The 576716-nt window shown below is 44.1% G+C and overlaps 7 protein-coding genes across 14 annotated transcripts in view; 1 reads left to right on the plus strand and 6 right to left on the minus strand.

Annotated features, from left to right (window-relative positions):
- Positions 1 to 10200: 10200 nt before the first annotated feature.
- Positions 10201 to 105920, minus strand: LOC140210370 (lysosomal protective protein-like). The gene is made up of 11 exons (XM_072279266.1): positions 105706 to 105920; positions 74343 to 74454; positions 73856 to 73993; positions 71108 to 71266; positions 45280 to 45371; positions 33765 to 33849; positions 32081 to 32230; positions 27812 to 27942; positions 21730 to 21892; positions 13456 to 13545; positions 10201 to 12709 (listed from the first exon to the last, which is right to left on the minus strand). The coding sequence occupies exons 1-11, from the start codon at positions 105858 to 105860 to the stop codon at positions 12626 to 12628; spliced, it is 1359 nt and encodes a 452-aa protein (XP_072135367.1). The 5' UTR covers positions 105861 to 105920; the 3' UTR covers positions 10201 to 12625.
- Positions 105921 to 130983: 25063 nt separating this feature from the next.
- LOC140210375 (lysosomal protective protein-like) lies at positions 130984 to 181181 on the minus strand. Of its 4 annotated transcripts, none has more exons than XM_072279274.1 (12): positions 180957 to 181181; positions 177218 to 177289; positions 165156 to 165267; positions 164901 to 165038; positions 159977 to 160135; positions 158302 to 158393; positions 151500 to 151584; positions 148442 to 148591; positions 145426 to 145556; positions 135565 to 135727; positions 133955 to 134044; positions 130984 to 132267 (listed from the first exon to the last, which is right to left on the minus strand). In XM_072279274.1, the coding sequence occupies exons 2-12, from the start codon at positions 177220 to 177222 to the stop codon at positions 132184 to 132186; spliced, it is 1209 nt and encodes a 402-aa protein (XP_072135375.1). In that variant the 5' UTR covers positions 177223 to 177289; positions 180957 to 181181; the 3' UTR covers positions 130984 to 132183. The 4 variants fall into 4 exon arrangements, with proteins under 4 accessions (XP_072135375.1, XP_072135377.1, XP_072135376.1 ...); XM_072279276.1 differs by lacking the exon at positions 180957 to 181181 and adding an exon at positions 179706 to 179870; XM_072279275.1 differs by lacking the exon at positions 180957 to 181181 and adding an exon at positions 179626 to 179870.
- Positions 180331 to 400740, plus strand: cnot1 (CCR4-NOT transcription complex, subunit 1). The gene is given in 49 exon segments (XM_072279270.1): positions 180331 to 181469; positions 198949 to 199056; positions 215760 to 215858; positions 228435 to 228503; positions 228595 to 228649; positions 229939 to 230142; positions 230914 to 231082; positions 235810 to 235936; positions 242600 to 242710; positions 263842 to 264012; positions 269018 to 269145; positions 270663 to 270862; positions 270865 to 270902; positions 271690 to 271809; positions 273174 to 273296; positions 274837 to 274988; positions 276680 to 276830; positions 281666 to 281867; positions 284493 to 284636; positions 290910 to 291034; positions 299175 to 299461; positions 307207 to 307285; positions 311479 to 311709; positions 313383 to 313523; positions 315500 to 315679; positions 316100 to 316216; positions 316343 to 316453; positions 338616 to 338693; positions 342960 to 343137; positions 348849 to 348979; positions 351010 to 351306; positions 352337 to 352477; positions 352559 to 352663; positions 356929 to 357048; positions 357325 to 357516; positions 359651 to 359793; positions 360870 to 360978; positions 366706 to 366875; positions 368009 to 368240; positions 370872 to 371120; positions 372231 to 372394; positions 374773 to 374890; positions 381215 to 381316; positions 384953 to 385126; positions 385681 to 385830; positions 391164 to 391344; positions 398710 to 398842; positions 399164 to 399298; positions 400384 to 400740. Coding segments are annotated over 49 exon segments (7125 nt in total). The 5' UTR covers positions 180331 to 181367; the 3' UTR covers positions 400463 to 400740.
- Positions 400741 to 403011: 2271 nt separating this feature from the next.
- setd6 (SET domain containing 6, protein lysine methyltransferase) lies at positions 403012 to 418972 on the minus strand. The gene is made up of 9 exons (XM_072279277.1): positions 418887 to 418972; positions 417067 to 417156; positions 414932 to 415076; positions 411613 to 411754; positions 411005 to 411199; positions 407973 to 408096; positions 406614 to 406794; positions 406380 to 406522; positions 403012 to 405629 (listed from the first exon to the last, which is right to left on the minus strand). The coding sequence occupies exons 1-9, from the start codon at positions 418911 to 418913 to the stop codon at positions 405321 to 405323; spliced, it is 1356 nt and encodes a 451-aa protein (XP_072135378.1). The 5' UTR covers positions 418914 to 418972; the 3' UTR covers positions 403012 to 405320.
- Positions 418973 to 424628: 5656 nt separating this feature from the next.
- Positions 424629 to 438564, minus strand: exosc6 (exosome component 6). Of its 2 annotated transcripts, none has more exons than XM_072279267.1 (2): positions 438227 to 438564; positions 424629 to 426084 (listed from the first exon to the last, which is right to left on the minus strand). In XM_072279267.1, the coding sequence occupies exons 1-2, from the start codon at positions 438547 to 438549 to the stop codon at positions 425553 to 425555; spliced, it is 855 nt and encodes a 284-aa protein (XP_072135368.1). In that variant the 5' UTR covers positions 438550 to 438564; the 3' UTR covers positions 424629 to 425552. The 2 variants fall into 2 exon arrangements, with proteins under 2 accessions (XP_072135368.1, XP_072135369.1); XM_072279268.1 differs by having other exon boundaries at positions 438172 to 438544.
- Positions 438565 to 479310: 40746 nt separating this feature from the next.
- On the minus strand, positions 479311 to 542614 carry aars1 (alanyl-tRNA synthetase 1). The gene is made up of 21 exons (XM_072279271.1): positions 542532 to 542614; positions 529933 to 530096; positions 527410 to 527598; positions 523272 to 523417; positions 522503 to 522694; positions 521894 to 522038; positions 517672 to 517817; positions 515181 to 515289; positions 507881 to 508031; positions 505639 to 505763; positions 500782 to 500926; positions 500218 to 500396; positions 498963 to 499076; positions 496952 to 497158; positions 495331 to 495515; positions 490395 to 490503; positions 489350 to 489463; positions 482703 to 482822; positions 481474 to 481560; positions 481276 to 481389; positions 479311 to 480432 (listed from the first exon to the last, which is right to left on the minus strand). Exons 2-21 carry the CDS (start codon positions 530074 to 530076, stop codon positions 480247 to 480249), a joined length of 2907 nt encoding a protein of 968 aa, XP_072135372.1. The 5' UTR covers positions 530077 to 530096; positions 542532 to 542614; the 3' UTR covers positions 479311 to 480246.
- A 23940-nt stretch (positions 542615 to 566554) lies between these two features.
- Positions 566555 to 576716, minus strand: part of st3gal2 (ST3 beta-galactoside alpha-2,3-sialyltransferase 2) — a 307587-nt gene continuing 297425 nt past the window's right edge. For all 4 annotated transcript variants that reach the window (XM_072279281.1, XM_072279278.1, XM_072279279.1 and 1 more), the window contains one exon: positions 566555 to 568351. In XM_072279281.1, the coding sequence (XP_072135382.1) occupies positions 568228 to 568351 (124 nt within the window). In that variant the 3' untranslated portion in view covers positions 566555 to 568227. The remainder of the gene's footprint in view (positions 568352 to 576716) is intronic.

Consider the following 576716-nt stretch of genomic DNA (forward strand, 5'->3'; position numbering starts at 1 on the left):
CTCAGACCTTGAAGGAGACTGGTGTTGAAATTGCAGGGGCCCTGGCAGAAATATTTAAAATGTCGCTGTCTACAGGTGAGGTGCCGGAGGATTGGAAAGTGGCTCATGTTGTTCCATTGTTTAAAAAAGGATCAAAAAGTAATCCGGGAAATTATAGGCCGGTAAGTTTAACGTCAGTAGTAGGTAAGTTATTGGAGGGAGTACTAAGAGACAGAATCTACAAGCATTTGGATAGACAGGGACTTATTAGGGAGAGTCAACATGGCTTTGTGCGTGGCAGGTCATGTTTGACAAATCTGTTGGAGTTTTTCGAGGAGGTTACCAGGAAAGTGGATGAAGGGAAGGCAGTGGATATTGTCTACATGGACTTCAGTAAGGCCTTTGACAAGGTCCCGCGTGGGAGGTTAGTTAGGAAAATTCAGTCGTTAGGTATACATGGAGGGGTGGTAAATTGGATCAGACATTGGCTCAATGGAAGAAACCAAAGAGTGGTAGTAGAGAATTGCTTCTCCGAGTGGAGGCCTGTGACTAGTGGTGTGCCACAGGGATCAGTGCTGGGTCCATTGTTATTTGTCATCTATATCAATGATCTGGATGTTAATGTGGTAAATTGGATCAGCAAATTTGCTGATGATACAAAGATTGGAAGAGTAGTAGACAGTGAGGAAGGTTTTCAGAGCCTGCAGAGGGACTTGGACCAGCTGGAAAAATGGGCTGAAAAATGGCAGGTGGATTTTAATGCAGACAAGTGTGAGGTATTGCATGTTGGAAGGACAAACCAAGGTAGAACATACAGGATTAATGGTAAGGCACTGAGGAGTGCAGTGGAACAGAGGGATCTGGGAATACAGATACAAAATTCCCTAAAAGTGGTGTCACAGGGTCGTAAAGAGAACTTTTGGTACCTTGGCCTTTATTAATCGAAGTATTAATAAGTATTATTAATAAGAACTGGAATGTTATGATGAGGTTGTATAAGGCATTGATGAGGCCGAATCTGGAGTATTGTGTTCAGTTTTGGTCACCAAATTACAGGAAGGATATAAATAAGGTTGAAAGAGTGCAGAGAAGGTTTACAAGGTTGTTGCCGGGACTTGAGAAACTCAGTTACAGAGAAAGGTTGAATAGGTTAGGACTTTATTCCCTGGAGCGTAGAAGAATGAGGGGAGATTTGATAGAGGTATATAAAATTATGATGGGTATAGATAGAGTGAATGCAAGCAGGCTTTTTCCACTGAGGCAAGGGGAGAAAAAAACCAGAGGACATGGGTTAAGGGTGAGGGGGGAAAAGTTTAAAGGGAACATTAGTGGGGGCTTCTTCACACAGAGAGTGGTGGGAGTATGGAATGAGCTGCCAGATGAGGTGGTAAATGCGGGTTTTTTTTAACATTTAAGAATAAATTGGACAGATACATGGATGGGAGGTGTATGGATGGGAGGTGTATGGAGGGATATGGTCCGTGTGCAGGTCTGTGGGACAAGGCAGAAAATGGTTCGGCACAGCCAAGAAGGGCTAAAAGGCCTGTTTCTGTGCTGTAGTTTCTATGGTTCTATGATTTCTTGGAATATCTTTTGAACCAACATGTTGAGGAACCAACTAGAGAGCAGGCTATTCTGGACTGGGTATTGAGCAATGAGGAAGGGTTAATTAGCAATCTTGTCGTGAGAGGCCCCTTGGGTAAGAGTGACCATAATATGGTGGAATTCTTCATTAAGATGGAGAGTGACATAGTTAATTCAGAAACAAAGGTTCTGAACTTAAAGAGGGGTAACTTTGAAGGTATGAGACGTGAATTAGCTAAGATAGACTGGCAAATGACACTTAAAGGATTGACGGTGGATATGCAATGGCAAGCATTTAAAGGTTGCATGGATGAACTACAACAATTGTTCATCCCAGTTTGGCAAAAGAATAAATCAAGGAAGGTAGTGCACCCGTGGCTGACAAGAGAAATTAGGGATAGTATCAATTCCAAAGAAGAAGCATACAAATTAGCCAGAGAAAGTGGCTCACCTGAGGACTGTGAGAAATTCAGAGTTCAGCAGAGGAGGACAAAGGGCTTAATTAGGAAGGGGAAAAAAGATTATGAGAGAAAACTGGCAGGGAACATAAAAACGGACTGTAAAAGCTTTTATAGATATGTAAAAAGGAAAAGACTGGTAAAGACAAATGTAGGTCCCCTGCAGACAGAAACAGGTGAATTGATTATGGGGAGCAAGGACATGGCAGACCAATTGAATAATTACTTTGGTTCTGTCTTCACTAAGGAGGACATGAATAATCTTCCAGAAATAGTAGGGGACAGAGGGTCCAGTGAGATGGAGGAACTGAGCAAAATACATGTTAGTAGGGAAGTGGTGTTAGGTAAATTGAAGGGATTGAAGGCAGATAAATCCCCAGGGCCAGATGGTCTGCATCCCAGAGTGCTTAAGGAAGTAGCCCAAGAAATAGTGGATGCATTAGTGATAATTTTTCAAAACTCGTTAGATTCTGGACTAGTTCCTGAGGATTGGAGGGTGGCTAACGTAACCCCACTTTTTAAAAAAGGAGGGAGAGAGAAAGCGCGGAATTATAGACTCATTAGCCTAACATCGGTGCTGGGGAAACTGCTAGAGTCAGTTATCAAAGATGTGATAACAGCACATTTGGAAAGCGGTGAAATCATTGGACAAAGTCAGCATGGATTTGTGAAAGGAAAATCATGTCTGACGAATCTCATAGAATTTTTTGAGGATGTAACTAGTAGAGTGGATAGGGGAGAACCAGTGGATGTGGTATATTTGGATTTTCAGAAGGCTTTTGACAAGGTCCCACACAGGAGGTTAGTGTGCAAACTTAAAGCACACGGTATTGGGGGTAAGGTATTGATGTGGATAGAGAACTGGTTGGCAGACAGGAATCAAAGAGTGGGAATAAATGGGACCTTTTCAGAATGGCAGGCAGTGATTAGTGGGGTACCGCAAGGCTCAGTGCTGGGACCCCAGTTGTTTACAATATATATTAATGACTTGGATGAGGGAATTAAATGCAGCATCTCCAAGTTTGCGGATGACACGAAGCTGGGCAGCAGTGTTAGCTGTAAGGAGGATGCTAAGAGGATGCAGGGTGACTTGGATAGGTTAGGTGAGTGGGCAAATTCATGGCAGATGCAATTTAATGTGGATAGATGTGAAGTTATCCACTTTGGTGGCAAAAACAGGAAAACAGATTATTGCAACACACATCAAAGTTGCTGGTAAATGCAGCAGGCCAGGCAGCATCTATTGGAAGAGTTTCAGTCGACGTTTCAGGCCAAGACCCTTCGTCAGGACTAACTGAAGGAAGAGTTAGTAAGAGATTTGAAAGTGAGAGGGGGAGGGGGAGATCCAAAATGATAGGAGAAGACAGGAGGGGGAGGGATGGAGCCAAGAGCTGGACAGGTGATTGGTAAAGGGGATACGAGAGGATCATGGGACAGGAGATCCGGGGAGAAAGAAAGACAGTGGGGGGGGGAGGGAACAGAGAATGGGCAAGGGGTATAGTCAGAGGGACAGAGGGAGAAAAAGGAGAGTGAGGGAAAGAATGTGTGTGTATATAAATAACGGATGAGGTACTAGGGGGAGGTGGGCACTAGTGGAAGTTAGAGAAGTCGATGTTCATGCCATCAAGTTGGAGGCTACCCAGACGGAATATAAGATGTTGTTCTTCCAACCTGAGTGTGGCTTCATCTTTACAGTAGAGGAGGCAGTGGATAGACATATCAGAATGGGAATAGGACGTGGAATTAAAATGTGTGGCCACTGGGAGATCCTGCTTTCTCTGGCGGACAGAGCGTAGGTGTTCAGCAAAACGGTCTCCCAGTCTGCGTCAGGTCTCACCAATATATAGAAGGCCACATCGGGAGCACCGGACGCAGTATATCACCCCAGCCGACTCACAGGTGAAGTGTCGCCTCACCTGGAAGGACTGTTTGGGGCCCTGAATGGTGGTAAGGGAGGAAGTGTAAGGGCATGTGTAGCACTTGTTCCGTTTACACGGATAAGTGCCAGGAGGGAGATCAGTGGGGAAGGATGGGGGGGACGAATGGACAAGGGAGTCGCGTAGGGAGTGATCCCTGCGGAAAGCAGAGGGGGGGGGGAGGGAAAGATGTGCTTAGTGGTGGGATCCTGTTGGAGATGGTGGAAGTTGCAGAGAATAATATGTTGGACCCGGAGGCTGGTGGGGTGATAGGTGAGGACCAGGGGAACCCTATTGTTAGTGGGGCGGCGGGAGGATAGAGTGAGAGCAGATGTGCGTGAAATGAGGGAGATTATTATCTGAATGGTGGCCGATTAGGAAAAGGGGAGGTGCAACGAGACCTGGGTATCATCATACACCAGTCATTGAAAGTGGGCATGCAGGTACAGCAGGCGGTGAAAAAGGCGAATGGTATGCTGGCACTCATAGCGAGAGGATTCGAGTACAGGAGCAGGGAGGTACTACTGCAGTTGTACAAGGCCTTGGTGAGACCACACCTGGAGTACTGTGTGCAGTTTTGGTTCTCTAATCTGAGGAAAGACATCCTTGCCATAGAGGGAGTACAAAGAAGGTTCACCAGGTTGATTCCTGGGATGGCAGGACTTTCATATGATGAAAGACTGGATCGGCTAGGCTTATACTCGTTGGAATTTAGAAGATTGAGGGGGATCTGATTGAAACGTATAAAATCCTAAAGGGATTGGATAGGCTAGATGCAGGAAGATTGTTCCTGATGTTGGGGAAGTCCAGAACGAGGGGTCACAGTTTGAGGATAAAGGGGAAGTCTTTTAGGACCGAGATTAGGAAAAACTTCTTCACACAGAGAGTGGTGAATCTGTGGAATTCTCTGCCACAGGAAACAGTTGAGGCCAGTTCATTGGCTATATTTAAGAGGGAGTTAGATATGGCCCTTGTGGCTAAAAGGAATCGGGGGTATGGAGGGAAGGCTGGTACAGGGTTCTGAGTTGGATGATCAGCCTTGATCATACTGAATGGCAGTGCAGGCTCGATGGGCCGAATGGCCTTCTGCACCTATTTTCTATGTTTCTATGCTATCGGGGATGGGGGTGAGGGTGATGGGACGGAGTTGCAAATTCTCAATGAGAGTAATTTCGCAGAAACTTAACCCTGATCATTTTATTGAAAGTGTTTCACAGGCAATGTGGCCATTGGACACAAACACAGAATTAGGTCATTTGGCCCATTGAATCTGCTCCACTATTAGAAACAGAAAGCCCACAGCACAATACATTCCTTCAGCCCACAATGCTGTGCCGAACGTGCCCTTACCTTAGAAATTACCTAGCGTTACCCATAACCCTCTATTTTTCTAAGCTCCATGTACCTATCCAGGAGTCTCTTAAAAGACCCTATCGTGTCCACCTCCACCACCGGCAGCCCTTTTATACCACTCTCTGTATAAAAGCTTATCTCTGTACCTATTTCCAAGCACCTTAAGACTGTACCCTCTCATGGTAGCCATTTCAGTCCTAGGGAAAAGCTTCTGACTATCCACATGATCAATGCCTGTCATTATTTTAGACAGCTCTAACAGGTCACCTCTCATCCTCTGTCGCTCCAAGGAGAAAAGGCCGCGTTCACTCAACCTATTCTAATAAGACATGCTCCCCAATCCAGGCAACATTGTTGTAAATCTCCTCTGCACCCTTTCAATGGTTTCCACATCCTGTAGTGAGGCGAACAGAACTGAGCACAGTACTCCAAGTGGGGTCTGACCAGGGCCCAATATAGCTGCAACATTACCTCTTGGCTCCTAAACTCAATCCCACGATTGATGAAGGCCAATGCATTGTATGCCTTCTTAACCACAGAGTCAACTATTCCCCATCCCTTTCAACCACATTCTCCTGCCTCCCCCCCCCCGTAAACTTTGATGTCCTGACTACTAGGCAATCCCCCTTAAATATACTCAATGTCTTCCACAGTTGTCTATGGCGATGAATACCACACACTCACCAACCTCCAGCTAAAGAAATTGCTCCTCACCTCTGTTCTAAAAGAATGTCATTGTACTCTGAGACTGTGCCCTCTTGTCACAGATTCTCCCACTATTGGAAACATCCTTTTCATGGCCACTCTATCTGGGGCTTTTACTATCTGAGAGGTTTCCATGAGCTTTTTCCTCTCTTCCCCCACCCCCCCCCCATTCTTCTGAAGTCCCCCAAGTACAGGCCCAGAGCCAACAAGCACTGCTGGTCTCCTAACCCCTTCATTCCCAGCATCGTTCTCCCTCTCACAAGCATCCTTTGGACCTTCTCCACGTCCTCAAGGGTCCGACAACTGCTCTCAGTACTCCAGCCCGACCACTCAATGAAACGACTCAAGCTGAGACAGACACAAGTCGGAACTTAGGGATTATGTCTTTCTTTGGGCTCTTCGAGTTCCTAATAAAGGCTTTTAAATATGAAGCACCAGAGCTGGAACAGCAAATGCAAGAGTGATAGCTATGTGAATCAAGATCAGTACAACCATTTCCTTCAGTGTTGATATCTGGGATTCCACACCAGACCGTTCCAGCTCACGAAATTACCTCCTCTCAAAGCCACGTACTCTGTAAAAGCAAACTGTGGCAATGTTGAAAATCTTGTGTAAACATCCCTCCCACCAGACAGCTTGTTTTCTTCCCAATTCCCACCCCCCCCCCACAAGTTATTCTAGTTTCTTCCTTCTCCCTTTCCAGTTCTGTTGAAGGGTCTCGGCCTGAAATGTTGACTGTTTATTCTCCTGCATCGAGGCTGCCTGATGTGCTAAGACCCTCCAGTACTGTGTGTGTTGCGCCGATGCTGTGTAAGGATACAGGCCTGCTCTTCTGAGCCATCTCACAATAACGCAGCTCCATTGCAGACTGCCAATTCACTGCAGCTTGAGCAGCCAGAACAAAGCTGTGGATTTCTGCTGCTCGTCAGCAAAGCTATATGGCAGCCATTTACTGCCTGAAGTTATGGCAACGTCGGCCAGAGCAGAAGATACGTAGGATTGGATGGGAACATGTTCCTTCTCTCTTTATGTCCACTTTGGGTGGACAGTCCCCAGTCACTCCTGCAACCAGTTTCACCTCTCCAACCCATCCAGAAAGCAAAGGGAATTCATTCCACAATTAGACTGTTTTCGAGAATATCTGCAGATGCTGGAAATGGAAGTGACGCGCACACAATGCTGGAGGAACTCAGCAGGCCAGGCCGAAGCGGTGGAAAAGAGTAAACGCTTGGGCCAAGACCCTTCATCAGGACTAGAAAGGAAAAGAAGTGCAAGGTGGTAGGTACTGGGAGGTACCGCAAATGGGCGAGGGAGTTGCATAGGGAGCGATCCCTGCAGAAAGTGGAATGTGGAGGGGAGGAGGAGATGTGCTTGGTGGTGGGATCCCAGTGGACATGGTGTAAGTCATGGAGAAGTGGATGTGGATGCTAATGGGCTGGTAGGCGAGGACAAGAGGAACCCTACCCCTTGTGTGGTGGCAGGAGGAAAGTGTGAGGGCAGATGTGTGTGAAATGGAAGAGATGAAGGTGTGGGCAGTGTTGTTGGTGAAGGAATCATTTATACCGTCATAGCCAAATTACAAACCCAGCACCCCAGTGCCCTCATTACCATCTCGGGTGACTTCAACCATGTTCCCATGGCTAGAGCACTGCCCAACTTCACGCAGTACGTGAGCTGTACAACCAGAGGGGAGAGGACTCCGGATTTGATGTACGCTAACGTTAAGGATGCATACAGCTCCTCTCCCCTCCCCCCATTGGGAAGGTCAGATCACAACCTGGTGCATCTAAAACCCTGCTACGTGCCTCTGGTGAAGAGTAAACCTGCAACCTCGAGGACAGTGAGGAAATGGTCGGAGGAGGCTTATGAGGCGCTCCAGGGTTGTTTTGAGGTGACAGACTGGCAGGCACTCTGTGAGCCACATGGAGAGGATATTGATGGGCTCACAGAGTGCATCACTGATCACATCAACTTCTGTGTGGACTGCAATGTTCCAATCAGAACTGTCCTTTGTTATTCAAATAACAAGCCACGGGTGACAAAGGACATTAAGGACATCCTGAACGCTAAAAAGAGGGCGTTTAGAGATGGAAATAGGGAGGAGCTGAGGGCAATACAGAGGGACCTGAAAGCCAGGATCAGGGAGGCTAAAGACAGGTACAGGAGGAAGCTTGAGTGGAAACTCCAGCAGAACATGAGAGAGATCTGGAGGGGGATGACGACCATCACTGGGTTTCGGCAAACTAGCAACAGAGGAGCTGAAGGCAGTGTGGACACGGCCAACGAACTTAACCTGTTCTTTAACAGATTTGACATTGTGACCCCTGCCCATCCCCCACATGAGCCATCTGTTGTCGGCCCCCAACCAGCACATATTCCACTCTCCCCTCCTACCCCTCCTCACAGTCCCCTACCCTGCTCTCATGACTATACCCCTTCCCCACACAAAACCACCACGGTGGGCTTCACAGCTGAACAGGTGAGAAGACAGCTGAAACGTCTCAACCCAAGCAAGACCGCAGGACCGGATGGTGTCAGTACCAGGGTGCTCAAAGCCTGTGCCCCTCAGCTATGTGGAGTACTTTGCCATGTATTCAACCTGAGCCTGAGGCTCCGGAGGGTTCCTGTACTGTGGAAGATGTCCTGCCTCGTCCCTGTGCCGAAGACGCCGCGCCCCAGTGGCCTCAATGACTACAGACCGGTGGCATTGACCTCCCACATCATGAAGACCCTGGAGAGACTTGTTCTGGAGCTGCTCTGGCCAGTGGTTAGGCCACACTTAGATCCCCTCCAGTTCGCCTACCAGCCCCGACTAGGAGTTGAGGATGCCATCATCTACCTGCTGAACCAGGTCTACGCCCACCTGGACAAGCCAGCGAGCACTGTGAGAGTCATGTTTTTTGACTTCTCCAGTGCATTCAACACCATCCGCCCTGCTCTGCTGGGGGAGAAGCTGACAGCGATGCAGGTGGATGCTTTCCTGGTGTCATGGATTCTTGATTACCTGACTGGCAGACCACAGTATGTGTGCTTGCAACACTGTGTGTCCGACAGAGTGATCAGCAGCACTGGGGCTCCACAGGGGACTGTCTTGTCTCCCTTTCTCTTCACCATTTACACCTCGGACTGCAACTACTGCACAGAGTCTTGTCATCTTCAGAAGTTTTCAGATGACTCTGCCATAGTTGGATGCATCAGCAAAGGAGATGAGGTTGAGTACAGGGCTACGGTAGGAAACTTTGTCACATGGTGTGAGCAGAATTATGTGCAGCTTAATGTGAAAAAGACTAAGGAGCTGGTGGTAGACCTGAGGAGAGCTAAGGTACCGGTGACCCCTGTTTCCATCCAGGGGGTCTGTGTGGACATGGTGGAGGATTACAAATACCTGGGGATATGAATTGACAATAAACTGGACTGGTCAAAGAACACTGAGGCTGTCTACAAGAAGGGTCAGAGCCGTCTCTATTTCCTGAGGAGACTGAGGTCCTTTAACATCTGCTGGACGATGCTGAGGATGTTCTACGAGTCTGTGGTGTCCAGTGCTATCATGTTTGCTGTTGTGTGCTGGGGCAGCAGGCTGAGGGTGGCAGACACCAACAGAATCAACAAACTCATTCGTAAGGCCAGTGATGTTGTGGGGATGGAACTGGACTCTCTCACGGTGGTGTCTGAAAAGAGGATGCTGTCTAAGTTGCATGCCATCTTAGTCAATGTCTCCCGTCCACTACATAATGTACTGGGTGGGCACAGGAGTACATTTAGCCAGAGGCTCATTCCACCGAGATGCAGCACAGAGCGTCATAGGAAGTCATTCCTGCCTGTGGCCATCAAACTTTACAACTCCTCCCTTGGAGGGTCAGATATCCTGAGCTAATAGGCTGGTCCTGGACTTATTTCCTGGCATAATTTACATATTACTATTTAACTATTTATGGTTTTATTACTATTTAATTATTTATGGTGCAACTGTAACGAAAACCAATTTCCCCCGGGATCAATAAAGTATGACTATGAAAGGAGACCCCTCCCTTTGAAGGAGGACATCTCAGTAGTTCTGGAATGAAAAGCTTCATTCTGAGAGTATTTTTTAAACAATGACTAGATTTGCAGGCAACAAGACAACGTATTTGGGTTTGCTCCCTTCACATTATTTTCTGAGATGCTCTTGTGTTTCCTGGAGATTGATGAGGACATTTGGATTGAAGTAAGGCAAAGCAAGTTTATTTGTATAGCAGTTTTCAGTCAAGGAGTTCAAAGTGCTTTACATAGAACAAGATTTAAAAATCAAACTTCAGATTTCAGACAATATAAAGAGAATAAAATCACACAAATATATATATGATAAATAGATTTAAAAAGGAATAGAAGTTACTGTGGAGGAAATTCTAATTAAAAGCTACAGCAGATCAGATTTAAAAGAGCTTAACGTTGGCACAGACTTCAGATCCTCTGGAAGGTTATTCCAGATATGTGGAGCATAGTAACTAAAAGCTGCTTCACCATGTGTAGTTTTGACCCTGGGGATGGTAAACAGACCAGCCCCAGATGACCTGAGAGCTCAGGATGGCTCATAATGCAGAAGGAGATCAGGGATGTATTTTAGCCATCGACCATTAGGCATAACAAATATAGGCATCTGTTAGTCTCGTGAGACCATGGACTTGTGCCTTGGAAGGTTTCCAGGGCGCAGGCCTGGGCAAGGTTGTATGGAAGACCGGCAGTTGCCCAAGCTGCAAGTCTCTCCTTTCTACGACACCAATGTTGTCCAAGGGAAGGGCATTGGGACCCATACAGCTTGGCACCAGTGTCATCGCAGAGCAATGTGTGGTTAAGTGCCTTGCTCAAGGACACACTGCCTCAGCTGAGGCTCGAACTAGCGACCTTCAGATCACTAGACCAACACCTTAACCATTTGGCCACGCGCCAACACTCCTCGCCCATTCAGTTGTTTATAAGCCAGTAGTAATACTTTAAACCCAATCCCCTGATGGACAGGAAGCCACTGCAGTGATCGGAGAACTGGAGTGATGTGTTCTACTTTCTTGGTCTTGTGAGGACTCTGGCAGCAGCGTTCTGAGTGAACTGCAGCTGTCTGAGAGATTTTTTTTAAAGAGACTGTGAAAATGCCATAAAACCTACCAAAAATAAATGCATGAATGAGTTTTTCTTGATCTTGCTATATTTTGAGATGGTAGTAGGCTGACTTTGTAATTGTCTTAATGTGACAGTTAAAATTTAAGTCTGAGTCCATCACACCATCAAGTAGTCCACATAGACTCCAGTCAGGCACTGATGAGGTCCCACATGGGAGAGTTCAGAAAGGCCAGGAGACCCGAGATAAGTTAGCAAATTCATTCTAGACTCGGTTTGGTAATGAAGGTAACTACAGGCATCAGCATTGGGATCCTTACAATTTTCTGAATGTATTCATGATTTTGGTGACTTTGGAAACTCCAGACTTGCCCTGTATGGTCAATAACCCAGCCACATCTGGTGATGCACAAGACGACGAGAAGTTTTGCCTCGGAATACTGTGTTGAGGCAGGCCACGGGCACTTTAGGATCAAAGCAGTTACTAGTTTTTAAAAACAGAGTATTCCACAGAGCAGCAGCCAGGTCAACCTGATTGTCAATGTAAACCAGGCACATTTTGAACCTGGTGCTCCGGTAATTCTGACATTGCTTGCCAGGGGACACGGTGCACATTCCACGTCTCCTTGTGGCCCAGATCCTCCCCCAGGACTGAGCCGAGATCTGTGTGCCCTCTGCTGGAGCTGATGCCATGCTGGGGAGCAGAGAGCTATTCTTCCCTCCAGGACAATCTTAAAGAATAAGGAAGCAGAGACTGAGGTATCCTGGTCCATCTGACATAGGGCAAGTTATCCCCATGACCCTTTCTGTAAACCAATCATTAATCCCTAGAAGAATGTGTTATAAAGTGGAGGTTCCTGCCCTTTCCCAGCAGAGGTAAGAGTGGTCAATTTGTCCAAATGTCACGGATATTTCAAACAATCACGTCCTCAAATTAAAACATTAATGCAGAAGCCCTTTCAAAGAACTGATTAGTTCGTGCACTTCATTTGACGGGAAAAATGCACAAAGCCCGAATAAGATTTTCTAATCTCACTTTTTTTTTTAAGAAGCAACAGCATCAAGCTGAACAATCAGGCTGAGCAAATTAAATTAAGGGCTTTTCCATTTCATTCAATAAATAGGAGTTGCTCAGTATTGTTAAAAATACATTGCACACATCAAAAAAAAAATGCTGGTGAACGCAGCAGGCCAGGCAGCATCTATAGGAAGAGGTACAATCAACGTTTCAGGCCGAGACCCTTCCAATACCTTTTCCTATAGATGCTGCCTGGCCTGCTGCATTCACCAGTATTTTGTGTGTGTTTTGCTTGAATTTCCAGCATCTGCAGATTTCCTCGTGTTTGCACGCACCAGCCTGGTCTGGTCTCTGTCTGAGCCAGGTATCACTGCCTGCACTTGGCTTAGCTTGCTGCCAGTTACTTTAGTCCGTGTACTGTGATTAAAAAGCTCATTGTCATAAGAGAAGCTAGAAAAGCGGCCAATCATCGGGCCTTTGGATTGTGAGCCGGCGAGCTGGGAAACTGAGTGGGTGCTGTCTCAGTACGGAGCGTTGGAGAGGTAGGACTCGAACATCTTCAAAGCCTGTTTGGGTGCCCATTGTGGTACCATGTGTCCGGCTCCCTGTGGAGAGGCAAAGCAGCGTTAGAAGTGATCTCCGACTAACACCCCGCTGCTAACAAAGACCGAGTCGTCCAGGTAGTGTACACGAGAGCCTAATGTTCAGGCATCAACAATGTCTTAATTCCTCCCCCATGATGATGTGCCTCATGCTTTGTGACATCATCTACTTGCTCAGTAACCGTTACCCTGCCAACCAGAGGTTGGTGATACATTTCATTGGACATGCACTGTCTTTGTATTGGGTACCCATTACCCAGTCAGGGGCCTTCAGCTCAAAGCTTCCTTTCCATTGGCAATGAAGGTGAAGGGATGGTCAGCGACACCATAAAATAGGTCATGTTGACCAGATTCTGGGGAGACAAGACCTCTGAAAAGCACAGTGTAACTTGCACCTTGTCACTCATCTGTTGGTGCCCTGGATTAGGGGCTGCCGGTGATATTCCCCCTTCTCCAGAACAGAGGAGGGAAGGGGCAGGTAGGGGGAGCTGAGTCCATGAACAGATTGACCATGCTGTTATTGAATGGCAGTGCAGGTTTGATGGGTCAGATGACCAACTCCTTCCATCATACAGGCTGGAGTGGGACAGTGAAGAGGTGCCTTAGACTCCTAAATGAGTTTTCCCTGAAGAGGGAGGGCTGGAACAAGATGGAGTGTGGTATCTTGTAGTGGGACAAGGGATTCTTGTCCAACATGACTGACTGAGCTGACAATAATAAAGGGAGGGGGGGTACTGAGCGTTGGTTACCTTAATGGTCAAGAAGGTAAGGTTTCCATACTGTTCGTAGAACCCAGCAATCTGTTTATCACAAATCCATGGCTGGTAGTCAACTGTTTTCTGACAGTGAAGAAGACATTTGGTTATTCAGGACTTGCACACCGCTGCTAAGGAGACTCCCTCACCCAATCTGTCCCTCCCCAACACCTGCAGACTGGGGCTCCCTCTCTCCTGAAAAACATAGCTACCTGCCATCTGACAACCCAATCTGTCCCTCCCCAACACCTGCAGACTGAGGCTCTCTCTCTCCTGAAAAATATAGCTACCTGCCATCTGACAACCTAATCTGGTGGTACTGGAGGAACGAGTTCTGCACATTGGCCAGGAAAACGCTGTGGAAAAAGGGGAGACTCTGGCAGGAAGGACACTGACCCATTGGGACCATCTCAGTGCCAGTCTCTCTTCACACTCCCTTCATTTAGTGTTTGGTCCTACGCTCCTGATAAGCAGCCTCCCACGTCCGGTGTATGGTGCTAGGATCTGCTATCTGCACAAGGTAGTTAACCAATCAGTTGGCTTTTGAAAAACACTGGAATATTGTGTTCAGTTCTGGTCGGGAGGATGCGGGAGCTTTAGAGAGGGTGTAGAGGAGATTTACCAGGATGCTGCCTGGATCACAGAGCGTGTCTCATGAAGACAGGTTGAGTGAGCCCGGGCTTTTCTCTTTGGAGAGACGGAGGATGAGAGGTGACCTGTTAGAGATGTACAAGATGATAAGAGGCATAGATCGAGTAAACAGCCAGAGAATTGTTCCCAGGGCTGAAATGGCTAATACAAGGGGGTGACTGGAAGATAGTACAGGGGAATGTCAGAGGTAAGTTTTTTTTTTATACACAGAGTGGTGGGTGCATGAAATGCCCTGACAGGGGTGGTGGTAGAGACAGATACGTTTAAGAACTTTAAGAAGTCTTTTCCTTTTTACATATCTATAAAAACTTTTACAGTCAGTTTTTATGTTCCCTGCCAGTTTTCTCTCATAATCTTTTTTCCCCTTCCTAATTAAGCCCTTTGTCCTCCTCTGCTGAACTCTGAATTTCTCCCAGTCCTCAGGTGAGCCACTTTCTCTGGCTAATTTGTATGCTTCTTCTTTGGAACTGATACTATCCCTAATTTCTCTTGTCAGCCACAGGTGCACTACCTTTCTTGATTTATTCTGTTGGGTGCTGGGTGTGTGGAATGAGCTGTCAGAGGACGTGTAAAGGCAGGTACAGAGAGATTTGGAGAGGTGCGGGATCAAAGAATTGTTTAGAGGGGACTGTGGACCAAATGCCGGTGAATGGGATGAGCTCAGATCATCGTCGATGATTTGGGCTGAAGGGCGTCTCTGTGTTCTCTGACTACAAACAGAAATAAAACATCATAGGCCCTTTGGCCCACAATGTTGTGCTCAATCTAAGCCCATAATTCCCTCTTTTCATGCCTGTTCCTATCTAAGAGTCTATTAAATGCCCGTTACCATCACTCTAACAGTGTGTTCCACAGAACCACCACTCTGTGTAAAATACAAATCTACCCCTGACTTCCCCCCTAAACTTTCCTTCAGCCTCCTTGTCTCATGTGTAGTCTCCCAGCTTTGCCGCGTAAGACCAGCTGTGTAAGAAACGAAACCACAGTGATAACAGGGTCAACAGCCCTGAAGGTGTGGAACACCATGGTTCCAGTCCTAGAACACAAACTATACATGCCAACCTATTTAAATAGTAATTAAACACGTATCTAAACTAGCCCTTCTGCTTCACAATTGCTATATCCCTCCATTCTCTGCACATTCGTGTGCCTATCGAAAAGATGTCTTATTTTATCGGTCTCTTATAATCTAATGTAACCTCTCACTGGGGCTTATACACCAACTCAGCTCACGAGTTCCTCTGCTAACGGCCACGGGACGCAGCAGCGAGAAGCCTCTTTCATAGACAATATACATCTAGGGTCGGTATGATTTGGAGTTCAACTAAACAGGAACATCGTGATGTTCCAATTAAAGGAACCTCTGATTGAGCGAATGTGTGTAAATACTGCCCATACACAGTTATCAGTAGCCCAGAAATGACAGGTCGCACACCAGAATAAAATAAAATTACAAAGGAAGTATATCTACCAATTTTCAACTTTATCGAACAGTTACCAGAGAAAGGAAATGAAATTTAAAAGGGCCTATTACAGCAAGTTTATGCCTTCTCCATGACACGTTGGAAAGTAGCTGGTGCTCCTGATATGCCCTGGGGTATTTTTCCAAACTGAAAGAATCCAAAAAGACATATGAATGTCACCTTCTCCGTATCGGCTTCGCTCATGGGTATCTGATAATAGCTACTCCTTTGATTCAACACGCTGAACCATTTTGCTCCACTCAGGCAGGCCAGAGCATCCTCAATCTGCGGAACAGACTATTGGCCTGGGACTGTTTGCCTATCCAGTTTCCTATAATCAGCACACATTCGTACCTTCCCATTCTTCCTCACCAACACTGTGGGGGAGGCAGAGGCACTTCTCAATTTAGTGACAATTCCAGCTTCCTTCAGGATCAGCGGGTGCTGCCGAACATCTTCCACTTCCACTGACGCTGAGTGTCGAGGCCTCTCTGGAAGGGGTGTCTCCATCACTCGGAGAGTGTGGCGAATACTCGTGGAGCAACCCATATTAAACTTCTCAGCAGGAAAGACATCTTCAAGCTTCAACATCTTCTCAGTTAGTCTCACTTCGAGTTTGTTGTTAACTTTCCTGATCCAGGAGACTGTCCGTCTCCCAGTTTTCTCATCTGAAGACTAGACATTACCCACGCAGGGAAAAGATATGCCATCTCTGAGGGTGACCTCTCTCTCTCTCTGACAATCACTGTCATCCTGTTTGTGTGCACAGCCGAAGGTTTCCGCAGCTCAGGTCTCACCACATTCCACAGGTAAGCGTGACTCCTCTTCATAGTCCTCTGGAGCATCCACCGGCAGGGCCTCGGCACTGGGCATTCCAGGGAATTTGGGAACCCGTCCCTCTAGCTACTTCCCCAAGACTTGAGATGTGTCCATTTTAACGCAAGGAGTGTTGAGAACAAAGCGGATGAGCTTAGAGCGTGGATCAGTACTTGGAGATTTGATGTGGTGGCCATTACAGAGACTTGGATGGCTCAGGGACAGGAATGGTTACTTCAAGTGCCAGGTTTTAGATGTTTCAGAAAGGACAGGGAGGGAGGCAAAAGAGGTGGGGGCATGGCATTGTTGATCAGAGATAGTGTCACAGCTGCAGGAAAGGTGGACGTCATGGAGGGATTGTCTACGGAGTCTCTGTGCGTGGAGGTTAGGAAGGGGTCAATAACTCTACTGGGTGTTTTTTATAGGCCGCCCAATAGTAATAGGGATATTGAGGAGCAGATAGGGAAACAGATCCTGGAAAGGTGTAATAATAATAGGGTTGTCGTGGTGGGAGATCTTAATTTCCCAAATATCGATTGGCATCTCCCTAGAGTGAGGGGTTTCGATGTGATGGAGTTTGTTAGGTGTGTTCAGGAAGGTTTCTTGACACAATAGGTAGATAAACCTACAAGAAGAGAGACTGTACTTGATTTGGCATTGGGAAATGAACCTGCTCAGGTGTCAGATCTCTCACTGGGAGAGCACTTTGGAGATAGTGATCATAATTCTATCTCCTTCACAATGGCATTGGAGAGAGATAGGAATAGACAAGTTAGAAAAGCGTTTAATTGGAGTAAGGGGAATTATGAGGCTATCAGGCAGGAACTTGGAAGGTTAAATTGGGAACAGATGTTCTCAGGGAAAGGTACGGAAGAAATGTGGCAAATATTCAGGTGATGTTTGTGTGGAGTTCTGCATAGGTACGTTCCATTGAGACAGGGAAGTTATGGTAGGGTACAGGAACCGTGGTGTACAAAGGCTGTAGTAAATCTAGTCAAGAAGAAAAGCTTATGAAAGGTTCCGAGGGCTAGGTAATGTTAGAGATCTAGAAGATTATAAGGCTAACAGGAAGGAGCTTAAGAGGAAATTAGGAGAGCCAGAAGGGGCCATGAGAAGGCCTTGGCGAGCAGGATTAAGGAAAACCCAAGAGCAAGAGGATAAGACATGAAAGAATAGGACCAATCAAGTGTGAAAATGGGGAAGTGTGTATGGAACCGGAGGAAATAGCAGAGGTACTTAATGAATACTTTACTTCAGTATTCACTACAGAAAAGGATCTTGGTGATTGTAGTGATGACTTGCAGCGGACTGAAAAGCTTGAGTATTAAGAAAGAGGATGTGCTGGAGCTTTTGGAAAGCATCAAGTTGGATAAGTCGCCTGGACTGGATGAGATGTACCCTAGGCTACGGTGGGAGGTAAGGGAGGAGATTGTTGAGCCTCTGGCAATGATCTTTGCATCAGCAATGGGGACAGGAGAGGTTCTGAAGGATTGGAGGGTTGCGGATGTTGTTCCCTTATTGAAGAAAGGGAGTAGAGATAGCCCAGGAAATTATAGACCAGTGAGTCTTACTTCAGTGGTTGGTAAGTTGATGGAGAAGATCCTGAGAGGCAGGATTTATGATCATTTGGAGAGGTATAATTAGGAATAGTCAGTATGGCTTTGTCAAAGGCAGGTCGTGCCTTACAAGCCTGATTGAATTTTTTGAGGATGTGACTAAACACATTGATGAAGGTAGAGCCGTAGATGCAGTGTATATGGATTTTAGCAAGGCATTTGATAAGGTACCCCATGCAAGGCTTATTGAGAATGTAAGGAGGCATGGGATCCAAGGGGACATTGCTTTGTGGATCCAGAACTGGCTTGCCCACAGAAGGCAAAGAGTGGTTGTAGACGGGTCATATTCTGCATGGAGGTCAGTGACCAGTGGTGTGCCTCAGGGATCTGTTCTGGGACCCCTACTCTTCGTGATTTTTTTATAAATGACCTGGATGAGGAATTGAAGGGGATGGGTTAGTAATTTTGCTGATGACACAAAGGTTGGGGGTGTTGTGGATAGTGTGGAGGGCTGTCAGAGGTTACAGCGGGACATTGATAGAATGAAAAACGGCTGAGAAGTGGCAGATGGAGTTCAACCCAGATAGGGGTGAAGTGGTTCATTTTGGAAAGTCAAATATGATAGCAGAATATAGTATTAATGGTAAGACTCTTGGCAGTGTGGAGGAGCAGAGGGATCTTAGGGTCCGAATCCATAGGATGCTCAGAGCAGCTGCACAGGTTGACTCTATGGTTAAGAAGGGACACGGTGTATTGGCCTTCATCAATCGTGGAACTGAATTTAGGAGCCGAGAGGTAATGTTGCAGCTATATAGGACCCTGGTCAGACCCCACTTGGAGTACTGTGCTTAGTTCTGTTCACCTCACTACAGGAAGGATGTGGAAACCATAGAAAGGGTACAGAGGAGCAGGGGAGATTTACAAGGATGTTGCCTGGATTGGGGAGCATGCCTTATGAAAACAGGTTGAGTGAACTCGGCCTTAACTCCTTGGAGTGACGAAGGATGAGAGGTGACCTGATAGAGGTGTATAAGATGATGAGAGGTATTGATCGTGTGGATAGTCAGAGGCTTTTTCTCAGGGCTGAAATGGCTGCCACAAGAGGGCACAGGTTTTACGTGCTTGGGAGTAGGTACAGAGGAGTTTTTTTTTACGCAGAGTGAGTGTGTGGAATGGGCTGCCGGCAATGGTGGTGGAGGCGGATTCATAGAAAACCTACAGCACAATACAGGCCCTTTGGCCCACAAAGAATACGATAGGGTCTTTTTAGAGACTCCTGGATAGGTACATGGAGCTTAGAAAAATAGAGGGCTATGGGTAACCCTAGAAATTTCTAAGGTAGGGACTTGTTCAGCACAGCACTGTGGGCCGAAGGGCCTGTATTATGCTGTAGGTTTTCTATGTTTCTAAGATATAACATGACGAGTTTGTACTGGGTGCACCACACAGTTCCTTGTTTATGCTTATCATCCTGCTTAGGAGGAACTTGGACCTTCTCAAAAGCCTCCCTGAACACTGGGTGAATGGAAAAGGTTTTCAAAAAAATTCTCTCCATTTCTCTCCTTGCAGGCTCCCACAAGCCTTCTCACAATGAGAGTATTTGTTCCCACAATAATGGAAGCTTCACCTTTTCCAACCAGACTGGACAGACCAACACTAATGTATTAAGGCCCTGAGCTACTCCGATATCTAGCTCCAAAAGCTCCAGCTTCAATGACAGGTAGCCATCATATGGGTAAATCATCAGTACCAAGGCCCCAAATTTCCAGGGCACTGAGTGGCATCAATGGTAAATACATCAAATGCCGGTTGTAAACAGATCTGTACAGCAGAGTAACCTGAGAACGTGTGTCAAGTATGGCTCAAGCATACGTACCCTCCATCCGTAGGGATACACCCGAGCTTGGTCCCACTAAGCTTTTGGGAATACGATTTTGCACTTCAGTGTTTCCCTTGGTACATTGACTGGAATGTGTTCTCTCCGAGACGCCACACTGTTTTCTTACTGGGTCCATCCAAAGTTTGCCGACTTCCTTTTCTGTTTAAACAACCACCGGGTTACTTTCTGAAGGTCTTCCTGTCCTTCACACTCCGCCAGTAATGTCCATCCTCTCCACAGTTGTAACAGAAAATACCAGTCACTTTCCTCGTCAAAAGACCCTTGTCAACAGCATCCCTCTGCTTAGCACATCCTACAGGTGGGTCAGCTTTCGTATCGGACTCGTTACACTTGGTGACAGCACGAGCCGACATCAACCGAGATTCCTCAGCTTGCAGGCTTTCCACTTCATTTGGCAAAACCCCCACTTCTGTGGCATCAGGGGTCACTGCAGCAACAGAGGCGACTACTGGGGATAGTGCTCGACTGGTGGAGGCCTCTCACTCCTTCGATCATATTTTACTCCTTTCTTCTCTGATCCGCTCAACAAACGAGGGAGGGTGACATGTCTTGTGAGTCATTTGAATGCCTAAAGCAATCACAGCAAATTGACAAACTGTCCCACCCTTAATCGATTTATCTCAGGCAGTTGAATGGCTCCTTCTGGACACAAGCAAAGCAGCTGTTTCTCTAGCCCGAAGATGTAGGCAGAAGGTTTCTCCCGTCTGCTGGAATGTGTGCCTGAACTTCATCATAGGATCAGATGGCTGGCCGCCGTGCCAAAAATGTTTTCGAACGCTTTCATGTTCTCTGCTTTTAGGGAACTCAGCACCTCAGCAGCCAGTCCTTTTAGACTTTCTACCAGTGACTGTATTTTATGGATCTGGAGTTCAACCAAACAGGAACACTGGGCTGTTCCGATTAAAGGAACTTTGATTTGAGTGAATGCTGTAGAAATACTGCCCATACACAGTTATTGGTAGCCCAGAAATGACAGATCGTACACCAGCATTAAATTATAAAGAAAGTATGTTTACCAGTTTTCAACTTTATCAAACAGTTAACAGAGAAAGAAAAAGATAAAAGGGCCCATTCCAGTTAAACCGGTCTAAATGTGCACATAAACATTGGAGCTCATTCCGCTAACATCTGGGAGTAGCTCTACTTACGGCGCCAAATTCTCCTCACCAGCCACGGGTAGAACTTCCCCTTTTCAGATTCCTCTGCCTCGTAAGGCGCTCCTTGTAATAGGGTCTCCCTTCGATGGGATCTTCCAGGCATCTTCCCTGTACTCTTCTCTCCGCAAGTCCCACCAAAAGACTACAGTCCTTCAGAGAACTCTTCCCGCCCAGCTCCCGAGATTGTTCCATGCCTTCCCGCCCCTGATTGGCTGACACAACATTCCCAAGTTGGACAACACGGCTCCTGCTCAAATAAAATGCCTCACAGCATAGCAATAGAAATCTTAACCGGGGCATTACTTCTATCAGGTCCCTAGCGGCCTCCACTGCTCCAGAGGAAAGACTTTTCCTCATGTCACATGCACTCCCATCCTTGTAAAACTCTTCTGCACCCCCTCCAAATCCTCTGAATCCTCTCTGTAACGGGGTGGCCAGACCTGAACTCAGTGTAGCCTAACCAGAGTTTTATAAAGCTGCAGTACAACTTCCCGACTCTTGGACTCAATGCCTCCTTTACCACCATATTAAGCTGTGTGGCCACTTTCAGATAGCCATGGATTTGAATCCCAAGATCCCTCTGCTTATCAACACTGTTAAGGGAATGGCCATTAAAGGCATACTGTCTCTTTCCATTTGATCTCCCAAGCCTCTCACTTAGCTGGATTAAACTCCATCTCCCACCTCTACCTGCAACTTGGGCCTTTCACTGAGATCATACTTACCACCTGATTGAGTGACTGCACAAACCAGTGGTCACCCAGAAAGTTGCAGGCCATATCGGTGTCCCCATTGTAGACCAGCACACGGAGACCCTTGCTGAGGAGTGACAGGTAGAAGGTCTCCATGCTGCTGTAGATGCGGCCATAGCTCTCATTAATCACCTCACTGGAAATAGAACAGAGGAATTACAGTAAGCTTCATCAGTAAATCAGTTCATCCAACCTCAACCCATGTGTGTAACAAGTTCATCAGTGATCTAAGCAGAGTTTTGAAATTCCCAAGAATCGGATTCAATTGCTAAGTTTCTGTTCAATTTTGGTAACCTCATTATAATCAGAATCAGGGTTAGAGTCACATGGTGTCATGAAATTTGTTAATTTGTTGTTATGCAGTGGCAGTGCATTGCAATACATAATGATAAAAAACTACAATATGTATATACAGTGTGTGTGTATATATACACATACATACTTTATTGTCGCCAAACAATTGGTACTAGAACATACAATCATCACAGCGATATTTCATTCTGCACTTCACACTCCCTGGATTACAAATATTGAATATTAAAGATATTAAAAATTTAAGTTATAAATCATAAATAGAAAATGGGAAGTAAGGTAGTGCAAAAAAACCGAGAGGCAGGTCCGGATATTTGGAGGGTACGGCCCAGATCCGGGTCAGGATCCGTTCAGCGGTCTTATCACAGTTGGAAAGAAGCTGTTCCCAAATCTGGTCGTACGAGTCTTCAAGCTCCTGAGCCTTCTCCCGGAGGGAAGAGGGACGAAAAGTCTGTTGGCTGGGTGGGTCGTGTCCTTGATTATCCCGGCAGCACTGCTCCGACAGCGTGCGGTGTAAAGTGAGTCCAAGGACGGAAGATTGGTTTGTGTGATGTGCTGCGCTGTGTTCATGATCTTCTGCAGCTTCTTCTGGTCTTGGACAAGACAACTTCCATACCAGGTTGTGATGCACCCTAGAAGAATGCTTTCTACAGTGCATCTATAAAAATTAGTGAGGGTTTTAGGGGACAGGCCAAATTTCTTTGGTTTTCTCAGGAAGTAAAGGCATTGGTGGGCCTTCTTAGCAGTGAACTCTGCTTGGTTGGACCGAGTCAGGTCATTTGTGATATTGACCCTGAGGAACTTAAAGCTTTTGACCTGTTCCACTTGTGCACCACCGAGGTAAATTGGGTCGTGCGGTCCGCTACTCCTTCTGAAGTCAACAACCAATTCCTTCGTCTTGCTGACATTGGGGGATAGGTTATTGTCTTTGCACCATGCCACCAGGTTCTTAATTTCCTCTCTGTACTCAAACTCATCATTACCCGAGATACGGCCTACAATTGTTGTGTCATCAGCAAACTTATATATTGAGTTTGATGGAAACTTGGCTACACAATCATGGGTGTACAGTGAGTACAGCAGGAGGCTGAGTACACAGCCTTGTGGGGCACCGGTGCTCAGAGTGATTGTAGATGAGAGCTTGTCCCCGATTTTTACAGCCTGGATCCTGTCTGTGAGGAAGTTGAAGATCCAGCTGCAGATCTGAGTGCTAAGGCCCAGGTTACGGAGCTTAGGAATCAGTTTATTTGGAATGATGGTATTAAAGGCAGAGCTGTAGTCAATGAAAAGGAGCCTTACGTATGTGTCTTTATTCTCCAGGTGTTCTAAGGAGGAATGAAGGGCCAGAGAGATGGGACCTGCCATCACATTAATACTACACACACACATACTGTAATATTAAGTTAAATGAACAGTGCAAAAAGAAAAGTAGTGAGGTAGTGTTCACAGGTTCAATGTCCATTCAGAAATCTGATGGCAGAGGGGAAGAAGCTGTTCCTGAATCACTGAGTGTGAACTTTCAGGCCCCTGTACCTCCTCTTTGATGTAGGGCATGGCCTGGTGGGGGGGGGGGGGGTCCTTAATGTTGGATGCTACCCTTTGAGGCTTTGCTTCTTGAAGATGTCCTGGATGCTGGGAAGGCTAGTGCCCATGAGAGCTGAGTTCACATCCTCTGCAGCTATTGCAAAGGATATTGAAGCTTCAGAGAGGATGTAGAGAAGATCTGCCCAGATTAGAGCACTTCTTGAAGATAGGTTGAGCAACCTTGGGCTTTTCTCCTTGGAGTGAAGGAAGAAGAATCGGTGGATGTTTTGTCCTTGAATTTTCAGAAGGCCTTTGACAAGGTGCCACATGAGGCTGCTTAACAAGTTAAGAGCCCATGGTATTACAGGAAAGATACTAGTACAGATAAAGCAGTGGCTGTTTGGCAGGAGGCAAAGAGTAGGAATAAAGGGAGCCTTTTCTGGTTGGCAGCCAGTAACCAGTGGTGTTCCACAGGGGTCTGGGTTGGGACCGATTCTTTTTGCATTATATGTCTATAACTTGGATGATGGAATTGATGACTTTGTTGCAAAGTTTGCAGACGATACAAAGGTAGGTGAACGGGGCAAGTAGTTTTGAAGAAGTAGAGAGGCTACAGAAGGACAGACAGATAAGGAGAATGGGAAAAGAAGTGGTAGACGGAATACGATGTTGGGAAGTGTATGCTCGTGCACTTTGGTAGAAGAAGTGAAAGGGTAGACTATTTTCTAAATGTAGAGAAAATTCAAAAATCTGAGATGCAAAGGGACTTGGGAGGATTCCCTAAAGGTTAACTTGCAGGTTGAGCCTGTGGTGAGGAAGGCAAATGCAATGTTCGCATTCATTTCAAGAGGACTAGAATATAAAAGCAAGGATGTAATGTTAAAGCTTTATAAAGCACTGGTGAGACTTCACTTGGAGTATCGTGAGCACTTTTGGGCCCCTTATCTTAGAAAGGAATTGCTGACATTGGAGAGGGTTCAAAGGAAGTTCACGAAAGTGATTCCAGGATTGAATGGTTTGTCATATGAAGGGCATTTGATGGCTCTGGGCCTGTACTCACTGGAATTCAGAGGAATGAGGGGTGACCTCATTGAAATGTTGAAAGGCCCTGATAGAGTGGATGTGGAGAGGATGTTTCCTATGATGGGAGAGTCTAAGACCAGAGGACCCAGCCTCAGAATAGAGGGGCGTCCTTTCACAATGGAGATAAGGAGGAATTTCTTTAGCTAAAGAGTGGTGAATCTGTGGAATTCATTGCCAAAGGTGGCTATGGAGGCCAACACTGTATGTATACTTAAGGCAGAGGTTGATAGATTCTTGTTTAGTCAGGGGATGAAGGGATATGGGGAGAAGGCAGGAGATTGTGGCTGAGAGGGAAATTAATCAGCCATGATGAAATGGCAGAGCAGACTCGATGGGCCAAATGGCCTCATTCTTCTCCTATGACTTTTGGTCGTATGGACTTGATAGAGGTGCATAAGAAGAAAAGTAGATCGAGTGTGTTGTGAGGATCTACCCCTTAGTACTGATGATCAGAGTGGCAGAGAGAGAATCTATAATTACTGACAAGTACTTTTATTGTCTCAATGAAGAACCGAATCCCCGTGTACACACCTACTAAGTTTTCCTGACCCTCCATGAACAGTCAAAGATTTGAAAAGGTAACACCAGTAAAAGGAGTCTTTGCTAGCCATGTATTCCTCATGTTCCCACTCCAGTCTCCACATGTTCATGGGGGTCTCCACATCCATGATGGTGGGTCTCTGGTGTTTGGAGAGTTATCGCTACGTTTGCAGTTGAAGTGTCTGCTTTTATATTCATTCCGTACCAGTTCAAACGTTGCATTTCAATGTTATTGGCTCTGGGTCATGTGACTGATGTGCTTATTGGCTCTGATCCAAGGACCACACAACTTCATGCCTCAGGTGACTTTCACTCAAACTAGTCGAACCAGGTCACACAGACACTGGGCTGAGATAACAAGATTACTTCTGCAAACCTGCCATTGTGCACAATACATAGCTTGTCTGAGAATGATCTCAGGTTTAGCAGAAACTCCTTGTGTTCTAATTGGATTACCTCAGAACAAAATTCAGTTCTCAAACAGATCATAAGATGGACGTTGCAGAGCAGCTTCACAAAGTGGCAGCCTCCATCTCCTTCAAGAACAAGGCAAGAACAAAGACAATTGATTTGCCTACATTTGAATTTCCTGATTTGTAGACTGCAGTTCTTTCCGGCCAACAAGTGGATAACCAAAGACTTTTGCCCTGGGTGAAAATAGCTAAAATTAGGGGGTGTAATTTTAAAGTGATTGGAGGAAAGTACAGAGGAGGGGGAAATTTCAGTGGTTAGTTTGTTTTTTTACACAGAGAGTGGTGAGTGCATGGAACACCTGCCTGGGGTGGTTGTAGAAAAGGATACATTAGGGACATTTAAGAAACTCTTAGATAGAAACATGGATGATAGAAAAATGCAGGTCTATGTAGGAGGCAAGGATTAGACTGATCTTAGAGTAGATTAAAAAGTTGGCAGACTATTTTGTGCTGAAGAGACTGTCCTGTGCTATAGTGTTCAATGTACTGGGTGGAATCAGGATCCCACTGGCTCTCGGGGCTGGTTCCTGGGATTGAGTCCCTCCCCTTCTTCATTCTGTTCTCGTTCAAATGTCTGGGACTTGATTTAGTTTCCGCTCTGCCACAGACGTGTTTAATGAAACACTGCACGTTTAGCCGGTGAGGTGACCACGTATACATACATGAACCAAAAATGATGCAGACATTGGAAATATAATCCAGATGGAAAACAGTCTCATCGAAGGCTTTTTCATTCCTTGTGCACGCTGTTTCCTTGGAAGCCATCCCAGTATTACTCTCAAGGTCTCCTGTACAGCTGGAAGCTTCCTCAAGTTTCCTGGACAACATTTCTCACACAAGACAAGCAGGTTGGTCAACCACTGTTGAATCACTGTCCATGAGCATTGCGTGACAGATTTGCTCCAGTGGGTTTGGTGCAATGTTCACCCATCAACGTGGACAATGCCCAGTTCGAGAAAGCAAGAGAAGTCCAGCTATCTACCAGCCCATTGATCCACTTCCTATCATCAAAGTGATGAAGACAACATCCAACATCACCTAGTTCCGATCCTGATCACTGAATGGCACCACTGGACTCCAGGATTAGTGAGGGTCTGGGTGAATTGTAGAGACTACTCCAACTTCAAGGGAATATCTGAAGAATGGTACATTTCTTCGTGGAGTGGGGAACGGCTGGGTCTTTACAATGATCATGGTCACAAGATGGTGTAGCATTTAGCATATCGAATTACAACAGCCAGCTGGGTGATGGGGCTTCTTTTAGGAGTTTGCATGTTCTTCCTGTGACCACATCCATTTCCACTGTGTGCTCCTCGTCCCAAAGACAGGTCAGGGTTAGTGAGTGTGGAGACACTTGTGTGCTCCTCGTCCCAAAGACAGGTCAGGGTTAGTGAGTGTGGAGACACTTGTGTGTGGTCTCCTCATCCCAAAGACGGGTCAGGGTTAGTGAGTGTGGGGACACTTGTGTGTGGTCTCCTCGTCCCAAAGACGGGTCAGGGTTAGTGAGTGTGGAGACACTTGTGTGTGGTCTCCTCGTCCCAAAGACGGGTCAGGGTTAGTGAGTGTGGAGACACTTGTGTGTGGTCTCCTCGTCCCAAAGACGGGTCAGGGTTAGTGAGTGTGGAGACACTTGTGTGTGGTCTCCTCATCCCAAAGACGGGTCAGGGTTAGTGAGTGTGGGGACACTTGTGTGTGGTCTCCTCGTCCCAAAGACGGGTCAGGGTTAGTGAGTGTGGAGACACTTGTGTGTGGTCTCCTCGTCCCAAAGACGGGTCAGGGTTAGTGAGTGTGGGGACACTTGTGTGTGGTCTCCTCATCCCAAAGACGGGTCAGGGTTAGTGAGTGTGGGGACACTTGCAGGCTGCACAGTACAGTTCTCACTACTTTGATTTGATGCAAATGACCCATTTCACTAAATGCTTTGATGTACTTGTGACCAATAAAGTTAATCAATCAGTTAGACTATCTGATTGATTTTTAAATACCAGATTTTAACTGAACCTAAACCATGCAGATGCCACAGGTGGGATTTGAACCCGGGCCTGTGGCCGATTGGAACTTCATCTGTACCACCACGACAAGCCCTGCTCATGTGGGGAGGTAACTTGGCCAGCCTGCCTCACCTGCAGAGCTCCCAGCCCTGGACGTGTGTCGGGATGTTCAGAGCTGTCCTCACGTCAGCACGGTTGAGCCAGTTCCTCTGGGCCGTGCCATTGATACACGGGGGATCCAAATGACTGGCCGTTCCTCTTGCCTGGAGAGGGAGGGAGGGAGAGAGAGACCAGGGTGTCTGTCAGTGATGATGTACGACTGCCACATGGAAATCATTTCCAAATTGTGCCCGTTCAATACCAGAGTGCCCGGAGGGGCCGGGGCACAGGATTGGATAAAGGCTGCAAACTCAGACAACTCCATCACCCACACCCCCACCAAGGACACCTTCAAAAGGCGATGCCTCAGAAAGGTGACAGCCATCGTTAAGGGCCCCCACCACCCAGGACAGGCCCCCTTCTCATCGCTCCCATCAGGAGCCTGAAGGCACAAACTCAGTGATTCAGGAACAGATTCTTCCCCCGACATCAGATTTCTGAATGGACAATGAACCCATGAACACAATCTCTATTTTTGCAATACTTCTTTTTAACATACATTTCTTGTTCCAATGTAGAGTATATTTTGTGTACCACTGCTGCAGAACAAGAAGTTTCATGCATACTGGATGTCAGTGATAAGCAGTCTGATTCTGACATTGAATCAGGCAGAGGGAGTTTGACCTCTGAGCATTTGCCACTTTGATATGGACGGGAGGGGTGGAGCTTAGAGAGATCTGAAACCAGGCGGAACTGCAGAGTCACGGGAGAAATAAGGGAACCGTACGGCACCGGGACCTGGAAGCTGACGGCTCAGAGAGTCCCTCACCCTGGCATTACTGTTAAAGCGGGTGATGACGGTTGGATCAGCGGAAGAGGCAGCAGACATAACTACGAGTGAGGAGGTGCCAACTGGCTGAGGCTGTAACACTGGGCGACGCATGCGGAACAGCAAAAACATCATGGGCCAGGCAGAGCTGCACAACCTCGTGACCAACATGTCAGATCAAAGCGTTGCAATGTCACCAGTGGTGGTACAGACTTTAAAGAGCTAATAGAAAATGGTGACCCCCAGAATGCCTCATCCTTATAGAAACATAGAAAACCTACAGCACAATACAGGCCCTTCGACCCACAAAGCTGAGCCAAACATGATCTTACCTTAGAACTAGCTGTGCTTTACCCATAGCCCTCTATTTTTCTAAGCTCCATGTAGTCATCCAGGAGTCTCTTAAAAGACCCTATCGTTTCTGCCTCCACCACCGTCACCGGCAGCCCATTCCACCCACTCACCCTGTGTGAAAAAACTTACCCCTGACATCTCCTCTGTACTTCCTTCCAAACACCTTAAAACTATGCCCTCTCATAGATAGACAGATAGATATACTTTATTGATCCCGAGGGAAACTGGGTTTCGTTACAGCCGCACCAACCAAAAATAGAGCATAAATATAGCAATACAAGAACCACAAACAATCAAACAACAAAATGCAAACTATGCCAGATGGAAAAAAATCCAGGACCAGTCTATTGGCTCAGGGTGTCTGACCCTCCACGGGAGGAGCTGCAAGTTCGATGGCCACAGGCAGGAATGATCTCCCGTGCCACCCAGTGTCGTATCTCAGTGGAATATGGCCGAAGTCGAACAATAAAAAGTTCAATATCCAGTCTACAAACACGTTCCTCGATCGTAATATGACCCGGATTACACCATCTGTTGTTAACCAGAACAGTAAGCCCCCAACTCCTTTACGCTTACTGCTCTTAGTGCACTTCCGGTCAGCCCGAACGGTCTGGAAGCCCTCCATGGAGAAGTTTTGATCGGGTATGTCCTTGTGCAGCCCCGTTCCAGTGAAACACTTAACACTGCACTCCCGAAATGTTCTCTGACGCCTGGCTAGCACCATGAACTCGTCCATTTTATTACCCACCGAACTCCTCTTCTCCATAAGTCTCTGTTGTCTCGACCTGGTCCTCTTTCCTCACCTTTGTGATCCCCCTCTGCATCCTCTGTGTGATTTCCTCCAGATTTCAGCAGGGGTGTCCGCCGCTCTGCTCGCTAAACTGGCCAGCATAAGCTCAATCAACTGGACCCTGGAATAAACAATGCCACTATACTGCTGCCCCACGTGTCGGTATGTAACTATTTCCAGCGCTAAAAACCCAAATAAAACTCTCTCTACCAGCACGTTAGACAGGGTGCAGCTTCGACGTGTTACCGTAAAAAAAAATACAAAAAATAACGTACATTAAAAAGTAAGAAGAAAAAAGTAAGAATCCGATCGGAACGGCTGTAACAGGCTGCATGCACGACCGGCTCATGCACACTATTTTAGCCATTGTCAGCCATTTCAGCCCTGGGAAAAAGCCTCTGACTATCCACACAATCAATGCATCCCATTATCTTCTACATCTCTATCAAGTCACCTCTCATCCTCCATCGCTCCAAGGAGAAAAGGCCGAGTTCACTCAACCTATTCTCATAAGGCATGCTCCCCAATCCAGGCAACATCCTTGTAAATCTCCTCTGCAGCCTTTCTATAGTTTCCACATCCTTCCTGTAGTGAGGTGACCAGAACTGAGCACAGTACTCCAAGTGGGGTCTGACCAGGGTCCTATATAGCTGCAACATTACCTCTTGGCTCCTAAACTCAGTCCCACGATTGATGAAGGCCAATACACCATGTGCCTTCTTAACCACAGAGTCAACCTGTGCAGCTGCTTTGAGTGTCCTATGGACTCGAATTCCAAGATCCCTCTGATCCTCCACACTGCCAAGAGTCTTACCATTAATACTATATTCTGCCATCATATTTGACTTTCCAAAATGAATCACTTCACAGTTATCTGGGTTGAACTCCATCTGTCACTTCTCAGCCCAGTTCTGCATCCTATCGGTCTCCTGCTGTAACCTCTGACAGCCCTCCACACTATCCACAACACCCCCAACCTTTGTCATCAGCAAACTTACTAACTCATCCCTCCACTTCCTCATCCAGGTCACTTATAAAAATCACGAAGAGTAAGGGTCCCAGAACAGATCCCTGAGGCACACCCCTGGTCATTGACCTCCATGCAGAATATGACCCATCTACAACCACTCTTTGCCTTCTGTGGGCAAGCCAGTTCTGGATCCACAAAGCAATGTCCCCTTGGATCCCATGCCTCCTTACTTTCTCAATAAGCCTTGCATGGGGTACCTTATCAAATGCCTAATGGATGCTAATGAGAAGGCAGAAATGTTTGCATCCAGGTGCAGCCAGAATTGGCAAATACCAACAATCTGACGGGCAAGCGAGGCAGTATCAGCAGATCAGTGGGAGAGAAGGAACACAGCATTGGCAACTCCTTGTCCCTACCCCAGATGCTGCTCGACCCACTGAGTCCCTGCAGCGTATAGTGTACTGCTGCTGATTCCAGCACCTGCAGTCTCTCCAGGAGCCCGAGGCCCCCTTGTCTCCATCCCAACACCCCCTACCATCATGGAGTCCAGGATGCCCAGCACGCATTGCTGGATCTTGTCAAACATCTCTGATGTCTACAGTATATTGTACCGTCATCCGGTTCTGATGATACTGATGAACTGGGCATGAAAGCACCCAAAGACCATTGTGGCTAGAACAACACAGCAAGGAAACCAGTAACTAGTGGGTTGGAGGGTGGGGGGGGGGGGTGGTCACAAGAGATGGATCAACAAACCTGCCTGAGCAACATATTCGAGGATTCTTCCCACCCCAGACATCCTCTTTTCTCCCATATCCTGTCAGGCAAAGGGCAACTTCTGACCCACTGTTGAACAAACCTCTCATCTAAAGCTGAATTCTGTTCTCCAAGTCTACCTCATTAAGATCATTGCAGCTTATTGTCTGTCCACAATGCAATTGCAGCACGATATTCTGCGCTCCTTTTACTACCTCGATGTACAGCACGGCACACAAAGGCACCTTGGTACACGTAAATGAATAGTGACATATACATACTTCGCTGATAACATTAATGATATTAAACCAATAGTATTGTTGGTTGTTATTGGACCTACACACTAGAAATCCGGACTTGTGATGATCTGACAGGGGGAATGGGATTGAAAAGAATCAGCCCTGATGGAATGGCAGAGCAGATTCAATGGGCTGAATGGCCTAATTCTGCTCCTATACCTGATATTTTGTGTGATGTCACGAGTTCAACTCTCACTGTGGTAACTGGTGCATTGAAATTCAGTGTAGGGAACATGAACATTAGCCAGTTCCACAAGTGTGAGCCCTTTTCAAATTTTAAAGGAAAAGGAAAAGATTTTCATACCATCACCGTTTCAAACTGGTAAAATTGGAAGAGATTTTTCATGTCTCTGTCAAAGCGCGCGGTATCTTTCTGCATTCTTCCGGCACAGTCCATGTACAGTGAGTATAGATTCAGTCCGCTGTTGAAGATGATGGAACTGACTTCCCAGAGCTGTAAAACAAATCATTTTTCTCAGGTCAACCCACCTGCTGGTTCATTTACCTTCCACCAGATCCGAGTCCCTCACCATTCGGGAATGAGTGGGCTGAGGATCAAGTCAACCGTCCACTCAGTCACACACCCGTGACAACAGCAGGGTGAGTCCACAGTGCTCTAGGCTTCAACAGGCCTCTCAATCTCACAGCCGACCTCGTGGTGGTCGTTGCACCTTATTGCCTACCTGCTCTGCACTTTCCCTGTAACTAACATTCTGTCACTGCTTTCCTCTTTGCACTGATGGATGGAAGAAAGACCACAGATTCTGCAGATCCAGAGCAACTAACACAAAATGCTGGAGCAACTCGGCAGGTCAGACAGCAACTTTGGAGGGGCCAGCCCGAAATGTCAACTTTATTCCCATCCATAGATGCTGCCTGACCTGCTGAGTGCAGAATACAGGTTTTCACTGTTACTCAGTACATGTGACAGCAATAAGCCAGTTACACCAACTCCCCACACCATAGAGGGTGTAGTCCATAGCTGGTGCCTCAAGGGGGCAGCACCCTCACCATGCCCACTTCCCATTACTGTACTGCCATCAGAGAGCCTGAAGGTCCACATACCGGTTCAGGGCCAGCTTCTTCCCTCCACCATCAGTACCTCTTTATTCCTCTTTTATTGCACTTTTTTTTTGTACTTTATAGTAATTTTAGTCTTTTTACAACATTTTCCTCCAAGAGGACTACAACCTTGTAGAGATTTGGAGGCTTGTGTGCCTCAATGACCTGGAGGGCTATCCTGGCTGGAGTTGGGGCATTAAACTCTGGCTCTTGGTAGGTCACCCATGCCAAACAGGTCAAAGGTTAGAGGCCAAACTAAGTGTTCCACCAGTCCTCCAGGTTTGGGGGTTCAATTCAGAGATAACAACCCTGACTGGTAAAAATAGTTACAGAAACAGCAATTCTACACCCAAGTGTGACGGTATTCCTGAGTCTCCCCCTGGGCCTTGCATGACTGACAGTAGTGAAAACCAAAAGGAAGCGACTGACACAATGAAGGAACACCACCAGAAATGGAGGACCTTCATTGCAGTCCTAAAGCCAAGGTTGATAAGTTCTTGATTAGTTAAGGTCTTAAAGATTATGGGGAGAAGACAGGAGGATGTGATTGAAAAGGATAATAAATCAGCCATGGAGTGGCAGAGCAGACTTGATGGGCTGAATGGACTAATTCTGCCCCCTATATCTTGTAGTCTTACGATATTGTCCTGGGGTGGGGTGAGTTCACTAAACCCTCCCAGTGGATTTGGAGGATTGTGCAGAGGAAGTGTGTATAGGATCTCTCCATTGCTCAGAGATGGCTGATTTTGTTAAGTCCAGGTCTCTGAAGTGGATGGGAAGCCAGTGATGACGGCGCCATGAGTTTGCAGTCCCTCCTGTTGTGTCTGTGACACAGGTACAGCAAGGAGGAGCTGCAGAATATATTAAGGCAGACTGCCTGTGCGTGGCCTGTCTTGGAAAATGGGAGCATGGACACCGACACCTACCAACTGAGCACAGCCCTCGGCAGTGTTGTTGTAGAAGTTGCAGGTTCCGTCCTCGCAGCAAAACCGGTTCAGGTCGGTCCAGAGCCTTGACAGGAAACAGAAAAGGAAAAATAATGTGATCCAGATCGCAGGTCAGACACCTTTGCCCTAACTCACCTAACATCATTCCTCATCTTAGTGGATGCCAGATATGGACAGACCCATTAAAGATAAAAGGTTACTGATTAGCTTTATTTGTCACATTTACATCAAAACATCGAACTGTGTTCTTTGCCTCAACAGCCGATACAGTCCAAGGAGGTGCTGGGGCAGCCTGCAAGTTGCCATGCCTCCAGCAGCAGCACAGCGTGCCCACAACTGACTAACCCGTACGTCTTTGTTCTGGAATGTGTGACGAACCCCAGTCGGTCACAGGGAGAACATGCAAACTCCTCACAGGCAGTAGCGGGAATTGAACCCCAGTCACTGGGTCGCTACAGCATTACACTGACCACAGTGCTACCCACGTGTAACATCATCACTTTACTGAAGGTAGAGCAATCTAGTGTTACCACTCACCCAGAAGATTAAGGCACACGTGACCCACAGTGTATTGGCTAACTGGATTCAGAACCGGCTTGTTCATAAAAGACAGTGGGCAGTGGTCATAGGGACCCTAGCAGGAGGTCTGTGATGAGTGGTGTTCTGCAGGGATCTGTACTGGGACTGTAGGGATCTGTACTGGGACTGTAGGGATCTGTACTGCGACTGTAGGATCTGTACTGGGACTGTTCTGCTGTTTGTGATGTATATAAATGACCTGGATGAAAATATAGGTTAGTAGGTTGGTAGATGATGTGAAAATTGGTGGTGTTGTGGATAGTGAGGTTCAGTGGGATAACCATCAGAAGTCATGGGTTAAGGGTGAAAGGGGAACATGAGGGGAAACGTCTTCACTCAGAGAGTTGTGGGAGTGTGGAATGAGCTGCTATCACAAGTGGGCTGTGCAGAAATTGCTGGGGCCCTAGCAGAGATATTTAAATCATCCTTAGTGAGTGGAGAGGTACCGGAGGATTGAGTTTAGCTGATGTTGTTCCACTGTTTAAAAAAGGCTTGAAACAGAAACTAAGAAATTATAGGCCAGTGAGTCTGACAGCAGTTGTGGGAAGGTTATTGGAAGGTATTCTAAGAGACCAAATATATAAGTATTTGGGTAGACATGGACTGATTAAGGATAGTCATCTTGGCTTCATGCATGGTAGGTCATGTCTAACCAACCTTATCGAGTTTTTCAAGGAAGTTATGAGAAAAGTGGATGTTGTCTATGTGGATTTTAGCAAGGCATTTGACAAGATCCTGCATGGGAAGCTGGTCAAGATGGTTCAGTCACTCACATTCAGGATGAGGTGGTAAATTGGATTAGACATTAGCTTTGGATTAGATATTCCCACAACTCACTGTGTGATGTCAGACTCACTGGCCTATAATTTCCGGGTTTCTGGTTCAAGTCTTTTTTAAACAGCAGAACAACATTGGCTATCCTCCAATCCTCTGGTACCTCTCCACTCACTAAGGATGATTTAAATATCCCTGCCAGGGCCCTGGCAATTTCTGCACTTGCCTCTCGTCAGGGTCAAGGGAACACCTAGTCAGGCCCTGGGGATTTATCCACCCTGATTTGCCTCAGGGTAGCAAACACCTCCTCCTCTCCAATCTGTACAGGGTCTATGAAGTTGATGCCAATTTGCCTCAGTTCTATAGACTCCATGTCCATATCCTGAGTAAATACAAATACAAAGCATTCATTTAAGATCTTTTGGCACCACACATGGATTACCATTCTGGTCTTCCAGAGGACCAAATTTGTCTCTTGCAATCCTTTTGGTCTTAACATATCTGTAGACCCCCTTAAGATTCTCCTTCACCTTGTCTGCTAGAGCAACTTCATGCCCCCCCTTTTAGCCTTCCTGATTTCTTTCTTAAGTGTTCTCTTGCATTTCTCGTACTCCATAACACCTCATTTGTTCCTACCTGCCTCTACCTGCTATGCACCTCCTAACCAGGGACTCAATGTCTTTTGGAAAACAAGGTTCCCTTTTATTCTGACAGGCACACACAAGCTTTGTACTCTCAAAATTTCAATTTTGAAAGCCTCTCATTTACCGAGTACACCTTTGCCAGAAAACAGCCTGTCCCAATCCACACTTGCCAGATCCTTTCTGATACCATCAAAACTGGCCTTTCTCCAACATAGAATCTGAACCCACGGACCGGCCCTATCTCTTTGCATATTTGCTTTGACACTGATGGCATTGTGGTCACTGGATGCAACGTGTTCCCCTACACAAACTTCTGTCACCTGCCTAACAGCAGATCCAGTATCGCACACTCTCTCACTCGGACTTCTACATACGGATTAAGAAAACTTAAGAGTCAGACCCATCAAGCTCCTCAAAATAGGCACAGGAATGGTTCTATACAGATGATGTACAACTGGCCAGTCATGGGCATCCCTGACATACGCCTCTTCGAAAGGATAATGAGCACTATTAACAATCCATCGACCTTGACAAGGCATTCTGCAGCACAGTATAAGAGCTTAAGTCAGGGGAGAGTCCAGCCGCTCCACATCTTTCAACCTGACCACCAGATGATCTTTCCAGACCTCACAGCACGCATCCACACTCAGTGGGGCCGGGGAAAACAAGGACCTGTAGAAGGAATGGACTTCTTTGTAGATTTATTGGGATCCGATAATGAAGGAGCCTTCAGCAGCTTGTGACTCCACTACCTGCTTTCAGACTCCCTACGACTTCTCCAAATTGCCAAAGAAGAATGAGCCATGGTCCAAATCCTGCAGCATTTGGATTCATGGCATGACGTACACCCCTGGGAACTGCTGGAACTGCAGGTCTCTCAGCACATCACTCTTCTCTTGTTATTCCTGCCATAGCTGTGGGTCCCCAGTGGTCAGACCAAGATAGGACTCTATGTCAAGCAACTCTCTCTCAAGCCACTCGATCTCAGAGCCCCACCTCTTTTTCAGCCACTAATTTACTCCCAACATAGAAACTGGAGGTGCTATCATAGCTGCAGGGAGCAGAAGTCCTCTTCTCCCTGCAGTTGGTTCAGAATGCATTGCAGAATCGGCTGTCCTCCAGCAGCCGGTTGTTGGAGGCCAGGACCCAGATCCTGGCTGCGAGTGCAGAGGAGCGAAATCCAGCTACACAAGGCGATGGTCCAAGCATGATACTTTCACATGGGGGTGCACAGTACGGCCAAGATGGTCTATTCGGGAACCTCATTCCCCTAGACCATCTCGAGAAGGCACCAGAGTAAGGATGAAGGGTCAACCAAGTCAAAGGAGGCTACTAGATTTTCTAACTTCCTTGCCAATGCTGGGTCATGCTGGGCACCACAGCAGTCCTATTCTTCAAGGGTATGGTTGAAATATCTGGTAAACTTCAGACTGGAGAAGCAAGCAGGTACAGGGACCATTGAAGCAGCAGTACCCTCTACATCCAAAACCCTGTCCACCCATGTACAATACTTCTCTCTGCCTCCCTCTGACCTTCAGGTTAGGCAGGTTCCCGGTACAAGCTCCAATGTTCTCAGAGGCCTGCTTTGGGCTGCTTGCTTTGCTTCATTGCCTTCTTGTCCCACAATGTCTACTCCCTGTCCTTCCCCATACCCATACCACAATGTCTACTCCTACTCCCTGTCCCTCCCCATACCCATACCACGATGTCTACTTCCTGTCCCTCCCCATACCCATACCACAATGTCTACTCCCTGTCCCTCCCCATACCCATACCACAATGTCTACTCCCTGTCCCTCCCCATACCCGTACCACAATGTCTACTCCCTGTCCCTCCCCATACCCATACCACAATGTCTACTCCTACTCCCTGTCCCTCTCCATACCCGTACCACAATGTCTACTCCTACTCCCTGTCCCTCCCCATACCCATACCACGATGTCTACTCCCTGTCCCTCCCCATACCCATACCACAATGTCTACTCCTACTCCCTGTCCCTCCCCATACCCATACCACAATGTCTACTCCTACTCCCTGTCCCTCCCCATACCCGTACCACAATGTCTACTCCTACTCCCTGTCCCTCTCCATACCCATACCACAATGTCTACTCCTACTCCCTGTCCCTCCCCATACCCGTACCACAATGTCTACTCCTACTCCCTGTCCCTCCCCATACCCGTACCACAATGTCTACTCCCTGTCCCTCCCCATACCCATACCACAGTCTACTCCCTGTCCCTCCCCATACCCATACCACGATGTCTACTCCCTGTCCCTCCCCATACCCATACCACAATGTCTACTCCTACTCCCTGTCCCTCCCCATACCCGTACCACAATGTCTACTCCTACTCCCTGTCCCTCCCCATACCCGTACCACAATGTCTACTCCCTGTCCCTCCCCATACCCATACCACAATGTCTACTCCTACTCCCTGTCCCTCCCCATACCCGTACCACAATGTCTACTCCTACTCCCTGTCCCTCCCCATACCCGTACCACAATGTCTACTCCCTGTCCCTCCCCATACCCGTACCACAATGTCTACTCCCTGTCCCTCCCCATACCCATACCACAATGTCTACTCCCTGTCCCTCCCCATACCCATACCACGATGTCTACTCCCTGTCCCTCCCCATACCCATACCACAATGTCTACTCCTACTCCCTGTCCCTCTCCATACCCATACCACAATGTCTACTCCTACTCCCTGTCCCTCCCCATACCCATACCACGATGTCTACTCCCTGTCCCTCCCCATACCCGTACCACAATGTCTACTCCTACTCCCTGTCCCTCCCCATACCCATACCACGATGTCTACTTCCTGTCCCTCCCCATACCCATACCACGATGTCTACTTCCTGTCCCTCCCCATACCCATACCACAATGTCTACTCCCTGTCCCTCCCCATACCCATACCACAATGTCTACTCCCTGTCCCTCCCCATACCCGTACCACAATGTCTACTCCCTGTCCCTCCCCATACCCATACCACAATGTCTACTCCCTGCCCCTCCCCATACCCGTACCACAATGTCTACTCCTACTCCCTGTCCCTCCCCATACCCATACCACAATGTCTACTCCCTGTCCCTCCCCATACCCGTACCACAATGTCTACTCCTACTCCCTGTCCCTCCCCATACCCATACCACAATGTCTACTCCTACTCCCTGTCCCTCCCCATACCCGTACCACAATGTCTACTCCCTGTCCCTCCCCATACCCGTACCACAATGTCTACTCCTACTCCCTGTCCCTCCCCATACCCATACCACAATGTCTACTCCTACTCCCTGTCCCTCCCCATACCCATACCACAATGTCTACTCCCTGTCCCTCCCCATACCCGTACCACAATGTCTACTCCCTGTCCCTCCCCATACCCATACCACAATGTCTACTCCCTGTCCCTCCCCATACCCATACCACGATGTCTACTCCCTGTCCCTCTCCATACCCATACCACAATGTCTACTCCTACTCCCTGTCCCTCCCCATACCCATACCACGATGTCTACTCCCTGTCCCTCCCCATACCCGTACCACAATGTCTACTCCTACTCCCTGTCCCTCCCCATACCCATACCACAATGTCTACTCCTACTCCCTGTCCCTCTCCATACCCATACCACAATGTCTACTCCTACTCCCTGTCCCTCCCCATACCCATACCACAATGTCTACTCCTACTCCCTGTCCCTCTCCATACCCATACCACAATGTCTACTCCTACTCCCTGTCCCTCCCCATACCCGTACCACAATGTCTACTCCCTGTCCCTCCCCATACCCGTACCACAATGTCTACTCCCTGTCCCTCCCCATACCCATACCACAATGTCTACTCCCTGTCCCTCCCCATACCCATACCACGATGTCTACTCCCTGTCCCTCCCCATACCCATACCACGATGTCTACTCCTACTCCCTGTCCCTCCCCATACCCATACCACAATGTCTACTCCTACTCCCTGTCCCTCTCCATACCCATACCACAATGTCTACTCCCTGTCCCTCCCCATACCCGTACCACAATGTCTACTCCCTGTCCCTCCCCATACCCGTACCACAATGTCTACTCCTACTCCCTGTCCCTCCCCATACCCATACCACAATGTCTACTCCCTGTCCCTCCCCATACCCATACCACAATGTCTACTCCCTGTCCCTCCCCATACCCATACCACGATGTCTACTCCCTGTCCCTCCCCATACCCATACCACAATGTCTACTCCTACTCCCTGTCCCTCCCCATACCCGTACCACAATGTCTACTCCTACTCCCTGTCCCTCCCCATACCCGTACCACAATGTCTACTCCTACTCCCTGTCCCTCTCCATACCCATACCACAATGTCTACTCCTACTCCCTGTCCCTCCCCATACCCATACCACGATGTCTACTCCCTGTCCCTCCCCATACCCATACCACGATGTCTACTCCCTGTCCCTCCCCATACCCGTACCACAATGTCTACTCCTACTCCCTGTCCCTCCCCATACCCGTACCACAATGTCTACTCCCTGTCCCTCCCCATACCCATACCACAATGTCTACTCCCTGCCCCTCCCCATACCCGTACCACAATGTCTACTCCTACTCCCTGTCCCTCCCCATACCCATACCACAATGTCTACTCCCTGTCCCTCCCCATACCCATACCACAATGTCTACTCCCTGCCCCTCCCCATACCCGTACCACAATGTCTACTCCTACTCCCTGTCCCTCCCCATACCCGTACCACAATGTCTACTCCCTGTCCCTCCCCATACCCGTACCACAATGTCTACTCCTACTCCCTGTCCCTCCCCATACCCATACCACAATGTCTACTCCCTGTCCCTCCCCATACCCATACCACAATGTCTACTCCTACTCCCTGTCCCTCCCCATACCCATACCACAATGTCTACTCCCTGTCCCTCCCCATACCCATACCACGATGTCTACTCCCTGTCCCTCCCCATACCCATACCACAATGTCTACTCCTACTCCCTGTCCCTCTCCATACCCATACCACAATGTCTACTCCTACTCCCTGTCCCTCCCCATACCCATACCACGATGTCTACTCCCTGTCCCTCCCCATACCCGTACCACAATGTCTACTCCTACTCCCTGTCCCTCCCCATACCCATACCACGATGTCTACTTCCTGTCCCTCCCCATACCCATACCACGATGTCTACTTCCTGTCCCTCCCCATACCCATACCACAATGTCTACTCCCTGTCCCTCCCCATACCCATACCACAATGTCTACTCCCTGTCCCTCCCCATACCCGTACCACAATGTCTACTCCCTGTCCCTCCCCATACCCATACCACAATGTCTACTCCCTGCCCCTCCCCATACCCGTACCACAATGTCTACTCCTACTCCCTGTCCCTCCCCATACCCATACCACAATGTCTACTCCCTGTCCCTCCCCATACCCATACCACAATGTCTACTCCCTGTCCCTCCCCATACCCATACCACGATGTCTACTCCCTGTCCCTCCCCATACCCATACCACAATGTCTACTCCTACTCCCTGTCCCTCTCCATACCCATACCACAATGTCTACTCCTACTCCCTGTCCCTCCCCATACCCGTACCACAATGTCTACTCCTACTCCCTGTCCCTCTCCATACCCATACCACAATGTCTACTCCTACTCCCTGTCCCTCCCCATACCCATACCACGATGTCTACTCCCTGTCCCTCCCCATACCCATACCACGATGTCTACTCCCTGTCCCTCCCCATACCCGTACCACAATGTCTACTCCTACTCCCTGTCCCTCCCCATACCCGTACCACAATGTCTACTCCCTGTCCCTCCCCATACCCGTACCACAATGTCTACTCCTACTCCCTGTCCCTCCCCATACCCGTACCACAATGTCTACTCCCTGCCCCTCCCCATACCCGTACCACAATGTCTACTCCTACTCCCTGTCCCTCCCCATACCCATACCACAATGTCTACTCCTACTCCCTGTCCCTCTCCATACCCGTACCACAATGTCTACTCCTACTCCCTGTCCCTCCCCATACCCATACCACAATGTCTACTCCTACTCCCTGTCCCTCCCCATACCCGTACCACAATGTCTACTCCCTGTCCCTCCCCATACCCATACCACAATGTCTACTCCCTGTCCCTCCCCATACCCATACCACAATGTCTACTCCCTGTCCCTCCCCATACCCATACCACAATGTCTACTCCCTGTCCCTCCCCATACCCATACCACAATGTCTACTCCTACTCCCTGTCCCTCCCCATACCCGTACCACAATGTCTACTCCCTGTCCCTCCCCATACCCATACCACAATGTCTACTCCCTGTCCCTCCCCATACCCATACCACAATGTCTACTCCCTGCCCCTCCCCATACCCATACCACAATGTCTACTCCTACTCCCTGTCCCTCCCCATACCCATACCACAATGTCTACTCCTACTCCCTGTCCCTCCCCATACCCATACCACAATGTCTACTCCCTGTCCCTCCCCATACCCATACCACAATGTCTACTCCCTGCCCCTCCCCATACCCATACCACAATGTCTACTCCTACTCCCTGTCCCTCCCCATACCCGTACCACAATGTCTACTCCTACTCCCTGTCCCTCCCCATACCCATACCACAATGTCTACTCCTACTCCCTGTCCCTCCCCATACCCATACCACAATGTCTACTCCCTGTCCCTCCCCATACCCATACCACAATGTCTACTCCCTGTCCCTCCCCATACCCGTACCACAATGTCTACTCCCTGTCCCTCCCCATACCCATACCACAATGTCTACTCCCTGTCCCTCCCCATACCCGTACCACAATGTCTACTCCTACTCCCTGTCCCTCCCCATACCCATACCACAATGTCTACTCCCTGTCCCTCTCCATACCCGTACCACAATGTCTACTCCCTGTCCCTCCCCATACCCGTACCACAATGTCTACTCCTACTCCCTGTCCCTCCCCATACCCATACCACAATGTCTACTCCCTGTCCCTCCCCATACCCGTACCACAATGTCTACTCCCTGTCCCTCCCCATACCCGTACCACAATGTCTACTCCTACTCCCTGTCCCTCCCCATACCCATACCACAATGTCTACTCCCTGTCCCTCTCCATACCCGTACCACAATGTCTACTCCCTGTCCCTCCCCATACCCGTACCACAATGTCTACTCCTACTCCCTGTCCCTCCCCATACCCATACCACAATGTCTACTCCCTGTCCCTCCCCATACCCGTACCACAATGTCTACTCCCTGTCCCTCCCCATACCCATACCACAATGTCTACTTCCTGTCCCTCCCCATACCCATACCACAATGTCTACTCCTACTCCCTGTCCCTCCCCATACCCGTACCACAATGTCTACTCCTACTCCCTGTCCCTCCCCATACCCGTACCACAATGTCTACTCCTACTCCCTGTCCCTCCCCATACCCGTACCACAATGTCTACTCCCTGTCCCTCCCCATACCCATACCACGATGTCTACTCCTACTCCCTGTCCCTCCCCATACCCATACCACGATGTCTACTCCCTGTCCCTCCCCATACCCGTACCACAATGTCTACTCCTACTCCCTGTCCCTCCCCATACCCATACCACAATGTCTACTCCCTGTCCCTCCCCATACCCGTACCACAATGTCTACTCCCTGTCCCTCCCCATACCCATACCACAATGTCTACTCCCTGTCCCTCCCCATACCCGTACCACAATGTCTACTCCTACTCCCTGTCCCTCCCCATACCCATACCACAATGTCTACTCCTTGCTTCTCCCCATACCCATACCACAATGTCTACTCCTTGTCCCTCCCCATACCCGTACCACAATGTCTACTCCCTGTCCCTCCCCATACCCATACCACGATGTCTACTCCCTGTCCCTCCCCATACCCATACCACAATGCCTACTCCTTGCTTCTCCCCATACCCATACTACATGCAGTCTCAGATTCCTCAGGTGCAGCGCAGTGGTGCCAAAGGTGGAATCCTTGGAACAGGAGTAAGTACAGTCCCTCCGAAAGTGCCCCACTTCCCCGCCCATACGGCACTCTAGGTGTTCAGAGCTCCAGTACAGTGGTAGTCTATCCCTTTGTGCCAGACAGTAAACCAACCTTCAATGTCCTCTTCCCATGGCAGACGAATAAACCTCTAGCACCAGAAAGAGATGGTGGTGATCTCTGATCTTACTTGTCCCAAGAGGGCAAGATGGGAAAGGAGGGCCTCACTGAGAATAAAGGTGGAAAAATTTGGAACACAGTTCACCCGTTCCTGTGGCGTCAGCAGATCCATCGGTCTGACCACACAAGGTTGTGGGGTCCTGCGAAGATCTGGAGTACGTAACCAATGACCCCAGACCAGCTGGTGCTGCTTAAATGGCAGTGGAAGAGAAACCTTCTTTTCCGGGTTGTATGGAAGTGCCCAGCACTCGCCAGTCACCTTTAGCATGGCAGTAGAAATTCCAATGCCAGGAAAGGTTCTACCAGTCTCGAAGAATTCCCAGGCTACAAAAGGTAGAGACATCCAAATGCTGCTCCACCCACACTGACCGACAAATACAATGAGGTAGGAGGAAGGAGTTCGTATGGGAACAACAGTGAGTCCTCCCTTTCCTTCCAAGGGAAACAGCTACCTGGCAAGTTGCCAGTGGCCCCAGCAAGAATCTATACGGTTAACAGCTGCCAACAAACTCAATCCAGGTAGAAAACTCCAAAAGAAGCCTCCACCCTAAAACAAGCACTCAAGAAGATGTGGATGAGACCCTCCACACCTCCCCCAATCTATCTGGCAAAATTCATCCAGTAGTTTTCCTCAATTTTTCCTAGCTCAATCAGACTAGATCCACACTGTGTCCAACCTTGGGAACGTGTGCTGGGACAGCACAGGTTTGACAGTGTGAGGACCCCGCTACACTGTCCCATCACACAATCGCAAGGTAAGATACAGACAGAAGTTCCCGCTACACTGTCCCATCACACAATCCTGAGGTCAGATACAGGGAGAAGTTTCCTCTACACTGTCCCATCACACAATCCCAAGGTCAGATACAGACAGAGGTTCCCTCTACACTGTCCCATCACACAATCCCGAGGTCAGATACAGGGAGAAGTTTCCTCTACACTGTCCCATCACACAATCCCAAGGTCAGATACAGACAGAGGTTCCCTCTACACTGTCCCATCACACAATCCCAAGGTCAGATACAGAGAGAGGTTCCCTCTACACTGTCCCATCACACAATCCCAAGGTCAGATACAGGGAGATGTTTATGCTGGATTTGTCATCACCTTCAAGATGTGGTTGGAATAGGAGATCATCCTGGAATGGGAACAGCTCATTACACATTGAACAGGGCTGCCTTGCCTTTGGCACGAAATGCTGGGAGAGGGTTGGCACTCCCTAGATATCCATCGCTCAGACCAGTATTATTCCTCAAATACGATACCTACGCTTCTCCGAGGAGTCCGTGGTAATATGCGAAGTAAACCAGCGACTGATCATTGTAATACGTGCTGCTCAATCCATTGCCAACTGCAAACCCCTGCAACAAAGGAAACAACTTCACCACCGCGTTGATGACGAGAGCTTGTGTTGTGTTCACATTGTAACCCAGAGAATAACAGCCTCCATGTGCAATGGGACCTGAATCCACAATCGGGACAGTGAAAAGAACTCTTCACCATCCCCAGCTGAGCACAGCTCACACAACTGATGCCCTATTATGGCAGGTAACATCCTGCAATAGGATCAGCAGATCCAGGTATTTGTCCAGAGGCTGGGGCAGAGGAACCCTCAATATTACCAAAGCAGTTGACGAGGTTGTCTCCGTGACTTGAGGGAGGCCACTCACTAGGCCCTGCAGAACTACAAAATAGTCAAATACCTGACACCCAAAATGAAAACAGAAGATGCTGGGTGATACTCTGCAGGTCAGGCAGCGTCTGTGGGAAGAGAAACAGAACCGAGGTTTCAGGTGGCAAGGAAGTCAGACACACGTAGAAACACAAGAGCCAACAGATGCCGCAACCTGGAGCCATACACAATCTGCTGGGGAGGGAGGGCATGAACAGCTAATGTTTCAACTCAGATCCCTTCACGTCTCAATGCACAGTACTGACTTTTATGGTGTGTTTGAAGTTGCAAAGACACAGGTGAACAACAGGACAAAATGGTGCTGGCTGAGAGATGTGGGTGGTGCAGTGTACAAAGGTCTGTTAATCGCAACAGAGCTGTCTTCAGGAGGGGTATGTAAGGGACATTGAATGAAGACACCGGAGGAAAGGTGTCCTTCACCCTTTCCAGGGAGGGACGGCATCTCTGACAACCCAGCACAGGTGTGTTACCTTCATCCATCCCTGACAACTCAACACAGGTGTGTTAGCTTCACCCCATCTCTGACAACCCAGCACAGGTGTGTTACCTTCACGCCACCTCTGACAACCCAGCACAGGTGTGTTACCTTCACCCCACCTCTGACAACCCAGCACAGGTGTGATACCTTCACCCCACCTCTGACAACCCAGCACAGGTGTGTTACCTTCACCCCACCTCTGACACCCTAGCACAGGTGTGTTGTCTTCACCCCACCTCTGACAACCCAGCACAGGTGTGTTACCTTCACCCCACTGCTAGTTAACCTGGAACTGTATTCAGCAAGGCAGTGCCTCGAAAGGGTGGAATCTGTCACCAGGGACATCAGGATCCAGGACCTGCCCCCTTCCCATTCCTACCATGGGGATCGGGGACGTGCCCCCTTCCCATTCCTACCATGGGGATCGGGGACGTGCCCCCTTCCTGTTTCTACCATCGGGGAGGAGGTACGGGAGACTGAGGATGCACACTCAAAGTTTCGGGAAGAGCTTCTTCTTTCCCTTCCTCCATCAGATTTCTGAACGGGCCATGAACACCACCTGCTTGCTCTTTTTTTTTCTTACTTATTTGTTTCCATAGTTTATAGCAATTTTATGTCTTTGCACTTACTACTGCTGCAACAGAACACACTACACGTTAGTGAAATCAGTCGTGATAAAGCTGATTGTGATTCTGAGATAGTGAGTCTTTAGGAACAGCTCAGGCCTCTTCCCACCACTAATATAAACAAAGTGATTTAAAGTGGTTCTAAGAAATCAGCATGTGACTGGGATAACTGGGAGTTTATGAGGTCAGGACAGAACCTAAACCACCACCAGACAGGGTCTATCTCACTGCCTGACCCACCAAGTTGGAGGAGTTATTGACCATCCAAGACTGAGCTATCCCCAATCCCCAAACACCTACGTCCCATGGCATCGGTTAGGAAGAAGCAGCTGAATTCTCTGAGGTATTTCTTCACTCTCACCTGGTTTCACCTGTATTGCCCTGGCTGGAATTTCTACCTCTAAATCTGTAGGGTACTCCAGTTAGTAGCTTGCTGTGTCCTGCTGATAGCACGTTTGGCTTTCGGCTAAAGATCAGGGGCTGTGATGTTCAGCTTCGGGATGCTGTGTCAGCCAATCGTGGTGCTGGAATTGGGGGAAGGTTCTAGAGAAGGCTGGGCAGAGAGAGATTTGAGATGGACACGGGTGGGGTTTGTGGTCTTTTTGGCGGGGGTTGTGAAGGGAAGGTGGCTGAGGATGTTGCACAAGGTGCTTTGTACAGATGAATGCCTCCAAGGAAGAAGGGCCAATACTCCCATTTGTTTGAGGTAGATTTCGAGTGAAGTTCGGAATGTGGAGTGTGCTTTCATGCAGACCCTGGGTCCAGTGTGTGAGTCAAAAGACAACTCCTGGATGAGCTCCAACTTTATGTGCACGCTTGGACTGGGTTAACTGAAATGGGCTCTTTCATTGTTTTCCTTTTTCTTTGTCCTACTAACTGATAGAGCTGAACTTTGTAAATATTCTTACTTTATAATTTTATGAGTTGTACAATTTGTTATTTCTTGCCAACCAACAACTGTGTATGGGGAGTATTTGTGCAGCATTTGCTCAAATCGAGGTTTCTTTAATTGCAACATCACTGTGTTCCTGTTCGGTTAAATCCCAAATCATACCGACCCTAGATGCCTATTGTTAATGAAAGCTGGCCTTCTCACTGCTCAGTCCCATAGCCGTTAGTGGGGCCAGCAATGAGCCTGGTTTCCATTGAGGGGGTTACACACCCATCACCCACCAGTGTACACCTTCCCCCACCCCCACATTCTCATTTTGATTTCTCCCCCTTCCTCTCCAGTCCTGATGAAGGGTCTCAGCCTGAAACGTCAGCAGTTTATTTCCTTCTGTAGACGCTGCCCGAGCGGTTGGTATCCTGCATCATCTTGTCTGTGCTCAGGAGTTCCAGAACCTCGTGTGATTATGATTCCTCTGGGTTCCTGCCAGAGATCAACGTCTAAATGCAGGAGGGTGGGGCAATTGAGTGGTTCAAAGACACAGAACGTTTTAGTTAGCCAATGCACAGAGCAGATGGCTATTCCAGCCCTGAGCACTACATTATATAGAACAGGAACAAGCCCCTCAGTCTGACTCACCCTCACTAACCCACACTTTTCCAAGCTATGTTAATCCCATTTCCCTGTGATTGGCCCAGATCCTTCCAATCCTTTCTTATCCATGTACTAGTCCAGATAATTTGTAAATATTATAGCTGTACCCACCTCTACTACTTAGCCACCACCTTCTGCATGAAAAAGTTGCACCTCAAATCTAGTAATGCCCCAGTTAAAATTGTTTCTCTACTGCTATGCTGTAGGCATTTTATTTTAGCAGTTTTCTGCAAACTCAGTGTGTTCTGTGAGTTAAGCTCCATACACTAGTGCTTGGGCTTCAGCTGAGGTCAGTTTAGGAATGTTGTATCAGCCACTCGGGGTTGTGTTGGTAACAAGTTGTAGCATTCTGCCCGGTGGGATGCTATTGAACATTTGTGAGAACATGGCGGGTTCGATTTCCGAGGGACAGTTATCTGGCTTTGGGTCTTCTGTCGGGAGGTGTTGGAAGAGAAGGAGTTGTGGATAGGGGGACAAGGGAAGATGCACAGAATGCTGTTCGAAGGAGAGACCCTGTTGTAAGAAGTACTTTGTGTAGACGAATGGTTCCAAGGAGGAAGTGCCCATACTCCTGAGTTGGCCAGTTCATTTGATATGCTCTTCGAGGGAAGTAGAACTGTGGCTGCTGACTTCCATGCAGTACATAAGGTCAGTGCATGAGTAATCACAGCAAAGCATCCAACTACTTCAGAAACGAGCTCCAACGTTTATGTGCACATTTGGACTGGGTTGACATTGTACCGGGCCCTTTTTCTGTTAAGTGTTTGTTAAAGCTGAAATATCTGTAAATATTTTCCCAATGTTCCACTGGTGTAAGGTGCAGGGGACAGCATTCAGCACAGTCTCCATTCCTTCGTCGGAACATTCCAACTTTCCTGCTTGGTTGAACCGGAACCATACCGACCCTAGATGTGTGCTGCTCATTGAAAATGGACTTCTCACCATTACCCAGGCGATGCTGAGTCACGTGGGTGTTAACCAGAGTTAGCCAATGAGCCATGTTTCTTACGAGCCACGGGGAGAGGGTTAGATCCTTTAAATATTTCCTCTCATCTTAAACCTGTACCCACCAGTTTTAGGCTTCCCCTACCCTTGGAAAAGGACTCTACCTGTTGCCCCTCATAAATATTTAAACCTCTACTAGATCACCCCTCAGCCTCCTGCACTCCAGGGGAAACAATGTCCAATCTCTCCTTGTGACAAAACCCTGTGGTCCCTGTAGGTCACAAGTTGACCCACAGCTTGTGTGTGGAAATAATTCTGGTCATCACTTTACAGGGAGGATGTGATTGCACGGGAATAGATGCAGAGGGGACTTGCAATTCTGAAAAGCTATCTACAAGAGGAACAGATGGACCAGCCGGAACAGGGACGGCTGAAGGCAAACCAATTGGAGTAAATATAAAGAGAGATTCCTATGGCAGCAGGGTCAAAAGCCAAGAGGTGCCAATTTGAAGCAGAATTAAAGGGCAGATGGGGAATACGTTTACTTCACCCCAAAGGTGGTGACCGCGTGCAAGGGACCGCATGTTTAAGAGGTCTCTGGATGTGTAACTGTAGACCTGGTGCTGGGAGGAGGAGTCAACCCTTCTTCTGATCACCTCAGCTACAATGGGCAGAAAGGCCTGATGGTTGCACAATTTCCATTATTCCATATGGTCTCTTACTCCATTTCCTTTGTGGGATCTGCTGTGCAGAGACAAAGTACTTGGTTTCCCGATGCTGGTCTTCGGGATGGTCTCGCTCCTCTCTAAACAGGTTCTCCAGCCCATCACTGAGGCACGACCAAGTGCACCCATCGTAGCCCCAGCTGGGCCAGGTCACCAACTTACGAACACAAGAAAACAGGACGAGGAGAAATCCACCTGGCCCTTCAAGCCTGTGACACCATGCAGTGCGGTCAAGGCTGAGCTCCCTTCTGTGTCATTTCCACATAATCCTCAATTCCTTCATCTATCAAATACATATCCACCTCCATTTTAAATGCTCCCAATGGCCTGGCCTCCATCACCCTCGGTGGCAGAGGATCCCATAGATACACAACTCTCTGACAGAAGAAATTTCAAAAAACCTCAGATTTCAATGATTAGCCCCTTATTTCGTAGCTATGTTCCCCTGTCTGTGCTATTCAATGCTTCATCCCCTCCGCCATCAGAATTACGAACGGTCCATCAACCCTACACACTACACATTATTTCTTTTTTTTTTATCAATTATGCAATTGTTTGTTGTTTATATACTGTGATATTTTTCAGTCTTGCACTGTACTACTGCCACGAAACAAATTTCACAAAATATACTGTAAGTGAGAATAAATCCAATTCTTGTACTATTGAAAACATTAACAATTTCTTCCTCCTTCCTTCCTTACCTGGGTCCCCCTCTCACCCGCCAGCTCTTACAGCATCAATTCCCTTCCCTTCACCCTTTCACCCACCAGCTCTTACTGCACCCATTCCCTTCACTTCCCACCCGCCAGCTCTTACTGCATCAATTCCCTTCCCTTCACCCTTTCACCCACCAGCTCTTACTGCACCCATTCCCTTCACTTCCCACCCGCCAGCTCTTACTGCACCCATTCCCTTCCCTTCCCCCCTCACCCGCCAGCTCTTACTATACCCATTCCCTTCCCTTCACCCTCTCACCCGCCAGCTCTTACTACACCCATTCCCTTCACCCTCACACTATAGCTCTTCCAGCGCCCATTCCCTTCCCTTCACCCCCTCACACGCCAGCTCTTACTGCACCCATTCCCTTCCCTTCACCCTCACCCGCCAGCTCTTACTGCACTCATTTCCTTCCCTTCACCCTCTCACGCGCCAGCTCTTACTGCACTCATTCCCTTCCCTTCCCCCCTTCACCCGCCAGCTCTTACTGCACCCATTCCCTTCCCTGCACCCTCTCATCCTCCAGCTCTTACTGCACCCATTCCCTTCGCTTCACCCCTCACCCGCCAGCTCTTACTGCACTCATTCCCTTCCCTTCCCCCCTTCACCCGTCAGCTCTTATTGCACCCATTCCCTTCCCTTCACCCCTCACCCGTCAGCTCTTATTGCACCCATTCCCTTCCCTTCACACTCTCACCCGCCAACTCTTATTGCACCCATTCCCTTCACTTCCCCCCTCACCCGCCAGCTCTTACTGCACCTATTCCCATCCCTTCACTCTCACCCGCCAGCTCTTATTGCACCCATTCCCTTCCCTTCACCCTCACCCGCCAGCTCCTACTACACCCATTCCCTTCACTTCCCCCCCTCACTCGCCAGCTCTTACTACACCCGTTTCCTTCCCTTCACCCTCACCTATCAGCTCTTACTGCACCCATTCCCTTCCCTTCACCCTCACCCGCCAGCTCTTACTGCACCCATTCCCTTCACTTCCCCCGTCACCCGCCAGCTCTTACTGCACCCATTCCCTTCACCCTCTCACCCGCCAACTCTTCCTGCACCCATTCCCTTCCCTTCACCCTCACCCGCCAGCTCTTACTGCACCCATTCCCTTCCCTTCACCCCTCACCCGCCAGCTCTGACTGCACCCATTTCCTTCCCTTCACCCTCTCACCCGCCAGCTCTGACTGCACCCATTTCCTTCCCTTCACCCTCTCACCCGCCAGCTCTGACTGCACCAATTCCCTTCCCTTCACCATCTCATCCGCCAGCTCTTACTGCACCCATTCCCTTCCCTTCACCCTCACCCGCCAGCTCTTACTGCACCCATTCCCTTCCCTTCAACCTCACCCGCCAGCTCTTACGGCACCCATTCCCTTCCCTTCACCCTCACCCGCCAGCTCTTACTGCACAAATTCCCTTCCCTTCACCCTCACCAGCTAGCTCTTACTGCACCCATTCCCTTCCCTTCACCCTCACCCGCCAGCTCTTACTGCACCCATTCCCTTCCCTTCACCCTCACCCGCCAGCTCCTACTACACCCATTCCCTTCCCTTCATCCTCACCCGCCAGCACTTACTGAACCCATTCCCTTCCCTTCACCCTCACCCACCAGCACTTACTGCACCCATTCCCGTCACTTCCCCCCCTCACCCGCCAGCTCTTACTGCACCCATTCCCTTCCCTTCACCCTCACCCGCCAGCTCTTACTGCACCCATTCCCTTCCCTTCACCCTCACCCGCCAGCTCTTACTGCACCCATTCCCGTCACTTCCCCCCCTCACCCGCCAGCTCTTACTGCACCCATTCCCTTCCCTTCACCCTCACCCGCCAGCTCTTACTGCACCCATTCCCTTCACTTCCCCCTCACCCGTCAGCTCTTACTGCACCCATTCCCTTCCCTTCACCCTCTCACCCGCCAACTCTTTCTGCACCCATTCCCTTCCCTACACCCTCTCAACCATCAGCTCTTACTGCACCCATTCCCTTCCCTTCACCCTCACCCGCCAGCTCTTACAGCGCTCATTCCCTTCCCTTCAACCCCTCAGACGCCAGCTCTTACTGCACTCATTTCCTTCCCTTCACCCTCTCACGCACCAGCTCTTACTGCACCCATTCCCTTCCCTTCACCCTCTCATCTGCCAGCTCTTACTGCACTCATTTCCTTCCCTTCACCCTCTCATCTGCCAGCTCTTACTGCACTCATTCCCTTCCCTTCACCCTCTCATCCTCCAGCTCTTACTGCACCCATTCCCTTCCCTTCACCCCTCACCCGTCAGCTCTTACTGCACCCATTCCCTTCCCTTCACCCTCACCCGCCAGCTCTTACTGCACCCATTCCCTTCCCTTCAACCTCACCCGCCAGCTCTTACGGCACCCATTCCCTTCCCTTCACCCTCACCCGCCAGCTCTTACTGCACAAATTCCCTTCCCTTCACCCTCACCAGCTAGCTCTTACTGCACCCATTCCCTTCCCTTCACCCTCTCACCCGCCAGCTCTTACTGCACCCATTCCCTTCCCTTCACCCTCTCACCCGCCAGCTCCTACTGCACCCATTTCCTTCCCTTCACCCTCACCCGCCAGCTCTTACTGCACCCATTCCCTTCCCTTCACCCTCTCACCCGCCAGCTCTTACTGCACCCATTCCCTTCCCTTCACCCTCTCACCCGCCAGCTCTTACTGCACCCATTTCCTTCCCTTCACCCTCACCCGCCAGCTCTTACTGCACCCATTCCCTTCCCTTCACCCTCACCCGCCAGCTCCTACTACACCCATTCCCTTCCCTTCATCCTCACCCGCCAGCACTTACTGAACCCATTCCCTTCCCTTCACCCTCACCCACCAGCACTTACTGCACCCATTCCCTTCCCTTCACCCTCTCACCCGCCAGCTCTTACTGCACCCATTCCCTTCCCTTCACCCTCTCATCCGCCAGCTCTTACTGCACCCATTCCCTTCCCTTCACCCTCACCCGCCAGCTCCTACTACACCCATTCCCTTCCCTTCATCCTCACCCGCCAGCACTTACTGAACCCATTCCCTTCCCTTCACCCTCACCCACCAGCACTTACTGCACCCATTCCCGTCACTTCCCCCCCTCACCCGCCAGCTCTTACTGCACCCATTCCCTTCCCTTCACCCTCACCCGCCAGCTCTTACTGCACCCATTCCCTTCACTTCCCCCTCACCCGTCAGCTCTTACTGCACCCATTCCCTTCCCTTCACCCTCTCACCCGCCAACTCTTACTGCACCCATTCCCTTCCCTTCACTCTCACCCACCAGGTCTTGCTCCACCCAGTCCCTTCCCTTCACCCTTTATCCGCCAGCTCTTACTGCACCCATTCCCTTCCCTTCACCCTCTTTCACGCCACCTCTTACTGCACCCATTCCCCTCCCTTCACCCTCACCTGCCAGCTCTTACTGCACCCATTCCCTTCCCTTCACCCTCTCACCCGCCAGCTCTTACTGCACCCATTCCCTTCCCTTCACCCCTCACCCGCCAGCTCTGACTGCACCCATTTCCTTCCCTTCACCCTCTCACCCGCCAGCTCTGACTGCACCCATTTCCTTCCCTTCACCCTCTCACCCGCCAGCTCTGACTGCACCAATTCCCTTCCCTTCACCATCTCATCCGCCAGCTCTTACTGCACCCATTCCCTTCCCTTCACCCTCACCCGCCAGCTCTTACTGCACCCATTCCCTTCCCTTCAACCTCACCCGCCAGCTCTTACGGCACCCATTCCCTTCCCTTCACCCTCACCCGCCAGCTCTTACTGCACAAATTCCCTTCCCTTCACCCTCACCAGCTAGCTCTTACTGCACCCATTCCCTTCCCTTCACCCTCACCCGCCAGCTCTTACTGCACCCATTCCCTTCCCTTCACCCTCACCCGCCAGCTCCTACTACACCCATTCCCTTCCCTTCATCCTCACCCGCCAGCACTTACTGAACCCATTCCCTTCCCTTCACCCTCACCCACCAGCACTTACTGCACCCATTCCCGTCACTTCCCCCCCTCACCCGCCAGCTCTTACTGCACCCATTCCCTTCCCTTCACCCTCACCCGCCAGCTCTTACTGCACCCATTCCCTTCCCTTCACCCTCACCCGCCAGCTCTTACTGCACCCATTCCCGTCACTTCCCCCCCTCACCCGCCAGCTCTTACTGCACCCATTCCCTTCCCTTCACCCTCACCCGCCAGCTCTTACTGCACCCATTCCCTTCACTTCCCCCTCACCCGTCAGCTCTTACTGCACCCATTCCCTTCCCTTCACCCTCTCACCCGCCAACTCTTTCTGCACCCATTCCCTTCCCTACACCCTCTCAACCATCAGCTCTTACTGCACCCATTCCCTTCCCTTCACCCTCACCCGCCAGCTCTTACAGCGCTCATTCCCTTCCCTTCAACCCCTCAGACGCCAGCTCTTACTGCACTCATTTCCTTCCCTTCACCCTCTCACGCACCAGCTCTTACTGCACCCATTCCCTTCCCTTCACCCTCTCATCTGCCAGCTCTTACTGCACTCATTTCCTTCCCTTCACCCTCTCATCTGCCAGCTCTTACTGCACTCATTCCCTTCCCTTCACCCTCTCATCCTCCAGCTCTTACTGCACCCATTCCCTTCCCTTCACCCCTCACCCGTCAGCTCTTACTGCACCCATTCCCTTCCCTTCACCCTCACCCGCCAGCTCTTACTGCACCCATTCCCTTCCCTTCAACCTCACCCGCCAGCTCTTACGGCACCCATTCCCTTCCCTTCACCCTCACCCGCCAGCTCTTACTGCACAAATTCCCTTCCCTTCACCCTCACCAGCTAGCTCTTACTGCACCCATTCCCTTCCCTTCACCCTCTCACCCGCCAGCTCTTACTGCACCCATTCCCTTCCCTTCACCCTCTCACCCGCCAGCTCCTACTGCACCCATTTCCTTCCCTTCACCCTCACCCGCCAGCTCTTACTGCACCCATTCCCTTCCCTTCACCCTCTCACCCGCCAGCTCTTACTGCACCCATTCCCTTCCCTTCACCCTCTCACCCGCCAGCTCTTACTGCACCCATTTCCTTCCCTTCACCCTCACCCGCCAGCTCTTACTGCACCCATTCCCTTCCCTTCACCCTCACCCGCCAGCTCCTACTACACCCATTCCCTTCCCTTCATCCTCACCCGCCAGCACTTACTGAACCCATTCCCTTCCCTTCACCCTCACCCACCAGCACTTACTGCACCCATTCCCTTCCCTTCACCCTCTCACCCGCCAGCTCTTACTGCACCCATTCCCTTCCCTTCACCCTCTCATCCGCCAGCTCTTACTGCACCCATTCCCTTCCCTTCACCCTCACCCGCCAGCTCCTACTACACCCATTCCCTTCCCTTCATCCTCACCCGCCAGCACTTACTGAACCCATTCCCTTCCCTTCACCCTCACCCACCAGCACTTACTGCACCCATTCCCGTCACTTCCCCCCCTCACCCGCCAGCTCTTACTGCACCCATTCCCTTCCCTTCACCCTCACCCGCCAGCTCTTACTGCACCCATTCCCTTCACTTCCCCCTCACCCGTCAGCTCTTACTGCACCCATTCCCTTCCCTTCACCCTCTCACCCGCCAACTCTTTCTGCACCCATTCCCTTCCCTACACCCTCTCAACCATCAGCTCTTACTGCACCCATTCCCTTCCCTTCACCCTCACCCGCCAGCTCTTACAGCACTCATTCCCTTCCCTTCAACCCCTCAGACGCCAGCTCTTACTGCACCCATTCCCTTCCCTTCACCCTCTCACGCACCAGCTCTTACTGCACCCATTCCCTTCCCTTCACCCTCACCCGCCAGCTCTTACTGCACCCATTCCCTTCCCTTCACCCTCTCATCTGCCAGCTCTTACTGCACTCATTTCCTTCCCTTCACCCTCTCATCTGCCAGCTCTTACTGCACTCATTCCCTTCCCTTCACCCTCTCATCCTCCAGCTCTTACTGCACCCATTCCCTTCCCTTCACCCCTCACCCGTCAGCTCTTACTGCACCCATTCCCTTCCCATCACCCTCACCCGCCAGCTCTTACTGCACCCATTCCCTTCCCTTCACCCTCTCATCCTCCAGCTCTTACTGCACCCATTCCCTTCCCTTCACCCTCTCATCTGCCAGCTCTTACTGCACTCATTTCCTTCCCTTCACCCTCTCATCTGCCAGCTCTTACTGCACTCATTCCCTTCCCTTCACCCTCTCATCCTCCAGCTCTTACTGCACCCATTCCCTTCCCTTCACCCCTCACCCGTCAGCTCTTCCTGCACCCATTCCCTTCCCATCACCCTCACCCGCCAGCTCTTACTGCACCCATTCCCTTCCCTTCACCCTCTCATCCTCCAGCTCTTACTGCACGCATTCCCTTTCCTTCACCCTCTCATCCGCCAGCTCCTACTGCACCCATTCCCTTCCCTTCACACTCTCACCCGTCAGCTCTTACTGCACCCATTCCCTTCCCTTCACCCTCACCCGCCAGCTCTTACTGCACCCATTCCCTTCCCTTCACCTCGTCACCCGCCAGCTCTTACTACACCAATTCCCTTCCCTTCACCCTCTCATCCTCCAGCTCTTACTGCACCCATTCCCTTCCCTTCACCCCTCACCCATCAGCTCTTACTGCACCCATTCCCTTCCCTTCACCCTCACCCGCCAGCTCCTACTACACCCATTGCCTTCCCTTCCCCCCTCACCCGCCAGCTCTTACTACACCCATTTCCTTCCCTTCACCCTCACCCGCCAGCTCTTACTGCACCCATTCCCTTCCCTTCACCCTCACCCGCCAGCTCTTACTGCACCCATTCCCTTCCCTTCCCCCCTCACCCGTCAGCTCTTACTGCACCCATTCCCTTCCCTTCACCCCTCACACGATAGCTCTTACAGCGCCCATTCCCTTCCTTTCAACCCCTCAGACGCCAGCTCTTACTGCACCCATTCCCTTCCCTTCAACCCCTCAGACGCCAGCTCTTACTGCTCATTTCCTTCCCTTCACCCTGTCACGCGCCAGCTCTTACTGCACCCATTCCCTTCCCTGCACCCTCTCATCCTCCAGCTCTTACTGCACCCATTCCCTTCCCTTCACCCCTCACCCGCCAGCTCTTACTGCACCCATTCCCTTCCCTTCAACCTCACCCGCCAGCTCTTACGGCACCCATTCCCTTCCCTTCACCCTCACCCGCCAGCTCTTACTGCACCCATTCCCTTCCCTTCACCCTCTCATCCTCCAGCTCTTACTGCACCCATTCCCTTCCCTTCACCCTCTCATCTGCCAGCTCTTACTGCACTCATTTCCTTCCCTTCACCCTCTCATCTGCCAGCTCTTACTGCACTCATTCCCTTCCCTTCACCCTCTCATCCTCCAGCTCTTACTGCACCCATTCCCTTCCCTTCACCCCTCACCCGTCAGCTCTTCCTGCACCCATTCCCTTCCCATCACCCTCACCCGCCAGCTCTTACTGCACCCATTCCCTTCCCTTCACCCTCTCATCCTCCAGCTCTTACTGCACGCATTCCCTTTCCTTCACCCTCTCATCCGCCAGCTCCTACTGCACCCATTCCCTTCCCTTCACACTCTCACCCGTCAGCTCTTACTGCACCCATTCCCTTCCCTTCACCCTCACCCGCCAGCTCTTACTGCACCCATTCCCTTCCCTTCACCTCGTCACCCGCCAGCTCTTACTACACCAATTCCCTTCCCTTCACCCTCTCATCCTCCAGCTCTTACTGCACCCATTCCCTTCCCTTCACCCCTCACCCATCAGCTCTTACTGCACCCATTCCCTTCCCTTCACCCTCACCCGCCAGCTCCTACTACACCCATTGCCTTCCCTTCCCCCCTCACCCGCCAGCTCTTACTACACCCATTTCCTTCCCTTCACCCTCACCCGCCAGCTCTTACTGCACCCATTCCCTTCCCTTCACCCTCACCCGCCAGCTCTTACTGCACCCATTCCCTTCCCTTCCCCCCTCACCCGTCAGCTCTTACTGCACCCATTCCCTTCCCTTCACCCCTCACACGATAGCTCTTACAGCGCCCATTCCCTTCCTTTCAACCCCTCAGACGCCAGCTCTTACTGCACCCATTCCCTTCCCTTCAACCCCTCAGACGCCAGCTCTTACTGCTCATTTCCTTCCCTTCACCCTGTCACGCGCCAGCTCTTACTGCACCCATTCCCTTCCCTGCACCCTCTCATCCTCCAGCTCTTACTGCACCCATTCCCTTCCCTTCACCCCTCACCCGCCAGCTCTTACTGCACTCATTCCCTTCCCTTCCCTTCACCCGTCAGCTCTTATTGCACCCATTCCCTTCCCTTCACCCCTCACCCGTCAGCTCTTATTGCACCCATTCCCTTCCCTTCACACTCTCACCCGCCAACTCTTATTGCACCCATTCCCTTCACTTCCCCCCTCACCCGCCAGCTCTTACTGCACCCATTCCCATCCCTTCACTCTCACCCGCCAGCTCTTACTGCACGCATTCCCTTCCCTTCACCCTCTCACCCGCCAGCTCTTACTGTACCCATTCCCTTCCCTTAACCCGCCAGCTCTTACTGCACCCATTCCCTTCCCTTCACCCCTCACCCATCAGCTCTTATTGCACCCATTCCCTTCCCTTCACCCTCACCCATCAGCTCCTACTACACCCATTCCCGTCACTTCCCCCCCTCACTCGCCAGCTCTTACTACACCCGTTTCCTTCCCTTCACCCTAACCTGCAAGCTTTTACTGCACCCATTCCCTTCCCTTCACCCTCACCCGCCAGCTCCTACTGCACCCATTCACTTCCCTTCACCCTCACACTATAGCTCTTCCAGCGCCCATTCCCTTCCCTTCACCCCCTCACACGCCAGCTCTTACTGCACCCATTCCCTTCCCCCTCACCCGCCAGCTCTGACTGCACCCATTCCCTTCCCTTCACACTCATCCGCCAGCTCTTACTGCACCCATTCCCTTCCCTTCACCCTCACCCGCCAGCTCTTACTGCACCCATTCCCTTCCCTTCACCCTCTCACCCGTCAGCTCTCACTGCACCCATTCCCTTCCCTTCACCCTCTCACCCGTCAGCTCTTACTGCACCCATTCCCTTTACTTCCCCTCTCATCCTCGAGCTCTTACTGCACCCATTCCCTTCCCTTCACCCCTCAGCTCTTATTGCACCCATTCCCTTCCCTTCACCCTCACCCGCCAGCTCCTACTGCACCCATTCCCTTCCCTTCACACTCTCACCCGCCAGCTCTTACTACACCCATTCCCTTCCCTTCCCCCCTCACCCGCCAACTCTTATTGCACCCATTCCCTTCACTTCCCCCCTCACCCGCCAGCTCTTACTGCACCCATTCCCTTCCCTTCACCCTCTCACCCGCCAGCTCTTACTGCACCCACTCCCTTCCCTTCACCCTCACCCGCCAGCTCTTACTGCACCCATTCCCTTCCCTTCACCCTCTCATCCGCCAGCTCTTACTGCACCCATTCCCTTCACCCTCACCCGCCAGCTCCTACTGCACCCATTCCCTTCCCTTCACACTCTCACCCGCCAGCTCACACTACAACCATTCCCTTCCCTTCCCCCCTCACCCGCCAACTCTTACTGCACCCACTCCCTTCCCTTCACCCTCACCCGCCAGCTCTTACTGCACCCATTCCCTTCCCTTCACCCTCTCATCCGCCAGCTCTTACTGCACCCATTCCCTTCACCCTCACCCGCCAGCTCCTACTGCACCCATTCCCTTCCCTTCACACTCTCACCCGCCAGCTCACACTACAACCATTCCCTTCCCTTCCCCCCTCACCCGCCAACTCTTATTGCACCCATTCCCATCCCTTCACCCTCACCCGCCAGCTCTTACTGCACCCACTTCCTTCCCTTCACCCTCACCCGCCAGCTCTTACTGCACCCACTTCCTTCCCTTCACCCTCTCACCCGCCAGCTCTTACTGCACCCACTCCCTTCCCTTCACCCTCTCATCCTCCAGCTCTTATTGCACCCATTCCCTTCCCTTCACCCTCACCCGCCAACTCTTACTGCACCCATTCCCTTCCCTTCACCCCTCACCCGTCAGCTCTTACTGCACCCATTCCCTTCCCTTCCCCCCTCACCCGTCAGCTCTTACTGCACCCATTCCCTTCCCTTCAACCTCTCATCCGCCAGCTCTTACTGCACCCATTCCCTTCCCTTCACCCCTCACCCGTCAGCTCTTACTGCACCCATTCCCTTCCCTTCAACCCGTCATCCGCCAGCTCTTACAGCACCCATTCCCTTCCCTTCACCCTCACCCGCCAGCTCCTACTGCCATTCCCTTCCCTTCACCCTCTCATCCGCCAGCTCTTACTGCACCCATTCCCTTCCCTTCACCCCCTCACCCGCCAGCTCTTATTGCACCCATTCCCTTCCCTTCACCCTCTCACCCGCCAGTTCTTACTACACCTAATCCCTTCCCTTCACCCTCATCCGCCATCTCTTACTGCACCCATTCCCTTCACTTCACCCTCTCACCCGCCAGCTCTTACTGCACCCATTCCCTTCCCTTCACCCTTCTCACCCATCAGCTGTTACTGCACCCATTCCCTTCCCTTCACCCTCACCCGCCAGCTCTTACTGCACCCATTCCCTTCCCTTCACCTTCTCACCCGCCAGCTCTTATTGCACCCATTCCCTTCACTTCACCCTCTCACCCGCCAGCTCTTACTGCACTCATTCCCTTCCCTTCACCCTCACCTGCCAGCTCTTACTGCGCCCATTCCCTTCCCTTCACCCTCTCATCCGCCAGCTCTTACTGCACCCACTCCCTTCCCTTCACCCTCACCCGCCATCTCTTACTGCACCCATTCCCTTCCCTTCACCCTCTCACCCGCCAGCTCTTACTGCACCCATTCCCTTCCCTTCACCCTCACCCGCCAGCTCTTACTGCACCCATTCCCTTCCCTTCACCCTCACCCACCAGCTCTTACTGCACCCATTCCCTTCCCTTCATCCTCACCCGCCAGCTCTTACTGCACCCATTCCCTTCCCTTCACCCTCACCCACCAGCTCTTACTGCACCCATTCCCTTCCCTTCACCCTCACCCACCAGCTCTTACTGCACCCATTCCCTTCCCTTCATCCTCACCCACCAGCTCTTACTGCACCCATTCCCTTCCCTTCACCCCTCACCCATCAGCTCTTACTGCACCCATTCCCTTCCCTTCACCCTCTCACCCACCAGCTCTTACTGCACCCATTCCCTTAACCCCCTCACCCGCCAGCTCTTACTGCACCCATTCCGTTCCCTTCACCCTCACCTGCCAGATTTTACTGCACCCATTCCCTTCACCACTCACCCACCAGTTCTTACTGCACCCATTCCCTTCCCTTCACCCTCACCCGCCAGCTCCTACTGCCATTCCCTTCCCTTCACCCTCTCATCCGCCAGCTCTTACTGCACCCATTCCCTTCCCTTCACCCTCTCACCCGCCAGTTCTTACTGCACCTAATCCCTTCCCTTCACCCTCATCCGCCAGCTCTTACTGCACCCATTCCCTTCCCTTCACCCTCACCTGCCAGCTCTTACTGCACCCATTCCCTTCCCTTCACCCCCTCACCCGCCAGCTCTTACTGCACCCATTCCCTTCCCTTCACCCTCTCATCCGCCACCTCTTACTGCACTCATTCCCTTCCCTTCACCCTCACCTGCCAGCTCTTACTGCACCCATTCCCTTCCCTTCACCCTCACCCGTCAGCTCTCACTGCACCCATTCCCTTCCATTCACCCTCTCACCCGTCAGCTCTTACTGCACCCATTCCCTTCCCTTCACCCTCACCCGCCAGCTCTTACTGCACCCATTCCCTTCAACCTGTCATCCGCCAGCTCTTACTGCACCCATTCCCTTCCCTTCACCCTCATCCGCCAGCTCCTACTGCCATTCCCTTCCCTTCACCCTCTCATCCACCAGCTCTCACTGCACCCATTCCCTTCCCTTCACCCCCTCACCCGCCAGCTCTTACTGCACCCATTCCCTTCCCTTCACCCTCTCATCCGCCACCTCTTACTGCACTCATTCCCTTCCCTTCACCCTCACCTGCCAGCTCTTACTGCACCCATTCCCTTCCCTTCACCCTCACCCGTCAGCTCTCACTGCACCCATTCCCTTCCATTCACCCTCTCACCCGTCCGCTCTTACTGCACCCATTCCCTTCCCTTCACCCTCACCCGCCAGCTCTTACTGCACCCATTCCCTTCAACCTGTCATCCGCCAGCTCTTACTGCACCCATTCCCTTCCCTTCACCCTCATCCGCCAGCTCCTACTGCCATTCCCTTCCCTTCACCCTCTCATCCACCAGCTCTTACTGCACCCATTCCCTTCCCTTCACCCTCACCCGCCAGCTCTTACTGCACCCATTCCCTTCCCTTCACCCTCTCATCCGCCAGCTCTTACTGCACCCATTCTCTTCCCTTCACCCCTCACCCATCAGCTCTTACTGCACCCATTCCCTTCCCTTCAGCCTCACCCGCCAGCTCTTACGGCACCCATTCCCTTCCCTTCACCCTCACCCGCCAGCTCTTACTGCACCCATTCCTTTCACTTCCCCCTCACCCGCCAGCTCTTACTGCACCCATTCCCTTCCCTTCACCCTCACCCGTCAGCTCTTACTGCACCCATTCCCTTCCCTTCACCCTCACCCACTAGCTCTTACTGCACCCATTCCCTTCCCTTCACCCTCACCCACCAGCTCTTACTGCACCCATTCCCTTCCCTTCACCCTCACCTGCCAGCTTTTAATGCACCCCTTCCCTTCACCGTCACCCGCCAGCTCTTACTGCACCCATTCCCTTCCCTTCACCCTCTCATCTGCCAGCTCTTACTGCACCCATTCCCTTCACTTCCCCTCTCACCCACCAGCTCTTGCTGCACTCATTCCCTTCCCTGCACCCTCACCCTTCAGCTCTCACTGCACCCATTCCCTTCCCTTCACCCTCTCATCCGCGAGTTCTTACTGCACCCATTCCCTTCCCTTCACCCTCACCTGCCAGCTATTACTGCACCCATTCCCTTCCCTTCACCCTCACCTGTCAGCTCTTATTGCACTCATTCCCTTCCCTTCACCCTCTCATCCGCCAGCTCTTACTGCACCCATTCCCTTCACTTCCCCTCTCACCCGCCAGCTCTTACTGCACCCATTCCCTTCACCCTCTCACCCGCCAGCTCTTACTGCACCCATTACCTTCCCTTCACCCTCACCCGCCAGCTCTTACTGCACCCATTCCCTTCCCTTTCACCCGTCAGCTCTTACTGCACCCATTCCCTTCCCTTCACCCTCACCCACCAGCTCTTACTGCACCCATTCCCTTCCCTTCATCCTCACCCACCAGCTCTTACTGCACCCATTCCCTTCCCTTCACCCCTCACCCATCAGCTCTTACTGCACCCATTCCCTTCCCTTCACCCTCTCACCCACCAGCTCTTACTGCACCCATTCCCTTAACCCCCTCACCCGCCAGCTCTTACTGCACCCATTCCGTTCCCTTCACCCTCACCTGCCAGATTTTACTGCACCCATTCCCTTCACCACTCACCCACCAGTTCTTACTGCACCCATTCCCTTCCCTTCACCCTCACCCGCCAGCTCCTACTGCCATTCCCTTCCCTTCACCCTCTCATCCGCCAGCTCTTACTGCACCCATTCCCTTCCCTTCACCCTCTCACCCGCCAGTTCTTACTGCACCTAATCCCTTCCCTTCACCCTCATCCGCCAGCTCTTACTGCACCCATTCCCTTCCCTTCACCCTCACCTGCCAGCTCTTACTGCACCCATTCCCTTCCCTTCACCCCCTCACCCGCCAGCTCTTACTGCACCCATTCCCTTCCCTTCACCCTCTCATCCGCCACCTCTTACTGCACTCATTCCCTTCCCTTCACCCTCACCTGCCAGCTCTTACTGCACCCATTCCCTTCCCTTCACCCTCACCCGTCAGCTCTCACTGCACCCATTCCCTTCCATTCACCCTCTCACCCGTCAGCTCTTACTGCACCCATTCCCTTCCCTTCACCCTCACCCGCCAGCTCTTACTGCACCCATTCCCTTCAACCTGTCATCCGCCAGCTCTTACTGCACCCATTCCCTTCCCTTCACCCTCATCCGCCAGCTCCTACTGCCATTCCCTTCCCTTCACCCTCTCATCCACCAGCTCTCACTGCACCCATTCCCTTCCCTTCACCCCCTCACCCGCCAGCTCTTACTGCACCCATTCCCTTCCCTTCACCCTCTCATCCGCCACCTCTTACTGCACTCATTCCCTTCCCTTCACCCTCACCTGCCAGCTCTTACTGCACCCATTCCCTTCCCTTCACCCTCACCCGTCAGCTCTCACTGCACCCATTCCCTTCCATTCACCCTCTCACCCGTCAGCTCTTACTGCACCCATTCCCTTCCCTTCACCCTCACCCGCCAGCTCTTACTGCACCCATTCCCTTCAACCTGTCATCCGCCAGCTCTTACTGCACCCATTCCCTTCCCTTCACCCTCATCCGCCAGCTCCTACTGCCATTCCCTTCCCTTCACCCTCTCATCCACCAGCTCTTACTGCACCCATTCCCTTCCCTTCACCCTCACCCGCCAGCTCTTACTGCACCCATTCCCTTCCCTTCACCCTCTCATCCGCCAGCTCTTACTGCACCCATTCTCTTCCCTTCACCCCTCACCCATCAGCTCTTACTGCACCCATTCCCTTCCCTTCAGCCTCACCCGCCAGCTCTTACGGCACCCATTCCCTTCCCTTCACCCTCACCCGCCAGCTCTTACTGCACCCATTCCTTTCACTTCCCCCTCACCCGCCAGCTCTTACTGCACCCATTCCCTTCCCTTCACCCTCACCCGTCAGCTCTTACTGCACCCATTCCCTTCCCTTCACCCTCACCCACTAGCTCTTACTGCACCCATTCCCTTCCCTTCACCCTCACCCACCAGCTCTTACTGCACCCATTCCCTTCCCTTCACCCTCACCTGCCAGCTTTTAATGCACCCCTTCCCTTCACCGTCACCCGCCAGCTCTTACTGCACCCATTCCCTTCCCTTCACCCTCACCCACCAGCTGTTATTGCACCCATTCCCTTCCCTTCACCCTCACCCACCAGCTCTTACTGCACCCATTCCCTTCCCTTCACCCTCTCATCTGCCAGCTCTTACTGCACCCATTCCCTTCACTTCCCCTCTCACCCACCAGCTCTTGCTGCACTCATTCCCTTCCCTGCACCCTCACCCTTCAGCTCTCACTGCACCCATTCCCTTCCCTTCACCCTCTCATCCGCGAGTTCTTACTGCACCCATTCCCTTCCCTTCACCCTCACCTGCCAGCTATTACTGCACCCATTCCCTTCCCTTCACCCTCACCTGTCAGCTCTTATTGCACTCATTCCCTTCCCTTCACCCTCTCATCCGCCAGCTCTTACTGCACCCATTCCCTTCACTTCCCCTCTCACCCGCCAGCTCTTACTGCACCCATTCCCTTCACCCTCTCACCCGCCAGCTCTTACTGCACCCATTACCTTCCCTTCACCCTCACCCGCCAGCTCTTACTGCACCCATTCCCTTCCCTTTCACCCGTCAGCTCTTACTGCACCCATTCCCTTCCCTTCACCCTCACCCACCAGCTCTTACTGCACCCATTCCCTTCCCTTCATCCTCACCCACCAGCTCTTACTGCACCCATTCCCTTCCCTTCACCCCTCACCCATCAGCTCTTACTGCACCCATTCCCTTCCCTTCACCCTCTCACCCACCAGCTCTTACTGCACCCATTCCCTTAACCCCCTCACCCGCCAGCTCTTACTGCACCCATTCCGTTCCCTTCACCCTCACCTGCCAGATTTTACTGCACCCATTCCCTTCACCACTCACCCACCAGTTCTTACTGCACCCATTCCCTTCCCTTCACCCTCACCCGCCAGCTCCTACTGCCATTCCCTTCCCTTCACCCTCTCATCCGCCAGCTCTTACTGCACCCATTCCCTTCCCTTCACCCTCTCACCCGCCAGCTCTTACTGCACCCATTCCGTTCCCTTCACCCTCACCTGCCAGATTTTACTGCACCCATTCCCTTCACCACTCACCCACCAGTTCTTACTGCACCCATTCCCTTCCCTTCACCCTCACCCGCCAGCTCCTACTGCCATTCCCTTCCCTTCACCCTCTCATCCGCCAGCTCTTACTGCACCCATTCCCTTCCCTTCACCCTCTCACCCGCCAGTTCTTACTGCACCTAATCCCTTCCCTTCACCCTCATCCGCCAGCTCTTACTGCACCCATTCCCTTCCCTTCACCCTCACCTGCCAGCTCTTACTGCACCCATTCCCTTCCCTTCACCCCCTCACCCGCCAGCTCTTACTGCACCCATTCCCTTCCCTTCACCCTCTCATCCGCCACCTCTTACTGCACTCATTCCCTTCCCTTCACCCTCACCTGCCAGCTCTTACTGCACCCATTCCCTTCCCTTCACCCTCACCCGTCAGCTCTCACTGCACCCATTCCCTTCCATTCACCCTCTCACCCGTCAGCTCTTACTGCACCCATTCCCTTCCCTTCACCCTCACCCGCCAGCTCTTACTGCACCCATTCCCTTCAACCTGTCATCCGCCAGCTCTTACTGCACCCATTCCCTTCCCTTCACCCTCATCCGCCAGCTCCTACTGCCATTCCCTTCCCTTCACCCTCTCATCCACCAGCTCTCACTGCACCCATTCCCTTCCCTTCACCCCCTCACCCGCCAGCTCTTACTGCACCCATTCCCTTCCCTTCACCCTCTCATCCGCCACCTCTTACTGCACTCATTCCCTTCCCTTCACCCTCACCTGCCAGCTCTTACTGCACCCATTCCCTTCCCTTCACCCTCACCCGTCAGCTCTCACTGCACCCATTCCCTTCCATTCACCCTCTCACCCGTCAGCTCTTACTGCACCCATTCCCTTCCCTTCACCCTCACCCGCCAGCTCTTACTGCACCCATTCCCTTCAACCTGTCATCCGCCAGCTCTTACTGCACCCATTCCCTTCCCTTCACCCTCATCCGCCAGCTCCTACTGCCATTCCCTTCCCTTCACCCTCTCATCCACCAGCTCTTACTGCACCCATTCCCTTCCCTTCACCCTCACCCGCCAGCTCTTACTGCACCCATTCCCTTCCCTTCACCCTCTCATCCGCCAGCTCTTACTGCACCCATTCTCTTCCCTTCACCCCTCACCCATCAGCTCTTACTGCACCCATTCCCTTCCCTTCAGCCTCACCCGCCAGCTCTTACGGCACCCATTCCCTTCCCTTCACCCTCACCCGCCAGCTCTTACTGCACCCATTCCTTTCACTTCCCCCTCACCCGCCAGCTCTTACTGCACCCATTCCCTTCCCTTCACCCTCACCCGTCAGCTCTTACTGCACCCATTCCCTTCCCTTCACCCTCACCCACTAGCTCTTACTGCACCCATTCCCTTCCCTTCACCCTCACCCACCAGCTCTTACTGCACCCATTCCCTTCCCTTCACCCTCACCTGCCAGCTTTTAATGCACCCCTTCCCTTCACCGTCACCCGCCAGCTCTTACTGCACCCATTCCCTTCCCTTCACCCTCACCCACCAGCTGTTATTGCACCCATTCCCTTCCCTTCACCCTCACCCACCAGCTCTTACTGCACCCATTCCCTTCCCTTCACCCTCTCATCTGCCAGCTCTTACTGCACCCATTCCCTTCACTTCCCCTCTCACCCACCAGCTCTTGCTGCACTCATTCCCTTCCCTGCACCCTCACCCTTCAGCTCTCACTGCACCCATTCCCTTCCCTTCACCCTCTCATCCGCGAGTTCTTACTGCACCCATTCCCTTCCCTTCACCCTCACCTGCCAGCTATTACTGCACCCATTCCCTTCCCTTCACCCTCACCTGTCAGCTCTTATTGCACTCATTCCCTTCCCTTCACCCTCTCATCCGCCAGCTCTTACTGCACCCATTCCCTTCACTTCCCCTCTCACCCGCCAGCTCTTACTGCACCCATTCCCTTCACCCTCTCACCCGCCAGCTCTTACTGCACCCATTACCTTCCCTTCACCCTCACCCGCCAGCTCTTACTGCACCCATTCCCTTCCCTTTCACCCGTCAGCTCTTACTGCACCCATTCCCTTCCCTTCACCCTCACCCACCAGCTCTTACTGCACCCATTCCCTTCCCTTCATCCTCACCCACCAGCTCTTACTGCACCCATTCCCTTCCCTTCACCCCTCACCCATCAGCTCTTACTGCACCCATTCCCTTCCCTTCACCCTCTCACCCACCAGCTCTTACTGCACCCATTCCCTTAACCCCCTCACCCGCCAGCTCTTACTGCACCCATTCCGTTCCCTTCACCCTCACCTGCCAGATTTTACTGCACCCATTCCCTTCACCACTCACCCACCAGTTCTTACTGCACCCATTCCCTTCCCTTCACCCTCACCCGCCAGCTCCTACTGCCATTCCCTTCCCTTCACCCTCACCCGCCAGCTCTTACTGCACCCATTCCCTTCAACCTGTCATCCGCCAGCTCTTACTGCACCCATTCCCTTCCCTTCACCCTCATCCGCCAGCTCCTACTGCCATTCCCTTCCCTTCACCCTCTCATCCACCAGCTCTCACTGCACCCATTCCCTTCCCTTCACCCCCTCACCCGCCAGCTCTTACTGCACCCATTCCCTTCCCTTCACCCTCTCATCCGCCACCTCTTACTGCACTCATTCCCTTCCCTTCACCCTCACCTGCCAGCTCTTACTGCACCCATTCCCTTCCCTTCACCCTCACCCGTCAGCTCTCACTGCACCCATTCCCTTCCATTCACCCTCTCACCCGTCAGCTCTTACTGCACCCATTCCCTTCCCTTCACCCTCACCCGCCAGCTCTTACTGCACCCATTCCCTTCAACCTGTCATCCGCCAGCTCTTACTGCACCCATTCCCTTCCCTTCACCCTCATCCGCCAGCTCCTACTGCCATTCCCTTCCCTTCACCCTCTCATCCACCAGCTCTTACTGCACCCATTCCCTTCCCTTCACCCTCACCCGCCAGCTCTTACTGCACCCATTCCCTTCCCTTCACCCTCTCATCCGCCAGCTCTTACTGCACCCATTCTCTTCCCTTCACCCCTCACCCATCAGCTCTTACTGCACCCATTCCCTTCCCTTCAGCCTCACCCGCCAGCTCTTACGGCACCCATTCCCTTCCCTTCACCCTCACCCGCCAGCTCTTACTGCACCCATTCCTTTCACTTCCCCCTCACCCGCCAGCTCTTACTGCACCCATTCCCTTCCCTTCACCCTCACCCACCAGCTCTTACTGCACCCATTCCCTTCCCTTCACCCTCACCCACTAGCTCTTACTGCACCCATTCCCTTCCCTTCACCCTCACCCACCAGCTCTTACTGCACCCATTCCCTTCCCTTCACCCTCACCTGCCAGCTTTTAATGCACCCCTTCCCTTCACCGTCACCCGCCAGCTCTTACTGCACCCATTCCCTTCCCTTCACCCTCACCCACCAGCTGTTATTGCACCCATTCCCTTCCCTTCACCCTCTCATCTGCCAGCTCTTACTGCACCCATTCCCTTCACTTCCCCTCTCACCCACCAGCTCTTGCTGCACTCATTCCCTTCCCTGCACCCTCACCCTTCAGCTCTCACTGCACCCATTCCCTTCCCTTCACCCTCTCATCCGCGAGTTCTTACTGCACCCATTCCCTTCCCTTCACCCTCACCTGCCAGCTATTACTGCACCCATTCCCTTCCCTTCACCCTCACCTGTCAGCTCTTATTGCACTCATTCCCTTCCCTTCACCCTCTCATCCGCCAGCTCTTACTGCACCCATTCCCTTCACTTCCCCTCTCACCCGCCAGCTCTTACTGCACCCATTCCCTTCACCCTCTCACCCGCCAGCTCTTACTGCACCCATTACCTTCCCTTCACCCTCACCCGCCAGCTCTTACTGCACCCATTCCCTTCCCTTTCACCCGTCAGCTCTTACTGCACCCATTCCCTTCCCTTCACCCCCATCACCCGCCAGATCTTACTGCACCCTTTCCCTTCCCTTCTTTCCAGCCCTGACGAAGGGTCTCCACCCAAATGCCAGCTGTCCATTTCCCTTCCCAGATGGTCACTGACCAGTTCAGTTCCCCCAGTACCCACGTGTGTAGCTCCGGATTCCAGCATCCGCAGTCCTTTGAAACGTAATGTCTACCCTGTCAAGTCCCTCGGCCTAGATATGTGAATGAGTCCTTCCCCACTCTTTGAAGCTCTGAGGAATTAACAGGGTGTGGCAGCCTGGGCCAGAAGACTGATTTCGGTGTCAGCTCTGAAACAAAACTGGAATACCTTGAAATTGATTTGTGCTGGACCTTCTGTGATCTTGAAGCTCAGCGTTGGCACATAAATCCCACCGTAACTTTCGCCAAACACGTAGAAGTCATTGTTGGTGAAATTTGGGAACTTCCTGAAGAAATCCTGCAGGGCCAGGTAGTTGTTCTCTGCAACCTGTGGGAAGGGGGTGTGGTGTATACAGAAATGCAGGGGTTAATGTTTGCTTTCTAGTGGAAAGCCAAAGTTTGACTGAAGACCTACAAGGAGGATGAGAGGTGACTTGAAAAAGGTGCACGAGGCGATAAGAGGCATAGACAGAGTAGACAGCCAGAGACTTTTCCCCAGGGGAAAAGGCTAGTATGAGGGGCATAATATTAAGGTGATTGGAGAAGAGTATGGGAGTATGTCAGACGTACTTTTTTTTTTTTTTTTTTTAACAAAGAGCGGTGGATACATGACACCCTCTGCCAGGGGTGGTGGTAGAGGCAGATACATCAGGGACATTTGAGAAACTCTTAGATAGGCACATGGATGATGGGAAAATGGAAGGCAATATGAGAAGGAAGGGTTAGATTGATCTTGGAGTAGGTTAGAAGGTCAGCACAATATTGTGGGCTGAACAGCCTGGACAGTACTGTAGTGTTCTATGCTCTATGATCTATGCATGGTACTCGAGTACCCCTGGGCAAAGGGTCTGTCTTTGGGTTAAAACTCGAGCCACATAAAGACACCAACTTCAGTGTCTGGCTCTGGACACTAATGTTGAAATGGGAGTGAAGATACCTCCACAATTACACACAGAGATACACAGGAAAACATTCAGCAGGTCAGGCAGAATATAAAGAAAGATAACAACTACACACAGAGATACACAGGAAAACATTCAGGTCAGGCAGCATCCATGGAGACAGAAACAGAAGTTAAAGTTTCGGGTCAAAGACTTTCAACCTGAACTGAGAAAGCAGAGAAAAGTTGGTATTGATGGGAATGTGGAAGGGTTGGACGAGACACAGGGAATATCTCTGAGAGATTGTGGCCAGGGTCACTCCGGTAAATTCCAGCGTTTTCAGGCCGTCAGCCACATTGGCAGTTTCCTCCTTCCTGGTACTAACCAGGTCATCATTACACAGACCTCCAGAGAGCATCAGCTGCTGAGTGTGTGATTTAGCAATCTTTGAGGATCCTGAGCTGCCTGGAGATAGTTCAACAAGGTCAGTACCACCACTACCGTGGAGTTTCAGTATGCAGATGACAACGCCATTGCACCACTCTCTGAAGAAGACCCCCAATGTATCCTGAATGCCTTTGCCAAAGCATACAGAGCCCTGGGTATATAAAAATGACACAGATCCTGGCCAACCAGCCACTTATCCAGCCCTTCATAAAAGTTGACAATATCACCCTTGAAAATGGAGACTACTTTTCCTACCTTGGCAGCAATCTTTTCTCATATATAGACATCAACTTAGAGATCAACCACCACCTGAGAGCTTGTGTAAGATTAAGGAAAAGGGTCTTTGAAGACGGCACCCTAACAACAGGTCCAAACAACAACTTTTGGTCTATCGAGCAGTTGTCTTTCTTACATTACTGTATGGAGCTGAACCATGGACCACCTACAGTAGACACCCAAAAGCCCTGGAACAACACCACCAAAGAGCTTTGTGAAAGATTGAGGATCAGCTGGAAGGACAGACGTGTGAACACCTGTGCCCTGGAGTAGCCCAGCATGAACACCGTCTTCACCACAATAAAGCGACACCAACTCTGATGACATTTGGATGGCTAACGCGCGTCTTCTCAGACAGTTCCTTTACTCCGAGTTGAAGGAAGGTGAGCGAGCCCCTGGTGGGCAAAGGAAATGCTTCAAAGATAAAATCAAAATCAGCCTGAAGAAATTAGAAGTTACATCTAAAAACCGGGGAGACAACTCACACAGGAGATACACCTGGAGGAAATCTGTTCAAGAGGGAGGAATGCTACGTGACAGCGACCTCCACTGTGCCGCGGATAACAAGCGGGAGCCGTGAAGGGAGAGATTGAATAACCAAAAGACACAACCGCTAACCACAGTGACCACTTACTGTGTCCACACTGTGCCAGAACATGTCGATCCCAGATCGGCCTCTACAGCCATCAGCAACACATGAGACAACATCATACACGACTTGAGTGATGGCACTAACAGTATGTTGAGTGCAAAGTGTGACTGGCCCTGGGGATAGTTCACCATTCCCCGTGCCAGAGCAGCTTCACAAGGACTCGTGTGCACAAACGCAACGAAAATCAGAACTAGAAGTAGCATCACAGGCACATAGTATCACATCAGCAACATTTACAAAAGAAAACTAATTAAACAAACTATGCACAATTTTAGCAAGAAAGGTCGCAAATTAAAACAAAAGAAAGTCATTTTGAGTGAAAATGATCAAATGGTCACACTGTTGTTAACTGTAGTGATTGGGGTTGTGCCAGTTGGTTCAAGGACCCGATGGCTGAAGAGATGGAACGGCCCTTGAACCTGGTGGTGTGGAACACGGGCTTTTGTACCTCCTGCCTGATGGAAGTGCAGAGACTAACAGATGTTTAAGTATGAAGAGAATCGAGGGACATGGAGTCAATGGGGAGACCAGCGATCACTGTGATCTTACTGAATGGTGGAGTAGGCAGAAGGGGTCAACATGCCTATTTCTTCTGTTGTTATGGGCCAATTGAACCGAGGATGACCCCGCAGGCTGGGACAGGACAGATTGACTACCATACCTCTTTATCGTTGGTGGTGTAGTCTCCGCTATCGGAGTAGGAAAAGCCAACACCAGCCGGAGACTCCAGGTACAGCATGTTGGCCACCTTGTTCCAGCTGTACTCGTTAATGTAGAGGGTCTGCCCATTGTCATCCACCTGAAATCAAACACACCACTGTCATAGTGGTGGCCTCGGCTGGCACTGCGGTGTGGCAGTTAGTGTAAAGCTATCAGTCCCAGTGACTCAGGTTCAATCCCGCCATTGTCTGTAAGGTCCGTGTACATTTACCCCATGATCACATGGGTTCCCTCCCATATTCCATAGACATTTGGGTTAGTAGATTAATTGGGTCACACGGGTGACCATGGACGGCTTGGCCTTATTGATCCAGAAGAGCCTATAACCGTGCTAAACAAGGCGCAACCTCTCGCCCTGATTCCATGTCATGTGACCGACCCACACCTTAGAGCCACCAACCCCGCTATCCAGCCATGGGAAGACTTACATGCAAAGGTCCGTTTTCAGAGAGGAATCCGTCCAACGAGCTGCACCCTGGGCCACCGTTCAGCCACAGGACCACTGGGTCAGTGGTTGGGTCTCGTTGAGATGTCACAAACCTGGAGAACAGAAGACTCATTAGAAATAAGAACCGTGATCGAGGACCCTGCAGGATCTCAAACGGGTGAGCAACCCAGCCCGCCGATGATGGGTGGGCTTAATCTGTCGGAGAAGGGAAATCCCTCAGGGCCACTTCTACCACTTTCCCCTCTGAAGGAACTGATCTTGTTACACCCGGTGCGGGCTGGCATACAACGTCCTGCTGAAGCAGCCTAACTGTGGTCTCCAAGTCAGAAGGATTCAAGAAGGCGGAGGCAACATTGGTTAGAGCACGCAGTATAATCAGAGCTGGCCTTCCAAGAACCAAACCAGGAACTGCTCACACTGAGGAGGTGGAAACTTGAGATACTCTATCCAAAACGGATGTGAGAACCAGAATCAGTCGGACATCTGGGATTAATATTCACAGATTTTCATGAGGCATAATGTTGGGTTATGAACTCCACCTGGGAATCAGAATTTCTGTGCAGATTGAAAGGACTGAGCTTTTTTCCGATTAGTTTGTTACCAATAAGTAGATTAAGACAAATAAAATCGCAATAGGAGGGGTTCTTATTCATTGGATAGATTAAAAAATTGTCACCTTGCCCTTTCCTATTTGTTGACAGGATATAAGAGAAGTATTTAACTCCTGTCAATAATTACCCACCAGCAGGTGGAGATGAGCCACAACGACCCATATCGCAGGTAGACACAAGAAATATAGAAAATGCAATAGGAGTGATTCATCTTAGAGTAGGTTAAAAGGTCAGTACAATGTCATGGACAGAAAGATGTACATTTCTGCATGTTATATGCTACAGCCTGTAGTATGTGTCCATTGTTACTGGTGTTCTGTCCTACGACCTGTAATACGTGTCCATTGTTACTGTGTATTATGTCCTACGACCTGTAATACGTGTCCATCGTTACTGTGTATTATGTCCTACGACCTGTAATACGTGTCCATTGTTACTGTGTATTATGTCCTACGACCTGTAATACGTGTCCATTGTTACTGGTGTTCTGTCCTACGACCTGTAATACGTGTCCATTGTTACTGTGTATTATGTCCTACGACCTGTAATACGTGTCCATTGTTACTGTGTATTATGTCCTACGACCTGTAATACGTGTCCATTGTTACTGGTGTTCTGTCCTACGACCTGTAATACGTGTCCATTGTTACTGTGTATTATGTCCTACGACCTGTAATACGTGTCCATCGTTACTGTGTATTATGTCCTACGACCTGTAATACGTGTCCATCGTTACTGTGTATTATGTCCTACGACCTGTAATACGTGTCCATTGTTACTGGTGTTCTGTCCTACGACCTGTAATACGTGTCCATTGTTACTGTGTATTATGTCCTACGACCTGTAATACGTGTCCATTGTTACTGTGTGTTATGTCCTACGACCTGTAATACGTGTCCATTGTTACTGTGTATTATGTCCTACGACCTGTAATACGTGTCCATTGTTACTGTGTATTATGTCCTACGATCTGTATTACGTGTCCATTGTTACTGTGTATTATGTCCTACGACCTGTAATACGTGTCCATTGTTACTGTGTATTATGTCCTACGATCTGTATTACGTGTCCATTGTTACTGTGTATTATGTCCTACGACCTGTAATACGTGTCCATTGTTACTGTGTATTATGTCCTACGACCTGTAATACGTGTCCATTGTTACTGTGTATTATGTCCTACGACCTGTAATACGTGTCCATTGTTACTGTGTATTATGTCCTACGACCTGTAATACGTGTCCATTGTTACTGTGTATTATGTCCTACGATCTGTATTACGTGTCCATTGTTACTGTGTATTATGTCCTACGATCTGTAATACGTGTCCATTGTTACTGTGTATTATGTCCTACGACCTGTAGTATGTGTCCATTGTTACTGTGTATTATGTCCTACGACCTGTAATACGTGTCCATCGTTACTGTGTATTATGTCCTACGACCTGTAATACGTGTCCATTGTTACTGTGTATTATGTCCTAATGTTCTGTATTACGTGTCCATTGTTACTGTGTATTATGTCCTACGACCTGTAATACGTGTCCATTGTTACTGTGTATTATGTCCTACGACCTGTAGTACGTGTCCATTGTTACTGTGTATTATGTCCTATGACCTGTAGTACGTGTCCATTGTTACTGTGTATTATGTCCTACGACCTGTAATACGTGTCCATTGTTACTGTGTATTATGTCCTACGACCTGTAATACGTGTCCATTGTTACTGTGTATTATGTCCTACGACCTGTAATACGTGTCCATCGTTACTGTGTATTATGTCCTACGACCTGTAATACGTGTCCATCGTTACTGTGTATTATGTCCTACGACCTGTAATACGTGTCCATCGTTACTGTGTATTATGTCCTACGACCTGTAATACGTGTCCATCGTTACTGTGTATTATGTCCTACGACCTGTAATACGTGTCCATTGTTACTGTGTATTATGTCCTACGACCTGTAGTATGTGTCCATCGTTACTGTGTATTATGTCCTACGACCTGTAATACGTGTCCATTGTTACTGTGTATTATGTCCTACGACCTGTAATACGTGTCCATTGTTACTGTGTATTATGTCCTACGACCTGTAATACGTGTCCATTGTTACTGTGTATTATGTCCTACGACCTGTAGTATGTGTCCATCGTTACTGTGTATTATGTCCTACGACCTGTAATACGTGTCCATTGTTACTGTGTATTATGTCCTACGATCTGTATTACGTGTCCATCATTACTGTGTATTATGTCCTACGACCTGTAATACGTGTCCATTGTTACTGTGTATTATGTCCTACGACCTGTAGTATGTGTCCATCGTTACTGTGTATTATGTCCTACGACCTGTAATACGTGTCCATTGTTACTGTGTATTATGTCCTACGATCTGTATTACGTGTCCATCATTACTGTGTATTATGTCCTACGACCTGTAATACGTGTCCATTGTTACTGTGTATTATGTCCTACGATCTGTATTACGTGTCCATCATTACTGTGTATTATGTCCTACGACCTGTAGTATGTGTCCATCGTTACTGTGTATTATGTCCTACGACCTGTAATACGTGTCCATCATTACTGTGTATTATGTCCTACGATCTGTATTACGTGTCCATCATTACTGTGTATTATGTCCTACGACCTGTAGTATGTGTCCATCGTTACTGTGTATTATGTCCTACGATCTGTATTACGTGTCCATCATTACTGTGTATTATGTCCTACGACCTGTAATACGTGTCCATTGTTACTGTGTATTATGTCCTACGACCTGTAATACGTGTCCATTGTTACTGTGTATTATGTCCTACGATCTGTATTACGTGTCCATCATTACTGTGTATTATGTCCTACGACCTGTAATACGTGTCCATTGTTACTGTGTATTATGTCCTACGACCTGTAATACGTGTCCATTGTTACTGTGTATTATGTCCTACGACCTGTAATACGTGTCCATTGTTACTGTGTATTATGTCCTACGACCTGTAGTATGTGTCCATCGTTACTGTGTATTATGTCCTACGACCTGTAATACGTGTCCATTGTTACTGTGTATTATGTCCTACGATCTGTATTACGTGTCCATCATTACTGTGTATTATGTCCTACGACCTGTAATACGTGTCCATTGTTACTGTGTATTATGTCCTACGACCTGTAGTATGTGTCCATCGTTACTGTGTATTATGTCCTACGACCTGTAATACGTGTCCATTGTTACTGTGTATTATGTCCTACGATCTGTATTACGTGTCCATCATTACTGTGTATTATGTCCTACGACCTGTAATACGTGTCCATTGTTACTGTGTATTATGTCCTACGATCTGTATTACGTGTCCATCATTACTGTGTATTATGTCCTACGACCTGTAGTATGTGTCCATCGTTACTGTGTATTATGTCCTACGACCTGTAATACGTGTCCATCATTACTGTGTATTATGTCCTACGATCTGTATTACGTGTCCATCATTACTGTGTATTATGTCCTACGACCTGTAGTATGTGTCCATCGTTACTGTGTATTATGTCCTACGATCTGTATTACGTGTCCATCATTACTGTGTATTATGTCCTACGACCTGTAATACGCGTCCATTGTTACTGTGTATTATGTCCTACGACCTGTAATACGTGTCCATTGTTACTGTGTATTATGTCCTACGATCTGTATTACGTGTCCATCATTACTGTGTATTATGTCCTACGACCTGTAGTATGTGTCCATCGTTACTGTGTATTATGTCCTACGATCTGTATTACGTGTCCATCATTACTGTGTATTATGTCCTACGATCTGTAATACGTGTCCATCGTTACTGTGTATTATGTCCTACGATCTGTATTACGTGTCCATCATTACTGTGTATTATGTCCTACGATCTGTATTACGTGTCCATTGTTACTGTGTATTATGTCCTACGACCTGTAATACGTGTCCATTGTTACTGTGTATTATGTCCTACGATCTGTATTACGTGTCCATCGTTACTGTGTATTATGTCCTACGACCTGTAATACGTGTCCATTGTTACTGTGTATTATGTCCTACGACCTGTAGTATGTGTCCATCGTTACTGTGTATTATGTCCTACGATCTGTATTACGTGTCCATCATTACTGTGTATTATGTCCTACGATCTGTATTACGTGTCCATCATTACTGTGTATTATGTCCTACGACCTGTAATACGTGTCCATTGTTACTGTGTATTATGTCCTACAATCTGTATTACGTGTCCATCATTACTGTGTATTATGTCCTACGACCTGTAGTATGTGTCCATCGTTACTGTGTATTATGTCCTACGACCTGTAATACGTGTCCATCGTTACTGCATATTATGCCCTATGACCTGTAGTACGTGTCCATTGTTACTGTGTGTTATGTCCTACGACCTGTAGTATGTGTCCATCGTTACGGTGTGTTGCCCTACGACCTGTAATACGTGTCCATCGTGATTGTGTATTATGTCCTACGACCTGTAGTATGTGTCCATCGGTACTGTGTATTATGTCCTACGTTCTGGAGTGTGTGTCTATCTTGACTGTGTGTTGTCCTACGATCTGTAGTATGTTTCCTTTGTTTCTATGTAACCCTGCAACAACAACGATTCACAAACATAAGAAATTCTGCAGTGCTGGAAATCCAGAGTAACACAGAAAACGGCAGCAGAAACCCAGCAGGCCAGGCAGCATCTACGGAAATGAATGAACAGTTGATGTTTTGGGCCGAGACCCTTCTTCAGGACTGGAAAGGAAGTGGGAAGACACCAGAACAAAAAGGTGGAGAGAGGGGGAGGAGGATAGCTGGAATGTGATTGGGGAAGCCTGCTGGATATGGAAGGTGAAGGGGTGAAGAGGAAGGAATCTGATAGGAGAGGAGAGTAGACCACTGGAGGAAGGGAAGGAGGGGCATTCCAGTGGGAGGGGATAGGCAGGTGAGAAGAGCTAAGAGGCCAGAATGGGGAATTGAAGAGGAGAGGAGGGAGATGGAAACATTTTTAACTGGAAAGAGAAATCGATGTCCATGCCATCAGTTTGGAGGCTACCCAAACGGAATACAAGGTGTTGCCCCTCCAACCTGCGGGTGGCTCATCGTGGCCAGCTCAGAATGGGAATGGGAATCAGGATTAAAATATTTGGCCACTAGGAGGTTCCGCTTTTGGCAGATGAAGCGGTCCCCCAATTTACGACGGGTCTCACCAACGTAGAGGAGGCCAGATTGGGAGCACTGGACACAATGGATGACCCCGGTAGATTCACAGCTGAAGTGCTACCTCACCTGGAAAGACCGTCTGAGGCCCTGAATAGAGGTGATGTGAATGGGCAGATGTAGCATTTGGGCTACTGATGGGGATCAGTACCAGAAGAGAGGTTGGTTGAAAGGCACAAATGGAAATGGGGAATCACAGAGGAAGCGATTCCTGCAGAAAGAGGAGAGAAGGGGAGGGGGGGTGGAGAGGTTGGCTCATTGGATCCCTCCCATGAATCATACCTAAGCCAACATTAAATGTAAGAGGGTAAACTTGGGTAAGGAGGCTTTTACAAGACCTCACAGTGTTCCAGAGTAGATTAGACTAAACTCTTTCTGAAGTGTGGTCATTGATGTTATGTAGGGATGGGATCATACCAACAGGAGTCATTCAGTTGGTTGACTTCAATATGTCTGCCCTAGGGACCTGTCTTCCATTTTCTCATCTTCTAAACCAAATTCTTTCTCAAGTTCAGACCCATCTGAAACTCAACTCCCACATCTCATACCTGACAAAAATCCAGACAACTCAGACACAAGAGGTACGGCAGATGCCGGAAATCTACAGCAATACACACAATGTGCTGAAGGAGCTCAGCAGGGCAGGCACCAGCTATGGAGGGAAATAAATAGTCCACACTTTGGGCCGAGGCCCTGCATCAGGATCGGAAAGGAGTTGTAAAGATGTCAGAATGAGAAGGTGAGGGGGACAGGAGGAAGAAGTACAAGCTGACAGATGATAGGTCCAGGAAAACATGGGTGTGTTATGCTAAATGTCTGCTGATTGTTACTGTTCATTCCCATGGGTGGAGAGTTGAGTCTCCTACCCACTGGAGTACACCCCCTCCTAAGTTTAGGTAAAGTGTACAGTCCCCAAGTTATTCTAACGGGGACCACCGGTGTTGTTCAGGTCAGAGTTGTCACGGAGACTGCACCGTATTTCACCTACTCAAGTACAATGGAGCACACCACCGATAATCCTCTAGCCCCCACCTCTTCGCAAACATCCACGAAAACAGAGGAGTGCCCCAAAGAATAAATGAGTTAAATGTTAGAACCCCAAAGACCCAGCTCCACCCCACCCACACATAAGCAGCAGCAAAGCAACTAACCCCCTCTCCCCATCGGCAAAAATAGCATCGGCGCCCCCCCCCCCCACCGAGCACTCAAGCGTGCAGCAAAGCATCAATAAAGACACAGACTTCCAGTACCCCAAAGACCACTCGTTCACCCGGTAATTTGGCATACCACAAGCTCTTTCTCTGCCTAATTAGGGAAAAGAGATGTCCCCATTTCACAGTGAAAGGGGAGACATACAAATAACTCGCTGAGTTACGATGTTAAAAGTCTGTTGCTTTGCTTTTTCCCAGCTCTGTGTCCAAAGATCTTGAGTCTCTGGGCACACAGCCAGCAGCCAGCTCACTGCCTAAGATCTACTATGTACTCCCAGAACACACCAATTTCCAGCAGGTTTCACCCCTTTATACCAGCCATCTCTCCTCGAGACTCGGTCCTGATGCAGGATGTTGGCCCGACCTGTCGTCCATCCCTCTGCCCCCATAGATAATGTCTGACCCACTGAGTTCCTCGGGCTGTTCAGCTGATCATGGACTTCACACCTGAACTGACTGGATGATTAACTTTTTAAACAAAGACGACTTGCTGTCAATATCAGAGGTCCACCCCGAAAGGGTAAAAGGTACAGAGAAAGTGCAGGTGAAGATAGAGAGATAGATATACTTTATTAATCCCGAGGGAGATTTGGTTTCGTTACAGCCGCACCAACCAAGAATAGAGCGTAAATATAGCAATACAAAAAACCCCAACAATCAAACAACAAAATGCAAACTATGCCAGATGGAAAATAAGTCCAGGACCAGTCTATTGGCTCAGGGTGTCTGACCCTTCATGGGAGGAGCTGCACGTTCGATGGCCACAGGCAGAAACGACCTCCCGTGCCGCCAGGTGTTGTATCTCGGTGGAATGTGGCCGAAATCCAACAGTAAAAAGTTCAATATCCAGTCTTCAAACACGTTCCTCGATTGTAATACACCCCGGATTCACCATCCGTTGTTAGCCAGAACAGTAAGCACCCAACTCCTTTACGCTTACCGCTCTCAGTGCACTTCCGGTCAGCCGGAACAGTATTGCCCACTGAACTCCTCTTCTCCAAAAGTCTCTGTTGTCTCGACCCGGTCCTCTTTCCTCGGCTTTGTGATCCCGCTGTGTGTGTTTTCCTCCGGATTTCAGCAGGGGTGTCCACCGCTCTGCTCGCTAAGCCGGCCGGTCTTTGCTGGTCCGTGAAATACACAATGCGACCTTGCTTCTGTCCCGCGTGTCAGGATGTAACTATTTCCAGCGCTAAAGAAAACCCAAATAAAATTCTGTCTACCAGCATGTTAGAGAGGGTGGAGAACGTAAATTAAAAAGTAAGAAGAAGAAAGTAAGAATAGATCAGAACGGCTGTACGCATGCGCACAATAAAGTGTAAGGTTCAGGATTATAACGAGGTGGATAGCGAGGTCAAGCAGCCATCTTATCGTACAAGAGATCAGTTCGAGAGTCTGATAACAGTGGGGTAGAATCTATCCTTGAGCCTCTGATACGTGCTTTCAGGCTTTGCATCTTCTGCCCGATGGGAGAGAATGTCTGCATAGGTGGGGTCCTGATCATGCTGGGGCATCGAGATGTGTCGAGAGTCCAGGGAACAGGCTTTGCTGATGAGCTGATCTGTGTCCACAGCTTTCTGCTTTTGCACATCCTGCATGATAATAGTAACTACACCTTAAAAGTCCAATATTATTGTTGTGTATTTAATATTTCAGTTATATTTCAGCTGTCTTGTGTGTGTGTATGTGTATGTGTGTGTGTGTGTGTGTGTGTGTGTGTGTGTATATCTTTATCAAGCATTCTTGTTCATTTAAATAATTAATTACGGGTTATATGTAAAATATGTTAATTGCATACTGTTACGTAACCGGCAACAATGAATATTAATCGAGACAGGTTTTATGAAAACAACCAAATATTTATTAAACACATATAAGCAATAAGAAGAAAAAACAAAGGAAACCGGAGGTTAAACAGGTATGCAGCCGTTCATCAACTCCACTCGGCTCTGGTTCTTAAAGCGTTAAATGCGAAAACAGTTCTTAAAGCGATACAGTCAGATATCGTTCTTAAAGCAATAACTTCGAAAGTTCAACAGTTTTACACATTCAATTGGGAGAGACTTCTCTGGAGAACGATTTCTTCACCGACGCACCTTTACTGCCGGTTCTGTCCACAGGATTCCCGATGTCGAAAATAAACAGTTTAAATCGACTGACCTTAAATTCCTTTTAGAGAGAGAGCCTTTATGCATGAACTCATTGTACTTTTACAAGAGTTATCTCAATGCAGCTTCTCTTCAACGAAGACTCAATAAGGTCGATCCTTTATTAAACTGCCAAACGATGCCGACTTCTCTCGATCCTTCACTTCAATGAATTCTTCAGTCTCCCTTCAAAACTGTTGGAATTGGGTAAATTGGCACTTCCAGCCACGAATTTCCAGTCCAAGTAATATAGAATCTTTCAACAGAACGCACAACCGTTTTAAAAATGAAACTGTGTCACAAAAGCAAACGCAACAGAAACGGAGGCACAACACGTTCTACCTGGAAATCTACAAACTCAAAATCCCACTGCATCACCTGAGTCGACCCTTATATAGTCACGGGGCACGTGTCATCACGTGACCTCACATCGGCGGGTAAATCACATCAGGTGACCTCCAAAAGACCATTACATCATTCTCACAAAAAAAACAGATCTCCTTGAGCATGTAACAGTACATCATCAGGCTACCACGTGATACGTGAGCACCTAGGTTAGAGTAAAGACGAACTACACCTGTATCTTTGGACTCCTGCGACTTGCTTTGAACTAGTTTAATGTTTTGAAGTTTTAAAACAAACCTGGGGTGGCTACCAACTGTTAAAGTGGAGTGAGACATTAGAGTTTTAAAAGGCGCAGAGGAGCGTTAAGTAAAGTGCCAAGCACGTGCAGGAAGATGGTCGAGTTTTAAGCAAAAAGCAGCGCAGCACATGTTCTTCAGAAGGGAAGACATGATCAAGTTCATTTAAAGAAAAAAACTCGCTTCCCACTTGGAGTACTGTGCTCAGTTCTGGTCGCCTCACTACAGGAAGGATGTGGAAACCACAGAAAGGGTGCAGAGGAGATTTACAAGGATGCTCGCAACACACATCAAAGTTGCTGGTGAACGCAGCAGGTCAGGCAGCATCTCTAGGAAGAGGTACAGTCGACGTTTCGGGCCGAGACCCTTCGTCAGGACTAACTGAAGGAAGAGTGAGTAAGGGATTTGAAAGTTGGAGGGGGAGGGGGAGGGGGAGATCCAAAATGATAGGAGAAGACAGGAGGGGGAGGGATAGAGCCAAGAGCTGGACAGGTGATAGGCAAAAGGGGATACGAGAGGATCATGGGACAGGAGGTCCGGGAAGAAAGACAAGCGGGGGCGGGGGGACCCAGAGGATGGGCAAGAGGTATATTCAGAGGGACAGAGGGAGAAAAAGGAGAGTGAGAGAAAGAATGTGTGCATAAAAATAAGTAACAGATGGGGTACGAGGGGGAGGTGGGGCCTTAGCGGAAGTTAGAGAAGTCGATGTTCATGCCATCAGGTTGGAGGCTACCCAGACGGAATATAAGGTGTTGTTCCTCCAACCTAAGTGTGGCTTCATCTTTACAGTAGAGGAGGCCGTGGATAGACATGTCAGAATGGGAATGGGATGTAGAATTAAAATGTGTGGCCACTGGGAGATCCTGCTTTCTCTGGCGGACAGAGCGTAGATGTTCAGCAAAGCGGTCTCCCAGTCTGCGTCGGGTCTCGCCAATATATAAAAGGCCACATCGGGAGCACTGGACGCAGTATATCACCCCAGTCGACTCACAGGTGAAGTGCCGCCTCACCTGGAAGGACTGTTTGGGGCCCTGAATGGTGGTAAGGGAGGAAGTGTAAGGGCATGTGTAGCACTTGTTCCACTTACACAGATAAGTGCCAGGAGGGAGATCAGTGGGGAGGGATGGGGGGGACGAATGGACAAGGGAGTTGTGTAGGGAGCGATCCCTGCGGAATGCGGGGGGGGGGGGGGAAGATGTGCTTAGTGGTGGGATCCCATTGGAGGTGGCGGAAGTTACGGAGAATAATATGTTGGAAGGATGCTGCCTGGATTGGGGAGCACGCCTTATGAAGACAGGTTGAGTGAGCTCGGCCTTTTCTCCTTGGAGTGACGGAGGATGAGAGGTGACTTGATAGAGGTGTATAAGATAATGAGAGGCATTGATCGTGTGGATAGTCAGAGGCTTTTCCCCAGGGCTGAAATGGCTAACACGAGAGGGCACAGTTTTAAGGTGCTTTTAAGTAGGTACAGAGGAGAGGTCAGGGGTAAGTTTTTTTTAAATCGCAGAATGGTGAGTGCATAGAATGGGCTGCCAGTGACAGTGATGGAGGTGGATACAATAGGGTCTTTTAAAAGACTCCTGGATAGGTACATGGAGCTTAGAAAAATAGAGGGCTATGGGTAACCCTAGGTTATTTCTAAGGTAAGGACATGTTCGGCACAGCTTTGTGGGCTGAAGGGCCTGTATTGGGCTGTAGGTTTTCTATGTTTCTAAAACCCAGAAAAAGGGAGAATTCAGAGTTCTTGAAGAGTGAATACTAGGTGATAATAATTATAACAAGCACTACACAACAGGTAACAGGTTCGTGTATACTGAGCTATTGGAACAGTATTTTGAAGCAAATGAAGTAACCAATGAAAAGCAAGTGCCAATTTGCTACGTGCTTTGAGTTTAAAGGCACACAGTTTGCTTCATAGTTTGACTGCTCCAAGCAAACCAGCAGAAATGAGCTTTGCTAATATTATCAGAGTGATGCACAAACACCTAGAGCCAAAGCCATTGTTAACTGCAGAATGCTTTAGGTTTCATAATTGGAATCTAAAGGAAGGGGAGTCCACTTCAGCATATGTAGCTAAGTTGAAGAGATTGCCTGAGCATTGTCAATTTGACAATGGTCTTAATGGTACACTGAGAGATCATTTAGTTTGTGGAACCTTAAAAGAAAGCATTCAAAAATGACTCCTAACTGAAGCACAACTTACATTTAAAAGAGCAGTGGAAATCACTGTTTCAATGGAAACCGCAGACAGAGATGCAATAGAGTTACCATCAAGAATGAAAGTGAGCACAGATAAAATTGTAGTGTCTAAACAGAAACCAGCCTGGCCAAGTAGATTGTGTTGCCATTGTGGTCGGGTTTCACCTACACCAGACAAATGCAGGTTTAAAGGTGAAACTTGCATAAAATGCAACAAAGTAGGTCATATACAAAAATAAATGGACTGCACAGGGAAGAGAAAATTCTAAAAAGTCAAATTGTATTTTCAAGAAGAGCATTAATCTGCATTTGTGTTGATGAAAAGTCTGATAATGATGAGAATGACACAGGATTGTCCTTGAGATTTACAATGTGAAAATTAACAATAGACAAGCAATATGGCTTACACCAGAAGTGAACGGCAAATTAATTAAAATGGAATTGGACTCTGGCTCAACTGTTTCAGTCATTTCACAAAATGAGTTTGAACGGCATTTCAAAGATACCAAACTGAAACCTGCAGCTATTCAACAAAGAAAACTCCTGTGGAAATGACATTCATAACAGTGAAATACAAAAACCAACAAGCCACATTGAGCTCATATGGGTTAAAAAAAGTCAAGAGGGCCAGCAGTGTAGAGACTTAAGTGGCTGAGACAACTACAACTTGATTGGAGATCCATCCACCACTTACATGCCTCATTTCCTGCAAAGAAGTCGACTGAAAGCGAATTAAGAAAGGAACTGGCTGATGCCACACTGTCTCCATGCCAAACAACATGAACCGTTGCCCGACAGTGGACAAACAGGAGTTGGTGCCACCCTCTGCGCCTCTGGTTGGAAAGCATATTGGACCAAGGAAGGACCACGCTGCTCGGAAGAAACGTGAAAGTGACGAAAGCACTACAAAAGCAAGGCAACATATCGGAGAAAGCTTCTGATACGTTAATCAGGCAGCTACTTGTGAAATGTGGCTTGGTTTTAATCGGAAGAGAGTTCCAGGAGCTTTAGCAAAGTTGCAAGCATTCCGCTTTGGTGAGTAAAAGGAACCAGAATCTACTCTACGTGCATTAAGATTATTGCATGAACTTCAAGTGCTTGCAAAAAGCTGCTTGTAGAAGTAGGGGCAAAGACCAAAGGCTTGCTGGCCAAAATGAAAGGAGTCAATGGAAACACGAAAACAGAGGATTCAGCAGATGATGTTGTGGCTGAGGAAACCAACATAGGAGGAGAGATCAGATCGTAAAGGGAGCAATTGGATTAATAAGAGAATACTCCAGTGAATCAAAGGCACCTTCCCAAGGTCAAGATGCACAAACTAGAAGAAAAAGGAGGGAAAAATGAAGAGAAAGAATGTGAATGAGAGAGTGAATGGTGTGAAACAGGAAAGGAGAAGGAAGCTGTAAAACCACGTCTTGCAGTTTCAGAGTCAGCTCCGCAACCCGAGATTGTTTCACAGACACAAATCTCCCCTTCCAAGCAGAGTAACCCTCCCTCGTCAGGAAAGACATTACCCTACAAGAGAAAAAAAATCTTTAAGCCTGAATGAGACAATGTAAAATTGACTCTGTTGTTGATGGCTATATAGTTGTATTATATAGTATACCGTGTATATACTGTCTATATAGTATACTGTGTATATAGTGTATATACTGTCTATATAGTATTATATAGTATACTGTGTATATAGTGTATATACTGTCTATATAGTATTATATAGTATACTGTGTATATACTGTCTATAATATTATATAGTATACTGTGGAGGTAGTGGAGATGCATTTTCTATTGAGTTGGAGTTTACAACTAACTGGGAGAAGTGCTGTGTATTTAATAGTTCAGCAATTATATATCATTTAATTAAGTATTCTTGTTTGTTTAAATTCCAGGTTACATATAAAATATGTTAATTGCATATGTCATCACGCCACCATATGATTTGTGCTCGCCTCGCTTAAAGTAAAGACGAATGACACCTGCATCTTCCGACTCCTGTGAGTTTCTTTGAACTAGTTTCATGTTTTGAAGTTACAAAACAACAATTATTTGCAAATGCTTCCAGGGATTTCAAGTAGTGCTCTCAAAACAAATTCTCTTTCCTTTATCTCATGCCAGCACCGGTCTGCTCCAGAAGTCCTCCTCTTCCTGCTGACTTACCGATGTTGTAACAGAGAATGACCTTCTGACTGGGGAAAAGGCTTGTCATTCCTAACACAAAAACTTGCCAGTTATAGTTTACATTACAGTGATGGCTTGTGACCATCGTCTCCTTGACACTAACAGCAGGTCAGGCTGTTTTTCTGACTGTTTGTCAGCAGCATACTCTGCTACCGAGCTGTACCGCTTGTCAACAGGCCATTCGGCCCAACTCTGTTGGTCTTCCAGCACTACACAGCAAGATGTCTGCAGACTGGCTCAAGAACGTGCTGAGGGACACAGTGAAGCTTGGTGTAGCCACTGCCAAGGCTCTGTGGGAAAGTTCCTTCCACTACCACACTTGGAGGGGAGAGGAAGCCCCTCGACCAGTGAAAGAGGTACCTCCTCAGGGAGCAACGTGAGGGGCAAAGATGCTATGCTTCCTTGTTTTCTTCTCTTCAGAAAATTTACAATACAGAATGCACTGACGATGAATATAAAGGATTTTTTGCACTGTTTCTGTCATTGTATATATTTTTATCACGAAAAGTTTATTCTTCAAAATATATTTTTTTTAAAACTGAGCCAACATGCTGGCGCTGAGCAGTGGGCACTCCACCCCTCGCCCAGCTCTTGGTAGGTAGTCTCTGTGTTCACCTAGAACTTGGCACTTGCTGAGTGACACTCACTCCCAGAATGGAGAGCTCAGGCAGTCTTGTCTCAGCTATAGTGTGTGCCAACTTCTCCAGGAGGGGTCTGATCTCCTCATTCACTGCCAGTTCTCATTCACCCCCCACCACAGCATGGAACAAGAGTGATACAGACAGACTAGAAGGTGGGACTGCTTTGTTTAAACTGATGGCTGAGAGGAGATTTTTTAAATTAATTCAGCGGATGTGGCCTTCATGGGCCGAGCTGGCATTTAGTTGGCTGTCCCGAGATGCCCTGGAGAAGGTGATGCTGAGCTGCCTTCTTGAGCCACTGCAGTCCTTGAGGTGTGGGTGTACTCACAGTGCTGTTAGGGAGGGAGTTTTGACCCTGTGATGGTGAAGAATCAGTGATATGTTTCAAGGTCAGGCTGGTGTGTGACTTCCAGCCGGAGGTGTTCCCTGTGCTTTTACTGTCCCTGTCCTTCCAGCTGGTAGAGGTGGTGGGTTTGGAAGGTGCTGTCTAAAGAGTCTGGGGGAGTTGCTGCAGACGGTACACACTGCTGACACTGTGTGCTGGTGATGGAGTGAGTGAGTGAGTGGTTGTGGATAGGGTATCTGTAAAAAGGGATGCTTTGTTCTGTACAGTGTTGTTGAAGTTGCTGTCATCTAAGCAAGTGGAAAGTGCTCCATCACACTCATGCCCTGAGCCTCTAGATGATTTGACACATTTCTATTAAAAGATGAGAGATCAGGAGAGAACAGACAGCAGTAGGCTGTTTAGAGGGGTCAAAGGCCAAAGGTCATACATATGAAGATGGACATGTAGGATATTTTTTAAACAGAGCATGTTGTTGGAGCTTACACTCCTGCTGATGTCACGAAGCAGGTCCAGGAGGGAGCTGATAACTATGTGGTTGAGAATAGTTTGCATGAACACAGGAGGGTGTGAGCACATACACAGTACATTCATAGAGTTATATAGCAGAGAAACAGACCCTTCAGCTGACCAAGGTGTCCTCCCAAGGTAGTCCTCTTTACCTGTATAGCCTATATCCCTCTTAACATTTCCTATCCATGGCATCCGTCCCATCCAAACTAACTAGTCTGCATTTGTCTTGTCTTTATTTGAACGCTTCCAATCCACATACCTATCCAAATGGCTTTCAAACGTTGTGATGGCTGCCCCAGCAGTTCATTCCATCTACCCACTACCTTCTGTGTGGAAGCACTGTCCCTCAGGTCTCCTTTAGGTTTCACCCTCTCACCTCTGCCCTCTAGTTGTACCCTGGGAAAAAGACCACCACGTTACCTTTGCCCCTCATGATTTTACGAACCTTTGTAAGGACTCTCTTGGCCTCTCACTCCAGAGAAGACAGTTTATTCCTATAGCTCGAGTCCTCCAGTCCTGACAACATCCTTGTGAATCTCTTCTGCTCCCTCTCAAGCCTAATCACATCCTTCTTAAAGCTGGTGAACGGAGCTGCACACAGGACTGCCAGTGGTTGTCTCGCCAGCATCTTGCACTTAGTGCCCAGCCAGCGAAGGAAGGCATGCACATGGCTTCTTCACAATCCTACCAGCATCACCCTTCCAGAGAACTTTGTACAAAATGGAATAGCGGACTGTTTGCTAAATGGCGACTGAGAAACATTCATGTTCAAAGGGGCTTGGATGTCCTTTTATGAGCTGAAAGCTGAATCGCAGGAGCATAAGCGGTTAGAAAGACAAAACAATGCTGCGTCACATGAGATAAAAGTCCAGGAGTAAAGACTGTAAATGTACGGGGCTTCGATGAGACTTCTCTTCATTCCTCCTCTCAAAAGCTAGACGCCTGAAGCAACGATTGTCTGGGTGGTGGATTCAATGAGTGAAAGTAGATGAACTAGGAGGAGACCATGCTCTCCAGAGGGAGAGAATCTCATTAAGACAGGACAGGGGATGAGAGGTGACTCGATGGAGATGTGCATGATGATAAGAGATATAGGCTGAGTGGACAGCAGAGGCTTTTTCCCCAAGGTGGAAATGGCTAATACCAGGGAGCATAATTTAAAGATGATTGGAGGAAAGTATGGGGTTGTCAGAGGCAAGTGTTTTTTTTCACACAAAGAGCTGTGGGTGAGTGGAACACCCTCCCAGGGTGGTGGCAGAGGTAGATACATTCAGGTTATTTCAGAAACTCCTAGATAGGCACATGGATGATAGAAAAATGGAGGACTGTGTAGAATAGAAGTGTTAGATTGATCTTACAGTAAGTTAAAAGGTCGACACAACATTGCAGGCCAAAGGGCCTGTACTGTACTGTACTGTAGTGTAGTGTTCTATGTTTTCAAACAGACAACATTCTGATAGAGTGCAATCAGAGGCAGACATTTTCCACAGGGGAGGTCAACCCCGAACATCAGACGGTGAAGACTGACTCATGGTCCCCTCTGCTCAGGTAGTCTACACCAGGTGAAGCCTGAACTGTTTGATCCAGCCCATCAAAATCCAGAGAGCACACAGTAACCCCCTTGCTCAACCTGCCCTCTCTACACGTGCTTTCCTCTTCAATTTCTTCTCTGACACAGCAGAATACCCGCTTCCCTTTCATAACCACCGGCACAGAAGCTCTCCGAATGTGAAGGACCATTTTCAAGCTGCCCTCTCAAAAGCGTGGACACAAGAGGAGGTGAATTATTCAGGGGCTGCAGTCCATAAGACGTAGGAGCAGAATTAGGCCATTTGGCCCATCGAGTCTGTTCCGCCAATTCATCATGGCTTCTTACCCCTCTCAGCCCCATTCTCCTGTCTTCTCTTCGATGCCTTGCTAATCAAGAATCAATCAAACTTCCACTTCAATAATTTGGCCTGCACAGCAGTTTATGGTAATGAATTCCACAGATCTCCCACCCTCCAGCTGAAAGTCATTAGATAAGCACAGCCTCACTAGCGTGTTCTGCCTGGTCATTACTAAGAGTCTTCTGACTGAAGCAGAGACCAACAGTTAACGATGGGTCAGACAGTTGAGTCCAAAGAGGAAAATGGGACAAAGGGATTGGGCTAAGACATTGAAACAAGGATTCTTGTGAACAAAAGCCGTCAGCTGGGAAATGTCCCATAGCCAAGGAGAAAGGAGGGAATCATTGCCCATCTCTGGAATCAGAAACAATTTAACAATCACTTCCTTAATCTGTAAGTGTTAGTTGTTTACTTTCAGAACACATGACCAGGGAACAAGTTTACACAAGTTTTAGATCAGTGAGGAGCGGTGCAGTGATATCACCCCCACCCCCCCCCACCCTCACCAAGATCCTGTCCTGGCCAAACGGCTGTAACCTCAGGCTGAATCTCCAGATGCAACACTCTCACCTCAGAGGCAAAACCTGGTGGTATTGAAGTCCTCCGACTGGGACCCCAGTACCTGAGACAGGCAGACACTCGGTCAGGGATAGGAGAGAACTACACCGTAGGATCTGTGGCCTTCTGGATGAGCCCGTTCTCTTTGGTGGATTAAAGACTCATGTTGCATCATTTTAAACAAGATGCTGGGTGCTCTGGGGCACATGCTGGGAAATGGGGCAGCATAGACAAAATGGGCTGAAGGGCCTGTTTCTGTACGACCCTATGACTCTTCCTCGGCCTCCTAATGAACATTTCACTCACCAAAAGCAAATTTTCTCCTTTGACACTGTGAAATCTTATGGTGCACCAATGGCTGCTGTGTTTACTGCAACAATATACACTTCCAAAGTATTACATCAGGTGGAAGGCACTTTGAAATGTGACCAACATGCTGTCAGTCAACCATGTTGCTCTGAGACATGGAAGTGAAAAGTATTACTGTGCAGATTTGCACTGAGCATGTCACTGGTCGTTGGGCTTTTTCTATAAGTGATCAGATGAATGGCAAGGTGGCGGAAACAAAAAGGATTAACATGGATTCACTTTTGTTCCATTTTAAATGGTATAAATCAGCAGGATGTGGGCTGTCCAGTACAGAGGTGGAAGAGCACAAGTTTAGACTGGAGCTCTCGGAGACTACTATATTGTCTTCTAAATGAGATATTAAATTTAGAGTCACTCGTAGGCCAATGTAAAAGATCCTACAGTATTATTTCAGAAAACAGGGGAAATCACTCAAGGTTTTCACCAATATTCCCCCTTCAACCAACATCACCAAAACAGATTGTGCAGGATTACACTTTAAAAATGTTTAATCAACTATAAAGTGCTTTGGCATGGTAAAAAGTAAATACAAGAGATTCTGCAAATTATCACATACAAAATGCTGGAAGAACTCAGCAGATCAGGCAGCATCTATGGAGGGAATAAACTATTGAAATAATGGGCCGAAACAATAGACAATAGGTGCAGGAGTAGGCCATTTGGGCCTTTGAGCCAAAGAAACACTTACAGGACAGGAAAGGAAGGGGGAAGAAGCCAGAAGAAGCTGGTGGGAGGAGGGGAGGAGTACAGGTTGGCAGGTGATAGGTGGAACAGCATGAAGGAGAGGTGGCTGGGGTATTAAGTGAGAAACTGGGAGGCGAAGGAGGTAAAGGGCTGAAGAAGAAGGAACCTGATGGGAGAAGAGAGTGGACCATGGGAGAAATATGTTGTGCTTAGAACCTGCAGGTGCTGGAAACACACAAGTTTTAGATCAGTGAGGAGCAGTACAGTGATATCACCACCCCCCACCACCCTCACCAAGATCCTGTCCTGGCCAAACGGCTGTAACCTCAGGCTGAATCTCCAGATGCAACACTCTCACCTCAGAGGCAAAACCTGGTGGTATTGAAGTCCTCCGACTGGGACCCCAGTACCTGAGACAGGCAGACACTCGGTCAGGGATAGGAGAGAACTGCACCGTAGGATCTGTGGCCTTCTGGATGAGCCCGTTCTCTTTGGTGGATTAAAGACTCATGTTGCATCATTTTAAACAAGATGCTGGGTGCTCTGGGGCACATGCTGGGAAATGGGCCAGCATAGACAAAATGGGCTGAAGGGCCTGTTTCTGTACGACCCTATGACTCTTCCTCGGCCTCCTAATGAACATTTCACTCACCAAAAGCAAATTTTCTCCTCTGACACTGTGAAATCTTATAGTGAACTGTTTCCTGCAATGAATGAATGAATTTCCCACAATGTTGTGCCGAACTATTTAAACCATAAGACCATAAGATATAGAAGTGGGCTATTCAGCCCATCGAGTCTGCTCTGCCATTCAATCATGGGCTGATCCAATTCTTCCAGTCATCCCCACTCCCCTGCCTTCACCCCATACTCTTTGATGCCCTGGCTAATCAAGAACCTATCTATCTCTGCCTTTCAATACACCCAATGACTTGGCCTCCAAAGCCTCTTGTGGCAACAAATTCCACAGATTTACCACCCTCTGACTAAAGTAATTTCTCCGCACCTCTGTTCTAAATGGACGTCCTTCAATCCCGAAATCATGTCCTCTTGTCCTAAACTCCCCTACCATGGGAAATAATTTTGCCATATCTAATCTGTTCAGGCCTTTTAACATTCAGAGTGTTTCTATGAAATACCCCCTCATTCTCCTGAACTCCAGGGAATACAGCCCAAGAGCTGCCAGACATTCCTCATACAGTAACCCTTTCATTCCTGGAACCATTCTCATGAATCTTCTCTGAACCCTCTCCAATGTCAGTATATCCTTTCTAAAATAAGGAGCCTAAAACTGCACACAATATTCCAAGTGTGGTCTCACCAGTGCTTTATAGAGCCTCAACATCACATCCTTGCTCTTATATTCTATACCTCTAGAAATGAATGCCAACATTGCAGTCGCCTTCTTCACCACTGACTTAACCTGGAGGTTAACCTTTAGGGTATCCTGCACAAGGACTCCCAAGTCCCTTTGCATCTCTGCATTTGGAATTCTCTTCCCATCTAAATAATAGTCTGCCCATTTATTTCTTCCACCAAAGTGCATGACCATACACTTTCCAACATTGAATTTCATTTGCCACTTCTTTGCCCATTCCTCTAAATTATCTAAGTCTCTCTGCAGGCTCTCTGTTTCCTCAACACTACCCACTCCTCCACCTGTCTCTGTATCATCGGCAAATTCAGCCACAAATCCATTAATACCGTAGTCCAAATCATTGACATACATTGTAAAAAGCAGTGGTCCCAACACCGACCCCTGTGGAACTCCACTGGTAACTGGCAGCCAGCCAGAATAGGATCCCTTTATTCCCACTTTCTGTTTTCTGCCGATCAGCCAATGCTCCACCCACCCTAGTAACTACCCTGTAATTCCATGGGCCCCTATCTTGTTAAGCAGCCTCACGTGTGGCACCTTGTCAAAGGCCTTCTGAAAATCCAAGTACACAACGTCTACTGAATCTCTTGTCTACCCTGCTTGTAATTTCCTCAAAAAATTGCAGTATGTTTGTCAGGCAGGATTTTCCTTTCAGGGAACCGTGCTGGTTTTGGCCTATCTTGTCATGTGCCTCCAGGTACTCTGTAATCTCATCCCTAACAATCGATTCCAACATCTTCCCAACCACTGATGTCAGGCTAACAGGTCTATAGTTTCCATTCTGCTGCCTCGCACCCTTCTGAAATAGCGGAATAACATTTGCAAAATAAAACCAGTAATTAAATATCTAATTAAGTATTAAGCTAATCCACCATCAGATTTCTGAACGGTCCATGAACCTTTCAACACTATCTTGCTATTGTTGCTCTCTTTTCATAGACATTATACTCTTATGTTTATATACATACACATGTGAAATATACCATCATGTACGTGTATATATAAAATCGGAGTGCATGCTTGTGCTCTTCTGTTGCTGCAGCCCACGCACTTCAGCGTTTGACGTGCGCATTCAGAGATGCTCCTCTCCACACCACTGACGTAACACATGGTTATCTGAGTTCCTGTCACCATCCCATCAGCTCGAACCAGCCTGGCCATTCTCCTCTGACCGCTCTCATTAACAAACTGCCCACTGTCTCGTGTTTTACACACCTCTCCCTGTGAACTCCAGAGACTGTTGTGAGTGAAAATCCCAGGAGGTCAACACATGTTGTCATTTATAGTCGCAAGCATGAGGAAATCTGCAGATGCTGGAATTTCAAGCAACACACATCAAAGTTGCTGGTGAACGCAGCAGGCCAGGCAGCATCTCTAGGAAGGGGTACAGTCGACGTTTCAGGCCGAGACCCTTCGTCAGGACTCACTGAAGGAAGAGCTAGTAAGAGATTTGAAAGGGGGAGGGGGAGGGGGAGATCCAAAATGATAGGAGAAGACAGGCAGGGGAGGGCTGGAGCCAAGAGCTGGACAGGTGATTGGCAAAAGGGATATGAGAGGATCATGGGACGGGAGGTCCAGGGAGAAGGAAAAGAGGGATGGGGGGGGAAAACCCAAAGGATGCGCAAGGGGTATAGTGAGAGGGACAGAGGGAGAAAAAGGAGAGAAAGAGAATGTGTGTAAATAACGGATGGGGTACGAGGGGGAGGTGGGGCATTAGCGGAAGTTAGAGAAGTCGATGTTCATGCCATCAGGTTGGAGGCTGCCCAGACGGAATATAAGGTGTTGTTCCTCCAACCTGAGTGTGGCTTCATCTTTACAGTAGAGGAGGCCATGGATAGACATGTCAGAATGGGAATGGGATGTGGAATTAAAATGTGTGGCCACTGGGAGATCCTGCTTTCTCTGGCGGACAGAGCGTAGGTGTTCATTGAAACGGTCTGCGTCGGGAGCACCAGACGCAGTATATCACCCCAGCCGACTCACAGGTGAAGTGTCGCCTCACCTGGAAGGACTGTCTGGGGCCTTGAATTCCCATTCACTAGGGTCCACTCAATATAGCAAGTAAGCCTGGTCAATCTGGTCTGAAGGATTTCTTCTTCACTTCCACATTGTGGCCATATGCTCTGGAATCACAACTGCTCTGACAGAGGAGTCCCCAGGGAGGGCACTGGAGGGGAATGCCTTAACCACTTGACCACGTGCTCACAGACACCCCACAAATGAGAACTATAGAAGATCAAACACTACAGCAGAGAAAAAGCCCTACACCAAGATAATCTTACCCTTCCCTCCCACATAGCCCTCCATTTTCCTATCACCCATGTGCCTACCTCAGAGTTCCTTACATGGCCCGAATATATCTGCCTCTACCACCACCCCCAGCAGGGTGTTCCCCACACCCACCACTCTCTGTGCGAATAAATAAATAATAAACAGCCTGCCTCTGACATCCCTGCTATACTTTTCTCCAGTCATTTTAAAATTACCCCCACTTGTGTTAATCTTTTAGCCCTGGGAACCCCCTCTGGCTGTCCACTCTTGTCATCCTGTACACCTCTTATCAAGTCGCCTCTCTTCCTCCCTTGATCCAAAGAGAAAAGGCCAAGCTTGCTCAACCTGCCCTCATGAGAGATGCTCTCTAATCCAGACAGCATCCTGGTAAATCCCCTCTGCACCCTGTCTAAAACTTCACACCTTTCTCCAACGAGTGGACCAGAACTGAACACGATACTCCTAAAGATTTGAGCTAACCAGGGTTTTATAGAGCTGCAACATTACTTTGTTCCTCGATACTGCCAAGGATCCTTCCATTAACCCTGTATTCTACCTTTCGTTATGAACATGGTGATGAAATCTGGACTGATCAAGCTGGTATATTAGTCCTCAAGATGTAATGCACTTCATGGTGTTTAACTGAAGTATTTAATCAAACGTGAGCATACTGCGATCAGTAGACCAGCCTAAAGAGATGTAATCATCTTTCTCTGGGAGTTGTTTGTCCCCCGGTCTCTAGCCCTGGGTAGATGAATGTAAACAAATGTTTTAAGGAAGGTAGTTTGTGGGGAGTGATTTGAGTGGTTGGTTTTGCTTTACAGTCCTCGAGGCGCTGCTGCACACACATGAAGGGGAAGGTCACTGGTACAGTAACCGCAAATTCACCATCTCGGTCATCTCCATTCTCGTCATCCTACCTCTGTCCATTCCCAAAGAGATTGGGTTCCAGAAGTACGCCAGGTTAGTTTGTTAAACAGTCGGTCCTTGTGCTGCTGGCAAAGTTCCACAATTCCAGCCTCTGTTGTCTGTCAGAGGTGTGATGTCTCTGTGTGCAGCATTTGTTGTTCAACAGTCAGCTGGGACTTTTGCCTTGGGTATTCCAATATTATCAATCATATTAATCACTGTTGGAGAGAAGCATGCCCTTCGATTCTTATTGAAACCAAACTGGCAGGTGCCCCAAAGCACAGTGACTCCGAACCTCAGTGGGTCCCTTTCGCTTGCTTTGCCATGACCACCTCCCTCAACCTGTGAGATAAGTCAGTGATCATCCCGTCCAACTTTAGCCTCATATTCCTCCTCAGTTTTCCTATCCGACCTTCCCTTCCTGCACCCTTGGCCTTTGACCATACTGTTTGCAGTGTTGAAATTGTGTTTCAAAGTACTTCCTCATCTCTTGTTCTACCTGCCTTGTAATCCCAGAGCCAATCGCTCAAGCCTGTCTGAAAATCAAAAAATAAAACTACAGATGCTGGAAATCCAAAGTAAAAACAGAAAATTCCAGGCGGTCAGTCATCATCTTTGGGAAGAAGCGGGGTTTGGTATCTCTGGGTAAAACTGGGGTGACCCTGGCGATAATCTGTAAACAATGATTTCTGTCAGTGAGTGAATGGGAGTATTTGAGAGTGAGAGCAAGACAAAAGAATGTGAGAATTGTGAAATACAGACAGGAGGACATTCCTGGCAGGTCAGGCTGAACACATCCTCCACTCCCAGAGAGGAAAAGAAACAAAGTGAACTGATGTCTCCAGTGAATGACGGATATAGACAGAGCAACCAGTTGTAGAATTCAACATTGAGTCCATAAGCTGGTGTTTTTGTTGTCCCTCGGTGTACCATTGGATGAAGTGACAGGCTGAATCACAGACTGAACATGGGCGCTCGCTCAGGTGTTTACCAAGTCTTGGCAACCTCACCAGCTGTCTAACCTTTCACCTCCAAAATTCTGACTCTTCTCGTCCTTTCTCCCTGATGTTTGAGCTGTCCCTGGTTCCTCCATTGTACCATTCCCTGACGGTCTCCATCCCCACCCCCCTGCAGTTCCCAACTTGGGCTCCGTAATTCTAACACCTCTGACGTGCTGTCTGTAAATCCCCCTCTGCCCAGCTTGGGATTTTCCACACAGACCCATCAACTTGCCGGTCCTTTGTTCTCATTCAGGTCTGCAGACCCGGCCACACATAGCTGAACCCCCTGAAAACTGCTGTCAGCCACACTCCCTTGACCACTGACTTCAGACCTTCCCCTCCTGTGCCCTCCCTGGGGACTCCTCTGTCAGAGCACTTGTGATTCCAGAGCATATGGCCACAATGTGGAAGTGAAGAGCAAATCCTTCAGACCAGATTGACCAGACTCACTTGCTATATTGAGTGGACCCTAGTGAATGGGAATTCAAGGCCCCAGACAGTCCTTCCAGGTGAGATGACACTTCACCTGTGAGTCGGCTGGGGTGATATACTGCGTCTGGTGCTCCCGACACAGACCGTTTCACTGAACACCTACGCTCTGTCCGCCAGAGAAAGCAGGATCTCCCAGTGGCCACACATTTTAATTCCACATCCCATTCCCATTCTGACATGTCTATCCACGGCCTCCTCTACTGTAAAGATGAAGCCACACTCAGGTTGGAGGAACAACACCTTATATTCCATCTGGGTAGCCTCCAACCTGATGGCATGAACATTGACTTCTCTAACTTCTGCTAAGGCCCCACCTCCCACTCTTACCCCATCCCTTATTTATTATTATCATTAATGTATTTTTTCTCTCTCATTTTTCTCCTTCTGTCCCTCTGACTATACCCCTTGCCCATCCTGTGGTCTCCCCTCCCCCTTTTCCTTCTCCCTGGGCCTCCTGTCCCATGATCCTCTCGTATCCCCTTTTGCCTATCACCTGTCCAGCTCTTGGCTCCATGCCTCCTCCTCCTGTCTTCTCCTATCATTTCAGATCTCCCCCTCCCCCTCCCACTTTCAAATCTCTTACTAGCTCTTCTTTCAGTTAATCCTGACGAAGGGTCTCGGCCCGAAACGTTGACTGTAACTCTTCCTAGCGATGCTGCCTGGCCTGCTGTGTTCACCAGCAACTTTGATGTGTGTTGTTTGTCATTTATAGTGATATTTTATGTGTTGCTACAAAGCGTGATGTAGTGTACGTCAGGTGATAATCAGCCTGGCTCTGATCTGTCTGCACAATGTCCGTATTCCTCCATTCTCTGCACGTCCCTGCGCCTGTCGAAAAGGCTCTTGAACACTTGTACCCTACCTGCCTCCACCATCACTGCATTCCAGCACCCACCACACTCTGCCCCACACACCTCCTTCGAACTCAGCCCCTCTCACCGTGAATGCCAGCTCTGTAGTATTAGAAATGTTGACCCCGGGAGAGAGGTACCACCTGCCTACTCTATCTATACCTCTCAATTTTATAAACCTCCATCAGGTCTGCACCCAGCCTCTGTCACTCCACAAAGAAAACACAATCCAAGTGTGTCCAACCTCACTTGATAGCATGTGCCCTCTAATCCAGCCAGCTTCCTGGTGAACCTCTTCTGCATCCCGTCCAAAGTCTGCACGCCCTTCCTGTAGTGGGGCGACCACAACCGACTGCAAAGAGCTGAGTGAAAGGGGTAACACACCATTCTCTGAGTCACATAGTTGATGGCTCACTGCTTACAATAAAGTCAATTCTGTCGAGGAAATGGATGATCGATGCTTTGGGTTTAGACCCTTCCTTGGACTGAAAGAAAGAGATGGGGGGAGGTGGAACAAGTCCTGGCAGGAGATGGAATAGGTGGTTCCAGGTGATGGGGGGGGGGGGGGGCGGGATAGGCAGGTGGTTCCAGGTGATTGGGGGGTGGGAATAGGCAGGTGGTTCCAGGTGATGAGGGGGTGACAGGCAGGTGGTTCCAGGTGATTGGGGGGTGGGAATAGGCAGGTGGTACCAGGTGATGGGGGGGGGGTGGATAGGCAGGTGGTTCCAGGTGATTGGGGGGTGGGAATAGGCAGGTGGTTCCAGGTGATGAGGGGGTGATAGGCAGGTGGTTCCAGGTGATGAGGGGGTGATAGGCAGGTGGTTCCAGGTGATGGGGTGGGGGGAATAGACAGGTGGTTGCAGGTGATGAAGGGGTGATAGGTAGGTGGTTCCAGGGGATGAAGGGGTGATAGACAGGTGGTACCAGGTGATGGGGGGGGGGGATAGGCAGGTGGTTCCAGGTGATTGGGGGGTGGGAATAGGCAGGTGGTTCCAGGTGATGAAGGGGTGATAGGCAGGTGGTACCAGGTGATGGGGGGGGTGGATAGGCAGGTGGTTCCAGGTGATTGAGGGGTGGGAATAGGCAGGTGGTTCCAGGTGATGAGGGGGTGATAGGCAGGTGGTTCCAGGTGATGAAGGGGTGATAGGAAGATGGTACCAGGTGATGGGGGGGGGGGATAGGCAGGTGGTTCCAGGTGATTGGGGGGTGGGAATAGGCAGGTTGTTCCAGGCGATGAGGGGGTGATAGGCAGGTGGTTCCAGGTGATTGGGGGGTGGGAATAGGCAGGTTGTTCCAGGTGATGAGGGGGTGATAGGCAGGTGGTTCCAGGTGATGGGGGGGGATAGGCAGGTGGTTCCAGGTGATTAGGTGGGGGGAATAGGCAGGTGGTTCCAGGTGATGAGGGGGTGATAGGCAGGTGGTTCCAGGTGATGGAGGGGGGGATAGGCAGGTGGTTCCAGGTGATGAAGGGGTGATAGGCAGGTGGTTCCAGGTGATGAAGGGGTGATAGGCAGGTGGTACCAGGTGATGGGGGGGGGGGATAGGCAGGTGGTTCCAGGTGATTGGGGGGTGGGAATAGGCAGGTGGTTCCAGGTGATGAGGGGGTGATAGGCAGGTGGTTCCAGGTGATTGGGGGGGGGGGGGATAGGCAGGTGGTTCCAGGTGATTGGGTGGAGGGAATAGGCAGGTGGTTCCAGGGGATGAGGGGGGATAGGCAGGTGGTTCCAGGTGATGAAGGGGTGATAGGCAGGTGTTTCCAGGTGATGAGGGGGTGATAGGCAGGTGGTTCCAGGTGATGAGGGGGTGATAGGCAGGTGGTTCCAGGTGATGAGGGGGGGGATAGGCAGGTGGTTCCAGGTGATTGGGGGGGATAGGCAGGTGGTTCCAGGGGATGAGGGGGTGATAGGCAGGTGGTTCCAGGTGATTGGGGGGTGGGGGGATAGGCAGGTGGTTCCAGGGGATGAGGGGGTGATAGGCAGTGGTTCCAGGTGATTGGGGGGTGGGGGGGATAGGCAGGTGGTTCCAGGGGATGAGGGGGGGGATAGGCAGATGGTTCCAGGTGATGAAGGGGTGATAGGCAGGTGGTTCCAGGTGATGGGGGGGGTGATAGGCAGGTGGTTCCAGGTGATGAGGGGGTGATAGGCAGGTGGTTCCAGGTGATGAAGGGGTGATAGGCAGGTGGTTCCAGGTGATGAGGGGGGGGGGTGATAAGCAGGTGTTTCCAGGTGATGAGGGGGGGATAGGCAGGTGGTTCCAGGTGATGAGGGGGGGGATAGGCAGGTGGTTCCAGGTGATTGGGGGGTGGGAATAGGCAGGTGGTTCCAGGTGATGAGGGGGTGATAGGCAGGTGGTTCCAGGTGATGAGGGGGGGGATAGGCAGGTGGTTCCAGGTGATGAAGGGGTGATAGGCAGGTGGTTCCAGGGGATGGGGATGAGGAGGTGATAGGCAGGTGGTTCCAGGTGATGGGGGGGGGGAAATAGGCAGGTGGTTCCAGGGGATGGGGGGGGTGATAGGCAGGTGGTTCCAGGGGATAGGCAGGAGGTTCCAGGTGATGAGGGGGGTGATAGGCAGGTGCAGAAGGTGAAACAGGACAGTAACAGAGACTGGGAGGTGATAGATGGTGGTAACAAGGGGCTGAAGGTGATGGAAGCTGATAGGTGGGGAAGGTGGGGCATGGGAGGGAGAGAGGGAGAGAGGGAGGGAGGGGAGCCAGTGGGAGGAGTGCTTGTGTGATGGGAAGATGGGGACGGTGGAGGAGGGGAAAGACGGGATGCTGGTGGCTGGGGAGGGTGTAGGAGGAACTGGGTAGATCAGAACAAGAGAGAAAAGGGACAGAGGAGTGAGTTACCAGCAAGTGGAGAAGATCGGGTCGCAGGCTACCCAGGTGGAATATGAGGCACTGTTCTTCTAGTGTGGGTTTAGTCTCACCCTGGCAGCAGAGAAGGCTGGGGACAGATGTGTCTGTGTGGGAACGGGGAGGGGAGTTAAGAATGGCTGGCAGCCAAGATCTCCAAATGGACACAGCAAGTGAAACTTGGGTGCTCGACCCTGCCAGTATCCCCAAGGTGTTATTTTGAAATGTTCAGCCAGTTTATGCCCAAGCATGAGGATGCCTTCCCTAGAGTCGTGCATGGGCAGTGGGAACATCCAGGGGTCGTGTGTGGGTGGTGGGAACGTCCAGGGTTGGCACCAGCCCCCTCACAAATGCTACTGTTGAATACTGGTCCAGCTGTGATTCCAGACCCCAGTCTCCAGCCTCTTTCTATACAAGAAATAGTCTCACTACAATCACCTTCATTCTGTGTTGAGGCCCCTTTGCCATTGAAAATGGTTCCTACCTCCTCTGTCTAGACCCACCAGAGACCTCTCTTATCAGATCTTCTCACAATCTCCTCTGTCCTAAGTAGGGCAATCCCAGAATCTGCAGTCCATCCACTAAATGACAACTCCTTATCCCCAGCAATGCACACAAAATACTGGAGGTACTCAGGACAGGCAGCCTCTACAGAGGGAGATAAAAAATTGACACTTTGATTTCATCGGGTCTCGGCTCAAAACATCATTCCCCACCAAAGAGGCTGCCTGACCCACTGAGTTCCTCCAGCATTTTGTGTGTTTTGCTCTGGATTTCCAGCTTCTGCAGAATTTCTCGTATCTTTATCCCCAGAATCATTTTGGAACCTCTTCCACATCCCCTCCAGAACTCGCACATGCTAAAGCCATTGTCAGCCCAGGGTTTATATAAAGTTCACTGTCACTTCCTTTTTCTCACACTTTCTGCAGAGCCCAGGGCCTTGGTGACTTTGCTAACAAGCTGCACTTTCCACAGACTGACGGTCTGCCAGAACTGTCAGTCAGAGTCTGCAGTGCTTCTCTGTGCCAACAGGGAGCAATTCAACATGGCGTGAACGTTCCACCTCCCCTCACTCTTCCGCCTTGACACCCACCCGAGTTAGCACCACTAACCTGTTGCACTGTGAACTCCAGTAAGTGGTTAGGTAACCTTTCATGTGATCATTGTTTGAAAAAAAGGTCCTTCACAGACCCAGATGATCTTCTGTCTCCTGAGAATATGTGAGTGAGATAAAGGTTTTCTCTGGAGGAGGATGAGGGATGACTAGACAGGGTGATACAAGGCATAGCGGATAGCTAGAGGCCTTTTTTCAAGTCAGAAACTGCTATGGCAAGGCAGCATAATTTTAAGGTGATTGGAAGAAAGTATGGGGATGTGTGGTCAGTGATGTACTTCACACAGAGAGTCGTGGATGTGTGAGGCACTCTGCCAGGGCTGGTTTTAGAGACAGATTCATGAGGGTCATGGATGAAAGAAAAATGGCAAGCTCTGTTTGAGGGAAGGGCTGGATTGATCCAAGAGTATGTTATCAGGTCAGCACAACATTGTGGGCAGAATGGCCTGTACTGTGCTATAATGTTCTATGTTCTAAAAATAGAACAATTTGCCAAACCAAGGAATGGGAGCTATTTAATTTCCAGATGCCTGGGGGAGGGAGGGAGTAGGTTTACCTGGGTTACCAGCAGTCTGGAGGCCAGTGTCTTCTCAGCACCTATCCAGCCAGGTATGGGTCCCACCAGAAGCTCTGGCCACCAGTAACCTCGCCCAGCCTTCCTGGCTGATGCCACTGGGATATTCCGCTGTGTGGGAAACCCTCTCCAGCACATTCCAGATGGAATTAATTGGGAAGGGTTTCCTTTCGTCTCCCCACTACCTTTCACCCAGCTCCACGGTTTAGACCGTCTGGTCACCTCCATTACAAGAAGGGTGCGGAGACCCCGGAGAGGGTTACACGGATTACAGGGTACGGGCGACAAGGAGAGCTGAACAAACTTGAGCTCTTTTCTCTGGAGCGAGGAATGCAGAAGGGAAACATGATAGAGGTTTATACAATTTTGGGAGGCATAGTGTAAGATAGTCGTTATCGTCCACGGCAAGTTTATTTTCCACGGGAGCCCAAAACGGACAGTCAGCGGAGGCGGTGGAGACACGAGAAATAGCGGCGTACAAAAGAGTTGACACATGAACACGCAGGGAACGGAGGATATCAATTCAGGAAGAAGTGGTTAGTTTGGAGCAGACCAGGCGGTTGGAAGGAGTGGTTCCTGTCCTGTGTTCCATCTAACACAGTGCCCAGTCACCGTTCTCCTCCAGCGGCTTACCCAGACCGGAGAGTCCGGGGACCGGGGACCTCGCCCCTCAGCCGCCCTTCACTCACCAGTAATGCAGATGTGTTCCGGCGCTCGCATCCAGGTAGCCCGACCACTGCCTGAAGTTGATCTTGGTGCTCAGCCCCGGCAAGGAGAGGATTTCATCTTGGGAAGGCTGTCCCAGGGCGCCGCTTGCACACAGCAGCAACAAGCACCACAGCATCGTGACGGAGCGTACAGAGAGCGAGCGGGAGCAGCGACTGTCCCGGAACAAGGAGGGCAGAACTCGAACGGTCACATGATCGCCAACCACCCAGACTTTTCTCGGAAGTGACCGCCTGGAAATGTGCCAAAGATCTTGTGTGCGTTGGTGTGTGACAGAGAGAGGGGTGTGAGGGTGGGAGAGACAGAGAGAGGGGTGTGAGGGTGTCAGAGACAGAGAGAGGGGTGTGAGGGTGGGAGAGACAGAGAGAGGGGTGTGAGGGTGTCAGAGACAGAGAGAGAGGGGTGGGAGAGACAGAGAGAGGGGTGTGAGGGTGGGAGAGACAGAGAGAGGGGTGTGAGGGTGGGAGAGACAAAGAGAGGGGTGTGAGGGTGTCAGAGACAGAGAGAGGGGTGGGAGAGACAGAGAGAGGGGTGGGAGGGTGTGAGACACAGAGAGAGGGGGTGGGTGAGACAGAGAGAGGGGTGTGAGGGTGGGAGAGACAGAGAGAGGGGTGGAAGGGTGGGAGAGACAGAGAGGGGTGTGAGGGTGTCAGAGACAGAGAGAGGGGTGTGGGGGTGGAAGGGTGAGGGAGACAGAGAGAGGGGTGGGAGAGACAGAGAGGGGTGGGAGAGACAGAGAGAGGGGTGTGAGGGTGGGAGAGACAGAGAGAGGGGTGTGAGGGTGTCAGAGACAGAGAGAGGGGTGGGAGAGACAGAGAGAGGGGTGGGAGAGACAGAGAGAGAGGGTGGGTGAGACAGAGAGAGGAGTGTGAGGGTGGGAGAGACAGAGAGAGGGGTGTGAGGGTGTCAGAGACAGAGAGAGGGATGGGAGGGTGGGAGAGACAGAGAGAGGGGTGTGAGGGTGTCAGAGACAGAGAGAGGGGTGGGAGAGACAGAGAGAGGGGTGGGAGGGTGTGAGACACAGAGAGAGGGGGTGGGTGAGACAGAGAGAGGGGTGTGAGGGTGGGAGAGACAGAGAGAGGGGTGTGAGGGTGTCAGAGACAGAGAGAGGGGTGGGAGGGTGGGAGAGACAGAGAGAGGGGTGGAAGGGTGGGAGAGACAGAGAGGGGTGTGAGGGTGTCAGAGACAGAGAGAGGGGTGTGGGGGTGGAAGGGTGAGGGAGACAGAGAGAGGGGTGGGAGAGACAGAGAGGGGTGGGAGAGACAGAGAGAGGGGTGTGAGGGTGGGAGAGACAGAGAGAGGGGTGTGAGGGTGTCAGAGACAGAGAGAGGGGTGGGAGAGACAGAGAGAGGGGTGGGAGAGACAGAGAGAGAGGGTGGGTGAGACAGAGAGAGGAGTGTGAGGGTGGGAGAGACAGAGAGAGGAGTGTGAGGGTGTCAGAGACAGAGAGAGGGATGGGAGGGTGGGAGAGACAGAGAGAGGGGTGTGAGGGTGTCAGAGACCGAGAGAGGGGTGTGAGGGTGTCAGAGACAGAGAGTGGGGTGGGAGAGACAGAGAGAGGGGTGTGAGGGTGTCAGAGACAGAGAGAGGGGTGTGGGGGTGGAAGGGTGAGGGAGACAGAGAGAGGGGTGGGAGAGACAGAGAGGGGTGGGAGAGACAGAGAGAGGGGTGTGAGGGTGGGAGAGACAGAGAGAGGGGTGTGAGGGTGTCAGAGACAGAGAGAGGGGTGGGAGAGACAGAGAGAGGGGTGGGAGAGACAGAGAGAGAGGGTGGGTGAGACAGAGAGAGGAGTGTGAGGGTGGGAGAGACAGAGAGAGGGGTGTGAGGGTGTCAGAGACAGAGAGTGGGGTGGGAGGGTGTCAGAGACAGAGAGTGGGGTGGGAGAGACAGAGAGAGGGGTGTGAGGGTGTCAGAGACAGAGAGAGGGATGGGAGGGTGGGAGAGACAGAGAGAGGGGTGTGAGGGTGTCAGAGACCGAGAGAGGGGTGGGAGGGTGTCAGAGACAGAGAGAGGGGTGTGAGGGTGTCAGAGACAGAGAGAGGGGTGTGGGGATGGAAAGGTGAGGGAGACAGAGAGAGGGGTGGGAGAGACAGAGAGAGGGGTGGGAGAGACAGAGAGAGGGGTGTGAGGGTGTCAGAGACAGAGAGAGGGGTGTGGGGATGGAAAGGTGAGGGAGACAGAGAGAGGGGTGGGAGAGACAGAGAGAGGGGTGGGAGAGACAGAGAGAGGGGTGTGAGGGTGTCAGAGACAGAGAGAGGGGTGTGGGGATGGAAAGGTGAGGGAGACAGAGAGAGGGGTGGGAGAGACAGAGAGAGGGGTGGGAGAGACAGAGAGAGGGGTGTGAGGGTGGGAGGGGAGTTTCGAGGTAGTGGCAGGAGCTGAGACACGGACAAACTATCCGGTAGGGAGGACCCTTGCCCACCCGAGTAGCGCGGCTCCTTTCTGCAATGTGGAGCTGAACGCAGCCGGAAAGCGAAAAAGGGAAGAGCGCTAACACAGCACAGGGGCACGATGTTGTGCCGATCGTTTAACCGACTCCAAAATCTATCTAACGCTTCCCTCCAGCATCGTCCTCCGCTTTTCCATCACTCCCCCGAATGCCTGTCCAACGGGTTCCTGATGTCCCTAATGATTCTGCCGGTACAACCAATAACCACGCCTGAACTTCCGTTTAATGCTCCTTAAAATTTGACCTTTCACCCTACAGCAATGACCTCTAATTCCAGTCAGACCCAACGTGAAGGACAAGAGGGATTTGCATTCACCTTACACCACCCCAGATCTCCCTATAACACGTGGTGGGCGGAAAGCCATCTTCTCAGAGAAGCAAAATACTTTTGCCTCGAAATGGATTGAATTTGCTTTTGGATCCACATCAAAAGATATTTGTGAAATTGGTGGCAAACCAGCAAGCATCAAAATCAGCGCGATCGCCTGCCGAAGATGTTTTAAACAGAGAAATCGCCGCGGAGGCAGGACGAGAGTGTGGGGTCTGGCTGGCGCCCCCTGTCACAGCCTCGGCATGGCGAATGGGGTGGGGCAGGTGCTGAGTGAGAGGGGTCAGAGACGTAGTCGGGGAGGGAACCCCCGGGAGTGCGTACTGTAACATGTGGTGAGAAGGATCGGACCAGCCCTGTCTTTGGTTGTAGGCTTGTGGCTGGTGGGACGTTGCGGACTGGAGAGGCAAGAGCTCCAATCGAGTTGCGTGGCATGAGCACAAGTTTGCTGATGTGTAGGTACAATGGAAAACCTGGCTTTGCTATTGGAATTGGTTTCTTGTTATCACATGTATCAAAACACCGTGCAAAGCGTTCTTGCCCATTGTGCATAGAGATCAGATCATTACACAGAGCACTGCGGCAGAACAAAGTACAACTCGAAATACCAGAGATTCTGCGGGTGCTGGAAATCCAGAGTAACACACACACCGTGCTGGAGGAACTCAGCAGGTCGGGCAGAGTCTATGGAGGGAAATGGACAGTGGGTATTTCTGGCCGAGGCCCTACATCAGGGCTGGAAAGGAAGGGGGCAAAAGCCAGATAAAAACGGTGGGGGGGGGAGAAGGGGTAAAAGCTGGCAGGTGAGGGGTGAGGGGGAAGGTACGAGGGTGGGGAGGGGAGACGCAGTGAGAAGCTGGCAGGTGAGAGGTGAGGGGGAAGGTACGAGGGTGGGGTGGGGAGATGCAGTGAGAAGCTGGCAGGTGAGGAGGGGGAAGGTACCAGGGTGGGGAGGGCAGACGCAGTGAGAAGCTGGCAGGTGAGAGGTGAGGGGGGAAGGTACGAGTGTGGGGTGGGGAGGGCAGACGCAGTGAGAAGCTGGCAGGTGAGAGGTGAGGGGGGAAGGTACGAGTGTGGGGTGGGGAGGGCAGACGCAGTGAGAAGCTGGCAGGTGAGGGGTGAGGGGGTAAAGGGCTGGAGAAGAAGGAACCTGATAGGAGAGGAGAGTGGACCATGGGAGAAAGGGAAGGCAGACAGCCATGGGGGGGTGGGGGAGTGATGGGCAGGCGAGAGCAGAACCAGAATGGGGAATGGAAGGTAATGGGCAAAGTGAACCAATAACAATGCTGAATAAAGTGTCACAGCTACAGAGGAAGAACAGGAACAGGGCCAGAGTCCATTTTATCTCACCAAGGAACTATTCAATACTCTTGAAACAGCACAATAGTAGCTGCCCTTTAGCCTGATGGAATGTGCATTAAGGCTTTTGAATCTTCTTCTCAACAGGAGCAGTACATCGGTACAGGCAGCATGCAGAGGATAAATTATACACCAAATTGTGCCATCCACGTTAATTAACGGAGAGTGTTCCTGAGTAACGGGATGAAAAGGGTTGGGTGAGATGGAAAAGTGCCCTGTATCTCTCTGGTTGTTGTCACACAACAGCCTGTGAATAGATGAAACACCCTGTAATTCATGGCAGATCCTCAGCCACTCAGAGGAGATCACTAAGGAGGACCCTCTAACAGGCCACACTTGGAGTAGTGTGTAGTGCTGGTCGCTGCATTACAGGAAGGATGTCGGAGAGGGTTCGCCACGAGCTGCCTGGATTTGAACTGTAAGGAGAGGTTGAACAAAGTCAGATTGTTCTGTCTGAAGTGTTAGAGGCTGAGGGCAGACTTGACAGAGTTTACAAAGTTATCGGAGGCATAGTCAGACAGACTCGTCTCCAGTCTGGGAACGTCGAGTGCTAGAGAACATAGCTTGAAGGTGAAAGGAGGAGAGCAGAAAGATTTCGGAAGCAAGTATTTTACGCAGGCAGATAGGCACCAGGAGGAATGATGGAAGTAGATACAATTGCAACAAGTAAGGGACGTTTACACAGGCAGGAGTTGGATTGGATCATGGCTGGCACAAACACAGTAGGCCGAACAGCCTGTTCCTGTGCCGTACTGTTCTACATCTGTGACCCTAGCGAGGACTGACGTTTGGTGGATACCAGGGAGGCTCCTCTGTAGCTGGACTGTTCTCCTTTCTTGAAGGTGCTTACAGTCTGAAGTCCTCTGGGATATCCTAGACGTGGATGAAGAGATTGTGGACTTTTCCACTGAGTTTTAGGATTTGAATAGGGAAAGTGTCTGCTCCCATGGTTGCGTTATTGTCAAATTTGGATTTGACTCAGCCTTTTTAACTTATTGTCACAAATCAGGCTGTGGTGGGACAGAGTCAAGAGAAGAGTCTTTGTTGAGGGGATATAGAGAATCATAGAGCACTATAGCACAGGACCAGGCCCTTCAGCCCTTCTAGTTCATGCTGAACTGTAATTCTGCCTAGTCCCATCCATGTACCTATCCAAATTGTTCTTAAATGTTGAAATCAAACCTACATTCACCAGTTACACTGTCAGTTCATTCCACACTCTTGCCAAAGTGTGAGTGAAGTTCCTCCTCAGGTTCCTCTTAAATAGTTAACATTTCATGACTTCCAGTGATAGTCTCATCCAACTTCACTGGAAAAAGCCTGCTTTCATTTACCCTATCTTCTCCCCTCAGAATTTTGCATACCTCTATCTAATCTCCACTTGTTCTCCTGAGCTCCAGGTAATGAAGTTCTAATCCGTTCAAACTTGCCCTATGACTCAGGCCTGGAAGACTTAGCAACGTCCTCGTCAATTTTCTCCGCACTCTCTCAATCTTATTGACATCTTTCCGAAGGTAGGTGACCAAAATAGCACACAATCCTCCAGACTAGGCCCTACCAACATCTGAAACTTCAACATAACATCACAACTCCTGTACTCAGTACTTTGATTTATGAAGGATAATGTGCAAAAGTACTATGGAGAAAAGTAAAAGTGGCAGGCCGACAAATCCAGGGCAAGCATTAAAAAGGGCCACTTTTCAGCATAATTGTATAAGGGCTAAGAGAGTTGTAAAAGAGCGCCTGAAGGCTTTGTGTGTCAATGCAAGGAACATTCGTAATAAGGTGGATGAATTGAAAGTGCAGATTGTTATTAATGATTATGATATAGTTGGGATCACAGAGACATGGCTCCAGGGTGACCAGGGATGGGAGCTCAACGTTCAGGGATATTCAATATTCAGGAGGGATAGACATGAAGGAAGGGGAGGTGGGGTGGCGTTGCTGGTTAAAGAAGAGATTAATGCAATAGAAAGGAAGGACATAAGCCGGGAAGATGTGGAATCGATATGGGTAGAGCTGCGTAACACTAAGGAGCAGAAGACGCTGGTGGGAGTTGTGTACAGGCCACCTAACAGTAGTAGTGAGGTCGGAGATGGTATCAAACAGGAAATTAGAAAGGTGTGCAATAAAGGAGCAGCAGTTATAATGGGTGACTTCAATCTACATGTAGATTGGATGAACCAAATTGGTAAGGGTGCTGAGGAAGAGGATTTCTTGGAATGTATGCGGGATGGTTTTTTGAACCAACATGTCGAGGAACCAACTAGAGAGCAGGCTATTCTGGACTGGGTTTTGAGCAATGAGGAAGGGTTAATTAGCAATCTTGTCGTGAGAGGCCCCTTGGGTGAGAGTGACCATAATATGGTGGAATTCTTCATTAAGATGGAGAGTGACATAGTTAATTCAGAAACAAAGGTTCTGAACTTAAAGAGGGGTAACTTTGAAGGTATGAGACGTGAATTAGCTAAGATAGACTGGCAAATGACACTTAAAGGGTTGACGGTGGATATGCAATGGCAAGCATTTAAAGGTTGCATGGATGAACTACAACAATTGTTCATCCCAGTTTGGCAAAAGAATAAATCAAGGAAGGTAGTGCACCCATGGCTGACAAGGGAAATTAGGGATAGTATCAATTCCAAAGAAGAAGCATACAAATTAACCAGAGAAAGTGGCTAACCTGAGGACTGTGAGAAATTCAGAGTTCAGCAGAGGAGGACGAAGGGCTTAATTAGGAAGGGGAAAAAAGATTATGAGAGAAAACTGGCAGGGAACATAAAAACGGACTGTAAAAGCTTTTATAGATATGTAAAAAGGAAAAGACTGGTAAAGACAAATGTAGGTCCCCTGCAGACAGAAACAGGTGAATTGATTATGGGGAGCAAGGACATGGCAGACCAATTGAATAATTACTTTGGTTCTGTCTTCACTAAGGGGGACATGAATAATCTTCCAGAAATAGTAGGGGACAGAGGGTCCAGTGAGATGGAGGAACTGAGCGAAATACATGTTAGTAGGGAAGTGGTGTTAGGTAAATTGAAGGGATTGAAGGCAGATAAATCCCCAGGGCCAGATGGTCTGCATCCCAGAGTGCTTAAGGAAGTAGCCCAAGAAATAGTGGATGCATTAGTGATAATTTTTCAAAACTCGTTAGATTCTGGACTAGTTCCTGAGGATTGGAGGGTGGCTAATGTAACTCCACTTTTTAAAAAAGGAGGGAGAGAGAAACCGGGGAATTATAGACCGGTTAGTCTAACATCGGTGGTGGGGAAACTGCTGGAGTCAGTTATCAAGGATGTGATAACAGCACATTTGGAAAGCGGTGAAATGATCGGACAAAGTCAGCATGGATTTGTGAAAGGAAAATCATGTCTGACGAATCTCATAGAATTTTTTGAGGATGTAACTAGTAGAGTGGATAGGGGAGAACCAGTGGATGTGGTATATTTGGATTTTCAAAAGGCTTTTGACAAGGTCCCACACAGGAGATTAGTGTGCAAACTTAAAGCACACGGTATTGAGGGTAAGGTATTGATGTGGATAGAGAATTGGTTAGCAGACAGGAAGCAAAGAATGGGAATAAACGGGACCTTTTCAGAATGGCAGGCAGTGACTAGTGGGGTACCGCAAGGCTCAGTGCTGGGACCCCAGTTGTTTACAATATATATTAATGACTTGGATGAGGGAATTAAATGCAGCATCTCCAAGTTTGCGGATGACACAAAGCTGGGGGGCAGTGTTAGCTGTGAGGAGGATGCTAAGAGGATGCAGGGTGACTTGGATAGGTTGAGTGAGTGGGCAAATTCATGGCAGATGCAATTTAATGTGGATAAATGTGAAGTTATCCACTTTGGTGGCAAAAATAGGAAAACAGATTATTATCTGAATGGTGGCCGATTAGGAAAAGGGGAGGTGCAACGAGACCTGGGTGTCATTATACACCAGTCATTGAAAGTGGGCATGCAGGTACAGCAGGCGGTGAAAAAGGCGAATGGTATGCTGGCATTTATAGCGAGAGGATTCGAGTACAGGAGCAGGGAGGTACTACTGCAGTTGTACAAGGCCTTGGTGAGACCACACCTGGAGTATTGTGTGCAGTTTTGGTCCCCTAATCTGAGGAAAGACATCCTTGCCATAGAGGGAGTACAAAGAAGGTTCACCAGATTGATTCCTGGGATGGCAGGACTTTCATATGAAGAAAGACTGGATGAACTGGGCTTGTACTCGTTGGAATTTAGAAGATTGAGGGGGGATCTGATTGAAGCGTATAAGATCCTAAAGGGATTGGACAGGCTTGATGCAGGAAGATTGTTCCCGATGTTGGGGAAGTCCAGAACGAGGGGTCACAGTTTGAGGATAGAGGGGAAGCCTTTTAGGACCGAGATTAAGAAAAACTTCTTCACACAGAGAGTGGTGAATCTGTGGAATTCTCTGCCACAGGAAACAGTTGAGGCCAGTTCATTGGCTATATTTAAGAGGGAGTTAGATATGGCCCTTGTGGGTATGGGGGTCAGGGGGTATGGAGGGAAGGCTGGGGCAGGGCTCTGAGTTGGATGATCAGCCATGATCATAATAAATGGCGGTGCAGGTTCGAAGGGCCGAATGGCCTACTCCTGCACCTATTTTCTATGTTTCTAAAACGCTCTCTTCACTTATTGACCCGTGGCGCCACTTTTAGTGGATGTATTCCCTGATGTCTAACGTGCTCCTTCCAGTGGGTATTGGTGACCTTTCTGCCCCTCGTGAGGTCACGCCCATTCTTGGTTCTCAGTGGGCTGAGTGTGGGAACAGACGATCTGAGCAATGCTAAAACACTGGTCCATGTTTTGATTGCCTGCTCTCATTCTATCCACTATCTGATCCTGAGGTCCTGGGTTATATGTGGGACCTCTCCCCTGTGGTCCCTACTGAGCTTTTTCTCTGCTTTATACTTTATACTTTATTGTCGCCAAACAATTGGTACTAGAACGTACAATCATCACAATGATATTTGATTCTGTGCTTCACACTCCCTGGATTACAAATATTAAATATTAAAGATATTAAAAATAGTTAAAATTAGTAAATATTAAAAATTTAAATTATAAATCATACATAGAAAATAGAAAAATGGGAAGTAAGATAGTGCAAAAAAACCAAGAGGCAGGTCCGGATATTTGGAGGGTACGGCCCAGATCCGGGTCAGGATCCGTTCAGCAGTCTTATCACAGTTGGAAAGAAGCTGTTCCCAAATCTGGCCGTACGAGTCTTCAAGCTCCTGAGCCTTCTCCCGGAGGGAAGAGGGACAAAAAGTGTGTTGGCTGGGTGGGTCGTGTCTTTGATTATCCTGGCAGCACTGCTCCGACAGCGTGCGGTGTAAAGTGAGTCCACGGATGGAAGATTGGTTCGTGTGATGTGCTGCACTGTGTTCACGATCTTCTGCAGCTTCTTCTGGTCTTGGACAGCACAGCTTCCATACCAGGTTGTGATGCACCCTAGAAGAATGCTTTCTACAGTGCATCTATAAAAATTAGTGACGGTTTTAGGAGACAGGCCAAATTTCTTTAGTTTTGTCAGGAAGTAAAGGCGCTGGTGGGCCTTCTTGGCAGTGAACTCTGCTTGGTTGGACCAAGTCAGGTCATTTGTGATATTGACCCCGAAGAACTTAAAGCTTTTGACCTGTTCCACTTGCGCACCATCGATGTAAATTGGGTCATGCAATCCGCTACTCCTTCTGAAGTCAGCAACCAATTCCTTCGTCTTGCTGACATTGAGGGATAGGTTATTGTCTTCACACCATGCCACCAGGTTCTTAATTTCCTCTCTGTACTCAAACTCATCATTACCCGAGATACGACCTACAATTGTTGTGTCATCAGCAAACTTATATATTGAGTTTGATGGGAACTTGGCTACACAATCATGGGTGTACAGTGAGTACAACAGGGGGCTGAGTACACAGCCTTGTGGGGCACCGGTGCTCAGAGTGATTGTAGAGGAGACCTTGTCCCCTATTTTTACAGCCTGGGTCCTGTCTGTGAGGAAGTTGAAGATCCAGCTGCAGATCTGAGCGCTAAGGCCCAGGTTCCGGAGCTTAGGAATCAGTTTATTCCTCTTCCCTTGAGGAATGGTGAGAGCTTCCAGTTCGGGAAGGCCAGGCTGCCAAAGCCGTCCGAGTTCTGCAAGGAAATGGAGTCACTGCAGCCAGGGATGGTGGATCTTGGCACAGAGGACTGTCTGCAGCTCCACTTTCAGCTTGATGCCCACAATGTTCCACAGAAGAGCACAAACAGCAACAACAAAACAAGACAATAGACTTAGTAAACAGGTGGTCTGTGTGGGGTCCTTGACAGCCCATTCTTGTGGGAATGTTTCTGCTGATGATAATGTCTGGGGACACCTTGCATTCCTCATTCTGGCCAAGTGAGCTGTTAGTTATGCACAGGCTGAGCTCTGAGTATTTTGTCAGGCGAAGATCCCTGTTGGGAGTAACCTGAACATCAATTTCACTGATTTTCCGTAACTTCTTTCCCCTTCCCATTGTCTCTTCTTCCATTCCCCATTCTGGTTCTCCTCTCACTCTCACCTGCCCATCACCTCCCTCTGATTTCCCCTCCTCGTCCTTTCTCCCATGGTCCACGCTCCTCTCCTGTCAGATTCCTTCTTTTCAACCCGTTGTCTTTTCCACCCATCACATCCCAGATTCTTACTTATCTCCTCTCTCCCACCCAGCCACCTTCCCCTTCACCTGGTCTCACCTATCACCTGCCAGCTTCTAATCCTTCCCCTCCCTCATCTTTTTTTCTGGTTTCTCTCCCTTTCCTTTCCATTCCTGATGAAAGGTCACCACCCGGAACATTGACTATTTATTCCTCTCCATAGATGCTACCTGATCGGCTGTTCCTCCAGCATTTTGTGTGTGTTGGCCATCCTTCCCAAAGGATTTTGATCCTTCTCATCCTGACATTCATTGCCTCGAAGGGCGAAGGTGGGAGGTTGTTTCTCACACTGGAGGCTTGTGATTAGTGGCATTCCCAGGGCTCGGTCTGGACCGTTGCCGTTTGTCATCTATATCAATGATTTGTATGAAAATGTATGAGTCACGGTAAGCAAATTTGTGGCTGACCAACATTTAATGAGAATGAGTACAGCGAAGGTTCACGAGGTTAATTTCCGGGATGGCAGGACTGCCATATGTTGAAAGATTGGAGCGACTAGGCTTGTATACTCTGGAATTTAGAAGGATGAGAGTGGATCTGATTGAAACATATAAGATTATTAGGGGATTGGACACGCTAGAGGCAGGAAACTTGTTTCCGATGTTGGGGGAGTCCAGAACCAGAGGCCACAGTTTAAGAATAAGGGGTAGGCCATTTAGAACGGAGTTGAGGAAAAACTTTTTCACACAGAGGGCTGTGGATCTGTGGAATACTCTGCCTCAGAGGGCAGTGGAGGCAAATTCTCTAGATGCCTTCAAGAAAGAGTTAGATAGAGCTCTTAATGATCGCGGAGTCAAGGGATATGGGGAGAAGGCAGGAACGGGGTACTGATTGTGGATGATCAGCCATGATCACGGTGAATGGCGGTGCTGGCTCGAAGGGCCAAATGGCCTACTCCTGCACCTATTGTAATTGTCTATTAGTGAGAGGGCTATGGTCCATGTATGGGTCAATAGGACTGGACAAGATAACAGTTTGGATGGTACAAAGGGCCTGTTTCTCACCTGTAGTGCTCTATGACGTGTGACTAGGACAATAAAACGGGTGATATAGCGGACGCTGAAGGAGTTTATGAAAAGTTACAAAGGGGTCTTGATCAGCTGGGGAAGTGGGAAGCACATCTACATGAAACGCTGCCACAGGAAAACAGCATCCGTTGTCAAAGGTCCTCACTCGGGTCATTGAGGAGCAGACAGGCAAAACCATTATGAACGCTGACCACCCTGCAAACTACCTTTTCCAAAAGCTCCCTTCTAAAAAAGCAGTGAAGTGCCAGTAAAACAAAAGCTCCACGCCACCTTCAGTTTCTTTCCCCAACACAACCACTCTAGTTAGTACATCACTGCACTGTAGACAATTTAAAGCACTTTTATAATTCAAAGTCCAAGGTAAATTTATTATCAAAATGCACATGTGTCACCATATACAACCCTGAGATTAATTTTCTTGTGGGCATTCACAGTAAATACAAAACAGTTAATCTGATTAACCATTCTAGTTAGCCCATCACTGCTGGACCTAGTTCTAGTCTCATCCAGCCTCGTTTTCCTGTAAGGTAATGGAGAGCAACACGACATTTGGACAGCTATACAGGTACATGGGTGGGGAGGGTTTGGAACAAGATTTCCCAACCATGGACCCCTGCCACCCCCTCCCCCCATTTACCCAAGGGGTGCATGGAGCCCAGGTTGGGAACCCCTGGTTTAGTGGGATAAGACCAGACGGGGGAAGCTCAGAAAGGCATGGTGATTGGCATTGATGAGTTGGGCCAAATGCTGTTGGACTCTATGATACTGTGGCCAGTCCATGTGATTGAGAATTTGCCCAATATCTATATCTCTAACAAGGGAGTAACTATTGCCTGCTACTTGCAATCTAGTTATCTGGTTTCTATTGTGTTCTCTGGTTTTCTGGTTAACCATTATGTGTTCAGCATTCTCTCATTCTCTAATTAACCCTTCATTGTTCAGCCCTCTCTAGTTTTAACAAAAACTTCCTTAAATATCCTACTTCAAAAATTGCATGGATTTCCTCAGTCCTGTCTTTTGTTCCCCCATCCACATGCCAAAAGGCAAAGAGAGGATTCACAGTCTAGACACATAGAACAGTTACAGCAAAGAGGAGGCCATTTGGTCCATTGTGTATACTCTGACTCAGTAGCAGAGCATCTTGTTCCCTCCTTTGGCCGTTTCACTATGGACTTGTGAATTTTCCTTAGCTTTATGTTTATTCAGCTGCCCACTGAAGGCCACAATTGAACCTCCCCACATGTGCAGGCAATGCAGTCGAGATTCTACTCAGATGCTGAATAAAGCAGTTTTCCTGACATCACTCCGTTATTTTACACTTGTGAACACTGGTCCTCCATCTCCCTGCAGCAATGAAAACAGCTTTCTCCTCTCCACCCTGTCCAGCCCTCACTTGGTTACCTACTTCTGCCAAATCTCTCCTCAGACCCTACACATTGAGTCACAGTGCATAAGAAAAGGCCATTCGGCCCACCAAGTCTGCCATTCATCAAGATCCTGTTTGCACTAATCTATACCAATTGCACTTTATACTGTCAGACATGCCTATCAACTCCCCCCAGTTTTTACCGCTCCCCTTGGGGAAACTTTCAGCAGCCAATTAACCTGCACATCTTTGGGATGTGCGAAGAAACCAGAGCACTTCGGAGAAACCCACATCATCACAGGAAGAACATGCAAACCCCACACAGACAGTATCCGAGTGTCTGGGGCCATGAGGCAACAGCTCCACCTGCTGCTCCACTGACCTGTGCCAAAATTCAGGTTGGATCTGATTTTTACTCAGAGGGCAATACAACTCCAGCTTTAAGCAATTCATACATTAAAAATGACCTAATATTTTCTTACGAATCTCCAAGCCCAAATTCCGAAGTCTGTTCTGAAACAGCAGATGTTTAACAACAAGGAAAGCGGGTAATAATTTTAATTCTGAGTGCAGTTCCACTACAAGCAGACAGCTTCCTTCCCTCACATCTCCGATCATGAGGCATAGGAACAGAACTAGGCGGTTTAGCTCACCGAGCCTGCTCTGCCATTCGATCATGAGGCATAGGAACAGAACTAGGCGGTTTAGCTCACCGAGCCTGCTCTGCCATTCGATCATGAGGCATAGGAACAGAACTAGGCGGTTTACTCACCGAGCCTGCTCTGCCATTCGATCATGAGGCATAGGAACAGAACTAGGCGGTTTAGCTCACCGAGCCTGCTCTGCCATTCGATCATGAGGCATAGGAACAGAACTAGGCGGTTTACTCACCGAGCCTGCTCTGCCATTCGATCATGGCTGATTTATTATCCCTCTCTACCCCATTCTCCTGCCTTCTTTTAACATCCTTACTAACCAAGAACCTATCAAACTCTGCTTTAAATAAGTCAGTTGACGTGGCCTCTACCGCCATCCGTGGCAATGAATTCCACATATTCACCACCGTCTGGCTGAAGAATTCCCCCTCATCTCTGTTTGAAATGGACGCCTTTCTATTCCGAGGTCCAGTGCTGTTGGAACCAACCTCCTCAAACCTAAAACTTAATAGGTTTCAGTGAGATTCCCCTCATTACACCTCGTGAGATAAACTAATGGGAACATTGCTGCAGCATGTCTTTTATAATGCAGCCTTATCTTTATTTGCTTTGCTAATGACTTGTTTGTGATCTCGACGCCCGTCATGAGGTCTAACTGTTAAAATAGAGCTGTGTTGAACTTGCCCTTTGCTCAGATGATGTGACCCAGAAAGGCAAATTCTGATAACTGCATCTACATGCTCATCTTTGACATTTGTTGAATGAATTATGCACAGACTGTTTGGCAATCACTTTTGTACAAAAGGATAGTTGGAAGATATTTGGGGACTGAGTTCAAGAGCCACAAGGTAACATTGCAGCTCTGTAAAACCCTGGTGAGAGCACAGTTGCAATATTGTGTTGTGTTCTGTTCTGGTCGCCTCATTATAGCAAGGATGTGGAAGCTTTAGAGAAGGCACAGAGGAGATTTACCAGCTTGCTGCCTGGATTAGGGAGCAGGTCTTATGAGGACAGGGTGAGCGAGCCTGGGCTTTTCTCTTTGGACAGACGGAGGATGAGAGGTGCACAAGATGGTACGAGGCATAGACTGAGTGGAGAGCGAGAGACCTTCTCCCCAGGGCAGAAGAGGCTGAGCAAGGGGACATCATTTTAAAACAGGAGAAAATCCCAACAACGTATAGAAAACACACAAAATGCTGGAGGAACTCAGCAGGTTAGGCGGCGTCTATGGAAAAGAGTAACAGTTGATGTATTGGGCCGAGACCATTCATCCACGTGCCAGTGAGACCAGAACCAGGAAGATCATACAGTTTAATACATGGCTAAGGAGTTGGTGTAGGAGGGAGGGCATAAGGTTTCTGGATCATTGGGCTCTCCTCCAGGAAAGTGGGACCTGTACAGAAGGAACGGTTTGCACCTGAACTGGAGGGGACCAATATCCTAGTGGGAAGGTTTGTTAATGCTGCACAGTGGGGTTTAACCTAGAGTTGCAGGGGGTTGGGAACCAGAGTGCCAGAACAGTTAGTGGAGATATTATGGAGGCCGATGTTGGTAAGTTCTCAGTCAAAGTCAGGAATGAAACGGCTGAGTATGGTGTGACTAGTGTCCTAAGCTGCGTATCTTTCAATGCAAGAAGTATCGTGGGAAGGTGGATGAGCTCAAGGCTTGGATCAACACCTGGAATTATGATATCATAGCCATTAGTGAGACTTGGTTGCAGGAGGGGCAGGACTGACTTCCATTGTTTTAGACATGCTAGAGTGGGAGGGATTAAAGGGGGAGGGGTGGCATTACTAGTCAGGGAAAATGTCACAGCAGTCCCCCCTCTTCTGGGGGAGGAACAACCTGTACAAAAAGGACGGGTTCCACCTGAACCCAAAGGGGTCGAGTATCCTAATAGGCAGGTTTAATGGAGCTGTTAGGGAGGGTTTAAACTAATTTGGAAGGGGGTGGGGACTGGAGTAATAGGGCTGAGGAAGAGGAAAACAGAAATAAATCAAAGATAGCATGTAACAGGGACGATAAAAAGGAAAGGCAGAAGATGAGCCATAATCAAGCTAGTGGGATGAGTTACAGGGCAATAGAGGCGTGATGCAGTTAAAACAGAAAGCAACACATACAGGAATGAAAGTGTTATATTTGAATGCACGCAGCATAAGAAATAAAATGGACGATCTTGAAATTCAGCTACAGATTGGCAAGTATGACGTTGTGGCCATCTCCGAAACTTGGTTAAAGAATGGCTGCCATTGGGAGCTGAATGTCCAAGGATATACAGTGTATCGGAAAGATAGGTTAGTAGGCAGAGGGGGTGGTGTGGCCCTGTGTATAAGAAATAATATTAAATCATTAGAAAGGATCGGAAGGTGTAGAGTCTCTGTGGGTTGAGTTAAGAAATGACAAGGGTAAAAGGACCCTTACAGGCCTCCAAACAGCAGCCAGGATGTGGATTACAAATTACAGCAGGAGATAGAAAAGGCATGTCAGAAGGGCAATGTCATGATAATCGCTGGGGATTTTAACATGAAAGTGTATTGGGAAAATCAGGCCTGTACTGGATCTCAAGAGAGAGAATTTGTAGAATGTCTAAGGGATGGCTTTTTAGAACAGCTTGTTGTTGAGCCCACTAGGAGATCGGCTTTGCTGGATTGGGTGTTGTGCACTGATCTGGAGGTGATAAGAGAGCTTAAGGTTAAGGAACCCTTAGGGAACAGTGATCACAATATGATCAAGTTCACTTTGAAATTTGAGAAGGAGAAGCTAAATTCCAATGTGTCGGTATTTCAGTGGAGTAAAGGGAGTTACAATGGCACGAGAGGAGAACTGACCAAAGTTGACTGGAAAGGGACATTTGCCGGAAGGACAGCAGAGCAGCAATGGCTGGAGTTTCTGTGAAAAATGAGGGAAGTGCAAGACAGATATATTCCAAATAAGAGGAAATTTTTAAAGGAAAGAAGGACACTACTGTGGCTGACAAGTGACGTCAGAGCCAAAGTAAAAGCAAAAGAGAGGACATACAAGGAAGCCAGAGCTAGTGGGAAGATAGGGAATTGGGAAGCTTTTAAAAACTTGCAGAAGAAAACTAAGAAGGTCATTAGGAAGGAAAAGATGAATCATGCAACGAAACTGGTGACTAATATCAAAGAAGATACTAAAAGCTTTTTTACGTATATAAAGGGTAAACGAGAGGTGAGTGTAGATATAGGACCAATAGAAAATGATGCTGGAGATATAGCAATGAGAGACGCAGAGACGGCAGAGGAACTGAATGCGTAGTGGAAGACATCTTCAGTATACTGGATATTAAAGAGTGTCAGGGAAGTGAAGTATGTGCAGTGAAAATTACGACTGAGAAGATACTCAGGAAGCTTAACGGCCTGAGGGTGGATAAATCTCCTGGACCTGATGGAATGCACCCTTGGGTTCTGAAGGAAGTAGCTGGAGAGATTTTGGAGGCATTAACAATGATCTTTCAGGAATCAATAGATTCTGGCATTATACCAGATGACTGGAAAATTGCAAATGTTACTCCGCTATTTAAGAAGGGTGGGAGGCAGCAGTAAGGAAACTATAGACCTGTTAGCTTGACATCAGTGGTTGGGAAGTTGTTGAAATCAATTTTTAGGGATGAGATTACGGGGTACCTGGAGGCACATGACAAGATAGGCCAAAGCCAGCATGGTTTCCTGAAAGGAAAATCCCGCCTGACAAACCTACTGCAATTCTTTGACGAAATTACAAGCAGGGTAGACAAAGGAGATGTAGTAGATGTGGTGTACTTGGATTTTCAGAAGGCCTTTGACAAGGTGCCGCACATGAGGCTGCTTAGCAATATAAGAGCCCATGGAATTACAGGGAAGTTACTAGCATGGATAGAGAATTGGCAGATCGGTAGAAAGCAGAGAATGGGAATAAAGGAAACCTATTCTGGCTGGCTGCCAGTTACCAGTGGAGTTCCACAGGGGTCGGTGTTGGGATCGCTGCTTTTTATGATGTATGTCAATGATTTGGACTGTGGGATTAATGGATTTGTGGCTAAATTTGCTGATGATACAAAGATAGGTTGTGGAGCAGGTAGTGTTGAGGAAACAGAGAGCCTGCAGAGAGACTTAGATAGTTTAGGGGAATGGGCAAAGAAGTGGCAAATGAAATTCAATGTTGGAAAGTGTATGGTCATGCACTTTGGTGGAAGAAATAAATGGGCAAACTATTATTTAGATGGGGAGAGAATTCAAAATGCAGAAATGCAAAGGGAGTCCTTATGCAGGATTTATAGGCATCCGTTAGTCTCATGAGACCATGGACTTACACCTTGGAAGGTTTTCAGGGTGCAGACCTGGGCAAGGTTGTATGGAAGACTGGCAGTTGCCCATGCTGCAAGTCTCCCCTCTCCACGCCACCGATGTTGTCCAAGGGAAGGGCACTAGGGCCGATACAGCTTGACACTGGTGTCGTCGCAGAGCAATGTGTGGTTAAGTGCCTTGCTCAAGGACACAACACGTTGCCTCAGCTGAGGCTCGAACTAGTGACCTTCAGATCACTAGACCAATGCCTTAACCACTTGGCCACGCGGTTAACCTCCAGAAGGTGAATGTAGTGTTGGCATTCGTTTCTAAAGGTATAGAATATAAGAGCAGGGATGTGATGTTGTGGCTCTATAAGGCACTTGTGAGACCATACTTGGAGCGTTGTGTGCAGTTTTGGGCTCCTTATTTTAGAAAGGATACACTGACATTGGAGAAGGTTCAGAGAAGATTCACAAGAATGATTCCAGGAATGAAAGGGTTACCGTATGAGGAATGTCTGGCAGCTCATGGGCTGTATTCCCTGGAGTTCAGGAGAATGAGGGGGGATCTCATTGAAACATTCCGAATGTTAAGAGGCCTGAACAGATTAGATATGGCAAAGTTATTTCCCATGGTAGGGGAGTCTAGGACAAGATTGACAGGATTGAAGGACATCCATCTAGAACAGAGATGCGGAGAAATTACTTTAGTCAGAGGGTGGTAAATCTGTGGAATTTGTTGCCACAAGTGGCTGGAGAGGCCAAGTCATTGGGTGTATTTTAGGCAGCGATAGATATGTTCTTGATTATCCAGGGCATCAAAGAGTAGGTCTCCGGCCTATGGTCAGGCCACACTTAGATCCCCTCCAGTTCACCTACCAGCCCCGACTAGGAGTTGAGGATGCCATCATCTACCTGCTGAACCATGTCTACACCCACCTGGACAAGCCAGCGAGCACTGTGAGAGTCATGTTTTTTGACTTCTCCAGTGCGTTCAACACCATCCGCCCTGCTCTGCTGGGGGAGAAGCTGACAGCGATGCAGGTGGATGCTTCCCTGATATCATGGATTCTTGATTACCTGACTGGCAGACCACAGTACGTGTGCTTGCAACACTGTGTGTCCAACAGAGTGATCAGCAGCACTGGGGCTCCACAGGGGACTGTCTTGTCTCCCTTTCTCTTCACCATTTACACCTCGGACTTCAACTACTGCACAGTCTTGTCATCTTCAGAAGTTTTCTGATGACTCTGCCATAGTTGAATGCATCAGCAAGGGAGATGAGACTGAGTACAGGGCTATGGTAGGAAACTTTGTCACATGGTGTGAGCAGAATTATCTGCAGCTTAATGTGAAAAAGACTAAGGAGCTGGTGGTAGACCTGAGGAGAGCTAAGGTGCCAGTGACCCCTGTTTCCATCCAGGGGGTCAATGTGGACATGGTGGAGGATTATAAATACCTGGGGATACGAATTGACAATAAACTGAACTCGTCAAAGAACACTGAGGCTGTCTACAAGAAGGGTCAGAGCCATCTCTATTTCCTGAGGAGGCTGAGGTCCTTTAACATCTGCCGGACGATGCCGAGCATGTTCTACGAGTCTGTGGTGGCCAGTGCTATCATGTTTGCTGTTGTGTGCTGGGGCAGCTGAGGGTAGCAGACACCAACAGAATCAACAAACTCATTCGTAAGGCCAGTGATGTTGTGGGGATGGAACTGGACTCTCTGATGGTGGTGTCTGAAAAGAGAATGCTGTCCAAGTTGCATGCCATCTTGGACAATGCCTCCCATCCAGTACATAACGTACTGGTTGGGCACAGGAGCACATTCAGCCAGAGACTCATTCCACCGAGATGCAACACAGAGCGTCATAGGAAGTCATTCCTGCCTGTGGCCGTCAAACTTTATAACTCCTCCCTTGGAGGGTCAGACACCCTGAGCCAATAGGCTGGTCCTGGACTTATTTCCTGGCATAATTTATATATTACTATTTAACTATTTATGGTTTTATTACTACTTAGTTATTTATGGTGCAACTGTAATGAAAACCAATTTCCCCCGGGATCAATAAAGTATGACTATGACTATGACTATGTATGGGGAGAAGGCAAGGGAGTGGGGATAACTGGAAGAATTGGATCAGCCTATGATTGAATGGCGGAGCAAACTCGATGGGCTGAATGGCCTACTTCTGCTCCTATATCTTATGGTCTTATAGTACTCCGTCAGGACAGACTGTGAGGCGTTATGTGCACATTAATGGGGCTATATTACAGACCACCCAGCAGCCCGAGGGATCTAGAAGAATATGTTTGTAAAGAGATCGCAGGCTGTTTCAAGAAACATAAGGTTGTTATAGTCGGTGACTTTAACTTTCCCCATATTGACTAGGAATCCCATACTGTAGAAGGACTAGATGGGAGTGTGCGATATTAGATCTGCTATTAGGGAATGAGACAAGGCAGGTGACAGGAATTTTTTGTAGGAGAACACTTTGCATCCAGTGACCACAATGCCATTAGCTTCAAAGTAAATTTGCAAAAAGCTAGGTCTGGTCCGTGGGTTGAGATTCTAAATTGGAGAAAGGCTAATTTTGATGGTATCAGAAATGATCTGGCAAATGTGGATTAGGACAGGCTGTTTTCTGGCAAAGGAGGACTTGGTAAGTAGGACGCCTTCAAAAGCAACATTTTGAGAGTACAGAGCTTATGTGTGCCTGTCAGAGTAAAAGGTAAAGATAACAAGTGTCAGGAACCTTGGTTTTCAAGAGATATTGAGGCCCTGGTAAAGAGAAAAAAGGCAGAGCATAGCAGGTAGAGGCAGGTAGGAACATACAAGGTGCTTATGAGTATAGGAAATGCAAGAGAACATTTAAGAAAGAAATTAGGAGGGTTAAAAGAAGGCATGAAGTTTCTGTAGCAGACAAGGTAAAGGAGAATCCTAGGGCTTCTATATGTTAGAGCAAAAGGATTGCAAGGGATAAAATTGGTCCTCTGGAAGACCAGAATGATAATCCATGTGTGGAGTCAAAACAGATGGGGGAGATGTTAAAAAATATGTATGTACCTGTGTTTACTCTGGATATGGACACAGAGTCTATAGAACTGAGGCAAAGTGGCATCAGCTTCATGGACCCATGCACAGATTACAGCGCAGGTGGTGTTTGCTACCCTGAGGCAAATCAGGGTGGATAAATCCACAGGCCCAGACAAGGTGTTCCCTTGGATCCTATGGGAGTAAAGTGCAGAAATTGCTGGGGCCCTAGCAGAGATATTTAAATCATCCTTAGCAAATGGAGAAGTACCAAATGATTGGAGGATAGCCAATGTTTTTCCGCTGTTTATAAAAGACTCTAAACAGAAACCTGGAAATTATAGGCTGGTGAGCCTGACATCAGGTGTGGGAAAGTTAATGGAAGGTGTTCTAAGGGACTGAATATATAAGTATTTGGATAGACATGTACTGGTTAAGGATAGTCAACATGGCTTCATGTATGGTAGGTCATGTCTAATCAATCTTAGGAGTTTTTCAAGGAAGTTACCACGGAAGTGGATGAAGGCAAGACAGTAGATGTTGTCTACATGGACTTTAGCAAGCCACTTGACAAGGTCCCACATGGGAGGTTGGTCAAGAAGGTTCAGTCACTCAGCGTTCAAGATAAGGTAGTAAATTGGATCAAACATTGATTTTCAAGGAGAAACTAAAGAGTGGTAGTGGATGGTTGTCTCTCTGACTGGAGGCCTGTGTCTTGTAGTGGATCAGTGCTGGATCCATTGTTGTTTGTCATCTAAATCACTGATCAAAATGCTAATGTGATTAACTGGATCAGCAAATATGCGGATGTCAACCAAAACTGAGGGTCAAAGGTTTTGGCACATTGGCCTTCATAAATCAATGTATTGAGTACAGGGGATGGGATGTTATGTTGAAGTTGTATAAGACATTGGTGAAGCTTAATTTGAAATATTGTGTGCAGGTTTGGTCACCTAACTACAGGAAAGATGTAAACAGGTTGAAAGGGTACAGAGAAAATTTACAAGGATGTTGCTGGGTCTGGAGGAGCTGAGTTATAAGGAAAGATTGAATAGGTAAGGATTTTATTCCTTAGGACGTAGAAGATTGAGAGGAAATTTGATAGAGGTATACAGAATTATGAGGGATATTGATAGGGTAAATGCAAGCAAGCTTTTACCACTGAGGTTGGGTGAGACTACAACCAGAGGTCATGGGTTAAGGGTGAAGGGTGAAAAGATTAAGGGGAACATGAGGGAAACTTCTTCACAGAGAGGGGTGTGAGAGTATGGAATGAGCTGCCAGCACAAGTGGTGCACACAAGCTCGATTTCAACATTTAATGGAAGTTTGCATAGGTACATGGATGGCAGATGTATCGAGGGCTAGAGGTCCCAGTGCAAGTCGATGAGACTAGGTAACTGAAATGGTTTTGGCGTGGACAAAGTAGGCAGAAGACCCTGTTTCTGTGCTGTACTTCCCTATGACTCTTTTATGGACATTTAAGGAACTCTTAGATAGGCACAGATGAAAGAAAATGGAGGCAATGCAGGAGGGAAGTATTAGATTGATCTTGGTGTAGATTACAAAGTGGCACGACACTGTGAGCTGACAGGCCTGAATGGAGCTGTAATGTACTATGTTCACCCAGAGGGACCGCGTTTTTCACAATTACTCTATGTTCATTACATAGAGAAGATGGCGCAACGCAGCACGCGCGGCCTCTCCGATGAAATGATATCGTATTTGTTAAATAGGGGCCATGCACAATTCTGATTTGATGGAGACAGACGTGAGAAACATGGAGGAACATCTGGAGAAACTTCTGAAATGCCCGGTTCACTGCCGCTGCTACTGTGCAATCGAGAATCTCCGGAGGGAAGGCCCCAAATCCTCGGCTTTTCCTGTCGCTGGCAGCCAGGGCTGGGGTCGAAGCACTTGGCAGAGATGGTGCTCGGTGTTGGAGGGCTGGTTGGTTGCTCGAAGTTTTCGGATGGACTCAGAGTCGGACTGTGGTCGGGTGCTTCCAGGATGCTGCATCAGCAAGTTTGCGGTGCTGGTAGCTCATGGCAGGGAGAGTTTTCTTCCTTCTCCCATCTGCGTGAGATCATGGGACTTTCGAGAGACTTTGAACTTTTTTTACCGTGCCCATGGCCTGTTCTTCATCAAATTACAGTATTGCTTTGCACTGTTGTAACTATATGTTATAATTATGTGGTTTTTGTCAGTTTTTCAGTCTTGGTCTGTCTTGTGTTTCTGTGATATGACACTGGAGGAACAGTGTATCATTTCTTAATACATGCATTACTAAATGACAATAAAGAGGACTGCATGTCCTCATAATCTAATCTAATCTAATTATGTGGTTTTGTCAGTTTTAGTCTTAGTTTGTTCTGTGTTTCTGTGATATCTTTCTGGAGGAACATTGTATCATTTCTTAAGGCATGCATTACTAAATGACAATAAAAGAGGGTTACGTGTCCTCATAATCTAATCCAATGTTCATAATTGTAAGTGACTTTTTGAAATGCTTATTAAATGTTGAAAGGCATGGACAGAGTGGATGTGGCAAAGTTGTTTCCCATGATGGGGGAGTCTAGTACGAGAGGGCATGACTTAAGGATTGAAGGGCACCCATTCAGAACAGAAATGCGAAGAAATTTTTTTAGTCAGAGGATGGTGAATCTATGGAATTTGTTGCCACGGGCAGCAGTGGAGGCCAAGTCATTGGGTGTATTTAAGGCAGAGATTGATAGGTATCTGAGTAGCCAGGGCATCAAAGGTTATGGTGAGAAGGCGGGGGAATCGGACTAAAAAGGAGAATGGATCAGCTCATGATAAAATGGCGGAGCAGACTCGATGGGCCAAATGGCCGACACCTGCTCCTTTGTCTTATGTCTTATGGTCTTATTTTGTGATTTCTAATTTTCAGATATGCTTGACAACTTTTAAAATGTCACATGTTCCTACTTGTACATCATGTTGTTGAACCCCTGACTTGTTAGCCAGGTTTTTATTGATCCTGTTCACATCATCCTCACTATCTCTAACCTCAGAACAATTAGTTTATCTTAAATAACCTGCTCCCATCACTGTTAGTTGTAGGTATTGCAATCTTTTAGTATAATAGTCAAACAGTGACAAGGCATTCCAGCCACCATCTCTATGTTGACCAATGGATCTCCATCTGCATTAATCCCATCTTCCAGCACTGGGCTCTCAGCCATCTATACCTGTGGTCATCCACTCTTCTCCAACGTTGCCAATGACTCTGCAACCAACACTCTCTCTAGTAATGTGTTTGAGGTACTATGGGTGAAAGTCCCCCTCAGATCCTTTGAAATCTCTCTCCCTTACCCTAAATCTAAAATAACCTAGCTATGATGTTTCTGCATTTTACCTATCTAAACCATTTCTGCATTTTACCTATTTCATCTGTTCATCATTTTAAATCCTCAGTCATATCCACTTATAACTTCAGCTCTAAAGAGAACAGACCCAGCCTTCCCAGATCACTGAAACACTCCTTCCCAATGATGCCTTATCTGTCCTTAACGACAGCCCTGAATTTTTCCCACATCACTTCCGAGCTTCAGGAATGTAACCTGACACCCCTCCCTTGCCCTGCTGTGAATCTTCAGCTAACTGGGCTGTACTTTGTGAAAGTATTGTCTGAAAAAATTCTGTACCATCATTTCTAAGTAAACCTCTGCATGTAATTTTTTGCATTCTGCTTCAGCAGTCAGGATCTGTAGAAAAAGAAATAGTCAACTCTCCATTCCAAGACAGTTCTGATGGGTGGGTTTATCAGTCTGAAGTGTTTCTCTCTCCACAGATCCTGCCTGACTTTCTAAGCATTTCCAACTTTTTTCTGTTTTTATTTCAGATTTACAGCATCTGCAATATTTTTCCATTTTTTCTTTTAAGTTAATTATGTTTAAGGCCCCTTGGATTATTTTTTCAGCAGTTTCCCAGGGATGGATGTTAAAGATCTGGGCACTCCAAGCCAGTACTGGACAGTTGTTTACAAACAAGACAAGAAGTTAGAGATTTGGATGATTTATTTGCCTGTCATTGTATTTCAGAATACCCTGTTGTGCTGGCCCCAGCAAAGGGCACATTCCCATTCTGCACAGCCACCAGCGAAGAGAATTCCACACCACAAAGTGTCAAAGGCCCACACATGTCAATGCAAACTGCGCGTCTGCGGCCATGCACGGCACCCCCGGACTTTTGACCTGTTTCACCAGAAGGAAGATCGTGGACTAAGAGTTACTGTAGGCTAAGAGCTACTCTCAGGGGGGAGGGAAAGTGTTGAATTTGTTCAATTGCTCCCCTAATCTTTTGTTTGAAATCACATTTATGTCATCGTAAATCACTCCTTTGAAGAAGCTCCTTCAAGGAACTGGTTGGTTTGTGAATTTTCAGTGATTAACCATCCCCTGTGTGCGAACTAGCCAAGACCTGGAATAGGATTTGTAGTTAGAAACAGCACCGGCACAAAACTGGGCAGAAGGATTTCCCCGTGTACAAGGAAGACGTTCCTAGTAAGGGAATGGCCCCACTCTGGAACAATCCCAAATATATATTCATGCCTTATTAACAGGAAAGGATTGTCTTGGGTGGCTAACACTGGTAACACTGCACTGCTCCTGCCTAGGCTACAGTCCATACACATAAATAAGCATTTGGGAGACCAGTGGGATGGTTGAGGATGGATTTGCCGCAAATGCAGGGCAGCGGGCATCTTCTGCCTGGTGGGACGGGACATTTCCCCATGGCTTCTTTCCCAACAACCGTGGGGCTGGATGGAACCAAGCAGAGCTGAGCAAACTCGCTTGGTCACTTGGCAGTGCGCGGCGCCCCTTTCGTACTCCCATGGTAGATGTTTCTGTGCCCTCCCCTGCACGGTTTTGCTGATCTCCAACTTATGAATAAAAGGTCTGAGCTACAAGCAGTTCTCAGCAGTGGAACCTTCTTGTATCCTGGGGAACTGCCTGTACCTTAGTGTTAACCGGGTGATGTGCGATTGTCTCTGGGTTATTGAGTTAGGTTCACAATGTTGCCTGAAACTGTGACTGAGATTATCTCCCACTTTCTATCAGTCTCATTTGCACTTGGCTTAGCTTGCTGCCAGTTACTTTAGTCCGTGTACTGTGATTAAAAAGCTCATTGTCATAAGAGAAGCTAGAAAAGCGGCCAATCATCGGGCCTTTGGATTGTGAGCCGGCGAGCTGGGAAACTGAGTGGGTGCTGTCTCAGTACGAAGTGTTGGAGAGGTAGGACTCGAACATCTTCAAAGCCTGCGGGGGTGCCCATTGTGGTACCATGTGTCCGGCTCCCTGCGGAGAGACAAAGTAGAACTGGTCTCAGGCAAAATAAATAGTTATCAATGCTCCCCTGGTAACAAACGCTTCTGGGGTTAGATCACCAAGACCTCTACTGCTTCAGGAGGCTAAAGAAATCTGGCACGTCCCCGTAGGCCTTACCAATTTTTATTGATGCTCCATAGAAAGCATCCTGTCGCAGCTTGGTACGCCTACTGATCAGCATGTGACCACAAGGAACAGCAGAGAGTTGTGGCCACAGCACAGCACATTGCCGAAACCAGTCTCCCCTCCATGGATTCTGCCTTTACTTCTTGCTGCCTCTGACCCCACCTCACTTCCATTGGCCTGAAATCATGTTGCAGCAGGCTTAGGGACAACTTCTAACCCGCTGTCGTATGGAGGCTTGCAAACCTGACTTCACAATCGACCACATTATGACCTTGCACTTTCTCAGTTACTGGTACCCTCTCTTCTGCAGCGTTATCATCTCTCCTTGTTCTATTTCAATGCAATCTGATCTGTATGAGGGCCATCATTTTAAGGTGATTGGAGGAAAGTATAGGGGGATGTCAGAGGTACCTGTAAGTTTTAAACACAGAGTGGTGAGTATGTGGAATGCATTGCCAGAGGTGGTGATAGATGCAGGTAAATTAGGGGCATTTAACAAACACCCACATAGGTACGCAGGTGATAGGAAATGGAGGGCTATGTGGGAAGGAAGGGTGAGATTGATCTTGGAGTAGGTTAAAAAGTCAGCACAACATCATGGGCTGAAGGGCCTGTACTGGGCTGTAGTGTTCTATGTTCTAACTGTATACAAGAAAAGCTTTTCACTGTACCTCAGTACATGTGACGATAATAAACCAACTCCAAGTCCAATGCCTAATCCCAGGGCATTGCAACTCTCAAGTTTCTTGGCCGGTATTCCACGGGAGGAAAACAGGGCTGGAGAACCAGAAACCCAGAGAGACAGCACACCACCACCACCTCGGGAGACTTGCCTGGGAATGTACACGTCAACACACTGAAGGTTGACCCGAGAGTGGTTCTTGTTGTTATCACAGAATCCTATATGGGACGTGGTCTGGGGAGAGGGTAGAACAGAGGTCTGTGTGGCATCCAGTACCCCATACCCATGGCTGAGAATGTGATGGAGAGGCTGTCTCACGTGGGTCTGTGGGACGGGACGGGACATAGGATTGGAATGAGCTGGAGTGGGGAGTGTGGGGACACATGGGGCAGAGGATCTCTGCTCTACAAGAGTGGCCCTGTTTCAAATGTTGTTTTCAAAGATTTGTTTCCTGGAGGAGCAAAGGCTGAGAGGAGACCCACCAAAAGTTTATGAAGTTGTGAGAGGTGCAGAAAGGTTAGACAGCCGGCATCTCCCTCCCAGGATCAAATGTCTAATACTAGAGGGGAGGTTCAGAGGAGAGATGTGGGGCAGTTGTTTTTACACACTTGGAGTGGTGGGTGCCTGGAATGGGCTGTCGGGGTGGTGGTGGAGACAAGCACATTAGAAATGTTTAAGTGGCTCTTTGACAGATACCTGAGCAGAAAGATATGGTGTTGGCAGGCAGAAAGGAGTAGGTGTTATCAGCTGAATTTGTGTGGCGCCGAAGGACCTGTTCCTCACTGTACCATTCCACGTTCTAACTGAACTTCAGTGAGTGACAAAGTGGGGGGGGGGGGGGGGGTTTACCTTGACAGTCAGGAACGTGAGGCGTCCGTATTGTTCGTAGAACCCAGCAATCTGGTTATTGCAGATCCACGGCTGGTAATTGACCGTTTTCTGACAGTAAAGAAGATACTCGGTTATTCAGGTTGCCTAAGCAGATTCCCTCACCTGATCTCTCCATTCTCAAGCCCTGCACACCTGAGCTCCCTCTCTCCTGACAGCCCAATGGCTATACTGCCATCTGACAATCCTCACAGTGATAATGGAGGAGCAAGTTCCACACGTCGTGCTGTGGAACAGTGGGAGTCTCTGACAGGAAGGACACCATGTCACTGGGACCATCTCAGTGTCTGGATTTGCTCTCAGACACAAAGCACCTCCTTCAGGACAATTTGTGCAACAGCACAGTAGTGTCGTGGTTAGCACAATGCTTTACAGTACCGGTGACCCGGGTTCGATTCCCATCACACAGTAGTGTAGAGGTTAACACAATGATTTACAGTACCGGTGACCCGGGTTCGATTCCCATCACACAGTAGTGTAGTGGTTAGCACAATGCTTTACAGTACCAGTGACCCGGGTTCGATTCCCATCACACAGTAGTGTAGAGGTTAACACAATGCTTTACAGTACCAGTGACCCGGGTTCGATTCCCATCACACAGTAGTGTAGAGGTTAACACAATGATTTACAGTACCGGTGACCCGGGTTCGATTCCCATCACACAGTAGTGTAGAGGTTAACACAATGATTTACAGTACCGGTGACCCGGGTTCGATTCCCATCACACAGTAGTGTAGAGGTTAACACAATGATTTACAGTACCAGTGACCCGGGTTCGATTCCCATCACACAGTAGTGTAGTGGTTAGCACAATGCTTTACAGTACCGGTGACCCGGGTTCGATTCCCATCACACGGTAGTGTAGTGGTTAGCACAATGCTTTACAGTACCGGTGACCCGGGTTCGATTCCCATCACACGGTAGTGTAGTGGTTAGCACAATGCTTTACAGTACCGGTGACCCGGGTTCGATTCCCATCACACGGTAGTGTAGTGGTTAGCACAATGCTTTACAGTAGCAGCGACCCCGGTTCGATTCCCGCTGTTGTCAGTAAGGAGTTTGTATGCTCTCTCCATGAACACGTGGATTTCCTCCGGATGCTCCGGTTTGCTCCCATGTTCCAAAGACATACCGGTTAGTAGATGAACTGGTTATTGTAAATTGTCCCGTGATTGGGCTCGGCTTAAATTGGGGGATTGCTGGGTGGCGAGGCTTGTCAATAAATAAATTTCTTAATTTAGTGATTACCTCATTGGCCCACCCACATTCCTAAAAACCATAAAACATAAGAGCAGAATTAGGCCATTCAGCCCGTCGAATCTGCTCTGCCATTCCATAACGGGTGACTGAATATCCTTCTCAACCCCATTCTCTTTCCTTCTCCCGTAACCTTTGACACCATTACTAATTAAGAATCTATCCATCTCTACTTTAAATATATCCAGAGATTTGGCCTCCACGGTCTCCCTTCACCACCAGTGGTTCACAGTGTCCACCACCAACCCCCTAAGCAAATACTTCTTGGTCCCAGGGCACAGCCTGAAATGAAATCGGAATAGGATCTTACTTACCGCCTGATTGAGTGACCTCACAAACCAGTTGCCTCCCAGAAAGTTGCAGGCCATATCGGTGTCCCCATTGTAGACGAGCGCACGCAGACCAGTTCTGAGGAGTGACAGGTAGAAGGTCTCCATGTTGGTGTAGATGCGGCCATAGGTTCTGCTAATCTCTTCACTGCAGAGAGGGTTAGCACAGGTTAGAATGAACTGCACAAGCATCTCAGATCAGTCCAGACTGACCACTGAAGCTAGCAGAGACCTCAACAAGCTTTAAAATTCCTGACAATTTGATTGGATAGAATTTTGTTGTTATGAGTGGTATATGTAGGGAGTTATTATTGAATGCATCCAAGTATCTGAGACTTATAGATTCATCAAGTTATACAACACAGAAACAAGCTCGTTGGCCCCACACATCCATTCTGCACAAGACACTATTTAAGCTAATCCCAATTGGAACCTTTCCTGTCACTACCCCCGCCTTCTGGAGCTTGTTCCATCTAACCACCACCCTCTGTGTGAAAAACTTGTTTCTCAAGTCCCCTTGAGATCTGTCCCCTCTCACCTTAAACAAATGCCCTCTCTTTGTTTGGACTCTTGTACCCTGGGAAAGAGCTGGGGACAATCTACCCTATCTGCAGCCCTCATCATTTTATAAACCCCTAGAAGGTTGTTACAGCCAGGGGTGGTAATGGGGACAAGCTCCCACTACCTATAAAATGCTCCTAATGCCGTGCGTCTCAAATATACTCTGACAATCAAGTCCAGTTCCTGGCTTTCATGTATGGCTTAACTACTAAGCCCGGCCAAACAATTTCTACTGACGGGAGAAGGAGTAAAGGCGGGTTACTGGCCCCTTAAAACCAGTCACTTTGAGCAAATGGGGCTCGTCAGCCATGGTTTGCAGCTCAGCCAGAAGGGAAATGCTGATCTGAAACCCCTGCAGCCTTGTGGCTATACCGACACATCGGGAAGGCTTCGGATGTAAACCCCGAAAGAAAATTCTGGAGCTTAGATCCCTAAGGCAGTCCTACGTTGAGTTCAACACCTGCTGGTAGCAACTCCTGCAACGCTGCTGGTGCCAAATTGTATCGATCTCTGCCCTTCCTTTGGGTTCATCAGATGTGTGGAGAGGGAGAGCTTGCTACACGGGCAAGGGCTTACTCTCCATATTGTACTGGGCAGGCTTTCACATCTAGACAGCTGGGATGCCACATCCATGGCCAACCCTGACCGTCCAAGGCCTTGGTCCCCCCTCAGTCTCCTTCATTCCAACGCTGCAAAGGGAGTAACGAAGAACAAAGAAATAGCAGGTGAACAGAGTAACTATTTTGTATCAGTGTGGAAGACAGCAGCAGTATGCCAGCAATTCGAGTGTCAGGGAACAGAAGTGAGTGCAGTCACTATGACTAAGGAGAAGGTGCCATGAAGCTGAAAGGTCTGAAGGTGGATAAGTCACCTGGAGCAGATGGACTACATCCTAGTTGTTCTGAAAGAGGGAGTTGAAGAGATTAGTAATGATCTTTCAAGAATCTCTAGATTCTGAAATGGATCCAGAAGACAGGAAAATTACAAATGCCACTCCATTGTAAGGGACAGGAAATTGTAAGCTGAATGCAGTGGGCGGTAAGATGTTGGAGTCCTTTATTAAGGATGTGTTTTCTGGGTACTTGGAAACACATATTGAAATAAGTTCAAATCATGGTTTCCTTCAGGGAAATCTTGCCTGACATATTTGTTGGAACTCTTTGAGGAAATAACAAGCAGGCTAGAGAAAGGACAGTCAGTGGATGTTGTTTAGTTGATTTTTAGAAGATGCCACACATGAAGCTGTGAAACAAGACAAGGGCCCAAGGTACTACAGAAAAGATACTAGCATGGATTTGGCTGCTAGTGTTCAGCAGAGGCAGGGGTAGGTTTTGGATCCAGTACTTAACACTTTATATGTCAATGATCTGCACAACAGAATTAATAGCTTTGTGGACAATACAAAGACAGGTGGAGGGACAAGTAGTGTTGAGGAAGCAGGGAGCCCTGGACAAATTAGCAGACGTGGCAGATGGAATACTGTGTGGGAAAGTATATGCTCATGCACTTTGGTAGAAGGAATAAAGGCACAGACGGAACTTGAAGGCAGAGCTCAGGAGGGTTAATGGCGCATAGCGGTGACTCTTTGCTTGCATCTTCGGAAACAGCTCTATTTCCATCTTTAATATCTCTATTTTTCCCTTTCAGGGCTCTTTGAAGATCCTGGCCTGGAGTTACATGCTGACTTTGGTTCTTTGAAGAAATGGGACCCGCTCTCACGGTTCCATAACTGGCCGTTGTTCGGCACGACAAAGGCTCGGCCTAAGAGTCCGGCTCGGGTTCAGAAGTCTGGGATCTCAGGGCTCTGGAGACAGGTGGATCGAGGGTCAGTCATGACAGCAGACCCTTGTGTCGTCTGGGGAGTCGGGATATCTGCGGTGTGCCTGGAGACCCGGGATCTTAGCGATCTTCAGGCACAGAGCTCAAAAAAGGCGATGTAACAGACTCTTAACATCATAAACCAGCGAGTTGTTTGTTAAGTCTCCCCGCTCGCTGGGAAAATGGAGGCACCTCTTTCTCCCTTATTAGGGAGAGAGAGAACCTGTGGTATGTCGAATGCAGGGTGAACAATGTAGTCTTTGGGGTAACTGCAGTCTGTGTCTTTGCTCACGCTTGAGTGCTGGTGGTGCTGCTGATGCTTTTTTTTTGCCGGTGGTGGGAGGGGGGAATTGTTGCTCACTGCTGCTTATGCGCGGGAGGGAGGGGAGCCGGGGGGGGGGACTTTGGGGTTCTAACAATTAACTGTCGTTCATTCTATGGGACACTTCTCTGTTTTTGTCGATCGTTGCAAAGAAAAAGCATTTCAGGATGTATATTGTATACATTTCTCTGACATTAAATTGTACCTTTGAACCCTTTGACTATTTCCTAGACAGGAACCAACTTCAGAAATTAGACTTGGACTTGAGAGTCCTATTGTAAGATTCCCTTAAAGGTTAACACACACAAAATGCTGTTGGAACTCAGCAGATCAGGCAACTTCGATGAAAATGAATAAACAGTCAACATTTTGGGCCGAGACTCTCCACCAGGATGAGAAAGGAAGGGGCAAGATGCCAGAATAAAGTAGTCGGGGAGGGGAAGAAGGATAAGCTAGAAGTTGATAGGTGAAGCCAGGTGGGTGGAAGAGGTAAGGGCCTAGACAAGAAGAATCTGATATGAGAGGAGCTTGGACCATAGGAGAAAGGGAAGGGGGAAGAGTACCAGGGGAAGGCGATAGGCAGGTGGGTGGAAGAGGTAAGGGGCTAGACAAGAAGGAATCTGATATGAGAGGAGCTTGGACCATAGGAGAAAGGGAAGGGGGAGGTGATAGGCAGGTGAGGAGAAGAGGTGAGGGGTCAGAGTGCAGAAGAGAAGAAATGGGAAGAAGAGGGAAGGGGAGGAGAAAACAAAAAAAGAGAAAAAAGATACCCAAAAAAATCAACCTTCATGCCATCAGGTTGGAGGCTCTGAGGTGTTGCTCCTCCAGCCTGAGAGTGGCCTCATTGTGGCTGTAGAGGAGACCATGGACTGACGTGTCAGAATAGGATAGGAATTAAAATGGTTGCCACTGAGAAATTTGATGGATGGAGTGCAGGTGCTTGACAAAGTGATCCCCCAATTTATGCAGGTTCTCACCAATGTAGAGGTGGCCACATTGGGTGCACCAGTGAAGTGTTGCCTCACCTGGAAGGACTGTTTGCCCTGAATGGAGGTGAATGGGCAGGTGTAGCATTTCTGTTACAGGGATATGTGTCAGGAAGGAGGTTAGTGGGAAAGAATGAATGGACAAGAGAATCACAGAGGGATTGATCCCTATGGAGAGCAGAGAGTGGAAGGGAGTGAGGAAGTAAAGATGTGTTTAGTGGTAAGATCCTGTTCAAGATGGCGGACGTTGTGGACGATGATGTGTTTGTTGGATATGAAGGTTCACGGACTCGTTGGTGAGGACAAAAGGAACTCTATCCCAGTTAATATGGCCAGAAGCTGGGTGAGCACAGATGTCCAGGAAATTGAGGAGAGACAGGCGAGGGCAACATCAATGGTGGAGGAAAGAAAACCCTGTTCTTTGAAGAAGGAGGACATTGCTGATGTCCTGGAAAGGGAAGTTTCATCTTGGGAACAGATGCAGTGGAGACAATGGAACTGAGAAAAGGAAATAGTATTTTTACAGGAGCGAGGGTGGGAAGGGTCGAGGGAATTGGTAGGTTTATAAAAGATGTCAGTAGACAGTTTGTCTCCAGAGATGGTGACAGATTGAGATCGAGAAAGGTGTCAAGAATGGGTCAAATGAACTTAGGGGCAGGGTGGATGTTAGAGGCAAAGTTGATGAAATTGCTGAGTTCAGCATGGGTACATGAAGCAGCACCAATGCAGTGCAGAGAGAGTTGGGAAGAATTACCAGGGAAGGCTTAGAACATGGACTGGTCTACATAGCCAACAAAAAGGAAGGCAGAACTGGGGACCATGGCTTCCTCTTGAGTTTGCAGAAAGTAGGAAGAGCCGAAGGAGAAATTGTTGAGGGTGAGGACCGGTTCTGTCAGATGCAGGAGCGATTATGTAGAGAAACTGGTTGGGTCTTTTGTTGAGAGCTTTAAGGCCTTCTTGATGGGGGATAGAAGTGTACAGCGGTTGGACATCCGTGGTGAAAATGAGGTGGTCAGGGCCAGAGAATTGAAAGTTATCGAGGAGATTGAGAGCTTACGAATATTGCGGATGTAGGTGGGAGGAGACTGAACCAAGGGATTTAGAATGGAGTTGAGGTATACAAGTTCAGACACAGGTTTAATGGAGCAGGAGCAGGCAGAGACAGTGGGTCTACCTGGACGGGCAGGCCTATGGGTCTTGGGTAGGAGGTAGAAACAAGTAGTGCAGAGTAAGGAAACTATGAGGCCGGTGGCAGTGGATGGGAGATCTCCAGAGCTGATGAGGTTAGGGACTGTGCATGAGGCAGTGGCCTGATGGTCTAGAGGGTGGTCCTTCTCGAGGGGTAATTAAGTGGAGGTGTCTGAGATTTGCTGCAAGACAGAGGTCAGTGCGCCACACTACAACAGCATCCCCTTTGTCTGCGGGTGTGATGGTAAGGTTGGGGTTGGCGCGGAGAGAGTGGAGGGCAGTGCGTTCAGAGGGGGTAAGGAGAGAGGAGTGCTGATGTTGAGATGGTTGATGTCTCGTTGGCAATTGGAGATGAAAAGATCCAGAGCAGGCAGAGAACCAGAGTGGGATGTCCAAAAATTGGAGGAGCGTTGAAGGCGGGAGAGGGGGTCATCAATACAGGGTGGGGAATACTGCCAAAGAAGAGGGCTCCGAGATGGAGGTGGTGGAAGAACTTACTGAGTTGTATGCAAAATGGGACAATGGTAAGGCCTTTTGTTTCCTCCCTCAGAGAGGGGAAGTTCACAGGGAATGATGAAGACACAGCAGGGATTGGAGTTAAAGGTTAACTTACAGCTTGAGACAGTGATGAGGAAGGCAAATGTGATATTTGCATTCATTTCCAGAGGACTAGAATATAAGAGCAACGATGTAATGGTGAGGCTTTATAAGGCATTGTTCAGACTAAATCTGGTGTATTGTAAGCAGTTTTGGGCTCTAAATCCAAGAAAGGATGTTCTGGCTTTGGAGAGGGTCCAGAGGAAGTCTACAGGAATGATCGTAGGGAAAAAAGGGTTAAGGAATGAGGTGTGTTTGATTGCTCTGGGCCTGTACTTGCTGGGATCTCTTTGAAACGTATCAAATATTGAAAGGCCTAGATTGAGTGGACATGGAGAGAATGTTTCCGACAGTGGGAGGGTCTAGGATCAGAGGGCACAGCCTCAGAATAGAAGGACAACCTTCAGAACAGAGATGAAGTGAACTTTCTTTGGCCAGAAGGTGGTGAATCTGTGGAATTCATTGCCACAGATGTGTGTGGAGGCCAAGTCATTGGGTACATTAAAAGCAGAGGTTGACAGGTTCTTGATTAGTAAGAGCATCAAAGTTTATGGGGAGAGGGCAGGGGGATGCAGTTAGAGGGGAAATAAATCAGCCATGATCAAATGACAGAGAAAATTTGATGGGCTGAATGGCCTAATTCTGCTCCTATATCTTATGAGCTTATGGAAAGCAGTCCCTTCTCTCCAGAGAAAAAAAACGCTGCAGCCTATCCTGTCTCTACTGAATTCTGCGGCTGAGGTGACATCCTTATCAATCATTTTTGCACCGTTCTAGCTTAATTATACCCTTCCTATAGCGTGGCCAACAGAACTACACGGGATGCTCCGAATGTGGCCCAGGCAACGTCTTGTACAACTGTAACACAATGTCCCAACTCTTGTACTCAATGCCACGCCCAATGAAGGTGAGCATACGGTGTGCCTGTCTCCGTGTATTCCCACTTCCAGAGAACTATCAATTTCTACTCCAAGGTCTTGCTGGCCAACAACAATCTCCAAGGCCCTGCATTTACTGTTTATGCCTTAACTTCCGAAGAAGCATCAATAATCATCCTGAGTGGATGGGGTTTGCATTGTTGTATCACTGTATAACTGGAGATTTCCATTACTCCCATCTATAATATACATATTTTGCTACATTCATGCTTAATGAGGTGTTCTGCATACTTAACCAGTCAGCTAACATGGGTATGTATTAATGAATTAGGTTTCCCAGGATTGTTGGAAATTGAGGTAAGACCTGATAGATGTTTATAAAATTATGGGAGACATGGACTAGGTAGACAATCAGAATCTTTTCCACAGGATAGAAATATCAAGCACTAGAGGACCTGCATTTAAAGTGAGAGGGAGAGAGTTTAAGTCAGCTTTTATGTGCAGAGAGGTAGATGATTGGGACCGTCTGCTGGTGGACCTGTGGCAGCCAGGATCTCTCAGGAGACAATTCCATTCCCCATTGCCACATTGACGCATATGGCCATGGCTTCCTCCTTTGCCAACAGAAATACACCTCATATTTCTCCTGGGCAGCCTCCAACCTGACGGCATGAATACTGAATTCTCAAACTGCTCCCCCTTTGTTCCCTTTTTCTTTTTCTCTTTTCTCTCTCATCCTGGTCCACCTTATCCCTATCATCTTACCTCATTCATCTCCACACCACCCACACACTCCTCCTACTCACTTCCCTCTCCACCTCCATGTTCTTCCGTCCTCTCCAACTCAGAATAAAATCCATCGTTGTCAATTCCAACTATCACCACCTGGCTTCTGACACCATTCCCATTCCCTCCACTAATCTGCTGAGTTCCTCCAATACTTAGTGTGCTGAAAAGGGACATATCGATGGTTTACTGCAGAGCGTGAGGCTGTCAGGGCTCATTCCCACTGGATGTAATGTGAAGGGGTCCCAGAAACAGTGAAGTTTCAGGATGTAAGAGGGAGGATTTTCCAGCAGTTCACATAATGCTGAGTATAAGGGCCAATTGTTGACAACTCTCCCATCCCTTTGAGACACGTCCTAGCCACAATCACCTCCTGCCCTATCCTTCTGTCCTAACATCGGAGGTGGGATATCAGTGGATGATTATATGATATTTAGCTTCACTCACAACTGTTCAGTGTGCTGGATATCACCAAGCAGCAACCAAACTCCCGCCAGAGAGGAGTCTCATCACCCCGAAGATTTTCCCTTCTCTCCAATGGGCAGAGGATACAAAAGCCTAAAAGCTTGTATCAACAGGCTCAAGGATTACTTCTATCAGAGGTGGAATATCAGCGGATCATTATACAATAAGATAAATTCACAGTGGAAGACAGACTCACAATCTACCTCGTTATGTGTGTACATCTTGTTACTTACCTGCACTGCACTCTCTCTGTAACTGCTACACTTTATCTGCATTGATATTGTCTTACCTGGCTCTGCCTCTATGCACCGTGAAATGATCTGTATGAACAGTATACAAGACTGTTTCTCGGTAATGTGAACACAGTAAACCGATTCCAATTCCCATCATGTTCAGTGGCATGCCCACCGCTGAGTTCCCTCACTAAGGTCCCAAGTGCTTGGGGGAGGGAGGAGGTGGGTAGATGGGATGTGATTCCATTGACCAGGAATTTGATGAGACATGCCAGCCTCAGCAGCTTAGTGTTCTGCTGTAAGCTACTTCCTTCTTGCCTGAATGAGTGTGACTGCAGGTCGTGCTGGAGAGGAGGCAGAGGAGATGCGCCAACATATTGTCTGGGATAGTGCATTCCAGCTATGAGGAAAGACTAGAGAGACTGAGACCATTGTCCCTGGAGTGGAGGAGGTTAAGTAGACGTGACTGAGTGTGTAGAGTGGAATGGTGTGGCGTATAAATAAGTAGACCGCAGGGAACCTTTCCCCATATCAGAGATAGATCAAACTAAAGGAAGGGAGGGAGAGATTTAGAGTGGGTCTGACGGGACCCTTTCTCAGCCGGAGAGTGGTGAATCCCTGAAACATTTTGCCAGAGGGAATGTGGAAGCAAAGCCACTGACAGCATTGAGGAAGTGTCTGGACAAGCACTGGGTTTATCAGGAAAGATTATGGGCCAAGTATTAGAAGCTAGGATTCATATAGACAGGTGCCCTCTGGAAGGCATGTACATTATGGGCCAAATGGCCTGCTGTGGATCTGAGACCTGTTGCCGTGTCCTGTGACCTCCACTACTCATCCGGACAAAGGAAGTGGGTACGTGGGAACACCAGCAAATCCAGGCCACCTTGCTAAGAAAAGTATTGCCATACCTTCATCATCATTGGGACAAACTCGCAGCCCTCTGACGAACTGCAGTGGTTCAAGGTGCATTGATGCAGCTGGTAGAGCCTCTGCCTCACAGGACTCAATCCTGACCGCGGGTGCTGTCTACATGCAGTTTGCATATTCTCCCTGTGAGCACGTGGTTTTCCCTCGAATGCTCCCAATTCCCCCTACATCCTAGAAGTGTGCGGGTTGGGAGGTTACTGGGCAGCTGTAAATTTCCCATCTTTTGTACACGGTGAGGAATTAATAGGAATGTGGGAATGAAAGAATGGGATCATTGTAGGATTGGTGGAGATGGGTGGCTGATGGTTGGGATGGTGGGCAGAAGAGCCGACCTCTCTTTGACCCTTTGCCTCTAAGAAGGTGACTAAAGCGGTCTCCTCACTACAGGAAGGAAGTGGGAGCCTTAGAGAGGTTGCACCATGTATTTGGAGTGAAGGAGAACGCGAGTGGTGGGTGCTTGGAGTGTCCTGCCAGGGGTAGTGGTAGTGGCAGGGCGTCCCATGCACCCGCTACTCTCTGCGTAAAAAACCTTACCTCTGACATACCCCCCCCCCATCTTAGATAAGCTCATGGATGATGGAAAAATGGAGCGCTCTGTAGAAAGGAAGGGTTAGATTGATCTTAAAGTAAGTTAAAAGGTTAGCACAACATTATGGGCCGAAGGGCCTGTACTGTACTGCAATGTTCTATGTTCTATGTTATCAAATTAATTAAGAAAGGGCATTAAATTTGGAGAATTGCAGGTTTGGGATTGCCTGGGTTGATGGTATAACGTTAGGGACACATGCCATTGCAGAGAGAGTGCACACCAGGCATTAGCCAGCATCTTGTTTCAGGTGGACAGGAATGATCCCAGGACATTATTTGAGAGCATAGGAAAGTCCTCCCAAATGTTAAAATCCATATCTATTGCTCCTCAGTCAACATCACTATCACATTGGACTTGCTGTGAAAGAGTCCTGGTTCAGAACCGGTTGTTGACATCAGAAGGGTAATTGCAAGTTCCTGTTCGCTAGCTGTGTATCGAATGAGTTGCATGACCCTCACACACACTGTTCCCAATTTGCCAGCTGTTCCCTTACCTGCAGAGTTGCCAGCCCTGGACATTTCCTGGGATATGCAGAGCTGCCCTCACGTCAGCACGATTTAGCCAGGTCCACATAGCTGTATCATTGACGCATGGTGGAGCAAAGTTTCCAGACGTATCTGTGGCCTGGTCAGAGAAGGGGATGACAATGTGAGTGATGTGTGGATGGTGAGCTACGCTCTGCAGGAGAAGCCTCTCATTGATATCAGATACCACCACAATTCGTAACCGAGTTACAGCTAAGGCAATTTCTAAACTGTACTTATCCAAATATTTAACCACTTCATACTATGACGAGAACTCGTGTGGAACTGAGTGCACAAGGAAGGAGTTTGACCACTAGGACCCTGCAGGATGAGAATTAAGGACTCATCGACTCTGCACAGTGAGCGTGTACAGATGGAATTAGACCCAAAGGGTTTCCATAAGAGAAAAAGGCAGAATTAGGACATTTGGCTCATCAACTCTGTACCACAATTCAATCATGGATCAATTTTCCAACCACATTCACCTGCCTTTTCTCCGTAACTCTTATCCTCCCCACCAAGCATCAACCTATCAATTTCACAGTGGCATAGTGGTGAGCACAAAGCGACCTGGATTCAAACCCACTGCTGTTTGTAAGGAGCTTGCACGTCCTTCCTGTGAACACGTGGGCTTTCTCCAGATGCTCCAGTTTCCTCCCACAGTCCAAAAACATGCAGTTAGCAGGTTGATTGGTCATTGTAAATTGTCCCATGATTAGACTAGGGATAAATCAGTTGGTTGCTGGGTGGTGGGGTTCAAAATTGTCCCAACTGTTTTCCCCCACAGTCCAAAGTCATACGGTTGATAGGTTAATTGGTCATTGTAAATTGTCCCATGATTAGACTAGGGTTAAACAAGGGGTAACTGCGTGGTGGTGGGGTTCGAAGTGATAGAAGGATCTACTCTATGCTGAATATCAATAAAATGAAACAAAATAAAAAATTTTTTAATTCTGCCTTAAATACACCCAATGACTCAGACTCCACAGTTGCCTGTGGCAATGAAATCCACAGATTCACCACTCTCTGGCTGAATAAATTCCTCGTCATCTCCATTCTAAAGGGACATTCCTTTATTCTGAGCTGTTCCCTCAATTCCTAGATTCTCCTACTGAAGGAAGTACCCTCTCCACATCCACCGTATCTAAGCCTTTCAGTATCCAGCGGGGTTCAATGAGATAACCATCCCATCTTTCTCAAGCTCATCAAGTACAGGCCCAAAGAAGTCTTTCATTCCTGGGATTCAGTAGGTGAGTGAATGGCAATGACTTTTTAGAATTTAATGTACAGCAAAAGATTAGTCTTCTGGAAAATTTAGACCCGGCCCAGTATATCACAAGCACAACTCCCTGTAGCATTGGGATTATCTACATGAGGCGCTGCCTCACGAGGGCAACGTCCATCATCAAAGATTTCCTCCATCCGGGCCAGACACTTTCTCCCAGGTACCATCGAGTAGGAGGTACAAAATCTTGAAGTCACAAAGCACTAGGTTAAAGAACAGCTACTTCTCTTCAACTATGTGGTTCTTGAGCCAGTCTCTACACTATAGCTTAGCAATACTTGGACCACATTTATTACTTTGCATTATATGGACTACGTTTGGGTCTTTGTTCTAATTGTGTTCTTTCTTGCAAAAAGGGTGTATAATTTAGGTTTAATTTATATAATTGCTTTTGTTGTGAATGCTACTTACACGGTGTTATGTGCCTGTGATACATGGTGCGGCAAGCTTTTCATTCTTCCTGTGCATGACAATAAACTCGATTTTGATCAAGGGGTTTATGAGAAGACAGTAATCTTATTGGATTTGAAATGATGAGGTGAATGGAAGCAACTGGACCAATTAGAATTTTACAGTGTGTTTTAGAATGATTTGAGCCCAATATCAGAGTGCAGAGATATCTACGGTTTAGTTTACTGAACTAGTAAGCCAGATGCCCGGACCAATAATCAAGAGTGGTGGGAGGTTTAACTCTTACCTGTGCTATTTCAATGCTAGAATTAAAAAAAGTAAGATTGGCAATGGAGACCAAGGATTCACGTGAAGTTCTAACTGAATCTCATATGATTTTAGGAAAAGAAATCTGTCTTTCTCACCAGGTCCAGCCGACATGCTGCTACAGTAAAGCGTCAGTTGACTTATGAACCCATTGTTCAAAGCCAATTTTGGTCTGAGAATTATATGTCAAATTTGGAGGTGAGTAATGACTATGAAAATATTATGTAAGTGAGAGTGTGAAAGAGTTAGTGCCCAGTGGACTTTGCATAAGACCATAAGCCATAGGGGCAGAATTAGACCATTTGGCCCATCGAGTCTGCTCCACCATTCTATCTTGGCTGATTTATTATCCCTCTCAACCCCATTCTCCTGCCTTCCCTCCATAACCTTTGACACCCTGACTAATCAAGAACCTTTCACATCCACTTCAAATATACCCAATAACTTGGCCTCCTCAGCCATCTGTGACAACGAATTTCATAGATTCACCACCCTCTGGCTAAATAAATTCCCCGTAATCTCTGTTTTAAAAGGGCTTCCTTGTATTCTGAGGCTGTGTTCTCTGCTTCTAGACATTCCAGTACAGGACACATCCTCTCCACATCTGCTCTATGTTTCAATATCCAATAGATTTCATCGAGATCCACCCCCCAATTCTTCTCAACTCCAGTGGGTACAGGCCCAGTGGGAATAATGGAAGGAATTAGCCTCAAACTTTATATTGTTTGGAAAGGAGGCGGGGTCCTTTGGTATTTTGTTTTGGAAAGGGGGTGTGGTCATTTTTATTTTGTTGTGGAAAGGGGGTGTGGTCATTGGTATTCTGTTTGGAAAGGGGTGTGGCCATTTGGTATTTTGTTTTGGAAAGGGGGTGTGGTCATTGATATTTTGTTTTGGAAAGCGGCCGTGGCCATTTGGTATTTTGTTTGGAAAGGGTTGTAGTCATTTGATATCTTAAATATAATACGGTAATACATGCTTCATACCATCCTCTCATCAAACTTGTAAAACTGGAAGACGTTCTTCATGTCCGCATGGAGTCGATCAAAATATTTCTGTACTCCCCCAGAACATTTCCTGTACAATGCATACAAATTGAGTCCACTGTTGTAGACGACCTTGTAGACTTTGTAGAGCTGTTAAAAGAAAGAACAATTTTTTTTTCAGGTCTAAACGAACTTCATCACCTTTGTACAAAATCTGCAACCCTCTCCATCCAGAAACGCCTGCCATCTTGGACAAGAGCTTGTCACTTGCAGGTGATTATGGACAAGGTTCGTTCTCCCAGGACAAGCCTCCAAATGAAAAACCTGCAATACCTTGCCCATATGGAGTCCCATGGCAAGAAAGTTATGGTAAGTGTTGTGTTAAACAGAGGCCCTTCTATCTTCTCAGTCAAATTAGACAGCATGCACCATGCAGGGAAGAGTGGGCCAGGACTATCAGCTACATATAACCAATAACAGATCATTCCGTTTTCTGAATATGTTCACTCTCCTATTTGCTACAGTCACTGCAGGTATATTTACTTCAATTTAAAGTGCTTTTGCTTTGCTACACAGATTGATGTACAAGTGAGGAAGGCCCCCTACCCCCACCCAACTTGAGGAGCAGGCAACACACATCAAAGTTGCTGGTGAACGCAGCAGGCCAGGCAGCATCTGTAGGAAGAGGTGCAGTCGACGTTTCAGGCCGAGACCCTTCGTCAGGAGCAGGCACCGCCTAGCCGCAGCTGATGAGAGGGACTCGCTAGCTTGGTTCAACCTACATAAAGCTATGGGGCCAAATAACATACCCACTCAGGTGCTGAGGGACTGTGCAGCCCAGTTAACAGACATCTTCATCATCTGTCTGGAATTGTCCACTGCAGCCACAGGCTTCAAGGCAGCCACTATCATCCCGGTGCCCAAAAGGGCAACAGTGACCTACCTCAGTGACACTGACTCAACGGTAATGAAGTACTTTGAGCAGCTGGTTATGATTGCATTAAATTCCATCTCCCTGCTACCCTGGACCCTTTCCAGTTGACCTATCACTCAAATCCCCAGTCCACTGATGATGTCATAGCCTCTGCCCTCTACTCCGTCCTGTCCCACCTGGAAAATCGTGCTTCGTTTGCCAAGATATTGCTTATTGACTTCAGCTCAGTGTTCAATATGATCATAGCTCAGAAGCTGGTGGGTAAACTGTCTGCATTGGGTCTCAGCACCTCTCTCTGTAACTGGACTTGGACTTCTTGACAGAAAGGCCACAGCCGGTTGTGTTGGCAGAAAGATCTCTGGCACCATCTCACTGAACACAGGCGCTCTCCAGGGCTGTGTGCTCAGCCCACTGCTGACGTCTGACTGCATACTAGATCCAGCTCAAACTGAACCATCGAGTCCGCCCCTTCAACAACGATAAAACAGCCTACAGGGAGGAGGTGGGGCGGCTGGAGAACGGTGTGAGCACAACAAATTGAGGTCTACGTGGACAGGACCAAAGAAACGATTGTGGACTTTGGGAAGGTGCTGGCTGATCCCTCCATGTACATGGCTCAGCCATGGAGAGAGTTAGGATCACGTAACTAGGAGCGCACATAACAGGCCATCTCACCTGGTTCCTCAACACCACCTCCTTGGCTACGAAAGCACAGCAGCGTCTCCACTTCCTGAGGTTCCTGATGAGATTGAAGGGAGTGAGGCTCCCCCACCCCCCCACCCCAACCAATTTTTCCAGGAGCACCATGGAGAGTGTCCTGACCAGCTGCATCACTGTCTGGTACGGGAATTGTAAGGTATCTGGCTCTAAGTCCCTGTCAGGGCTGCTGAGAAGATCATCGTGGTCTCTCTTCCATCGATCAGAGATATCTATCGGGGCACTGTGTACGCAAAGCCCTTAGCATTGTCAGTGAACCCTCCCTTCTGTCCAACAACCTCCTTGACCCCCTACCATCAGGCAGGAGGTACCATAGCATTAGAACAAGGACTGTTAGAATGGGAAACAGCTTCTTCCCCAAAGACATAAGACATGTGAACATCTGAACAAATAATATTTGTTAATGTACTAGTGGTAATATTACTTTATGTGTCGTGTGTGAGCTGTGTGTACTGTGTTGTGCGGAGGGACTTTGTTTCACTTGTCTGTGTACAGTTGAACGACAATAAACTTGAACTTGACGTTTGAGGTTTCAAAAGTTCAACATTAATTCCACAGAACTGGTGAGTGAGTGAGCTTGTAGCAGGATCTGGACCAGTTGGAAAAATGGGCAGAGAAATGGCAGATAGAATTCACTGCAGACAGGTGTGAGGTGTTGCACTTTCAGAGGACCAACCAGGGTAGATCATACACAGTGAATGGTAGGGCACTGAGGATTGTGGTAGAACAAAAGGATCTGGGAATATAGATACATAGTTCATTGAAAGCAGCGTCACAGGTAGACAGATTTGTAGAGAAAGCTTTTGTAACATTGCCCTTCATAAATCAAAGTACTGAGTACAGGAGATGGGATACTATGTTGAGGTTGTAGAAGACATTGGTGAAGCCTAATTTGGAGTATTGTGTGCAGTTTTGGTCAAAACTACCTCAGGAAAGATGTAAATAAGGTTGAAAGACATTTACAAGGATGTTGCCGGAACCTTGAGGCCCTGAGTAATAGGGAAAAGTTGAATAGTTCAGAACTTACTTCCTGAAAATTACACATGAAAATGAGGGGAGATTTTATAGAGGTATGCAAAATTTGTGAGGAGTACAGATAAGGTAACTGCAAGCAGGCTTTTTTCATTGAGGTTGAGTGAGACTAGAACTAGAGGTCATGGGTTAAGGGCAAAGGGTGAAATGTTTAAGAGGAATTTCTTCACTCAGAGTGTGGAAAGAGCCGTCAGCAGTGGTGGTGGATGCGGGTTTGATTTCAGCATTGAAGAGAAATTTGGATAGGAGGGGCATTGAAGGCTATAGACTGGGTACAGGTCAATGGGACCAGTTCGGCATGGACTAGATGGGCCAAAGGTCGGTTTCTGTGCTGTAGTGTCCTATGACTCCATGTCTCCTCAGTGAATAACCTACCGATTCTTGGCAGTTGTAGTTATTGTTGTTGTAGAAGTTGCAGGGTCCATATCCACAGCAGTATAAATTCAGGTTAGACCACACTCTAATGTGAGGGGAAGAAAAAGAAACATAACATCATCCAGAATGTAGCACTCAACTGTAACGGGTTAGACACCCTCATAGTAACCACCTATGCCACACTACCTCAGCTCAGCAAACAGGAGAGACATTTCCATTACTGACAACCAGAGTGGTTCCTGTACTCAAAATCCTGTTGCAGTAAATATTTTCTTATTAATACAACCTTGGCTGGTTTATTCCATGTTTGATCCCAATAAAAATTAACCAAGTCTCTAACTACAAACAAGAGAAAATCTTGAGATACTGGAAATACAAGCAACACACACAAAATGCTGGAGGAACTCAGCAGGCCAGACAACATCTATAGACCGGATTATATGCACGCTAATCAATACACTGAACTACAATATCCCATTGCCATTGGACCGGATTATATGCACGCTAATCAATACACTGAACTACACAATCCAGCAAAAGAACTGAAGACGTACTGCAGGACTCCCCACTCCCTTAGCCAAGTGCAGCTGCAACACTGGTGTTGCCAGGACGGCATGGTAGAGTAATGATTTACAGCACCACCAATCTTCAGATCAGGGTTCAATTCCCACCGCGTCTGCAAAGAGTTTATTTTCTCCCTGTGTCTGTGTGGGTCTTCTCCAGTTTCTTCACGTATTCCAGAAGGCGTACAGGTTGGGGCGAGTGAGTTCTGAGCAGGTTGGGGCGAGTGAGTTCTGAGCAGGTTAGGGCGAGAGAGTTGTGAACAGGTTGGGGCGGGTGAGTTGTGAACAGGTTGGGGCGAGAGAGTTGTGAACAGGTTGGGGTTAGAGAGTTGTGAACAGGTTGGGGTGAGTGAGTTGTGAACAGGTTGGGGCGAGAGAGTTGTGAACAGGTTGGGGTTAGAGAGTTGTGAACAGGTTGGGGTGAGTGAGTTGTGAACAGGTTGGGGCGAGTGAGTTGTGAACAGGTTGAGGTGAGAGAGTTGTGAACAGGTTAGGGTGAGTGAGTTCTGAGCAGGTTGGGATGAGTGAGTTGTGAGCAGGTTGGGATGAGTGAGTTGTGAGCAGGTTGGGGCGGGTGAGTTGTGAACAGGTTGGGGCGAGTGAGTTGTGAACAGGTTGGGATGAGTGAGTTGTGAACAGGTTGGGGCGGGTGAGTTGTGAACAGGTTGGGGTGAGAGAGTTGTGAACAGGTTAGGGTGAGAGAGTTGTGAGCAGGTTGGGATGAGTGAGTTGTGAGCAGGTTGGGGTGAGTGAGTTGTGAACAGGTTGGGGCGGGTGAGTTGTGAACAGGTTGGGGCGGGTGAGTTGTGAACAGGTTGGGATGAGTGAGTTGTGAACAGGTTGGGATGAGTGAGTTGTGAACAGGTTGGGGTGAGAGAGTTGTGAACATATGATGTTGGTGCATGAAGAATGACAACACTTGCGCAGTGTTGGACCTCATTGGGCGTTGACACAGACCATGTATTTCACTGTATGTTTCGATGCACATGTGACAAATAAAGCTCATCTTTAATCATAGCCAACAAATCAGAAAAATGACCAGAAATGTCCTGCCAACAAAAAGTGGGATAAATCCAACTTAGCCACTTACCAAAACACTGAATCACAGAGTTATAGAACAGGACAGGACAGAAACATTGAATACAGAGTTATAGAACAGGACAGGACAGAAACATTGAATACAGAGTTATAGAACACCACCTTTGGCCCATCCAGTCTGTGCTCAACTATTAACCTGTCTAATCTGCTTTCTGCTAGCAAGTGGAACTTACTTAGCAACTACTCGCTCACAGAAACTTAGTTAGGGTTGTGCCAAAGTCACTCAGCTCCTTAGTTCATAACCACCAGCATCCAACATGAACCGAAGAGTGAAACTCCAGAGATGAAGTCATCTGGCCTTGACATTAACTCACAAACACAAGAGATTCTGCAGATGCCGGAAGTCCAGAGTAACACACACAAAATGCTGGAGGAACTCAAGCAGGTCTAGCAGCATCTAAGGAGGGGAAAAAGCAGTGGGCATTTGGGGCCAAGACCCTTCATCAGGACTGGAAAGGAAGGGGGAAGATGCCAGAATAAGAAGGTTGGGGGGGAGGTGAAGGAGTACAAGCTGGTAGGTAATAGATGAAACCAGGTGAAGGGGAAGATGGCTGGGTGGGAGAGGGGTGGATGAGGTGAGAAGCTGGGAGGTGATAGGTGGAAGAGATAAAGGGCTGAAGAAGAAGTAAACTGATAGGAGAGGAGAGTGACCATGGGAGAAACGAAAGGAGGAGGGGCACCAGATGGGCAGGTGAGGGGAGGGAAGGGAATGGGGAATGTAAAAGAGAAAGGGGAGGGGGAGAAATGACTGGAAGTTAGAGGAATCAATGTTCATGCTGTTAAGACAGCATTTGACTGAGTTTGGTATTAAGGAGCCCTGACTAAACTGGAACCAATGGGGATCGCAGGGAAAACTCTCTATTGGAATGAAACCTAGCACAAAGGAAGATGGTTGTGGTGGTTGGAGGTCAATCACTTCAGCTGCAGGACATCTCTGCAGGAGTTCTACAGGCTAGTGCCCTAGGCCCAATCTTCATCAATCACCTTTCTTCGATTGTCAGGTCCCGGGAATGTATCATTGCTGGTGCTTGCACAATGCTCAAGACCAAATGCAGCAAGACCCGGACAACAACCAGGCCTGGGCTGATAGGTGGCAGTAACATCCACACCAGGCAATGACGGTATCCAGCCAGACGAAATCCAGCTCTCAATCTGTCATTCAATAGCATTGCCATCACTGAACCCCCACTATTGATGTCCCGTGTTTACAACTAAACAGTAACTGAGCTGGAGGAGCTATATACACAAAGTGATTGCAAGAGCAGGGGTGGCAGGTACTCAAAGCCTGTCCATCATCTACTAAGCTCAAGTAAGGAGCGTGATGGAGCTTTCTCCACTTGCCTGGATGAGTGCAGCTCCAACATCACAACAGCTCAGCAATGTATAACAAACAGCAACCTGCTTGAGAAGCACTCCTTGCGCAGCCATTCACTCACTCCACCACCAACACACGACAGCAGCAACTTGTACCATCTACTCACTCACACTCCTTCCAAAACCACCACCTCTTCCTCCTGAAACACAAAGGCGGCAAAATACGGACAACACCACCAGCTGGAAGTTGCCCCCCACGCCGCACACCATCCTGACTTGGAAATATATCATCGTTCCTTCACCACTGCTGGCTAATCTTCCACTATCTCATTATTTGTTTGTGTTCCTTCGCCACTGAAACATCATGGAATGATCCTCTATATTAAAGGTGCTCGCTACACTCAGTGGCGACTTTATTAGGTACACCTCTACACCAGCTCATTAATCAGCCAATCACGTGGCAGCAACTCAGGGCATAAAAGCATGCAGACATGGTCAAGAGGTTCAGTTGTTGTTCAGACCAAACATCAGAATGAGGAAGAAATGAGACTTAGACTGAGGAATGATTGTTGGTGCCAGACAAGGTGGTTTAAGTATCTCAGAAACTGCTGATCTCCTAGGATTTTCACGCACAGCAGTCTCTAAGGTTTACAGAGAATGGGGTAAAAAACAAAAAAAATCCAGTGAGTGGCAGTTCTGTGGCTGAAAACACCTTGTTAATGAGAGAGGCCGGAGGAGAAGGGCCAGACTGGCTCAAGCTGTCAGGAAGGTGACAGTCACTCAAATAACCACACGTTACAACGGTGGTGTGTGCAAGAGCATCTCTGAACACACAACATGTCAAAGCTTGACGTGGATGAGCTACAGTAGCAGAAGACCATGAACATACACTCAGTGGCCACTTTATTGGGCACGGGAGGTAGCTAATAAAATGGCCACTGTATGTAAATGCATTGCCATTAATAGAGATCTACACCTGATTAGATCCATAGTGATTTAGGATAAATTAGACAATGCTTCTGCCATAGGTATAGCATTTTGCACCTGCCGTTCTTTTTGTTAAACCTTGTTGATGCATTTTTTTCCCTGTTTACAAAATCTAAATATCGATTGTCAGTTTTCTCATTGTGAACTTCCAAGAGTTCACTCAAAGTGTGAGGGCGATTATGCCTTTCCACAACACACAGTCCGATATTGGAGAAGCTACAATTACAGAGCTAGAAGTGCCTTTTACTATCAAAGTAGACAGAGGAATGTATACAGGAGACCAGCCATTCTTCACTGATAATGAACATGTTAAGGCAGAGAATGCGCCTGGTCATGCCCCAGGTTTTCCCTCTTAAAACAATCTGGTCACTTCTATTTATTGTGTTTCTCATTACAGATGGGATGAAACTGGTTGCAGGCTCAATGTGGAGTGAGGATTGTGGGAAAACAGGTTCCCTCTCATAATTTCTCACACATTTCTTTTCTTCCATCTTAATGCATCCTTACACCTCCAGGTTCTTCCTCCCTACACGGCCCTGGAACCCTTCTCTCCACCCAGCCATCATTTTCTCACCTTCATCTGGTGAGCACAAAATGGGAACCCTTTAGCCCTCCATGGTTGGACAGAATGGAAATGGCCCATCTTCTCTATGCTGACCATCAAGTACTTATCCGTACTGATCACATTTTTAGGCACCTAGCATGTAATGGAATCCTCTCCCCAAACCTGCCAGGCAACACACACCCTTGCTGACCCCATGTACTTATACCCAGACCCCAGATCGCTCCCCCAACTCAAACCACCTCGAGTGGCACCCCCCATCATCCTGTACAACAAAATAGTGCACCCAGGTACCTTTCCCCATACCGGCTAGGCAGCACACATCCCCTCAACCCCACATACACCTCCATACATTCCACTCCACACACATTTACCCATCCTTACCCAAAGCTACATCCCAACTAACCCTATGCTGCACCCCAGCTAATTGGGAGATACACCCCATAATCCTAGCATTGCCAAACCCTAACCCTGTAATGCTCTATGCTTTATCATTCATATCCCTGGAGACACGACACTGTAGATGCTGGAATCTGGAGCAACAAACACAAAAGTCTGAAGGGACTATCTACAAGATGCACTGCAACAACACACCGAAGTTCCTAAGGCAGCACCTTCCAGACCCACGACCACTCCCATCCAGAAGGATGAGAACAGCAGATACCTGGGAACACCGCCACTTGGAAATCCCCCTCCAAGTCACTCACCATCCTGACTTGGCGACATCGCCATTCCTTCATTGTTGCTGGGTCAAAACCATGGAATTCCCTCCCTAACAGCTCTGTGGGTACACCTACACCTCAGGGACCGCAGCAGTTCAAGAAGACAGCTCATCACCACCTCCTCAAGGGCAACTAGGGATGGGGAATAAATGCTGGCTTAGCTGGCAACACCCACATCCCGTAAATGAGTTTTAAAGCCTCTCAGCAGGTTAGGCAGCATATATGAAGGGAAATGAATAATTGAGGGTGAGGCTTCATCAGGACTGAAAGATGGAGTGGAGATAGACTGAATACTGACTGGGATTAGCTGGCAACCAGGAACCCCAGCTAGCCATGGTGGACAGACCTCATCAAATCGGTCCCCACTTTAGCACCTGACCACACCGATGTGGGGGGGGGGGGGGTCACATCAGAAGCATTTAACACAATAAATAAGGTCTGAGTATTTGTATGTAAGTGTCTGTCTCCCCTAGAACGGCTGTTTAGGAGCCTGAATAGTGATGAGGGAGGAGATGTAGGGACTGTGTTACACAGCTTGTGGTTACAGAGGAGAGTGGCGGGGGGGGGATGGGGAGAAATTAGGGGACTAGGGAGTCATTAAAAGAGTGATCCCTATGCAAAGCAGAAAGGGCAAAGGAGAACATACTTGCCAAGTACTTGTTAAATATTGTGAGGGTACTTGTCTCTATCACTTGCTCAGACAATGTGTTCCAGATTCCAATTTCTTCCTCAAGTCCCTTGAAAACTCCTAACCTTTCCCTTAACCCCCTATCCCCTGGCTTTAAGCCCCTCCGATTTAGGGAAGCATTTCTTACCAGCTATCTTCACGCGTCCCTTATAGTTTGTTATTCATCAAACGTAACCGTGCGCGCTCCAAAGAAAATGAACCTGAAAACTGAAGCACTCCATCCAGCAGGCAAGTTCCCCTGCCTGCTCTGCAGTGTGATCACATCTTTATCCAATCTCCCTGATCATTTCCCAAAAACAGCTTCCAACAAAGAGCAACCTTTGAAAGGAAAGCTAATTTAGACCAAGCAATACACACACACAATGCTGAAGGAACTCAGCGGGCCAGGCAGCATCTATGGAAAAGAGTACTGTTGATGTTCCAGCATCTGCAGATTTTCTCTCTTTTCTAATTTAGACCAAGTTTAGACCAAGCTTTTCTACTTACTTCCCTCACTCTGTATCCAGTACCTAGACCCACAAAATGTCTGAGCAGCTTTTAACTGTTCTCAGGGTCAACAGATACAAATTTAATGAGTTGGCTTTAACATTCACCCATCACAAGACAATGGAAACAACATGATGCGAAGGTGCCAGTCCTTTCCTGGTGTGGGTCCCACTCGAAGTCCTGCTAGAGAGCACCAGGAAGCCATTCCATGTGTCTGCGGCGGCAGGACGGAACTGCAGAGGCAGCATGCTGCAGCAGAAGCCAGCTCCAGCACACGGTGCTGGTCAGAGCAGGAGCAGGGACAGGACAATGGTTCATCATGCATTGAGCCTTTGCCACAAAGCGATGGGGGAATGGTAGAGACCAATTATACAAAACTTACGTGTCCCCGATGAGTCCATGGTAATAGGCAAAGTAAACAAGTGACTGATCGTTAAGACGCTCGCTGTTCAATCCATTGCCAACTCCAAAACCCTGAAAGAAACAGGACACAGCTTCACTATAGAGTCCACCATAAACTGGGCGTGTTGAGTTCACACTCTGTGCCTGCAGTGTGTTCTGGTACCTTGGGGTGGCACAGTGGAACAGCCAGTAGGACCAGGATTCAAACCTGAATATCTGTCCTATCTGTATGGAGTCTGCACCTTCTCCTTCTGATCACATGGTCTCCCTTTACACCCTCCAGATGCTCTAGTTTCTTCCAATATCCCAAAGGTGTGTGGGTTCATGGGTTAGAAAGGTCCTGTAGATTGCCCCACTATGTAGATGAAGGTAGAATCTGGGGCAACCGATGGGAAAACGGGGAGAGTAAAAATTGTATAGGGCAACTGGCTGGTTGATAATTGCACAGAATTGATGGGCTTAATGGCTTGTTTCTGTGCCATATCTCTTTACGGGTTCTGCATGGTGGGTCATATCTAAAAAGATTTGGTTGCTTGTTGATGCTTGACTGGCCAAGTCCCATATTATCACAGTGATTACCGGGCTGAGTGTGCAACCTGGGGCGTAAAGACAATCATGGGAACACAGGTCTTTCTGTCCAAAGATGATGTGGACACATTCCCTTTCGCTGAGCCCCCACCAATGGCAGCCACATGTGCATGTGTGCACGCACACACACATACACGCGTGCACGACACACATGCGCGTGCACGGACACACACAGATACACACACACACACACACACTTCCTATCCCTCCCAGGGATGGACAATAGGTACATCTTCTCCTAACTACCCTCAGGGAGGAGATACAGGAGCCTGAAGTCTCACACTCAGCGTTTTAGGAAAAGGCTCTTTCTCTTCACCATCAGATTTCTGAATGGTCCGTGAATACTACTTTGTTATTCCTTTTTTGTGCTACTTATTTTTTGTGTAATTTATAGTAATTTTATGTCTTTGTTTTGTACTGCTGCCTCAAAACACCAAATTTCACATCATCTAAGTCAGTGATGATAAATCTTTTGAGATTCTGACATAGTGAGTCTCTGGGAACAGGCCTGAGCTGTTTCTACCACAGATGTAAATGAAAAGAATGATTCAAACTGGCTGTAAAAAATCTGAGGCCTGGTGGGGTCAGGATGGAGCCTCAGATGCTATGGGACCTACATTAGCACTAGACTGGGTCTATCTCACTGCATGACCTATCTGATTGGAGGAGTTGTTGACCATTCAAAACTATGCATCACTCTCGACTACTCCAAAAACCCCAGTATCAGTCGTCAAGAAGCATCTGATTGCTCCAATATTTGCCACCAAAAAAGATGAACAGATCGATTATCTCTGATTTTTTGTGGGGTTTGTCTGTGCAGAAACTGGTTCTGTGTTTCTCAGAGCTGCATTCCAAAAGGTGTTTTGTTGGTTAAAAGGGGCTTTGGGTAGTGGTGAAGTGTGTCTGCTCCCTGTTCTCTCCCACCAGCCCAATTCCTCAATCCCACATCAGGTTGTGAGGAGAGGGTGGCAATCCAGACCACAGCCAGGACACAGCTTTCAAGAAAGATGACACTGGGCCAGAGAGGTGCAAAGACGGCTGGACACGTTGAAACAAAAAACAGGTACCTTCAAGTTGATTTGTGCTGAGCCCTCTACGATCTTGAGACTCAGTGATGGTACGTAAACCCCAGCATAGCTTTCACCAAACACATAGAACTCATTGCTTGCAAACTCAGGGAATTTCCTGAAGAAGTCCTGCAGAGCCAGGTAGTTGTTCTCGGCAACCTGTGGGAGCGGGGTGGGGTGGATACAGAGCTGTGGGTTAAGACTATGCTGAAAAGTTAAAAGTGGATATAAGGATATAAACACAAGAGATTCAGCAAACGAATGCTGGAAATCCAGAGCAAAACACACAAAATGCTGAGGGAACTCAGCAGGTCAGCTGCATCCTTGGAGAGGAATAGACAGCCTACGTTTCATCGGGACATGGATATAAGGTCTTCGGCATGTCTGGGGTAACAGCTGCCAGTGTCACTGGCAGTAAACTCCAGTCACATCAACATATTCTAACTTCAGTGAGCAATCTTTGGCTTTACAGCTTGGGCTCCACTGTAGGGATCGAAGTCCCAATTGTAAGGTGCCCGTCGTGCAAGGCTTTACAGTAATTGGCAAACAACCCCATTAATGAGCTCAATATTGACACAAACTCTAAAACAAGCAAACCATTTTAAGAGGAAAATTGCACCAACAGCTTTGTTTAAACTACTTAACAAGTAAGATAGGGAATGTGCAGGTAACATAAGGGAGATCCTTAATGGGTATTTGAAACAGTAGTTACACCAGGGAGGCATCACATTTTGAGACTGACAGATTAAAAATTTATTTCTCTGTATTTTCCCAAGGATTAATGGAAGAACATAAAATGTATTTACCAGAGATAACAAAAAAGGATGGATTTTTCCACCAGATTAAATACTGGAAGTGAGAGCACTTAGTACTTGCTATTTGTCTCACATTGAAGTCATTTATATAATGTTTGTTTAAACAGTGTTTGTTCCCCAAAGTGCTCTGTTTAGTTCCACTATAATGCAATGCAAAGCCCTATGGGTAAGTGCTGCTCCCCTTCTTCAATGAATCCTATGATGGGGGAAATTAGAACTATGGAGCATAGTTTCAGACCATTAACAGAGAGGAGACTGAGGATGCTGAAATCTGGAGTGAGAAAGGAGCTGCTGGAGGAACACAGCAGGTCGGGTAGCTTCTGTGGAGGGAAATGGACAGTTAATGTTTCAGGTCAAGATCACCAAGTTCAGATGAAATGTCTCAACCCAAAATGTCGACGGTCCATTGCATTCTATGGATCTTGTCTGGTCAGGTGAGTTCCTCCAGTAGCTCCTTTTATTTACTGAAGAATTTACACTCTCAAAGGGTCATGAGTCTTCGGACTTCACCGCAAGCTCGGGTGGTGCAGTCACTGAATATAGAAAAGCAAAGGTAAAATTTCAATTGTACTGGAAGTAGGGCAAGAAAGTGGAACTGAAGTCAGGAGCAATCAGCCAAAGCCTTACTGACAAGGATAGATCTGGTCCTAGGGTTGAGGTTCTTAACTGGAAGAAGGCCAAATTTGAAGAAATGAGAAAGGATCTAAAAACGCCTGGATTGGGACAGGTTGTTCTCTGGCAAGAATATGATCGGTAGGTGGGAAGCCTTCAAAGGAGAAATTTTGAGAGTACAGAATTTGTATGTTCCTGTCAGGATTAAAGGCAAAGTGAATAGGAATAAGAAACCTTGGTTCTCAAGGGATATTGCAACTCTGATAAAGAAGAAGAGGGAGTTGTATGACATGTATAGGAAACAGGGAGTAAATAAGGTGCTTGAGGAGTATAAGAAGTGCAAGAAAATACTTAAGAAAGAAATCAGGAGTGCTAAAAGAAGACATGAGGTTGCATTGGCGGTCAAAGTGAAGGATAATCCAAAGAGCTTTTACAGGTATATTAAGAGTAAAAGGACTGTAAGGGATAAAATTGGTCCTCTTGAAGATCAGAGTGGTCAGCTATGTGCGGAACCAAAGGAAATGGGGGAGATCTTAAATAGGTTTTTTGCGTCTGTATTTACTAAGGAAACTGGCATGAAGTCTATGGAATTAGGGGAAACAAGTAGTGAGATCATGGAAACTGTACAGATCGAAAAGGAGGAGGTCCTTGCTATCTTGAGGAAAATTAAAGTGGATAAATCCCCGGGACCTGACAGGGTGTTCCCTCGGACCTTGAAGGAGACTGGTGTTGAAATTGCAGGGGCCCTGGCAGAAATATTTAAAAAGTCGCTGTCTACAGGTGAGGTGCCGGAGAATTGGAGAGTGGCTTATGTTGTTCCGTTGTTTAAAAAAGGATCAAAAAGTAATCCGAGAAATTATAGGCCGGTAAGTTTAACATCGGTAGTAGGTAAGTTATCGGAGGGAGTACTAAGAGACAGAATCTACAAGCATTTGGATAGACAGGGACTTATTAGGGAGAGTCAACATGGCTTTGTGTGTGGCAGGTCATGTTTGACTAATCTATTGGAGTTTTTTGAGGAGGTTACCAGGAAAGTGGATGAAGGGAAGGCAGTGGATATTGTCTACATGGACTTCAGTAAGGCCTTTGACAAGGTCCCGCATGGGAGGTTAGTTAGGAAAATTCAGTCGCTAGGTATACATGGAGAGGTGGTAAATTGGATCATACATTGGCTCAATGGAAGAAGCCAAAGAGTGGTAGTAGAGAATTGCTTCTCCGAGTGGAGGCCTGTGACTAGTGGTGTGCCACAGGGATCAGTGCTGGGTCCATTGTTATTTGTCATCTATATCAATGATCTGGATGATAATGTGGTAAATTGGATCAGCAAATTTGCTGATGATACAAAGATTGGAGGTGTAGTAGACAGCGAGGAAGGTTTCCAGAGCCTGCAGAGGGATTTGGACCAGCTGGAAAAATGGGCTGAAAAATGGCAGATGGAGTTTAATGCAGACAAGTGTGAGGTATTGCACGTTGGAAGGACAAACCAAGGTAGAACATACAGGGTTAATGGTAAGGCACTGAGGAGTGCACTGGAACAGAGGGATCTGGGAATACAGATACAAAATTCCCTAAAAGTGGCGTCACAGGTAGATAGGGTCGTAAAGAGAGCTTTTGGTACATCGGCCTTTATTAATCGAAGTATTGAGTATAAGAGCTGGAATGTTATGATGAGGTTGTATAAGGCATTGGTGAGGCCGAATCTGGAGTATTGTGTTCAGTTTTGGTCACCAAATTACAGGAAGGATATAAATAAGGTTGAAAGAGTGCAGAGAAGGTTTACAAGGATGTTGCCGGGACTTGAGAAACTCAGTTATAGAGAAAGGTTGAATAGGTTAGGATTTTATTCCCTGGAGCGTAGAAGAATGAGGGGAGATTTGATAGAGGTATATAAAATTATGATGGGTATAGATAGAGTGAATGCAAGCAGGCTTTTTCCACTGAGGCAAGGGGAGAAAAAAACCAGAGGACATGGGTTAAGGGTGAGGGGGGAAAAGTTTAAAGGGAACATTAGTGGGGGCTTCTTCACACAGAGAGTGGTGGGAGTATGGAATGAGCTGCCAGACGAGGTGGTAAATGCGGGTTCTTTTTTAATATTTAAGAATAATTTGGACAGATACATGGATGAGTGGTGTATGGAGGGATATGGTCCGTGTGCAGGTCAGTGGGACTAGGCAGAAAATGGTTCCGCACAGCCAAGAGGGGCCAAAAGGCCTGTTTCTGTGCTGTAGTTTCTATGGTTCTATGAATATGAATCAGATTCAACTGTCCATCCAATCTCCCTTTTTACTGTTTCATAACTTCTCCCCATGGCAAGTGTAGGTCTTCCAAATATATTAGGAGTTTGAACACAGTGTGTATGTGAGCAAAGACCCTGGCAAGTTTCTGCAAACGTACTGTAGAGTGCAATCTGACTGGTTGCATCACCGAGTGGTGTGGTGGGGCTACTGCACAGGATCGGGAAAAGCTGCGGTGGGTTATGAACTCAGCTAGTTCTATCATGGGCAGTAGCTCCCCAAACATTGACAACATCTTCAAAAGGCTCAGAAAGGTGGCATCCATAATTAAAGACCCTCACCTTCCAGGGCAATCCTTCTTCTAAAGTAAGTACATGTTTGGCACAGCATCGTACGTATTGTGCTGTAGTTAGAAAAACTACTAGAAAAAACGTTTCTCATCGCTATTGCCAAGGAGGAGGTACACAAGCCTGAATATACACACTCAATGTTTTAATTCCTGATGAAGGGTCTCGGCCTGAAACGTTGACTGTACCTCTTCCTAGAGATGCTGCCTGGCCTGCTGCGTTCACCAGCAACTTTGATGTGTGTTGCTTGAATTTCCAGCATCTGCAGAATTCCTGTTGTCAATGTTTTAAGAACAGCTTCTTCTCCTCCACCATCACGTTTCAGAATGGTTAACGAGCCCATGAACACTACCTCACGATTTTTGCTCTTTTTGCACTACTTATATATATCTTACTGTAAGTTATAATATATTTTATGTATTGCAAGCTGATACTAATTCTGAAATGTGCACACTACATTGTGGAAGGACCTGATGTGAGAAATCCCCCTGGGGAGCTACTGCCAATGTTCAAACAAGAATGATCTAGTTGGTTGGGTGTTGGAGCTCTCTAGCAATGATCACCTCCCTATCGTATGAAGTGTAATAAGGCATTTCAGTGTAAGTTACTGCAGAAATGAGAGCCAGAATGGTAACAGAATTATTGGGGTGGAAGGGAGAGGAAAAGAAATGTAGGCTAAGCTATCCAGAGGAAGAAGCTGGGATGTGTAAAGATTTCAAGGTGAAGGAGGTAGATCTACACCAGCTCCACAAGCTGCATAATGTGATGAGTTAACTGTTCAGCTCAAGAAGAAAATGGACCTTAGTGCTCAGGTGATGTGTCTTTTGTACTGTACACCTCTACTTCCTCCTTCACTGAAGTGATAGAAGCTGGGCAGGGTTAGGCAGGCTGGGACAGGACAGATTGACTACCATACCTCTTTATCGTTGGTGGTGTAGTCTCCGCTATCGGAGTAGGAAAAGCCAACACCAGCCGGAGACTCCAGGTACAGCATGTTGGCCACCTTGTTCCAGCTGTACTCGTTAATGTAGAGGGTCTGCCCATTGTCATCTACCTGAAATCAAACACATCACTGTCAATAAGTTTCAACCTCTCGCCCTGATTCCATGTCATGTGACCGACCCACACCTTAGAGCCACCAACCCCGCTATCCAGCCATGGGAAGACTTACATGCAAAGGTCCGTTTTCAGAGAGGAATCCGTCCAACGAGCTGCACCCTGGGCCACCGTTCAGCCACAGGACCACTGGGTCAGTGGTTGGGTCTCGTTGAGATGTCACAAACCTGGAGAACAGAAGACTCATTAGAAATAAGAACCGTGATCGAGGACCCTGCAGGATCTCAAACGGGTGAGCAACCCAGCCCGCCGATGATGGGTGGGCTTAATCTGTCGGAGAAGGGAAATCCCTCAGGGCCACTTCTACCACTTTCCCCTCTGAAGGAACTGATCTTGTTACACCCGGTGCGGGCTGGCATACAACGTCCTGCTGAAGCAAAGTAATACATGAATAAGTAGTGCAAAAAGAGAGAAAAGAAAGAGTTCACGTGTTCATGGGACGTTCAGATATCAGATGGCATCCATAAATGCTGCCTGACCTGCTGAGTTCCTCCAGCATGTTTCTTGCATCTTCAGAGACTCTTGTGGTTCAGTCCATGTCAGCAGGGTGAGACAGTTAGAACCGGTTGCAGGAAGAGGATTCAATAAGGCGGATGCAGAGAAATGATTTCTTCTGTTTAGGGAATCCTTACACAATATAATTCAAGGTAGACTGCTCAGAGACAAAACTAGGAATGTTTCACCCAAAGGAAGTGGAAAGTGTGGACTTTGGATTTTTTTTGTTTTATTAGTGTTTAATGTAGGTATTGCTTGTGAATGTGTGTATCTGATGCAATGTACCTGTGAAGCTTTTGTAAAGTAGGTTTTGCATTGTACCTGCCCATATGTACTTGTGCATATGACAATAAACTTGATTTTGACATTAACTTGGAATGTATTTTTGGATAAGTTCATGGATGGGAGGGATATGGATGGCTAAGATCCAGGTACGGGTCGATGGGACTGGCAGAATACATACGGAAGCATTGCGCTTAACGCGACACTATTACAGCTCAGGGCAACAGAGTTCAGAGATCATTTCCGATGTCATCTGTAAGGAGTCTGTACATCCTCCCCTTGTGGGTTTTCTCCGGGTGCTCCGGTCTCCTACCACACTCCAAAAATGTACCGGTAGGTTAACTGGTTATTGTAAATTGTCCCGCGATTAGGCTGGGGTTAAATCAAGGGTTGCAAGGTGCTGTGGCTGGAAGATAGACAGATAACAGTTCAGCACAAACTAGATGGGCTGAAGGGCCTGTTTCTGCGCTGTAGTATTCTATGACTCCCTGACTCGGCCTACAATGGGTGTGGACCAGTTGGAGCCTCTGAAGTTGAGAGCCATAATTTGTTTTGTAAGGCAAGGGTATCGGGATATCGAGCACATCAGAAAATGAAATTTTGGTGCAGATCAAAAATTAACTCATTGAATGGTAGACCAGCACTGAGGGTCAAGACGTTGCTGAGTTCTGCACACGCCTGGATAGTGATAATGGCTGCCAATGCAGGATGCTGAGGGTGCTAGGGTGCTGAGGCCAACTGATATGCAACACTGGAGATCAGGAAACTTGGCAAATTGCTAACCAAAGCCATCAGAACACAAACATGCATTACAATCTACTCTCAACAGTTCATTTACAATCACTGCTGATGATCATCAGAATTTGTTCTAATATTCAGTTCAAGGATGAACTTTCTTTGCCATTTTCAATTTCACATATTAGGAATTTGCTGTGGTGGGTTGGTCAGAGTATGGTATGCAACAAAAACAATATTCGACATTAACAAAGAATAAAAATTAAAGTACGGATACGGTGGGGGGAGGGAGGGTTATTGCTCGCTGCCGCTTACGCGTGGGAGGAGGGAGCTGGGGAGGGACTTTGGGGTTCTCACGTTTAACTGTTGTTCATTCTTTGGGGCACTTCTCTGTTTTCGTGAATGTTTGCAAAGAGAAAGCATTTCAGGGATGTATATTGTATACATTTCTCTGACATTAAATTTGACCTTTGAAATGTGCATAAATGCATCGATAGCAGCATCTATTTACAATGTAAAGAGCATTATAAACAGTGGTCTAAAGTGCAGTGCAGTGACTGAGGGTAATAGATAGGGGGTGTGGGGTGGGGTGGGGGCCAACTAGAATGGTTGATCAGATTAACTGCCTGGGGGAAGAAATGTTTAAACTGTTGAATTAATAGTTCATAATCCTGTTCACAATTGTCTCTTGGAACAATAGTTTCTGCATGGCAATATGATCTCATGACCTTCAATAAAGGAAAGAAAAATCATTTACTGAATCTCGAAGCTTGTAAAGTTTGCTTCTTTGTGTTTCTTGTCAATCTAACTAACAAGTACCACTGTAAGGAATTATAAATAAGGCAGCATATTATTGATTGCAAGATGACCAAAGGTTGAGTGATAAAAAAAATAGTGAGAAGGAAATATTGGTAGCTCACAATATGCCAACATGCCTGTAAAGCTTGTGACCATCAGCAACAAGTAGTGTCCAACAAATGAGAAATGTCCAAGAGATACATGTTTCCCGTTCACCAGGGACAAGCTGACCAACTCACTCAGAGTGGCTGGAAGATGATTATCAGGTCGCAATGGTGGGAGCACTGAGGAGAGGTTTGTAAATCTTATAGAGGTTTACAAACTTATGAAGGATATAGGTAATATAGATAGCTAGAATCTTTTTTCGCAGGGCAGGGAAGCCAAAAACAAGAGGAGAGGGGCTTAAAGTGAGAGGGGAGAAACTTAAAGCTGATCTGAGAGGTAAGTTTTTTCACACAGAGGGCAATCAATATCTGGATTGTGCTGCCCAAGGTAAAGGCAGACACCATGTTTAAAAGACACTTGGAAGGAATGGAGTGGAGCGATAAGACCTACATGGTTCAAGTGGATTTAGTAATGATAAGCATCATGTCTGGCATGGATGAGGTAAGCTGTAAGGGCCTGTTTCTCAGCTGTACAATTCCATAATTCTATGAGCTGTCTACATGGATCCTGGAATATTTCCCATTTTTTTCTCTAGGATTAGGGATGACTTACTTCCGCTCTGGTTTTGTGGGTTCAGAAATGGTTATTGAGGGAACTGCAGACTTGTCCACAGATGAAGCAGGGAGGTGGATGTTTGAAAAGTTGCCCACTCCTTCTGCATATTAATAAGATTTCTCTATACTCCCAGTGCATAGCCTTTAAGTTCTCAATGCCATACCAATTGCTCCCGCTCTCAGCTTTCATCAGATGCGGCCCTGAGGTTCCCTCAGCACAATGGCACGGATAGTAGGTTCACTACCTCACAGCCGCAGTGATCTGGCTCAATCCTCATCTCCCATCATGTCAGTATGGAGTTTACATCTTCTCCCTGTGGTCACACGGCATTCCTTCATGTTCACTGGCTCCTGTAAATTTTCCCGACTGTAGGTGAGTGAATGGGGCGGAGGAGAGTCGATGAGACTGTGAAGAGAATCCGTGGGTGGGGTGGAGGAGGTCGATGAGATTGTGAGGAGAATCCATGGGTGGAGTGGAGCAGTGATCGATGAGACTGTGAAGAGAATCCGTGGGTGGAGTGGAGGAGGGTCAATGAGACTGTGAAGAGAATCCGTGGGTGGAGTGGAGGAGGGTCGATGAGACAGTGAGGAGAATCCGTGGGTGGAGTGGAGGAGGGTCGATGAGATTGTGAGGAGAATCTTACTGATTCTCCTCCACCTTGTCCATGGATTCTCTTCACAATCTCATTGATTCTCCTCCACCCCGTCATGGATTCTCGTGTGTGAGGAGCATTTGATGGCTCTGGGGCTCTGCCCACTGGAGTTCAGGAGAATGAGGGAGGACCTCATTGAAAACTATTGAATATTTGAAGAACTAGATAGAGTGGATGTGGAGAGGATGTTCCCTCTAGTGGGGGAGTCTAGGACCAGAGGGTACAGCCTCAGAATACAAGGATGTCCCATTAGAACAGAGACGAGGAGGAATTTCTTTAGGCCGAAAGTGGTGAATCTGTGGAATTCATTGTCACAGGCAGCTATTGAGGCCCAGTCATTGGGCATATTCAAGGCAGAAGTTGATAGGTTCTTGATTAGCAAGGGTGTAACGGGTTATGGGGAGAAGACAGGAGAAAGGGATAACAAATTAATCATGATGCAATGGCAGAATAGACTCGATGGGCCGATTGGCCTAATTCTGTTCCTATGGCTTATGGACTTATGGTCTGACATTTTACTTCTGAGCCCCAATCACTTCCCTAATCTGTAAGTGTTAGTTGTTTACTTTCAGAACACATGACCAGGGAACAAGTTTACACAAGTTTTAGATCAGTGAGGAGCGGTACAGTGATATCAACCCCCCCCCCCACCCTCACCAAGATCCTGTCCTGGCCAAACGGCTGTAACCTCAGGCTGAATCTCCAGATGCAACACTCTCACCTCAGAGGCAAAACCTGGTGGTATTGAAGTCCTCCGACTGGGACCCCAGTACCTGAGACAGGCAGACACTCGGTCAGGGATAGGAGAGAACTGCACCGTAGGATCTGTGGCCTTCTGGATGAGCCCGTTCTCTTTGGTGGATTAAAGAATCGTGTTGCATCATTTTAAACAAGATGCTGGGTGCTCTGGGGCACATGCTGGGAAATGGGGCTACCTTAGTCAGCATAGACAAAAAGAGTAACACACACAAAATGCTGGAGGAACATAGCAGGTCAGATAGCATCTATGCAGAAGAATAGACAGTTGATATTTTGAGATGTTCATCGGGAGTTTATGTATTACAAAGGGAATACGTAAATGCAACTACCTTCTTTAAAATAGAACAAGATCTGACCATGTTATTCCTCATTGTTTCTGCCTCCTCGCCACCTGTCCCACTGGGCAACAAATTCCACCAGAACCCCTAAGCACCTGTAAGCTTGCCCACTCTTGCTGGCTGATCCCCAGGCTGAATGTTCACCCGTGTAGGGCACTACACACGCTGTTTATTTAGAGTCACAGTATGGTAACATCTGGCCCAACAAACTCGCACCACCCAGTCACACCCATGTGACCAATTAACCTGCTAACCGTACATATTTGGAATGTGGGAGGAAACGGGAGCACCTGGAGGAAATTTACGTGGTAGTAGGGAGAACATACAGCAGCAGTGGGCATTGAACCTGCGTCACTGCACTGCCTCTGTCATAGCATTACGTTAACTGCTGCGCTACCGCGCTGGCCTCTCAAGTGAGAAGCAACTGGGAACAACAAGAGCTGCATTGTTTACTTTAATCTTATTCAACTCCATGGCTGAAGCCCAATTGCAAACTCTTCCCTGACATGTTTATCCAGGAGAATAAGAAGTCTTGGCTGGGAGTCTTGATTCTTTCAGCCGCCTGTGAAATCCAGGCATCAATGCTCATTTACTCACCAGTAGTGCAGATGTATGCCAGGACCTGCCTCCAGGTAGCCTGACCACTGCCTGAAGTTGATCATGGTATTCAGCCCTGGCAGAGAGAAGATTTCATCTTGGGAAGGCTGTCCCAGGGCACCGCTTGCACACAGCAGCAACAAGCACCACAGCATCGTGACGGAGCGTACAGACAGTGAGCAGGAGCAGCAACTGTCCCAAAGATTCCCTGGGGAATGAAGCTGTTGGGTCTGGAGGCTCATAATATAACCAGAACTCACAATGCAAATATCATATGATTGCAAACAATTGATAAAGTTCTCCAGACGGGGTAAGACACCGGGTGGCTCCTGGAGACGGGCCAGAGAGATATGGCAACTATCAGTGATTGTGGGAGAAATAGAAAGGCTCAGGAGTAATAATAGCCAAGCAGACTACTTCACCCAACAGTAGGAACTGCTAGATTGGCCAAGAGTGAGGGAAAGAACCCAACTACCCCAATCCTAGATGTTTCCCAAGCCCTTCAATCCTTGATGCAGCCATACCACACCGACTTCAGAGGCAGCTGGACCACCACACTGCCACAATCTTCAAATTGTCTGACATCGCAAAGGAAATAGCTCCCCTCTATCCCAATCCTAGATGCAGCCAGCAACCCAAACACCAAATGCTGCCCCAATGACTACTCTCCCCAGGCGGGCCTCACTATCTGCCCTAACCAGGAACGACAGTATCTTGGAGGGAGGAACCTGTCGCTTGTGATGTTACCCAGTTGAATTCTACAGGTAAGATTAAGAGGGACTGCCCTTAACATCAAGGCACCACATAACTGTGCAGACCCAAGGAGTTCTGGTAAGGAGTGGCAAAGGAAGTCAAGCTGAAAACACTCCACAAAAGGAGGAAGGTTTCAGTGGTTGAAGAGTGGTCATCCAGCTTCAGGACATCACTGGAGGATTTCCTCAGGACATCGTCCAAGGGTTAAACACCTTCAGCTGCTTCAGTAGGAGCTCCAACATGGAGATGACTGGTGATGATTAATACGCAATGTTGATTCCATTTACAACGCTCCAAAACCAGCTAACATCTGCATGCAACGAGGCCTAAACAGCTTTCAGACACGTGTTCATATCTGTACAGGTCACACACCAGGTACTGGACAAGGTAACTTTGAACTGTGTGCCCACTGCTGAGTGCAACACGATACACACCTTGGGAGTCACCACGTACATAAAACATAGAACCGTACTACATGGTGTGGGCCTTTCAGTTCACGATGTTGTGCTGAGCAGAAACTCAATTTGTCTAACTACATAAATACACTGGATATTAGAACAGGTTAGGTGAATGATACCCGCCAAAGTTTTAGCAAATATTATATAATCTTACATGACACCCATTCTCATCATTCCTCCCAACACCACAATACCATGTGTCCCACTTACAGAGTGCACCGTCGGCAGTGCTTCCCAAACTTGTCACATCTATCATCGAGGGTCACAAAGGGGCAGTTCTATCTGCCGATTGCCCTCTATGTCAGAAGAACATAAGTAAAAGGAGAGTCACCCATATGACCACCTCCATCCCTCCACGCCGCACACCTGCTGAGTCTGTTCTATTCTTTAAGATTGTAGCTGATCTGATGTTGCATCAGTTTATGATGTTGTATCAATGGTCTTGGCATCAATTTCCTTTGATTTACCCACGAATCAAAAACCTGCCTTAGCCTGCCTGGAAATCCAAATATATGTCTACTGGTGCTCGTTCATCCACCCACCACATCACATCTCAACAAACTTATTCAATAACATGCCCTTTTCATTGCATGTGATGTTCTAAATAGCCTAATACTATTTCTTTCATAATGCATTTCACTATTTTCCACATCAGATCCCAGGCTAATTGGCCTTTAACTGAAATGGATTTATTATTGTCACATGGACCAAGATAGAGTGAAAAGCTTATCTTGCATCGTGTTTATGCAGATCAGATCACTACACAGTGCATTGAGGTAGAACAGGGAAAAACAATAACAATGCACAGTAAAGGGTAACAGTTACAGAGAAAGTGAAGTGCAGGTAAACAACAAGCTGCAAGTCATAATGAAGTAGATTGTGAGGTCAAGGGTCGAACTAAGGAACCACTTAATAGTCTCATAACAGTAGAAGCTTCCCTTGAATCTGGTTGGACATGCTTTCCGCTATTGTACCTTCTGGCTGATGGAAGATGCAAGAAGATGTCTGTCCTACCTTGAATAGGAGGAGCATTACACTTGGAGTTTTATCTGTTGCAACATTACTAGAACATCTCTGTAGTCAAGGGAATTTTGAAGATCAGGCCCATGCAACCATATCTTTAGTTGCAGATCACCAAATCCTTGGAACTTGTTAGCATTTAGTTCTGTTAGTTTGCTGATCATCTTTTCCCTAGCAATAGAGATAGTTTAAAATTTCTCCCCGACCACATTTTCTGACTTCTAATCATTAATTTCCAAGTATCAACGGAAGTCACAATTGTTTCTTACAATTTGTATTCTTTTTTATGTAGAGGCTTTTTTGTTCACCCATTAGTCTGCACGTAATCTATTTTCTTCATTTTTATTATATTTTCATTATACTTTTATAATTCCTGAACTTTATCAATTTTCTTCCCTCTCTTTGCAATTTAGCATGCCTCTTATATTGCAGTTCTTTCGTTGTCACCAGGTCTAGGCTCTCAGCTTCCCTACTTGGTAATACTGTGGCCGTGCCTTCACTTGAGACTGCAGCTCAAGGTGACTTAATGTCACCTTCCCAAGGGCAACAATGGTGGCCCTGTCGCTGAGGTATGCATACCAAGATAATCAGGGCTTATTCTCCTTAGAACAAAAACAATTGTGAGGACATTTGATAAAGGTGTGTAAAATCTTTGCAGATAAAATCAGTACAAATAGTACCTGTTTCCATTAGCAGGGATTCAAGGACCAAGCGGACACAGATTCTGAATCGATCCAGATGTGAAAAACAGAAAATTGGTTTTAGACAGAATTGTTACGAATTTAATTTAAGATGTATTTAATATAAACTTATGCATTTGTACCAGATTTATTATGATCTGGAGTGCACTGCCTGCATGCTGTGAATGGAGATTCAACTACAGATATGTTATTTTTGGTTAAAGCTCAGGAGTACAGAGACAAACTGACTATTGATAGCTCTACAAAGAAGCAGTTATGACTCAAATAACTTATGTGTTGTACTGATTTTTAAATTTAATAAGTAGATGAGGAGGGTATCGAAGGTTATAAAACAACATTGATAGAGCAAAGGAGAAGAAAGAGAACTATTGTAGAGTTACACATACAAGATGCTAGAGGAACTCAGCAGGTCTGGCAGCATCTATAGAAGGGAATAAAGAGTCGATGTTTTGGGCTGAGACCCCTCATCAAGATTGGAAGTGAAGGGGAATAAACCAGAATAGGAGAGTGGGGGGAGGGGTGGGTGGTGTTGAGGGGAAGGAGTACGAGCTGACAAGTGATAAGTGAGACCAGGTGAGTGGGTGAGGGAGGATGAAGTGAGAAGCTGGAAGGTGATGGAAGAGGAAATGAGCTGAAAAAGAACTCTTCAAGTTCAATGTGGAGAAGTGTGAGGTCATCCACTTTGGACCAAAAAAAAGCAAATTGTTCAGTAAACAGTAAGAAATTGAATGTGCAGTGAAATTTTTAGATTCTCTTTGAGTACTTGTGACAAGTGATTGAAAGGCTAATGAATGAATTCTTTTCATCACAAACTGACAGGTACACACGGAGGAAGTTATCTTACAGATGCACAAAGTTCAAGATTCTTTCAGCAGAACCCCATTCAGTGCCAGTAGCTCCCCTCAAAAATCTTTTATGTGAGAAGCAGCACAAATTTTGCCAGCATATTGGAGCATGAAGACAGTTATGTAGACTGAGATAATGTTCCATTTCATATACAAGATGAAGCATTACCTATTGAGGTGTTTAGAGTGTTGACCAGATACAGCAGGGGGAAAAACAATGGTCTTATTACCGTGAAGATGAGGGAGGCTTGCTTTAAAACTGGTGTTAAGCCACCAGAAAGTGATTGCCTGTAAAGTAATCCTTTAGTAAAATATTAGAGAAAATCTCCCCATCTCCAACGGCTGATGAACCTGGAGGTCTACTTCAAACACAAAACCTGTGATCAGTCAAAGATCCTGGGATGAAGAGGCATTGATCAGGGGAAGATATTCAGCTTCTAAATGGAAGGCTAAATCTGCAGGTCTGAATACATCCAGCTTTACTCACACCTTTGCATTAATTCATTAACCCTCACTCTTGTGCAAATAAATAATACTGAGAAATAAAGAGTTCTGGAAAGTCAGTCTCTAGGTTGTGGAATCAGTTCAATGTTGTGGTTAGTGAAGTTATCCACACTGGTTCAGGAGCCTGATGTAGAGTAACAGCTCTTTCTGAACCTAGTGGTGTGGGACCGAAGGCTTCTGTACCTCTGCCTGACCTAATCTCTGATGATGAGGTGGCACACCAGCATAACCATCAGTGTAACACTTGACCCTGCCAGTCAACAGAAGGGCAGGGTCCAGTTCCTGCATTGTTTGTAAGGAGTCTGTGCATTCTGCCCATGAACATATGGATTTCCTCTGGGTGCTCCTGTTTTCTCCCACATTCCAAATACAGTACATACCTGCAGGGTTCATAAGTTAGGGCATGCTATATTGGTGCCAGAAGTATGGTGAAACTTGCGGGCTGCCCCAGCCCATCCTTGGACTGTGTTGGTCGTAGACACAAACAATGCATTTCACTGTACATAGAGCACAGAAATCTACAGCACAATCAGCGCACCATATTGTGCCAACCATGTAACCTACTCCAGAAACTGCCTAGAATTTCCTTACCACATAGCCCTCTAATTTTCTAAGCTCCATGGAAGGATCTAAGTGTCTCTTAAAAGACCATGTTGTATCCGCCTCCACCACCATTAATAATGCATTCCATGCACCTGCCACTCTCTGTGTGAAAAACTTACCTCTGACATCCCCCTTGTACCTACTTCTACTTCACATTTATCTGGGTTGAACTACATCTGCCACTTCTCAGCTCAGTTCTGCATCCTATCAATGTCTCCAGAGTATCCACAACACACCCTCGTGTTAGCCATTTCAGCTCTGGGAAAAAGCCTCTGACTATCCACACGATCAATGCCTCTCATCATCTTATACACCTCTTTCAAGTCACCTCTCATCCTCCATCGCTCCAAGGAGAAAAGGCCGAGTTCATTCAACCTATTCTCATAAGACATGCTCTCCAATCCAGGCAACATCCTTGTAAATCTCCTCTGCACTCTCTCTATAGTATCCACATCCTTCCTGTAGTGACATGACCAGAAATGAACACAGTGGGGTCTAACTGAGGCCTTATATAGCTGTAACATTACTTCTCGATTCTTGAACTCAATCCCATGGTTGAGGAATGCCAACACACCATATGCCTTTTTAACAACACTGTCAGTCTGTGCAGCAGCTTCGAGTGTCCGATGGACACAGACCCCAAGATCTCTCTGATCCTCCACACTGCCAAGAGTCTTACCATTAATGTTATATTCTGTCTTCAAATTTGACCCACCAAAATGAACCACTTCACACTTATCTGTGTTGAACTCCATCTGTCACTTCTCAGCCCAGTTCTGCATCCTATTGAAGTCCCTCTGTAACCTCTGACAACCCTCCAGACTATCCACAACACCCCCAACTTTTGGGTCATCAGCAAACTTACTAACCTATCTTTCTACTTCCTCATCCAGGTCATTTATAAAAATCACAAAGAGAAGGGGTCCCAGAACACATCACTGTGGAACACCGCTGGTCACCAACCACCATGTAGAATACGAATCATATACAACTACCCTTTGCCCCTCTCCTGCCTATGTCATTGGTACCAACATGTACCACGACCTCTGGCTACTCACCCTCCCCTTCATGAATATTCTGTAACCGCTCAGAGACATCCTAAACCCTAGCACCCAGGAGGCAACAAACTGTCCTGATGTCTCTTTTGCTGCCACAGAATCTCCTATCTGTCCCCCTAACTATCGAGTCCCCTATGCCTATTGCTCCACATGACTTCACCCTACCCTTCTGAGGCTCTGAGCTGACCACAGTGCTATTGGTCTGGCTGCTGCTGCCTTTCCCAGATGGGTCATCCCCCTCAGCAGTATCCAAAGGGGTAGACCTGTTGCTGGGGGGAAAGATCCCTGCACTGACTTCTTTCTCCCAGTACCTCTCTCGGTGATCACCCATCTACTGCCTGAATTCTGCACTCTGGGTGTAACCACCTGCTCAAAAGTCTTATCTATCAATTCCCTGCCTCCTGGATGATCCAAAGTCCATCCAGCTCCAGCTACTTAATGTGGTCTATCATGAGCTGGAGCTGGTTGCATTTCCCGCTGGTGTAGCCATCAGGGAGACCAATAGGTCCATGAATTCCCACATCCTACAGGAGGGGCATTCCACTGCCATATCTGCCATCCTGCCTGCACTGTACTGGGGGCACCCAACCAAATCAGCAATAACGAAAGGAAAAATTAACCCTTCTAACCTGTTTCTTTGGCCTCAGCTACTTCTTGTCGCAGCCTCTTGAGTCAAGGTCGCTTAAGTTCCCACTCTGACTCTAGCCCCCATTCCAATTATGGCTGCTTCGCTAGACCCTACCTCTCTTTTATAGTTTAAAAAGTAAGAGAAGCCCCCATGCAAGGAGAAGAAACTCACCGCATTCAGTGGTGCTCCACCTGCCTTCCACTGCTGCTGATGCCTCTGATGCTCCCCGTGCCTACGTACTGGCTAGAGGTAAAGTCGATGAAATTGATGAGTGCAGCACCAATGCAGTTGTGAATGTAGTGGAGGAAGGGTTGGGGAGCATTACTGGGGAAGTTTTGGAACATGGACTGTTCTACGTAACCAGCGAAGAGGCAGACATAGCTGGGGCCCATGCAGGTGCCCATGACTACCCCTTCAGTCTGAAGAAAGTGGAAGGAGCCAAAGGAAAAATTGTTGAGGGTGAGGACCAGTTCTGTCAGATGGAGGCAGGTGGTGATGGAGGGGAACTGGTCGGTTCTTTTATTGAGAAATAACATCCAGTATATATCATGATAATCAGAACTGTATACTGGACTACAGCTGTGGCTTAACCAATATTTTATTAATTGTACCATCACACCCTAGCTAGTCCCATCTGCCCAAAGTCTTCTAAATGTCTGCTAGCCATAAACATATCTAGATGGACCTGAGATGTTGCCAATGTGCCTGTGTCACCCACTGCTCTGGCAACTCATTCCAAATATGCACTGCTCTTTGCATGAACAAGCTGCCCCGAATGTCCCTTTTAAATCTCCTGCCTCTGACCTTAAACCTATGCCCTCTTGTTTTTAGCATCTCTACCTAGGAAAAATACAATGCGCCTTCACCTTGTTTATGTCCTTCATGATTATCTATACTGTACCTCTATCAGATCATTCACCCTCCCCACCTCAATCTCCTATTTTCCAGGGAATATAATCCTATTCTATGCAGCCTCTGCTTGCAACTCAGACCCCAAATCCAGTCAATATTCTATTTTTTCTGTATTCTCCGTAGCTTAACAACACCGTTCCTGTAATAAGGTTACCAACACAGTATACACTAGTGCAGTCTCCCCAACAACTGTTATGACTGCAACATAACTTCCGTTTCTTATGCTCAATGCCCCAATTGAGGAAGGCCAGTGTGACAAACACCTTCCTCACCACCCTTATCTACTCATGACACCACTTTGAGTGGATTATGCATTTGCAGTCCCAGGTCCCTCTGTTCCATTACACTCCCATTGACACCACCATTAATCGTACAATTCCTACCCTAGTTTCATCTCCCAAAATGCAAAACCTGACATTTATCTGGATTGAAAGCCATTTGCCAGTTCTCAGCCCACATACCTACCTGATCAAAACTCCTGTAATTTTTCAATGTCTAATGTGGTCTTATCAATTCCTTGTACAGGATGCCCCAAATGCTTTTACTCAATCCCCAGCCAATGAAGGCAAATACTTCAAACACCTAAACTGCACTGTCTATCTGTGTTTCCACTTTCAGGAAACTGTGTACTATGTCTCTATCTCTCTCTATTGTACATCACTTTCTAGAGCCCTGATACTCAGTCTTCCCTTTAACCATTTGACTTTTGAACCGACTGGCAAAACTCTAATAGTTTAGCAATACAATACCCACTTTGAACTAAAATTAACTTTTTTAAAAGTTGTGTTCTTTCTTGTAAAAAGTTTTATTTTCTTGTAGATGCTGCTGCAAGTCAGCCTTTCATTGCATTAATGTATATATATATATATTTGCACAGATAACAATAAAGCTCACTTTCATTTACTGAATATGATGGACATCTAGTCAGCTAATTTTAAACTGTATATGATGATCAGGGAAATACTATTGGCACTCGGATAAGTGTCGATGTACATGCGACAAATAAGGCTAATCTTTAAACTCTTTTATGTTTTCTAATGGCATTGCTCTTTGTAAACGTCGGACGTGGAGGGTTTTGCCTGTAATGGACTGGGCTATTTCCACGATTTTCTGTACCCTTTCCCCATTCCTGGGTATTGGTATTTCCATACCAAGCAATGATGTTAAGTCAGGATACTCTCCACTATACAAGTTTGTCAACGTTTTTGGTGACACGCCGAATCTGCTTTCTTGCTTCTTGATCCTCTTAAATATTCCGCATGGAATTTAAACTGGAGCTGGCGGAGTGTGGACTTAAGGAGGAAATTTTTGAAGAAGCTGCCTTAAATTTAACTGGGTTTGGTTGTGTGACTGTGGTAGGATGAAGATTATTCCATGCTTTAATTGTGCGGGGGGCGGGAATGAATTGCTGTACACATCTGACTTGGTAGTTAGTATTTCCAATTGAGTTGAATGCCCTCGTCTGCCCCTAATAGGTTTGGGTTTGATGTGGGATTGGTGGTCTATGTCGAGCATTTTGTAAAAACAGGTCAGGCGGTGTGCTTCACATCTATCCTTCCGAAAAAAAGTAAGAGGCGTGTCGGGCCTTCTTTGTGATGGCATTTACACGCTAGTCCCAAGACAGATCCTCCGGTATGTTAACGCCAAGGAATTTTAAAGCTACTAACCCTCTCCACCTCCGATCCCCTAATGAGAACAGGCTTTTCGATCGCCTAATGGGTCTGTTACCAGATATTTTAAAACGTACAGATCAGATCAGCTTATGCTGGGGCGGAAGTCACACAGACACCGGCATCTCCAACAGTAATGGAAGAACAACATTAAGGATATGAAGGTGGTGTGTCGGACAAGATGGGAGAGAAAGGGAAAGCAGACTACTCCAGGTCACACACACTAACGGCAAACGAACCCAAACGCGAAAACCTCTACTGCGCAGCTCGATCATATGACCCAATCACATGATTAAAACTTCTCGCCCCTCCATTCGTCTCTTTTATTTTCACATATTATTGTATTTTAATAATATTTTTTAAAATATCATATAGACTGTAGAATCGACATCGATTTTATTTTATTAAAAAAGTAAATATTGCCTCACGCCCAGCGGCTTCTGTGTCACGTGGTGCAAATATTCCTCCCCCCAACTCTTTCTAAAAAAACAAAATTGTGCGTAAGGGAATCGGGGATGCGAGTCTGTGATAAGGTTAACAAGTTTATTTTTTAAATAAAAATTATAATCCGACGGGCTCGCGCCAAGCGGCGCGAGCGTTGGTCGGACTGTGCCACTGCGGCGGGCGCGAGGACTGTGTGGGGGTTGGGAGGGGGAGCCGCGCGCGGTCCGTGGGGGAGGGGCGCGACGTGTGACTGGGCGCTGCTGCCGCTGCTGGGGGAGAGGGAGGAGAGAAAGAGGCGCGCGTGGAAGAAACTATCGCAGAAATAAAATAAACTCAGACAAAATAAATTCCCCCAACTCTTCTCGCGGGTGACCGGAAACCCTCAATTTTACCTCCCCCATCATCAAAAAAATTACAACTCGGAGTAGTCTCGCTCTCGCTAGACTTAATCGCCCGACTAATCAGCGGGTTCGGGGTTGTTTTCCTTGTTTCCCGGGGTTTCGTTAAAGGATTAAAATTTAAAGTGGAGTTTTTTAAAGTACCCGGTCGGCGCTAAAAGAAAGTTTTCTGAGGATTTATTTTTAAAAATTAGTGTTTCTGTTGTGTTTGTCGGTGCTTCCAAGATGGCGCAGTGAGTGAGGCCGCGTCGCCATTTGCAGCCGTACCAAGCGAGCGAGCGGGCGGGCGGGAGGGCGAGAGAGCCGAACAAACCGAAAACAGGCCGGGCCGACACCGCTTCCTCCCCTCCCCTCCTCTCCCCTCCCCGCCGCCGCCGCCGCCGCCGCCAGCACCACCACACCACACCACCCTCCCCAGCCCCCTCCCCTCCCCCTCCCCTGCCCTCCCCTCTCCTCCCCTCCCCTCCCCTCCCCTCGCCTCCCCACCTCGGCCTCTCTCTCTCTTGTCCCACCGGCGGAGCAGCGCCATGTTCAGGCTACACGGAGGAGGCGGAGGAGGAGGAAGAATAGTGGCGGCGGGAGAAAAGTGAACCAGGAGGAGCCGACAACGGGCTGAAGGCCGACCAGCTGCAAGGGGGCGAAGTCTCCGGGTGGAGCGGAAGCGGAGCGGAGCGGACACTCGTGAAGTGATCATTGGGGCCCCCCGGACTCTCCCGTGAGAACACTTAGCAGAAGGCGACCCCTTCCCTCCTCCATCGTTTTATAAATATATATAAAATATATATGAGAGAGAGAGGAAAGGCGCTGACACGAGAAGATAAATTTTTCTTTTTCCAGTAAAAGAAAGGGGAATAATGACCATTTCCCGCTTTCCTCAGCTGACCGCCCCGACCAGCAATGAATCTTGACTCGTTATCGCTGGCCTTGTCTCAAATCAGCTACCTTGTGGACAACCTGACCAAGAAGAATTACAAATCCAGCCAGCAGGAGATCTCTCATGTGAGTGTGCCGTGAAATAAGTCTTGCAATCTGTGCACCAGAGGCCCAGCGAGCCTGAGGCCTGCTGCATTTAGAGTGGGAACCAAAGTGTGTGAGAGAGTAGGGAGAAACTAACGTAACTTTTAAAAACAACGGGCTGAAAGGCAGTTTTGTGCACTGATCGTCCTCATTCATTTATACGTTAATAACGAGAAACTAGAGGGATGGATAGAAGCTCACATGGTGAATCTGGGGCCTACAGAGGGACAAAAGTGTTAAAAAACATAACATCCAGAGGGAAGAAAACAGTAGTAATTGAGTTATTTAGTTGCTGAAAGGGAAAGGGGAGAAAGTTGTAGAGTTCAGAACCGTCACTTGCAACTCGGTGCGAGTTACTAACTCATTCAGGAACGAGGCCTACTAAAGGGATCAGTTAAAAAGTGTGGGGGAAGGGAAGGAAAGGGGTTGGTGTATTTACGGTATACTTTTTGTTCTCTGTGCGATGTTTTGCGTTAATCTTAAAGTTTATACTGTTCCATTCCAATAGAAGCCTTGCCAAAAAAAACAAATTCTTCAGTAAACTAGCAATGACTCATTAGGTTTCCAACTTTAAAAAAATGGCTATTTTGAAAAATCATATCCTAACTTTACATAACTCGCATGCCTTTCAAGGCCCAACTTCCAAGTTAATAGAAATTCTTGTGATTTCGTTTTCCTTATGCATTACTGGCCATTAAGAGCAAATCATTTTTTGAAAAGGTTGTACAAGTACAAACCTTTTCTCAAATGTAGGAAATTGGGATTGTAATTGTTAGTTGGAAGAAACTGAAAGTTACAGGTCTTTGCAACCAGTTGAAGAGGTACTGCAAAAGTGAAGTTGTGAACAATCTTGGAAGAGCTCAGTGGATTAAACAGCATCTGCAAGACGTTGTTTGACCTGATGAGTTCTTTCATCAGATTGTTGCTCCAGATTCCAGTACAGTATCTGCAATCTGTTGTTTCCATTGTAGATGTAGATTTTTTTTTTCAAAGTTAGAATGGAAAAAAAACTCAACTGAGACTTGAAAAGCAAAATGCCTCCTAGTAATCAGTTACTATTGGTCAACTGGCAAACTTTGGAGTTTTCTTTCCATTTTATAACAATTATGGCATTATAACAATTATAACATTCATAGCATTCTGGAATGTGAGAGACTTTCAGATATGATAAGAGGTCTTTTTTAACTACTTATGGTAAGAAAATAGATTGTTGCAATAGTTCCATAGCTCTTGTTGGCACATTTACAGTAAAAGTGATAACCTGGTATCCAATATTCTGACAATGTAGATAGTACAGCATCCAGCATTCATTAATCCAGAATGTGGGCTGGGAGTCAAGTATAGAAGCGAGATATGCAGCCAGAGCAAGGGGTGTCGGGCACTTAGATTGTGAGCTGGGTGAATAGCTGGAGTTGACGTTTGGGTCCGGAATGCCAGGGGTCAGGGCCATGGGCAGAGTTGCGGCTGGAGTACGAATCTGGAGAGCTTGTGTATTTCCAGCTTCCTTTAAACTGGTTGGTTCACTAGAGAATTTTTTGAACTTTTTTACTTGAAGTAGTTGTTTGGAATTTAATAAGAGTTGCATCCAATAGTTTGGAAAATCTCGTCTTAACATTGCCAGATTGTCGCGTGCTGGATTAGAGTTTTGTTGTAGGGGCCAATGACATTTTTGTGGGAAGGGAGATGTAATTGCGGAGGCTACCACTAATAGTTAGAACTTAAATGTTTTAAGAATTGGATACAGGAACAAGCCATTTGGACTTTAGACCATTCATCAAGACCAAATCTTCTCTTCTACTTTTCCTGCATGTTCCCCATGTCACTCGATTCCATTAATATTCATCTTTGTTTCAATGTATTTGGTGCATAGCCCTTTTAGGTGGAGAATTCCTGAATGGCCCATCCCTTGTTCTGAGACTAAGGGTCCTGTTTCTGGGTTTCTCACCTAAAGGAGACTTCCTCCTTGTGTCTACTCTGTTGACCCCTTCAAGGATTTAGTTAGTTTCAAAGAGAGTTTCTCTCAATCTTCTGAACTATGGAGAAAACAACCTGGTGTACTTAATCTCGCGTGCAACAAAAATTCCATCCTGGGAAGCAGTCTGATAAATGTTTGCATCTCTCCATGAGTACTTTTTTAAAGACAAGGTGGATGATGGAATGCTGACAGCTTAATTGAAACACCCTCCCACACTGCACACTCTGGTGCATGTAAAGGCATTCTATTTGGCACTAGTTTAAGCACATTGGTATCTGACATGATGTTCCTGATCAGCATAGCTCTGTAGCTCTCGACCACTGGTGGCTTTAACCATAGGGCAGCCATTAAGATTTTATTCCCTCAAGTTTGCACACCCATGCCTTGATCACTTACTGAGTTTATATAATGTTAGATCAAACTTCAGTTTGTGATGAAATGTTGCTGTTTCTGTAACTCTAACCCTGAGCATTGATCCTTGCTAGAAGTTTTGTATGATGATGATGGGGAGGATTTGACTGGATGCAACCTTGGCTATCAAAGTTTACGCCTTGCAGACCATGAAGAATTCAAGACAATTTGAAGTTATTACAAGAACATCAAGCTTGAAAAGATTTTGGTGACCTTGTCTTTATTAAAATATGAAATCACTGCTTTTGTTTATAGGGTTTGATTTAATACTTCGGAATACTATTTGCAAGTAATTCATAGATGGTTTAATTGTAGCAACAAATTAAAATACGGTTCATGGAAAGGCCAACTTTTAGAACTTCAAATTAGAGGCTTTAGCCCTAATTGCTGTCTGCCCTGCAGCAGAGCTGTGCAATTTTTTTGGACGGCCAGATTAAGTGAATGCTTAAAACGAAAAAAATGATCCACTTGGATGAGAAGTTAGGGAATGCATATGGGAAAGCACAATTTGTCTTTAGAAACTGGGAACTGACTTGGTTATGGAAAGCTGTATTACATATTTAACATAGGTCTCATTTTAATCTTGAACTCTTTCTAATTTGAAGTATCTTACAGATTCGCCCTCTCTTGAAATGCCTAAGTTAGAGGCTTAATTATTGGTATTTTCAATTAATATAAGCATCCCTTTTATTTTTTTTTGGTCATAAATCTGATTTCAATATTTTCAAAATAATTCTATTCTAGTGAGGCAGTAGAATTTAGATAGTTAATAGGCTTTTTCCACTGAGCAGAGAAAATATTTTAACTTTTAACTTGTGAAGAGAATTTACAAGTTGAAAGTTAAAATGCACACTCTGTACACTCTGGTATCCTGTTAGGAGTTTCTATTTTTTTCCATTAATGAGTAGCTGATATTCTAGTGTTTTTTTTAATGGAGGCTGCTAATTACCTTTTTAACTCTTTGGTTTAAGGCCTAGAATTTCGTTAGCTTTTCATGCCTTCAACATCAATGTTCCAAATATCTTTGCTCTTCCACTATATTGAGAATAGTTAAGTTCTGGGTGTAATGTTTTTTCATTAAGTCCAACTTGCATTTGCAGAGTTTCAATTTCCAATTCTTTGTTAGTCCTTTCTTCATCATATTAGTTTTCCAGCGTTTTCTTTGTTGTCTAAACAATGATTTACAATTATTATTTTCTATCCTTTCAGAGATACATTGAAGGGAAGTGGCCTTAGAAATGAGATCTTGTAAAGTTTCATAACCTACTGGTAACTGCTTTTTATTGGTGTAAATATTCAGCATACCAAGCAGCATCTGTGGGAAGAAATTAGAGTTACCATTTCAGGTTGCTGCTGCCTCATCAGAACAGGAAGGGGTCAGAAGTTAGTTGAGCTGCAGGAAAGGTGCAGGAGTGGGTTGTCTCCAGTAGAGTAAAAGTGTGACCATGGGTAGGAAGTCACTTTCCACTCCCATTCCAATGTGTCTATCCATGGCCTCCTCCACAGTCGTGATGAAGCCACACTCAGGTTAGAGGAACAACACGGTATTCTGTCTGAGTAGCCTCCAACCTGACGGCATGAACATCGATTTCTTGAACTTCCGGTTACCCCCCCGCAACCATTTCCTATCTCCTTTTCCCTCTCTCACTTTATCTCCTTGCCTGACTATTGCCTCCCTCTGGTGCTCCTCGTTCCCCCTTTTCTTTCTTCCATGGCTTTCTGTCCTCTTCTATCAGACTTCCCCCTTCGCCAGCCCTGTATCTTTCACCAATCAACTTCCCAGCTCCTTACTTCACCCCAACCCCTTCAGGTTCACCTATCACCTTGTGTTTCTCTCTCCCCTCCCCCCCACCTTAAAATCTGCTCCTGCTGTAGGATCTCGGACTAAAAGGTCGACTAAACTCTTTTTCCATAGATGCTGTCTGGCCTGCTGAGTTCCTCCAGCATTTTGTGTGTGTTCCTTGTAGATCAAGCTGAGTGTCCTTTATTCTCAGAAATAATTTTTAAAAATAAGCTGATCTGCTATAATGAATGAAATAGGCAGAGAAATCAGTTTAACTGAAGTTCTCGAATTTATAAAGTCTAGAAGGAGTCCGCAGTCATGAGATACTTTTCCTCAAGCTTGTGATGGGCCTCATTATAACAGTGCAGAGGTCAGAGTGGGAGTAGAATGGAGAATTAAAGTGGCAGGCGACAGAAGCAGTCAGTCAATGTACATTTCATTTTTCTAAGGTAGAGGAGACCACTTTTTCTTTTCTCTCTGAAAGTGGAGGTCATACCCAGCTGACTTGTGCTTAGTATTTTGCAACTAGTCATAGTCATACTTTATTGATCCCGGGGGAAATTGGTTTTCGTTACAGTTGCACCATAAATAATTAAATAGTAAGTAATAAAACCATAAATAGTTAAATAGTAATATGTAAATTATGCCAGGAAATAAGTCCAGGACCAGCCTATTGGCTCAGGGTGTCTGACCCTCCAAGGGATGAGTTGTAAAGTTTGATGGCCATAGGCAGGAATGACTTCCTATGACGCTCAGTGCTGCATCTCGGTGGAATGAGTCTCTGGCTGAATGTACTCCTGTGCCTAACCAGTACATTATGTAGTGGATGGGAGACATTGTCCAAGATGGCACGCAACTTGGACAGCATCCTCTTTTCAGACACCACCGTGAGAGAGTCCAGTTCCATCCCCACAACATCACTGGCCTTACGAATGAGTTTGTTGATTCTGTTGGTGTCTGCCACCCTCAGCCTGCTGCCCAGCACACAACAGCAAACATGATAGCACTGGCTACCACAGACTTGTAGAACATCCTCAGCATCATCCGGCAGATGTTAAAGGACCTCAGTCTCCTCAGGAAATAGAGACGGCTCTGACCCTTCTTGTAGACAGCCTCAGTGTTCTTTGACCAGTCCAGTTTATTGTCAGTTCGTATCCCCAGGTATTTGTAATCCTCCACCATGTCCACACTGACCCCCTGGATGGAAACAGGGGTCACCGGTACCTTAGCTCTCCTCAGGTCTACCACCAGCTCCTTAGTCTTTTTCACATTAAGCTGCAGATAATTCTGCTCACATCATGTGAAAAAGTTTCCTACCGCAGCCTCATCTCCCTTGCTGATGCATCCAACTATGGCAGAGTCATCCGAAAACTTCTGAAGATGATAAGACTCTGTGCGGTAATTGCAGTAAACTCCTAGTCAATGTTCTCACTCATTGATCAGGTAACTCAGTGTACCAATTATTTCCATGGTCACTCTGCTTTCATTCTTGTCAGAGCGCCACGCTATTAGAGGTCGGAGCTTTTCGGAGTTTAATTCTGGTGCTGTACTGTAAGGAGTCTCTGTGTGTCCTCCCCATGGAATGTGGGGGTGTTCTCTGGGTCCTCCGGTTTCCTCCCACAGTCCAAAGACAGTACTGGTGGGTTAATTGGTCATTATACATTGTCCTGCGATTAGGTTAGGGTTAATTGGGTTTGTCGGGCTTTGCTGGAGCAGCCTGCGCTATTGTTAAAATAAATAGATCCATGCATCTCTCCTCCATACAATCTAAACTTGTCTCTTTCCCAGTCCTGATCTGAAATGTTAGCGTTGTTTCTCGTTCCATAAATGTAGCCTGATCTGAGTATTCCCTGAATTTTCTATTTTTATTTCAAGTATAGTATTTTTGATTTTTCAGATTTTACTTTTAGGGTTAGAGTTAGCTTTTACTCTTTGCTTCCATACTCGCTAGCTTTCCATGTGTCACCTGTTGAAGGGATTCTTTATCAACATGGACTACATTCTCTTCATTTGATCATCACCTGTTTCAAGGAGCAAAGAGAGAAAGATGTCTCATTTGAAAGTTGACATGCTCAACCAGGACATATGGAGAGAGGGGAATTGACTTGTATTAGATAGTGAAAAGTCACTAAATTCCATCTCTTGCTATATATGTAGATCCTGCTGCGAATGTATCTACATTTACCTTCTGGACAGACCGAGGAAATTGGGGACAAGCGGACTTGTATAACATAGCGGTTAGGTGCCTACAGAGATGTATTCCTTTAATGGTTTAGTGTATTTAAGATCAAGGGGAAAAAAATTAATGGGAAGGGAAAACAAGCCATACAAAGTTGAATAATGTTGAGTGGATGCTTAGAAGTCTATTAACTGGAAATGAAGTAAATGGTTTATTATTAAGCCGATAATCCAAAGTTGGCAGTTTTGAAACTTTTGTAGGTTCTGGCGAACAGTGCACAGTATTACAACTGAAAGTGAAAGGAATGAAAACTAAAATAAATATTTTGCTGACACAACACACATAAAAATTGCTGGTGAACACAGCAGGCCAGGCAGCATCTATAGGAAGAGGTACAGTCGATGATTCAGTCCGAGACCCGTCGTCAGGACTAACTGAAAGAAGATACCCTTCGTCAGGACTAACTGAAAGAAGAGATAGAGATTTGAGAGGGGGAGGGGGAGATCTGAAGGGTCTCGGCCTGAAACGTCAGCTGTACCTCTTCCTATAGATGCTGCCTGGCCTGCTGCGTTCACCAGCAATTTTTATGTGTGTTGCTTGAAATTCCAGCATCTGCAGATTTCCTTGTGTTTGCATTTTTAAATATTTTGCTTTCATTTTTTGTTTGATTTTTAAAAAAAATTAACTTGAAACTATTCAAGTAAATACAGTCTTAGTTTGGGAAGGGAAAGGATTGGCAGTGGGGGAGTTCTGTTTTTTTGTCTCCTGAGTTTGTGTCAAACAGACCATACAAACATTTGACTGTTCTGACAGAGTCAAATGACAGTTGATGATTCACATGGGATTTTGAAATACCTTTCATGTCATTGTGGTACTCTTCTCCATGCACTAGTGTCATGTTACGTTTTTAATTGTGCAATGAATTTCAACAGTAAATGCTATGTATGTAGTTTAGTGGTAGTTGTATAGTTATTAATGCTTTTTGGCTTGAATTTTCTTGTTTCAATTTTCTACTGTAGGTATTCTCTGTAGGGGAAAAATGTAATTGCAACTAGTTTGTGATTGACAACTGTACACCACATATTCAAAGTCATCCATTGCAGCAAGTTTTTATTCACTCACTTGTTCTCACCCCCTCCAGAGATACCCCAATCATAAAGTTGACTAGTATGTCCTCAGAAATGTTAGGCCAGCAGTTTGTGTGCATATTGCATTTTAAAAGTTGCACCCTAAAAACAAAAAGTGGTGTAATCCCAGCAGTGTTTTATTGATTTGTTTTCTGCAAAAGGTAGACTTAAGTTTTCAGCATTTCTTTCTGTTTCATGAGTTAAAGCTGAAAATCTCAAGCTCGTTATGCTCAGATGTTCTTCAATTCTAATAAAATTGAAAATTTCGGTGTGTTTTGTAACATTGCCTTTACTATCATTCAGCATGTGTATGGCAGGGACCCTCTGAAAATAGCCTTCTTTATTTTTGCAATAAATAGATTTGTCAGTTGCAGGAGTGATACATTTAATAGATTTTTTTTCCACAGCGGTATATAGAGGCAGTTCTCTGGTGGGATCCATTAAAATACAAATTGATTTAGCACAGTACTTGAATTTTTTTTTTGAGTGAAGACATTGATATGTAGGTAAATATTTATTAATACTTATTAATTTCTCAGGATCAGGGCTTTGCTGGTAAGACTGCATTTTTTGCGCATCTTTAATTGTCCTTGAGAAGGTGGTGGAGGACCACCATCTTGAACAGTTGCAGTATTTCTGATGAAGGCACACCCAGCTATTGTGGAGAGAATTCCAACAATGACGAAAGAGGAATTGTAACTTGGGGGAGTCTGCAAGTGTTCCGCAGTGTTAGAAGTTGCAGATTTGGGATGTACTGTTGGAGTAGCCTGGCAAGCATTTGTAGTGCTGCGGTACACACCAGAGGTACTGTGTGCCAGTGCAGGAGGGAATAAATGTTAGTGTCGTCGGTGTCCCAGTCAAATGTGCTTCTATAACCTGGGTGTCTTGAGGGTTATTGGAGTTGCAATTATCCAGTCAAGTGGGCAGTGTTCCATTCCACTCATGATCTGTGTCCTGACAGTGGAAGGGTTTGAGGTGTCAGGAGATAAGTCACTTGCTGAATGCTGAACCTTCCAATCTGTCGTAGCATGGTACATGCATGACTGCTGGAGTTGTTTCTGGTGAGGGCCATGTTGACCATAAAACTATTGAATGTCTTGTAACTGGTCAGACACTTTACAGTTGGAGATGATGGTTGCCTAACACTTGTGCAAATGTTACTTGTCTCCTTTCAGTTTGTGGCAGTATTGGGTAGTTCAGGTTGCATGGAGACATGGGCTATTTCATTTACTGAGGAGTTGCAAATGGAATTGGCAATTAGCACATTCCTTAACTAGTGACTTTATGATGGAAAAAAGGTCCTTAAGGAAGTAGTGGAAGATGTAAGGTAAGATGTAGATCTAGGGTAATACTCTGAGGAACTCCTACAGTGATACAGGGGTTCAAGTGATTGATTTTCTGCCAGCACATCCTTTGCTTGGTTTTACTCCAGCTGTTGAGTGTTTCTTCTTTGATGCTCATTGTATTCCATTTTATTAAGACTGCCACTTTTGGTCAAGTACTGTCTTGATGTCAGGGCAGTCATATGTGGCTTACTTCTGAAATTCAGCTAATTTGCACATGTGTGCACCAGTGTTGTGAGGTTTGGAGCTCAGTGGTCCAAGTGAAACCCAAGCTGGGATCAGTAAGCAGGTTATTGTCGGGTTAGTGGGTCTGAGGTTGATGCTGATAATCCTAATGATAAAATACTTCCTACCACCCCACTTGGCAACAGGCTGATAGGGCTTTTGTCTACTTATGTAGTCCATTCCTTATCTAATTCTGTACTTTGGTCATACAAGTCTTAATTACTTTCAGTTTATCATTTGTATACACATAGGATTGTTAGAATATTTTGTCAGATATTTTGGGATCTTTGAATATCAAAATTCAAGTTAAATTGTCATAGCACCAATATTTAAGTAAGCCCATCAAAAATGTTTTTATTTTCTTGGAAATATCAGGAGACTAACTGCAAAGCCAGCTTTGAAAGAATAAATAGCTAACAGAAGTTTTTTGACTCTTGCAGTTCCAAGTTGCTGATACATTGAACTCCCCTGCCTTTGCCTCCAAACTGGCATGTGTTACATTCATATGATGCTGTATAATTTGATCTTTAAAATTGTACTCTGCAATTTCATTGCGGTTTGGTATTGGTATATCTTCACAATTTTTTAAGTTTCTAAGGACTACTACTATATTAATTTTTCATTGTTGCTCCTACATGTACCTTGGTGAGCCTATTGTCTACTTGAAATTCTAGTGATTATCAACTGGAAAACAGATTTGGATGAGACTGATGCTTCTCTTTCTAAAAGGGAGGGCCATGAATTCAGTAGGAATGGACATAGCTGAAGGCCATCTCTTCAAATTGAAATCAAGAAATCCAGTTTGGAAGAAACTACCCAAAATGGGGGGCTGTGGGACCTGCTATTAAAGGGCAATTGAAATAAATGGTGTAGGTGCATTCAAGGAGAAGCTGGTCAAGCATGTGATGGAGAAGGGCTATGCTCATAGATTTAGATGAAAGATAGGAGTTTTGAGTAGAGCATTCATGATTAGTTAGGCCAGGTATTCTGTTTCTTTTTTTTATTAAGTGCAATCGTGAACAATAGCCAGATCAGAAATGCTGATCAAGTCAACTAGTTCCCAAAGCGAACTCTGATAGGTCAATCAGATGGTTCACTGCTGCTCAACGATAGAACACAAAAAAAAATCATATGTACAATTAAGAAACATTTAAAAAGTAGCAGAAATACTGGAGTCATGATGATCATGATGAAGTCTGCTGGATAGAGACATTTATACACATGCTGTCCTCCATAATTCAAAGAGATTGAAGGATAAGTGGTATATATCCTATATAACAACCAATTTATTTTTATTTTTTTTCAATAGCTTTCTCAGTGTGTAGTCCTGGGTAACAGAACATGACATTCTGCAATATTTGGTCAGAGGTAGCTCATTCCAAGTTCAGTGAGTTGTGTGCAGATTGGAAGGCATGTTTCATAGACCTTTTCTTCCAGCAATAGTTGGTGCTATCTCAGTGTTACATGTGTGGAAACAGTACTTAGTGTTTTATGCTGCCGTTTGAGATTAACCTCACTACAGAGCACTGTTTATATTACCTGATGTTAGTGGATATGCATTACTGTAATGGATGATCTTGTCACTCACAGAGCTATCTTGACATTAGCTGCAAGAGCAGCCCCTTCTCGGCACCAACTTAGCCAAGTCTGAATGCTTGTTTGATAGTGTATTAAGCAGTATGGGGAGGCTTAATTCAAAAGGGAGCCAACAGCTTTTCTATGATTTTCCTGTTCATCTTGTGGAACACTGGACATGTAAAAATAAGGTACTATTTTATGTAAATGGAATTGGGATGCATTGAGATATTAGTGCTGTACACTTATCCATGCATTTAGTGTTGTGTTCTTATTTGCTCACTACATGCGTCTAGGTGTAGTGTTCAGTATGTACTTGAAAATGCATTTTTAAACATGAAAATTTCTTTGAAGAGAATATGTATTATTCTAGTGGTGGAAGAGAAAGTAGGATAGAAGGAATTAAAATAGTGTGGTTTTGAGTAATGAGGGAATGTTGATGAGTTTCAGTTAGTGCTTTATTTTTGTTCTATCTTTCAGTGCAGGAGGAGAGGATTCTGGTAGTTACCTAAATATTTCTGCGATAGAATTGGAGCTTATTGGTTGCCTACTCAATAGGAATAGTTTTCTTCCGCATGATATTGTATGTAGTTTGTGCCTGCAGGAATATACTTCACCTATTGTTAGAAACGTAGAAAACCTACTGCACAATACAGGCCCTTCGGCCCACAAAGCTGCGCTAAACATGTCCTTACCTTAGAAATTACCTAGGGTTACCCGTAGCCCTCACCCTATCATATCCGCCTCCACCATCGCCGGCAGCCCATTCCACCCACTCACCACTCTCTGCGTAAAAAAAAAACAAAAACAAACTTACCCCTGACATCTCCTCTGTACCTACTTCCAAGCACCTTAAAACTGTGCCCTCTCTTGCTAGCCATTTCAGCCCTGGGAAAAAGCCTCTGACTATCCACACGATGAATGCTTCTCATCATCTTATACACCTCTATCAGGTTACCTCTCATCCTCCGTTGCTCCGAGGAGAAAAGGCAGAGTTCACTCACCTGTTCTCATAAGGCATGCTCCCAAATCCAGACAACGTCCTTGTAAATCTGCTCTGCACCCTTTCTATAGTTCCCACATCCTTCCTGTAGTGAGGCGACCAGAACTGAGCATGGTACTCCAAGTTGGGTCTGACCAGCGTACTATATAGCTGCAACACTACCTCTTGGCTCTTAAGCTCAATCCCACGGTTGATGAAGGCCAGTGCACCGTTTGGCTCAGCCACAGAGTCAACCAGAGTCAGCTTTGAGTGTCCTGTGGACTTGGACTCCAAGATGCCTCTGATCTTTCACACTGCCCAGAGTCTTACCATAACACTATATTCTGCCATCATATTTGACCAATCAAAATGAACCACTTCACACTTATCTGAGTTGAACTCCATCTGCCACTTCTCAGCCCAGTTTTGCATCCTATCAATGTCCTGCTGTAACCTCTGACAGCCCTCCACACTATCCACAACACACCCAACCTTCGTGTCATCAGCAAACTTACTAACCCATCCCTCCACTTCCTCATCCAGGTCATTTATAAAAATCATGAAGAATAGGGGTCCCAGATCAGATCCCTGAGGCACACCACTGGTCACTGACCTCCATGCGGGATATGACCTGTCTACAACCACTCATTGCCTTCTGTGGGCAAGCCAGTTCTGGATCCACAAAGCAATGTCCCCTTGGATCCCATGCCTCCTTACTTTCCCAATAAGCCTTGCATGGGGTACCTTATCAAACGCCTTGCTGAAATCCATATACACTACATCTACTGCTCTCCCTTCATTAATATGTTTAGTCGCATCCTCAAAAAATTCAATCAGGCTCGTAAGGCATGACCTATCTTTGACAAAACCATGCTGACTATTCCTAATTAGATTAGATTAGATTATGAGGACACCCAATCCTCGTTTATTGTCACTTAGAAATGCATGCATTAAAAAATGATACAATGTTCCTCCAGTATGATATCACAGAAACACAAGACAGACCAAGACTAAAACTGACAAAAACCACATAATTACAACATATAGTTACAACAGTGCAAAGCAATACTGTAATTTGATAAGAGCAGACCATGGGCACGGTAAAAAAAGAAAGTCTTGAAGTCCCGATAGCCCATCATCTCACACAGACGGTAGAAGGAAGAAACTCTCCCTGCCATGAACTTCCAGCGCCGCAAACTTGCCGATGCAGCATCCTGGAAGCACCTGACCACAGTCCGACTCTGAGCCTCCCCGAAAATTTCGAGCCTCCGACCAACCTTCCGACACCGAGCACCATCTCTGCCGTGTGCTTTGACCCCGGCCGCCAAGCAACAGGCAAAGCTGAGGACTCGGGGCCTTCCCCTCCGGAGACTTCAGATCACACGGTAGCAGCGGCAGCGAAGCAGGCATTTCAGAAGTTTCACTGGATGTTCCTCCGTGTTCTCATGTCTGACTCCATCAAATCAGAATTGTGCACGGCCTCCTATTTGACAGATTACAGATATTCGTCACCGGAGAGGCCGCGCGGGCTGTGTCACACCGCCATCTTCACCTCCAAATTTTATGCCTCTCCAAATGCTCCACGCAAGATTCAAACAGAAGAGGAGCATCCCGCTCCCTCCAGATGAACCGGACCTGGTAGCATCGAGATTCATTGTCATCGAGGAGGACGTTAGAAGGGCCTTCCTGAAGATAAATCCAAGGAAGGCGACGGGACCAGGTGGCGTCCCGGGACTGGTTCTCCGGGCCTGTGCAAGCAAACTAGCTGGAGTGTTTCCTGACATCTTCAACTGCTCCTTGCTTCAGTCTAACATCCTCTCATGTTTTAAGAAGGCAATGATAATCCCAGTGCCGAAGAAGAGCAAGGTGGCATGCCTGAATGACTATCAACCTGTGGCTCTGACATCAATTGCTATGAAGTGTTTCGAGCGATTGGCTATGGCACACATCAACCACAGACTACCGGTCAACCTCGACGCTTTGCGATTCGCCTACCGGAGCAACAGGTCAACGGCAGATGCCATCTCTCTGGCCCTACATTCCTCCTTAGAACACCTGGAGAATAAAGACGCATACATAAGGCTCCTTTTTATTGACAACAGCTCTGCCTTTAATACCATCATTCCAAATAAACTGATTGCTAAGCTCTGGAACCTGGGCCTTAGCACTCAGATCTGCAGCTGGATCTTCAGCTTACTCACAGACAGGACCCAGGGTGTAAAAATAGGGGACAAGCTCTCCTCTACAATCACTCTGAGCACCGGTGCCCCACAAGGCTGTGTACTCAGCCCCCTGCTGTACTCACTGTACACCCATGATTGTGTAGCCAAGTTTCCATCAAACTCAATATATAAGTTTGCTGATGACACAACAATTGTAGGCCGTATCTCGGGTAATGATGAGTTTGAGTACAGAGAGGAAATTAAGAACCTGGTGGCATGTTGCGAAGACAACAACCTATCCCTCAACGTCAGCAGGTCGAAGGAATTGGTTGTTGACTTCAGAAGGAGTAGCGAACTGCACGACCCAATTTACATCAGTGGTGCACAAGTGGAACAGGTCAAAAGCTTTAAGTTCCTCGGGGTCAATATCACAAATGACCTGACTTGGTCTAACCAAGCAGAGTACACTGCCAAGAAGGCCCACCAGCGCCTTTACTTCCTGAGAAAACTAAAGAAATTTGGCCTGTCCCCTAAAACCCTCATTAATTTTTACAGATGCACCGTAGAAAGCATTTTTCTAGGGTGCATCACGACCTGGTATGGAAGTTGTCCTGTCCAAGACCAGAAGAAGCTGCAGAAGATCGTGAACAAGGCGCAGCACATCACACAAACCAATCTTCCGTCCTTGGACTCACTTTATACCGCACGCTGTCGGAGCAATGCTGCCAGGATAATCAAGGACACGACCCACTCAGCCAACACACTTTTCGTTCTTCTTCCCTCCGGGAGAAGGCTCAGGAACTTGAAGACTCGTATTGCTGGATATGGGAACAGCTTCTTTCCGACTGTGATAAGACTGCTGAACAGATCCAGGACCCAGATCTGGGCCGTACCCTCCAAATATCTGGACCTGCCTCTCGGTTTTTTTGCACTACATTACTTTCCATTTTTCTATTTTCTATTTATTTATAATTTAAATTTTTAGTATTTACTATTGATTTGTAATTCAGGGAGCAGGAAGTGCAAATCAAATATCACTGTGATGATTGTACGTTCTAGTATCAGTTGTTTGGCAACAATAAAGTATAAATCCTGCCTCTCAAGATCTTCTCCATCAACTTCCAACCACTGAAGTAAGACTCATTGGTCTATAATTTTCTGGGCTATCTCTACTCCCTTGAATAAGGGAACAACGTCCACAACCCCCCAATCTTCCGGAACCTCTCCCGTCCCCATTGATGATGCAAAGATCATCGCCAGAGGCTCAGCAATCTCCTCCCTTGCCTCCCACAGTAGCCTGGGGTACATCTCGTCCGGTTCCAGTGACCTATCCAACTTGATGCTTTCCAAAAGCTCCAGTACATCCTCTTCCTTAATATCTGCATGCTCAAGCTTTTCAGTCCTCCGTAAGTCATCCCTACAATCACCAAGATCCTTTTCCGTAGTGAATACTGAAGCAAGGTATTCATTAAGTCCCTCTGCTATCTCTTCTGGTTCCATACACACTTTTCCACTGTCACACTTGATTGGTCCTATTCTCATGTCTTATCCTCTTGCTCTTCACATACTTGTAGAATGCCTTGGGATTTCCCTTAACCCTGTCCAGTAAAGCCTTCTCATGGACCCTTCTGGCTCTCCTAATTTCATTCTTAAGCTCCTTCCTGCTAGCCTTATAATCTAGATCTCTATCATTACCTAGTTTTTTTGAAATTTTCATATGCTCTTCTTCTTGACTAGATTTACAACAGCATTTGTACACTATGGTTCCTGTACCTTACCATCCTTTCCCTATCTCATTGGAACGTACCTATGCAAAATCCCACGCAAGTATCCCCTAAACATTTCCCAGATTTCTTCCATCCATTTCCCTGAGAACACCTGTTCCCACTTTATATTTCCAAGTTCCTGCCTGATAGCCTCATATTTCTCCTTACTCCAATTAAACACTTACCTAGCTTGTCTGTTCCTATCCCCCTCCAATGCTATGGTAAAGGAGATAGAATTGTGATAACTATCTCCAAAATGCTCTCCCACTGAGGGATCTGACACCTGGCCAGGTTCATTTCCCAATACCAGATCAAGTACAGCCTGTCCTCTTGTAAGCTTATCTGCATGTTGTGTCAAGAAACCTTCTTGAACACACCAAACAAACTCCCCCCCCCCCCCAATCTAAACGTGCTCTGCTCTAGGGAGATGCCAATCGATATTGTTCTATTTTATTTTTTCTTTTCTATATTGTCTCCAAAATAGATGCATGCATACTTCCACTTAGGATGCATATTTCCGTCCCACTTAAGATGTATTAAAACCTCAGTACTATCAGTGCATAAAGATATTCTGCCTTCACATCGTCACCTGCAGTAAGACTTGCAGGAACCAAGAACACCATGTGAAAAATATGCATTCATTGCAGGCTAGAAGAAAAATGACTGTTTGCATTGATGAAGTTATTGATTAAGATGTAATATAAAATAGATGTGGCTGTTAATTGGCTGTAAAAATGCAAAATATTGTTCTTGAATGTTACTTATCTTTTTTTTAAATTGGTGAAGCAGTTCATGCTTTGAGTTAATATGTTAAAAAAAAACACATTAATTGAAATAAAGTTAAAATGACAGCCCAATATAGAAGGTAACTACAATGTGCTGATTTGATTAATGGGGAGCTGTTCCAATCTGATGCAAGGGTATTTCTTGCATTAGGTTGGAAGAGCCACCTGCACAGAATTTAGGTGGAGGCCTTGTTTATTGAATCTGCCAAGGTGTGTTTTTTGAAGTTTTTAGAATCCCTCTAGTCTGATTGATGTTATGAGTTGGTGTATTCTGGGAAATGTTAACTAATTTAACAACATGTAGTTTCCAGTTTGATGTTTGTAATCAGAAAATTGTTATCTACTAATTTGTAGGCTCATTACATTTCTTGAGTGGCATGGATCTGTTGATAGTCATAGTCATACTTTATTGATACCGGGTGAAATTGTTTTTCGTTACAGTTGCACCATAAATAAATAGTAATAAAACCATAAATAGTTAAATAGTAATATGTAAATTATGCCAGGAAATAAGTCCAGGACCAGCCTATTGGCTCAGGATGTCTGACCTTCCAAGGGAGGAGTTGTAAAGTTTGATGGCCACAGGCAGGAATGACTTCCTATGATGCTCTGTGTGCATCTCGATGGAATAAGTCTCTGGCTGAATGTACTCCTGTGCCCAACCAGTACATTATGTAGTGGATGGGAGACATTGTCCAAGATGGCATGCAACTTAGACAGCATCCTCTTTTCAGACACCAACTTCAGAGAGTCCAGTTCCATCGCCACAACATCACTGGTCTTGATACTCCTCTGTCTTTGTCTTGTTTTTCAGTCCTTAATTTTTAAGCCTATCTTAATGTTAGGATTTGGACAAAGTGGTAATACATTGTGTCTGCTTTCCTTTGCAAGTAATTTTATTTGTACTTGTACCATTAAAAAGAAACCTATTTTTACTCAAACCTGTGGATTTTCAGTTGTATTAATGTTATAGAGATACAAAGCCTGGCCTGTTTAGAAATATATCATCAGTTCCGGTGCATATAGTCTCTGAGGTGAAGTCATTATAAGTATGTAAAATCATCTGTGAAAAATACATTAAATGTTTAGACTGTTCTATATAAATTTAGAACAGAATACTTAAGTTAATGTGGTCTTTTCAATTGCAGATTGTGAACAGACACGGCCCCGAGGCAGACAGACATTTATTACGCTGTCTATTCTCGCATGTGGATTTCAGTGGCGATGGTAAAAGCAGCGGCAAAGATTTCCATCAGGTATTCAAATTCAGTTTTTAAAAAATTTCCTAGTGGGTATATTTTAAAGAAGGGTGAGAATGTTATTGCAAGATAGCTGGTGTGAGTTGTTTGGCCCCTTGTATCTGTTCTGAAATTCTGCGGGATATTGGGTCTGGTCTTTTAGCCAAACATCACTTTCTTATCCTTATCCCATATCCCAATTCCCTTAATGAGCAATTTTGGTTTTGTCTTAAACATACTCAGTGTCCTGCTTTGCACAGTCCCCTTGTGTATAGATGTCCAAAGACCGTCTTCTTGGGTAAAGAAGTTCTTTCTCATTTCTTTCTTGAATGGCCAAGTTGTTATTTTGAGTCTGAATGCTGGTTCTAAACCCTTTGCTAGAGGAGTACATTGTCTTCACATCTACCCTGTCAGCCCTTGTAAGTATTTTGTAGATCAATAATATTGAACTTTCTTGAAAGTTTAAGATGAGCTCTCTGTAACCTTTCCCCCACTGGAAATTAACCCCATTTCTTGAATCTTGAGGATTCCTGTGCTTTGTAAATGTATCCTTTCTTGAGGTGGGACAAGATGGATAGGAAAGGTTTAGGTAGGCACCTTGATCAGTATGGATAAGTTTGGCTGAAGTTTCTGTTCCTGTGCTGTATTACTTTACGACTTGTCTATATCATTCCAGGTATGGATTGAGTTTCTTATGTGATAGTAATGTCTTTAAGCTTGTGTGTAAATTCCCTTGCAACCAAGACAGAGATTGCTTTACTTACTGCTATTTGTACCTCTGGAGTAACTGATTTCAGTGCAATGACACCTGGGTTCTGCTCAGTACTAATGCTCCTCAACATTTACAAACAAAAAAAGCATTCACATTGTACACCCAGATTCCCCAAAGTCTCTCTCCGTTTCCCTAAATTTTATAAAGCCATCCAGCTTGTGAAGAGCTGGGGCTACAGGACTGATTCTTGTGACATCCTGTTGGTTAGTCATTTAACCCAAAGATCACCTTGTTTTTCTCATAATCAACCCTTGGTCCACGGCAGTGTGTTACTCCCAACCTTATGTAGTACCATTTGTTTAATAAGCTTTTGGATCATAAAGATCTTTTATTCTGAAAGTCCAAATGTCACATTCACTGGTTCTTTCTCAACTATTCTGTCACCACCTCAAAGATGCAACAGTTTTTGCAAACATGGTTGACTTTGTCCAAGCCCAATTTGTAAGTGCTATCTTTAGTATGAAGAATGATTGAAATTTATTAATGTCAAACAATTTTTTTGTAGTTCTCAGTTTTTTCTCTCTTAAGTAGTGGGGTCATATTTTGTTAGCTTTCAGTCTGAAAAATGATTAGAATCAATAGAATTTTGGAGATAGCACATCCACTATGATTATGTCCAGTACTTTCAAAATCTTGCAATGTGATTCCTCTGATCCCAGGAATTGACAATTAGTTCCATTATTTTCTCCAGCACAATTATTTGTTACCAATGCATGTTTCTTTCAGGTCACTCTAGACCTATTTTGAACAATGCAGGTCATTTTCTGTGTCTTCTGGGAACATGGACAGAATACATTATTAATGTCTCTGTTATTTTCTTATTCCCCAATATAATTTAACCTAAGTCTGTAAGGTACATTAACGTTTACTCATTTTTCCTTTTCAGATATCTGAGCTTTCAGAATCTGTTTTTGTTTCTCATTGATTACTTCTGCATTTTAATTTTCACATGATCGCTGAAATCTGAAATGTTCTGCATCCGCAATGAGCTCCTCTTTTTGACAATAAAAATCTTTTCTTTGATCTAATGTAATCTTTTGTTAACCATCAAAGTTGCTGGTGAACGCAGCAGACCAGGCAGCATCTACAGGAAGAGTACAGTTGACGTTTCAGGCTGAGACCCTTCGTCAGGACTAACTGTTAGTCGACTGTACCTCTTCCTAGAGATGCTGCCTGGCCTGCTGCGTTCACCAGCAACTTTGATGTGTGTTGCTTGAATTTCCAGCACCTGCAGAATTCCTGTTGTTTTTGTTAACCATGATTGGATTGTCTTTCCTGTTATATGAATTATGCAATAGTTGCGGATTGCTGTGCATTTTGAAGGACTGCTGAATTACCTGAATATTTAGTAAGCCATTATTATGTAATACTGGTTCTAAAATAAACTGATCCTTATTTGGTTCCTCAATATTAATCCAGAAGAGCATCCCATGTGCAAACCATGAATTCACTGTCATTGCTGCTCAATTTGACTTATCCAGTTTTATATTGATTATAGTCTTCCAGAATTATTGTACATGCGCCTCTGATTTATTGACATACACTATTCCTTGTATTGCAACTACTCCTGTTTGGGGTTGTGCTCTTGCTATTTCAAAATTCCACCCAAACTGATTTTGCTTAGTTGGCAAAATCAAGATTCCCCTTCGTCTAGCTTCATCCAATAATTTATGAGTGCTTTACTCCTTACTCATCTTGCCCCTTTCAAAGCTTATTTCTAATTACAAACCCTTTGGTCACTCACAGCTACATCTACATCTTTGTAATAGTTACTAGCTCGTCTTAGTCTATATACTACTAAAACTCTCGTGCTCTCTGTGACCTCCAATTCGCGCAAACAGTGCATTACAGCGGCACTTTTTTTGGCTAAATTGAATTAAAATGAGCTAACTTACGGAATGCAGGCAAAGTTCAGGGTTATATATTCGTATAAAATTGCTCATTCACCAAAAATCAACAGGTTGCCTTTCACCTGAGACCCGATGGGCCATCATGGAAATCGGGATGCCACAGCCCGATACAGGGTAGCAGACACCAACAGAATCAACAAACTCATTCATAAGGCCAGTGATGTTGTGGGGATGGAACTGGACTCTCTGACGGTGGTGTCTGAAAAGAGGATGCTGTCCAAGTTGCATGCTATCTTCGACAATGTCTCCCGTCCACTACATAATGTACTGGTTGGGCACAGGAGTACATTCAGCCAGAGACTCATTCCACCGAGATGCAACACAGAGCGTCATAGGAAGTCATTCCTGCCTGTGGCCATCAAACTTTACAACTCCTCCCTTGGAGGGTCAGACACCCTGAGCCAATAGGCTGGTCCTGGACTTATTTCCATCTGGCATAATTTACATATTATTTAATTATTTATGGTTTTATATTGCTGTATTTATACTCTATTCTTGGTTGGTGCAACTGTAATGAAACCCAATTTCCCTCCGGATCAATAAAGTATGACTATGACTATGTGCACGGCCAGCCTCAGCAGTGCCTCACGATACTCACAGAGCTGGCTCCACCTTCCACGGAGACCGCAACGCCACAGCCCGACGCATGCGCACGGCCAGCCTGAGCAGCTTGGAGGCTTTGGTCTTGCTGCTTCCTATCTTCTATCAAGTATTAGGGTAAAAATATATGGATAGCCTAATTATGCCGCGTGGAAAGATAAGGGGGACATTATGGCCAAGAGATGACGCCAAATGTCGTCGGGAAGTGGCAAGGAGAGGGAGAGAGCAACAGTCGGATGAGGCCAGGGCCGCATGACTCCAGGATCAAAGAGTCAGGACAAAAAAGATGAGAGAAGACAAGACAGAGGAGGAGAGGCATGCACATCTCCAAAATGACAACAATAGGCACAGACGGAGGAGAGAACAAGAACCCGATCAGGCCAGGGCTGCACAACTCCAGGATCAGAGAGAAAGAACAAATGGTAGAAGAGATGAAGAGACGAAGGATGAAAGGGCTGTGCGTCTCCAGAATGACAAAAACAGGCAGAGAGGAAGAGACAGGAGAAAAGGAAAGGTCAACTCGAGAATATGCGGCATAGAGTAATTATTGAGAGAGTTGCTGAAGACGACAATGACCGCTTTTGACGACAATACCTCGACAGAGAAAGCAAGGCAAAATGCACGACTTGCATGCCATCACATTTCTGCTGATGTTGGTTCGATGACCAGAGTATGCCCTCACTGTCGTGCCTTCCTATTTACTGGAAAAACCGCACATTTCTGCTGTATGAAGGGAACAGTCAGGATAGGCAATTTGCAGCCTCTACCTAATGAACTCCTCAACTTGTACAGCAATGATGAACCTACTGCAAACGAGTTCAGGAAGAACATCAGACAATGCAATTGCCTCTTCCAGATGACATCCTTTGGTGCCACCTCCTCTAATTTGTACGGGGTCCATGGAGTTGATCCCACTTTGACTCACTTCTACAGATTCTGCATCCATCTCCCAACGACATACATATCCAAAGAATGCATTTAACATCTTCCTCCATCTATTTTGGTTCCACGCATGGATTACCATTCTGGTCTTCTAGAGGGCCAATTTTGTCCGTAGCAATCCATCAGCTGTTAACATACTTGTAGAATCCCTTGGGATTCTCCTTCACCTTGTCAGCTAGAGCAACTTGCATTCTATTTTTTAGCCTTCCTGATTTCTTGTATTCCATAAGCACCTCATTTGTCCCTACTTGCCTATACCTAATATGCATCTTTTTTCTCTTAACCAGGGCCTCAATATCTCTTGAAAACCAAGGTTCCCTGCACTTGTTATCTGTACCTCTTATTCTGACAGGCATATACAAGCTTTGTACTCTCAAAATTTTGTTTTTGAACTTCTTTCATCACATCTACCTTGTATACCTTGTTGTTTAGCCCATTCAATCGTATCATCCACTCCCAAATGACCAGCCTTTTTATGTGTCCATTCTCCCATCATACGGAATTCAGGGGTGTTCACCTGAAATTTCTGGATTATCTAGTCTACTTTATTATTAAAGGCGGTGGATCGAGAGTGTCTGCATTGAAAACACTGATCTTCACTTGTTAGTATGCTTCCCAGATTTTTTCTCCAAAGTACCTGTCCCAACAAAGGCCTTCTCTGTATCTGCCAGCTTCGTTGTTGCCATTCTGTCATCTACTCAGTCGTTCAATTGGCAACTGCCATGAGTCTGTGTATAGGTCCAGCTGACTGCTTCATGCTGAAGTGGTAAGGAGACTGTTACCAGTTCAGCTAGTTGGCTGAAAACACCCTCTCCCTGCTGCTGCAGTACTGCACCTGCGATTAGGTTCAGTATGGTGGCTTTCCAGCAACTGAAGTTGTTTGTAAACCAGGTGTGGCATTTGTGTGCTTCAGACAACTGTTCGTATTAGATAGCCAAGTAACAGGAGAGGGAGGCACTGGTGTGGAGAGTTCTGGTTCTATCTCCGAACATGTCGGCTACACTTTGTGTATAATTTGCTGACTCCCTCTGAGCCCATATTTGCCCATTCTGCAATGTACCACTTCCATTTTACGATAGAGGCTTGCAGCCCCCTCCCCACCCTGTTAGTGGAGCTCTGCTGAAATACCTACGTCATAATGGGATGGCCAGGTCTCATGGTTACCTCACTTGCCTCTGTAGATATCTCGGTCTTCACCAACAGTAGCAGGCTAGCAGCTGTCTTTCAAAGGATGTATATCTTTCAGCTGCATCAGGCAGGGTTTGGGACCAGAACCCAAGGGGAATTTTCACCCTATTCTACCTTTGCCATAAACTCCATGCACCAGTGTTCTGATGTAAGGATGGATACCTGTAGCTCAAAGGGTAATCTGGATAAATGAGGAGCCGGAGGGCATTGCTGCCTTACCAGCCTTGAACACCTGCTGCTCTGGACCCCATTCAAAAGTTGCTTTCTTCCTAGTTAGTTTATATAAGGGTTGTAAAAGGACAGTTGGGTGTGATATGTGCCACTTCCAGTAGTCCAAAAGCCCCACAAATCTTTAGGTCTCTTGCTTATTGGGGTGGGGGGGGGGCGGGTGACCATTTCAGTTATCTTAATCTGTACTTTGGGATGTCCTGAGACCTACTGGTTATGCAGTGCTGGACTGTCTGGCTCAGCGCCTCCCTGTATTTTCTGTGGATTCACTACCCATCTTTGGTCCTTTGTTGCTTACTAGTATGTCCAGGGCTTCATCTACCTCCTTGGTGGATCCTCTTCACGTGATGTCATTGATAAAGTGGACTCTCTGTATATCAGGCAAGAGTATACATGCTTGTAAGAGTCTCCCACCAGCCCCACTGAAACGGTTGCTTTTAAAATGCCATATGTGAACTTCCCCAATTTTGTTGGCATGGTCTGTCCCTGCAGCACATTCATTCTAATCATATTTTCAGGTATCACAGCTGTCAGTATTCGGGTTCCATCGGTGGTCCCACCCCAATAGCAAGTCGAACTGTTGTTTCCTGTGCTTTTGTTTCCTCCTAAACTCTCCACTTGCACCAGTGACTTCTGATGCCCCTCGTCAACCTGCCTTAATATCTCAATCCTTTCTAGTGCCTCACCCATGGGGTATTTCATTTGCATCCTCAAAAGGCGTACTAGATTTCCCTTTAAGTATGAGGGCAGATAGTGAGCCATTTTGTTCACATGAGATTCAATATCTCATGCAGACTATCCCACTGCAATCTGCAGTGAATGCCTGTATGTGTAACTATAGCTCGAAGCATCGCAATTTCTTTGTCTACAGTGTGCCAAGGTGTACCCAGCTGTCCCCAGTCTACTGCAGAGGGATCAGTCCTCATTAACACACATTAGAGCCGTGAGAACAAATCTGCGGGATCATCATTGTTATTCCACATCTGATTATTAGTACTGTTTTGTGTAGACAGAAGGAGCAAGTTATTAACCTCCTCCATGGTCAGATAAATCATGTCAGTACCTGTATCCCACAAGTGAGCTAACATACAGCAAGACATTCTTAACTCTTCTGCACATTATTTATCTGAAATGGCCCCTTTTCCTCGGTCTTCCATGTACTAGTTACTCTTATCTCATCCTCGGATTTGTCTTGTTTGCTGAACCCATTATGCTTGCAGCGCCAATTGTAAGCAAAAGTTATTTTAAACTTTGCTCTGTGTTCTTTCCTGGTTCAGCTCAGGGTATTCGCATATGTACTTGCAAACAAAGGAGATGACACAGTGTTCAAGGCCACAAGAAAAACTAGCATAAATACAATACAGAAGGAAAAAGACAAATGTCTACAGTAGTAGCAGTACAAAAATGAAAATAACACTTATCATTTTCTAAGCAAGATGATCTTGGGGGGGGGAGAGGGGTGGCTGCACAGATCTGACAATCTCACACATAGCCTCTTCTTTCTGTCTCGACAAACTTTGACTGTCTATGTACTGTTCTCTGTCTCAGCACCAGCTGTGATCCAACCTAAGAGAAAACTCCTCCCTGCTGCACAAAGTTAGTACTGTTTTTATACGCTTCAAAACACTTTATACTGGTACCTTTCCATGCATTTGTTAACTGCAACTGTACAATGATCTTGCTTTCCCCAAAAAACATGTTTTTCACTATTTTCCACTGTTATTGCTGTAGACTGTACTCCCTTAACTTTATTAAAACATTTCTGTGGACTAGTTCTCTTGTACTTTCCAAAACAATACCTCTCTAAGCTAACAGTACTTTGTCTTGCAGTCTTCCATTTTATTTTAGCATATACCAAGGAGGAATTGGATTTAACTTTTCCTTGCAGATTAGTTCCCTTAAAGGTTACCACCCTAAAGATGTCTTGTTTATTCTGGCTCTTCCTAGTACATAAACCAATCCTTTGTCCATGCTAATAGAGTACAAAAAGGAGGTTACATTTGATTGTAAAGCATTTTGGTGTGTCCTAAATATGTGAAACCAGCTAAGTAAATGAAATATCTAAATCTGAGATATTGCACAAGTCATCTTGGAAGCATAATGCAAGCATTTTCTTTACTACTTCAATAGATTCTGGGATCAGAGTTTTAAAATTCAGAAAGCTTTATTATTTTCAAAAGCAAATGAATGTGTCACTTAAAAACGCAAACAACTGGAATTCTGCAGATGCTGGAAATTCAAGCAACACACATCAAAGTTGCTGGTGAACGCAGCAGGCCAGGCAGCATCTATAGGAAGAGGTACCGTTGACGTTTCAGGCCGAAACCCTTCATCAGGACTAACTGAAGGAAGAGTGAGTAAGGGATTCACACTCAGGTTGGAGGAACAACACCTTATATTCCGTCTGGGTAGCCTCCAACCTGATGGCATGAACATCGACTTCTCTAACTTCCGCTAATGCCCCACCTTGCCCTCGTACCCCATCTGTTACTTATTTTTATACACACATTCTTTCTCTCTCTCCTTTTTCTCCCTCTGTCCCTCTGAATATACCCCTTGCCCATCCTCTGGGTCCCCCCCGTCTTTCTTCCTGGACCTCCTGTCCCATGATCCTCTTGTATCCCTTTTGCCTATCACCTGTCCAGCTCTTGGCTCCATCCCTCCCCCTCCTGTCTTCTCCTATCATTTTGGATCTCCCCCTCCCCCTCCAACTTTCAAATCCCTTACTCACTCTTCCTTCAGTTAGTCCTGATGAAGGGTCTCGGCCTGAAACGTCGACGGTACCTCTTCCTATAGATGCTGCTTGGCCTGCTGCGTTCACCAGCAACTTTGATGTGTGTTGCTTGAATGTGTCACTTATTGTGTTGATCCGTGGAAACTTGGATTTAATCTATTCAAATCCTGCATTTTTGAGGGTTTTCAGGAAATAATTCCCACAGTGTAATTGAAGCTTAGATCTGACAGCAGGGAAAATGTAGAAACAGCTTGTTAACTGCACTATCCCGTAGTAGGTCTTTGAATAACACTTTTTAATCATTTTGGAACTGAGGATACTAATTGTAGTAGATTTGCAATTGGAAATTTTGTCCATTCTTGCTTGATATAAGACTTCAGCTGCTCAACAGTCCGTGGTCTCCGTTTTCTGATTCTCCTCTTCATGATGCGCCATACATTTTCAATAGGAGATAGATCTGGACTGTCAGCAGGCCAGTCAAGCACACGCACTCTGTGTCTACAAAGCCACGCTGTTGTAGCCCGTGCAGAATGTGGTCTGGCATTGTCCTGCTGAAATAAGCATGGACGTCCCGGGAAGAGACGTCGCTTTGCTGGCAACATATGTCTCTCTAAAATCCTAATATACGCCTCAGAGTCAATGGTACCTTCACATACATGCAACTCACCCATGCTGTGGGCACTGATGCACCCCCAAACCATCACAGATGCTGGCTTTTGCACCTTTCGCTGATAACAATCTGGATGGTCGTTTTCATCTTTGGCACGGAGAACTTGACACCCTTTTTTTCCGAAAACTAGCTGAAATATGGACTCATCTGACCAGAGCACACGGTTCCACAGTCTTTTGGTCCATCTGAGATGAGCTCGGGCCCAGAGAACTGGCCGGCGTTTCTGCATAGAGTTGATGTATGGCTTCTTCCTTGTATAATACAGTTTCAAGTTGCATTTCTGGATGCAGCGACAGACTGTGTTGAGTGACAATGGTTTTCCGAAGTACTCCCGAGCCCAGGTGGCTGTAATTGTCTCAGTAGCATGACAGTTTCTTAGGCAGTGCCGCCTGAGGGCTCGAAGATCACGCACATTCAACAGTGGTTTCCGACCTTGCCCTTTACGCACAGATGTCTCTGAATACTCTGAATCTTTTCACAATATTATGTACTGTAGATGTTGAAAGACCTAAATTCTCTGCAATCTTGCATTGAGAAATGTTCCTTTTGAACCAACTAACAATTCTCTCACGAATTTTGGCGCAAAGGGGTGAGCTATGACCCATCCTTGCTTGCAAAGACTGAGCCTTTGATGGACGCTACTTTTATACCCAGTCATGATACCACACCTGCTACAAATTAGCCTGTTTAATGTGGAGTCTTCCAAACTGGTGTTACTTGAATATTCTGTGCACTTCTCAATCTTATTTTAACTCTGTCCCAACTTTTGTTGAGTGTGTTGCAGCCATCAAATTCTAAATTTGTGTATATTTACAAAATATAATTAAGTTGGTCAGTAAAACTATTGAAAATCTTTTCTTTGTACTCTTGTCAGTTAAATAAAGGTTCACGTGAATTAACATATCACAGATTTTTGTTTTTATTGTATTTTGGAAAATATCCCAACTTTTCTGGAAATGGGGTTTGTACTTTTCTTTCCAACCTTTTGAAGTTGTGGCAGAATGTGCTAAGTTCAAAAAAGTTATGACGGAGTTATACAGTCAAAATTTTAAACCCTCTGTTCATTCTCCGGCTCGACTATGGATTACATTGGAAGGTGGATCATTTAAATGGCTTTATACGAAGGAACAGGCGCAATAATTTTTAGACTTTAAAAAAATGACTGTATGTGTGTGTGTATATAATGTGTGTGTGTGTGTATATATATATATAGAATGGACTAAAAATCTTGCAAAAACAAATAATACATATTAAAAATGTCTTTAATATTTTTTAGTATGAATAATTTGTTACTTCTGTTTGATAAACCCGTCTAAGCTTGTTTCTCACTGTATTTTATTTAGTCTTGGTTGGAATAGTAAATAACCTTGAATTCTTGGAGCGGTTCCAACAGGCTTTCTAAGGGAATGTGTTTAGGGGAAGTAGATATCGGTTGCTCTATGACCGAGTTTCTCTCTTTGGGAGGGGGAGGAGGGATAAGGAGTCTCTTTTTTTCTTGAAGTTGATTTGCTAGTCAATGTATCTCAGGGTTTATTATTTGGGTTTGATATATATTTTCTGATTGCTACTTTAATCTTTCTTATAAAGAGCCTTAAAATGGATCAAAGTATTAATTTACTTAGTTTTAATGTAAAAGGACTAAATCACCCCGTGAAAAGAAATAAGTTTTTGTCTATATTAAAAAAACAAAGTAACCATTGTTTTTCTTCAAGAAACACATGTATGTAAGTGTGACAATTCACGCTTTTTTTTAATCGATGGAGAGGATCTCATTTTCATTCTTCATTTCAGGCCAAAGCAAAAGGGGTTTTGATCCTCATAGATAATAAAGTTCCCTTTGTTCAACATAAAGTAATTTCTGATACTAATGGACATTTTGTTATAGTGTCAGGGAAACTAAATAACAAATTAATGGTATTTGCCAATGTATATGCTCTGAATATAGATGACCCAGGTTTCTTTGAGCGTTTTTTTTCACTCTTGCCAGATCTAAGTCAGTATTCATTGGTGATGGGTGGAGACTTTAATTGTTGCTTAGATCCAATTTTAGTTCGTTTGTCTTTTAAACCAATGATACCAAATAAATCAACTGTGTTTATTAAATCTTTTGTAATGAAATGCGGCATTGTTGATGCCTGGCGTTTTTTTTTCATCCAGTAGATAAGGAATATTTGTTTTTTTTCCTCATGTTCATCATACATATTCCAGGATTGATTTTTTTTTTATTGATAGCCAGATGATTACATTAGTTCGATCCTGTGAATATAAAGAGATTGCTGTATCAGATCATGCTCCTTCCTGGTCGTCTTCAGACAAATAGATTTTGGCGATTTAATCCAACTTTATCTGATAAAGATTTTTTAAAGTTTATGGAGAGACAAATTACCTTTTTTGAAGAGAATACCTTAGAGGAGACTTCTGGTCTTATCAGATGGGATGCCTTTAAGGCGTATATTAGGGGACAAATTATTTCTTATACTGCAAGTATTAAGAGGAAAGCTAATAAAGAGAGAAGTGATTTAGCTAATCAGCTGAAACAGTTAGACCAAGAGTATGCCTTGGCTCCAGAACCTGCTTTATAAAAGACGTGTTGAAATTAAAACTAAATATGATCTTCTTTTAACTTATCCGATTGAAATCCAACTCCTAAAAGATAAAAGTCAATTTTATATTCATAGAGATGAAACAGGTAAACTATTGGCTGATCAAATTAAAACCTTTAGAGCTAAGCAACAGATTAAAGATGTATGCAAAGCTAATGGTGATAGGACAACTGATTATTTAGAAATAAATGATACCTTCAGAGAATTTTACTCTTAAACTTTATAGTTCTGAATCTTCTAAGGATGATACTGTAATGAACAATTTTTTAGATGAACTAAATATTCCTACAATTTCTGCCGACAACAGAAAGTTGTTGGAACAACCTATTTCTTTTGAGGAAATTGTCGAGGCTGTGCACTCATTACGTTTGAGGAAAGCTCCGGGTCCAGATGGATTTTCTGGAGAATTTTACAGGTCCTTTTCCGTACTGCTTATACCTCATTTATGTTCAGTTTTTTTCAGATTCACTTAAGTCGGGAGGACTTCCTCAATCTTTTTATGAGGCTATCATTTCGCTCATTCTTAAAAAGAATAAGGATCCAACTGAATACTCTTCTTATAGACCAGTTTCTTTACTTAATGTTGATGCTAAGATCTTATCTAAAGTTTTGGCCCATAGGATTGAAAATATTTTACCATCTGTCATTTATGATAACCAAACTGGATTTATCAAAGATCGATATTGTCACTTAAATATTTGTCAGTTATTAAATATTATTTATTCTCCTTCTAACATAGTATCAGAATATGTGGTATCCCTAGATGCTGAGAAAGCTTTCAACAGAGTCGAATGGAATTATTTATTTAAAACTTTAGAAAAATTTAATTTTGGACCTGTTTTCATTCAATGGATTCAATTACTTTATTTAGCCCCTTCTGCTAGGGTTATCACTAATTTTCATAACTCCAAACCATTTAAGCTTCAACGTGGCACTAGACAAGGTTGTCTGTTGAGCCCTTTGCTTTTTGATCTGGCCTTAGAACCTTTAGCCATTGCTTTTCGAGAATCTAATGATATCACCGGTATTTTAAGGAGAGGCACTATTCATAAAGTCTAGTATGCTGATGATTTGCTGCTATTTATTTCTAATGTTGAGACTTCATTACCACATGTTCTTTCTTTACTTTCCTGTTTTAGTCAGTTTTCAGGTTATAAATTAAACCAACATAAAAGTGAATTTTTCCCTTTGAACAATTTGATACCAATAAATTCTAACTTTCCTTTTAAAATTGTAAGAAACCGATTTACCTATTTAGGTGTAATAATCACTAAAATTTATGTGTATTTAAAGGAAATTTTCTTACTCTATTGAATCATGTAAAAAGAATACTATCAAATTGGTTGCCTCTTTCATTATCGTTAATTGGTTGAATTAACTCTATCAAAATGAATATATTACCTAAATTTATATATCTTTTTCAGGCATTGCCGGTTTTCATTCCTAAATCCTTTTTTGATTCTCTTGACTCTATTATATCTTCTCATATATGGAAGAATAAGCGTTCTAGATTAAATAAAATTCATCTTCAGAAAGTTAAAAAGAATAGAGGATTAGCCTTACCAAACTTTAGATTTTATTATTGGGCAGTTAATATAAGAAATCTTACATTTTGGTTATATTACATAAATCGTGAGGATTGCCCGATGTGGGTTTTTTTAGAAGCTAATTCTGTTAATAAATTCTCTATTATTTCTCGGATCCTCCCTTCCTTAGTCTTTGAGTAAGTTAACTGATAATCTGGTAGTTAAACACACTATGAGGATTTGGATACAATTCTGAAAATATTTTGGCTTATTGAGATTTTCTCTTTAGAGTCCCATATTTTCTAATTATTTTTTTAAATGCTCTGTGATTGATGTGGCTTTTAAAGAATGGGATAGATTAGGTATTAAATGCTTTCAGGACTTATTTGTAGAGGAAAGTCTTTTTTCGTTTGAACAATGGTCACTAAATATAGTTTACCCAAAAGGCATTTTTTTCGATATCTAAGTGATTTTTTTACGGTCTCAAATAAGTACATTTCCTAAAAGTCCTGATAGGAATCTACTAGATGTAATCTTTAATCTGAAATATTTTTATAATGGATCTATATCTAATATTTATAATATGCTGTTGGGAATGAGAAGTGTTCCTTTAGATAAAATTGAAAATCTTTGGGAACAAGATTTACAGACTTCAAATTCTGAGGAAACTTGAAATCAAATTTTTAATTGGTCAGCACTTCATTGTTATGTGCCCGTCACTCTCTCCTTCAATTTAAAGTGTTCCATAGGGCCCATATGACTAAGGATAAGTTGTCTTGTTTTTATTTAGATATATCTCCGTATTGTGATAAATGTAATAATGGAGAAGCTTCACTCATTCATATGTCTTGGACATGTCCAAGTCTTGGAAAGTATTGGAAAGAAGTATTTCAAACCTTTTCAATACTTTTTAAAGTAAAGTTCAAGCCTAATCCTTTGGCTGCTTTATTTGGTCTTGTTGGAGGAAAGGATATTATTTTGGAGCCACCTGATTTGCACATCTGGCTTTTATGTTTCTTATGGCCAAAAGGACGCTTTTGCTTAAATGGAAAGATGTGGCCCCTCCTATTCACGCCCAGTGGTTGCGTGATGTGATGTCATGTTTAAACTTAGAGAAGATGCGATGTTTCAATCTTTGAATCTAATCAAGGCTTTCAGGAAAAAGTCCCCACAATGTTTGAATTATTTTCAAAACATTAGATTTGCTGTTAAAGCACAGATGATGACTAACAATCTTTTTTCTTTTTTCTACTAATCAGCTTCGGTCTTGGTAGTGGGATAGATTTTTTGTATATATAATAAAATTATTATTTTTCAATGTTACGAACTAATTGACTTGTATGAATATAGGGTAAGGAGTCTTTATATGCGATTTAGTTTAATGTATTGACATTTTTTTCCTGTACTCTTTATTTATATATATATATATATATATATATATATATATATATATATATATAAATAAAAAAATATTGGAAAGAGAAAATATTTGCATATGTTTCTTTAAGTAAGATCTGAATAAATAGGCTAATTTTATTCGAGTATGAAGTTTTATAAAGTGAGATAAAACTGAAATATGATGTGACTGTAGTGATAACTTGCAGATTATACCATGAAGGGTTCAGGTTGTGGTGTTTGCCTTCGTTTGGAAAATGGTGCCCTTTTCTGGCAGACATGAACTGCATACCCCTTGACAGGTTAACTTTATGTTTTTAACAAGGGATCCAGAAGAATGAAAGGTGTGCCAAATTTCTTCAGGATGTGTTCCTGCTTAATACCTCTTGCTCATATAAACAACTTAATTCATAAAGCAACTTTAACATGGCGTAAGGTCACAGTAAAATTTAAAGCTGTTTTCATAGAAGCTTCTAAGTATTTTCTATCTATTACTAACAATCTGTGGTAACAAAGGAAGATGTGGTAGACGTGGCGTGGTGGATTACTTTGTAAAGCCACCAGATAGATGCAGCAGAAATATATGTTTAATGAAGAGCCAGTGTCACCTATATTTATGAAACTATTTTAAATGGCCTGGCCTTGGACAAAGATCCACTGCTTTTTAGTTGACAAGGTGTATGATTTTATTAAAGACTTACCAAATTTGGAAACTGTTAATGTAATTATAAACTTAATTTCAATAAAACTAATGTGTCTTTATCTCATGCTAATTACAATATTAATGCTGCTTTAATTCACCCATCAGAAGATATATTTTTTCTATCTGCCAAGCTGGATCATGTAATAATTTGAATTTAATTAATTTAGCTCTGAACAATTTCAGTTCGGGATATTAATCAATTTCTTGCAACCTTTCCTTCAAATTACTTTAGATAAAATTGTGCAGCGGCCTCTTAAAAGCGTATTGATTTGAATTGACTTTATTTCTTACATCCTTCACATACATGAGTAAAAATCTTTATGTTACGTCTCCATCTAAATGTGCAATGTGCAATCATAGTAATTTATAATAAATAGAACAGTCAATATAATATAGAGTACACTCAAATCAGTGTGAATTAATCAGTCTGATGGCCTGGTGGAAGAAGCTGTCCCGGAGCCTGTTGGTCCTGGCTTTTATGCTGCGGTACCGCTTCCCGGATGGTAGCAGCTGGAATAGATTGTGGTTGGGATGGCTTGGGTCTCCAATGATCCTGCGGGCCCTTTTTTCACACCTGTCTTTGTAAATGTCCTGAATCGTGGGAAGTTCACAACTACAGATGCACTGGGTTGTCCGCACCACTCTCTGCAGTGTCCTACGATTAAGGGAGGTACAGTTCCCTTACCAGGCAGTGATGCAGCCAGTCAGGATGCTCTCAATTATGCCCCTGTAGAAAATTCTTAGAATTTGGGGGTCCATACCAAATTTCCTCAACCGTCTGAGGTGAAAGAGGTGCTGTTGTGCCTTTTTCACCACATAGCTGGTGTGTACAGACCACATGAGGTCCTCAGTGATTTGGATGCTGAGGAACTTAAAGCTTTTTACCCTATCAATCCCAGGTCCATTGATGGCAATAGGGGTTAGGGGTGCAGTAGTTTCTTCCTTTCTCAAAAATAAATGTGATAGATCATGTGAGGCCTTTACACAAGCAAAATTTAATATGTGAACTTGAAATATCTTTGCTACCATTTTCCACAGGGATGCTTAGTGCATACTATAAATTTCAGAGTTGGATTACAATTTACTGTTATGTAATAGTATTAATCAGAATTCAAGACTAAAGATAGTAAAGGAATTCCCTTTCCATGAACAGTGGCCACAGAGCTGATAAGTTGCTTTGCCTTTTGTCAAGAAGGTGCTCGATACTATTGCATTCTTTAATTAAAATTTCAAGAAGAGCTGAGTTAGGTTTTGAGGAATTGTAAGTCAACAGTGCAGAACCAAGGTTTGCTGAATTTATATTGTGCAGCGGGGTTCAGTGAGTGTTATCCAAATAATTTAAATGATAGATTTTTATTGTTTGTCTGAAGTGCTTGAGTGTTTATCATTTGGATATGACTATGCTATCTTGGAGTATTCTAATCACTTTTCCAAAAATCTCTTGTTATAGACTCAGTTTCTGATTCAGGAGTGTGCGTCGCTGATTACCAAGCCTAATTTCATCTCGACGCTGTGCTACGCCATTGACAATCCATTGCACTATCAGAAGGTAGGTACTTGTTACAGGTAAATAAGTTGCTTGTTCTATGATATGTCAATTTGAAGTTTCCATTTTTGCCTGCATCTGAAACATTTTAATCATCAATATTCTTTTGAACGTTATAGTGTATATTTAGAATTTAAGTCCTGTCATTGAATTTTATTTGCCACATGGAATTTGAGACTGTTCATTTGCAAAGTAGAATGGCAGTTCTATTTATCTTACTAATTTAAGGTTAAGTTTTGGCTTGGTTTGTAGTTTTGCAAGTAAAGCCTTTCAGTCACGAGTTTCCTCGTTGCTGATCCCAGTCTAGTTGTCACCTGATATTCTCAGCAACAAACAATCTGTTGGAGGAACTCAGGTTGAGCAGTATGTGTGGAGGGGGTTGAGAATGTGAGTGAATCGACAAAGTTTCAGGTACTGAGAAAGAGAGGGAAGCTGTTAATTTTTTCGGTTAATAGTCTTTCATGATTGAAATTGAGGGTCTCTACAGTTTATTTTCTCAATGCAGATTTTGTATTGTCCCTGTCTTGTTTTTAAAGGTGGTGGTGTGGAGATGCACCTCCACCGAAGGAGGTATAAGGTGCTCCTTCCCTCTGCTAGCCTGCAGGTCACTCTTGGGCAAGGTGTAGCACCTATTTAGGCCTCTAATCGGGGTCACATGAAATCATGGGAACAGGTGGTGCATATCTCAAATCCTGGTTATGTGACCACTGACGCCAGGCAGACATCTCTCAGAATCAGGTTTTGTTATCTCCGACATGTGACGTGAAATTTGTTAACTTAGCATGAGCAGTTCAATGCAATACGTAATCTAGCAGAGGGGAAAAAATTAAGTAAAATTTTTAAAAAATTATAATTAAGTCAATCAATTACAGTATATGTATATTGACTAGGTTAAAAAAATGCAAAAACAGAAATACTGTATATTTTAAAAAAAAGTGAGGTAGTGTTCATGGGTTCAATGTCCATTTAGGAATCGGATGGCAGAGGGGAAGAAGCTGCTCCTGAATCACTGAGTGTGTGCCTTCAGGCCTCTGTACCTCCTTTCTGATGGTAACAGTTAGAAAAGGACATGCCCTGGATGCTGGAGGTCCTTAATAATGGACGCTGCCTTTCTGAGACACTGCTCCCTGAAGACGGAGCTGACTCGATTTACAACCTTCTGCAGCTTCTTTCGGTCCTGTGCAGTAGCTCCTCCATACCAGACAGTGAAGCATCCCGTCAGAAGGCCCTCCACAGTACAGCTGTAGAAGTTTTTGAGTGTATTTGTTGACATGCCAAATCTCTTCAATGAAGTATAGCTGTTGTCTTGCCTTCTTTATAACTACATCAATATGTTGGGACCAGGTTAGGTCCTCGGAGATCTTGACACCCAGTAACTTGAAACTGCTCACTCTCTCCACTTCTGATCCCTATATGAGGTTTGGCATATGTTCCTTTGTCTTACCCTTCCTGAAGTCCACAATCAGCTCTTTAGTCTTACTGATGTTGAGTGCCAGGTTGTTGCTGCAGCACCGTTCCACTAGTTGGCATCTCTCACTCCTGTACACCCTCTCGTCACCACCTGAGATTCTACCAACAATAGTTGTACCGTCATCAAATTTATAGATGGTATTTGAGCTATGCCTAGCCACACAGTCATGTGTATATAGAGAGTAGAGCAGTGAGCTAAGCACATACCCCTGAGATGAGTCAGTGTTGATATGTTATCATCAATCGGCACAGATTGTGGTCTTCCAGTTAGGAAGCCGAGGATCTAATTGCAGAGGGAGGAACAGAGGCCCAGGTTCTACAAATTCTCAATCAGGATTGTGGGAATGATGAGTATTTCCTCTGAAGAGTATTGATAATGGCTGAGGTCACTGCTCTGAAGAAGATAATGGCAAACCACTTCTGTAGAAAAATTTCCCGACAATCATGGTCAAAGACCATGATCGCCTACGTCATATGACACAGCATATAATGTTAATGACAACTATTAAGAATCCTATGAACTTTGTTTGCCCCCACACAAGTTGTATTTTAGTTATTCTCTTTACTCAGCCTCCAACTCCGAGAGTTGGACAAGCTCAGAAGCCTTAATATTAAAGATAAAACCTTCCTACTTTATGTGACGATGCAACACTCATATTTTACTAATGGCCTTTAAGGTTTTTAAAAATTTGTAAATTCAGTATTGTTCAAAAGTCTTAGGCATATTAAAAAAATTCTTTAAAGTGATTAATGATGCTGTCAAAGTAATGAAACAACAAGTTTCTAAACATCAAAAATTTACGATAAAGAGCAGTAAACAGTAAAGATAGTAAATCAATTAATATTTAGTGAAATCATCCTTTGCCTTTAAATCTGCAACTATTCTCATAGATACACTGATGTGCAGTTTTATAAGAAGATCGGCTGGTAGGTTGTTCCGAGCGAGAACTTTCCACAGTTCTTCTGTAGACCTTTGCTTTCTCTAGGCAGTCCCAGACAGCCTCGATAATGTTGAGATCAGGGCTCTGTGGAGGCCATAGCATCTGTTGCAGAACTGCTTGTTCTTCTTTTCCCTGAAGATAATTCTTTATCACCTCGGCCATGTGTTTGTGATCATTGTCCTGCTGCAGAATGAAGTTGTGTCCAATCAGACGCCTCCCGGATGGTATTGAGTAATGGATGAGAATCTGCTTGTACTTTTCAGCATTGAGGATTCCATTGATTATGACCAGATCACCAACTCTTTGCATAAATGCAGCCATAATCCTCTGCCATGTTTTGCTGTTGGATGCAAATACTCATCCATGTAGTGCTCTCCAGCACAAACTGCCTTTTGTTTGAGTTAAAAATTTCAAATTTTGACTCGTTAGTCCAGAGCCTTTGCTGCCATTGTTCAGTACCCCCACCCTTTGTGTTTTTGTGAGTCTGTTGATTTTGTTTCCATTTCAGAGGAATGGTTTTTTGACAGAAACTCTTCCATGAAGACCCTTCTGACAAGACTTCTCTGGATTGTAGAGGGGTATACTTGGGTTCCAGTGGTTTCTAGGAGTTCAGTGCTGATAGTGCTGGACTACTTCTGATTTAGGAGGGATGTCACTTTGATGTATCTCTCGTCTGCTGCACCCAGTTTCGGAAGCTGATCACTGCGTTTCTGGTTCTCAGACTTTCCCATTCTTTTGTGCTTCTTCAGAAGAGCTCAGGCAGCACATCTTGAAACTCCTCTCTCCTGTTTGATTCCTCCTATGCCCATTTCTGTTTTAGTTAACTTTATTCATTTGACTCGTCATTGATCATTAACATCCTGTTTGTTATCTTAGTTTAATCATGCATTGGGCGACATACCTACAAAGTAATTAATTTTAATATGACAAGTGGTCTATTACCTAATGTGTTACTTTCTTTAACAAAATAGAAACCTTTCTCTTAATATTAATTTTTTTGGAAAATTAATGTTTGGAAATCTAAAATTTGTTCTTTTGTACTGACACACGAATGCAGAAGACAAAAAAATCAACATCTAAAACAACATTAATATAAAAAATCTAGGGTGCCTGAGACTGTTGCACAGTACTGTGATCAGCTTGTGTTTTCTGTGCTGAAGATTTTTTTTTAGTTCCAGTGATTAATTATGGCTCAGAATCTTCCAACTTGAGTATGCAACACTCAAGATGGCAGATATTTTTTTCCTGTCAAGTGCCAATTATGTTGATTCCTTAAGTCATTCTTAACAGCATGGCATGATTATGTCTATGGAAGTTAAAATGGTGAAAATGTGTCCCTAATCATCAATGTTCTAAAAAGCTTTGGCGATACAGTCCTTAATCCAGTAGTTTTAATTAGAAAAAATATTACAATACGATGTAGCTGTTGTTAAACTGTGAGAATACAGGTTAAATTTTCTGTAACTCCTTTAGTATAGCTCCCCTATTTGCATAGAAACATGAACTCGGAGATTGAAAGAATGATAAGGGCATTTGCTATGTATTTTTAATGTTCCTTTAAAACAGCCTTAACAGCTTGGTGCACCAGTTATCCAGATCATTCATAGGATATTCTGAGAAAGGAATTGATGTGATAATGTTAATTGCAAAAATGCAGTTTGTGACCCTGGAGGTTCTCAACATTGCAGAATCAATTGAAATTTTAAAGTCTGAAAGCAATGGAATTATTAGTTTAGAGACTTGGAGCAAACCTGGGCAAATGAAATTCTGACCAGCCACAAACTAACAGGCTCAAGTGAGTGAACAGTCTACATCTAGCTTTGTGTTCCTAGCACAGTGCAACATAATGGAAATCTTAATATCTTTAATATCCAACAGTCATTTGAAATCATTTTGACTTGAATACTTGAGTTCACGATGGATAAAGCTATCGTTCTCCTTTCTGGACCTGTGAATCTTCCAATTTCCTTCTCACTTGCAGATTCATGTTACCACCAGATGGCAGCCAGATTTCAGGATAAAGGTTTCATAAACCTGGGTTATCAAAGAGCCCATATTTGTCTCTTTTGTTAGTATTGTGTACTAATGAAGCTTTGTATTAGATGTTGCTTTGTTATATTATTTTTGAGCATGATTACTTTTGCAGCACTTATAAAATTTACTTTCAAAGCAGAAAGCTATTATGCTTAATGCTGTTACTCCTGTTCTAAAATACAAATCCTTTTGTTACATTTTTAAAGTTTTTGAATGCTTCATTGAAATCTTGTTTTTGTGTGTACTGGAATGTACGTTGAAGAAATTAATCTGTTGGAAGTTAATTGCACTTAATGCCTTACTTTCACTGCCTTGGAACCTTTATCCATAAGGGTAGTCATTGTTTTACATGAACAGTAATTTGCATATTTTCAGTGAAAAAACAAAATTATTTTCCATCTTATGTGAAAAGGTTTTAAAACGGGGTTTTAGACTCCCTATACCGACTATCTTGCTGGCAAGTGTGCAGTCTCTGGTGAATAAAATGAATGATCTCAGAGCCAGGGTGCTGAATCAGAGGGACATTAGGACCACATAAGTCCTTTGTTTCACGGAATCCTGGTTAACCCATTTCGTACCGGATGCAGCGATTCAGATTGACGGGTTTACTATACTCGGTCAGGAAAGATCTATAGAGTCTCTCAAAAGCAGAGGTGGAGGAGTATGCCCCATGATCAACTCTTCTTGGTGCACAAATATATCAGTGCTGTCTCAATTCTGCTCACCAGACCTGGAATATCTACCAGCTATGTGCCATCTTTTTTTTACCTACCACGGGAGTTCTCTGGAATCATTTTGGTAGCAGTTTACATTCCACCTCAGGCCAATCTCAGTCAGGCTTTAGATGATCAGAGCAATGGGATTAACAGGCACGAAACAGCGCACACGAACATCTTCACCGTTGTTTTGGGAAATTTTAACCAAGCCAGTCTGAAAACAATCACCAAGTAATTACCATCAACGGATCATTTGCAATACCAGAGGAAACAAGACACTGGAACATTGCTACACCACCGTCAAGAATACCTACTGTGCTGTTCCACAACCTCACCTCTGGAAGTCTGATCACCTAGCTGTACTTCTACTCCCTGAGTATTGGCAGAGACTGAAAACTGCAGCACCAGTAGTGAGGACCAAGGAGCTATGGACAAGGGAAGCACAGGAGTGCCTACAGGACTGCTTTGAATTGGTGGACTGGACTGTATTCAGGGATTCATCTTTGAACCTGGATGAGTATGCTCCAGCTTCATTAAAACCTGTGTGGATGAGTGTGTGCCTACAAAGACTGAGGGTACATTACCAAACCAATAGCCATGGATGACCAGGAGATAGGTATTCTGCAGAAGGCTAGATCTGTGGCATTCAAGTGCGGCGACCCAAGCCTGTAGCAGAATACCAAGTATAATTTGTGGAGGGCTATTTCAAGGGCAAAGAGACAATTTTGAACGAGGTTGGAGGCGACATCGGATGCACGGCAACTCTGGCAGGGTCTGCAAGACGTTACTTCCCAAAGCGAAACCTAATAGCTTGAATGTCAGCGATACTTCACTACCAGATGAACTCAACGCCTTCTATGCCCACTTTGAAAGTGAGAACACAACTACAGCTGTGAAGATCCTTGTGATTTCTGTCTCAGAGGCCGATGTTAGACTGTCTTTAAGGAGAGTGAACCTTCGCAAGGCGTAAGGTCCGGATGGAGTATCTGGTAAGGCTATGAAAATCTGTGCCAATGAGCTAGTGGGAGTATTCAAGGACATTTTCAACCTCTCACTGCTACGGGCGGAAGTTCCCACTTGCTCTAAAAAGGCAACAATTATACCATTGCCTAAGAAGAAGTATGTGAGCTGCCTTAATGACAATCGTCCGGTAGCACTCATGTTGCTAGTGATGAAATGCTTTGAGAGGTTGGTCATGACGAGACTGAACTCCTGCCTCAGCAAGGACCTGGAGCCATTGCAATTTGCCTATTGCCACAATAGACCAACGGCAGACACAGTCTCAATGGCTCTCCACACGGCTTTAGATCACCTAGACAACACAAACACCTACGTGAGGATGCTGTTCATCGACTATAGCTCAGCATTTAATACCATCATTCTCACAATCCTGATTGTGAAGTTGCAGAACCTGGGCCTCTACCTCCCTCTGCAATTGGATCCTCGGCTTCCTAACCGGAAGACCACAATCTGTGCGGATTGATGATCCCATCCTCCTTGCTGACAGTCAACACTGACGCACCTCAGGGGTGTTGTGTTTAGCCCACTGCTCTATTCTCTATATACACATGACTATGCAGCTAGGCATAGCTCAAACACCATCTATAAATGTGCTGACGATACAACCATTGTTGGTAGAATCTCAGGTGGTGACGAGAGGGCCTACAGGAGTGACATATGCCAACTAGTGGAGTGGTGTCACAGCAACAACCTGGCACTCAACGTCAGTAAGATGAAAGAGCTGACTGTGGACTTCAGGAAGGGTAAGACAAAGGAACACATGCCAACCCTTTATAGGGATCAGAAGTGGAGAGAGTGAGCAGCTTCAAGTTCCTGGGTGTCAAGATCTCTGAGGATCTAACCTGGTCCCAACATATTGATGTAGTTATAAAGAAGGCAAGACAGCAGCTATACTTCATTGAAGAGATTTGGCATGTCAACAAATACACTCAAAAACTTCTATAGATGTACCGTGGAGAGCATTCTGACAGGCTGCATCACTATTTGGTATGGGCGGGGGGGGGGGGGGCGTGCTACCGCACAGGACTGAAAGAAACTGCAGAGGGTTGTAAATCTAGTCAGCTCCATCATGGGTACTAGCCTACAAAGTACCCAGGACATCTTCAGGGAGCGGTGTCTCAGAAAGGCAGCATCTATTATTAAGGACCTCCAGCATCCAGGGCATGCCCTTTTCTCACTGTTACCAACAGGTAGGAGATACAGAAGCCTGAAGGCACACACTCAGTGATTCAGGAACAGCTTCTTCCCCTCTGCCATCCAATTCCTAAATGGACATTGAAACCTTGGAGATTACCTCACCTTTTTAATATATAGTATTTCTGGGGTTTTTTTTGCATGTTTTTTAATCTATTGAATATATGTATACTGTAATTTTTATTTTATTCATTTTTAAAAATCTCTTCTATATCAGATATTGCATTGAATTGCTGCTGCTAAATTAACAGATGTCACGTCGCATGCTGGTGATAATAAACCTGAGTCTGATTCTGATATCTTCCCACTCTGTTTGCTTTGCAGTTTATAATTAAAACATCCTTTTCTTGCAGTTTAGCTGTCTGCCATCTCTCACTGCTTTGTCTCATTCTTGCTGGATCATATCCTGATTTCATTTTGTTATTACTAATGCATTGCCTCAAATGATTGGTGGGTTGACGGATTCTGTTCTCGCCTCTGGTATTGTTGATTCTTGAATTATTGAAGGATGAAACATTTGAATCTTCAACTAGATGGTCCCAAGTTATTGGTATTTGTTCAGTTATATCTACTATGTCGCCCTTGTAAGTGGTGTTTTCAGAATGAGACGATGGTGTTTGAAATGATTTGTAGGACTTTAAGAATTACATTAAACTAAATAGCATATAAAGACTCCTTACCCTATATTCGTACGAGTCAATTAGTTTGTAACATTGAAAAATAATAATTTTATTATATAAAAAATCTAACTCACTACCAAGACCGCACGCAGCGGATTAGTAGGAATAAAAGAGAAAAGATTGTTAGTCGTCATCTGTGCTTTAACAGTAAATCAAAGGTTTTGAAAATAATTCAGAAAAAGTCCCCACAATGTTTGAAAGTCTTGATTAGATTCAAAGATTGAACATTGAATCTTCTCTAAATTTAAACATGACATCACACCACGTAACCATTCATTACAACAGTACATTGAGGGTAAAATAATAGTGTGGAATACAGAGAAAATGTGCTGCAGGTGGACAGCAAGGTGCAAGTTCACAAAGGAGTTTTTCGAGGTCAAGTCCATCATATTGTGTTAGGGAACCATTCTTAGCAAGAGGATTTGAATGCAGATTCAGTTACATGAAGCCTTGGCAATACCACATGTGTTATTAAATGCAGTTTTGTTCTTGTCTAATGAAAACGAATAAAACATGGTTTACCAGACTGATTCCTGGCGTGGTAGGAATACCGTATGAGGAGAGAGTAGGTCAACTAGGTTTGTAATCACTCTGAATATGAGAAGAACAGGAGGGGATCTAATTGAAGGTAACAAAGTTCTGACATACCTAGACTGGTTGTGTGGAAAATATTTCAGGCTGAAGTGGATAGAATGAGGTGTCACAATCTTGGATTACATGGCAAGAGATCTGGACTGAGATCCATTGGGGTTTGTGACCTTAGGCCATACAAGGAGATAAACAAATATAAAACACAAAACATAAAATGACGGAGGGAAAGAGGGGCAATGTGGTATTTGGTGTAGAGAGCCACAAGGGTATTGAATGGCAGGACAGCTCTAGGGCAGAATGGTGTTTACTGAGTTTCTGATGGTAGATCACTCATGCAAACCTTCCTTTATGACTTGAATAAGTAACTCCTGTCATGGGTGTTGGGTTATGCTGAGGCTTGTTGAAGATTTAGATTGTACTGGGGTTAAGGCAACAATTTGTTTCTCTGACTGCATTTGACAAAATAAAGCCTTCGAACTATTATAATTGCCAAAGAATTTATGGAATAGAATCTCTTACCAGCTCTTCCTTCAGTTAGTCCTGACGAAGGGTCTCGGCCCGAAACGTTGACTGTACCTCTTCCTAGAAATGTTGTCTGGCCTGCTGCGTTCACCAGCAACTTTGATGTGTGTTGTTTATGGAATAGAAACTATGTTTGACTGATTTATTGAAGTTCTCTGAGAATCTTTTATATTAGAGAAGATAAGGTAGGAGCCAATAGATGTGGTATACTGTGATTTACAGAAAACTTTCAAGCAACTCCCAATCAAAGTTGTTAACTTTGAGTTTATGGATCTAAGAGACCAGCATGATTTGAAAGATGGTTGCAGATAGTAGGAGTATTGGCAAACTGAAGTTAGTGGGGTGTCAGAGAGTTCAGTACTTTAGGCCAGCTCTTCATTGCTACAGCGTTTGGATATAAGGATAAATATGTTCTTTTTATGATTAATAGACTGATAGTTATATAACTACAGTTATATAGTCAGATGATGCCTAGACTAAAGAAGGCATTGAGATGTGCAAAGCACATAGAAGGGACTCAAACAGGGTAAATGCAAAGAAGATGTTTCCCTTGGCTAAGGGATCTAAAACTAAGGGGTTGGGAAGAGGAGGAAGTGAAGGGATTTCATGACTTTGAGGGATGTGAATTTTTGGAGTTCTGTACCTATGAGAACTGTAGCACATTTGAAGATGAGAGATTTTTGGGTATTTGAGGAATCGGGTGATATGAGGAATGTCAGAGAAATGGTGTTGATGTAGAAGATCAGCCACGATGTTTTTGAATGACAGAAATGATTAACTTCTGGGAAGAAAAAGTGCATCTAGCTGGGGTCAATAGCAGGGTGGATAATGAAGCCCTATTTATCAGATTTTTATTATTTTGATCAATTTGTTTCATTTAGTTTTATATGAAGAGTTTGCAGAGGAAAGTACAGTATGCAGTACCTTTGAGTTTAAGGAAGCTTCATGATCAGAAGTGAATGTTAGTGAATGATCAACTTGAATCCCGGTGGATTCCCAGTAAAATGCTAGAAATGTGCAGAATTATTGTTTTGGGCATAACTTTCTGTTGAAGGGCTTTTGTCCTGCTTCCTGAAAAGTTGATCCTTTGTTTTACAGTTGATTCAGATGTAGTTTATTTCAGTTTTTGTTTTTAAATTTCAATTGTAGTACTGGTGTCCCCTGCTTTTCGAACTTTCGCTTTACGAAACCTCACTGTTACGAAAGACCTGCATTAGTACCCTGTTTTCGCTTTCAGAAGGTGTTTTCACTGTTATGAAGAAAGGCAGCGCGCCCCGAGCAGCCGCTCTGCCCCAGATTCGGAACGGCATTGCTTAAACATGTTGCGTTGAGCAGCCCTTAGCAAGATGAGTTCAAAGGTGTCGGAAAAGCCTGAAAGAGTAAGGGTGTTACACTGAGTGTAAAACTAGACATAATTAAGCATTTCGATTGTGGTGAATGAAGCAAGGACAAAGTGAGCTTGGCTTGTGGAAGTTGACGAAGATGATGTTGAAGAGGTTTTGGCATCCCATGACCAAGAACTGATAGATGAAGAGCTGATGCAATTGGAAGAGGAAAGGATAACAATCGAAACCAAATGCAGAAAGTGAAGCAACTGCGTGAGCTTTTCGCTGCAGTGATAAAGTAGGACTTTAGTTTTGAAAGGGTGCATAGGTTTAGGAGATATTTGCAGGATGATTTGAGTCCTTATAAAGCACTGTATGATAGAGAAATGTGCGAGGCTCAGCAGTCAAGCAAGCCTTCCACATCAGCCACAGCAGACGACGAACCTCGACCTTCGACATCGAGGTGGGCAGTCATAGGAGAAGATGAGCAGCCTGCCCTGATTGACGATGAGATGACACCCCCGTGTCCCACCACCCCAACACCCGGGCCCCGGACAGATACTGTACTGATTCGCGAAGAACGCAGTGGTAGCCGGGAGGCACACAGTACATCTTTTAAGAAAAAAGCCGAAATAAACATGCTAATTAATTAGGTGCCGCCTAGCACGTAATTGTCGGCCCAGATCAGAGGAGATCTGTGCAGGCAATCGTTGTAGAGAAGTATTTCTACTTTATATAGGCTGTGTATTTATCATATCATTCCTGCTTTTACTACATGTTACTGTTAATTTAGGTTTTATGTGTTATTTGTCGTGATTTGGTAGGTTATTTTTGGGTCTGCGAACGCTCACAAAATTTTCCCATATAAATGGTAATTGCTTCTTTGCTTTACGACATATTGGCTTACGAACCGTTTCATAGGAACGATCTACCTTCGGATGGCGGGGGAAACCTGTATTTAGGCTTTATTTTCTTTTTGTCTAATCCAGGGAAGTTTGGCCAGGTGGATTCAGAATTGGCTTGCCTGCAGAAGGCAGAGGGTCGTGGTGGAGGGAGTACATTCAGATTGGAGGATTGTGACTAGTGGTGTCCCACAAGGATCAGTTCTGGGTCCTCTACTTTTTGTGATTTTTATTAACGACCTGGATGTGAGGGTAGAGGGGTGGGTTGGCAAGTTTGCAGACGACACAAAGGTTGGTGGTGTTGTAGATAGTGTAGAGGATTGTCGAAGATTGCAGATAGGATGCAGAAGTGGGCTGAGAAGTGGCAGATGGAGTTTAACCCGGAGAAGTGTGAGGTGGTACACTTTGGAAGGACAAACTCCAAGGCAGAGTACAAAGTAAATGGCAGGATTCTTGGTAGTGTGGAGGAGCAGAGGGATCTGGGGGTACATGTCCACAGATCCCTGAAAGTTGTCTCACAGGTAGATAGGGTAGTTAAGAAAGCTTATGGGGTGTTAGCTTTCATAAGTTGAGGGATAGAGTTTAAGAGTCACAATGTAATGATGCAGCTGTATAAACCTCTGGTTAGGCCACAATTGGAGTACTGTGTCCATTTCTGGTCACCTCACTATAGGAAGGATGTGGAAGCATTGGAAAGGGTACAGAGGAGATTTACCAGGATGCTGCCTGGTTTAGAGAGTATGGATTATGATCAGAGATTAAGGGAGCTACGGCTTTACTCTTTGGAGAGGAGGAGGATGAGAGGAGACATGATAGAGGTGTACAAGATAATAAAGAGGAATAGATAGAGTGGCTAGCCAGCGCCTCTTCCCAGGGTACCACTGCTCAATACAATAGGGCATGGCTTTAATGTAAGGGGTGGGAAGTTCAAGGGGGATATTAGAGGAAGGTTTTTTACTCAGCGAGTGGTTGATGCATGGAATGCACTGCCTGAGTCAGTGGTGGAGGCAGATACACTGGTGAAATTTAAGAGAGTACTAGACAGGTATATGGAGGAATTTAAGGTGGGAGGTTATATGGGAGACAGGGTTTGAGGGTCGGCACAACATTGTGGGCCAAAGGGCCTGTACTGTGCTGTACTATTCTATGTTCTAATTGAACCTATGTTTCTGTTTCTACTTTAGAGTCTGAAACCTTCGCCCCACCTGTTTACTCAGCTTAGTAAAGTGCTCAAGTTAAGCAAGGTCCAAGAGGTAATTTGTAGTTTCACAGACTTCTTGTTTTTCTTCATTTTAAAATTTACTGTCAACATAAACTAAGCTACTTTCATTTTTGGGCTTTCAGGTTATCTTTGGCCTCGCCTTGCTGAATTCTTCTAGCTCAGATCTGCGAGGGTTTGGTGAGTTGTTTGTTTATAGTAATATTTTCAACCTGTATTTGAAAGCTAAAAAAACAGTAAATTTGTTGTATGTGGAAACTTCACCTGAACTTAGCTACATCTACACTATTAGGGTGATAGCACTCGTGGCATGAAGTATTAACCTCTGTTTAATTCATTGTGTAGAACACAAACCTAGATATAAATTGAATTAATTGCTCAAGAATTCTTAGAGTGGAGATTTTAAAAATAAGTTACAACAGCACTGCCAGGTAGAAGTGAAGTTGTAAGTATATAAGAAACTACAGTTGATAAACTTAGTTCCAGGTTCTCCCAGGCAAAACTGAATTTTCTTTGGGAGTTGGATTGTGATTATGCTTGATTTGCGTAACTGCTTAATTTAAGCAGATTGGTCTGGTTAAAAAACTGGCAGTACACAGTTTCCAGATGCAATATGACTAGTTAATTACCTTCACTGTAGATAGTGGAAAGAACTACTTGAAACTGGTGATTTTCGCTCATCTAATTTATTTCTACAGTGCACTTTAGTTATTGCCAATGTGTGGAAGGTACTTTTAAGAGTAGCTAACCATTGTAAATTCCAGTTTAAAAAGTCTCCTTCCAGCTCCTTGGGGCTGTTCACATTAATAGTTTGAATTTGTGGAAGTTTCTGGAAAATGAATGAGTTGATGTTACAGTTTATGGAGGCTGTTTTGGTGTTCATTCAGTTTGTATCTATCAGATTTAGTATTATGTAGCTATAAATTTAAATTGCTGAGAGTCAGCTTTCTTTTTAATTCAAGTTGGTAGGTTCTGAATGAAGAATATTTTTCTCTTCTGGGATTGACTCAACAGTAAGAGAACGGCTATATTTTACAAGAAAAACTACTTTTAAAGCAAAATTTTTTCACTAAAAAGGTTGGATGAAAAAGTGATTGGTCTAGCTGTGTATGATGTAAATTTTCTTGAGTTTGTGAGAGAGTTTAATTGCCCTTCCCACTACTGCTCATTCTAAATGGTTTGTTCTTTACCAGCTCAGACCTTCACAGGATACCTTGTTATGGTAATTTGCATTAGTTTGAAATGCCCCAGATTGTGTCAATTTGTAAATGTTTTACCCTTCTAGTTAGCAAAAACTTTCCCAGCAGTACCTTCACTAATAGAAGGTTCAGCAAAGTTATTGGTGATCTGCGAACTTGTAGGGCTAACATACTTTATACAGTCACCTGTTGGTTGAAATGCTGGTTTAAATATTGAGGCACAAATGGATAAGTTTTGCCCATGTATCATTCATTTCTCTCCAATTACAGCTCTCCAGTTTGTGAAACAGAAGCTCCCAGATCTTCTGCGATCTTACATAGACGCAGACGTAAGTGGGAACCAAGAAGGTGGCTTTCAGGATATTGCAATAGAAGTCCTGCACCTGCTCCTGTCCCACCTTCTTTTCGGGCAAAAGGGAGCATTCGGTGTTGGGCAGGAACAGATTGACGCTTTCCTTAAAACATTGCGCAGAGGTAAGCAAAACATGGTTATAGGATACTCTGACTGAGGTGGTGAGAAAATGCCGTACCAGAATGCGGAAGCATGGATAGTTTAAACAATTGCATATAGCTGTAGGGTAGAACAGCACGGGACAGGCCCCGTGGTCCATTAATTTGTGCTGACCTTATAACCTACTCTGAGATCAGGCTAACTCTTCCCTCCTACCTAGCCCTGCATTTTTTTATTATCCATGTCCCTATCTAAGAGCTTCTTAAATATCCCTAATGTATTATTTGTTTTTGTTGCTGCTTTATTTTTGGTTTTCTAGGGTTTTTAGAAGTCTTAACAAAAGTGTGAATATGGAATAATTTATGTCTAATCTTGAAAAGTTTGGAGATGCAAACTCCATGCTTAGTATAATAACTTCTGAGGCAGGTTTCCATGTGCTCTGGTCACCTTTGCACAGAATAGGGAGATTTAAGTATTTAATTCACTCCATCCCTGCATCATTGAGGAGAAACGAATGAGGTTATCCCTTTGCATGTTAGATAGGTATGGAAAGGCAAGGGCACTGATGCACTGGGGGGAGTAGGAATTGAGACTGATGCTTGGATGGTCTTTCTAATGACTTGACTCATATGAGTTAGCAGATGTTCAATGTTTGTTGGGAATTAGTTACGAAATATGCTTTCGAGATGAATATACCTAATTCTTTGGAGGGACTTCAGTTGGCCCATTAATTTCTTAAACAGTTTACACATCCAAGTTATTATTTTCTTGATGTATTTCATTTTTTGTACCAGATTTTCCGCAAGAGCGCTGTCCTGTGGTGCTTGCACCACTGCTATATCCTGAAAAACGGGACATTCTGATGGATAGGATTCTGTCTGATTCGGGAGGGATAGTGAAGACAATGATGGACAGCTCACTAGCAGATTTTATGCAAGAAGTAGGCTACAGCTTTTGTACAAGGTATGTAAAAATGTACTTGTTACTGACATTTGAGGGATGAATTCTAAATACTACAAGCATTGTTACAAGTTAGACCAGCCAGTTCTGCTTGGAATTTGAAGTATTTCCCTACTAGGTTGTTCATTGAAAGTGTTATTTTCTGCTGTAGTTCCTTGTATGTTTGTGTCCTCTCCTAGAAAACTGCTTTCTCTATAAACATGAAGCCAGAATTACAGGTTATTAATAATGGGCCACATTAATAATAGTGAATAAACTAAAAAGCAATCAATTTTAAATTGTGATATATCTTGGAATTTGTTGGAACTTCTTGAAAGTCTAGGGTGAAAGGATGAGGTATTTAGTAATTTCATTTAAGAAAATAAATAGTTAATGCAAACTATAATTTGCTCAGTGTCAGACAGCAGTTGGAATACTTGTCTGCCTGTCCTCAATGTATACGGAGTATAATACGAAGTGAACTGGTACTTTATTTTGAAAGGAAATCAGCAAAGCTATTGTCACCAGCAAGGGCTCCAAATTACATGTATTCAAAACTATGAACAGCTTACAGTATTATTTTCTTGAATTTAAAAACCTTGGATAATTGAAGAATAATGAAAAGAAGTTAGATTTTTTAAATATTGGTGTATCAGGATATAAATGACCAGCCAGAGGCAATGATTGAAGGATAATCTTGCAATGATTCTTTAAGGGGAGGTAGGAACATTTTGAAAGGTAAGACTTCAAAGCTAAACAAAGAGCTTTGAGTGCTATTCCAGTGGGCCAAGTGGCCCATTATATTGTAAATTCCAATTTCACATTTTGTCTTGAAATCATTTGTGCAAACATTTTACTTTTCTATTTAGCATATGTGGAAATGGCCAGCTGTCCAATCTACACAACTTTTGACATTTTCCTCTGCAAAAGAAAAAAATAAAAATTTCTTGCTAAAAACCTGTGCACAAGTTTTTGCTGGTGCCACGAGTAGCCTCTGGTACTACCTGTCTGCTTTTCCTGTTCTTAACTGTAAATAAATTCACGAGTACGGCTGAGTGGTAAAGTTGTGTCGCAAAAGTACAGTGGTGCTAGAAAATTTGCGAACCCTTTAAAATTTTCTCCATTTCCACATAAGTATGACCTAAAATGTGATCAGATCTTCATATAAGTCCTAAAATTAGATAAAGATAACCCAATTAAATAAGCAACACAAAAACATTATACTTTATTTATTTATTGAGAAAAATGAACCAATATTGCATGTATTTGTCGGGGAAAACAATGTGAAGCTTTGCTTTCAGTAACTGATGTGACCCCCTTGTACAGCAATAACTTCAACCAAACATTTCTGTGTCTGTTGATCAGTCCTGCACATCGGCTTAGAGGAATTTATGCCACTACCTTACAAAACTGCTTCAACTCCCGGATGTTGCTGGGCTTTCTTGCATGAACTGCTTGTTTCAGTCATTTCACAACATTTCTATAGGATTAAGGTTAGGACTTTGGCTTGGCCATTCCAAAATGTGAAACTTCTATTTTGACCATGTGATAGACTGAGTGAGTTTAGGGTCATTATCTTGCTGAATGACCCACTTTTTCTTGAGCTTCAGTTCATGAACGGATATGCTGACATTTTCCTGTAGAGTTTGCTGGTACAATTCCGACTTCATAGCTCCATCAATGATGGTAAGCCACCCTGATCCCGAGGCAGCAAAGCAGGCCCAAACTATGACTCCGCCACCACCATGTTTCACAGATGGAATGAAGTTCTTGTGATGGAATCCAGTGTTTGCTTTTTGCAAACATGCTTCTCATTTAAGCCAAAATGTTCTAGTTTGGACTCATTGTCCACAGAACATTCTTCCAGTAGCCTTCTGGCTTATCCACATGGTCTTTAGCAAAATTTGGACAGGCAGCAATGTTCTTCTTGAGGAGTAGTGGCTTTCTCCTTGCAATCCTGCCATGCAGGCCATTGTTTTTCAGTGTTTGCCTGATGGTAGACTCATGAACACTGGCATTAACCAATGCAACAGAGGTCAACCACTCCTGGGGAGAGTAATAATAGTGTTGAATTTGCTCCATTTGTACACCATCTGCCTGATTGTGGATTGGTGGAGACCAAACTCTTTAGAAATGGTTTTGTGTCTTTTTCTAGCCTGGTGATCATCAATAACTTTTTTTTGAGGTCCTCAGAAATCTCCTTTGATCAAGGCATGGCACACTTCCTGAAATCTGTGTGGTGAAGTTCAGACTTGGATAGTGAAGACCTAGGTTTATGTTCTTTAAATAAGGCAGGGCCTCCCACACTCATATCTGATTGTATTCCCATTGATTGAAATGCCTGACTCTAATTTCCCCTTTAAATGAACTGATCCTAGAGGTTCACATCTTTTTCCAACATATACATGTAATATTGGATCATCTTTCTCAATAAATAAATGAACAAGTACAAAGTTCTTGTGTTATTTATTTAATTGGATTCTCTTTATTTAGTTTTAGGACTTGCATGAAGATCTGATCACATTTTGGGTCATATTTGTACAGAAATAGAGAAAATAGAGCGTCCATTATTAAGGACCTTCAGCACCCAGGGCATGCTCTTTTCTCACTGTTACCATCAGGTAGGAGGTACAGAAGCATGAAGGCACACACTCAGCGATTCAGGAACAGCTTCTTCCCTTCTGCAATTCGATTCTTAAATGAACATTGAATCTTTGGACACTACCTCACTTTTTAAAAATATACACTATTTCTGTTTTTGTGTGTTTTTAAAGATCTATTCTGTATATGTAATTGATTTGTTTATTATTATTATATTATTTTTTTCTCTGCTAGATGATGTATTGCATTGAACTGCTGCTATTAAGTTAACAAATGTCACGTCAGATGCCGGTGATAAACCTGATTGATTCTAAAGGGTTAATAAACTTTTCCAACACCATCGTGTGCCATTTGAAATGGCCATAACTGAATTCACAGTGCTACATTACGATTTGTAATAATTCATGCCACCTGTACTTTTAAGGCAGAATTCCGACTATGTGCATTTCATTCACATGGTCTGATAATCATCAGGCCAAAAAGAGGACAGGTGATGACTCCATTAGAAGGTCTTTGAAAGGGTGCTGCACATGAGGCTGCTGAACAAGATAAGAACACATGGTATTAAGGAAAGATACTGGCATGGATAGAAGCTTGGCTGACTATTAGTAAGCAAAACATGGGAATCAAGAGGGGCTTTTCTGGCTGGTTGGCAGTGAATAATGGTGTTCTACAGGGGTCAGTGTTGGGACCACTTTTTATGTTATATTAAAATGATTTGTATTATGGAATTGATGGCTTTGTGATCAAGTTTGCGGACAATACAGAGATGGGGGAGGGTCAGGTAGTGTTGAAGGAGAGGGAGGTTGCAGAAGTAGGAAGATGAGAATGGGCAGAGAAGTGGCAAATGGATTACAGTGTTGGGAAGTGTGGGGTCATGCACTTCGGTAGAAGGAATAAAAGCAGAGACAATTTTCTAAATGGGGAGAAAATTCTAAAATTTCAGGTGCAAATGGACTTTGCAGTCTTTGTGCAGGATTGCCTAAAGCTTAATTTTCAGGTTGAATCAGTGGTGAGGCAGGCAAATGCCATGTTAGCATCCATTTAAAGAGAACTAGGATGTAAAAGGAAAGATGTAATGTTGAGGCTTTATAAGGCACTGGTGAGACTTCAGAGTATTGCAAGCAGTTTTGGGCCTTTATTTTAAGAAAGGGTATGCTGACATTGGAGAGGGTTCAGAGGAGGTTCACAAGAATGATTCTGGTATGAAAGTTTATCATATGAGGAGCGATTGATAGCTCTGGGTTTCTACTCACTGGAATTTAGAAGGATGGTGGGGATGGTGGTGGAGATCTCATTGACACCCTTCGAATGTTGAAAGGCCTAGATAGAGTGGATATGGTGACGATGTTTCCTATACTGGGGAATCTAGGACCAGAGGGCGCAGCGTCAGAATACAGGAACATCCATTTAGAGTGGAGATGAAGAATTTCTTTAGCCAGAGGGTGATGAATCTGGAATCCGTTTAAAGGCCAGGTCATCTGATGTATTTAAGGAAAAGGTTGATAGGTTCTTGATTGGATAGAGTGTGAAACAGTACAGGAAAAAGGCAGGAGAATGGTGTTGAGAAGGAAATGGATCAGCCATGATGAAATGGCAGAGCAGACTCATTGGGCCGAATGGACTAATTTGCTCCTATGTCTTATTGTCTTATGATAAATCTATCCATCCATTTTCCATTCAGCATTTCAGGACAGATGATTCACCACAAGATCAATGTTATGCAAATAAAGTATAACTGTATTGTCAGTTTCTCCCCTTGCAAGGTATTTTACTGCAGATTATAGAGATAGCTTGTGGTTGATATGGGTGTTTTGTAACCTACTATCATGATTAGGGTGCTGTAACTTGAACCAAATCTCTGCCCTGCAGAAGAATTGTTAGTTGAATAGCTTTTACTTGATTGTGTGCAGCTAAAGAGAGTCAAACCTTCTTCCCTTCATAGTATTCCAAATTAAAATTTCTCTTCCTAGGGTGAAGGGGGTATTGGTACTCTACAAAGATGTCATTGACAATCAAAGGTACTCCAACAGGAATTGCAACTTTGCTTCTAACTTTTTGAATGTAGACCATTACTTTTGTTTAATACTTTAAGTAAAAAAATTGCATTTTGGAGAACTTCACTATCTGAATGTTAACTACTTTTGCAGCGCTGAAGAATGCCGTCAAATCATTTTGCAGTTTGGGGTTCGGGAAGTGACAGCTTCTCAGGTTGCCAGGGTACTGGGAATGATGGCTCGGACACATTCAGGCCTGAGTGATGGCATTTCCTTACAGGTAAGCATAATTCTAGCAAATTAGAACATGCAAATATATCAAAAAACTTGAAGTTGTGCTATTAAACTAAGAACAGTTTCAATATGGTGTGCCTTCGTTTTTGTACTCAATGCTCATTGCTGCTCTTCTGCTCTGCAATCTTAGTTTTGTAATTTTGCAGCTGGGAACCATGTTGCTTCAATAATGTACCATAGAACTGAGGTCCCCAACCACCGGACCGCGAGGAAGCGATATGATTTGGTGATATGAGTCAGCTGCACCTTTCCTCATTCCCTGTCACGGCCACTGTTAAGCCATTAACGCATGCGAGGTCATTACCTGTGCGTCATCCATTTCAGCGCGGGAAGCAGATCAACTCCTTGAGCTTGCGAATGACAGCGGGCTGAAAAGTATGTTTGACATAACATCTCTGCTGGCATTCTAGATCAAAGTCAAGGCTAAAAATCCTGAGATAGCCACAAAAGCACTGAAATCGTTGCTTCCATTTCCAACATATCTCTGCAATGAATGCAACGAAAACTAAACTGCGGATTAGACTGGACATAAGGAACCCCGTTCGACTATCACTGTCTCCCGTCACCCTTCGATAGGACTGTGTTGTTGCAGGAAAACAAGCCCAGGGCTTTCACTGATTCTGTGATATTGGTGTGTTGCAATGATTTTATATGTTCATACGGGGAAAATATGCGCTGTGTTTAATATTCAAACATTACTTAAAATGTTATGATACTATTGACTTATATAACCATATAACAATTACAGCACGGGAACAGGCCATCTCTCCCCTTCTAGTCCATGCTGAACGCTACTCTCACCTAGTCCCACCGACCTGCACTCAGCCCATAACCCTCCATTTCTTTCCTGTCCATATACCTATCCAATTTTTCTTTAAATGATAATATCGAACCTGCTTCTACTGCAAGTTCGTTCAACACTTCAAACTCCCCTGTCCTCCCGTGATAATTGACTTATCACTATATTCATGCGAGGAAAATATGCGCTGTGTGTTTAATATTAAATTCTTAGATAAACCCTTTTAGAAAGGAAATTGAGTGTATTAGCCACTTATCACCGATATTCCGGTCGTGATTAACACCCCTTCCCCCCCCCGAACAGAATCGCCAAAAACAATTTGTAGGAAAAATTCGTACACGCATGTGTAAGTCAGGTATGTGCACTGGTGCCCGCGCAAGGCTTCATGGTCATTGTAGTCTTTCTCGGGGTAAACCCAGTGTATTTGACTGCTACTCTTGTCTGTTGGCAACCCTCCCCCCCCCCCCCGGTCGGCCAGTCGGCAGTGCGAAAAAGGTTTGGGGACCCCTGCCATAGAGCTACTGTTCTGATGTGAACAAGAAAAGTTATTGTATATTTTTTGCTTTTATTTTAGAGCATCTACATACATGCCTCTGCATCTGTTTCCACAGATGCTGTCTAACCTGAGTTCTTTCAGCTTCATTTCTTTTGCTGGAGGTTTCCCCAATAGTTCAATGGTGGTGTATCAAAGAATTACAATATTATTTTTGGTGTTCTTACAGTTTGTCCATTATCAGTCTACTTAATGCAGTAATTGATTTCAATTTCCAATTCAGAAGTGCTTGTCAAGTCTCATATCACAGCCAGCCTCCCCTCATCACTGGGTCCTCTGCAGTTTGCTTATCGTCCAAATCGCTCCACAGAGGACGCAATATCCACCACACTGCACACAGTTCTCTCTCACTTGGGCAACAAAGACACTTATGCCAGAATCCTGTACATTGATTTCAGTTCAGCATTCAATACCATCATCCCGCAGAGACCAGTGGAGAAACTGTCGCTGCTTGGCCTTAGCACTGCCATGTGTCGCTGGATTCTGGATTTCTTGACAGAGAGACCACAGTCGGTCCGTGTTGGCAGGAGCATCTCTGACTCCATCACACTGAGCACTGGATCCCCACAAGGCTCTGTGCTTAGCCCATTGCTGTTTACACTGCCAACACATGACTGTGCAGCCAGATTCAAGGAGAACCTGATCATTAAATTTGCAGACGATACCACAGTGGTGGGGCTCATCAGCAAAAATAATGAAACTATGTACAGGGAGGAGGTCAAACACCTAGAGTGCTGGTGCAGGGATAACAACTTGATGCTTAATGTCACCAAAACCAAGGAGACGATCGTCGATTTCAGACGGTCTCAGCCTGAGCACACACCCCTCAGCATCAGCGGCTCCACATTGGAGAGAGTGGAAAACATCAAGTTCCTTGGGGTGCAGATCTCCGACAATCTCACCTGGTCCAGGAACACCAGTGGGATTGTAAAACGGGCCCAGCAGAGATTGCACTTTCTGAGGGAGCTTAAACAAGCATCACTCCCCACTAACATCTTAACTACATTCTACAGAGGCGTGGTTGAGAGTGTGCTGACCTTTTGCATCACAACCTGGTACTCCAGCTGCAGTGCTGTCGACAAAAAAGCCTTGCAGAGGGTGGTTAGGAGAGCAGAGAAGGTTATTGGCGTCTCCCTACCTTCTGTCCAAGACCTCTTTCAGAGTCGATGCTTCTAGAAGACACAGTACATCATTAAAGACCCCTCACACCCCCTCCATGAACTGTTTGTTCTTCTGCCATCAGGCAAACGTTACAGGAGCATCAAAACTAAAACCACAAGGCTACTAAACAGCTTCCTCCCACAGGCACCTGACTCTGCTTTGGACACTTTAACTTGCACTGGACACTTATAACTTGATTTTAACTGACATGTGGCTGTTGTGTTTTACTATTTATTGTTAAGTTTATTATTTAGTGTTGCATTTGTTATGTTATGATTGCACTGCCCCTGAGGAACGCTGTCTCATTCTGCCCTGCAGAGCTGATGTATGGTTAGAATGACAATAAAGTTTTTTGAATCTTGAATCTTTGAATCTTTCTCTGTTCTTCAGATAGCTTGGCTGACCTATAAAAAGTCCTTTCACCAATTTGGGGGCTCCTTTAGTAGATAGAAACAGAAAATGGAAAAGACAGATGTCTAGAACCTGCACTAAAATAAAACCAGCAAATGCTAGGAGTGCTCAACAGGTCAGGCTTCATCTGAAACATTAACTGTGTTATCCCACAGATGGGGATGGACCTGCTAACTATTTCTAGCAATTTCTATTATTGAGCACAATTGTACGCAAACTGCAGGCTTACCTCTATTTGCTGTACTGCATGCTCACTCACTCACAGGTTATTTTGCTGCCATTTACTGCTACGGTCAATTATTTTTGAAGCCTAAATTAGTGGAGTGGAGAACAACAGAATTGGAAAGCTTGTTATATTTCCTAAAGTTGCTGGGCACTACCAATGCCTCTGCATTCATGTCATTCACTAGATCTGCTTTGGCATTATCACAATTACAAACTATTCTTAAGTGATAGCAAGCTTTCTGCTTTGATTTTCACAACGTGAAATTCCAACAACTTGTGTCTTGCTGCTTTCTGCGTAGTGACAATTAACAATCGCAAAGAAAGCGAAGTTAATTTTGGTGTTGCTTTAAGATGTGATGCTCTTTAGTTCCTTTCCATATTTTACTCATGCCTGACAATATACAGTGGCATGCAAAAATTTGGGCACCCCGGTCAAAATTTCTGTTACTGTGAATAGCTAAGCGAGTAAAAGATGATTTCCAAAAGGCAGAAAGTTAAAGATGACACAATTCTTTAATATTTTAATCAAGAAAATTTTTATTTCTGCAAGCACGAGGAATTCTGCAGATGCTGGAAATTCTGCTCCCTGCACGTATGCTGAGCTCATTGACTTCATTAACTTTGCCTCCAACTTTCACCCTGCCCTCAAGTTTACCTGGTCCATTTCCGACACCTCTCTCCCCTTTCTAGATCTTTGTCTCTATCTCTGGAGACAGTGTATCTACCAATGTCTACTATAAGCCTACTGACTCTCACAACTATATGGACTATTCCTCTTCTCACCCTGTCTCTTGCAAAAATGCCATCCCCTTCTCGCAATTCCTCCGTCTCCGCAGCATCTGCTCTCAGGATGAGGCTTTTCATTCCAGGATGAGGGAAATGTCCTCCTTTTTTAAAGAAAGGGGCTTCCCTTCCTCTACCATCAACTCTGCTGTCAAACGCATCTCCCCCATTTCACGCTCTCACTCCATCCTCCGGCCACCCCACTAGCAATAGGGTTCCCCTGGTCCTCACCTACCACTCCACCAGCCTCCGGGTCTAACATATTATTCTCCCTAACTTCCGCCACCTCCAATGGGATCCCACCACTAAACACATCTTTCCCTACCCCCCTCTCTCTGCTTTCCGCAGGGATCGCTCCCTACGCGACTCCCTTGTCCATTCGTCCCCCCCATCCCTTCCCACTGATCTCCCTCCTGGCACTTATCCTTGTAAGCGGAACAAGTGCTACACATGCCCTTACACTTCCTCCCTTACCACCATTCAGGGCCCCAGACAGTCCTTCCAGGTGAGGCGACACTTCACCTCTAAGTCGGCTGGGGTGATATACTGCATCCGGTGCTCCCGATGTGGCCTTCTATATATTGACGAGACCCGACGTAGACTGGGAGATCGTTTTGCTGAACACCTATGCTCTGTCCGCCAGAGAAAGCAGGATCTCCCAGTGGCCACACATTTTAATTCCACATCCCATTCCCATACTGATATGTCAATCCATGGCCTCCTCTACTGTAAAGCTGAAGCCACACTCAGGTTGGAGGAACAACACCTTATATTCCGTCTGGGTAGCCTCCAACCTGATGGCATGAACATTGACTTATCTAACTTCCGCTAATGCCCCACCTCCTCCTCGTACCCCATCCATTATTTATTTATATCCACACACATTCTTTCTCTCTCTGACTATACCTGTTGCCCATCCTCTGGGTTCCCCCCCTCCCCCTTTTCCTTCTCCCTGGGCCTCCTGTCCCATGATCCTCTCATATCCCTTTTGCCAATCACCTGTCCAGCTCTTGGCTCCATCCCTCCCCCTCCTGTCTTCTCCTATCATTTTGGATCTCCCCCTCCCCCCCCCCACTTTCAAATCTCTTACTAGCTCTTCCTTCAGTTAGTCCTGACGAAGGGTCTCGGCCCGAAACGTCAACTGTACCTCTTCCTAGAGGTGCTGCCTGGCCTGCTGCGTTCACCAGCAACTTTGATCTGTGAAACTTTTTTATTTCCATCTTTTACAGTTTCAAAATAACGGAAAAGGGCCTGAAGCAAATGTTTGGGCACCCTGCATGGCAGTACTTGGTAACACCCCCTTTGGCAAGTGTCTCAGCTTGTAAAAGCTTTTTGTAGCCAGCTAAGGGTCTTTCAATTCTTGTTTGAGGGATTTTCACCCATTCTGCCTTGCAAAAGGCGTCTAGTTCTGTGAGATTCCTGGGCCGTCTTGCATGCACTGCTCTTTTGAGGTCTATCCACAGATTCTCGATGATGTTTAGTTTAGGAGACTGTGAGGGCCATGGCAAAACCTTCAGCTTGCACCTCTTGAGGTAGTCCATTATGGATTTTGAGGTGTGTTTAGGTTCATTATCCTGTTGTTGAAATCATCCTCTTTTCATCTTCGGCTTTTTTACAGATGGTGTGATGTTTGCTTCCAGAATTTGCTGGTATTTAATTGAATTCATTTTTCCCTCTACCAGTAAAATGTTCCTCGTGCCACTGGCTGCAACACAAGCCCAAAGCATGATTGATCCACCCCCGTGCTTAACAGTTGGAGAGGGGTTCTTTTCATGAAAGTTTGCACCCTTTTTTCTCCAGACATACCTTTGCTTATTGCAGCCAAAAAGTTCTATTCAAAAGGTTCAAAGGAATATCTAAACAAGCCTGATGCATTTTGGAAACAAGTCCTGTGGACTGTTGAAGTTAAGATTGAATTTATAATAAAAATAGAACACGTCATGCAAGACGGCCCAAGAATCTTACAGAACTAGAAGCCTTTTGCAAGGAAGAATGGGTGAAAATCCCCCAAACAAGAATTGAAAGACTCTTAGCTGGCTACAAAAAGTGTTTACAAGCTGTGATACTTGCCAAAGGGGGTGTTACTAAGTACTGCCATGCAGGGTGCCCAAACTTTTGCTTCAGGCCCTTTTCCCTTTTTGTTATTTTGAAACTATAAAAGATGGAAATAAAAAAGTTTTCTTAGAATATTAAAGAAATGTGTCATCTTTAACTTTTTGCCTTTTGGAAATCAGTTCATCTTTTACTGGCTTAGCTATTTACAGTAGCAAATTTTGACCAGGGGTGCCCAAACTTTTGCATGCCACTGTAGCTGGGTCTTGCATAGAGATTTTTAAAAATTCTATTATGGTTCTTGGATTTACTGAGTATGCCCACATGGAGATGAATCTAAGGATTGTATATTGTGACATATGTATTTTGATAATGAATTTACTTTTGAAGGCAGCACCCATAGCACTTTGTCTAATTTATGTGCTGTGATTATGGAGAGAAGCCTAAATGTGTAAACTCTTGACTTTTAGATGTGATCCAAGCTGATTGATCTGTTAGATATATTGACAAGATAAAGTAATAAGAAAGAATAAAAATGCTCAGCAATGTGCATTTTGGTTGATATAGCTAAATGGGTAGATCATGTAGGTTTTGTAATGAAGGGAACAGGCAAGTTTATTGCTATGTTTTTCATTAATTATTGAACATTTTGCCTTTGTTCACAGTCTATCTCAGCCCCCGGAAGTGGAATCTGGAGTGATGGGAAAGATAAAACTGACTCTGCACAGGCCCATACTTGGAATGTAGAAATATTTATTGATGTTGTGAAGGAAGTGGTAAGTAAACACCTGAAGACACTTTAGCGAAAATACTAACTACTTTAAGTACTGTTTGGATTAAAATGTTCTTTTGTCATTGGATTATATACTGTGATGCAGGTGATGTGGGGAGAATTTAGGCTTTGTTAGTTCATAGAAAGGATGCTTGGATTATTAGATATTCTAACCATAAAAATTCAACTTCAGTATTAAATCTCATTTTGTGCCATTAATAAGGCTTGATATAACATTCTAAACTGTGAAAAGTTGCTTCCAGCTAGCAGTCCAATTCCAAATGTGTAAAAGGTGTTTTCTTTTTCACTAGCTCTCTGTTAAAAGAATGTTAATCGAATGTAGTCATTTTGCTACATTACTTTTAGCAAATGCAGTTGAATGGTTTCTCTGTTCTAATCTATACTTTGCTTCTATTTACTTTGGCTGAGTGACCAGAAATGGCATCATCACTTAATCTCCTAACTGATTGAGTCAGTTTAAATGACCAAGTAGAGTTGCTTTTGGAAATTCGAGGAAGATCTATCTCTCCCTGAAATTCAGTTAGGGATGATGATAAGTGCTGGCTTTGCCAGAGATATCTATATCTCATTAATAGATTTTCAAGAAGTGATTTTAGATCCTGTAACAACATAATAATTTCAGTGGTTTGGACAGGTGATAGGTCCTGACAACTGAGCTTGAACAAAAATGTTCTGTTCTTTTACTAAAAAGCCATTTGTGGAATTAACTCCATGTAACTAGTTTAGCATTGAGACAAGATACAGCTGCTTCTCGCTGTAGAAGAGCAGCGGTCCCCAACCACTGGGCCGCGGACCGGTACCGGGCCGCAAAGCATGTGCTACCAGGCCGTGAGGAAGCGATATGATTTGGCGATAGGAGTCAGCTGCACCTTTCCTCATTCCTTGTCATGCCCACTGTTGAGCCATTACTCATGCGAGGTCATTACCCGCACGTCATCCGTGTCAGCGCGGGAAGGAGATCAGCTCCTCGAGCTTGCAAATGACGGCAGGCTGGAAAGTCTGTTTGACATAACATCTCTGCCGGCATTCTGGATCAAAGTCAAGGGTAAAAATCCTGAGATAGCCACGAAGACACTGAAAACGTTGCCTCCATTTCCAACATATCTCTGCAATGAATGCAACGAAAACTAAATTGCGGAATAGACTGGACATAAGGAACCCCCTTCGAGTATCACTGTCTCCCATCACCCCTCGATTGGACCATCTTGTTGCAGGGAAACAAGCTCAGGGCTCCCACTGATTCAGCGATATTGGTGTGTTGCAATGATTTTATATGTTCATACGGGGAAAATATGCGCTGCGTGTTTAATATCCAAACGTTACTTAAAATGTTATGATGCTATCGACTTATATAACCATTTAACAATTACAGCATGGAAACAGGCCATCTTGGCCCTTCTAGTCCGTGCCGAACGCTACTCTCACCTAGTTCCACCGACCTGCACTCAGCCCATAACCCACCATTTCTTTCCTGTCCATATACCTATCCAATTTGTCTTTAAATGATAATATCGAACCTGCCTCTACCACTTCTACTGGAAGTTCGTTCAAAACTTACTTCAAGCTCCCCTGACAATTGACTTATCACTATATTCATGCGAGCAAAATATGCGCTGTGTGTTTAATATTAAATTCATTAGATAAACCCTTTTAGAAAAGAAATTGAGTGTATTAGCCACTTATCACCGATATTCCGGTTGAGATTAAGACCCCCCTCCCCTCCCCCGAACAGAATCGCCAGAAACGATTTGTAGGGAAAAAAACCGTACACGCATGCGCGCTGTTGCCTGTGCAAGGCATCATGGTCATTGTAGTCTTTCTCGGGTAAACCCAGAGTATTGGACTGCTACTCTCGTCCATTGGCAACCCTACCCCTACCCCCCCCCCCCCCCACCCTGGTCGGCCGGTCCGCAAGAATATTGTCAGTATGTAACCTGTCCGCAGTGCGACAAAGGTTGGGGACCCCTGTAGAAGAGTGATTATGAATTAATCAGTAGTTACAGGTTGATTCCAGGGATTAGGTTGGGTGTTCGAAAATTATCCTCTGAGGCAGTATTAAAATAGGATCTATACTCCAAAAGAATGTGAGCACACAAAATACTTAGGGGGTTGAGAGGATAAATACAGGGATGATTTCTCGTGGATGAGGTGCCTAAAACTAGGATCACAATCTCAAAATAAGCTATACAGGAAATTTGTTCACTTGAAGACCACAAGATATAGAAACATGGAGTCTATTCTGCCATTTCATCATGGCTGATCCAATTTTCCTCTCAGCCCCATTTTCCTGCCTTCTCTCCATATCCCTTCATACCCTGATCAATCAAGAATATATCAAACTCTGCTTTAAATAGACTTGGCCTCCACAGCTGCCTGTGGCAAAGAATTCCACAGATTCAGCACCCTCAGGCTGAAGAAATTTCTCCTCATCTCCATTCTAAAAGGATGCCTCTCTATTCTAAGGCTGTGTCTCTGGTCCCACCATAGGAAACAATCTCTCCACATCCACTCTATCAAAGCCTTTCACCATTTGATAGGTGAATAAAGGATAGTGAATTTTGTAATTCTATTTAAGAGGAGCATGGGGTTTAGTTGTCTATTGAACGTGGTGACATTTTTTTGATATTAAAGAATCAAAGGATATGGATTTATAATAGGAACATCACACTGAGGCAAAAGATAATCTATGATCTTACTCTGAGCAGACCCATTGCCTAAATGGCCAATTCTTTTGTCCCCATGTTTTCTAACTAGGTTTAATGCACCTTAACCCAGATCTCAAGTTAATAACATTTATAAATATTGTAAACGCCTGACTCGGGTAACTTGCTTTATTGTCATCTAGGATTAGAATTTCAGAGTGCTGATTTAATCAGTCAAATCAATGCTTATTCATGCAGTGAACACTTGTATGAATTTAAGCATTGTATAATTTGTTATTCAGTTATCCAGTAATATTCTTTGTGCTAAAAATAGACTTGCCATAAAACCATAAGATATGGAAGCAAACTTTAGGCAATTTAGCCCAGCGAGTCTGCTCATCATTTCATCATGGCTGCTCCATTTCCTCTCAACCTCAATCTCCTGCCTTCTTCCCATAACCTGTCAACCTCTGCCTTAAATACACCCAATGACCTGGCCTCCATGGCAGCCTGTGGCAATGAATTTCATAGATCACCACCCTCTGGCTAAAGAAATTCCTCCTCATCTCTATTTTAAGTAGACGTCCCGCTATTCTGAGGCTGTGCCCTCTGGGCTTGGACTCCTCCATAGGACACCTCCTTTCCACTTCCACTTAATATATGTCTTTCAACATTCGATAGGTTTCAGTTAGAGTCCCCTCATTCTTCTAAATTCTAGTGAGTAAAGGCCCAGAGCTATCAGTCACTCCTCGTACAATAAGCCTTTCATTCTCAGAATCATTCTTAACCTCCTCTTAATCTTTAGGGAGTTCTGCATGAGGACTTGCCAAAAATTTGGTTACTGCAAAATGCAATAAGTTCTATTTACAGTATTGCTGAATGTACAATAGCTTGCCATAGAAATATTAATGAAATAGGATATTTTAATTTATTTTATTTTTCACTTTTAAGTGACACCACACCATGGCTCATAAGTGTAAATCTTGCTCCAGGTAGAAAAATAAATTGTATTGCTGATAATTGCATTTGCTAAATGTTATTGAAGTGTGTAATACCAATCATCTATTATAAAGTGCAGTCTCTGGTTCTGGCAGAAAAAGGCAGTCATGCATATCAGAAGTTAACTGTGATAAATAAGCAGTTAATTTGTGAGTGTTAACCAGTAACAGTTCAGGTAACGTGTCTCTGGAAGTAGATGAGAAATGAAGGATCTGACGTTCCAGCTATGTGTGCTGTTATTGCAGCACTGATACCAACATATTCATTTGGGTGGTGATGGACGCATTCTGGTGAGGCATTTGTTATTTTACTGCTTACTGAGAAATTTCAATAGACTATGGGACTGGAACATTTGATCCATTCTTTTTTTTTTTGCATTCTTACCTCAGTCATTGCTACATGTATTGATGATCCCACACCTCCCTAAAACTTGTTTTCAGTTTGTTGGGCAATGCCTAGTACCTGAATCTCCTCTTTTTTTTTTTTAAATTACCACTTTCCTAATGAGTTCTGCCATAGATCTTATGAATGCAGGAAAAACTTTTGGATGCTGCTTTAGAAATCCTGATGCATTAACTGTACAGTGATGCATGCAACTTTTGAGTATACACGATGCTCCAAATATAATTGGATATTTTTGTCTGAAACCTTTCAGTCATAGTAAATTTATCAATGATTTGGCTAACCATTTCTCCTGATCCATGCTGTAGAAACCCTCCCTATCCCAGCAATCCATTGTGATATGCTTTTGATCACTCCTGTCCACCCTACAGTAAATAAAATAATTAAACCTATGTATGCAGGTACTGTGGTAAGGCCCATAAGGCATAAGAGCAGAACTAGGCCATTCAACCTGTCGAGTCTGCTCCACCATTCCATCATGGTTGATCCTGGATCCTACTCAACCCCATACACCTGCCTTCTCGCCATATCCATTGATGCCCTGACCTCCACCACAGTCTGTGGCAAAGCATTCCACAGATTCGCTACTCTCTAGCTAAACTAATGCCTCCTTACCTGTGTTCTAAAACAGTGGTCCCCAACCTCCGGGCCGTGGACCAATACACTGCCACGAAGAATGCAGTGGTAGTCGGAACGCACCCAGCACATCTTTAAGAAAAAAGCCGAAATAAACAAGCTAATTAGTTAGGTGCTGCCCGGATCAGAGGTGGAGCAGGACCGACATTTATGTGCTGGGCGGCACCTAATTAATTAGTTTGTTTATTTTGGCTTTTTTCTTAAAGATGTGCTGGGTGCATTCCGACTACCGCTGCACCACTGCATTCTGCGCGGCAATGTATCAGTCCGCGGCCCGGAGGTTGAGGACCACTGTTCTAAAAGGTCACCCCTCAGTTTTGAGGCTGTGCCCTCTTAATTCTGGATATCCCCATCCTCTCCACACCCACCCGATATAGTCCATGCAGTGCTCACTCTATCTTTCATAGTTCCGGCACATATTGTTTAGATCTCCTGAGTGGATACGTTTAATCATTATATCCAATTTTATCTTTAAATCTACAAAAAATAAGGTAAGCTACTTTCATGGTATAAGACTTTTCCCCACCTGATGTTCCCTGTTTATTGTATCTTGTGAGGTAGTAAAGCCAACCTTAGCTAAAGTGAAGCTCTGTTTGAAGCACACAGCCATTAATTGGGTATGAATCAAAACCCTTTTGCATTTCCCATCTTCGCCCTACATAAATCCTGATGCCTTTGGCAAAAAATGTTTCAGTAATTTACAATTTTGCACCAGCATGAAGCAATCCTTTTTATTGCCTTGAGGTATCATGCTGTGAAAGTCAGAAGAAAGTATGAAATGCATTATTTTCTTCTCCAAGGTATGACAATTTGTTAGGCTTCTTATTGTTCAAGTTAATATGTTAACCATTGTAACATGTTATGCCCAACTCTTCCCAATCCTACCAAACCACAGATCACATAGAGATCCAAATAGAGGCCTACTCTACACAGTGTGACTGCTTTAGGAGACTGCCTTGCCATGCATCCACCACAAAAGGAGGGAATTCCTGGTAGCTATCCATTTTATTTCCACTTCCCATTCCAAATTTGACATGTCAGTCCATGGCTTCCTATTCTGCCATGATGAGGCCACAATTGGGTTGGAGGAGGAACACTTCATATTCTGTCTGGATGACCTCCAATGTGATGGCATGAATATCAATTTCTCTAATTTTTGTTAATTTCTCCTCCCTCCCTCTTCTCCACTGCCCATCACCTCTCCCTGGTTCCCCCTCCTTCCTTTCTCCCATGGTCCACTTTCCTTTCTTATCAGGTTCCTTTTTCTTCAGTCCTTTACCTCTTCCTCCTGTCACCTTGCAGCTTCTCACTTCATCCTTCCTCTCCCACCCACAACCTTCCCCCTGACCTGATTTCACCTTTCATCTGCCATCTTGTACTCCTTCCACTTTCCCCACATTATTTTGGCTCCCTTCCCCTTCATTTCCAGTCCTGATGAAGGGTCTCAGCCTGAAACATTGACTGTTTATCCCTCTCCGTTATGTTGCCTGACCTGCTAAGTTCCTCCAATGCTTTGTGTATATTGCTTAAGGTTTTCAGTATCTTCGGAATCTCGTGTTTATAGAGATTCTGTTCCTTCCTAGGGACTTTTGGATATTCTGAAACATTGTGCTAGAGCTGAAGTTTTTGCTGTTGCAGAAACCTAATAATGTCTAGGCTAGGAGATTCCAGTGGATGATTAGAAGGTTGCTAATCATCTTGACAAGCATTGATTTTGCCTGGGCGGTTACCCTTTCACCTGGAAAGAAAATAAAAGTCAATTGTTTCTGGCCAGTCAGTATTAGGACAATTTTGCCTAGGGAGGAGGTGTAAAGATCAAGTATCAGGCAAAAGAAAAAGGTAGTTTTGCTATCCATGTTTTCGACCATCATTTCACTGATACTTTATTCAGAGTTCACTTTGACACCTCTTATTTCCAGGAAATTTAAGGAAAATACGCAGCGTTTACAGTCATTACCAGATGTATAAAGGTTTTAATGCAGGCCAATGACAAGTTGATTCAAATTTGAAGGCAGATAGAATTCTCGAAGTTTTATCATCTGTGTCTAGAATATGATGCATGTCAAAAATCTTAGCCTTGGTGCTCTGTCATGATTTATTATGACTTTCAGCTGTTCTATTAAATATTGTACTTCGTGGTGTTTTTAAAACTGGTTTTAGCAGCTAGGTGTTGTTATTGTGGAATACAGGAGTTGCTAGCAAGGTCAACATTTATCCCAAATAATAGGATTAAAGCACAGGAGCTAATTATTTAGCTCATGAATTCATGACTGGATTGTGTGTGATTGTTTAAGACTTCTTCGAACTGTAGAGGGGTGTTCTTGGGTTCCAGTAGTTTCTGTGAGTTCAGAGCTAATTGTAGTGCTGGACTTCCTAGATTTAGAAGGGGCATCAGTTTGATGTATCTCTTGTCTGCTTCACTCAGTTTCTGTGGCTGACCATTGTGTTTCCTTGCCCGTTGCTTTGTGCTTCCTCAGAAGAGCTTGGGCAGCACACTTTGAAACTCCTGTCTGCTGTGAAATTTTTGCTTAGGAGAGACCTTGCTGATCCAAGGTGACCACCATCTTGTGTCTTGTTGCTAAGCTCACTCTTGCCATTGTGCAAGAATTGATGATTTGAAGATTAAACTGTCATGTCTGCCACACTCTCATTTTGTAGTTTGATTGTCCTTTGTCCATTTTGATTCCTGCTACACCAGTTTCAGTTAATCATTTTAGTTCATTCAACTCCTTATGTCATTGATCATTAGCATCCGTTTATTACGTTTGTTTAATCATGGACTGGGCTAGATACCTACAAAGTAATGAAGTTTTTATTTGAAAAGCCTGTTGCTTAATACGTTACTTTCTTAAATGAAATACAAAAAATTTGCTATCTTCTACTGGCACACAAATGCAAACATCTAAAACAAAATTTATATTTTAAAAAATCTAGGATGCCTAAGACTTGTGCACAATATTGTATACAGTCGGCCCTCCTATTCCACGGATTCAGCCAACCGCAGATCGGGATTGAAAAAAGAAAACCCGGAAGTTCTCTCTCCAACACTCAATTGTTTGAGCCTTGTTTGCCTCGCGTTTCATTCGGTTGCTACTTGTGTGTACCCTTTGTTTCTGTGAAAAAATGGCTCCTAAAAAGCAATTAAGTGGTCAAAGCAATTCCTCAAAGGCTAAGGGAGCGTAAAGTACTGTAATCTAGAGATGATTAAAAGTATTACTCGTTTGAGCATTGTTCGTTCACTACTTGTGAACGAGAGGAAGGAGTTTAAGGCTAGTAAGGGATGGCTGGCTAGCTACGTAGAGCGCTACAACCTCAAGAACTTAGATCATGGGAGAATCAGCATCGGCAAACCTAAATATGGCATTGCAGCTGTCCTCTTCCATAAGTATAATGAGGGTAGAGCAGGGGCTAAGCACATAATGTTGTGGTGTACCTGTGCTGTTGAAATGTTTTTACCAATCCGAACTGACTGGGGTCTGCAAGTGAGAAAATAAAGGATCCAATTGCACAAAAAGGTATTGAGGCCAAAGTCTAGGAGCTTATTGATTAGTTTTGAGAGGATGATAGTATTGAATGCCGTGCGATTGATAAAGAGCATCCTGATGTAAGCATCTTTGTTGTCCAGATGTTCCAGGATTAAGTGAAGAGCCAATGAGATGGTATCTGCTATGGACCTGTTGCTCTGGTAGGAAAATTGGAGCAGATCTAAATCACTTCTCAAGTAGGAGCTGATATGTTTCATCGCCTACCTCTCAAAACACTTCATCACTATGGATGTAAGTGCAACTGGACGATAGTCACCTCATTCTTCTTGGGCACCAGTATAATTGAAGCCTGCTTGAAGCAGGTGGGTACCTCAGACTGCCGAAGCAAGAGGTTAAAGATCTCGGTGAACATTCCAGTAAGTTGATGACAGGTCTTTAGTACTTGGCCAGGTATTCCAATGTAGTCATACCTAAAAACTTCCCTTGTTGTGGTTGCAGCTTTGTTGCAGTTATTTTCTCCCTGTCGGTGCCTTTGTCGCTACTTCCGCCACCATTAAATTAATTTAAACCTCTCTCCACCCCTTCCTATACAGCACCAGAGAAACTCCTTCGAATGTTGGTCCCAACCCTGAGATGCAGTCTGCAAATGCAGAGCTGTTCCCATTTCCCAGAAATCAAAAGCCTTCCTTTGCATAACATACATGTAATTTTATGTATTTCATTTCTGTATTTACTGCTACAATCCACAGGGGAATAATCTGGATCTTGCTGTATTTGAGATCCTGTTTCTTGCTGTCTTCATTCCCTAAAGCCTGACTGCAGAGCATCATCCCCTTTTCTACCTAAGTCTAATCAGAGCCCCAACTCGGCACACCGCCATTATCAAAAAAATCTCCAATAACTATTGCTTTCTTGACTTTTCATTCCTCTTTTTCTATATTTGGTGCAGTGGGTGTACACTTCAGGGGAAGTCTCCTTACCTTCATCTGCATTCAGAACTTTATACTTGTTTAAAAGTGTTAGGGTTGGATGGGATGGGTAGCTGGGGTTGTTCACCTGAACTATCTTCTGTTCCTTTGATTTGTACCTTTCTGCCTATACTCTGTTGAACTGTGGAATCACCACCTGTGACAGCTATCCTAGAAAATGCAGCCTCGCCAGTAGACAATGGCAATATCATTGCGTATATTTAAAACAGAGTTTGACAGGTACTTAATTAGTAAGGGTGTCAAAGGTTATGAGAAGAAGGCAGGAGAGTGGGGTTGAAAGGGAAAATAAATCGGCCATGATTGAATGGTGAAGCAGGCCCGATGGGCCAAATAGCCTAATTCTGTTCCTATGTCTTGTAGTCTTTATGGTTATCAGCAGCTGTTCAAGTTCAGGCCTCGTGCTCAAACTTGAACCCTGTATTAGTCCTACACTTGTTAACCAGGTGTTCCCTCATGGCACAGGATAGATATTCCAAGGACTGAGGCACAGTGACACTGTTGCTGTTAAATTGCTTATTCTTTTAATTCTTGGGATCTTTGAACCAAAATCCTTGATTGAAGTAGAAAGGGAAAACCACCAATGATTACACTTAGCTGTGAAGCTTCATTTGCTGCAAGGCTTCATTTCCTGCATTCCTTATAAATTTGCACAGGGACCGCCCCCCCATCTCTTTTTAGACATGCTGGAAATTATTTTAAACTCCATACATCACTATCTGCCGTTAGAGACCATAGAAACATTACAGCACAGAAACAGGTCTTTTGGTCCTTCTTGGCTGTGCCGAACCACTTTTCTGCCTAGTCCCACTGACTTGCACCTGGACCATATCCCTCCATACACCTCTCATCCATGTACCTGTCCAAGTTTTTCTTAAATGTTAAAAGTAAGCCTGCATTTACCACTATCTGGCAGCTCATTCCACACTCCCACCACTCCCTGTGTGAAGAAGCCCCCCCTAATGTTCCCTTTAAACTTTTCCCCCCTCACCCTTAACCCATGTCCTCTGGTTTTTTTCTCCCCTTGCCTCAGTGGAAAAAGCCTGCTTGCATTCACTCTATCTATACCCATCATAATTTTATGTACCTCTATCAAATCTCCCCTCATTCTTCTACGCTCCAGCGATTAAAGTCCTAACCTAGTCAACCTTTCTCTGTAACTCAATTTCTCAAGTCCCGGCAACATCCTTGTAAGCCTTCTCTGCACTCTTTCAACCTTATTTATATCCTTCCTGTAATTAAGTGACCAAAACTGCACACAATACTCCAAATTCGGCCTCACCAATGTCTTATACAACCTCACCATAACATTTGAACTCCTACACTCAATACTTTGATTTATAAAGGCAAATGTACCAAAAGCACTCTTTATGACCTGTGATGCCACTTTTAGGGAATTTTCTATCTGTAATCCCAAATCCCTCTGTTCTACTGCACTCCTCAGTGCCCTATCATTTACCTTGTATGTTCCACCTTGGTTTGTCCTTCCAAAGTGCAATACCTCACACTTGTCTGTATTAAACTCCATCTGCCATTTTTCAGCCCATTTTTCCAGCTGGTCCAAGTCCCTCTGCAGGCTCTGAAAACCTTCCTCACTGTCCACTACTCCTCCAATCTTTGTATCATCAGCAAATTTGCTGCTCCGCATCATCATCCAGATCAATGATATAGATGACAAATAACAATGGACCCAGCACTGATCCCTGTGGCACACCACTAGTCACAGGCCTCCACTCAGAGAAGCAATCTTCCACTACCACTCTCTGGCTTCTCCCATTGAGCCAATGTCTAATCCAATTTACTACCTCACTATGTATACCTAGCGACTGAATCTTCTTAACTAACCTCCCATGCGGGACCTTGTCAAAGGCCTTTTTGAAGTCCATATAGACAATATCCACTGCCTTCCCTACATCCACTTTCCTTGGTAACTTCCTCGAAAAACTCCATTAGATTTGTTAAACATGACCTATCACACACAAAGCCATGTTGACTGTCCCTAATAAGTCCCTGTCAATCAAATACTTGTAGATCCTATCTCTTAGTATTCCTTCCAATAATTTACCTACTACTGATGTCAAATTTACTGGCCTATAATTTCCCGGATTACTTTTTGAGCCTTTTTAAAACAACGGAACATGAGCTATCCTCCAATCCTCCGGCACTTCACCCGTGGATACTGACATTTTAAATATATCTGCCAGGGCCCCTGCAATTTCAACGCTAGTCTCTTTCAAGGTCAGAGAGGGTACCTTGTCAGGTCCTGGGGATTTATCTAATCTGATTTGCCTCAAGGTAGCAAGCACCTCCTCCTCTTCAATTTGTATAGGTTCCATGACCTCACTACTTTTTTGCCTTATTTCTATTGACTCCATGCCAGTTTCCTTAGTAAATACAGATGCAAAAAACCTATTTGAGATCTCCCCCATTTCTTTTGGTTCCATACATAGCCGACCACTCTGATCTTCAAGAGGACCAATTTTATCCCTTACTATCCTTTTGCTCTTCCATATACCTGTAGAAGCTCTTTGGATTATCCTTCACCTTAACTGCCAAAGCAACCTCGTCTTCTTTTAGCCGTCCTAATTTCTTAAGTTTTTTTTGCACTTTTTATATTCCTCAAGTACCTTATTTGCTCCGTTTCCTATACATTTATCAGAGTTCCAATATTCCTCGAGAACCAAGGTTCCTTATTCTTACTCACTTTGCCTTTAAAATGGTCAGCTTCTTAAATTACTATAGAACATATGAAAATAGTCTTAGGTTTTGGAATGTTGCAGACTTTACAGACAGTGGCAATGAAGGTGATCTATTTTTCGTGTTGGAATGGTGTGAATCCAGGAGAGGGACATGCTATGGGTCTTCTCATTTTCCTGCTGCCTTTGATCGACTTGGTATTAGAAATTGCCTATTCAGAAGATGCTGTTGGAAGGGTGTGTAAGGAAGAGTAAGTTCATTCCGTAGTGCACACAGCCAGAGCAATGTGCTGCTAGAAGTGCATATGCTTCCAATAAAGCAGGCTGCTTTGACCTGGTAGGCTTGAGCTGCTTTTGTGCTGGCCTTTGGAGCTATGTTAATCCAAATTGGAGTGTGTTTCATCCTAGTCCTGTTGGGTCTTGCAGATCTGTGTTGTATTAGGAGGTGAATTGCCCACCACAAGATACCTGTCCTCTGACGTCTTGTAGTCAAAGTATTTATGGGATTGGCTGAGTTGCTGGTTAATTGTGATGGCTATATTTGATGGTGGTTTTGGTGAAGATAATGCTGTTCATTGTCATGGGTAAGGGCCCATCCCTGTTTATTGAAAATGATTTTGCCTGGCAGTTGACTAGTTTGAATGATAATTGCCTTGCTGCATTGCGAGCATGGATTCATTTTCTGTTGAGTTACTAATGGAGATGAGTATTGCTCATAAATCAGATTTAAAAATGGAAAATGCAGGAAGTAGTTACTGGGCAAGTCAGCATTATGGAAGGAACTAATGTTTTAGATTGATCTTTAATCTGAATTTAGATACAGGTTTCAAAATGTAGAGAAAGTGTGAGGAGAGGTGATAACAAAGGAGGAAGATTTGATGGGTGAAATGCTGCACAGCAGGAATATTGAGATTTGGTTCAGTAAACTAGAATAATTTAACTGAAATCACCAAAGCTAACTGTTGGAAATCAAAAGTAAACAAAATGCTGTGAAATACTTGCCTGAAATAATTGAAGCCAGTCTTGTAGGGAACTATAATGTAAGAAATAACAGTTTAGAACGCGAGCAACACACACAAAATGCTGGAAGAACTCAGCAGGCCAGGTAGCATCTATGGAAAATAGTACAGGTTTCCCCCGCCATCCGAAGGTAGAGCGTTCCTATGAAACGGTTCGTAAGCCGGAATGTCATAAAGCGAAGAAGCAATTACCATTTATTTATATGGGAAAAATTTGTGAGTGTTCGCAGACCCAAAATTAACCTACCAAATCATGCCAAATAACACACAAAACCTAAAATAACAGTAACATATAGTAAAAGCAGGAATGATATGATAAATACACAGCCTATATAAAGTAGAAATACTTTTCCACAATCATTACTGAACTGTTCTCCGTAGCGAAAATCTCGCGTAAGCACCGTTAGCAGAAAATCTCACGCAAGCGCTGTTGGCATAAACGCGCTCTCCAGTAACCTTTAAGCTATGAAGCTGCCAAATCATACCAAATAACACATAAAAATACACAGCCGATATAAAGTAGAAATAATGTATGTACAGTGTAGTAGCACTTACTGGAGTTGGTTCAGTGCCGAGCACACTGATGATGGTGTGTTAGCCTGAGTCGTCGCAGGTTGGGTGGTGCAGTGTCCCCCACCCTCCAGGCTGCCGACTGATACATTGCTGCGAAGCACGCAGGGGTCCAGCGGTAGCTGGGAGGCATCCAGCTCATCTTTAAGAAAAAAGCTGAAATAAACATGCTAATTAATTATGTGTCGGGCGGCACCTAATTAATTAACATGTTTATTTTGACTTTTTTCTTAAAGATGTGCTGTGTGCCTCCCGGCTACTGCTGCATTCTCCGCGAATCAGTACAGTATCTGTCCGCGGCCTGGGTGTTGGGGTGGTGGGACACTGGGGTGTCATCTCGTCATCAATTTCCATTAGAGCAGGCAGCTTATCTTCTCCTATGACTGCCTGCCTCAATGTCGAAGGTTGAGGTTCGTCGTCTGCTGTGGCTGATGTGGAAGGCTTGCTTGACTGCTGAGCCTCACGCATTTTTCTATCATACAGTTCTTTATAAGGACTCAAGCCATCCTGCAAATATCCCCTAAACCTACGTACCCTTTCAAAATTAAAGTCGTACTTTATCATTGCAGTGAAAATCTCACGCAGCTGCTTTACGTTCAGTTCCTGGATGACTTCACTTTCGGTCCGTTCGCTACTTTATTCAGTTTCAATTATTATCCTTTCCTCTTCCAATTGTATCAGCTCTTCATCTATCAGTTCTTGGTCATGGGATGCTAAAACCTCTTCAACATCATGTTCATCAGCTTCCACAAGCCAAACTCACTTAGTCCTTACTTCATTCACCATGCTCAAAACGCTTAATTATGTCTAGTTTTATGCTAAGTGTAACACCCTTATGAGCTCTTTTAGGCTTTTCCAATACCTTAGAACTCATCTTACAAACGGCTGCTCACAGCCACGTGTTTAAGCAATGCCGGTGAGAATGCCGTTCCGAATCCGGGGAGAGCGGCTGCCTTTTATCACACGCTGATTTTTTCGCGTGCTGATTTTCCCCGCGCACTGCTTTTTTTTCGTAACAGTGAAAACACCTTCTGAAAGCGAAAATGGGGTACTAATGTAGGTCTTTCGTAACAGTAAGGTTTCGTAAAGTGAGCATTTGAAAAGCAGGAGACACCTGTAAACAATTGACTCTTTGGGCCGAGAGCCCTTCATCGGGACTAGGTGTTGCGTGAATTCCCAGCATCTGCATAGTTTGGAACCTGAGCTGAAGTTGCTGGACTGGAACAAAATTGAACTGCTGAAGGAAATCAGATAGGGAGGTATCTGCAGAGCAAAATGGATAGTGAACATTTTAGGTGAAAATCCTTCAATTTGAAATACTACAGAATATTTGTAGCTCAAGTTGGCTATTTGGAAGTTTGGTTGATGGATGAGCATGGCAAAATGTCCGCAGATGTTTCGGCTCCAATCAAGCTATCATCAGTGTGCAGTTGAATATGTTGTCTCCTCAGAATGCTAGCTTATATACTCCTCCGGGGTCTGAATAGATATTGATTAGACATCGTGATCTGGTTGGCTGGTTCAAAACACTGTGATCAGTTTAGCAGTAGAAGATTCTGATTGGTTAGCTTTGAGGGAGGTCTTTTGGAAGTGTTTGCTTCGCTGTCCAGATTCTGAGATTGCGGGTGATTCGTTGACTTTTGACATTGTTGTTTCCCTTTTCTCCGTAAGAGTTCATATACCAGATCTATATCGATGTGATGATTGATGGATCCTTCTGTAGAGAACTACAGAAGGAGACAAATTCAGAGAAATTTGTATACTTTTCTTAGTTCTTGCTTGAGTGAAGACTCAGACTGTCGTCCAGTTCTTCATCTTCATGAGCTAAAACTAGCAAGAATGGGTCGTGCCTTCTGCTCGCTGGCTGATGTTTGTGTAGCCTGGTCGATAGGTTTCTTCCTGCTTGACCAAAATGTTATTTGTTGCAGTCACTACATTGAATTTTATAGATAACATTCGTTCTATCAGTCACATTTTGTCTTGAGTGTTGCTCACAAACCAACTGCAACTTTGAGGAGGAACCTATGTTAGTCACTGAAGTAGTCTTGCTGTTATTTCTGAGAAGTTCTTTATGTACAGCAATACAAGTCAATTTCACATCATTTGTGTAGTCTGTATATTCGTGTTTCTGGCCTTGAGGTGCTTTTGGATGAAGCTTCTTGGATATCAGTTTTTTTGAAAGGTCGTGAAGTTTTTTCTTCCAGTTTTGTGTCTGTGGTGTTGCAATGGGACTCACTCCTCTTGAATAAGGTCATCACGCAGCTTTCTTTGTGACACTTCGGGTAATTGCTATTGAAGTTCAGAATTTGATTGGTGTGTGTTACTTTCCTGTAGATTGACATCTGAAATTGACCTACAGTAGTTCTCTTGATGAGAATATCCAACAATGTGAGTTGGCTTTCCTTTTCAATTTCCATTCTGAACTTGATGTCATTAAAGACATTATTTAGCAATTGATGTGTTCTTTATACATCATTTTCCTTGATAATCGCAAAAGTGTTGTTAATATAGTGCACCTCGGGTTTGGGTTTGATTTCTGTTATAATTGTATTTTCTAATTTCTGCATAATAACTTCTGCAACTCAGCCAGAGACAGGAGATGCCATTGGTGCACCTTTCTTCTGCTTGTCAATTTCTGCATCAAACTTGACAAGAACAGATCGAGAAGTTCACGTATGCCTTCTTTCCTGAGTGTCCTGCTTATTGATCGTTCTCCATTCCAAAGTTCTGCAATGATTTCCTGTGCAAATTTCAAATTGACGGACATACACAGTGACGTGACATTGATGGAAACCATTATCTCGTCATCCTCCATTTGTTTATTCTTGAGCTTCTCTGGGAATTGTTGAGCATTGTTGATTGTGTCTTGGGATGCAGAGTCTAACCAATATCCATTTGGACCCTGGAGAAGTGTATAAGCCAGCATTCTGAAGAGGCAACACCCTCAACTGTGCACTGAGATGGCCTCTCAATTAGAGCTGAACCATCTAAACTTTTTGCCAAGCTCAGCAATCAACCAAGCTTCCAAATCCTTCAATTTATTTGCATCTACAATTTACATCAGTAATTTAAATGCAAAAAATTCCTACAAAGTAACCAGATTACAGGGTCATACTTATATTGTGGAGAGGAATGGGAGCATTGACCTGGCTCCTTTCCAGAATGTGGCGGTAGAATCTTGTGCTTCCACCTGAGGAGTAAATAGTGGTTTTGCTTTAACAAAAGATGACTCTCCAATATTAGAGTGCCTTGAAACAGTATCTCATTTTCTAAGTATAAAATGCAATACATTGAAGTAGGAATTTTTGAACTAAAATAAAAAGGGAAAAATACTGCAAAATGTCTGTATGAGGAACGGCGTGCCACATAGTCAGTGTCTGTCTCTCTCTCTCTCTCTCTCTCTCCCTCTCTCTCCTCCCCCTCGCCTCTTCTCCCCTCGCCCCCTCTCTTCCTCCCTCCCCCCTCCCCCCTTCTCCCCTCCTAAAGGCATGAAAAAGACATTGTCATCGTCCCGCCAACGACACACACACCATAAAAAAATCATACTTATTGAATATAATATTTTTAGCTAACTGTTTCTGTTAACTAGTTAGTCAGTTTTTTAAATACCACAATGCACGTCACTAATTTACGTCACCTCACCTTTCCTGTTCCGGTTTGTATAGCTGCATCACGGCGGCAGCTATGTTTGGCAGACAGTGTTCAGATTGTAAAGTTTACAAAGATCTGATTCAAATCCTGCAGATAGCTTACTAAGTTTTTATTGAAAAAATACTGATTCACTATGTCAAGTTCAAAAGAAGCAAAGGGCGTGAAGCACAAAAGAACTGCAAATTTGTTTAAAGTTGAATGGCTTAACAAAATAGTGGAAACTGCTACACCGAAAGCTCATGAGATCATGAACGTTCAGCTGTGAGAAATATTTATGTATGATTCGGGAACTGGAGTTATCTGTTTGTATTGTCGTGACGCGAAAGTTGCTGGAGGATTTGCTATTGGAAAGAAGTGGGATGATATTTGGAAACTCGACCTTTTGAAGCATCATTTGGCAAGTAAATCACATTTGGGTGGTGTGCAAAAGCTCAGGCAACAGAACCCATCATTACCCGTTACAGGAGTGTTACGCATGTTACGATTGAGTGTAGAGGAGCGAGAGCGAAAACAATCAAACTCAGAGGAGATTAAAGTTCTTACCGACAGTGTGTTGTTAGCTGTTAAAATGAATAATTCTTTACATTCAGTACAATACATTAATGAACATATGGAAAAGTATGTTCAACTCCCAGACAGCTGGCGAAGCAAAAATTATGCCTTCGAATTTCTGGAGACTATCAACTATATTGTTCAGAAAGACGTTTGAAGAAATAGCATCAGCAGATTTTCACACATTAGCAGTTGATGAAAGCACAGACATATCTGTCAACAAATGTCTCATTCTGTACTTCAAATTCAGATCTAAAGATTGTACTGTTTATAAAACGTTTTTTGGCGGAATAGTTCAGCTGCAAGCGTGTGATGCTTCCTCTATTGTTTCAGCGATCAGACAGTTTTATGAAGAGAAGAAACTTGACCTCCAGAAAATGGTGATGTTTACATCTGATTGGAGTGTCAGTAATGTTGGGCAGAATTAATGGTGTTGCAGCAAGACTTAAACAGGAGATTCCACACTTAGTTCAGCAACACTGTGTAGCACACCGTGAAGAGCTGGGGATTTGCGATGCATGGAAAGAAGTCAGAGACATTGAAACTTTGAGAACAATCTATACAGTGTTTTCTCGATCTGCAGTTAAAAGGTGTGAATTTAAAGAAATTGCAGAGGTCTCTGAAAATGAAGCTGTTGCTTTCAGACTACTTAATGAAGTCAGATGGTTATCTAGACACTTTGCATTGCAGGCAATAATAAAAAAATTATGAGGCACTGATCACATACTTTGAAGAAGATCAGTCAAATGACCCTGTGGCTAAATACTGTTGCAAGAAATTAATAAACATCACATACAAAGTAGCTTTACAGGTTTTAAGTGATGTCTTTGATGAACTGGCTGCACTCTGCAAGATTCTGCAAAAGAGTGGCCTGACACCGATTGATTCACTTCATTTTGCGCGAGGCAAAATTAACAAGTTAAGAAAGCAGTATCTGGGAGACAATGTTTCGTGGAGTGACAAAGTTAAAGTTTTGCTAAGCCAACAACGTGAAGAAAACATCACAGTAGATACAAGTTTGCTGTTGACTTTTATAAATAGTCTTTGTGTTCATTTAGAAGAAAGGTTTCCTGAAGATGAGATACAAGAATGGTCAGCTTTTGATTTTTCTGTGATGGCAGATTGTGACTTCACATTTGGCGATGAACAAGTTAATGCCTTATGTCTGAAATATCATAATTTTCTAGCTGAAAATACTGTAATAGTTAGACAGTTTAATGATTTCAGATTTTCTGTGCAAGAAAAAATTAAATCCAAACCGATTTCAAACTTTGCTCAAATGGTGGCATTTGTACTTCGCAAATCAAAATGAACAGTTTTGCGGCCTTGCACAGTTGATGGACATTGGGGGAACATACCTTGCGTCTAGTGACTGTGAGCGATGTTTAGCCTAATGAATCAACTCAAAAACAAGCTGAGAAACCGTTTAGGTGAATGTCATTTGGTTATGTTAATGAAAATCAGAAGCTGTCAATTGGATGAAAGTTCTATTAGTCTAGATAGTTTACAAAGAATGGGTAAATACCAAAGACAGGAGAGAGAAAATATAACTGAGTGAATTAAATATGTATGTTGTTTTGTTATTTTGTGCAGTTTTATGTCAAATATTTTGTAAACCTACATAAACTGTGCCATGTGAGCATTCAGTGCGTGCATACTTTTGTCACAGGAAAAAAATTTGCACAACATTAGATTTTAGCGCACACTGACTAATAAAATTAGAGGGAACATTGACCCTAGGTAATTTCTAAAGTAAGTACATGTTTGGCGCAGCATTGTGGGCCAAAGGGCCTGTATTGTGCTGTAGCTCTACTATGTTTCTAAATCAAAAAAGTACACTTGGAAAGCCGAAAGGAAAACAAAACGCTCAGACTACTGAGCCAGTCAGGCAGCATCAGTGGAAAGAGATACAAGGTTGATGATTGAACTCACAGTGTTCTAAGAAATGGTCCCCAGCCTCAGATATCAATGCTCTATCTCTTTCTGACCTGCTTAACAGTTCGGATGTTAAGTAACTAACCGGAATGGATTTGTGATCATTGTTTAGTAGTGTTTTCCATGGGTTGGTATAATGACCACAACTTAATGGATGTAGATGACTTGGGGAATTTTAGGGTACGTCCACACTACGCCGGATAATTTTGAAAACGAAGCCTTTTCTCTTCGTTTTGACCTTCTGTCTACACTGAAACGGCGTTTTCATCCCCCGAAAACAGAGATTTTCAGAAACGATCTCCAGAGTGAATAAATCTGAAAACGCCTAATATCCATTGTAGTGTGTACGGGGTAACCGGAGAGATTTAAAAACGCTGTCATGACGACACCACAACAACGATGCTTTTTCTGCTTCTGCTTGGTACTGCGCAAGCACTGTCGTACAGCTGTTATAACAGGCAGTTGGTGTGAACGACGTGAGAGTTAAATTGTAAAGTGAGTTTTTTTGACTATTTAAAAACGCTGTCATGACGTGCCGGAACAGATAGCGGCAGCACGGCATTTCGTTGTTTTCTTGAATGCAACCACCTAACAATTTCAGAACAGACGGCAATGAGACTGAAGCCGGAAGGGTTAGAAAAGTACTCACCAAATACTTTGACCCATAGCTTACTGAATAAATAAGTATACTCACTTCGCCCTGTTTTCTGTCCTTGCTTGTATGAAGGTGGTTCACCTACTTATGCAAGTATTTCTCTGACAATAGATGTGTAACAGCCTAATTGTATGGAAATACAAGATAACACTGATGCAGACGTTTTATACATTTAGCAAGGTGCTTTATTAAAGCAACAGAGTTAGTCAGTTTTTCAATGTTCGTCGTCAGCTGGGTCATACTGTCCGTGAACTCCCTGTCGGTTGCCTCCATACGCTCCAGTATTTGTTTTTTTTTAGTTTTAAGTCCTCCTGCACAAGAGCCAAGAGCAAGTCCTTTTAAGTTTTTCTACTCCGTAACTGGACAAACGCGCACCAAGTATACCGTTTCCAAGTATACTTGTTTTCTGTGTGTCCTGCGCATGCATGCCCAGTAGGAGGAGATTCGCCCAAATATCCGTCTAATGTGGATGGAGATATTTTGGAAAACGCTTAGTGTGGACGCCTGTCGTTTTTACTCGAAACCGGCGTTTTCAAAATTATCCGGCGTAGTGTGGACGTAGTCTTAGGGGAAATGGTATCAGAATACAACTTTTTACGTAGTATGAGGAGAATAGAAGAATATAGAAAAATGAAATGAGCAGATATGTACAAGGTGAAACTCACTACCAGAAAGGGTAATGGGTACAGATTGGGAGGAAAGACTATTATGTGGAAGTGGATTTTCCTGGATTGCAGTTGCAATGATTTCGAGCAGATTTGTTGGGCAAAATGGCTTCCTTTTTTTTTTACTGCAAGGATTCTGATTCAATAATTGCCCTTTACAGAGCATTTGAGATGTAGTTAATTTTTTAAAATAATAGTGATTTTTTTTTTCTTCTTCTTAGAATCCAAACCTGAATTTCAAGGAGGTGACTTATGAGCTGGATCACCCAGGATTCATTCTACGTGACAGCAAAGGCCTGCAAATAGCAGTGTATGGAATCCAGAAAGGGATGGGGATTGAAGTCTTTCCTGTTGATCTCATTTACCGGCCTTGGAAGCACGCAGAAGGACAGGTATAGTCATGAGATTGGAGTTTGCTGGGTGCTATTTAGCAAAAAAAAAAAAAGTAGTGCTGGGACTTTTGATTGATTTCTCAGCTAGATGTCCTCTTCATCCCCTTGCCCAGCATTTTCTGAAGATCTCTGGCTTGTTGAGACTTTGCTGATAATTATATCCCCTCAGATCGTGACCATCCTTGTACTTTTCCCTACTGCCTCGAACCTTAACACAAAGAGCCTATAATACCACCAGACCACTAGCATTGTCTGAACCACTTTATGTTGATTATGTCATGTTGAATCCCCTACTGTGGAGATGGGTGCAAAATTCCATGTTGACAGTTTTATTGAAATGCTTCACCGACAGTCACCATCTTTAGGAGATGATGTGAAGCCAAGTCCTGTGTGCCCCCTCAAATGTAAAAAATTATAAAGGCATTGTTCTGAAGAAGATGGCAGGTTTCTCCAGTAACCTGGTTGAAATTTGTCACATCGGGCAACATCAGTTATATTACCAATTTTTACCTCTGTGCTAGCCGTGGAGCTGGCTGTTCTGTATATCACAGGTGAATGCCTCATTTTCAGCAGTAATTGTAAAGTGGTTTGAGATCTCATGGGGTCATGGAAGACAAAATACAAATCTTGCTCTCTAACGGTTTCTCCTTTCACGAAGGTGATTCCCAGTTAAACAGTTCTATAAGTTATTGGGTATGTTTTACGTTTAGCCATCTTATACTTGAGTCTTGAGTGTTGTTTTCCACCCAATAAAACGGGGGTGCCACATAGTGTAGTGGTTAGCATGAGGCTATTACAGCTTTGGTTGTCGGAGTTCAGAGTTCAATTCTGATGCTGTAAACAAGTTTTTATGTCCTTCCTGTGATCGCGTGAGTTTCCTCTGGGTTCTCCTGTTTCCTCTCACATTCCAAAAAAGTTTTCATTGTAAATTGTCCTGTGATTAAGCTAGGGTTAAACAAGTGGATTGCTGGGTGGTGTGGCTCATTGGGCCAGAAGAGCCTGCTCAGCGCTGTATTTCTGAATGAATGAGTAAATGTAGAAATTAGTAAGTGCAGATAAGACCATAAGACATGGGGACATAATTAGGCTATTTGGCTCATTGAGGATGTTTTGCTGTATTTCACTAATTATTTTTTTCCAAGTACAAAGGGCACAAAAGCTGTAAACAGTTTCTTCAAAAGGAAATTAGAAATTGGACCCCTGGCTTGTCCTCTCTTCCTATTTAACCTGAATCTAATGATTATCTTATCTCTGTCTTAATTGAACAAAACCAATTGGAGATGATGTTGACTAATTACTGGTTTTAAAAATTATTCCATCCAAAATTTTGAATCCATTGAGCAATGAAAATATTTCCAAAGCAATAACAGTTCAAGTCCAGTCCCGATGAAGGGTCTTGGCTCAAAAGGTCCTCCATAGACGCCTGACTTGTTGAGTTTCTTCAGCATTTTGTTTGTGTTGCTCAATAGCAGTTCAGAACAGTTCAAGATTCTGTAGATGCTGGAAATCTTGAACAACACATACTGAATTCAACAAGTTAGGCAGCCTTAATGGAGGAGAATAAACAGTCAATGTTTTGGGCTGAAGCCCTTCATCAAGGCTAAAAAGGAGGAGAAAGAGGACTGTGACGAGTCCTACATATATTCTGGGAGAAGTTGTTGCGGTGGTGGAGGAGTACAAATACATGGATGTTCACCTCGACAACAGACTTAACTGGAAAACCAACATCAAAGCTGTTTACAAGAAGTGGATGAGCTCACTATTTTCTAAGGAAGCTGAGATCCTTCAATGTGTATAGCAGGATGTTGGCAATCTTCTACCAGTCTTTTGTAACAATTGCAGTCTTCTTTGCGGCTTTATGCTGGGTGATCATCAAAACTCATCAAAAAGGTTGGATCCATCCTTGGCTACAACCCGGACTCTTGAGTTAGTGATGGAGAGCAGGTCACTAAACGAACTGTTATCTATGATGGACAATCTGCCACTGAATAAGCAGTGGAGCACTTTCGAACAGACTCATTCAGCTCTGCTGTCACATGGATCGTTACAGAAAATCTTTCCTACCAAATACAATAAGTATATACAACAGTGCATCTCTGTGCTACAGGAGACCACACATTATAGTACAATAGTCTGTTTTATTATTTCGTAAATTGTTATTGCACATTGATACATTGTGTATGTTATTCTGTACTTTATTAGTTGAGTCTGCACACTGCTAAGTGTGATTTTAAATGTTGCTGCTGTAACAAAAGAATTTCCCATTCTGGATCAATCAAGTATTTATTATTATTTTTATTATTAATAAAAGGAAGGGGTCAGAAGCCAGTATAAGATGGGTGGAGTAGAAGACGTACATGCTGTCAGGTGGTGAGACCAATCGGGGAAGGTGGTTCTGTGGGAGAGGAAAGATGAAATAAGCTGGGATATGATTTAGTGATTAAATGGAAGAGGTTAAGGGGCGGAAGAAGGCGGAATCTAATCAGAGAGGGTAGTGGACCATGGAAGAAGGAAAAGGAAGAGGGTAGAAATGGGTGGGTGAGAAGGAACTGGAGTAGGGAAATTAGGAGAGAAGGGTTTGGGGGGAGAAATTACCAGACTTTAGAGAAATGCAGTGAAAAGTTGGTGTGCTTAAATACTTTTTATAGGTAGACACGTGAACAAGCAGGGAATAGAGGCATACAAACCACATGCAGACAGATGTGCAGTTTAAATTAGCATCATGGTCCACACAGACGTTGTGGGCCGAAGGTTCATGTACTTCAAGTCAAGTCACTTTTTATTGTCATTTCGACCATAACTGCTGGTACAGTACACAGTAAAAACGAGACAATCAGGACCATGGTGCTACATGAAACAACACAAAAACTACACTGAACTACATAAAACAACACAAACTACACTAGACTACAGACCTACCCAGGACTGCATAAAATACTCAAAACAGTGCAGGCATTACAATAAATAATAAACAAGACAATATGCACAGTAGAGGGCAGTAGGTTGGTGTCAGTCCAGGCTCTGTGTATTGAGGAGTCTGATGGCTTGGGGGAAGAAGCCGTTACATAGTCTGGTCGTGAGAGCCTGAATACTTCGATGCCTTTTGCCAGATGGCAGGAGGGAGAAGAGTTTGCATGAGGTGTGCGTGGTGTCCTTCATAATGCTGTTTGCTTACCGATGCAGCGGGTAGTGTAAATGTAATGGCGGGAAGAGAGACCCTAATGATCTTCTCAACTGACCTCACTATCCGCTGCAAGGTCTTGCAATTCGAGGTGGTGCAATTTCCGAACCAGGCAGTGATGCAGTTGCTCAGGATGCTCTCAATACAACCTCTGTAGAATGTGGTGAGGATAGGAGGTGGGAGATGGACTTTTCTCAGCCTTTGCAGAAAGTGGAGACACTGCTGGGCTTTCTTTGCTCTGGAGCTGGTGTTGAGGGACCAGGTGAGATTCTCCGCCAGGTGAACACCAAGAAATTTGGTGCTCTTAACGATCTCTATGGAGGAGTCGTCAATGTTCAGCTGAGCGTGGTCGCTCCATGCTCTCCTGAAGTCAACAACCATCTCTTTTGTTTTGTTCAGATTCAGAGACAGGTTGTTGGCTCTGCACCAGTCCGTTAGCCGCTGCACATCCTCTCTGTATGCTGACTCATCAGTCTTGCTGATGAGACCCACCACGGTCGTGTCATCGGCGAACTTGATGATGTGGTTTGAGCTGTGTGTTGCAGCACAGTCGTGGGTCAGCAGAGTGAACAGCAGTGGACTGAGCACACAGCCCTGGAAGGCCCCCATGCTCAGTGTGATGGTGTTGGAGATGCTGCTTCCAATCCGGACTGACTGAGGACTCCCAGTCAGGAAGTCTAGAATCCAGTTGCAGAGGGAGGAGCCCTAACAACAGCGAGGGCCAAACTGTCCCAAGCCATCAGAGAGGTAAAGCGTGCACACGCCCAGCGAATCCACAGCCACTTCCAGCACAGCGGTGACACGCGGCGCATGTGGAAGGGCATTCAGGACATCACCAACTACAAGACAACACCACCTGCCTGTGCGGGTGATGCCTCCCTCCCAGATGCGTTGAATAACTTATACACTCGTTTTGAGGTGGAAAATGACGTGGTGGTGAGGAAGGCCACCTCTCCTCCAAACAACCAGGTGCTGTGTCTTACCGTGGCCCATGTGAGGAGAACCCTGTGCAGGGTCAACCCACGGAAGGCTGCTGGACCAGACAATATTCGTGGCAGAGTGCTTAGAAGATGCACAGACCAGCTAGCTGAGGTTCTCTCTGACATCTTCAGCATCTCCCTGAGCAGTGCCGTTGTTCTATGTGCTTCAAGGCCGGCACCATCGTCCCTGTGCCAAAGAAGTCTTCAGTGTCCTGCCTCAACGACTGCCGTCCCGTCCCGTCGCACTCACATCCATCATCATGAAGTGTTTCGAGACGCTCATCATGATGCACATCAAGACCCTGCTGCCCCCCTCACTGGACCTCCTGCAGTTCACGTACCGTCCCAACCGTTCAACAGACGATGCCATTGCCATCACCCTCCACCTGGCCCTCACCCACCTGGACAAAAAAGACACATACGTTGGAATGCTGTTCATAGACTTCAGTTCAGCATTCAACACAATCATTCCTCAGCAAATGCTTGTTTCAAGTGCTCATAAGGTACTGTGGGTTTCTCACTGTTTGTATTTGAATTTTGAGGTGAATGGAAGAATTTAAAAAGCTGTGCATTTAAAAAACAGAACTCTAAAACCATGTTTCCTATCTTCCAAGGAGGAAGTAGGAAGAGAATTGCCATGTACAGTACATTTTTATAAAAAGTATTGGAAGCCCACAACGCTTGAGGTGGCAGTGAATTGGCTTGTGAAATATGCAGCATGTCTGTGAGGTTGTATTCTGGGCATTATATATTGGGAAAGCTTTGTTTTAAAATAAATGATTAGGCAAGGTTGGTTTGTCATGGATATAATTGAAATACTAAATCGGACCCTCTTTCTTTTCAGCTCTCCTTTATTCAACACTCATTAATGAACCCAGATATCTTCTGTTTTGCTGACTACCCATGTCATACTGTTGTGACAGACATTTTGAAAGCCCCCCCAGAAGATGACAACCGGGAAATTGCTACATGGTATGTACTTCTCATAAGTTGTTTTCACATAGGTGATTCTGGACAGAGCTACAAAAGTTCAGTGTTTATATAAATCATTTTTACCTAGAGGATTGGGCCGTGTGTTAAAAGTTATGCCTTGGAACAATTTTGGAAAACATACCTGACTCCTGACTCAAATGATTACATAACTTTAACATTTTTATCTGTTCCTGACTCTATGGTTAAGGTTTACTGTATCATTATATAGGTTTGCAGAATGTTATTGCAAAGAGGCAATTCAGTCCACCATGTCCATGCTGTCTTAGAAATTGCTATTTACGTTAGTCAGTTTTTTCCAGCTCTCGATAGATCATTGTTCTTCAGATGCTCATTTGTTTACTTTGTAAATAAGGATTTCTGAGTCTGCCACGTAGTGTTTCAGAATGACACCATTTGGCAAATTCTTAAGTTGTGATGAAGTCACGCTCAAGTTGGAGGAGCAATACCTTATGTTCTGTCTGGGTATCCTCCAACCTGATGGCATGAACATTGATTTCTTGAACTTCTGGTAATGCCCCTCCACCTCCTTTTTTTTCTTTCTCTCTCTCTCTCTCTCTCTCTCTCTCTATCTCTATCTCTATCTCTCTCTCTCTCTCTCTCTCTCTCTCTCTCTCTCTCTCTCTCTCTCTCTCTCTCTCTCTCTCTCTCTCTCTCTCTCTCTCTCTCTCTCTCTCTCTCTCTCTCTCTCTCTCTCTCTCTCTCTCTCTCTCTCTCTCTCTCTCTCTCTCTCTCTCTCTCCTCTCTCTCTCTCTCTCTCTCTCTCTCTCTCTCTCTCCTCTCTCTCTCCTCTCTCTCTCTCTCTCTCTCTCTCTCTCTCTCTCCTCTCTCTCTCTTTATCTCTCTCTCTCTCTCTCTCTCTCTTTATCTCCTTGTCACCTCCTGCTGGTACTCTTCCTTTTCATTCTTCCATGGCGTTCTGTCCTCTCTTGTCAGATTCCTCATTCTCCAGCCCTGTATCTCTTTCACCAATCAACTTCCCAGCTCTTTACTTCATTCACCCGCAGTTACACTTATCATTCTGTGCTTCTTCCTCCCCTCCCCCCAAGCTTTTAGCTCTGACTCCTCATCTTTTTTTTTCTCTAGTCCTGCTGAAAGGTTTTGGCCCGAAGCGTTGACTGTACTCTTTTTGATAGATGCTGCCTGGCCTGCTGTGTTCCTCCAGCATTTTGTGTGTGTTGCTTGGATTTCCAGCATCTGTAGATTTTCTCTTGTTTGTGAGAGATGGGTTGAATGGCTTTGATTGTGTGACAGTTTCTGAGATTGTTATTGATGAGAATAAATGTGGATCAGAAGTATTTGTTATTCATAATTGTTATGTTGTCTAAACACTTTTTAGAATCTACTTATTGATCATTAAGTGTGCAAATCTGATGACTAAAACAGACATGGTGTTTGGAGCATTCTTTTCCGGGGAACCCACTGTTCACCCCAACATGTTTCTGATTTGAATGCTTGTCTTGTGTTTTTTTGCTAACTCAGTTTTATCCTTAATGCAGGAAAAGCTTAGACCTTATTGAGACCTTGCTACGTCTTTCAGAGTTGGGACAATATGAGCAGGTCAAGCAGCTCTTCAATTTTCCTATCAAACATTGTCCGGATATGTTGGTACTGGCTTTACTCCAGATCAACCCAACCTGGCACACTCTGCGCCATGAACTGATCTCCACACTGATGCCAATTTTCCTGGGTAATCATCCAATTCTGCCATTATCTTGCACTACGCATGGCACGGACAGGTAGGCTTTAATTTTTTTTTTTGCTTTGGGGAATATGGATTATTGCTTGCTTTCCTTGCTCAAAGGATTTCTTGGAACTTTTGTGAAATGTTAGGCGTTCAACTAGCACGTGATTACTTAATTCATTGACTAGAGCAGTTGTAAAAGATTCTTTCTTACTAGAATTAATGTAATAGTTTTTAATGCATTGTGCAGAAGACTTACTTATGCAAATACACAGATACAGAGTTAATGCCATTCTATACTATTACTCTTAGTATATCCTTGACATCAAGCAGCAGGGTAAAAGTGTCAACCTCAAGGTCATCATTAAACCCAGCCTGCTACTTTCTTGAGTACATATTTCTTAAACAATGTACCTGCTCTCATTTGACCATCTCTGCAGGATGGTAGATGTGAGCATCTTGAATGGCCAAATTGCAAGTGGGGAGAAGACAGTATCGTGGTGAAAAATGGCCACAAATTCAGTGTACAAAAGTAGTATGACATGCAAGTTTTAATATTGATATCTAATATGAGAAAGTGCACTGCTTGTATGTAGATTAGTTGTAGACTACAGTACACTATTTACTCACTATTGAATGAATGCCAACCAAAACTATTCTGTGATAGTGGGAAGTAATGAAACCTGATGTCCTTCAGGTGGGCCTCTTAGATTTAAGCTCTGTGTGGTGAAATTGGAATTTTTAAGAGTGCCTTTTGTATCCAAGAAAGATATTGTAACTTTTAAAGCTTCCATTTAATAGCATGTGCAGTATCTCATAGTGAGTTTTCTTGCACCTTACAGGGTCAATCTCCCTCAATCCGACAATTGATCATGCACGCGATGGCAGAGTGGTACATGCGTGGTGAGCAGTATGATCAGGCTAAGCTCTCTCGCATTCTAGATGTAGCTCAAGACTTGAAGGTAAGAACAAGCACCAACTGACACTATGTTCATTAACAGACTTGTTCAGTACCTTGGTGGTATGTCCAGACCCGAGCCTATGTCCTGTTTTTCTTAAACTAAGCCCATTCAGATACATTATATTTCTGTTTTATGCATGTTGTCTGTTCAGATTTTGTGTGGGTGAGATAGCTGTTGTTTGTCACAGATGGGCTTGATGTGAATCAGCTTACCAAGGTCTGTCTGGAGATGTAAATAGAACAGGGTTAATGAGGGAGAGTGTAAAAGCAATGCTGACATTGTAAGATGCCAACAAACACCACAGTAACTGGAAAGTAAGAAAACAGCTGGAAATCTGAAATTAAAACCAATGTTTAGTTGTGGTCCTGCACTCTTTTATTCGTTACTGTTCTCTTTCATTCTCTTCTATTCGCATCTACAACAAATAGAGCAGCTCTGTGTCATTCAGTTTTTTTGTCATCGCCATATCATAGGCACTTTGCACTAAAACAGCAGGTCAGGTACATAGTGACCTACTACAAGTAACTTGATCAACTGACATATCTTTCCATCATTATGAGGCAATAGGTGGACTTCGCTCCAATTGTCTTGATGAATATGGCACCAACCACACAACCACACTGTTTGGTTGGCACTCCATCACCACGTCGAACTTAAAAATCTCTCCACACAGCTCATACATGATGCACTTTAGCAACCTGCAAGGCCTTTTCCACATCTCTCAAACCCATAAGCTTTACCAGGCACAATATGGGAAGTGGTCGAATGAGAAAGCTGCCACCTGCCAATTGCCTCCAAGTTGAATACAGTTGTGTCAACTCCGTGCAGAATTGGGGGTTGGAACAAAAAATAACATCTGGGAGTGCTGAGCAGGCTTACTTGCTCAGTTACCCATTCACTGAGTTAGTGAGGCTGGCTTTTCCCATGCCTACTGACACGTTTCTGTGATTCTCTAATTTTTTTGTCCATTTCTGATACGGGGATAGTTTTTAGTGGTTCTTGGGCATGGAACTCTGTCGTAACCTAGGAAGTGAGAGTTCCTGCCAGGGCAGAGGCAGGTGTGTGGTTATAATACTTGATTGGTCATGATTGGACTAGGCAGAAAATAGTTCGGCACAGCAAGATGGGACCAAAGGCCTGTTTCTGTGCTGTAGTTTTTCTGTGGTTTCTATGATCTCTTGAATAGTGAAAGAAATGAAGGGATAAATACTTGTGGAGTTGTGCCTCGAGCATGCCAAAATGTAACTACATCAGATTTTAGGTTTAGCTGATCTTTATAAACTGTTGATTTGTGTCTGAAGGAATTTGAAAGTTTGAGTTTGGAGCTGATTTAGATTGTGATTGAATGTCTCTCTTCTGTACAGGCCTTGTCTATGCTGCTAAATGGTACTCCGTTTGCCTTTGTTATTGACCTTGCTGCACTTGCATCTCGCCGAGAATACCTCAAACTTGATAAATGGTTAACTGATAAAATTCGTGAGCATGGGGTAAAGTATCATTGTTAAACAACAATTTTAGTGTCAAACTATTCTGTCTGAAGTTGTACTGTGAATACAGCAATCTTTATTAAATTCTAATTTGTGTATGGACTTTACTACAAGATTAAATATACAATGAAATGCCTCAACAGAAACTATTTAATTTAAATTTGCTGTTAAGTATGGGCTAAAAATTTGTTGTACAATTTTCTGCACAATAGCATGCTCCTAAACAAAAATAAAATTACATCTGAATAAGGGTCTTTGACATATTGATGTTTATGCCATAGTTAATAAAATACTGCCACATTAAGATGTCCTCTGTGATGCTTGTATACACCTACCAGCTGGATTAGAAACTGTTTTGGCAAAGACATGGAAGGGTGTAGTTCTGTTTTATCTTCTTGATCAAATGGTACATGAGCAAACTGCAGGGTTTGAAGGGAAAGGTTGTGGAATCTATTAAACTCTTTTGTAATTAAGTACATTTGCATGGGAGCTCAATAAGACATACAAATGGTTAGAGGCTGCTTGTATTGGTGGTGAGATGATATGGCACAGGATGGGGAATGAAGCAATGAGGTAGATCTTCCACTGCCTCTAAGTGACAGGACCCCTGTCCTTGAACCATTGTGTCTTCTTCCAGCCTATCCTCAGGGAACAGTCGCAAAGGGGCATAATGCAGTGTAACGACTACTTCAATGCAAACAGCAAACTTTGTCTACAGAAAGGCTCTGATAACTGGGCATCAAAGCTGTCAGTGTTATTGTTGTGACATCTCTTCAGCAACTGAGAAATCTCTTTTATAAGCTGTTTAAAACTGTTGAACTAGAAATAGAAAGCAAAAAAAAACACCTACTCTAACCAGCAAATGCAAGGTTCTGCTTGTTCTTCTGACAGCTGATTTATTCCATTCACTATGTGTACTGAGCTACTCAACACAAAATGTGCCATGTTGTAGCCTTAGGACTAAATTTCTTAAGTAAACCAAAAGGGGGAAATGTATTTGAATATGTTGCTGGGACTTGACTATCTGAGTTATAGGGAAAGGTTGAATAGGTTGGGACTTTATTCTTTAGAACGTAGGAGAGTGAAGGGAGGTATACAAAATTATGAGTTGATAGGGTAAATGGAAGCAAGCTTTTTCAACTGAGTTTGGGTGAGACTAGAACTAGAGGTCATAGCATAAGCGTGTGAGGTGAAATGTTTAGGGGGAACATGGGGTGGCCAACCTCTGTCAGAAGGTGGTGAGAGTGTGAAATGGGTCAACAGCGGAAGTCATGGGTGCAGGTTTGATTTCAACATTTCGGAGAAATTTGGCTAAGTATGTGAACAGGAGGGTTATAGAGGTGTCTGTCTGCATTTAGGTCAATGGGACGAGGCAGAATAATAGTTTGGCACAGGCTAGATGTGCCAAAGAGCTTGTTTCTGTACTGTAGTGTATTATAACTAATTGTGACTTATTGTGATGGTCAGTTTCCTTCATTTTTGTTTCCCTCCTTAGTCCGGTGTAGCTGCTCGAAATAAGACTGAGTATTTATTTTCACAGGAACCATTTATCCAGGCATGTGTTACGTTCCTAAAAAGACGGTGTCCTTCCATCATGGGTGGACTGGCTCCTGAGAAGGAACAACCCAAGAGTGCTCAACTTCCTCCAGAAACACTGGCTACAATGTTGGCTTGTCTGCAGGCTTGTGCAGGGTAAGGAAACTTTATTTTATTTGGAAATTAAAATCAGTTATCCATTTTAGAAGTTGCACAAGTCAGTAGGTGTTAATGATTTGTGATCCATAGCATTAACAAATGAGAAGTCTATGTTTAAAGTATACTGGCTGTATTTCAAGGAGGAATGTAGGTTGTGTTTAGTGTTGTGCTTCCCTTGAAGTTATTTTGGCAGCAGGAATGGTAAAATACAAGATTGTATCTTTTAAAAGTTTCATTAATTTTGAAGTTATGGTTGTGAATTTCCAGTCTAATTTTTTTTCAAAGTTGTTCTATGGGGAATTGTGACAAAGTACAAGGAGTTGCATTTCTTGTACAATTTCTATTAAATAGGACAAACTGTTCCATTGGTGCAAATTCTTGTTAATTTACTAGACTTTAAACTGAGGTGGAGTGGTGGGCACGAGGAAGAATGGAAAGTGGGGTTGGTTTATGTGCAGGGAATATGTTTAGGTGAGTGAACACCAAGATTTATAGTTCAGAAGTTGAGGCAAAAAAGGCATTGAGTATGTAGCAGAGGTTAAAAAGGTTAAAATGTTTAAAATGCATCAGTGAACAAGCCTAATTACGAAAAATGTTGAAACATTAAATTTAAAGATGGTTTCTGAATGGTGAAGTCATTAGTTAATTGGGGCAGCAGTCTATTTGGGACAATTCTTAACGAACAAAAGTTAAATCTAAAAAATGGCCTGGATTCCCATTGTTTATTTGGGACTCTCTACTGCCTAACTGTTGCTGAACATTTTCTAACTAGTGTCAGTCACATGCACTTGTACGGCCATTCGATGCTACTTTGTGCATAGATCAATAAGTTTTTAAACATAGTTATTTGTGTGTGTGTTTGTGCTCAAAGAGCAGTGATTCTTGGTGAGAAATAAACAGTAAGGCAATTTAAGCCGCAGTTTCAAGCATTCAGTTTTGGAGATGCCAGAAACGGCAAGGAGTGAAAGGTTTCACAACTTCAAGTTAGGAATTATGAAGGTATTCACAATCAGCTTGAATATCAGAATCGGGTTTATTATCACTGGCATGTGATGTGAAATTTGTTAGCAGCAGTTCAGTGCAATACATGATCTAGCAGAGAGAAAAAAATAAAATAAAACATAAATAAATAAGTAAATCCATTACATATATTGAGTAGGTTTTAAAAAATGTGCAAAAACAGAAATACTGTACATTAAAAAAGTGAGGTGTCCATATAACAATGAAAATGGAGGATCCAAATGTCTAAAACATTGTACGAAGGCAGTGTATTATCTGCACTAGGTGCTGCGATTTTGTTCATTTACAGTCAATCAAAAGAACATGGCAGTTGAATGCCTCCATCAGTAAGTATTAGGAACTAATACAGTTTTATAGTACTGTAGTCTATAAATTTGGTAGTCTTCTAATTTACTCTGTATCTCATTTAAATACATATTGTTACACAGTTACATAGGAATTTGTCTTTTTTCCCCTTTTAACTATTTCCATGCAACCGGCTAATTGCAGCAGCTGTTTATTTGGACCAAATTAACTGGAATCCACTGTAATGGTTTGAATTTGCACAAATTTAGTTAAAAATTTTATTTGACTGTATGAAGCTCTACAAAGTGTTGCTTGTCCTCGATAATGTTTTGTTAGCAATTCCTGCATGCAATAATAATGTTGCAGTTCCTTTTCCCCCTCAGGAGTGTGTCACAGGAGCTGTCGGAGACTATTCTCACAATGGTGGCTAACTGTGGCAATGTCATGAACAAAGCCCGCCAGCCACCTCCAGGAGTAATGCCCAAGGTCCGAGCACCTAGTACCAGCAGTATAGAAACCATGTCACCTGTACAGGTAAAAACAGTTGAGTCACAAGATTGTCCTGTTACTTTAATGTGCTTAGGCAAGGCCTGATATTAAGTCATTCTTTAATGCAATTTTTAATCAATTACATTTTTTTGCACCATTCTCTGTAAACTCTAGAGACGGTTGTGTGTGAATATCCCAGGTGATCAGCAGTTTCTGAGATATTCAAACCAACAATCATTCCATGGTCAAAGTCATTTCTTCCCCGTTCTGATGTTTAGTCTGAATAACTACTGAACCTTCATGCTTTTATGCATCGAGTTGCTGCCACATAATTGGCTAATAGATATTTGCATTAACAAGCAGGTGTACCTAATAAAGTGGCCGATGGATGTAAATTCAGAGATATGGGAAAAACACGGCCCTGTGGTTAAAAAATTTCAAGTTCAGTGTTTATTTAGCTGTTATCTTATTGATAAGTTAACTTATCAATAAGTTAACAGCTAAATAAACAGATAATGAAAAATTACATTGAAAGGGATACTCAAGGCAGTTTTACTTTTTATCTTCATAGGTGACAATTTAGAGCTATATTACTCACTTATCCAACTAGACAAATATTCCTTTGACATTTTTAAAATTGAGCAATGTTCCTATGTTCTGTATTTATCCCTATTCTATGCAAAATTCTGAAACTTAAAAGAAAATCTGAAAAATTTAAAATCTCAGCAAACCAGGTTCACTGAACTGCAGCTCCTCAGAGAATGTGTGAAGGAACTGGATCTGCAGTTTGATAACCTTCGGCTCATACGGGAAACTGAGGAGAAAATGGATAGGAGTTAGAGGGAGCTAGTCCCTCCTAAGTTGCAGGAAACAAGAAAATGGGCAATTGTCAGGAGAGGGAAGAGAAATAGGCAGCCAGTACGGAGTACCCCTGTAGCTGTTCTCCTCAATTGAAAGTGTACTGTTTTGAATATTGTCTGGCACTGTGGCTCAGAAGGGGGCGAAGAAGACTGCAGTAGTGATAGGGGATTCCATAGATAGAGGAGCAGACACAAGCTTCTGTGGACAAGATAGAGACACCTGGATAGTATGTTGCCTTTCAGGTACCAAGCTCAGGGACATTTTAAAGGGGGAAGATGAGCAGCCAGAAATCTTGTTACATATTGGCAGCAGTGGCATAGGTAGGAAAAGTGAGGAGGTCCTGAAGAGACAGGGAGCTAGGAAGAAAGCTGAAAAGCAGGACCTCCAGCTAGCAATCTCTGGAATTGCTACGTGCCACACTATGTGCCACCTGCCAGTGAGGGTAAGAATAGGATGATTTGGCAGATAGGGTGGCTGAGAAACTGGTGCAGAGGGCAGAGTTTCAGATTTCCAGATCAGTGGGATTTCTTCTGCGGAAGGTATGACCTATACAAAGGGGACAGGTTACACCTGAACCCAGGGGTGACCAATATCCTTGCAGGCAGGTTTGCTGGAACTGTTGGGAGGGGGTTTAATCTAATTTGACAGGGAGGTGGGAACAAGAGTAATAGGGCTGAGGATGGGAAGGTTGGTTTACAAACAGAGACATTGTGCAGTAAGACTGTCAGAGAAGACAGGCAGATGATAGGGCAAAGGTGTCGTCTGTGGGATGAGTTGCAGTGGAAAGGGGGGCATTTTAAAAAGGGTGACAGATACAGGACTGGAGGTGTTACATTTCAGTGGATGCAGTATATGGAATAAAGTAGATGATCTTGTAGCATAGTTAGAGATTGGCAGGTACGATGTTGTGGACAGTTGTTGGGAACTTAATGAAAGTTCAGGCAAGTAAGCAGAGGGTGTGGGGTGGCTCTGTTTGAGTAGCTTGAGCCCACAAGGGGATCAACTTTTCTGGATTGGGTGTTGTGTAATGTACTGGATTTGATTGGGGAACTTAAGGTAAAGGAACCCTGGGAGGCAGTGATAATATGATATTTGCCCTGCAATTTGAGAGAGAGAAGCTAAAGTCAGATGTTTCAGTATTACAGTGGAGTAATGGGAATTACAGTGGCATGAGAGAGGAGCTGGCCAAAGTTGATTGGAAGGGGCAAGGCACAGGATAGATACATCCCAAAGAAAAACTAGTGTTCTAAAGGCAGGATAACAAGGGAAATCAAAGCCAACTTAAAAGCAAATCAGAGGGCATACAACAGAGCAAAGATACCAAAAGTTTTTTTTTCATTTATATAACCAGTAAATGAGAGACAAGTATAGATATTAGACTGCTGGAAAATGATGCTGCAGAGGTCATTGGAACACGGAAATGGCAGAGATGAGTGCAGTTGCTATTACAAAGAGAAGGTACTTGGGAAAATGAATGGTCTGAAAGTAGATTAGTCAGCTGGACCAAATGGACTACACTCCAGGGTTCTGAAAAAGGTGACTGAAGAGATTGTGGAGGCATTAATAATGATCTTTAAGGAATCAGAGTGGAAATAAAGGGGGCCTTTTCTGATTGGCTGCCATTTACTAGTACCACAGAGGAGTTGAGACTGCTTTTATGTTGTATGTCAGTAATTTGAATGACTGAATTGATGGCTTTATGGCCAAGTTTGCGGGTGGTATGAAAATAGGTGGTGGAGTAGGTAGTTTTGAGGAAGCAGGGGGATGCAGAAGTCCTTGGACAGATTAGGAGAATGGGCATAGAAATGGCAAATAGAAGAGTGTTGGGAAGAGTGGGGTCATGCAGTTTGGTAGAAGGAATAAAAGCAGACTATTTTCAAAATGGGGAGAAAATTCAAAAACTCTGAGGTGCCAAGGGACTCGGGACTCCTCATGCAGAATTCCCTAAAGTTTTTTATTTTGCAGGTTGAGTCAGTAGTGAGGAAGGCAAATGCAATGTTAGCATTGATTTCGAGAGGACTAGAATATAAAAGCAAGGATACAACGCTGAGGCTGTATAAAGCATTCTTAAGGCCTCACTTGGAGTATTGTGAGCAGGTTTGGGCCCCTTAGAAAGGATGTGCTGACATTGGAGAGGGTTCAGAGGAAGTTCATAAGAATGATTCTGGGATGAAAAGCTTATTGTATGAGGAGCAATTGATGGCTCTGGGCCTGTACTTATTGAAACTTAATAGAAGAATGAGGGGGTATCTCATTGAATGTTGAAAGATCTAGATAGAGTGGATGTGCAGAAGATGTTTCCTATGGTAGGGGAGTCGAGGACCAGAGGGCACAGCCTCAGAATATAGGGACGCACATTTAGAATGAAGGTGAGGAATATGTTTAGCCGCTGGTGGTAAATTCATTGCCCCAGGCAGCTGTGGAGGCCAAGTCACTTGGTGTATTTAAGGCTAAGCGTGATAGGTTCTTGATTAGTCAGGGTGTGAAAGGTTATGGAGAGGAGGCAGGAGAATGGGGTTGAGAGGGAAGTGGATCAGCCATGATGAAATAGTGAAGCAGACTTACTGGGCCGAATGGCCTAATTTTGCTCTTATGTCTTATGGTCAAGGTGTGAAGAAAGATTGTTCATCTGTCCAAAAATGTTTACTGCTGCTTTCTCTTTCCTATTGACATTGTCTGTGGCACTTGAGAATGTATTAATAGACAATAGGTGCAGGAGTAGGCCATTCGGCCCTTTGAGCCAGCACTGCCATTCACTGTGATCATGGCTGATCATCCACAATCAGTACCCCGTTCCTGCCTTCTCCCCATATCCCTTGACTCCGCTATCTTTAAGAGCTCTATCTCTTTCTTGAAAGCATCCAGAGAATTGGCCTCCACTGCCTTCTGAGGCAGAGCATTCCACAGATCTATATGATTCCCATGGTTTACTTTTACTTTCATGAAGATTTGAGTTCTTGAATGTTTCGTTGTACTCCATTGCCTCTGACAAATATTGCAAATATTAGTTTTGATTTTTAAGTTTAAATGCAATAAATTTTACCCCCAAAGCTCATTTCATTATTATAGTTAAATCTGGTATAGTGCACTGAATTGGGAGCACATAACTTTAATTGATGTAGTTTTGTATAGCGTGCCTCCACTTTCCTGGAATTGTTGCAGGTAGTTGATCTCCATGAGGGAAGGATGTTCTGAAAGCTGGAGGGTACAAAGCTGTTCTAGCCAGGGACTTGATCTTTTCTCTAGCCTGTATGTTTATTAACTTGGCATGTCAATTTTGAAAACTGTGAAAGTTACTGGAATCGCTAACTGGCCCCTTGTAGATTTACAGCTTTTTTCCGTAAAGTGCTGGTTGTAGCTTTTGTCCCAACTTCCATATTCCCTAATCCCTAATCCAGCTGGTTTTGGTTGGATCTGTGGCTTTTCATGAATAAGATTGTTATTCAGTCTAGTAATAGACTGAAAATTGCACAGTTCAAAACTCTCTACCTTTCTTATAGTGGAGTGCCACACCTTAGTCATTGTCTCTGGGAAAGGAATGATAGTTGAAATTTGCAGAGGGGAAAGATAGTAATGGAAGAAGAAATGTGGAATAGGACGACACAAACTTTTGCTAGCTATAGCCAAGTTTGTCAAAAGTACTTATTGCTTGTTCTCATGCATTTTATGAGTGAAGAGGGGAGGGATGAAATAAGCAGAAAGTAATGTTTAAGGAAAAGAGGCATTTAAATTTTAAACTGAATGCATTTAGTGTATTTCCTAAGATTAGAGGTAAAATTTGATACAAATATATAGCCTTGCCTTAAGCAAGTATCTTTAGCTCTTCTGGGAAAGGTATGCCTTTGGGAAGAATTTTAGCAGGTTGTATCTGTCACTGTTCCGTACTTCTGGACACAATCACATCAAGTTTACAATTTATCATTCAGTTATTTTACAAAACATTTCATACACAAGAATGTTAAAATTTTAATTATTTTCTGTGATTCTGATACTGTCTCCCATTTTGATTCTCTTTATAGATTGATCCATTGTCTGGCATGGCTTCGTTGACAATTGGTGGATCAGCTGCATCCCTCACTCCGAGTATGCAGGGTTTCACAACTAACCTGAGTTCTGCATTCAATACTCCTCAATCACCAGCAAAAGCCTTTCCTCCACTCTCGACACCAAACCAGACAACTCCCTTCAGTGGTATCGGCGCTCTTCCGTCTCAACTACCAGGTTAGAAACGGTGGCCACAGACAAACGTAGTTTCAATGGTGTTGCTTACCCAGGTGGTGATAACTTGCCTGTCTTCATGTTAAGCTAGTCAACTTTGGTTTGGTTAAGGATAAACTATAATCTTGCCATGATTAACTGTAGTAGTGTTTTTATTTGAGTTTATTATGATATAATATCTTTCTGCTTTTGTGTAAGTGAATTGGAATTCAGTTTTCTCAAGCATGAATTCTTAAAAGCATTGAGATATTTCTCTGGTATTTGTCATGAAATGACTAAATCTCATTACTAATTTCCAGTTTGCTAAACCAATTTGGCTAACCAGCTAAATCTATCTGTCACCAATTGGCCTTTTGTGTACTTCTTTAACTACTTGATTTTAAAAATTTTTAAGCATTATTTGGTGGATCACTTTCCCCTCTTTTCAATTAACTTTCATTGTCTATACAATACAAACTTCGCTGTGGTTTTCATTCATTTTTAGTTACCTTGTTTGACTTTCTTGCTAACAAAGGTAAGAAGGCAATACGGGATTATGACTTGGTTTTGAATTTTTTATGTATCAATTTGAGCTTCTGTGGTGTGTTGTGAATCATGTAGCTTTGAAGTTTCTGCTCTGAAACAACTTCTAACACCACCTACTACCAACTAGCTGTTGTATTTCTAGATGAGTGCACTGAATATCAGGCAAATTGTGCTTGAGGCCTAATGGTACCCATGTTGATAAAAGCTTATGTTTCATGAAGGACTCTTCAGTTACTTTTACCCATCAGTGTGCTCTTGTCTTTATCTGTGTGCTACCAGCAAAGGTAATTCAGTTCTCCTCAATTCTACTTTGTCTTTTCAATTGCTTGAAATTACTTGATTTTTATTATGGGCTTTGAGCATTGAATACTAAACTGGTGGTTTTAAAACTGGGAAGGGAGGATGTAAAATGTTTAAATCTAAACTTTGGAGTGAAGTAGCAATCTAATGTACTGTGTAATGAATGGCATTTTATTTTTGTGCCCAATGTGCGTACTTTGTGTTTGGATCCCTATTTAAAAAGGCGAATGAGCACGTTTAGAACAGAAAAGGTGGCGATTTTCCACTGAGAATCTCTATTATGCTGCTTGCATCTTTCTTTGAGAAAGGGGTCTTAAATATTATTGCAACATGGGTAGATCATCAGTATGCTAATGTGGTTAAAAATGGGTATGCAAAGTTCAGGTTACACTCAGACCAGCCATCGTTTTAATTGAATGGCAGAGCAGGCTTGAGAGGCCAAGTATGTTTATGTAATCTAGTGTCATCACTGTGTTTACCAATTTGCTTTATTTTGCTTATTTACTTTGGTAAACATGTTTTTAAATGTGGAGATCTTTTTATGAGAATTTTTGGAAGCTATTGATGCACTCTTGGGGCTCTAACTTCTGCAGGATGTGGGTGCAGAAATCTGTTATAATGTCAGCAAATTCAGAAAAATATTGAAATGTGAGGCCTTAAGAGTCTTTTCCTTTAAAACCTATGATCAACCTTTTCATTGCAAATATGCACTGCACTTCTCTAATGTCTGTTGTATCTTTGTCCATAATGTGTGGGTCATGCCAGTCGTGAATAAATACACCAGTAAACAGCTCTAATTGCATGTAGAAATGAGTTAAATAATATCCCTGTTGTAACCTGGCCCTTGATAATGGGTGGAGGCTGCAGTACCATCATCTTCTGTCCATAGCTGAACTACATCCGTCAGGTGGCTATTTGAGCATTGGAGTAAATAAAACCCAAACTTCCTCTATGCAAATATAGTGAATCTTCATCTTCAGGAAACTGAGTTTTTATCTGTAAGCCCACGCTCTTGATAGCCTTGCAGTAACTTCGCACATTGCTGTCCTGGGAGTGGGTTAGTTGACATCAGCAATCAGTGATCCCTCTTATTAGCCAGTGAACTATCAAAAAGAACTGAGGTTTTGCATGGTTCTACCCACAATTATTATGTAGTCCTTTGATCTATATGCTAAGTATGCAGTTTAATAATGTGCATGAACTTGGCTTCTAAATTTGGATATGCTTGAAGCATTTGGTATGTAGGACAATGAATTTCTTTCCTCTGGGTGTCATTTAGGGTGTCTATTGAAAGAATAATGCATTAAAGATCTGCACGTTCTCTGAGGGGGAACAAAAGGAAATACAGTTGATCAAGCAGACTCCCCAGAGAACAAACCCAGTTTTAAAGATTTACCATGGTGTTTTGCTTCAGGGTTGACATACAAGCTCTTAACTGGCTCAGATCACTTCGTCCCTCATGTGCTTCTAGGGTGAATGTAAAAGTGGTATGTGATCCACAACCCTCCCTCTGGAATTGTGTTCCAAGGAGGTGAGACAATCCCTAAAGAGCTTGGTTTGTTCTACGTTCATCAGCTGATGTGCATGGTGCCCTGGGATGTAAACATATTGAAGGGTTTTGTTTTAGGGGTTATACTGAAAAGATAGAAAGAATTCTACACTATCAACTGATTCTGATGGCGTTTTCAAAAGCAGTCATTAATACATGTTGTGCTTCCAGCATTGTGTGTTTGACTTCCTTAAGTATAAGGATAAAAGCACAAATGATTTGATGGGCAACATTACTTAATTTTATATCTACAGGAAGTTTGGGCACAGGGAGTTTGACTGGCATGGGAACTGGTGGACTTGCACTACCAACTGTGAACACTGACCCTTTTGGGCAGCGAAAGATGAGCACATCTGGACTGAACCCACAAACATTCCAGCAGAGTAAGATGAAAACTTGTAAGTGGTTGTGTTGTCTGTGACTGTTGTGAGCGTGGCCAAGCCTATTCTGTTACTTTGGTTTAGCAAAAAAGTAGTTCCACAGAGTGATTCACCCATCCAAGACTCAAAATAGGTTTTCTTAGATAATGAATCAAAGTAGTTTTGGGTATTGAGTTTGTGTACTGCTTTTCTTATAAATTCTGCTATTGAGTGATTAATTTGTTAAAATCTTTAACGAGACATTTTTGGTGTATTGATGTGCACTCAGTACAGCTTAAGCTTTATCTCTTTTTCCAAAGCAAACCATCAAGGTTGTTGAAATTAAAAGCAAAATGCTGGAAGTACTCAGCAAATCAGGTAGCTATTTATCTTATGGGTTTACCTTTTAGAATTGGGGGAAAGGTACAGAAGTTTGTATTGAGATGCAGTGAAATAAGAGTGATGGAGGAGTAAAAGCAGAAGGTGATCGAAAGGGAGGTTCCCATTACGACCCTCTTGTCTTGCACTATCATCCTTTGCTGTCATTTTTCTGGTTTCTGCCTTGATCTCATTTTGTTTTTAACTGCCCTTTCAAAGTTTTGTAGTCTCTCTTTGTTCTGAAGATATAGATTTAAAATAACATTATTATATGCTGTGTCATATGATGTAGACAATCTCGGTCTTGGACCATAATTGTGACAAATTTTTTTTTTTAACAGAAGTGGTTTACCATTGCCACCTTCTGAGCTGGGGTGGGGTGTGCTAATCACGACCAGACTATGGGTGATAAGTCAACTGTAAGTCACTTATCAGTGGCTAATACACTCAATTTCGTTTCTAAAAGGGTTTATCTAACGAATTTAATATTAAACACACAGCGCATATGAATATAGTGATAAGTCAATCATAAGGGGGTTCCTTATGTCCAGTCTATTCTGCAATTCAGTTTTCGTTGCATTCATTTGCAGAAAACTCTGCTTCGCAGAGATATGATGTTGAAAATAGAAGTAACGTTTTCAGTGTTTTTGTGGCTATCTCAGGATATTCAGCCTTGACTTTGATCCAGAATGCTGGCAGAGATGTTATGTCAAACATACTTTTCAGCCCACCATCATTTGCAAGCTCGAGGAGTTGATCTTCTTCCCGCGCTGACATGGATGATTCACCGGGGACATTCACAAATGGGTCACGGACCCATCCTTTGCATGTCTTGGGTTATTTGTGGTCGGGAAGTAACGCTTGAATTCTGTTGACAGCGAAGATAGGTGATCGCGTACCAGCTGTGAGAAGGACGGTACAGCCTCAGTCTCTCCCAAAATCCCAGCTAATGTTGGGAACATGTCAAATATGCCCTTGTCCACTCGCCGTCCCCACAGTTCCAGCTTGGCTGTGAAAGCAGACACTTTATCTGCTAACTTGAAGACAGTTGTCATTCTCCCCTGAAGTGACAAATTGAGTTCATTGAGCAGGTTGAAGATGTCACACAGATAAGCGAGTTTTGCTATCCACTCCTTGTCACTGAAGTGTTCTGCCAGTGGTGACTTTTTTCTTGAAAGAAATCTCTGTAGCTGCTCTCTTATCTCAGAAACTTGGCCAGGGCTCTCCCCCTTGATAGCCACCTGGTTTCAGTGTGTAAGAGAAGGCATTTGTGCTCTGCATCCATTTCCTCCCAAAGCTGCTCAAACAGACGTGAGTTCAAGGCTTTTACTTTGATGTGATTGATAACTTCAACAACATCACTTAATAGGCTGTTAAGATCAGGTGACATTTTTTGGCTAGCCAGCATTTTCCTGTGTGTGACACAGAGTGTGTAGACTGGCATTCAGAAGCAACCTCTTTGACTCGGGTAGTGAAACCAGACTCGTTCAGCCATTCCAACAGCTGTGCTTCGATGTCCTCCGCTATGTCATCGATTCTCCTTGAAACTGTGGTAGCTGAAAGAGAAACCTGTGCCATCTTGTTAGCTGCAGCTTCTCCCAACAGTTCAAGGCACATGTCCTTGGCAGCAGGCTGAATCAATTCCTCATCAACAGTGAAAGGCTAGCCACTAAGTACGACGCTCTCAGAGCAGCAGCATTTGTGGAGGTGGTGGCTCTCAGCACTTGCTTCTGTTCTGCTTGCTCATGTTTTATCTGCTCAGAAAACTCACAGGTTTGTCTTTAAGTGCAGGGTGCTTGGACTCAAGGTGCCGGAGCAGCTTTGAGGGCTTCGTTGCCTCATTAGACAGCTTGTCTCCACATATCTCACACAGGGAGCTTGGAGCGTGCGAGTCACCGGTCGCAATAAAGCCATATTTTATGTACAACTGGTCATATTTTCTGTTGAAGGAAGCTTTCTTTTTTTTTTGCAGTCTCAGCCTCAGCTGTCTCTGCGTTATCATCATCGTTGGGCCTTTTATGTCCCCTACCATCTCTTCCAAAGAAACTCTCAAGCGATGTTTGTTTTTTACTCATCGAGTAGTTGTAGGTTATTGACCGACTGATGACCTTGTGTGAGTAATGACCTCGTGCGTTCAAGTTCAACAGTGGGCGTGACAGGGAATGAAGAAAGGTGCAGCTGACTCTTATCATTTCATATTGCCAAATCATATCGTTTCCTCACGACCCGGTAGCACATGCTTTGGGGTTGGGGACCACTATTCTAAGCTGAACCTGACCATATGAAGAACTTTCAAAACAACTAGGAGTGCAAAGAAATCTATTATTATCATAAACACAGGACCATGTCAAAGAAATTAGAGCAGGGGTAATTCATAAGGCCTTCAAGTCTCCTTTCCCTTTGAATAAGATTATGGTTCATCCTTCACATTATGTTTGTTTCCCTGTATGATCATGCCCTTAATTCCCTTGAATATATGGAAGGACCGAGCATGCACAACCACATGGATAGAGAATTCTTCAGTAGCAGTGCACCTTGAAATTTTTTTTATCTCTCATTCTTAGTTTGGTCTATTAGTGGTTGTTCTCATTTGCCAGGTAACGTTCAATATCTGTTCAGGATTACTTTTTATTTTTTTCTACAGTTCTTTTGCTCCCAATACTTCTGTGTTACCCTGCTACCGGTCTCTCTCTGTCTTCCCCCAACCCTCACCCGTTCTGGCCCTCTATACCTTTGTCTGATTGAAGTAAGTGGGCTGTCTCATCTTGAAAAGAAATTCACGCAGCTAATTATTGAGATTAAGAAATTGTCTTATCACAAGCTGCTAATGAAGTTGAGTATGAATTTTGGAAGTATGAGGAATGATGTGACTGAAACAGATTCTAAGGGGACACGATGGTAGATAGTAAGATGCTTCTGTAAGTGAGAGAATTGAAGAAGTGGATGTAGTTGCTGCCAGGTATTGTTCAATCTCTGTTCCCAAGTGAAGTGCTTTGGAATTTATTCTTTTGGGGGGTAGTGAACCTTTGGAATTCCCTAGCCCAGAGAATTTTGGAGTCTAGATCTCGAGGTATTTAAAGAGGAAGTTTGAATGATCGGGAAACTGGGGCTTTGAGGAACTGCACAGAGGAATTGAGACCTGGATAGGAACACTGATTTTGTTTGTTTCAGAGGATCATCACTCTAAATAATGAGGATAGGCTGATACTAAATTCTCCCTCAAGGCAATCTGCCCATTCTCAATCAATATAGTAGGCAGGCATAATTTTGTGAGTGCAAGAATAAAAGTAAACCTCTTGCTCATGATATGATCTCTCTGAAGCCCTGAATGATTGCAGCAAGACCAATATGCTAATATACTCCAACACACTTTCAAAGCCCAACATTCTATTTGCCTTCCTTATTTGTTCGATCTATGTGTTAATTGTGTTTGTGAACAAGGACACCTAGCTAGTTCCAAGTATCATTTATTATTTTTTTGTAGCATTTTGACTCTGGATGCTATCACCTTTCATTGCCCACATATCAGCAAACATTATTTACTATATTTGTTCCTGTTTTCAGAGTTGTTATTTTGTAAATGAGCAATATATTCCTATTTTGTCCATTGACCAATCTTCCATCCAGGCTACCCACTTCCAATCTCATGAGTCTTTTGTGTAACTGTTTATTTGTCTGAAGTTTTACCAAATAATAATGGGAGGTTAAGTTGGTTCTAGGAGGTCAAAATCTTGCAACAAAATTATAGATAGGGAATAGATTGAATTATGGAAATCACCATTGATTGTTGAACATATAATGCTTTAGAACTTTCATGTAATCTAATCAGGAACAACAGGGAGTCTGAACATAGATTGATGGAGATTATGGCAAAGTGATTTTTTGTCGTGGTGGGATAGTGGAAAATAATGCAAAAAGGTTTGTCCAAATTGCACTCGAGGGATAAACTTCCCCTGTTTTGAAACCCTGTTCCAGGTTGTACCAATAGATGCATGTCTGTTACGAATGTTTGTCTGCATGTTTGTAAAATGTCTTACTGTGCTGAAATTTATCATCGCCATGAGTTTTCATCTTCAATTACTTGCATACACTGTCACCTAACAAAAATGCTGAGAGTAATTATTTAGCTTCAAAATGGTACCAGTCCTAGTGCAGATATTCCATTTACCCAATTAGGATAGAACTTTTGCTGAATGAATTAACCTTTACAAAGCTGATTCCTGTTTAGATATCCTACCAAAATTCAACAAATTAAAAACAGTATACTTCTGAAAATATTTGTGTTTTATTCTGGCCATATTTAAAGTTCAGCCAAACTGGCTGTTTATTTGTGCATTAACTGAAGGTGAAATCTGTGCACAAATCAACTTGAAGTACCCAGTCTTCTCAAAAAAAGTATTTCTTTTATAATCTACCATTTTCTGAAGCAAGTGTAAGTGTTTGGAATTGGTTTCAATTGAAGTTGATATTATGTGTCTATAAATACTTCCTTAGAACAAGGCTATTTTTTATTTTTTAATCACAGGCTTGTATCCCAATGGAGTTTCCTGTTTCTTTGCATAAAGATATTAAGTCCTTTAGTGCCTCTGTGTGTGTGTGTGAAGATGGTTTCCAGTACCTTATTCAACTGGAAATTTTCAGTTGCAAGTACCATGAGAAATTTATCATCATTGGAATTAGCATCATTTTAAAAGCACGCCAGAAAACCAGTGTTGACCTTTATCTTTATTCATTCACCCATTTTTGTTCCCAAGATCCTTTAATGACTGGGGACTTGGACATTTTCAGTTAACCTTATGATTTTCAGGTTTAGGGCTCAGGAGGAGAGGTGGAAAGGCAAGAGAGGGATAGGAAGATTTATTTATTTTATTTTATTTAGAGATGCAGCATGAAACAGGTTCTTCCAGTCCTTTGAGCCGTGTTGCCAGCAACCCACCAATTTAACCCCAGCCTAATCGTGGGACAATTTACAATGACTGATTAACCTGCTAACCGTACATCTTTGGACTGTGGGGGGATGTCATCGGAATTGAACTCTAAACTGGGCTGTTATAGTGTTGCGTTAACCACTATGCTACATTGTAGATGGTTGGTGGAAGTTCTAAATTTCCCATGGTTGTGTGAATAAGTGCTCCTAGGTAAATTCTGATTTGGAGGTGTTCTCTTTCACTGGTCTCTTGTTACCGTAGTCTGTGCACCCCATCTACTGAATTTATTACAGCAGTCATTAACTTTTCCTAGCTAACTGACAAGCCTGCGCTTCCATTTTGATTTTACCGGGTTGTGATTACAAGGTGGGAGTCTGGGGTACTGGACGCTTTGTACTCCTAGTTGTAGTGTTCTATTTGATTTAGCTGGGTAATAGTAAGCCAGTATTAGCGGGCTCCTTGGTCAGTATGGATCAAAGATTTTGATTAAAGACACTTATTTTGTTTTTGCCTTTTTAATAGGAGTCCACAGTAGCATCGATCATTGTTCTTAAGTCAACTTCAGTAGTTAATACAATGTATAGACATTTGTTATGCATTGAATGGGTTGCCTTTTATTTGTTTTCCCTGTGACTTTGCTCACAAGGTTGCACTATTTTGGAAAGGGGGTGGGGGGCGGTGGGATAGGAGGAGTAGGAAATGGAGGGGAGTAACAAGTGTAATTTTAAATCTGGCTTGTAATCATCATGTTTTAACCCAAATGTTTATCAGTTTAAAATCAAGTGGAGCCAAATCTGAAATACTACTTCAAATACCTTGCAAACTTTGGAGATCATTGGTATAGTATCTTTAAATCATTATTTGATTTAAATTGTAATGAAAGGCCAGTGCTTGCAAATGCACTGCATATTGTTTATTCTAAGTTTGTGGCTTTGTATGTATCATCTAATGGCATATAGGAAATAGATTTTGATGGAATTTTCTGTTGCTTTCCAACTCTACACAGCTGACCTTTCTCAGGTATGGCCGGAGGCAAATCAGCACTTTAGCAAGGAGATTGATGATGAAGCTAACAGTTACTTCCAGCGAATCTACAACCATCCACCCCACCCTACCATGTCTGTTGATGAGGTTAGTATTAATAGCCAATCAATGTTCAATGTTCATGTTCTGTCATTTTGGGTGCAGTTAATTGGTAGTAAACTGCACTTGAAGTAGCAGTTGTGCTGCTGAGTTAGATTCTTGCTAATTTACCTGCCATGATGCAAGATGCTTAATAAAATTAGAAGGTGAAAAGGTACAGATTGCATATCACTGAATATGTAGATGAAGGTTTGTGATATTTAATTGTGTCATACTTGTTATAGAGCTAATTTAGGCTTCCCGCTCTACAAGTAAACATTTGTGTACAAAGATTTCAAACAATACAATTTCTAAGGCTTATTAAAGAAAATAGCAAGAATAAAGTACAACTGTCACAAAAAAATCATGGCACCTATAGTTCAGAGTTCCCTACAAATTTTGGAGTAGCTTCCCAGCATAAACTTAAGTTAAATTTAGAAGTTTTCATTTAAAAGCTTGCATTATGCTCCTTAATTTGATTTTTAAAAAATAGGGCTATAAGTTTGGCTGTTCTTTCTTGCTGAAAAATGGTGGGTGTAGTTTTTAAGATGGAAAAATTGCAATGGGATGTATCTTGTATCCCAGTTGGCCAGTTAAATATGACTTTATGCTCATGCACTTTGGTGGAAGAAATAAATGGGCAGACTGTTATTCAGATGGGGAGAGAATTCATGTTAATATAGAATATTGAAGTTGATTGTCATTAAACTTCAAATTGAACATTAAGGAATAATTATATCCTGTCTTTTAAGATTTTTAAACAATAGAATCTAGAGCACATAAGTGGAAAATACCAGAAGTAGCAAACAGATGAAAGAAGCTTGCAAAGCTGTTGATATTTTTCAGGTTTATGATCTTCCTTGGAAATTGGGAAGAGAAAAAGATGCAGGTGTGATGAGATGCAGGGAAAATACAAGCGTAGTTTGATAGCATGAAGGTGGTAATGCAAGATTAAAGAAAATTGTGAAGAGATTTGTGCTTTCTCATGTTTATAGTGAATAGATTTGTGAACAATAGACTGAATTATGGAAAGTGTAACTGAGAAGCAATAATTACCTAATTGCCTAAAATTGCCAAAAGTAAGAATAAGACAATAAATGGTGGTTATATGAATGTTTTGAATCAGGAAGACAATGATGTTTTTCAGGTGATATGTCATTCCTTTTGGGTGGGGGGAGGGAGTGGAGATGCGTTTCTACTAAAGGATTGCAGAGAGACATTGATAGGATGCAGAAGTGGACTGAGAAGTGGCAGATGGAGTTCAACCCGGAGAAGTGTGAGGTGGTACACTTTGGAAGGACAAACTCCAAGGCAGAGTACAAAGTAAATGGCAGGATTCTTGGTAGTGTGGAGGAGCAGAGGGATCTGGGGGTACACGTCCACAGATCCCTGAAAGTTGCCTCACAGGTGGATAGGGTAGTTAAGAAAGCTTATGGTGTGTTAGCTTTCATAAGTCAAGGGATAGAGTTTAAGAGTGGCGATGTAATGATGCAGCTCTATAAAACTCTGGTTAGGCCACGCTTGGAGTACTGTGTCCAGTTCTGGTCGCCTCACTATAGGAAAGATGTGGAAGCATTGGAAAGGGTACAGAGGAGATTTACCAGGATGCTGCCAGGATGGTTTAGAGAGTATGGATTATGATCAGAGATTAAGGGAGCTAGGGCTTTACTGTTTGGAGAGGAGGAGGATGAGAGGAGACGTGATAGAGGTGTACAAGATAAGAGGAATAGATAGAGTGGATAGCCAGCGCCTCTTCCCCAGGGCACCACTGCTCAATACAAGAGGACATGGCTTTAAGGTAAGGGGTGGGAAGTTCAAGGGGGATATTAGAGGAGGTTTTTTACTTAGAGAGTGGTTGGTGTGTGGAATGCACTGCCTGAGTCAGTGGTGGAGGCAGATACACTAGTGAAGTTTAAGAGGTTACTAGGCAGGTATATGGAGGAATTTAAGGTGGGGGGTTATATGGGAGGCAGGGTTTGAGGGTGGGCACAACATGTGGGCTGAAGGGCCTGTAATGTGCTGTACTGTTCTATGAAGTGAAAGGCGCTCTTTCCCTCCGTAGACCACAGGTCATCCTTGGGCAAGGTGTGGCACCTTCCTAGCCTCCGATCAGGATCATTTGGAGCCTTGGGAGCAGGTGGTAAATGGTCATATGAGTAGCTGGTGCATATCACCACTCCTGTTAATGCGACTACTGACGCCAGGCAGACGGTCTCTGGAGTATTGATAATGGTTGAGGTCACCCATCTTGTTAAAGACACTGCTCAGGATTTTGTATAAGTAATCTTAAGTACAATTGACCTAAGTGTGCTTGGAGTCATCAAAGGAGCGGTCATTGACGGAGTGGTCTGAAGCAGAGTGTTAGGGCTTGGTGGCTTATTTGGGCTTCGTCGAAGTAAGTGAGTGAATGGACTTTGATTTTCTTTCTTTCCTTTTTATTTTGAGGAATAAATAGCATGCCTGTAGGGTTAGTACTTTGCTCTGGGTGTCAGATGTGGGAATCCTGGGAATCTCCCAGTCTCCCAGATGGCCACATCTGCACCAGGTGCACTGAGATGTAACTCCTGTGAGACCATGTCAGGGATCTGGAGCTGCAGCTTGAAGACCTTCAGCTTATTAGGGAAAGTGAGAAAGAGATAGATAGGAGCTACAAAGAGTTAGTCACCCCGAAGCTGCAGGAGTTTGATAACTGGGTGACTGTCAGGGAAGGGATGGGAAGAGCTCAGATAATAAAGAGCACCCTCTGGCCATCCCTCTGAGTAATCGTTATCTCGTTTGGATGCTGCTGAGGGGGTGACCTGACAGAGGACGACCACGGTGATCGGGTCTCTGGCACTGAGCCTGGTTCCGTGATGCAGAAGGGAGATAAGATGAGGAATGCGATAGTCATATGGTAGTCATGCGGATGTGAGGGAAACAGAGAGAAGGTTCTGTTAGCTTGATAGAGATACCTGCATGGTGTCAGGGTACGAGATGTCTCGGATCAGGTGTAGAGTATTCTGTAGGGAGAGGGTGAACAGCCAGAAATGTACATATTGTTACCAGTGACACAGGTAGAAAAACAGAGGAGGTCCTGAAGAGAGAATTCGGGGAGTTGGGTAGGAAGCTGAAAAGCAGGACCTCCAGGGTAGTAATCTCAGGATTGCTGCCTGTGCCACGTGCTAACGAGCGCAAGAATAGCATGATCAGGCATATTAATGCGAGGCTGAGGGACTGGTGTAGGGGGCAGGGCTTTGGAACTCTGGATCATTGGGGCCTCTTTGAGGGGACGTACAATCTGTACAAAAAGGACAGGTTACACTTGAACCCAAAGAGGTCCAATATCCTAGCAGGCAGGTTTAATAGAGCTTTTAGGGTTCAAACTAATTTGGCAGGGGGATGGGAACCGGAGTGATAGGGCTAAGGAAGGGGAAAACAGAAATAAATCAAAGATAGCACGTAACAGAGATTATAGAAAGAACAGGCAAGAGATGAGGCATAATCACAGCCAGTGGGATGAGACACAGGGCAACAGAGGTGTGGTGCAGTTAAAACAGAAAGTAACAAATACCGGACGGAAAGTGTTGTATTTGAATGCATGCAGCTTAAGAAATAAAATGGATGATCTTGAAATTCAGCTACAGATTGGCAAATATGACGTTGTGGCCATCTCTGAAACTTGGCTAAAGGATGGCTACCATTGGGAGTTGAATGCCCAAGGATGTACGGTGTATTGGAAAGATAGGTTAGTAGGCAGAGTGGGTGTGGCCCTGTGTATAATAAATCATTAGAAACTGATAACATAAGATAGGAAGGTGTACAATCTCTGTGAGTTGAGTTAAGAAATGGCAAGGGTAAAAGTGCCCTAATGGCAGTTGTATACAGGCCTCCAAAAAGCAGCCAGGATGTGGATCACAAATTATAGCAGGAGATAGAAAAGGTGTGTCAGAAGGGCAATGTTATGATAATCATTGGGGATTTTGACATGCAAGTGGATTTTAACATGAAAGTGGATTGGGAACACCAGGCCGGTACTGGACCTCGAGAGAGAATTTGTAGAATGTCTAAGGGATGGCTTTTTAGAACGGCTTATTGTTGAGCCCACTTGGGGATTGTCTGTGCTGAATTGGATGTTGTGCAATGATCCGGAGGTGATAGGAGAGCTTAAGCTTAAGGAACCCTTAGGGAACAATTATCACAATATGACTGAGTTCACTTTGAAATTTGAGAAGAAGAAACTAAGTTCCAGTATTCCAAAGTGTCAGTATTTCAGTGGAATAAAGGAAATTATAATGGCACGAGAGGGGAACTGGCCAAAGTTGACTGGAAAGGGACCCTATCAGGATGGACAGCAGAGCAGCAATGGCTGGAGTTTCTACGAAAAATGAGGGAGGTGCAAGATAGATATATTCCAAATAAGAAGGAGGAGAAAATGACGACGCGATGCAGCACGCGTGGCCTCTCCAGTGAATGGTATCTGTAATCTGTCAAGTAGAGGACCGTGCACAATTCTGATTTGATGGAGACAGACGTGAGAGTACAGAGGAACATCTGGAGAAACTTCTGAAATGCCTGCTCTGCTGCCGCTGCTACTGTGTGGTCCAGAATCTCCGGAGCATAAGGCCTCGAATCCTCTGCTTTGCTTGTTTCAGCGGCCGGGGCTAGGTCAAAGGCGCTTGGGAGGCTGTATCAGAAGGGCTGGTCGGAGGCTGGAAGTTTTTAGATGGACGGACTCGGTGTCTGCTGTGGTCAGCTGCTTCCAAGGCATCAGCAGTTGTCGGTGCCTTGGAGGTTTATGGCAGGGCGTTTCTCCCTTTTGCCGCCTGCTATCGGGGACTCGGGATTCGATCAGGACTTGAGACATTTTTTTTTTTTACCGTGCCCATGGTCTGTTCTTTATCAAATTATGGTATTGTTTTGCACTGCTGTGACTATATGTTATAATTATGTGGTTCTGTCAGTGTTAGTCTTTGGGTTGTCCTGTTTTCTGTGATATCACTCTGGAGGAACATTGTATCATTTCTTAATGCATGTATGCATTTCTAAATGGCAATAAAAGAGGACTGAGTGTTCTCATAATCTACAAATAAGAAGAAGTTTTTAAATGGAAGAAGGACACTACTGTGGCTGACAAGTGAAGTTAGAGCCAAAGTTAAAGCAAAAGAGACAGCATACAAGGAAGCTAAAGCTATGGGAAGATAGAGGATTGGGAAGCTTTTAAAAAATTGAAGAAGGAAACTAAGAAGGTTGTTAGGAAGAAAAAGATGAATTATGAAAGAAAACTGGTGACTAATATCAAAGAAGATACTAAAAGCTTTTTTAAGTTTGTAAGGGTAAGAGAGAGTTGAAGGTAGATACAGAACCAATAGAAAATGGCACTGGAGATATTGTAATGAGAGATGCAGAGATGGCAGAGGAACTGAATGTGTATTTTGCATCAGTCTTCACAGTGGAAGATGTCTGCATTATACCAGACATTTAAGAGCATCAGGGAAGTGAAGTACGTGCAGTGAAAATTACAACTGAGAAGGTGCTCAGGAAGCTTAATGATCTGAGAGTGGATAAATCTGGACCTGATGGAATGCACCCTCGGGTTCTGAAGAAAGTAACTGGAGAGATTTTGGAGGCATTAACAGTAATCTTTCAAGAATCGATAAGATTCTGGCATTGAACCGGATGCCTGGAAAATTGCAAATGTTACTCCGCTATTTAAGAAGTGTGGAGGCAGCAGAAAGGTAACTATAGACCTCTTAGCTTGACATCACTGGCTGGGAAGTTGTTGGAATCAATTGTTAAGGATGAGATTACAGAATATCTAGAGGTACATGACAAGATAGCCGAAAGCCATCATGGTTTCCTGAAAGGAAAACCCTGCCTGACTGACCTACTGCAATTTTTTGAGGAAATTACAAGCAGGGTAGACAAAGGAGATGCAGTAGATGTGGTGTACTTGAATTTTTAGAAGGCCTTTGACAAGGTGCCGCACATGAGACTGCTTAGCAAAATAGGACTCAGTGGAATTACAGGGGAGTTACTAGCACAGATGGAGCATTGGCTGATCGACAGAAAACAGTGGGAATAAAGGGATCCTATTCTGGCTGGCTGCCAGTTACCAGTGGAGTTCCACAGGGGTCAGTGTTGGGACCACTGCTTTTTACAATGTATGTCAATAATTTGGACTATGGGATTAATGGATTTGTGGCTAAATTTGCCAATGATACAAAGATAGATGGAGGAGCGGGTAGCGTTGAGGAAACAGAGAGCCTGCAGAGAGACTGAGATAGTTTAGGGGAATGGGCAAAGGAGTGACAAATGAAATACAATATTGGAAAGTGTATGGTCATGCACTTTGATGGAAGAAATATATGGGCAGACTATTATTTAGATCGGGAGAGAATTCAAAATGCAGAGATGCAAAGGGACTTGGGAGTCCTTGTGCAGGATACGCTAAAGGTTAACCTCCAGGTTGAGTCAGTGGTGAAGAAGGCGAATGCAATGTTGGCATTCATTTTCAGGGTTCAGAGGAGATTCACGAGAATGATCCAGGAATGAAAAGGTTACTGTATGAAGAACGTCTGGCAGCTCTTGGTCTGTATTCCCTGGAGTTCAGGAGAATGAGGGGGGATCTCATAGAAACATTCCGAATGTTAAAAGGCCTGAACAGATTAGATATGACAAAGTTATTTCCCATGGTAGGGGAGTCTAGAACAAGAAGGCACAACTTCAGGATTGAAGGACATCCATTTAGAACAGATGCGGAGAAACTGTTTTAGCTAGAGGGTGGTAAATCTGTGGAATTTGTTACCATGAGCGGCTGTGGAGGCCAAGTCATTGGATGCATTTAAGACAGAGATAGATAGGTTCTTAATTAGCCAGGGCATCAAAGGGTATGGGGAGAAGGCAGGGGAGTGGGGAAGACTGGAAGGATTGGATCAGCCCATGATTGAGTGGCGGAGCAGACTAGATAAACCAAATGGCCTACTTCTCCTGTATCTTAGGGACTTACGATCTTATGGAGCAGAAAAGACCAAATGTGGCCTTTGCAGTTGTACAAGGGTGTGCTGTGGGATGTGGGGTTTGTATTAATGGAAATGGAAAACAGGACAGTAATAGTCCCTTACAAATGCTACAAGTGGAAAGAAAGGTAATAGTCCCTTACAAATGCTACAAGTGGAAAGAAAGGTGTTTAGTAATAGCTTTGCCTTGGGGATCAAAAACTATGGCGGTAAACTTTTGGATATGGAAGCTGGCGGGACAAAGGTCATTTTCAAAGAAGATCCCTATCTTTCTTTAGAATTTAGGTCGGATGGACATGGTGGTGAGAACGAGTGAAAGTAGAAGTACAGGGTGTAGAGTGAACGCTAGAGATCCCTGTCCAGTATAGTGGAGGGGTGCCTATGACTGGACGAAAGGGAAGTGATGTTGATCAAATGTATGTGATATATACACTTGGAGAATGGAATAGTGTTTATGGGAAACTAGTGCAAAGATAGCTAGCAGTTCATTGGCTTGCATAGATTGATGCTTGCCTAGGGAGAAGATCCAGTGAAGATCTCACCTCTTCCAAATGAGTAGTGTGCGCCAGGCAGCTTTTGACTGAGGCCTCCTCTGCCTACTTTTTTCTATCTTCCCCTGTCTTATCTCATGCAAGTGTAACCTAACTATTTGATAAGAGGCTCCTTCAACTGCCCTTAGTGAAGAAAATATGGAATATTGCAAGATGCCAGAATTGGAGGAATGCAGAAATTTTGCAGAGGGTTATTGGATTGGAAGTTGCTTATGAAAGAGATGAAAAGAATTACAAATTGCACTGTTAAAACTTTTAAGACAAACTATTTGCATTGGTTCATTCACAAGATTAGTTATACTTTTAATTGCCCTAGCTCCCTATATTTAACATGTATAGCATGTTCTGATAATATTGCAAAGGAAGTTATCTCTCAAGTTAACTAGCTCATTTTTATATCCAAGATTCCGGAATTCAAATTCTAAGCAGTCTGAAGAATGCCTGAATATATTTTGTTAAGTAAGAAATGAAGTTGAGATGCGGATCAGCTGTGAATTGAATGGTAAAATAAGCCCATACAGCTGAAGGAGCTTCTGTGCCAATTATTGCCAAGTGCCAACTTAGGAAAATGTTGCTGATTAACATTTGCTCTTGTTTCTTTAGGTTCTGGAAATGCTGCAGAGATTTAAGGATTCCACCATTAAGCGTGAAAGGGAGGTTTTTAACTGTATGCTTCGTAACCTGTTTGAAGAGTACCGCTTCTTCCCCCAGTATCCAGACAAAGAACTGCACATCACAGCCTGCTTATTTGGTGGAATTATTGAAAAGGGGCTGGTCACATACATGGCATTGGGACTTGCACTGCGCTATGTTCTTGAAGCTTTGCGCAAACCATTTGACTCCAAGATGTACTACTTTGGCATTGCTGCACTAGACAGATTTAAAAACAGGTATGTTTTATACAAATAGTTTTTAATATTTATATGGGATTCAGCTTCACTTCCCTAACAAAGAAAATTGGTATTAACTCATCAAAATTTGGGGGAGACAGCAATTGATCTTATTAGTATTTTCGGCAAACAAGAGAAAATCTGCAGATGCTGGAAATCCAAGCAACACAGACAAAATGCTGGAGGAACTCAGCAGGCCAGGCAGCATCTATAGTAAAAAGTAAATTCAACGTTTTGGGCTGAGACCCTTTTCAGCATTAGTTTATTTGCACTAATTTGCTTCAGGTTGACAAAATTGAATTAACCTTGCACATGTGGGTTGTAATCTCATATCTTTATAAAATAATTAATTCCACTGCAAATATATGCAGTGGACACTTGTCCAGATGGCTTTATTCAGAAAAGTGAAATTGTCACTCTGTCTTAGGCCTTGGTTATTAAAATATAAGATACTTGGTAGATGTGATGTGTAAATTAATTGCAAAATCTTAAAGTTCTTTATTTCCCAGTATTGAAATCTCTATCCTATAACAAAGATCGCATCACTTTTGTAAACCTGTGTAAATTATTCAAGTTACAATAAGTAGTTGGAAAATTGCCCAAGCAAGATTTAAGAGATGCCTTAAAACAATGTTATGGGACTTGAACAGGAGAAAATAGCATGAGTAGGCCACTTAACCCTGCCATTCGGTTTGATCATGGCTTATTTGCCCCAAACCTCAGTTTCTCTTTTGTGACAGTTCCTCAGTTCTTGCGGATCTTTACTCTTTAACTATCCCCAGTGATCTCACTTTCACATCCTTCTGAGGTAAAGGGAATTCCAGATCTTCCATTTCTACCAATTCCTATGCACCTCAGTTTTAAAAGACCCCACTAAGCTTAAAATTTTCCTTTTGGAAATATCTCAACATCTCTTCTGTTAACTCCAAAGAACATAGATCTAATTTCTTAAACCTCTTTATTGGAAGAGCTTCTCATCCCAGGACTTAGCCTTGTGAGCCTCTTTTGTATTGCCTCCATTGCCAGTATATCTATTCTGTGCAAGCTGCTCCAGGTATGGCGCCTCCAATACCCTGTGCGGCTGTAAGTATACTTAATCATTGAGCACCACAGCACAGAAGTAGGTCCTTTGGCAGATGGAGCCCATGCCAACATGTTCTGCATGGTCACTTTGACCTGCACCTAGATCATAGTCCTCAATACCCTTTCCATTCATGTGCGTATCCAAACTTCTCTTTAGTGTTGCGATCATCCCACATCTCGCTGGCAGCTCATTCTATCCTCATACCACATCAGTGAAGATATTTCCCCCTCGGGTTCCCCTTAAATATTTCATCTTTCAGCCTTAACCTATCTAATACCCCTCATAATTTTTTGTGTCTATCCAATTTCTCCTCATTCTTCCCTGCTCCAGGGAAAAGTATCCCAACCTATTCAACTTTTTCCTATAAAGCAGGTCCTCAAGTCCCAGCAATATCCTTGTAAATTTTCTCTACTCTTCCAAGTTTATTGATATCTTTCTGGTAGGTAGGTGACCTGAACTGCACGCAATACTCCAAATTTAGCTTCACTAACGTCTTGTACAACTTTAACATAACATCCCAACTCTTGTACGTGTCCTCTGATTTATGAAAGCTAATCTGCTGTTGGATTCTGATGCTTTTGCAATCCAAAGTTTCTTTGGAAGTCAAGAATCAGGCATAAAACTTGTTGCTTATGGCCATTTTATTAAGTGTTACAAGAATGAAGAACGAACAACAAGTGCCAAAAGAAAAAAGAAAAGATGAAGAAAAAGCAGTCATGGTTAGCTCATCCTGCGACTAGTGACAATAAAATTCCTGTGATAACAATTAACCTATAAAATAGCCAGATTCAACTGACGTGAAACCTGCAGAATACTAAGAGGCTTCTAGAAAGATACAGTAGTGTACCATAATTGCTCAAAATTGCACTGAATAATTACATGTGCACAGGTGATAATATAAAAATACAAGCAAGCATCGGAAAATTAAACTACAAGGAAAATACAAGAAAAATAACAATTTCACACCCTAATCCAACACTGCCAAAAGCTCTCTTTATGACCACATGTGATTCCACTTTTAAGGAATTATGGATCTTCATTCCCAGTTCTCTTAATTCTACCACACTCCAGTTTTTTTTTTAAAAAGTTTGTCACGAGCCTTGTGCTTATGCCGGTTTCTGTGGCATGAAGCAACTGAGAGTACGAGACTCCCCTCCCCACCATAGGACGCCAGTCTATCACGAGGTTAGCCCCCCAGCATTTTTGCTGGTACCCATTCTCAGCTGGATAGACTGGAGCATTGTGTGGTTAATTGCCTTGCTCAAGGACACACACGCTGCCTCAGCAAAGGCTCGAACCCACGACCTTCTGATCGCTAGTCCAACGCCCTAACCACTTGGCCACACGCCACACACCTACTCCAGTTTGTCCTCCCAAAATGAACTTGGTTTTCAGGGCTGCTTGTCTGCATCAACTTCCATCTGCCATTTTCCCAGCTGTCCAGCGAGCTTTATGAGCTGCCCAAATGTTGTTGCCATCTGCATACTTACTGACCCAGTTTACCAAGTTATCAACCAGATTGTTGATAATGTAGTAACAGACCCACCACCAATCTCTATGGCACACAACTGCCCCTCCTGCAACCAAGTGTCATTAATGGTTGCAATATTATAATTCTATATGCTGACCTATGTTCTAGGCTCACCTGCCTTACCTACAATACTCATTGCATTGAAATAGACACAACAGAAGAGCATTAGTCCCACTATGCTTAACTTTTTGGTTCCTGTCTCTTTGTGGGCTTCATGTCTTCTTTTCCCCACAAACACTCAAGTTCAAGTTTAATTATCATTCAACCATACTAGAACACCCATGAATCCAGCCAAACAAAACTCCATTCTTCTGAGGCCAAGGTGCAAAACACATTACCGACACAAGGCACATATAGCACATACAGATAACAAGTAAACATACAATCATATAAAGAAGTATATATAGCACAAACCTCAGTGAGATGTCCTGTAAAATGATGGTGCCTGGGTATTATTGGCAAGAACAAGCAGCCGTCTGTAGTCACAGACACACTGCAGCCTTGTCTTTTCACCAATCAAACAGCACTAACAGGAGGGGCCAGCCACCAACCCAGCACGGACACCGAGCTACACTGCCTATGGCGTCTTCCCTCCTCGACTGTTGCAGCAGACAAGTCTGGAGCCTGAGGCAGAGTACTCTCTACAACCAAGGCCATGCAGCTCTCCCACCATTTGTCTTGCCAGTAAAGGGAAACAAGACTTGCTGCATTTTACTTTATCAATAATGTGATGACAAGAGAAACATCCAAGATAATCACTGCAGTAGATTGCACACTATCTTTGCGTACCAACTCCAGTGCCTTCCTTTAGCAGGCAATAACACAGTCTGCACCTTGTTCAGCTCCTCTACTAACGAGCGGTTCACTGATGGGGTAGACTGGAGTACTTGAAGTTCTTAAAGTCCAGCATTGTCCTGCAATCGTAAAAAAAAACACGAAAATAGCTTTGGTTTGCCACTGAGGGGCTGCTGCATTCGAACTCACCACCATCTTGCCGGAAGACTCCCATTAGCTGCCCTAGGAATCTGGTTCCACTTCCTTTGCAACTTTAGTTTAACCCCTTCCTCTGGAACAGCGCTAACAAACTTTTCCACAAGAATATTGCTTCCTTCCAATTCAGATGCAAACCATCCTGTTTGTAAAGGTCCCACTTTCCCTGGAAGAGAGTCCAGAGATCCAAAAATCTGAAGCCCTCCCTCTTACATCAACTCCTTAGCCATGTGTTAAACCAAATTATCGTCCTATTTCTGGTTTCACTAGCGCATGGCATAGATAGCAATCCTGAAATCACCACCCTAGAGGTTGTGTCTCTTAACTTAGCACCTAACTCCCTGAGCTCACTCTATAGGCCTTGTCACCCTTCCTGTCTCTGTCATTGGTAACATTGTGGACCATGATTCCAGTGGTAAAACTGATGAACATAAAAAGAAGCAGTTTTTGGCCATTAGTCCCGTCTTAGTTCTCCCATAAAGCTGTCTAATTTTACTCACACCTATGCTATTCTTTCTTTTTCTTATTTATCTCATTCAATATTGCTACTGATTCTTCTTCCACTATCCTTAAAGGCAGTGCAATCCAGATAAGAGCATTTTCAAGTGAGAATAAGAAAAAATCTGAATGGGAATAGTGTGAGAATAGTAACCAGCTCACCGGTTTATTGGTGAAATGGACAGTGGGGGAGCTGCATTGGCTCGGTTGTGGTGAGGACAAGGCCTGGCTGGGCATCCCCCTGTTGCAGTCGCCCTGGAGAGGAGATGCTGAGGCTGTGTGGGAAAGGTCTCTATGGGCAGGCTGGAATCTGTTCTAGCTTGGGGGCTGGACCCTCCCATTGGCATTGTGCTCCAGTGTTCACTCGATGCTGCCTTCCAATGTTCTGTTGGTGAAAGAACAAGTTGAACCAAGAGAACTTACCATGCCATGCCAATCATGACACTCAGGGACTTGGGCTATATAATTTTTTGTGACTGTATGCTTATCTGAAATCGTAACCATATGTGCTACACACACACACACACACACACACACACACACACACACACACACAAAAACACACACACACACACACACAAAAACACACACACACACACACAAAAACACACACACACACACACACACACACACACACACACAAAAACAAACACACACAAAAACAATACTGGAGGAACTCAGCAGGCCAGGCAGCTTCTAATGAAAAAAGTACAGTTGAGGTTTCGGGCCGAAACCCTTCAGTAGGACTGGAGGAAAAATGCTGAGGAGTAGATTTGAAAGGTTGGGGGATGGGAGAGAGAAACACAAGGTGATAGGTGAAACTTGGAGGAGGAGGGATGAAGCAAAGAGCTAGGAAGTTGATTGGTGAAAGAGACAGAAGGCCATGGGAGGAAGAAAAAGGTGAGGGGGGATGGGGAGTTGCACCAGAGGGAGGCGATGGGCAGACAAGGGGATGGAAAATGGTGGGGGGGAGGTGTGGTAGAGGCATTACTGGAAGTTTGAGGAAATGGATGTTCATGTCATCAGGTTGGAGGCTACCCAAATGGAACATAAGATGTTGTTCCTCCAACCTAAGTATGGACAGTGGAGGAGGCCATGGATGGACATATCAGAATGGGAAGTGGAATTACAATGGGTTGCCACTGGGCGATACTGCTTGTACTGGCGGACGGAGTGTAGATGCTCGGCTAAGCCGTCTCCCAATCTACGTTGGGTCTCATTGCTATACAGGAGGCCACACTGGGAGCACTGAACACAGTATATGACCCCAACAGACTCACAGGTGAAGTGTAGCCTCACCTGGAAGTACTATTTGGAGCCCTGAATGGTAGGGAGGGAGGGAGAAGGTGTAGTGGCAGGTGTAGCACTTGTTCTGCTTGCAAGGATAAGTGTCAGGAGGGAGATCAGTGGGGAGGGACGAATGGACAAAGGAGTTGCGAAGGGAGCGATTCCTGTGAAAGTGAGAAAGTGGTGGGGGGGGGAGATGTGTTTGGTGGTGGGATCCAGTTGGAGGTGGCAGATGTTTCAGAGAATTATGTGCAGGACGCAAACTCTGGTGGAGTGGTAGGTGAGGACAAGAGGAACCCTATCCCTGGTAGCGTGTCGGGAGGATGGGGTAAGAGCAGACGTGTATAGTCCCTGTGTTATGTGTTGTTGGCGATGTATTTGCCCTTGGCCCCAGAGGAACGCTGTTTAGTTTTGCTGTATTCATATTTTGTTTGATAATTAAATTGGAGCTTGATCTAATACAAAAAAACTGGCAAGTGCTGGAAATACTCAGTAGGTCAGGCTACACCTGTGGGAAGAGAAAGAGTTCACATTTTAGGCCAAAGACCCTTAAATATTTTCTGCTTCTTTTGACAATGGCTTTAAATCTCTGTTCTTAGTATCGTACTCTGTGCAACAGAAACTTTTTACTGAAACTGTCTGTGTTTTCGTCAGATCCACTAAATATCCTCTGACCCTTCAGTTTACGAGGCCAACCTCGACATCCTTCAGCTTTCATACAATTCTCAAATCTTTTGCTGCCACTCTTCGACATCTGTCTTGCCCTCTCAAGAACTGAACATACCTGAAGTCTAAACAGTACCATTGTTTCCTTATTCATCTATTAAAATCCATAAATTCTGACTGTTATCTTAACACAAAAGAATGTTGAAATAAATTCTCTGCTTCTGTACTCCTAATATTGTACTATTTAATTCCAGCTGCCTTTTTTTTTACCAAATGTACCAAATCATGCAGCAGATAAAATGTTTTTAGTAATTATGATAGAGTCATTCTGGCTGTATACAGAGCATTCCAGTTAGCCCCGTTTACCCTTCCAGCCCAGAAACACAAAAATTGGAAGAACACAGTTGGTCAAGCAGCATCTGTGAAGGCAAAGGATGGTCAATGTTTCAAATCTAGCCCTGTGTTTATTCTCTTCAAGGGCTGTCGTAGTTCTTTCGAAGGCATTGATTACCTATACTTCCAACCACCCTCATAAGCCTCAAGTTTAAGGTCATTATGTTTACTGTGTAATTTTTTTAAAGAAAATTAGTATTCTTTCTAACAAGCCTCTATATCTCCTGGACAAAATCTTAAATCTACTTTCCCTGGTCCTTGTTCCCCAGGTGAGCACAGTTTTTCTTTGTTTGCCTTTGCTAAACTTGTCATAATCTTAAGCCCGTAAGAGATTGCCCTTCTACATCCTCCTCCAAGGGCAAACCCAGCTTCTGAACCTAACCTTGTACATGTCATCCCCCTTCCTGGTAAATTCCCTTCTGATAAATTTCTTCAGCACCCTTTCAAGGGCCATGCATGTTTATGAAAACTTGATCAAGACAGGTCTTTAAACTCTGGTTAGGCCACAGAGTGGTTTGTTCAACAGCACAGCTCAAATTTTGTTTACTCAAAATTCTGCTTTTAAAATCCAAGTTATGAAATTTGCTTTGCTAACTACTCATTCGGTATATCCTGCCTCAATAGATCTATGTACATGAACCCTGCAAATTCCTCTTACTGCACATTTCAGAATTTCACTGATGTTTGTATGGCTTCTACTTAGCCCTTCTGCCAAAATGCATCATTTTACACTTCTCTCTTTTACTTCATCTGTCCAGATCTGAAATTTCTGCTCTAAATTGATCTCTGTTTAAAAAGTTCAGATGCTATGAAAATGTTGAAAAGCTAATATGTAATGAGAGATGCAAACACGAGGAAATCTGCAGATGCTGGAATTTCAAGCAGCACATAAAAATTGCTGGTGAATGCAGCAGGCCAGGCAGTATCTATAGGAAGAGGTACAGTCGACGTTTTGGGCCAAGACCCTTAAACAGTTAGTCCTGACGAAGGGTCTTGGCCCAAAACGTCGACTGTACCTCTTCCTATAGATACTGCCTGGCCTGCTGCATTCACCAGCAATTTTTATGTAATGAGAGTTGGACAGTTTGGTGAAATGGAGGACAATTTATTTGAATTGGATGATATCAAAGAATTAAAATAGTAATTGTATTCATTTCTGCAAAGTGTGTGTTTGCAAACCTTTTTCATTAAACTTTGATGTCAGTGGTCAATTTTTATACTCTTTGACTGTATTCTGTTTATATTAATTGTCTTATGAATACCATTTTTTTCTAACGATGAACTTTGTGGTTGTAGATTGAAGGACTATCCCCAGTATTGTCAACATTTAGCTTCTATTGGCCACTTCTTACAATTTCCTCATCATTTACAGGAGGTAAGTGGTACTCTAATAGTGGTATGAGTGTTTCTGTAAATAAAAGATAGTTCCTTAGTTTATTCTGTATTAATTCCTGACAGCCAAACCAGTGGTCTTCATGACTAAGGTCACATTTGTGTTGTTATGATTTGTAGCCTAATGTTGTTTCGCTACAACTTAGAATCTGCCTTTAATGAATTTAGACCTAACTTTTGATGTCGTCTTACTGTGCAACTCTATGTACCGCAAAGCATATCATTCAGTTAGATTTGAAGTAGTTGTGAAATGGCAAATTTTGAGTGTGTAAAAATTCTCAAATGAAGTACAGTATGATTACCGGGCTGTGATTTTGCTGAAATAGGTTGGAAGTGGCAGTTTTAATGCTGATGATATTCAAAAGGGACATGGGGAAAGCTCAAAGCCGTTGTGTTCCCAGTAAAGTATATAGTATCCAATACCACAATTCCATATCTCAAAGGACATAGTGTTGGATTAGACAAAAAGGAAAGCTATACCATTGCAGTGTTCAATGCTGCAAAGTTTTCTTGTGAGTATTAAAAGTACATCTTAGACCATAAGATATAGGAACAGAAGTAGGCCATTCAGCCCATCGAGTCTGTGCTGCCATTCAATCATGTGCTGATCCAATTCTTCCAGTCATTCCCACCCCACTGCCTTCTCCCCATACCCTTTGATGCCCTGGCTAATCAAGAACCTATCTACCTCTGTCTTAAATGTACCCAATGACTTGGCCTTCACAGCCGCTCGTGGCAACAAATTCCACAGATTTACCACCTTCTGACTAAAGTAATTTCTCCACATCTCTGTTCTAAATGGACGTCCTTCAATCCTGAAGTCACGCCCTCTTGTCCTAGACTCCCCCACCATGGGAAATAACTTTGCCATATCTAGTACAATTGTAAGATCGAAAAGAACAATGTGGTGCAATTTGAACCAATGGATATTACTTATAAATTGCTGGAAAATATAATCAAGGAATGATGTTTTGTAAATACATAAAGCAAACGAATAAAGGGAAAAATAGAGACCAGAAATGTAAGTGTGTGTAGAGGCAGAGATGATAATGATTGAAGTCACCATAATCACTGTAGTTTCCTTGTGTGTTTGACTCTATATATGCTGCTCAATTGACAACCTGGAGAATTGTCCTTGTAGTGTAATCACACTGGTATTTTCTTACTACTATCCTTGATTGTTCTAGGACATACTTTTGTAATATGTCCCTGTAATTTGTATTGCCACTCCTCCACTTCTGATGCTCCTTTCCCTATTCTTGAAAACCTATCCTGGAGTATTTGTCTTAATTTTGACAGTTATTGCCACAAGTTTTTGTTCATACACCCCTCTCCTACCCAGGCATGAATCATTCAGCTTCACAGGTGGACTATAGTATAGTCCTACCTGAACATAAAACCTCTCCATATGATGAAGTTTACTGCACACTGATTCAGATGTGTACTGGATAGTCACTTGTGGCACACTTCTGAGATGTCTGGTTATGACAGTATTGATTAAATTAACAAATTTACTTAAATATACTGGTGCTATTAGGCTTTTATTTCAACAATACAAATATGAGACTTAGCAATAATGGGAAGAAGAGGTGATGGACCTAAAGGGTGTGCAGGAGATGTAGCTTGGTCACTGTTTCCTGTTCATTGATGGAAATGACTTTGCTGGACTTGATTCTCAAAAATGAGCCAGCTCATGGTGAAATGGGAGGGCATCTAGAAAATAGTAATCATAATATGATAGGGTTTTGAATAGCTATGGAATGGATATTCGGTTGTAGATTAATGAGAGTGTCAAAGGTTACAGGGAGAAGGCAGAAGAATGGGTTTGAGAGGGATAATAGATCAACCATGGTTAAAAGGCCTGATTTTGCTCCCTTGCCTTAATGAATATTGACCAGCACAATGTAAACATAGTTACTTGGACAGCCAACTTCTTTAGGATGAGAAAAGGCTAGCCTGGGTAAATTAGTATTAACGTTTTGACAAGCAAGCATGGAAAGCCTTAAATTGGTGTATAAGCTACTGCATTACACCAATTTTGGATTGCTGTGGATTCAGCAGCTGAGTTCTTTCCTTCCTTGTTGTGATCATCATGTGATTCTGATTCTTCAATACTTTGCACCAGTCATCATGAAAATTATTGGTGTAGATATTAAAGAGATATGTAAAGTTTAGAATTGAAACCTGTAAGGAGGTTGGACAGGGTGAATTCTGAGAGAGCTTATCCCTTCATGGGCCTATGAAGTATGAGGGGGCATTGTTTCAGAATAAACGGTTGCTAATTTATTGCTTTGGAATTCTCGACCACTGAGAGCTGTGGAGTAGAGTTATTGAATATCTTCAAGGTGGGAGATGTTTAAACTAGTAAGAGTTGAAGGGTATGGTGTTGAGAACAACTTTGCATTCAGATATGTCTGATTCATGGCAGAGGAGGTGAAAGTGTCTGACTGGCCTGCTCTTGATTATGTATATATTCTTATGAAATAGGTAGGAGTTTAATACCATAATACCTGGATACATGGGAGGTCAAGGTGATGTGTAACCAAGGCAAAGAAGCAAAGAAATGGAAATAGCTCGGTTCATCATTTTCCAGCCAGTTTTGGTATCAGTTGTGTCAGGAGACATGGTATAGAATTAAAATGCTGAAGATTAGATTAATTACAGGCCAATCAACCAGATTTGGGATGAAAAGTTTTGAGGAGCAGAAAATTTATATTAAAAAACGTTTCATCAAGAACAGTCCGTACATATTCGTTAAACAAGATATCATATCAATGAATAAACTTACTGATTTAATTAAAGAAGGCAGATGAGTGGAGTGCTTTATCTAGATTTTGATAAAGACTGATCAGGTCTAGTGTGATTAGCAAAGAATAATCCAAAAGTGGTAAATCTAATCCAAAGTAAACTTGGTGAGAAGGAAAGATTTTGGGAGCCATTTGCTCTATTGTTCAACAATGTCCACTTAGGTCCCTTGTTTTTCTTGATATGATTTGGATATGATGAAGTGCCAGCTTATAACACAGTTGGCAATGATTGACGACATAGGAAGGAAGCGGGTAGATATCAAAGGAGTGGTCAGGTGAATAGACAGGTAACAAATAGGATTCTATTCAAAGTGATGTGGAGTATTTGGAAAAGGCAAACAACAGACACAGAGCAAATTATAAAATCCTGAGGAATACAGATGAAAGGAGTCACCTTGAGATGCATGTGTATAGACACCCATTGAAAGGACATATGCATATGCCATTTAAGGTGTACAGTATACTTTTAATGATTGAGGTATTTATTTTCTGAGGATACTGTGAGCACTTCTAATTATTGGATTACAGGAAGGACGTGAGAAGGTACAAGGGAGAATTTGGAAGGACTGGGGAATTTTGATTACAATAAAACATTAGGTAGCCTGAGATTGTGTGCTTAGGAGTGGAATAGGTTAGAAGATTTAATCTAAGTATATAGAATTGAGAAACCCAGTTAGGGTAAATATGAAGGAACTGTTTCCTATACAAAGAAGTCAGCAGCAATGTAGCAAAGATTTTATCTAATTTGTGAAAGGATTAGGGAGAGTGGAAGTAAAAAAAAAGACATTGATTAAAAGTGCCTTAACGTAAAATATATTGATATGAACTTGTCATTTTTGCTTAATATAGTGTAACCTTGTTTTAATTGCCACAGAACAAAGGGTAGTGAACTGTGTGTGCTTTGTTTTTCTTTGATGCATGAACAGCATGTGGTTGATGAGGTATCTTTGTCACCAACCTTTCCCCTTTTCTCCTAAACATTTGGATTATTTCCTGGACTCTAAACCCATGAACATATCATCCAGGTTACTAGTGCCACCTAGTACACTACAGTTTGTGTTTCAGAATGGATGGGCCACTGATAAATTATCAGGTTCAGTTAGTCTGTTTTCTCCTTTTTCATCTCTCCCTTCACCCAGTGACTGAGAGTAATTTTGTAATATCAACCATAAGCCCCAAAGATCACATCCCCAAATGAAATCAGATAAATCCATGTTTGGGGTCATAAATGGGCTCGATATAATTTTAAGTATGTTCTTTCGAAACCAGAAACAATAGTGTCCACTTTTTAGGTAAGATGGGTAATTTTACGACAATGAGCTACGCTAACTATTGTCATTGTTTTTTTTTAATTTTCTTTTTCTTCTAGTACATTGAATATGGCCAGCAGTCCCGAGACCCCCCTGTGAAAATGCAGGGTAGCATTACAACGCCTGGCAGTATTGCTTTGGCACAAGCTCAGGCTCAAGCACAGGCTCAGAATAAGACCCCTATGGCCAGACAGGTCAGTGCCATCGTGACCACTTCCACGACCACCACAGTCACCAAAGCAACTACAGTTACCAGGCCGACTGGAGTGAGCTTTAAGAAAGATGTACCGGTGAGTGTTTATGATGGTCTTACACTGGCGGCAGAGATTAAGTTCATTTACAATAATGGGCTAAAACTTTCTGTGAAATGCCAGTACTTACATTTCAAACGGCCTAATATTTTTCGGTTTAAGTACCACCATTTGTGTATTCTTCCAGCCACTTTCTTTACTGATTTCCAAAATCCATTCCTTTTCATGATGTCCAATGTTAGAGCATGAATTTGCTCCTGATCTTGAGCAGCTGCACTGGTGAATCTTCTAGCCCAATCTTTGCCACCTCTTGCCTAAATCAAGGACAGTGAATTCAATATTTGAATGGACAGGACCAAATGCAAAGGATAAGACTTTCTAGATTGAGAAGATCTTTCTAGGGTGTTTTCTTTTGTTTAAATGTGTATGTTTTTTCACTGTTTTTAAGCATTTGAATGTTCAAGTCATTCAGAAGCTACGGCACACCTGATAGCTGCCGAAGACTGATGGTGGTGACATTTGCTGTCTTTGCATTTGGTCACTTCACTTCCACCTTCCAGCCCTGCCATTGCATAATGCTGCCATGCTGGGCCTCACCATTATGGTTTGTGATAGACTTGAGCAGCTGTGTACAAGTATTTGGTTCATACTTTAGCTGTAAGCATCGGCAGCTTTCTCAGCAGCAGGTCCATTGCCATTTCCTTTCCAGGAGTTGGCAGTTTGACTCTATATTGGTAACTTAGTAGTTATTATAAGATTGAGAATATTCCAGTTCTGCAAAATGGAAATTAATATTGTAAAATATTTCGCATACCATTTTTTAATTTTTCGATTTCCCCTATACTCCCTCCATATGTTGGCGAAGGGTTAAGAAAGATCTCATGATTAGTTTATCACCTCCAGCTTTCAAAAGGTGCCATTCATATTTCAGGTATCATTGGATTTCTCAATAAGAAGTGTCCTATCTCACGTTCATACATGCAGCTTAGTAATTTCAAAACTCAACTTGGGCTTTTAATCTGCTGTTACAGCAAATTGCAATCATAAACTTTTTGTGCTGTTACTTTTCAAAGATTTTTACCTCCATGTAATAGTTATTTTATTATGCATGATACTGTTTCAAAAATGTTACATTACAGTTCCTGTAAATAACAGCTGAAATTTTAAGTCATCTAAATATATAGAATATTGAGCATATGCAAAATTTATTGAAAGCAAATGCTCAATTTCATCCAGCTTGATGAGATAATTGAATGTCTACAGTTGTAAGGATTTTTGTATACCTAGATGTTCCATTTAAGAGCCCACAGTAAAAGATAGCTGTTCAGTCACTTGTTCCTTTCTAAGGCTCGTAGCGCATTGGGCAGCAACCTTGCCGTTTCTTTAGAATTTTTGTCTGTCTTATGAAGCTGAGTTGTTAGTTTGGTGCTCAACTTAGCACGGATGAAAAGCATGCAAGGTGCCGGGCGGATTCGAACCAGGGACCATTCGCCTCTGAGTCTGGTGCGGATGCCACTACATCACCTGTGGCAAATTATGGATCTTAGTCTTTGATTAAATTAAATTCTTAAAAATAATCCTGAATTTAGCTGCCATTTCCTTTGAACATGAAACATTTGAGGAGTGGGTTGCTTTTCCAAGTAAGATTTTTCATTGGACAACGTTTTAATGCCATTCCATTGGCAACATATTAAATAAATTTTTTTTTTTAGCCCTCTATTAATACAACAAATATAGAAACGTTGTTGGTGGCCACAGACCAGGCAGAGAGGATAGTGGAACCTCCTGAAAATATTCAAGAAAAAGTGGCATTCATCTTCAACAACCTCTCACAGTCGAATATGACACAGAAGGTGGGTATTCCGAGGTGTAGTATCTGTTTTATTCTTAACTGTTTTATCACTTATTGATATTCTTAGAAAACTTGTGCTTGAGAACACTTAGTCTCTATTAAATAGTTTTTCCAGCAAACAGACTGACTTCAGTCTCTTGCAACCACTGGATATTTAAATACCTTGAATATTTAGCAGTGCACTATTTAAATTGAGTTTAGTTTCAAATAAATGCCAACTGAGTTGTTGCTGATGTACATCATCCAACTCAGCTCGGTGGCATTAATTAAATCAAAGCTAAAAGTATTTCTGTTTGCAATCAAAGCAGAAGCTGTAAGCATTGATGACTGCCCATTGTTATCTGTGGTGATAAAAAAAAGACCTAATGGGCTTCTTAATTTCACCCTATAGTTTTAATCAAATCTGGTCAAACCATCGAGTGACATTAATAAGCCCATTAATTAATTACCTACTTAAATGATCTGATGTGGGAACTATATTAAACATTTAGCAGGAAAATGTTTTGCTATGCCAGAGTACATTAGGACTCAAATCTTCCAGATTCTGAAATCCTTGTTGAAATATTTGTATAGGTGATATTTCTGTAATCCACAGAAAATGATGGTTCAAAAGATAATAAATTCGTAAGCTTGGGCCTTGCTATTTAGTAGGATGGCTTTCTTTTGTGTATTCCTCCTGTTCCCATTGTTTCATCTCAGTAGTCAACTGTCAACAATCTTATTGAGAACTCAAATGCATCAAATACAATCAATTAATTTTGTGGTTCAATGACTTAGTGATTTGCAGCATTTTGTGGTTGGAGAAAAAATATTGATGACTCTTTTAACTTTGATTCGTAGAGTCATACACTGCTATAGCACAGAAATGGTCCTTCAGCCCATCTACTCTGAGCAGAACCATTAATCTGCCTAGTCCCATTGATCTGCACCCGGACCATAGCCTTCCATACCTGTCCCATCCATGTATTTATCCAAATTTCTCTTAAATTTTGAAATCAACCCCACATCCACCACTTGCGCTGGCAGCTCGTTCCACACTTTCACCACCCTTTCAGTGAAGAAGCTCCCCCTCTTGTTCCCCTTAAACTTATCACCTTTCACTCTTAACCCATGACCTCTAGTAGACTCACCCAACCTCAGTGTCTGCTTATCCAAGCTATACCCCTCATAATATTAAATACTATCTTCAGTTTTCTACTTTCTAGTGAATAAAGTCTTAACCTATTCAACCTTTTGTCTGTAACTCAGCTCCTCAAGTTCCGGCAACATCTTCGTAAATTTTCTCTGTATTCTTTCAATTTTATTGACATCTTTCCTGTGGGTAGGTGCCCAAAACTGCACACAATACTCCAAATTAGGCCTCACCAACATTTTGTATAACTTCAACATAACTTCCTGTTTCTGTACTCAATACTTTGATTTATGAAGGCCAATGTGCCAAAAGCTCTTTCTGGCCCAGCTGTCTATGACACTAGTTTCAAGGAATTATGGATCTCTACTCCCAGATTCCTCTGTTCTGCTGCACTCCTCAGTTCCCTACAGCTCACTGGGTTGGACGTCCCAAAGTGCAATACCTCACACTGGTCTGCATTAAATTCCGTCTGCCATTTTTCCAGCTGGTTCAGATCCCGCTGCAGACTTTGATAGTGTTCCTTGAGGTCCACTGCACCCCCAATCTTGGTGTCATCTGAAAATTTGCTGATCCAGTTCACTACTTTTATCATCCAGGTCGTTGTTATAAATGACAAACAGCTACGGACCCAGCATTGAACTTGCCAGCAAAGCTGATATTTGTTTAAGAGCAGGATGCTCTGATTGTCACAGGAATTAAATATTTTGAAGATGTTAATCAATCCTTTGGCCACCTACTCAGATGACACTCTTATCTTCAATGCCAAACTGCAATATTTCTCAACTTTAGATTGTACCCTTGTAACTAATGTATGAACGATGTCTTATTAATTTGTGGTGTTACAGGTGGAGGAACTGAAGGAGACCGTGAAGGATGAGTTTATGCCCTGGGTATCTCAATATTTGGTTATGAAGCGGGTTAGCATTGAACCAAACTTTCACAGTCTGTATTCAAACTTTATGGACACCTTAAAAAACTTAGAGTTTAACAAAATGGTGCTCTCTGAAACATACAGAAACATCAAGGTAAGATTTGTAGAAGTATGAACGTTGAGGTTTTATTTTCATCTGTGTCCGTTAACATTGCAAACTGTCCTTTTTTCCCCCATATGTACATTTTGCCAATGTAGAGTAACTGTTCTTAATACAATACATCACAAGTTGGTAAGCCGTTAAACCCAAGATCCATTAACCTATAGATCTGTATAGGTGTTAAACATTATTCCCCTCAGTGTATTAATGCATTATAGTGCAATAATTTGCAGAGCATTTCCTCATATAGTTTATTCAAGTGATCTAAGTGATGCATTTTTAGAGGCTATTTGGCACATTAAAGTGCTAAATTAATTTTAAGACTGAGTAATAATTAAGGTATTTTAATTTGGGTGTTAAATATCAATTGACTAGTTGCAGCCCTGTTTTAGCAATTTCTCTTGGCTATTTTAGGTACTGTTAACTTCAGACAAGGCTGCAGCAAACTTCTCAGACCGATCATTGTTGAAGAACCTGGGGCACTGGTTGGGTATGATCACCTTGGCCAAAAATAAACCCATTTTGCATATTGTAAGTGCCTTCACGTAGTCGATCAATTATATTTGAGTCTATTTTGGTGTTGAGTTTTTAGTTGTTGAATTAGCCTATAACGTTTAGGTGGTCTTGTTTTTATTTTTACATTCATTTCGTACATAGGATCTGGATGTGAAATCATTGCTGCTGGAAGCTTACATAAAAGGTCAGCAGGAGATGCTCTATGTTGTCCCTTTCGTTGCCAAAGTTTTAGAGTCCAGCGTTAGGAGTATGGTAAGTTTAAAAAAAAATTATTACGGTTAGATAGAAGTGACTTCTCAGTCCTAAGAAAGATTTGATAAAATTCTGATGCAGTTCTGCTGTTAGAGTAAATATGACAATACTCAAGTTCTTGTTTGCACTGGCTCCTTGTGAGCTTGATGATTGTCTTACTTGTAGCTGTTACTTACCCCGTAACTGGGTTGCCAAACCAGCAGAAATGGACCACTTAGTTGGAGTCTGGTTTAACAGAAGCTAATAAAGTTTTTTTGAAGAAATAAGTAACACAGTACTCTAATCGTAAGGATATAAATGCAACAGGTTAGCAATGATAAAACACACACGTACACAGAACTAGGGTAATAGGAATCAACCAAGCTCTATCGCAGTCTAGGGGTAAAATGATCAGTCTCAAGTGACGCAGAATTCAGTTCAGCTTAGTACATTTCGCAGTAATCGCTGTTGTGCAGTTGGAGAGAGAGAGACAGCGATATTCAAATCTGGTTCAGCAGACCTTTGATGTTCTTCGCAGTTAGCTTTCGGGCGAACCCTTTTAATGTCTTCTGTGGTCACCGACTGTGACCCCTCCGTTCCGGATACGACCGTTCTTCCGTGATGAACCCGGCACCCAGGCAAGGGCGGACACACACACCAGGTTCCCGCCAATTGTACCTTTTCACCCTGTCAGTCTATGGTCGGTTCCCTCGAACCAGACCTCCAACTTCCACCAACTTGTGGGGGCACACCGCTCTTCCAGGGTCTCGTGTGTGTCGTGCCTTAGCGAACCTGTTCTTTTTATCCCCCTGCTGGGGTATCGCCTGCCCATCAAACTTCAAACAGTTCAGGTTCAAAGCAACCTGTCTGTCAATATTCTGAAATGTGTTTCTTTCTCGTTAATCTCTCTCTTCTCTCTTATTAGCATGTTGAATGTTTCTCCATTGTTTCCCTTATCTCTCTCATCAGCATCAATCTTCTGATAACTTGGTTTGTCGTCACATAGCAAACTAGACACTACTCTTCAATTTCAGCAGCAGATGAAACACTGGTAACAAAGTTATTGGGCAACTTTTAAAATCCAACAAAAGGCAACTAAAAAAGCTATAAGAAGGGAAGAAATGCAAAATGAGGGCAAACTAGCCAAAAGTCTGTTCAGTTATATAAGGAGTAAAAGGGAGGTAAGAGTTAATATTGGACCACTGGAAAATTTTGCTGGTGACTTAGGAATGGTGGCAAAGAAATGGCATATGAACTTGAGTACTTTGCATACATCTTCGTTGTTGAGTGGAAGATACTAGTAGTGTGCCAGAGGTCCATGAATGTCAGGGAGCAGGAGTGAGTCCCATTGCTATTACAAAGGAAAAAGTGCTAGGCAAATTGAAAGGTTTTAAGGTGGGTAAGTCACCTGGACTAGATTGACTACATCCCAGAGTCCTGAGAGAGGTTGCTGAAGGGATAGCAGATGCTTTACACAAAATAATCTGCAGATGCTGGGATCAAAGCAACACTTACAGTGCGTTGGAGGAACTCAGCAGGTCGGGCAGCGTCAGTGGAAATGGTGAGTCGACGTTCCGGCCCGAAACGTTAACTCATCGTTTCCACTGATGTTGCCGGACCTGCTGAGTTCCTCCAGCGTACTAAAAAATAGCAGATGCTTCTTTCAAGGATCACTTGATTCTGTCATGGTCCCAGAGGACTGGGAGATTGCACATGTCACTGCACTCTTTGGGAAGAGTGGAGGGCAAAAGAAAGGAAATTATATGCCTGTTAGCCTGACCTCAGTGGTTGGAAAAGTGTTGGGTCTATTGTTAATGATGAAGTTTCGGGGTACTTGGAGACTAATGATAAAATACACCCTATCCTCCTTATATGCGAGGGATACGTTCCTCGACGTTGACGTGTAATGTGAAATGGCATAATGTGAACAATTATTTAAATGGAGAAAATAGGGATGCGTTCCAGAGAGCTTCCTAAATATGTTTTATCTGTAACTTACATTTTTATACCAATACAACACAAAAGCAGTACTACAAGACAACATTTGTATTATATTTAATCAGTTTAAGGTAATATTCAATGTAATAAATCATAGAAAGTTAACATCCTCTGCTGTACAGTACTCACCAACAGTGGCAGGTGTGTTCGCTCCGGGAGATGAGTGGTTGTTGTGGTGTCGGGCAGCTTTACACGGATAAGGTGGATGGTTGTGGTCGTCAGGATAATATCAAGCACAGCAAGGGATGAAGGAAGACTCTTAGAACTGCCGGCAGCAGAAATATTACAGCGATTTGCATAAAGTGGTGAGGGTTGTTTGCTTGGCAGCATTTTGTTTTAAATTTGCTTGAAGGGAAGAAGGGTTGACGGCAGGGAATGACAGAAATGCTGACTCCGTTCTAAGCTTGGGTCTAAGTCTATCGCCATTTGTGCCAAGTGTTCCGACTTCCACCATTCCCTCGCCGTTGGTAAACTCCCGGGATTTTCAAAATCGTTTGTTGCTTGCAGCATCTGAGAGATAGTTCGCTGTAAAAAAAAAATACATACGCCTTGAATGTGGATTACACCTTGGTGGAGTGGTTGAATCAGCGATGTTGTGTTAAGTGGCAGGAAACGCACTGTTATGTTAGGATGAATGCTGTCCAAATATTTAGGATGGGCTGGCGCATTGTCAAGCGACAAAAGAACTTTAAAGGCAAGATTCTGTTCCCGACAGTAGCGTCCCAGAACTGTGTTACCGTCAGCTGATGCTGCGCTGTTTATAATTTTCAAGTGTTAAAGCGGTTCTCTGCCGCTCTGCTGACGGCCCAAGACATGACATTGGACGCTTAGGAGGCATAATTAAATATTTCAAGCACAAAATCTTGAAATTGTAGGTAAAACCAACAGAAGTTTAAGATTGCGCATCCACATCTTGCCAAAACCTATACGAGAGTGGCGAGGGAGAGATTGTGAGGCGCGCGCACCTGACTTGTAATGGCGGGAAAGCGGTGCTTCTCATCCCAACAGTGAGATGGTGAGGTGTGCGCACGTGACTTGTATTGGCGGGAAGGCAGTGCTGCTCACATAACTGTGAATTTTGGACGCATATAACGAGATGTTGTTAAAAATGGGTTCCTCGTGAATCCACATAGTCTGAAGACACATATAACGAGGATAGGGTGTAAGTCAAAGTCACCGTGCTTTCTGTGAAGGGAAATCCTGCCTGACAAATCTGTAGAGTTCTTCGAGGAAGTAATGAGCAGGATGGACAAAGGAGCAATGGATGTCATTTACTTGAATTTTCAGAAGGCATTTGATGAGGTGCCACACACGAGGCTGCTTATCCAGGAAAGAATCTGAAATGGATAGCGGAATGGTTGACAGGCAGGAGGCAGCGATGAGAATAAAAGGAGCCTTTTCTGGTTGGCTGCCAGTGACTAGTGCTGTTACTCGGGCCAGTATTGGGACCACTACTTTTCACATTGTTTGCCAATGATTTGGATAATGGAATTGATGGCTTTCTGGCAAAGTCTGTGAATGATACAAAGATACTTGGAGGGGTAGGTAGTGCTGAGGAAGCAATGCGATTGCAGCATGACTTGGACAAACTGGAAGAATGGGCCAAAAAAGTGGCAAATGGAATACGGTGTTGGGGAATGTATGATAATGCATTTTGGTAAAAGGAACAATAGTGTGGACTATTATCTAAATGGGAAGAAGATTCAAACATCAGAGGTACAAAGGGACTTGGGAGTCCTTGTGCAAGATTCCCAGAAGGTTAATTTACAGGTTGAGTCTGTGGTAAAGAAGGCAAAAGCAATGTTGGCGTTTATTTCAAGGGGAATAGAATATAAAAGCAAGGAGATAATGCTGAAAGTTTATAAGACATTAGTCAGACTGTACTTGGAGTGTTCTTACCAGTTATAGGCCCCACATCGCATAAGATGTGCTGTCATTGGAGAGAGTCCAGGGTAGGTTCATAAGATTGATTCTGAGAATGAAGGAGTTAACATGGGAGGAGCGTTTGGCAGCTTTGGGCCTGTACTCACCAAAATTTAGAAGCATGGGGATCTCATTGAAACCTACTGAATGTTGAAAGGACTAAATTAGATGGATGTGGGGAGAATGTTTCTTATGGTGGGGGTATCCAGACCTGGAGGGCTCAGCCTCAAAATTGAGGGACGTCCTTTTAGAACAGAGGTAAGGAGGAATTTTTTTTTTAAGCTAGAGAATAGTGAATCTGTGGAACGCTCTGCCACAGACTGCTGTGGAGGCCAAATCCATGGGTACGGTGGTGCTAGAAAGTTCATGAACCCTTTAGAACTTTCTCTCTTTCTGCATAAATATGACCTAAACTGTGATCTCTAGGCAAGTCCTAAAACTAGATAAAGAGAACCCAATTAAATAAGTAACATTAAAAAAATTATACTTATTGAGAAAGATGATCCACTATTACATGTATTTGTTGGGAAAGGTATGTGAATCTTTGCTTTCAGTAACTGGTTTGACCCCCTTGCAGAGCAATAATTTAAACGAAACATTTCTGGTAACACACATCAAAGTTGCTTGAATTTCCAGCATCTGCAGAATTCCTCATGGAAACATTTCTGATAACTGTTGATCAGTCCTGCATGTCAGCTTGGAGAAATTTTAGGCCATTCCTCCTTATAAAACTACTTCAACTCTTGAATGTTGGTGGGCTTCCTTGCATGAACTGCTTGCTTCAGGTCATTCCTCAATAATTGTATAGGATTAAGGTCAGCCTTTCCAAAACATTAATTTCTTCTTTTTAAACCATTCTGTTGTTGATTTACCATGATGGAATAGCGGAGCAGAATTGGGCCATGTGGCCCATTAAGTCTGCTTCGCCATTTCATCACGGCCCCGTGTCCCTTCGTGCCTTGACCAATCAAGAATCTAATATCCTAGGTGCTGCTGTGAACAGTGAGGAAAGTTGATCAAAACTACAGGGAATTATTTGACAAGGTAGATAATTGGAGTGGGGATTGGCAATTGTTCAATCCAGGTAAGTGTGAGGTGCTGAATTTTAGAAAGTCAGTCATGTCTTGTATAGTGAATTGTAGTGCCCCGGGATGTGTTGTGGGACAGAGGAGTATAGGCACATATTCATTGAAATTGGAAGCATGGATGAACAGGGTAGTGGTGAAGATATATGGTACGTTGTCCTTCAGTCAAGACATGGAATGTATGGTGTAGTTGAACAAGATGTTTATGAGACCGCCCTTGGAGTATTGTGTATCCTGGCACCCTATTGTAAGAAAGATGTAATTAAATTAAAAAGATCATTTACAAGAATGTTGCTTGGTCTTCGTGTCCTGAGTTAAAGAGAGAGATAGAGGTAGGCTAATAGTTGATTTCCTCGGATGTTAGGCTGAGGAGTTGGCAATATAGAAGTATTTAAAATTGTGAGCGAATAGATAGGGTGAATGCAAACAGCCTTCTGAGAGATAGGGAACCAAAAACTAGTGGGCGTAGATTCAAGGTAAGAGGGAAAAATTGAAAAGGTACCTGAGGGGCAACTTCATTGCACTGAGGGTGTTGCATTCATGGAACTAGCTGCTGGAGAAAGTAGTTGAGGCGGGTACAATAACACTCAAAAGACGTTTGGATTAGTCTCTGATAGGAAAGGGGCCAAAGGTTTGCAACTGGGATTAACTTAGGTTGGCACTTTGATCAGCATGGACAAGGTGGGCAGAAGGGCCATTTCCATACATTGTTACTGATTCTGACTCTGTCTTGTTTATGCTGTAGCACCAAGCACTTACCTTGTGCCGTAATGTATTTGGACTGCAGAATTCATCCCATCGAACATGAATTCAGCATATAATGCACTTGTGTTGATACCAAAAGGGCTCTGTTTAGTCCAGAACCCTTCAACATGTCTGATAATCTTAAATAGATGTAAATATATAGGCTGAGATGAGCACACTCTTCTGACAGCTGTAGACTATTCATAATTATAATATAAGGTATTAATTCAGTGGTGTTAGTAAATCAACTAAGCATTAATGAAATAAAAGGACGAGAGGGAGCTGTATCAGTGTTGTTTTTTTAAAGTTAACATTGTTCCTGTCTAAAACAAGGCAGTAAATCTTTTTGTCTCCACATCAGTAATGCAGAGGTAGTTGATACACTTTGAAGTGTGTGAGCAGTTTATCTAACAAACTCAAACTAATGCAGAATAAGTCTCTAAATGAAAGCTGTAAATTCTGAGGCTAAATTTGTAACTGAAATTTGGCCCACTTTTAATATTCAGCTATGTTAACCTAATTAATATAGTGTATAATTATTTCTGGACGGGTGAGACAATTCCTGTACTTACTGAAGTTTAAAAGAACGAGCGGGTTCGTCTCTCTGAAAGCTGTTGACTATTGAAAGGCCTGGATAGAACATAGAACTTGGATATTTACAGCACGTTACAGGCCCTTCAGCCCACAACGTTGTGCCACCATGTAACCTACTCTAGAGACTGCCTAGAATTTCCCTTGTGCATAGCCCTCTATTTTTGTAAGCTTCATGTACCTATCTAAAAGGCTCTTATTGTATCCACTTCCACCATCATCGCCGGCAGTGCATTCCACGGACCCACCACTCTCTGTGTGAAAAAGTACCCCTGATATCCCCTCGGTACCCATTTCCAAGCACCTTAAAACTATGTCCCCTCGTGTTATCCTTTTCAGCCCTGGGAAAAAGCCTCTGGCTATCCACACAATCAGTGCCCCTCATCCCCCATCACTCCAAGGAGAAAAGACCAAGTTGACTCAACCTATTTTCATGCTCTCCAATCCAGGCAATTTCCTTGTAAATCTTCTGTGCACTCTCTCTCTATAGTATCCACATCCTTCCGGTAGTGAGGTAACCAGAACTGAACACAGTACTCCAAGTGGGGTCTGACCAAGGTCTTGTATAGCTGTAACATTACCTCACATCTCTTGAACTCAGTCCCATGGTTGATGAATGCCAACACACCATACACCTTCTTGACAAGACTGTCAACCTCTGCAGCAGCTTTAAATGTCCTATGGAAATGGACCCCAAGATCTCTCAGATCCTTCACACTGCCAAGGGTCTTACCATTTATATTATATTCCTTCTTCAAATTGGACCGACCAAAATGAACCACTTTGGGTTGAAGTCCATCTGCCACTTCTCAGCCCAGTTCTGCATCCTATGGATGTCCTGCTGTAAACTCTGACAACCCCCTAGATTATCCACAACACCCAACCTTTGTGTCATCAGCAAATTTACAAACCTACCCTTCTACTTCTTTATCCAGGTCATTTATAAAAACCGCAGAGGAGGGGTCCCAGAACAGATCCCTGCGGAACACCACTGCTCACCGACCTCCATGCGGGAGGTGACTTGTGTTTCTCCCACTCATACTGCACTATGAAATCAATCATATTACGATCACTGTCTCCTAGTTCCTTAATGTTAAGCTCCCTGATAAGATATGGGTTATTATACAACACCCAATTTTAGATAGTCTTTCTCCAAGTAGGCTCGAGCACAAGCGCTCTAAAACGCCATCTCATAGGCATTCAACAAATTCCCTCTTTTGCAATCTGACACCAACCTGATTTTCCCAACCCTCTTGCATATTAAAGACCCCCATCACAATTGTGTCTTTACCCTTACTACATGCCTTTTCCAGCTCCCTTTGCAATCTCAACTCCATGTTTTGTTTACTGCTTGGAGGCCTATATATGATTCCTATGATGTTTTTTTTAACCCTTACAGTTTCTTAAATCCACCCACAGAGATTCAGCATTTTCTGACCCTATGTCACCTCTTTCTAAAGATGCAATTCCATCTCTCAGCAACAGACCCACACCACTGCCTATGCCTTCCTCCCTGTCCTTTCAATACAAAGTATATCCTTTGACATTAAGCTTCCAACTGTGGCCTTCTTTTAGTCACGATCCAGTGATGCCCACAACATCACACTGACTAACCTATCTCTAATTATACCACAAATTAGTCCAGGATAGCGTGGACATGGAGAGGATGTTTCCTATAGTGGGAGAGTGTAGGATCATAGGGCACAGCCTCAGAATACAGGGATGTCCCTTTAGAACAGAGATGAGGAATTTTTTTTAGCCAGAGGGTGGTGAATCTGCACAGACACCAGTGGAGGCCAAGTCATTGGGTATATTTAAAGTGGAGGTTATTGATTAGTAAGGGTGTCAAAGGTGATGTAACCATATAATAATTACAACACGGAAACAGGCCATCTCGGCCCTTCTAGTCCGTGCCGAACTCTTACTCTCACCTAGTCTCACCGACCTGCACTCAGCCCATAACCCTCCATTCCTTTCTTGCCCATATAGCTGTCCAGCTTAACTTTAAACAACAACATCGAACTTGCCTCAACCACTTCTGCTGGAAGCTTGTTCCACACATCCACCACTCTCTGAGTAAAGAAGTTCCCCCTCATGTTACCCCCTAAACTTTTGCCCTTTAACTTTCAACTCATGTCCTCTTGTTTGAATCTCCCCCACTCTCAATGGAAAAAGCCTATCCACGTCAACTCTATCTATCCCTCTCATAATCTTAAATACCTCTATCAAGTCTCCCCTCAACCTTCTATGTTCCAAAGAATAAAGACCCAACTTGTTCAACCTTTCTCTGTAACTGAGGTGATGAAACCCAGGTAACATTCTAGTAAACCTTCTCTGTACTCTCTCTATTTTGTTGGCATCTTTCCTATAATTTGGTGACCAAAACTGTACACAGTACTCCAAATTTGGCCTCACCAATGCCTTGTACAATTTCAACATTACATCCCAACTCCTATTCTCAATGCTCTGATTTATAAAGGCTAGCATACCAAAAGCTTTCTTCACCACCCTATCCACATAAGATTCGAACTTCAGGGAACTATGCACCATTATTCCTAGATCCCTCTGTTCTACTGCATTCTTCAATGCCCTACCATTTACCATGTATGTCCTATTTTGGTTAGTCCTACCAAAGTGTAGCACCTCACATTTATCAGCATTAAACTCCATCTGCCATCTTCCAGCCCACTCTTCTAACTGGCTTAAATCTCTCTGCAAGCTTTGAAAACCTACTTCATTATCCACAACTCCACCTATCTTAGTATCATCTGCATACTTACTCCATCATCCAAATCGTTAATGTATATGACAAATAACATTGGACCCAGTACAGTTCCCTGAGGCACACCACTAGTCACTGGCCTCCAATCTGACAAACAGTTTTCCACCTCCACTCTCTGGCGTCTCCCATCCAGCCACTGCTGAATCCATTTTACTATTTCAATATTAATACCTAACGATTGAACCTTCCTTACCAACCTTCCGTGTGGGACCTTGTCAAAGGCCTTACTGAAGTCCATATAGACAACATCCACCGCTTTACCCTCGTCAACATTCCTAGTAACCTCTTCAAAAATTCAATGAGATTTGTCAAACATGACCTTCCACGCACAAATCCACATTGACTGTTCCTAATCAGACCCTGTCTATCTAGATAATTATATATACCATCTTTAAGAATGCTTTCCATCAATTTACCCACCACTGACGTCAAATTCACAGGCCGATAATTGCTAGGTTTACTCTTAGAACACTTTTTAAACAATGGAACAACATGAGCAATTCGCCAATCCTCCAGCACCATCCCTGTTTCTAATGACATTTGAAATATTTCTGTCAGAGCCCCTGCTATTTCCACACTAACTTCCCTCAATGTCCTAGGGTATATCCTGTCAGGACCCGGAGACTTATCCACTTTTATATTTTTAAAAGCTCCAGTAATGTTGGGATATATATCAGTAGAAACCCTTGGGATTTATTTTCACCTTACTGGCCAAAGCAACCTCATATCTTCTTTTAGCTTTTCTAATTTCTTTCTTAAGATTCTTTTTACATTCTTTATATTCCTCGAGCACCTCATTTACTCCATGCTGCCTATATTTATTGTAGATCTCTCTTTTTTTTCTGAACCAAGTTTCCAATATCCCTTGAAAACCATGGCTCTCTCAAATTTTTAACCTTTCCTTTCAACCTAACAGGAACTTAAAGATTCTGTACTCTCAAAATTTCACCTTTAAATGACCTCCATTTCTCTTACATCCTTCCCATAAAACAAATTGTCCCAATCCACTCCTTCTAAATCCTTTCGCATCTCCTCAAAGTTAGCCTTTCTCCAATCAAAAATCTCAACCATGGGTCCAGATCTATCCTTCGCCATAATTATATTGAAACTAATAGCATTGTGATCACTGGACCCGAGGTGCTCTCCAGCACAAACCTCCATCACCTGACCTATCTTGTTCCCTAACAGGAGATCCAACACTGCCCCTTCTCTCATTGGTACCTCTATGTATTGCTGCAAAAAAACTATGTTCCACACATTTTACAAACTCCAAACCATCCAGCCCTTTTACAGTAGGGGCTTCCCAGTCTATGTGTGGAAAATTAAAATCTCCCACAATCACAACCTTGTGCCTACTACTAATATCTGCTGTCTCCTTACAAATTTGCTTCTCCAATTCTCGCTCCCCATTTGGTGGTCTATAATACACCCCCATAAGAGTTACTGCACCTTTCCCATTCCTCAATTCCACCCAAATAGCCTCCCTAGATGAGCCCTCTAATCTATCCTGCCAGAGCACTGCTGTAATATTTTCTCTTACAAGCAATACAACCCCTCCCCCTCTTGTCCCTCTGATTCTATTACACCTGAAGCAATTAAATCCAGGAATATTTAGTTGCCAATCACATCACTCCTGTAACCATGTTTCACTAATAGCTACCACATCATACTTCCAGGTATCAATCCATGCTTTAAGCTCATCCACCTTTCTTATAATGCTCCTAGCATTAAAATAAGTGCATTTAAGAAATTTTCCACCTCTTGCTCTCTGTTTATCACTAACTGTGCAAACAATTTTACTATTTTCTTTTTCTTCCTTCTTCCCTACATCTGTCCCTACACTCAGGTTCCCTTCCCTCCTCGTATCTAGTTTAAATTCACCAGAGCCTCTCTAGCAAACCTACCCGCAAGAATATTTGTCCCCCTCCTGTTTAGATTTAGACCGTCCCGCCGAAACAGGTCCCACCTTCCCTGGAAAACTGCTCAATTATCTGTAAATCTGAAGCCCTCCCTCCTGCATCATGCCTTCAGCCACGTGTTGATCTGTGCTATCTTACTATTTCTAAACCCACTTGCACGTGGCACTAGAAGCAATGCTGAGATTGCTATCCTGGAGGTCCTGTCCTTTAACTTGGCGCCTAACTCCCTGAACTCACCTTTCAGGACCTCCACACTCTTCCTACCCACGTCATTGGTCCCTACATGGACCACGACATCCGGCTGCTCACCCTCCCTCTTGAGAATACCGAGAACTCAATCCGAGATATCGCAGACCTTGGCACCAGGGAGGCAACATACCATCCGGGATTCTCGATCTCTTACACAGAACCTCTTATCTGTCCCCCTAACTATCGAATCCCCTATCACTACTGCTCTCCTGTTTTCCCTCCTTCCCTTCTGAGCTGAGGGTCCAGTCTCCGTGCCAGAGACGCAACCACTGCAACTTGTCCCTGGTAGGTCGTCCCCATCAACAGTATCCAAAATGATATACTTATTATTGGTGGGAACGGCCACAGAGGTGCTCTGCTTATTCTGCCTCTTCCCCTTCCCTCTCCTGACAGTCACCCAGCTACTTGTCTCCTGACTCTTAGGGGTAACTATCTCCCTGTAACTCCTCTCTACTTCTGCCTCTACCTCCCGAATGATCCGAAGTTCATCCAGCTCCAGCTCCAGTTCCCTAAGTCGGTTTGTCAGGAGCTGCAGCTGGATGCACCTTTCGCAGGTGTAGTTATCAGGGACAATTGTGCTCACCCTGATTTCCCACATCCTGCAAATGGAGCACTCAACTGCCCTAACTGCTGCCTCCGTTACCCACTCTTAGGGTAATTAGATTTATTAAAGGAACTTACCCAGCCTTACCTCACTTGGAGTGAAGCTCTTCCTCAGCCTCCGCTCGCCGAAGCCTTAGGAGCCAAAGCCTTCCTACTCTGTCTCCCTCTACTCGGTTGCCTGCTCCGTTAATCTGCTCTCTTTTAAATACTCCCGCTGTCTCACGGTCTGACTTACACGTGCTTGCGCAGTCGTGCCCCGTTCAACTGCCCAAGAAAATGCAAGACTAATTTTACAACTTTCTGTACCTTCTGAACTCAAATGTTTAGATACACAGTAAGAGTCTGGATTTACTGGCATTTGACCTACAGTCCCTCCACATTGCGGTGCAATGGTTGTAATCATGCTGACCCACAGAAAAATGCAGCTCCCTCATGAACTGCTAACTAAAGTTCAGCATAATTTTATTACCAAAGTACATGTATGTCACCATATGCTAGCTTGATTCATTTTTGTTCATGCAAGAAAATACAGAAATATAAAAGACTTTTATGAAAAACCATATACAGTGAATTCTGGTTAAATGGGCCATCGGTTGGAGTACAGCTGTTGGAGCATCTCTTAAAGAACAAATACTAAATCAAGAAAATAGCTGAGATTCCCCTCTTTTATATGGGACACTGTGCCACTTCATTAGGGCAGGAAGCAGTTGCCAAACAGTTTCTAACTAATGTCAGTCACGTCGCATGCGCTTATGTGGCCGTTTAACACTACACCACGCTTAGAGAAATCAGTTTTTAATAGCATCAGTTGTGTGTGTTTGTATTCAAATGGCAGCAATTTTTGTCACTGATGTTGGTGGGAAATTCAGAACTGTTTTGCTCACTACGGTTTTAAGCCTTCTGGCTTGGAGATGCCAGAAACGGCCAAAAATAAAATGAAACTATTTCACTACTTCAAGTTAGGAATTATGAAGAATTTGTAGATATCAATGATCATCTTGAATGTTATAATAAAAATGTGGAGAATGCAATCGTAAGGCATTGTATAGAGGCAGTTCATTATCTGTGCTAGGTGCCTGTACTAATTTTGTTCACTTACGGTCAATCAAAAGAACACAGCGGATGAATTCCTACATTGATAACTGTTAGAAACTAATTCACAGTTTTATAGTTCCGTATTTCATTTAAATACGTAAATTGTTACTTGGGTGAATGGTAGTTTGTCTTTTTTTTTTATATACCTTTTAACTAATTCCATGAAACATTGGCTAATAGGAGCAACCACTTAATTGTGCCAGTGTACTGATACCACTGTTCTAATTAACCAGAATCCACTGACTGAAACATCCAATTTACAAAAGAGGGCAAATGGTGCAAATAAATTAAAAGTGAATAAATAAATAATATTACGAGCATAAGTTGTAGAGAACTTGAAAGTGATCCGTAGATTGTGCAGTCTGTTCAGCATTGAGGTGAGTGAAGTTATCCATGCTGGTTTTTGATGGTTGAAGGGTAATGGCTGTTCCTGGACCTGGTGGTGTGGGCCTAAAACTACAGTATTTCTTGTTTGTTGATAATAGCAAAAAGACAGTATGGCCTGGATGATGGGGATCCTTAATTATGGACGCTCCTTCCTTGGAGCATCGCTCCTTGTAAATGTGCTCAATGATAGGGTTTTGACTGTGATGGACTGGGCTTTATCTGCAACTTTTTGTAGAATTTTCTTTTCCCAGGCATTGGTGTTTCCATTCTAGTCCATGGTGCAACCAGTCGTGCCTTCTTTGTAATGGCACTTGTGTGCTTGTCCCAGAACAGATCCTCTGATATGCAAGGAATTTAAAGTTACTGATCCTTTCCACCTCCAATCCCCAAATGAGGATTGGCTCATTGATCTCCAGCGTCTACCTCCTGTGTCAATAATCAGCTCTTTGGTTTTGCTGACGTTGACTGAGAGATTGGTGTTATGGGACCAATCAACTGAATTTTCAGTCTCCTTTCCATATGGCAATTTGTTACCACTTAATGTTGCCAGCAGCATTGGTGTCATCAGCAAAGTTAAATATAGCATTGGAGTAGTACATAGACATGCCAATCATAAGTATGAAGCTATCGAGCAGGCCACTTAGCACGTAGCCTGTGCTGATGGTGATTGTGGAGATGTTACCTATCTATACTGACTGGGATATGCATTGTCTGCAGTTCTGCTGTCTCCGAATTGGAGCAAGAACAATGAGAAGAATAGCTGCTTTCACAATGAAAGCTGATAATTTCTCTGAACAAAATGCAATGAGTTCAGGATAATTTTGTGTAAATAGCATATGCAATATATTTTTTAAATACAACAGCATGGTCACCAAGCTTGATCGGGAGTTCTTGCCATTATATACTGCCTTCTAAGTTGTACAAAAAAATTTCTGACTTTATTGCTAATGCACCTTGTTGATTATACTTGCCTATGTAACCCTCAGGCTCAGCCAGTGTGTGTTTATCTAGGGGGAAACAGCCTTTGGCTCCACCAAACTGAGAAATCACGTTTGTGTGGATGCTGTGTAATGTACCGCCCAGTTACAAACCCACAATGCAAAACATCAAGACAGTACACCATATGCAATTAAATGATTGAACTTTATAAATGTTAATCTGAATATAGGGTGAGTAATGAAAAAAAAACAAAGGGCCCAATACAAGGAAAAGTGAAAAGTTCACATTGGAGCTCACTCAGTCGCCATTCTGCCACCATCGATCTCCTCTGAGCGTCGCCGACCTTTGGGCCCTCAGATCCCAGTCCACTCTGTCTGGTGGTCTACCAGCTGTCTCCACACGTGTCTTCCCTCTTCATCTCTCCTCGACAAAGACCACGAGAAAACCTCCTTCCAGATTCACAAGACAAAGCAACAATCTCTGATTGGCTAACATGCATGCCACAATCCTGTTATCTCTAGCTATAACCCAAACATTACTGCTACAGAGAAACCGTTACCTCAGCAGTGAACATTATAGAGAAGCCATTACATTAGCAGTGAATCCTTAGTGTGTTACAGTATATCACAATTATTTTTAAAAGGACCATGTATATTGCGCTATTTCTCAAATATTCCCTCTAACTTTTAAATGTCTGTCATCAATTTTTATAGCATAAAATGTAAATTGGTTTTTCTTCTCTGAACATTTAAAATCTTTGGAGGTATAGCTTTGTCACAATATTTAGTTCAAATTTGGTTCATATTAGTGAGTTATAGTTCAAATTCCATTTTTATGGATGGAGAATTTGAATTAAAAAAACCTTTCTATCAACAAAAGGAAGTTCTGTGATGTTGGAAAAACTGGACATGATTACAATCATTTAGGGTAGTAACCATTCTTTCCTTAGTTTTTGACTAAGATTCCAATCCACAATCATTGTGCTTGAATATTAATTACCTGCTGAAGTAGACTAGCAAGTTTTTCCAGTATTGAAATGTTAGAAAGAAAATTGAGTATTAGAAGTAATAGGCAATGATATGTCATTTAGATAACACCAGGATGAAGAAGACATGGCTGGCATTGCTAGCAGATACAAGCATAACTGATTGTTGTCCAGGTGCAGAAAAATAATCTTGACATCACAGAACGCATATGGAAGAGTCCCTGAGTTAGATAAGAGTTCCTTTGTAGACAACTATTTATAAACCTTTATTAATTTTTGCTCTAAATTAGAAATGTGGGGTTTCTATAGCTATTCGCATCATATACTTCCTATGGTTACTTGATCTATCAAATCAGTGTTCAGCCTAACACTGCGCATAATTAAACTAGTGAAACTAATACTCTATCTAGTTGATAATGAATACCATGAACATTACTATCCTATAAAATTCCTTTAAAATTTATGAGAGAATTTCTGTAAGTCAATTCTCTTGTAACTCAGGAAGCCCCTGTGTTTAATTTTACTGAGTTTGAGTACTACCAGATTTTGAAAGGGATCCAAAAGAAATCATGGTTCTGTTGATGAAGTTATACATGTGCCAAGAGAAATTGAAAAGGGCAGCTTAAGGTAGGCCAAGGTTTTACTGACTCATTGTTGGGAGTGAGTGCTGGGATCTTTGAATACTATATGGCATTTTGATTCTGCTCTTGCTGGTGATTTTGATGAGAGTTAAGTGCAGATTGTGAGTAGGGGAGTAAATTGGAGCATACTGGAAAAGAGCATAAGATAGAGAAGAAAACAAAATGCTAACAAATTGAGACATAGAAAGATTGTTAATTAAGATTGGGGCTGGTGATGGAGAGATGTGGAGAGCTATATAAAAGTTGAAGCTGAGGCAGTGAATGGAAGGATAAGGTTGTGACTAGTTATGGTAACTTTATGTGTCATGTTTTTAACAAAATTATTAATATTAGAGAAATGGTCTCTCATTAATGCTGTTTCTCTCCCAGGATCCAATTTTTATAAATCCACAACTACCATCTTCTCACAGTGCAGACAAAATAAGTTAAAGGTCCTATAGATTTTTACTAATTTGCTATCTTATTCTACTTTATTTGCACAAAAAGAACAATTGTTTATGACTCAATGCAGTTTATTTTCAAATGCCTCTATTATTTGGCCAAACCTGAACACTACAAGGCTTGAAAGTGAACAAGTAGCAGCTACTTGTGTACTACTTTATGTTCTATATGTTGTGATGTATTTAGGGAAGTACAGCAAGCAAGGAATATGCAGTAAATCGGGAGGATATTGAGTGATGCACAGTAACAAAACCTTCCGATGTAAGTCCAAAGTCCAAAGATAATTTTGATGTCATTAAGTGCTTGAAACGAGAGCTGAGGCACAGAATATAAAAGCAGTGAAATTATTTTTGCAATACTAGTTGGTCTACCACTTGAGCACCATGTACAATTCAGGTCATCAGATTGCGGAAAAATATGATTGCGTTGGGAAATATGTAGATATTTCAGGATGATGACAGGACTGAAAATTTTGTAGCTATGGGGAAACACTTGATAAATTATGGTAGTTTTCTTTCTCACGGAGAAGGTTTAGAGCAGGTGTTCCCAACCTTCTTAATGCCATGGAGCCTTACCATTATCCAAGGGGTCCATGGACCCCAGTTTGGGAACCTCAGGTTTAGAGAAAACTTAAATGACATATACATAATTTTGGACTGAGAGGATCAAAATCCCAGGATGGAGTGTTCAAAACCAAGGGTATTGATTTTAAAATAATTGGTGAAAAGTAGGAGGGAGACTTTTGACATTGGAGAAGCTCTATAACAGCTGCACTCTCACATAGTGGAGAGATAACATGAGCAACAGACACGAAATGCTGGACAAACTGCAATCCTGGTGAAAGGGTCCTGGCCTGAAACATTGACTGTTTACTCTTTTCCATAAATGTTGCCTGGCCTGTTGAGTTCCTCCAGCATTTTGTGTGTATTGCTTTGGATTCCAGCATTTGCTGATTCTCTCGTTAGAGGGATAACATTTTAGATTGAGATGAAGAATCCTTACATAAGTTGCATGAAATTCTCTTCTCCAGCAGTCTAGAGTTTCTTGGTCATTCAATGTATTCAAGCCCCATATTTGGGATTAAAGGAGTTGGGAATTTGGGCTGAAAAGAGTTACAGATTTGAATACATTTTATTAACAGTAAGATGAAATGTTCATGATAAATGCTGCTTGTGCACAATAAAGAATTATTTACTCATTGCATGGAGTACCAATGATTGAAATTGTGACATGCTGTCAGTATCTTCCCCCCCCCCCCCCCACCTCGAGTAGTATTTAAAAACAAAACTAAAATTCAGCTATGTGAAAAGCTGTATGTATTTGGACAGAAGTTGCAGTCATCTATGGCTTTGACTTTGTCATTTAAGTCAGATTGCTTCATTCTATATAGAGGTAAAATATTTTTAATAGCTGTGAATTCTTCACTTGTATGGTGAGTAGCTTGCAGTGGGGGAGTCATATTATAGTTAAAGGTTATATCTGAAGACAGTAGTGTTTGATTGCTTTAACTATTTTGCATCTTTCAGAATAGGAGCATATTTTTTAAAAATAAATTCCCTGGCTCAACGTTCTACACTTTTCTGGGGTTTAGCTGAAATTGTAAATCATAGTTCAAGGATGATGTATATAGATTTAAGATTATTGGCTGTTGTCTTTACATGCCTACAATTTTTATTTTCCGCTATCAATTGTCATTGAGAGATCTTGTTGGGAAATGGTAAAGCATTTTCTGTGAATGACTATTTTAGTATTTACAGAATTGGTGGACTGTAGTGAATAAAAACGAAGCTGAAAGTATACAACAGCCTCTAGACATAGACTTTCAGTTGAAAGAAAAAGTGTGAACCCTTGCAATTAATGGTTTTCTGTATTAATTACTCATAAAATATGGTCGTATCTTCATCTAAGTCACAAAAATACACAAGCACAATCTGTATAAACTAATAACACACAAACAATTGTACTTTTCACATCTTTATTGAAAACATTGTTTAATCATTCACCATCCATTTATTTTTATACGCACATTCTTTCTCTCACTCTCCTTTTTCTCCCTCTGTCCCTCCGACTATACCCCTTGCCCATCCTCTGGGTTCCCCACCCCCCCTTGTCTTCCTCCCCGGACCTCTTGTCCCATGATCCTCTTGTATCCCCTTTGCCTATCATCTGTCCAGCTCTTGGCTCCATCCCTCCCCCTCCTGTCTTCTCCTATCATTTTGGATCTCCCCCTCTCCCCCCCCCCCACTTTCAAATCTCTTACTAACTCTTCATTCAGTTAGTCCTGACGAAGGGTCTCGGCCTGAAACGTCGACTGTACCTCTTCCTACAGATGCTGCCTGGCCTGCTGCGTTCACCAGCAACTTTAATCATTCACAGTCCAGTTTGAAAAAAGTAGTTGAACCCTTGTATTTAATAACTGGTAGATCCTACTTTAGATGCATTAATCTCCACCAAGCGTTTCTTGTAGCTGCTGATCAGATTTGTACAAGAGCAAGGAGGAATGTTGGACCATTCATCCATACAAAAATGTTTCAGTTCATCAATATTTCTGGGATAGCTTGCATGAACAGCCCTCTTCAGGTCATGCCACAGCATTTCAATTGGATTAGGGTCTGGTCTCTGATTTGGGCATTCCAAAACATGAATTTTCTTCATTTTAAACCATTCTGTTGTTGATTTGCTCTTGTGTTTTGGATCATTGTCTTGTTGCATCATCCCACTTTAATCAAGCTTCAGGTGATAGACCGCTAGTCTGACACTCTCCTGTAAAATGTCTTGATGCAATTTTGAATCCATTGTTCCCTCAAGCTGTCCAAGCCATGAGGCAGCAAAGCAACCCCAAACCATGATGCTCCTTCCAATGCTTCACAGTTGGGATGAGGTTTTGGTGGTGTTTTGCAGAGCTCTTTTTCCTCCAGACACAGCAGTGTGCATTTTTGTCTCATCTGTCCACAGAACATTGTCCCAGAAGCTGTGTGGAACATCCAGGTGGTCTTCTGCAAACTAGAGATAAGCTGCAATTTTTTATCTGGAGAGCAGTGGTTTTCCCTGTGGTCCTTCCATGAATACCGTTCTTCTTCATTGTTTTTCTTATAGTGGATGCATGAGCAGAGACTTTAGCAAGTCCTAGAGATTTCTGCAGGTCTTTGGCTGTTACCCTTGGGTTCTTTTTCACCTCTTTCAGCATTGCACATTGTGCTCTTGGTGTGATCTTTGCAGGATGCCCCACTCCTAGGGAGAGAAGCCACAGTAATAAATTTCCTCCATTTGTAGACAATTTCTCTTACTGTGGACTGATGAACACTTAGGTCTTTAGAAATGCTTTTGTAGCCTTTCCAGCCTCATACACCTCTACAATTCTTCTTCTAATGTCCCCTGAAAGTTGTTTCGACGGAAGCATGTTGCAGATAAAACAGATCTTTCTTGAGAAGAACAGGCTTTGTCAGTAACCTGACTTTGTGTGTCTTTTTTTATATGGGGCAGGGCACCTCTATAACTCACACCTCCAATCTCATCTCATTGATTGGAACACCTGACTCCAAGTAGTTTTTGTAGAAGGCATTACCCCAGAAGTTCACATATGTTTTTGAACCAAGACTGTGATTGTTTAATTGGTGTACTCAGCATAGACGAGAAGAAGTACAATTGTTTGTGTGTTATTAGTTTAGTCAGATTGTCTTTATCTATTATTGTGACTTAGATGAAGATCAGACCACATTTTATGAGTAATTCAGAAAACCAGGTCATTGCAAAGGGTTGACAAGTTTTTTCTTGCAACTGTAAATGTTAAGTTGATGACCTTCCACCAGAACTGCTTTCTTATCACTCTGTTGTGACTTAGCAATAATCCTTTATATTGAACATTCCTTTCTGGTTTCATTAAAGCCATTTCTCAAATCTGATTACTTTTTGACTCCTACTCCCACACCCCATGGTGAATAAATACTGAAAGATACTGGCAGTTGTTCTCTCGGCAGGTATTCCTTTGAAATGAATTCACATGGTGTAATACTTATGTGCAGTTAAATTATGCCTTGTACATTAAAACTTCCTAAGCCATGCAACAGAAGTGTTACCAGCAGGAATCAAAAGGCCTGAAGACTCATTGTTAAATCACGATCACTGAACACACTGGAGGCTGTGGTAGAACAATGGACCCTACAGAAGATCCAGGCAATTCCAGACAATGTTTCGCACCCTCTGCATACCACCTTGGCTGAACAGCACTTTTAGTAATAGACTAAGACAGGAGCACTAAATGAGATTACTCTTGCCCTTGGCTATTAGGCTCTATAATGAGTCAACCTATAGCTGGGGAAGTGATAACCTCCCGTTAGACTGTCTGTAGTAACTTAAAAAATGTCTACTTCTCTTCTAATATTTATATCTGTCTATTTGTAATGCTACTGTGATGCTAATTTCCTTTGGGATCAATAAAGTATCTTTCTAAAGTCAGTGTTAAATTTTAAGGATAACAGTTCATTGTGCATAACAAATTCACCATAGTATCCAATTCTACCAGTCTACCAGTCTCCCACAGTTTTAAATGCTGTTTCACCTTTTTTTAAAAAAAAATTGTTTTAGTATTCCACATCCAACACGTCATTCTTTCCAACTTCCGCAATCTTCAGCAGGATCCTATCACCAAGAACATTCCACCCCCCACTCCCCCCTCCCCACCGGTTTCTGCAATTGGCTCTCTCTGAGTTTCCCTTGTCCATTTACCTCCTCCCTCACCTCCAATCAGGGCCCAAACAGTCCTTCTAGGTGGGGCAACACTTCACCTGCAAATCTGTTGGGGTTATCTACTGTATCTGGTCTGGCCAATTCTACATTGGCAGCACCCAGCTTAAATTGAGAGACCACTTTGTCAAACACCTCTGCTTCATCCCTCAAATGTAGAATTTCCCTGCGGCAAACCATTTTAATTCCTGTTCCCATTCTCTGTCTGACATGTCAGTCCATGGTCTCCTTTCATGCCATGATGAGGTCACTCTCAGAGTGGAAGGTGTAAGGTAAAAATTGGACTGTACGTAGCCTTCAACCTGATGGCATGAACATCGATTTCTCCTTCCAGTGATTTAAAATTTTTATTTATTAAAATTTTCCCCCTGCCCTTTCCCTCTTTTATTCCCCACTCTGGACTCCTACCTCTTTTCCTCACCTGCCTATCACCTCCCCTGGTGAAGCCCCCCTCCCCTTCTCTTTCTCCCATGGTTCACTCTCCCCTGCTATCAAATTTCTTCTCCAGCCTTTACTTTTCCCACCCATTTGGCTTCACCTTGTCAGCCTCCTTCCCCCAGCTTTTTATTCTGACAGCTTCTCCCTTCCTTTCTAGTCCTGATGAAGGGTCTCTGCCCAAAATGCCGACTATATATTCGTTTGCATAGTTGCTGCCTGACCTGCTGAATTTCTCCAGCAGTTTGTGTGTGTTGCTGTGGATTTCCAGCATCTGCAGCATCTCTTGTGTTTGTGTATTGCTATTGTTAAAGTTCTTGAAACTTCCACAGAACCCACTTGTATCAGCTTATTGTGTCATCTACCCCATAGATAAGTTAAGGAGAATATCCATTGAGCAAGGGAATCAAGCTAATTTTGGATTAATGCAAGTACACAATGGAAAAAAAAATAGGAACTGAAAAATTATAACAGCTGCAGGAGAAATGTAGGTCTAGTGGCTAGAAAATATCGTGAAGAGGGAGCTGTATGGGGTGGAGGGGAATAATGTATGAAGTATTTATCTTAGATTTCCTTTCTTAAGAGTGTCAGGTATTTGGTCTTAATTATCTTGTGTTCTGTAGGTTTTCAGGCCTCCAAATCCGTGGACGATGGCTATCATGAATGTATTAGCAGAGCTACATCAAGAGCATGATTTGAAGGTAGGTTTATATTTGTTCTAAATTCTTTAAAACTTATTGCCACCTGCTATTATACTATGAATATGGTTTACATTAACTTCATTGCTGAAAGATGGCTACATATTATCGAGTAAATTCTCTTGCTTTTGCTGAACTTTGTATAAAGTAGGAAATCAAAAATATTTTACTTGTTTAATTTTAAACTTAAGACTAAATTTCTTGCAGAAACTATTGTAGGGAGAAGTAGAGTGGGGAGAAATTAACAGAATGTGGTCTTGGGTCTTGTAGTATGTGATTATAAAATCTTAGTATGTTTCATTTCCTTCTCCCACCTGCTTGCTCAAATTTGGGAGCCTTTATAACTTGTCAAACTTATTTTGACAGGTTGTAAAGTTAAATTGAAAAATGTTTACATTGCTTGTGAAATTTTGCTGAAACTGTTTAAAAATCCGTTGTCCTAAATTTGTAGCACAAATGACTGCTCATGTTAGGTTTAGGAACATCAGAGGTAGTCTATGCACATAAAAAGTGATTAACTTTATTTGTCACATGTACATCAAAACATACAATGAAATGTGTTGTTTGCATCAATGACCAACACAGTCTGAGGATGTTCTGGGGGCAGGCCGTAAATGTCCGGTGCCAAGGTATCATGCCCACAACTTGGACTCTTCCATGATTAGTGCAAGTGCCGAGTGCAGAACTAAGGTGGGGGGAGGGGAAACATAAATCTATTGATTCTTACTCTTCCTTTTACAATATTCCACCACATTGCACTGCTTCAAGTTTGGGAAAGATGCCTATACAACTGAAACTTTTAGAGTACAATAAGATAAAAAAGGACTGTTGGCATTATGTCTGAAAGAATGCACTCATCTGGTTAATGATGTACTGTTCCAGCAACATCCACCATATATGGTGAATAGCGACGCTGATTTTAAAACTAAACATTCTGCTCTGAATAATTTCAAAATGTTATTATTATGAAATCCTGTTTCATTTAATTGGGGTATCTTTTTTAATCCATATTTGGGGGTTCTGTAAAATGTTTCTATCTACTATAATACCATTTTAGAAAGCTAGAAATAACCTGCCTTACTGTTATATAAAATTACATTTTCTGAAAGCTTGAAAGCAATTGAAGGATTAGTTATAGACAGTTTGTTTGTAAATTTGTTTACACATTGGGAAAGAAACCAGTAGGAACGTTGAGACCAGGCTGCACTAAGAATTCATGTACTTGGATCTAAATGTAACAGCTGTTATAATTATCAAGTTTAACATTGGTGCTGTCCACTGGATCACTTGGTTTCTGGAGAAGTTAGGCTGAAGGTCTTTCATTGAAAGGATCCTGCAGTACATAGATGTGTAAGTTTATTAATATGAATACCTAGTAGAACATGAGAATTTTTCTCCCACAACAAGTAGAAAAGGTGGGTTTGGGATCAATGTATAATCTTCGAAATGCAGTTAAGTACATATTGGGAATGGGAATAGTTTCAAAATTTCAAATGAAAATACAGTGCCTTGAAAAAATATTCAGCCCCCATAACTATTTTAACATTTTACTATTTAATTTTTTTAATTTAAAATATTTTGAAGATTTTTAAGATAATCTGCAAAAGGTTGTGCATCATGTCAAATCAAAGAAAAAATCCAAAACCTGTCAACAATTTAATAAAACCAAAATTGTGATGCTGAGAAAGTATTCATCCCTTTTATAATTACTACACTAACTTCTGGTACAATACTGTACATTACCTTACCAGTTCACCCAATTTGTTGATGCAGACAATTGGAGGATCACCTGAATAAATACTCCCTCTCTGTAAGGTCCAACAGTGTTGTAGATTTTCCACAGACCAACCAAAATGATGACAAAAGAATCAAGAAAAGTCAGGGAAATGATAATAGAGAAGCACAGATTTGGGGGAAGGGTACAAGACCATCTCAAAGGCACCCAGACCTCAGTGCAGTTCCTCATGAAAAAGTGGAAAAAATATGAAACCACAGCCACACTGCAATCTAAAACTGCACATCAGCCAGGTAACACCAACCTTACTCCAAAGTATGGTGGAGTAGCATCATGCTATGGGGATGCTTTTCAGCAGCAGGGACTGGAAATCTGGTCAGGATTGACCAGAAGATGATTGCTGTCCACCACCAATCCCCAACTAACCAGGCACAGCTTGAAGAATTGTGCAAGATGGAATGGGCAAATCTTGCTTCATTGCTAATGCTAGTAGAGACTTATCCAAAAAGACCACTGTTAGAGCTGTGAGTGGTGGTTCAACTGAGTACTGAGCAAAAGGGGATGAGTACTTTTGAACTGCTGACATTTCATTTTTTGTATTTTTACTTTTTCATGCTTTATAATTTCCCATTTTTCTGGCATGTGAGGGGCAAAGGAGCATGTTGTTCACAAATGAAATATCTCAATTAAATTGATCAAAATCCCTGATTATAATACTCATTTATGTGATCAAAGGGTTGGGGGCTAAATACTTAGGATACTATACAAGGTTTTTGCTGTGAATGGCAAATGATTGAGAGTTTTTGGAAGTACAGTTTTTGATCCAGGGCTGAGTGACATTTTTCCTGGAGCTCCGAGGTAAAGTACAGGGAGAGCTTTTATCAAAGAACCAGCAGATAGATATGCTAGCTGACTGGCGCGTACTGTCTGATGCATTATTAACAGATGTTAAAATAACTGAAATAACATTCTGTCTATGGTGTTTTGTACCTTAGCCAAGTAACTAACTTTTTGTGCATAATTCATGCAAAAGACTGGAAGTGTCTCCAACTTTTCACCATCTCTCATGGAATGATTTTAAATATACCAACTAACCAAAAATGGAAAATCAGAACTTGTGTTTTAATCGAGAGCTGTTTCTTCATGTGGGAGATTAAATGGTGCTGTTAGTCCTCCATTTTATTTTCTGACTAAGCTCAGCTGGGAATTACTGCACTGTATGATTCAGACAACTTGCTGTAACTGTTTTCAAAACTCTTTCCTCCAAAGAACAGAATGCAACTGGAGAATGATGTCAGGTCTACTGTAGGGTGAAGGACTGAGTCTGAACTGAAGTATCATTTCCAGTGGTAAATTACTATATTGTGCTGTTTGCACATGAATACCTACATACAGCATCTCTACTCGGGAGTAGGCAGCACCACATATGCGTGAAATGTTTTAAAGCTTGTGTTAGTTGGTTTCCTTTTTTTGGTCTTGAGCCATAATTGAGGTTCCCAGTTGGTACCAGCACATTCTGCCTTCACTTGCTGAAACTGCCCTTTACTGAAGTACAAATTTAATGGTCACTGCTTCAACAGGGGGCTAAACCAGCTGAGGGTAGCTGGTGGGCCTCATACACCGGTGAGATAGGGACTTAGCTGTCCTAGCATGTGAAGTCAGCTCTGTCGGACTGGACGGATGTAATCAACAGTGAGATCTAATAGCCAGTAAGGCAGTTCCACAATGCTTTGTAGAGAGCTAAGGGCGTGACAAGACTCAGAAGAAGTCATGGTCACTCACTCCAAACAAGGAAGACTCCCGTTGTGATGACTGGACCCAGACTTCTGAGGTCGGGAGCTTTGAACTGCCCCAGCAAACCAACTTTACCACTTTAAAAACTCGCCAGTATAGGTTTTTTGTGCATTTCTCATCATCTGAACAACACAAATTTAACCATCTTCGTCAGGTATGACAGACAACCCATCAAGTTAAGGACCTTTCCTCCCTTTAAAGTCTTCATTTCGTCTCCATTGTCCCAAAACAAGATCATTTCCCCAAGGGTTTGAAAGCAGTCTTGGTGCTTGTGCCTGACATTTGTCAGCTGTTAGTATCCGATAAAAGACATCTTAGGTATTTGTGGTTCCAGTCTGAAACAATTATTTTATCAGGTGATAAGTTTGATGTCCGTTTTGAAATGCAAAAGCAAATGATACTTTAATATCTGTTGCTATAGATGTTGAGAAATGTTGTGTCAGGAAGATAAAGAAACAGTCCTCAGTCCCTGTAAAATTTTGGTTTCATAAGCTGGCAGAATGAACAAGACTGCCGCATAAGGAAGTTAAATCAAATTACAAATATACCCAAGGCAATACACTCATGCAAATTTCAACCTGGATTGCATTTCTAATCATTGCATTTTTCAAGAATTTGGAGCCAGGATCCACGATAATTTGAACATGAGCTTTGTTGGTAATTTATTTATGTTTCCTTTTGCTCTGGCATTAGATTGGAAGGTTATTTAATTGTCTTCATTTTCACAAATATTTTTCTAGTTAAACTTGAAGTTTGAGATCGAGGTCTTGTGTAAAAATCTGGCTTTGGATATCAATGACTTGAAGCCTGGAACATTATTGAAGGACAAAGAAAAATTGACAAATCTGGAAGAGCAGCTATCAGCTCCAAAGAGAGAGTCCAAAATACCTGAGGAACTGCCAGTAGTTGTCACCACTGGTAAAGTGCTTTTACTTTTTGTTCAGTGTTAAATCATTTCACTTGCGTAGAAAACAAATGTTGTACACTGCATTGTTCATTTTAATTACAAGCAGAATACTGTAAATTGTATGTGGCCATTGACCTTTTTGGTTGCTTGCGTAATGAGAGCATTGGTGTAAAGTATGGGGAGAGTCAGATTTCACTAACGCGGAGTGCACTAGGACCCAGGGAGAAGTGCATTTGCAGGCGTTGCCAGTAGGCCAGATTGAAGCCTTGGTCTTTAGCTGACAAAGGAAGAGAAGTGGCTCCACGGCAGCTGGGAGGGGAAATGTTTTTCCAGTGGAGGAGTCAGTCTGCTGAAGGTTCAAAAATGCAGGTTCTAATACTCTAACAGCCGTGGCCATTGTGCAATCTTTTTGGGGTGCAGCAGCTATTTTACTGTAATTGCTATATAATTCTAGAATTCATGATGTGCTGTACCAGACGCTACCACCTCAGTCCTGACTGTAATGTAAGATGTAGAACGGAGGACACTGGAATTAAACATCCTAGGGTTTGGTATGCCTGCATTTTTGTGTTAATATTTTGCCATTCATTTTAATTTAGCTGATAAATGATTTTTTAGGGAAAAGTTTTTGGATATTATGTTGATAATTGTTCAGATTTATTTTCTATCTGAAACTAATGCTAAATAGAGTGACTGTTTGTATTGCTAAGAGGGAAGGGCTGTTTGTCCCTTCTGTCTATTTAGCTATCTGTCTTTGAAATATCAGAATTGCATACCCACCTCTGCCAAAATTAATACAGCTTTGTTATTAATGATATTTTTTGTAACTTAACATTTGTTTCCAATTTTACTGCCTTGGCTGTGTTTATTGCTCGTGACCCTGCTGCACCAGAAATCTGTCATGCTTTTTCACTGCCCCTGCAGTTAAATTAAAGAGGGAGTTGGTGCGGAGGTGTGGGTGTACAACTAAATATATATTGTATTTACTCCTCTAGTGTGTCATGCTAGAATTGATTTTCAGTCTTTGTTCTTTAATCAGTGGCAAAAAAGTAAATTTTGGCTGTAGAGATTTTAAACTGTTAATATTGGACTGCAGGGATTCCCAGCTATGCTTATTCATAGAGTTTATTCTGTGTTTACAGCATGATGTATCCACCCAAGGCTTGCAATTTCTTTGCATTAAATGTTCAAAAGATTGTCGGCTATTCACTGTGGTGAATCCCTGTTTAAGCTCATGCAGCACACCAATGGGGCTGCATTGCTGCATGTATCTGATTTTCTATTAACCTCTTGTAGAAAGTCGAGGTGGTGAGGCTTCCATGATCTCTGCCATTTCAGTGTCATGTAGTCCACCAGCATTCATTTCTTTAAGCTTACAGATAGAAAAAATAATTGGGTGTGGTTTTCAACATGGCCGATAGCCAACATCTAAGAAACTGCACCAACACAGATGTACTAGACTGGGGGAATGCTAAGAGAGTTTTGCACATATTTTCTTTTGCGGTACATAAGGCATAGGAGCAGAAGTCGGCCATTCGGCCCATCGAGTCTGCTCTGCCATTCAATCATGGGCTGATCCAATTCTTCCAGTCATCACCACTCCCCTGCTTTCACCCCATACCCTTTGTTGCCCTGGCTAATCAAGAACCTGTCTATCTCTGCCTTAAATACCCCCAATGACTTGGCCTCCACAGCTGCTCGTGGCAACAAATTCCACAGATTTTCCATCCTTTGACTAAACTAATTTCTCCGCATCTCAGTTCTAAAAGGAAGTCGTGCCCTCTTGTCCTAGAATCCCCTACCATGGGAACTAACTTTGCCATATCTAATCTATTCAGGCCTTTTAACATTCAGAATGTTTCTGTGAGATACCCCATCATTCTCCTGAACTCCAGGGAATACAGCCCAAGAGCTGCCAGATGGTCCTCATAGTTAACCCTTTCATTCCTGGAATCATTCTCATGAACCTCCTCTGAACCCTCTCCAATGTCAGTATGTCCTTTCCAAAATAAGGAGCCCAAAACTGCACACAGTACTCCCAAGTGTGGTCTCATAAGTGCCTTATGGAGCCTCCACATCACATCCCTGCTGTTACATTCTGTACCTCTAGAAATGAATGCCAACATTGCATTTGCCTTCTTCACCACCGACTCAACCTGGTTAACCCTTAGGGTGTCTTGCACAAGGACTCCCAAGTCCCTTTGCATCTCGGTGTTTTGAATTCTCTCCCCATCTAAATAATAGTCTGCCCGTTTATTTCTTCCACCAAAGTGCATGACCATACTCTTTCCAACAGTACAGTTTCCTTTCAGCATTTGGTCTGATTCCTATTATTTCATGACCTCTATTGATAATAACCTTGATCACTGTGACTTCTGGATTTGATTAGGAAGCGACTTAAGGGAAGTCTAGTCTACTCTAGGTACTATTTAAGTCAACAATTAAAGGCGTAACACTAGAATTTTCCATTTGTCCTTACAGTTAGGATCAATGCTATAGAGGTGGGCATCAGACCCAAACTGTCCATGCTGGATCTTGTGCTCCACTTGAGCCTCATCCTTCATCTCAATCTCTTCCACTCTTCATCTGCTTGTCCAGTGTACTGTTAAATATTTCACTATTAATTGCCTTAACCACTTCCTCTGGTATCAAGTTCCAAATTGTCTGTCCTTTCTTCCATGTTTGCTACTAGCTTAGGTGCTAAGAAAAATATTGAACTGTTGTGCCATGTTAAGGATGATTTGTCCTGTGAAAAGGTAATTTTCAGAAAGTTGAGTGTTTCTGTTGGGTTTATTTAATGTTACCTTCCAGAAACTAGGGGAATCTGTCAATTCAGCTTCAGACCTTGGAGAAGTTGCTGCTTTTCCTTTTTCATCTGTCTTGCGGAGAAGAGGGTACAACACTTCTCACAGCGTTTTGATGTGTTTCCAGCAATCAAATAAGCAAGACTATAATTTGAAAAGCACACAACTATCTCTCTGCATAAGGAAATCTGTAGATGCTGGAATTTCAAGCAACACACTTAAAAGTTGCTGGTGAACGCAGCAGGCCAGGCAGCATTTCTAGGAAGAGGTACAGTCGATGTTGCGGGCCGAGACCCTTCGTCAGGACTAACTGAAAAAAGAGCTAGTAAGGATTTGAAAGTGGGAGGGGGAGGGGGACATCCAAAATGATAGGAGAAGACAGGAGGGGGAGGGATGGAGCCAAGAGCTGGACAGGTGATTGGCAAAAGGGATATGAGAGGATCATGGGACAGGAGCCCTAGGGAGAAAGAAAGGGGGAAGGGCGGAAAAACCCAGAGGATGGGCAAGGAGTATAGTGAGAGGGACAGAGGGAGAAAAAGGAGAGAGAGCAAAATAAGTCAATATTCATGCCATCAGGTTGCAGGCTACCCAGACGGAATACAAGGTATCTTTCCTCCAACCTGAGTGTGGCTTCATCTTGACAGTAGAGGAGCTCCTTCTTGCAATTTCTCCATCTCCGCCGCATCTGCTCTCAGGATGAGGCTTTTCATTCCAGGATGAAGGAGATGTCCTTTTTTAAAGAAAGGGGCTTCCCTTCCTCCACCATCAACTCTGCTCTCAAACGCATCTCTCCCATTTCACACACATCTGCTCTCACCCCATCCTCCCACCACCCCACTAGAAATAGGGTTCCCCTTGTCCTCACCTACCACCTCCAACAGGATCCCACCACTAAGCACATCCCCCCCCCCCCCCCACTTTCTGCAGTGATCGCTCCCTACGCGACTCCCTTGTCCATTCGTCCCCCCAATCCCTCCCCACCGATCTCCCTCTCGGCGCTTATCCTTGTAAGCGGAACAAGTGCTACACATGCCCTTACACTTCCTCCCTCACTACCATTCAGGGCCCCAGACAGTCCTTCCAGGTGAGGCGACACTTCACCTGTGAGTCGGCTGGGGTGATATACTGCGTCTGGTGCTCCCGATGCGGCCTTCTATATATTAGAGAGACCCGACGCAGACTGGGAGACCGTTTTGCTGAACACCTACACTCTATATGCCAGAGAAAGCAGGATCTCCCAGTGGCCACACATTTTAGTTTCACGTCCCATTCCCATTCTGACATGTCTATCCACGGCCTCCTCTACTGTCAAGATGAAGCCACACTCAGGTTGGAGGAACAACACCTTATATTCCATCTGGGTAGCCTCCAACCTGATGGCATGAACATTGACTTCTCTAACTTCAGTTAATGGCCCTGCTCCCCCTTGTAGCACATCCGTTATTTATTTATTATATATATAATATATATTTTTTTCTCTCTCTGCTTTTTCTCCCTCTGTCCCTCTCACTACTTGCCCATCCTCTAGGGTTCCCCCCTCCCCCTTTCTTTCTCCCTAGGCCTCCTGTCCCATGATCCTCTCGTATCCCTTTTGCCAATCACCTGTCCAGCTCTTGGCTCCATCCCTCCCCCTCCTGTCTTCTATCATTTTGGATCTCCCCCTCCCCCTCCCACTTTCAAATCCTTACTAGCTCTTCTTTCAGTTAGTCCTGATGAAGGGTCTCGGCCCGAAATGTCGACTGTACCTCTTCCTAGAGATGCTGCCTGGCCTGCTGCGTTCACCAGCAACTTTTATATGTGTTGCAACTATCTCTCTGGTTACTTTTCCCTTGGCAGAGCAGTTGAATGAAGTATCATGTGATACCAAGATCATCATATGATGTCCTTTTACCTTTGAGTTACTCAATGTTGTATTAGTATGTAATAGCTGAACAACTTGAGGTTTGTTAAATTTTATTTTACAAGATTTTCAATGTTGGAAAAAGCTCATGGAGGTTCCTATTTAGTAGTTATTAATAGATAAAAGGTTTAGTAATGAACGTAGCATTTGAATAGTCGACCAACAAAATTTCTCTTTGATATCCCTCCACATTCTCCAAGGCTTCCGGGGTTTGAATGATTCCGAGGCTTGCCAGTCCGTTGTGTGGGAGGGAACCATACCACTAAGTGGCAATGGTAATTTTTTATATGTCTGTTGAATTACTGTCATTTAAATCTGTCTTCACTGTACAAATTTATCCTAAGGCCATTTTCTGTAATTAATATTCAGTAGGTTATTGCTTCCATTTTATCATCCAGAGGAACATGCTAATGTAAGGTTAACTGGGCTATGGAACAATTATTCATCTGTAATTCAATGTACCATGTGAATCCATGCATTCATAGAATATTTAGTTGTGGACTCAATTTTTTTCAAAGTTAAAAGCATTCTTCTTAATGAGGTTTATTAAAATTATAGGTGAGAAATCGGTGACAAATTGAAATATTTCCTGCTATTTAACAAGTTGTGAAACCACAGTCAGGTGTGATATCAGTGCTGCATTGGGAGAGCACAGCAGTGAAATTGACATTTCTTGTACCTGGGTTCTTGTCATGGGCCTGATGCTGATGGATCACAGAAGTAATTTGTGTCACACGTGGGCACATTAGAATAATACAACTCTGTACAATTACTACTTCCAACTAAAGAAGATTATGTGGTATTATAGATTTGAATTATACATTTTCTGAGTAATTCTAGTCTGTCAATAGTTTGAACATTCATTAATTTTCTTTGTTCCTTTTGTTTCTAAGTTAATGGAAGAATGCCTCTTATTTTAATCCCTGAAACATGTAAAATTCCAAGCACCTGCAAGTGGTGTTCAAGTCTGCAACAAAAGAAGAATGTGTAAGGTTAACTTTATGCTTTTGCTTTCCAGCTGCATCAGTGACTCCAGCAACAACAACCACTTGTACGACCACTGGCCCTCCACAGCCACAGTTCAGCTATCACGATATCAATGTCTATTCTCTGGCTGCCTTGGCTCCACACATTACAGTCAATCCAAATGTAAGGTGTTCTGTTTATAATGTGCCAATAACAGGCAAGATAACATTTAGTATCGTGATACTTCAACATTTATGCCTCATGTAAATGTTTAGTCCAAGCGTGGGATGTAGCACTAGCCTTCATTCCATTAGCTATGTTCTGCCTAGTTATTTCAGGCATGAAAACCATCAGCAGCTAACCAGGAACAGCAAGATGCAAAATTAGATGTTGCAGTGAGTCAGATTTGAGTGAATGGGAAGGCTGCAGGGGAAAAAAACTGCAAATTTAAAGAGAAGTGGGAGTAAAGTGAACCTTTTCTGATTGGCTGCCAGTTTGTGTTGGGACCGATTCATTTTACATTATATGTCGGTGATTTGAATGATGGAATTGATGGCTTTGTTGCCAAGTTTGCAGACAGTATTAAGGTAGGTGGAGGGGCAGGTAGTTTTGCGGAAGTAGAGAGGCTGCAGAAGGACTTGGACAGATTAAGAGAATGGGCAAAGAAGTGGCAGATGGTATACACTGGTGAAGTATGTGCTCATGCACTTTGGTAGAATAAATGAAAGGGTAGACTATTTTAAAAATGGAGAGAAAATACAAAAAACTGAGGTGCAAAGGGACTTGGGAGTCCATGTGCAATATTCCATAAAGGTTAATTTGCAGGTTGAGTCCATGGTGAGGAAGGCAAAAGTGAAGTTAGCATTCATTTCAAGGGGACTAGAGTATAAAATCAAGGTTGTAATGTTGAGACTATAACGTACTGGTGAGGCCTCACTGGAGTAGTTTGAGCAGGTCCTCTTATCTTAGAAAGGATGTGCTGAAACTGGAGAGGGTTCAAAGGAGGCTCACAAAAATGATTCGGGAATTAATTGACTTTTCATATGAAAAGCATTTGATGGCTCTGGGCCTGTATTCACTGGAGTTCAGAGGAATGAGGGGTGACCTCATTGAAACCTATTGAATGGTGAATGGCCTTGATAGACTGGATGTGGAGAGGATGTTTCGTATGGTGATCGAGTCTAAGTCCAGAGGACATAGCCTCAGAATAGAGGGCATCCTTTTAGAATGGAAATGAGGAGTCCAGGAGATTGGGGCTGAGAGGAAAATTAGATCAGCCATGATGAAATAGTGTATCAGACTCAACAAGAAAAATGGCCTAATTCTGTTCCTGTTTCTTATGGTCTTATTTTTACAGTGCCTTTCACCATCTCGAGAAGTCTCAAAGCATTCTGGGCATGTAGAACTCAATCATGATAGTGCTTACTGCACATCAAATACTACAAAATTAATATTGACTAAGGCAATCACAATACATTTGGAAGAATTATTACTCAGGAGATGTAATATTGTGCCTGAAGCAACAAGTCTTCTGAGTATTCTCATTAGTTATTTTTCCTTTACCTTCACTCTCACATTTCCGTTTACACAAGAAGTTATTCATAATTTCAAAATGATGCAAAACTTCATTTACAAGCAATGTCTGATTTTTTACAAATATGATTTTTGTTTTAAATTGAGTACTGAGATTAAATTATCTACATGAAACATGATGCATAGCATTGCCATCACCAGTTGCACTGTTGTCAATGTGCCAGTTTCCTTCTCTTTCAATCCATTTAATTGTCTGCTTGGTTGAATACTGGTTTTACCTGAGGAAGTACATCAGACATCTTGCTCCTATAGTGCTCCCACTTCCAACTTTTTATTCATTGCTAGGGTGTATAGTCTTTTTACTCAGTACTTGCAAGGAGTTATCCAGACTTCCTATCCTGAGGTAGTACTATTTGATTTAGAAAATGGTATGTTAATGTCCATAATTAATGGCTCTTAAATACAATAATGAATGCAGCTTGTATGGGGTTTTCAGTGGCTTTCAAATGATTGTATTTATATTTTGAATTTTTGCTTATTTAAACTATTAGCTTCCTCAAAATTGTTCTAAGTGTTCCTTTGGTTTAAGAAGTATTTTGTTAATAAGTTTATGTTTGGGTGCATCTGCTTGTGCGAGCACTTTGATAAACTGGCTCTGATTGATTTACTTCCCTTTTCAGATTCCTTTGTTTCAAGCTCATCCACAGCTGAAGTCGTATGTTCGGCAAGCAATCGACCGTGCTGTGCAGGAGCTTGTTCACCCTGTCGTTGACCGTTCAATCAAAATTGCCATGACCACCTGTGAACAGATAGTTCGCAAAGATTTTGCTCTAGATTCTGAAGAGTCACGAATGCGAGTTGCAGCACATCACATGATGCGTAACTTGACTGCAGGGATGGCCATGATTACGTGCAGGGAGCCATTACTAATGAGCATTGCTACAAACCTAAAGAACAACTTTGCCACAGCTCTACGGGTTAGTAAATCTCCTTCCAGTAGAATGCATTCCTTTCCTACTGGAACCTGCAGTTGGATTTTAACATGCACTTGAAAAAGAAATGACGTGCGAAGTATTGCTCTTTTTCTGGTGCCGTGCTATGGGCTCACTCTGTTCTTAACCTCAGACAACAATAGGAAGTCCCCATAGGATTTCTTCTAGCCATGTGAGTTCCATTCTGATGTAAAGGAGGGGTTTTCTGTTTGACTAACCAAGGGCATTTGTAACTTTCTCCCTCACGATGGCATCTGAAGCCAAGATTATCACTGATAGGTTGATCATTGGAGATGGAATTGCAGTCTAAAGCTGATGGAGAGGCACCTGAACAAAACCCGGTTATTAAAAACTAGTCTACATGCCCATAGTGAGTTTTAAATGCGTTGCCAGGTATCCGAAGATTTAGTACGCTGGGAACTCAGTACATGGTACACATAAAGACTTTTTATTGACTCAATTCCGAAATGCAATGAAGCAATATGCCTTAATAACTAAATTGATATTTAATTTTACCTAAACTCTTTTTAAAACTGCATCAATGCATTTTTCAACCAGTGTGCCGTGTTCTTTTTACCAGCTTTATTGACTTGTTATCTTATCCATTTTTCCTGCACTAGTTTTAAACCTGTGTCTGGGCCTTCATACCAACATAGGCTACGCTCTAGTGCTAAAGGATATCCTTGGTTTTTAATATGAGCTCTTAATTATTGATGCTCTCATTTAAGCCAGGGGACAATTCAAAACAGAGGAGTTTTATTTGAATGAATCTTTAGAATTTAATGTGGTTTGGGTTCTTCTGGATTTCTACTTGTCTGTAGAATGATCTTGTTAAAGTAACCTTGTTAAAGTATTGGTTGAATCCAGAATAGCTTGCTTGCTCTTTTTTTGCAAATGTTCTGAAGGTGGAGTATTTACAATTAGTTTGGCTGAGCACAAGCTCTTGGACAATTGTTTGATAACTCTCTCATTGAATCTGCTAGTGAATCCTGAAATTTGTTGATTTTCCCTATAGGCTGCATCTCCACAACAGAGGGAAATGATGGAACAAGCAGCTGCCCAGATAGCACAAGACAACTGTGAGCTTGCATGTTGTTTTATTCAGAAAACAGCTGTTGAAAAAGCAGGTCCTGAAATGGACAAACGACTTGCAACAGTAAGTTCCTTGCCTTTTCTTTACTTCAATCCCATGTTTGTCATTGCTGCATCCAGTTAATATTTTGTTTGAATTTTGTAGGAGTTTGAACTCCGGAAGCATGCTAGGCAGGAAGGTCGGCGATACTGTGATCCTGTCGTACTGACCTACCAGGCTGAGCGTATGCCTGAGCAAATCAGATTGAAGGTTTGATTTTTTTTTTAAGTTTTATGTCCACAATTTTAGAAAAATTGCCATGCAGAACAAAAACCTTAAGGTCACCCTTAAAAGAAATATCATTTTGTAAGCACAAAGCGGGCTCTTCAGCCCAGCATGTCCATGCCAACTGTTAAGTACCCATCTATACTAATCTCATTTTCTGGCACCGTCTACAGCCTTCTATATGTTGGTGATTTAAGTCTCATCTGGATACTTCAGTGTTGTGCGAGTACCTACCTCCATTTTTCAGGTAGTGCACTCCAGTTTCCAACCACCCTTAACGGAAAAAGTTCTTCCTCTGATCACCTTTAAACCTCTTAGCCTTCATCCTAAACTTATACCCTCTAGTGTAGGAAATTTTCTACCTCCTTTATCATTGGCCCTCACAATTCTGTCAGCCTCTGTCACCAGCTTGTTCAATGCTCCTTTCTTTCTTTTTAAATCTTTTTATTAATTTTCAAAATTATAAACACAATAACAAAGTTGATACAAAGAGATTGGAATAATCTTAATAAGCATATACAAAAAGGATTTTAAGTAACATAGGTAGAATAGACTTCCAAACTCATAATGAAATTAGTCATAAAGGAATAAAAAGAAAATATATATATATATATAACCCCGAAAAGAAAAAGGAAAAAAAAACCCAAAAAGAAACAGAACAAAACAGGGCTAGACCAATATCTTGAATCAGACACGTTCAGTAATGTCATCAACTCCGCTCCTCTATTCATATAATTTAAGTTCTAAAAAAAAATTCAGAAAAGTCAAATTACATCATATGAAAATGTTGCATAAAAGGTCTCCAAGTTCCTTCAAATTTAACCAAAGGATCAAAAATATCACTTCTAATTTCTAAATTTAAATTTATATAGTTTGAGAAAACCATTGGAATGTAGTAGGAGGATTGGTTTCCTTCCAGTTCAACAAAATGGATCTTCTAGCCATTAAAGTAACAAATGCTATCATCCGACAGGCTGAAGAAGACAAAGATCTATGTTCTACCATTGGCAATCCAAAATTTGCTGTAATGAGATGGGGTTTTAAATCAAAACATAGAACTGTTAAAATAATATCAAACATATCTTTCCAATATTTTTCCAAAAGAGGACAGGACCAAAACATATGAGTTAAAGAAGCTACCTCACAGTGACATCTATCACAAGTAGGGTTTATGTGGGAATAAAAACGGGCTAATTTATCTTTGGACATATGGGCTCTGTACTACTTTAAATTGTATTAATGTATGTTTAGCACGTATAGAAGAAGTACTAACTAATTGAAAAATTTTATCCAATTTCTCTATAGGTAGACAAAGTTGAAGTTCCCTTTACCATTCATTTTTAATTTTATCAGATATACCTGGCTGTAATTTCATAACTATATCATAGATAATTGCTGTTAATCCGATCTGAAAACGATTTGAACCTAAAATTTTATCAATAATATCAGTAGGATTTGAAGTTGGAAAGGTAGGCAACGTAGTATTTAAAAAGTTTCTTATTTGTAAGTATCTGAAAAAAAAATGGGATCTAGGCAAATCAAATTTCTTAGATAACTGCTCAAAAGACATAAAACAGTTATCCAGAAATAAGTCACGAAAACATATTACACCTTTTGTTTTCCGTGTCAAGAAGGCTTGGTCCATAACCGAGGGTTGAAAAAAGAAATTAGATATAATAGGACTTGATAGCATAGATTTTTTGGCCTGAATGAATTTACGAAATTGAAACCATATTCGCAATGTATGTTTAACTATAGGGTTAAACATTTGTTTATTCAATTTAGATAGTACAAAAGGAAGTGAAGTTCCTAAAATGGAAGTTACAGAAAACCCCTGTACAGAGTGGCCTTCAAGCTTTACCCAATATGGGCTTAGAGTTATATTCCAATCTTGCGTCCAAAATATTAAATATCGAATATTAATTGCCCAATAATAAAATCTTAGGTTAGGCAATGCCAAACTAAGTATTTTTTACTTAATCTGGGATTTTTATTTTACCATGTATAAGAGGAAACTTTAAGATCAATAGTATCAAAAAAGGATTTAGGAATAAAAATTGGTATCGTTTGAAATAAATATAAAAATTTAGGTAAAATAATCATTTTAATAGCATTGATTCAGCCAATCAATGATAGAGACAATGGGGACCACTTAGTAATCAGTTGTTTAACCTGATTAATTAATGGTAAAAGGCTGAAATTGAATAGATCCTTATGTCTCTTAGTAATTTTAACTCCTAGATAAGTAAAACAGTTAGTAGTCACTCTAAATGGAGAATTTCTATAAATGGGAACCTGCATATTTAATGGAAAAAGTTCACTCTTACCTAGGTTCAGTTTATAACCAGAAAAACTACTAAACTGAGCAAGCAAAATTAATACTGCTGGAATAGATTTTCCTGGGTTAGTAAATACCTAAACCAAAGGGGTGAGATGTATCAGTTATAATCCAAGATATAAATATCGAACTAAAATTAAATTTCTCAAGGGTGTTAAATAAATATGTCTATTCAACTCTGTCAAAAGCCAATATTTTGCTAATATTTTAGAAAAAATCTTAGAATCCAGATTCAGCAAAGATATAGGCCTATAAGATGCACATTCAGTAAGATCCTTATCTTTTTTAAGAATTGGGGAAATAGAAGCTGGATAAAAAGATTGTGGTAATTTACCTATAGATACTGCATCCCTAAAAACACTACATAGCCAAGAAGTCAGTGTAGTAGAGAAAAATTTTTTAAATTCTACTATATATCCGTCTGGGCCAGGTGCTTTACTTGAGCTCATCGAAAAGATAACGTTCTTTATTTCCTCTACTGTAATAGATACATCTAGTTTTGAACGTTCATTAGATGATAATTTTGGAATATTCAATTTCTTAAAAAATTCATGCATTATAGTAGAGTCATCAGGAAATTCTGATTGATATAAGGAGGTATAAAATTCTTGAAAGGACTTATTAATCTCGTGTTCAATGCTCCAAGAGACGGAAATCATTCTATCCTGTCTTTTCACAATTGAGGAGCTGTGTCTCGGGCAATGCCCTGGTCAATCTTCTTTACATCATCTTGAGTCTTTCCTTTTGTGTGGCAACCATAAATGCATGAAGTACCTGAGCTATGGCCCAAACAATCTTATAAAGTTGTTCCATAACTTCCCCGCTGTTGTTTTCTGTGTCCTATCTCATCCATGTTCCTTCTCCATCGCCTTATTTACCTGTGCCATTGCCTTCAGGGGTCCTGGATTTTTATGTATAGGCTCTTCTGTTGCTCAGTACGCCATCAGGGCCTAACCATTCATTGTGAATGTCATGTAAGCTTTCCTTGACTGTATTTTAATGATATTTAATCAATATAAATCTCTAATCTGTGACCAGATATTTAAATAATGCCAAATTGTGTTAACAGACAATTTAGTACTCTGTTTCTCAGTAAAATGGAAAGTGTATGGTCATGCACTTTGGTGGAAGAAATAAACAGGTAGACAATTATTTAGATGGGGAAAGAATTCAAAATGCAGAGATGCAAAGGGACTTGGGAGTCCTTACACAAGATACCCTAAAGTTTAATCTCCAGGTTGAGTCGGTGGTGAAGAAGGTGAATGCAATGTTGGCATTCATTTCTAAAGGTATAGAATATAAGAGCAGTGATGTGATGCTGAGGCTCTATAAGGCATTCATGAGACCACACTTGGAGTATTGTGTGCAGTTTTGGGCTCCTTATTTTGGAAAGAATATACTGACATTGGAGAGGGTTCAAAGAAGGTTCACGAGAATGATTTCCAGGAGTGAAAGGGTTACCATATGAGGAATGTCTGCCAGCTCTTGGGCTGTGTTCCCTGGAGTTCAGGAGAATGAGGGGCTACCTCATAGAAAAGTTCCAAATGTTAAAATGCCTGAACAGATCAGATATAGCAATGATTTCCCATGGTAGGGGAATCTAGCACAAGACTTCAGGATTGAAGGACATCCAATTAGACAGAGATGCGGAGAAATTACTTTAGTCGGAGGATGGTAAATCTGTGGAATTTATTGCCACAAGCGGCTGTGGAGGCCAAGTCATTGGGTGCATTTAAGGCAAAGATAGATAGGTTCTTGATTAGCCAGGGCATCAAGGGGTATGGTGAGAAGTAATAAATTGCAATGGGAGTTTTTCATTTAGCACTATTTTTGCTAAGAAATCCTTAAACATTAACTGATTGCTGCTAAGGAGGTATGAATGGCTTAGTCTATTATGTTTTTCTATTTTTAGGTGGGTGGTGTAGATCCCAAACAACTGGCTGTCTATGAAGAGTTTGCTCGTAATATTCCAGGATTTCTTCCCAGCAATGATATTTCTCAGCCCACTGGCTTCTTGGCCAAGCCCATGCAGGTATCTTAAAGGCTGTACCATAATACTGACATTTTTCCCTCTGGTTTTTGTGAAATTATTTAAGTTAATTATTGCCAGTGTTGTACACTTCCGAGTTTTGCTGTCTCAATTTTAGTTTGTATTTAGTGATTCCAACTTAAGTTCTGGCTAACATGGTATTTCATTACAGAATCTGTTAATAGTAGATTTCTATTTACTTCGAAATGATGAACAATTTCTTAACATGGTTCGATAAAACCAGTAATGCCTTTCAAACTCTATCTTTATCATCCATAGCAAGCTTGGGCAACTGATGATATTGCACAGATTTATGACAAGTGCATTACAGAACTGGAGCAACATCTGCATGCAATTCCGCCATCTCTGGCCATGAACCCTCAGGCTCAGGCACTTCGTAATTTACTGGAAGCTGTGGTAATGGCCAGGAATTCACGTGATGCTATTGCTGCTCTTGGCCTCCTGCAGAAGGTAAGTACTCTATACAGACATTTAGCTACGGAGGTGTTCTGAGATCTGTATCGTTATTGATTAAATTTAATATTTAAACAACAGCGCTATTTGGAAATGGTTCTCTGTGGCTATAGTTCTGGAAGCTAGTTTTCAAGTTAGGAAAGATGATTTCAATAGCATTGCAGAGAACCTGATGAAAGTAGATTGGTGGCAGAAGCTTGAGAATCTTTAAAATGGGAAGAATTCATGTCCCTTTAAGGGTGAAAGAGGAAAAAAATGGCAAGATTAAGGAACCTTGGATGACCACGGGCGTTATAGATAAAGAAGGAAAGCTATGTTAAATATGGGCAACTGGAATCAATGAGGCCTTTTGAGGAATATAAAGTATGACGGAATTAAAGAAATTAAGAGTGCAAAAAAAGGTCATGACGTATCCATGGTGGGTAAGATAAAAGGGAACCCCAAGGCATTGTAGAAGTACATCAAGAGGTTAGCCAGGGAAATAATGAGGGTCAGATAGTTAATCTATGTGTGAACTCGAGCAGCTGAGTGGGGTCTGAAATGAGCACTTCTTATCTGTATTCACTTAGGAGAAGGATGTGGAAAGTGGCAAGCTTAGGGTACGTGGATAATTTTGGACAAGTCAGTATACCAAAGGAAGGAGTGCTAGATGACATGGACTAATCCTGAAGATGAGATCTGACCAGGTTGCATTGGGATTGGAGGAGGAGATTTCTGGGTACCCAGCATAGATTTTTGCATCCTCCTTAGCCACAGGTGAAGTGCCAGAAGACCGGAAGATGGCTAATGTTCGTCTTTTAAGGGCAGCTGGAATAAACCAGGATAACTACTGTTCATACCTACATACTACATCAGTCATTTTCGAAATTATTGGAGAAAATCCCTAGGGATAGGATTTATGTGCACTTAGAAAGGCAGGAGCAGATTGCAGACAGTCAGCATGGTTTGTGAGGGGAAATGCCTCACTAATTTGAATTTTTTGAGGAGTTAGTTAAGTAATAAAGTGTTTACATGGGTTTCAGTAAGGCATTTGACAAGGTCCAAGTGGCAGGTTGCATGTAAGGATAAGGCACATGGAATCAAATGCAAAATGCCAAAATAGGTTCATTGATTGGAGGCAGGGAGTAGTAGTGGAAGAGTACTAATTTGAGGCCTGTGACAGTAATGGTATACCACAGTAATGTTTTGTTTGTGATGATATGTCAATGACTTGGAAATGAATAGAGGAGACCTGATTAGTAAGTTTGCAGATGACTTGAAACTCATTGTGGAATGTTGTCTAACTCTGTAGAAGAATTTAAATCAAGTGAAAATTTGGGTGAAGCTTTGGCATATGGAATTTAGTGCAAGATGGTGTATTTAGGGAACTCAAATAATATTAGAAGATGTACAGTAAATGGTAGAGCACTAAAGATTGATGAATAGAGTGGCCTGGGAGTTGAGATAAACTTGAAAGTGACAGCACAGGTAGATGGGTGGTGATAAGGCATATAATATGTGCTTGCTCCTGTCGGAAGGGCATAGATTATAAACATTAGAACATTATGTTGCAAGTTTACAAAACACTGACTAAGCTGTATTTAGCATATTGTCTATATTTCTCATTACCATACCACAGGAAGGATGTGGCTGCACTGGAGGGAGTGCACTGTAGATTCATCAAGATGTTCCCTGGATTGGACAAATTTAGTTTTGGGGTTAGGTTGGATAGGCAGTTGTTTATCCCTGATAGGATTATAAAAGATTATAAGAGGCAAAATAGGATAGGTAATCTTATCTTTTTTCAATGTTGGGGAAATCAAAAACAAGAGGGCTTAGGTTTAAGGTGAGAGAAATGAGTTTTAAAAGAGATTTGAGGGGGAGGTTTTTGTTTTCATACACAGTAGTTGATATCAGGGAGTCATTGCTCAAAGGTGGTGATGGAGTCAGAATCACTACATTTAAGGAACCTAGAGAGACACTTAAGTAGACAAGGCATGGAAGGATACAGACCTAGTAATGGCAAGTAGGGTTAGTTTAAATGGGCCTGTTTCTATGCTGTGCAACTCCAAATCTGATTATTTTAAAACCAGGACTATAATTTTTGTAAGTAATTGATATTAGAACTAATGTCTGACAATTTTAACTGAAGGCTGTGGAGGGACTGCTGGACGCCACTAGTAGTGCAGACTCGGACCTCTTGCTTCGATACAGAGAATGCCATTTGCTGGTTTTGAAAGCTCTGCAAGATGGGCGTGCTTATGGATCTCAGTGGTGTAACAATAAAATCACTAGGTGCGTAAGTAACGTGATATTTCATTACCTTTTGCAGCTTGTTCCATGAAACACTGGATACTAATGCAGGAATACCTGCTGATACAATTCTGATTGGGTCATTATCACTGTACACAATTTCAAAACAGCTTGAGAAAAAGGGAGTCCCATGTTTAAGATCTGTGTAGAGTCTTTAATTTGGGAGTACATTGTGCTGAGTCCTTGTCAAGCCAGAGTAAAATGGAAGAGCAAATATCACTTAATAGTAAATGTTAAATCTTCAGAGATGGTAAGAAACTTCAGGGCACATATGCAGTAAACTTGTTTAAGTAAATTCTGCAATAGAAAATAGTGCAGTGAGATGTGGGATTTAACACACAACCACAATATTAATTGCCTATGTTTATGATTAGTGTGTGGAGAGAAATTTGTCATGGCACTTCTACCACTAGGTATAATTTTCCTTAATACTGGTACAGTTGGAAATTCTGGTACAGAGCATAGTTATGAATCATATGTAAAAAGCACTAGCTTTCATTTATAAAGTTGCTGGTGAACGCCGCAGGCATCTCTAGGAAGAGGCACAGTCGACAGTACCCAAAACATCGACTGTACCTCTTCCTAGAGATGCTGCCTGGCCTGCTGCGTTCACCAGCAACTTTTATGTGTGTTGCTTGAAATTCCAGCATCTGCAGATTTCCTCATGTTTAAGCTTTCATTTATGTAGAGTTTTTACCATCCAATTGCACAGAGAATCTTAGAGTTATCAATTAAAATGATGTCCAGCCACAAAACATAAGCAAGGTGGCCAAAATTTTGAAGGTGGGTTTTAAGGAACTGATAAATAAAGGCTGAGGTTGAAGAAATTTAATATTTGAAGTCTAAATATTTGATAGCTCAGCCACCAATGGTAGAGCAGAGAAAATTGTGAATATACAGGAGGCCTTAAATAGAGATTGGATGTTTGGGGTTTTTAGAAAGATTAACAATGATAAAGAATCTTTATGCCATCATGTATGAATGCAGTTCAGATGATTTTATACATAGCTAGCCTTTGTTCTGGTAGCTTGTAACTGGTTCCTTATCTGTTCAAATAGGTGCCTAATTGAATGTCGTGATGAGTACAAGTATAATGTTGATGCTGTGGAGTTGCTCATTAGGCATCATCTAGTGAACATGCAGCAGTATGATATCCACTTAGCCCAGGTAAGGACATACAGTCCTGCATGTAAAGATGAGGTGGTATAAAGCTGGTGTATTACAATCAGTAATGTACTTTGCAATTTTTAAATCAATTGGGGACATTTTTCCTGTTGTTCAAAAACTCCAAACCATAGAAAATACCCATGGAATACTGAAACAAGCTGAGTTCTACTTCGTTGTATTATGAACAACTTTAATAGAAGTTGATTAACATCAAATAAAGGAAACAGATAGTCATGCCTGGTAATGTTTACATTTGAAATGCTTTATCAACTCAATAAATGCTTAAGTATTTTGTGTGCAAGCAATGTAAAGAAAAGTTTGAAAATGCAAACCTTGCAACAGCAAAGAAATATTTATTTGATACAGCACTCACTATAACCCGTTGAGATTATACCTGTTCCCGTGGCATCTTTATACGATATAACATGTTCTTAGCGCCAAGTGAGTTACCAGAGGATTGCAGAATAGCCAATGTTGTTCTGCTATTTAAGAAAGACTCTTAAAAATAAACCAGGAGATTATAGGCCCATGACCCTGACATTAATAGTGGGAAAATTATTGCAAGGTATTCTACTGGACTGATTATATGAGTATTTGGATAGACATGAACTGATTAAGGGTAGTCAGCATGACTTTGTGTGTGGTAGGTTGTGTCTAACCAATCATAGAGATTTGGAGGAAGTACAGGTTTCCCCCGCTATCTGAAGGTAGAGCGTTCCTATGAAACGGTTCATAAGCCGGAATGTCGTAAAGTGAATAAGCAGTTACCATTTATTAATATGGGGAAAATTTTTGAGCGTTCCCAGACCCCAAAAAAACCTACAAAATCATGCCAAATAACACATAAAACCTAAAATAACAGTAACATATAGTAAAAGCAGGAATGATATGATAAATATACAGCCTATATAAAGTAGAAATACTTCTCTGCAGCACTGTCTAGCGCAGCGAGGATCTCACGGAAGCGCTCTTGGCAGAAGCCCTCTCTCCAGTAACCCTTAAGCTATGAAGCTGCCAAATCATACCAAATAACACAAAAATACACAGCCTATATAAAGTAGAAATAATGTATGTACAGTGTAGTTTCACTTACAGGAATTGGGAAGACTCCAATAAATTGAGGTTTCGTCACAGTTCAACACTTGCTTATACGAATAAGCACCTGACGCAATGGGCAATTGCCTCTGATCTGGGCCGACATTTACGTGCCGGGTGACACCTAATTAATTAGCTTGTTTATTTCGGCTTTTTTCTTAAAGATGTGCCGTGTGCGTCCTGACTACCACTGCACCACTGCATTCTTCGCGGCCTGGAGGTTGGGGACCACTTCTTAAACTATGAAGCTTCCCTCGCCTCAGAAACCAATCAAACCACCCATGACTACCTTTAAATTCCACTCTTGCAACACTTTCATCACCATCATCCATGCTTTCTGTTTCAGCTTATTAAAAGACTGACTGATTTCTCCTTAAGTACAAGAAAACTTAACAGAACTCCACACTTTGTACACCCATCAATCCACTCAAGCGATAGACTTTCCATTTTATCTATTATTGGATGCCGACTAAGAGAGACCACTTTGTTACGAGCAGAACCAACAGTAACATCGACAGCTTTCAAAATTCTTTCTGTCTGCGTATAAATAGTGCAAATGGTGGACGCAGGCAAGTTCAACGCGTGGACAATGTCCTTACTTCGTTCACCACGATGGAAACGCTTAATTATGTATAGTTTTATGCTAAAAGTGTAACACCCTTACTAGCTCTTTTAGGCTTTTCCGATACCTTAGAACTTGTCTTGCTAACGGATGCACAAAATAAATGGAGATAAAGCACATGTTTAAACAGTGGTGGCTAGAATGCAGTTCCGGGGGAGGAGTTTGGCTGCTCGGGGTGCGCGCTGCCTTTTTTCGTAACAGTGGAAACACCTTCTGTTAGTGAAAACAGGTAACTAATGTAGGTCTTTCGTAACAGTGAGGTGTCGTAAAGCAAATGTTCAGAAAACCTGTAACCAGGAAAGTTGAAGAGGGCAAGGCAATGGATGTTGTCTACCTGGACTTTAGCAAGGCATTTGACAAGGCCCCGAATGGGAGGTTGTTCAAGAAGGTTTAGTTGCTTGACATTCAAGATGGGGTAGTAAATTGGATTAGACATTGGCTTTGTGGGAGAGGCCAGAGAGCGGTCGAAGAGGGTTGCCTCTCTGACTGCAGCCCTGTGACCATGGAGTGCCATGGGGATTGATGCTGGGTCCATTATTGTTTGTCATCTATATCAAATAATCGGGATGAAAATGTGGTTAACTGGATCAGCAAAGTTGTGGATGACACCAAGATTGGGGGAGTAGTGGACGGTGAGAAAGACTATCGTGCTTTGCAGCAGGATCTGGACCAGCTGGAAAAAATGGACTGAGAAATGGCAGCTGGAATATGTCAATGAAGACTCCACGTATCAGCTAGTTACAATACAGTCCTAGCATCTCTACCCCAGCATCTCCACAACAGTTCACATTTCCATTCATGTTAAGATAAGACCAATGACCCTCTACTACTCTTTACAACCCTCGTGTGATTACTGTACCTTTAAACATCTCAGAGTCTGTAAGCCCCAAAACTACCCACCATGGATCAGAACTGAAGAAGCTTCTCGGATGAGTGACGAAGCGCCTTCTAGACAACACAGCAAGTCCATTTGCATTGATTTACCACTGCTTGATAGGCAGATGGAATTTAATGCAGACAAGTGCACAGTGTTGCACTTTGTTTGGTCTTGCACTGTAAACGGTAGAGCACTGAGGAGTGCAGTGGATCAAAGGGATCTGGGAATACAGGTGAATCTGGGAATTCATTGAAAGTGGCCTCACTGGTGGATAGTGTCATAAAGAAGGCTTTTGGCACATTGGCCTTTATAAATCAAAGTATTGAGTACAGGCGATGGTATGTTATGTTGAAGTTGCATAAGACATTGGTGAAGCCTGATTTGGAGTATTTACAGTTTTGGTCACCTACATGCTGGAAGGATGTAATTAAGGTTGAAAGGGTACGGTGAAAATTTGCAAGGATGTTGCTGGGTCCAGAGGACCTGAGTTAAAACAAAAGATTGTGTAGGTTAGGACTTAATTCCTTGGAACATAGAAGACTGAGAGGAAATTTGATAAAGGTATACAAAATTATGAGAGGTATAGATTGGTAAATGCAAGCAGGTTTTTTACACTGGGATTGAGTGGAACTACCATCAGAGGTCATGGGTTAAGGGTGAAATGTGAAAAATTTAAGGGGAACATAAGGGAAGTCTTCATTCAGAAGGATGTGGAATGAGCTGCCAGTGCATATGGTGCATGCAAGCTTGATTTCAACATTTAAGCTAAGTTTGAATAGGTACATGGATGGTAGGTGTATGGACGGCTATGATCCCTGTGCAGTTTGATGGGATAGGCAGTTTAAATAGTTTGGCATAGACTAAATGGGATGAAGGGCCTGTTTCTGTGCTCTAATGGTGAATGATTTGATACATCATGTAAGCTGTTTGGCAGTCTCTCAGGATTAAAAATGATGTGCTTCCACTCCAGTTTGATTCTGTGGTGGAGAATGAAGCCACTGAGGGAACGCCAGACTCCCCACAGATGGAAGGGTAGTTTGATAGGTGATACACTTATGCTGGGCTTCTGTGTGTTCCTCATGCGTGGCTTCAGGGTTCTTAATACCATCTTCAAAGCTCCAACTTCGCTTTGAGAGACAAGTTCTGGTGTTAGCTAATAATTAGAGCATAGTAGATGGGCTGTTAGTCATAGTCATACTTCATTGATCCCGGGGGAAATTGGTTTTCGTTACACTTGCTCCATAAATAATAACTAGTAATAGAACCATAAATAGTTAAATAGTGACATGTAAATTATGCCAGTAAATTGTGAAATAGGTCCAGGACCAGCCTATTGGCTCAGGATGTCTGACCCTCCAAGGGAGGAGTTGTAAAGTTTGATGGCCACAGACAGGAATGACTTCCTATGACTCTCAGTGCTGCATCTCGGTGGGATGAGTCTCTGGCTGAATGTACTCCTGTGCCCAACCAGTACATTATGTAGTGGATGGGAGACATTGACCAAGACGGCATGCAACTTAGACAGCATCCTCTTTTCAGACACCACCGTCAGAGAGTCCAGTTCCATCCCCACAACATCACTGGCTTTACAAATGAATTTGTTGATTCTGTTGGTGTCTGCTACCCTCAGCCTGCTGCCCCAGCACACAACAGCAAACATGATCGCACTGGCCACCACAGACCCGTAGAACATCCTCAGCATCATCCGGCAGATGTTAAAGGACCTCAGTCTCCTCAGGAAATAGAGACAGCTCTGACCCTTCTTGTAGACAGCCTCAGTGTTCTTTGACCAGTCCAGTTTATTGTCAATTTGTATCCCCAGGTATTCGTAATCCTCCACCATGTCCACACTGACCCCCTGGATGGAAACAGGGGTCACCGGTACCTTAGCTCTCCTCAGGTCTACCACCAGCTCCTTAGTCTTACACATTAAGCTGCAGATAATTCTGCTCACACCATGTGACAAAGTTTCCTACCGTAGCCCTGTACTCAGCCTCATCTCCCTTGCTGATGCATCCAACTATGGCAGAGTCATCCGAAAACTTCTGAAGGTGACAAGACTCTGTGCAGTAGTTGAAGTCCGAGGTGTAAATGGTGAAGAGAAAGGGAGACAAGACAGTCCCCTGTGGAGCCCCAGTGCTGCTGATCACTCTGTCGGACACACAGTGTTGCAAGCACACATACTGTGGTCTGCCAGTCAGGTAATCAAGAATCCATGATACCAGGGAAGCATCCACCTGCATCGCTGTCAGCTTCTCCCCCAGCAGAGCAGGGTGGATGGTGTTGAACGCATTGGAGAAGTCAAAAAAACATGATCCTCACAGTGCTCGCTGGCTTGTCCAGGTTAATCAACACAATTAATAAAAACTTTGTCCTTCTAATGGGAAAATGGGATGGGAAGTTCTATCACAAACAAGAGAAAATCTGTAGATACAGGAGGAACTCAGCAGGCCAAGCAGCATCTATGGAAAAGAGTAGCGGCAACATTTTGGGCCAAGACCCTTCATTAGGACTGCTCTATTATGCCTGTGATTACAGCTGTACCCAACTACAAGATAGTTCAACTGTAGATTGACATAAAACCTGCCAACATTCTTTTCTCAGTTGTAAATCCTTGTGATTTTTGGAGGCTTTTTAATGGTCTTGCTTCCTACAGAAAATTTAAACAGTTGTTAAAGTTAATACGATTAGCATTTTATGACAAGATCTTTGACAAAACTTAATATATGTGGGAGCTTTAGAAAATTCATTGGCTGAGAAGTGGTGAGAGGGTTTGGTGCAGTCACACTGCAACACTATGACAATGAAGTTGATTGTAGACTGCAGCTGGATGACAAATAGTTTGCTTAGAAGCTCAATCAAGTTACATTTTTTTGCCGCACGCAGAAATTCCTTTGTGTGGATGGTTATTTCCTTAATTTTTAATGACACTTATTTTATGCTTTAATTAAAAGTGTGGTTAGAATGTATAGATTACTGTGTGAACTTTTTAGTAGGAGTCTCAAAAATATAACCCAAGAGAACATTTTGTTGAAGTCGTGTGTTCCTAATCTGATAGTTCTGAATGTTTTTAAATCTGTAACGTACATTGCGCTCTTTTTTTTAAACTAATGACATTGTTTTATTCTGACAGTCAATGGAGAATGGCCTGAATTACATGGCTGTAGCCTTTGCCATGCAATTGGTGAAGATTCTCTTGGTAGATGAGAGAAGCATTAGCCACATTACTGAAGCAGATTTATTCAACACTATTGAAACACTTATGAGGATCAGTGCTCATTCCAGGGGAAATGCACCTGAAGGGTATGTATTAGAATTGGTTTGGGAATAGGTTCAGAAACATAGTAAATTGAAATCCAGCCCTTTCAGAATGTTGTAAACTAAGTTTTAATGATGAGATTTGGGAACTCGAGTTATCAGTGGTGCTCATGCTAGATATTTCCTGTGAACGTAGAACATACAGGGTCAATGGTAAGGCACTGAGGAGTGCAGTGGAACAGAGGGATCTGGGAATACAGATACAAAATTCCCTAAAAGTGTCGTCAATAGGGTCGTAAAGAGAGCTTTTGGTACATTGGCCTTTATTAATCGAAGTATTGAGTATAAGAGCTGGAATGTTATGATGAGGTTGTATAAGGCATTGGTGAGGCCGAATCTGGAGTATTGTGTTCAGTTTTGGTCACCAAATTACAGGAAGGATATAAATAAGGTTGAAAGAGTGCAGAGAAGGTTTACAAGGATGTTGCCGGGACTTGAGAAACTCAGTTACAGAGAAAGGTTGAATAGGTTAGGACTTTATTCCCTGGAGCGTAGAAGAATGAGGGGAGATTTGATAGAGGTATATAAAATTATGATGGGTATAGATAGAGTGAATGCAAGCAGGCTTTTTCCACTGAGGCAAGGGGAAAAAAAAAAACCAGAGGACATGGGTTAAGGGTGAGGGGGGGAAAGTTTAAAGGGAATATTAGGGAGGGCTTCTTCACACAGAGAGTGGTGGGAGTATGGAATGAGCTGCCAGACGAGGTGATAAATGCAGGTTCTTTTTTAACATTTAAGAATAAATTGGACAGATACATGGATGAGAGGTGTATGGAGAGATATGGTCCATGTGCAGGTCAGTGGGACTAGGCAGAAAATGGTTTGGCACAGCCAAGAAGGGCCAAAAGGCCTGTTTCTGTGCTGTAGTTTCTATGGTTCTATGGCTATTACCAAACATATCAAAGCATATTTCATTGATCATCTTGTCAGTCGCCTGTTTAGATCAACATCTGTTTCCCTTGTCTGCAAAAAACCTTCAGTGTTCCAGAGCATTCGTATTTGGCTGTACTTAAATGTTGTAAGCCAGTACTGATGTAATCATTTTAATCAAGATTCATCAATCAAGACTTCCACCATGATTCAGAGGGGCAAATAACTAGCGTTTATTTTCTGAACAGATTGCCACAGCTCATGGATCTCCTGAGAGCTAACTACGAAGCCATGATGGATCGTGCACATGGCGGCCCCAACTTCATGATGCATTCTGGGATATCACAGGCATCAGAATATGATGACCCACCTGGGCTTCGGGAGAAGGCAGAGTATTTACTGAGGGAATGGGTAAACCTATACCACTCTGCGGCAGCCGGACGGGACAGCACCAAAGCATTCTCTGCCTTTGTTGGGCAGGTAAGGGTGAAGATAGTGTTTCTGAATAAGAAAGGAGATAGCTAATGGAAGCTACTTAATCTTGTGTGATGAGCAAGGTGAAAACTGCTGAAATCCTTGTGTTTGTAGAGTTTGAAGCAACATATAGGCTATTTGGCACAATTGGTTCATGTTGGTGTTTGGTCTAAAGTTGAGCATAATCCTGAAAAACTGAAAGGAGTAAAAGGAAGACGCTGGAGAGGTAGTAATGGGGGACAAGGAAATGACAGGTTTTGCATCAATCTTTGCTGTGGAATACGCTAGTAGTATGCCAGAAGTTTGAGAGTGTCAGGGAGCAGAAGAAGGGAAATTATAGTCCAGTTAGTCTAACCTCAGTGGATGGGAGGATGTTAGTTGATTGATAAGGATGAGGTTTCAGGGTACACAGAGGCACATGATAAAATAGGCCGAAGTCAGCACGGTTTCCTTAAAGGAAAATCTGGCCTGACAAATCTGTTGGAATTCTTTGAAGAAATAACATACAGGATAGACAAGGGAGAATCAATGGATGTTGTATACTTGGATTTCAGACGAGGTACCACACATGAGGCCACTTAACAAGTTACGAGCCCTTGGTATTATAGGAAAAATTCTAGCATGGATAGTGGATTAGCTGATTGGCGGGAGGCAAAAAGTGGGAATAATGGAAGCCCCTTTTTCTGATTGGCTGCTGGTGGCCAGTGGTGTTCTACAGGGGTTTGTGTTGGGACAGCTTTTTACGTTATTTGTCATTGATATGCATGATGGAATTAATGGCTTTGTGGCCAAATTGTATACAGTATAAAGATAGATGGAGGGGTAGGTAGTGTTGAGGAAGCAGAGGGGCTACAAAAAGACTTAGATTAGAATGGGCAGATGGAATGCAGGGTCGGTAAGTGTTTGGTCATGCATTTTGATAGAAGAAATAAAGAGTGTCGACTACTTTCTAAGTAGAGAGAAAATTTGAAAAATTGAGTTGCAAAGGGACTTGGGAGTCTTTGTACAGGATTCCCTAAAGGTTAACTTACAAGTTGAGTGGGTGGTGAGGAAGGCAATGTTAGCGTTCATTTCAAGAGGACTAAAATATAAAAACAAGGTTGTAATGTTGAGGCTTTATAAGGCACTGATGAGGCCTCACTTGGAGTATTGTGAGCAGTTTTGGGCCCCTTATCTAAGAAAAGGTGTGGTAGCATTGGAGAGGAGTCAAATGAGTTTCACAAAAATGATTCGGGATTGAAAGGTTTGTCATGTGAGATGCATTTGATGGCTCTGGACCTGTACTCACTGGAACTCAGAAGAATCAGGGGCATCTCATTGAAGCCTATTAAATGTTGAAAGGCCTCGATAGAGTCGATTTGGAGAGGATGTTTCCTATGGTGGAAGAAGACCAGAGCACACAGCCGCAATAGCGAGATGTCCATTTAGAACAGAGATGAAGAGGAATTTCTTTAGCCAGAGTATTAGTGAATCTATGGAATTTGTTGCCACATGAGGCTGTAGAAGCCAAGTCATTTGGTATATTTAAAGGAGAGGTAGATATATTCTTGATAAGTCAGGGCATGAAGGGATACAGGGAAAAGGCAGGAAATTGGGGCTGAGAGGGAAATGGATCAGCCATGGAGAGATGGCAGAGCACTCGATGGGGCAAATGGCCTAATTCTGCTCAGATATGGTCTTATGGAGTCTAGTCTTAATGGTTGATGAGACCTTTGCTATAGTCATCACCTCGAGTAGCATATTCCATAATTCCTTTACTTGCCAAGATTTCTCTTTAATTTAATTTACTAATAAATCTTGGATCTGCTTTTCTAAGGATTACTTTTTTCAGTATCCACAAAATGGTTGTCACTTATGAGTTTGCATGTTAGTGCTATATATTTCCCCATTACATCACCTCAGATTTTGGATCAAGCACTGTATTATTTTACAGATCTCGCTCCTAATGAGTCCTGCATTTTCTATCTCCTTCCTGCTGCCTGAGTGTCTTCACCAGATAAAGCTGCAGAATTTCAAATAAAGGTTCTGACTAATGCCAGTTGTCCTGTAAATGGGGTTAGAGACACTATGAGATGAGAACAGGAGAATGTGGTGGAAAAGAGGGTATTAGGAAGATCATGGGAAGGACAGAGCTGTGTAAATATGCTCTGGCATTCCTTTCCCTAACTTCTACTGTCTTACTCTCTCACAATCCTTTTCCTACATATCCACCACTCTAGCTCCTCCTCGCACCAGTCAGCAGTCGGTCCCTATGCTTTCTAGCGCTTGCTTCATTTCCTTGCCAGTCTGCAGAACCTGTCAGCTGTCATTCCTGAACTCTCTAGCCTTAAAAATAAATGGATAAATCCATTAGTGTGCTGCTTATATTGTCTTTTCAGATCTTCAACCTTTCTGCTCTTACAGGCCACCAAAAGTATAACTACTTCTGTATTTTTTTAGTTTTTAATTAATCCTTTTTTCTGTTGGCATTTTAATCTGAGGAATAACTCAAATGATCTAGTTTACCTGTTTGACTTCTCATTTTGTCAACTGGATACAATAGCAATACTTACAGCTGATCTATTGAAGTATGGAACTGTGAACATAGTTTGTTGATACAGTGTTCCTTGTTGGATGTTGAAATTGTTTTCCCTCTAGATGCACCAGCAGGGAATTTTGAAGACTGACGACCTGATTACTCGTTTTTTCCGCCTCTGTACCGAAATGTGCGTTGAAATTAGTTACCGTGCACAACAGGAGCAACAGCACAATCCTTCTGCCAATCCCACAATAATCAGGGCCAAGTGCTATCACAACCTAGATGCTTTTGTCAGATTGATAGCCCTGCTGGTCAAACACTCTGGGGAAGCTACCAATACGGTCACTAAAATAAATCTTCTTAACAAGGTGAGTAGATTCTGCAGTCAAATGCCTTTGTCATTGGTGTTTTTTTTAATTGAGTGGGATTTGGTAGGGGAGCATTGCACATCCAAATCAATAGATTGTTTTCAGTGGAAAACAATCCTTTCACTGCTAGTAACAGGAATTCTGCAGATGCTGGAAATTCAAGCAACACACATCAAAGTTGCTGGTGAACGCAGCAGGCCAGGCAGCATCTGTAGGAAGAGGTGCAGTCGACGTTTCAGGCTGAGACCCTTCGTCAGGACTAACTGAAGGAAGGCTTTGACGAAGGGTCTCGGCCTGAAACGTCGACTGCACCTCTTCCTACAGATGCTGCCTGGCCTGCTGCGTTCACCAGCAACTTTGATGTGTGTTGCTTTCACTGCTAGTACTCAGATTTCATTTGTATTGAGGGGTTTGAGTTGAAAATGTCTGCTGAACCATTTTGCTCCATCAGTTTTTGGTCTCCCTTGAATAGACATTTAACAGATCTGCCTCCATCTCAGCCCTGCGACCATTCTGAATAGTTGTTCTAGATATGTTAATTACTCGGTTCTGTGGTTTCTGATGCTTAACAGTGGATTAGGTGGAACCCAGCTTCCTACTTTAGTTATTTATCAGTTGGGTCAGCATGTTATCTTCAGTGGTCACTCAACAATTTTTAAAATAATTCAGAATTTAGTGATCAGGTTATTATTGACTAACAGATCAAGCCTCAATAAAATTGGATAATTTTTCCCAACAAAATGTTAAAACTCCAGAGTTGCTTAATCTGTTAACCTTTGTCTTTGGCAGTCATTGTCCTGAGCTAATCAGAGCAGTTAACTTACAATTGGCCTGGTAGTGTGGGTTACAGGCCTGTGAAAATATAAGTATTGGATCACCTTCTACCATGACAATGCAATTTGGTTACAATCCAGTTATTGCATATGTTCTGAAGAGTCTAATGTTAAGAGTGGAGATAATCAGCATTTCATAATTGGGTACCATGCTGCTGCATGTGTCTAGAAAGTCATGAAGATTGGTTATGGCTGAGTAGAGATACTAGAGCTGCACGCACTACCATCTTTGCAGAAGAGGATTTTTAAAAATATTTACAAATCTGATGCATTGCAGGTTCTGGGGATTGTAGTAGGAGTCCTACTACAAGATCATGAAGTACGTCAGAGTGAGTTTCAGCAACTGCCATATCATCGAATCTTCATCATGTTGTTGCTGGAGTTAAATGCCCCTGAGCATGTGCTGGAAACAATCAATTTCCAGACTCTGACTGCTTTCTGGTAGGTATTAACAAAGGTTAATATTCTGTCTGTTTTATTCATAGTCAGATAATCAACATATGCAGGAGCTAATAAGGAGGATGTCCAGTACTGGAAATGATAAACATTTGAGAGAAGGGTATATTTAAGAGGTTTAAAATTTTAAATGGGAAATAGCCAGGCCGGAATAAAATAAATCTCAGATGTGAGGAAAAGGAGGCGATAGTGAGTTCTGTATGTGCCAACCTTTCTGCCTACAAGGTGTCAGAGAACTGGAAAACCTGTTGTGTATTAGTTTTACAAAAAGAAAGAAAAGGATAGAGTAATTAAAGTCATTAGTTAGTGATTAAAAGTGAACCAGCCTTACGAAATTTCAGGGATAGTATAAAAAGGGGAGATGGATTAGTGAAGGACCTTTCAGGATGGGTTTGTTAAGGGATAGACATTTTTATCCAATTTTTGAATTTTTTTTGAGATAACAAGGAGGGACATGGATACTTGTCAGACTGCTCAGTAAAGGAATTCAAAGGAAAATGCTTATTTGGAGTAAAAATTAGCTCAGGAGGAGAAAACCATGGAGATTTATTGACTAGAAAGCTATATGAAGTGAGGTTCCTTATACACTAACACCTTCATTTCTGAGCCTCCTCTGGACCCTCTCCAATGTCAGCACCTCTATAAGGTAAAGGGTGCAAAACTGCTGTCAATGCTCCAAGTCCGGTCTGACAAGGCATTACATCATTGTTTTCAAGTTTGTTGTCATTCAACTGTATACATGTATACCACCAAAACCACCAAACGAAACAACATTCCTCCAGACCAAGGTGCGCAACACACAGCATATAAAGTAATATTACCACAAATTAATTGACAAATAATAAATAAACTTTATATTCTAGTCCTCTCAAAGTGCGCGTCAACATTGTATTTGCCTTTCTTGCCACTGACTCAACCTGCAAGTTAACTTCTAGGGAATAGTGCACAAGGATGCCCAAGTTCTTGTGCACCTCTGATTTCTGAATTTTCTCCGTTTAGAAAATAGTCTACGCCTTTATTCTTTCTACCAAAGTGTAATATCATGTACTTCCTACACTATATTCCATCTGCCAGTTCTTTGCCCACTTTCCCAATCTGCTTAAGTCATCCTGCAGGCTTCTTACTTTCTCGACGCTGCCTGCCCCTTCATCTGTCTTTGTATCATCCGCAAACTTGGCCACAAGCCATCAATTCAGTCATCCAGATCATTGGTATATAACATGAAAAGCAGTGACCCCTGTGGGAAACACTGTCAACCACTCTTGGCCTACTGCCAGTCAGCCAATCATCTATCCATGCTAGTAGCGTTCCTGTAATATCAGGGCTCTTTCTTATCTTTAGAAGCCTCATGTGAGATTCCTTGTCAAAAATCCTCTGAAAATCATAGTAAGCAACATCTATTGACTCTCCTTTGTCCTGCCTGCTATTTCTTCATAGAATTCCAACAGATTTGTTGGGTTCCCCTTAAGCTGACTTTGGCCTATTTTATCATGTGCCTCCAAGTATCCCGCAACGTCAACCTTAAAAATGGACTCCAACATCTTACCAACCCGTGAAGTCAAGCTAATTAGCCTATAATTTCCTTTCTTCTGCCTCCCACCCTCAAAGAGTGGAATGACATTTCCAATTTTCCAGTCTTCCAGAGTCATTTCAGAATCTAGTGATTCTTCAATGATCACTACTGATGCCTCCGCAGTCTCTTCAGCCATATCTTGTAGAAACCTGCATCTGGTTCAGATGACCTGTCTACTTTCAGACTTGCAAGCACCTTCTCCTTAGTAATAGCAACACACACCCTTAAAAGGAATTGAAAGAAATCCCCATTATATGTATATTCATCTGGTCACTCTCTGATTTTGCAGTTCAAGAGTTGGGAACAGAAGTTACTGAACTTCAAAGGTGTACAGGTCCAGGCCTGATGGGCTAAGCGGCTTAGCTTCTGTGATATGAAGCTCATATTAGTAAATTCAGGGGATCTGAAGGAGGAAGGGTGACTGAGTTGTACCGTGCATGACCAATTGTACATTTAAAGAGGAAAATCACTGATGCATGAAGTATCTTAAAACCTTCTGTATTGAGTTGTTGCACCTCATTTTTGTATCAGATCGAGACAAAAGAGAGCCTCCACTGTCATTGCTGGTATATCAATATGAATTTCTGCTGACTTGAAACCTAAGGCAGAAAAAGAGAGGTTGTGCATTATTTGATCTGCAAGTAAGCTTTCATATCAGCATAGCTTATTGATATAATTTCAAACTGCAGACATTGTAAATGTGCTTTTAATAAACACTTATTTTGAATTTTTGAAGACATTGCAACGAGTAGAATTATTTTGATATAAATTGAGACGTTCTCTCATGCAGCAACACATTCCACATCTTGCGGCCCACTAAAGCTCCCGGCTTTGTCTATGCCTGGCTGGAACTGATTTCCCACCGAATCTTCATTGCGAGAATGCTGGCGCATACACCTCAACAGAAGGTAGGAACAAGTGTATTCAGTGCCTCTGCCACTCATGCAAATTGCTATCAGTACAGTGTATCCTGTGTGTGTACTTGTGTGTATTCTCTTTCTATGCAATTGTTTGGTTGCTGCATTTTGGGTTGAGAACAAATTAATTCCATGGTTTAGCAAGTGGCTGTTAAAACGAGCCTTAACAATCAGAGTTGTTGAAGCCTGTGGGGTAGGAATTTAGTCCTGAAGTTGTGACTAGTATCACCTATCTCTTTTACCCTGCTGATTTAAGCTGCTACCATGCAGTACAATTGTCACATAAATAATAATCATTCAGAGGGGACGTGTTTACCTGTCAGATTGTATACAAGACATGAACTTTTTGCTGTCAGTTTACTCTGCTGCCCACTTCTTGAGATACTTTTAATGTGGCAATAAATAGACATTTTAATCTTAGTTTCAGGTGTTCAGGTGAAGCATTGGAATCCCAGCATTATTTTGTGTAGCTGTTTGAAGTTGCCTAAAAACATGTTTGTGCTAAGATCAAGGCTAGTCCCCTGCAAAAACTCATGAAATTGGATAAAAGGATGTAAATTGATATTGGAGTGTCCCCAACCCCCAGCAGAGTGCCAAGATGGGATGTGTGTGTTTTTCCAAGGGGCATTACACAATTGTGCACATCTCTAACAGCAGCTTGAGGAAGAGGTAGAGACCCAGTGGCAGTCAGGCATAGCCACAAATCCTGTACATTGCGGTGGTGAGGAGACTTGCAAGGCCTTGTAGGAAGTGACCACAGTTGGCCCTCCAGGTGTGACAGATCATAAACAATGAAGCCTCAGTACTAAAAAAATACTGTTCTCAAAAGATACAGCAGAGCGATCTGCGCACCACTGTTGGAAATCCTCACAGAATGCTAGAGATCCAAATTCCTTGCGTGTGGTTCAACATCAGGAAATGATGGAATATACTGTGAATTGTTTAAGCAGTTGGAGCATAAATCTGCCCATTCTTTGATCTGTTTTAATGAATTGGGTTTGAGGATGATGCATCAATTAGGTATCCCACCCGATGATTGGTGTACTATGGTAGTAATGATTGATTATTTAATGGAGTGGACAGTTTGGTTTCTGAGTTACTTTAAAGAGTAACTCAGTTGGAGACTGCCTCTTATTCATGATGATTATGCTTCCCCATTCTTCTTATGCTCATGTCATGTGGCAGGCAAAAGCACTAGCTGATGCACCACTTTTGATTTTGTTTTGTTCTCTTGCACTGTTGAGTAATGAGGCAATGAATGCTGACTAGGGCCAGTCCTTTGCTGGCTCTCTTTTTCCTCTCACTCCTCTTCATCTTCTGACTCTTGTCACATGGTCCTAGGTCACCTCCATGGGCAGCAAAATTGCAGCTTGAGGAAGTTGGTGACTTTTTCACCTGGTATTCTGATATTTCTTGGCTCCTATTATACAGTGGGTTCTGATTGGGACATATCAGGGTCAGTAGTTTTGTCCCAATTAAGCAAATGCCCCAATTATACAAAGTTTCATGGAGATAGTTAAAAAAGATATATTTTAAAAAAACAAACTACCAATTAACTGAGTAACAAATTGTGTATTTAAATGAAATAAAGAACAAATTGGAACAGAACCAGTATTACTGCAATGCTATAAAACTATATTAGTACGTAATGGTTACCGACTGAGGAATTTTATCGAGTGTACATTGGCATGTTCATTTGATTGTAAATGAACAAAATCAGTTGAGATACCTACTGTAGATAATGGACTGCCTTCATTGCCTTCCCTTATGAAGTAATGTTATAATCCATCAATAAATTTCCTGGCATCCTGTGTAGTCACTAACTCAGGTTCTGCTGTGTCATCCTCATTACTTTCCTCGTCCTTATATTCCCTGGCTTGAGGTAGCTGGAGGGCTGAAATCTGCAATTGCACTCTTGATACATAAGCAAGATAAGCTGTGAGAAGAATGGGCATTACAGGAGGGACAACAAGGAACATCCCAAAAATGAAGGCGTGAAGGCAAGGATCCAGATGTTAAAGAGGCTCTCTTCAATCAATAGTTTTCCATTGTAACTGGATAAGGTGTGCATGTCAGTAGACTAATGGTTTAAAAAAAACAAGTCAGAGGAGCTACATAAGAAGCTGGGTCACAAAGATTTTAAAACAACAGATGACTGGTTGTCTTGATGGAAATTTAAGCACTACATTAAATTTAAGATAGCACATGGTGATAAAGGTAGTGCTGAATGCTTAAGTGGAGAAACAGGGAAATGTAAAACTCTACAACTTCAAAATGTTTGTGCAAATGATACCTACAATGCTGATGAAACAGGCCTTTTTATTTTATTGTGCCATGCCGGATGGCTCCCTTTGCTATAAACATACAACACTCAGTTTCAAAGAAAGCCATTGATCACATAACTGTTGTGTTGTTCAGAATTTAAGGAACCGATAAAAAGAAATTGATGATTATTGCTAAAAGCATTAAACCTCAATGCCTTAAGGGGTTAAGGATAAATAGTTTACCACTCTAGATAGATGGTACTATCGAGTACTATGCCAATAAGAATATGTGGATGATTTCCAAAATTTTTAAGAAATTACTGAGGAGTTGGGATATGGAACAACAGCAGAAATCAATCAAAATTCTTCTGCTTGTTGATAATTGTGCAGCACACTCTAATGTAGAATGTTTGAGAAACATCCAGCTGGAATTTCTGCTTGCCAGTACAACATCCTTGGTGCAGCCAATGGATATGGGAATCACTAAAAAAAATCCAAAGATGTTGTATCGCATAAAGTTGGTAAACCATATTCTTGAAGCAATTTAAGAAAATCTGACATTTTCAAAAGCCAAAGAGGTTACTGCAAGGGTTAATGTTTTTATGAGCAGTACAGTTTGTCAGTGAGAGTTGGCAAGAAATAAGCAGCAAGACAATTCAGAACTGTTTCGTTCGCTGTGGTTTCAAGCATTCAGGCTTGGAGATGTCAGAAACTACCGGGAGTGAAAATGAACAATATCACTACTTCGACAAGTTAGGGACTATGAAGAATTAAGGTATTGACAATCATCTTGAATATTACAATAACATTGATTTGGGGGGTGCAATTGTCAAGAGCATTATATCAAAATACCAAGCCAGGGAATATAAAGATGAGGAAAGTAACGAGGATGACACAGCAGAACCTGAGTGTCAAGTCTTTTTGTGGCATCTTGACTAGTGTGTCAATTTTTTTTAAAGGTCAAAAAAAATTTTTAATGATCAGAAACAGCTGTTTTTGGAATCGACATCCATCGTCCCAAATGGATAACATAACACAAGCATATGCAATTGACGTAACTGTTCACTCTAAGCACAGTGGCTACAAGTCTCCTGTCTCTTATCCCAATTAAGCAGCATATTGTCTCAAATAAATGAGGGGAATCCTGGCTATTTTACTGGCTTGGTTTCTTTTCCTTTAAGAGCTGGCCTAAATAAATGGCTGCCCTGATTAACCAGAGGCCCAATTAACTGGAATCAATTGTATACCAATGCAACGTTGCTCTGATTGAAGAACTCTAGTGTGTGAAGCCAGTAAACACTAGCCCAGGTTTTTAGGATTCATCTCTTCAGGCTGTTGATGTGGAAAAAGGCCTGATGTGTGACTTCAAGAAAGGCAAAGGAGCCAAGAAACATTTCACCAAGAGCAAATTCTTCTCCTGATCAACTGCAAGCTGCCTGTCCAGGTCCTTCACAGGAGTCCTCATGTGTATCTAACTACAGTCAGGGGAAACTAATAGCTGCAGAAACTCCAGAGTATTGTTAATGCCACGCGTTCCTCTCTGAAGTCAGGTAGCTGAATTTCTCACAAAATAGTGAGTTCTGTGATTTGGAGTTATTGTTTCTCTAGGTCTGGGCTGAAACAAATCTGGTGCAATGGTATGATAGTAAAGCAGACAAGAGAGGCTGCAGATGCTGGAATCTGGAGCAGCGCACAAAACGCTGGAGGAACTCAGTGGGTCCAACTTTAGAGGAAAATGGACAGTTGACTTTTTGGATCAGGACCCTTCATCAAGACTGACCATTTGGGACAGATGGAAGGAAAGTTCTCCAAATGGTAGTGAATCCTCAGAATGCCCTACCTAAGAAGTTGGTGGAGTTTTAGTCACAAAGTGTATTTAGACTGAGATTGGTAGTTTTGGATATGAAGGTGTTATGTACCCCTAGGGGTCATATTTTGTTATGGACTATACCTTTAAAAAGAGAGAGAAAGTTGTTCAACACCAGGTACCTTGTTATTAAGAGAGAGAGAGAGACGAAGACTGCTTTGAGATGGTGTTATGGTTTCTTTGCAGCATGTTTACACTTTGCAAGGACATTGTCAGATTTTGTGTTCTTACAGAGTGGGAAGGGAGGAGCTACTTGATGGACAGCTGGTGTTCAGCACGGTGAGATAAATAGAAGGTCAGCTGATAGACTCACAGACACATGGTTTTGGACAGTGGACGAGCTTTGCTGTGCCCACAGAAAGGTGGGTTTTCTGAGGATCGATCAGTGGCTCTCGCAGTGTGAAAAGGGTGTGACCGGTGGGGAGTTAATAGTGTGTCTGACCCTCGCCTGGGTTGATAACTCCAGCACAGAAGACGGTCTTCTTTTTGTTGTCACATTCAGTGACTTTAAAGGAAGAGAAGAGGGGAGAGGAAGGTTTGAAACAGAAGAAACCTAGTGACAAAGAGGTCACTGTTTGGACTCTCTCTAAGTAGCCCGTGAGGGTGAGTTTGAATTCCATTCAAATACGAAGGTGTGACTGTCATGTAGTTAGTCCATAAGAGTGGGTTCTCTGGTGAGGGGAAAGCCTTTGTGAATACCGCTTGTGTGTTACCCTTGTTTGGGTGTGGTGGTTCACTGAAGAAAGGCACCCCTGTGGCAAATCACTTGGAGTTATTTCGTATGTCATGGAACTGGGTAAGTGGCTGTCACGTTGTGTGTTTGGGGTTGGTTCCCTTGAAGAGGGTCCCCTTAGTGACAAGCTACTGTTGGTGATAATCCATATGTGGACTCTTGTTTGAGTATCCTATGGCCACCGCTTTGGAATGACTCATAGCTGAATTCAGGTGTGGTACCACCTCTGTTGAAAGGATATTCGTTGAAGATCACTTAATGTGAGGAGTGAAACAACTTCAGAGATAAAACCTCCTACTGTTGTTATTTTGTATTGCTGTGGTGGAATCTGCGGAATATCGACGTAATTGCCTTCTCTCGACATTTACCCTGGATTACAAATATTTTTCTCTCATCACCTATTCCATGGATGAACTGAACTTTCATACTTTACCATATCAAGACTCTAAGCTTTGTTTCCCCCAAGCTCAATAGTTTGGTAGATATATTTGCACACATATATACACGTAACACTGTTAACCTGTTTGATTTATCTGGTTATATATTACTGTTTGGCGTAGTTACTGATAAATATCATTAGTTAATAGCAATACCAGACTCCAAAGTGTTTTCTATTTCTGCTGGTTCTTTAACCTGTCATGGGGTACGTGACAAAGGAAATTGATGAATAAGAGGTCAGTGCAGGAACGTGGTGCTGAAGTAAGAGAACAGCTATGTTCTTATTGACTGGTAGAGCAGGTACAAGATGTGTCCTGATGAAGTCCTGACGAAGGGTTCCAGTCCGAAACGTGGACCGATCTTTTCCACGGATGCTGCCCGACCTGCTGAGTTCCTCCAGCATGTTGTGAGTGTTCCTTTGACCCCAGCATCTGCAGAGTATTTTGTGTTTAGGTACAAGATATGGCCTGTTTCTGTTACTTTTCACCTTATAGATGCTGGGGGCAACATTGTTGGTTCAAGCGTGCTATTGACATTGAAACCTGTGAGCAGCCTGCAGGGAATTCTGAAATTGCCTATCGTGTCCCCTGATGTCAGGGGACTGCCCCAGGCAGTGATTAATGCTATCATGTATAGAAGCTCTTTCACAATTACTATATGGTGTTGAATTCCAGTTTAGTTCGTAGGGCCAATTTATGAATAATGTCGTTTGATGTGCTATTCTGGGAGGAGAGTTTAAGTGCATGTTGGAAGTGTATGGTTTAGTTATTGTAATTGGTTTATTTCATCAAACTAAAACAAGGTACTGTAGGATCCCATATATAAAGCCAATAGGATGGATAAGACTTCAGATTTTAGTTGTGATAAATGATTTGTGGTAATGGATTTAAGTTTGTGCTATTCTGTTCTTGTATCTGAAGTCATGCAATCTTCCTGTTACAGGGTCTTAATGTGTGAGGTGTTGTGATCTATAAATTCCCCATTGAAATCTGATTGTATATTCTGTTCTCTAGGGCTGGCCCATGTATGCCCAGCTGCTGATTGATTTGTTCAAGTTCCTTGCTCCTTACTTGAGGAATGTGGAGTTGACAAAACCTATGCAAATTCTTTATAAGGTGAGTGAGTGCCTTCACCCTACACAGACTATAATTGCAAACACAACTAATTTTTTTTTATGTGGAATTGCTTTGTCTTTCCCTGATTACCTCTGAAGGTAGTCGTGACCACTGCTGCTCTTCTGGTGACAGACTTTGATAATGTTATTGGGAAAGAATTCCTGGATGATATCTGTCAATGAGTCAGTGGTATATGATTTGAGGGGGAACCTGCAGGCATTGGACTATATGTCACAGGTTCAGGAGTTGCTCTCAGAGCAGCCTAAATGAGCGTCTGCAGTGTTGTGTAAAGTCATAGTAAACTGATAGTGATGGGAATGAATGTTTTTGGTGGTGTGTGGTGCTTTGGCCTATGGTAGGAACTGCATTTGCCCAGTGCATTTACAGTAGATGCTTTGTAAATGGTGGGAGGTCTTTGGGCGGTGAGGACCCAGGTTCCTTGCTGCAGAATACCCAAATGGTGGGCAGCAGCAGCAGCCACCACCAGGATTTCGATGGTACAGGCCTTGATGTTATTAATGGCAAGGTTGGATGGTTGCATATGGTTGTGTCTTACTGTTGTGCATGCACAGGTGAGGAATTGAATATTGTGCAGTCATCAGAGTTTTCTGATCTTACAAAACAAGGAAAGTCATTGAAACAGCTGAATAGCACCTCTCTCCTCTACTTTATACTTAATTTAGCTTCATTTTGGCAGTATGTCAAAAGTTCAAAGTACGTTATTGTCCAAGTATGTATACTTTATACAACCTTGCGATGTGTCGCCTTACAGGCAGCCACGAAACAAAGAAACCCAATCGAACCCTTTAAAAAGAAAAAAAGACTGTCAAACACCCAGTGGCAGAGAGAGAGGAAAATAAACAAATTGTGCACTCAATAAAAGCAAGCAAGCAACATTCAGAACTGAAGTCCAACACAGAGACAAGCAAGCCCCTCAGAGCAGTGAGCTGACTAGATTGTCCCTCACTTCCAACCCCAACACCTTGACCACTTCAATCTGATCTGGTGCATAAGTCGTCCAAGCTTCGGATTGTTCCTTGCTCTCTGCCACTTTGATACTTTGGATTGTTCCTTGCTCTCTGCCCCTTTGAAACTTCGGATTGTTCCTTGCTCTCTGCCACTTTGATACTTCGGATTGTTCCTTGCTCTCTGCCACTTTGATACTTCGGATTGTTCCTTGCTCTCTGCCACTTTGAAACTTCGGATTGTTCCTTGCTCTCTGCCACTTTGATACGCCCTTGGGCTCCGGCACTTCAGTCACCTTTCCAAGTTGGCTCAGCTTTTAGATCAATCAAACCTCAGATCTTTCCTGGACTTCACCATGCCTCACATTCACCGCTTTGAATTGCCTTCAAGTCCATTCCAGCAACTCCAGCCCAGACGTGATACAGCCATCCTGCCCCTCCAAGACACCGGCCTACACCGCAAAATACCAGGTGGTACAAGCAATTCAGCTCAACTCCGACAGGGAAGCCACAGGCCTCTGTTTGCAGTCACGAGGAATTCTGCAGATGCTGGAAATTCAAGCAACGCACATCAGTGTTGCTGGTGAACGCAGCAGGCCAGGCAGCATCTAACGAAGGGTCTCGGCCTGAAACGTCGACTGTACCTCTTCCTAGAGATGCTGCCTGGCCTGCTGTGTTCACCAGCAACCTTGATGTGTGTTCCTCTGTTTGCAGTGATCATTTACCAAAAGATGTGTGAATAGCAAAGTATTTAATTGTTTTCTTTGCTTTATTGGCCACCAACAAGTAGTCACTGAAGTTCAGCAGTGCTATCTTAAATTGAAAGATACCATCCTTACTAGAAAATGTCTATCACGGCAATGGGAACAGAACCTAGCAAAACTGACAGACCCTGAATAGAGTGTGTTCGACTAGATAGGTAACATCTTGTGAATACTTGGCGATTTTTGGGCAGCAACAATTGTAACAGGTCACTAGCTCAGTTCCCCTTCAGATATGGTGTCTGACTGGGAGCGGAGAACATCTAAAGCTACGGCTGCTAAAGAAATAGTGAAATGCAGGAACCATTCAGCAGGTCAGGGGGCAGCAATGGAGAGAGCAGCAGCAGTTAACTTGAGGCACTTCTTCGGGTTAGGCTGCCCATGGTCCATAAATGTTTTGGCACAGCTTGGAATTCCATGCTGCCTTGTGGCTAACTAGGAGTCCACTTCAATGAAAACTTAAGTGTCCACATCTGCTCTAAACTGTGCCAAACTTTTCCATAGGTTTCATTTTATCAGATGATCCAACATATAACAAAAAGTGGAACTCATCCAGACTGTATGGGAATTCTGTGCATGCAAGATTTTTAATAAACAAAACTTTTGGTTAAAAGGTTTTTTACAAAATATTGTTAGCTCCTTTCTCCCTATTTGACGTGTTTTCAAAATGTCAATGGATAAATTTGTCTTTGGATCTGGATTAATATGCCACAGTTGTTATCAGGGTTCTCACCTGTTTCAGAAGGGCATTAATCATACCAGTGCCCAAGAAGAGCAGGGTGAGCTGCCTCAATGATTTTCCTGGTTGCACTCACATCTACTGTGGTAAAGTTCTTTGAGTGGTTGGTCATGACTAGCATTAACTCCTGCCTGAGCACGGACCTGCATCTGCTACAGTTTGCCTGCTGCCACAACAAGTCTACAGCTGATGCAGTCACACTGGCTCTCCACCTAGCCTTGGGCCACCTGTACAGTAGCAATACCCATATCAGGCTGTTGTTCATTGATTACAATTGAGTCTGGGCCTCTGCATCCAGATCCTCGACTTCCTCATCAGTCATTACGGATCAGTAATAACATCTCCTCCTCATTGACAATCAACACAGTCATATCTCAGGGATATGTGCTTAGCCCAGTGCTCTACTCTCTCTACACTCATGACTTTGTGGTTTGGGACAGCTCAAATGCCACCTATAAATTAGTTGATGACATAACTTAGCAGAATCACAGATGATGCGGAGGCGTGCAGGAGTGTCATAGATCGACTGATTTAAGTGGTGTCATGACAACTGGCACTCAGCATTAGCAAGACCAAGGAATTGATTGTGGACTTAAGAACGGAAGTCAGGAGAACAGACGGCCCCCCATTGACTGGTCAGCAGTGGAAAGGTTGAGCAGCTTTGAGTTCGTTGGCATCAAAACCTCAGAAGATCTATCCTGGGCCCAGCATAATGATACAATCATGAAGAAGGCACACCAATGGCTATTCTTCATTCTAAATTTAAGGAGATTTGTAATATCACGTCCTTAAATGATTTCTGCAACTATACCTTGGAGAGCTTTCTGACTGGTTACATCACTGGAGTGAAGGCTCCAATACACAGGATCAGAGAAAGCTGCAAAAGATTGCAGGCTCAGCCAGCTCCACCATGGGTGCTAGCCTCCCACCATCGAGGAAATCTTCAAAAGGCAGCATCAATCATTAAGGGCCCTAAGCATACGGACCATGCCGTCTACTCTTTTTTCTTGAATTGCACTGTACTGCTGCTGTAAAGTAACAAATTTCACGACATAGGTCAGTGATTCTGACAAATGTGGTTTTGCTATTTGCCATCAATTTAGTTAAATGCCCTCTGCTGCTTCTTTGAGAGTCTCTAATGAGTTTAAAAAGGCTTGTTTTATATTTACAGGGCACTCTGCGTGTCTTGCTTGTCCTTTTGCACGACTTTCCAGAGTTTCTTTGTGACTACCATTATGGCTTCTGTGACGTTATCCCACCGAACTGTATTCAGCTGCGTAACCTGATCCTGAGTGCCTTCCCACGGAACATGCGGCTGCCAGATCCATTCACACCTAATCTAAAGGTACGGGAACGCGAAAGTTCATACCCAGGGATTTGTACTGTGATCAGAGTACACAGCTAAAAAATGAAATGGAGTAGGCATTACTAATTGATGTAGAATTTCCTGGTCTATCCAGGATTCACAATGCTTTATGCAAAACCTCCTTATTAGTCAACAGCATCATGTATTTAGGTGGTGTGCTTTCTTCATCAGCAGCTGCCATAGCTAATGAAAAGTTCCATAACACTAGCAAATAATACATAATGCACTCAAAATGTGGTGCTTTAATGTTTCTTATGCTTAAAATGACTGAAGCTTTATGAGTTTGTTACAGTCATAAGCCTAAAAGGTACTCATTCAGCATCAATATCCCGTCCAGGTCCAACAGTTTCATTTTCTCGCAATGTCAGCTTATCACCTGTATACGAAACATTTGTTTTTGAAAATGTTAGCCATTACCAGTGAGTGGACCATGTTGATCTGCCTTGTATGAAGGATGTCTTTTTTCGGTGTTTAGAACTAGGGTCCATTCTGAATCATTTTAACTAAAGAAAGGCATGTTATGGCTCTGCTAGGTGGATATGCTGAGTGAAATCAACATTGCTCCCCGAATACTGACCAACTTCACTGGAGTGATGCCACCTCAGTTTAAGAAGGACTTGGACTCCTATTTGAAGACGCGTTCTCCAGTGACTTTCCTGTCAGAATTGCGCAGTAACCTGCAGGTGAGTAGGACCAGAGTAACAACTCTGTGCATAGACTGCATTTCAGACTTTCTTATGACCAGGCAATGTACGTACAGATGAAGATGCGATTCACGCATAAGTATTGAGCTTGTAATCTGAAGATCCTGGATGAGAGTAGAACATTCCAGGCTCTTCAACCCACAACATTGTGCCAACTTTAACCTACTCCAAGATCAATCTCCACTTCCCTCCTACATAGCCCTCCATTTTTCTATCATTCATGTGCCTATCTAAGAGCTTCTTACAATTTTCCTAATATATTTGCCTCTACCACCACCATCCTCGGCAGTACGTTCCACGCATCCTCCCACTTCGTATTAAAAAAACACCTACATTCTTCTCTCTCCCCCCCCCCAAATTCCTCCAATCACCTTAAAATTATGCCCTGTCACGTAAGTCATATCTGTCATGGGGAAAAAGACATTGGCTGTCGACTCTGTCTGTGCCTCTTTTCATCTTATGCACCTCTTCATCCTTCGCTCCAAAGAGAAAAGCCCTAGTTTGTGCGACCCATCCTCATAAGACATGCTGTCTAATCTAGGCAGCATTCTGGTGAATCTCCCCTGCACCCTCTTTAAAGCTTATAAAGCTGCAGCTCTAGGAATCAATCACCTGACTAATGAAGGCCAACGCACCATGCACCTTAACCTCCCTATCAACTTTCATGGCAACTTTGAGGGATCTATGGATCCCACTGTTCTCCACACTGTTAAGAATCCTGGCATTAACCTTGTACTCTGCCTTCAAGTATGACCTTCCAAAGTAAGTGTCTTATTGGATGATTTTCCCAAGCTGACTTCCATTTTCACAGTATACCGGAGAACAAATTGTGGCAGCGTTTTTGAGTGAGCAGGGCTAGATTGAGAATCCAAATAATGACAAAGTGCTGTTTTAAGTTTCAGTGTTCAAGTAACTATTGGGTGTGAGTGTATGTACATAAGATTAACTTATATAAGACATAGGAGCAGAATTAGGCCATTTGGACATTGGGTCTGCTCCGCCATCCAATCATGGCTGGTCCTTTTCTCTCTCCTCTCTCCCCCCCCCCCCCTCAGCCCCACTCCCTGTACCCTTTGATGCCATGGCCTATCAAGCACACATCATTCTCTGCCTTAAATACACTCAACGACTGGCCTCCACAGCTGCCTGTGGTAACAAATTGCACAAATTCACCACCCTCTGGCTAAAGAAATTTCTCCAACTGTTTTAAATGGACGTCCCTCTATCCTGAGGCTGTGCCCTCTTGTCCTAGACTACCCCATCATAGGAAGCGTCATTTCCAAATTTACTCTGTCTAGGCCTTTTAACATACAAAAGATTTCAATGACATCCTCCCTCATCCTTCTGAATTCCTGCGAGTTCAGGCCCAGAGCCATCAAATGTTCCTCATTTGATAACCCTTTCATTCCCAGTATCATCCTTGTGAACCCTCTCCAATGCCAGCACATCTTTTCTTAGATAAAGGAAAAGCATGTCGCACCCGGAATTTTCCAGTTAGTGGGCGATTTCCTTCCACGCTGCTCTGACGTATTGGGAAATTGTGTATGAGATAAGTTACAGCAGTGGTTTGCCATTGCCTTCTGCCGGGTGAGTTTTTTTCAAGAGATCACCAGCTCTTAACCCAGCACGGATGGAGAAGGTGCAAGGGTTGCCAGCTGGGAGCCCAAAACTATTCACAATACTCAAGGTGAGGCCTCCTCAATGCCTTATAAAGCTTAGGCATCTCATCCCTGCTCTTGTATTCTAGACCTCTTAAAATGAATAACATGGCATTTGCCGCCTTCACCACCAATTCGACCAGCAAGTTAACCTTTAAGGTGTTCTGCACAAGGACTCCCAAGTCCCTTTGCATCTCAGATTCTTGGATTTTCTCCCCATATAGAAAATATCTTCACATTTATCCACCAACCAGAAAAGGATACTTTTATTCCAACTCACTGCCTCCAGCCAATCAGCCAATGCTCTAACCATGCTAGTAATTTTCCTATAATGTCATGGGCCCTTAACTTTGTAAGCAGCCTCATGTTTGGCACCTTGTGAAAGGCCTTCTGAAAATCCAGATATACAACATCCACTACATCTCCTTTATCTATCCTACTTGTAATCTCCTCAAAGAATTCCAACAGATTCATCAGGCAAAATTTTCCCTTAAGAAAACCATCCTGACTCCTTGACAATTGACTCCAACATCTTCCCAAACACTGAGGTTAGGTTAGCTGGTCGATAATTTCTTTTCTGCTGCCTTTCTTAAAGAGTGGAGTGACACTTGCAATTTTCCAGTCCTCTGGCACCATGCCAGAGTCCAGTGATTTTTGAAAGATCATTACTGATGCCTCCACAATTTCAACCGCTACCTCTTCCAGAACCCTTAGGGTTCTGTTCATCTGTCCCAGGTGACTTGTCTACCCTTGGGTCTTTCAGCTTTTTGAGCACTTTCCCTTGTCACAGAAACTGTACTCACTTCTCTTCCCTCACACCCATCAACATCTGGCACACTGCTGGTGTCTTCTACAGTGAAGACTGATGCAAAATACTCATTTTGTTCATCTGCCATCTCCTTGACCCCTGTTATTATTTCTCTGGCCTAGTGGTCCTATATCCATTCTCATCTCTTTTTTTTATTTTTTATAGCCTGAAAAAGCTTTTTCTATCTGCCTCGTTATTGTTTGCTAGCTTGCTTTCATGTTTCATCTTTTCCCTCCTAATCATTCTTTTAGTTGTTTTCTGTAGGTTTTTAGAAGCTTCCCAATCCTCTTAACTTCCCACTAATTTTTGTTTTGTTGTAGGCCCTCTTTGGCTTTTCATCATCATCAGGTGCCATGCCCAGTTTGAGCTTTGACTGCCATGGCCCACACACTCCTGTTTTGGGTCAAGTGGATCAATTTATTTCCAGTTCTCTGGCTGCTGTCTCCACTTTGGCTTTTACGTTTGCTTTTGACTTCCCTTCTCAGCCATGGTTGTATTATTTTGCCATTTGAATATTTCTTTGTTTTTGGAATGCATTTATCTTGCGCTTTTCTCATTTCCCCAGAAACTCAAGCCATTGCTGCTCTGCTGTTTTCCCTGCTAGCATCTCCTTCCAATTTACTTTGGCCAATTCCTCTATCATACCACTGCAATTTCATTTACTCCACTGAAATACTGCTGCATCAGACTTCTACTTTCCCCTATCAGATTTCAAGTTGAACTCGGTCATATTATGATCACTAAGGGTTCCTTTACCTTAACCTCCCTAATCGCCTGTGGTTCATTACAAATCACCCAATCCAGTTTAGCTGATCAATGACAAACTGCTCTAAAAAGCTATCTCTTGGGCATTGAACAAATCACTTTCTTGGGATCCATTGCCATCCTGATTTTCCCAATCGACCCGCATGTTGACAAAGATGTGAGTAGCCAGTGTTGTTCCTTAGTTTAAAAAGCCCAATAGGAATAATCTAGGAACTTATAGGCTGGTGAGCCTCAAAACAGTGGTAGGAAAGCAGTTGAAGAGGATTATTATGGATAGGATTTACTCATTTGGAAAAGAATTAGTGATGGCATGGTTTTGTGCAGGGGTGATCTTACAGAGGTGGGCATTTTGAGGGGGTGTCAAGATGATTGAAGTTGAGGCAAAGAATGTCTGCTTCAGTAAGGCATTTGGCAAGGTCACTCATGGCAAGCTGATCCAGTAAGCTAAAGATGCATGGGATCCATGATGACTTGGTAGATCAGGTTCAAAATTGGCTTTGTTGTGGAAGACTGGGTAGTGCTGAAGGGGTGTTTTTTTCTCCCCCAGCTGGAGGTCTGAACAGTGTGTTCTGTTGGAATAGTACTGGGACCTCTTATTTGGGCAAAAATGTAGATGTCTGATTAGTAAGTTTGTAATGCCATCAATGTTGATAGAGTTGCAGGTAGTGCAGAACATTGTCAAACAATACAGCAGGATAATGATCAATTGTAGATATGAATGCCTTATCTACAATTCTTAATTGCCTTATCTCAGGCCCCCTAGGTCTGAATCGACATAGTAGTAGTAGATATGAATGGAAAAATGGCAGATGGAGTTTTTTCCAGTCAAGTTAATAAGTGAAACTTTAGAAGTCCTGAGAAGCATTGATGTACAGAGGGTAACACAAAATGTGTCACAAGATGTACAAAATGGTAACACAAGTAGATCTATTTATTTATTGAGATACAGAGCAGCATAAGCCCTTTGACCTGTGCCACCCAGCAACTCCCAGTTTAGCCTCTTGCTTAATCACAGGACAATTTATGATTACCAATTAACTACTAACCGAGCCATCTTTGGACTGTGGGAGGAAACAAGAGCACCCCAAGAAAACCCACTGACAGTTGGATGGTCTGTAATATTGGCTGGTCTTCAACTTGGCCAGAATAAACTTCATCTGGGATAGATAAGGTAGAGTGGCATGCTTGCTTGCCTTTGTAACTTGGGCTGTTGAGTATAAAAGGAAGCCATGTGCAGCTGTATAAAACTTTGATTAGGCTGCACCTGGAGTATTGTGTACAGTTCTGGTTGTCACATTACAGGAAGGTTGAGGCCTTGGAAAGCTTTGCCAAAATGCTGTCTGAGTTTGGAAGTTGGACAAACTTGTGTTGTTTCTTCTGGAGTGCAGGGGCCTGAGGGGAGTCCCTTATACTCTCATTTAATATTAGCGGTACCTGTTTTAGAAAATATGGTCAGATCGTGTGTCCTGTAGCCAAAAGGTTAAGTATGTTTTAAGAATGGAGTTGCAATACTATTTCTCTCAGCATTTTTAAACTGTTAGAATTGGAGTAAACTAAAGCTTGACTAGAAATATAAGACAAACAAGAGAAAATCTGTAGATGTTGGAAATCCAAGCAGCACGGGTATCCTGATACAGGGTCTCTGCCTGAAACATCAGTTGTACTCTTTTCCATAGATACTGCCTGGCCTGCTGAGTTCCTCCAGCATTTTGTGTGTGTTGCATAGCAATATAAGGGTTCATTCCATTTAATGAACAGGTGGCATCAGAGCAGTACCCATTGGGTGTCTCGTTTAGTGAGTAGTGCAAATGTGAACCTGAGGCACATAGACTGTTAGTGACTTAACTGACCAATGCCCAAACACTAGCCTTATTGCTGAAATGTCCTGCCAGTCAGGTAAGGTGATGTGTTTTGAATGAGTGGATCTCTGCTAGAACACCAGTGGAGGGAAGTACAATTGCTCTCGTCGATCCATTTCCACAAAGAAGTAACATTAGTGTGAGTCTCCTGCTTCTGATTACTGTACCACCAAATATAAACTAGTTTATCCAAGTGAATTTAAACTAATCTCTGTACCTCAGGTATCAAACGAACCTGGTAACCGGTACAACATTCAACTAATAAATGCCCTGGTGCTGTATGTGGGAACGCAGGCGATTGCTCACATCCATAACAAGGGCAGTACGCCATCCATGAGCACCATCACGCACTCGGCACATATGGACATCTTCCAGAACCTGGCTGTGGATCTTGATACAGAAGGTAAGGAACTGGTCAAATTCTAATATCTATTTTTTTTCTCCGTTTTTCATTTTAATGAACAGTTGGTGTTAGAACAGTACCCACTGAGTGTTTTGTTTAGGGAAGTGAATTTGAGTCATGTAGAGTGATAGTGACTTAACTGACCAATGCCCAAGCAGCAAGTGAATGCTGTGGTTGAATTTGGAGTTTTGGCTAAGGGTGTCTAACAAATTGGCTTGTTTGCCTTTTTTCTGAAACAGCCCTCCCTTCTGTCCCATTCTTCCTGTCCTTTTAACTTTTAAAACATGTGATGGATTTTTTCATATATTAGAATTGACGCAAAATGTGGTGTACACTTGGTCCTCATTACCTGTTGATTTGGGATGTGTTCCCATAAGGTTGTCTCTATCTCTAGTATTCCAAACAAATAAAACTGCCAGCATTGGGAAGGTAAAGATGAATTATGAAAGGAAGCTGGTGGCTGATATCAAAAAAGATACTGAAAGCTTTTTTAAGTATATAAAGGGTAAAAGAGAGTTGAGGGTAGATATGGGACCCAATAGAAAATGGCTTTGGAGATATTGTAATGAGAGACTCAGAGATGGCAGAGGAACTGAATGTGTATTTTGCATTAGTCTTCACAGTAGAAGAAGTCTGTAGTGTGTGCAGTGAAAATTATGACTGAGAAGGTGCTCAGGAAGCTTAATGGTCTGAGGGTGGATAAATCTCCTGGACCTGATGGAATGCAACCTCGGGTTCTGAAGGAAGTAGCTGGAGAGTTTGCGGAGGCATTAACAATGATCTTTCAAGAATTGATAGATTCTGACATTGTACCAGATGACTGCAAAATTGCAAATTTTACTCCGCTATTTAAGAAGGGTGGGAGGCAGCAGAAAGGAAACTATAGACCTGTTAGCCTGACATCAGTGGTTGGGAAGTTATTGAAATTGATTGTTAAGGATGACATTATGGAGTACCTGGAGGGACATGACAAGATAGGCCAAAGCCAGCATGGTTTCCTAACAAACCAACTGCAATTCTTTGACGAAATTACAAGCAAAGGAGATGCAGTAGATGTGAGGTACTTGGATTTTCAGAAGGCCTTTGACAAGGTGCCACACATGAGGCTGCTTAGCAAGATAAGAGCCCATGGAATTACGGGGAAGTTACGAGCATGGGTGGAGCATTGGTTGGTTGGCAGAAAGCAGAGAGTGGGAATAAGAGGAACCTATTCTGGCTGGCCCCCGGTTACCAGTGGAGTTCCACGGGGGTCGGTGTTGGGACTGCTGCTTTTTACGATCTATGTCAGTGGTTTGGACTATGGAATTAATGGATTTGTGGCTAAATTTGCCGATAATACAAAGATAGGTTGTGGAACAGGTAGTGTTGAGGAAACAGAGCCTGCAGAGAGACTTAGATAGTTTAGGGGACTAGGTAAAGAAGTGGCCAATGAAGTGCAATATTGGGAATTGTATGGTCATGCACTTTGGTGGAAGAAATAAACAGGCAGACTATTATTTAGATGGGGAGAGAATTCAAAATGCAGAGATGCAAAGAGACTTAGGAGTCCTTATGCAGGATACCCTTAAGGTTAACCTCTAAGTTGAGTTGGTGGTGAAGAAGGCAAAAGTAATTTTTGCATTTATTTCTAGAGGTATAGAATATAAGAGCATGGATATGATATTTGGGCTCTTTATTTTAGAAAGGATATACTGACATTGGAGAGGGTTCAGAGAAGATTCACAAGAATGATTCCAGGAATGAAAGGGTTACTGTATGAGGAATGTCTGGCAGCTCTTGGGCTGTATTCCCTGGAGTTCAGGAGAATGAGGGGGTATCTCATAGAAACATTCTAAATGTTAAAAGGCATGAACAGATTGGATATGGCAAAGTAATTTCCCATGGTAGGGGATTCCAGGACAAGAGGGCATGACTTCAGGATTGAAGGACGTTCACTTAGAACAGAGATGTGGTGAAATTACTTTAGTCAGAGGGCAGTAAATCTGTGGATTTGTTGCCATGAGCAGCTGTGGAGGCCAAGTCATTGGGTGCATTTAAGGCAGAGATTGATAGGTTCTTGATTAGCCAGGGCATCAAAGGGTATGGGGAGAAGGCAGGGGAGTGGGGAAGACTGGAAGAATTGGATCAGCCCATGATTGGGCTGAATGGCCTACTTCTGCTCCTATATCTTATGGTCTTAAAAAGCACAGATCAGCTGGTGCTTCGACAACTGCAGCTACAGTTGAAACATCCTTGCATCTAAAAACTGCATCATGGATCACAAGCTAGTGATAATGCTTCCGTATCTAGATTTAAGAGTTCCTGTACATCAGTTTCATCTGCTAGTGCAGCTAGAGCCCATGGAAAGGCAGAGGGGGCAAATGCACACACTTCATATGCTGAGAGGGAGGCAAAACTTAAGATGGAAAAGGCAGACATGAGGAAATCTGCAGATGCTGGAATTTCAAGCAACACGCATCAAAGTTGCTGGTGAACGCAGCAGGCCAGGCAGCATCTCTAGGAAGAGGTACAGTCAACGTTTCACGCCGAGACCCTTCGTCAGGACCCTCCTGACAAAGGGTCTCGGCCCGAAATGTCGACTGCACCTCTTCCTAGAGATGCTACCTGGCCTGCTGCGTTCACCAGCAACTTTTATGGAAAAGGCAGAACTGCTTTTAAATGAGGCAAAATTAGAGGCTGAACGAAGTGCACTAACCTTTCACCAAGAGGCAGCTGTAGCCATTGCACAGGTCAAGGTCTTAGAGGCAGCTGAGCAACCGGAGGGAGCGGTGACGTTAGAAAGGGCTAACAAAGCGGTGTCAGAAAAGGGCATTGCGAATACTTGAAACCACAGCTTGAATTTGCGTGTCACAGAACCAAACAGCTTTTTCAACCACTTCCCGAACTTCAGTGTTTTCCAACGGCTGCTTTATTACATGGCGAACTCCTTCAGAAGATGGATCACGCCAACAGAATCAGTAAGCTACCTTTTGCTGACAACACATTTGTCAGTACTTTCATACCACTTCAGAAAATTCCATTGCATGGACCCTCCTCGGGAAGAATGAACAGAAAAAGGATGTTAGGTTAGGTCATCTCAGTACCCCTATGGCGTGCCACTGGGTGCTGCAGCCCAGTTGTTTGTGCCCCAGGATGGGGCAGCTTCCACCAGCCCAGCACCTGCAACAGAACTCCTTGCACAATACCTGGCTCACTGTGACTTAGTGAGCACAAGCCTGTACCAGTTTGATTACAAACCTGAGAAGCAGTCATTCAGCAGTATCACTAGGAACCTTGGCCTCGCAGCAACAAAAGTGTTGGATCTACTGATAGAGACTCAGCAAAGAATCCTGTGAGCATGTCAAGCAGGTATGCTCAGTGCACGTACGTAACCTTGTCACAGATCTAGAGAAGGCCTGAAAACAGCTCCTGGAATATTATGTCACACCAGAAATTATTGAAGAGTCTCCATTTTTCCTGGAATCTCTGCCAAGGACCATGTCAAGTTAAGGGAACTGGGAGACCTCCTCATGGAACATCAGTCTGCTAAAGAAGAGGGGTACTTGCCGGGCTTGCCCTACTTGGGCACTGCCCACAGCATCGGCCCTGTAGTGGAGAACCTCCCCATGGGCTCCAGGAAAAGTGGATATCCATCGGTTCGAGATTCAAGGAATAGCAGCTATTTTCCTCCATTCAATTACTTCACGGGGTTTATCTGCTATGAGGCACGCAAAAGAAACAACCCCAGCTTCACTGTTCTATGTAGCAGCAGTGCGCTGAGGAAATCAGACAGATCTATCTTCAAGGATTACAGCACAAAAAGCTCCGTTTTTCTCTGCAAGATGGAGATCACTTCTGTTGACGATTTGCATGTGGACTCTTGTTTTAAAAAAAAAGCGATAAGCCACACCCACATAGATAATGCAGGAGTTTAGAGCAAAGACTGCTCTACTCTCTATATACACATGACTGTGTGGCTAGGCATAGCTCAAATACCACCTATAAATTTGCTGGCGATACAACCACTGTTGGTAGAATCTCAGATGGAGACAAAAGGGCATACAGGAGCAAGATATGCCAACTGGCAGACTGGTGTCACAGCAACAACCTGGCACTCAACATCAGTAAGACGAAAGAGCTGATTGTGGACTTCAGGAAGAGTAAGATGAAGGAACACATACTAATCCTCATAGAGGGATCAGAAGTAGAGAGAGTGAGCAGCTTCAATTTCCTGGGTGTCAAGATCTCTGAGGATCTAACCTGGTCCCAACATATCGATGCAGTTACAGATACTTATATTGTAATCGATGCAGAAGGCAAGACAGCGACTATACTTCATTAGGAGTTTGAAGAGATTTAGTATGTCAACAAATACACTCAAAAACTTCTATAGGCGTACAGTGGAGAGCATTCTGACAGGCTGCATCACTGTCTGGTATGGGGGGTGTGCTACAGCACAGGACTGAAAGAAGCTGCAAAGAGTGATAAATTTAGTTGGCTCCATTTTGGGTACTAGCCTACAAAGTATCCAGGACATCTTCAAGGAGTGGTGTCTCAGAAAGGCAGCGTCCATATTAAGGACGTATAACAGTTGGAGAGGTGTTCTTTTCATGAAATTCTGCACCCTTTTTTCTCCGAACATACCTTTGCTCATTGTGACCAATAAGTTCTATTTTTACTTCAGTCCACAGGACTTGTTTCCAAAATGCATCAGGCTTGTTTAGATGTTCCTTTGCAAACTTCTGACACTGAATTTTGTGGTGAGGACGCAGGAAAGGTTTTCTTCTAATGACTCTTCCATGAAGGTTGTATTTGTGCAGGTGTCGCTGCACAGTAGAACAGTGCACCACCACTCCAGGGTCTGCTAAATCTTCCTGAAGGTCTTTTGCAGTCGAACGGGGGTTTTGATTTGCCTTTCTAGCAATCCTACAAGTAGTTATCTCGGAAAGTTTTCTTGGTCTTCCAGACCTCAACTTGACCTCCATCGTTCCTGTTAACTGCCATTTCTTAATTATATTACGAACTGAGGAAACGGCTACCTGAAGTCGCTTTGCTATCTTCTTATAGCCTTCTCCTGCTTTGTGGGCATCATTTATTTTAATTTTCAGAGTGCTAGGTAGCTGCTTAGAGGAGCCCATGGCTGCTGATTGTTGGGACAAGGTTTGAGGAGTCAGGGTATTTATAAAGCTTTGAAATTTGCATCACCTGACCTTTCCTAACAGTGACTGTGAACAAGCTATAGCCCTAACAAGCTAATTAAGGTCTGAGACCTTGGTAAAAGTTATCTGAGAGCTCAAATCTCCTGGGGTGCCCAAACTTTTGCATGGTGCTCCTTTCGTTGTTTTTTACTCTAAGATTGTACAAAACAAAAATAATACACTGATCTTGCTTAAAATGTTGAAAAGAATGTTTCATCTTTAACTCTGACTTTTGGAGATCAGTTCATCTTCTACTCATTTAACTATTCACAGTAACAGAAATTTTGACTGGGGTGCCCAAACTTTTGCATGCCACTGTAAGTACTTGAGTCAACAAAGATGCATGTGGGAGTTCAACACCCCTCCCCGGGCAGCTCATGGGGATGTGAGATTGGGATGGCAAGAAGAATCCTTACCTCTATGCTGTTCCCGGAGAACACTTGTCTTACCCATGAAGTCCTCTGCACCCTTATGGCAGAGGTTGTAGCGATAATAAATGTGAGACCTCTTGTTTCAGTCTCCACAGACCCCGACTCACCATTTATACCTGCAGTGATATGCATTCAAAAGATTGGAATACCCCTTCTACTTAGAGACTTTATGGATGAGTATCTTCTTGGTAGACAATGGAAATGGGTACAAATTCTCTACAAGTTCTGGCTAAAATTACTGCTGCCTTCCTTGGAAGATATGGAAGACTCCAGGAGGTAGAGGTCAAGACCACAGACTAAGGTTTTGCTAGGATCGAACTGAGATCTGCCTCAGAAGTTACTTTGCTTCTCCCCAGACTGATGTTAAACTTCACAGCAAAGTATTTAGTAGTGACCTCACAAAGGTCAGACAGGGAGGTGTTCTGCCTTTCATGCCATTGAATTACATTAAGAACATTCAGCTTTTATTTTAATGAGTAGTTCCAGATCTGTATTGGGTCACTTCCTGCGCTGCCAAGAAGTAGTAAGTATAAAGCACATTGGCTGGCAGGGGCCAGAGGTTTGTGTTAGGAGTGAAAGAAGTTTCTGTCTGAAGCCATTCTGTTGTTTCCCCAGCCAAAGCATTGTTTTTTCACTGTACTGCCCTCGCTGAGATGTCAATCGAATAGACCATCAGCCAAACTCCATTCAAAAATGACAGGAGACTCAGGAAATAGCCTCCTAGCACCTTATTCACTATGTTATGTCATTGAGTCTGTAATAAAACGGAGGAGCTAGGCTCTGGTGTCATTTTTGAATGGAGTTTGGCTGACCTCAGCAAGGGCAGGACAAGGATGTTGCTGGCTCTTGAGGACATGAGTTACAGGGAAAGGTTGAATAGGTGCAGATTTTATTCCTTGAAATGTGGAAGAATGAGGGGAGATTTGATGGAGGTATACGAAATTGAGGGAAATAGCTAGTTCAAAGGCAAGCAGGCATTCTGAACTGAGGTTGGGTGAGTCTAGAACTAGAGATCATGGGTTAAGTGTGAAAAGTGAAATGTGGAGGGTAGTGTAATAGTAGAATGAGCTGCCAGAAGTGGTGGATGTGGGTTCAATTTAGCCCTTTAAGAGAAATTTACTGAAGTACATGGAGAGGAGGTTTAGTCCAAGTGCAGGTCAATGGGACAAGGCAGAATAATAGTTCCGGCCCGAAACGTTGACTGATGGTTTCCACGGATGCTGCCCGACCTCCAGCGTGTTGTGAGTGTTGCTTTGACCCCAGCATCTGCCGGGTGTTTTGTGTTTAAGAATAATAGTTCAGTACGGATTAGCTGAGCCAAAGTGCCTTTTTCTGTGCTGTAGTGTTCTGTGACTCTTAACTTTGTTGTTGGGTTAGGGTTAGGGTGAGGGATCTTTGTCTGCACAGATTTCAAATTAATCACTGCTTGTGTCACTTAATGGAATAGGTAATACAGTTTCCTTTAGGTGTATAACAATGTAGCCAGATACAAAGCAAGCTTGGTACCAGACAAAAGGTCATAGTGAGTGGTTGTTGTTTGGTCTTGACATGTTTTAAATGACAAAGGTGCTGTTTATCCCAACTATCTGCTTTCCCTCTATGCATGCACTTTGGGAGATTATGTTGCTCGGGAGGGATTTTGCATGTAGGGTTTTGAGCAGGGCAGACTTGATACATTTGTATTCAGAAATATTTATTGTTTAAGTTTTAATCTTTCAATAATGACCACCTGGAATAATATCTGTTCCATCTTGAAGGTCGATACTTGTTCCTGAATGCCATCGCCAATCAACTGCGTTACCCTAACAGCCACACTCACTATTTCAGCTGCACTATGCTGTATCTGTTTGCTGAAGCAAATACAGAAGCAATCCAGGAACAGATCACCAGGTGAGGAACTGGGGACAACTCTCACCATTCCCTACACATCAAATTTGGGCTGAAATTGTCAACTCTTTTGATTATATTTGTAAAAGACCTTTTGATGTATCTCAAAACTTCTGAGTTGAATCACAGTACTACAAAAAATTAGTTTCATAATAAGTATGGGGGATTGAATTAGGATATAATCATACATATAGAAATCTAATTCAATTCTATCTTGGTGTAGATTTGAGGCAAGTTCATAAATTAAGGTTGCCTTCCGTACCTTTCCCTGATTGACCACTAAAGTATTGAGCTTTAATTGTAACTGTGCTTTTTCTTTGCCAGGGTCCTGTTGGAAAGGCTGATTGTAAACAGACCTCATCCATGGGGGCTCCTTATCACCTTTATTGAACTAATTAAAAATCCAGCCTTCAAGTTCTGGAACCATGAGTTTGTCCACTGTGCTCCTGAAATTGAGAAGTAAGTGTTTTTGTTTTTAATCTTTTTTTTTCCTTGAGTCATCCTTGGATATCAGATCTTTGTTATTGAGTTTGTCTTTTGCTTCTGTAGGTTGCAACTTATACCTCTCTCCAAATATCTGACCCGAGCCCCAGGTACGCTATTGCACCAAACTAGGACTTAGTCGAGAGTTTTCTTGTTTCAATTGCCAGGCCACACCCTTCAGAAATACAACTAAGGTGGACTGTACAGTGGGATGGTTGGATTGTCTCAAACACTTTGTCCAGTTTATGGATTTATATCCTTCCAGTCTTCCTGCTGCTTTCTTTCTGTAAGATTATTGGCCTCTCTGTAAGCTTATTTTTCTTCTCGATTTTGTCATTCCCTAAAACACCACACACTATTTAAAAGGTGAATGTTTGCAATGATTAATAATTTTATTTTCCTTAAATGTGTTTATCCTTATGCTTGTGCTCAATTTGTACTCCTTAATGTGAGGCATCATGAATGGTGTTAGTCATAACTACATTTGTCATGCTGATAGACATTTAATCACAAAGAAAAGGACTCTTGACCTTTTTTTCCCCAGCTTATTCCAACCCAGCATCAATTATATCTGGCAGCTGGTGTTACACTTATACTACTGGACCAATTTGGCTTATTTGTGATCCATCAGTGAGAGTTTGGGGGCAAATTGTACATGATGCATCATGGTTGGGGGAGTGCTGCACAGAAGTAGTTGCACCATGGTCCCGGGGAGCACAGACACACTCTAGGAGCTTGAACACCTAATCCCTGCCACATTTGGGTGCCGTTTTCCAGGTAAGACACTGAACCAAGGACTTGTCTGACCTTCTCAGTGGTTGTGGATAGTCCAACTGAACATTTAGATAAGAGCAAGGGGATTCTGCAGAGGGTTGGTCAGTTTTGATGGCCCAACAATAGTTTCTTTCAATGTGGTATCTTGCTGTGCATACAGTTGGAATGTTGCCCACCTTATTACAACAGTGATGACTTCATAAGTATGTGTACAGCAAGATGTCCTGAGGCTGCATTGTTTTCTGCTTAGACTAATTGTTTTCTGCTGGCTGATGGCCATTTTACAGGTTGTTCCAGTCTGTAGCTCAGTGCTGTATGGGACAGAAGCAGGCACAACAAGTAATGGAAGGCACTGGTGCAAGTTAAAACAGCAAAGCAATACCTCCTTGGAGAAACAACGTGGAGAGAGTGATGAGCAGCCTGTGTTTTTCTTGAAAACTGTCATTGGTTGTGTAACTTGCTGGTTCTTCCAATCAAATGCAGTCAGCTGCATGAGTCAGACATAGGAACAATGGTCAGTGAAGAGCTGATTTCATGTTGGACGTTTCATTTTTCATTTGTCACTTGGCCAAAAAAAAAACAAATGCTGTGAATATCATTTGAAATGATATAAAAATGTAAATAAAAGGGAGTGCAACCTTAAACTGGACTATCTCCATCTGTGCAAATTGTATTAAACTGACTTTTATCCAGTTATTACCGGTGTTGGCAGCTGATGACACATTGATGAAGCATGTCTGGGATAGATTCCCCACCGTTCCAAACTACAGCCACAGATCCTCCTGAGATGCGACAGGAGCTGCTCTTTATTTGTTGAGGGGTGGGAGGAGGGAGAGGAGGAAAGCAGTATTGACTTTCATTTGCCCATGTTCTTGCATATTTAAAGTCCTCCAGCGGATTAGAATGGAGGTTCAGTATGGTTTACAAAAAGATTTATTTTTTAAGGTTTTTGTCTTTGAGATGAGCCGCTCCTTCAGTCCTTTAACTAAAAGGAAGTGTCCAGGCTGATTGTGGAGTTCACTATGTTAATGCAAAGGAAAATAAAAGGTTCTCCCTGAATTCTGTAAATTGTGGGATAAAAATAAGCCAGTTTTGCGGCATGAAGTCGATTAAGTTTGTAAAAAGAAACCAAGGACCAATACAGGCCATTTTGTAAGGATTTTGAATGTTGTTTTGTAAATGTATTGGTCCATGTGTTGTATTTTGTAGTCTTTGTAGTTTCCTTGGCTCTAGTTCTGCCACTTAACACTTGTATGTAAGCATATTGTAGTTAATGCATTAAAACCCATGTCATGCAGCAACCTCCTCTTCGTTTCTTGCCTCTAGACACTAAAGGCCAGATTACATTCACTGTATAACATAGGGCTGGTTCTGAACACAACTGAATCTCAATTTAAAAAATTATTTATCACATTGCCAACCCACAGCTTTACCTATTTGTATCATAATTCATGTTTTGTAGAAGCAATATGATCTTTATTGTGGAGAACAAAATTGTGAGATAAACCTGAACTACATGCTCAGAACCAGTCTCTGCCAAGTATTCAACACTATCTGCCTTTTTGTTCCTTCCAAATTGCAACATCAATCACATTTAGCTCAGTAGCTGTGAGATCCCTTTCTTGACTGCACCCAAAGTAAAAGGTGTTCCCACTGGGGAATAAAATGTATTCTGTTTCAAGCACCTTATGCTCAGTATGTTGAACTGTGACAGTAAGTGAGGCTTGTTCAACTCCATCGCAGACTTCAGATGTCAATATTTCTACTATGCTGTATCTATCTATTTCCTGCACAACCATCTGTAAATGATCTCATCAGTTTATGCAGAATTTATCAGATCTTTATTGTTTGTGCCCATGAAAATACTGAGGCTCCATGGGGCCTTGCAACTGCAGCAGGAGATAATTTTGAACCACCACTTCTGAAGAGTAATGGCCTGGATCTACTTTGTTGTGTTATCCTAACTTTCCACTAGCAGTTTGATTTATAGATATAACCTTCAGTCTTGACTCCTTTAAGTACAACAATAAGCTTATTTCCAAGTATTATGTCACTTCCCCAAAAAGCTTAATCATATAATAAAACACTGGATAAACCATATTTGGAATATTGTCTTCAGTTCTGGAAGCTTTAGTGAGGGTGCACAGATTTACCAGGATGCTGCCTGGACCAAAGGACATGTTTACAAGGATAGGTTGAGTGAGCTCGGGCGTTTCTCTCTGCAACATAGGAGGATCAGAGGGGACAGCCAGCGGTTTTTTGCCTGTGGTGGAAGTGGCTAATACAAGGGGGCATAATTTTAAGATTATGGGGGGGGCGGTGTCAGAGGCAGGTTAGGGACATTTAAGAAACTTAGGCACGTGGATGAAAAATGAAGGGTTACGTAGGAAGGGTTAGATTGATCTGGAGAGTAGGTTAAAATGTCAGCACAACATCATGGCCAAAGGGCCTGTAACTGCTTTATGTTTAATCATTTAAATTCCAGGCTGATTTTGGTATATTTTATCATACACCTGCCTCCAAGTGCCCCAAAACCTCATCCTTAATAATGGACTCAACATCTTCTGAACCACTGAAGTCAGGCTAACTGGCCTGGTGAGTTGCTCTAGCATTATGTGTGTTGCTTTGGTTTCCAGCATCTGCAGATTTTCTCGTTTATGAAGTGACATTTGCAGTTTTCCAGCCTTTCGGAACCATTCCAGAATCTAGAGGTTCCAAAAAGATTGTTACTAATGCCTCTACAATTTCTTCAGTTACCTCTTTCAGAACCAAGAATGTTAAGACCATCTGCTCCAGGTGACTTATCTTCAGACCTTTCAGCTTCCCAAGCACCTTAGTGTTAGCAACCACAAGCACTTTTCTCTCCCCCTCCCCCCCCACCCAGTCTCAAAACTTTCTGGCGTACTGCTAGCGTATACCACAATGAAGACTGATGCAAAATACTAAATACAAAATATTATAGTTTGTCAACCATTTCTTTGTCCCCCATTACTACAGCTGCAAGAAAGTTAGTGAATCCTTTGCAATTACCTGGTTTTCTGAAATAATTACTCAAAATGTGTTCTGATCTTTATGTAAGTCACAATAATTTCGCTTGCAACTGTACTTCTCCAGTGGTCCAATATCCTCTCTCGCCTGTCTTATACTCTTCATATATCAAAAAAAAACTTTGGTATTCTTTTATATTATCAGCTAGCTTACCTTCATATTTAATCTTTTCTCTCTTTATTACTTTAGTTGCCTTCTGTTGGCTTTTAAAAACTTCCCAATCCTCTTCCCACTAATTTTTGCTTTTTTTTATATGCCGTCTCTTCTGCTTTTATGCTGTCTTTGACTTCCCTTGTCAACCACAGTTGCTTCATCCTCCCTTTAGAATACTTGTTCATCTTTGGGATCTTATGGTGTAGCCCTGATAGATTTGTTTTCCAGTTAAGTACTGTAAAATTAAAATAAAAACGTACCACCTCACACTTGCAACTTTGTCCCTTCACTTTCAAAGATTAGTGGCAGCTTCACAGATGCTCCAGATTGCCAATGACATCAGAATCCTACTTTCACCATCAGGTTTAGCACAGCATAAAGAGGAAAAAGCAGTTGGTTATTGGCCATGAATAGAGGTGAGAGAATGTTGTTATCTTGTTCCTGATAACCAAAATTGTACACCTTGCTCCTGAAGTACATTAACACTCAGGTTTCTGTGTTTTTGAAGTTGTTTTTTGTTTAAACCACTTTCTTTCCCTTTTTAACAATTGGTCGCTGAAGGGATTGTGCAGGTGCATTGTTTCTACAATTATAAAGCTCATTTTTACCACAGTATGGTGTGTCTCTTTAGATGGGGATTACCACTTTGTTCACAGTCAACAAACATGAAATGTCTACTGACCTTGCTTTTGTGGTACTTGTGCATTCTTGCTTCTACACCTGTGTACTTCAAGGCTCACTACTACTTACTGCTTTAAACAGCTGAACAGCATAGTTTTGCTGGTGTGTAAGCTTTTTAAATTTTATTATGAAATAGTAGTGAAATTTGGGTCAAGAATCCAGGTGATCAAGATGGTTAAAAGTTTACATCCAGAAAATGGAGCAAAGGGAATTCTGATGAAAGTCACTGAACTGAAATGTTAGTTTCCCCTGCCCCCCATCCCCAGATATTGTCTGACTTGCTGCACAGTTTATTCTAAATTTCCAGCAGTTCCAGTTTTGGCATGTACCACACCAAAGGCATTATCTACTGCCACCAGCTGCTGCCCTTGAGCAAAGTCCTTAACCCTGGAAACTAATTCAACCTTCAGGACTTCTTCATGGTTGATTTAAAAATAAACTCTTTACCCTTTCTTTTCACTCCCCAACTTGACCAAGCTGCTATGCCATTAGTATGTTTTCCATTGAGTTGTTTTCCCTCACCAAGTCCTCCTATGCATTAGACTCAGCCAAAACTTGCTATCTCCATCTCCTTCCAACCTATATTGTTTTACCTCTGATTATTTCTCTGTTGGATGTGACTGCTGTATCTATTGAACTTCCCATGTTACTCTCCCCTTTCCTATCCAGCCATTACTTGGTAATTATGAGTTTAGTTATCTCCTTAGATGATGATGCAGTCCAGCAGAATGTAAGGGTTTTTCTTTGTGTTTGCATTTAATCTAAACTTCTAAAAGTGTATTAAAATGTAATCTTCTCTTAAAAACACAACTTCACTTGAATTCAAGGCAATACATAAAAACTTACCTACCTGATCTTATCTGACCACTAAGTAGTAACTTGCATTGCTGACCAAACCACCATTGTAATTACTGCTCATTACAGCTGCCTATTTAATTAACCATTAAAGAAGTTTGTCTAATAACAAACTACAAAGAGCTAAAGTTGAACTTCATGAATTCTAAATGCTAATGAAATTTTAGAATGAAAATTATTTTCACCTTAAAAAATTAAATGTAAATAATGGATTGAGATTTAAAACATTTCATTTCAGACTCTCAATTCCTCAAGACATGCTCCATTTCTTTAAGGAAGTCCAAGGGTACAGAATTGGTAGTATTGAGTAGCAAGGCAACTCTTAATGAGATTACAAACATCACCTAGTTTACTTGGTTTTATAACTCGTGTTTTGAACTTGGTGAACAAATGTGACAAGATATATTTTTCCACAGAGAAAGAATGTTTTCCATTGAATCCTTCACCTTGGCATTCACAGCATATTAGTCCTCAGTTGCTGTTACCATTACTCCGTGAGCTGTAGCAACCGATGCAAAATCATTTTCTGTGCGTATCGGACCTGCAGAGAATCGCGTTCCCGTTTACTAAGCTGATGGTATTTCTCCACGTCAGCCAACATGGCTTCCTCCTCCTTTAAGCTGGAGCTGTAAGATTTTAGCCTCATTCTCACAGTGTTGTGTAGAAGTTGCTTCCAGGCAGACTTCAAGCTGGGGATCGCAGAATTGGTAAGACCGGTAATATCATCTTCCTCTTCCTCCTCCCACCCATCATTCGCTTTGTATTCTTCAAATTCTTCCACTGACATACTCAAAACCTGGTTATTTGTGATGACAGAATAGTACCAATGAGTCGAGGCTGTTAGCTAGCAGTAGAGAACAATTGAAACATCACTATGTAATCAAAATTAAAATCTGCAACTCCCATACCTTCATAGACAAGATCAAATGAGGTGCTTACTGCCAGCCTGTCCAAATAATTTCACTCCTACATTTGAATCTTTTTATTTATTCATTTTTTGAGATACAGTGAACTGGCCCTTCAAGCCAGGCTGCCCAGCCATCACTCTATTTGATCCTGGGACAATTTACAATGATCAATTAACCTTCCAACTGGTACCTCTTTGGACTGTGGGAGAAACCCAAGCGGTCACAGGGAGAACACACAACTTCCTTACAGGCAGTGGCACAAATTGAACCCACGCAGTCACAGGTACTGTAAGACCACTCTATCCAAATTGTAAAAGTTACTGAATCTGCTTTCATCATCCTTTCAGACTGTCCTTTCCAGAATATAACACCAACATAAAAGTGTTTCTTGCCTCTGGTTCTTTTGCCAATGACCTTGCTTCCTCTACTTAAGGTTCTCTTCCTTAAGCAATAGAGAAACCATCAGTACTCTGCATGCTTCTGAACATCTACATCAAGTCCTTTCAACCCAACATCTCTAAAATAAATATACCATAGAACGGTATCTAGAAAATGTAGTTAATACACTATTACAGCTGTGTGTACAGAATTCCAGATAAGGTACACAGCTTGGGTGTCTAACAGCAGTCAGTCCTCACCTTAAGGGTACTGTAAAGTTCCTCCTCTGTTAGGACTCCATCCTGCCCGATAACAAAATCCCCTTCTTCTATGACTATTTCCAACTCGGTCAAGAATTCCCACTTTTCAGCCAGCAACCTTCTCTCCTCTTCTGTCTTTGTAGCTTAAAACACAAACAACAATCCAGTCACATCTCTTCTCCGCGGCAGTTTCCTAAATCGTGCTGGAGCTGGATGCTTTGCTCCACAACCAACCTTGCAAGGCAGCCTCGTACACAGTCCGCATTCGGATGTCCAGGGCTTCATGTGTGTTGCTGGGATAGGGTTCGGTAAATCCATACATGTGCAGGAGCTGCCAGTTGGCAAGCTGGCCGTATGTGTTAAATATCTCTTCACCTCCACTGATCTTCTTGATAGAGACCATTTTCAAACACTCCTGTGAATGCGCACAGAAAACATATCATTACTCATATTGAGCATATACAATGGCATGCCTGATCAAAATTTGGGCACCCCGGTCAAAATTTCTGTTACCGTGAATAGCTAAGCGAGTAAAAGATGAACTGATTTCCAAAAGGCAGAAAGTTAACGGTAACACATTTCTTTAATATTTTAAGCAAGAAAACTTTTTTATTTCCATCTTTAGTTTCAAAATAACAAAAAAGGAAAAGGGCCCAAAGCAAAAAGTTCTATTTTAACTTCTTCAGTCCACAGGACTTGTTTCCAAAATGCATCAGGCTTGTATCGATGTTCCTGTGAACCTTTTGAATAGAACTTTTTGGCCGCAATGAGCAAAGGTATGTTTGGAGAAAAAAGGGTGCAGAATTTCATGAAAAGAACTGCTCTCCAACTGTTAAGCACAGGGGTGGATCAATCATGCCTTGGTCTTGTGTTGCAGCCAGTGGCACGGGGAACATTTATTGGTGGAGGGAAGAATGAATTCAATTAACTACCAGCAAATTCTGGGAGCAAACATCACACCATCGGTTAAAAAAAAGCCGAAGATGAAAAGAGGATGGCTTCTACAACAGGATAATGACCTAAACACACCTCAAAATCCACAATGGACTACCTCAAGAGGTGCAAGCTGAAGGTTTTGCCATGGCCCTCACAGTCCCCTGACCTAAACATCATCGAAAATCTGTGGATAGACCTCAAAAAAGCAGTGCATGCAAGATGGCCCAAGAATCTCACAGAACTAGAAGCCTTTTGCAAGGAAGAACGGGTGAAAATCCCCCAAACAAGAATTGAAAGACTCTTAGCTGGCTACAGAAAGTGTTTACAAGCTGTGATACTTGCCAAAGGGGGTGTTACTAAGTACTGCCATGCAGGATGCCCAAACTTTTGCTTCGGGCCCTTTTCCCTTTTTGTTATTTTGAAACTGTAAAAGATGGAAATAAAGAAGTTTTCTTGTTTAAAATATTAAAGAAATGTGTCATCTTTAACTTTCTGCCTTTTGGAAATCAGTTCATCCAGTACTCGCCTAGCTATTCACAGTAACAGAAATTTAACCAGGGGTGTCCAAACTTTTGCATGCCACTGTACAATCCACTCCAAGTACCTTCATTCCCCAATGGACTCAACTCCTAACTCTATCTCCTCATACCCACTCACCGGTGTAAATTCCAAGTTAGCATTGTGGTTGGCTATGTGGTTCAACATGTCAGCCATAGGAACCATCATGGGAGGATTTGGAGTTTCGTCTTCATCATCATCTTCTTCAGAGGGCTCCTGGAAACTGGAAATAAAGCCCAATCTGAGTCCTACTATGTCTCAGCAACTTGACCCACAGTAAGAGGTGCTGGTCTGGGACAGAAATTCCTCAGTGTAAGCTATTCAACTAACACAGTGCCAAGCTGCAGAGACTCAAACTGTCAGCATTCACTAAGGCATATGGGACTGCAGAAATGGTAGTCACATTTTGTATAATATTCCATACTGCAGCCAGTGCTGCAATCTCCGCTTCTATAACTTTGCCCTGCTCTGCTACATAGAAAACCTGCAGCACAATACAGGCACTTCAGCCCACAAAGCCCTGCCGAACATGTCCTTCCCTTAAAAATTACCTAGGGTTACCCTTAGCCCTCTATTTTTCTGAGATCCAGGTACCTATCCAGGAGTCTCTTAAAAGACCCTATTGTATCTGCCTCCACCACCGTCGCCAGCAGCCCATTCCACACACTTGCCACACTCTGCGGAAAAAACTTAACCCCTGACATCTCCTCTGTACCTACTTCCAAGCACCTTAAAACTGTGCCCGCTTGTGCCAGCCATTTCAGCCCTAGGAAAAAGCCTTTGACTCTCCACAGGATCAATGCCTCTCATCATCTTATACACCTCTGTCAGGTCACCTCTCATCCTCTGTCACTCCAAGGAAAAAAGACCCAAGTTCACTCAACCTAATCTCATAAGGCATGCTCCCCAATCCAGGCAACATCCTTGAAAATCTCCCCTGCACCCCTTCTATGGTTTCCACATCCTTCCGGTAATGAGGTGACCAGAACTGAGCACAGTACTCCAAGTGGGATCTAACCAGGGTCCTATATAGCTGCAACATTACCTCTCCGCTCCTAAACTCAGTCCCACGACTGATGAAGGCCAATACACTGTATGGCTTCTAAACCACAAAGTCAACCTGCATAGCAGCTTTGAGTGTCCTATGGACTTGGGCCCCAAGATCCCTCTGATCCTCCACACTGCCAAGAGTCTTACCATTAATACTATATTCTGCCATCATATTTGACCTACCAAAATGAACCACTTCACACTTATCTGGGTTGAACTCCATCAGCCACTTCTCAGCCCAGTTTTGCATCCTATCAGTGTCCCGCTGTAACCTCTGACAGCCCTCCACACTATCCACAACACCCCCAACCTTTGTGTCATCAGCAAATTTACTAATCCATCCTTCCATTTCCTTATCCAGGTCATTTATAAAAATCACGAAGAGTAGGGGTCCCAGAACAGATCCCTGAGGCACACCACTGGTCACCAACCTCCATGCAGAATATGACCCGTCTACAACCACTCTTTGCCTTCTGTGGGGAAGCCAGTTCTGAATCCACAAAGCAATGTCCCCTTGGATCCCATGCCTCCTCACTTTCTCAATAAGCCTTGCATGGGGTACCTTATCAAATGCCTTGCTGAAATCCATATACACTACATCTACTGCTGTGCCTTCATCATTGTGTTTAGCCACATCCTCAAAAAATTCAATAAGGCTCACAAGGCACGACCTTCCTTTGACAAGGCCATGCTGACTATTCCTAATCATATTGTTCATAATGTTCAAAATGCTCTCAAAATGTTCATAAATCCTGCCTCTCAGGACCTTCTCCATCAACTTACCAACCACTGAAGTAAGACTCCTTGGTCTATAATTTCCTGGGCTATCTCTACTCCCTTTCTTGAATAACAGAACAACATCCGCAACTCTCCAATCCTCCGGAACCTTTCCCATTCCCACTGATGATGCAAAGATCATTGCCAGAGGCTCAGCAATCTCCTCCCTCGCCTCCCACAGTAGCCTGGGGTACATCCGTCTTGTCCCGGTGACATATCCAACTCGATGGTTTCCAAATGTTCTAGCACATCCTCTTTCTTAATATCTACATGCTCAAGCTTTTCAGTCTGCTGTAAGTCATCCCTACAATTGCCAAGATCTTTCTCCGTAGTGAATACTGAAGCAACGTACTCATTAAGTACCTCTGCTATCTGCTCCGGTTCCATACACACTTTTCCACTGTCACACTTGATTGGTCCTACTCTCTCGCATCTTATCCTCTTGCTCTTCACATATTTGAAGAACGTCTTGAGGTTTTCCCTAATCCCGTCTGCCAAGGCCTTCTCATGGCCCCTTCCGGCTCTCCTATTTTCTTTCTTAAGCTCCTTCCTGCTAGCCTTATAATATTCTAGATCTCCAGTTTTTTTAACCTTTCGTAAGCTCTTCTTTTCTTCTTGTCTAGATTTACAAAAGCCTTTGTACACAGTTCCTGTACCCTACCATTCTTTCCCTGTCTCATTGGAACATACCAATGCAGAACTCCATGCAAATATCCCCTGAACATTTGCCACATTTCTTCTGTACATTTCCCTGAGAACATCTGGAGACCAGGAACATTAACCTATTTTTCTGTTCACAGATGCTGGATATTTTCTGCATTTCTATTTTTTGTAATTATTGCAGTAAAGGCACTGATCCCAATGGCTGGAGCTTCAGGAAGAGTTATGGAGACAGTACTCTGACCCTCAGTCCTTGTTTGCTGCCCTTCCTTAGGCAATGAGTATTTTGAGTTTGGGAAACATTTATAATATATCTCAGATTGCCACTATTTACTCTGAGCAAGTCTGGCAGGCCAGTTGATTAAGGCTCTTAAAAAACATGTCCCCAAGCTGGACACACAATCTTTGCATGAACATTTTCTTAATCAAAGGCAAAGCCGGCATTTCTATCCAATCCTTACAGTGGTGACTGGTTGGAGACCCACAGCCTTGCTCACCGACTGCTCGTTCTCTTCTAAGCTACGAACGTAAGGCAGCTCTTCAGACCAACTAACCAACGTGTGAGGGACAGTTCTTAGCAGGGATGGCTGGAGAGCAGTCTCCTCTCTGAAGCACACAGGAGACCGTGACGGCTGGCCCTTCACCTGTAAGCCATAACAAATGCCACCAGCTTCTTGTAAAGCTCCAGGGTGTGTACATGTGGGTCGAAGATGTCAGGGTGACATTTCATAAAAGGCAGCACTATGCTGTTGTACTCTTCTTCAATGTTCATCAAATCTTTCTCGACTGCCAGTGCCACGCCTGTGCCGAGCAGAAGCATATTCCTCTCCTCCTCAGACCTGTAGAAACAAACAAAATACAACACACATTACACACCTCTGGTCCTCCCCTCAAGGACCCCGACATCCACTGGGAAACAGGTGGGCCTGTCCCTACACTTGTATAGTTTTCAATGTTGAATCAAAGCAGTGAATGTCAACAGGAAGTAGGGTTCCCACTTTATCCAGATTTCTATCTGCACTCCTGGCACAACTTTCCCGAACAACAGTATTCTACCAGATTTTGCACAAACCCCAAACACAAGCCCAAAAGTAGCTCATGCCATAAGTCTGCACTAAGTCAAGGGGACAACAATATTAGTAAAGAAACATGGTGCTTTCCTGAATCACCACAAAACCAAAGGCGGCAGGTACACTACTGTAAGGGCATGTTTCTTTGGGCCCTCTGCCTTCCCACCCCCCTCGACCCTTACCAAAACATGGGGTGGTGCAGGGTGCTGAAGCCAGGCCAGAGAGAGAAATAAGGCCTCCAGTGGGACTTGCTGCTTGTGATCTCGAACATCATGGCAAGCAGCAGTGGCACCCAGCCCGACCGGCTCTCCAGCGCTGCCTCTTCTAAAAACAGACCCAACAATTAAAGCACTGGCAGTAGCTCTTCACAGGACCTACAACCTCATCTTTCCAAAGATCAAAGTATCTATACTGTATTCAATCTTGAGATCAGTCTTTTTACAGGCAGCCACAAAACAAAGCAACCCAATGGGACCCACTAAAAAAAGACCGTCAAACACCAACCGTGCAAACAATAAAAAGTAAGCAAATAACATTCAGAAATGAAATTCACAAGTGAGTTCACAGCCACAAAGCCTGTCATCACTACAGGCTGTCTGCGTGCAGATGACAGCCTCAGTTTAGTACAGAGATGGGTCAGGTTGAACAGCAAGGTGAATGTATGCCCGCCCCTCACTTCTGGCCCTGACACCCTGACCTTTTCAGTCTGGCCTGGTGTTTGAATCGGCCAAACATCAGCTCATTCCTTACTGTCAGACACAGGCCCTGCTGCTTTGATACACTCTCAGGCCCAGGGCCCACCATCTCAATTTGGCCCATACCTGACCTTTCCAATCTAGCCCAGCACTAACTCGGTCAAACATCAACTCATTCCATGCTCTTGAGCTCAGGCCCCGGCACCTTGACCCTGCCTCGCCTCGGATCTGCCACTTTGAATTGACTCCAAGTGCATTCATTCCATCAACAGCCAAACGCTGCATCATTCCTCACTCTCAGGCCTGGGCCCCACTGCCTTGATTCAGTGCCACACCACAACCATCCTGCACCTTTGAGACTTCAGTTCACCCTGTAACAATGCTGGGTCGTACCGGCAGTTCAAAAGAGAAGTTACAGTCTATTGTTTGTAGTGATCGTTTCCCAGAAAGATGGGAGTAATAAAGCAGTTAGTTGTTTTGCTTGCTACCCGTAAGGCATCACTGTGTTTCACCAGCGCCATCACCAGGGTGCTGGATTTCAGACACAATTAATTCAGGAGCCCTGGGTACATTTGAAAAAATATACTTTCTTCTTGGTTGGGTTTAGCAAATCTTTGTGAATCCATTGGAAGTGGGGGGGGGGGGGGAGGAGGGTCAAAGTCCAATGTCTGCAGGGCTGGCTCTGAGTCCGCTGGAGACCTGCCCTGGGGTTAAAAAAAACCGTATGTGCATGGGTGGGAGGAGGCAGAGGCAGAGGCAAGAGGCTTGTTTTGCTTTTGTGTTCTGTGGTGAGCTTGCTATGTTAGCGCCAGAATCAGTGACACGTGTTCTGTGGTGGGCTTGCTATGTTAGTGCTGGAATGAGCGGTGACACTTGTGTTCTGTGGTGAGCTTGCTATGTTAACGCCAGAATGAGTGACACTTGTGGGTTTCCCCCAGCACACACCAGAGTGTGTTGGTTGTTTCACTGTATGTTTTGAAGTACATGTAATAAATAAATTGAATAAAACAAAGTGATAATTTATGTAAACAAGGTTCACTCATAAATAAGAGTGGAGAAATCTGATTTGATGACCTTATTCAGTGGAGTGCTTAGTCACACAGATAAGACAAGAAGTGATGAAGATGGTATCATTGCTCTCAGTACAGGTGTTGGGACCTCATAATATAATTGTATGACCACACCTGGAATACTCTATTCAGCACACTACGAGAAAGATGTGAGAAGGTGCAGAAAAGATTCACAGGAATCTTGAAGGGCTTGGATAACAAGGATAAGAGATCAAGGGATGATCTTTAGAGCTTATAAAATCATGAGGGGCACAAGTAAGGTGAATGACCATGGCAGGAGTAAAGACCATAAGATGATAAGACAAAGGAGCAGAAGTCGGCCATTCCGCCCATCGAGTCTGCTCTGCCATTTTATCATGAGCTGATCCATTCTCCCATTTAGTCCCACTCTCCTGCCTTCTCACCATAACCTTTGATGCCCTGGCTACTCAGATACCTATCAATCTCTGCCTTAAATACACACAATGACTTGGCCTCCACTGCTGCCCGTGGCAACAAATTCCATAGATTCACCACCCTCTGGCTAAAAAAAATTTCTTCGCATTTCTGTTCTGAATGGGTGCCCTTCGATCCTTAAGTCATGCCCTCTCGTACTAGACTCCCCCATCATGGGAAACAACTTTGCCACATTCACTCTGTCCATGCCTTTCAACATTCGAAATGTTTCTGTGAGGTCTCCCCTCATTTTTCTAAACTCCAAGGAATACAGTCCAAGAGCGGACAAACGTTCCTCATATGTTAACCCTCTCAATCTCGGAATCATTCTAGTGAATCTTCTCTGTACCCTCTCCAACGTCAGCACATCCTTTCTTAAATAAGGAGACCAAAACTGCCCACAGTACTCCAAGTGAGGTCTCACCAGCGCCTTATAGAGTCTCAACATCACATCCCTGCTCCTATACTCTATTCCTCTAGAAATGAATGCCAACATTGCATTCGCCTTCTTCACTACCGACCCAACCCGGACAAATATTAGCAGAAAAAGGGAGGAGTTACACTGATGGATGAAGAATGAGGATAGTCGAAGAGATCAAACACCACCACTTCCACTCCCTCACTTTGTCTACTACACAGTAGTGGTCCCACAGAATCTCCCAATTATCCTCACCAGCCCCCAACTACAGAAAGTGGAGGAGGAGCTTTCAGGGTGGTGTGGAGAATCTCAGATCACTGGACCTAGTGGAAAGAATAGCCAACCCTTCATGCACCTCCCACCCAACCCACAGAAAAGTCTCTAGGTTCCACAATGGCTTCAGTCACCTCTGAAGTGGGTGCAAGCTGTCCTTAATGCTAAAGGACCATCCAAGGAGAAGCCTACAACAATTTAATCCGCAGAAGTGTGAAGCAATATTTAGTAGCAATGATATACAACATTATCTAAACAATACAATATTAAAGGAAGTGTGGGTGCAAAAACCTGAAAGACCCAGGATAAATCAAGACCATTAAAAAGGCTTGGCTTCATAAACAAAGGCAAAAGCAGAGAACTTGTCCTAGCATTTTATCAATCACTGTTTAGTTGAGCTATCTAGACACCACAGGAAGGATTGAGCAGAAAGCTACAAGAATGACGAAGTAAAGTTTCAAGTCCCATTCGCACGGGCACACATGAAAGGCTGGGATTGTGCGACTTAGATCAACAAAATTTCCACCCAATTTACTTCTTCCTTGCCCGGGGTACAGTGGGTAACCATGGTTGGGATGAAAGGTGAGACGACATCAGGCAGCTCACATACCTCTCTTTAGTAAGTCATGGATTGCTGTGGTATGCTGACTGAGTAGTGCTGCCCTGGGGACAGAAAATAACAGTTCTCCTTCTTCAATGTCTTCGTTTGCCACCAGCCCATAATCCTCCACAGTGCCATCCTTACTCAAGTGTACCTGAGGGGGAAGAAAAAATACCTCAATCTGAAATCAGACCAGGGTTGGTATAGTCACAAGAAAAAGTTTGCAAACCCTTTGCAATTACCTGGGCTTCTGCATAAAATGTGGTCTGATTTTCATCTAAGTCACAATAATAAACAAACACAATCTGCCTAAACACAACACAAAAACAATTGTACTTTCCATGTCTTTATTGAACACACTTTTTAATCACTCACAGTTCAGGCTGGAAAAAAAGTATGTGAACTCTTGTATTTAATAACTGCCACCAAAATATTCACAAACCTTTTTGCAACTGTATCTAGGGTCACAGATGCAGAATGCTTGGCAAGATGTACAGTACATGAAGATTCGGGAGTATTTTCAAGTCTGTTATCTTTGATCACACAATATGAAGGAGTGTGGATGTGGAGAAAATCAGTTCACAGAGTTTTCTGGCAAAGTGTGGGATATGCATTAAATCTGTGAGATACTTCAAGGAGCCAGATTAACTGGGCCAAATGACCACCGTTCACACTGACTACCACCATTCTATGTGAAACAATATTATGATGGGTACATAAAGTAGAAAAGGAGCAATTATGAGATCAAAGGAGGGTGGCAGCAGGATGCTCTAAGAGCAGAGAGAATTGCTACAGTGCTAATATATAAAGGTTTCAAAGGTACATTTAATGTCAGAGAAATGTATACAATATACGTCCTGAAATGCTTTTTCTTCGCAAACATCCACAAAAACAGTAGTGTCCCAAAGAATGAATGACAGTTAGAACCAGCTCCTCTCCCTCAGGCTTAAGGACTAATCAACTGAAACCAAACCAGACTATATGCATCTCAGTATCGTACTGAACCAAATAAGTATATTTCCAACTCTTTTATACCACCTGCATCATAAAGACACAAGTTTACTTGGCCAGAGAGATTCTCCAGCTGATTCCAACACTGGGGCAGACGTGACCACTGGTCTTAGCTCCTTTGTTTCAAAAATTAATCTCAACAGCCACAACTCTCTGCAATAAAGAATTTTAACAGTTCACCGACTGAGAGAACAAATTCATCTCATTCTTACCCTGAGACCCGTTCCTTTGTGTGTTTATTTATCTGGCAGGTGTATTTACCATGACATATATGTACTTTTGTGAAGCTTGTTCCACCTTCACCATGTGTAATCAGCCCCATCAACACTGTCCAACTAAAGGCCAACACTGCTGAATCAATTCAGCCTGGGCTCTGCGTAACAGGTTTTCAAGCACTTCACTTTAGGAACATACAGCACACTAACAGGTCCTTCCGCCCACCTCATCCCTGCTGCCTCCACGCTGCTCCATTTGCCACTTCAGGCTCATAGTCCTCTAAACTGTTCGTACTATCCACATATCTTCTAAACATTGTAATTCTGTCTGCCTCTACCACCACCTCAACAGCTTATTCATCACTCTCTGTATAAGAAACTTACCCCTCAGATCCCCTTTAAATTTCTCTCCTCTCACCTTAAACCTGTGTCTACTACATTCAGACTCCCCGGCCCTGGGAAAAAGACTATATATCCTATCGATGCCCCTCAGAATTTTGTAAACCTACTAAAGCTAGTCCATCCAATCTCCCTGTAAAAATACCCTCCATTCTGCATTACACCCCGGCAAACCTCTTCTACACTCTCTATCACTATTCCCTCCTTCCTGTAACTTGGCGACCAGAACTGGACACACAAATGAACTTTGTAAGTGAAATGACTGGCATTGGCCAATTGCATTATTGCATTATTTTATGAATAAAGTATCTGCTTAGGGAAGGAGTAGGGAGGAAATCTTGTCAGTTGGCTGTACAAAATGCTGTCCTCCCAAGAACTTAGCAGAGTCCCCAGCAAGGAAGTACCTAGCCCAAAGTGTTGCAAGGATGAATGAGCAACTGGAAACACCCCAGTTGGTGAAGTCTTGCTTGTCTATACTTTGTAAATTTCCCAACAAAGTAAAGATGATGGCCAGCTCACCTTGGGGCTGAGCTCCAGCCCTGACTGCCTGCACCAGGTCAGAAACTGGCTCAGGGCTTCTTCAGTACCTTGGCCCAGTGCACACTCCACCTGCAGTAAACATCAAAGATTAGAGCACACGCATACACAGAGCCTCAGACTGGTTCCTGGTTCAGCAGGTATTACCTCTTCCCTCCTGCCCAGTGAGGAGGTAATCAATCCCATGAAAGTATGACCCCAACAACCCCAAGTTTAAAGGAAACAGCCAGAATTTGACCCCATTCTGGGTTACACTAGCCAAGGCATGGGTTCCCATAGACACAAGATTGAAACAGCTGCAGCCCAGGGTTTTAAGATCACAGATGACACAGAGCATCTACAGTCCATCTGGAGGGTTGAAAGACTGGATACAGGGAGAGTGCCACCCTTGACTGGGAATAAGGGGATGGAATCATATCAGCTCCAAGCTAGAGACTCCACCTCACAGCGCCAGAGAATCTTAACCTTGGGTGAAATTTGGTTCTCATTGTCACCACATGGATTCTCCCTGGGAGCTCCAGTACATCCCAAAGACTAATGTAAAATGCCCCCAGTCTGTGGGTGAGCATTTGAATCCGACAGGTGTTGAATGGAATAGGAGAGGGCAGATAAAGTGTAGGATTGCTGTAAATTGGTGAAGCTGGAGAGGGTTCAAAGGAGGTTCAGAAAAAAGGTTCCAGGAACGAATGGCTTGTCATATGAAGAGCCTCTGATGGCTCTGGCCCTGTGTATTCACTAAAATTCAGAAGAATAAAGGGTGACTTAATTGAAACCTATTGAATGATAGAAAACATAGAAAATCTACAGCACAATACAGGCCCTTCGACCCACAATGCCGTGCCCAACATGTACTCACTTTAGAAATTACCTAGGGTTACCCATAGCCCTCTATTTTTCTAAGCTCCATGTACCTATCCAGGAGTCTGTTAAAAGACCCTGTCGTATCCGCCTCCACCACCATTGTCAGCAGCCGATTCCACACACTCACCACTCTCTGCATAAAAAAACTTACCCCTGACATCTCCTCTGTACCTGCTTCCAAACACCTTAAAACTATGCCCTCTCGTGCTACCCATTTCAGCCCTGGGAGAAAGCCTGTGACTATCCACACGATCAAAGCCTCTCATCATCTTATACACCTCCATCAGGTCACCTCTCATCCTCCATCGCTCCAATGATGAAAGATCTTGATAAAGTGGATGTGGAGAGGATGTTTCCTATGCTGGGGGAATCTAAGACCAGAGGACACAGCTTCAGAATAGAGGGGTGTCCTTTTAGAACAGAGATGAGGAGGAATTTCTTTAGCCAGATGGCAGTGAATCTGTGGAATTCTTTGCCACAAGCACCTATGAAGGCCAAAGTCTTTATGCATATTTAAGGCAGAGATTGATAGATTATTGATCGGTCAGGGCATGAAGGGGTACGGGGAGGAGGCAGGAGACTGGGGCTGAGAGGTAAAGTGTATCAGCCACGATGAAATGGCAGAGCAGACCCAACGGGCGAGATGGCCTGATTCTGTTCCCTGCCTTACGGTCTAAGTGGGTTGGTGGCCTTGTTCCGTGTTGGATGTGAGGGCCGCTGGCTCCCGAAACTCTCGGAGATGTTATCAGAATTGCGAGATTGACGGGGGGGACCGTAGTTCACATCGGCCTCTTTCCTCGTGCCCTCGCCCACTCTTTCTGTTGGCGGATTAGAGTCTGGGGCCAAGCGCCTCCCGATACCCTGCATCCCTCACTCCCTCCCTTCCTCCCGGTTTCCTTCCCCCGGCTTCGCAGCGAGGAAAAGCCGGGGTCCGGCCCCACCTTCGGCCTCTTTGCCGCGGACGCCATCTTCTCCCATAGTCACAACCGGCTCGCGCCCATCACTTCCGTTTGGAGCGCCAGGTACCGCCCCCTTCCTCCCGACCACTTCCGGATGGACTACATGGTTCCGCCCCCTTAAAGGGCCAGCGCCATGACGCAAACTCACACAAACTGCAGGTCGGGCAGCAGCTCCGCAAATGGATGAACGTCCGATGTTTCGGCCCAAGACCCGTCTTCAGGACCGAAATGGAAGGTATTGGGGGAAGCCAGGTGGGTGGGAGAGGTAACGGGCTGGAGAGGAAGGAATTGACAGGAGAGGAGAGTGGACCGTGGGAGAAAGGGAAGGAGGAAGGGGCCCAGGGGAAAGTAATTGACAGGAGAGGAGAGTGGACCGTGGGAGAAAGGGAAGGAGGAAGGGGCCCAGGGGAAAGTAATTGACAGGAGAGGAGAGTGGATCGTGGGAGAAAGGGAAGGAGGAAGGGGCCCAGGGGAAAGTAATTGGAGAGGAAGGAATTGACAGGAGAGGAGAGTGGACCGTGGGAGAAAGGGAAGGAGGAAGGGGCCCAGGGGAAAGTAATTGACAGGAGAGGAGAGTGGATCGTGGGAGAAAGGGAAGGAGGAAGGGGCCCAGGGGAAAGTAATTGGAGAGGAAGGAATTGACAGGAGAGGAGAGTGGACCGTGGGAGAAAGGGAAGGAGGAAGGGGCCCAGGGGAAAGTAATTGGAGAGGAAGGAATTGACAGGAGAGGAGAGTGGACCGTGGGAGAAAGGGAAGGAGGAAGGGGCCCAGGGGAAAGTAATTGACAGGAGAGGAGAGTGGATCGTGGGAGAAAGGGAAGGAGGAAGGGGCCCAGGGGAAAGTAATTGGAGAGGAAGGAATTGACAGGACAGGAGAGTGGACCGTGGGAGAAAGGGAAGGAGGAAGGGGCCCAGGGGAAAGTAATTGGAGAGGAAGGAATTGACAGGAGAGGAGAGTGGACCGTGGGAGAAAGGGAAGGAGGAAGGGGCCCAGGGGGAAGGAATTGACAGGAGAGGAGAGTGGACCGTGGGAGAAAGGGAAGGAGGAGGGGACCCAGGGGGAAGTAATTGGCAGATGAGAAGAGGTGAAGGGCCGGAGAGGGGAATAGAAGAGGGAGGGGGAGAAAAAATGTGTTTACTGGAAGGAGAAATGAATGTTCATGCCACCAGGTTGGAGTGTACCCAGACAGAATATGTTGTTGGGTGACCTCATCCTGGAACAAGTGGAGGCCATGGACCGACATCTTGGAACGGGAATGGAAATCGGTTTGGACACCGCTGTTGGCCAATGGAGCGGAGCTGTTTAACAACGCGCTTCCCCAATTTACGGCCGGATCTCCTATATAGAGGCCTTTACATTGTTTATGGCTCTATAAGTCGTAACTTTATGACTACAATTGTGTAACTTTCTATCTGTCTGTAGCTATATAAATTCAGAATCACTGGCATATGTCGTGAAATGTGTTGCTTGCTAACTTTATAACCACAATAATGGCGCTATAACTTTGAGTTTCCGACTCTGTAACTTTAAGTACGGCTCTATGAGAGACATTTACAAACAACTAGGGAGGCGTCGACCTAGGAAGGGGTCAGCTTTAGCCCACCATATCCTGAAAATTATAGGCAAATGTAGTGTGGGCAGACCACTGGGTGATCCAGCTAATTTTCTGCAAGGTCACAGAGTTCAGGTTTAGATTTACCGAGGTAGGTAGAGGTCCCTGTTCATTCATTTATTTACCTCAGGAGACAAACTATTCACCGATATCTGATGTAAACCCACAGCGACCTTGACTACATCTCCCACCCCCGTCACCTGTTAGGACACCATCCATTTCTCTCTGTCCCTGCTACATCCCGCTGACTTCTCAAACGCTGCCCTTGCTCAGGAAACATATCTAACCCCCACCATGTCTGATGGAGCTGACATTCGCATCTCCCCTATCTCCCGCACCCGTACTATCACCACGCCCTCTCCCCGAGCAGAGCAGAAAAAGTGCTTCCCTGGCCCTCAGCTCAGTACAATTTCGGTGGTATAAATAGGGCAAAGGCAAGCGGGCTTTTTCCAGAGTTTGGAAGAGACAACAACCAGAGGTCACGGGTTAAGGGTGAAAGGTGAAATATTCACGGGGAACCTGTGGCGGAACTCCTTCGCTTAAGGGGTTGCCCATCACTAAAGAGTGACTCATTGGTCTGTCATTCCCAGGGTTATCGCTAATCTCTGAACAGTAACTCCGTACCCGAGGGCATCATTAAGCGAGCTAGGGCTTTCACTCTACACAAAGAGCAGTGAGTGCAGGGCGCCAGGAGTGTTGGTAGAGGCAGATACATTAGGGCCAATTAAGAAACTCTCAGATAGGCACGTGGATGATGGAAAATGTACAGCTACGTAGGAGGGAAGGGTTAGATTATTATTAGAGTAGATTAAGAGTTCTACACAACATCATGGGCTGTAGGACCTTGAAAAAGCATTCAGCCTAAACCCTTTGCTCTCATAAATGAGAATTTAACTGAGATGTTTTATGTGTGAATCACACACTCCTTTTTTCACAGTAGAGCCTAAATACGGAAAACTGTAAAGCATGAAAAACTAAAAAAATCAAAACCTGAAATGTCAACAGTTCAAAAGTGTTCATCCCTGTTTGCTCAGTACTTCGTTGGACCACCTCTCGCAGCTATTACAGCCAGTAGTCTTTTTGGATAAGCTTTGCATAACGTGATGGAGCAAGATTTGCCCATTCCTTCTACAAAATTGCTCAAGCTGTGCCTGGTTAGTTGGGAAATGGCGGTGGGCAGCAATCATGAGGCCTTGTCAGAGAAGTTTAATTGGGTTAAGGTCAGGACTCTGACTAGGCCACTCAAACACATCAATTTTCTTCATTAGAAGTCACTCCATGGTTGCCGTGGCAGAGTGCTTTGGATCATCCTGCTGAAGGACAAACTTTCTGGCAGATTTTTATATAGAACATGGAAATCTACAGCACATGACAGGCCCTTCAGCCCACAATGTTGTGCCAACCATGTAACCTACTCTAGAGACTGCCTAGAATTTCCCCACCGCATAGCCCTCTGTTTTCCTGAGCACCATGTACCTATGTAACAGGCTCTTAAAAGAGCCTATTGTATCTGCTTCCACCATTACTGCTGGCAGTGCACCCCACACACCCACCACTCTGTGCAAAAAACTTCATCCCCTTGGTACCCATTTCCAAGCACCTTAAACTATGACCCCCCCGCCCCCCAATATTTGCTATTTCAGCCCTGGGAAAAAGACTCTGACTATCCACACGATCAATGCCCCTCATCATCTCATACACCTCTATCAGGTCACCTCTCATCCTTTGTTGCTCCAAGGAAAAAAGGCTATGTACAACTCAATCTATTCTCATAACGTATGCCCTCCAACCCAAACATCATCCTTGTAGATCTTGTCTGCACTCTCTCTAGTTTCCACATCCTTCCTGTAGTGAGGTGACCAGAACTGAACATAGTACTCCAAGTGGGGTCTGACCAAGGTCTTAGATATTCATCCAGGATCACCCTGTACTGAGCAGCATTCATTCACCTCCCCATCAATCCTGACCAGATTTCCAGGTCCCTACTGCTGAAAAGCATCCTCATAGCATGATGCTATCTTTACCATACTTTACCGTTCGGGATGCTGTAAAAATTACGAAGGTGCTGGAAATCTTGAGCAAGGCTGGAAGAACTCGGCAAGTCAAGTGGGGTCTGTGGAGAGAAAGTCGACACCTGGGACAATGTCCTCTATCAGGACATTATCAGAGCAAATACAAGGGAGGAACTGGGCTAACGGATCCTAGCACAAAGCAAGGTGGGAGGAAGAGTGGTCAAGATCGAGAGGTTATCAAGGTGTACACGGCTAATAGGGGACATAATGTTAAGGTGGAGGGGTGTTTTTACACAGAGAGTAGTGGTACCTGCAGATACATTAGGTCGGCATATGGATGACAGAAAAATGGAAGCCTATGTGGGAAGGAAGAATTAGATTCTCAGAGGTTAGAATGTCAGGTTTGGAATGGATTTAATAATCCTCTCTCCTGAGGTGGAAACAGACAGATCCAGAAAAGGAAGAGTCCGCCTGGGCCCATGTGAAGGGAAGGGCAGGGTGGGAACTGGCAGCAAAAATAATGAAACTTGAGTTCTGCACAAGTGCAGGAGGCAGCTCCAATGTTGTGCAGGAGGAGTTGAAAGGATGGGTCGAAGTGGGACTGGAACACACACTGTTCCACAGACCGGCAGGGCCAGGACCCAGCAAGTGGAGTTGAAGGAGAAGGTGTTCAAAGTGTGAACAAGTCCAGCTGGGTCAATATGCATGTTGGTAACGAGGAACTGGAAGGGCTGCCAGGAAGAAGCGGAGTCCTTAGACCATTCTAAAGGAGGACAGAAGTGTAAATGGCCGATGAATCTGTTAGGACCAGGAAATAGTAAATGATCAAAATGGTAGAGGTCATTGAGGTGTCATGGATGTAAGTGGGAAGGGACTAGATCAGAGGGAAAAGGAAGAAAGAAGTTTGGTGGGGCACGGCCAGGTTGAATTAATAGGTATGCCTGAGCAGTCCAGTGTATGGATTTTGGGGGAAGAGGGGTGGGGGAGGGGGAACAGGACAATTGTTTGGGTTTTGTGCAAGTTCTCTCTTCTAACTGCTCCCACTCATTCACTGACTAGATAACCTGGTTTATACAATGGTCACCCTGATTTTACTCTATTAAAGACATCCCACTCCCCACAAATTAAACCTTTTATCTCATTTTAATTTCAACAAATTTATCATGTTTAGTTGACAGAAATTATTGCACCTCTCCCTGTAACAGAAAATTAACACTTGATCCACTGTGATGATCCACACTTGGGAATACTGTGTTCAGGTCTGGTCACCTCCTTATAGGAAGGAGAGAGGGTGCAGATCAGATTTATCAGGAAGCTGCCTGGATTAGAGCGCATGCTCTATGAGGGCAGGTTAATGAGCTGGGGCTTTTCCTTTTGTACTGGAGGATGAGGGGTGACTGGTTAGAGGTGTACAAAATGATGAAAGGGTATAGATTGAATGAACAGCCAGAGATGTTTCCCAGGGCAGAAATGAGTAACATGAGGGGGCATAATTTTAAACTGAGTGGGAGAAAGTAGAGGGGGGGAATGTCAGAGGTAATTTTTTTACACAGAGCTGTGGGTGTATGGAATGCTCAGCCAAGGGTGGTGGTGGAGACATACATTAGGGGCATTTAAGAAACTCTTAGGTAGGCACGTGGATGACAGAAAATTGGACAGTTATGTGGGGAGGGGGAACGTCAACTCAGATCATGAGAGGCCTGTGTCAGGCATTTTCATGCCTTACAAGGCACAGATTGGAAGTCTGTGTGGGGCGCCACTCCTCGCACAGACACTAGAGCAATGTGTGATTAAGTGCCTTGCTCAAGGACACAAACACGTTGCCACAGCTGAGGCTCGAACTTGCGACCTGGAGACCACTAGACGAACGCCTTAACCACTTGGCCACATGCCGAACACACGTTATGTAGGAGGGAAGGGCTAGATTGATCTTAGAATAGATTAAAAGGTTGTGGCCGAAGGATTTGTACTGTGTGTAATATTCTATCTTCTATCAACATAGAACATTGCTTTTCTGCAACTCAGCAAAGTTGTCACTTATGATAGTTGATAGAAGTGCTGCACACTTCCTCAGTTACAACTCAGTACAGTACAATGATGCAACTGTCATCAGGATTTGTTACCTTTATTTGTTAAAAAAGTTTGACACAAAAGCTGGCAAATGGGATGATTGGATGATGATTTTTCTGTTCCTCTGTGCCCTGTCTCTACTTAAGCCCTTCTTAATACAGCAGGGCAAGGAATTACACTCACTCCAGCTGCTTAGCATAGCTTAGAATCAAATTTCACTTTGGAACTATTCTCTTTTGCATGCTTATGTTCTCTGACAACATCGAGCCTGATCCAGTTGAGTTTACCCATAGTGAGCAGTCAGTAGACATTCTCTCTCTCGATACAAGGATTGATCTTCACCGTGAAACAAAGTGCAGGAGGAATTCAGCAAGTCAGGTAGCATCTGTAGAGGCAGAGGGATAGTCACTGCTTCGGGCCAGGACTGACCTGAGACATTGACCTCCCCATGGCTTGGCTCGCTGAATTCCTCCAGCAGGTTGATTGTTTTTGCTCCAGTGTCTGCTGTCTCCTGCACTGTGCTGGGGCAGCGAATCCACATCAGAGAACTAGCAATGGCATCACTTAGCTGAGCTGCAGTTTTCACTGTAGTCTTAGCTTGCATTCCAATTAGTTGAAAAGGGCAGAATACTTGCAGAAGAAATGATAAAATAGTTCTGTTCTTCACTGCCAGATTCCTCAGATGGGAAATTAGACAGTGCTGAATGCCTGGCATCTGCTAGCTACTAAGACATGTTGGATGAATATCCTCAATGGAAACAGGCTTGTTTCCAGTCCAAAAGTGATCCTGTTCTGCTCGGGTCATTTTCAATTGAGTGAGAATACTGTTAATCATTTTCAACAAGGTATAGTTTATAATTCAAATCATTTAAATTTAGAAAATACTGGTAAAAAAAACTTAAACTTTCACATTAAGAAAAGTATTTACTGGAATGTCCTTGAACAAGAGTTCATCTAAGCCTTATTGACAAATTGCGGGATCTTCCTCTTAACTGATTTGGTTAGACACTGCTGAACCACGGAGTAGAGTTTCTGGCAACCTTCAACACAACACTTGATTGCCTCCACTGATGTCTGCCCCTCCCACTCTCCCTTCGACACCAGTCCGGAGATCTGGTTAAGAGTGGGCAGCAATGCCACCGTCATGCTGCCGTTATCTAAACCCCTGCAGCTGGCGGCATTGAACTCCTCGGCCACCGTCGGGTCCAGCAGGGAGATGGCACCACACTGCCTCAAGGAGCAGCCCACGACCACGTCGTACATCTCAATGCCCGCCTCTGCCAGCGCCATGGAGGCACAGGTCAGGGCGGCTGCCAGAGTGGAGCCGTCATTCTCCAGAACCACAACGTACACCTCAATCTGAGACCTGGGGTATTTATGCAGGCAGATGGCAGGCTGCAAACTCTGTTCCAGAATCAAAGAGTACTCCTTTTCTAAGTTGCTCTGAATCCAAGAAGCTCTTTCCTTGCAGGAGAATGGGGCAAATCTAGAAAGAAAACAAATCAAGCAAAGAATTACATTTTTCAGTATGAGAAAGAAAATCCTTTCTAGTGTTGTGATGAAGTGGCAAGGTCTGGAACTAACAGAGTAGCCCCTTGAGGAAGAGGACAGATCGCTGGTGAATTTACTGAATATTTCTGTAGATGCAGAGTGCAGAGCGTTTTGACTGGTTGCATCAGTGCCTGGCGTTGTGGCTCCAATGCACAGGATCAAGAGAGGCCGCAGAGGGTTGTAGCTCTGCAGACTCAGCCAGTTCCAGGGCACATCCATCCCCACCGAGGATGCTGTCAAAAGGTGGTGTCTCATGAAGCAGCCTCACCTTCTGGGAGATTCCCCCCTTTTCACCACTATCAGCTGCAGCAGCCATGAAGATTACTTCATTCCTTTCTTTGTGCCGTTCACTGATGTTTGTAATTCCTGGTAATTTTATGTCTTTGCACTGTGCTTTTGAAGCATAACCACAAATTTCACATCATATGCCAAAAGGGACAGGTTACGCCTGAACCTGAGGGGGACCAATTTCTTTGCAGGCAGATTTGCTAGGGTTGTTGGGGAGGGTTTAAGCAATCTGGCAAGGGGATGGGAACCAGAGTGATAGGACCACGGATGGGGCAGTTTGTATTCAAGTAGGTGCAGTGTGCAGTGAGACTGTGAGGCAGATGATTGGGAAAAATTGCTGTCAGTTGGATGAAGTAAATGTAACATGGGGGCAAAATTCAAAAGGATGATGAATACAGGACTGAAGTTGGTATATCTGAACACATGCAGTATATGGAATAAGATAGATGGTCTTGTAGCACAGTTAGAGATGTTGTGGGCATCAGTGCGTTGTGGCTAAAAAAGATCATAGTTGAGAGCTGACATCCAAGGATACACATTGTATTGAAAGGACAGGCAAGTAGGCAATGTGTGAGGGATGGCTCTGTTGGTAAAAAATTAAATCAAATACCAAGAAAGAGGTGACATATGATGGGAAGATATAGAATCCTGGTGGGCAGAATTAAGAAACTACAACGGTATAAGACCTTGGTAGGAATTATATACAGGCCTCAGAACAGTAGACAGAATACAGGGTATAAATTACAACAGGAGATAGGAGTCACTTAAAAAATACAATGTTATGGGGGATTTCAATATGCAGATTGATGGGAAAATCAAGTTGGCACTGGATCCCAAGAAAAGGAATTTGTAGAGTGCCTACGAGATGGCTTTTTAGAGCAACTTGTGGTTGAGGTCCCTAAGGAAAAGGCAATTGGGTGTTGTGTAATACACCAGATTTGGTTAGGGAGCTGAAGGTTAAAGGAACCCTTAGGAGACAGTGATTGTAAAATGTTAGAATGCACCCTGCAGTTTGAGAGGGAGAAGATAAAGTCAGATATATTAGCATTACAGTAGAGTAAAGGGAATTACAGAGACACGAGAGATGAGTTGGCTAAAGTTGACTGGAAGAGGACAGTAGCAGGGATGATGGCAAAGTATCAATGTCTGGAGTTTCTAACAACAATTCAGAAGGTGCAGGACAGATACATCCCAAAGAAGTGCTCTAAAGGAAGGATGAGTCACTAGCTAACAGGGGAAGTCAAAGACAGCATAAAAGCAAAAGAGAACAAAAAGTTTAAAAAAAAGAGTAAAAGGGAGGTGAGAGGCCACTGGAAAATGATGCTGGTGAGGTAGTAATAGGGGACAAAGAAATGGGTGGTGTAATAATGGTGGGAGATTTTAATTTCCCAAATATCGATTGACATCTCACTAGAGTGAGGGGTTTAGATGGGGTGGAGTTTGTTAGGTGCGTTCAGGAAGGTTTCTTGACACAATATGTAGATAAGCCGACAAGAGGAGAGACTGTACTTGATCTGGTACTGGGAAATGAACCTGCTCAGGTGTCAGGTCTCTGAGTGGGAGAGCATTTTGGAGATAGTGATCATAATTCTATCTCCTTTACCATAGCATGGGAGAGAATAGGATCAGACAAGTTAGGAAAGCGTTTAATTGGAGTAAGGGGAAATATGAGGCTATCAGGCAGGAACTTGGAAGCATAAATTGGGAACAATGTTCTGAGTGAAATGTACAGAAGAAATGTGGCAAATGTTCAGGGGATATTTGTGTGGGGTTCTGCATAGGTACATTCCAGTGAGTCTGGGAAAGGATGGTAGGGTACAGGAACCACGGTGAACAAAGTCTGTTGAAAATCTAGTCAAGAAGAAAAATGCTTATGAAAGGTTCAAAAAACTAGGTGATGATAGAAATCTAGAAGATTATAAGGCTAGCAGGAAGGAGTTTAAGAATGAAATTAGGAGAGCCAGAAGGGGCTATGAGAAGGCCCTTGCTATGAGAAAGCTATGAGCAGGATTAAGGAAAACCCCAAGGCATTCTACAAGTATGTGAAGAACAAGAGGATAAGACATGAGAGAATAGGACCAATCAAGTGTGGCAGTGGAAAAGTGCGTATGGAACTGGAGGAGATAGCAGAGGTACTTAATGAATACTCTGCTTCAATATTCATTACAGAAAAGGATCTTGGCGATTGTAGGGATGACTTACACGGACTGAAAAGCTTGAGCATGTAGATATTAAGGAAGAGGATGTGCTGGAGCTTTTGGAAAACATCAAGTTGGATAAGTCACCGGGTCCAGATGACATGCACCCTAGGCTACTGTGGGAGGCGAAGGAAGAGATTGCTGAGCCTCTGGCGATGATCTTTGCATCATCAATGGGGACGGGAGAGGTTCTAGAGAATTGGAGGGTTGCGGATGTTGTTCCCTTATTCAAGAAAGGAAGTAGAGATAGCCCAGGAACTTATAGACCAGTGAGTCCTACTTCAGTGGTTAGTAGGTTGATGGAGAAGATCCTGAGAGGCAGGATTTGTGAACATTTGGAGGGGCATAATATGATTAGGAATAGTCAGCATAGAAACATAGAAAATAGGTGCAGGAGTAGGCCATTCGGCCCTTCGAGCCTGCACCGCCATTCAGTATGATCATGGCTGAACTCAGAACCCTGTACCTGCCTTCTCTCCATACCCCCTGATCCCTTTAGCCACAAGGGCCATATCTAACTCCCTCTTAAATATAGCCAATGAACTGGCCCCAACTGTTTCCTGTGGCAGAGAATTCCACAGATTCACCACTCTCTATGTGAAGAAGTTTTTCCTAATTCGGTCCTAAAAGGCTTCCCGTTTATCCTTAAACTGTGACCCCTCGTTCTGGACTTCCCCAACATCGGGAACAATCTTCCTGCATCTAGCCTGTCCAATCCCTTTAGGATTTTATACATTTCAATCAGATCTCCCCTCAATCTTCTAAATTCCAACGAGTATAAGCCTAGTTCATCCAGTCTTTCATCATATGAAAGTCCTGCCATCCCAGGAATCAATCTGGTGAACCTTCTTTGTACTCCCTCTATGGCAAGGATGTCTTTCCTCAGATTAGGGGACCAAAACTGCACACAATACTCCAGGTGTGGTCTCACCAAGGCCTTGTACAACTGCAGTAGTACCTCCCTGCCCCTGTACTCCAATCCTCTTGCTATGAATGCCAGCATACCATTCGCCTTTTTCACTGCCTGCTGTACCTGCATGCCCACTTTCAATGACTGGTGTATAATGACACCCAGGTCTCATTGCACCTCCCCCTTTCCAAATCCGCCACCATTCAGATAATAATCTGTTTTCCTGTTTTTGCCACCAAAGTGGATAACTTCACATTTATCCACATTAAATTGCATCTGCCATGAATTTGCCCACTCACCCAACCTATCCAAGTCACCCTGCATCCTCTTAGCATCCTCCTCACAGCTAACACTGCCGCCCAGCTTCATGTCATCCGCAAACTTGGAGATGCTGCATTTAATTCCCTCATCTAAGTCATTAATATATATTGTAAACAACTGGGGTCCCAGCACTAAGCCTTGCGGTACCCCACTAGTCACTGCCTGCCATTCTGAAAAGGTCCCGTTTATTCCCACTCTTTGCTTCCTGTCTGCCAACCAATTCTCTATCCACATCAATATCATACCCCCAATACCATGTGCTTTAAGTTTGCACACTAATCTCCCATGTGGGACCTTGTCAAAAGCCTTTTGAAAATCCAAGTATACCACATCCACTGGTTCTCCCCTATCCACTCTACTAGTTACATCCTCAAAAAATTCTATGAGATTCGTCAGACATGATTTTCCTTTCACAAATCCATGCTGACTTTGTCCGATGATTTCACCGCTTTCCAAATGTGCTATTATTATATCTTTGATAACTGACTCTAGCATTTTCCCCACCACTGATGTTAGGCTAACCGGTCTATAATTCCCCAGTTTCTCTCTCCCTCCTTTTTTTAAAAAGTGGGGTTACATTAGCCACCCTCCAATCCTCAGGAACTAGTCCAGAATCTAAGGAGTTTTGAAAAATTATCACTAATGCATCCACTATTTCTTGGGCTACTTCCTTAAGTACTCTGGGATGCAGACCATCTGGCCCTGGGGATTTATCTGCCTTTAATCCCTTCAATTTACCTAACACCACTTCCCTACTAACATGTATTTCCCTCAGTTCCTCCACCTCACTAGAACCTTGGTCCCCTACTATTTCCGGAAGATTATTTATGTCCTCCTTATTGAAGACAGAACCAAAATAGTTAATCAATTGGTCTGCCATGTCCTTGTTCCCCATGATCAATTCACCTGTTTCTGACTGTAAGGGACCTACATTTGTCTTAACCAATCTTTTTCTTTTCACATATCTATAAAAGCTTTTACAGTCAGTTTTTATGTTCCCTGCCAGTTTTCTCTCATAATCTTTTTTCCCTTTCCTAATTAAGCCCTTTGTCCTCCTCTGCTGGACTCTGAATTTCTCCCAGTCCTCAGGTGAGCCGCTTTTTCTGGCTAATTTGTATGTTTCTTCTTTGGAGTTGATACTATCCCTAATTTCCCTTGTCAGCCACGGGTGCACTACCTTCCATGGTTTATTCTTTTGCCAATCATGCCTTATGAGACTGATTGAATTTTTTGAGGATGTGACTAAACACATTGATGAAGGTAGAGCAGTAGATGTAGTGTATATGGATTTCAGCAAGGCATCTGATAAGGTGCCCCATGCAAGGCTTATTGAGAAAGTAAGGAGGTATGGGATTCAAGTGGACATTGCTTTGTGGATCCAGAAATGGCTTGCCCACAGAAGTGGTTGTAGACAGGTCATATTCTGCATGGAGGTTGGTGACCAATGGTGTGCCTCAGGGATCTGTTCTGGGACCCCTACTCTTCATGATTTTTATAAATATCCTGGATGAGGAAGTAGAGGGATGGGTTAGTAAATTTGCTGATGACACAAAGGTTGGGGGTGTTGTGGATAGTGTGGAGGGCTGTCAGAATTTACAGCAGAACATTGATAGGATGCAAAACTGGGCTGAGAAGTGGCAGATGGAGTTCAACCCAGATAAGTGTGAAATGGTTCATTTTGGTAGGTCAAATATGATGGCAGAACATAGTATTTATGGTAAGACTTGGCAGTGTGGAGAATCAGAGGAATCTTGGGGTCTGAGTCCATGGGACACTCAAAGCTGCTGCGCAGGTTGACTCTGTGGTTAAGAAGGTATATAGTGCATTGGCCTTCATCAATCGTGGGACTGAGTTTAGGAGCCAAGAGGTAATGTTGCAGCTATATAGGACTCTGGTCAGACCACACTTGGATTGCTGAGTTCTGTTCACCTCACTACAGGAAGGACATGGAAACCATTGAGAGGGTGCAGAGGAGACTTACAAGGATGCTGCCTGGATTGGGGAACATGCCATATGAGAATAGGTTGAGTGAACTTGGCCTTTTCTCCTTGGAGCAACGGAGGATGAGAGGTGACCTGATAGAGCTGTACAAGATGATGAGAGGCATTGATCGTGTGGATAGTTAGAGGCTTTTCCCCAGGGCTAAAATGGCTAGCACGAGAGGGCAATTTTAAGGTGCTTGGAAATAGGTACAGAGGAGATGTCAGGGATAAGTTTTTTCTTTCTTTCTTTTTAAATCTTTTTATTAATTTTTCAAAGTTATAAACTCAATAACAAACTTGGTACAAAGAGATTGGAAAAATGTTCATCAGCATATATAAAATGAATTTTAAGTAACATAGAAATAAAAGACTTCCAAACTCATAATGAGATTAAACATTACAAAGAAATAAAAAGAAAAAAAATATACAAACAAAAAAAAACCCCAAAAGAAAAAGAGAAAAAAAAACCCAGAAAAAAGGCAAAACAGGGCTAGACCAACAACTTGTATCAGACAAGATCCATAATGTTGCTAACTCCGCTCCTCTCATCATATAATCTTAGAAAAAAGATTCGGAAAGGTCAGATTACATCATATGAAAATGTTGCACAGAAGGTTTCCAGGTATCTTCAAATTTAACCGAAGGGTCAGAAATATCACTTCTAATTTTTTCTAAATTTAAACTTAATATGGTTTGAGAAAACCATTGAAATGTAGTTGGAGGATTAATTTCCTTCCAGTTCAACAAAATAGATCTTCTCACCATTAAAGTAACAAAAGCTATCATTCCAGAGGCTGAAGAAGACAAAGATCTATGTTCTACCATTGGCAATCCAAAGATTGCTGTAATAGGATGGGGTTTTAAATCAAAGCACAGAACTGTTGAAATAATATCAAAAATGTCTTTCCAATATTTTTCCAAAAGAGGACAGGACCAAAACATATGAGTTAAAGAAGCCACTTCAGAGTGACATCTATCACAAGTAGGGTTTATATGGGAATAAAAACGAGCTAGTTTATCTTTGGACATATGAGCTCTGTGTACTACTTTAAATTGTATTAAAGTATGTTTAGCACGTATAGAAGAAGTACTAACTAATTGAAAAATTTTATCCCATTTCTCTGTAGGTAGGGAAAGTTGAAGTTCCCTTTCCCATTCATTTTTAATTTTATCAGATATATCTGGCTGTAATTTCATAATTATATCATAAATTATTGCTATTAATCCCTTCTGCAAAGGATTAAAACCTAAAATTTTATCAAGAATGCCAGAAGGATTTGAAGTCGGAAAGGTAGGCAACGTAGTATTTAAAAAATTTCTTATAAGTTTTTTACGCAGAGAGTGGTAAGTGCACGGAATGGGCTGCTGGTGATGGTGGTGGAGGCGGATACGATAGGGTCTTTTAGGAGACTCCTGGATAGGTACATGGAGCTTAGAAAAATAGAGGGCTATGGGTAACCCTTGGTAATTTCTAAGGCAAGGACATGTTCAGCACAGCTTTATAGGCCGAAGGGCCTGTATAGTGCTGTAGGTGTTCTATGTTCTATGAACTTAATGCGTACTTTGCATCAGTCTTCACTGTGGAAGACACTAGCAGTGTTTCAGATGTCCGTAAGTGTCAGGGAGCAAAAGTGACTGCATTGCTATTACGAAGGAAAAAGTCCTAGCCAAACGCAAAGGTCTTGAGGTGGATAAGTCACCTGGATCAGTTGGACTGCATCACAGAGTCCTAGAAAGGTTGCTGAAGAGATAACTAATGCTCTGGTAATGATCTTTCAAGAATTACTTGATTTTGGCATGGTCCTGGAGGACTGAAAGATTGCAAATGTCACTCCACTCTTTAGGAAGGGAAGAAGGCAAAAGAAAAAAAGTTATAGCCAGTTAGCCTAACCTCAGTGGTTGGGAAAGTGTTGGAGTCTATTATTAAGGATGAGGTCTTGAGGTACTTGTAGACTAATGATAAAATAAGTCAAAGTCAGCATGGTTTCTGTAAAGGGAACTCTTGCCTGACAAATTTGTTAGGAGTTCTTCCAGGAAGCAACCAGCAAATGGACAAAGGAAAGGCAGTGGATATCATTTACTTGGATTTTCAGAAGGCATTTGATAAGCTGCCACATGAGATTGCTTAACAAGATAAAATGCAGGAAAGATACTGGCATGGATAGAGGAATGGCGGATAGGCAGGAGGCAGTGAGAGGGAATAAAAGGGGCCTGTTCTGGTTGGTTGCTGGTGACAAGTGGTGTTCCTCAGGGGTCAGTTTTGGGACTGCTACTTTACACATCCTTTGTCAATGATTTAGATAGATAATGGAATTGATGGCTTTGTGGCAAGGTCTGTGAATAATACAAAGATAGGTGGAGGGGTAGGTAGTGCTAAGGAAGCAATGCGATTACAGCAGGACCTGGACTAAATTGGAAGAATAGGCAAAAAGGTGGCAGATGGAATACAGTGTTGGGAAATCTACGATAATGCATTTTGGTAAAAGGAACAAAAGTCCGGACTATTATCTAGATGGGGAGAAGGTTCAAACGTCAGAGCTGCAGAGGGACTTGGGAGTCCTCGTGCAAGACTCCCAGAAGGTTAATTTACAGGTTGAGTCTGTGGTAAAGAAGGCAAATGCAATGTTGACATTTATTTCAAGGGGAATAGAATATAAAAGCAAAGAGATAATGCTGAGGCTTCATGAGACATTCATCAGGCCACACTTGGAGTATTGTCAACAGTTTTGAGCGACATATCTCAGAAAGGATGTGCTGTCATTGGAAAGAGCCCAGAGGAGGTTCACAAGGATGATTCTGGGAACGAAGGGGAAAACATATGAGGAGTGTTCCGCACCTTTGGGCCTGTACTGACTGGCATTTAAAAGAATGCCAGGGGATCTGATTGAAATCTACTGAATAAGGTGGATGTAGAGAGGATGTTTCCTATGGTGGGAGTGTCCAGAACTAGAGGGCACAGCTTCAAAATTGAGGGGTGTCCTTTTCAGACAGAGGTAAGGAGGAATTTTTTTAGCCAGAGAGTAGTGAATCTGTTGAATGTTCTGCCACAGACTATGCTGGAGGCCAAGGTCACAGGTATATTTAAGGCAGAAGTTGATCATTTCCTGATCGGTTAGGGCATCAAAGGATATGGCGAGAAGGCGGGTGTATGGGGTTGAGTGAGATCTGGGATCAGCCATGATGGAATGGTGGAACAGATTCAATGGGGTGAATGGCCTAATTCTGCTCCAATGTCTTATGGAGAAGGAATATAACATAGCAAATATTCGTGGGAAGTTTTTTTAAAGACCAACGGAAGACAACTAAGAAAGCAGTAAGGCAAGAAAAAATTAAATGTGAAGTAATAATATAAAGAGGACGCCAACATTTTTTTTTCAGATATTGTATGTAAGAGAGGTGAGAGTGAAAATGACACTGGAGAGCTAGTAATGGGCACATGGAAATAACAGATAAACTTAATAAGTATTTTGCATCAGTCTTCTCTGCGGAAGACACAAGTATGCCATAAATTCAAGAGTGTCAAGAGGTAGAAGTGAGTGCAGTTGTTATTTCTCAGAAGGTGCTTGGGAAGCCGAACTGCCTGAAAGGTAGACAAGTCATCAGATGGACAACATCCCAGGGTTCTGAAAGAGGTATTGTGGAGGATTAGGAATGATCTTTCAGGAATCACTAGATTCTAGAATGGTTCTGGAGGACAGGAAAATTGCAAATATCACTTCATTCTTTAAGAAGGAAGGGAGGCAAAAGACAGAAAATTATAGGCCAATTAGTCTGACTTCAGTGGTTGGAGTCAAATATTAAAGATGAGGTTTCTGGTTACTTGTAGGTACATAAAATATACCAAAATCAGCATGGTTTTCTTAAGGGGAAATCTGGCCTGACAACCCCGTTGGAATTCTTTGAAGAAATTAACACGGAGGATAGACAATGGAGTGTTCGAGGATGTTGTTTACTTGGCTTTTCAGAAGGCCTATGACAAGGTGCTGCCTATGAGGTTGTGAAACAAGATAAGAGCCCATGGTATCACAGGTGAGATTGTAGCATGGATAGGAGATTGACTAACTGACTGACTGACTGGCAGAAGGCAAAGAGTGGTAATAAAGGAAGCCTTTTTGGTTAGCTGCTGGTGACTAGTGGTGTTTCACAGGGGTCTGTGTTGTGACCACTTATTTTCACGTTACAAGTCAAAAATTTTAATGACAGAATTGATGACTTTTTGGCCAATTTTGCAGACAACACAAAGACAGAGACAGGTGGAGAAGCAGGGAGTCTACAGAAGAATTTAGACAGCTTGGGAGAATGGGCAAAGAAGTGGCAGACGGAATACAGTGCAGGGAAGTGCAAGGTTTGTACTGTGGTAGAATGAATAAAAGTGTACATTATTTTATAAACGGGAAGAAAACCCAGAAATCAGAAGTGCAAAGGGACTTGGGAGTCCTCGTGTAGGATTCCTCAAAGGTTAACTTGCAGGTTGAGTCAGTGGTAAGGAAGGCAAATGTAATTTTAGCATTTATTTTGAGAGGACTAGAATACAAAATCAAAGATGTAAATGCTGAGGCTTTATAAGGTATTGGTTAGACCACACTTTGAATATGAGCAATTTTGGGCCCCTTATCTAGGAACTTATGTGCTGGCATTAGAGAGGGTGCAGAGAAGGTTCACAAGAATGATCACAGGAATGAAAGAGTTAACATATTAGAAGCTTTTGATGGCTCTGCACCTGTACTTGACAGAGTTTAGAAGAAAGAGGGGATATCTTATTGAAACCTATCCAATATTGAAAGGCCGAGATAGAGTGGATGTGGACAGGATGTTTCCTATAGTCAGAGAGTCTAGGACCAGAAGGCACAGTGTGGTAAACCATATATATATATCTAGGTTGTAACTGGGTTACCTGTCTGGACACGCCCTTCTGCTCACTGCCCCTGTGGCTCCTCCCACAGACTCCTGAATAAAGGTGATTTTGCCCTACTCCTCCCCCTCAGACCAGGGGCAGACGCTCAGCATGGAGGTCACGTTTTACTGCGAATAAAAGCCTTTCAGTATTTACCCTACTCCAGTCTTTTGGAATTATTGAAGGTGCTTCACACAGGCTCAGAACTGAGGAACATCCATTTAGAACACAGATGAGGAACCATTTCTTTGGGTGGTGGAATCTGTGGAGTACAATGCCACAGATGGCGGTGGAGGCCATCATTGGGTATTTAAGGTGAAGGTTGATAGCTGCCTGATTAGTCAGGCGTCAAAGCTTGCCGGGAGAAGGCAGAATGGGGTTGAGTGGGATAACAAATCTGCATGATGTAATATAATGGCGGGCCAATCTAATGGCCTATCTGTTCCCATATCTTATGGTCATTGATGATAATTCTGATTCTCTAACCCTGGAAACGGTTCTGATTCTGTTGTTCCATTTAATTCTTTTGAGGCTCCTTCTGAATATCCGGCTTTAAACTGGCCAGGTTGTTTCTGACACTCACAACCAGAGCAGGCAACTGAAAGCACTTAAGAGGCGGTAACTCAGTAAGACTTCTTCACAGGGAAAGTGAACCGGACCACGACGCCCCGACCCGACCCCGTCCCCCACCCCCCGACCCCAACCCCCACCACCGCCTCCGCCCCGACCCGACCTCGTTCCCCACCCCCCGACCCGACCCCGGCCCCGACCCGACCCCATCCCCCACCCCCACCTCCGCCCCGACCCCGTCCCCCACCCCCCGACCCGACCCCACCCCCCGACCCGACCCCACCCCCCCACCACCGCCTCCGCCCCGACCCCGTCCCCCACCCCCCCGACCCGACCCCACCCCCCACCACCGCCTCCGCCCCCGTCCCCCACCCCCCGACCCCGTCCCCACCCCACGACCCGACCCCACCCCCCCACCACCGCCTCCGCCCCGACCCCGTCCCCCACCCCCCCGACCCGACCCGACCCCCCGACCCGACCCCACCCCCCCACCACCGCCTCCGCCTCCGCCCCCGTCCCCCACCCCCCGACCCCGTCCCCACCCCCCGACCCGACCCCACCCCCCCACCACCGCCTCCGCCTCCGCCCCCGTCCCCCACCCCCCGACCCCGTCCCCACCCCCCGACCCGACCCCACCCCCCCACCACCGCCTCCGCCCCGACCCGACCCCGTCCCCCACCACCGCCTCCGCCCCGACCCGACCCCGTCCCCCACCACCGCCTCCGCCCCGACCCGACCTCAACCCCCACCACCGCCTCCGCCCCGACCCGACCTCGTTCCCCACCCCCCGACCCGACCCCGGCCCCGACCCCGTCCCCCACCACCGCCTCCGCCCCGACCCGACCCCCGCCTCACGCACCGGAACTCGCAGCTCAGGGTGGCTCCGCTAAGGCGCCGCTCCTCCTTGCGCTCACCGTTGCGGGGCCCGTACACGGCGCACAGCACCTTGCTGCGGCCGCACTCGGCATACACCGAGCCGTCGGCTTGGCTCACCAGCCCAGCCCGCGCAAACACCGGCCTCGGCTCCGCCGCCGCTCGCCCATCCGCCCGTGGTACCAGCGGACACGGCTTCGACCCCGCATCCACCCGCACAAACAGCAGCGGGGACTGTGATTCCTCCGGGGCGCGCACCCGCTTGGTGTCCACCGGCATGAGGCCCAGAGTTGAGGAGCCAGCCCAGCGCTGTCGGCAAGGCCGCGTTCGACGAGGCGCTGCTGTCGGCAAGAGCGACCTCCATTTCCTCCTCTGGTCCTCCCGCTGCAGTGCCAGCCGGAGGCTCGGAGGACCGGACCAGAGTGCAGGTCACTGGTGGACGGAGGGAGGATCAGTCAGGTTTAATATCGCTGGAATGAAATTTATTGTTTTGCGGCAGCAGGACAGTGCAATACATAATAAAAATAGCATAAATTACAATAATTTATACAGAAAAATAAATAAGTAGCGCAAAAGGAGGGGTAGTATACATAGGTTTATTGTCCGTTCGGAAACCTGATGGTGGAGGGGAAGATGCTGTTCCTGAACGGTGAGTGTGTGTCTTTCATTGATGGTAGCAATGAAAAGAGGGCATGTGCTGGATGATCGGGGGCCGTAATGATGGATGCTGCCTTTTTGAGGCATCACCTTTTGAAGATATCCTGATGGGTTGTCCCAGGGTGATTAGTACCCCTGGATGTCCCAGGGTGGTTAATACCCCTGGACGTCCTGGAGTGGTTGGTGCCCCTGGGCGTCCCGGGGTGGTTGGTGCCCCTGGGCGTCCCGGGGTGGTTGGTGCCCCGATGGAGATGGCTGAGCTTGCAAGATTTCGCAGCTTTTTCCAGTACTCTTGAGGATATAATGAGCACAGTGGACAGAGGAGAACAGATTAATGTTATCTACTTAAAAATTGCTGGTGAACACAGTTAGTCCTGACGAAGGGTCTCGGCCCGAAACATCAACTGTACCTCTTCCTATAGATGCTGCCTGGCCTGCTGTGTTCACCAGCAACTTTTATGTGTGTTGCTTGAAATTCCAGCATCTGCAGATTTCCTTGTGTTTGCGTGAATGTTATTTACTTGGATTCTCAGAAGGTGTTCGATAAGGTGCCACATAAAAGATTTATCCGTAATTAAGGATGCATAGAATTGGGGGTGATGTATTAGCATGGATAGAGGATTGTTTAACTAATAGAAAGCAGAGAGTTGGCAATCAGGGGTGAATAGTGTGTCACAGAGGTCAGTGCTGGGCCCGCAACTGTTCACAATATACATTAACGATCTGGAAGAGGGAACCGAGTGCTGTGTATCTAAGTTTGCCGATGATACTAAATTGAGTGGAAAAGCAAATTGTGCAGAAGATACGGAGAGTCTGCAGAGAGATATAGATAGGTTAAGTGAGTGGGCAAGGGTCTGGCAGATGGAGTACAATGTTGGTAAATACGAAGTCATCCACTTTGGAAGGAAAAATGGAAGATCAGATCATTATTGAAATGGTAAAAGATTGCAGCATGCTGGTGTGCAGAGGGACTTGGGAGTGCTTCTGCATGAATCACAAAAGGTTGGTTTGCAGGTGCAGCAGGCTATCAAGAAGGCAAATGGAATGTTGGCCTTCATTGCTAAAGGGATTGAATTTAAGAGCAGGGAGGTTATGGTGCAACTAGATAGAGTACTGGTGAGGCCGCATCTGGAGTACTGTGTGCAGTTCTGGTCTCCATACTTGAGGAAGGATCTACTGACTTTGGAGGCAGTGCAGAGGAGGTTCACCAGGTTGATGATTCCAGAGATGAGGGGGTTAGACCATGAGAAGAGATTGAGTCGCCTGGGACTGTACTCGCTGGAATTCAGAAGGCTGAGAGGAGATCTTATAGAAACATATAAAACTTTGAAAAGGATAGATAAAATAGAGCCAGGAATGTTGTTTCCACTGGGAGGTGAGACTAGAACTTGGGGACATAGTCTCAAGATTCAGAGGAGTAGATTTAGGATGGAGATAAGGAGGAACTGCTTTTCCCAGAGAGTGGTGAATCTGTGGAATTCTCTGTCCAATGAAGCAGTGGAGGCTACCTCAGTAAATATATTTAAGACAAGTCTAGATAGATTTTTGCATAGTAGGGGAATTAGGAGTCATTCGGAAAGGGCAGGTAGGTGGAGATGAGTCCATGGTCAGATTAGCCATGATCTTATTGAATGGCGGAGCAGGCTCGACGGGTCAGATGGCCTACTCTTGCTCCGATTTCTTAAGTTCTTGTGTTCTGTACAGTGGTTCCTCCAAACGAGACAGTGTTGCAACAGGTTAGAATGTTTTCCTTTGGTTACATACTAATTCTCAAATTCCCAGAGCCTCTGTCATATCTTCTTTGTAATTGCATCAGTATGTTGGGCACAGAATAGATCTTCAGACATGTTGACTCCCAGGAACTTAAACGGCTTCCCTTTTCTATTGCTGATCCCTCAATGAGAACTGGTGTGTATTCCCTTGACTTACCCTTCCTGAAGTCCACAGTCAATTCTTCCTGACGTTGAGTGCAAGGTTGTTGCGACACCACTCACCAGCTGATCTACCTCACTCCTATATGCCTCCTCGTCACCGTCTGCGATTCTGACAACAACTATTGTGTCATTGCCAAATTTATCGATGCTGTTTGAGCTGTGCCTAGCCACACAGTCACGTGTGTAGAGTGAGTAGAGCAGTGGGCTAAACAAACATCCTTGAGGTGCACCAGTGTTGATTGTCCACGAGGAGGAGATGTTATTTCCAACCTGCACTGACTGTGATTTCCCAGTGAGGATCCAGTAGCAGGAGGAGACAGAGGCCCAGGTTTTGGAGCTTGTTGATTGGAACTGAGGGTATGATTGTGTTGAACACTGAGCTGTAATCAATAAACAGTAGCCTGATGTAGGTATTGCTATTGTCCAGGTGACCCAAGGATGAGTGGCGAGCTGGTGAGATTCAATCTCCTGTAGACCTATGGTGGAAATGGGCAAATTGAAGATCCTGGCTTAGGCAGGAGTGGATTCTAGCCATGACCAACCACTTAAAGTGCTTCATCAGAGTAGCTGTGAGTCCAGCTGGGGTGACAGTCACTGAGACAGCTCTCCCTGCTCGTCTTGGCCACTGGAAAAAACTGTTACCCTTTTGAACCTGTGTCTGCAGCAGTGAGAGATTGAAGATGTCCTTGAACACTCCTGCCAGTTGGTTGGCACAGGTTTTCAGTGCCCTGCCACGCACATCATCAGGGCTTGACACCTTCTGAATGTCCAAGCTTTTGAAAGATGTTCTGACATCAGCCTCCGAGACAGAAATCACAATGTCACTCGATGCTAAGAGGCTAAAGGCTATAGAAGAAAGAGGGAGGTATAAAGAGGGGTTCCACAGTCAGTAGTTCTATCACCTTGCGTTGGGGCCCTGATACTGCCGTATACCATCTCATGAGCAAGTTCGTGCTTAGCAAGAGGAGAGGGAGTTAGGACTGAGATCCCCAGGTGAGGCCAGAGACTGTCCTACCCGGACTTTCGCAGCTGACACAACCTGAGATTTACAATTGAAATACAATTAATCAGTCTGATGGCCTGGTGGAAGAAGCTGTCCCGGAGCCTGTTGGTCCTGGCTTTTATGCTGCGGTACTGTTTCCCGGATGGTAGCAGCTGGAATAGATTGTGGTTGGAATGACTTGGGTCTCCAATGATCTTACAGGCCCTTTTCTCACACTTGCCTTTGTAAATGCCCTTGAATCATGGGAAGTTTGCAACTACAAATTAAGGGAGGTACAGTTCCCATACCAGGCTGTGATGCAGCCAGTCAGGATGCTCTCAATTGTGCCCCTGTAGAAAGTTCTTAGGACCTGGGACCCACAGCAAACTTCTTCAACCATCTGAGGTGAAAGAGGTGCAGTTGTGCTTTTTTCACCACACAGATGGTGTGTACAAACCATGTGAGGTCCGCGGTGATGTGGATGCCGAGGAACTTAAAGCTGTTTACTCTCTCAACCCCAGATCCATTGATGTCAATAAGGGTTAGCCCATCTCCATTCCTCCTGTAATCCACAACCAGCTCCTTTGTTTTTGCTACATTGAGGGAGAGATTGTTTTCTTGACACCACTGTGTCAGGGTGGTGACTTCTTCCCTGTAGACCACCTCATTATTGTTTGAGATTAGGCCAATCAATGTAGTGTTGTCGGGAAATTTAATTAGCAGATTGGAGCTGTGGGTTGTGATACAGTCATGGGTATACAGGGAGTAAAGGAGGGGACTCAGTACACAGCCCTGAGGGGCTCCTGTATTGAGAGTCAGAGGGTTGGAGGTGAGCGAGCCCACTCTTACAACCTGCTGGCAATCTGACAGGAAGGCAGGGTCAAGGCCGAGGTCTCTGAGTTTCCTGTGAGCCTGGATGGACCGATGGTGTTGAATGCTGAACTGTAGTCCAAGAACAGCATTCTCACATAAGCATCCTTCTTCTCCAGATGTGTAAGGACAAGATATGCAATGGGAGTGGCGAGGGGTGAAGGGGGGGGGCAATTACCAGAAGTTAGAGAAGTCAATGTCCATGCTATCAGGTTGGAGGCTACCCAGACAGAAGATAAGGTATGGTTCCTCCAACCTGAGTGAGGCCTCATCGTGATGGAAGAGGAGGCTACAGAATGACACGATGGAATCAGAATGGGAAGTGGTATGAAAATGGGTGGCTACTGGGAGATCCAGCTTTTTCTGGTGGACAAAGCGAGGTACTCAGTGAAGTGGTCTTCCAATCTGCGTTGGATCTCACTGATATACAGGAGGCCACACCAGGAGCACCAGATACAGTGGATGATCCCAACGGACTGACAGGTGAAGTGTCGCCTCACCTGGATGAATTGTTTGGAGCCCCACTGAACCCACTTTCAAAGACCCTCATATGACATATGGTGGTGAGGGAGGAGGTGTAGGGACAGGTATAGCACTCGTTCCACTTGCAAGAATAAGTGTCAGGAGGAAGGGGCGAATGGATAAGGGAGTCGTGTAGGGGGGGATCCCTGCTGAAAGCAGAAAGTAGGGGCGGGAGTGGAGGAAAGATGTGTTTAGTGGGATCCTGTTGGTGGAAGTTATGGAAAATTATGTGCTGGATGCAGAGGGGGTAGTGGGGGTAGGTGACGACAGAGGTTAGTGCGGTGGTAGACGAGGACAGAGGTTAATGGTGTAGGTGGGGACAGAGGTTAGTGGGGGTAGGTGAGGACAGAGGTTAGTGGGGTGGGATGTGAAGACAGAGGTTAGTGGGGGTAGGTGAGGACAGGTTAGTGGGGTGGTAGCTGAGGACAGAGGTTAGTGGGGGGGTAGGTGAGGACAGAGATTAGTGGGAGTAGGTGAGGACAGAGGTTAGTGGTGGGGGTAGGTGAGGACAGAGGTTAGTGGTGGGGGTAGGTGAGGACAAAGGTTAGTGTGGTAGATGAAGACTGAGGTCAGTGGGGTGGGAGGTGGGGACAGAGGTTAGTGGGTGGTAGGTGAGGACAGAGGTTAGTCGGGGTAGGTGAGGACAGAGGCTAGTGAGGGTAGGTGAGGACAGAGGGTAGTGTGTGGTAGATGAGGACAGAGGTTAGTGGGGTGGTAGGTGAGGACAGAGGTTAGTGGGGGTAGCTGAGGACAGAGGTTAGTGTGGTAGATGAAGACTGAGGTCAGTGGGGTGGGAGGTGGGGACAGAGGTTAGTGGGTGGTAGGTGGGGACAGAGGTTAGTGGGGGTAGGTGAGGACAGAGGTTAGTGGGGGGTAGGTGAGGACAGAGGTTAGTGGGGTGCTAGGTGGGGACAGAGGTTAGTGGGGGTAGGTGAGGACAGGTTAGTGGGGTGGTAGCTGAGGACAGAGGTTAGTGGGGGGGTAGGTGAGGACAGAGATTAGTGGGAATAGGTGAGGACAGAGGTTAGTGGTGGGGGTAGGTGAGGACAGAGGTTAGTGTGGTAGGTGAGAACTGAGGTCAGTGGGGTGGGAGATGGGGACAGAGGTTAGTGGGTGGTAGGTGAGGACAGAGGTTAGTGGGGGTAGGTGAGGACAGAGGCTAGTGAGGGTAGGTGAGGACAGAGGGTAGTGTGTGGTAGATGAGGACAGAGGTTAATGGGGTGGTAGGTGGGGACAGAGGTTAGTGGGGTGGTAGGTGAGGACAGAAGTTAGTGGGGTGGTAGGTGAGGACAGAGGTTAGTGGGGGTAGCTGAGGACAGAGGTTAGTGGGGGTAGGTGAGGACAGAGGTTAGTGGGCTGGTAGGTGAGGACAGAGTTTAGTGGGGGTATGTGAGGACAGAGGTTAGTGGGGGTGGGTGAGGACAGAGGTTAGTGGGGGTGGGTGAGCACAGAGGTTAGTGGGGTGGGAGGTGAGGACAGGTTAGTAGGGGTAGGTGAGGACAGAGGTTAGTTGGGGTAGGTGAGGGCAGAGGTTAGTGGAGTGGTAGGTGAGGACAGAGGTTAGTGGTTGTAGGTGAGGACAGAGGTTAGTGGGGGTAGGTGAGGACAGAGGTTAGTGGGGGGGTAGGTGGGGACAGAGGTTAGTGGGGCGGTAGGTGAGGTCAGAGGTTAGTGAGGTGGTAGGTGAGGACAGATGTTAGTGGGGTGGGAGGTAGGGACAGATGTTAGTGGGGGTAAGTGAGGACAGAGGTTAGAGGGGGTAGGTGAGGACAGAGGTTAGTGGGGGTAGATGAGGACAGAGGTTAGTGGGGGTGGGTGAGCACAGAGGTTAGTGGGGTGGGAGGTGAGGACAGGTTAGTAGGGGTAGGTGAGGACAGAGGTTAGTTGGGGTAGGTGAGGGCAGAGGTTAGTGGGGTGGTAGGTGAGGACAGAGGTTAGTTGGGGTAGGTGAGGACAGAGTTTAGTGGGGGTATGTGAGGACAGAGGTTAGTGGGGGTGGGTGAGGACAGAGGTTAGTGGGGGTGGGTGAGCACAGAGGTTAGTGGGGTGGGAGGTGAGGACAGGTTAGTAGGGGTAGGTGAGGACAGAGGTTAGTTGGGGTAGGTGAGGGCAGAGGTTAGTGGAGTGGTAGGTGAGGACAGAGGTTAGTGGTTGTAGGTGAGGACAGAGGTTAGTGGGGGTAGGTGAGGACAGAGGTTAGTGGGGGGGTAGGTGGGGACAGAGGTTAGTGGGGCGGTAGGTGAGGTCAGAGGTTAGTGAGGTGGTAGGTGAGGACAGATGTTAGTGGGGTGGGAGGTAGGGACAGATGTTAGTGGGGGTAAGTGAGGACAGAGGTTAGAGGGGGTAGGTGAGGACAGAGGTTAGTGGGGGTAGATGAGGACAGAGGTTAGTGGGGGTGGGTGAGCACAGAGGTTAGTGGGGTGGGAGGTGAGGACAGGTTAGTAGGGGTAGGTGAGGACAGAGGTTAGTTGGGGTAGGTGAGGGCAGAGGTTAGTGGGGTGGTAGGTGAGGACAGAGGTTAGTGGTTGTAGGTGAGGACAGAGGTTAGTGGGGGTAGGTGAGGACAGATGTTAGTGGGGTGGGAGGTAGGGACAGATTTAGTGGGGGTAAGTGAGGACAGAGCTTAGAGGGGGTAGGTGAGGACAGAGGTTAGCGGGGGTAGATGAGGACAGAGGTTAGTGGGGGTAGGTGAGGACAGAGGTTAGTGGGGTGGGAGGTGGGGACAGATGTTAGTGGGGGTAGGTGAGGACAGAGGTTAGTTGGGGTAGGTGAGGACAGAGGTTAGTCGGGGTAGGTGAGGACAGAGGTTAGTGGGGGTAGGTGAGGACAGAGGTTAGTGGGGTGGTAGGTGAGGACAGAGGTTAGTCGGGGTAGGTGAGGACAGAGGTTAGTGGGGGTAGGTGAGGACAGAGGTTAGTCGGGGTAGGTGAGGACAGAGGTTAGTTGGGGTAGGTGAGGACAGAGGTTAGTGTGGTGGTAGGTGAGGACAGAGGTTAGTGGTTGTAGGTGAGGACAGAGGTTAGTGGGGGGGTAGGTGGGGACAGAGTTTAGTGGAGTGTAGGTGGGGACAGTGGTTAGTGGGGTGGTAGATGACGACAGAGGTTAATGGGGTGGTAGGTGAGGACAGAGGTTAGTGGGGTGGTAGATGAGGACAGAGGTTAATGGGGTGGTAGGTGGGGACAGAGGTTAGTGGGGTGGTAGGTGAGGACAGAAGTTAGTGGGGTGGTAGGTGAGGACAGAGGTTAGTGGGGGTAGGTCAGGTCAGAGGTTAGTGGGGGAAACTGAGGACAGAGGTTAGTGGGGGTAGGTGAGGACAGAGGTTAGTGGGCTGGTAGGTGAGGACAGAGTTTAGTGGGGGTATGTGAGGACAGAGGTTAGTGGGGGTGGGTGAGCACAGAGGTTAGTGGGGTGGGAGGTGAGGACAGGTTAGTAGGGGTAGGTGAGGACAGAGGTTAGTGGTGGTAGGTGAGGACAGAGGTTAGTTGGGGTAGGTGAGGACAGAGGTTAGTGGTTGTAGGTGAGGACAGAGGTTAGTGGGGGGGTAGGTGGGGACAGAGGTTAGTGGGGGGTAGGTGAGGACAGAGGTTAGTGGGGTGGTAGATGAGGACTAAGGTTTGTGGTGGTAGGTGAGGACAGAGGTTAGTGGGGTGGTCGGTGAGGACAGAGGTTAGTGGGGTGGGAGGTGGGGACAGAGGTTACTGGGGGTAGGTGAGGACAGAGGTTAGTGGGGATAGGTGAGGACAGAGATTAGTGGGGTGGGAGGTGAGGACAGAGGTTAGTGGGGGGGTAGGTGAGGACAGTGGGGGTAGGTGAAGACATAGGTTAGTGGGGGTAGGTGAGGACAGAGGGTAGTGGGTGGTAGATGAGGACAAAGGTTAGTGGGTGCGGTTGAGGACAGAGGTTAGTGGGGGGGGTAGGTGATGACTGAGGTTAATGGGGGTAGGTGAGGACAGAGGTTAGTGGGGTGGTAGGTGAGGACAGAGGTTAGTGGGGTGGTAGGTGGGGACAGAGGTTAGTGGGGGTAGGTGAGGACAGAGGTTTGAGGGGGTAGGTGAGGACAGAGGTTAGTGGGGTAGGGGTAGGTGAGGACAGAGGTTAGTGTGGTGGTAGGTGAGGACTGAGGTTAGTGGGGGTAGGTGAGGACAGAGGGTAGTGGGGTGGGAGGTGGGGACAGAGGTTAGTGGGGTGGTAGGTGAGGACAGAGGTTAGTGGGGGTATGGGAGGACAGAGGTTAGTGGGGTGGTAGGTGAGGACAGAGGTTAGTGGGGGTAGGTGAGGAAAGAGGTTAGTGGGGGTATGTGAGGACAGAGGTTAGTGGGTTGGTAGGTGAGGACAGAGGTTAGTGGGGGTAGGTGAGGACACTGGTTAGTGGAGGTATGTGAGGACAGAGGTTAGTTGGGTGGGAGGTGGGGACAGAGATTAGTGGGGGTAGGTGAGGACACTGGTTAGTGGGGGTATGTGAGGACAGAGGTTAGTTGGGTGGAAGATGGGGACAGAGGTTAGTTGGGTGGGAGGTGGGGACAGAGGTTAGTGGGGTGGTAGGTGAGGACAGAGGTTAGTGGGGTGGAAGGTGGGGACATAGGTTAGTGGGGTGGTAGGTGAGGACAGAGGTTAGTGGGGGTAGGTGAGGACAGAGGTTAGTGGGGTGGGAGGTGGGGACAGAGGTTAGTGGGTTGGTAGATGAGGACAGAGGTTAGTGGGGGGGTAGGTGAGGACAGAGGTTAGTGGGGGGGTAGGTGAGGACAGAGATTAGTGGGGTGGTAGATGAGGACAGAGGTTAGTGGTGGTAGGTGGGGACAGAGGTTAGTGGGGTGGTAGGTGAGGACAGAGGTTAGTGGGGTGCTAGGTGAGGACAGAGGTTAGTTAGGGTAGGTGAGGACAGAGGGTAGTGGGGGTATGTGAGGACAGAGGTTAGTTGGGGTAGGTGAGGACAGAGGTTAGTGGGGTGGTAGGTGAGGACAGAGGTTAGTGGGGGTAGGTGAGGACAGAGGTTAGCGGGGTAGGAGGTGGGGACAGAGGTCAGTGGGGTTAGGTGAGGACAGAGGGTAATGTGTGGTAGGTGAGGACAGAGGTTACTGGGGTGGTTGGTGAGGACAGAGGTTAGTGGGGTGGGAGGTGGGGACAGAGGTTAGTCGGGTTGTAGGTGGGGACAGAGGTTAGTGGGGTGGTAGGTGCGGACAGAGGTTAGTGGGGGTAGGTGAGGACAGAGGTTAGTGGGGTGGTAGGTGAGGACTGAGGTCAGTGGGGTGGGAGGTGGGGACAGAGGTTAGTGGGGTGGTAGGTGAGGACAGAGGTTAGTTGGGGTAGGTGAGGACAGAGGGTAGTGGGGGTATGTGAGGACAGAGGTTAGTTGGGGTAGGTGAGGACAGAGGTTAGTGGGGTGGTAGGTGAGGACAGAGGTTAGTGGGGGTAGGTGAGGACAGAGGTTACTGGGGTGGTAGGTGAGGACAGAGGTTAGTTGGGGTAGGTGAGGACAGAGGGTAGTGGGGGTATGTGAGGACAGAGGTTAGTTGGGGTAGGTGAGGACAGAGGTTAGTGGGGTGGTAGGTGAGGACAGAGGTTAGTGGGGGTAGCTGAGGACAGAGGTTAGTGTGGTGGTAGGTGAGGACTGAGGTTAGTGGGGGTAGGTGAGAATAGAGGTTAGTGGGGGTGTTAGGTTAGGACAGAGGTTAGTGTGGTGGTAGTTGAGGACAGAGGTTAGTGGGGTTAGCTGAGGACAGAGGTTGGTGGGGTAGGTGAGGACAGAGGTTAGTGGGGGTAGGTGAGGACAGAGGGTAGTGGGGTGGGAGGTGGGGACAGAGGTTAGTGGGGGTAGGTGAGGACAGAGGTTAGTGGGGTGGTAGGTGAGGACAGAGGTTAGTGGTGGTATGTGAGGACAGAGGTTAGTGGGGTGGGAGGTGGGGACAGAGGTTAGTGGGGGTAGGTGAGGACAGAGGGTAATGGGTGGTAGGTGAGGACAGAGGTAACTGGGGTGGTAGGTGAGGACACGTTAGTGGGGTGGTAGGTGAGGACAGAAGTTAGTGGGGTGGTAGGTGAGGACAGTGGTTGGTGGGGGTAGGTGAGGACAGAGGTGAGGGGGGTAGGTGAGGACAGAGGTTAGTGGGGTGGGATGTGAGGACAGAGGTTAGTGGGGGTAGGTGAGGACAGAGGTTAGTTGGGGTAGGTGAGGACAGAGGTTAGTGGGGGGTAGGTGAGGACAGAGGTTAGTGGGGGTAGATGAGGACAGAGGTTAGTGAGGGTAGGTGAGGACAGAGGTTAGTGGGGTGGTAGGTGAGGACAGAGGTTAATGGGGTGGTAGGTGGGGACAGAGGTTAGTGGGGTGGTAGGTGAGGACAGAAGTTAGTGGGGTGGTAGGTGAGGACAGAGGTTAGTGGGGGTAGCTGAGGACAGAGGTTAGTGGGGTGGTAGGTGGGGACAGAGGTTAGTGGGGTGGTAGGTGAGGACAGAAGTTAGTGGGGTGGTAGGTGGGGACAGAGGTTAGTGGGGGTAGCTGAGGACAGAGGTTAGTGGGGGTAGGTGAGGACAGACGTTAGTTGGGGTAGGTGAGGACAGAGGTTAGTGGGGTGATAGGTGAGGACAGAGGTTAGTGGTTGTAGGTGAGGACAGAGGTTAGTGGGGGTAGGTGAGGACAGAGATTAGTGGGGTGGTAGGTGAGGACAGAGGTTAGTGGTGGTAGGTGGGGACAGAGGTTAGTGGGGGTAGGTGAGGACAGAGGGTAGTGGGGTGGGAGGTGGGGACAGAGGTTAGTGGTTGTAGGTGAGGACAGAGGTTAGTGGGGGTAGGTGAGGACAGAGATTAGTGGGGTGGTAGGTGAGGACAGAGGTTAGTGGTGGTAGGTGGGGACAGAGGTTAGTGGGGGTAGGTGAGGACAGAGGTTAGTGGGGTGGTAGGTGGGGACAGAGGTTAGTGGGGGTACGTGAGAACAGAGGTTAGTGGGTTGGTAGATGAGGACAGAGGTTAGTGGGGTGGTAGGTGAGGACAGAGGTTAGTGGGGGTATGTGAGGACAGAGGTTAGTGGGGTGGGAGGTGGGGACAGAGGTTAGTCGGGTTGTAGATGAGGACAGAGGTTAGTGGGGTGGTAGGTGAGGACTGAGGTTAGAGGGGGTAGGTGAGGACAGAGGTTAGTGGGGTGCTTGGTGAGGACAGAGGTTAGTTGGGGTAGGTGAGGACAGAGGGTAGTGGGGGTATGTGAGGACAGAGGTTAGTTTGGGTAGGTGAGGACAGAGGTTAGTGGGGTGGTAGGTGAGGACAGAGGTTAGTGGGGGTAGGTGAGGACAGAGGTTAGCGGGGTAGGAGGTGGGGACAGAGGTCAGTGGGGTTAGGTGAGGACAGAGGGTAATGGGTGGTAGGTGAGGACAGAGGTTACTGGGGTGGTTGGTGAGGACAGAGGTTAGTGGGGTGGGAGGTGGGGACAGAGGTTAGTCGGGTTGTAGGTGGGGACAGAGGTTAGTGGGGTGGTAGGTGAGGACAGAGGTTAGTGGGGCGTAGGTGAGGACAAAGGTTAGTGGGGTGGGAGGTGGGGACAGAGGTTAGTGGTGGTAGGTGAGGACAGAGGTTAGTGGGGCGTAGGTGAGGACTGAGGTCAGTGGGGTGGGAGGTGGGGACAGAGGTTAGTGGGGGTACGTGAGAACAGAGGTTAGTGGGTTGGTAGATGAGGACAGAGGTTAGTGGGGTGGTAGGTGAGGACAGAGCTTAGTGGGGGTATGTGAGGACAGAGGTTAGTGTGGTGGTAGGTGAGGACAGAGGTTAGTGGTTGTAGATGAGGACAGAGGTTAGTGGGGTGGTAGGTGAGGACCGAGGTTAGAGGGGGTAGGTGAGGACAGAGGTTAGTGGGGTGGTAGGTGAGGACAGAGGTTAGTGGGGGTAGGTGAGGACAGAGGTTAGTGGGGTGGTAGGTGAGGACAGAGGTTAGTTGGGGTAGGTGAGGACAGAGGGTAGTGGGGGTATGTGAGGACAGAGGTTAGTTGGGGTAGGTGAGGACAGAGGTTAGTGGGGTGGTAGGTGAGGACAGAGGTTAGTGGGGGTAGCTGAGGACAGAGGTTAGTGTGGTGGTAGGTGAGGACTGAGGTTAGTGGGGGTAGGTGAGAATAGAGGTTAGTGGGGGTGTTAGGTTAGGACAGAGGTTAGTGTGGTGGTAGGTGAGGAAAGAGGTTAGTGTGGTGGTAGTTGAGGACAGAGGTTAGTGGGGTTAGCTGAGGACAGAGGTTGGTGGGGTAGGTGAGGACAGAGGTTAGTGGGGGTAGGTGAGGACAGAGGGTAGTGGGGTGGGAGGTGAGGACACGTTAGTGGGGTGGTAGGTGAGGACAGAAGTTAGTGGGGTGGTAGGTGAGGACAGTGGTTGGTGGGGGTAGGTGAGGACAGAGGTGAGGGGGGTAGGTGAGGACAGAGGTTAGTGGGGTGGTAGGTGAGGACAGAGGTTAGTGGGGGGGTGGGTGAGTATAAGAGGGACTCACACCTGCCCCTACACCTCGTCCCTCACTACCATATGACATATGAAAGTGAGTTCAGTTAAGTGTTGGGGAGAGTATCGTTATCCCTCTGGTTCAAGAGCCTGATGGTTGAGGGGTGATATTTGTTCCTAAAATGGGTCCTGATGATTGAGGCCGACACAGAGAAGGCAGCATTTCTATGTTCCCTGGGATTCTTCCTGTTCGAAAGGGTGCCCCAGGGCATCTCGGGAGTCCATGCAATCTTCCAGCGGGTCATGGAGAAGATGGTGGGGGCTATGAACTCGATTGAGGTGTTGGCGTATTTGGGTGACTTCACAGTATTTGGATCCACCTTGGAAGAACATGAAGCGAGGCTACTGAAGGTTCTCCGCTGCCAGAAAGCTGAAAGGTTACCCTGGACAAGTGCCAGTTCTTCCAAACGTCTGTGAGCTATGTTGGACTCATAATCTCACGGAATGGAATAGGTACAGACCCAGCTAAGATAGAAGTGGTGACCACTTGGCCAAGGCCCCAGACTGTGAGCACTCTGCGCTTGTTCCTTGGGTTCTGTGGTCATTATCAAAGATTCCTGACGGGCTACGCCAAAGGGAGTCACCCCTTTGAATCAGCTTCTGTGTGGTTACCCTCCCTTGGGAAAGAAAGGGAGGGGAAAAAAGGACAGGAGGGTGGAGAATATCTAAACCCGTCAGAGCCCATGGACAGAGGTGGGATGTAAAATGTGAGGTGGCTTTACAGTCGCTGAAGGAGTTGCTGACGCAGGCGCCGGTGCTGGCGTTTGCGGACCCTCAATTGCCCTATGTACTGCACACGGATGCCAGCCGAGAGGGTTTAGGGGTCATCCTGTATCAGGATCAGGGCACCGGGTTGAGGCCTGTGGCGTTTTTCAGCCGGAGTTTGTCGCCCTCCGAGAGAAACTATCCCACGCACAAGTTGGAATTTCTGATATTGAAATGGGCGGTGGTGGATAAGCTGAGTGACTATCTCTACGGGGCCAAGTTTGAGGTGCGGACCGACAACAACCCCCTAACTTATATCCTGACTTGGGCGAAACTGGATGCCACAGGCTATTGGTGGATGGTGGCATTGTCGGTATATGATTCCAGCCTGAAGTACCGGCCGGGGAGCCGGAGCATTGATGCTGATGCTTTGTCCCGATGGGTGCATGATGGATGGACAGGGACGAGGAGTGAGAGAGCGTTCCTGCCCCTGGGGTGACGGCCATGTGTCAGTTTGCCATCACCGTGAAGGCAGAGGAAAAGGAGGGGCAGGATCAAGCAGTGGATCAATTGGGGGTTTCCGATGACGCCATACCCCAAGTTTACTGTAACCTGACTGATCTGAAGACAAATCAGCTGCCAGAATTGAGTTCTGGGGAAGTGGCAGCTGCTCAGCGAGATGACCCGGGCATTGGCACTATTTGGTTTGCGGTTGAAAAAGGGGATATGGCTCAGGCGGAGAAGACGAAACACGCCTCGGTGCCTCCATTACTGAGAGAATGGTCTCGGTTGGAGTTGAAGAACCAGATCTTATACCAGGTCACATCACCCCCGGACTGACCTTGGCGTTGCCAACTGGTTCTGCCCGACAAGTATCGGAGGATGGCGTTGAAATCACTTCATGTTGTTTCTGGACATTTGGCGGTGGAAAAGACCTATGGATTGCTCAGAGACCGGTTTTACTGGCCCTGAATGAAGTCAGAGGTTGAAGAATACTGCAAGTCGTGTATTCAATGCATACAGCAGAAGACACTGCCTACGTGGGCAGCTCCCTTGTCCCACTTTCAGATTGCGGGGCCCCTGGACCTAGTGTGTATGGATTTCCTGTCCATAGAACCCGATGCCAGCAACACGGCGAATGTCTTAGTCATCACGGATCACTACACCAGATATGCTCAGGCTTTTCCTACCAAGGAGCAGAGGGCGTCTACAGTGGCAAAAGTGTTATGAGAAAATTATTTAGTTTATTATAGCCTCCCCAGGCGAATACATAGTGATCAGGGATGGGACTTCGAGAACAAACTTATCTGTGAGTTACTGGGCATGCTTGGAGTCGAGAAGTCGAGGACCACGCCCTATCATCTGCAGGGCGATCCCCAGCCAGAGAGGCTTAACCGGACCTTGCTAGACATGCTCGGGACCCTAGAGATCAGCAAGAAGAGCAGGCAGAGTCAACATATTGGACATCTGGTTCACTGTTACAACTGTACATGAAATGAAGCTACTGGGTACTCGCCATATTATCTGATGTTTGGGCACGAGGCGAGGTTGTCCATTGACCTTTGTTTTGAGACTGACGAGGGTGACTTACCACCGAAGACTTATCTGAAGCATTTGTCTGATATGAGGAGAGAGCTGGAAAGGGCTTATGAATTGGCTGGGGTTGTGGCCGCCAAGCAGAATCGAGGAAATAAGAGGAGGTATGATCAGAAGCTGAGGTTCTCCCAACTCCTGCCAGGAGACCGGATTCTCATAAGAAATTTGGGGCTACCTGTGAAACATAAGTTGGCTAACCGCTGGGCGGCTACGCCCTATGTGGTGGAGAGTCAGATGCCAAACCTACCAGTTTTCTGGGTGAAACCAGAGGATGGGAATGGGTCTGTCAAGATTCGCCATCGGAACCAACTTCTGCCTCCGGGGCAAGAGGTGCAGGTGGACCCAGAGCCCGACTTGGAGCCTACACCTAGTAAGAGGACTCTGCAAAAACACGGGGTGACTACCGGGCCCACAGCAGGAGAGGCTGGGCCGGGCCCCACCCACAAGAGGAATACTGATTTGGGGGATGATGATCTGCAATGTGTGGTACATGCTGCCTTTCGCTAACTCCCCATTGATTGAGGAAGAGACTCCTGGCTCTTCTCCTACTGAGTCAGGTGACATGGGGGGTGGGGGGCTATCTGTGGGCAGCCTGAGTTACAGTGGGATCCTGAAGGAGAGGAAGCAGGGCCTGGACACGGGACAGAGGGCTCCGAGTTGCAGGGGAACACGTGTGATAGATCGAGAGAGGACTCGTCAAGTAGGCCTGAAGTATCCCCAGTAGTGTCTGAGCCTGAAGAGTTAGGTGAGGAGGTACAGAGGTCTCGGAGAATTAGGAGACCAGCTGATAGGTTGGCATATGTAGCGCCTGGGGAACAGGGTCTGATCTCTTCTGTTTTGGGGAGCTATTTGCACCTGGATTGGGCTTTGTGTTTTGCAGGAAGGGTTGGTGAATTAACTCAACATCATGAGGACATTAAATTTAGTGGGGGGAGAGTGTAACGCACTGTAAGGTTTCACTGCTAATGTAATGGTTCTTTTGTAATGTTCACTGCTGAAGTAACGGTTTCGCTGTAGCAGCAATGTTTGGGTTATGGCTGGAGATAACAGGATTATGGATGCATGTCAGCCAATCAGGATTTTGTTGCCCTGTCTTGTAATTCTGGAAGCAGTTGATTTTGTGGGCTTTTGCCAGAGGGAGAGAGAGAGAGATGACGAGAGAAGACGCGAATGGAGAGATTTGGTAGACCGCTGGACGGGGTGGACTCGGAGCGAGAGTCCGAAGGGCAGTGATGATCAGAGGTCAATGGGGACTATGAGTGAGCTCCAACTTTGTGCACAGACTGTTTAATAAGATTTATATTTTGTTCTGTTTCTCTACTAACCATATAGTCAAAGTAAGAGTTATAAGGCTTATAAAGCTTATAAAGAGTTATAAAGCTTAATCGTTTAATTGCATATTGTGTACTGTTTGTTATTCCGAGGTACCGATTTGTAACGGGGACACTGCACAGCATCCACCCAAACGAGACTCTTTTAAGTTTGGCCAGGCAGGGGGTTATCACCCCCTATATTAAGCCGCTAGGCGAAGTGAGTGTCACACTCCCCATTTCAGGAACAAACATTACCCCTCAACCATCAGGCTCTTGAACCAGAGAAATAACATCACTCTCCCCAACACTGAACTCACTTTCAAGGTCTGTTCATCTCATGTTGTTTGTCATGTGCGACGCCAAGCAGAGCTACCGGACGGATGATGCTAATGAGAGAGATAATGGAAGACAATGGAGAAACATTCAAAATGCTAATAAGAGAGAAGAGAGAGATTAATGAGAAAGAAACACAATTCAGATATTGACAGACCGGTTGCTTTGAACCTGAACTGTTTGAAGTTTGATGGACAGGTGATACCCCAGCAGGGGGATAAAAAGAGCAGGTTTGCTAAGGCACGAGACACGCCATGAGACCCTGGAAAGAGCAGTGTGCCCCCAGAAGTTGGTGGGAGTTTGGAGAACCGGTTCACGGGAACCGATCAGAGGCTCACAGGATGTAAAGGTACAATCGGTGGGAACCTGGTGCGTGTGTCCGCCCTCGCCTGGGTGCTGGATTCACCGCGGAAGAACGATCGTATCTGGAACGGAGGGGTCACAGTCGGTGACCACAGTGGAATTAAAAGACATCAAAAGGTCTGCCCGAAACCAACTGCAAAGACATCAAAAGGTCTGCCCGAAACCAACTGCATCTCTCTCTCTCTCTCTCTCTCTCTCTCCCTCTCTCTCTCTCTTCTCCCCCCCCCAACAGTACAACAACAGTGATTACTGCGAACTGCACTAAACTGAACCGAACTCTGCTTCACTTAAGACTGATCATTTTACCCCGAGACTGCGATACAGCTTGGTTGATTCCTATTACCCTATTTCTGTGTATATGTGTGTATTATCATTGCTAACCTGTTACATTTATATCCTTACGATTAGTGTACTGTATTACTTATTTCTTTAATAAAACTTTATTAGTTCCTAGTAATCCAGACTCCAACGAGTGATCCATTTCTGCTGGTTTGGCAACCCAGTTACGGGGTACGTAACATAAGTGGGGATCTCGTCTGGGATTTTGAACGCCAAAATTGGGACTGGGTAAATTGATTGGGTTAAAATTCCCGAAAGAAAGAAAGGGCAAACAGCAGAAATGGAGATTGAGAAGGCGCCAACCTTGGAGGCATTAGAGGATGCCAGGATATCAGAATTGGCAACTGTTGCCAAACGGTTGAATCTTTTTAAGGGGAAGCCGACAATGAGGAGAGTGGAGATGCACAGAGCTATCATAGAGCATTATGTAGCTAAAGGTGTGTTTCCCCAAGGGGAGCTGGAGGTGGTATCTATGGGCAAACCTGGTGGAGAAGCAGTGCAGCTGCAGATGGAAAAATTAAGACTCGAGCACGAGTTCCGAGTACAGCAGTTAGAACGGGAAGAGAGAGACAAGGAGTTAGAATGGGAAGAGAGAGAGAAGGAAAGGGAGTTTGAGCTGAGAAGTTAAGGATGGCGCTAGAGAGGGGCCAAATTCCGAACCAAGGTGGAGGGTTTAGGGCGACCCAGGAGGTTAGATTGATTCCCCCATTTGAGAAGGCCGATGTTGATTGGTACTTTCTACATTTTGAAAAAGTCACTGCAAGTCAGGACTGGCTGAGGGATAAGTGGGCTGTCTTGCTTCAGAGCGTACTTAAGGGGAAGGTTCAGCAAGCTTACTCTGCGTTGTCAGCAGAAGATGCCCAGAGGTATGATGTGGTGAAAGAGGCGATACTCAGGATTTATGAGTTGGTTCCGGAGGCATACCAGCAAAGGTTCCGCACGTGGGGCCGCACGTATTTAGAGTTTGCCCGTGAGATGCAGATGTATTGTGAGCGTTGGTACGCCTCGAAAGGGGTCACTGGAAATTATGACAGACTGCTACAGCTAATACTGATTGAGCAATTTAAAGGTTGTGTCCCTGAAGGTATGAGGCCCTATCTAGATGAGAAAGAGGCAGAAACCTTAGCCGCAACTGCTAAGCTAGCAGATGAGTACGCGTTAACACACAAAGCAAAGTTTTCCCCGAGTAAGAGCTACCACAAGGGTAGTCGAGAGGGCGGAGAGAGTTCGCTGGAAAAGCCAGAAAGTAAGCCAGGCACTAGTGAGAAGGATAAGGAAGACAGGAAGCAGTTTGGTAGGAAGTCTCCTGGGGTCATATGTTATAATTGTGGGAAAGCTGGTCACTTTGTGTCCAGGTGCTTTGCCCCAAAGAAGGAGACGGGGAAAGGAAAAACGACGACTCCGACTGGCTGTACTGAGCCGGCAAACAAACCGCTAGGGGAGAAGAGGTCTGATAGAGTTCAGGAAGGGCACGAGAAGTTTATTTCGGCCGGATTGGTGTCGGTGAAGGAGGGGTCAAACCCAGTTCCAGTACGGATCTGGAGAGACACGGGAGCTTGTCAGTCATTGATCTTAAGGAGTGTGTTAGACTTTAGTTCAGAGACCGAGACTGGGGAGGTCAGTGTGATAAAAGGCATTGGGAAAGGGACTGAAGCAGTACCTTTGCACCAGGTACACCTAAAAAGTGACTTGGTCTCCGTACCAGTCACGATAGAGGTGAGGCCTGAACTACCAATGGAAGGCGTGGAGGTCTTACTCGGTAATGACCTCGCAGATGGAGATGTGTACCCAGCAGTAAAACTGACAAGCCAGCCTGCCAGGACTGAGGACCTGCCCATGGACTCATAGGTTTATCCCGTTTGTGCAGTAACTCGGCGCATGTCCAGAAAGGCTGCCGAAGCGAATGTAGATTTAGCTGAGATGTTTTTACCAGCCTTGTACCAGGAGGGGTTAGAAAGTGAGAAGAAGGAGCATAGTGAAACAGAAGGAAGTGAGGGAGTTGAGGTAGGTTTATCATTAGCGAGGAAGGAATTTATACAGGCACAGGAATGAGATGAGGAGCTGATGGTTTTGATGGAGACAGCTCTCTCCGAAGCAGAAATAAAAAAGGAACCAGTGGGCTATTATGTGAAGGAGGGAGTACTGGTGAGGAAATGGAGACCAAGTACCGTGCACGCAGATGAGGAATGGGGGGTGGTGCACCAGGTGGTAGTGCCGAAAATTTATAGGGACGAGGTTTTTAACCTGGCCCACAAGATACCCCTCGGTGGACATTTTGGGGTGAGGAAGACAGTCGACAGAATTATGAAAGAGTTTTACTGGCCGAACATGAGGAAGGATATTATTGAATGTTGTAGACGGTGTCACTCCTGTCAGGTGGTAGGAAAGCTGAACCAGGTCCTGCCTAAAGCACCCCTTCAACCGATACTGGCTTTCGGGGAACCTTTTTCCCCAATAATTGTGGATTTTGTCGGTCCCCTGCCCAGAACTGCGCGTGGGCGAGAGTATGTGATGACTATGAGCCGAATAGCTGATGACTACCTGTATATTAGGGTGTATCTTATGATGTGCATTCATGCCCATAATTTTTACCCCGGTAAAAATCCTTTTAAGGGTGGGGGTATCATGTGTGATGCCAAGCAGAGCTACCGGACGGATGATGCTAATGAGAGAGATAATGGAAGACAATGGAGAAACATTCAAAATGCTAATAAGAGAGAAGAGAGAGATTAACGAGAAAGAAGCACAATTCAGATATTGACAGACTGTTGCTTTGAACCTGAACTGTTTGAAGTTTGATGGACAGGTGATACCCCAGCAGGGGGATAAAAAGAGCAGGTTTGCTAAGGCACGAGACACGCCACGAGGCCCTGGAAAGAGCAGTGTGCCCCCACAAGTTGGTGGGAGTTTGGAGGACCGGTTCACGGGAACCGATCAGAGGCTCACAGGGTGTAAAGGTACGATCGGTGGGAACCTGGGGTGTGTGTCCGCCCTTGCCTGGGTGCCGGGTTCACTGCAGAAGAACGATTGTATCCGGAACGGAGGGGTCACAGTTGGTGACCATAGTGGGATTAGAAGACATCAAAAGGTCTGCCCGAAACCAACTGCATCTCTCTCTCTCTCTCCCCAACAGTACAACAATAGCGATTACTGCGAACTGCACTAAACTGAACTGAACTCTGCTTCACTTAAGACTGATCATTTTACCCCTAGACTGCGATACAGCTTGGTTGATTCCTATTACCCTAGTTCTGTGTATATGTGTGTATTATCATTGCTAACCTGTTACATTTATATCCTTACGATTAGAGTACTGTGTTACTTATTTCTTTAATAAAACTTTATTAGTTTCTGTTAAACCAGACTCCAACATGTGGTCCATTTCTGCTGGTTTGGCAACCCAGTTACAGGGTACGTAACATGTTCATACTTATTTTCTTTTTGCATTTGCAGTTTGTTGTCTTTTGCACATTGGTTGTTTGTCCATCTTGTCATGTGTATTTTTTCTTTGTACTTACTGTGTATGTCCACAAGAAAATGAATCTCAGGGTTTTACATGGTAACATTATGTACTTTGATAATAAATTTACTTTCGTCCATATATTTTGTGTTGCTCCAGATTTCCAGCATCTGCAGAATCTTGTCTCCATCCTCTTAAGCACTTATAAAAAAATCATTGATATTTCTACTAATCGTGTGCTGTCAAATCACATAAGCTCCACAACAGATTACTTCGAGAACCTCAGCCCCCATAGAAAGAGGAGAGAGTATGAAACGGGCAGGATAATTAGCAGTCTGACAGGCAAATCCCAGACTGGGAGAGGACCTGAAATCAGCTTCCTGGCCAGCTGGGAAGTAACGTGCATGATGTGGGAGCCACACATTCCAAATCAGCTGATCATCCTCAAACATGCTGATGATATTCAGCAGAAACTGTTTTCTAGTATTTAATAAAATGCCATTAGTAATGTTGAAATGAGAAACATAAAATGGTTGAGATATTCAGTCAACATCACTGAAGAGGGAAATTGAGCTAGTCTCAAGTCGATGACCTCTCTTCAAAACTGAGTGTCAGAAATCCGGCATATTTTAAGCCGCAGCGCAGAAGGAGAAGTAGAGAGAACAAAAGGATGAAGTGAAAGGTTGCAGATTGAATGAGTGGTGGCGATACTAGTTGAAGGAGGAGAGAAGGACTCTGTAGTGACCAGTGACCTGCCTCCTATGTCAAGAGATGAATGAAAGAATTCCCCAACTGTCAAATACAAGCCAGAAGAAAAAGTGGAAATAGCTGAGATTTGTATTGTAAAAGTGTAATTAGATGACGAGGCATTTGGCTAATGACATTTATTTTTGGAAATCAAATTAAAACCAATATATACATACAAGGCATTCAATGCATACATTACAGTTAAAACAAAGCATACATTAAAAGCTAGAAAGTATATACATACAGGACCATTTTCCAGGTCAAAATGCGTAAGCGTTTACAGGACCCAAGAGCCAGACCATTGAGGAATCAACAAAGACCCACATCATCTGGTAATACACGATCATGCCCGCGCCCAACTCCCGCACCCTGCGTATAGATGTCATAACACAGCAGCGACCCACGCACAAGAAGAAGGGCAGCATCGGCCGCAGCAAACGGGATAGTCCAAATGTGGTTAGTCTTTGATGAACATCCAACCATAACCCATGGCACCCGATCACGACGGGTTTGTGTTTAAGCTCTCGAATGTCCCAGCCGATATTATATAGATAGTCCACGATGGCACGCTGTGTGTGGAGGGCTCACCATATTTAAGTCTTTTCGAGTCCCAGGATTCCGATAAACATTATTCCATAGGGACAGCGATGTCAATCACAACCACAGCCTGACCATTCTTGACTATAAGATCAGGCTTGCAGAATGACGTTGCTGTAGGGATCCTAGGCTCCTCGGTGGATGGATCTGGCTATAAACCGGGCAACCCGATTACGCCTTGCACAGCGTGCGTGGTGAGTTACAGAGCACGCCTGCATGATGTGATGCAAGGATTCGGGCGCCCCATATACACCATGGCAGTTCATATCAGCACTCCCTGGACGACCACGACATCCTCCAACCTTAGTTCCCAGGGTGTTGGCACGTAATTGCACTCCTCTGATGAAAAGTTGAGGGAACACCCTGTTGGGGGACTCAGTCCATGCTCTTGATTCCTGAGTTACCACCGCGTCGGAGATATTTACAGTCCAGGTTGGCCACAAGTGCGGATCGTCAAGCCGTCAATGCCTCGCACTTGGAGCCGACCGGATTCCCCACGATGGTGACGGGGCAGGTGTACTGCGATATTATTTTTGCAAAGTCCGGTAGGCCAACCGTCGCACAGAGCACAGGGTTCGAGAAGAAGAGCAGCTTTTCCATTCACACCATCTTCTGGGTGGGAATTGAGGCCGCAAATGATGGAACTCCCAATCCACCATCCTCAACACCTGCATGAATGAAAGCAACAGAGGTGTCATGGGGGGGGCCGCAGCCAAGATCGGACGGCAGCACGAGATTGCTTATCCAGGGCCTTCAGAGTGTTCCTGTGGGCCCGTCCAAGGACCAGACTGTGCACCAATTTAGGAATTAGGTGCATGCGGAGAATCACCAGCCCCGGTGGGGCCTTAGTAACGTTATCCAGCGCCCTCATTAGCCCCTCCCAATGATTAACTGGCCGGCGACCACGCCAGTCAAACTGGACTCCCAGATAACGAAACTCCTCTGCTGGACCCAAAGATCGAATTTTCCCATCACAGAGTTTGACACCACCCTCGTCCAATGCAGTAAATTTTAACTTACGATTGCCTTTTATAACGAGAGCAGAGGACTTAAACATGCCAGCCAATTGCAATGCGACATCCATACGGGCCAACTCCTGCTGCAACATCAACGCAGAGTCAGAAAAGATGACAAGATCATCTCCCTAGGCAATCGCATCCAAGGTTCGGTTTTCATTAGAGTCAGCCTCATCGATCACCGTAACAAACAATAGCGGGGAGAGGGGAATCACCCTGGCGCACTGCACACCAAGCGGTGATGGACCGGCTCCCAAGTTGTGCAGTTGCCCCTGTATATATAGAGCGAATATACTTTACCGGAGGCGGGGGTGGGCGGATCGAGTGATGGTGTCGGTGGTCATGGAGTCGAAGGCCTTGGAAATGTCGATACTTGCCATTGCGGTATCGAGATGTCGCTCCTGTACTCTCCTCAGGACACAGTCCAGTGGATTGGCGGCCTCAAACCTGCTGTCAAACTGCATCGAGGGGAGTTGCAGCACAGCGGACCATCTGTAGGCCGGGATCCGATGAAACGCCCTAACAATAATCGAAGAAATGTTAATGGGGCGGAAATCTGATGGAGAAGACAGATCCCCAGAGTGTTTAGGCACCAGGGTTATGCGGGAATGCTTCAGAAGGGAGGGAAGATCACCCAGGCAAAGAAGAATATTGTAGTAGGTCGCCAAGAACGAGGGGTTCCTCTGGTGAAGGTGATCACAGCTCACTGTATTGGGGCCGGCTGCGGCCCCAATATACCAACAGCGGAGGATACATCAGAGGGCTCGATAGGTCGCAGCAAGTCCCAATTAACTGGGCGAACTCTCGGACCGGGCGGGGGTCGGATACCCCTCCTGCAGACAGGATCTCCGACCAATAATAAGTCTCCAGCGGAGGTGCACGCTCCTGCAGATGAGCGGCCTTCCAGGCCCCCGAGATCACAGTTTGGGCGGCATCCTTCTGTCGGGAATGAAACACAGCCCAGACGTGTGCGTATTGGGCACGCCGTTCTGCTTTCCGGCCCAGCCCCGCCGTCTTCACAAGATGGTAGTGACGGGGGGCTGTCGGTCTCCACCGGATAGGAAGGTGGAGAGCAGCGTGCTCGTCCAGGTGCTGGGTGGCCTCAGAGCCCAATACTCGTCCTGTCATCAGAAGCTCAGTCAACACCCGGATCTCGCCAGCACCAGACCATGCTTCAGGACAGGACGCGAGCTGATGAGTCGCTGCATCCCTCCACCCTGGATCCACGCAGGCAAGATAGATGGTTCCTCTCGAACCTCTCTGCTTCCCAGTTCCAGGGAGACTTCACCAGCAGCAGAACTGAGACCAGTCACTGGAGGAGACCAGCCCTGAATCTTCAGCCGCTTCTTGATAGCCTCAGCCGACCTCCCCGGGAGCAGCGGCACCAGTTTCTTGTTAAGCCCAGCCCCGGCAACCACTGTTCCGAGGCAGCGGGGATCAGTCCTCGATCTTCTTGTTCAGTCCGATGACCACGACGAGCCAGCAGCTCCTCCAGCCGCCCGATGTTGTGTTGACGGGATGACGTTGGTGCATGTGCTGGCCCAGGCCGGCCTTAGAATGGGAAGAGGCTGAGCAAATCCCGCAAGTACACAAGCCATTGTCCCCTCCTGCGATAGCGTGGGTACGCCAGCGATTAGTCATGTTGGGACACGTGTATCCTGTCTGGCTCTCAGGTCTCGGGTCAGTCCCCGGGGTTCATTTCATTTATATCTGACAGAACCCGAGACGCGATGGTGTGGGGGTTAGCCCGCACCAAAGGTGGCCTGGGTCTTAGCTCAAGGGGATTAACATCCCCTATCTCCGGGGGTCGCCAACATGGAGGCGCCCAGGTCGTGTGAGTGCAGATAAATAAATCTGCACCCATCCCCCCCCAGTATAAAAGTCCTACATAAACATAGAATAGTACAGCACAGTACAGGCCCTTTGGCCCACAATGTTGTGCCGACCCTCAAACCCTGCCTCCCATATAACCCCCCAACTTTAAATTCCTCCATATACCTGTCTAGTAGTCTCTTAAACTTCACTAGTGTATCTGCCTCCACCACTGACTCAGGCAGTGCATTCCACGCACGAACCACTCTCTGAGTAAAAAACCTTCCTCTAATATCCCCCTTGAACTTCCCACCCCTTACCTTAAAGCCATGTCCTCTTGTATTGAGCAGTGGTGCCCTGGGGAAAAGGCGTTGGCTATCCACTCTATCTATTCCTCTTATTATCTTGTACACCTCTATCATGTCTCCTCTCATCCTCCTTCTCTCCAAAGAGCAAAGCCCTAGCTCCCTTAATCTCTGATCATAATGCATGCTCTCTAAACCAGGCAGCATCCTAGTAAATCTCCTCTGTACCCTTTCCAATGCTTCCACATCCTTCCTATAGTGAGGTGACCAGAACTGGACACAGTACACCAAGTCTGGCCTAAACAGAGTTTTATAGAGCTGCATCATTACATCGCGACTTTTAAACTCTGTCCCTCGACTTATGAAAGCTAACACCCCATAAGCTTTCTTAACTACCCTATCTACCTGTGAGACAACTTTCAGGGATCTGTGGACATGTACCCCCAGATCCCTCTGCTCCGCCACACTACCAAGTATTCTGCCATTTACTTTGTACTCTGCCTTGGAGTTTGTCCTTCCAAAGTGTACCACCTCACACTTCTCCGGGTTAAACTCCATCTGCCACTTCTCAGCCCACTTCTGCATCCTATCAATGTCTCTCTGCAATCTTCGACAATCCTCTACACTATCTACAACACCACCAACCTTTTTAAGCCCAAGATCCCCTACCTCGACCTTAGTGAAAGGCAAGATCTACCTACTAAATCATTTAGAGAAAAAACGGCTCAATTTGTGCTGCCAATTTGAGGCCTTTTATTTGAGCTAATTGTATTTGAATTACACAAAATTCTTTTGTCAGATTTTCAAATTAATTCAAACAAGAAAACACTGTAACTAGCATATCTTTCTTTAAGAATATTACAATACTTCACACCTTTAATTCTAAGTTTCATTATTTAATTTTATTTCAACCTGAAAAATAAATGAATAAAATTTGACTGTTGCACTCAGTGTGATGACTGGGGCTGAATACTTACTGCTAGTTCCCCGAAATTTGACTCATAATTACAGTCAGCCAGTCTGAGACAGTCTGTGATGTGTCTGTCAGTAAGACAGCTCCTGTACTTAGATTTAATAATTTTTTCTGTGAAAATGCCATTTCACATAGATAAGTTGACCCGAAGGAGGCACAGACTTTTAGTGCTATAAAATCAACACACACACTGCACATTGCTGGGGCCCCATCAGTAGTAATTGGCACCAGTTTATGAATGGGGTTGTTATTTTCACAGACATATTTTTTAAACTCATTGTAAATATACTCACCTCTCGTTCTTTCCTTTAATTGGAAAAGAGTGAGGAAGTCCTCCTTTGCTGTAAAATCCTGGAAATCCATTCTGACAAATACAACAAGCTGAGCTGTTTGCATTACATCCAGGGATTCATCGAACTGTAGTGAAAAATATTCACGTCCTCTGACGGTGACTCTACCCTCCCTGTCACTGTTGCAGGGCCAAGCCGTATATTATGTATTGCGGTTGTGATGCCATTTTTGTTTTTAAAGCCATTAAAAACAGTCTCTGTGGTAATGGCCATTGCTTCCTTGAATAAATTGCCATCTGTAAAAGGCTTCTTGTGTTCAGCCAAAAGGTGACTTACATGAAATGATGCTTCAATAGCAGCCTTATTTTTAGCAGCATGTTTTGTGGAAAACGATTGCTGGGCCTTCAACCCCGATTTCAGCTCAACTTTCCAGGCACGAATTGCGCTCTTTGGGGGGTAGGTGTCTTTAAATCCCTGGTGGTTGGTGTTGTGCGGCTCCAGATTCCCTCTTTTAGTCAGTGCTTGTGTTTGGTGGCACAACATACATACACACTTGTCTTTCACCAAGGTAAACAGAAATTCCTCTTCCCATTCTGGATGGAATTTGTACGTTTTTGCCTTCTTTCATGGAGCCTCTGCCATGCTATCAGGATATCACGAGCGAATGCCGTATCTCTAAGAAAAAAATGCTAAAATAAACAAGCTAATTAATTAGGTGCCGCCCGGCACGTAAATGTCGGCCCAGATCAGAAGCGATGCAATCAGCAATTGCCTCTGATCTGGGCTGATGTTTACGTGCCGGGCGGCTCCTAATTAATTAGCTTGTTTATTTCGGCTCATTTCTTAAAGATGTGCTGGGCGCGTTCCGACCACCGCTGTACCTCTGTATTCTTCGCGGCCCGGTGGTTGGGGACCACTGTGTATCTAATCTAATTGGTCACTTTGATGCAGCACAAGCTACGCTGAAAACGCAGTTCATGTCAGGGGTGCTACACACGTGCACACTGGGCAGAAAGAATGGAACTAAAACCCCACAACCAGGAAACAATCGCTCTTTACAAACAGCTTTGTAGTAAAAGTATTGCTATATTACCACTACCCGAATTAGTATTACTTATTTTTATAATGCTCACATCACAACAGTATTTGTGTATTTATTTTTCATTTTTTTCAGCATCTACTGGGAAAGTCTCAAAGATCGACCGGTCGATCGTGATCGTCGGGTTGGCTACCCCAACTCTACATTATCCACACCACCAAACTTTGTGTCGTCTGCAAACCCTTCTACCCCCACATCCAGGTCGTTAATAAAAATCAAGGAAAATAGAGGTCTCAGAACAGATCCTTGTGGGACACCACTAGTCACAATCCTCCAATCTGAATGTACTCCCTCCACCACAACCCTCTGCTTTCTGCAGGCAAGCCAATTCTGAATCCACTTGGCCAAATTTCCCTGGATCCCATGCCTTCTGACTTCCTGAATAAGCCTACTGTCACGCAGGTGAGAAACTGCTAGAAAATTCAGCAGTCTAATGAACATGGAGGCAATTAAAAGAGAGAGAAGACTCTGACTTTGTTTTGATAACACTTTTAATTGTGACCTTGAGAGAGAGAGAGAGTACGGCGCCAGCTGAGACACGAGCTCGGAAGTCACCATGGTAGTGGTTGAGCTAATGGACAGTTGGAATTCCTGATGGATTATAAAAAGTTGACCTTTCGGTCTGATAACGGGGAGGAGACACGACACGAGGGAACTGCGGAAGCTACCCGTGAAACCACTGGTGGGGTTTAAGACCACCACGAGGGTGGAGGCCACGGACCGATTAATTTCGACCCGTGATTACCAGTGCGGGTAAGAGCTTGCCTGTGGGGGTCTGCTGTTGGTGAACCTGTGCCGTGGGTTAGTGGACCGTTCCCTAGAAGGGGCTCTGTCCATCTGTGTCTGTGTGGGGTCATACCAAGTGACTCTGAAGACTTCAGAAGCAAGAACAACTAAAGCTGCCAACTTGAACATCAACTCAATTAACTCTGTGTGTGTGTCTCTCTCTCTCTCTCTCTCCCCCCCCCCCCCTCCATCAATTCAACTCGACGCAACACAAAGTGAACTGAACTGCTTAAACTTACCTGACACCATAAGACTGATATCTACCTCCTGGACTATTATTTTTTGTATCCACACACATTTACGGATATATGTATATATATAAATTTATATCCTCTATCATATTATCTGGTTTAATGATATTAATTTGTAGTAGTAATAAATATAGTCTTAATTTATAATAAACCAGACTCCAGGGGTGTTCCATTTCTGCTGGTCCTTTTCAACCCATTACGGGGTTCGTGAGACTACCGTGTGGAACCTTGTCAAATTCCTTACTAAAATCCATGTAGATCACATCCACAGCACTACCCTCATCTATATGCCTGGTCACCTCCTCAAAGAACTCTATCAGGCTTGTTAAACACATCTGTCCTTCACAAAGCCATGCTGACTGTCCCTGATCAGACCATGATTCTCTAAATGCCCATAGATCCTATCTCTAGGATGTTGGAAAAGAATCTTTTCCAACAGCTTTCCCACCACAAACATAAGGCTCACTGCTCTATAATTACCCGGACTATCCCTACTACCTTTTTTGAACAAAGGGACAACATTTGCCTCCCTCCAGTCCTTCGGTACCACCCCATAGACAACAGGGACATAAAGATCCTAGCCAGAGGCTCAGCAATCTCTTTCCTCGCCTCGTGGAGCAGCCTGGGGAATATTCCGTCAGGCCCCGGGGACTGATCCGTCCTCTGCAGAACATCAACCTCACTCATATTGTCCTCACCATCATCAAGTTCCCTCTCATTGATGAATACCAAAGAGAAGTATTCATTGAGGACCTCGCTCTGTCATGTGACCGGCAACAATGAATATAGAATTGAGTCAGGTTTTATAAAAACAAACAAACATTTATTAAACTTTGCTCAAAAATAGCGAAATGTATTTAAACGACTAACTTAACTGGAAGTTAACTGCTATACGGCAACTCTGGAACAGTTCTTAAAAGGGTAAATGCGAAAACAGTTCTTAAAGTGGTAAATTCCAACACAGTTCTTAGAATGGTAAATTCGAAAGTCCAAGAGATTTATGCAGTCAATTAGGAGAGACTTTCCTGAAGTAAAGAATTCCTCGAAGACGTGTCGTTACTGCTGATCCCAGCCGGAACCTGCCTTGTCCGCAGGATTCACGACGACGGAAATCAACGGCTTAAAAGGAACTGACCTTTACCTGGCGAGCGAACCTTGCACGAACTTCCCTCATCTTTTGGCAGGAGTTGTCTCAGATGCAGGTCACTATCTCTTGACCAAAGAATCAATAAGGTCGATCCTTTACAAAACTGCCGAACGACACCAACTTTACTCGACTCTGCGAATTCCTGTACTTTGGTAAGGTCTTCACTCTCCAATACTACTCATAATAGAAAGTAAAACTCCACTTTGAAACAAAACTGTGCCATCTCGTAATACGCAGCACAAACGGAATGTCTAACACAACGCTAAACTGAAAACCTAACTGCGTCACATCGGGTCTCCCTTTTATATACCTGTTGAGAACAGGTCATCATGTGACCTCACTGGCGGGAAAATTGCATCATGTGATCTCCACAAGACCATTACATCATCCTCACAAGACAGTCACAAGATATCCATGAAGTATGTAACACCTCCCTCCAAAAAAAAAATTCTGGTCTTTTAGGAGCAAAATTTTAACGATTACAGGTGTCCCCCACTTTTTGAATGTTTGCTTTACGAAACCTTGCTGTTACAAAAGACCTACATTAGTAACCTGTTTTCGCTAACAGAAGGTGTTTTCACTGTTACGAGAAAAGGCAGCGCGCGCCCCAAGCAGCCAAGCTCCTCCCCCGGAACTGCATTCTAGCCGGCATTGCTTAAACACATGCCTGTGAGCAGCCGTTAGCAAGGTGAGTTCGAAGGTATCAGAAAAGCCTAAAAGAGCTCATAAGGGTGTTACACTTAGCGTAAAACTAGACATAATTAAGCGTTTCAATCGTGGTGAACCAAGTAAGGATAAAGTGAGTTTGGCTTGTGGAAGTTGACGAAGATGATGTTGAAGAGGTTTTGGCATCCCATGACCAGGAACTGATAGATGAAGAGCTGATGCAATTGGAAGAGGAAAGGATAACAATGGAAACCAAATGCAGTAGCAAACGGACCGAAAGTGGAGTCGTCCAGGAACTGAACGTGAAGCAGCTGCGTGAAATTCTCGCAGCCATTGACAACAATGATTGCAGGAAAGTATGACTTTAATTTTGAAAGGTACGTCGGTTTAGGGTATATTTGCAGGATGGTTTGAGTCCTTACAAAGAACTGTATGATAGAAAAATGCGCGAGGCTAAGCAGTCAAGTATACTGTTGCTTTTCAAGCCTTCCACGTCAGCCACAGCAGACGACGAACCTCGACCTTCGACATCGGGACAGGCAGAGATAGAAGAAGATGACCGGCCTGCCCTGATGGAAACAGAGGACGATGAGATGACACCCCAGTGTCTCACCACCCCAACCTCTGGGCCGCAGACCGATACATTGCCGTGGAGAATGCAGCGGTAGCCGGGACGCACCCAGCACATCTTTAAGAAAAAAGCCGAAATAAACAAGCTAATTAATTAGGTGCCGCCCGGCACGTAAATGTCGGCGCAGAACAGAGGCGACGCAATCGGCAATCACCTCTGATCTGGGTCGACATTTATGTGCTAGGCGGCACCTAATTAATTACCTTGTAATTTTGACTTTTTTCTTAAAGATGTGTTGGGTGCGTCCCGGCTACCGCTGTACCACTGCATGCTTCGCGGATTGGTATCAGTCGGCGACCCAGAGGTTGGAACCACTGCACCACCCACCCTCCGACGACTCAGCCTAACACACCATCATCAGTGTGCTCGGCGCTGATTTCCCGATTCCGGTAAGTGATGCTACATTGTACATACATTATTTCTACTTTATATAGGCTGTGTATTTTTATGTGTTATTTGGTATGATTTGGCAGCTTCATAGCTTAAAGGTTACTGGAGAGAGTGTTTCTGCCGAGAATGCTTGCGCCGTGTTTCTGCAGAGAGCGCTTGTGTGAGATTTTCGCTACGGAGAACAGTGCGACAATGATTGTGGAAAAGTATTTCTACTTTATATAGGCTGTGTATTTATCATATCATTCCTGCTTTTACTATATGTTACTGTTATTTTAGGTTTTATGTGTTATTTGGCATGATTTGGTAGGTTATTTTTTGGGTCTGCGAACGCTCACAAATTTTTCCCGTATAAATAAATAGTAATTGCTTCTTCGCTTTACGACATTTCGGCTTACAAACTGTTTCATAGGAATGCTCGACCTTCAGATGGCGGGGGAAACCTGTAACTATTTACATGAAAAAAATGTATAAAATTTACAACTTACACAATATACACAGTATTATCATACAGCATTTTGCAAACTAATATACAGTAGGAGTGTTACAAGTGTTAAAATATCACTCCATAAAAAAAATTACATTGTACATTTAACATCTAGATAGACAATCAGCGATCATATTATCTTTACCTTTAATACGAGTTATCAAAATATTTTACTCCTGTAACATCAAACTCCAATTTAGTAATCTATTTTTATTTTTCGTCGTACTCAAAAACACTAACGGATTATGATCGGTGTAAACTATGAGTGGTTTCTGAGTAGTACCAACATACACTTCAAAATGTTGTAAAGCCGAAACAAGAGATAATAATTCCTTTTCTACGGTTGAATAATTTCTTTGATTGGCATTAAATTTCTTAGAAAAGTAAGCTACCGGACGATCAACTTCATCACCCTCATCCCTTTGAAGCAACACTGCTCCTGCAGCTTCATCACTAGCATCTACAGCTAATGAAAATAGTTCTTCAAAGTCAGGTGTTTTGAGCACAGGTTGACTACATATTATAGTTTTCAATTTATCAAATGCTTCCTAACAAGGCTCTGTCCAAACAAACTTTTCATTTTTCTTCAAGGGGTTAGCTAATGGAAGAGCAATATTCGCAAAATTCTTACAAAATTTTCGGTAATATCCTACCATACCCAAGAATCTTCTGAGAGTTTTCTTACCAGTTGGAGTGGGTACTTCTAAAATTGCCTGAACAGGAGCTAATTTTCCTTGACCCACAACATAACCAAGTAGGTTACCATAGCATGACCAAATTCACTTTTAGCTTTTGAAAGTTTTTCAAATAGTTTCTCCACCGCAGTAATATGTGCTTTCCAAGTATTATTTCTGGTCAGTAAATCATCAATATAGGCATCTGTATCTTTTATCCCATGAATCACACTATTAATCATCTGTTGGAAAGTACCTGGTGCATTCTTCATCCCAAATAGGATAATATTATATTCATATAACCCAGATGGGGTTGCAAATGCAGAAATCCCTCTACCTCTATCTGTCAATGGAACACACCAATAACCTTTTAACAAATCAATCTTTGTAAGGAACTTTGCTTGTCCAACTTTATCCACACAATCATCTACCCTGGGGATTGGATATGTTTCAGTTTTTGTCACAGCATTCACCTTCCTGTAATCTGTACAAAACTGAATACTATCATCTGGTTTAGGCACCATAACACACGGTGAACTCCAATTCGAATTAGAAGATCTAATAATATTATTCTCTAACATATACTTAATTTCTTGTTCGGCAACTTCACATTTTTCCCTGTTCATCCGATATGGATGTTGTTTTATGGGTTCTGCATCTCCAACATCTACATCATGTGAAGCTACAGTGGTTCTTCTAGGAACGTCTGGAAATAAATCCTTATATTTAAAAATTAACTGTTTCATCTGCTGTCTCTGCTCTGGCTGTAAATAAGCTAATTTCTCATCAATATCTTCTGGAATTGTTAAATTTGGTAACCTGGCAGAAATAATGTTGGATTTAAAATGAGTTTCAGATGAATCATCCATTAAGTTTTTAGAAAGATCAGACTCATTATTGACCACAACAGTCATAGTAGCAGCCTGTTTCTCATAATACGGTTTTGTCATATTTATATGACACAGCTGTGTTGGCTTTCTTCGATCTGGATTTTTTAATCACGTAATCCACATTTAATCTCATAAATACCATGAAATTCAGCTTGTAATGGGTTCGCTTGCACCGGGAAAAGAACCAACACCTTATCTCCAGGCTTAAATGACCTCATCCTAGCTTCCTTATCATACCAAATTTTCTCCTGAGCCAATTTTAAACTTTCCTTGGCCAAGCTACAAGCTTTATGTAATCTTTCCTTGAATTTCAAAACATAATCCAGCAAATTAGTGTGTACCTCTTTATTAAACCACTGTTGTTTCAACAAGGCTAAAGGTCCTCAAACTCTATGCCCAAACACAAGTTCAAAAGGACTAAAACATAATGATCCCAGCACTGCCTCTCGTACTGCAAAAAGTAGTAAATGTACGCCTTCATCCCAGTCCTTTTCATTTTTCACACAATATGTCCTAATCATAGTTTTGAGGGTAGAATGGAATCTTTCCAAGGCTCCTTGCGATTCTGGATGATATGCAGATAAGGTAATCTGTTTTGCTCCCAGTTTATAAACTATCTGCTGAAACAATCCAGACATAAAATCACTACCTTGATCCGATTGTATTTCCTTAGGCAACCTAAAATAAGTAAAGAATTTTATAAGAGCCTTTGTCACAGTTTTGGTTGTTATATTCCTAAGAGGTATTGCCTCTGGAAACCTAGACGCTGTGCACATAATGGTCAGCAAATATTGATATCCAGTTTTAGTTCTTGGCAATGGGCCTACACAATCTATAATAATTTTGGAAAACAGCTCGCCAAATGCTGGAATCGGTTGCAGTGGGGCCACTGGAGTAACTTGATTAGGTTTACCCACAATTTGACAAGTATGACATGTTCTGCAAGATGTTGCCACATCTTTTCTCAAACTAGGCCAGTAAAAACGTTTTAAAACCTTGTTCATAGTTTTCTTTACACTAAGATGGCCACCCAAAGGCATACCATGAGCCATAGTTAAAATCTCATTTCAATAAACTTTGGGAACTACTACCTGGTGATTAACTTCCCATTTCTCACTTGCAGGAATTGTAGGTGGTCTCCGCTTTCACATTAATACTCCCTTTTCAAAATAATATCCTACTGCCACTTTCTCAATTTCACTATCTGGAAGAGCTTGTTGCTTTAATTTGATTATCTCAGGATCTCTACCCTGCTCTGCTATTGTCTCCTTCCGAGATAAAGACAAATCTTCATGGTCAGACTTACTACCAAATTCATGATCAAATGATGAAGGTAAGAAAGTTTCTGACACATCCTCAAAATTCACACCCCGAGTTGAACTGTCATGGGTAACAACCTCATCCTGTACATCAGTCTTTTTAGCCATAGCTCGGGTTACAACACAGGAAGAATCTGTGTTAGAATCCCTCTGTGGTTCCTCAGAATTAGGCTTTATTATCAAATGCACTCCAGGAAAAACTAGTCCATCTGCTAAGTTATTTCCTAACAAGAGAGAAATATCATTCACAGGTAAACTGGGTTGTAGTCCTACTTTAACAAGCCCTGTAACTAATCCTGACCTTAAATTTACTCTATGTAAATGTACCAGCATAAGGGCACTCCCTACTCCTCTTATATAGTTTACCTCACCAGTGTCAGACTCATCACTAAACTTAGTGATTGAGAAGCTCCAGTATCTCTAAGTACTTTTATTGGTACTGGATTGCATCCCTCTTTCAAGGATACAATTCCCTCGGTTATAAAGTGTTCATATCCCCTCTTAACTTGGTCAGACTCTGACAAAACTCCACTGGTACTTAATTGAACTCTGTGGATTTACAGGTGTTTCAATATGCTGCACACAAGCATCTGGGACAGCTTTCTTCTCTTTCTTTTTCAATCGAAAAGAGTTAGCTATTACATGTCCAGGTTTCTTACAATAATTACAAATAATACCAAAATGTCTTTCCTTCACATGTCTCCTTTCATCCTTACCTTTCTCACTAACTTCAAATTTAATTTCTGGTTTTTTCCCTTTGTGCTATTTTTCCTTTTAAAAGTCCTACCTGGAGAAAATTTATTCTTATGAATTAAAGCATACTCATCAGCTAATTTAGCAGTCTCCTGCAATGTAGCAGTGTCCCCTTCATTTAAATATGTTCTCACTTCAACAGGAATGCTTCTTTTAAATTCCTCCTGCAAAATCAACTCTTTTAATTTATTATACTCCCCATTCACATTTTTAGAGGAAACCCATCTCTCAAAACACACAGATTTCTCGTAGGCAAATTCCACGTACATTTTTTTCCACAGATTTCTTCAAATTTCTGAATCTTTCTCTATAAGCTTCCAGAACCAGTTCATATGCTTTCAATATATGCTGTTTCACAATATCATAATCCAGTGTTTGTTCAGCATTTAAAGCTGTATAAACTTGTTGTGCCTTGCCTTTAATTACACTTTGTAACATCACTGGCCATCTCTCTTTCGGCCACTCTAAACTCAGAGCAACAATTTTGAAATGTTGGAAATATTTGTCCACTTCTGCTTCATTAAATGGAGGAGCCAAAATAGCAACAAACTGTTTCTTAGAACCAGAAGTTTGATTCTCGGATTTTAATTTCTCCATCTGTAGCTCAAACTCCCTCCTTTGCTTCTCTTTCTTCAAATTCCCTCTGTTTATTTGCAGCTTCTAACCATCATCGTTCCAAGTCAGCTTCTAATTGTTTCTGTTTTAAGTCAGCTTCTACTCAAAGCTTTTCTAACGCTACCTGTTCCAGGTGTAACTGGATTGCTGCTTTACTTACAGGGAACCTATCCAACTCCGCTTCATCAAAAACATTCAAATGTATAGAATGTTCCGCGATTTTTCTCTGAATTATGGGCTTTGTTGTAACCTTCGTAATTCCTTTAAGGTCCAACCTTCTGGCAATCTTGGATACATCACCCTTTCTCGCCTCCGCTAAACACTTCGGGTTTGGCGATTCCATAAAGTCGTCAATATTCATTATGGCCGAATACCACCCACAGAGCAATCAAGCAGAAGAATTGGGTATTTCCCTGTCCCAAATCAGGCTGATAAATAAACAAGCACTTAAGCTCAAAATCGGAACAAATCCCAGACGAGCCCCCACATTACGTCACGTGACCGGCAACAAAGAATATAGAATTGAGTCAGATTTTATAAAAACAAACATTTTATTAAACTTTGCTCAAAAATAATGAAATGTATTTAAACGACTAACTTAACCAGAGGTTAACTGCTATACGGCAACTCTGGAACAGTTTTTAAAAGGGTAAATGCGAAAACAGTTCTTAAAGTGGTAAATTCCAACACAGTTCTTAGAATGGTAAATTCAAAAGTCCAAGAGATTTATGCAGTCAATTAGGAGAGACTTCCCTGAAATAAAGAATTCCTCAAAGACGTGTCGTTACCAGACATCCCACCCTGCAAAAACTTATTTCAGGGAGGTCTCAAACTCATAGCAGTCTGTGTCAATGAATTTGTTAATTTTGCAAGACATCAGTTTCACAGAGACAGCTGACCTCTGAATTCTGTCTTATTGTGCCATGTTCACAATAGCTGCTGTCTTGGTTGATGAGCAGCCATAGTTTTTTGCTATTTCTGAATCAGGAAACATTTTCCTGAATCGCTTGCCTGTGTGCTTACACACCTGGAATGGCAGGTTATGCTCAACAATGAGATGTAAAGTACGCCTCAGCTCTAGTGACCTTCTCTGTCAGACTTTGGTTTTCTGCTGATAAGAACTGTGAAATACTTGAGCAGCCTTCCCTGCGCTTAGCCTCCCTAATATGTTGTGGCCCCGAAAAGAAATAAAAACATAAGGTGTAACCTTATTACAGGTGTGCGCCGCTTAACGTCCATTCGGACAACGTCCGATCTCATATACGTCTGTAGTCACACACACATATTGCCTGCAATAGTCGGGATCAGAACTTACTTTTTTACATCGAAATGGGAGATTTTGAATGAGTGATGTAGAAGTTCTGTATCTTCAAGTTCAGGTATATTGTCATTTGGCTGATTGTCCACAAACGAAACAACCTCTGTCCGGACCACGGTGCAGCCACAGTACATATATCATGCACACCACATAAAACAATATATTACCACATTATTTAATAAAGTGTAATTCAAAATGCATATAAAGTGCGCAGCACAGGTAAACAGTTCACTGTCCTAATGATGAGACGTCGGTGGTGGCCGGGTATTTATTAAAATTGTTTTTTTCTTCTGAAGACAGCTGCGGTTAAACCCAGCCCATCACAGGCTTCGATGTACCTGTAAGTGGAAGTGCTTCAGGAAAAAAAAGCCCAAGAATTTGCATGCTGCGAGTGCGTTTTTAAAGATGTCTTTGCGGACGATTTTGGAATTTTGCTCCAATTTAAACCCCGCTCTAATCCCCTTTAAATCGACTGTAAAGCCCGCCGACAGAGAAAACTGATAGGTCTACTTAGCACAAAGAGAGACCAATCAGGATTCTCTCTCGGTCTCTCTCTCCCTCTTTCGCCCTCCCTCTCCCGCTCACACGCTTTGAAAAAAATCGATTTCCGGGAGATTGTATATAATTTGTGGACATCAGGTAGCCACTGTCGATACACGGGAGACTCCCGGAATGTCCAGGAGAGGTGGGATGTCTGCGTTACTGCTGATCCCAGCCAGAACCTGCCTTGTCCGCAGGATTCACGACGACGGAAATAAACGGCTTAAAAGGAACTGACCTTTACCTGGCGAGCGAACCTTGCACGAACTTCCCTCATCTTTTGGCAGGAGTTGTCTCAGATGCAGGTCACTATCTCTTGACCAAAGAATCAATAAGGTCGATCCTTTACAAAACTGCCGAACGGCACCAACTTTACTCGACTCTGCGAATTCCTGAATTTTGGTAAGGTCTTCACTCTCCAATACTACTCATAATAGAAAGTAAAACTCCACTTTGAAACAAAACTGCGCCATCAGCGTAATACGCAGCACAAACGGAATGTCTAACACAACGCTAAACTGAAAACCTAACTGCGTCACATCAGGGGTCTCCCTTTTATATACCTGTTGAGAACAGGTCATCATGTGACCTCACTGGTGGGAAAATTGCATCATGTGATCTCCACAAGACCATTACATCATCCTCACAAGACAGTCACAAGATATCCATGAAATATGTAACGGCTCACTTCCACAGCCTCCAGGTACATCTTCCCACTTTTATCTCTAATCGGTCCTACCTTCACTCCTGTCATCCTTTTGTTCTTCACATAACTGAAGAATGCCTTGGGGTTTTCCTTTACCCTACTCGCCAAGGCCTTCTCATGCCGTCTTCTTGCTCTCCTCAGCTCCTTTCTTGCTTCCCTGTAATCCTCAATAGACCCATCTGATCCTCGCTTCCTAAACCTCATGTATGCTGCCTTCTTCCACCTGACTAGATTTTCACCCATGGTTCCTTCACCCTGCCATTCTTTATCTTCCTCACTGGGACAAATTTATCCCTAACATCCTGCAAGAGATCCCTAAACATCCACCACATGTCCATAGTACATTTCTCTGCAAAAACATCATCCCAATTCATACCAGCAAGTTCTAGCCTTATAATTTGCCCTCCCCCAATTAAAATTTTCCTGTCCTCTCTGATTCTATCCTTTTCCATGATAATGCTGAAGGCCGGGGAGCAGTGGTCACTGTCCCCCAGATGCTCACCCACTGAGAGATCTGTGACCTGACCCAGTTCGTTACCTAATACTAGATCTAATATGGCATTCCCCCAGTCCGCCTGTCAACATACTGTGATAGGAATCCATCCTGGACACACTTAACAAACTCTGCCCTGTCTGAACCATTGGAACTAATCTAGTGCCAATCAATATTAGGGAAGTTAAAGTCACCCATGATAACAACCCTGTTACTTTTGCACCTTTCCAAAATCTGCTCCTCGGTATCTCTGCTGCTACCAGGGGGCCTATAGAATACTCCCAATAGAGTAACTGCTCCCTTCCTGTTCCTGACTTCCACCCATATTAACTCAAAAGAGGATCCTGCTACATTACCCACCCTTTCTGTAACTGTAATAGTATCCCTGACCAGTAATGCCACCCCTCCTCCCCTTTTCCTCCCTCTCTATCCCTTTTAAAGCACTGAAACCCAGGAATATTGAGAATCCATTCCTGCCCTGGTGCCAGCCAAGTCTCTGTAATGGCCACTACATCATCATTCCATGTATGTATCCAAGCTCTCAGTTCATCACCTTTGTTCCTGATGCTTCTTGCATTGAGGTACACACATTTCAGCCCTTCTACCTTACTGTCTTTACACCATTTTTTCTGCTACTCCTTCCTCAAAGCCTCTTTATGTTAGATCAGGCTTTACTCCATGCACTTCTTCCACTGCTCTATCGCTCCGGGTCCCATCCCCATTGCAAATTAGTTTAAACCCTCCCAAACCATGCTAGCAAACCTACCTGCAAGGATATTGCTCCCCCTCGAGTTCAGGTGCAACCCATCCAATCCGTACAGGTCCCACCTTCCCCAGAAGAGATTCCAATGATCCAAAAATCTAAAACCCTGCTCCCTGCACCAACTCCTCAGCCACGCATTCAACTGCCATCTCCAATTCTTACCATCACTGCCACGTAGCACTGGCAGCAATCCTGAGAACGCCACCCTTGACAATTAGCTGTGCTTTGTGAAAGTTTGAATTAATTGGTCATTTGGGAGCTTGCAGAGCTGCACTGAAGTGATTCCCGCCCAGCACTATCACAAAAGACTTGGAAGCAAAGGTAAATTTTTGATTATGAGGTTTTATTACAAACAGCAGCTAATTCTGAAGCTAAGAACAATTAGTTCAGACATGACATTTGAAATACATACAATGTTTTGAACTGCATTTTTTTTGTGGCTCAATCGGTAAACACTTAGAAGGTTATGGGTTTGAGCCACATTAGAGACGCATGAATAAATATCTAGGTTAGGTTCATAGTGCTGCATGGGGAGCCTATGTCTTGGTCAGACATTAACTGAAGTCATATCAGTTTTCTCAGGTGGAGATGTATGAACTTGCACTGACACCATTTTAAAAAGCTGAAAAGATATCTGCTCAATCCAAAATCACTGGAAAGAAAAGGTTATCATCACATTGATGTAAACGGGCAAATATGCAAATTCTACATCACAGCAAGCAATAGTATTGAGGCTGCAGTTAAGTTGTGTGAGGAATTATAACAGTGCCACAGACCGCTGTGGAGGCCAAGACATTGTTTATTTAAAGAAGAGGCTGATAGATTCTTGATTAGTCAAGGTGTCAAAGGTTACAGGGAAAAGGCAGGAGAATGAGTTGAGATGGTTAATAAATCAGCTACGATGGAATGGTGGAGCAGACTCAAAGGGCCGAATGGCATAATCCTGCTCCTTCATCTTGTGTCCTTAAATTGCAAATCTTTATTATAAATAAATTACGACCATTTAAAAAAAAAAACAAATTTTCACAACTATTCATTTTATTTAGACTTACTGATCAATGGCAGACATTTACAGAGGTTTGACAAAGATGATTAGTTGCTTAAAAGCTGTTTAATGAATCTGAGACATTCATTTTTCTTTATCAGTTGGTAACTTTGTTTTACATTAGCTAGTGGACAGTGGAGCATTCAGCCATCACAGGAGCCAGCCCCATCCCCACACCATTACAGTCTTTCAAGTTATTCAACTATTTTCTTGTTAGTTTTTGAGGTCTCCTATTTTAAGTTTAGCAAATTCAGTTGCCAGCTTCAGTGCTTTTTCAAGGCTGTTGATGTTTTTTCCTGTGGCTTGAGCAGACATGTCTTTTCCTCCTCCTCTTCCATCCAGTAATTCTGATATATGACCAATCCAATCACTGGCTTTCAAACCCTTGCTTACAGTTTCCTGAAAGTTTAGAAACAGAAGGGAAAATGAACATAACAGAAACTTTGTGTGGCTTTGAACAATGCTTTCAGGCACTGTTTTCCCCCCCAACCACTCCTATCCAATGGGCCAGGTCCATGTTTCAGACACATGCACAGTGTAAGGATACTGGTTCTATGCCAGCCTAATTCTCACCTGGGGCAGGCAGATTGAGTGCATGGTTACAGGATGGAAAACACAAGTAGAAATACCATCTCTGGTTAATTGTCACTGCTCAGAAGTGCGGAGGACAGAGAGTGACAAGCTTGAGCCTTAATGTGACATACTTAAGACTGGTGAGACTTAACAGTTTGGTTTCAATAATTGTTAAGAAGCATTAGAGTGTACTTATTACCAGTTCATAACCCCTACAACTTGCATCTTCAGCCAAGAATAAGATTATAACACTCCACTCCCAAGAACCACTGCATCACTTAAGCAATAAGTGGCATAACTTTATCCTTTAGCAGAATTTAGCCCTCCAGAATTTGAGCTGTTCACATTGCACAGTGTAGGTATTTATATATACATCGTTTTGATTTTATTCAGTTCTGTAAACTGAAACATTAAGCAGATAGAAAATGCTTACAATTCATACCACCAAATGTGTATAAACCATCAGACTCCAACCTGTGACCTGTCCCAGAGATCTCCTCTACATCCCAACATAGACCAATATTTGGAATTGCTTTGCAAACACGAGGAAATCTGCAGATGCTGGAATTGCTTGATTTGCTCAGGAAAAATACATGCACATTTATTCCGTTAACAGAAAGGCTGTTTGGTTGGTCAGGAAATTGGCAACTACCAAATATCCAACTTTACCTGGGGCACTTGGCACAAGCACGTGATTGTTCCTGCATCCTTATCTACAGCAAACAACATTGCTGCCGTCTGAGGCGAGTGCGTCTTAAACAGCTTTAGAGATTCGTTCAGTGCCTGGTGAAAACAACACGTGGTCAGGCCCAGTACTGTCCAACAATTGAACACAGATGTAGTCAATATCCAAAAAGCCCTTCTCACCTTGGCTGGTGCCCCTGGTTCCATTTCCATTACCACCAGAGGCTGGTTTGGATTAGTGTCTATGAACTGCTTGGTCTTCTCCCGAACCTGTCAATGAAGTCAATATTATTATTCCACTCCCTTCAGGCAACTTCACTTTGGCCAAGAGTTCAACTACCAGAAAAGATGCATTAAAGAGTGTTCAGGGAAAGATTGGAACAGGAGACAAATTTATAATCATTCTTAATATCTCGAAACATAATAAATTGCAACCAATCAGATCAAGAATCAATGATCAACTTTCTTTGCCATTTACATTTACAGATATTAGGAATTGGGTGTGTTGGCACCACATGCAATAAAAACAGCATTCAAGTCTTACAAAGAATACTAGAACAAGTTAGAAGTATGGATATGGAATAAATACCATCATGTATTCACAATGTAAACAGCACTGTGAAGAGTGGTTAGAGTGTCTTCAGTACCGTGCTGTGACAGGGGATATAGATAGAGGGTTGGGAAGAATCACTGATCAGACTGTCTGCCTGGTGAGAAGAAACCTTTTTAAAAAAAATTCCAGCTGGGTTGGTAAATAAAGCAAATCCATACTCAAGATGCTGCAACCAACAAGGTGCAGGAACCGTTTAGTGGGTTTTTCATGAAGTTGGCTGAGGGAATGATATTGTTCTGAAGACCTTGTGTATCATTGGTTTGTTCCCAAGACTTTTCAAAGGAAGAACAGCAGCTCTATCAAAGAACTACACACACAGCTTTGTGCTGAAATGAAAGCACAGATATTTATTTCCAGAATTTGAACAGCTGAAGAGGAAATTCTTCACACAAATTAAAAATCAGTCAGATATAAAAGTGCATTGATTCTAGATAGGAAGCATTTTATTATACTGCATGCTCAAGCAATAACTGGGTGTGTAGTTGATCTGTGATCTCTAATCCTGAAGTTTATTTATTCTTTAAATTGGTTCTCTTCGGCAACTGATGTCAATCACTCCACAAAAATAGAAGTAATTCATCAAGCAGGTTCATGGACAGAATAATTGAGGCTTCTCCCCCAAGACATGAAACCCATCTGTACATATTATGAAGCATTGGTTTTTCCAAGTGAAGACCCATGATCCTAACAAAATTCACAAGCGTAAACAAAAAACATCTATTGTTTTTAAATACAGCAAAGGAATCCTAGGAGTGAAATAGTTATTTTCAGGGAAGCAGTAACTCAAATATTTGATTACCTTCTTCAGCAGCTCTGCTTTCCCGGCTCTGTCCAGGTCGTCCATAGTTTTCTTCAGTGACTTCAGCTTGTCTCTCAGCTCATCCTTCTGCCACTGGGGGATGACTGCAGTGCCAATCATCTGAAAATGAAACAAATCAACGACAAAGATTAGATATTACAAGGACGGACAGAGACCATTTTTGTTATCAGTTTTATTTCCACAGTAGTTATTTATTTTTTTCTGCACTCTTCCAATTTCCACCACTGAATGGATAGTGTTTATTGGTCTACAGATCAACAGACACTGGAAACTCCCCAAATCATCACCCGAGCATAAATCCTCAGTGACTTGTGCACCTGGTGACCCTGTGATCTCTGTCTGGAAGGCCGATGCTAGGCTGTCTTTAAAGAGGGTGAACCCTCGCTATGTGGAAGCCTGACAGAGTACCTGATAAGGCTCTGAAAACGTGCCAACAAACTGGCGGGGGTATTCAAGAACATTTTCAACCCCTCACTGCTACAGATGGAAGTTCCCACTTGCTTCAAAAAGGCAACAACAATACCAGTGCTTGAGAATAGTATGAGTTGCCTTAACGATTATCACCCAGTAGCACTCATACAAGACATAAAGGTACAGAATTAGGCCATTTGGCCCATCGAGTCTGCTCTGCCATTCAATCATGGTTAATCTTTTTTTCTATCTCCTCCTCAACCACAGTTCCTGGCCTTCTCTCCATAACCTTTGATGCCATGTCAATCAAGAACCCATTATTCTCTCACAACACGCTGGAGGAACTCAGCAGGTCAGGCAGCATCCGTGGAAAAGATCGGTCGACGTTTCAGGCCGGAACCCTTCGTCAGGACTGTAGAGGGAAGGGACAGAGGCCCTATAAAGAAGGTGGGGGGAGGGTGGGAAGGAGAAGGCGAAGGCTGGTCAAACCTATTATTCTCTCCCTTAAATACACCCAACAACCTGGCCTCCAGCTGCATGTGGCAACAAATTCCACAAATTCACCACCCGATGGTGAAAGAAATTTCTCCACATCTCAGATTCGTGGATATTCTCCCCGTTTAGAAAATAGTCCGCACATTTATTATACCAAAGTGCATTTCCATGCATTTTCCAACATTGTATTTCATTTGCCACTTTCTTGCCCACTCTCCTAACCTGTCCGAGTCCTTCTGCATCCTATCTGTTTCCTCAACAGTACCTGCCCCTCCACCAATCTTCATATCATCTGCAAACTTGGCAACAAAGATATCTATTCCTTCATCTAAATCATTTATATACAGCATAAAAAGTGGTCCCAACACTGATCCCTGCAGAACACCACTAGTCACTGGCAGCCATCCGAAAAAGGATCCTTTTATTCCCACTCGCTGGCTCCTACCAATGAGCCAATGCTCTAACCATGTTAGTAACTTTCCCGTAATACCAGGGGCTCTGGTAAGCAACCTCATGTGTGGCACCTTGTCAAAGGCCTTCTGACAAGTCCAGATATACAACATTCACTGCATCCCCTTTACAAGTAGGATAGATAATCTCCTCAAAGAACTCCAACAGGTTTGTCAGGCAGGATTTTCCCTGAAGGAAACCATGCTGATTTTGTACTATCTTGTGCTGTGTCACCAAGTACTCCATCACCTCATCCTTAACAATTAACTCCAACATCTTCCCAACCACTGAGGTCAGGCTAACTGGTCTATAATTTCCTTTCTACTGCTTTCCTCGTTTCTTAAAGAGTGCAGTAACATTTGCAATTTTCCAGTCCCCTGGTCCCAGTGACTTATGTACCTTCAGGTCTTTCAGCTTTTTGAGCACCTTCTCTCTTGTAACAGTAACTGCACCCACTTCTCTTCCTTCACACACTACAACATCAGGCATACTGCTGGTGTCTTCCACAGTGAAGGCTGAAGAAAATACTCATTTGTTCATCAGCCATCTCCCTGTCCCCTGTTATTATTTCTCTTGCCTCATTTTCAGTGGTCTTATATCCACTCTTATCTCTCTTATTTTTAACATACTTGAAGAAACTTTGACTTCCCCTGCCAGCCACGGTTGTACTATTTTACCATTTGAATATTTCTTCATTTTTGGAATACACATGTCCTGCACCTTCCTCATTTTTCCCAGAAATGCAAGCCATTGCAACTCTGTTGACATCCCTGCCAGCAGCTCCTTCCAATTTACTTTAGCCAGCTCCTCTCTCATACCACTGTAATTTCCCTTACTCCACTGAAATACTGCTACATCAGACTTTACTTTCTCCCTATCAAATTCTCTAAGGAGCCGCAGTTTGATGCACTTCATGCAGATGTAGTTACCAGGAGACTGGAGGTCTCCCAAATTTCTCACATCTCACGCAAGGAACACACCACCACCTCTGGATCCATTCTCAGCACATTAGCTATATAACAACAGAAAAATAAAAATTTTTTTACTTAGAACCTCCACCAGTACTTGCCCAAGCCTGTTGAGCCAAAGCCAGACCACCATGCCCCACTCCGCTTACACCTCCTTTCTTTTTACTGGCCCATGTGGATTGCTGCCCATTGAGAAAAAAACATCCTGTTGTGCCACCAACGAACAACCTCTCATGTTCATTGCTGCCTGCCGAGAAAAAAAGATGGTAGGATCTTGGCAGTGTGGAGGAACAGAGGGATATTGGGATCCATAACCACAGATCCCTCGAAGTTACTACGCAAGTTGATAGGCTTGTTAAGAAGGCATATGGTGTTTAGGCCTTCATTAGTCAGGGGATTGAGTTCAAGAGCGGTGAGGATCTATAAAACACTGGTTGGAATACTGTGTTCAGTTCTGAGGGATGTGGAGGCTTCAGAGAGGGTGCGGAGGTGATTTACCAGGACACTGCCGAGACTAGACAGCATATCTTATGAGGACAGGTTGAGCGAGGTAGGGTTTTTCTCTTTGGAGCAAAGGAGGATGAACAAGATGATTAGATTCAATTGATTGATTGAATCCAGGGACCCGTTTCCCAAGAGCAGACGTGACCAATATGAGGGGCTTAATTTTAAGATGATTGGATGGAAGCATGGGGGAAGTCAGAGGCAAACATTTTTGCACAGAGAGTAGTGGATGCAAGGTATGCCCTGCCAGGGATGGTGGTAGAGGCAGATACATTAGGGGCATTTAAGAAACTCTTAGATAGGCACATGAATGACAGAACAACAGAAAGCTATGTAGGAGGAAAGGGTTAGATTGATCTTAGAAGGTTAAAAGGTTGGTACAATATTGTGGGCCGAAGGGCTTATACTATGCTATTATGGTCTATGTTCTATAAAGCCTAAGGGAGCCAATTCTGCCAGCAAACCCTAACTCACATCAGAGTCTTATCAACCTATCTCATATTAAGACCATAAGATAGAGGAGCAGAAGTAGGCCATTCAGCCCATCAGCTCTGCTCCACCATTCAATCATGGGCTGATCCAATTCTTCCAGTCATCCCACTCCCCTACCTTCACCCCATACCCTTTGATGCCCTGGCTAATCAAGAACCTATCTGTCTCTGCCTTAAATACACCCAATGACTTGGCCTCCACAGCCACTTGTGGCAACAAATTCCACAGATTTATCACCCTCTGACTAAAGTAATTTCTCCACATCACAGTTCTAATTGGACGTCCTTCAATCCTGAAGTCATGCCCTCTTGTCCTAGAATACCCTATCATGGGAAATAACTTTGCCATATCCAATCTGTTCATGCCTTTTAACATTCAGAATGTTTCTATGAGATACCCCCTCATTCTCCTGAACTCCAGGGAATACAGCCCAAGAGCTGCCAGACGTTCCTCATACAATAACCCTTTCATTCCTGGAATCATTCTTGTGAATCTTCTCTGAACCCTCTCCAATGTCAGTATATCCTTTCTAAAATAAGGAGCCCAAAGCTGCACATAATACTCCAAGTGTGGTCTGACGAGTGCCTTATAGAGCCACAAGATCGCATCCCTGCTGTTATATCCTATACCTCTAGAAATGAATGCCAACATTGCATTTACCTTCTTCACAACTGACTCAGCTTGGAGGTTAACCTTTAGAGTGTCTTGCACAAGGACTCCCAAGTCCCTTTGCATCTCTGCATTTTGAATTCTCTCTCCATCTAAATAATAGTCTGCCCATTTATTTCTTCCACCAAAGTGCATGACCATACACTTTCCAACATTGAATTTCATTTGCCACTTCTTTGCCCATTCCTCTAAACTATCTAAGTCTCTCCGCAGGCTCTCTGATTCCTCAACACTACCCAACTCCTCCACCTGCCTCTGTATCATCGGCAAATTTAGCCACAAATCCATTAATCCCGTGGTCCAAATCACTGACATACATTGTAAAAAGCAGTGGTCCCAACACCGACCCCTGTGGAACTCCACTGGTAACTGGCAGCCAGCCAGAATAGGATCCCTTTATTCCCACTCTCTATTTCCTGCTGACCAGCCAATGCTCCACCCACGCTAGTAACTACCCTGTAATTCCATGGGCTTGCTAAGCAGCCCCTGTGCGGCACCTTGTCAAAGGCCTTCTGAAAATCCAAGTGCACAATGTCTACTGCATCTCTTGTCTACCCTGCTTGTAATTTCCTCAAAGAATAGCAGTAGGTTTGTCAGGCACGATTTTCCTTTTAGGAAACTATGCTGGTTTTGGCCTATCTTGTCATGTGCCTCCAGATACTCCATAATCTCATCCCTAACAATGAATTCCAACAACTTCCCAACCACTGATGTCAGGCTAACAGGTCTATAGTTTCCTTTCTGCTGCCCCCCCACCCTTCTTAAATAGCGGAGTAACATTTGCAATTTTCCAGTCATCCGGTACAATGCCAGAATCTATTGATTCTTGAAAGATCATTGTTAATGCCTCCAAAATCTCTCCAGCTACTTTCTTCAGAACCCGAGGGTGCATTCCAACAGGTTCAGCAGATTTATCCACCCTCAGACCATTAAGCTTCCTGAGCACCTTCTCAGTCGTAATTTTCACTGCACAAACCTCACTTCCCTGACACGCTTGAATGTCCAGTATACTGCAGATGTCTTCCACTGTGAAGACTGATGCAAAATACGCATTCAGTTCCTCTGCATCTCTCATTACAATATCTCCAGCATCATTTTGTATTGGTCCTATGTCTACCCTCGCCTCTTTTACCCCTTATATACTTAAAAAAACTTCTAGTATCTTCTTTGATATTAGTCACCAGCTTCCTCTCATAATTCATCTTTTCCTTGCTAAATACCTTTTTAGTTTCCTTCTGCAAATTTTTAAAAAGCTTCCCAATCCTCTACCTTCCCACTAGCTCTGACTTCCTCGTATGCCCTCTCTTTTGCTTTTACTTTGGCTCTGACTTCACTTGTCAGTCCTTCTTCCCTTTAAAAATTTCCTCTTATTTGGAATATATCTGTCTTGCACTTTCCTCATTTTTCACAGAAACTCCAGACATTGCTGCTCTGTTGTCCTTCCTGCAAATGTCCCTTTCCAGTCAACTTCGGCCCGTTCCCCTCTCATGCCATTGTAATTTCCTTTATTCCACTGAAATACCAGCACATCGGATTTTATTTTTTTCCTCGCAAATTTCAATGTGAACTCGATCATATTGTGATCACTGTTCTCAAAGGGTTTCTTAACCTTAAGCTCTCTTATCACCTCTGGAGCATTGCACAACATCCAATCCAGTAGCGCCAATACCCTAGTGGGCTCAACAACAAGCTGCTCTAAAAAGCCATCCCTTAGACATTCTACTTTCATGTTAAAATTCCCAACAATTATCATGACATTGCCTTTCTGTCACGCCTTTTCTATCTCCTGCTGTAATTTGTAATCCACAAGCCGGCTGCTGTTTGGAGGCCTGTATACAACTGCCATTGGGGTCCTTTTACCCTTTCCATTTCTTAACTCAACTCACAGAGACTCTACACCTTCCAATCATATGTCATCTCTTTCTATCCACCTTGTCACAGACCTTCCCTTGGATTCCCTTCCTCCTCTCCGTTTTCTCTACAACTTAAAACTTGTTTTTCTCTTACTTCTTATGGAAAAAGTCATTAGCAACAAATATTAACCCTTTCTCCCATCAAATACAGCCTGACCAGCTGACAGTCTTAGGCTTTTGCCGTTATTTCAGATTTCCAGTATTTGTAGATTTTAAGATTTTCACTTCCTCTGATAGCTTGGTTTTAATTCAAGCCTCTACTAGATATATTTGACCAAAATTGGCTAGAGTACAAGTTCTCTCAGCCTGAAACCTCTCCCAGTCTTGACAAATTGCTTCCTCACCCTGTTCAGTCTTTATTTACTCCATTATCTAATGGCTTTATTAAAGCTGTATGCTGATGTAAATCACCTTTATTACAATATTACACAATATTATTGTTGATCTTTATGGAAAAAAAACTGAAACAAAAACTCTCAAAGGCGAGCATAAATGAGAAAGATTATCAGTCACTTCTATCTAATCCATTGAGGTTCCACAGATTAACATACCCAGTGAAACCATTCCAAATTCTCTATCCTGTGCAGGGAGCCATTTCAGTGCAAATCACTCTAAAAATTTGTAGACAATAACACAGGTTTTCAAGAACACACGTTCTTTTAAAAAAATGTTCTGAACACGATTATTTGAATGATCTTAAAATAAACTAGCATTTTTGACTTACCTCTGTAAGGTCAGCAATTTCTTTCTGGATCTCTTTACTGGGAGTAGTTTGAACTTGGACCTTTGACTGGAGTGCATCAAGAGATTTCTGGAGAGCATCTGCCTTTCTTAGAGCCTACAAAAGATAATGACATCCAAATCATGAAATCTTGGGAACTCTTACTACTTGCAACATCTTAATTGGTGTAACCAACCTTCCCCCCCCCCCCACCCCCGATGTCAACAAATGAGCACATCATTGACTTCAGGAAGTGGTGGTGGGGGGGGGTGTAGTGCAAATGCTCCTGTGTACATCAATAGGTTGGGATCTTCCAGGTCCTAGGAGTAACAGCATCACTAGCCTGTCATTGTCAACCACACAGATGTTATGACTAAGAAAGCCAACCAAGGCCTCTACTTCCTCAGGAGGCTAAAGAAATTTGGTTTGACCCATCAACCCTTACCGATTTTTATTCATGCCCCACAGAAAGCATTTTGTCTGGATGTATAATGGCTTGGTGTGGCAATTGCTATGCACTTGACCACAAGAAACTGCAGAAGGTTCTGGATAGAGATCAGCACATCACGGAAATCAGCTTACGCTCCATGGACTGTCTATACTTCTTGCTGCCTCAGTACAGCAGTCAGCATAACTAAAGACTCTATCCATCCTGGATATTCTTAAACCTCTCCTCTTCCATCCGGCAGACGACACAAAAGCCTGAAAGCACAAACTACCAGGCTCAAAGATGGCTTCTACCCCACTGATACAAGACCTTTGGTTACCTAATAAGATTAAAAAAAAAGACTCGCTGAGTCCAAATGCAGCATCATCACTGCTCCAAACGAGTCAATGAACTGATTGGAATAACTCATTATTACATCAGCACACTTAACACTAGGCTAACAATAGCCTCATCAAAAATTGAAAGCTTATTTCAGCAAAACCTCAATCAAGTTGAAAAATATTTTCTGGAAAAATTGGTCAGATGAAAAACAATTAAAATCTCCAACTATAAGGAAATCCATTTTCTTCTCTCAAGGATTCATTAAGCACAATCACTAACCTTTTGTGCCTCAAACCCTGTGACTGCGACTATTCTCCTGATGCCCTTAGCGATAGCTTCTTCTGACACAATCACAAAAGCACCAGCATGGCGAGAGTTCTGCAGATGCCTGGAACAAAATGGATACATTCAGACTACGTAAACTAAGGGGAACTTCTCTGAAATAGAGATGTTCAAGGAGTTATCCAATTAAAATTTTCTGCACAAGTGATGAACTGAAATTTCCCAGGGCTGATACTGAGGCAATTGTTTTCATGACATAAATGAATGAATTGGATACACTGGGCACAATTAAAAACCACAAACAAATTGCTGAGGAGACCAGCAAGCCTGGCTGCATCTATGGGAAGGAATAAAGAATCAATATTTCAGGCAAAGATCCTTCAAATGAAGGGGGAAGAAGCTAGAATAAAATGGTTGGGGGTGGGGAAAGAATACAAGCTGGAAGGTGATACGTGAAGCCAGGTGAGGAAAAGGTAAGAAGGTGCACGTGTACACACACACACATCTTTGGCTATTAGTGCACAAAGATATTTAAACTGCACACAAAAGGTTGTCACCCTTTACCTTGTTGGCATGTTAAGTACCATAAATTCCGGTGTATAAGCCAACCCGAAGTATAAGCCGACACCCCATTTTCAAGGTTAAAAAAGTGACCTTTTCCATGTTACCTTTGTATAAGCCGACCCCTTTTGTAGAGGTTTTTGAATTAACCAGAAAAGATCACAAGATCTCACATGCTGGTACTCAGCTTTGCCAGATCCGGAACCTGGAAATTTTGTGAACCAGTACCTGCTAAGAAAGTAGGCCTACACATTGTAGAGCGTTATAAGTGAATTCTTAATAAATAAATCAGGGAGGGAAGTTTTGGTTTAGGTTCCCAATGGTAAAGAATCCTCTGAAATGTAACTCCCATGAAACCATTTAGCGCCTATCGTAATCTCGTTAAAACATAACATGGGGTGGTGGGATCAGTACGTGTACTCAGTATTAAGTTTGCGACCACCATGTACAAAAGATTAAAACGAATGCGATATGATGCTGGCTTGAAGCTGAAGGTTGTTGATTTTGCTAAAGGAACAAATAATTCTGCAGCTGCTAAGAAGTTTAGTGTAAACGAGAAACAAGTGAGAGAGTGGAGAAAGGCAGAGGACATGCTGAGGGAAATGCCAAAGGCGAAATCTGCAAACCGTGGGAAAACATGTCAGTGGCCAGAACTGGAAGAAAAAGTTTTAGAGTGGGCGAATCAACAGTGATCGTCTGGATTAGATTAGATTATGAGGACACTAAGTCCTCGTTTATTGTCACTTAGAAATGCATGCATTAAAAAATGATACAATGTTCCTCCAGTATGATATCACAAGAAAAATACAGGACAAACCAAGACTAAAACTAACAAAACCACATAATTATAACATATAGTTACAACAGTGCAAAGCAATACCATAGTTTGATAAACAGCAGACCATGGGCACGGTAAAAAAAAGCCTCGAAATCCCGTTAGACTCATCATCCCATGCAGACGGTAGAAGGGAGAAAGCCTCCCCGCCATGAACCTCCAAGCGCCGCAAACTTGCCGATGCAACACCACTGGAAGCACCTGACCGCAGCGGACTCTGAGTCCATCTGAAAACTTGGAGCCTCCGACCAGCCCCTCTGAGCACCATCTTCTGCCAAGCGCTTTGATCCCACCCCGACCGCTGAGCAACAAGCAAAGCCGAGGACTCGGGGCCTTCCCCTCCGGAGATTCTGGATACATTGTTACCAGAGAAATGATTTGAGTTCAAGTCTTGAAATGGGCCGAAAAACACCATGAGGTCAGTGCAAATTTCAAAGCTACGTGAAGTTGGTGCAGCCGATTTATGAATAGACGTGATCTTGTGTTGAGACAAAAAACAAAGATTGCTCAGAAGTTGCCGAGTGACCTTGAGAATAAGATTACAGCCTTCCAATCGTTTGTAATCAAACATCGAAAGGCACATTCTTATCTGCTCTCACTGATTGGTGACATGGATAAGACAGCAATGTTCTTTGATTTTGCTGGCAACCGCACTGTCAATCAGAAGGGGGAGAAAACAGTCCTTGTTAAAACAACTGGACACGAGAAGCAACATTTTGCTGTCGTGTTAACGTGTATGGCTGATGGGACCAAACTACCAGCGATGGTGATTTTTGAGAGGAAAACATTCCCAAAGAAAGAAGAATTCCCGCGGGGTGTTGTTTACATTCAAGAACGCGGCTGGATGGATGAAGCGGGTTGCTTGAAGTGGGTCAAAGAGGTGTAGCGTCGACGTCCCGAAGGTTTCAGGAAGGAAAAGTCGCTACTTGTCTGCGACATGTTCAAAGCGCACTTGTCAGATGAGACAAAAGCAGCACTGAAAGCTGAAAATACGGACATCGCAGTCATCCCCGGTGGTTTGACGTCCGTGCACCAGCCACTAGATGTGAGTTTGAACAAACCATTCAAAGAATTCATGCGTCGACAGTGGAACGAGTGGATGATGTCTGGAATTCAGTCATTCACTCCAGCGGGAAATACGGGGGCCGCATCTCTAGCTACAGTTTGCGAGTGGGTAGTGCAATCGTGGGAGGAGATGAAGGCCAAGTGCTTTGTGAAGGCCTTCAAGAAGTGCAGCATCAGCAATGCTTTGGATGGCACTGAAAATCATTTGCTTTGGGAAGAAGACGATGGAGATTTGGCAGCCAGGAAAGCTGAAAATGACGATGTCAAAGCAGAAATTGACAATCCTTACGATGGTATGGTGACTGCCGAAGAATGGGATGTGATTTTCGGAGAGTCAGGTAATGAAGAGTGTGAGAGTTTCAAGCTCTGAATATTTGACAACAGTGTGTACAAGTAAATTGAGAAACAGAATGTGTTTTGTAGATCTTTTCCTTTGTGTAGATTTCATAAGCGTTGGTATTTTCTTTTGTATTTGACTCAAAAACAGCCAATAAATATGACCTACACACATAAAAGTTGCTGGTGAACGCAGCAGGCCAGGCAGCATCTCTAGGAAGAGGTATAGTCGACGTTTCAGGCCGAGACCCTTCATCAAGACTAACTGAAGGAAGAGCTAGTAAGAGATTTGAAATTGGGAGGGGGAGGGGGAGATCCAAAATGATAGGAGAAGACAGGAGGAGGAGGGATGGAGCCAAGAGCTGGACAGGTGATTGGCAAAAGGGATACGAGAAGATCATGGGACAGGAGGCCCAGGGAGAAAGAAAAGAGGGAAGGGGGGAAAACCCAGAAGATGGGCAAGGGGTATAGTCAGAGGGACAGAGGGAGAAAAAGGAGAGAGAGAGAGAGAAGGAATGTGTGTATATAAATAACTGATGGGGTACGAGGGGGAGGTGGGGCATTAGCGGAAGTTAGAGAAGTCGATGTTCATGCCATTAGGTTGGAGGCTACCCAGACGGAATATGAGGTGTTGTTCCTCCAACGACCTGTCTTCCGTGTATTCGTTTTTTCAAAGTTGGCACCCTCTGTATAAGCCGACCCCCTAATTTTAGGAGCAAAATTTAGGGCCAAATTCTGGGCTTATACACCAGAATTTATCGTATATTTCATGATCGTACACGACTACATTTCCTTTTCCAGTTTCTGATGTGGACGGTGGAGTTTGCAATGAATGAATTGAATTGAATTGAATTGATTTTATTTCTTACATCCTTCACGTACATGAGTAAAACTCTTTGTTACGTCTCTGTCTAAATGTGCAATCATAGTAATTTAAAATAAATAGAATAGTCAATGTAGTATAGAGTACACTCAAATCAGTTTGAGTTAATCAGTCTGATGGCCTGGTGGAAGAAGCTGTCCCGGAGCCTGTTTTATGCTGCGGTACCGTTTCCCAGATGGTAGCAGCTGGAATAGATTGTAGTTGGGGTGACTCAGGTCCCTAATGATCCTACGGGCCCTTTCTACACACCTGTCCTTGTAAATGTCCTGAATTATGTGAAGTTCACAACTACAGATGCACTGGGCTGTCCACACCACACTACCAAATCCTGCGATTGATAGAAGTACAGTTCCTATACCAGGCAGTGATGCAGCCAGTCAGGATGCTCTCAATTGTGCCCTTGTAGGAAGTTCTTAGGATTTGGGGGCCCATAGCAAACTTCCTCACCATCTGAGGTGAAAGAGGTGCTGTGGTGCCTTTTTCGCAATGCAACTGGTGTGTACAGACCACGTGAGGTCTTCGGTGATGTGGATGCCGAGGAACGTGAAGCCGTTTACCCTCTCAACCCAAGATCCATTGATGTCTATAGGGGTTAGCCCATCTCCTTTCCTCCTGTAATCCACAACCAGCTCTGTCTGCATTAGAACTGGCTTTTTTATATGGTTTTTATTTACGATATTATTCAGTGGACACGTTGTCGTCACTGGGCAAAAAATTGCACAGCACAAGATTTTTGCACACACTGGTCATTACAAATTAAAGGGAACAGTGGTGGGTGGGGAATGGGGAACGAAATGAGAAGCTAGGAGGCGATAGGTAGAAGAGGGAAAGGTATGAAGGAGCAGGAATCTGATAAGAGAGAACTGTGAACCATGAAAGTAAGGGAGTAAGGGAAGAAGAAGGGGCTCCACAGGGAGGAGAGGAGAAGAGAAGGGGTAAGGAGGAAGCCAGAATGGGGAATGGAAAAGAGAAAGGGGGGGGGGGGGCAGAGAAATTACCAGAAGTTAGAGAAATCAATGTTCATGCCATCAGGTTGGAGGCTTTCCATTAAAATGTTAGCTCAATGATCAGTTAGAACTCATTTAATGATAGACTAATTTCAAAGGGTTGGAAGACTTATCCCTGTTCTCCTGACAATGCTCCCAATATTATATCAATGGGGTACAATTTTGTTAAAAATACTTTAACAGTGCTTCCTTATTTTCTGAGCTATGTGTAATGCTCTGGTTTTAAAATCCTAACAAGGCACTCACGTTCCACCACAAAATTCCACTGAAGTGACAGAGCCCGCTGGTCCCGATGGGTCAGCTACCATATCTTCTACTGGAATTCCCACGGACACCACTCGTACTGGGTCAGGATACGTCTCATCAAATACAGCACGAAGTCCCTGAATAGCTTTGGCAGCAACAAGGGGAGCATTCATGGCATAAACTGGCTGGAAGGAAATACATAAAGTTGTTACACATCCTGCCTACAAATGAAATAAACTTTCATTTCCTTTCTTGTGTAGCATCAGAATGAAGATAAGCAACACTAGAACTTACAGTGAGTCTTTACCACTTGAGGAAATGGGTCCTGTGGATCAGGTATTGTTTCGGAGGTCTCTAGGTTCCCTTATAGCAGCTAGAATTAGCTCTTTGGGCTTTGGAGAAGATGGATATTGTCTCGGGCTTACTCTACTGTTTTCCAACATTAGTATACCTACTCCCACTGTTGTATTATTTCTCACATTAATTACCAACAAGGATAACCGTTAATGGTAGGTAACTGCATATTGTGCAACTGAGATAAGTGGCACCTGTTATGATATGGGACCTTTACACGCAAGATAGCAAAGCCTTTCAACCCTTACGCCTGCATTTGAAGCTGTCAATACCTCACCTCCCCCAGAAAGTAGCGTGATGGGGGAGACTTATTGAAGCCAACATGCTTCCACTCAGGTGCAGCCATGCCATGCTTCATGTCACAACTGCTTACGTGAGAGTATCTGGTTCAGAGACAAACCTAAAACAGAACTGGGCAACTCAGAATGAATCCCCACGGAGACCAGATTACCCATTCGGCCACCACCATACCCATTTATTTACCTGAACACAAGGCTCAGGAGTAAAAGTAGGTCACCAGACCCCTGAAGTCTGCTCCACCATTCAATCAGACCACGGCTGATCCATGCTGGCCTCACATGTTCTTCAGTGCCAGTTCTTCATCAGCCTCCATTCTCCAATCTTCCAATTTACTTTCACTTTAAATACTTTAATGGTCTAGCCGAAATAAAACATTCTAGAGATTCATCTTATGCTGAAAAAGCAATTCCTATGGACCTAAAAACAAGTGATACTATAGATGATGGAAATCTTGAGCAACACATACAATGTTGGAGGAACTCAGCAGGTCAGGCAGCGTCGATAGAGGTGAATAAACAGTCAATGGTTTGGACAGAGACCCTTCATGAACACAGAACATTACAGCAGTGGTGACCTTTTTCACCTACTTCAAGGTCAATTTAATCCTTCCCTCCTATATAACCCTTCATTTTTCTATCAACCATGTGCCTATCCAAGAGTTTCTTAAATGTCCCTCTTATATCTGCCTTTATTACCACCCCTGGCAGGGTGACCCATGCACTGACCATGCATTGTGTAAAAATCTTACCTCTGACAACCCCCTATACTTAGCTCCAATCACCTTAAAATTATGCCCCCTCGTATAAGTCATTTCTGCACTGGGAAAAAGCTCCTGGCTGTCTACTTGCTTTATGCCTCTTGTCATCTTGTACATCTCTATGGACCTGAGTTTTAAGTGGAGTGGACCAGTGCTTTAAATTTAAAGAGTTAACTGGAAAATAGTTAAAATAAAATTGGTTCTCCTTACCTTGGCATCTTGAATCATTTTGTTTGTTATCTCTTCACATCTTTTTATCTCCTGCGTGCTCATAGCTCCTTTGGCTGTGAAGTCAAAGCGGAGCCTGTCTGGTGCCACCAGAGAACCTCGCTGGTCAGCCTCACCCAGCACAGACCGCAGGGCAAAGTTCAGCATGTGGGTGCTGGTGTGGTTACTCATGACAGTTCGTCTCCTGGTCTGGTGCAAAATACAGAAGAGTTTAACGACAGCAATCACAAAAATAAGTTCATGCCACAACTCAAAGCCCTATCTGCCACAGTACTCTAGGCACACATCAAATTATGATATTTTAAATCCAAAATCAAAAAGCAGAAATCAGAATTAAGAACAATACTGGAAATACTCAACTAGCCAGGCAGGTTTTGGGAAGAGAGAGAAAAATCGGTAATGTTTGAAGTCTATAAATCACCAGGTGACATATCCCATGCTCCCTCTAAACCCACTGGATCCCATGTTCTCAGAGTCACTCAGTCCACTGGAAAACTGTGTAACAATCAAGTCAAGTAGGTACTTCAGGATATTAGACCATAAAATATTGGAGTAGAACTAGGCCATTTGGACCATCAAGCCTGCTCAGTCATTCCATCCTGGCTGATTTATTCTCTCTCTCAACCCCATTTTTCTGCCTTCTCCCTGTAGCCTTTGATGCCCTGAATAATCAAGAATCGCAATACGAATTGTACTCAATAGACTGGCCAATTAATCAGTCCAACACCAATGAGCCTAGCATGCAGGAACAGGGCTTTGTTCCGACTGGCTGATTGTCAGAACAACTAACGGTTAACTTGCAGGCTGAGTCAGTGGTAAGGAAGGCGAATACATTAGCGTTCATTCCAAGAGAACCAGAGAACAAAATCAAGTAGTAATGCTAAGGCTTTATCAGGCATTGGCTAGAGCACACTTGGGAATATCGTAAGCAGTTTTGGACCCCTTATCTAAAGATGTGCCGGCATTCGAGAGGGACCAAAGGAGGTTCATGACAAGGAAGGGTTAACATTTCAGGAGCATTTGATGGTTCTGGGGCTATACTCACTTGAATTTAGAAGAATGCGGGAGGGGGCGAAAGATCTCATGAAACCTATTGGATATTGAAATACCTGATAGAGTAGACGTGGAGAGGATGCTTCCAATAGTGGGTGAATTTTAGGACCAGAGGCCAAAGCCTCAGAACAGAGGGATGTCTATTTAGAACAGACGAGGAGGACGAGGTGAATCTGTGGAGGCAGTCACTGGGTATATTTAAAGTGGGGGTTAATAGGTGCTTGATTAGTCAGGGTGTAAAGGTTACAGGGAGAAGGCTGGAGAATGGCATTGAGGAGCAGACCTGATGGGCCAAATGGCCCAATTCTGTTGTTACGTCTGAACTAGCCCGTCTGTTGTATGTTTCCTTAGCACACATGATGCAGCTTCATGCCCTAGTTTGACAGTAATGGCAGTGACAGATCTGCACGGCCACAATGTGATGGACTATAGTGGTGTACATTTCTGTTGCGGCAATTGCCCACAATACCTCATGCGTGGCCAATTTTGAACTGCTAGGTGTATTCCTTGTATATCCCATTTAGTACAATCTCAGTGCCACAAACAGGATAGAGGGTGCCCTTAGAGCGATGACAGGACTTTGCCTCTACAAGCACTGTCCCGTGGCTACTTCCACCAATGAGATGACAGATAGATACATCTGCAACAGACAGATAGGCAAGGACGAGGTCAGGCAGAATAGTGACAGTGAACTGAAGAATCTGTCAAGATGATTACTCAATTTGCACCTGGGGTTCTCAAACTAGAAGAGACCACATCATGAGTAGGCAGTATAGTAAACTGGAAGTAGGAAGGTTGGATTCACCTGGGAGGGTTTGGGGTCCCCAAAGGACAAATAGCATGGTGGCAAAAGGTCAGACATTAAATCCCAGTAATTGCAAGGGAAGGGGTTACAAGGTGGGGAATAATAATGAAATTTTAAATGTTAAAAAGGTATTACCTCATCTATGTACAGATGAACTTTATCTCCTACTTTGAGATGTCCATAAACTGTTCCGATGTGTAGGATATAACCGCCTCGTACCTGTACATTTTTCACTGTGAACTCAGTTTTCTGTGGAAGTACAATGAAATGAATTTAGTGGTACAAGTTCGACTGAGCGCTCTCATATCCATGAATGTAAAATAAAAGCTTGGACATAGAGGTTAATGGCATTGTTTGTTTGTGCACTTTGCTAAGGGTGTTATGAAACAAAAGTCTGTTTTGTGGGGTTGTGGCTTATTTGCCATTGAAAGCAGCTGCTCTTCCTGTTGCTTGGCTTGATGCCTAGTGTCCAGTTTCAAACACCCTGGGGGTATAAACAGTAATATACGCAAAAGGTTCACTCTCTTTTTCCCTTTGTCCTCAGAACCACTGGGAAGGTACGCTTCTTGCTTTTAACTTAAGTATCTGTTGAATATTTAATTGGGTAATTTGTGTAACTTGGGGGAACTTAGATATTTGGTTGAATTTTTTTTACTGCTTGTAAATAAATGATTCACAGTCAGTGTCCTCTGGCTCACTTGCCAAACTCGTGAACCTGCTTCAATGTTACAGTCAGCTACAATTCTGCATGTTTCAAACATGCCCCCAATCATGACAGCCACGTTGGACCAAACCAATAATTCATCCCTCAAGATAAACATGAGGAGGGAAGTTCAAATACAAAATTCTACATCCAATTCTCCATCAGTATCCATATCACTATCTAGCTATGGCTGATTCCAACAGTCAAACGCAGCCCCCAAACTGCTCAGATACTCCTGGCTTTTATTTACTTGACGATACAACGCAGAGTAGGCTCTTCCAGTGCTGCTACCCCAGCAAGCCCTGACAAACCCTAACCTCATGACAGGACAATTTACAATGATTGGTATGTCTTCGGACTGTTTGGGAAGAAGCCAGAGGACCGTGCATTCCAGGGGAGGAGGTACAGAATGGCACCGGAATTGAACTCTAAACTCCGGAACGCCGAGTTACAATAGCGTCACACTAACTACTACACCAATGACAACAGGTCAGCTCCTGGTCATTTGGTAAACTAGAGGATACTTATGACAGTGGGTCCACATGAACTTTAAGGCTAAATTGAGGACCAACGATGTACAGAAGAGCAAGGGAAATAGTCCTGTTCCATTCGGAGTGAGGCAAAGGTGATTTAGCTACCAAGGAGAACTCTCACTAAAAGTGGAAATAGCAAGTAAAAGCTCCTTACATCTTCACTGCTGTCATCTTCTTTTATCAAGTAGCCCTCATCATAAATCTGTCCACCTTGTTCAGCATAGAAGCAGGTGGCATCAAGCAACACACCACAATCCTGACCCGTTTTCACCTCCTCCACGAACATTTTCTCCCTACGGATCGCTTTCACCGTGGCCTCTATAGACTCAAAAGCTGTAGAGAAAGGTTATTGACAGCAAAATTCAATAGGGAACAACAAACATCAGTGAAATACAAGCAAACTATCGAACCCCATTAGGAGCAGCTCTTCTACTGAAAAGTTTGCAACACATCATCACAGTGGGCACATTATCTTTCCCATTTCACTTTCCGAAGTATTCCAAATCAGATAGTTGAAAGTAGACTCCTAAAAAAATTAGCATTATTTGTCACATGTACATCGAGACACATGGTGAAATGGGTTGTTTGAGACAAATCAAATCAGTGAGGATTGTGTTGGGCAGCCTGCAAGTGTCACTATGCTTCTGGCCCTTAACCCTAACCATATAACTTTGAAATGTGGGAGGAAGCCAACTTAAAGCAATAAAGCAGAAGTTACCATAGTTTCCACTGTCATCTGACTTGTAGTTGTACTTCGGTGAATCATCAGAGACTTCCAACCCTTTAGCACGCAAGTCATCAAATGCATAGATGTCTAGCATGATGTGATCATCACCAGCTGCACCCTTCCCTTGAGATTTCAGCTGCAGGGTTAAAACATCAATGTCAATTTTGCAAAAGTACAAAGCACAGGTATGATTTTTTATTTTAAAAAAACAGTGGATATCAATAAGTCAATATCACCGCTATGCTAGATAAACAGCAAAAAATATGCAAGATATTGGACAAACAAGATGCAATACTTTTCACAGTGCCTTTTAGAAATTACTTCCTTAAATGCATTAAGAAGATTGAATAGACAGAATCTTCCTCTCCTTAGACTTCTTATTGCTGGAAAATAAAGTTTTTAAGTTTCCTTCTCGTAAACTTAATATATGTTTTTAAACATACTGAATAGAAGATTAACAGACCTATGCTTCTCAGTTTATGTTCCCACCAGCGTTTAAGTGGTGTCAGGTTATCCTCTTCTCAATTTGTTTACTTTCCCCAAATATCTAATAATACCATTATCATCAGAGCCTTACAAATCCTTTGAAACCCTCCTTACATATTGGGATTAGTGCAATGCATCTTTTTAGTTTTTGATCACCTCACGTGAACTTGGGTTGGCCTTTGTGTAGCTACATTTAGAAAGTACACGGCTCATTTATAACTTTGCAGAAGCTCGAAGGAATCACTGAGTCGACTTAATGTTCAAATAAAAACACAAGATGTTGCAAGTATTTAGCAAGTGAGGCACCATTGTTGAAGAGCTTTTTGTCCCACAAATGCTGACTAACCATAAGACAGGAGCAGAAATAGGCCATTTGGCCCATTGAGTTTGCTGCGCCATTTCATCATGGCTGATTTATCTCTCACTACCTCAATTCTCTGTCTTCTCCCTGTAACCTTTAGACACCGTTACAAATCAAGAGCCAATCAACCTCTGGTTTAAATATACTCAACGACTTGACTTCCACAGGTATCTGGCTAAAGACATTTCTCTTAATCTTTGTTCTAAAGAGATATCCTTCTAGTCTGAGAATGTGCCCTCTGATCCTAGACTCCCCACTCTAAGAAACACCCTCTCCACATCCACTCTATCTAGGCCTTTCAATATTCAATAGGTTTCAAAGAGGCCCCTTTCATCGTCTGAGTACAAGCCCAGGGTCATCTAGTGCTCCTCGTATGTCAACTCTTTCTACTGACCCAAGTATCTTCAGCATTTCCTGGTTTTATCTCAGAGATTCAGCACCTTCAGTTTTTTTTTTGTTTCTGTTTATACTCAATCTAGCAACTTGCAATTTCCACCTCTTTTCCAACAGTTTCTATCAGAACAGTACTACTGGGAAAAAGTTCTTCTTATGTTACGAACATGCTCTGCTACAATGTTTTTCCTGAGCATATTCTGTTCCGCAATTCTTCCTCTATCCGTATGGGTAATACCTTCATTCTCATCCTGCAGCATCTCTGCAATTTACTTCTATCAATTTTAATTTTGTTTAATCTATTGTGGGTCAGATGTTTTCAATAACATCAACTTGCATTATTAGAAAATATCTAAAGGCTATTCATATATTTACATAAAATAAAATTTGACAGCAAATCACAAAGAGGTATGACAAGATAGATAACAAGTAGATGTACATTCTATAGAAGACGCTGAAGAAAGGATCAGATGGCGAGAACTCAGGCGTACAATTCTAGAGTTAACGCAGTAGAAGGCACGGTTGATAACTGGAGAAATGAAAATTAGGGGTATGTAATGAGGTAGAAGTGTGGAGACTGTTGCTCTAAAAGAAATTACATGGACAGGGAGAGGGGAGACCATGTCAGAATCAGAATCAGGTTTATCATCACCGGCCCATGACGTGAAATTTGTTAACTTAACAGCAGCAGTTCAATGCAATACATAATACAGAAGAGAAAAAAAAAATAAAATCATAATAGATAAATACCTAAATCAATTAAAGTAAATGTTTATTGAATAGATTAAAAATGTGCAAAAAACAGAATATTAAAAAATGTGAGATAGTGTCCAAGGGTTCAACACCCATTTAGGAATCAGATGGCAGAGGTGAAGAAGCTGTTCCTGAATTGCTGAGTGTGTGCCTTCAGGCTTCTGTACCTTCTTCCTGATGGTAACAGTGAGAAAAGGGCATGCCCTGGGTGCTGGAGGTCCTTAATAATAGACACTGCCTTTCTTGAAGATGTCCTGGGTACTTTATAGCCTAGTACCCAAGATGGAACTGACGAGATTTACAACCCTCTGCAGCTTCTTCTGGTCCTGTGCAGTAGCCCCCCATACCAGACAGTGATGCAGCCTGTCAGAATGCTCTCCACAGTACAAATACAAATGAGTGTATCTGTTGACATGCCAAATCTCTTCAAACTCCTAATGAAGTATAGCCACTGTCTTGCCTTCTTTATAACAACATCGATATGTTGGGACCAGATTAGATCCTCAGAGACCTTAACACCCAGAAACTTGAAGCTGCTCACTCTCTCCACCTTTGATCCCTCTATGAGGATTGGTGTGTGTTTCTTCGTCTTACCCTTCCTGAAGTACACAATCAGCTCTTTCGTCTTACTGATGTTGAGTGCCAGGTTGTTGCTGTGACACCAGTCTGCCAGTTGGCATATCTCACTCCTGTACCCCCTCTCGTCACCTGAGATTCTACCAACAATGGTGATCTATCATCAGCAAATTTATAGATGGTATTTGAGCTATGCCTAGCCACACAGTTTTTTATCTCTGTACCTCCCTCTGCAATTGAATCCTTGACTTCCTAACCGGAAGACCGCAATCTTTACAAATTGGTGATAACATATTCTCCTCGCTGACAATCAACACTGGCACATCCCAAGGGTGTGTGCTTAGCCCACTGCTCTACTCTCACTCTCTAGAGCAGTGGGCTAAGCACACACCCTTGGGATGTGCCAGTGTTGATTGTCAGCGAGGAGGATATGTTATCACCAATTTGTAAAGATTGCGGTCTTCCAGTTAGGAAGTCAAGGATTCAATTGCAGAGGGAGGTACAGAGGCCCAGGTTCTGTAACTTCTCAATCAGGATTGTGGGAATGATGGTATTAAATGCTGAGCTACAGTCGATGAACAGCATGTTGTTGTCCAGGTGGTCTGAAGCTGTGTGGAGAGCCATTGAGATTGCATCTGCTGTTGACCTATTGCAGTGATAGACAAATTGCAAATGGGTCCAGGTCCTTGCTGAGGCAAGAGTTCAGTCTAGCCATGACCAACCTCTCAAAGCATTTCATCACTGTAGATGTGAGTGCTACTGGGCAATTGTCATTAAGGCAGCTCACAATATTCTTCTTCGGCACTAGTATAATTGTTGCCTTTTTGAAGCAAATGGGATTTAAAAACAGATGGAAATTTTTAAACCAAGCTATTATCAACATAGGTTAAGAGGCTTCACAGTGAAAAGCATGTGCTAAGTTGGGGTAAGAGTACCAGTTTTGAGCGTGCTATTTCTTGAAGCAAAATGATATGCTGGCCAAGGCAGTGCTGGAATAGCTAAGTTCGGAAGAAACATGGATGAGGTGTTCTGTAAATGAGTCGAGGCAAAGTTAAGAGTCAGGGAAATACCTTAGATTCAGCTTGCTGACTGCAGAGATTACCCTCTGCTGGCCAAACTCTGGTATAATTAGTGTTTTAAATATTAACTCACTGGGTATAATTTGACCTTAAAATTAACCAACCTAATCATGGCTATTTCTGAAACTCAGTTCATGTTAAACTTGATCATTTGTTACCAAGTACAACTCCAATCCCATGCCCTTTAAGGGGGCAGCGAACATTTCGCCAAAAGCTGCACGCATTTCAATACAGTCAAATCAGGATAAGTCCTGCTTCTTGCTGCTTTCTTCCAGCTAGGTCCACAGTACAATCACCTATTTAAAAATGCTCAACGTTGCTCCACAACATGCTGTTTGTAGTTTTGTATTCAAGTAGTCCACAAGTCATTCCAATTACAATATACAGCAATTTGCAGGGGTTTATTTATAAATATGGATGATTTCTAGATAAATTCACACCTTTCCTCACACTACACAACAACTTTATTTTCTTCTGAGCAACCCCTGGCAAATCCTTTAGAGCCATAGAGTCAGGAGACACAGAAACAGGCCCTACAGCCCATCTACTCCTTGCCAAACTATCATTCTGCCTAGTCCCATCAACCTGCATCTGGACCAAAGCCCTCCGTATCCCCTCCATCCAAGTACTCATCCAAACTTCTCTTAAATTCTGAAATCAAACTTATATCCATTGCTTTTTCCAAACACCTTAACTTCAAAAGTTAACAAATATCTGCCATTGTCAAGAAATAACTTTCACAAAATTACTAAAGCACTTTTATCACTGAATGGTAAATAATTCATACAAAATATTTTGTTTGATTATATTTTGACCTCAGGACATTCCAGTGCTTTATAGCATATCGCAAGCATTGAAGTGCAGATTAGCAACCAGATCATCTGCTGTAGCAGTGATGATTGGAGGATAAATCTTGGCTAGAATTAACTTCACCTGAAGAATTCTAGTTTTTTTTAGTAAGTATAGTTAATAATACAAACAGCACAAATAAATGATGCAGTGTGGAAAGATCATATACTCAAAATATTTCAGCAACCCAACTTCATCAGATAATGTCAATTTGCATCTTCTGCAAAACAAGCTCAAGGTAAAACAGTTCAGAAACTTTCTAGCATAACTCATAAACAAATCAGAGCAATGAAGAGCTACTAATCAACCAATATCTGCATTGCAACATCGTAAGTGCACCCACAAACATACTTGAGCAGCTTTTTTCTCTTCCTCAAAGCCCTCCAGGTCTACACAGAGTCCCTTCTCTTCAGCGATCAGTCCAGTTAAATCCACAGGAAATCCATAGGTGTCATAAAGCAACCAAGCTGTATCACCTGGGGACAAAAATATAATCACATGCTACATCATCACATGCAAAGAAATCAAGTGCAAAATGCACTGGGCATTGATTCTTTTGCCTTTGCCTTATAAAATGATTAAAAATGTCTGAAATACCCCTTCAGCCAACAATGATTACTGAAAAGATCAGGAGACAGCACCTGAGAATTCATGATTTCATACTCAAGAGGCAGAAAGAAAGAAATGGGGTTGCTTATGTCTTTATGTACGAGATAATCTTCAAACAAAAAAAAATCAGATGCAACAATTTATCATTCAACTTAATTATGTTCTCATACTATGACTGAATTTACTGTGTCCCCAATAGTAAAATCTTTTTGTCCGCCTGAAATATATGCTTAGGCTTACTGCAGCTCTACGAGTGTTAGCAGCTGCCCCACAAAAATAACTTGGCCTCATTCTGCTGTTTTAAAGTGGCATGATGTACCCAGCACCTTTGTCAGACAATATTTGAAATGGGCTGCTCCAGAAAACAGCAGAGGTGACCAAATACTCCAAGTGGGCTTCAAGGGAGCATCTTTGCTAAGAGTTAGAAGAGCAAGGAGGCAATTCCAGAGGTTGGGGCTCATGCAACTGTAAGCATAGTAAAGCAATCAAAATTGGTGAATTCCCATCCTCTATCATTTTAACTAGCACATTCTGCACCAAATAAAATTCTCATCTTTTCACTAGTACTTCTGCCAATACCTTAAATCAATGGTGTCTGGTTACTGACCCTTTTGAATTATTCTTGTTGTCATATTTACTCTATAAGTAGTTTTCACTTAAATGTGGGAAGATGGGTTAACCATAGGGGATTTCAATGCTCGAGCTTTGGACAGTGCCTTCAGAAGAAACGGAATTGTACCTTCATAAAACATGGAGTGTTACAACACAGTACAGGCCATTCAGCTCACGATGTTGTGCCAACCTTTTAACCTGCTCCAAGATCATTTAACTCTTCCCTCCTACATAGTCCTCTATTTTTCTACCATGTGCCTGAGTTTCTTAAGTGTCCCTAATGTATCTGCCTCAAGCACTACCCCTGGCAGGGCATTCCACATGTTTAAAAAAAACTTACTTCTGATAACCCCCTCCCCATACTTCCCTCCAATCACCTTAAAAATCATGTCCCCTTGTACTAGCGATTGCTGCACAGGGAAAAAGTCTCTGGCTGTTCACTTGATTTATGCCTCTCATTATCTTGCACAACTCTGTCAAGTCACCTCTCATCCTCCTTCACTCCAAAGAGAAAAGACCTAGCTCACTCAACCTATCCTCGTAAGAAACGTGCTCTAATCTAGGCAGCATCCTAGTAAATCTACTCTGCACCCTCTCTAAAGCTTTCACATCCTTCCTATAATGAGGCGACCAGAACCGAATACAATATTCCAAGCATGGTCCAACCAGGGGTTCTTGAACTCAATTTCACGACTAACGAAGGCCAACACACCATATGTCTTCTTTAACAATCCTGCTGTTGCACAGCAACCTTGAGGGATCTATGGACATGGATCCCAAGATCCTTCTGTTCCTCCATACTGCTGAGAATCCTGCCATTAAGCCTGTATTCTGCCTTCAAATTCAACCTTCCAAAGTGACCACCTAACATTTTTCTGGGTTGAACTCCATCTGCTACTTCTCTATACAGCCCTTCATCCTGTCAATCCTGTTGTAAACTATGATAGCCTTCTGCACTATCCACAACCCAACCAACCTTTGCATTTATCTGCAAACTTACTAACCCACTTTTCAACTTCATCTGTCATTTTGAAAAATCACAAAGAACAGGCTTCCCAGATCAGATCCCTGTGGAATACCACTGGTCACTGACCTTCAGGCAAGAATATGCTCCATGTGCCAGCACCCTCTGCCTTCCATGAGTAAGCCAATTCTCTATCCACACAGTCAAGCTTCCCTGGATTCCATGCCTCCTGATTTCCTGAATAAGCCTGCCATGGGGAATCTTATCAACTGTCTTACTAAAATCCATGTACACCACATCCATTGCTTCACCTTCATCAATGTGCTTCATAGTAACAGAAAAGCCGAAGTACTCACAATTCAGGAACCAGCTTTAAATCTGTTGTTCAATAAATGTTTCTTTACTAACCTGGTATGATTTTATTATCAGTCAAGCTCTGGATCTTCCGCTCAAGGATCCGCCTCCCCCTGTTTAGTGTTTTCAAGAACTGCTCCTCCTCTTCATTAATAATATCCTTCAACATATCTGGATCTTTTTTAAGCTCTGGGAATGCATCTCCCTAAACATAAAATAACAAACTATACTCAGTCCGCATAATTTGCCGATTTGCTGTCTGTGGATCCACGCTCTTACGGATCAGAACCATCCATCTTAAATAAAACACAGAAGTGCCATGGCTCTTTGCTGTGTGATCTAACAGAAAGCAGTCTTCGTTTGCGTAGCTGCATCTTGTGATTTTAAAATCATTGAATGCATGGAATATAAGTATCAAAAGCATCATTTCCATTTCTGTATCAAAATCTGTTAATACATTTAAGAACTGTGTTAATGCTTTTAGAATATTTAAGGCCACGTATATGTTTGAGGGGTGTGTTAGGTAGAAAGGAGAGAACAGGTTGTATCCAGTTATTTAATATCTGTCACTGGTGGATAACAAGAACTTCATGCCTGTCATTTTAAACATAAGTTATGCTATTAATGGGCAGAGCCGAGGAGGAGGACGGCACCTAACGGCAACTCCTTTGCTTGCATCTTCAGGAACAGCTCTATTTCTATCTTTGATATCTCTTTTTCCCCTTTTCAAGGTTCTTTTGAAGACCATGACCTGGAGTTACACAGACTTCGGTTCTTTGCAGAAATGGGGCCCACTCTCGGGGCCTCATGACAGGCCGCATTTCAATACGCCAAGGATGCGGCCTGGGAGACTAGTGCACCTTCAGGGTGCCGGATTTTTGTGGCTCTGGAGGCGGGCGGACTTGAGGCCGGTGCCACCGCCTGATGCGTCGTGGGAGTACACGGAAGATCATAAGCAGCCAGCTGGCTGCTGGCTGTGTGCCCAGAGACCTGAGCTCGGAAAAAATGATGCAGCAGACTTTTAACACCATAAATCAACGAGTTGCTTTGTTATGCCTCCCCTCATGCTGTAAAATGGGGTCACCTCTTTTTCCCTTATTAGGGAGAGAGAGAGAGAGAGAGTCTGTGGTATGTTGAATTACCGGGTGAACGAGTAGTCTTTGGGGTACTGCAGGTCTGTATCTTTACTGATGCTTTGCTGCACATGAGTGCTTGGTGGGGGGGTGCCAATGCTTTTTTGCTGGTGGGGGGAGGGGGGAATCATTGCTTTGCTGCTGCTTATATGTGGGAGGGGAGAGTTGGGTGGGCTTTGGGATTCAAGTATTTAACTGTCATTCGTACTTGGACAATGTCTCCCATCCACTACATAATGTACTGGGTGGGCACAGGAGTACATTCAGCCAGAGACTCATTCCACCGAGATGCAGCACAGAGCGTCATAGGAAGTCATTCCTGCCTGTGGCCATCAAACTTTACAACTCCTCCCTTGGAGGGTCAGACACCCTGAGCCAATAGGCTGGTCCTGGACTTATTTCCTGACATAATTTACATATTACTATTTAATTATTTATGGTTTTATTACTATTTATTATTTATGGTAACGAAAACCAATTTCCCCCGGGATCAATAAAGTATGACTATGACTATACTTTGGGGCAGTACTCTGTTTTCGTGGATGTTTGTGAAGAAAAAGAATTTCAGGATGTATATTGTATACATTTCTCTGTCATTAAATGTACTTTGTACCTATTGAAATTCTTTATACATCTCTTTAGATTTAGAAGTGAATTTCTTACACTATGGTAAATAGGTTGCTTAGGGAGAAGAAAATGGTACATGATAAGCCACATTTAATTTTTAAGATCAAGTTTATTATTACTGATTTGTGTGACATGAACTTTGTTATTCTGCAGAAGCAATGCAGTGCAAAGTACTTGAAGCTGCACAGGTGTGCAGCCACGCAGTAACTCAAATGTTCCCGCGCACACTCTGTTGCCACGCAGATGGCCAGAGAAAGTTTATGAAATGTGAAAGATTTTCTTTGTTGTATTGTATTTCATTATACCCTTCAATTAATAAATAAAATCAGAAGTCATTTTTCAATTTCATTCTAAATATTTATAGTATGCCAATTACAAAAAGAACATTGAAAATGCCACGCAGTTCTCAGGCCATGTAAAAATTTCATGCTCAGAGCAATGGGTGGTCTATGCAGTTGTAAAACTTAATTAAGAGGGAACGTTAGTACAAAGACTTAAAAATTACTATGAAATACAAAAATAGTGCAAATAATGAGGTAGTGTCACATGGAACTATGACATTGCAGCCATTAGCAAGACTTGGTCGCAGGAGCTCAGTGCGGCAGGTTCCATTGTTTTAGACGTGACAGAGCAGGAGGGATTAAAGGGGAAAGGTGACATTATGAGTCAGGAAAACTGCCAGGGCAGTGCTCAGTCCGGTCAGACTGAAGAACTTGTCGAGTGACGCTTTATGGGTAGAACTGAGGAACAATGGGATTACATTATAGACCACCTGGGATTTAGAGGAACAAATTTGTAGAGGGATTACAGGGAAACACAAGGTTACAGTAACAGGTGATTTTAACTTTACACATATTCTCCAGGACTCGTACTGTAAAAGGGCAGAATGGGATAGTTCGTCAAGTGTGTTCAGGAAAGGTTCCTTAATCAGTACACACAAGTCCCAGTTAGACACTAGATCTTGTATCAGAGAATGAGACAGGGCAGGTGACAGAAGTTTGTGTAGGGGAACACTTTGCGTCTAGTGATCACAATACCATTAGTTTTAAGGTAATCATGGAAAAGGATAATACTGGTCCTCAGATTGAAATTCTAAATTGGAGAAAGGCTAATTTTGATGGCACCAGAAAGGATCTGCCAAGTTTGTACTGGGACAGGTTGTTTTCTGGCAAAGGTGTATTGGGCAAGTGGAAGACTTTCAAAAGTGAAACTTTTTGAGTGCACAGATTTATGTTCCTGTCATAATAAAAGGCAAGGACAACGAACATAGGGAACCTTGATTTAAGAGCAATATCGAGGCCCTGGTTAAGAAAAAGGGTGTGCATAGCAGGTATAGGCAGGTAAGAACAAATGAGGTATTTGAGGAATGCAAGAGAACACTTAAAGAAGGAAATTCAGAGGATTAAGAGAAGGTCTGAGGTTGCTCCAGCACACAAGATGAAGGGGAATCCTTAGGGTTTCTACAGATATATTAAGAGCAAAATAATAGCAAGGGACAAAATTGGTCCTCTGAAAGATCACAGCGGTTATCTAGGCGAGGAGCCAAAAGAGATGGGGGAAATCTTAAATGGATTTTTTGCATCTGTATTTACTCAGGAAACTGACAAAGAGTCTATAAAAGCGAGGCAAAACAGCAGCGAGGTCATGGACCCTATATAGATTACACTGGAGGTGGTGTTTGCTGCCTTGAGGCATATTAGGGTGGATAAATCCCCGGGACCTGACAAAGTGTTCTCTTGGACCCTGTGCGAGGCTAATGCAGATATTGCAGAGATATTTAAAACATTTTTAGCCAGGGTAAGATGCCAGAGGATTGAAGGATAGCTTGTAATGTTCCGTTTTTTAAGAAGGGCTCTAAGAATTAACCAGGAAACTATAGACAGTTGAGCCTGACATCAGTAGTGAGAAAGTTATTGGAAGGTATTCTAAGAGACCGTATGAGTATTTCAATAGACATGGACTGATAAGGGATAGCCACCTTGGAAATTTTTGTCTAACCTAATAGATAATGTTATATAGGCTGAGAAAGCACTAGATCCTTTTTCTATCTTATAGAGTTTTTTTGAAGACGTTACCAGGAAAGTTGATGAAGGCAAGGCAGTGGATGTTGTCAACATGGACTTTAGCAAAGCCTTTGACAAAGTTCCACATGGGAGGTTGGTCAAGGAGGTTCAGTCAGTTGGCATTCAAGATGAGGTAGTAAAATAGATTAGATATGCCAGAATGGTAGTAGATGGTTGTCTTTCTGGCTGGAGGCATGTGATTAGTGTGCTGCAGGGATTGGTGCTGGGTCTGTTATGTTTGTCGTCTATATCAGTGGTCCCCAACCACCGGGCTGCGAAGCATGTGCTACTGGGCCGTGAGGAAACAATATGAGTCAGCTGCACCTTTCCTCATTCCCTGTCACGCACTGTTGAACTTGAACATAGGGTTGCCAACTGTCCTGTATTTGCCGGGATATCCCATATATTGGGCTAAATTGGTTTGTCCCGTATTTGCCCCGCTAAGATAGAGCGTTCCTATGAAACCTTTTGTGCCGAAATGGCATGAAGCGAAGAAGCAATTACCATTAATTTATATGGGAAAAATTTTTGAGTGTTCCAAGACCCAAAAAATAACCTACCAAATAACACATAAAACTGAAAATAACACTAACATATAGTAAAAGCAGGAATGATATGATAAATATGATAAGTCCGGAAGATGAAGGCAAAACCGATTTGTGGCGAAAAGACCAGCACGTACACGCATACGCACACAGGTGCCCACGCAAGGCTTCATGGTCATGGTAGTCTTTCGGGGGTAAAGTGTCCTGGGATTTGACTGCTACTTTTGTCCCTTATTTGGGAGTGAGAAAGTTGGCAACCCTAACTGTAAAAGACATGTTGAGGTGAGTTTAACCCTACTTGAACACCGCCCCCCCCCCCCCCCCGCACCCCCGGTCAGCCGGTCAATATTAAACCGGTCCGCAGTGCAAAAAAGGTTATATCAGTGAATTGGATGATAATGTGGTAAACTGAATTAGCAAATTTGGGAGGGGGGGAGGGGAGTGTAGTGGACAGCGAGGAAGATATCAAAGCTATCAGGAGGATCTGGATCAGCTGGAAAAATGGGCTGAGAAATGGCAGATGGAATCTAATGCAGACAAGTGTGAGATGTTGCACTTTGGGAGGACTCACCAGGGTAGGGAACTGAGGTGTGCGATAGAACAGAGGGATCTGGGAATACAGACGTATAATTCCTTGAAAGTGGTGGCACAGATTGCTAGGGTTGTAAAGAAAGCTTTTGGCACATTGGCCTACGTAAATCATTGTATTGAGTACAGGTGTTGGGACGTTGTGTTGAAATTGTACAAGATGTTGGTGAGGCCTAATTTGGAGTATTGTATGCAGGTTTGGTCACTTACCTACAGGCATGATGTAAATAAGATTGAAAGAGTGCAAAAAAAATTTACAAGAATGTTGCTGGGTCTTGACAAGCTGAGCAAGAGGGAAAGGGTGAATAGGTTAGAACTTTATTTCCTAGAACATAGAAGATTGAGGGGAGATTTGATGGAGTTGTACAAAATTATGAGGGGTACAGATAGGGTAAATGCAGATGGGCTTTTTCCACCGACGATGGATGAGACTACAACTATTGGTCATGGGTTAAGGGTGAAAGGTGAAATGTTTAAGGAGAACATGATTAATTATTAATCAAAGTATTGAGTATAAGAGCTGGACTGTTATGATGAGGTTGTATAAGGTATTGGTGAGGCCAAATCTGGAGTATTGTGTTCAGTTTTGGTCACCAAATTACAGGAAGGATATAAATAAGGTTGAAAGAGTGCAGAGAAAGTTTACAAAGATGTTACCAGGACTTGAGAAACTCAGTTACAGAGAAAGGTTGAATAGGTTAGGATTTTATTCCCTGGAGCGTAGAAGAATGAGGGGAGATTTGATAGAGGTATATAAAATTATGACGGGTATAGTTAGAGTGAATGCAAGCAGGTTTTTTCCACTGAGGCAAGGGGAGAAAAAAACCAGAGGACATGGGTTAAGGGTGAGGGGGGAAAAGTTTAAAGGGAACATTAGGGGGGGCTTCTTCACACAGAGAGTGGTGGGAGTATGGAATGAGCTGCCAGACGAGGTGGTAAATGCGGGTTCTTTTTTAACGTTTAAGAATAAATTGGACAGATACATGGATGGGAGGTGTATGGAGGGATATGGTCCGTGTGCAGGTCAGTGGGACTAGGCAGAAAATGGTTCAGCACAGCCAAGAAGGGCCAAAAGGCCTGTTTCTGTGTTGTAGTTTCTATGGTTCTATGAGGGGGAACTTCTTCACTCAGAGGGTGGTGAGTGTGTGGAATGAGCTACCAAAGCAAGTGGTGGATATGGGTGCAATTTCAACATTTAAGAGATACTTGGATAGGTGCATGGATGAGGGATATGGAGGGCAGGTCAATGAGACCAGGCAGATTACTGGTTCAGCATTGGTTAGATGGGCTGAAGGACCCGTTTCTATGCTGCAGTGTTCTATAACCCTATGATTGTGCCTGTGTGGAGCTGGCTGAGTCTATTACCATCTGCAGCCCGTTGCAATCCCATGCAGTGGTGACTCTATACCAGTCAGAATCCTCTCCAATGCAAGAGAGATTGGTGACATAATGAACCTCTCCAAACTCCAAACAAAGCAGAACTGCTGCCATGCCTTCTCGGTGATTGCATCAATGTGTCGGGTCCATTAGGCCTCCTCATCGCTACCTGAGATTCTACCAACAACAGTGGTGCCATTGGCAAACTTATAGATGGCAGTTGAGCTGTGCTTAGCCACATGGTCATGAACATACAGCAAGTGAGCCAAGCTTGATCCTTGAGGTTCTCCTGTGTTGATTGTCAGCAAGGAGGGAGTTGCAGAGAGAGGTACAGGGGCTCAGGTTTTGAAGCTTGTTGATTAGTACTGACAGAATGACAGCATTGAATGCCAAGCTGGAATTAATAAGTAGCTGCCTGATGTATGTTTTCTGGTTGTCTGAGTGCCAATGAGATTGTGCTCACTGTAGACTTGAGGTGGTAGGCACATTACAAAGGTTCCAGGTCTTTACTCAGGCAGGAGTTAATTCTAGCCATAACTAATCTCTTGAAGCACTTCAATACAGTAGAGGTGAGTTCTACCATATGGTAACTACTGAGGCAGCTCACCCTGCTCAACTTGAACACTGGTACGTTGCAGCCCTCTTGAAGTAAGTGGGGACCTCGGGTTGAAGATGTCTTTGAGCACTCTATCTACTTGGTCAGCATAGGTTTTCAGTATCTGGCCAGGTACATGGTCAATAAAAGCAGTTTCAGGATGATACTTGAAACTTGGCAGTAAATCTTTTTTCTTTACCTAAAACTACTAACTCTTAAAGGAAATGCCTTCTGCTCAAGGGCAGTGACTGAAAGAGCCTAGTCAACAAATCACAGACAAATCAGACCAGCTTTCAACATGACAAGCACATCTAAACAACTGTCGCTGGATCATTTAGAGAAGGACATCACTTTTTTTTTAATGTGCTGACTCAGTGCCAAGATCAACACTCATACAACCACAATAATAACCAATGATGTACATACCAAAGATTCTACCACCACGTCAACCAGAGATGCAAAGAATCCCTTTGATGCATTCAATTTTTCATGGGAGTATCGTACTGCTCTTCGTAAAATCCGCCTCAAAACATACCTGGGTAGAAGGAGTGTTAGTGGTATCAAAGCACTGTTACTATGACCAGAATCACACTGAAAGCTTTAATGCCCAATTCACTGTGTTTAAGTTTTTATAATAAGCAAAAAGACAACTCTGACAATCATTTCGCACCAACATACTATTGCTTATAATGTGTAATGATAATGGTCTCAAAATATATCATAAATTAAAGGTGCTTTGTTAGTGTCTTGGATGTTTAAAAAACAGTGGTGATACACAGAAGCAGCCAGTAACAATTTTTTCTCTGGTGCTGCTGGTACAATGCCATACACAGCACACACAGAGGAGCTCAGCAGGTCAGGCAACATCCATGGAGAGAAATAGTTTGGGCTGGGACTAAAAGGGAAGAGGGGCCAAAATAAAGTGAGGGGAGGGGAAGGAGTACAAGCTGGCTGGCAGCCCTCCTTCATAGCGCGGAAGGAAGAGGGATCAGAGAGGAGGGGACAGTGGACCACAGAAGAGAGGGAAGGGATCAGAACCAGAGAGAGGTGATGAGAGTTGGGGGAGGGGGAAGGGAAGGAAAAGGGGTAAGTGGGCCTAGTCATACTCATGATCTACAAGAGCCCCTCACCTGCCCAATTTCCAGCTTTCTGCAATACACTGTGACCATTTCTTCCCTCCCCACAGATCTCCCTCCTGGCACTTATTCTTGCAAGCGGAACAAGTGCTATACCTGCTTCAACATCTCCTTCCTCACTACCATTCAGGGCCCTAAACAGTCCTTCCAGGTGAGGCAACACTTCACCTGTGAGTGTACTGGGGTCATCTACCGTATCTGGTGTTCCTGGTGCGGCCTCCAGTATATCGGTGAGACCCAGCAGAGATTGGGAGACCGTTTTGCCAAGCACCTACGCTCTATCCGCCAGAAAAAGCAGGATCTCCCAGTGGCCACCCGTTTTAATTCCACTTCCCATTCCAATATGTCCATCCATGGCTTTCTCCACTGTTGTGATGAGGCCACACCTAGGTTGGAGGAACACCACCTTATATTCTGTTTGGGTAGCCTCCAGCTGACGGCATGAACATTGATTTCCCAAACTTTGGGTAATCCCCCCCACTCCCCCTCTCCTGCATTCCCATCCCCTTTTCTCTCTCTCACCTTATCTCCTTGCCTGCCCATCGCCTCCCTCTGGTGCTCCTCCCCCATTTTCTTTCTTCCATGGACTTCTGTCCCTTTCACTAATCAACTTGGCAGCTCTTTACTTCATTCCCCCCCCACTTCAGGTTTCACCTATATTCTCATGTTTCTCCCTTCCCTCCCCCCACCTTTTAAATCTACTCCGCAGCTTTTTCTTTCCTGCAATCCTGCCCAAAATGTCAACTATACTCCTTTCCATAGATGTTGCTTGGCCTGCTGAGTTCCTCCAGCATTTTGTGTGTGTTCCAGCTTCTGCAGATTTTCTCTTGTTTGTAATTGGGCCTATCCTTTGTTTCACTAAATTTTATTTTTTATTCCTTTTCAGTTTGCAATATTATTTTTGCCACTGAAACACTGTTGCCTGTGTACTATCATACATCTCCTACTTCAGTTCATTTCCCGCTTTTCCTTTCTTATCTGGTTCTAACTGCTCATTGCTAACCAGTTCTAGCTGTGGCAAAATGTCATTGATCTGAAACAGACACTGCATTTCTTCTCTGCTGAGGATTACTGCAATAATGGATATTTAATATAAAAACTCAAGAACACTGCAAAGAACATACCAGCCCAGTCAGCCCTTCAAACCCATGCCAGTCAGCAGGACCATGAATGACCTTCCTTCTCAGTATCATTTCCCTGCCCTATCTCCACATGCCTTCATTCCATTAATACCCTGATCTGCCTATTTATATTTTGAATGTATCGATCAATGAATCATCAATCACTGTAAACTGGTAAGGTGGTAGCATACTCGGACACAGCCCCTCTTTCAGTCCAACCAAAGGTGTAATTATTTGTCCTCTACACTCAGAGCTGGCTGCGTAATGCTGGTTTGGGAAATGGGCCCTCCCGTTGCTGTTGCTTCCAGCATTCGCTCGGTAGAAGACAAGCTAAACTGCGTTCATCTGTGCCTGCACCATGTGATATGAGGAACTGCCGCGGGTTCTTGCAGAAACGTGGCTCAAGGACAATATTCAGCCAAAGAGGCTTGGGCTATATTATTATTTTAATTATTTTTTTACAACTGAACAGTTTCTGCCATCATAATTATATGTGCTATACGTGTTGTGTGTGACTGTCGGTTCTTTGCTTTGCACCTTGACTCCAGAGGACTGTATTTGACAGTATTTAGGTGTTTGGTTGAATGACAGTTAAACTTAAAACTTAAACTGGAATGATCCTCCACAACCCAGCATGATTTTTGTTACTTTCCAACTTACCCTCTACCAGTATTATCTGGTCTGCCTCCATCAGACAATGCAATTGTTATTGTCCGTGCATGATCTGCCAGCACTCTGTATGCCATGTCAATTCCATCAACATCTTCAGCTCCCACCTTCCCTGTATACGGCCTGACACCAGTTCCCTAGGAATACACAAGTAAACTAGAAATTAACACTACAATATAATTGCATGAAAAAGGGGGCATCAGAATAGCACCTTACAGCATTTTTGCTACTTTACCCAACACACCTTAAAAACACCATAAGAGCAAGGGCTGTGTTGGATCATTTTATTAAGTGTTACAAGAATGGAAAACTAACAAGAAAGAGTCGTTGAGTCAACAAAGGATAAACAGTCGAGGTTGTCTCATCCTCAGACTAGAGATAACAATATTCCAGTGATAACAATTAACCTGTAAAATAGCTGGATTTGAGAGGTCTGAGATTTGTCATCCACAGGCAGTCACGAAACAAAGAAACACCATGGAACCCATTCATGAAAACATCAAACACCCAACACACGAAAAAGTAACAAATTGCACAAACAGCAAAAAGCAAGCAGACAACACATAAGAATATTAACCATCAAACCAGGAGTCCAGTAGTATTCAGTCTAGTTCAGTTCAGTGTTGCACCACTAGGCCATTGTAGGTACAGGGCAAAGTATTCTTTGCTGAAGCACCCTAAATCGCATTGATCATCCCAATCCAACGACACAAAATCAGCGAAAAAAGTAACCAGAATCCAGGAAAACATGCAACGTGGATCTCAAAGTCTGCCAAAATGAGTCCAGAGCCTCTCCAAATGATGCTTGCAATATGGATCCCAACACTCCTGCACTTTCCTCCAACAGCAGCTAATGAGAGGGAGAGGAAGACTGGTCAAAAGCAGGCAGACGGCACTAAACACTTGTTTGTCAACTTCAGCCTTGCTTGACACCTCAATTGGAGGAAATCAATGGAGTCGATCATGGCTTGCACCCTCAACATCTCAATTGGAGAGAAGCAATGGAGTTGACCATGGTCTTGTGCCTTCAACACTTCAAATGGAGAGAAGCAATGGAATCAATTATGGACGTGTGCCTTCAACACCTCAATTGGAGAGAAGGAATAGAATCAATTATGGACTTGTGCCTTCAATGCCTCAATTGGAGAAAAACAATGGAGTCGATCATGACTTGGGCCCTCAACATCTCAATTAGAGAGAAGTAATGGAGTCGATCATGGCTTGCGCCCTCAACGCCTCAACTGGAGAAAAACAATGGAGTCGATCATGGGCTTGTGCCCTCAACGCCTCAGTTGGAGAAAAACCAATGGAATCGATTACGGGCTCACACCCCGTCTCCAAGCTTCCAGGCTGCACACTCTGCTTCAAACTTCACTGAGCTCCCTCGAAGACAGTGAAGCACCAGATGGCTCAATTGATCCAAAAGCATACCATCATAATGTAAATCACAGGTTCTAATTGCAGACAGAACCATATTTGAAAGTAGTAAAAGTAGTAGTTCTGTGACTATCTACAGGACATCACTGTGACAGACAGAATTTTATCTATCTATTTAGAGACACAGTGTGGAATAACCATTCTGGCTCTTCGATCCGCACTGCCCAGCAACCCTGATTTAACATTAACCTAATCTCAGAACAATTTACAATGACTAATTAATCTACCCGGTAGCTCTTTGGACCGTGGGAGGGCCCACAGAAAAGCCACGCATTCAAGAGAGAGGATGTACAAAGACTCTTACAGAGGATGCTGGGATTGAACTTCGAACTCCAATGGCCTAGCTGTAATAGTGTTGTGCTATGCTACCAGTTACATAAATTGGTCTCGTATGATTGTTGCAAAATGGAGGAAGGCGTTGAAGTACAGCATGTTTTGATTTAAAAGAAGTCAACAGTGAAACTGTTAGTTAAATGTAGTGAACTTCTCACTTCATGTTGATCTCCTTTAAGTAATGATATCTGCAAATTCAGGTATGTATTAGGAGGAAGAATCCAACACAAAGACCAGTTTACTGTAGCCATTTTTTTTGGAAGGAATAAGGAAAGTTCATTTCTAAAATACAAGATATTCTGCAGATGCTGGAAATCCAGAGCAACACACACACAAAATGCTGGAGAAACTCAGCAGATCAGGCAGCATCTATAGAGAGGAATAAACAGTCAAGATTTCAAGCAGAGATCCTTCATCAGGACTGGAAAACAAGGGTAAGAAGCCAGGGTTCAAGATCAGTTGGGAAGGACAAATGGACATGGGAGTCACAGAGTAGGTGATCCTTGTAGGAAGTGGAGAATGGAGAACAGGAGAGATATATTTAGTGGTAAGATCCCATTGAAAATGGCTCATTTCTAGATACTGCTTACAATATTGGGATCTTATATAATCATGTGTTTTGAAGTGAAAAGCTGAAAAGTTTTGAAGTAAAATGCCAATTCTGATATTAGAAACCTGTTAGTTTTCAGTAGCAGGTGTCACACCACTTGGATCGGGCTATTTTATAGGTTAATTCTTATCATTGAAACATTGAGTATGAGAAGACTACAGCTGCTTTTTCCTTTGTCTTTCCTTTGTTCTCTCAGCTCCTCTTTCATGTTCAGTTTCTATTTCTGTAACACTTGATAAAACAATCGTAAATAATCTTTTACAAACAATCACGCTTATTCAACAGACAGTCGAACTGATGTGGCAAACAATTAGGAAGGTCACTGTGCCCTGGTCTTTAGTACAAAAGAACTTGGGTACAATGATAGTTGGGGTGCCACAGTAGTGCGGCAGTTAGTGTGATGCTATTACAGCTTGAGGCATTCACTGTTCAATCCCAATGTCCTCTGTAAGTTTCCACATCCTCCCCATGCAATGCGTGAGTTTCCTCCCAAAAGACATACAGGGTAGGTTAATTGGTCATTGTAAATTGTCCCATGGTTGAGTTAAATCAAGGTTGCTGGGCGGAGTGGCTCAAAGGGCCTATTCCATGTGGTACCTCTAAGTAAATAAATAAATAAGATACAGACATTCTATGTTACAATTATACAGCAATACAAACAGCCCAGGGTCATTCAACCTCTCATGTCTGTACTACCAGTCAATAAGATTACATCTGATACGGCTACTTTCTTGCAATATGTCACACTCTAACTTGAATATATTCTATGACCGAGCCTCCACAGCATGTTCGTGTAGAGAATTTCTAAGATTCATTACCATCTGGATGAAGAAATTCCTTTTCACCTTAGTCCTGAATGGCTCACTCCCTACCAAGGTCCTAGATATTTTCGGGGAACCGAGTGGGTCAGGCAGTATCCATAGAGTGAAATAGTCAAGGTATTGGGTCGAGACTGACAAAGGGTCTGGACCCAAAATGTGGACTCTCAGACACAATCTGACCCAGTGAGCTACTCCAGCATTGTGAATGTTGCTTCAGATTCTAGATCTGTAGTCTCTAGTGCAAGAAGGTCATTTGTCTTTCATCGAAGTCCTCTAGCAATACGGGACAATATATTACTTGCCTTTTGAACTGCTTGCTGCAATGGGAGTTGAACTTTCAGTGATTTACAAGGCTACCCAGGTCTCTCCAAACACTGATAACGTCAAATCTCAAGCCAATTATAAATAGGATGACCTCACATGTTACTATCCTGTTCTTTCTTTTCCAGTGATATTTTCTAAAGCCTTTTGAAGTACCCAGCATCAGGAAATTTGGATGTACCACCCAGTCTTCCCAACCAAATTGCTGGTGCAGACTACTGACAAGCTGGCGGGGCGGCACCAAGAACAATGTGTACAAATCTGGTTTCCCCACCCAAAGAAGAATATATTTGGATAAAGAGAGGGCAATGATTGCCAGATTGATTGCTAAATACAGGTTTGTGCTACAAAGTGAAACTTGGGCTACATACTTTACAATTTGGAAGAATGAAATGTGATTTCATTGAAATGTATTCAATCCTTATGAGACATAACATGCTAAATGCAGAGATCAATAGATTTTTGGATATTAAGGAAATCAAGGGAGATGGGGTTATTAAAGAAAAGTAGCACTAAGGCAAAAGATTAGATGCGATCTTATAAATATTTAAGCAGGAGCCAAGAATTGAATGAATTACTGCTACTATTTCTCATGGAGAGCAAAGCCATGATGTATGGACAGAAATTGATTAACGGTAATAACCACAAATTGAAACCACAGGTCATAAAATGAGCATTTTTCAGAACTTACTTTCTGAATTGCTTCAAAATAAGGCAAAAATAAGTCTGTGTCATAATTTGACATCTTGCCTTGTAGGACTGATACTAGCCGCTCAAAACCCATTCCAGTATCAATGCTCTTCTTGGCCAGGGGTTCCAGACTGCCATCGCTCTCTCTAAAGAAATGCAAACAGGCAATCAGTTCATTACCAGAAATACATATGCAAAATTATTTAGTTCTACCACAGCAAACTAAGAAGAAATACTCAATACCCATGATACACCAAACCAACTGTCAATTCCCAAGGAATTTTTTAAAAAATTAGATCTCTCGTGCACCAATTTATTGGTAATGAACTCAATGATATCTAAAGGCAGCTAATAAAAGCACTGGGCAAATTTATCCCATTTCTGCTAGAAATTTAAAATTTTACATGCCACAAGGCCTAAGTAGGCACCCACTGACAGATAGAACTCAATTGCAGCACTTTAGAGAACAGGTAAGAAGAAAGGGAATTAACATTAGTTTACTTGGCCACATGGACTTTACATACCATAACTAACAATATTAAGAGAGTAGTTCTTTAAATATGAACAGGAGAGTTGGATGAAGATATAGTACATAGGGTTACAATTTTACCTGTTGAATTGAATGAACACAAGATTCCAGACCTCCAGAACATTAGGGTCATCCATGTTGACCAGGTGAGCAGCATCACGTCCTCCAATACGATCGTAATGTATCTCACTGCATGGGCCGCAAGGGCCAGTGTCACCCATCTCCCAGAAGTTATCCTTCATGCTGCCTGGCAGAATCCTTTCTTCTGCCATTCTGGTAAAAATAAAAAGTTAACTAGATTTAATACAAATGCAGAAAGACACCAAGCTCTGTGTATTTTACAGACACCATTCTGTTTAATTCAAAGCAACAAGTATTTTTTCTTCAACTGTAAAGGATACAATTGAAAAGGTTTATCTTTAAATACTTCTAAATACAGTACCCAACAAATTGTAGGGTTCCATCATATGATTATTGAATGGCTGTCACAAATGCCAGGATAATTTCGGAACTACCTCTCAAGTCTACAATCACAGCTGGGCCAACAATAAACATGAATAGAGGAGAATTTAATCTTTAGATTGACCGATTTTAAATTCATTCTGCTTGTATGTGCAGTTGAAGAATTTAAAATAAATGCTGGGAAACTATAAGTATCCATCACTGAAAAGGAAAATCCTTATAATGTTCTTTCATGACCAGCTCTGCTATGATATTGAAAAAGTTCCAAGGGAAAATATTTCGATTGAACTCCAGCCCGGTTCAACCTAGTAGATATACAGGCTTCCTCAAATTACATAATGGAAGATCTAGCTGGAATGGAAATAGAAATGTAAAAGGGAAATCTCACCCTAGGTTTGTCCAGACCTGCTTGCATTCAAGATCTGGCTCCAGCCCAGCTCTTTCATCCCCTCCAAAGTAAGTCACGTAAAGCCTGTCGATGGAGATTCCAAACTCTTCCGTCAACAGTTCCAAGGCCATTTTGCAAGCCAGTTCCTACATGGATGAAGGGAATCAGAGTATCCACACAGACTGAATCACTCTAGATTGACTTCTACAAGTATGGTCTGAAATATATCTTTTAGTTTGAAGGAAACTGCAATTTGAATGGTATTTTAACTGAAGATTAATATAAAGATGCTCCCATTTACAAGTGAGAGCAGATCAGAGACAATGAACATTAGATAGGATAGGTACAATAAGTTGAAGCCATTGGGCTGAAGAGCACAGATGTATTCAAGTAGTAATTGTTAAGATGAAAGGTGTTGGCCTTCATTAGGAAAGACATCCTTGCCATAGAGGGAGTACAAAGAAGGTTCACCAGATTGATTCCTGGGATGGCAGGACTTTCATATGAAGAAAGACTGGATGAACTGGGCTTGTACTCATTGGAATTTAGAAGATTGAGGGGGGATCTGATTGAAACGTATAAGATCCTAAAGGGATTGGACAGGCTAGATGCAGGAAGATTGTTTCCAATGTTGGGGAAGTCCAGAACGAGGGGCCACAGTTTGAGGATAGAGGGGAAGCCTTTTAGGACCGAGATTAGGAAAAACTTCTTCACACAGAGAGTGGTGAATCTGTGAAATTCTCTGCCACAGGAAACAGTTGAGGCCAGTTCATTGGCTATATTTAAGAGGGAGTTAGATATGGCCCTTGTGGCTATGGGGGTCAGGGGGTATGGAGGGAAGGCTGGGGCGGGGTTCTGAGTTGGATGATCAGCCATGATCATAATAAATGGCGGTGCAGGCTCGAAGGGCCGAATTGCCTACTCCTGCACCTATTTTCTATGTTTCTATTAGTCGGGGGATTGATTTCAAGAGCCGCAAGGTAATATTCCAGCACTGTAAAACTATTTAGCCCACATTTGGAATATTGTGTTTAGTTCTGGTCATCTCATTATAGGAAAGATGTGGAAGCTTTATCAGGATGCTGCCTGGATTAGAGAACATGTCTTATGAAAATAGGTTGAGCAAGATAGGGCTTTTCCTCTTTGGAGAGGAGAAGGATGACAGGTGAATTAATAGAGGTGTACAAGATGATAAGAGGCTGAGTTCGAGTAGATAACCAGAATAGGGCAGAAATGGATTGTATGAGGGGGCATAATTTTAAGGGTACTGGAGGAAATTATTGGGGATGGGGGAGGGTCTGACATTAAGTGCTTGTTTGTTTTTTTTTAACCCAAAGAGTGGTGGGTATGTCGAACACATTGCCAGGGGTAGTGGTAGAGGCAGATACATCAGGGACATTTATGAAATACTTAGATAAGCCAATGGATGACAGAAAAATGGAGGGCTATGTAGAACAGAAGGGATAGAATGATCCGAGAGTGTGGTAGTGTCCTATGTAATTGGGTAAACATTTGAGGAAGGTTGGCCAAAGAGGGTTGAGGCACATGTGCATTGTAAACACCGGAATGGATGAATTGAGCTTACTCCCCTGTTTCTGCACTGTAATTACAGCATAATCAACAAACTGCATATTTCTAAAATATCCTGTACCTAGAGAGGTGGCTCCCAGAAAAAAACAATAAACTTTGCAGTATAGTCACTAACTATAATCTAGAGGCACTGACCTTAAATGAAGACTTCAATGCTGTTCAGATACACGTACTGCATTTATTACTTTCCTTCCCCAACACAGCTCTCAGTACTTCTACCAAAGCACTGTGCATAACAGTCTCTTTCCTGATGGACACTTTGCACATGTAAGGTAACATCTACTCTTCTATGCCCTACTTTCAATGGGGTTTGGTTGCACCCAAGCCCTGTGGGATGTACTGCTCAGAGAGGTGACAGATGGAAGCCCTTTCACACTTTTAGGCTTTGTGATTTTGGTCCAGCAAAAGTATAGCAATATATTACATTAGAAGAATGTGTACAATTTGAAAGCAGTGGTGATCCCCCCCACCCCCCGTCTGTGGCCCTGGTAGGAGTTATGCCCTGATAGGTAGGTCCAGGTAAGAGTTATGAGTCTAGGAAGCATTCAGAAGACCCAAGCTGCTACAATGCATTGTGGACACGACAAACACATTGTGTACAATGTTGTACACACTGTGAAGTGCGGTGGGGGAAAAGCAAAGGAGCTGGTTGTGGATTACAGGAGGAATGGAGATGGGCTAACACCTATTAGCATCAATGGATCTGGGGTTGAGAGGGTAAACAGCTTCAAGTTCCTTAGCATCCACATCACCAAGGACCTCACGTGGTCTGTACACACCAGCTGTGTGGTGAAAAAGGCACAACAGCGCCTCTTTCACCTCAGACAGTTGACAAAGTTTGGTAAAGACTCCCAAATCCTAAGAACTTTCTACAGGGGCACAATTGAGAGCATCCTGACTGGCTGCATCACTGCCTGGTATGGGAACTGTACCTCCCTCAATCACAGGACTCTGCAGAGAGTGGTGTGGACAGCCCAGCACATCTGTAGTTATGAATTTCCCATGATTCAGGACGTTTACAAAGACAGATGTGTAAAAAGGGCCCGTAGGATCATTGGGGACCTGAGTCACCCCAACCACAATCTATTCCAGCTGCTGCCATCCGGGAAACGGTACCACAGCATAAAAGCCAGGACCAACAGGCTCCTGGACAGCTTCTTCCACCAGGCCATCAGACCAATTAACTCACACTGATTTGAGTGTACTCTATATTACATTGACTGTTATTTTTATTATAAGTTATTATAAATTACTATGATTGCACATTGCACATTTAGACGGAGAAGTAATGTAAAGATTTTTATTCCTCATGTATGTAAAGGATGTAAGAAATAAAGTCAATTCCAGAGACATCACAAAATGTACAATGAAATGCTAATCAAGCAGTTGCACTATCCTGGACTTTGAAATTCTTGAGCATTATTGGAGCTGTACTCACCCAGTAATTATCACAGTACATTCCTGACATGCCCAGCAGATGGTGGAAAGATTGAGGTGTCAGGGGACAGACAACATCAAGCAAAAAACCAAGAATTTGACGTTACTTGACATGCTGAGTAGTTTAGATTAGATCAGCCTTATTTGTCGTATTTACATCAAAACAGAGTGAAATGTGTCATTTGTGCCAATGACCAACACAGTCCGGGGATGTGCTGGGGCAGCTCACAGTGTCGTCATGCTTCAGGTATCAACATGGCACGCCCACAACTTACTCACCTGAACATCTTTTGTTTTGGAATGTGGGAGAAAAACCCAACATTGGAGGGAGAACAGCGGACACGGGAGAACGTACAAACTCCTTACAGGCAGTGGTGGAACTGAACTCGGGTCACTGGCACAGCACTGCACCAACTGCTATGCTACTATGTCACCCGCCTCCCCCCCCCACCAAGCTACCATGCCACTCTTGCATCCGCTGTTTTATTTCATATCTCTACTGTTTTGTATCCGACAAGTTCAGTATTAATTGTTCTGCTCTCTGATCCATTTCTTATTCCTCTCCAACTTGCGTCTCTGCTGGATGTATGGGCTACGACGGGCAAACCTTCAAATGGCATCGGGCCACTGCGGTCTCTAATGGCTGACAAGCTGGCACAGATATTTCCTTTGTTCATCCCCAACCTTCCCCCACCTCTGCAATTTAGGGAATGTTGATTTCCTAGTTTTAAGGTATGGAAATCACCTTGAAACACTGAGAATTCTCTTTCTTTCTCCAGTTATGCTCCCTGACATGAGAATCTATAGCATGTTCCTTTTTATTACAGTGCTTTGTCTTGAAAATACTTGTTTCATCAATGGGAAACAATCCTGGAATAGCCCACCCAAAGCCACTTTCACCGCAAGGGCTGAAGCAGTTCAAGGCAACAGCATATTAGCATCGTTTGAAAGGTATGTTAGGGATGGGCAGTAATTGTTGCCTTCCTCACAGCCTCTAATACCACATTAGACTAAAACATCATGATACCACCAGCTGTTGTTGGTTTTGCCATTGATGACACTTTCCTTTCTTACTAATCCAATACTGTTGTCATGTAAACAGTTGATTTACCTTGAAGTAATCACCGAAGGACCAAGAACCCAACATTTCAAAAAAAGTATGATGATAAACATCCTTTCCCACATCATCCAGGTCATTGTGCTTTCCTCCAGCCCGTATACATTTCTGAGTATTTGTAGCTCTTAATAATTTTGCCATTGGGTGGGATGGATCGATGGTGTTCAAGAAGATTGGTTTAAACTGTGAAGAAAAAAAGGTCACTGATTAAAAACTTTAAACAGTCTCCCTGAAAAGTTATTGACAGATGTTAGAACTACCATTTTATAGCTCCTGGCAGAACTTTTATGATTTAACCATACAAAGCATAAAAGCAGAGAGGGCATATAATATGGCAAAACATATGGTGGATGATTGGGAAGCAATTAAAAACCAACAGAAGGCAACTAAAAAGCCATAATGAGAGAAAAGATGAAATATGAAGTGTTAGCCAATAATACAAAAGAGGATACAGGAAGTTTTTCCAGATATACAAGGACTAAAAGAGAGTGGATATTGGACCACAGGAACATGATGCTGGAGAGGTAGTAATGGGGGACAAAGAAATGGCAGACAAACTTCATAAGTATTTTGTGCAGTCTTCATTGTGGAAGACATTAGTGGGATGACAGAAATGTGAGAATGTCAGGGAGTAGAAATGAGCGTTGTTGCTACTAATAAGGAGGTGGTGCTTGGGAAGTTGGAAAGTCTGAAGGTAGATAAGTCACCCAAGACCAGATGGACTGCACCACAGAATTCCAAAGGAGGCAGCTGAAGAAATTGTGGAGGCATTAGTAATGATCTTTTAAGAATCACTAGATTTTGGAATGGTTCCGGAGGACTCTGACAACCTCTTACAATCCTGTGCACTGGAGCTTCCATCCCTGGCTATGATACGTCAGAATGCTCTCCACTGTATACCCACAGAAATTTGCAAGAGTACTTGCTGAAATACCAAATCTCCTCAAACTCCTAATGAAACAGAGCTGTAAATGCGCTTTCTTCAGCATTGCATCAATGTGTTGGGACGAAGATATATCCTCTACGATACTGGTGCCACAAACTTAAACCTGCTCACTCTTTTCACCACTGACCCCTCAATGAGGACTGCTGAGTGTTCTACCAACTTCCCCTCTCTTAAGTCCATGAACAATTCCTTGGTCTTACTGGTACTGAGTACAAAGTTATTGCTGTGACACCACTCAACCAGCTGAACTATCTCATGCCTGTATACCACCTTGACACCATCTGAGATTATGCTACAACTATGGAGTCATCAGCAAATTTATAGATGTTTGAGCTGTGTCTAGCCACATAGTCGTGAGTGTGCAGAGAGTACAGCAGAGGACTAAGCACGCATTCTTGAGATGGCTTGTGTCAATTGTCTGCGAGGAGATGTATTACCAATCCACGATTGTGGTCTCCTGATAAGGAAGTTGAGGATCCACTTGCAGAGAGAGGTAGAGAAACCCAGGTTTACAAGCTTGATGATTAGTAGCGAGGGAAATAGAAATAGTTCAACATTGTAAAGGGAAGAAAAATGTTTGGTACTCTGGGACAAGAGCGCTAAAGGCTATTCTTCATCCATTCTACATTGTGGCCTGCCCAGTACACAAGATACATCCCAGACACATTCCTCCCCATCATTAGAGCAACACACATCAAAGTTGCTGCCTGGCCTGCTGCATTCACCAGCAACTTTGATGTGTGTTGCTTGAATTTCCAGTGTCTGCAGAATTCCCTGTGTTTACCTCCCCATCATTAGTCGTATCTACAGGAGGCAATGCCTCAAGAAGGCAATATCTATCATCAAAGATCCCCACCATTTGGGCCACGCCACCATTTCTTTACTATCATCGGGCAGGAGGTGCATGAGCCTGAAGTCCCGCACCAGCAAGCTAAAGAACAGCTCTTTCCTTTTAACCATTTGGTTCTTGAACCAACTGGCAAAATCCAAATCACAACAGTTTAGCAAAACAGTTTGGTCACTGCACTAACATCGACTAATTATCCATTTGTTCTTTCTTGTAAAGACTGTGTACCACTTATGTTTACATGTGAATACTGCTTATATGATGCTATTGCCTATGATGTTGCTGCAAGCTTTTCCACTGCACGTGTGCATATGTTGATATGACAATAAATTCAACATTGACTTTGAAAATGCAATGGCAAATTGGACATAAGCCTGAACAGTTACAGGTTAATGCCCAACTAATTTATAAAACTGAGTTATACATAAATTCTAACAAACGAGAAAATTTACAGATGCTGGAAATCCAAGTAAAACACACCAAAAGCTGGAGGAACTCAGCAAGCTAGGCAGCATCTATGGAAACAAGTACAGTCAACGTTTCAGGCCAATTCCTGCTGAAGGGTCTCGTCCCAAAACATCAGCTCTACTTTTTTTCCATAGATGCTGCCTGGCCTGCTGAATTCCTCCAGCATTTTGCGTGGCACATAAATACTAATGTGGCGTAATTTCAAGGGCAGAGAGATTAAGAACATCCACAGTAATGTGGCAGTCTGTTGTCTTACCTGATTCATGCCAGCATTTGCAAAGAGAAGAGTGGGGTCATCAAGAGGAACAGTTGCTGAGGAGTGCACATACTCATGGCTGTGTTGTTTAAAGAAATTAATAAATTTCTGGCGAATCTCTCTAGCACTCAGTGGCAAGGCCATCTTGGAGCAATTCACAGGGTCTGCAGAAAACAAGAGTACATAAAAAACATTAAACTTCATTCCATGCCAATTTATCTTCCAATGGAAAGTCACGAATTGATGAGAAACAATTCCTCTGGCATTACAGGCCATTGTAGAATTTCTGTGTCAGAAAAGCAACCAGTTAGTATTCTCATCTAATATTCATATAAGTAAGTTATTTTATAGAAATAGAAAGTGAAAGTGTCACTAGACAAGAGTACTGAAGGAAAGCATAACAGTCTCTGATTTACACCACGATAGGTAATCTGACTGGGATCTTGCTGATGAAGACTACTATTCACTATATTGATTTGCTGACCAATAGCAGCCAGCCAAAATCAAACTTCAAACATCAACTATACACAAAATGAGTATATACATCTCTGTTACCGCCCTTTTCAATTATTTCTAAATGTTCTGAAGTTCATCCAGGAGAGCACCTTTCACCTGACAAGATGTCCAGTTCATTTTTTTTTATAACATAAAAATGCAAGCTTGTCCAATTTTAATGCTGTGCAGCATAAAATATTTAACAATTTTATTCTTCTGAGCCATATCATATTCCAAACAAAATTCTGATGAACCCAATTCAGATAGAACTTCTGAGAATCTATCATTTACATCTTAGCATAGTGATACAGAGCTTGACGTACAATTCCAATAATCTAAACCACTAACTCAAAAATTTAACTGCATAACTAGAACATAATTAACTCCAACAGCGATGGCTCTGAAACCACAAATAATGGAAATGATTTGAAACATTCCTGACAATAATTGTTTTGATTCAGTGACTAGGCTGTGTAGATGTAACTGTGTTTTGTTGCACAAGATATTCGAATAAAACCAATGGAGTGCAACACAATCATTTAGTTGATTTTTAAAAAAAAATCAATCCAGTTAGCCTCAGTTTTCCCCAACAATCCTATGATACTTTTCCGCCCATTCACTCTGAAAGCAAATACAATGTTTTGATCACCTTAGCTGTCAATCTGTTCATTATCCTAGCCATTTGATTTTGTTTTAAAAGGCTTATCGCAGTGTGTCTGGTAATCACCTTAAACCTGACGCTCTCTTTATCAACCATTCAGCCACTGGATACATTCTCTATTTATATTTCGTCCAAATTATTTTTAAACCACTACTGAATCACCTCAACACTTTTGTCTCTACCATGTTACTGGGACCTGACAAATTTATTGTAGGACATCGTGGGAAGCCAGGGAAGAAATTCCTGGAGCCATGTCAGAAAAATTCATATCATGGTGTGGTACCAGAATACTGGAGGGTAGCTAATGTGGTGTCTTTTTTTAAGAAAAGCTACAAGTACAAGCAGAACCATACACCAGTAAGCCAAACATCAGCGGTGGTAAAGTTACTTGGGGGGAAATTTGAGTGACATTATCTACCTGCATTTAGAAAGGCAAGGGCTGAATATTCAGCATGGCTTTGTGTGTGGAAAATTGAGAGTAACAAATCTGTTCATTTGAAGAGTTTCTTGTTTGAAATTGTTGCAGCACTGTACTGCTGCCACAAACAACAGATTTCACATTATACATATGTCAGTGATAACAGATTTGACCCTGAGGTAACCACGAGGACTGATGAGGTCAAGAAGGCAGAAGACGAGTTCAGCAAGCCCCTTGACAAGGTCCCACATGGTCGGCTGGATTAGAAGGCTACATCACGTGGAATTCAGGTTGAGCTAGCAAACTAGAAACAAAACTGGCGTGGGTACAAGTGGGTGTGGCAGTGGAGGGCTGATATTCTGATTGGAAACCTGTGACCAGTGGTATTCCACAGGCATCAGTGTTGGGTCCACTGTTCTTTGTCCTCTAAAGATTTGGCTGTGAAAGTAATTGACCTGCTTAATAAGCTTAAGGGGGACATGAAAACTTGATGGTGGTGTTGACATTGACGAAGTTCATGTAAGATTACAATATGATTTAGAGGATTTCAGGTACAAGTAAATCCAGCCAGAGGGCAGTGGTTATATGGAACAGGCTGCCAGAGGAAGTGGTACAGGGGAGACAATTACAATATTTAAAATACATTTAAACAAGCAGATTGATAAGAATGATGGATATGGGCCAAATGTTAACTTGCAGGTCAATTGGGAAAATCAGGTTTGCAATGGATCACAAGAAAGCATAATTGTCGAATGCCTAAGAAATAGTTTTTAAGAGCATGATGTCCTTGAGTCTACTAGGGGATCAGCTATACTGGATTGAAGTGTTATATAATGAGCCAGAAGCAATTAGGGAGCTTAAGGTAAAAGAAACCTTAGGAACCAGTGATCACAATATGATTGAGTTCAACTAGAAATTTGATAGAGAGAAAGTAGAGTCTGACATAGCAATATTTCAGTGCAGTAAGGGAAATTGCAGTGGTATAAGAGAGGAGTTGGCCAAAATAAATTGGAAGAAGCTGCTGGCAGGGATGACAGCAGAGCAACAATGGCATGCCTTTCTGGGAAAAATGAGGAAGCTGCAGAACATGTGTATTCCAAAATTGAAGAAATACTCAAATGGCAAAATAGTGCAACCATGGTTGACAAGAGAAGTCAAAGCCAATGTAAAGACAAAAGAGAGGGCATGCAACAAAGCAAAAATTAGTGGGAAGATAGAGGATTGGAAAGTTTTTAAAAACCTACAGAGAGCAACTAAAAAAAATCATTAGAAGGGAAAAGATGAAATATGAAAGCAAATTAACAAATAATATCGAAGTAGATATTGAAAACTTTTTTCAAATATGTAAAAAAATAGAGATGAGAATGGATATAGGACCACTAGAAAATGAGGAAGGAGAAATAATAATGGGGGACAAGGATACGGCTGATGAACTAAATGAGTATTTTGCATCAGTCTTCACTGTGGAAGACACTAGCAGTATGCCAGATGTTGTAGTGTGAAGGAAGAGAAGTGGGTGCAGCTACTTTTTCAAGGGAGAAGATGCTCAAAAAGCTGAAAGACCTAAAAGTACATAAGTCAACCGGACCAGATGAATTGCACCCTAGGCTTCTGAAAGAAGTAGCGTTAGAGATTGTGGTGGCATTAGAAATGATCTTTCAAAAATCATTGGACTCTGGCATGGTACCAGAGGACTAGAAAATTGCAAATATCACTCCACTCTTTAAGAAAGGAGGAAGGCAGCAGAAAGGAAATTATAGACCAGTTAGCCTGACCTCAGTGGTTGGGAAAATGTCGAGTCAATTGCTAAGGACGCAGTGATGGAGTACTTGGTGACACAGGACAAGATAGGATAAAGTCAGCATGGTTTCCTTTAGGGAAAATCCTGCCCGACGACCCTTAACACATAAAGGGGATGCAATGGATGTGGTATATTTGGACTTCCAGAAGGCCTTTGACAAGGTGCCACACGAGGCTGCTTACCAAGGTAAGAGCCTGTGGTATTACAGGAAAGTTACCAACATGGTTAGAGCAATGGCTGATTGGAAGAAGGCAGCGAGTGGGAGTAAAAGTATCTTTGAATGGTTGGCTGCCAGTGACTAGTGGTGTTCTACAGGGGTTGGTTTTGGGACCACTTCTTGTTATGCTGTATATAAGTGATTTAGTTGATGAAATAGATGGCTTTGTTGCGAAGTTTGCAGATGGCACCAAGACTGGTGGAGAGGCAGGTAGTGTTGAAGAAACAGGTAGGACGCAGGAGGAGTTAGGCAGATTAGGAGAATGGTCAAGAAAGTGGCAAATGAAGTACAATAGAAAATGCATAGTCATGCATTTTGGTTGTAGAAATGAATGTGCAGACTATTTTCTAAACAGGGAGAAAATCCAAAAATCTGAGATGCAAAGGGACTTGGGAGTACTTGTGCAGAACACCCTGAAGGTTAACTTGAGTCAGTGATGAGGAAGCCAAATGCAATGTTGGCATTCATTTCAACAGGTCTAGAATACAAGAGCAGGGATGTGATGCTGAAGCTTTATAAGGCACTGCTGAGGCCTCATCTTGAGTATTGTGAACAGTCTTGGGCTGCTCACTGTAGAAGAGATGTGCTGGCATTGCAGAAGATCCAAGGATGATTCCAGGAATGAAAGCATTATCATACAAGGAATGCTTGATGGGTCTGGATCTGTACTTGCTGGAATTTAGAAGGTTGAGAGGGGGATCTCATTGAAACCTTTCGAATGTTGGAAGGCCTAGATACAGTAGATGTGGAAAAGATATTTCTCATAGTGGGAGAGTCTAGGACAAGTGGGCATAGCCTCAGGATAAAGGGACGTCCATTCAAAACAGATGTAGAGAAATTTCTTTAGCTAGAGGGTGGTGAATTTGTGGAACTTCTTGCCACTTGCAGCTGTGGAGGCCAGGTCATTGGGTGTATTTAAGGCAGAGATTGATAGGTTCATGATTGGACATAGCATCAAAGGTTACAGGTAGAAGGCCAGGAAATGAGGTTGAGGAGTAACAAAAAAAAACAGGATCAGCCATGATTGAATCGCGGAGCAGACTCGATGGGCCAAATGGCCTAATTCTGCTCCTGTATCTTATGGTCTTAAGTTGCAATTTAGGACTAGCTCCATTTGGCAACTTGGTTGCTATGGACAAGTTGCGCCAAAGGGTCTATTTCTAGCCTATGACTCTATAATTTTGTCATTTACTGCTTACAAATCATTCCACATTTCTGGAATAACCCTCTACTAAGCCTTCACATCTTTTCTGAATTGTGGGGTGCTGAACATTGTGGGCATATTTATTTTGGCACCAGATTGTGTGGCTACTCTTGCCAGCTGTTTTCAGCACATCCTTAGGTAGTGTTGGTTATTAATGCAAACATTTCACTGTATGTTTCAATGTACATGTGATAAATAAATGATTGAACTGTAATCTGAAGTATTGTAATACATTCGTTGGGGTCTTGTTGGTTCAACATTCATATAGGGAATGGAATGGCTCAGTGTTGCTCTCCAATGTTCACTTAGTGGAAGAACAAACTGGACCAGGACAGCATCCCATCTATTATCATTCTACAGACCACACCATTCAGGGACTTGGGCTATTTCTCATTTGTAACTGTATATTTTCTATCATAACTGTAAGTACTGTGTGCTGTTAGTAATGTGTGGCCTGAGAGGAACGCTGTTTCGCTTGGCTATATTGAATGTGAATTTGAAAGAGAAAATGCCCTACTTGTTTTTCTAAACAAGGTCCATCTCTTGATTACAGACTGGTCTGGAAAAATAGGAGAACCAAATTTCTGCTGTATGTAATATCCAGACTTATTCTCTCCCAGTGACTCTATAAGTGACAAACCATACCAAGACTGTAAACCCCAAAACAGAATCTTGCATTAGCAAAATCTCCATCAAGTATGTACATAATTTTTTTTATTTCGGGCGCCACAGTCAGTATGATGCTATTACAGTTCAGTGTGTCTGAGCTCAGAGATCCAACCCAGCAGAGTCTGTAAGAAGGTTATACATCTTCTCTGAAGAGCGTGGGTTTCCTCCCACATTACAAAGAGTACTGGTTAATAGGTAACTGGTATTTGTAAATTGTCCCGTGGCTAGGGTTAAATAGGTGGATTTCTGGGCAGTGTGGCTCATCGGGCTGAAAGGGTCTGTTCCATGCTAGATCTCTAAACAAACAACTTCTCCATGTCTATAATTACAGAGTTATGGAGTCATATAGCACAGAAAAGACCATGTAGCCAATTGGTCCATGCAGACCGAGATTCCCATTTAAACTAGCTACGTTTGCCCAAAATCCCTCTGAACTTTTCCTGTTCAAGTACCTTTTAAACATCATTAATGTACTTCCTCTGGCAACTCATTCCATATACTGACCACCCTCTGGGTGAAAAGGTTGCCCCCCCGCCCCAGGTTCATATTAAATCTCTCCACTCTCAGCTGAACCAACTAAGGGAAACGAACTGTGTGCGTTCACCCTAGGCTTTTCAATTATATACACACCTAGAAGCCACTCCCCTCATTTTCCTAGCACTCCAATGAAAAAGTGCCAATCTGCTCAACCCCTTTATAACTCAGTACCTAAAGACGCAGCAACACTTAGTATATCTCCTCCTTCTCCTCTCATTCTCCTAACGGCATTTTCCCTGTAGCAGTGACAAAAACAGAACACAATATTCCAAATATGGCTTGACCAACTTCTATAGCCAATGTTCTGACTGATGAAGGCCAGCAAGTCAAAAAGCTTTCCCTCACTCTGTCTACCTAAAATGCCACTTCCAGGAATGTAATCAGAGGCTCCTCTATTCTACAACACACTATAGGATTCGACTGTGAAAATCATTTTTCTGCTCAAAATGCAGCACATCATACTGATCCAAATTAAACCCCATTTGCTGTTCCTCAGCCCACTTACCCAGCTGACCAGGATCCTTCTGTAAATCCTAACTATCTTCATTATCAATTACAGTAAGTAGACCGATGTCATCTGCAAACTTACTAACCATCCCACGTACATTCATTGTCATCTGACTGCACATACAGTTGCAAGAAGTTTGTGAACCCTTTGCAACTGCCTGGTTTTCTGCATTGATCACTCATAAAATGTGGTCTGCACTTCATCTAGGTCACAATAATAGACAAAAACAATCTGCCTAAACTATTAACCCACAGTTGTACTTTTTTTCATCAATACTGAGTATACCATTTAACAATTACAGTCTAGGTTCAAAACCGTATGTGAACCTCTGGGTTTATGCCTTCTACAAAAGCTATTTGGAGTCATTGAGATGAGATTGGAGGTGTGGGTTGTAGAGGTGCCCTGCCCTATTTAAAAAAAGACACACAAAGTCAGGTTACTGACAAACCTGCTCTTCTCAAGAAAGATGTGTTTATTTGCACCACGCTTCGATCAAAGCAACTTTCGGGCGACATTAGAAGAAAAACTGTAGAGGTGCATGAAGCTGGAAAAGGCTACAAAAGCGTTTCTGAAGACCTGAATATTCATCAGTCAACAGTAAGAGAAATTGTCTACAAATGGAGAAAATTCAGTACTGTTGCTACTCTCCTTAGGAGTGGACGTCCTGCAAAGATCACCCAAGAGCACAACAAGCAATGTTGAAGGAGGTGAAAAAGAACCAAAGGGTAACAGCAAATGACCTGAAGAAATCTCTAGAACTTGCTAAAGCCTCTGTGCATGTGCCCACTATAAGAAAAACACTGAACAAGAATGGTGTTCATGGAAGGACACCACAGAAAAAAACACTGCTCTCCAGAAAAAAATTGCTGCACGTCTCCAGTTTGCTAAAGACCACCTGGATGTTCCACAAAGCTTCTGGGACAATGTTCTGTGTGCCAGACAAAAGTTGAACATTTTGGCAGAAGTGCACACTGCTATGTCTGGAGCAAAATGGGCACTGCACACCAACACCAAAACTTCATCCCAACTGTGAAGCATAGTGGAAGGAGCATCATGGTTTGGAGATGCTTTGCTGCCTCAGGGCTTACAATTTTGAATTCATTGTTCCCTCAATGATTGCATCAAGACATTTTACATGAGAATCAGGGTAGAGGTCCATTACCTGAAGCTTAGAAGTGGATGATGCAACAAGACAATTATCTGAAAGACAAGAGTAAATCAACAACAGAATGGTTTAAAAAGAAGAAAACTGGTGTTTTGGAATGGCCAAGTCAGGGTCCAATTGAGATGCTTGGGCATGACCTGAGGAGGGCTGTCCATGCAAGGAATCTGAGAAACACTGATGAACTGAAACAGTTTTGTATAGAGGAATGGTCTAAAGTTCCTCATCGCCATTGTACAAGTCTGAGCAGTAGCTACAGGAAACATTTTGTGGAAGTTATTGCTGCTAAAGGAGGTTCTACCAGTTATTAAATACAAGGGTTCACATACTTTTACCAGCCTGGACTGTGATTGATTAAACAATGTGTTCAATAAAGACATGAAAAGTATAATTGTTTTGTATTATTAATTTAGGCAGATTGTCTCTGTCTATTATTGTGACTTAGATGAAGATCAGACATTTTATAATTAATGCAGAAAACTGGGTAATTGCAAAGGGTTCACAAACTTTTTCTTGCAACACTTACAGTAGAAGTATGTGTGCAGCAGACAACCCTGAGATTCATCTTCCCAGGTAGCCACGAAACAAAGGAACACTGTGCAACCCATTCAAAGAAAACATCAAACATCCAACACACAAAAACAAATCAAAACAGCAAAAAAAAAGCAAAAATTACAATATTTTAGAGATCAAACCACAGACTCTAGGAATGTTCAGTTCAGTTTAGCACTATATCAGTTGTTGACTGCAAGCACAGAACCAGACCCAAACAAAATCATACAAAATAGCAATAATAAAAAAAGAGTAACCTGAAACTAGAAACATATTACATGAACTGCAGAGTCCAATCACAAACCACGTCAATTGCCCAAGACCAAGGTATCATCAAGCGAGGGGAGAAACCAGTCAAACGCAGGCAGAACACCCATTTGCTTTCTGCTGTCATCCTTGTTGAATTCAATCTTGTTCGATGCTTTAATCAGTGAGAAATGGAGCTGGTGATGAGCTCACACCCCATCTCCAAGCTTCTTAGCCTGCAGGTCACACTCCGCCCGAAACCTCACCAAACTCCCCCAGACACAGCAGAGCGCCAGATCACCCAATCGGCCAGAAAATGTAAATCACAGGTTCCAATCATAGCAGAATTATATTTGAAAGTAGTTTTGTGAACTGTCTGAAGGACTTCGCCGTTGGTCGTGTTGTTCACTGGCACCCACAAAACATCACACACGGCAAGTAGAACAAAATATTAGCACAAATAAATTAATGAATGCCTACAGTGCACAGAACAGGTAAACAGTAAACACCTCACTGTCCGAATGACGATATCTCAGTGGTGGTAGGATATTCATTCTCATCCAGGTTATTGATATAGCATTGAGCTCACTACAGGGGCATGGAAAACAAATAATCCTTGTTGTTCTAAATGCTTTTATATCTTATCCCTCAGAACTCCCTCCAATAACTTACCTACCAAAGACTAGGCTTACTAGTCTATCGTTCCCAAGTTTTTCTTTGCAGCCCTTCCAAATTAAAAGCACAACAGCCACACCCATCTTCTGACACCTTCACTAATGATTATGTATATTTCAATAAGAGCACCCACAATTTCCTTCTAGCCTCCCAGGATGTTCCGAAATATACCTGGAGATTAATATACCTTTAAACATTTTAAGACATCCAATATCTGCCCATTAATTATCTCAAGGTCCAAAATCTTCATGTCTCTCTCTGTGATAAAAACAAATACTCTTCAAGAACCTCACCCATCTCCAATTGTTCCACACAAAGATGTCTCATTCCCTTTTTCCCTTAATATACTTATAAAATCTATGTGGATTCATCTTAATCTTTTCTACCAAATCTCTCCAATACCCTCACCCCTTTTTGCTCTTCTCCTTCCTTCTTAGATAAAGGTAAGCACAGCACAGAAACAGGTCCTTTAGCTCACCAAGACTGCACCTGGCATTTAAACTACCTACTCCCACCAACCTGCATCGAGACCATAGCCCTATACCTATCCAAACCTCTCTTAACGTTGAAACTGAACTCGCAGGCACTTGTGCTAGCAGCTCATTCCACACTCTCATGACCCTCTGAATAAAGAAAGTCTACCCTCAAGTTCCCCTTATACTTCTTACCTTTCACCCCTAACTCATGACCTCTAGTTGGAGTCTCCAGCCAACCTCAGTTCAGTGGAAAAAGCTTGCTTGCACTTACCCTATCTATACCGTCATAATTTTGTATACCTCTAACAAATCTCCTCTCGATCTTCTGTTAGACGGAATAAAGTCCTAATCGAGTCAATCTTTCCATATAACTCAGATCACCCAGACCCAGCAACGTCCTTGTAAATTTTCTCTGTACTATTTCAAACTTATTTACATCTTTCCTGTAGGCAGGCGACCAAAACTGTACACAATACTCCAATGAGGCAATACCAACATCTATTACAACTTTAGCATAACATCCCATCTCCTGTACTCAATACATTTATTTATGAAGGCCAGCATACCAAAAGCTTTTTTTGCCACCCTATCAACTTCTGACTACATTTTCAATAAATTATGGACCTGTATTTCCAGATCCCTTTGTCATACTGCATTCTTCAGTGCCCCTCCCCCACTCACTGTGTAAGACCTACCCTGCCTGGTCCTACCAAAGTTCAACACCTGGTACCCGTCCACATTAAATTCTATCTGGCATCTTCCAGCTGGTCCAGACCCCGCTGCAAGTCATGATAGTCTTCTTCACGTCCACTACATCCACAATCTTAGTATCATCCGCAAACCCGCTGATCCAATTAAGCACATCATCATCCAGATGGCTGATATAGACGGTGAACAATAACAGAGCCAGCACCGATCCTTGAGCCACACCATGAGTCACAGGCCTCCAGTCAGAGATGCAACCATCTACCACTCTCTGGATTTTCACACAAAGCCAATATCTAATCCAATTTACTACCTCATCTTGAATGCGAGTGACTGAACCCTCTTGATCAACCTCCCATGCGGGACCTTGTCAAGTGCTTTGCTAAAGTGCACATCGACAACATTCACTGCCTTGCCCTCATCAACTAACTTCCCCGAAAAGCTCTATAAAATTGGTGAGACAAGACCTACCATGCATGAAGCCATGCTGACTATCCTTAATCAGTCCATGTCTATCCAAATACTCATACATGCGCTCCTTTAAAATATCTTCAAATAACTTACCCCACTACAGATGTCAGGCCCACTGGCCTACAATTTCCTGGTTTATTTTTAGTCTTTTTAAAAAGACGGAACAACATTAGTTATCCTCCAGTCCTCTGACACCTTACCTGTCACTAAGGATGATTTAAATATCTGTACTAGGGCCCTTGCAATTTCTTGAGTAATCTCCTGCAAGCCCTATACTCCTGCTCTGATTCACTTGATCTTGGCTGCTCCACTTGACCCAAGCCTCCTTTTTTCCTGAAAGCCTCAATTTCCCATCAATATACTGCAAGAGGAAACCTTCTTGAGCACACTAGCAAATTCCATCCCATCTAACCCCTTAGCAATATAGCAATCCCAGTCTATATCAGGAAAGTCGAAATTGTCTACTATGTCAACCCTATTATTCTTGCAATCACTTTGCATAATTTTTCTTCTAATTCCCATTTACTACCTGCAGGCCCACAGTACATTCCTAACAATGTGATCATCCCTGTATCTTTCAGCTCTACTCATAAAACTTCACTGGACAACCAAAACCTTTATGTTTTCATTTGGTGCCAACTGCCGACTTAGCCCTCTCATTTTTTTTTAAAACGTTGATCATTTTTCCAGAAAGTGAATCATTTCAGACAGTAGCACTTACAGAATGCTGGAGGAACTCAGGCAGCATCTATGGTAAAGAGTAAACAGTCGGCACTCTGTACCAAGACCCCTCATCAGAACTGAGAAGGAAGGGGGAAGATGCCGGCATAAAATGGTGGATAGGGGAAAGAGGCGAGCTGGAAGGTGATATATGAAACCAGGTCAGGGACTGGAGAAGAGAGAGTCTGACAGGAAAGGAGAGTGGACCATAGGAGAAAAAGGAGGATGGGAACCCTCACCCCACCTTTTTATTCAGGCAGCTTCCCCTATTCTTCCCAGTCCTGAAGAAGGGTCTCGGACGGAAATGTCGTCTGCCTGACCTGCTGAGTTCCTCTAGCATTTTGTGTCCGTCGCTTTGGATTTCCAGCATCTGCAGACTTTCTAGTGTTTACGATCTACTGTAAGGCACCATAAATTTCTTCCATAGAAGTTAATTACTTGCACCCCTTTGCAACGTAAGGCACACCGCAGCCAATGGATGTACATGTTCACACAAACAGCAATGCGATAAATCACTTGGTGATGCTGACTCCTTGGAGCTGATGCAGTTTTTTTTCCCCCAAAAACACTGCAACAGAAGGACATCCTCAATTAATGACCCATCTGAAAGACTGCATCTCTGACAGCAGAACACCCCTTCAGCACTGCATTGCTGTATTCAAATCAAAAGGCTCGGCAGAGCCAAACTACCCAGAGGACTAGGTGCAGTGACACCAGAGCTTCACCCACAGCAGTGTAAACTGAAACTGAACTGAACTGGCCCAGTGATACTAGCAACCGCCAGCGGGCCCAGATGAAACAGCACTACCCAGAACTTCATCCTCAGCAGTGGCTGAAGACCTGCCCCAGTGACGCTACTCAGAAGAGAGAAAACTGACCAGGGATCTGATCCCGTGTCGCTATCCAGAAATTCACTAACCGACAGCGGGCCGGCCCAGGACACGGACACACAGCATCACCCACCAGCAGTGGGCTAAACCGCCCAGGAAACCAGAGCGGCACAGCCACCTCTCACCTGACGGGCCACAACACCGACGACCCGCCATTAACCCGACACGTTAAGATCAGAACCATAGCATTACCGAGTCCACGCCAGAGCCCACCACCGCCACGATACTGCCCTCAGCTCGGCGCCGACTCACGACCTCCCTCCTCCCTCCTCCCTCCACCCTCCACCCTGGTTGGCTGGGGTGGCGTCATGTGGCCAGAGTTCTGATCTCTTATTGGCTAAAAGGCAAGTCAATCATGCGAGACCTCACCGGCTGATGCAACGGAGGGGCCCACGTGACCGCAGGGAGCGTGTGCGCCTGGACCTCCGCCCCCGCGAACGCACGGGGGCGCTGCAGTGCGCAGCGAGCGGCCTCCGGGTATCGTTGTCGGCAAGTGCATTTGAAAAGGCCTTCGTGCACGCGCACCTGGTGTTGGAAAATGCTCTCGTTACACTATACATAGCTTATCTTTCTTCAGGGGTTACCTAATTCAAGCAGAACGATACCGGTTTTATGAACAGTGGCTCCCGCAATCCAAGCTCACCTAAGCTACTGCATGTAACGAGCTCATTACCGGATGGGTAGAGGAAAAGATTCAGGAATGTGCTCGAAGCTTCGATGAGGAATGATTATGCCGGTATACCGCACCCGGTACGATACAAAGAACCCCGCCCCATCTGTGAAAAAGTCTGCTGCCCCACTTTGCCCTTAGAACCCATAAAATCAGAGTGGAAGCAAGTCGCTTTTGATCCTGATCGACTGCCCCAATATAAGAGGTGGGGCAATTTAGCAAGTCTCAGAAAGTACAAAGTTCTGGTCGGAAAGGGTACACTAAAAGACTAAGCAACACACATCAAAGTTGCTGGTGAACGCAGCAGGCCAGGCAGCATCTCGAGGCAGAGGTACAATCGACGTTTCGGGCCGAGACCCTTCGTCAGGACACTATAAAAGACTAAGGTAACTTTTTCATGGGTGAGAAGATTCAGGAAAGAAACGGCAAGTCTTATTGACAGCAACCAAAGGTATTTAGGTGGGCGGGGGGGGGGGGGAGGGAGCAAAATTAAAGGTTTACAGCCTTGAGGTGATGTGTTTGGACAACACAGTTACAAGTATGGGGGTGCTCTTGCTGCTGGGTCTTGGCACAAAATGATGACAATTCCTCTCCCTCACAGATGATGCCTGACCCCCCCCCCCCCACCGTGTTGCTCCAGAAGTCTGTTGCTGTAGGTTTCAGCATCTGTAGGCATTTGTATATGTGAAGGGAGGGCTCTTTAACTTTGATTACAACCAGTTCCCCTTACTCATACTGTGATCAAGAGGTCTGTCTATTTTCAATCTGTTCGAAATACCCCTTTTTTAAATTTAGACTTCAATTCTAAAATGAAAAATAACATTGTAGCAATTATCCAGAGACCCTGGGACTCAAATTTCCAGCTCCACATCCATCTATGCAGTACAACTGCTTTTTACACGCAGGACCAATCCTACCAGTTAGACGCAAATGGCATTTTCCCACCATCTGTTAGAACATAAAACATAGAATGTTACAGGCCTTTCAACCTACCATGGTGTGCTGGCTTTTTAACACTAATCTAAGATGAATATAACCCTTCCCTCGTTCCATTTTTCTATCATCAATATGCCTATCTAAGAGTTCTTTAAATGTCCCTAACATATCTGCCTCTACCTCCACCCTAGGCAGGGTATTGTGTGCACCCACCACTCTGTGTAAAATATCCACCTCTGACATCCCCACTATATTTTTCACCGATGACCTTGAAGTTATGCCCCCCTGCATTAGCCATTACTGCCCTGGGAAAAAAGTGTCTGGCTGTCCACTCAATCTATGCCTCTTATCATCTTGCACACCTCTATCAAGTAACCTCTCATCCCCCTTCGCTCTAAAGAGAAAAGTCCAAGTTCATTCAACGATATGCTCCTGATCCAGGCAAAATCCTCGTAAATCTCCTCTGCACCCTCTTTAAAGCTTCTATGTCCTTCCTATAATGAGAAGACCAGAACTGAACACAATATTCTAATGTGGTCTAACCATGGTTTTATGGAGCTGAAACATTATCTTGCAGCACTTGAATTCAATCCACTGACTAATGAAGGCCAACACACCGTATGCCTTTATCCTGCCATCAACCTTGTATTCTGTCTTCCAAAGTGAATCATCTCTGAATGAACTCCATCTGCCAATTCTCAGCCCATCTCTGCATCCTTGTTAACGTCCCATTGCAACTTCTAGCAATCTTCCACACAATCCTCAAGTCCACCAGCCTTCGTGTCATCTGCAAATGTACTAACCCACCTTTCACTCCACAAATTTGCACCTGGCTCTCTTTACACTAGACATCTCTTCTTTCAGGGGTTACCTTAATAAACAATTTTACTAAACTCACATGCAGACTGCTACCAGGTTTATATGTGGCAGCTCCCACACTCTAAACCTATTCAAACTACTACATATAAAAAAACTCGTTTGAAACCCTTTTAAGTCACTATCCTGACGACATTTTCAGCTTGAACTATCATAAGACCATATGATTTAGGAGAAGTAGGCCATTCGAGTCTGCTCCACCATTCAATCATGGGCTGATCCAATTCTTCCAGTCATCCCCACCCCCCTGCCTTCTCCCCATACCCCCTTGATGCCCTGGCTAATCAAGAACCTATCTATCTCTGCCTGAAATGCACCCAGTGACTTGGTCTCCACAGCCACTCATGGCAACAAATCCACAGATTTACTACCGTCTGACTAAAGTAATTTCTCCACATCTCAGTTCCAAAAGGACATCCTTCAACCCTGAAGTCGTGCCCTCTTGTCCTAGACTCCCCAACCATGGGAAATAACTTTGCCATATCTAATCTCTTCAGGCCTTTTAACATTCGGAATGTTTCTACGAGATCCCCCCTCATTCTCCTGAACTCCAGGGAACACAGCCCAAGGGCTACCAGATGTTCCTCATACAGTAACCCTTTCATTCCTGGGATCATTCTTGTGAATCTTCTCTGAACCCTCTCCAATGTCAGTATATCCTTTGTTCTGCTTTCCAGCCATACAGATCACTTCCTTACAATACTGCACTGAAGTGGTACAAGGGACAGCAATAAGGTGCAAAACCATTGATAAAAAGAACCAAATGACATGAGGATCTTTAAAGAAATGCAAGAGCTGTTTGAAAGCAGATGCAGTTGCACTATTCGAAAGAGGTGGATAAGAATGTCAAACATGAGAAAATCTGCAGATGCAGTAACCCAAGCAACACGCACGAAATGCTGGAGGAACTCAGCAATCTTTTCCATTGTTGCTGCCTGGCCTGCTGGATAAGTAGAACATGCATTCACTTATGCACCGTCAGTCACGAGAAGGTTGTGAGTAGCTATGTCGTTTCAGGATTGGGAGTGGCTGAAAACTATTGTGAGCTACCTAACATCAATACACAGGAACGTATGCATGACTATAAATAGAACACTCCTCGTCAGAGAGACCTTCAGCAATGGTCTCACCTGAAGCATAGTCATTTGCTGGAAATTGAGCTGCTGATAGGGTGAATGTACCTAAGGTATTGGAGCTGTTGCAAGTGGTTCACATTGTTAATGATGGAGCCCGTGCAATCAGAACAATGCTGAGTTGGACTGTTAAAGGAGACCGTGGTGGTGGAAGAGACTCTGCTCGGCTAGAGCTGATAGTTAATGGAACTTGAATGAGCTTTAGCAGTAACCATTCAAGACAGATTTTCCTGAATGCAGTCAGGATGAACGACCTGGTTTGTCAGGAAAAGATCACAATCCAGCATAGTCTGTTTACAAAAGAGGACATTTGCGTAAACGTTGAGATTTCATGTTTCCTGTGTCTTGGTAGCATGTAGTTCTATTATTCCAGTATAATAATTAGGGGTTGGGAATGTGGAAGTCATGTGTCTGTTCTCTTTGTACTCTGTGTTGTGCGACTAGTATATGTATTATGGTAACTGGTCACATGAGTGGGGGCGTGGTAAAAGCTAAGGGAATAAGTTACGTATTCTTGCTTTGTTCATGGCAGTTTGCTGCTGGGGATCGACAGGTGTCCTATCTTTTGTTGACTGTTCAATTATGCTTAACTTACACTTGGATATGCTTTAAGTTTTATCGTTTCAAGATTGTGTGTTCGCAAACAGTGGACCTTTGAGTTTTGGAACAATCAATATTGGAATGAGGGCACAATTCAGCGGGGGTTGCCAGCAGCAGCAATTGGCTGCTACAGGAGCTGAGATGGACTGTTTACAATTAGGCAGCAGTTCAACCAGAGTTGGCTAGCAAGCTCAGACAGAGTGAGCTCAGGAGCTGAGCTTATGGATGACCGCAGACTTGTACAGGGTGGAATAAAGGGAACACTGGGATTGTGAAGACTAGAGGTAGAAAAGGAGGGGGAATGGTTTCTGCACCAAGGGGGTGGAATGAGGTGGTTCTTGAAGTGGAGGAGGCCTCTCTGTTAAGTGGGTTCTGAAGCTGAACTCAGGATCAAAGGTGACCCAAAAGTTATAACTGGTACTGTATTGCCCAATGTCAGCTCGGGTCAGGGAAAGGAATGAAGTTACTGTTTGGGGAACTGAAAGTTGAATTAGGAGTTGGGCATTCAGCCCCCCTGAACTTCCTCTACCATTGATCTTCATGTCAGACCTTGTATCTCAGTACTACATTCCTGCTGACTCATAATGTTATACACCAACAACTAGATCTTGCCTTAGTCTCCCTTGTACCTAACAACATATCTCCCGGCTGGTTTAACAGGATGAACTCATTTCCTTAACAATAAGGACAATAACTAGAGGACATTAGTTCAATATGATTGGTGGAATGGGGAATTGGGAAGGAATTTCCTGGACAGCCCCTCCCTGTAACAATAATTCTCCAGTTCTGGGAACACCTGCACTTTATCCATTGCATCCTTTCCACAGCAAGGTGATCAGAATTGTACATGTACTGCCCTGGGAAAGGTTTCACTGCTAATGTAATGGTTTCTCTGGGTTATGACTTGAGATAATGGGGGCTTTGGAATGTGCGGCATCCAATGAAGGGAGGATTTTATTTCTTGTGTGCCCGAGAGCGACGTATTCGCGGGCTTTTGTTCGACGGAAGATGGAGAGAGAAGGTGCCAGAACAGAGAGGTCGTAAACTGCAGGACAGAGTGGACATGGATTGGGGTCGGGAGTCGACAACGCCCGGGGGGAGTGGATGGAGAACGAATGGGCAGGAAAATCAAGAGCTCCAACGTGCACATTAGACTGTTTCATTAAAATGGACCCTTTTCCTTTTGTTTTCTTTACTAACACTCAGTCAAATTAAGAATTATAAAGCTAAATGATTTAATTTGCATGTGGTGCACCGTTGGTTATTTCGTGGTACTGATTTGTAACGGGAAAGATCACGCAGCATCCACACAAACGAGATTTCACCAGTCTTCCCCTGGACTAACACAGGGCGCTGAACCTAGGGTTGCATACACTTTAATTGTGTTGTCACCTAATTACTGTTTCCTGCTCTGGTTTTCAATTACTAGGCCAATAAAGGCAAGTTTCCTGTGTGCCTCCTGAATCACATTGTCACCTTTCCTGGTTCCTTCAGGGATCTGCACTTTAGTTCCCAGTGGCCAACCTTTATTGAGCTTTCCCTTGCCCTCTTCAAATACATGACTGTGTCCTTCTCCACAGAAGAATCCATTTGTCATGTTTTTGCCTACATGACTTATCCATTGATATTTCAACACAGTCTATAACTTTCATCAACTTGCACCCTCTCCAAAGCCTCAACATCCTTCCTATAGTGGGGTGACCAGAACTGTTTACAATTTGTTGACAAGACTCCAGAGTGGCCGAACCAGAGTTTTATAAAGTTGCAACATAGCCCCTTGACTTTGAACGCAATGCTTCGACTAATAAAAGCAAGCATTCCATAAGCCTTCTTAACCTCCTATTGACCTGTGTAGCCACTTTCAAGGAGCTATGAACGTGGACCCCAGGATCTCTCTGCTCAGCAACACTGTGAAGGACCCTGCCCTTGACAGTGTGCTGTGTCCTGGCATTTGCCCTACTGAGGTATAACACCTCACATTTATCTGCAACTGATCTATATTGCGCTGTTTTCTTTGCCAGTCTTCTACACTATCCTCAACTCCACTAACCTTGGTATCATTCACAAACTTACTAACCCATCCATCTACATTTTCGCCCAGGTCATTTATATACATCTGCAAACAGCAGTGGTTCCAACACAGATCCCTGCAGAACTCCACAAGTAACAAACCTCCAGCTCAAACAAGCCCCTTCAACCATACCCTCTGTCTACTATGGGCAAACCAATTTGCCATGGTTCCCATATATCTTAATCTTCTATTAGCCTCTCATGAGGGATTTTGTCAAATGCCTTACTTAAATCCATGTAGACAACATCCACTGCCCTACTCATCAATCTCTTTCGTCACTGGTTAAAAAACTCAATTAAGTTGGTAAGGCACGACTTGCCATGTACAAAGCCATGCTGACTCTCCCTAATTATGCCATGGTTTTCAAAATATATCCTATCCCTAAGAATTTTCTCCAGCAATTTCCCTAGAAATGACATGAGACTCACTGGTTTATAGTTCCCAGGATTTTCCCTTGTTCCCATCGTAAATAGAGGTACAACATTAGCCACTCACCAACTCCTCCAGGGCCTCACCTGCGCCTAGAGACGACATGAGGATACTGGTCAAGGCCCCAACAATCCTGTCTCTTGCCCCCTTCAATAACCTGGGGTAAATCCCATCAGGCCCTGGGGACTTATCCACCTTCATACGCATGAGGAGATCTAACACCACCTCTTCCTTGATCTCTAAATGCCATAACATATTTATGACTCAGCACTGATCTTCCAGTCCTCTGTGTTCTTTTCTTTGATAAATACTGAAGTAAAATACTCATTAAGTACCTCACTGGCATTCTCTGCATCCAAGCAACTATTCCCTTCTTATCCTCGAGTGGTCTTACCTTCTCCCTCGTTATCCTCTCTTGCTCTCGATGTATTTTTTGAATGCCTTCAGATTCACCTTAATCCTACTTGTCAAGGACTTTTCATGGCCCCTCCTGGCTTTACTAATTCCCTTATTCAGTTCTTTTCTGGCTTCTTTATAGTCCCCGTGTGCTTCATTTGATCCTGACTTCTGAAGCTTTACATCATTTTCCTTTTTCTTCTTGACTAAATTCATCACCTCTCTGGACATCTAAGGTTCTCTTGTCTCTCCATCCCCGTCCTTCCTTCTAGCAGGAACATACCTTTCCTGTACACTGTGCAATTGATCTTTAAACACCCTCTGATGTGGTGCCAGCGTAGCTTGCCCACAACTCACTAACCCTAACAGCGCATCTTTAGAATGTGGGAGGAAACCCTCACAGTCATGGGGAGAACGCACAACCTCTTCACAGGCAGCATTGGGAATCGAACCCTGATCTTACAAGCTAGTTCTGTAAAGCAGTTGCTCTAGCCACTGCTACCATGCCACCACTTTTTTATACCTTGCCAGAGCCCATTGCACTCCATCAAATACACTGTCCTGATTGATCTCTCTATGAAGGTTCTCAGTCATCCAGGTCATTGTATATCAAGCAGTAGTAAATCAAGGCAACTCGACTTGCTGTGTCGTCTGGAAGACGTTTCACCACTCACCCAAGAGGCTAGCAATTTGAAAGAAACTTTGAAAGCTTGCAGCTACCCTGACTGGGCCTTCATCAAGACAGCAAGAAAAACCATTAGGGACATCAACCCAACAGACAGCAGACAGAGAAACAGCCATCCCATATGAGGCTGAAGTTTCAGAGAAACTCAGAAGGATTTTCTACAAACACCAAATCCCTGTGTTTTTCAAACCTACAAACACACTCTGTCAGAAACTCATTCACCCCAAGGATCCCACATCCAAACCCAAGCAGAGCAATATTGTACATGCTATCCAATACGATGAGAACGGAATGATCCGTATATCAACGAGACAAAGCAACCACTTCACAAACAGATGGCCCAACATAAGAGGGCTAACACCTCAGGTGAAGACTCGGCTGCATATTTACACCTAAAGGACAAGGGACACTCCTTTGATAACAATGTGCACATTTTGGACAGGGAGGGCAGGTGGTCTGAAAGAAGGCATCTTTGTCAAACTGGAAAACCCATCCCTGGACAGAGGGGGTGGGGTACAACACCACCTATCAGCTACTTACAATGCAGACCCAACATGTCTACACTGGCATCTCCACAACAGTTCACACCTCCATTCATGCAAAGATAAGACTAATAACCCTCTCATTACCTCTACGATGCTTAATGACCCTCAAGTGATTGCTATTCCTTTAAACAACTCACAGAGGTTATAAACCAGAAAACTACTCACCATGGATCAGAACTGAAGAAGCCTCTCAGATGAGTGGCAAAATGTCTTCTCGACAAAACAGCAAGTCCAGCTGCCTTGATTTACTATTGCTTGATTCCCTTATTAAGCTCTAAGAACTAAATAAAAGTACAGAAGGGATAAATAGAGTGGCCATTGTCGGGAGTAGGCCAGTGGCGAGAGTAGAAGTGACAGACTTTGGCTCAAATGAGGCTTCAGCTCAGAGGAGGCGTCGGATCTGTGTAAAGTGTATGTTAAGGTTTTCTTTTTGTTTTTTCCCCCCCTCTCTTACTGTTCCAATTAAATGGCTGTGGTGTGCTCTTCGTGCCAGATGTTGGAGTCTTGGGAGACCCAGAGTCTCCCGGGGAACTACATCTGCGTGAATTACATCCGGCTGCAGCTCCTTGAAGACCAAGTTAGGGATCTGGAGCAGCAGCTGGATGACCTTTGGCTTGTTCGGGAGAGTGAGGATACAATTGATCAAAGTTACAGGAAAGTAGTCACCCCGGAGTTGCAGGAGGAGAGTAGCTGGGTGACTGTCTGGAGAAATGGAAATGGGCAGTTAGAGCAGAGCACCCCTGTGGCCATTCCCCGGATGGTATGTTGCCTCCCAGGTGCCAGGGTCTCAGAACGTGTCCACAACATTTTGGAGAGGGTGATGGAGCGGCCAGATATACTGGTGCCAATGACAAAGGAAGGAAAAGCAATGAGATCCTGAAAAGAGAATTTAGAGAGCTAGGTAGAAAGCTGAGAAGCAGGACCTCCTGGGTAGTAATTTCTGGATTGCTGCCTGTGCCACGTGTCAGTGAGGGTAGAAACAGGGTGATTTGGCAGATAAATGTGTGGCTGAGAAGCTGGTGTAGGGGGCAGGGCTTCAGGTTCATGGATAACTGGGATCTCTTCTGGAGGAGGTATGACCTGTTCAAAAGTGATGTATTGCACCTGAACTTGAGGGGAATCAATATTCTTGCGGGCAGGTTTGTTAGAGCTGTTGGAGAGGGTTTAAACTAACTTGGTGGGAGGCGGGTGGGAACCGGAGTGAAGGGTCTCAGGAATGGACAGATGGTAAAAAAGTGAAGATGGTGTGCAGTCAGATTGCCAGGAAGGGCAGGCAAGTGATGGGATTTAGTTGCAGCCAAAAGGCTGAGTATCAAATCATTAGGGATACAAAGTCAGAAAGGATAGCAAATACAGTACTCAAGGTGTTGTATCTAAATGCGCGTAGTTTAAGAAATAGGGTGGATGATATTGTTGCAATATTACAGATTGCTAGGTATGATGTTATGGCCATTACTGAATTGTGGCTGAAGGATGGTCGTAGTTGGGAGCTGAATGTCTAGGGTTACGTGTTACATCAGAGGGATAGAAAGGTAGGCAGAGGGGGTGGTGTGGCTCTACTGGTAAAAAATGGCATCAAATCAGTAGAAAGATGTGACATAGGATCGGAAGATGTTGAATCCTTGTGGGTTGAGTTAACAAACTACAAAGGTAAAAGGACATTGATGGCAGTTGTATACAGGCCTCCCAACAGTGGCTGGGAGGTGGGCCACAGGTTACAACAGGAAATAGAAAAGGCAAGTCAAAAGGGCAATGTTATGGTAGTCATGGGAGATTTTAATGTGCAGGTCCATTAGACTATAAGATATAGGAGCTGAACTAGGCTATTTGGCTCATCGAGTCTGCTCTGCCATTCAATCATGGGCTGATCCAATTCTTCCAGTCATACCCACTTCCCTGCCTTTTCTCCATACCCTTTGATGCCCTGGCTAATCAAGAACCTATCTATCTCTGCCTTAAATGCACCCAATGACTTGGCCTCCGCAGCTGCTTGTGGCAACAAGTTCAACAGATTTACCACTCTCTGACTAAAGTAATTTCTCCGAATCTTTGTTCTAAATAGATGTCCTTCAATCCTGAAGTTGTGCCCTCTTATCCTGAACTCCAGTGCCATGGGAAATAACTTTGCCATATCTAATCTGTTCAGGCCTTTTAACATTCAGAATGTTTCTATGAGATACCCCGTCATTCTCCTGAACTCCAGGGAATACAGCCCAAGAGCTGCCAGACATTCCTCATACAGTAACCCTTTCATTCCTGGAATCATTCTCATGAATCTTCAGCAGGGTCACAGCCTCAGGGAAGAAGCTCTTCCTGTGCCTGCAGGTGCAGGAGCGGAGGCTCCTGTAGCGCCTACTGGATGGGAGGAGAGTAAAAAGTCCATGGTTAGGGTGAGATGCATCCCTGATAATGCTTTTCACCCTGCCCAGGCAGCGTTTATGGTAGACGTTCTCAATGGTGAGCAACTGGGTGCCGATAATCCACTGGACGGTTTTCACCACCCGCTGGAGTGCTTTGTGGTCCGATAGCACAGAGGTCCCTAACCTTTTTCATACTGCGGACCGGTTTAATATTGACAATATTCTTGTGGACCGGCCGACCGGGGAGGTGTGGGTAAGGTTGCCAACGGACAAGAGTAGCAGTCAAATGCGTTGTGTTTACCCCGAGAAAGACTACAATGACCATGAAACCTTGCGCAGGCACCAGTGCGCATGCGTGTACGTGCCGATTTTTTTCCTCCATAAATCGTTTTTGGCAATTCTGTTCGGGGGGGGGGTGTTAATCACGACCGGAATATAGGCGATAAGTGGCTAATGCACTCAATTTCGTTTCTAAAAGGGTTTATCTAACGAATTTAATATTAAGCACACAGCGCATATTTTCCTCGCATGAATATAGTGATAAGTCAATTATCAGGGGAGGACGGGGAGCTGGAAGTAAGTGTTGAACGAACTTCCAGTAGAGGTGGTAGAGGCAGGTTCCGTATTGTCATTTAAAGAAAAATTGGATAGGTATATGGACAGGAAAGGAATGGAGGGTTATGGGCTGAGTGCAGGTCGGTGGGACTAGGTGAGAGTAGTGTTCGGCACAGACTAGAAGGGCAGAGATGGCCTGTTTCCATGCTGTAATTGTTATATGGTTATATAAGTCACTTATAAGTCAATAGCATCATGACATTTTAAGTAACGTTTGGATATTAAACACGCAGCCCATATTTTCCCCGTATGAACATATAAAATCATTGCAACACACCAATATTGCTGAATCAGTGGGAGCCCTGGGCTTGTTTTCCTGCAACAAGACGGTGCCATCGAGGGGTGATGGGAGACAGCGATACTCGAACCGGGTTCCTTATGTCCAGTCTATTCCGCAATTTAGTTTTCATTGCATTCATTGCAAAGATATGTTGGAAATGGAAGCAACGTTTTCAGTGCTTTCGTGGCTGTCTCAGGATATTTAGCCTTGACTTTGATCCAGAATGCCGGCAGAGATGTTATGTCAAACGTACAGTACTTTTCAGCCCACCGTCACTTGCAAGCTCAAGGGGTTGATCTCCTTCCCACACTGACATGGATGACGCGCGGGTAATGACCTGGCGTGTGTTCAAGCTCAACAGTGGGCGTGACAGGGAATGAGGAAATGTGCAGCTGACTCATATCGCCAAATCATATCGTTTCCTCGCGGCCCGGTGGTTGGGGACCGCTGCGATAGCAGGTCTATAGTTTCCTTTCTGCTGCCTCCCACCCTTCTAAAATAGTGGAATAATATTTACAATTTTCCAGTCATCCGGTACAATGCCAGAATCTATCAATTCTTGAAAGATCATTGTTAATGCCTCCGCAATCCCTTGAATTACTTCCTTCAGAACCCGAGGATGCATTCCATCAGGTCCAGCAGATTTATCCACCCTCAGACCATTAAGCATCCTGAGCACTTTCTCAGTCGTAATTTTCACTGCACAAACCTCACTTCCCTGACACTCTTGAATGTCCGGTATACTGTAGACGTCTTCCTCTGTGAAGACTGATGCAAAATACACAATCAGTTCCCCTGCCATCTCTGCATCTCTCATTACAATGTCTCTAGCGTCATTTTCTGTTTGTTCTATGTCTACCCTTAACTCTCTTTTACGCTTCGATTGGGAAAATCAGGTTGGTAATGAATCTCAAGAGAATGAGTTTGTTGAATGCCTAAGAGATAGCTTTTTAGAGCAGTTTGTCATTGAGCCTACTAGGGGATCAGCTAACTGGATTGGGTGCTACGTAGTGAACTGCAGGCGATTAGGGAGCTTAAGGTAAAATAACATTTAGGAACCAGTGATCACAATATGATTATGTTCAACATGAAATTTGATAGGGAGAAAGTAAAGTCTGATGTAGTGGAGTAAGGGAAATTACAGTGGTATGAGAGAGGAATTGGCCAAAGTAAATAGGAAAGAGCTGCTGGCAGGGATGTCAGCAGAGCAACAATGGTGTGCGTTTCTGGGAAAAATGAGGAAGGTGCACAAAAATGAAGAAACAGTCAAATAGTAAAATAGTACAACAGTGGCTGACATGGGAAGTCAAAGATTTTTCAAGAATGTTAAAAATAAAAGAGAGATGAGAGTGGTTATAAGACTGCTAGAAAATGAGGCAAGGGAAATAATAATGGGGGACAATGAGATGGCTGATGAACAAATGAGTATTTTGCATCAGTCTTCACTGTGGAAGACACCAGCAGTATGCCAGATATTGTAGTGTGTGAAGGAAGAGAAGTAGGTGAAGATACTGTTACAAGAAAGAAAGTGCTCAAAAAGCTGAAAGACCTAAAGGTACGTAAGTCACTGGGACCAGAGGAATGGAAAATTACAAATGTTACTGCACTCTTTAAGAAAGGAGGAAGGCAGCAGAAAGGAAATTATAGACCAGTTAGCCTGACCTCAGTGGTTGGGAAAATGTTAGAGTCAATTGTTAAGGATGAGGTGATGGAGTACTTGGTGACACAGCACAAGATAGTACAAAGTCAGCATGGTTTCCTTCAGGGAAAATCCTGCCTGATGAACCTGTAGGAATTCCTTGAGGAGATTACAAGTAGAATAGATAAAGGAGATACAGTGGACGTTGTATATTTGGACTTTAAGAAGGCCTTTGACAAGGTGCCACACATGTGGCTGCTCACTGAGTTAAGAGCACGTGGTATTACAGGAAAGTTACTAACATGATTAGAGCATTGGCTGTTTGGAAGAAGGCAGCGAGTGGGAATAAAAGGGTCCTTTTCTGGTTGGCTGCCAGTGACTAGTGGTGTTCCACAGTGGTCAGTGTTGGGACCGATTCTTTTTATGCTGTATATAAATGATGTAGATGATGCAATAGATGGCGTTATTGCCAAGTTTGCAGATGATATGAAGATTGGTGGAGGGGCAGGTAGTGTTGTGGAAACAGGTAAGATGCAGAAGGACTTAGACAGGTTAGGAGAATGGGCAAGAAAGTGGCAGATGAAATCCAATGTTGGAAAATGCATGTTCATGCACTTTGGTAGTTGAAATAAATGTGTGGACTATTTTCCAAATGGGGAGAAAACCCAGGAATCTGAGATGCAGAGGGACTTGGGAGTCCTTGTGCAGAACACCCTGAAGGTTAACTTGCAGGTTGAGTTGGTGGTGAGGAAGGCAAATGCCATGTTAGCATTCATTTCAAGAGGTCTAGAATGCAAGAGCAAGGATGTGATGCTGAGGCTTTATAAGGCACTGGTGAGGCCTCATCTTGAGTATCGTGAACAGTTTTGGTCCCCTCATCCTAGAAAAGATTGGAGAGGGTCCAGAGGAGGTTCACAAGGATAATTCCAGGAATGAAAGGGTTATCTTATGAGGAACATTTGATGTCTCTGGGTCTGTACTCACTGGAATTCAGAAAGATGAGGGGGAATCTCATTGAAACCTTTTGAATGTTGAAAGGCCTAGACAGAGTAAATGAGGAAAGGATATTTCCCATGGTGGGAGAGTCTAGGACAAGAGGGAACAGCCTCAGGATAGAGGGGCGCCCTTTCAAAACAGAGATGTGGAGAGATATCTTTAGCCATAGGGTGGTGAATTTGTGGCCACATGCAGCTGTGGACGCCAGGTTGTTAGATGTATTTAAGGCAGTGATTGATAGGTTCTTGATTGGACATGGCATCAAAGGTTACGGAGAGAAGGCCGGGAAATGGGGTTGAGGAGGACATTAAAAAAAATTAAGCCATGATTGAATGGCGGAGAAAACTCGATGGGTCAAATGGCCTAATTCTGCTCTTATGGTCTTATTAATACTCTTTGCAATCTACTTAAAATATACATATTTAATGAATTATTTTCACCTACTTCTTAACAAATCCAAGCTGGTTAACCTGCTCCTCTTTAAATGATGTTTTGTGTCACCTCTCGGTTTTTCCCAACCATTTGACCGGCCTGCACTAATTTAGTCTATCATTTTCTACTTTACGCAGGCCATCGCCAGCATAAAAGCCAAAGAGAAGGCATATAATAGAACAAAAATCAGTGGGAAATTAGAGGATTGGGAAGCTTTTAAAAATCAACAGAAGGCAGCTAAAAAGTCATAAAGAAGGAAAAGATGGATTAGGAAAAGATAGAATAGGAAGGTAAGCTAACCAACAATATTAAAGAATATTAAAGTTTCTTAAAGTGTAAAAAAGAGAAGATATCAGACCGCTGGAAAATGATGCTGGAGGGGTAGTAGTGGGGGACAAGGAAATGATGAAAAAACTAAATCAGCATTTTGCATTAGTGTTCACTGTGGAAGACACTGGCAGATGGTGGAAGTTTGAGAGTGTCAGGAGGCAGAAGTGAGTGAAGTTGCTATGACTAGAGAGAAGGTGCGTGGGTTAAACTGAAAGGTCTGAAGGTAGATAACTCACCTGGACCAGATGGTGTACACCCCAGGGTACTGAAAGAAGTGGCTGAAGAGATTGTGGAGGCATTAGTAAAAATCTTTCAAGAATCAATAGAAAGTGGTATGGTTCTGGAGGACTGGAAAATTGCAGATGTCACTCTATTCTTCAAGAAGGGAGGAAGATGGAAGAAAATTTTAGGCCAGTTAGTCTGACCTCAGTGGCTGGGAAGATATTGGAGTTGATTGCTTATCTACCGATGTCTGCTATAAGCCTACAGGCTCTCACAGCAATCTGGACTATTCCTCTTCTCACCCTGTCTCTTGCAAAAATGCCAGCCCCTTCTCGCAATTCCTCCGTCTCCGCCGCATCTGCTCTCAGGATGAGGCTTTTCATTCCAGGACGAAGGAGATGTCCTCTTTTTTTGAAGAAAGGGGCTTCCCTTCCTCCACCATCAACTCTGCTCTTAAACGCATCTCCCCCATTTCACATACATCTGCTCTCACTCCGTCCTCCCGCCACCCCACTAGGAATAGGGTTCCCCTTGTCCTCACCTACCACCCCACCAGCCTCCGGGTCCAACATATTATTCTCCGTAACTTCCGCCACCTCCAACGGGATTCCACCACTAAGCACATCTTTCCCTCCCCCCCCCCCCCGCTTTCCGCAGGGATCGCTCCCTACATGACTCCCTTCTCCATTCATCCTCCCCATCCCTCCCCACCGATCTCCCTCCTGGCACTTATCCTTGTAAGCGGAACAAGTGCTACACATGCCCTTACACTTCCTCCCTTACCACCACTCAGGGCCCCAAACAGTCCTTCCAGGTGAGGCGACACTTCACCTGTGAGTCGGCTGGGGTGATATACTGCGTCCGGTGCTCCCGATGTGGTCTTCTATATGTTGGCGAGGCCCAACGCAGACTGGGAGATCGTTTGGCTGAACACCTACGCTCTGTCCGCCAGAGAAAGCAGGATCTCCCAGTGGCCACACATTTTAATTCCACATCCCATTCCTATTCTGATATGTCTATCCACGACCTCCTCTACTGTAAAGATGAAGCCACACTCAGGTTGGAGGAACAACACCCTATATTCCGTCTGGGTAGCCTCCAACCTGATGGCATGAACATTGACTTCTCAAACTTCTGCTGATGCCCCACCTCCCCCTCGTACCCCATCCGTTATTTATATACACACTTTCTTTCTCTCACTCTCCTTTTTCTCCCTCTGTTCCTCTGACTATACCCCTTGCCCATCTCTGGGCTTCCCCCCCCCCCCCGTTTCCTTCTCCCTGGGCCTCCTGTCCCATGATCCCCTCGTATCCCTTTTTGCCTATCACCTGGCCAGCTCTTGGCTCCACCCCTCCCCCTCCTGTCTTCTCCTATCATTTTGGATCTCCCCCTCCCCCTCCCCCTCCCACTTTCAAATCTCTTACTAGCTCTTCCTTCAGTTAGTCCTGACGAAGGGTCTCGGCCGAACGTCGACTGTACCTCTTCCTAGAGATGCTGCCTGGCCTGCTGCGTTCACCAGCAACTTTTATGTGTGTTGCTTGAAATTCCAGCATCTGCAGAATTCCTTGTGATTGCTAAGGAAGTGGTTTCAGGGTACTTGGAGGCACATGATAAAACAGGCTGAACTCAGCATGGTTTCCTTAAGGGAAAATCTTGCTTGACAAATCTGTTGGAATTCTTTGAAGAAATATCAAACAGAATAGACAAAGGGGAATCAGTGGATGTTGTGTACTTGGATTTTCAGAAGGTCTTTGACAAGATGCTGCACATGAGGCTGCTTAACAAATTAAGAGCCCATGTTATCACAGGAAAGATACTGGCCTGGATAGAGCAGTGGCTGATTGGCAGGAGGCAGAGTGGGAATAAAGGAAGCCTTTTCTAGTTGGCTGCCGGTGACTAGTGGTGTTCCACAAGGGTCTGTGTTGGGTCTGCTTCTTTTTACATTATATGTCATTGACTTAGATGATGGAATTGATGACCTTGTCACAAAGTTTGCAGATAATACAAAGGTAGCTGGAGAGGCAGGTGGTGTTGAGGCAGCAGAGAGGCTACAGAAGGACTTAGACAGATTCTGAGAATGGGCAAAGAAATGGCAGATAGAATACAGTGTTGGGAAGTGTATAGTCATGCACTTTGATAGAAGAAATAAAAGCGTAGACTACTTTTTACATGGAGAGAAAATTTACAAATCTGTGGTGCAAAGGGACTTGGGAGTCCTCATAAGGATTCCCTAAAGGTTAATTTGTGGGTCAAGTCGGTGGCGAGGATGGCAATTGCAAAAAGGCTTTTGGCCTGAAGCATTGACAGTACTTTTTTCCATAGATGCTGCCTGGCCTGCTGAGTCCCTCCAGCATTTTGTGTGTGTGTTGCTTGGATTTCCAGCATCTACAGACTTCCTCTTCTTTGTGATGGCAATAGCAATGTTAGCATTCATTTCAAGAGGACTAGAATATAAAAGCAAAGATTTAATGTTGAGATTTTATAATGCATTGGTGAGGAGGTCTCATTTGGGGTACAGTACTGTGAGCAGTTTTAGGCCCCCCTATCTAGGAAAGGATATGCTGACATTGGAGAGGAGTCAATGGAGGTTCACGAAAAGGCTCATCACATGAGGACCATTTTATGGGACGGGCGTGGGGATGGGGGGGAGGGGGAATCTCATTGAAACCTACTGGATGGTGAAAGGCCTCAATAGATGTGGAGAGGTGGTTTATAGAAAGATGTCCATTTAGAATGGAGGTGAGGCCGAAACGAGAAAATCTGCAGATGCTGGAAATCCAAGCAGCACACACAAAATACGGGAGGAACTTAGCAGGCCAGTGCCTATGGAAAAGAGTAGAGTCGATATTTCACGTTGCGACCCTTCAGCAGGACTGGAGAAAAAAAGATGAGTAGAGTTAAAAGGTGGGGGCAGGAGAGAGAGAAACGTCGGGTGATAGGTGAAGCTGGGAGGGGTAGGGATGAGAAGTTGATTGGTGAATGAGATACAAGGCCAATCTGAACTGGTACCTGCAGGTGAGGAAATTAAGGATCCAGTTTCACAAGGTGTTATTAGGCCTAGGTCTTGCAGCTTTTTGATTAGTTTTGAGGGGATGATAGTATCGAATGCTAAGCTGTAGTCAATGAGGAGCATCCTAACGTATGCACCTTCACTGTTCAGATGTTTCTGGGTGGAGTGAAGAGCAAATAAGATGGCATCTGCTGTTGACATGTTGTGACAGTAGGCAAATTGGAGCTGATCCAAGTTGTTTCTCAGGCAGGCGTTGATATGCTTCATCACCAATCTCTCAAAGCACTTCATCAGACAGAGTGGATGCAAGTGCTATTGGACGATACTCAGTGAGGCAGGCTACCGCTTTCTTCTTAGCATTGGTATAATTGAAGCCTGCTTAAAGCGGGTGGGTACCTCAGTTTGTTGAAGTAGGAAGTTAATGATATTGGTGGACATTCCAGCCAGTTTATCAGCACAAGCTTTTAGTACTTGGCCGGGTACCCCTTCTGGGCCGGATACTTTCCATGGGTTCACCCCCCTGAAGGATTCTCAGGGAATAAAAGCTCAGAGTCATTTCGGGCTGTGGGAGTTGGTGAAGGTGCCTCCATGTTTTGATGGTCAAAAAACCAAAAAATTTGCACTCAAATGTCAGTAAGACCAAGGAATTGATTGTGGATTTCAGAAGGGGAAATTGAAGGAACACACAGCAGTCCTTATTGAGGAGTCAGCAGTGGAAAGGGTGAACATTTTTAAGTTCCAGGATGTCAACAACCCTGAGGATCTGTCCTGGGCCCAACATACTGATGCAATTACAAAGAGACATGACAGTGGCTATATCTCATTGGGAGTTTGAGAAGATCTATTAACGTATAAACATCTATTAACGTTTTCTTTCAGCCTCCTCCTGTGTGCAACTGTGACTTCACAATTTTCACAAAGAAGCTTCCTATCCAAGTTTCAGAGACAAATCAGCAGGGTGTTCCCAAACCAGAATTGCTCATTAAAAAAAAAAGGGAAAAGACCTGCAAAGCAGCCATAGATGATGATCTTGCTGAAAAACATTAATTGCAAGAAAAAGTTTGTGAACCCTTTGCATTTACCTGGTTCTCTAAATTAATTACACATGAAATATGGTCTGATCTTCATCTACGTCACAATAGACAAACACATTCTGCCTAAACTAATAACACACAAGCATTTGTACAAACATTTGTACTTTACATCTCTTTATTGAACACATTTTTAATCATTCACAGTCCAGCCTGGAAAAAGTATGTGAACACTTGTATTTAATAGCCGATAGAACCTTTTTTAGCAGCAATAACCTCCACCAAACATTTCCTGTAGCTGCTGATCAGACTTGCACAATGGCAAGGAGGAATTTTAGACCATTCCTCTATACACAACTTTCAGCTCGTTGATATTACTGGGATACCTTGCATGAACAGCCCTCTTCAGGTCATGCCACAGCAACACAGAAACAAAAGAATGTAACATTTTGTGTTTCATGTAGACTTGGCTGACGGATGAGACGGATCATGTCATCGAGCCATCTGGGTTCTCCCTGTTCTGGTGGACAGGTCAAAAAACCTCTCTGGGAAGAGTAAAGGAGGTGGGGTATGCTTCACGGTCAATAATGCTTGATGCGATCCCTGGAATGTGCATGCCCTCAAATCCTTTTGTTCCCTGGATCTGGAGTACCTTGTGCTGCTGTGTAGACCTTTCTCGGGAGTTTATGTCAGTTACTATCACAGCGGTGTATATTCCGCCACGGGCTGATACTGACCTGGCTCTCGAGGAACTGTATGAGACCATCAGCACTGTGGAGACTGCACACCCGGAGGCTGCCTTCAGCGTCACCAGTGACTTTAATCGAGCGTCGCTGACTAAAGTCTCTCCAAAGTTTTGCGAACACATCCAGGTGAACACACGGAGAGATAGCATACTTGGCCACTACTACTCTTCCGCCACGCTTACAAAGCGCTCCTCCGCCCTCCGTGTGGAAAATCGGATCACTCCTCTGTCTTGGTGCTGCCAAGGTACAGGCAGAAGCTGAAACACCAGGCCGCCATAGTTGAAACCATCCACTGTTGGTCCAACCAATTGCTTTCCATGCTTCAGGACTGCTTTGATGACATCAACTGGAATGTCTTCCATGATGAGGATGTCTCCGAGTTCACGGATGGGGTCATGAGTTTCATCTGGAAGTGCATGGAGGATCTTGTCCTCTAGAAACCATTCAGAGTCTATCCAAGCCAGCAACCCTGGATCAACATTTCCACACAAGCAGCACTTACCATGCGACACAGAGCTTATGTTGCCGGTAACCAACAGGAGCTCAAGAAATGCAGCTACGATCTGCGCAAAGTCATCAAGGCGGCAAAACGGCAAGACAGGGACAAGATCCAGACACAACTCTCCACCAACAACACACACAGCTTATGGCAGGGTCAGCACACTAAGGTCAAAACTAAGTGCAGTGGTGCTGCCAACATCGCTGTCTCTCTCCCAGATGAGCTAAATCTTTTTTACGCTCGGTTCGATATCGCCAACACTGAGCCCCTGAGGAGAGCCACGGAAGCGACCTGCACCTTGGTCATCTCTGAGGCTGAAGTACGCAGGTGTTTCCAGTGAGTGGTCGGTCACAAGGCTGCAGGACTGGACGGCATCCCAGGGCGGGTACTCAAGAGTCTGCATGGCACAACTGGCAGGTGTGTTTACAGACAGTTTTAATCTCTCCCTCTCCCAGGGTAGAGTGCCCTCCTGCTTCAAAACATCCACCATTGTTCCCGTACCTAAAAAGACCAAGGTAACATGTGGGAACAGTGGGCCCCTAAAATTCGCCTACCCACACAACTGATGCAATAGCCACAGCTCTACACACCATCCTTACACACCTAGAGAAGAGAGATGCTTATGTGAGAATGCTGTTCTTGGACTACTGTGCAACATTCAACACCATAATTCCATCCAGGCTCGACAAGAAGCTTAGAGACCTCGGCCTTCATCTTGCCTTGTGTAGCCGGATCCTGGACTTGTGTCAGATCACTGGCAGGTGGTAAGAGAGGGTTCCGTCACCTCTGCTCCTCTGACCCTCAACACAGGTCCCCCTCAGGGCTGTGTCCTAAGCCCCCCCTTTACTCTCTGTATACCCATGACAGTGTCCCCACCCACAGCTCCAATCTGCTAATTAAATTTGCTGACAACATGACTCACCTCAGTAATAAGCAAATGCTTTGAGAGGTTGGTCAAGGACCACATCAGCACCATGCTACCACCCACACTGGACCCCCTGCAATTCACTACCGACACAACTGATCAACAGATGATGCAATAACCACAGCTCTACACACCGTCCTTACACACCTGGGAAGAGGGATGCTTATGTGAGAATGCTGTTCTTGGATTACAGTTCAGCATTCAACACCATAATTCCCTCCAGGCTCAACAGGAAGCTCAGAGACTTTGGCCTTCACCCTGCCTTGTGCAGCTGGATCCTGCACTTCCTGTCAGATCACCAGCAAGTGGTAAGAGTGGGCATCTTTCACCTCTGCCCCTCTGACCCTCAACACAGGTGCCCCTCAGGGTTGTGTCCTAAGCCCCCTCCTCTACTCTTTGTATCCACGTCAAGCTCCAATCTGCTAACTAAATATACGACACTCTGCTAAATATACAACAATCTGCTAACTAAATATACGCCTAATCTCAAATGATAGTGAGGCTGCCTACAGAGGATAAGTCAACACAAGTCAAGAAAACAACTTCTCCCTCAATGTCGCAAAAACAAAGGAGCTGGTTGTGGACTACAGGAGGAATGGAGACGGGCTAACCCCTACTGACATCAATGGATCTGGGGTTGACACATCACTGAGGTTCACACTTGGTCTGTGCATATCAGCTGTGTGGTGAAAATGGCACAATAGTGCCTCTTTCACCTCAGGCGGTTGAAGAAGTTTAGTGTGGGCCCCCAAATCCTAAGAACTTTCTACAGGGGCACAATTGAGAGCATCCTGACTGGCTGCATCACTGCCTGGTATGGGAACTGTACTTCCCTCAATCGCAGGACTCTGTAGGGAGTGGTGTGGACAGCCCAGCACATCCGTGGATGTAAATTTCCCATTGTTCAGGACATTGTAATTGTAAAGGGTTCAACTTTACATCATGTTGCTGAGTGGAGTAACAGCCCAAGCATTTTACCCTGCTAAATGTTTAATTGTTATGGATTTGTACATTCCCTGTTACGAGTAACTAGAGCGACAGGGCTTTAGTGAATTAGTTCTTTAGGGAATAGAAGCCATCTTCTTCCCATGCTGTGGAGTCATGAATTGACAATCAAACTTAAACCCTCATCTATCTGTTGGAACTCAGGAGTGTGTGGCCAGCATTGCTGTAGTGCTGTTGATTTAATTTAACTTACTACTGCAGTATTCAATTCCACTGGTCTGCTACAGCCAAAGCCCTCTCTACTTTTGAGCTCAGTTACAAAGAGCACTGAAACAAGAAAGCAGCTCCCATCTTTTAGTAACCCCACCATTCAGGTCATGCTCTTTTCACTCAGGAAATGCAGGAACCTTAGTTCCGGACCACACCATACCAGACAGGTATAGGAGCCTAAGGCTGAGGAACAGCTATTACCCTATCACCAAGAGGCTCATGAACCAGCGTAGATAACTTCACTCTCCTCAATGCTAAAGTGATTCCACAACATACAGACTCACTTTCAAAACTTCTGCAACTCAGAATTAACTTTTTTTTTATCATTTGCACGATTTGTCTTTTGTACATTGTTAGTCTTCGTTATTTATAGTTTTTCATAAATTCTGTTATTTTTATGTAAATGCCTGCAAAGATTAATCTCAGGGTTTTATATGGTGACATATATATTGAAGTAACATTGCGGAAGGACTACCGACCATCTGTGCTGCTATGTACAAAGTGATTCCAACAGCTGCCTTGATCAGCACTACCATTTATCCAGTAGCTAACCTAAATTCAAGCAACACACATCAAAGTTGCTGGTGAACGCAGCAGGCCAGGCAGCATCTCTAGGAAGAGGTACAGTCGACGTTTCAGGCCGAGACCATTCGTCAGGACTAACTGAAGGAAGAGTGAGTAAGGGATTTGAAAGTTGGAGGGGGAGGGGGAGATCCAAAATGATAGGAGAAGACAGGAGGGGGAGGGATAGAGCCAAGAGCTGGACAGGTGATTGGCAAAAGGGATACGAGAGGATCATGGGACAGGAGGTCCGGGGAGAAAGACAAGGCGGGGGGGACCCAGAGGATGGGCAAGGGGTATATTCAGAGGGACAGAGGGAGAAAAAGGAGAGTGAGAGAAAGAATGTGTGCATAAAAATAAGTAACAAATGGGGTATGAGGGGGAGGTGGAGCCTAGCAGAAGTTAGAGAAGTCAATGTTCATGCCATCAGGTTGCAGGCTACCCAGACGGAATATAAGGTGTTGTTCCTCCAACCTGAGTGTGGCTTCATCTTTACAGTAGAGGAGGCCGTGGATAGACATGTCAGAATGGGAATGGGATGTGGAATTAAAATGTGTAGCCACTGGGAGATCCTGCTTTCTCTGGCGGACAGAGCGTAGGTGTTCAGCAAAGCGGTCTCCCAGTCTGCGTCGGGTCTCGCCAATATATAAAAGGCCACATCGGGAGCACCGGACGCAGTATATCACCCCAGTCGACTCACAGGTGAAGTGTTGCCTCACCTGGAAGGACTGTTTGGGGCCCTGAATGGTGGCACAGGTGAAGTGTCGCCTCACCTCCAAGCAGTTACCTTTCTTGCTCATTAAACTACAAGAGCAAAAACTAAATATTCAGCTGTTGTAGAAGATCTTTCTGGAATCTGATGCTCAGAGGGAAGAGAGTGGCTCAGCATCTCTGGAAAGAGTTTGAGAATAGCCTGTGCTAGATTGTATCAATGTTTTGGATTTAGGGTTCTCGTTGTGCTTATCAGGACATGGAGCAAAAAGTAACGAGAAGCAAAAGACACAATGATGCACTTTACTTTTGAATGCCATTTCCGCCTTCAAAATGCGAGCTGAGGAGGAATGGATTCCTTTTTATTTTCTTTAATGGGAAAGGAATGCAGATAACAAATATAAAAACCTCAATGTAATTCCTAACAATTTCTTTAATATGTAGAACCTCTAATAAACAAAAGTCATACAATACTGTTAACCATGCCTTGATGGCGATGCTGTGGTTCTTGCAAGTTTACATCAGGGACAGACAAGTATCTTGTAGCTGCCTATTGGCTTGGAGCCAATGTTGCCTCCAGCAATTCATACAGAACCTATGGCCTCTCTCATCCATCTGTGGTGCTGCAGTTACACTATGTGCTGCTGGGAAAAAATGAGGGAGAAGATTCAATGTTTTGTTTTTTTCCCCCTATTTAAGTTGCCTGAGGATTCTCCAAATCTGACAGGCTGCATCACTGTCTGGTACAGAGGGGCTACTGCACAGGACCGGAAGAAGCTGCAGAGGGTTGTAAATCTAGTCAGCTCCACCTTGGTTACTAGCCTACAAAGTACCCAGGGCACCTTTAGGGAGCAGTGTCTCAGAAAGGTAGCGTTCATTATTAAGGATCTCCAGCACCCAGAGCATGCCCTTTTCTCACTGTTACCATCAGATAGGAGGCACAGTAGCCAGAAGTACTTGAGACCCTTGCTTAAACTCCTGCCTCCCTCCCCAGTAAGATTCATTGTGATGGTGGGGCGTACGCTGTGAATCCTCCAGAGTCGGCAATCCAAGCTCTTAAACCCATGTGCAAACCATGATGTGGGGCTGCGGACACCACAGTGAGGAAATCATAACGAATTTTACATTTTTGCTTATAGAGGCTATAAGGAATTGGCATCAGATGGCATACGTATCTGGGAGAAGCAAATTTAAAATGTGTTCCTACTATTTCTGTGCCCCAGTGTTCCCTACTGGTCTCTCACGCACCCAGTATTCGCAATAAAAGCCAGAGACGCAAATCCATTCACTCCAAAGGAGAATCCTGTATGTCTGCACTTTGTTCTCGAACATAGACTTGTGAGAGCCATGAAAATCCAGATCTTTTGTTGCTGTGGGATAATAGTTTCACTGCTGGCTGCACTTGCAAAACTAGCATGTCTGAAAGGCTTGTGTTGCTTTTTTTTCCTATGATTCAGATGTTAAAACTCCTTCAGTCTGCTTGTTACCCACCAAAGAAAGTGGACTAGAGTTCAACCAAAAACACACAGTTATCCTAAAAGGAGGATCACTGTGTCCCTCCCTTCCTTCAACTTTGGCTCATATTCTAGTTGGTTTCAGCCTGATTTGATCTTGCAACTCAAATATTAAAATTGTTTCTTAGTAACTCCTAGATTATCTAACAATAAATTGCACATTGTGCCCACCAGGTTACCAGACAGCCACCTTAAAATTGATCCACAAAATAATGCCATTTCTGCAGGCTAACCTTCAAAAATATTAATAAACTAGCAGCTGCTCTGTTTTCCTTGTTCCAGAGCTCTGCCTGGATTTTCAAAGATGATTAAAAAATGTTTAATATATATGATTATGAAGTAATCAGTCTCATATCCATTTGGCGAACGTTGTGGTCTCAGAAGATCAAATGCATAATTATCCATTTCCTTTCAGTTTCCTCGGAAAACTTTGATTTTACCAATATCAGCCAATGTATTTATTATTTTTGCTTCAAAGTCTGCATCGTGAACTCCAGTTTTCCGGAATTCTCCAGCATACCGGTTGTTCTCCCAGTAGTGATGCCAGTTTCCTCTGCTATCAGCGCCAAATCCATACACGTTGACCTGAGGAGGCAAAGAACATTTGATAAGGCAGTGGAAGCACCTCTGCAAATCACTGCTCAATGAGGCGCATCATGTCTCATCTATCTGGCAGTTTCTTTCAACTACATGTCCTGTCACTTGATTACCCAAGGGATGGGCAATGGGTAAAGGTGGGAAATGTACGTGGTCTCTTTCTTTTGAAAATGGGAGACAATGTGTTCAGACAGACCTAGCACTCTCCTGGCATGTGGCTCAGTACCACAACTAGGGATCACTGATGTCATGTTACAGAAGTACAATTCTGGCTCTGTGCTATGCTGATTCTGGATCAGACCATAAGACATAGGAACAGAATTTGGCCATTCGGCCCATCTGGTTTCTCCACCATTTGATCATGGCTGACTTATTTTCCCATTCAACCCTATTCCCCTGCCTTCTCCCCGTAACTTTTGACGCCCTTGCTAATCAAGATCCTACACTTTAAATATATTCAATAATTTGACCTCCACAGCTGTCTGTGGCAATGAATTCCACATATTCATTATCCTCTGGCTAAAGAAATTTCTCCTCATCTCTGTTCTGAATGGTTATCCTTGTATTTTGAATCTGTGCCCTTTAGTCCTCGATACTCCCACTATTGGAAACATCATTTGTATGAATGTAAACTCCCTCATTCTGGATCGCAACGCTCCCTTAGGCACATATAAAGTTAATGGCATCAGTGACATGTTTATATGGGTGGAAGCATCATTCAGAGTGCTGGATCTAGCTTTTCACAATTTGCAATATTCCTTTGTGGCTTCCTGCTAGCAGAATCTGATCTGTCAGTTTTACACAGGACACACAGGAATGCAAAAGTTGTATTGTACACTTTCACATGGACTTCAATTGAATGCTCTACAGCAGGGGTTCCCAACCTGGGTCCATTGACCCATGGCATAACGAAGGTTATCATTGCGACTCATAAAGACAAGAGATTCTGCAGATGCTGGAAATCCAGAGCAACACACAGAATGGTGGAGGAACTCAGCAAGTTAGGCAGTATCTATGGAGGAGAATAAAGAGTTCATGTTTCGGGCAGGACTTGAAAGGGAGGGTGAAGAAGCCAGGATAAGGAGGTAGGGGAGGGGAGGAGTACAAGGTTGCAGGTGATATGTGAGAGCAGGTGAGGGGGAAGGTGGTTGGTTGGAGAAGAGGTAAGAAGGGGGCCATGGGAGGAAGGGGAGGAGGAGGAGCTCCAGAGGGTGAACATGGGTAAGTGAGGCAACACTTCACCAGCATCTGTAGGGGTCATCTATGGTATCCAGTTGCAGTCTCTTCTACAACCAGCGCAGACTGATGGAACACTTCATTAAGCACCTTCGCTCTGTTTTGCCACAACAGGTGGGATTTCTCAGTGACCATCTATTTTAATTCTATTTCCCATTCTGACATGGTAGCCCAAGGCCCTCTCTTTTGCCACGATGAACCACTCTTAGGTTAGAGGAACAACACCTCATATACTATATGGATAGCCTCCAATCTGACAGCATGAACATTGCTTTCTCTAACCTCTAGTATTTGTTCTCCCCTCTCTCTTCTCTCTTTTTCAATTTCCCATTCTGGCTCCCCTCTTACCCCTTCCCTTCTCCTCACCTGTACAACAGCAGCTTTCCCTGTGCCTACACCAAAGACTTCTCTCTCAAAGCGATGTTGTCATATAGAGCTCGCAATCTTCGTGAATCCAGAAACTACGAGTTTGTGGTGGTTGAGATGCCATTTTATTCTTGCATATTTAGCACTGCCATCCTGTGTCAACTTTCTGTCAGTCAGACAAGCTACACATGCAACTGTATTGTTGAAATTGTGCAATTTCACGTCAGTTAAAAACTCAGTCTATGAAATACAACAACCCACTTACTGCCTTGCACTTGTTGAGAGAGAGCATTTAACCTGGGCTCTCCCTGCTCAAAACTGCTTGCATTTCCTGGCAATGAATAGCGCCATTATGTTCCAAAATCTGGGATTAAGATTGATAATCCAGTAGATGCTGCAAATTTAAGGCTGTAATCACTGCTGGCTGCTCTTCTGACCTGGGAGTCAATGTCAAGTCAATTACCTTACAAATACAAAATGGCCTTCCGACCTGTCAGTTGGCCAACGATCAAATCTGCCACTGAGGCCCAAGACCTCTTCCTTTTCTATTTGGTCACTTATCTGATGTTTTTGCAGGATGATGAGACAGGGCTGTCTTACCCAGTGTTAGCATTATCTTTAGATGAAGAGATCCTAACCCCTGTGAATAACTGAAGAAGTACAAACAGGATTGAACCTGTGTAATATGAACCTGATTCCCTGATCTGGATGACAGACATTAGCCATTAACCATGAGCTTTCTGCCTTCATACAATGTGCAAAACATAATATAACAAGGTGAATTCACACAGTCTTTTTCCCAGGGAAAGGGAGAGAGGGCACAGATTTGAAAGGGACCCAAAGGACAACTTCTTCACACAGGGTATGGTGCATACATGCAACAAGCTGCCAGTGAAACCGGTTGTGTCGTGGTGCACTCATGAAGGACCGGGCCCAAGTGCGGAGGAACGGCAGGATCCCCAGGAAGAGACGGAAACAAAAGGTTAAAGGTCAGAATCAGAGACACCATACGGTAAATCATCCTCTCCGACACGGTGAGAATACCAACAGAGCCCCGAAGGACATAATGACCAACCTCAGGTACTTCTTCTTTTTTGTTTTATGGCGGTTGGCAACCAGTTTTTCAGTGCATTGCCGCCACCTGCTAGACTTGTGGTGTTCCAACCAAATATGTCCTGGAGTTCTCTACTTTAGACAATCTAGTTCAGCCTGCAGTTCTCTATTAGCATCACTCTGTAGTTGCAATTCCTCGTGAATGCTTAATGCTCTCATTAGATAATGCCGCAAACTGCTAGTCTTCCCTAATTATGTCAGATGTTTTCATGTAGTTGCATTACCTCAGTTACATTGATTTCATCTACATCACTTGTGAGACTAAAATCGTCTTGTTAAAGAATAGTAATTATCGCACATTATACTTTTAAAATTGCTGTTTTTCCAAGTCTATCTGCTTTTTCATGTTTTCCTTTTCTTGGATCGTAGCCTGCAGTTGTTTACTGAGACCTTGGCGATCTTCTTCATTTGCTTCCATGTTTTCATTTTATAACCTGAATGTAGATAATTCACTTTGCAACAAATTCCTTTTCCTTTTGTATCCTTGTAATAATTTCCTCCATTTTCCAATCTCTTTCCAACTCACCGTTGTTCTTGTCAGATACTTCTATTTGTTGTTGGAGTTTTGCACATTTACCCTGGGCTTCAACCATAAAATCTGAGAATTTTCCTTAAGTTCTGAAACATATTTCTTAAATTCTTGACCATTTGCGATAAATATACTGCCATTAAGATTCCATCTCCCCTGCCTGTGAACTGTTGGATCCTCCATTCAGCATTTCTTTGACTTCTTCCAACCTATTCCCTTTAATACCAAGATACTTTTCTGCAGACTTCTGAACAATTAATTGCATCCACCATAAAAAGTACGAAATCCTTTCTACTCATTAATAGTGTATCCTTATTTTTCATGTTACAGCCCTCACAATTCATCAGTTTATTATTTCCTGTATTTGTTTGCTTGACAGCCTTTTTTTCAGCAAATTCTTTCATTGCCTCTGCATAACTAATTCCTTGAGTTACTTTTACATATTGTATCTCAGCTACCTTCTTGCTATAAATGCACCCTCGATAAGCTGCGCTGTGTTCCTCGCCACAATTGCAACATTTCATCCTAGCTCCCACCTCACATTTCCCATATTCATGTTCTCCAGCACATCTCCTACATCTTTGTTTTTCTCTGCAGACCGCCGCAATATGCCTGAATTTCTGACATTTATAGCATCTTAAAGGTGGTGGTATATATGTTCTAACCACATAACACAAATACCCTAAGTAAACGTTAGTTGCAATCTCTCTTCATCAAAGTTAATCATTACCGATAAACTATCACACTTTTTCCCATTTCTTGTAACTTTCAAAAGTTTGGCCTCAATAATTTTTGCTCCTTTTATGTTCTGTTTAATCTCATCCATAGTAACTTTTGTTGGTATCCCCGAAATAACTCCTCTAGTCCACTTTCTATTGTTGGGTATTGAGCATTGTACTTCTTTGCCATCTATTTCACATAAACTTATCACTTTGCCTTGCTGAGCACTATCCTGACAAATCACTAATAGCGATCCATTTCGTAAAATCTTTGCTCTTTTAATCTTGCCTATAATTTTGTTGAGCATCTTCGTCAAACAAATCGGGTTCCAATCACCAAATGACACCCCGTCTTCACTTAGTTTTATAGTTGCTTTAATTTCATCTTCTTTCCATTGTTTTGCTGTCCTGTTTTGATCATCTGCTGACTCCTCAGAGTTTGACATCCCGTACCTCTGCTTTCCTTTCTTCCTCTTTCCATTCCGTTCCTCTTTCCCGCTGACCTCCATCTCTAGTTCACTTCCACTCTCGCCAAAAACTTCCTTCAACAGCTTGGCTCTTTCCTTGATGTTCTCTCTCTCTCTCTGCCATTTTCCAGTGAGCTGCACAATCAACTCGACTCAGCTGCCTGTTTGCCCCAGCAAACCTCAGGCACTGACTGAGAGTCCTCTTTAAATAATCAAAGAACGTCAGAAACTTGTGACCACCTCAATCAACTTGATCAGATTAACCGAAAACAAAAGGGCTTAAACACTCCAATCAAGACCTTGATTAGTAAATTCTGGTGCTCATAAACCCAAGAAGCTCAGTGTTCCATAGCAAGCCACTGGGTTCATGACAGATTGAAGTGTGTCGAATAACAAAATTTAGAAGATATTTATGTCCCATAGTCGTGGGGAGGTTTCCAATAATGCAGGCAGATTGGGAGAATCATAATGGTGATAGACCCTATAAGAGGTGATCTGTAGAATTCCTACAGGATGGCTTTTTAGAGCAGTTCGTGGTTGAGCGTACTGGAGCAGTGGTCCCCAACCTCTGGGCCACGAAGCATGCAGGGGTGCAGCGGTAGCCGGAGCGCACCCAACACATCTTTAATAAAAAAAAGCCGAAATAAACAAGCTAATTAATTAGGTGCCGCCCAGAAGCCAGTCTTCATTAGGGGAACTGAATGGAGAGGGTCAATAACTTTAAATTCTTTGGCATTAAGGATCGACGTTTCTCTCTCTGTAAAGTGTCAGAGGACCTGTCCTGGGACCAGCACATAACTGTCATTACAAAGAAAGCACAGCAGTGCCTATACTTTATTAGAAGTTTGTGTAGATTCAACATGTCACCTCGATCCTGACAGCCCTGTCTTTTCAGCCTGCCTGGGCTGGTGTTTAAATTGACCAAACAATGGAACAGCTAAAGGCTCCAGTACCCTGGAAAGGGGAGTGAACATCACCTCTGATCTGGGCTGACATTTACGTGCCGGGCAGCACCTAATTAATTAGCTTGTTTATTTCGGCTTTTTTCTTAAAGATGTGCTGGGTGTGCTCCAGCTACCGCTGCACCTCTGCATGCTTCGCGGCCCGGAGGTGTGGAACCACTGTACTAGAGGATCAGCTATTCTAGCCTGGGCGTTGTGCAATGAACTGGAATTGATTAGAGAGCTTAAGGTAAAGGAACACTCAGGAGGCAGTGATCATAATACAATAGAATTCACCCTGCAAAGAGAGGGAGAAGCTAAAGTCAGATGTATCAGTATTACAGTGGAATTAAGGGACTTACAGAGGCATGAGAGAGGAGCTGACCAACCTTGATTAGAAGGGGACACTAGCAGGGATGATGTGAGAGCAGCAATGGCTTGAATTTCTGGGAGCAATTCTGAAGTGCAGGATAGATACATCCCAAAGCATAAGAAGTATTCTAAAGGCAGGATGGTGCAACCATGCTGACAAGGGAAGTCAAACCCAACATAAAAGTCAAAGAGAGGCATGTAATAGAGCAAAATTTAGTGGGAAGTTGGAGAACTGGAAAGCTTTTAAAAACCAATGGAAGTCAACTAAAATGTCATAAAGAGGGAAAAGTTGAAATAAACTAGCTAATAATATTAAAGATGATACCAAAAGTTTCTTCAGATATATCAAGAGTAAAAGAGAGGTGAGAGTAGATATCGGACCCCCGAAAAAAGTATTTTGCATCAGTTCTCACTGTGGAAGAGTGTATGCCGGAGGTACAGGCGCTTGGGAAACTGAAAGGCCTAAAGGTAGATAATTCACCTGGACTGGATGGTGTACACCCTTTCTTTCAAGAATCAATAGACTCTTAGCATGGTCTGAAGGACTGGAAAATTGCAAATGTCAGTCCACTCTTCCAAGAAGGGAGAGAGCCAGAAGAAAAAAAACACAGGCCAGTAAATCTGAGCTCAGTGGTTGGGAAGAGGCTGGAGTTGATTGTAATGATGTGATCTGGGGGTACTTAGAGACACCTGATAAAATAAGTTGAAGTCAGCATGGTTTCCATAAGGGAAAAAGTTGCCTGGAAAATCTGTTGGAATTCTTTGAAGAAATAACTAGCAGGATAGACAAAGGAAAATAGGTGGAGTTGTGTCCTTGGATTTTCAGAAGGCCTTTGACAAGATGCTGCACATGAGGCTGCTTAACAAGTTAAGAGCCCATAGTATTACAGGAAAGATACTAGCATGGGTAGAGAATTTGCAAATTGGCAGGAGGCAAAGAGTAGGAATGAAAGAATCTTTTATTGGCTGCCGGTAACTACTGATGTTCCACAGGGTTCTGTGTTGAGACCATATGTCAATGATTTGGATGACAGAATTGATGGCTGTGGGCCAAGACTGCAGATGATATGAAGGTAAGTGGAGGGGGAGATAGTGTTGTTGAAGTAGGGAGGCTGCAAAAGGAACTAGACGGTTAGGAGAATGGGCAAAGAAGTAGCACAACAGTCCCTAGAGTCTACAGAGAACGGTGTGAAAAACAAAAAAAACATCCAGCGAGTGACAGTTCTGTGGGCGAAAATGCATTGTTAATGAGAGGGGCCAGAGGAGAATGGTCATACTTGTTTAGGCTGACAGGAAGGTGACAGCAACTGAAATAACCAGGTGTTAAAACAATAGTGTGCTGAAGAGCATCTCTGAATGTGCAATATGTCAAACCTTGAAGTGATGGGCTAGAGCAGCAGAGGAGCACATCAGATTCCACTCCTGTACCTAATAAAGAGGTCACTGAATGTACATTGTACATGGAGGAGATTTTAACAGCTAGGTTAATAATCTCTTACATCGAGGTGAAGTGAACAGTCTCTCTTTATTCTGCACTAACAATACAAATATGCGTGTCTATGAGCAGTCTATTATCAACTGTGCTATAGCCTCTCTGAACTAAGCCTTTTGTGCAATTGAAAACAGCTTCAATATCTGGGAAAATTCTTTTGGAATTTTTCTGAAAATATATGTTGGCTGCCAGATAATCCCTGCTCTAATTTCTCAAGGCATTTTTTCCTTCCTTTATTTTTTTCAACACTGCACACTGCTTCAAATGAGCTTTCCTCCTTGGTTTCAGACATTAACTTTTTATGTGCTCTGCCTACCAGTTAAGATGGCCACTGCACACAACGCTCCTTTGGTTGACATCTTCTAGACAGATCATGAAACCATCTTTTTCACTTCTTTTATGTCTTTCATGTTTGTTTCTAGTCTTAGATGTGATCATGGAACTGTTGGAGCCTGAGTTTTGCTGTTTGGAAATTTTTTGGTTGTTTCAGTGCTTCACAGTCTCCGAGAGGATTCTGGGAGGCAGAAGCAACGTGAGTGAACCTCGTGGGGAGGAGGCTGCAGGATGGTGTGTGAGCCAATGTTTGACCCCATTTCACCAATTAGAGCGTCCATTGTTCACCGACTAAAGCAGTGAGAGAAACTGAAACATCAAGGCGAGTGTGGAAATTTGGAGATCATTGGGGATTGGGGTGTTCCAGTGCTTTCCAGTCTCCGAGAGGATTCTTGGAGGCAGAGATAGCGTACACAAACCTTGTGGTGGGCAGGTTGCAGGATGGAGCACAAGCCGATGTTTGGCTCCAGTTTGCCGATTAAAGCGACGAGGGGGATTTAAGCATCAAAACGAGTGTGCAGGGGTGAGTGCCAGCTGCCTGTCCTTTGATCACTCTGAACCGGAGACGGGAAAGTCTGCCTCTGGGCCTGGAGTGCTTTTATGCATTTTTGATGTGGATGTTTGACTATAGACCCTTTTCTTCCGTCTTAAAGTTTTTGTATTCTGTGTTTTTTCGTCCAATCTCCTCGTTTTTTTTGTGCGGGAGGGGTTTGATCCATTGTGTTGATTTTTTGTGTGGGAGGAGGAATTTGGGGGTTGGTGTGCCTGATCTGTTTTTGTTTTTT

Source organism: Mobula birostris, chromosome 15 (assembly GCF_030028105.1).
Source record: "Mobula birostris isolate sMobBir1 chromosome 15, sMobBir1.hap1, whole genome shotgun sequence".
Classification (NCBI taxonomy): domain Eukaryota; kingdom Metazoa; phylum Chordata; class Chondrichthyes; order Myliobatiformes; family Myliobatidae; genus Mobula; species Mobula birostris.

What these genes read in the sequence shown, in the direction of transcription:
- exosc6 (XM_072279267.1), bottom strand. Translation starts at nt 438,549, where the DNA reads ATGGAGGTCGCTCTTGCCGACAGCAGCGCCTCGTCGAACGCGGCCTTG. An exon ending in CGTGTACGGGCCCCGCAACG is followed by an intron (nt 426,085 to 438,226) that starts GTGAGCGCAAGG and finishes TTTTCTTTCTAG; the next exon opens with ATTTGCCCCATTCTCCTGCA.
- LOC140210375 (XM_072279272.1), bottom strand. Translation starts at nt 170,631, where the DNA reads ATGCTGTGGTGCTTGTTGCTGCTGTGTGCAAGCGGTGCCCTGGGACAG. An exon ending in CTGAAAACGGACCTTTGCAT is followed by an intron (nt 165,039 to 165,155) that starts GTAAGTCTTCCC and finishes GTTTGATTTCAG; the next exon opens with GTAGATGACAATGGGCAGAC. An exon ending in TGAGGTCACTCAATCAGGCG is followed by an intron (nt 134,045 to 135,564) that starts GTAAGTAAGATC and finishes CTTTACTGTCAG; the next exon opens with AAAACGGTCAATTACCAGCC.
- setd6 (XM_072279277.1), bottom strand. Translation starts at nt 418,913, where the DNA reads ATGGCGTCCGCGGCAAAGAGGCCGAAG. An exon ending in GGCTGGAGCTCAGCCCCAAG is followed by an intron (nt 415,077 to 417,066) that starts GTGAGCTGGCCA and finishes CTTCCCCCTCAG; the next exon opens with GTACACTTGAGTAAGGATGG. An exon ending in CTAACTTGGAATTTACACCG is followed by an intron (nt 406,795 to 407,972) that starts GTGAGTGGGTAT and finishes GCGCATTCACAG; the next exon opens with GAGTGTTTGAAAATGGTCTC.
- LOC140210370 (XM_072279266.1), bottom strand. Translation starts at nt 105,860, where the DNA reads ATGCTGTGGTGCTTGTTGCTGCTGTGTGCAAGCGGCGCCCTGGGACAG. An exon ending in CTGAAAACGGACCTTTGCAT is followed by an intron (nt 73,994 to 74,342) that starts GTAAGTCTTCCC and finishes GTTTGATTTCAG; the next exon opens with GTGGATGACAATGGGCAGAC. An exon ending in TGCAGTCACTCAATCAGGTG is followed by an intron (nt 13,546 to 21,729) that starts GTAAGTATGATC and finishes CTTCACTGTCAG; the next exon opens with AAAACAGTTGACTACCAGCC.
- aars1 (XM_072279271.1), bottom strand. Translation starts at nt 530,076, where the DNA reads ATGGCCTTGCCACTGAGTGCTAGAGAGATTCGCCAGAAATTTATTAAT. An exon ending in CCAGATAATACTGGTAGAGG is followed by an intron (nt 515,290 to 517,671) that starts GTAAGTTGGAAA and finishes CCTTCTACCCAG; the next exon opens with GTATGTTTTGAGGCGGATTT. An exon ending in AGATGACAGTGGAAACTATG is followed by an intron (nt 500,397 to 500,781) that starts GTAACTTCTGCT and finishes CTTTCTCTACAG; the next exon opens with CTTTTGAGTCTATAGAGGCC.